At 40.5% G+C, this 576,716-nt stretch overlaps 20 protein-coding genes and 1 long non-coding RNA gene across 44 annotated transcripts; 8 read left to right on the top strand and 13 right to left on the bottom strand.

Moving 5' to 3' along the window:
• Nucleotides 1-21,171: 21,171 nt before the first annotated feature.
• Nucleotides 21,172-59,663, top strand: LOC309713386 (heparan sulfate glucosamine 3-O-sulfotransferase 3A1-like). Its single transcript, XM_082544976.1, has 2 exons — nt 21,172-22,165; nt 58,943-59,663. Exons 1-2 carry the CDS (start codon nt 21,597-21,599, stop codon nt 59,562-59,564), a joined length of 1,191 nt encoding a protein of 396 aa, XP_082401102.1. The 5' UTR covers nt 21,172-21,596; the 3' UTR covers nt 59,565-59,663.
• A 78,693-nt stretch (nt 59,664-138,356) lies between these two features.
• LOC309712606 (histone-lysine N-methyltransferase PRDM9-like) lies at nt 138,357-155,650 on the top strand. Of its 3 annotated transcripts, none has more exons than XM_082543519.1 (7): nt 138,357-138,525; nt 150,481-150,649; nt 151,600-151,683; nt 152,487-152,764; nt 152,870-152,937; nt 153,072-153,262; nt 153,417-155,650. In XM_082543519.1, exons 2-7 carry the CDS (start codon nt 150,553-150,555, stop codon nt 155,402-155,404), a joined length of 2,706 nt encoding a protein of 901 aa, XP_082399645.1. In that variant the 5' UTR covers nt 138,357-138,525; nt 150,481-150,552; the 3' UTR covers nt 155,405-155,650. The 3 variants fall into 3 exon arrangements, with proteins under 3 accessions (XP_082399645.1, XP_082399643.1, XP_082399644.1); XM_082543517.1 differs by lacking the exon at nt 138,357-138,525 and adding an exon at nt 150,090-150,229 and having other exon boundaries at nt 150,534-150,649; XM_082543518.1 differs by lacking the exon at nt 138,357-138,525 and adding an exon at nt 150,090-150,229.
• Nucleotides 142,920-148,597, bottom strand: fbxw10 (F-box and WD repeat domain containing 10; the record flags this gene model as incomplete). Its single annotated transcript, XM_082545087.1, is given in 13 exon segments — nt 142,920-143,688; nt 143,770-144,068; nt 144,177-144,335; nt 144,422-144,564; nt 144,675-144,829; nt 145,579-145,700; nt 145,845-146,048; nt 146,187-146,293; nt 146,394-146,501; nt 146,644-146,774; nt 146,934-147,086; nt 148,005-148,567; nt 148,569-148,597. Coding segments are annotated over 13 exon segments (2,580 nt in total). The 3' UTR covers nt 142,920-143,281.
• LOC309712607 (neurabin-2-like) lies at nt 155,648-177,600 on the bottom strand. Of its 2 annotated transcripts, none has more exons than XM_082543521.1 (11): nt 177,508-177,600; nt 175,171-176,717; nt 165,215-165,347; nt 163,250-163,370; nt 162,929-163,033; nt 160,646-160,778; nt 158,976-159,128; nt 158,807-158,860; nt 158,430-158,659; nt 158,249-158,345; nt 155,648-157,130 (listed from the first exon to the last, which is right to left on the bottom strand). In XM_082543521.1, exons 2-11 carry the CDS (start codon nt 176,602-176,604, stop codon nt 157,080-157,082), a joined length of 2,511 nt encoding a protein of 836 aa, XP_082399647.1. In that variant the 5' UTR covers nt 176,605-176,717; nt 177,508-177,600; the 3' UTR covers nt 155,648-157,079. The 2 variants fall into 2 exon arrangements, with proteins under 2 accessions (XP_082399647.1, XP_082399646.1); XM_082543520.1 differs by lacking the exon at nt 177,508-177,600 and adding an exon at nt 176,965-177,384.
• Nucleotides 177,601-177,787: 187 nt separating this feature from the next.
• sgca (sarcoglycan, alpha) lies at nt 177,788-184,052 on the top strand. Of its 2 annotated transcripts, none has more exons than XM_082543523.1 (11): nt 177,788-177,845; nt 180,031-180,159; nt 180,254-180,402; nt 181,247-181,313; nt 181,414-181,612; nt 181,780-181,948; nt 182,127-182,335; nt 182,540-182,566; nt 182,768-182,941; nt 183,686-183,712; nt 183,801-184,052. In XM_082543523.1, exons 1-11 carry the CDS (start codon nt 177,824-177,826, stop codon nt 183,805-183,807), a joined length of 1,179 nt encoding a protein of 392 aa, XP_082399649.1. In that variant the 5' UTR covers nt 177,788-177,823; the 3' UTR covers nt 183,808-184,052. The 2 variants fall into 2 exon arrangements, with proteins under 2 accessions (XP_082399649.1, XP_082399648.1); XM_082543522.1 differs by lacking the exon at nt 177,788-177,845 and adding an exon at nt 179,733-179,779.
• A 3,205-nt stretch (nt 184,053-187,257) lies between these two features.
• On the bottom strand, nt 187,258-204,902 carry col1a1b (collagen, type I, alpha 1b). The gene is made up of 51 exons (XM_082544467.1): nt 204,685-204,902; nt 203,116-203,304; nt 202,527-202,543; nt 202,382-202,420; nt 201,539-201,631; nt 200,921-200,983; nt 200,783-200,827; nt 200,550-200,603; nt 200,202-200,255; nt 199,918-199,971; nt 199,641-199,694; nt 199,493-199,546; nt 199,339-199,383; nt 199,111-199,164; nt 198,904-198,948; nt 198,663-198,716; nt 197,407-197,505; nt 197,258-197,302; nt 197,074-197,172; nt 196,917-196,970; nt 196,711-196,818; nt 196,398-196,451; nt 196,151-196,249; nt 196,013-196,066; nt 195,828-195,926; nt 195,622-195,675; nt 195,440-195,493; nt 195,216-195,269; nt 195,056-195,109; nt 194,898-194,942; nt 194,693-194,791; nt 193,172-193,279; nt 192,803-192,910; nt 192,371-192,424; nt 192,199-192,252; nt 191,963-192,070; nt 191,687-191,740; nt 191,501-191,554; nt 191,242-191,403; nt 191,041-191,148; nt 190,259-190,366; nt 190,067-190,120; nt 189,880-189,987; nt 189,728-189,781; nt 189,500-189,607; nt 189,139-189,192; nt 188,925-189,032; nt 188,561-188,843; nt 188,270-188,460; nt 187,930-188,172; nt 187,258-187,823 (listed from the first exon to the last, which is right to left on the bottom strand). Exons 1-51 carry the CDS (start codon nt 204,764-204,766, stop codon nt 187,677-187,679), a joined length of 4,335 nt encoding a protein of 1,444 aa, XP_082400593.1. The 5' UTR covers nt 204,767-204,902; the 3' UTR covers nt 187,258-187,676.
• Nucleotides 204,903-233,511: 28,609 nt separating this feature from the next.
• Nucleotides 233,512-241,779, bottom strand: LOC309713637 (inactive all-trans-retinol 13,14-reductase). The gene is made up of 11 exons (XM_082545433.1): nt 241,333-241,779; nt 239,969-240,151; nt 239,420-239,661; nt 239,124-239,319; nt 237,588-237,785; nt 237,384-237,503; nt 237,134-237,272; nt 236,428-236,537; nt 235,770-235,936; nt 235,418-235,577; nt 233,512-233,987 (listed from the first exon to the last, which is right to left on the bottom strand). Exons 1-11 carry the CDS (start codon nt 241,487-241,489, stop codon nt 233,818-233,820), a joined length of 1,842 nt encoding a protein of 613 aa, XP_082401559.1. The 5' UTR covers nt 241,490-241,779; the 3' UTR covers nt 233,512-233,817.
• A 2,609-nt stretch (nt 241,780-244,388) lies between these two features.
• Nucleotides 244,389-391,780, top strand: LOC309713108. Of its 2 annotated transcripts, XR_014278485.1 has the most exons (5): nt 244,389-244,629; nt 244,715-244,773; nt 244,852-245,086; nt 251,898-251,956; nt 252,035-252,108. It is a non-coding gene; the product is annotated as an uncharacterized lncRNA (long non-coding RNA). The 2 variants fall into 2 exon arrangements; XR_014278484.1 differs by lacking the exons at nt 251,898-251,956; nt 252,035-252,108 and adding an exon at nt 391,770-391,780 and having other exon boundaries at nt 244,852-245,091.
• On the bottom strand, nt 252,842-253,710 carry gngt2b (guanine nucleotide binding protein (G protein), gamma transducing activity polypeptide 2b). The gene is made up of 3 exons (XM_082544466.1): nt 253,572-253,710; nt 253,319-253,407; nt 252,842-253,178 (listed from the first exon to the last, which is right to left on the bottom strand). Exons 2-3 carry the CDS (start codon nt 253,400-253,402, stop codon nt 253,050-253,052), a joined length of 213 nt encoding a protein of 70 aa, XP_082400592.1. The 5' UTR covers nt 253,403-253,407; nt 253,572-253,710; the 3' UTR covers nt 252,842-253,049.
• tmem101 (transmembrane protein 101) lies at nt 256,328-261,310 on the top strand. The gene is made up of 4 exons (XM_082544464.1): nt 256,328-256,513; nt 257,084-257,264; nt 258,171-258,317; nt 259,255-261,310. Exons 1-4 carry the CDS (start codon nt 256,383-256,385, stop codon nt 259,561-259,563), a joined length of 768 nt encoding a protein of 255 aa, XP_082400590.1. The 5' UTR covers nt 256,328-256,382; the 3' UTR covers nt 259,564-261,310.
• LOC309713103 (uncharacterized protein) lies at nt 259,844-268,117 on the bottom strand. 2 transcript variants are annotated; one of them, XM_082544462.1, is made up of 3 exons: nt 267,908-268,117; nt 266,906-267,229; nt 259,844-262,966 (listed from the first exon to the last, which is right to left on the bottom strand). In XM_082544462.1, exons 2-3 carry the CDS (start codon nt 267,200-267,202, stop codon nt 262,196-262,198), a joined length of 1,068 nt encoding a protein of 355 aa, XP_082400588.1. In that variant the 5' UTR covers nt 267,203-267,229; nt 267,908-268,117; the 3' UTR covers nt 259,844-262,195. The 2 variants fall into 2 exon arrangements, with proteins under 2 accessions (XP_082400588.1, XP_082400587.1); XM_082544461.1 differs by lacking the exon at nt 267,908-268,117 and having other exon boundaries at nt 266,906-267,895.
• On the bottom strand, nt 268,430-276,861 carry lsm12b (LSM12 homolog b). Its single transcript, XM_082544465.1, has 5 exons — nt 276,541-276,861; nt 273,782-273,915; nt 273,027-273,136; nt 270,594-270,720; nt 268,430-269,060 (listed from the first exon to the last, which is right to left on the bottom strand). The coding sequence occupies exons 1-5, from the start codon at nt 276,665-276,667 to the stop codon at nt 268,968-268,970; spliced, it is 591 nt and encodes a 196-aa protein (XP_082400591.1). The 5' UTR covers nt 276,668-276,861; the 3' UTR covers nt 268,430-268,967.
• Nucleotides 276,948-280,948, top strand: g6pc3 (glucose-6-phosphatase catalytic subunit 3). The gene is made up of 6 exons (XM_082544463.1): nt 276,948-277,271; nt 278,721-278,827; nt 278,934-279,024; nt 279,142-279,260; nt 279,797-279,938; nt 280,047-280,948. The coding sequence occupies exons 1-6, from the start codon at nt 277,054-277,056 to the stop codon at nt 280,387-280,389; spliced, it is 1,020 nt and encodes a 339-aa protein (XP_082400589.1). The 5' UTR covers nt 276,948-277,053; the 3' UTR covers nt 280,390-280,948.
• Nucleotides 281,053-465,741, bottom strand: tanc2b (tetratricopeptide repeat, ankyrin repeat and coiled-coil containing 2b). Of its 11 annotated transcripts, XM_082544448.1 has the most exons (31): nt 465,252-465,741; nt 447,477-447,580; nt 413,293-413,397; nt 369,897-369,968; nt 364,290-364,469; nt 338,820-338,936; nt 328,641-328,789; nt 321,908-322,091; nt 320,283-320,531; nt 314,599-314,730; nt 305,608-305,646; nt 304,401-304,682; nt 304,078-304,202; nt 301,964-302,195; nt 300,179-300,348; nt 299,761-300,039; nt 299,093-299,260; nt 298,455-298,615; nt 297,992-298,100; nt 297,754-297,876; nt 297,322-297,558; nt 297,031-297,237; nt 294,770-294,863; nt 293,474-293,607; nt 293,131-293,254; nt 292,306-292,481; nt 291,582-291,714; nt 289,365-289,456; nt 285,775-285,921; nt 285,513-285,613; nt 281,053-285,349 (listed from the first exon to the last, which is right to left on the bottom strand). In XM_082544448.1, exons 3-31 carry the CDS (start codon nt 413,357-413,359, stop codon nt 283,279-283,281), a joined length of 6,354 nt encoding a protein of 2,117 aa, XP_082400574.1. In that variant the 5' UTR covers nt 413,360-413,397; nt 447,477-447,580; nt 465,252-465,741; the 3' UTR covers nt 281,053-283,278. The 11 variants fall into 11 exon arrangements, with proteins under 11 accessions (XP_082400574.1, XP_082400576.1, XP_082400577.1 ...); XM_082544450.1 differs by lacking the exon at nt 305,608-305,646; XM_082544451.1 differs by lacking the exon at nt 338,820-338,936.
• On the bottom strand, nt 431,221-434,144 carry LOC309713067 (uncharacterized protein; the record flags this gene model as incomplete). Its single annotated transcript, XM_082544404.1, has 3 exons — nt 432,477-434,144; nt 431,401-432,026; nt 431,221-431,311 (listed from the first exon to the last, which is right to left on the bottom strand). The coding sequence occupies exons 1-3, from the start codon at nt 433,089-433,091 to the stop codon at nt 431,221-431,223; spliced, it is 1,332 nt and encodes a 443-aa protein (XP_082400530.1). The 5' UTR covers nt 433,092-434,144.
• A 285-nt stretch (nt 465,742-466,026) lies between the features above and the next one.
• LOC309713098 (uncharacterized protein) lies at nt 466,027-474,422 on the top strand. 2 transcript variants are annotated; one of them, XM_082544441.1, is made up of 9 exons: nt 466,027-466,116; nt 470,818-470,879; nt 470,969-471,073; nt 471,175-471,346; nt 471,522-472,368; nt 472,853-473,034; nt 473,504-473,607; nt 473,705-473,809; nt 474,301-474,422. In XM_082544441.1, exons 2-9 carry the CDS (start codon nt 470,838-470,840, stop codon nt 474,388-474,390), a joined length of 1,647 nt encoding a protein of 548 aa, XP_082400567.1. In that variant the 5' UTR covers nt 466,027-466,116; nt 470,818-470,837; the 3' UTR covers nt 474,391-474,422. The 2 variants fall into 2 exon arrangements, with proteins under 2 accessions (XP_082400567.1, XP_082400566.1); XM_082544440.1 differs by lacking the exon at nt 466,027-466,116 and adding an exon at nt 468,870-469,643.
• A 117-nt stretch (nt 474,423-474,539) lies between these two features.
• cntd1 (cyclin N-terminal domain containing 1) lies at nt 474,540-481,569 on the bottom strand. Of its 2 annotated transcripts, none has more exons than XM_082544443.1 (7): nt 481,269-481,569; nt 477,380-477,455; nt 477,066-477,267; nt 476,842-476,941; nt 476,609-476,753; nt 474,929-475,019; nt 474,540-474,788 (listed from the first exon to the last, which is right to left on the bottom strand). In XM_082544443.1, the coding sequence occupies exons 1-7, from the start codon at nt 481,441-481,443 to the stop codon at nt 474,672-474,674; spliced, it is 906 nt and encodes a 301-aa protein (XP_082400569.1). In that variant the 5' UTR covers nt 481,444-481,569; the 3' UTR covers nt 474,540-474,671. The 2 variants fall into 2 exon arrangements, with proteins under 2 accessions (XP_082400569.1, XP_082400568.1); XM_082544442.1 differs by having other exon boundaries at nt 476,842-477,004; nt 477,096-477,267.
• Nucleotides 481,570-481,700: 131 nt separating this feature from the next.
• coa3a (cytochrome C oxidase assembly factor 3a) lies at nt 481,701-483,506 on the top strand. The gene is made up of 2 exons (XM_082544444.1): nt 481,701-482,010; nt 482,940-483,506. Exons 1-2 carry the CDS (start codon nt 481,812-481,814, stop codon nt 483,041-483,043), a joined length of 303 nt encoding a protein of 100 aa, XP_082400570.1. The 5' UTR covers nt 481,701-481,811; the 3' UTR covers nt 483,044-483,506.
• A 71-nt stretch (nt 483,507-483,577) lies between these two features.
• Nucleotides 483,578-533,795, bottom strand: wnk4a (WNK lysine deficient protein kinase 4a). 5 transcript variants are annotated; one of them, XM_082543776.1, is made up of 21 exons: nt 533,452-533,794; nt 532,551-533,192; nt 514,494-514,666; nt 513,855-514,075; nt 512,131-512,288; nt 507,349-507,437; nt 505,799-506,018; nt 504,261-504,648; nt 503,508-503,650; nt 502,184-502,257; nt 500,645-500,780; nt 500,128-500,244; nt 497,518-497,691; nt 493,082-493,136; nt 492,707-492,838; nt 490,637-491,484; nt 490,262-490,349; nt 487,176-487,758; nt 486,614-486,819; nt 486,423-486,517; nt 483,578-485,265 (listed from the first exon to the last, which is right to left on the bottom strand). In XM_082543776.1, exons 2-21 carry the CDS (start codon nt 533,163-533,165, stop codon nt 485,263-485,265), a joined length of 4,518 nt encoding a protein of 1,505 aa, XP_082399902.1. In that variant the 5' UTR covers nt 533,166-533,192; nt 533,452-533,794; the 3' UTR covers nt 483,578-485,262. The 5 variants fall into 5 exon arrangements, with proteins under 5 accessions (XP_082399902.1, XP_082399903.1, XP_082399904.1 ...); XM_082543777.1 differs by lacking the exon at nt 492,707-492,838 and having other exon boundaries at nt 533,452-533,795; XM_082543778.1 differs by lacking the exons at nt 532,551-533,192; nt 533,452-533,794 and adding an exon at nt 526,104-526,262.
• Nucleotides 533,796-535,037: 1,242 nt separating this feature from the next.
• Nucleotides 535,038-543,333, bottom strand: vps25 (vacuolar protein sorting 25 homolog). The gene is made up of 6 exons (XM_082545187.1): nt 543,217-543,333; nt 540,614-540,759; nt 540,137-540,190; nt 539,947-540,035; nt 536,811-536,886; nt 535,038-535,267 (listed from the first exon to the last, which is right to left on the bottom strand). The coding sequence occupies exons 1-6, from the start codon at nt 543,261-543,263 to the stop codon at nt 535,155-535,157; spliced, it is 525 nt and encodes a 174-aa protein (XP_082401313.1). The 5' UTR covers nt 543,264-543,333; the 3' UTR covers nt 535,038-535,154.
• A 1,505-nt stretch (nt 543,334-544,838) lies between these two features.
• Nucleotides 544,839-576,498, bottom strand: arhgap27 (Rho GTPase activating protein 27). Of its 2 annotated transcripts, XR_014278482.1 has the most exons (19): nt 576,345-576,498; nt 573,115-573,931; nt 560,075-560,551; nt 557,780-558,022; nt 556,567-556,647; nt 555,398-555,520; nt 553,562-553,651; nt 551,560-551,627; nt 551,383-551,470; nt 550,873-550,974; nt 548,750-548,848; nt 547,638-547,737; nt 547,341-547,478; nt 546,883-546,981; nt 546,704-546,781; nt 546,422-546,553; nt 546,200-546,305; nt 545,499-546,068; nt 544,839-545,444 (listed from the first exon to the last, which is right to left on the bottom strand). XR_014278482.1 is itself a non-coding variant. In XM_082544439.1 (18 exons), exons 2-18 carry the CDS (start codon nt 573,871-573,873, stop codon nt 545,897-545,899), a joined length of 2,955 nt encoding a protein of 984 aa, XP_082400565.1. In that variant the 5' UTR covers nt 573,874-573,931; nt 576,345-576,498; the 3' UTR covers nt 544,839-545,896. The 2 variants fall into 2 exon arrangements, 1 of the variants encoding a protein (XP_082400565.1); XM_082544439.1 differs by having other exon boundaries at nt 544,839-546,068.
• Nucleotides 576,499-576,716: the final 218 nt, after the last annotated feature.

The raw sequence follows: 576,716 nt of genomic DNA, 5'->3' as shown, positions 1-576,716 counted from the left end.
TCACTGGAGACAAAGTAGCACATTGTTGAGATACCTGTGTAATCATGAGTCTTTGATGCCTTTTGACCCTGGTTATATCATCAACTCCGCTCCTTTGTTTAATCCTAAGGGTAGCCTTAGAAGAACTGTCAGGCTGATCTGGTGAACACTGTAGCTAACTGAGAAGCATGACATAATGACCATTTAAAACTGACCTAAGCAGGGAATTCCTTTCTTAACACGCAAAACCTGCACTAGAAAGACACATCATTTAGTATGTGAGGTCATTTTCAGCAGGAGTACAAAACTATGATGCGTGGCAGGCCGTTATATATAAGTAACTACCATTTCTAATTTTTCTTTCTGCTGTCCTGCACAGAGATACAGCAAAAATTTCTCATGTGGACATTTCAAGGCTGTGTCCTTTTTTGTTAAAGAGTTTTGGCAGTTGTTTGGCACTGGGAGTTGAGCTGAAGTCTGATTAGTCTCATACCTTCCCCCTGTAACGCCTCCAACTTTACAGCGTGAGCTGCACAGAGTTAATAAAGGAGCTGGGAGCGTTCATGTAAAGCAGCTCTGTGGATGAACAACCTCTCACCGCAGTATAATGGTTCCTTTGTGAGGCTGCGGCAGTAATATGGAACTTCATCGTTCTGACGTGTCTGCTGGGGCCAAATTAACTCTGACATCCAGTCTTTGAAAGGTGCTCACAACATTTTTCACTTAGCAGTATCAAGTATGTATGCCAGAATTGCTGGATGGATATTGGTGTTTCAGGAATGATATTTTTATTGTTTGCATGACTCAGAGACAGTATAACCCTTGTGACAATATTCAATATTTATTCATTAGTTTGGGGACTCACTTTTTGAAACCTCATCTTTATATGCCTAACACCATCTTGTGTTTTGAAGGTAACATATGAATAAAATTTGAGAATTTCATTCACCAAAACTGGAGCAAATACATTTTGGATAGGTTGTTATTATAATTTCAGCTTGGTGAAAAAACATTTTTACACTTTATTCCGTCCTCTGGAAAAAGTAATTGTTTTCTGTTTGGCTTTATCATTGCCTCCCTTCATTTACAGCTTAGCTTTAGGTCGTTAAGGTTTGCCGGTATGTTTATGCACAGCTCTCTTAAGGTCATCTTTTAAACTCTAAGCCAACAGTCCCTAACCCCCGGGCCACGGACAATTTGTTTGATACCGGGCCGCGAGAGTTGAGGCTCGGGTGTGACATTTTTTTGTTTTTTTTTAATGGTTTTAACTCAGTTTCCCTGGGTGTTTTTTTCCCATGTGTTATGAATAAATCTTCTTTTTTTTAATACTGGTACTGATTTTATTTTGTTGTATTTATCTGCGACGCCTTAAAGGCCGGTTTGTGAAAATATTGTCGGACATAAACCGGTCTGTGGCGCAAAAAAGGTTGAACCAGTCTCTAGTGGCCACCAGAGAAATTGCAGCTTTTGACTCTGGCTCTGATGTACTTCTTCAGTCCCAGAGGTTGCTGCATGGTATGACAGTCTGTTTTCTTCTTCAGAGGCAGACCAGCTGATGTAAAGAGAGTAGAATCACATTCATTTATTCAGCTCATCTAAAACCACACTGAGAATCCCCCTGATGTTTTCCCTCTCTGCTGAGCTTTCCAGTCGATACAAACAGTTTACAAATTTGTTCAACAAGTGTCTCGTTTTGCCAGATGTTTAACCACGAGTCCAACGATAAGTTAATCAGCAGAGAGTGTGACTCTTATCTATATCATTTTATCTTCTTTTCTTCTGCATTCCAGTAAAAGGTAAATAAGTCTACAATTGCAATTCACAGGTTCATTTTCTTCCCACACTACCTTCCATTTTTATCTTCCATCCCGTTGCCTCAACGCATCAACGCAGCTGCAGGCAGTTATTGATAAGTCATTAACACATATTTCTCTCACAAAGTTGACAGGCTGTTGTGGTTTGTTGTCTTTGTAATGAAAAATGACAACTGTGCACATCCCTTTGATTGATTAGCACGTGCAATTACTGTCTGGGGCACAGAGCTGCATGAAAAACAGCTCTGTGGCGGCTCACATCCACTACTCTGTGTGACATTTTAATCTAGCAGCAGATTAATGGGACACTAGTAGAGTGGAGAATATTCCACTATTGATTTTTTTTTATTTTTCTGATGAATCAAATCCCTCCATTTTAGTGACAGGTTTAGTATATATCTAGTCAGGTATGCCACTTTGTGTATGTGTGTGTGTTTGTGTGTGAGAAAGCGACATATTTAAAGAGGAAGAGATGGAAGCTACAGTGCGAATGAGTGATTACACGACTTGGTGAGCGAGTGTGCCTGTGGGTGTCCGTGCATGTGTGTTGGCATTCCACACAAAGATAGGACACCCACAGTGCCGTCTCTGCTCAGTAAACACTCTGTAGAGGTCCCTTGCTCTCTGCTTTATTTCTGCTAAAGTGGACCTGTTCCCATAATGGTTTGTGGCTCAAGGGAGTCCTAAATTTTGTAAGAGGTGCCCACTGAGAGGCAGAAAAAAGAAAAAGAAGAAGAAAGAAAGTTCCCTGGTCCCGTTGATTTATTGCTCAACTTTAATTGGATTGTAAAATCAAATCCAGAGTTGTTTCAGGAATGCCAAAATGTGATTCCCCAGTTTGTTTACAGGAGGAGCCCAGCAGTCAAGGACACTGAGAGATAGTAGTGAGCACAGGAAAAGTTAAGGGAGGAGGAGGAAAAGCGATAGTGGGAAAGCAGGGAAGATAAAGGGCTTGTTAGAAGAGAGCAGAGCAAAAAAAATGGAGACAGATGGGAGGAAAAGGAGCTAACTTTTGCCCATCATTTATAGGCTTTCCCTGTGCTGCTTCACTCTGATTAAAAGCAACTGTGATTTATTTCATCTGATGCGCCTTACCATGAACAAAATCAGCAGTTCTGATGTGTGAGGCCTGCGTAGAAACCAGCAAGGCAGCATGCAGCCAGGGTCCAAACCCTGCTGCAGGATGTGCACACATGTAGCACAGCATACACACAGTCGGCTACAAGAGCCAATGTTGAACTTGGAATTAACAGCATAGAGAGGAGAGTTTACAACCCAAACGTTGTGGGCCTTTAACACATCCACAAACACAAACACTGCATATTTTCCTCCAGCGCAGTGAAAATAAATGACGACGGTGAGGCAGAGTTTTCCAGCAGCGCTCACTCGAGCCTTGTTCGAGGCTGGACGGGGCAATCGAAGCCAAGGGGATTTGAGGATTTTATCGGCGACAAGGGGCTAATTTGCAGATGATTAAGAAAACACACAGTGTAAAGTCTCTCAGCGATGCGAGAGATTCAGAGGGGAGTCCATATGTGGGAGAGGCTGACAGTGAAAATGAATGGGGGAAGGAGAACTCGGGCAGACATGGAGACAGCAAAACTGCACCGAGAAGACCGGAGCGCCTCAGCGCAGCTGTTATTTACATTCATTAGAGTGATGGAGACACTGACAGACACTCTGCAAATCTTTGACATTTGTGTCTGATTTCTGTTAATGGGGATAAACAGATTAGGAGAAATATTTGTCTTCATCCAATCCTGGAATCATTAAAATGTCATTAGACAAGAATACAATATTGAAAATCAATAGTGAAGACATTGTTCATGTGGAATGGCAGTTGCAGTATAAGCACACAGACATTTTTATTTTCTAATGCCCCCGCTGAACTCCTGAACCCTCATTAGCCATTTCCACTCACTCCACAATATCGTTCTTCCCTTGATCATTTACATAAGCATCAGACTGTTATTATTCCCATTATGATTACGAGACCCTTGCCTCACATCTGATCCAAAGAGCACTTAGGGGTGATTAGGTGTAAAGCTTTGCAGAAATTAATGCCATATATGGAGTGATTCCCATTTGACTCAGGATTACACGTGGTTGCATATTAGTGCGGTTTTCTCCCCGCCTGTCCTCATCGTTTTCTGTGTCTGTCTCTCTGCCGTGTCTCGCACTTCCCTTCTTCTTTCTCAGTCATCGAGAAACAACAATGTGTTTCATCGTGTGTGCTGATTTAACCAACCACCGGGGAGTTTGTTTTAATACCCCTCTCTAGTATATGCGGGCTCTGAGATATGAGTGAGGACGAGGAGGAGGAAACAGGATGAGGGGCTGAAACAAAAGACATGGAGGAAATGGGGGAGAAATAAAAATTGCCACTGCAAGTTTTAAAAAGAGCAAATGTTTCTCTCTGAAGGCTGAATAAAGCTGCAGAAATCTGTCTGTGAGGGCTCGTAATCACCCTTTGTAGCTAGATGGAGAGTAAAATGGCCTAATCTACTGTACACTACTAATCCCCACTTAATTCAGCACAAACATAGCCAAATAAACCTATAAGGGACTCTTTACTGTAAAAGTAGGCCAGGCGTAAGTTCTCCAAACTCACAGTTACAAGGAAAAAACCCACCAGAGGAAGCCTGAGCTGACACTGAGGTTTGGTGATGAGCTGCAAAATAGTTTACATTAGAAACATCGTGTTTCATTTAGCCAGATAAGCTCAGTTCAGAGGTCTTTGCATGGGGCTCAGCCTCCCTTTGCTGTCAGTACAAAGCCAGGCTCAGTGGAGGAGGAGGAGGAGGAGGAGAAGGAGGAGAAGAGGGGAAGAGAGAGAGAGAGAGAGAAAAAAAAAGGGTAAGACAGCATCTAATTAGCTATGCAAATCCCGTGCACTGGCGGATTGAGTTTTGAAATGAAATTGGTCCTTTGGATCTTCCCGGCTTTTTTTTAATCTCTTCCAATGTGACCAGTTAAGCAGGGGAAGCTTGAAATGGTGAACAGAGCAGATGGAGAGGTTTCTTATTAGAATCGGTCCTCCCCAGCCTGACTATAAGACCCTAGTGAGCAGTTATCCATACACTTGCTACAGGCACACACACACACTCGCCCCTCCTTTACACAACACAATGCCTAAACACTGGGCTGTCAGGGAATGGCGGTTTCATCAGTTTTCTGTCCATTACAGCTCAGTGTTCCCATGGGGCTCCTAACCAGAGGTCTGAAACTGTTGCTGCTTGCTTCTGCAGAAAAACACAAACACATTAAGGTGTGTTTGGCACAGATCTCATGGTCTGCTGAAACAATTTAAGCATCATATATATAGGTAGCAGATATAGTGTTTAATATTTTATGCATATACTAATATGCTAAAAAGCTAACTTTAAAAAGCTAAGCTGCCCTTGCCGCCAAAAATTCGAAACCTCAAAACCTCGAGCTGATTTTCGAGCTAACCAACGTATAATCTCAGTTATAGTACAACACAAAGCATAATTCCGTTATGCAGGATGCATCTAACAACTTAATTTCACAGTCTGAGCTGTTCTCTTTTGCCAAGACATCATTAACCTCAAACAGCATGGCTGAAATCCTACCAGTGGCTGTGGTGGGTTTTTAGGGTCCACTGGGGCCAGGGGTTAAAGCATGTAACAAGCCAAAATGTGGCTGTACATTAATAAAAAAGTGGCCAACTCAATTTTCCCCCTTAAAGTCTAATCCTTAATACTTTAGGGTGCTGTCTGAGAAACAAGCCTCACATTGTAATAAAAGGGCTTAAATCCTGTTGGTTTTGAAAGAGCACGTTGTTGCCCTCTCATAAAAGCTTGAGTGTAATTGGACCAGTGCGTGTACTAACCTCAACAGATCAAAGGTTAGCAAAGCAGGTAGTCATTTAGCATGTCGGGGATTAGCTAGCTCAATACACTGGTTTGTCAGGGAAAGTGTCTGGATCAAAGTAATGTCCTAATATGTGACTTGTAATTAGGTTCTTGATAGGAGAGAAGAGGAGCAGAGAGGCATTTTGGCTTGACATTGATGAGTTAGAGCTGTGCATGACCCAAGGCAGCCCCAGTCGAAAGCCTTCAGGTTTGTTTAGGGAGAACTGACATCTCTAGAAGTTGCCATTTTGCAGCAGTTGGAGACGTTCCATCTGCCTCCACCAAAGCGCACTCATTTAGTAATAAGGATCTGAGCCTACTATAAAGACTGTTATAAGGAGAGGGCACAATGTAAACATGAGCTAATACACAGTGTACATAGCACATCCGTAATAGCACACAAATGTGCACTAAAACATAACCTTGGCTTTCACAGATGTCGATCCCCCTACACGCTTTTAATAAAATAGAGGCAAGACGCATCATAAAAGAGCCTCACTTTTTATCATATGTAAGCGCTAAAAAGAAAAAAAGGCATGCTTTTCCTTTGTGCAATCAGCTTTCACATCTAAAAAATAAGTCAATGTGTTTGTTATAGAATTATCACACCATCTGAGATTGACTGACTATAAACCCTGCATTCACTATGGAGTTCTGCATGCCAAAAGGTATGAAATCTCAGGAGAAAATAAAGGCTCAACGGCACAGAACAGGGTGAAGACATTGCTTCTTTTATTCAGTGCTAAACAGTGGTGGCAGTGATGTCACTATATTAGATTTCTACTGCACAACTATTACAAACTACAAAAACATTTATGATAGGATTGTTATGTTTACTAGAAACCTAAAAAAAACCCTCAAAAATAATTACTATCAGTCAGAACCATCCATTCACATTAACTTCATTAATTCAGTACATGCAGTCTTTACCTGCTTACAATGCAATACAATGGAATTGAAACAGCAAACAACCCAAGATCATCACACTACCACCACCGTGTTTCACTGTTGCTATGATGTTCTTATTATGAAATGCTTTGTTACTTTCACAACAGACATAACAGGATGCAAACCTTCCAAAAATGTTTACTTTTGTTTCATTAGTCCACACATTATTTCCCCAAAAGTCTAGTTGATCTTTTTTTGGCAAACATGAGCCTTTGAGTTCTTTGGTCAGCAGTGGTTTGTACCTACTAAATTCTTTTTGAACTTTTGTGTTGCATTATGTCCTTCCACATATGTTTGTCTGCATATTTGCAACAAAACTAATCCAGAGAAATTTAGTAACTTTTAGTTACTTGCATAAATGTACCATACTCTGGACTAAGCATATAGTATGCACTCATCAGACACTTACATCTTATTAGTTCTGGGATGGACTTCCTTTTGCCTTCAAAACTGCCTTAATTCTTAATCTGTGAACAGACGTGGAAAGATGGGTACACAGTCATAAAGGGATGGAACTGTTGATACAGGGCAGGAAGACTCCACGCTTTTTTCATTTTATACACCAAATTCTGAACCTACCATCCAACTGTCATAACAGCAAATGAGACTCGGACCAGGTAATGTTTTTCCAGTCTTCTATTGTTCGATTTTTGTTAGTTCGTGCAAATTGTAGCCTCTGTTTTCCGTTCTCTGCTTCCTGTTGCTGTTGCCTTCCTATCAGCTTGAAGCAGTCTGGGCATTCTCCTCTGACCTCCGGCATCAACAAGGCATTTTTGTACAGAAAACTGCCGCACACTGGATATTTTCAGACCATTCTCTGTAAACCCAAGAGATGGTTGGGTTTTATAGTTTCCACTTCCACTTGTGGACGAGAAAACCACTTTAACTGATCCTGTGTATGTCACTCAGTCTAATTGGCAAGTGAGTCTCCTGGTATTGTTCCCACAGCAGCAGGAAAGTGTGCCCCGTTAGCCATGAAGTGTGTAGAAAAGCTTAGACTGCAACATAGTAGCTGAAAGTCTAAAGTCTTAGAAAGCCATAATAGTACTCATACTGGACAATTTATGACATCCTTATATGCATAATTAATGATGATATCGTTCATGGTTATGTTAAATACCAACACTGGATATCACGACTTCCCTGGAGGCAGCTTTCCTCAAGATGTAACAAAACAACAGTTAATTGTAACCATGTACTAGGGCATACAGTTAAGATTGAATCATGATCTTGGATTCTATTTATATCAAACTTGATTAAATCTCACAATGTTTAGGTGCTTTTAGGAAAGGACATCAGATCACAAAACACACTATATGGACAAAAATACTGGGCCACATACACATCACGCATACCAGAGATTATCAGCCATGGAAACCCATCACATGAAGCTCCCGGTGCACAGTTCTTCTGCTGATGTTGTGGTTTGGAACTCTGTAGTTATTGAGTGTTGGAGACTTTTATGCATCATGTGCCTCGGCACTCTGCATCCCTGGTCTGTAACTTTACATAGTCTGCCACTTAGTGTTTCCTAAACGCTTCCATGTTGCAATAATGTGACTTACAGTTGCTCGTGGAATAGCTAGGCGGGAAGAAATTTAACAAAGTGACTTATTGTAGCGGTGGCATCTAATTACCGAACAAATGCTCGAATTCAGTGAGCTCTTAGAAACCTTCACAAATGTTTGCAAAGGCAGATTGCACGGCAAGGGAACTGAACATATGTGAGGTGTGCCCCAAGACTTCTGTACATGAAGTGAATGTTGAAATGCAGCAGCGGGAAGCCAGTTGCTAAGATATTACACTGGATATGTGACTGTTTACACCAAAGTCATTAGGGTTCATGCTTTGGGTGCGATTGATATCAACAAAACATTTCATGGTTGTTTTGAATTCATACAAACACCACCAATCAAATGACTGACAAGAAAATAATATGAGGCCCTGCAACCCCACAATAGTGTCGGTGAATATATTGTCACAGCTTGTTATAATCAAAGCATCGCCAAAGTGGTGCCATCACAGACTAGAAGTCTGGCATCGAATTTCAAATTAATATATGCTTCTCTGTATTGAACAACAGTGTAGTAAACAGCACAGGACAGATACTGTACACTTCCAGGTGAATCCATCATGAAGTAATTAGATGTTAGAGTGAATCAACCAGCACTGTTAAAAGTTATTTTTACTGTCTGAGGTGATACACGACCATCCTAAAATAAAAGTCTTATCCTTCCTTTGCCTTGCTCGGTAAGTATATGGCTGTCCACATTTTCAAAGGCAAGATGGTAAATCAGCTGTGAAGACTGTGACAGCTGAGGATGTTGTGTGCGTCTCTTTATGTGTGTACATTTATGCACTGTACACATGTGCTCAAAGGTCCATATTTGCTTGTGTGTGTTTGAACTTGGCGTGGCGTCTAAGACCTGCAGACGAGACGGGGATTCATCCTGTCTGACTGCAGCTTATCACCGGATTGGCTGTCACTTAATGAGATATCAGCAACCCAGCATTTAAAATGTGGAGGACAGAAAATACATGCATACACAAACTGACTGTGGACTAACCAGTGATGTGTTTAGACAAGTTCAAAGTGTCTCAGTTAACAATGTTTTGGTCGAGACTGTCTAACATTGTTCCGCTGCTGATTCGCAGCTGTACCGAGTAAAGGAAAAAACAGATGGGCTATTCTATTCTGTTCTGCCTTACTTGCTTAAGACATGTTTTTATTTTCACTGTTTGCAGGATGAATTTGAGATCCATCATGCTGAGGTTCCTCTGAGCTCACTCTGACTTTTGTCATTACAAAGGGAAGAAGCAGGACAACAAATGGTTGTAGTTCAATGAGCCATGTAGTCCAATGATCTTTCTAATAGCAAAGAATGCCCAAGCCACAGTGACAGCGGGTGACAGTCCACATTCAGAGGCTCATCCCCATTAACCCTCACTCTGCCTGTATACTCCATTCCTCTGTAGGCTGGGTGTCAAGCCTATGTGAAATGTGATGTATTAGGTGCCAGCAGGTAAGCATAGGCTCTCCAAAATGTTATTAGGGCTCACTGCAGCAGGATTTAATGGGGGATCCAAGTAAAGAATAAAAGCTAGGCATGCTGGAGTTGGTGGATTACTGTGGAAGGACATTCTTTCCAAAGAATAAGCAACTAAAAGAAGGATGCTGACAACTGCTGCGAGATCCCAGTTGATGCAAAAGGCCCTAAAGAGTGAAGAGAGCTAAAGGCTTTGTTTGAAGAATGGAAAAATGCATGTGTGTGTTTGTAAAGCTGATGTTTTTCCAGCCCATGTGGAGCCGTCATAGTCCTGTCTGTGACCTCTGTCGTGAAGCAAGTGACTGCCTGCAAAATTGATGCAATGCCAGGAGACAGCAGATGTTTGACTGACAAGGGGGACTGGTAGCTGTAGAATAGAATAACAGCGGTTAGATTTTGGTTTGAGATTGCTCAGGGTTTATGGAATAGATTCTCAAATATTCCAGTAATTTTCCACAAGGGTCAGACAGATATGAAATACTTCTGGTATATGTTAAGACTAATGTTAGTTTTGCACAAATACTCAAATTTGCTCAGTTTATGTAAATGCAAAATTATATTTGTTCAACCTTTGCTGTTATTAATGACCATAGCTGACAAATCAGACAGCCTTGTTACCCTTTAAATTCCACATGGCCACCCATCATCCTCATGAATCATAGCTAACAAACTCTAAGCTGTCCTAAATGCACTGGACATGTAAGACACCCATGAAAAGCCACATCCAAACACACACTGACATAAAGTCCCAGGTGCCTGTGCAGAATGACATCACATTGCCTGAACACAATGAGGACTTTCAGAGGTGCCGGTGGGTGAGAACCGTCAGCAAAACAAGCTCCGAACCATACATCAGAAATAAAGAAAGGAGAAAAAAAAAGGTCCCTTCTAAATAGTATGGAAAGTGGAGATGAGAGCCAAAGCAGTTCACAAGCAGCTGAATCCAGTTAACGCCTGGAAAAAATTATAGAAACATTTGACGGGAGAGGAGGGGGCACCAGTGTCTGACAATTTGGAGAGGTGTGTGTGTGTGTGTGTGTGTGTGTGTGTGTGTGTGTGTGTGTGTGTGTGCTGACAGCTGAGGGGGGTATACATATTCAAAGAAACAACATTCTTTCTCACAACGTGACTCTGTGTAGACACGGACTTCTGGCCTTGTCTATTTTTTGATTCAGAGTCTCTGGAAACAACCGGGTGTTTGTGTGCGAGCCATAAGCTGTCAGCTTTACCTTATTAAAATGTCATTGACTCTTAAACTGCAAATTTATGCAGTGTTAACCAGCGCCTGATGGCAGAGCTCACATATAGTTTCGTTCTGGCGGGCAGGCTGAGTCAGACAGACTGTGTCAACCAGAGATAAGCTTTATTACACAATGTATGCACAGGGCCCGTTTGATTGATGCTTCTCCATTATTATTATGTTCTGGCAAGGTAATGTATTCCAGACTTCCATAAAAGACCAGCTTTAAATTAGTTGTGTCAAATTGTGGCGGCAGAGGTGTTGGCCCTATCTCTCCCATCTGTACTTCGAAATGAGGTTGTGCTGACATTGTGGTGGGGGGCAGAGGTGATGTTCGATGCAGTTCAGGAGCGGGAGATTCAGCTATCCTGGATTTCTTTCCCATTAAATGATAGCCCCCCGCCCTACCCGTCTCTATGTAAAGTAGTCTTTCACTCCTTACAATTTTTGGGTATCAATTAAAAAAAAAAAAAAAAAGAGCATGTACTTGTTAGCTTCCTCTGAGTGCTTGCTGATATGCTAAGGCTAATAGGAAAGATAGGTAAGGTACATTTCAAACACTAAAACATCCAGTTTTGCTTATTCTTTCCTGGGCATCACAAGCATCTGAATTATCCCACTAATTAGCAATGCGACTGATTCCTTTCACCCATCTGGATTCCCCCATGCTCATTACAAATGATGGGTAGCTGACACAACCTTGGCCAGACTTTGATTTTATCTCTCCCTGTCATCTTACCAGCAGTAATAATGATCGGAAAGGCTGTGTTACAAGACTATATTTTATTCTCATTTCACCCCTTTGGCAACTCATCAAGGTTAGAATGGATCTAAGATACTGTGTATGTGTGGAATGTAACAGTTTTGCCAGATTGAGAAATGGAAGAAAACTGAGATTCCCCCAGTACCCAAATGCACAGATATACACAACGCATTGTTGTACCATTGTAGTCTGTGTGAGTGGACATTTGGGTTGTTGAGGTGAATGCCACTGGGAAACCTCCACATACCTAACTTTTAGCCCAGATGTGCTCGAGTTGTCAGAGTGATCACATCTGTCTTGATGTGTGGGTGTTTAAATGTGTCTAACTTTGTATAAATATGTCTCTGTGTTAGTTTCCCAACATATGTGGCTGTCTATATGTTTGTCTGAGAGTATACTATTTGTCCCCAGTCTCATTGCTGCTGATGGATCTCAGTTAATGTTTAGCAGCAAAGGGACTCATCTGTTAATAGCCTTAGCAGTTTCACCACTTTAAGTGTCTAGCCTTTAGAGGGGTGATTACAGTTCGGCTGAGCAATATTTAATGCTTTAATGCATTTACTTACTCAGCAGTGATTAACTTTAACTGACTTTGTTGTAAAGGTAGGCATTTAAAGACGCTATTCCGCTTTCTGAACCACTGGATGAAATGCTGAAGCATAAGCACTGCGTCTCCCCACTCTCTTCCCATTGCATTTATAACTAGCAAGGTGCTGCACATGAGTACCAAAGACAAAAAACAAACAAACAAAAAAACCCACAAAAAGAAAAATAGTTCAGTCTATGTAGACAATGTAAAAATGCTTCAAATGGTTGTGATGTGCATTACGCCATGTGCCAAATCTGCAGTTCTTCCCCTTTCTTGTTGATTCACTGTTTGTATCTCTGCCCTGCAAGCCCTAAACCTGCTGTAATATAAACTCTTATCTTAAAAACATCCCAAAATGTAAAAATGTGGACCCAAAAGCAGACTTAATACTCAAAGTAAAGCAAAGAGAAACAATCCAGCAGTACAAGACTGCAAACAAACTAACAGAACCCAGGAACTTGCTCAGGGACACAATAAAGAGAACAACATATGACCTCATGAAGACAGGACTACTTACACAGAAGGGGCAGATTGTGGATGTGGGGACAGCTGGAAGAACGACACACAGGTGCAGAAAATCAAGACAATCAGAAGTGGCATGTAAAACTCAAAGCAGCTCACAAAGAACAGCTAACTTTCAAAATAAAACAGGAAACAACCCCAAATATAACTACTAAACCCAGTAACAAATAACTCACAACAAGATGAAGTGATAGGAAAGGAGAGGATGCTGGGATTTAAACTTGAGACGGAATTTAAGCAACACAGTAGTTTGTAACATAATCATGACCTCTATCAATTTGTGTTTCTTGACATGGATTTCCCTGTGTTTCCCAAGATTAATTTCATCCCCTTAAATAAGATTTTCCATCTGTCTCATATATACTGACTCATGTCCATATAAAATTATGCTCCACATTGAAAACACAAAAAGGTCCATATTTGGAAGCTGGAGGGATCAGTGGTGGAGTGATTAATTTTGCCACTTACAGCATTGTTGAAGTGATGTCACTCTGATTTAAGTGATATGTATGTTTATGTCGGGGGGAAGAAAAGGGGATTTAAATTATTTTGAATGTGGCACGGTTGTTGGCGCCAGTTGGGCTACTTTTGAGCATTTCTGAAACTTCTGATCTTTTGGGATTTTCCCACACAACCATGTCCAAGGTTTCCAGTGAATGTTCCAAAAAAGAAAAAAAAAACAGCAAACAGTTCCCTGTCTGAAATGCCTTGTTGATGACAGAGGTCAGACGAGAATGACCAGACTGCTATGAGCTGATAGAAAGGCAACAGTAACTCTAATAACTACTTGTTATAACCATAGATACAGAAGAGCATCTTTGAACACATCATACCTTAAAGCAGAGGGGCTACAGAAGCAGCAGAAGAGCACACCGGCTCCCACTCGTGCCAGTTAAGAAACGGAAACTGAGACTACAAATCACACAGACTCACCAAAGACTTTATTTCAAACCAGTTTTTAGGTTAGTCATCAATTATTTAGTTTTTACATACAACATAACTGGAGGTCTGATATTTTAGTGGCTATTGTACGCAGCAACTCTAATAGGATGTGACACTCAATAAAAAAGCAATAATTTTTAATCCAAAAGTATCATTTTCAAGCGGTGACGCTAAATAGATAATAAAAAATGATTATGCACAAAGCTAACAGGGTGTTTTTCATGCTGCAACGAGTCATTCAAGGCAGAAATTTAATTAGACTTTTGAGGTACCTGGGGGGAAAAAAGACGTCATTTAATAGCAAAAGCCTGAGATCATCTTAGGAGGCACCACCAGGCCAGCTACTGACACTAACAAAGTAGATTTCATTCCAAGATCTTCTTTGATGTATATATTGCCAGTGTTGGGTTAGAGGTTACCTCTTCACCTACGCATGAAGTATGAAAAAAAAAAAAGCACAGCCCTATGAGCAGTGGGAAGTTTATTGTTCAACTGACAAAGAAAAATCACCTCGGAACAGATTTCCTCCTCATCAACCCTCCTAAGTAATTTAATTTAAAATGGGAGTTTGTGGTTATATGAAATATTTAGTCATACTTACCTCCTTTGACTTTATCTAATGTGACATATAATCTGATAGCTGCCTCGCAGATACCGTTTTAATCATTGCCAATAAACTTTTTAATAAATTTAAGATGTTCTGTATAAGTCTTCAACAGGCCCACCCAGGACATCTGGTGGCGACATCAGAAGTAAGCTGATCTCTTTAAACGTCACCCCAAAACATACTCACGGACACGCTCTCACTGCCAGTCATCCCAGTTCTCATGACCTCGCTGACGAGGAGTACCAAACTCAGGTGTTTTCAGAGTGTGTGGTTTCCAGCCGGGCTGCTGCTCAGATGAAGAAAAAAAAATGTCTTCTATATAACAGCTTTAAAACGTTTACTTTAATATATGAGCACATCTCACAGATGGCTTAGGAAAAGATGGAATATTTGTGGAGTAAAATGTTAAGAGATAAATATCTTTCCAGTTACTTCAGCCGTCCATTTGTCATTAGCAACTGAGCTCTCTCTAGAGGTAAGGCAATATCCACCATATCCAGTACTGCAGGCTTGTCTGTTGATGCATCTCCATTCATAAACTCTTTAGAGTGCTCATTAATGGGACGGCGGGTGGGCTACGATCTCCAAACCAGTCTTTTTCCATACATCAAGCTGCACACCTTCAGGTTTTCTGCCATGACAGCAGCCTGTCACCCTCTGCTTTGCTTTCACAAAGAATTAATTTAACTATGCACAATAATCACACAACCTGACGTCTTGTTTGTTTTGGATGTTGTTCTGACTCTCGGATGTCCATTCGGGGAAAGGCTGGGTTACACTCACATATCATGTGGGTTGAGGACCACACAAAACCGAGCTGATTCATAAACAGAAGTGTCAAGACTGATTGATATCACTTCCAAGGAAAAACAGGTGAGAGGGAACAAGAACAGGCACAAGATGATATTGCTAGTGATTTGTATCTACTGTGCAACTCTGAGAATTGCTTAAAATGGGTGTGATTGCTATGACATCATCAAAAACATGAATTAAGTCCCAGTTGTGGTTGCACAACATGCCTTAAAACCACAACATTGCATATTCACTCCTGGTGCTAATATAATTTCCATATGTTCCGTGATACTGTATTTTGTCAATTACTTGACATGAATCATGGTTGAGTGCCAACAAAAAGACAGATTCTGCTCTGCATATATTGCAAATACATCAGGTCAGAGATATTCGGTGGGACACGAAAAAAAAAAATAGAAAAGTCATACCATTGTTGCACCCATGCAGAAAAACACCTGATTCAACAAATGGTTTCTTTAATTCTTTTTCTTGGGTTCCATCATGGCGTTAAGACAGAAAACAGCATGAAGATATTTTGGCCAGATTGTAGGCCCTAACCTCATATTCCACACAATTTCAAGCTCAGTTAGCAACATGGTTAATTCGTACTCACAGTTGGTAGAGCTATGCTTTGTGATTACACTGCCCTGTGGAGGCTAAAACAACCCACAGCTTAGCTGTCGTCTTTGAATGTATGAGCAGATACTAATCTGCAGGAAATGGCAGATCAGACTTTCACATATTGCTTTTTAATGAACACAGCATGTTGTCCAATGATGCTCTAATGGGCTCATGTGATGCATCATCAGTGCTGGTCATTTGGACACCAATATCAATCCCATATTACCCAGCACCATCTCCACATTTTGGCCTCATCCCAGGAACTAAGCAGTGTCAGGACATCAACAGAGTAAGACTTTGTGAGTCTTTTCTATATCGATGTTGTCCACCAGAATGGTTGTAAATGGTCATGCTGAATGAAAAAGAATAAAAGACACCTAAAGTGTCAGGGAACACTTTAAGAAATAAATATCACAAAGTGCTTCAGAACAGAAATACTCCAAAAAACAAAAGAAAGAGTTAGTAAAAAGTAAGCAAGTTTCAAAAGATGTCATTTTAGCTGCTTTTTAAAAGAGATCAAAGAGTCCAAAGATCTCGGGCTCATAGCGAGCGAGTTCTAGAGTCTCGGGGCCATTGTTGCAAAAGCTCTGTCTTCTTTAGTTCACAGCCTTCCATGATGCACAGCAAGCAGGCCCTGATCACATGACCTCAGGGACCTGCTGGGGTTGTATGGATGTAAAAGTTCACCGAATGTGCTGGTGCTTGTAAGTCAAAACCAAAATCTTAAGTTAAGTAGACTCTGAAGTTAATGGAGAGCCAGTGCAGCTAAATGTATGAAGTGATGTGCAAATACGATCCGAGATCATGCTAAATACACTCATCTCTGTCACTTAGAACAGCTTTGGTCATTCCAGGTTAATTCCTTTATTTGTGTTTAGATTCTTGCTTGTCTGGCTGGTTTCAAGTGAAATCTACTCAGTTAATAAACTATAAGACTGCATACTTCTTTGTGTATAGTAAACTGAATTTGATGTGATTTGTTGGAGTTATTTACTTAGTTGCAGGCCGACTGCCACATCTGCAGAACCTTCATCTGACCCCAGCATGCTTCAGTTTTTGATTGTTGCTCAGTATTCAGTGTTATAGATAAATACTGGAGATTACAAACCAAGTCTTCAGGGGCTTTAAGTACTGAGAATACACCTCATGTTGAAACAGTGGAGAGTTTAATCCCTGCTACAAATTTCCCATGTGGAGCATTTCTAGGTTATATTTCATACTCAGTGCACTGACATGCCTTGACCATGATTTTATTTTCCAACTGAGCAAAGATTATTCTGGACAGTTGTTCTGGACAATTAACCTTGTTTTACCCACACCAGCCTGATTACCGAAAGTCAAGAGATCTGGACACGCAGCCACGCAACTGTCTGACCCTGTCAGTCCCCTCCCCTCCCCTCCCCTCCCCATCCTGCCTGCCTCTCTCATAATCAGTTGCATCCTGCTGCCTCTTGGAGGAAGGAATGTGACACAGAATGAAGCGCTCCATACACAAACTCCAGGATGAGTTATTTCAGTTAGAGTGCACGTCGTTAAGTTTGAATTTATCACCTCCCATTGCCCAAATGTTTGTTTGGCTTTGTTTTAAAATATAAATGACGATAGTTTTGTAGGATATTTAAAAACCTGAGTTTTACAATATTCCCTTTAAAATAATGCTAACATCTATAAATCAAAATGCATTTTTACTGTACGTGTGATGTCCTCCTTTTCTGCTGCTGCTGCTCCAAACATTATCAAACAAAGCTCTGACAATAATGCTTTGATGAGTGGAGAGTAATTACTCGTGTGCTTTATTCAAATTGGATGTATGTTGACATTTTGAGTCTGTTCAGAGAAATAACCCACTTCAGATGAGCATTAATCTGATTAAGAGCACAATTTATTTGGGTTTCCGTGCTCAATAGAAACCCTTCCTGCGCTGCTCACGGCCTGCCAATAGACCAGAAGAGCCCAACCACTATGAATGGCCAACAGCTGTGTATATAGAGGGAGCACATTTCCCCTCGCGCTGAGGAAATAAAACACCCTTTTTCAGGTAAACACTGAGTCAGAGCTCACACAGCATACACATATGTGCAAGGACAGCATTTTAAATTTGCATGCATTATGTAATATTAAAAATGTGTTGCTTATGAGAATTGGTGAATGTCGCTATATTTGAATATATACAATAGGTTGTCATTATATTTACAGTCTGTATGTTTTATGTTTCTACTAATTTATCTAATTGAGCCCCTAAGTGGGTAATGCCACTTCAGTTTCTCTCAAAATGAGATGGTTTTAGGGGACAAACATTTGGTGCCAAGGCGCTTTGCTTGTGTGGAAACTTTTTAACACCGGTTGCAGTTCAAGCACGTCATAAATTATCTCCATACAATTTCCACTTGTAAAACATTTTTACTCACTGCATCTGCTTGTAGCCGTGTTTGCCTGGTGAAACATTATACTTTTGTGACAATATTTCAATATCTATCTCACTCTCTTATCCATTAAAAGAAGACTTCTAATTCCAGTCTAAAAAGAAATATTGTACTGTGAATTCAAAATTAATTAAAAAAAAAAGAATTTTATCACCACAGGTTTCAGGTCAAAAAAATGTAAAGCTGTAATACTGGCAGTAAAGATGTCTCCTCTAAACTGGCAGCCCCCAAACCTCAATTCATAAACCTGTCTTGAGATTATGTGTATGGTTGAGACACACAGTCTAACTACTTGGCCAGCTAAGCAATGGAAACAGTTCCTGCATGAGTATATTCTCACCGTTGATGGTGCATTTGAGAGAGCTAATGCACTAGCCTCGGTATGGTTAATACATTTCTATGAAACAACAATCAGAAACACATAGCCCCGCCATTCCTTATTTGGTTTGTCCCCTGGCGCATGCTAGCTTTCTCACAGCATTTCTTGGGAGTTTATCCATTATGCAAAGTAAAAATGCAAGAATATATTCAAAGCATAACAAACAGTTTGTGTTTGTGCTCCCTTTTTAAACTTGAAACCCTAAAATCTACATCCAAGATTCCACAAAGGCTGCGTCAGTGCAACCATAGTGGTGCAATTTGGATAAATGGTGAAGATGAAAGCAGAATTACGTTTTTACATGCCTTCCAGACTGCTTGCACATTTTTCTAAAAGCACCAATGTCTGGGTGTGTAATTACACACCAAATGCTGTTTTTTGGGGTTTTTTTTGGCTTTTTGTTTTTTTTAATGGAAGTATGTGTCGGCACACAAACATTAGTCCCGACTCAAAGTAGGCACAGGATACGCCCATGAAAGAGCTCTTGCTCAGGAGCTGCTGATGACAACAGCAGTATCAGAATAATCAACGACTTTGAATTAGTGATTCCTAGCTTAGTTGGTTTAATGAAACATGATATGCCTTATGAAATGTATTTCCCCTTGTCACAAGTTTAATATGTGTGATGTATTGAGCTAATATGAGCTCCCTTCCTCAAACTGTGTAGTAACTTAAAACACATAAAACCTTGGAAAAAGACATTTTTAAGAACTGCCTTGACTGTTTTTGTTCCTTTTATTCTTCTCCCTTGTCTACCTCCATTAAAGCTGATATAAGAGAACATCAAATAGTCATCTTTTAAGAGCCCATTAAAACCAAATAATCAAAATTATCGTGTCAATTCAATTCTATCGTATTCCATAAATAAATTATTATTCCAAAAAATAGTTAATTATTACTTAAGTAAATGTGTTCAAATTGTATCTATGGTACCTTTAAGGGACACATTCACATACATTAGTTACATGAGTTTTTCTGTTTTATGCCATTATTTTTGCCACATTTCAGCAGGAAGTATAGACTTTACTCTATTGATTTCACAATGATCCAAAAAAAAAAAAAAGAAAAGAAAAAAATACAAATATTAAACCATTTGATTGTTTAAGGATTAACTGCCCAATATTAGATGAAAATATATTTTTAAAAATAACACTAAAATATATATTTTTTACACATTAATGAATCAGTGCGAAGCTGCTATTATATATATATATATATATATATATATATATATATATATATATATATATATATATATATATATATATATATATATATATATATATATATATATATATAATTATTCCAAGGGGACATTCTGCTGTATTTTGAGAAAGCAAATTATTACTTTGCTAGTAGTACTTTTACACTTTGTGTTTCACTCAAACACTAAGTAATGTTTTGAATGTAAGATTTTAGTTATAACAATGTTTTCTAACATATGATTATTTTTTTACTACGATTATGGATTGTCTAACTGCTGCATAAAACTGCTGGACTAAAAGTGTGAGACTACAGATTTTATAAGCACTGCTTTGTGTGGACATGTATTTTGGATTATCTATTTTCCCATTAATCATGTGTGACCCCTCGGATTTATCTTGTGACCTCTGGTCTTGGAGCAATTTTGGGGAGGTGTGTAAATAAATAAATCTAAAAACTTTGAGCATTTTGATTGTCCTGAGACCATTCTCTATTTGAGCATCATTATTTTAACAGTGTCCGTCTATGATAAACAGAAATGTGAAGCCATTTGACCCCTGCTAGGGAATGCTGGGAGTCATAATGGTTGGTTTGAAGGGGTTGGACATCCCTCCAATGTCAGAGAGACAGAGAAAAGACACGGGGTGTGGTTGGTTAAATGCGAGACACCCCCTTTGTACTGTTTCAACAACATGGGGGGACATCTGGCACTGGCAATACTGCCCAGTGTTGAGGTCTCCATCGGCTTTCTCAAGCAGTGAGCTGTGCAGCATTGAAGCACTGCCTGCACATTCTCATGCTAATACCCAAAAGGCAGGAGCAGATGTGAAACATTTGGTTCTGTTCTTGTTCACTTGTAAAGAAATAATGTGTCCCGTTATCATTATTTCACTTTTTTTGTTCTTCTATGTGTTATAAAAAGGAGTTCATGGCGGAGGCCATCTTCTTTGGTGGCCCCACTTAGGTTGCATGTCTCCCTCTCACTGGCAGAAAAAAGTGAGTGTCTTGGGGATTTGAGGAGTGATTTTGTCATCTGGGTAGATGCTGCCACAGTAATTTTAGAGGGAATGGTGCACTTAACATTTGCAAAATTGCTCCTGCAAGCATGACAGACGAAGTAGTGTGTGTTTAGCTTAATGTGTGTTTCAAACCTTCAAGAGTTTATTATTATGCATTATAATGTTTTGAGAATTTGACTGTATTTTACTAGTTATAGTGTATATGATCATTCTTTTAAAACTCAGAAAATGACCTTAAGGAGGTTAGGCTTATTTAAGCCTAACCTCCTTAAGGTCCTTTCGCGAATCTCTTTGTACTTTTTTCTACCGTGTATTTTAGTGTGTAGCATTCCCCCTGTCGGATAATTTTAACTTTAATTTGCACATGCAGATGCCATCTAATTTCGCAGAGTGGCTGCGCAACAGTGTCCCCGCCCCCACCTGGAATATCATTGGCTCCTATCTGCTTCTCTCTTGATATTATTGGCCAGAGAGGTGCCTCTCAAGAAACTTGACGTGCGAGACAAGTTTACAACTCTATACACGTGCTGCTGGTATGTCAGGGAGAGATGTGGTAGCATCCTTTACAGAGCAAGGATAGCACAGACTTTATTACCTGTGTGTATGATTCGCTGTACGCTCACCTTTCAGGGGATACTGTGGAACAGTTATTGGGGCAAGTTCTTAACACCTGTTCACAGCAGGCATCCATCATTTGGCACTTTTGGAGGAGATTGAGGTGTTATCCACAGCTTACTGTGGATGTAGACACTTTAGTTCCTTCATGGCAAGAAGACTCAGTGATGTGCGCCTAGCATGGCTGTGGCTCCTGCACCGACCACCAAGGGACCGGTATGGCTTTTAGCCGCATCACTAAACTGGACCCCCCGTCCCGAGGCATCTTCAGGAAAGCGGTGGTCATGCTGTGCTCCCTCCTCGCCTCTTTTTTCCTCCTGCACCTCCTCACCGAAAGCTGCACCACCACCACCGGCAACTCACCGCCCAGAGGCTCCTCTAGTCGGACTGCTGGTCTTTTCGAGGACCTGAGTTCGCTGAGGACCAAGAGACTGGTATATGAATGGACTGGCGGATCGGAGTTGAACCGCTACGGGACCGCCGCGCGCACCTCACAGGTCCTCGCGGATGAGCGCGCGACGCAGGATTCGGAGCTGCCCGAAGAGGCTCTCGTGCTGCCACCTCCGGATTTAGTAGTTTCCAGGAGAGTGTCGCCCAGGTTCGCAGGTAAAGTCAGTCCGCTCGGGGAGGGGAGCAAGAAGCTACCTCAGGCTCTCATCATCGGGGTAAAGAAAGGAGGGACCCGGGCTCTGCTTGAGTTTCTTCGGGTTCATCCTGACATCAGAGCCGTGGGAGCCGAGCCGCACTTCTTCGACCGAAACTACCACAACGGGATGGAGTGGTACAGGTGAATATTTAATAAAGTAAAATTTTTTTATAAAGAGAGAGAGAAAACACACACTCACACACACAATTTAAACACTTCAGTTAATATTACGCCTGAACATTCCCCAACTTTATTATCAGTCTCATTGAAATCTGTGCAATGTTTTCGGTCATTAAATTGCCACGATGATAGATTGTGTTTTTCCAGCATTTTATTTCCCCCCACAACCACATCACTGATAAAGGCTGTTCCTCATAACCCAGAAATCTTTATTTAACATCTCAGCTTTTATAGAGGTAGCCTAATTGCAGCTGGAATAAGCACTGAGGACAGTCTGTTGATTTATGAAAGCTACATTAGGCCTGTTTTCATTAGATGTTATCGGGCTGCTCATTTTGTTTCACATTTTGGGGTTGACTGCCTTTTAAGTTGCTTTGGTTCGAGCCATAGTGGAGTCAGAGTTTAAGGCTTCATTAGGCTGGGAAATAAGACAAGGGTAAATCAAAGTATTTTAAAAAAATCAGAGTGTTGAGGAGTAATTTTCTCTTAGCGCTTAAAATCAATTTCTTTCACCTTTAATAATTTAGTAGTGAATACTTTAATGTATGTGGTAAGTTCAGCGAAGACCTTAAAGTTAATTATTTATCAAGGGGATTTAAAAAACAAAAAACTCAGACATGAGGCTTTATCCAAGATTGTCAGTCTCATGTGCTTTTATAAAAACCCAGAGAAAGTGAAAAACTCTTCATCAACAAAAGCTGAAACAAAAACAATTTACTGAAGAAAAATTACAGCAGTGAAGGTTTTTGACTGTGTTTTTGTGGCATCAGGACAAAGTTTGTCCGTGTGTGTAATAAAAAATAAATAACTTTGAATGTTAAAAAAAAACAAAGACAAAAAATAAACAAATAAAAACCCACAACTTCCTTGCCTTGCCGACGTTTTCTTTCTTTTTCTCAACACGCAGCATTACTTGAGTGTTAATTCTGATCACTTTAAATCTTGTCTGGCAAAAGTGGAAGTCTAAACACCGATCCCGCATAAACACACTACCCTCCTTCAATGTCTCAATTTCCCAGTGACGGAGTGCGATGCGTTTTTCTCACTCAAGTCAAATTTGTGATTGATTTCATCTGTCAGTGCGAGTGTGTGTGAGTGAGTGTTTTGTGTTCACATTTCCACAGGCCTGTGGGGAATAATGGCTCTTCCTCTCAGTGGTTCTCTGTGTAATGGGGCATTGCCGACATTGCGGCTCTGTTATTAAGAAGGATTAGGGCCATAATGAAAGGTTACCTGAGTGTCTCAGGAGGTATAATTCACCTTTTGATTGAGTTAGCACTACACGCAGCACCCTCTAAAAGCCTGGAGACAAAACTTTAACTCTCACCAACAACTCCCTCCAGACCCTTCTCCTTTTCACCCTCCCACCCTTCCTCCCCCAAACACTCTGGCTTTCTCCCATCTCCCACTCACACACCTCCCTCTTTGTGCCTCTCTGAGAGTGAACATTCTCTTTTTGCCATCACTCTTTCACACCCTTCTGTTTACCTATTCATCCATTGTGAGGTTTTATATCCATAAGGGTCCCATCTATCCCGAGGAGTTGCCAAGATTCTCTGGAATTTGGACCGTGCCTCCAAGGACAGACCTTAGTGCCGGTTCGCCTTAATGCTGCCCATTTAAAACAGAAAGACCCTTGAAATGAAAGAGGCATAAATAACTGTTACAACAGCATGGCCCACTCTACGGGAGTTCATCTTGTCAGCTCTCCTCTACAGTCTGAGAATCTTCCTGTTTTGTGGGTTTTTGGAAGCGTTTGATTGAGCTGAATCCATTTGAAGTTGCTGGCCCGAGGTCATCTGAAGGTGTTTTTGTGCACTTCGGAAGCACTTGTTGAAACAGGGGAATCGATTTGATTGCTAAAGTCTGCCATCCCCTCTTGAAAATCGGTGCAGCCTCTGTGCCTCGGAGCTACTGTCATTTTACTAATGGTTATAAGATTTCAACGCTGTGGGAATGTTTAAAACATGTCTGACATGCGATAGGCTGAAATCTTTGTGCCAGGACTACACTGCTTGGTGGACAACCCCCCCCCCACACACACACACACACACACCCCAAAAACTGTTGGTGTTTGTAGAAAACAGGACTTGATTTGTGTGACTAATCACTGTGTCCAATTTCTTGAATTATGTGATTCTTTTCATTAGCAACAGTGAATACTTAAAACACTGGGGCTTCCATTTTAGAAGACTTTGTTTATTGTCAAGGACGCCATGTGTCTTCAGTGTGAATCCCTCGTCTCTGTCTCCTAAGGGAATGCGTGGAACGTATTTTAACACCTCTAAGCTCTTAATGTGACATGGCAACATCTCTGGCATCCTTTTCCAGCTTTCCCAGAATTATACTTGTCTGGCTTGTTCTTGGAATTTCCTTCTACTGCCCTAAAAAGTTGGTTCCGCACCAAAAGATATGATGCAAAAATCTGTCTACCAGGAAAGATAAAAGTTTTAGTATTGACACCACAGCTGTACGAGCATGAAACATGGGGGGGGGTTTAAACTTGTAACTTCACCGCATTTCCAAAAAACTGAGTATTTTTGCAAAATTATGACTCACCATCTCCACTTGTTTAGATTCTGGTTGGGTGTTTTTGGGTGTTCCCAGCTAGCATATCCAACTTGTTGACCTTACCTCAGTTAAAATGAAATGGAATAGATTTTAATAATAGATTTAAAGCAAAAACATATTTTCTTTAGCTTTTTTAATAAATAAAATATCTGGTTTTTCATGCACCGCTCGTCCACGGGAGCATTTCAGATGTCTCAGCTGTGTCCTCGTGTTAGATTTGGGTCTTTTGTTGTACAAGAAACTAACACCCAGCCCAATTGCACAGCCAGTCAGTGTTACATTTCACTACACATTACTCTGAATAACCACACACAACCTATTAGGCTTTTGTTGTGGAAATGGACACTCAGAGTGAACAAGGAGGTCAAGCACAAGTACTCTGAAGTAAAGCAGAGGTCCGCGCTACAGAGTAGTCACTATTATGTTTTTGCCCTACTTAGGTTACTGAACACCCAAGCTTTCACCTGTCTAGACCCTGCCATTGCAGTTTTTTGTTTGATGTCCACAGACCGGTTGGATTAGGCTTCACCTGATCCCTTAATGGGTTAATTACCCTTCCTACAAACATGTGTGACCACAAGGGCATGGGTAAACACAAGGGCAATGTGCCGCCAGCTCTGCTGCACATATATTCATATTACAAAGGTATTCAGTGGAGAAATGCAGGATTTCGTCTTTAAAGCACTAACACGGACACACAGGGCCAAAAACTGGCAGCTTATGTATCAGCAAATTTTTGAAGTCTCCGTCTATGATTTTTCTCATACGTGTAATACTTAAAGCCACGAGAAAGCAAATGAAAACATTATGCTCGGATTAAAAAAAAAAAGCAAAGCTAAAAAGAAACACATTAAATTAGGGGGTTTCCCCGTTCATAAAACTGGCCATATTTGAAAGGAAGTTCTGTAATGGCTATAAAACAGGTTTTAATCATAAAAGCAGTGACCCAGCGGGGACTTCTGTTAGAAACGAGCCGTGTTTTGTAGCCTGATATGTGTTTCTTTGCCGTACGGCGGTCACAGTAGAGACGGGAATGAACATGGAACAAGTAAAATATTCTCGTTCTGTTTTGAATACACTTAAAGGTCCAGATGTAAATGTGTGTCGTGATAACATGCGTCCTTTCTACATTTTAATCCCCTGAATGCAATGGACTTTATTAGTTTTTAAAATTGATTACAATTTTCTGTATTAGGTTACTCATCTTGAAACTCCATTTGTTAAAATAAAATTTAAAAAGTGAAGTCTGATGGTGAAAAACTAGTAAATTCCCAGGAATTGAAATGAGGCCAACTTCCAACTTTGTTCTTTCCAGTGTGTTTACAGTGGGTTTCAGTGAGTTGTGTGGCAGAGTTTAAACTACAGTCCTGTTTGCTGCTGCCTGATATTCCCTCTTTCCCTCTGAGAGTGAAGCAGCTTGGGGGAACTAGTGGAAAGAATGACACGGCTCAAAAAGGGAGAGGTTAGCTGTTAATAATAAAAAAAAAAACTGTCTGTCAGCATCTTTAGCCTGTCACAAATTCATACAATTTAGCAAGTATAAAAAATGGAAATTGGATAAAAAAAAAAAAAAAACATAAAACTTGCAAACATTTTGTTTTGTGCCTGGATCAGCTGGAAGATGAGGAAAAACATGTGTGAGAGTGTGTATACATTTATATTTATGTGCAACTTTAAATACTTTTAAGTGTATCCCGGTCAGGAATGACATGTTCGTCCAAGTCGTAAATAAATCTGCTCACTTGAAAATAATTCGGTTCATGCCACCCACTAGCTTTGCACCTCTGTGTATACCGATTCTACTTCACTTGCCTATCTGGAATTTTGCAATATGATCGGATTTGAAATGTCCTAGACCGTTTGTCTGGCCTTATTAGTCTCTGTGTGCGACATTTAAAAATATATCAATATGGTCTCTTTATAGATGCTTTGAAAGTAGCAATTTGTTGTATCTATTCTCCAAGGCACTGTGAAGATTTTAAAAACAGATTTCAACCATTTCCTCAAATGGAATTCCTGTTTGATTTATCTTGTTTTGACGCCACATTGGAAAATACTAAGCAGTTATAAGTTACCTTGTTAAAGGGCTGTGGAAATTACTGATTTTCTGATGTGGTTAGACATTTTTCGTCATAATTAGACATAATTAGACGTAAGAGTGGAACTTAGTTTGGTAGGGAACGTTTTTTTCCTGCCCAACATAGAAAAATTATACATAAAACTGCTTTACAGTTGGTTTAGCTTGTGAGTTTAAATTTAAATATTTTATTTTATATTATTTTTATTATTTTATATTATATTTTAAGGACTGAATGATTGTAATTTCAGCATAAATCTTCACAAAAGCGTGTTTTAAGGGTTTGTTTTTCCTAGAGCAGAAGTACATTTGCAACATAAAGGCAGGTTTGCCAGAGGCAGGTGGAGTGGAGGGGACGCACAGAGGTGGAGGGGTCATGGCTGAGGTTGTAGAGGGCACACACTCCCACATAGTGGACGTAACATGATCACCAGAGACCTGAGTATGAGCTCTGAGCTGCCTTTGGATTGTGAAAGTGATTATCGTGTGGTATAATTGTAAAACTGGGACGGTCACCTCCTCCCGAAGGCATGCAGCGCACATTGACAGTCCCCCCCTCATCCCCCTCTCGCCAACTTCTTGACCTCCGCCACCCCCTCTAACATCTTTACTTGGCCTTAGCAGCTGACCCTATGGGGCCCCGTGAAGGGGAGGTAGATAGAAGCAAGGGAAATATCCAAAGTAGTGCCTGTCAGCAGCTGCCCTGTGGCATCCTGGGAATCTGCCCTCCAATGGGTGGGTGAGGACAGGCAGCAGGTGCAGGGTGCTCAGCAGACACCACCTGGAGCTCCACTAGGCACTCGCACCTGATGTATTCACCTGACGCACCTAAAATAAGTTGCGTTTGCCGTCTTCTTGAAAGCTAGCAAAGATGAAGGAAGCTTGGAAGTTTCTTTGTTTTAAATATTTCAGGTGTCACAGACCTCTTAGAGCTTTAATGAGCATGTGCGGAAAGGGAGGGTGATTGATCGCAGTCAGGAAGGTCAGCCTCAGAATGTGCCACCCTCAGAGTTCATAAAGCCAACAGATGGTAATGTAACACTGGAGTCAGATTACATTGTTTCTAGGATTCTGTTGTTTATTCACATTTGGGTTTATGTGTACACAAGTCAGCAACCTGTTTGACCCTGTTGTATCTCAGGCCTGTTCAGCTTAGCAGCTGTTGGCCTTTTTACGAGGTATTCAACCGTACATTAGACAATTATTCTGGGATTCAGATTTCAAAAGGAATACTTGTGTCGTTTTTTTTTTATCGTGCTTGACTGTACTAATATACGTTGCACTGTAAACCTGTGAAGCTCTGTAATCACTTCTATCGCTGTATTGTACAGTTGAGATGGTTGACCTTTTCAAAGCATTTTGTTTTAACTCTGAAGGCCGCTGTTCTATTTTCAGCTAATATACCTGAAGCCCTTTGCCGGTTTAATGCTTTAACAGCAATGCCCATGAATGTCAGTGATGTTTATTTTCCTTCAACTCCATGGAAACCTGCCAGGTAATGTTTTCTAACATCGCAGCAGTTTTGCCTCCAGGCACTCTGCTGAGCAGTATGACTGAAAGGATGGGGAAAAAAGTCATGTTTGCAATTTTCTTTCTGTACTACATTTGTGTTTTTTTCTTTTTCCTTCTTCATGGCACTTCAAGGTTGATGGAAGTTAAGAGTTATCCTTCCTTGAACAAAGAAAGACTGTAACCCTATCATTTGGCGCTGAAGAGTCAAGGGGTTTTAGAGTAGACCGTCAGCTCTCTTCATAGAAACGAGGTAAACAAACCACAAAACAACCTCCAGAATTCATGCATATTAAGATTTTTAGAGGATTTGCCAGAGTGCTTTAGGATTTTAGAAACGTGCAGCCAAAACCGTGTTATTTGGGCACAGAAGGGCTTGGGAAATGATGCATGGATTGAGCATGTACGTGTTACAGCCCTCAGTAGTGCGGATTGGCAGGGTAAACCAACGCCTCTGTGATGGATCTCTCTTTCCCATCTCGCAGGCTACAGATTTATCACAGGACAGGGAGCCTTCTATATTGTCCGCTAGAGAGAACAAGACAGACAGACAGAAAGAGAGGGGGAACCACCGCTATGGAAAGCCTGGGAACCAATAAAAAGAAGGAAGCCCTCTCCTCCTGGGTCCTCCATTTTACGTTCCAACTGTAGCGTTTTTTCTGCCATTTTCTGGCAAAAATCTCAGACTGGTATTTGAAGTCCATGTAAATTAAAATAAATCCCTACAAATTCTAAGTGTTTATAGTGCTTGCATTCAAGGACGTTGGATGTTCATCTTTCCACCCTTTTGCTTGTGTTCGCTTAGCAGGAAAGCCTTTTTGTATTTTCAAGTGTCTTATTTTAAGCTTGCTGGCTCACTTGGAATCGTTTCCCTTTCTGCCTCTGTGCTTAAAGGCATTGACTTTGTCACACTTGCCATGTGTGCTATCTGCAGCTGCTTGTGTGGTGATAGGATGGCACCAAACAACCTTTTCCCCCTCTCCATCGGGGGCTTGGCCAGTGCCAGTCGCTTTGGCAGAGTTTGCCTTGCAGACATGCAGGGGCAATGCCAGACGGCACCTCCGGCACAACTTTAGTTTGACTGCCCAACCTCTGCCTCCATGCAGAACATTGAATTACACTGTCAGTATACTTAATGCGCACATGTGTGCTTGTCTGGGTGTTTGAGCCGTCTAAAATGAGGGATTGGCATTTTTTTGGCATAGCCAGTTAAGAGGCCAACACATCATTTACTTCAGATGTTATTTTCAGGCTTTCAGCACTTCTGTATCCAGTGTATTTGGTATATTCCTGCTAGATATTGAACAAAGAAGTGTATGGTAGTGATGAGTGAAATAAAACATGCAGAAGATTAGGGTTTGGCAGTACTATAGACCAGGACCAGAAATCCTGCACAATTTTTAAAATAGCTAATAATGGAGGTGCTGAATGGAGAGAGAATGGCAGCCTGGCATATAATCTGACTTGAGAGCTACTTTATTCAGACAGAAGCACCCCAGATCCATTGCATGTGCGGTTTTGAGAAATCTACCTGGTTTCTCAAGGAGGAATCCAGCTGTTCAAACAAACGCTTTACGTGAAATCTTTTGTATTTCAATTTTAAAAGGTTGCATGTCACAAAAGAGCCATTCATTATATAATGCAGCGGGATTTGTCTTTACAAATCATCGAATAAAATGTATCACAAATGTTCTATGACCTCATACAGAGCCTAGGCTTCAACTCTCAAGTCAAACAAGAGTCATTATAATCGCAGGTATACCGTTTTTAAATTTGCTCATTTAGAGAAAAGATGGCACACAGGCTTTTGCTAACTATCGGCCCGATGTCTGGCAGCTTGATTAAGGAGAGGAATGTGTTAGAAAATGAGTTTGCCAGCCAAGACCCGTTTATTGATAGATGGAGTGCAACAGCACAACCTGCGTCTTTTTACATAAAGATGGAAGAGGGTGATAAAGGGTCTGTGTAGCGCAGAGCCCGTGATTGATGTGCCCACAGGGGAGTGCAGAGAAGCCACACAGTAATTCAATTAATCTTAACCTGAACACTAGTAATTGCTACTGTAACTAGGTCTGACTGTACATTAGACAGGAGGAAGATTGCTGTCAAAGAAACATGTTTAGCTAATAGAAGTAGGAAGGAACATTCCCATTGCTCCCATTGCTTTAAAAAAGAGCTTTTTAAAAAAAAATGGAGTGGAGTTTAATAAACTCAGCTGTCTGCTCCTTGCTATCTTAAATATAACAGGACACCGGAGTATATTCTCGAGCATCTCACACTTCTGATAATAAGTTGTCTGCTTGACGTTTATTCAGCTGTGTAAAAACTATAACTTTAATCTCAGCCAAACCGATTCACTCAGGAACAAATAAAATACTAAAAAAAAAGCCAAATAATAACATTTTGAAGTTATCTAAGTGACTTATATATGTTTAACCTGAGTAGCAAAAGACTGCAGTGGGTTTGAAAACGATTTGCCGGGAGTCCGGTGTTCTCACCGGCTCTAGTGAGCCTTTTCCCCGGCTAACTATTGAGCTAGTGGGTAATAGACGTCTCTGAAAACGTCGGAGCGCTTTTGAAAATATGTGGTGTCTTGATAAACTGAGCAGATATTTGAGGTTTACACAGCTACGTTCTCGCCTGAAAATATGTTAAACATTTATTTTGTGACCCAGAAAGAATGATAAGAGTAATATTAACACTAACTAGCTGCCGCCATTGTTGGAAACTGAGCTGGGCCGCGCTATGAATTCTGGGACAAAGCTTCTTCTTCTTCGGGGTTTAACGGCAGCTGGCATCCTTGTACATGCAGTGCTGCCATCTCCTGTTTCAGTCCATTATTACACTCTTAAATCCTACTACTTATTCCTGCGTCTTTTGGGATCTAACAAAGCTTCAAATGACGCGTCGACTATTAAATTAGTCGTCGACGAATAGTCGACATAATCGTGGCAGCCCTAGTTGTGGACAATAAGTAAGAGATGAAACGTGGCAGGGAAAATGAGGATTCAAATTTTAGTAGAAGCTTTACATTACATCAGTTACCTATAAAGAAAATGTCCTTTTGAGAAGCTGTCAATTCAGTTTCAATTCAACTCAGTTTTATTTATACGGAAATGCAAATCACTGTTGTATTTCTGCTGTTGTGAGATAAAGTACAGCATTTGTCACCTCAAGCTGCTTTATATTGTAAGGTAAGTAACCTATAATAATAAACCCCAACAATTAAATGACCCCCTATGAGCAAGCAAGCACTTGGCGACAGTGGGAAAGAACAACTCCCTTTCAACAGGAAGAAACCTCTGGCAGAACCAGGCTCAGGGAGGGGCAGCCATCTGCCGCCCTGTTGGGACTGATGGGAGGAAGACAGGGCAAAAGACACTGTAAAAGACATCCAGAGATTAATCATCACACATTTAAACTTCTGCTCCACATCGAAATTAGGCAGTTGAGGTGCTTCTGTAATATTGTGAAGTTCCTTGAGGACATCAGTGTTTTAAGTTCTGGCTATTTCAATTAAAAGCATTTTTTTTCTCCTAATGTCTTATATCCATTAAATACATGTATTGAGATTTAATGAAGTGACTTTTCCACAGAGCCAGGTTACCTGCGTCTTCCTGTTTTGGCTAACACACAACTTAACAGACGAGCGTGACAGCCGTATTGATTTTCTCTGCTGAAACACCGACAAACCACAGCAGAAGGCCCCATTTTCAAATCCTCGGCTTCATGTTGTGCCTTTCTGCTCGTCATCAGATAAACAAAAAGTGTAGTGTTTTATATTCTTTTGTGATCAAATCAGTGTATTGTTTTTCTTTTCTCTTGTGACTACCCCCTATTGAGCTCTACACCAAAGGTTTTTGGATTGTCAGAAATCTTTTGAGATGCACCCTGAGATATTGACCCTATTATTTCCTGTAGGAGCAGAGCAGTACTTTGAAGGTGTTGATCCATAAAGACAGAAAGACAAGACTTCTTTATGGGCTGGTTTTATGCATTCTCTGGAAACTGGATAGCTCGCGAACAGCAAGATAAATCAAGTTAACAGTAAAATCTATTTTTCTTACCCTCCTATGTCCCATTCCTTTGCCAGACCTATTTCTTTTGTTCAGTACGCCTCTGAAGAGCATTAGTCCTCGTCACTTAATTCGAAGCGAGGGGGTCACCGAGCTCCAGATACAATGCTAAGCATTTGTAAAAACTGACCGTGTTAAATCAATAGCTTATGTTTCATTTCTGCGTTATTGCAGTCATTTTTATTTACGCAGCTGGCTAGAGCTGGGTCAACCACGGTCAGTTTGGACTAAGGGTGTAACAACATTGTAGAGCCTGTGGGACTTGTCATGAGCCCAAGTCATTTTAACCGTCAAACATGTGGTTGGGCTGGGGCTCATTATATCATTATGTTGTCAGGGTGATTGTTTATCCTGACATCTTCGTCTCACATAGACACATCCTACCATACAGTCGTATCATCAATAGGCGGAGCAAGCCACCAACATAGACAGATGTACAAGATATACCATGCAGTGTCTTCTCTAATAAGATGGTAGCTGTTCTTTATCCACTGCAGTTCGTACTGCTGCTCCTCAAACAGGCTACCATCAATTATTAATCCAGCCAATTAGCAAGTCTGCATTATTCACCAGGAACCTGTGATCACATCCATTAACTTCACTGTCTCCCCTATTGTGGCTCTCCCAAATGGCAGTCACACATTCCACAGTTCCTCCTACCCAGCTGACGTACTGTAGTGTATTTGTATTTATGCTGTATTACTTTCTTCACCTCTTCTTATTACACGTCACACTCTGCACATACTCAGTAATCCCAAAGTAGTGTAACTTTTGTTTTGTTGGGCCAATCAAATAAAGAAACACCCTTTTAATGCTTCCTTTTAAGGTGTTCTAAGCCTTGGTAAAGACTTATTTGTAGTGGTATTACTGTGCTAAATTCACAAATAAAAAAGGAAAGATATTGGAAATGTAGGATGAATAAACATATTACAATTCATTAAAGTGTTATTACAATATACACGTAACTGATAAAAATTTATAGACAATCGATACGTCTGACTAAACTGTGTGCATCATTAGCACAGAATGTAAAGTTAACATGATGTTTTTTTTGCACAGACTTTCAACTGTTCACACAAGAGGATCAGTTCAGAATATCTTTGCTTTCTCACATGTAGCATGCAGCAGGGGTTCACTTCAGAGGCATTCGCACTACAGGAAATTTAGGCAAGGGAGCTGCCTGGGTAGAATGTGCATGAATGTAGCATGCACGATGCACACACACTAGTAGCAAATGCCTGCGCTACTCTCACATCAGCACAGTCCAACATTACATGGACGTTTTACCAATGTCCCATACTGACTGCAAGTGAAAACAGTTCTACTGTGTGGTAAAGTATAGTATAGTATATAGTAGTGCATCAAGTAAGTAAGTGAGCCTTACTTTATTATGTATAAGTAAAACCTTTAAAAAAATGTAGGTCTCTTTTATTCTTATAGATAGATAATATAATCTTGAGTTTATAGATTATTCATTAATGATGATAATAATGATAATAATAATAATAATAAGACTCCTAAGAGCTAGTAGTGTGACAATCACTATCTTTGCTGTTATGGAATTCTACCATAGATTTCCCATAATGCATAGTGCAATGTCCCTGTCATGTAAAAAGCAGAGTTGGTGACAGCTGGACCTTTAATGAGAATAAAGCAAAAGTATGCAAAGCTCACCAATTAATTTTTGCTGATTAAAACAAGACGAATAAAGTAAATCAGGGGCAAAAATTAATACCCGCTGTCACAAAAAGAAAACAAAAACACATAACTCCTATCCAACTCCATTTGTATTTTCTTCTGAAAAGGAAGTCATGCATTTTCATGTCCGTCCGCTATTTCCCTGAGCTCTATAAACAAAGAGGCAACACTGCTTGTCACTGGGATTTATGGACCCTCAAATCGCAGAACAAAATCACTTCCCGTTTTTCCTGTGTTTACCGGACACACAAGCAGGCGGCTGCACATTTGATAAAAAAGTGATTTATTTTCATTTTGCTTATCTGCTTAATTGATGTCCGCCAGGCCTCCCTGACAGTCATAATTTCATTATACAAACAATTTAGAGAAGTTTGATTAACACAAATGAGAGTTCAGGGGCACTGCCGGTTTCCATGTTACCCTACACATGCTTTTCTTCACACTGACTCCGTCTGGCTCGGCCCGCATACTTGAGTTATAAATAACAACTCCTTATCACAATAAACAGGAGGAACAAAATAAATCTGCACTCACGATGAAATGTCGCTGTGCCACTTTAAATCCTCTTGCTGGAGCCACACGTTTATATGGTGAGAATGTGTGTCGCCATGCTGTAATTTTACACATGTTTCGCACCCAGCTGAGATTTAGTTCACTCAAAGGAGCCCATATGTGGCTGCTTCAAAATCTTCAACAAGCTTCTCATTGAGACACAACTGCATTGATTTTCTTGTTCGGGATTCACCACAGCTATTGATTTAGGGCTCTTCTGAGACAACAGCGTGATTAGGCCTATATTGTGAAGGGTTCGCCCCACTATTGCCTCATTGATAGGCCTGTGCTTTTTTTTTTTTTAGCCCCACCAAGTGTTACACAAGCACTAATGGAGAGACCTAAACACACGTACACTGCGCATATATATGCACAGACTCAGCGGCTATTGTGGGCAGGTCTGTTTCTGACATCCCATTTATTACATCATATTATTTTCCACTCAGCCCAGCAGCAGTGGATATTCTTTTTCACCACCCTGTTTTTGCTCGTATGGGTTTTTTTCCCCCCCCCTCCTCTTTCTTGTATCCAACTAGCTTTAAAACAGGGTCGGCTCTGGCAAGGCGTAAATCCAGCTAAAGGGTTTTCCCCCTCGCCCATAAAGCTTTTACTTCAGGCAGTCGAGTGATTCTAGCTCTCCCCAATGAACTCCTGAATGCACATTGTAGCAAAAGTGGGTTTTTGGAAGAGATTTTTTGAGTCTCTAGGTGAATGTGTAAAACATGCACTTGCAGACGGTTGCTTTAAATGTAATAGGTTCGCATTCACATGAGCAGATAAACTTAAAATTTACACTTTAACAAATATGGTTAAATACTGCGAGCTACAATCTAAAACTTATATTTCTGCAGAGCAAAAAGTCTCACGGAAATGCTAATTTCTTTTTTGTTTTAAATCGTTACTTTAAAGATGCTGTGATGGTTAAGTTGTTTTAAATGTGTGATGTGGTTTAAGCCTTTGTGTTCCTGAAAACTTGAATTTATGTTTAGCAAGGATTTGCGCCTCCATGTCTGTGACTTTTATAACAATTAATCTCATCTGCCAGTGTTATTCAGTTGTTAAACTACAACAATAGCAGCATTCCTGCCTCGGAACAATGCAGAGAATAATGGAATTGCTACTAAGCTGATTTAAAAGTTTAGTTTAAGAAAGACAAGAAAATGATTTTGTGGTACGTGGCAAGAAATATAGCCAAATGTGTTTGTGGTGATTATAGTAAGAACACTAAAATAACAGCATAATTGCAACTAAACAACTAACAGTATTAAAGCTTGTATTCCTTACATCACCCTAATGTAACATTTTTTTTATTGCAAAGAACTCCTGTTGTAATTTATAGCAGGTCCACTGTAAAATAGCAGTTTAATGCTAGCTGTCAATAATCTTATAGTGGATTTGATGCAGTGTTTAGATACAGTTACACAGGTTTTTTTAAAGGAAGCATTCACTGTCATTAAGTCTTTTATTGAAGTCCTGTTGTTTGCACCACATTTTATTTATGCCACAATTTATTCTATGGGTATACAACTGAACTACAGGCCTGTAATGTAAATGCAAATGTGATTGAAAGGGGTTCATAATAACTCCCATTTCAACTGTCATGAATATGAATTGCATTAATGTGCATTTAGTTTTGGTTTGCTTCTTTTTGTATGTGAATGTGGACTCTTGAACGATCGTACACGCCCAGCCCCTCCTCGTTATTGTCTTACACCCAATTTATTTATTTTCTTATTGCGCTGCGGACAGGCTATATTTATTCGTGGCGCAGCCTCTATCTGCATGTGAGGCGCATCAGTCATTCAAGGCTGGAAGAGTTTGACTCAATAACAGTGCAAATATCCAGCCATTATCTCTCTGCGGAGTACTCCCTCAATGTTAATGTGTTTTTAGGACGATTACATCAATGTGAAATATTGAAAAATAACCAGATTGATAACATGAATCATCAAGCCTGTGTCTCCGCCCCCTTAAACACCTCATTTAGCATCTCCATGGCAACATGCCGGTAATTGCCTACATGGGCATTGCAACATCCCTCATGGAGTTAACTGTTAATCTATAGCTGCTCAAGTGTATGAGCCTCAGGCTTCCAGGTCAGCTTCAAGACTCATGTATTTAAACAGGAGATATGCAGTGCTTAACAAATGTATTAGACCAATGTCACAACTGCCCTAATTTAAAAGTATTGATAATTGGCAAATCATTTTATTTTTAATGCTAAAACAGAATTAAAAACAGAAAAAAACAACAGTAAAGCACATTATTATTTTTTAAATGACGATGCCAAATTACAGTTACTTACAGATGTGTATTAAAAGAATTCAGTTGTTATGATTGATTCATTTCTGACTTCTCAGAGAAGTACAGTGTGTCACTTCAAGGTCAGTTCAATTTTATTTATACAGCACCAAATCACAACAATCATCTGAAGGCGCTTTATATTATATTAAAGAAAGTGTACTTTATTGATCCCTGTGGGGAAATTCCTCTCTGCATTTAACCCATTCACTCAGTGAAGCAGTCATTAGGCGCCCGGGGAGCAGTGTGTAAGGACGGTACCTTGCTCAGGGGTACCTCAGGATAGCTGTTCAGGGGAATCGAACCCCCGACCTTCCAATCATGGGGCCACCACTCTACCTATTGAGCTATCCCTGCAATAATGCATACAGAGAAAAAAAAACCAACAATCATATGACCCCCTAGGAGCAAGTTTGGTGACAGTGGGAAGGAAAAACTCCCTTTTAATAGGCAGAAACTTTAAGGAGAACTCTGCTCACGGAGGGGCGGCCATCTTCCGCAACTGGTTGGGGTGAGAGAAGGAAGACAGGGCAAATGAAATGCTGTGGAAGAGAACCAGAGATTAACAACAAGTAGTGATTAAATGCAGAGAGGTCCATTAAGACATAGTGAGTGAGAAAGGTGACTGAAGAAGAAATACTCAATGCATCATGGGAATCTCCCAGCAGCCTATGCCTATTACAGCATAACTAAGGGAGGATTCAGGGTCACCTGATCCAGCCCTAACTATATGCTTTATCGAAAAGGAAAGTTTTAAGCCTAATCTTAAAAGTAGCGTGTCCATTTCCCGAATCCAAACTGGAAGCTGGTTCCATAGAAAAGGGCCTGAAAACTGAAGGCTCTCCCTCCCAGTCTACTTTTAAAAACTCTAGGAATAACAAGTAAGCTTTCTGTGTGAGAGTGAAGTGCTCTAATGAAGTGATATGGTACCATAAGGTCATTAAGATAAATTGGGGCCTGATTATTCAAGACCTTGTATGTGAAGAGCAGGATTTTGAATTTAATTCAGACGTAGCTATAAAAACATGAATTAATTTTTTGCCAACATTGCTTTTAGTCTTTAACAAGTTTTAAATGTTTTATAAAATATTTGTGTTTTTATGACAGGTGGTCTAATCTAATAAATTTGTCAAGCACTATATTCTGGGTTCACTCTTCATCCCTGCCACTATAATTGCACTTATTTACTTAAAGATTTGACCAAACCATTAAACTGTATGGGGAGTCTCTTAGCAGTGCAATATCCCTGATGCTAGATAATATAATCTAGACTTCAAACATTTTTATTATTATTTAATAATAATAATAATACTAATAATAATAATAAATCATCGTCATCATCATTATTAATTCAGTTAACCTAATATTCAAGTGACTACTAAAGTAATAGGTCATTTTAATGAACTAGTTCACAGACCAATTCGCCACATTAGCAGGATCATTCTCAGAAAGAAATACCAAGTGTGGCATTGCTTTGTAAAGTACTGTTACGTCCCTCTGCAGCTTCTAATCGTCTCAGTGTTTTCAGCTGGTGCTAATTGGCCACACCTAGTCAGGTGTGGATAAAAGCATACCTGAAGCAAGCTTTCCGGCAGTGCACTAGTCTTTGCCTTGGTGGCACCAGCCATTTTAGCCAACCTGGTTTTCCATTTTAGGATGAAACCTCTTCTCACCCACACTCTGTTGTTCATCTCCTTTTTTTTTTTTATGTTGTGGCTTTTGAGCCGGGTCGTAACATAAGTGGTGGCACGTCCGGGATCTTTGGACATTTTAGTGGAGACTGAATATCAGTCTTTTGTTTTGCTTTTAAGTGGGTGAGTGATGGTGTTCACTGTAATTGAGCAAACTCCCTTTAGTAAGTGTGTTTCAGCTGGGTGGCTGTGCTGCCCTTCCATCGAAGCACTTGTTTGTTGTTTTGCTTTATTGTTTTAGTTTATTGTGTTTGGTGGCTATCCTGGGTGGGGGTACGCTTCAGAGTTTGGTAGGAGACTATATATCTGGTCTGCTGCCTGCTCTCGAGTTCGCGTTTAAAGTTGCCTCGAGCCTGGTACACCACTGAAGACTAGGGTAGGAAAAGTAAGGGTCTACAGCAAGCTGCCACCCTGGCAGATGAGTTTAGGCTGACTCACAAAGCAAGTGCTGTAGGACAGGATATCCCTCTACACTATAGCGCATCCTGGACAGGTGAGAGTGGGCCAGCTAAGAAGGAAAACGCAGTTATGGTGTTAAGACCTAGGCCCAAACTGTGTTTTTTCTGTCACAAGCCTGGCCATGTGGTTGCCAATTGTGTCAAACTGGCACTCAAACAGAAAGCCCACTCAACACAAAAGGGACCTGTTTTGAGAAAAGTCAGTCGTGGCTCTCAAACTGACAAGCTTGCCAGGCCTACGGAAAGGCTAAACCTGGAGCACAATTGCTCGGTAGCACCCCGTAATCAGTGTACGAGGCCAACTAACCCTGAGCTGCCGCTGGTTGATCCTTTCTCCGGTTCATGTTCAAAACCACCCTTCAGATCTGCACCCCTTGCTAACAAGTATGTCTGTGTTTCAGCGAAGCCCGCTAGCTGCCTGCTGGGTTCTCCACACGTGATAGTTCGAAGCCCTGGCTATCCCATGGGACACTGTTTCGAGGGTTTGCGGCCACTCTCTGGGAATGTTGTGAACCCACTGAGATGGGATTGGCAGTTTCCGCAGGCAATGCCTAACCGGTGCTATGGGGTTTGGTAGGTGGAAAGCCTGCAAAATTCGTCATGAAACGGTTATGGACTCATTTTTGGTTATGGTAATTTGACAAACCATGGGTTTGCATTTATGGGAGGGGGTGTTACGGCCCTAGCAGGGCCTCTCTCTCTCCTGAGGGTGCCTGTGTGGGCGTGTCCCACTACCTCCTGCCTGAGGTGCCACCTTTCCCTCCTGTACAGCTGACTCCCATCAGCAATTAAGGGTATTTAAGCCCAGAGCAGGGTGAGCTCTGGGCCAGAGTGCCATTTGTGTGGTTTCCAGCTAGTGAGCGGCGTTTTCCTTTTGACTTTATGCTTTATTGACCAACGCCTGAGTTTTGTTTGTGTTACTTTTATGGTGATAGCGGCTTGTCCGTCTCTTTTAGTTTAATTACTTCAATAAAACTGTTTTATTTAACTGTTTCGCCTCTTGACTCCTTTTTCTGACCCGGTCACTTTTGTTACTTCCCCCTCCCCGCCTAGACCCCCCAGGGGAACGTAACAAGTACCTTTGGTATCTTGTTGTCATGAATTTCAAAAAATGTCTAGACAAAACGCAATGCGGAGTGTAACCTTGTGCAAATGCAGTCACTGAAGTGTGCCAACCCTAAATATTCGTCAATGAAATACCTGCTTCTTGGAGTGGCTGTAGCTTAGGAGGTAGAGCAGGTCAGCTGCTTATTGGAAGGTTGGCGGTTTGATCCCTGGCTCCCCCAGTTTGCATGTCAAACATCCTTAGGCAAGATACTAACCCCGACTGTTATCTATGCTTTCAGGAAGCACTGAAAGCATAGATAACAGTGCTTGTGTGAATGGATGTGTATGGCTGAATGCGGAGTGTTGTATAGAGCGCTTTGAATATTCCAGGAGTGTAGAAAAGCACTATATAAGAATCTGTACATTTACCGTTATACCATTCCAAGAGTAACCAGTAGCTGGGACAGAAATATGTGTTCAGAAATTTTCAAAGCCCTAAAAATTTGCTTACTTTTCTCCAAATTTTCCCCCTGTCTATATATATAAAAGCAAATTTGAATTATGCCCCCCCAACTCCCCATTTCTGATCGTCAGTGGTGTCAGGAGAGTTCAAAGTTTCACGACACAGTGTCTAGCAAAAGTAACTGTTTTGCATTTGTATTCCTTCGCATTGTTGCATAAACTTTGTTTGTAACTGCTCTGGGAAAACAATTTGCTTCACTGAGAGATCACATTATCCTGCACCAGCAGTTCATTGGTTCGTCTGCACACCTATATTAAATATGGAGGGGATCAAAACAAACTCTCTCATTAGGCCTCTTGGCAATAAAATATTCACCTTTTACTTTCTGGTATGAAAAATGCATAAGTAAAAGACTTTTTTGGAAATAGGGAAATAAAACAGGGAAAAAATTAAATATAGACCTCTTACTTAATTTTAAAAAAGGTACATCATTCAGGTTGCTTTGTGTCACTTTTGTCTCTTTACTCAAAATCACTTTCAACCGATTGGCCTTGTTAGCAGTGAGAAAAAATAAACCTCCACTACAGCATAGGCATTGTTCTAACCCCGACAACGAGGTTCTGCCCTGTAATTACATTCTATTTCTAAAACCATCCGTCTTTGCTCACAGAGAGCTGACAGGCTAAAACATTAGCACGTTGTCGGCGTCTCCTCAGTTCTCTGTTACACTTCATATTATCTTGTACCCTCAACTCAGCTTCCCAGATGGAGTTACCTCTCGGCAGTCTGGGGGGGAAAAAAGGAGGTGTTTTCATGTTACACAGTCAGTTTAACTTAGCCACAATGGAGCCTCCCGTTTTCTCACTGGGGGTCTGTGGAATTCTGGGTCACAGCCCAGCCTCAGGCAACCACTGGCTCCACTTTAGCCATTCTGTGTCGTTTTAGCTCCTGTGACATTCCACAATGGGTCATTTTTCACCTTTTCTTTCAGCGACAACCTGTTCTCCATCCCGCCCCACCTCACTAGCACCGCTTACAATCACCATCAGCGTGTGCAACTGTTGCTGATAGCATACCAGCCTCGCACATCTCAGCATCACCTATTCGTTATGCACGGCACTGCTGCCTCAACAGAAAGGAGTGGCGCAAAGTTCCATTTTCTCCAGGCTATTTATTTAATGGATAATGCAAGGGACGTAAAATGGAAATCACGCATTCGACCATGGCTTTAACACTGGCTCCTCCCTGCCTGCCTTCCTGAACTGCATTCATTCTCACACCAGATGAACATAAATCATTTTGGTAACTTGCTATTACCAAGCTCATTATTTATTCTCCTGGATGTTTAAGGGGAAGAATAAAAAAATATATAAAATATTTAAAGCTCCTAGATGTGAGGAAGGGAACATAACCTTCATCTGCTGCTGTCTGTGTCGGTCTGGCACTAAAATTAAGAGGAAAAAAACGAAAAGATTGTGTGAGCATGTACATGTCAAAAGAAGTGATAAGGGAGAGCATTCATATATGCTAATCCCTGCCCCTCTCTGCTTCTTCTGTGGTGGCAGTGCAACGCAGAGGGTGCAAGCTGTGCTGGTGTGCTCTCCTTGTGGTTTGGCACAGCGATGAGGAGAGCAATGTGATGTGCCAGGCGCTTTGTATTCTAAGCCTGGGAGTAGAGGGATGGAGGCAGGAAGAAGGGGGGGAGGAGGGAGAAAATGAAATAGGAAGAGGAGACAGGGAGGAAGAGAGCACAGAGACAGTGTAATCACTTTTACACCCCCCGATACTGCTGTCCGCCTGACACTTGACTCTTACCCCAAGCCTTTTCTGCACTCCCCTCTACAATATCTCACACTGTCTGTGTGCCTTTCCCTTTTTACTCAGTCTAAACAGAAACTTGAGCTCACACGTTTTGGAAGTATTGCTTTTGTCCAGGTCTGTTTTGCTATCTTGTAACTTTTTTTGTTAATTTAGGTAAGCTTAGTTTCCATGTGCTTCCAGAGCTTTTTAAAGTGAACTCAAATATTTGGGTTTCATTATGTTCAAACTATCAAATTTCATATGGAAATTATGTTTTACTGCCTTTTGCCCCCTCCTGCGTATAGGTCCTGAGACAAAGCAGTGTAAGAAAATGAATGCGGTTCTGTACGATGGCATCTGAAACCAACACCGGCTCTCTGCTGTGAGGTAGTCCTAAATGTCTGAGAGAAAAATACAATGATGTTCTGAGTTCACAGCGAAACAATCTGCTAGCCTGTCTACTCCAGCTCTGTTGGCTGAGATTCTACCTGACTAATTTTGGCTTCTCTATATGCTTGCATTTGAACAGAACAATGACTCCTTTTCAGAAGTTGTTCTATTTTAGAAAATCCCAGGTGGTTTACAGTCAGAGTTCTCAGAAGTATGCCAACAAGACTCAGACTTGGGTTTTCAACCTGTCAAGTTCTTACTTTAATTGTGGATGTGGTACAGTATGATGTTGAGTTCAGTTATCCCGCTGTATTATCGTCTGTGCATCGATGTGCTTACCTGTGCAGTGGGCATGAGATGAAAATGCTGTTAAAGATTAAAGCAGACTCGCTTAAGAGTTTTCAGGATGCATGAGACATCTTCACAAGCTTTTCATCTTGAGTGGTTAAAGTGAGCAAACTGTCTAATGCAGAACCAACAACACACATGCACACTTAACCACAGTCCTGGCCACACCCAGCTCTTCCTCATTTCTTCCCTTTCTCTTGCCCCTTGATTAAATCTCTTTTTCCCCTAAAGTTCAAGTCTTGTCTGTACAACTAAAACCTAATTTTATCCCTCTATAGTTTTCTAAAAACTGATCAAAAGAACTGATCAGCACTAACTCACATATTCTTCCATGATGAGGTACATGCCTTTTTTTTTTTTTTAAATCAAACCCTCATATACTAATTGTGTATTCATCTGTGGCTGAAGGTAGTGCCTAACTAATGCATTTTGCAAGGAAAAAAAAAAAAAAGAGTGCAGAGCTACTTTACTTAGATATTAAAGGACTTTGGGCTGAGAGCCACAGAGTCGGAAAGCTGGTAACTGATGAGAGATAAAAGCATTGTTACATTGGCAGATGTATCCTCAAATTTGAATGATAAACAGCCACACAGCCTTCTTAAATGCTCTATAGGCAACCATGACACTAATCATTCATATGCAAGATCCCCGCTGGGTGTTAGTGGACTGTTCTGGTGAAACATAAGCCAAATCAAGACATACTACCATGTGTATTACAGTATAATGGGAAACAGATGTGGGGCAAAACTTAAAAGGATTAAAAGTAGCTCAGAAGTTTTAATTGTTCAACTGCCAGAGTTTGAAATAAGCTCCAGTTTATCAAGCCCCAACTGTCCCTAGACATTTATGCTAGAAAAAGTGTTAGGTAAGGGTTACAATACACACTGACAAAAGTTATGATAATTAATATGAGAATAGACATACAGTACACATACAAAAAAATAGTATTAGCAATGAAAAGACAGTATCAGTGCAGAAGAAGCATTTTCTAGTGTAGGCCAAATAAGCTTTTAAGTTCCTCAGTGTTTAGGGGGACTACCCGGTAGGTGGACTGATATACACTGCTCATAAAAATAAAGGGAACACTTAAACAACACAATGTAACTTCAAGTCAAACTTTTGTGAAATCAAACTGTCCACCTAAGAAGCAACACTGATTGACAATCAATTTCACATGCTGTTGTGCAAATGGAATAGACAACAGGCATGCAAGACATCCCCAATAAAGGAGTGTTTCTGCAGGTGGTGACCACAGGACCTATGCTTTCTGACTGATGTTTTGGTCACTTTTGAGTGCTGGTGGCGATTTCACTCTAGTATGTGATGGAGTCTACAACCCACACAAGTGGCTCAGGTAGTGCAGCTCATCCAGGATGGCACATCAATGCAAACTGTGGCAAGAAGGTTTGCTGTGTCTCTCAACGTTGTGTCCAGAGGATGGAGGCACTACCAGAAGACAGGCCAGTACATCAGGAGATGTGGAGGAGGCCGTAGGAGGGCAACAACCCCCTAGCATGACCGCTACCTCCGCCTTTGTGCAAGGAGGAACCGGAGGAGCACTGCCAGAGGGGTGGCATGAGGGCCCGAGGTCCACAGGTGGGAGTTGTGCTTACGGCCCAACACCGTGCAGGACGTTTGGCATTTGCCAGAGAACACCAAGACTGGCAACTTCGCCACTGGCACCCTCTGCTCTTCACAGATGAAAGCAGGTTCACACTGAGCACATATGACAGACGTGACAGTCTGGAGACGCCGTGGAGAACGTTCTGCTGCCTGCAACGTCCTCCAGCATGACCTGTTTGGCAGTGAGTCAGTAATGGTGTGGGGTGGCATTTCTTCGGAGGGGCTGCACAGCCCTCCATGTGCTCGCCTGCGGTAGCCTGACTGCCATTCGGTACTCACATTTGAGAAAGGAAAGGGTTGCTGTTATGGCAACTCCCCCAAAAGTCTTGGTGGAACCTCAGGAGCCTCCTACTTTAGCTTGTTTTTAACCCGTGTCGCGAGACTTCAGTGAATCTAGTGGTAATGCCAGACTTAAGGTTCATCTAGCTCGCCTCCGGCTGGAAGCACGGGAAGGGCAGCCAGTGCGTAAAGCAGAGTTTGATCTCAAACTCCAGATTTGCCAGTTGGAGATAGAAGCTGGAGAAGGAAGTCAAGCAGCTTCACATCACAATCAAAGATTTCGAAAGTTTGGTTACCAGTCAGCAGTCTGAGAAGACAAAATGAAATAACAAGGCCATCAAGCTGAAATTGAGGACACCCTTATAAAAGGGAATTCACCTGTGGCTAGAGGCAGTTCTCTCCTCCTCCTCCTTGCTAAAGATCATTTGCCACATGCGTTGAGCTGCCCCGGAGCATTTCATTTGTTTGTGTAAAGTTTGTGGTGGGAGTTAGAGGACTAGGTAAGTCTGGGGGACCCTGTACATTTCCTCACGTAGGATGTTTTCTGTTAAACACACTAGGTAAGTAGGTTGGTGCCACCCATGTAATGTTTGAGCAGGGACGTGCAGAGAGGTTTAAAGGGGCGGGTGCTCAAAGTTAAAAAGGGGCACATTGAACCAGGCTGAATAACAACAACACACATTCATCAAGAATCTAATATGGGAAGGGCGGGGCTGTGTTGATCTGAGACTGTAGACATTAAAAAGTCCACAGGAGAGATGGTAGCTGATTAAACAAGTGTCATGAGATAATAACAAAATGCAAAGATTGGTGACAGCGCTTGGAACCATAAGGCAACAAAAAACTGTGACATAAACTCGGCTCTGCCTGTGAATCACTCTTTGCTTCTCTTCTTCCTTCCTTCCCATCATTTCATATATCACTCTCCACTTGCTGTCCATCTGAGAACAAGGCACAACTTGCTATTGCAATAAACTATAATCTAATTATCCACACCTAACAACTCTTGCACTTAATCTATAATAAAATGATGACAGAAAAATGTTATAGCACTGCCTTTAGTAGCCTCATACAGCGCCTACTGTTTCCTCCTCATGTCCTTACCAGCCATGTCTGCACAATGTTATATCATGAGTAATATTTTTTTAAATCCAGCTAAATAAAACACACACATGCACACACAGTGACATTTTAGACCTTCTTCAGAATACTGTATATACTATGGGCATCATGGTGCTGATCCAGAATCCTTACATTATTATTCATTACTAGAGCTACAATAATAAAGCAATGAGGAGGGGGAAGTAATAAATATGAAATAATGTATTTATGATGATTCCATTTGTTTCACTATCCACTCTGTGCAGGGCAAAGCTTATTACATGTTTAAACTGTAGAGATACAATCATTTTACTGCTGTAAAATCCAACTTTTGTCTTATTTAAAATATAAATCTAATATAATCTGCTTCTTAATGTATGTTTTTTAAAATACAGCTTGTGTTTTTTAATATATTATAATTATAATAATTATTATGTGGACATGCATATTAGATCGTTTTTTAGTGAAATATAATCCCTCCAGAAAGGCAGGAAATGCCCAGAAACTTACTTTAAAACTAAATATGTTCTAAATACTTTAAAACTAAATATGTTCCCTAAAACGGTGACAGAGCTACAGACCCATGACAGCCTTACACAGGTAGCCAGCAGCTATGACCAGCACTACTTGTGCAGTTAATAAAAGGACAGGTAATGTTTGTCGCGCTGTTGCACACACAGCACGCTCGTTTGTTTCAGTTCGTCAGTTGCAACAAGACAACTTACCAACGTGTACGTAATAAGCTAATACTCCTGTGTGCTACACACTACAGTGTACGCTGTACACCTACTTACTGGTTGTGTCGCATCAGTCTGTGTCTCTGAGTTAACTTGTGTTTCTCCTACAGCTCCGGACCGCAAAAAATGCGCGTGCTCTTTGTGAGCTCGTTCCCGGCTCGTAACCAGCGCGTTCTGCCGTCGAGGGCGATCATTGGTTAATAGTGATCATGTGACTGATGCAAGCCAGATCCTTTTATTTAGCAAAACTGTGATTAATAGTTAAATATTATTGTTGAGGGGCACAGACAGGACTCCGCACGCACACACACGTAAAAAAATAAATAAAAATTTTTTAAAAGTTGCCTCAACAAAAGGGCACTTTGGGCACTCATCAGGAAAGGGGCGGGTGCTCAAGCCCCTCTAGCCCCCCCCTCTGCACGTCCCTGTGTTTGAGCTTATTTTGTGAGTTGAGGATTAGGGCTTTGTTTCTTTTGTTTCTCTCTTAAAGTAAAGCTCAGCTTTCTGGGTTTGTCTTTTTGGTGTTTTTCTTCGGCACAACCAAACGCTCCCTTTCTCCCCCACATTGTTGTATGGCTTTGAGACTTTTTTTTGTTGAGAAATTAACCATTAAAACTCTTTTGCTACAACAGTTGTACTGACCTATTGAAGTTGTTGTGTTACCCCCTCCTGCCAACGAGAAGGCATACCACAAGATTGTCATATCTCTGTTAAGACTCAGAACTTGGTCAGCCTATTTTTTCCCCCTTTTATTTTAGAAATATCAGTATCTATATTAGTCTTATCCCATTTCGGCTCTACTACACAGGTCTATAAACAGCTGCCAAAACATATTTGGTGACTGATTTTAGAATTTTTTTTTATTTTAATTGTATTTTTTTTAAGCACATCTAGCTAAAGGGCCAGTGACCTCATGCCATCGTAAAAAGTCGGTCTGTCGATCGAGAAGTAATACTGCTCAGAGTATTGGAAGAGTATTGGTGAAACTTGCAGGGATCACCTAATGGGTCTATACCCAAATTGTGGTCAACAATCGCTAAATCCCAACTGTGTCATTGATGTTCTGCTTATCTTTATCTAGCATGGGGGTCCTCCCAGAAGGCTGACCAGTTACAGCATCAATTCAGATTTTAAGACAGTCTCAAGCCCTGCTGTCTGTTTTGGGATGCAGTTTGTTCACTGTAATCTGGAGTCTCAGTCCAACTAGTGCTTGCAGCAAGTTTATATGCAAGCTCACCAAGACTGCAGAGCAGAACAAGGATGACTGTTGCCAGCTGCAGTCCAGAAGGATGGCGGTGGGGTCTGTCTGTAGGACTCACTGGGGAAGCGCCTGAATATTTTACTCAGATTTTTTAATTTGTCACAAAATGCTCAGCATTGAAATGTTGGCACAAAACTTCCTTATATAGTATTCATTAATAATTCATCTAAGAAAGCATCAGTGTGTCTTCTCAGACGCATGAACACACCTTTACATCTGCCACAACTTGAATCTAGTTCTTTGGGAAACACTACACAATGATCAGAGTTTGATGACCAAGTGGTGTTCCTGTACGCGAAACATCTTAATGTCACGTTTCCTTACAATGGTAACTATAATGAAACTGTCATCTCTCGTTACAAGGCTGTTTTTTGATGATAAAGAAAGGGCCATGCCCAAAAGGAGTAAGGTATATAGAGAAGAGAATAAGAGAAAATGAATTTATAGAGCCGTTTCTCGATTGTAGGCCGCAAATTAAAAACCTTTTACAAATGTAAATTTTTGAGTGAGCTCCAGAAATGCTCAGGAAATTTAGCATTGTTGTATCTATGCCTTCGCAAACAGAAAGGATTCTTTTTGCCAATCCAATGTATTTGTCGTTGTGTTCATAGAAGGGTCTGTAGTTATCAGAGTTTAGCCTTTATATGTTCAAATCACAAGCCTTTGTCTGTTTTCTGTGTCGTAATATCTGAACTAATTTTTTCTGCAAGAGCAGCATGGAGGCATGCAGGCGGGATCTCTGCCAGCAAAGATGTGGCTTGTAACAGCTCTCTTTTTAGTGACAGTCTATGGCATATTCAGCATCCTCAAATGTTTATATTGAATGTTTCAGAAGCTTGAAAATCACCATGGCAATGGTTCCAAAGACAAAAGCCCTAGCCTTTTGTCATGGGTAATTATCACAGAGTAGGCCCCTTAAAGCCTTCCATTTGGCTCTGAACAAATTCACATTTAATTTTGCTCTCATGCATTTGACACAGGGCTTTTTTGTATTCAAATCAGGCTTAGATGTAGAATTTAAATATTGACTGAAATGAGTTCTGTTTGACGCAAGTAGTTCTTTCTGCTTTTTCTTTCTCCAGATTATTTCGATATTTGGAACCATGGAGAAGGGATAAGAAGGGCTATAGAAAGGCCACTTGAAATTTCCTAACGAAGCCACCTTCCCCATATAAGTGAACATTCGAAAACACAATACCTTGAAAATGAGCTTTGGTATTAAACCCAAGTTTAGGTGTCTTATCTCCCACTAGCTGCTGAGTCTCTAAAAGCTGACTTAGCAGAATGAAGAATAACTGCGAGCTTTTGCCAAAGCCGATCCCACTGAAGTGTCATTTCCACACGCTCTGTTTTAAACTCCATGTAACTTCAAATAAGTAGGTCAGAGAAATATGAAAAAAAGTGCTGTGGGGGAATCGACTCAGAGCTACATACAATGTGATGACATTATGTACAATATAGAGATACATCTTAGGTTATATTTAATGGTTAGGTTCTCCAGCAATTTGGTTTAATTGAACATGAATCACTAAATGCAAAATTAAGCCCCATGTCTGTTGGCTGCTCTCAGTTTGTGTTGGTTTTTCAGGCTCTCAAAGCAATAATCAGAATTGGTTCCACATCACCCAGCTGCTTCGGACGCAAACTTTAATTTTACAAACCAAAAATTTCTTGTTATAGGAAAAAGGTTGTGGTTTGGATTAAAATATACCCCTTCATAGCATTGATCATTAACTTACCCGGTGTGTTTAATTGTGACATTGGGGGGTCTTTTTATAAACTTCTATGTGATGATTGGAAATGAGACCCATTTCAGAATGGCCTTTATCCAGTACATGACATCACCACAGGGCACATGCGCATCTGCCAGGAGAAGTAGAATGACTGGCTAGAACCATGAGGAGACATGTAAAGTTTTGTCTTAATGTTATAAAATTATAAAGAGAAATTACACTATTTGTATATAAAGTGTAAACTAATTAAAGAGTGAGAAATCTTTACGTGCATTAACCTTTGTTTTTATTTTCATTTCATCACAATGTTCAACCTTTTTGCTTAACCTGGACTAGCAGCACAACAGAAATAAATTTGACAAGTTAATTCAACCTTGTCTTTGATTCAGATTGTAATAGCTCAACAATTAGAATATGCATATAAAGATATACAAGCATTTGAAAAAGGAAAATCAAGTATATCTCATGATTCAAAAGCTTAAAGAAAACATTGGCAACAATAACTTGAAGAAATCATTTATGTTTCGAGTTTCCAGGAATTTTTATGCAGATCTCTTTTAAGGTCCGGCCGCAGCAGGTTTGAGGTCTGGGCCATTTCCACACGTTGATTCTTCTCTTTTTTTAGCCATTCTGTTGTAGAGTTATCAGTGTACTTGAGATCATTGTCCTGCCTTTTACCCTGTTTCAGCCCAGCTTTAGCGGCCTCTTAGATTGCCTCACGTTTAACTCTAAAGTACTTTGGTATACAGGAGTTCATGTAGGCGTGTGAGTGTGACTGCAAAACAAGAACAAATAATCATTCCTCGACCACTGTGATTGACATTTGGTATTATATTTGTGAAGTGTGTTTTGATATGCTGTGTTTGGTTTTTGCAAAACATAGTGCTGTGCATTATGTTTAGATATCGCTACATTGGTCTCATCTGTCCAAAAGACAGACAAAAGTCTTCTGGTTTGGTCAGATGCAAACCAAAGCTGTGCTACCTTGCTCTTTTGCTCCTTGCTCAAGAGGCTTTTCTCCTGTCAGCAGTTCTAAAAAAAGCCGTACCTGTTAACTCTTTCTCTAATTACATTGTCATGCTAACTGCGGCCTGTGGAGTCTGAGATGTAGCTCTTGGTCTTATTGCGATTTTTCTAAGCATTGCTTGAGTTGACTTTGCTAGGGTGTTCAGCCCTGTTAAGATTTTGGCATTGTTTTAACATACACACCTGAGTTCTCTGAATAAGTAAACTGCCCAAACCTCTGCTTTTATAGGTGCTCACACATGCTGAGGATCAGTTAATCAAGTGCATTTGATTACGAGCACCTGGCTGCAATTTATTCTCTTAATCTCTATAGACGCTGCAACAGTTTATGTAGTTTTTTTTAGAGGTCTGCACATAGTCCTGTCAAACCTTTGTTTTTCACCTTACTGTATAGAAGAATAAAACACTAGCAGACAGATTATAAGTCAGCATGTGGATAAGCCATCCTACCTAAATGAGTTTATATGGCAATAAAGCAAAAGTGAGTGATCTTCTGTCCTTCATCACCCTGACGCTCATTCATTTCCTTACCTCACCTCCTCTCTGCTCATGTGCAATCTGGATGTTGAAGCCTCTGCTGATGTCTGAAATGTTTCAGACATCAGCAGAGGCTTGAATGCCTCCTGCAACCTCTTTGCCTCCCTCAGTAACTCTTCCAAACGCCGTTAGAAAGGTTCAATAATTCACAAGCTAGTTGCCATAAGGATAAAGCTTATTTTTTCCCCCCATATGCAATAAACTGGAGGACACTCAGCACCAGCGAAAAAAAGAGAGAAGGATTCTGTTAAAAATACTGCTGACAAATTTATAAGAACATATTGCAAAGCTGAGCCTATAAATTTTTTACTAAATCGTATGGTGGTTGTTGTATGGAAAGAAAAAAAAAAGGAGGAAAACCTCACGGCTCAGTAGTAGGGCGAGTGTCCAGCAGAGAGATTTATTTACACAAGATTATATGAAAAAAGAAAAGTTTTTACTACAGTGCATGATACAATATTATTCTTGTAGTCTATTTATAATCAGGTTCACTCAGTAACAACTTGCAGTGGTCTGATTTTTTTTCTTTACAGGCATTATTTATGAGGTCTCTAATATTTAAATGTGTATAACATTTTCCAAGTTCAGCCTGACATTATATGAATTGCAATGGAAATAGGCCAGCATATATTTTTTCAGATTTTATGTATGAGAGTAGAAAAAAAATGTGTTCAAGTGCTTTAACCAGTCTATTTATAGCCAGCGTGACTGGATCTTAAGTTTTTTTGCTTTATTGTTTCCCTCACCATCTCCGTTAAGGAGCGGCTGAAAGTTTTATTCTTCAGTTTTTTCAGTGAGAAGTTATTAACAACAAATATTTTTATAGACCTCTTTGATATTAACCAATATTTTTATATTTTAATATTTCAACCTAATTTCCTGCTTTCTTCTCCCCAACAGAGCCACTACATGACTGTTCATATCCCTTTCATCTACTAATTTTCAAGCAGACAGTACATTTCCTATTTTTTAAAAGTTGCCATTTTACTTAATTCATTTAAACTTTTCTTCTTTCCACCATGACGCTGTTATCTTGTGCGTCCCCAGTGTCCTGCAGAGTTTCTTTCCTTTCCGACTTACTCTTTATCAAAACCTTGTCATTTCCCAGCAGAGAATAGTTGACTATGTCCTCCCATTTGTTTTTCCAAGAATAGACTATGCTGTTATCTGGAAATTGTATGTCTCTCAGAATTACTTCCTGCGTCTTACGGTTCCCATGGATCACTTTGGTGTAGCTCTTTATTTATTAGACAGGTGGATAATTTTGATGTAGTCTGTGCTTTTACAAATCATAATCCCAATTGTGTTTTTTCCCTCTTTTTTTTTTTAGTTGAAATCAGTGTAACCAGCTTCATTATATGAACGTATTTTGGTCAAGAGATTTACTCAAGGATATTTGTGACTGCAGTAAAGAAAAAAAAAAACACAAAAGAAGGTTAGAAATGATGAAAAATAACTTTTTATTTAAATTAGGAAACTGTCTTTATGTTGAGGGGATGCACACTATAGCATGAATCCCCTGTCTATGACAGGGGTGGGTAACTCCAGGCCTCATGAGTGGTGTGCTGCAGCTTTTAGACATCACCCTGGGTCAACACACCTGAATCAAATGATTAGTTCATTACCAGGCCTCTGGAGAACTTCAAGACATGTTGAGGAGGCAATTTAGCCATTTAAATCAGCTGTGTTGGATCAAGGTCACATCTAAAACCTGCAGGACACCAGCCCTTGAGGCCTGGAGTTGGACACTCCTGGTCTATGAGAAACACAAAACCAGAAATACACACATACACAAAAGTTAACACCTGACCCCCTACTCACACTCGCCCTCTGTTGCCATGGTGAAACAAAGTGAGGTCTTAAAACTGTAAGTGCAGGGAGCCAGGCAAAAGTGACATTATATGGGATTATTCTAAATCCAATAGAGGGGGGAAAAAGGATCAGGTAGATCCTTCAGGACCTGGGATTTAAAAGGACAATAATTCTGACTGGGACTTGCTGGGAGGATAACACCTGTAATCTCTCCACGATAAGTAGTTGTATTTCTTACACCAAACCTTCTGGAGCTGAAAAATTAGGGCAAATGCAGAAATTCTAAAACTGTATTTCCTCAAACAGCCACTAGAGACTGGCTTCAGAACCAGGTTTACTACCAGTTATGATAGAGCTTCAGTTTAAAATTCTCAAATTTAGAATAGTAGTAAACATATTAATGCCTTGTCATGAACAAGTCTGCACCTTTTTTAAGTGAATGACATTCTAATATTGTTTCATGTGTATGCTAGCAGGTATCAACTGAGCTAGTTAATATCAAATTAAAGCTAGCTAAACTTGACTTAAACTTCATCCTCTTGAACAAAAGTGTTTGCTTATGGCTCCGTAAAACACTTGTTCTTTAACTCTGTACAGAACTGGTGCTATATGAATAAAATAAATTAATTTAAGATATGATATCATGTGGGTACTCCCATCCTTTATATACAGTTCTTGATTAGCCTCCACTTAGTAAAGTCTGAAACATTTTACTTCACACTACTACCATTAAACATTTCATTAATACTAAGGGAGGTGATCCGGAGTTTAAAGAAAACATTATTTTGCCATTCATTGTTTTTCCTATGGGATCTTAGAGAAATTTGCACAACAACATCCCGCCTCACGAGTTTCCTCTCGGATGCCTTTATGTTGTCAGCCTTGCCAGCGATTACAGCCCGCAGGGCAGGTAAAGGGCTGTGTTGTTGCAGAAGGTTGACAGAGAAGAAAAGCTCTGGGCTCAAAGGAATGGGCCTTCCCCTCACCGCACAGCAGCCATTACTCTAAATCACCCCCCTTTTTCCTCCTCCTCCTTCTTTATCCCTGACCTCCGTTAGAATTCACTGACCTGGAAAATATCTGGTGAGTCCAAGCCACCAAGAGCGGCACTGGCCCTAGCGTCGCCTGCAAACAGCAGAAATATTGAGCCAATTACAAGATTATTATCTGGTGGTAGTGGCAGGGGAACACAGTGGGAGTGTATTTATGCCTGCCAGTGCTCCCTGCTGAAAGAGGAAAAATGAATCAGAGGCTTTTGGGAGAGAAGTGGACAGTACTCATTCCCACTTGCCTTTATTTCTTTACAACTCCCGTTTATTAACAGACTTTGGCTCCCATCCAAGCCCCTTTCTAAAAGGTCAAAGATAACACCAGGAAATGGCCCTTTTGGAGCTGATAGTTTGTTAGTATTTTCACCTGGCTAATTCATATGCCGTGCTGTCATATTGTGTGTGCACCTGATTTACAGTAAATATGACCTATGACACATTCAGACTTTTTTTCACCATTTATTTAAGAGACATGAGTCACAGCCTGGATATGAGGGCAGAGCTGAGTTGGTTTGCAAGTGTAATTTGTTCAGCAGGGAAGGGAAAGCATTGATGCATCAGGCCCTTTATTCCAAAGTGGTTGCTTTATAGACAAGCTTACAAAGGGCACATTTAGTGATCTACTGCCTGTTACTGTGTACATTGGATTTGGTTTTTTAATAGGGAATAGAGTTTCCTGAAAGAATCCTGGCCTCTCTTTCCAGCTAGTTAGTTCCATATGAGAGGAATGACGTACATTTACAACTTGTATCATGTTCTGTCATGTCTACAAACTGTTTGTTTGTCATCTTCTAAACATTGTAGTCAGCCTTTGTATTTTTTCTTGTTTTGTCTTCTGTACTCAAACGTATGCCAAAGCATTGAATTTGATTTAAAGAGAAGCCTGGGTTTGCGTGCTCCGTTTCGTATTTCATTTTGGGTCTGCATCTTGTTTCACAAGTCGATCCCACTGCCTGCGTTTCATGCGTCAGTATGCTTAGGGAGTCGTTTTTTAGCAGTGTGATGAAGACATCAAAGCAGAATCTGGAACTGCAGTAAATCTCAAGCACTTGGACGGTTTGTCATCTGTTACATCACCTACCACTGCCAGTAAAGTTTCATTAGAAAGCGCTGCATGCTTCTTCTCTAGAATGGAAAGAAATGTCCTACTACAGTTCCCCTACTGTAAAAAAAAATTATTTCCCCAAGTAAAACTTTAATGTTGAGAATTAAAGTTCTTCTCTTTATATAACTTTACTGTGTATTAGTCACATTATTGGTTAGACCTTTGACAGCTTTGAGGATTTGTTTTGGAGGTCATCACAAGTACAAAATCTGTGACACCACTCCAAGATACACCAGATGAGCATGGATTTTCTTAATGATCTCTGCAAGCACAAAAACATGCCTGATCTACTCGAGTTGCATTGTGGGTAATATAGACAAAAAGAGAATTGGTTGGAATTAAAGTAACAGAAACTGGCTCTGCTGCATCATTTCATATAGATGCAAATCTGGCTGCAGCCTACTGCTTATCCAGAGTTGGGTCACAGTGGCAACAGTCCTTCTCCTCAGTAATGCCCACAAAGCCATGAGATGGATAAACATTTAACTGAGTTCTGGGTTTAGCCTGGGCGTCTGACCTACTAATTGTGCCCTCTAGACTCCCAGGAGAAGTTGCAAAAAGGTAACAAGCGATGGCTTGGTTTCAAACTGCCTCTGCATATTTAGACTTGTTACCTTTACTTGACTCTTTAAAAGTAATTAATTTTAGCCACTTGTAACCACAGTTGCATTCAGTTGGTCGGTACTCAGAGCTCTGAGAGGCACATAAACAAGAACCCATGATAAGTAAAATCCTTTGCTTAGAGTAAATGGTGTAGCTGTGTAAGTTAGCCAAAGCTAAATTTGGGAAAACCTGGAATAAGTGTTCAAATTTCATTTTTCAAACAGAAACAAATATGCTGTTTAATCAGTATTGCATTTTTCAGGTGACTATAAAATTTATATCACTCTGACTACTACTTTATGACGTCTCTATTTTAACTTCCAAACATGGCTGTCTTCATGTAATCTACATTACACCATGCCACATCCCTCCCTGTCTCCGAAAATTCCCCCCACTGTTTCGAGTGGCCTCGCAGCACCACACCACTGCTGTTAGCGCATCGACCACAGGACCAGCTCAACGCACACCATGAAATATGGATGCTTCCTTTAGTACAGACTCATTTCTTTTTCATAACGCAGTAATGTTCTCTTTTGCGTCGGAAACCTGTGAGGACTGCTTTGGAAGGTTGGTGGTTCCCAAATCAGCATGTTCCCGATGTAGGCAGGAAGACATTCTGAGTGTCTGCCTGCATGCCAGCGTCTGGAAGTCCTCTTTTATCAATAAATAGTCTCAATGTTCTCCATCAGTGACTTGTCAGCTCTGCAGCCTTTGTAATCCCTGATGGCATTGATTTTGTTTCAAAGTACTATTATACTGCCTCGCTCTGGACTCTCGGTGCGATGGGGCAGAGCTAATGCGAGAGGAAAGGAGCCTTGTCCGGGATCCTCTTTACACAGCTGTAGGAGAGGTCGCAGTTACTGAGAGGACTCCGGAGGTCAGCTGACGGTCAGTGTTGCAGGAAGATGTCGAGACATCGGTGCACCTGTGTTGACGCTGTTGCTCTTATCGACCACATCCTGCTTGTCCCCACTGTGCTGACCTCGTGAATCGTCCCTCAAAGAGGGGATTCACTCAGGATACTGGATGTGTTTTGACATTGGCCTGAAGGTATTGACTTGTAGCTCTTAGATCCATTTCACCTCACACACTGAGATCAGCCAGCAGCTGTTTTAAAACCTGAGACAACCATAAAGAAAACTGACAATGCCATTCTTGTTCTGTCATTTCGGTGATCCAACCTGCAGCAGCTTTACTCACAAAAACAGTACATTCAGCAGCTTTACCTAGTTTACTGTTTTCATTATGCTTATAGTATGTTTTCTTTTACAACTATTGCTGCAGATTATAAAAAATCTATTCGAAAAGTTTGAGCGTGCACACATTTATTCCAATTTCCATGCACTTTCCTGTACCTGTGCAGATGGCAGATTAATCTAAATCTGAATCTTCAGGCCGTAACAGCGACAGATCCGACAGATCTTTAATGTCTGCACCTGTTATCTGTTCGTTGTCAACCCACCAGTTAGAGCATTTGATCAGAAAGAGCTTGTATTTGTCATTATAAAGAGTAATTGCAAACAGCCCCGAGCAAAAACAGCCATCACGTTCATCTCGGCTAGTGTCTTTTAGAAATGCACTCTGTTTGTTTAGCGCTCCGTCTCGGCAAACATGCCCTCTGTCTTATTTCATACTGTGCATGCTAAACGGAGCATGATTGTATACCAGTGTCTTAGCAAGGATGAAAAACGGTGCCTGTCACATCAGAAATTAAAACGTGCCTACTGTCAGGCAGAAGCTGCACTGTGATTGTATATGTTACTATGTATTTTACTACATGGTATTACACGCAACAGATTCAGTTGTCGAGCACTCTCCAGAAATTTATGAGGACCACCCTCTTTGATGGTCTTCTGTCACAGGTGGGAAACTTCATCTACCTTGGGAACAGGCCGGGCCACTTAGTCGGTGCCAGTCCTTGCTTTACGCAGCAGCCAAGCAGATGAATAATTGACACTTGCATTCTGTACTTTGGTGAATTTTAAAGCTGTATTCTGCAGAGACTCTAAATGGTAGAGGGAGGGTGCGTTAATCATTCATGGGCTGCTTTTACCCACTTTTGCTTAAGGTCGCTGTCCTGAAGGCGGCTGGACAGAAGGAGAGTGGAGGTAGAGAGATGTGAAAGAAAATGGTGAAAAGATGCCATTTATAACTACGACCAAATATTATAATTTCAGGGATTGCTCTAGCTGAACTTTATCACCAGGATTTCATTTCATTTAGGATCAGTATGTGGCTATGCATTGTGTTCAGATTGCTCAAGTGGAACCATTTATATGAGAAATTTTCCAAATTATGCTTGAAATAAACATAATGTTGAACCATATGTGAACCTTGTGAGGAGGAAAAAAAGTCTCCCTATCCACTTGAATGGATTTTTTGGATACTTTTTTTTCCCATTTGTTGAAAAAGAATGGCAAGAAGGTGATCATACTGCGAGGGCATTGAGTATTAATATTTTATAACTGGCATTACCATAGTAGAGGTATAGAGATTGACATTCTCTCTTTTTTGCTCTGGACAAGAGTGAGGAATACCCCCTTTCAAATGCACCCAAGGGAGAGCCCCCTCTTTTATAACCACACCACATCTCTTTACATCCAGAGGCGTTCCTGAAAGCGGAGCTGCGGCAAACCTGCCAATCAACATTTGGTCACGCATGAGAGAAATCCAATAAATAAACTTCTGCAACCAAACTGTTACTAGTGTTATTCTTGATTGATTGGATTCAATGTTTTTGATGACTTAGCTGGAGTTCGTCCAGTTTTAATGTTTATTGTTGTAAGAGCGGTTGTGTAACTGCGACAGTTGCTTAGTAGGTTTCGGTGAAGAGTGCAGGTCAAATAAATATTTCACTTCCTTTTTTCTCTCTCACTATTTTCTCTTCTCAGAGAGCTGATGCCCAAGACCCTGGAGGGTCAAATCACAATGGAGAAAACTCCTAGCTACTTTGTGACCAGGGAAGCTCCTGCCCGAATCTCCGCCATGTCCCGGAACACCAAGCTGATCGTCGTAGTGAGGGATCCTGTCACTAGAGCTATCTCCGACTACACACAGACACTGTCTAAGAAGCCTGACATTCCCTCGTTTGAGAGCCTCACCTTTAAAAACAGGACTACAGGGCTCATTGACACATCATGGAGCGCCATCCAGATTGGCATCTACGCCAAGCACCTGGACAACTGGCTGCAGTACTTCCCCATGGAGCAGATCCTGTTTGTGAGCGGCGAGCGTTTGATCAGCGACCCAGCTGGAGAGCTGGGCCGTGTGCAAGACTTTCTCGGGCTCAAGAGGATCATCACAGACAAACATTTTTATTTCAACCAGACCAAGGGATTCCCGTGCCTGAAGAAAGCAGAAGGCAGCAGCAAGCCCCACTGCCTTGGAAAAACCAAAGGGCGAACCCATCCAAACATTGACCCTGAGGTGGTGCAGAGACTACGAGACTTCTACAGGCCCTTCAACATGAAGTTCTACCAGATGACAGGAAGATTTTTTGGTTGGGATGACTGAATGTTTAGTTTAGTTTTGGTTTTTTCTCGTGAAGTTGAGAACTATCAGACTGCAAAGGATCACAACTGACAGAAAATCAATATAAGATTCTGAGAATAAAGTTTTAATTACAATAACATAGTTATTGGGGAAAAAAGGCTACTTTGGCAAAAAAAAAAAAGTCATGGATAATTCCAAACATATATAATTATCATATTAAATTTAGTTTATTAAAAAAATTATATAGAAATATTTATATTTTAAAAAATATTTTATGACATAAAAACGATTAATTAATTTTTAATAATACTTAATTATTTGAGATATATTTGATTGATAGTACTTTTATTTATAGCAGTCAACCCCCTGCCAAAAACAGGTCACTTGGGAAAAATGTGTGTTCTGCAACTGGTTGGTGAGTGGTTGCCGGAGGTTGCTGGATGTTACCAAGTAAAATCTGGCCACAGATGTGAGGGTGTACCAAAAACCTTCTTGATTGTTTCAGAGGCTAACAGATTGCAGCGTTGCCTGTGGAAGACCCCAGCTTATCTCTAAACACTCACCAAACATTTACTGAGAAGAAAACATTCTGCTTCAAAGCATCTTCATTACAAACTGCATGAGATGGCTGCCACTCGCTAGCGACCTAAGCAGTTGCAACACATGGCTGTGAACTGAGCCTGGTTAGAAGGAAACAATATACTGATTTAAAAGAAGTGATAGCTTTTATTAGTTAACTTGCATATGCATCATCTGGTATTTGTTTTTTACGAGTACCTTACTGAGGGTGATACAAAATGGTATAAGAAAAAAAACAAACTTTTTTTCTGCTACTTTTGTTCAAAAACCATGGAGATTCCTTACACTTTCTCTAAATATTATTTCCCTAGTGGTTTTTAACCCCTTATAAATGGCATAGCTTTATGCTAATTTTGTATTTTTCTCAAATTAGTGCAAATTAATATTCAAAATTAAAAAAACTATATACGTAAAATTATTATAATAATTATTATTATATTATCAATATTAGTATTGCCACTTTTAATGCCTAATTTTGTTTTTTTGCCGAGATATGACATTTTTTCCTAATAGGTTTGAAGAATATTTACACTTTTTCAAAGAACCAGTACTTTTATTCACTCGTTTGCTTACCGTTCTCTTAGATTCCCAAATCTGTTCTCAAAGTCTTGTATTTTTTTTTTCCAAACAGTGTTTCCACCACTCCATCCTCAGCATTAATACACTAGCAGCAATACAGGGCTGTTAAAAAAGATCAAGATGCCCTATCTCACCTCAGTGGCAGTTTTGATATGCAATATTTCTCTGCTACATTTTCCATCCTCAGAACTCGTTGTGATCCACGCTCATGGAGATGTTTTCTTCAAAAAAAAAAAAAAAAAAAAAGAGTGAGTTGTTGGAAGATTTGCATCATATCTGCCTGCATTATCTGGGGAAACTTTTTTTCTTTCACGTTGCAAGTCCTCGGCTGTGAAATGGAAATTATTGTGTGCTGTGCTTCCACAAGAGGATGGGTAAAATCCCATAGTGTCCAGGAGCTTCTGATAAAAACTAATGCCATATATTAAACATGACTGCTTTAAAATGTTCACATTTTTTCTAGCAAAAGTAATATGAAAAGATAAAACATAGTTATTTTTTGAAATGTATTTATTCGAGAGGTACACGAGAAGCAAGTATGCATTTTGAGCAACTCCTCGGTGAGTGTGTCCTCATTTATTATTATGTTTTCCATGCTTTTAGAGTTTTGTTTGTTTTATACTGTGTGCGCTAAAAAATTGTTATCCTCGTTTTAATTTCAGGTCGTTCATTTCATTATGTATTTACTATACATGGATGAATGTGGTGTTGGAACACTTTCAGTTCCAGAGTTGTGAGTTTGTTATTTCAAGGGTCGTTTACCCACCTTCAGTTAATGAAGCTGCAAGCAAAGATAGCACTCACTGTTATTCAAGAGACATAGACTCCGATGGAGGAAAAGGGCCTTCCCAAACTGTGACTCAGATTTCCTCAACATGCCTCCTTGTGTATTGAATACACTTAATGTCACTGGCCTTCCTTGCCTTGAGGCAGTGTGTGTGTGTGTGTGTGTGTGTGTGTGTGTGTGTGTGTGTGTGTGTGTGTGTGTGTGTGTGTGTGTGTGGACACTGTGCTGAACCCAGGGAGCATGAGAACAATGACTGAGTTGTGTTCCTTCTTTGTCCACTTGTATTGTGAGCTACTTTCTGAAAGCAGATGTGCCTCAAAAGATAACGCAATCAACAATGTTATTTTCTGTGTGTGTGTGTGTTTGTGCGTGGTTGTGCAAGAGAGCTTCAGAGAAGAACCTTATATAGACTTTGGGGAGATTATGTAACAAATCTAACTTTATTGTTGCGACTGTTTCTTTCTTAAAGTGTTGAGGTTTTTTTTCGCACCCGTTGAATAAAAGATGTTATATGTAAATATTTTGTGTATCTGAACCTCTCTCTCTTTTTTTTTTTTGGGGGGGGGGTGTCATGGCTGTAACTTCATTGCAAAAATCCAGGCATAAGGTGTATATCCACACTCATAAGGATGAGCCACTAAAGCTCAGCCTTCTACGGATTGATAACACCCATTGGTTCCTGCTTTCCCATCTCCTCTGTTACACCTTCCCATATTGTCTCAGCTTATCTCTGCCCAGCCTCCATGGAAGAGTGTCAAAAGGAATTATTGGGGATTTTACAAGATGGTTAAAGTCTGACATCCTTTTTGGTGTGGGGAGCATTTTGAAAACTTAGGTACAAGCTTTTTTTTTGGAATAAAGCCCAGGAAGTTGAAGTAGTACCTGTGGGGTCCTTGGGTTGGAAAATGCATTTAGTTTGCATATGAAAAACAGAGCAAATAAACACCTGCACTACCTGGACACTTATTTTTTCTTTTAGTTTGCACATCCATAACTGTAAAACAAATATTGTGTGCTATGCTTCTTAAAGTGGTTTGGTGAAATCACATAGTGTCCAGGGGGTTTTGAAAAAACGCTAATGCCATGTATTAAACATAACTGCTTTACTTTTTTTTTTTGCATTTTTCTAGCAAAAGTAATATAAAAAGATATTTTTCACATGTATTTATTCGAGAAGTACACGAACAGTAAGTATGCATTTTGAGCAGCTCCTTGGTGAGTTCTTCCTCTTTTATATTCTAGTGTGTTGGCAGCATCTTGAAGACTCAAGAAAAGGCTTATTGTAGAATAAAGTCCAGGAAGTTGAAGTAATTTTGGGGGGCTCTTTGGGTTGGAAACTGCATTTGCTTGCATTTGATGAATAAGGCTAAATGTGTTGCAATTTTGTTAATCCACAACAAACTTTGTTCGTCCGTTCTGCATGTCAGAAATATCGCAGGTAAGGTTCTCGGCTCTGGTGCTTGCACAGAAACACTAAAGTTGGCCAGAAAAGAGAAAGACATCATTACTTGGATCAAGTCTGCTTTCACCAGGATACATGAAGAAGAAAATGCTGAATGTGGAGATTGTGAACCATGTTCAAAATCTGATAAATGCATTTAGCACGCTATTGTAACCTAAGCTTGCACCTCCCGAAGCTTATCCATTGTGCATGCCAACTTTTTAGGCATCTGGGTTAATACACACATCACTGATGGCCGGTTAAACTTGTGACACACCCAACAAATAAAAGCAAAGGTTCTTCGATCTACTGTGCCTACTGTTTCAAAGAAGCCTGCTGTGCGAAACATTGCTTTAACCCTTGTTTCGATGTTCTGCAAAACAGGTGAGCTTTCATCTTATAGGAGTCTGAAACAAGTACAGTACCCTTATAACCTCTAAATTACAGGAGCACACAGTGCTTGTCGACTCTTGTTCTTTTGCATTTTGCTGGCATGCATTGTTTGACAGCTAGTACAGATTAAAGGATGTCAGACTTTCTCTAAGATCTCATGACTGTGGCACCAATGCACAAATAACAGAGTGACAATAAACAGAATGCTGAGTTTTAAAAAGCTTCTGTAACAAGCCTTCCCCTGGTTTAAACCCAAGAACTTCCAAGCCAGTACCCAACCATTTGGACTGCTTTTAACTCGGGGAAAGTGCCAAGTGTGGTAAGGCAGAAAGAGATGTGTGGTATATGTTGGAGAATATGCTGATTCTGAGCGTCATGTTTAATATTTTAATTAATGCTTTTCCAGAGTTGACTTGTTAAAATGTATCTAATGAGTGACAGTTTAAACAACATTATAACTTAACTGTGTAAGTAATTATTCTTTCATATTGCGAAAGTGGAGAAGAGGAATCAGCATCTGTACTGCCAGTGGGAGAGTAATGTGTTGCAGCCCACTGCGGAGTTGTTTTCTTCGTTGTCATCTTTAATTTTAGTTTTTCATTTTAAAGTTAGACTTTCATAGTATATGTTTCATGTTTAGCCATTTTTTATTCCTTTTCTTAGACTTGAGGTTTTCTTCAGTTTTTACCCATTTCTGTAAAGAAAAGAGAAACAAAAAATCACTGCTGTTTCTACTGAAACAATGTCATATTTCAAAGTGGACCATCCAATAAAAATGTGCTTCATCTGTTCCAGATACATGTCCATCACGTTATGGAGTGTGATTATTTTGTGCAAATGAACCCCAAAAAAGTGTTCTATCTGTACATTGACTGCACGGCTTTAATAAAAGCCATAACAAACATCCATAAAGCATCCATTTATCCAGTCAGAGAGGCAGGGTGCACCTATCTGTCACATGGCTAACACCTCTTTTTGAAAAAAGACAGAGGTGACTGAAAAGCTTCTAAAGAATAAAGAATTGAATTCACTGTAGTGCTAACTTTTGGGAAACACATGTCAAGCCTATTTTCAGCCTGACAAATAACCCCTTTTGGCCTCTGACAGCAATAGGGACTGGTTTCTGCTGTTCTTTGTGATGGTTTTAAGGTAAAACTGAAGGCTTGAAATGGCCAACATGCTTCTGTCTAGCTACAGAGTAACAGTAGACTGAATGTATAAACAGTGTATCAGTCAGAGCCCGTGCCTGAAGGGACAGTCTCCCTTTTTCTTCCACACCTCTGTCTTTTCTTTCCTCTTCTACTGCACCTGCATATTTTTCTTTGCTCTTGGCCTTTTCCTCCCACAGTCTGCTGATTGATTTGGAGAAATTGCACTCTCAAGCATTTATGAACCGTGATGAGAGGAGGAAACCTGTTGAAAGTCTCTGAAAATCTCTGAAGGAGATTGTCAGTGTGCTGAAAATGATGTTGTGACTTCGACGACCTGCGCAGTGTCACGGGAGCAAGGGGGAAGCGGAGGCTGATGTCCATTTGTTGACTCGTTCAATTTGCTTGTTATTCCTTCCTGAGTGGGTCAGCAGGTCCTCCTTAGTGACGGTTCCTCACAGTAATAAACAGAGACAGTTTTCATCCATCAGCTCAATTCTCCAAAGCTTAGTATGAAAGACGCCGACATCTGCTGTGGGACAACATACAGACCACCCTTGCCAGAGTGTATTCAGCTCGATATCAATGGCACGATTCTGGAGGGAACTTTAAGTCTGTCTTTTGAAAAACAGCTGACCGCATGTGGTGAGATTTTTTTTGTTTTTTTGAGGGTGCGGCAGGCTGCTGCAGAAAGACAGGCATTTCTGGTAGCGTTGCAAATCTCTTTGATCGTCTTTTTCTTTCTTCTTATATTTCATCCTTTATGGTTATTATCCTCATTCCATCATAATAGCATTACGTGCCTCACAAACACACGCAGGAGCACCTGCGTGGAGTCACCTGCGCACAATTAGCTCGCAGCCCACTCGACTTAAAGTAAGCCACCTAAACCTTCTTTCATCCAGATCCCTCTGTCCACACACTCAAATCTGAGCCTGCTTTTGCACACAACAGACGGTACAGAAGCACAGCTAAAGATGGCTGGACTGAGTGTGCTTGTGTGCTTGCATGTTAAGTGCCCTAAGCATCATATAGGCCATGTAAAATGTTGAAGTAAAGGGATCAGAGAGATTACTTTGAAGAGGAAGGCAGCAGTGGGAGAATTTGCACACACCCAGGATCGTTTCTACAACTTCCCGTCAATCACATGCACATATATGCAGATGTGGCTTCACTCTGTGCCGTAAACGTATGAAATCACTCACGCATACATACACACTGACCTATTGATTTCCACACTTGAGCACAGTCACCACCCACTTCTGCCCTGCGGTGAGACATGGAGGGGATCAGATCTGTTTTCTTTGGTTCCCAGAAGAGAAGCCCTTAATCCCTGGCCTAGTCTGGGCAAATATATCCACCAGGCACGCTCCACACACAGTCTTAATCAAAACAGCCGGGGGGCAATAGAGTTGTCTTTTCAGTTTCAAGTTTGCTTTATCTATCATAGACTGAAAAGGATATCCAAATTTCAAAAAAGGACTTTCTCACGTGGTCTATTACTCTCAGATTGAACGAATATACCTGTGTTTTATACTAACTTCCCAGGAGTGCAGGTGATCATGTGATTTATAGTTATGACGGATAATAACCATCAATATTTTCTCTGGAGATGAAAGTGCTTCACGACTTTCTTTTTCATATCCTCCAAGCTGTCATTACTTTATTTTATTTTGACCCTCACTGAAGTTTTTCATTGTGACAGAACAGAGAGACTGTGGCCTGCAAAAGACATACAGAAAGAAATGTTTAGCTATGCTGCAGCAAAATTGCTGGCTTTATGTTTAAAGACATTCTCATGAAAATGACCAATTGTTTGTTCGTGATGAAAAGGCATTTTTACCAATGGTTTGCATGCTAGTAATAAAGCAAGGCACTGCTCTTTGAACTGTCACTTCTGTGCCCACAGTACAGCAGACAACTCACAAAATTAGCAATTAAGATTGTCTGGGAGCAGGACTCTTTCCAGACATGTGTGTTTTGACTTCGAAGTTTTCACGCATCCCTCCTTAAGAGAACCTCCTTCAAAAGGGTTGCTGCTTTTCAAAGGGTGATAATTGATCTTGACACGTGGTTAAAGATGTGCTCATGTTAAGCTCAAATTTTCCTTCCTTTGAAAGAAAAGCAGGGTGACAGAACTCTAAACAAGATGACCAGATTGTCTTAGGGGTAAAGCCAAAATGTTGTTCTGTGAGCCGTGCCACCGCACTGGAACCTTTTTCTTATAGAAGCATGAAGTGCATTTGCATGAATGCTACATTAAGGTCAGAGTTCTGTAGTTTTGGGATAATCCTTTTGAGTGTTTTGCAAATGTAAATGTGGAAGCAGTTTCTAAAAGCCAAATAGACTCGGTGGGTTAATCAGGGAACAAAGGGGGCAGCATCTGAAAACCTCTGGGGTTATTTTTTGGGACTTGTGATGTAGCCAACAGATACCTTCATGTTGCAGGTGGTAAATATTGCATATGTGTGGAAGAAACAAAAAAGCTTGTCATCAGATGATAGTCAGTGATTCCAAGGTTTAGGATTTCCCCACTCTCACACCCACATGAACTCAATTTAGGCCTGTGTAAGCTTTTATCAACGTCTCATTCTCTTTTTCATGCACACACACGCTTCAGTAAAAGCTCTGAGAACTTGAGGGGTTCGTGATTTTTATGCATTTTATAGCTTAACTGGGTTGGTTCTTGGAAGCTGGGACACACTGCTTTCTTCTTATTATAAATACTGGAAGTTGGGTCTATGCAAAGTTTAAAAATGCTCCTATAATATGCTCCTTGAAGCTCACTTGCTATGATAAAGCGAGTATAACAGTGGCTATGTCCATCTTTTATACAACTTATGTTGTTCTCAACAGACACTTTTCCTCTTCATTTATATTTTCTTTTTGGACCTCTTTCGTGACTTCTTGACCCTTTTTGCACAAGTTATTCCTGTTTATGCTTGTGTTAAACTGTAAAAGCAATTGCACAAAAGTACAAATTGTTCTGTTTGTTCTTTTGAGATAGTAAAAAGGAGGTACATACCCAGAGACAGTGGGGGCAGAGTTGGATAAAGACCACTAGTTGTTTTAGAAGGAAATTAGCCTGTGTGGCCTGAAACAAATAGCTCTAAATAAATCATCACACACTTATTCCCATTCAGTGCACATCCTCTGTTTGCCTTATGAATAAATAAGAACTCGGTCCTGTTTACCTCCCACTCATTACAGACACTGGCCCATCACACTTGGAGGCCCTTACACAAACACACATACGGGCTGTATTATTGCCGAAAAACACGTCCTCTGAGGCTCTTTGAGCTCCTTATTGTTCTCGTTCAAAAAAAAGAAAGCTCCCAAAATTGTCCCCTTGTCTACTTCATACACACAACAAACTAACAATCAGTCAGCCAGTGCTTACCCTTGCAGTCTAAAGTTCGTCTTTTCTGCCTTTTTTTTTTCAACACAGAAAAAATCGAAACACACCGAGAGTACACACCAAAGCAAAAGGAGCTTGTTAATAATTGAAGTTGTCAGAGTGCCACAGTGCTGAGTGAAGGGACAGCATGCAAACACCACAGAAGAAAAGTCAAGGTTCCACTAAGTAATTATTTATCACCCAAGGCTATAGCTGTGGAGACAAAGTGTTACTGGAGAGTGCCAACATGATGAACTATCCTACAGGAGACCCTTATGAGGTGTTACAGACAGATTCAATATTACCTTTCAGACTGTATATTTTGGTGGAGAAGGTCATACTTAGGGTTGATGTCAAGATAAAGAACAAGCAATGGGAAATTTGAACAGTTGGTCCTCCACCGCCATGAAAGAGGCTCATTTGTCTCCATGAACAACTAAATTAAGTTTAGCCCATTGACTTTTTTTTGTGTTAGATTAGTGATAGCATGCAATCTGCGGCATATAAAACTTTGTGTGTTTTTGCCGGACCACTCCCTGTTCTGTCACTGAACCCACTGATTTCTCCACCCGTTTATTCAAATGGGAGTGCCAAAGGGGTCAGTGCATGAAGTACGCACCAGCTCTGCTACGAGCAGAGGCCCTTGGACTCACAAATATGACAGGTATGGCAGTTTGTTACCCTTTTCTAAAGAACTGTGTTGCCATTGAGGTTTAGGTGTGCACAGGTGATGGATCTGTTTCTGGGGATGCCATAGTAATCAGCGAGGTTGCATAGAGGATCATTTACACATGCTGTCAAATATTTCCCCAAACACTGACCGTTTTAAGGTGCATTTAAGTGTGATGTATTGCTACACATAATGCCGCCTGGCCCTTAAAAAACAGTCATAAACCGTGTTGACATTCCTTCACATGGTGCTTTTTTTTCTTAGCACGCTTTGTGGTCACGCTGATACATGGTGTGTAACCTTTATTTAACTTGGGGAAACCTCAATGAGATGATAAATAATATTGTTTAAAGACTCTCCTGGTCACAGAGTGAAGGTATTTTGCAAGTACCGGCCAAAGAAGAATTAGCATCTTATAAAATTTCAGAAGTTAAACCAACTTGTGTCCACATTTCAAAGTCATGGGGTTCAAACCTAATAGTGGTATTACCTTCTGCAAAAAAAAAAAAAGAAGAAGAAGCTAAAAGTGAAGAGAGCACAACAGTGCCAAAGACAGAAGTTTCTCTAATGGCCACTTTAAAATCAATCCTCAAAGGCTCCCATGAGAAAGTGCATAACTTTACAGCTGAAATAAATATGCGCACTGCGTGCTATGAAGCAGTTTTTGTCTCTATAGCTTTATTTCCTACCCTTCATTTGAATAATGGGGTGGCAATCAGATGCCAAGTCACTGCAATCTATAGGCAGCTGCTGGTTTATAAATGTTTGTAATTTCAGCCTGATAAAAAATCTTAGTTGCCAAATACATTATGACAAATGATGGCGCTATACTGTCAGCTGCTTCTCCAATGAATCTCTAATTCTCTGAAAAGGCTCTTTCTCCACTTTTTCGGACTGTTCCGCAGCTTCAGTCAATTCAGTGCAGAAGCACACAAGTGTAGAAACACCTCCAGTTTGCAGAAGGTCTAGAGAGAAAAAAAAGACACTAATGTGCACTGGTATGGTCCAAGATGGTGGAGTTAGTATCCATGCAACTGTGGAACAGAACCCCAAAGAAGGAACTGGGTGAGTTGCAGACAGTTGTAGCAAGCTAGCAAGCCAGAAGGTAAGGACTAGGCCTGATCTTTCAAAATAAGAGAGGTTTATTTTTATTTTTCATTCAACCTTTATGTATACAGGAAGTACCACTGAGACTCAATGTCTCATTTACAAGAGAAACCTCATAAAATTGTCTATTAGTAAAGTGACCACCAGTTCAATTTTACCAATGAAACCACATTAAAGAGAGCTAAAGGTATAAAATACATTTACTGTCATGAGCTACACACCTCTTTGGAAACAGAGAAGAAACAGACAATTGAAGATAAACCCTGGTGAAGCAACATTACCTTCAAAACCAACGTCAAGATGCTGTAATTGTATGTTTGTCCAGTTCATTTATTGCAAGATACAGCCTGTTTTATGCAGCTACATAATGAGATTACAAAAGGTACATAGCAAATTAATATAATGTATGGTTCAAGGCACCAGCTACTTGCAGCACAATACTTGCACTCTGCTGCTGCCCATTTAAAATGCAAACATTGCCAAGCAGGTGGGTAACATGGACCTCTATTGCCTTATGACTTTTGGTGAAACTGAGCACTGGCAGGTGAAAAGAAACACCTGCCAATACCATGTGCAGCTAGAAAATGGCCCAGGCAACCACCCCTAGGCCAGCAGCAGAATGAAACAGGTTGCGGTGAATAGAAAACTGGCCAGATCACACTGAGAGAACTCGCACACAAAGACAGTTCAACCCTAAAACCACCTTGAACACAGCCTAATCTAAAGCCCCATAGCGCTGCCACACAACTGAGACTGCATTCAGTTTCTACAGCAATGTATGGTCTCCGACAGAGAGCCCTGTGTGCATGAGTAGACTGTAGTATGAGTCCGAATAGGATACTGTTGGCATTTGCATCTGTATCTACACACGTGTGCAACACTGACTGAGTGTTTGTGTGCGTCAGGTAAGTTATCCAGGTGGATGGCAGCAGAGGGGCTCGGGTGTCCTGTTTCAGGCAGCAGCTGGTGAGCGAAGCCTGGCCGAGGTCACCCTCGGGGACCCTGCCCCCTCGTCACCTACTCCCTCTCCACATTCACCCTGTCATAGTCATCTGATCTCATTTCTGCATGCATGGGAACAGCAGCTTTCCTGCACGACAATAGAGCTCCTTTAATTATCACGGACAGTGCCCTCGCTCAAGTGATGACAGCTAAAATGTACGGCCCAGTCATGAGACGAGCAGTTCAGGCATGTAGCTTCAGAGGCATGGTGATAACTGATCACGTTGTAGAACTGTGTACGCAATACAAAGGCCATGCAGGTCCTTAGTGTTACTTTTAGCCCTGATTACCACGCTGTCAAAGCCTCATACAGTGGGAATATTGCAAATGAATACAGATATATCTGGGTGTCAGTGGGGCTTTATCCATTTCTGGCAAATCCTTTGTGTCTTTGATCATTTTTGGATCATCTAACTAACTTCTTCAACCTCGTAGACTAGGGCATGTACCCTAAAAAGGGGGGATATGTGTAGGGAGCATACTGGAGTTCTTAATGTGAAACAGGGTTAATTTGTTCAGCCTCATTTCCTTTGCTGACAATTTGTCCACATTAAGATAACAACATAAAGACAGGATGACACAGAAGCATGGAAGAATGCAGAGTGTGTTATTATAATAATGACATAAGTCAAAGCTTTAAAAAGAGCTGGCTGCCACGAGTTCCTCAGCTCATGCAGTCAGGTCTATCCATACCAAAGGGAGAGGTTCAGGAGGATGCTGTATGTGGGACAAATTAAACAGGCTTTATACTCTGGGTTTTAAAGCATGGCCTCTTCAGCTCACCAAGGAAATTGAGTTTGTGACCGAAAAAATGCACTTTCCTCTTAACCCCCTGACCAACCGTCACAGACACACAAACTTTCTCTTTGAAGGCTAAACGGGCAGAAACGAGGGAGGATTGGCTGTTCTGGGGAGTTATGGAGGCCCTGATCCTATTACCCGCCCCCCTGAAAAATGTGTGTGCAGGCCCCAGGAGCTTTTAACCTTTCGCTGCTCTGCGCTTTGATTCATGGGGGCGGTGGTGCTCTCTGTGAGTGTTTTTGTCAGTAGTGCACTGGCCACTGGAAAATGTGGAGCCAGTGGTTTTTGGCCACAAAGTAAGTCTGACTCTGTCTTGTCTATGAGTCGAGGGATTCCCGGTGTCCAGAGAAAAGAAGGAGAAGGGAATCAGGAAGGCCCACTTAATCCTGCTGACAAACAGACACGAACAGCACTGATCGGCTTTCAGCTTATTTAAAGGGAAAAAAGGCTTTAATGAAGCAGATCTCATGCTGCAAAATATGGTTGATAGTCTCAGTTTGGAGTGTCATCACAGAGCTACGTTTTTACATTGGAGAAACTTGCAAGTCAATGGCTGGCATGTAGTCAAAGAGGAGACAAAGAGACTAACATTCTAACATTAAAGAGCAATGCTGTAATAAAATGAGAGAGACACACACAGATATATGAAGAAAACTGCCTCCTGACAAACATGTTTATTTGATAAGAATCCTGAATGATTCATTTCAGTCAGGACTTGAGAGAGAGCGCAGGTTTGTTTCCAAACAAAGATGTCTCATCAGTCAGTCAGGAAATTGGGACACAGTCATTGGAAATGAAGTGTATTTGTCATAGGATTTGGTTGAGAGTGTAAACTGCACAAGAAAATAAAGGCAGATGAAGAAGCTAAAAAAGGATATGAAGGAATTAATATGGGCACTACATATCTATGAATAAATACAACTGATGATGCTGTTATGTTTGCAGAATATATGCAAGGGACTTGACTTCCTATTACATTTTGCTGTTTGGTAAATGGAATTTATTGATCCCATTTGCGATTCTTAGCTATAACTGAATTAATTCTGTTTAATACCAAGAGCCAAGAACTTAAAAAAAAAAAAAAAAGCTGACATAAGAAGGTATGGCATCTCCCAAAACTTGAAGGCACGCTTTTTTGTTGCCAGCCAACAAAGAAGAGCCTTTAAGCAGAGCCAATATTTCATGACAATCACACATTCGTTGTCCTCAGCGATATCTACGTGTGTGGCAGTTCTTAAGTCCCCGTGCACCTCAGCTAACGTGTTGGTTCAAATACCGCAGCGAAGCTCTGAAAACAGGCATTAAAGTAGCCTAAATCCCCCAAGTAGCTGTGTGCTTAGCGTGGTCTCTGAAAGGTATCCAGCCGTTTATGTGAAACCCAAGCACTTCTTGATCAAAGGTTTTCAGAAGACTGTGAGGTGAATGAGGAACCTTGTAGAAATCTCAGTTGATTACGTTGGTTTTTTTTTTTTTCAGTCAGCACTAGAGATGGAGAGTATGTGTGAGTTTAGTGTCTCTAAAGACAGGAATCTTTCACCAGGGAGAACAGATTAACACATCAGATCCAGCCTTTCAATCAGCTGGGAGTTAATGGAGCGATAGAAAACGTCTGTGCACTGGCTGCCCTCGCACGAGCAGTCTCTTTTGCACAATCCCATAGACACACTGTAGGCCAGTTTGACAAAATAAGACAAAGCTTGAATTTATTATTTTATTCACAAATAATAAAGCAGAGACAGATTATGTTTCATTAAAAAGAAAACAAGAAAATCAGTAGGACTGACTGAAGTTCATATAAAAGATGAAATGTTATGTGAACCATCCATCAACAATCCAGCCATCCATCTTCTTGTCCCATATAATCTTAGCAGACTGTTAAAATGCAAGGCTAATACTTCTCAGTTATGCTGACCGAAGAACTGAAGTCTGCAAAGCTCTTGACAGTAGTTGCAGCAGAGTGAGTTTGTGTTTGCACAAACTTGAACTTTGACCTCTTCCAGCGGGCTCATGACCCCTCTCACTGACCCATCAACAAACTAATTTGTCAACAGTGACCTTCCAAGTCTGAACCAGACACTATGACCTGCCTGTTCCAGCCAACAGAGATTGTTTTTCCTCACAATCAATAAGAGAACTTTACTTAAATGAGAAAAAGACTCTAAAGCACTAAACCATGACACTTTTTTATGCACATACCTGCTTTTTTTGTACACATTGCATCAGCACACACTCGTTTTAAAAAGCTTTAAGCACTGATTTGTATACTTTTACTTTTGTATTTGTATTTTAATGTTTCCATGGCAGCAGGAATTTAGCTTTAAGGTACTGTAGTATAAAAGTCATACCCAAGGTGGCGATACTTTAAAACACTGCAGCAAAACACCGCCTGTTGGTTTGTTTACATCAAAGTATTTATCAGTTATCATTATAAACAGCATAAAAAATTACAGTGCCTTTATTTATTTCTAACAATATATCACAAATTTGGTGCATTTGTTCTGTGAATCACTTGTAAGTGATATAATTAATTCATTTTTATTTATGCACCACCAGTTAACAACATGTTTTATACAGGACTAGAGAAAAGGCCATGAATCCAATGATGGGCAACAGTGAGAAGGAAGAACTCTATTTTAACAGGAAGAGACGTCAACAAAACCAAGATCAGGGAGGAGCAAATATCTGTTATAAGCAGCTGGGAGGAGGAGGAAGCGCAAAGAGACTCCAAATGTTAAACGGGGCAAAACACAAACTTCAAATTATCAATAATCAATATTTCAAATGATATTGCTAAAAAAAAGAAAAGAAAAAAAAACTGTCTGGATTTAATCAAACCACATTGATAAAATCCTTCCACTGGATGATATCAGTAGTGTGCTTCAGCTGGCAGCATGTTATTTAACCCCAACTGATGCTCATTTCTTAAACAACCATGCCAGAAAACATATCTGAAACAATATTACTCCATCTCAGAACGGTGAACTTGTTGGCCTGTATCAAGTAAAGAAAACATCTAAGGAAACTGATTAAAAAGGGGAGAGAGGGTGGGGCACGTAAATGAGAACGAACAACTTGTAGAACTGGAGGAAAAAATATATAGATGAGAACCGGAAGGAGCGTGTTTGGAGGCGTGGTCCCACTCCTGAAATTCAGATGCTTAATCTCCAGTTGGTGAAATCAAAAATCATAAATTCAATAGGGAAAATAAGAGCATTTTTACATGTTGTGCAGGCTTAAGAAACTCAGTTATTGAGGCTAACTGAAACAACAACAACAAAAAGCTTAGGTTTGCTAGTGATAGTAATAAAGATCGGACACTAGGGCAATGGAAAAAGGTCATGTGGTCTAATGAGTCCAGATTTACGAGAGAGATTGATGTATTACAGTTAGAAGAGAGGCAGATGAATGCATCCACCATACCTTGTGCCTACCGCACACGCCTATGCAGGGCAATGTTATAATCTGGGGTGTCTTCAGTTGATCAGGTATAGGTTCAGAAAAATTATGTGCCCAGAAGAATTAAGTCAGCTGACTACCTTAACACTCTGAATAACCAGGTTTATCCATGGATGGATTCGATGTTTCCTTTCCTAATGGCGTATTCCAATGTAATGCCAGAATTCATCAGCTTATAGTTGTGAAGAAGTGGTTCAGAAAGCTTGAGATCTTAAGGTGGTCCAACAAAATATTAGACTGTTCATGAATAAATACCTCAGTTTATGCACCAACAAAGTTAGCTACTTTCAGTTGCTCTCTTGTCACAAGGGGTCGCAGAAAGCGTTAGCGCCACATGTTTGATTTGGCAGTTTTACACTGGATGCCATTCCTGGCACAAGCACAACGGGGATCTGTGAACCGGGTAAGAGAGACTTCATAAATCACTGTTGAATATAATAAGAGTTACAAATTGTGTGCTGCCTTACAAAAGTGTTGAGGTGATTAAAGTATATTAGTAGTAATGCTAAATAATGCTTTGATTACGCTGTTTATCTTGTGAAGCCTTTTGTTTAATATTTGGTAAGATCACACATGTGGAAAACAGGGGGATACTTGAAGCTTTGTGGAAAATAGAAGCAGAAATGGGTGCAAGAGATAAAAACTGCTTATGGCATCTAGGAGGAAGTCGAATCTATGTGGAGTTACAGCCACCCTGGACCTTGGACTTACTGGTGCAGCTACAAACCAGCTTGCTTGAGGCCAGCTGTGGAAACACTACTGTGACCTGAAATATCACCGATACCCTCTTTATGAATTTATGTTATGCAAGAGAATTAAATCTAAGAAAAATTGATAGTATATTAACAGAGTAATAAATGTTCCTTTTCTTTGTTCATCCTCGCCACTCGTGCACAATTTCTCTTTCTGTTTTCATCCTCAGCTTCCATCCCCCTGCTGCCTTGCTGACAGAATATTGCCAATAAAATGACAAACCTATTAACCTAGCTGCTCTTACCGTTCCTTAATCTCAAACACCACAGGGGCTAATGGCATCATTAATGGGTAGTAAGCTCAATGACAAGTGTAAAATGTTGAAAACAGGACATGCAGGAAGGTGCGCAATGTCTCAAGTCCACTGCAGCTCACCCCGGTTGGTTGGAAACGGTGCTTTGCAGCCGTCACTTACTGCTGCTCTAAGCTAATGACCTGAAGCCTGTGATTTAGTCTGTTGTTCCTGGAGCTGGACATGATTGCACTAAGCAGCACAGTGGTGTTAGCTCTTATCAAGCATAAAATGTACCTACATGGGTGTATGCACACACACACGCACACATACACATACTCAGATATATGCAACTTGTGGTGTAGAAGGTTAGTTGTGCGGTGCCAGTGCCTCCTTGGCATGTGTCAGTGTTCAACAACAGATGGAGACCGCCTGCATTAACGCTGATGGTAGAGTGACTCTCTGAGGACTCGTTCCACTCATTCTCTTGTTTTAAGCGCTACAGAATAAAAAAAGAAGCAGTATTTCAAAATTGTCAAAGCTGCAGAGGGGACTGTGTGAAAATGTGATAAGACAAAACAACTGCACTAAGCACCAGGGCACAAAGGAGATTCTGGAAGGTATAAAGACAGACCTCTCTGTGTTTGAGTCCTGACAGATTTTGTTTGCGAGTGATGTCAGGAAATAAACTGGACAGAAATACTGAGGGCAGGATGCAATTTAGAAGTTTAACAAAACAGAGTCCTTTAACCAATCCCTACAATTTTGGAGATGTATAAAATTGTTGGGCGTTGAGGGAAGTCTGGCCTTTGATTTTGCACTTTACTGCAAATCAAACATAATTTTTTTTAATTAATTTGAGACAATAAGTTATTGCTTTTTTTAAATAAAGTATTTTCACTTCACTTTTTGCATTAGCTCTGTGATCTTGCCATAAAGGAGACAACCAATGAAAAAAAACATAGCGCTGTGCCCCCACATGGCTTGTGGCAAACTGCAAACGGGACTTCTTATGGTTTTCTGTTAACAATGGCTTTCTTCTTGCCACTCTTCCGTAAAGGCCCACTTTGTGCAGTGCACGACTAATAGTTGTCCTATGGACAGATTCCCCCACCTGAGCTGTAGATCTCTGCAGCTCGCTCAGAGTCACCATGGGCCTCTTGGCTGCATTTCTGATCAGCGCTCTCCTTGTTCGGCCTGTGAGTTTAGGTGGACGGCCTTGTCTTGGTAGGTTTACAGTTGTGCCATACTCTTTCCATTTCTGAATGATCGCTTGAACAGTGCTCCGTGGGATTTCAAGGCTTGGGGAATCTTTTTGTAGCCTAAGCCTGCTTTAAATTTCTGAATAACTTTATCCCTGACCTGTCTGGTGTGTTCTTTGGACTTCATGGTGTTGTTGCTCCCAGTATTCTCTTAGACAACATCTACGGTCATCGCAGAGCAGCTGTATTTGTACTGACATTAGATTACACACAGGTGCACTCTATTTAGTCATTAGCACTCATCAAGCAATGTCTATGGGCAACTGACTGCACTGCAGAGACATACCCTAAAAGACTGGCAGCTGTAATTGTTGGTCTTTCACGTGGAATTCCAATAAAATTGATTCATGTTTGTGGCTGTAATGTGACAAAATGTGGGAAAGTTCAAGGGGGCAGAATACTTTTGCAAGCCACTGTATATGAAATATGAGTGAAAGCCAAAATGCACGTGCAAACTTCACACAGAAAGTCCACTGCTGGAATTTGAAAGGGGAAACGTTCTTAATGTGAGGTGACACTGTTAACCACTGCAAAATCATGCCACCTGAGCTATGTGCATCCCAGGCATACAGCTAAAACTGCGAGAAGAACGATAGCAGCAAGAGTGAAAGGAAAGGTTTAGGAGATGGTAGTGATGGTGGGGCTGAAGATGTTAAAATTTTCATTGAGTGTGACCAGAATTGACATCATTAGAAATGAATTTATCAGAGGGACACCTTGGGTTGAGTGATTTAGAGGCAGGGTTAGAGAGGCAAGGCTGAGAGGGTTTGGACATGTGCGAAAAAGGGATAGCAAAATATACTGGACAAAGGATGTTGCTGCTGTTATGCAGGAGAAAAAAGAGGAAGACCAAAGAGAAGATTCATGAATGTAGTGAAGTAGAACATGCAGAGGATTGGTGTGACAGAGGAGAATGTTAGGGACTGGATGAGATAAGCTAGTCAGATAATCTGCTGTGGCAACTCCCTAAAGGGACCAGCTGAAAGAAGAAGAAGAAAAAGAAGAAGCAGGTATTTGTCACTTGAGAGAGAAAAAATCCAGTGTTCTGTTGACAATTTCCTACATCTCAGCCTCCTTATTGCCTCTTATCAGCCTGTCATTTTGGGCAATGCTTAAAAAGCTGATGCTACTGTTTATACTAGCAGAATACTCAGCAGGTTTTCACTGGTATATTGCTGCATGTCAGGCCTGCATTTGACTAAAGCTGAACATGAACTTTAAAGGAAGGACTTGTTACAGAACAGGACACTACCTGCATATCAGCTAATGGCCAGAGAACAGCTAAACTGCTCAAAAGTTGTCAAAGTGAACATATGGATGTAGAGGTCAAGGGGAAGCATGAACATTAATAGGCATTAAAAGGTGCAGTTTTGAATGTGTACGGGGAAGGAGGAGAGTCGGAGCAGGCTGAGAGGCAGGGCCCTGGCACCAGCACACAATCCATTTGTTCATGGCACAGGCCTTAATGGTTGAGCAGCTCTGAGCCAAAAACCATAAGGGAGCGCTTTAATCAAAACTCGCATACATTACCTCGCAGAATCTCAGCAAACATTTGCAGAGGGGCAGGAGGTGAGCAAATTCCAGTTTGGCCTCTTAAACTAGTGGATGAAGGGGTGTAACATGTCGAGGGGGGAAATGAGGAGCGTGTGCAGTATCAGAATGGTGTCGGGCAATGGAGGTTTGAACACGGAGGTAGGATTAGGGCTGTCAATAGACCACAGTGTGGCTGATCCTGTCAGAGCTGTGGCTGGGGTTAAAGACCAGGAAATCACTCTCAGAAAGCACACACACACACGCACACTGACTTAATGCTGTGAGAGTGCAGGCTCTTGCTGACTTTCCTCTGGTGGCTGATGAGGTGTCCTAGCTGATTAATGCCACACAGAACTTTGGAGGTCATTTCCAGGACTTTAATTAGGCCAGGCACTAACTAAATCACACTTAGACAATTGAGTTCGCAGTTGAGTATCTTCAATTAGGCTCAGCTGAAGGCCAGGAAACCTGATTATTGTGTTTACTTGAGGAGTAGTCCCAAATTTAAAGGTCAAGGGGGAATAATGGGATACCTACCGTAGATACTGGACATTCAGACAAAATAAAAAGTTATGCAGGGTCTTTATATTAGTTATACATGCAGCAGTTGTTTGGGAGACTCATGTTAAGGTCAGACACACCCAAATCAGATTTACAAGCCAAATTTAAGTAATTTAACAAACCCTGTGGAGAGGTTGATCTCATTACAACACTGACCCATCCTCTCTGAAGCCTTCAGGAACTTGCTTTTTATAGTCTCTAATTAACTGACCATCAAACCTACCCACCAGCACATCTGTGACAAGTTATCTTATTTCCTGATTCATGGTTCATCCTGTTTGCAGAGCTCTCTTCAAATAAACTCGGTTTTGTGTCCAATTACAGTACAGAGCAGAGGTGAGGGAACTGTCATGCTCGAGGCAAGTTTAAGCAGTTTAAAGTTAGTGAAGTGGCTTTTTTTTGTCATCCTTAATTTACTGTATCTATGTTAAAGCTGCACAAACTATCTTTTTTTTTTCTACAATAACAAAGATTTATTTGATTGTGTGTTATAAGACAGTAATTCTTGTTTTGGTTTCATGGCCCAGAACGTAACTGTTTTGGTTCTCCCTCACTGCTCTCATCAAGCAGCAGCTGCAGGTAGATGTTTTCAGCTGGAAATCCATGACTGAACAAACTGTACACAACCTGCCCTGCCCACTATGAAACAGCAGACATTTAGTTACCATGTGGCGAACATCAAAAGCAATTTTGAGGTATAAGGAAAAAAAAAACAAAGCTAAAAGACAGCACTGGACTTACAACTCATTAAACGTAAAGGAGAATGGGTTGTAATGGGGTGAGGATGAGGTCTCTGTGGGTGGCCTTCTACTGAAATACAACTTATATATTTCTACTGATATTTCTACTAATAATACTGTGAGGTCTTCAGGACCTTTCAGTAGTGTTGCTGCAGTATTTTTTGATCAACTGAAGGCTTTCGGGGAGCTTTTAGAACAACCTGATAATAATGAATTACACTAATCCAGCCTGGAGGTAATTAATTCATAAACTAATTTTTTCAGCATCACTCTGTCACAGGATGTTTCTAGTTTTAGAGATTTTGTGCAAAAGCAAGAAAGCAGTCCTACATATTTGTTTAATATGGCATAAAAGGGCATATCCTGATCAAATATTACTCCAAGATTCCTCACAGTGTTCCTGTAAACCAAGGTAAGTATATGGTTAGACACAATGTTTCATGATTTTTAATGTCAGGTACAATAACCTCAGTTTTATGTGAATTTAGAAGCAGGAAATTAGAGGTCATCCTCTCCTTTACTCTTATAAGAGATTCCTGCTGTTTGACTAATTAGTGATATCTGACCTTATAGGTAGATAAAGCTGGGGATCATCTGCATCGCAATGAAAATGCATGCTGTGTCTTCTAATTATTCTTCCTAAGGGAATCAGGTTTAATGTAAATATAATTGGTCTCGGCACAAAACCCTGTGGAACAAAATTAACCATTAATGTGTGAGGAAGATCTCTCATTTATATAGACAAACTGGAGTCTATTAGAAATATATGACTCAAACCAAATAATACTGCTCCTTGGTATCCCAGCAAAAATGTGCTGGGGCCTTTCTCTGTGGAATTTGCATTTTCTCCCTGTGCTGTTATGAGTTGTCTGGGCATTCAGGCTTTCTTCCACAGTCCAATCACATGTATGTAAGTTCGAGTCATAATTCCAAAGGTGTGAGTGTGAGCTTGCTTCCATGTGTTAGCCTTGCCACTGACTGTTAGCCTGCCTAGGATGGATGAATAGATGGATTTTAGTGGCTTGTTCAGCCTCAGTGCCGTTATGTTATTTTGTCTTTGTGCCACTGCAGCTGAAAATGGGAACATACTTCTGACAGTGTGGTGGGTCACAGAACAATGCTTATTTTGCCAATATAACATGTGTAACGTGAGGGTTCTCAAGGTAGCTTGGAATCTCTCTGAAGGACTAGAAACAGCAAGATTGAGACGGATAGCTTTCTTAGCAGCCTCTGTACTCTCAGCACACAGCAACAACAACCAAACACTTCCTTGTACTGCCCTCATGAATAATCCACTGGCCTCTCAGAAGCCAGGGAATCTTGTACTCAGATCAATGCAGGGAAACCAACTAGGTAGATATAACACATACTTATTACTGCTTTCAACATGCATGTGTAAACACATAACCACCAAATGGGTACATAACTAGCTCTATAACCCTTGTAAACACCTCTTTGTGTATCAAATTACATTTAAATTTACTTCTACACTTTACACATGCTTGGAATTAACTTTAGTGATTTCACTGCTGCACTGAAACAAAGAAACATGAATGTCTTTATGTTTTTCAGTTTACATGTTCACAGAAAATAAACTTGAAAAAGTGATGCCACAGTATAAACCGAGCTTTTCTTGGAGTCCATGTCATTATTTATATATGTTTCAGGATAATTACTTTCTCCGGCACTCAGGATATGAGATTGGTGCAAATGAGACTGAATTAGGATTTATTCCTGTACCACAGAGCCGGAACAACACTAATGCAATAAACCTAACAGGGGGAAATAGATGGTACAGCATGGTGGGGTAGTGATCCTGGATTAAAATCCACCAGTTGGCCCGTCCATGTAGAGCGTGCATGTTCTCTCTCTCTCTCTCTCTCTCACTCACACACACACACACACACACACACACACACACACACACACACACACACACACACACACACACACTTAACATGGAGTAGGATAGGTGGTTAGGAAAATAGATGGGGAAAATAAACCCAAATTTACACTGATGAGTAGTTAGAGTATATTAAATATTGTCTAGCACCAACACTTGCACGGATGTCTGTCAGTGCAAATGGCTTTGGGTAAAATAATTATGGAGCTGTTAAAAAGGTTGACAGGTTGTGTGTAATAATTTGCACTAAGTGAGGAAAGAAGCTTATGGTCTAACGGACAAGACATATTTTATGTTGCCACTGAAAAATCATTCACTATGTCCAACTTCAAAAGACTAAGAGCCTAAAAGGACCAAATGTCCCACTAAATGCAGCCGTGCTCGGCTACAGATCTTCAGTTGTCAGTTTGTCTACTAAATTTGGGAGGAAGTATGCCAGAATGTAAGCAAGTTGGAACAATTTTTGTTGCTGAAATTTTAAATTACTGATGGATTTAAAAAGAAATTCCTGGGAGACAAAGTGTTGGCATCGTAATACTTTGTTTGCTCATTTCTGTGACTTTAGCCGAGCTGTTCTAACAATGCAGGTGTGTTGATGTGTTGAATTCCCACTGCTCGAACCTACCGAAATAAACCTACTTAGAAGTTGTGACCACTTTTGATCAAACTTAATCTATCTGGAAACATGTCACATTATAGAGAGTAATGACATCTCAGCTGCAATTTCTTCCTGACTTCTGCTATTTGCAGCCGTTGAAAAGGACTGTTAATATAAGACTGCTCTAACTGAATGAACGCTAATCAGAATCTGGAATGAATAAAAAGAAACTTTAAATCAAGTATTGCAGAGACTGTTTCGCTGTTGTCGGCTGCTGTTGATGGGGTGTGTAGTGAGCGCAGCTAAGAGTTGAATGATGAAGGAAAACTGCCGCCAAGCAACACATCAGATTAAACCATGTGGGTGATGAATTTGGCCAAAGTCCTTGTGGTGCCTACTTCTCGCTGCCTCTCTGTCTCTGTTTCAGTCCCACGCCCACACAGCAAAGTTCATCAAGTCCTATCAAAGCGTTGTGCGGTCAGAGGGAACATGTTTTCTTTCCTGGATTCACCATTTTATGAGCGACGGCAATGTATTTCCCATATCTAATCCCTCTTTTTGTCATTCCTCCCTGCCTCCTTTTTCCTGTTTTCCTTCTTGAATACATCCTCCTCTGTCACTGAAGGCATAACGCTCCAAGTGTCTGGCTAATGTTTTAAATGTTCAGTTAAATACTCATACTCTGGTTAAAGTAGGTGCACTCAGGGACAAGGCATTCATTATTTACACAAGAGAAGAGACTTGGGAGGAGAATAGAGGGGAGAGGGCGCAGCAGACAACAACACATTAGTCTGATCACAGTGGGCTATTCCATCTTGTTGAGAAGCAGTGTTTCATAATGCGCCATGGTGGAATGTTTTAACAGAGCTCAGAGGAAAATGTATTGGGAATGGTTTGTGTATTTCAGGAGGTGGGCGGTTTGTGATGGATAAAGGTGAGAAGGAAATAAACACTGCAGACTTTCAAAGAAATCCCCACATTGGCTCAGACTTACAAAGCTTTTCAGAATAATAATTTCATGGATAGGATGCATATTGCATGGAGGAAACCCACTTGAAATAAATATTATGCTACAGCAGCATCACGGGTTAGGAGGTCAAAGCACAACTTCCGAAAAGTTGCAAAACTGTGCAAAGAAGTGCTAACTTTGTTGAATAAAAAATAAAAGCCTATATAAAGAAGATAGCACATGGTACACATTAACTGTTAAAATGCTGTACATACTTTTAACTTTAATGTCAGCATCATGTTGGGATAGGGGCAAGAAAAGACTGGAAAATTGTGTTATGGAAGCGAATAAACCACCCGATGTTTGGTTAGTAACACACCTGGGTATTTAATAAAAGAGACTTTCAGCTCTAGGTAAAATTGCTAAAAAGCTCATTTAGAGAATCTAGAAAAATTGCAGGCCTACACCATGTTAAAACTCAAAACTCTCCAGTGTGCTCGAGGCACAGTCAACACTGTTCAGTGCATAAAAATATAGATAAAATTCTGTCATGCAAAAGAAAAATCATAAACAAATTCCAGTTGCAGAACTTATTTAAGTCACCATCTAGCTAAGCAGGATCCTGTCATGTGATGAATCAAAATGTGAAATTCTTTTTGGAAATCTCTTCAGTATTTGTCACTTCATTCACTACTTTTCCATGACATAATCCTGTTGACATGATGATTCAATTTTTCCCCTGAAGGAAGGTTTCCCACTGAATGATCTACAAATAGCCTGCTAACCCACTGACTGAGCTTTGTGATATGGAGTTGCACGTCTTGTGATCCCCCAGAAAGAGGGAAGGGTGACAAAAGACAGTAATGGAAGCATAAACTTAAAGCAGATGAGGTATCTGAATAAGTCACAATAAGGTTGTGACTGAGAAAAAAGGCAAACACGATGGCAAACACTTGCAACATTCTGCTTGTAAAACTGTTTTTCTGCTCCTTATAGTGAGAGGTTAACGGCCACATGCTTGTCCTCCACTTGTTTTCCAGACAAGTCTTGGAATTCCAATAAAAGTCATCAGATTTTTGTCTGTTCTCAGTATCCTGTGTTTGGACAGAGAAGGAGAGAACCTGCTGAGATCTCTTTCACTAACAGATGGGAACTTGTGGGTCCATTAGGCTGAGAAGCATGCTTCAGCAGGTTCAGTCAAGAATGCTGCAAAAACTATTGATTCTCTGGTGAAAAGAAAATTACAATCCAGACATGTAGTTTACAATTCTTAGGAGCTTGCCGGAAAAGACATCCTATTAATGCGATAGCATTTTGCTGAGAACTTTTACTCATTGGCAGATACTAGGCTTGAGAGATGAAAAATGATGGATGTGTTGCACATTCACCTGTGCATCCACAAACACAACAACAATGAAGTGTTTCAGATTAAGACATACACAGTTAGGTTCCCTGGCATTTTCTTTCCAGTTTTGGATGTACTTCCAGTTTGACATCCTGTACAAGACCCCAGAAGGCTTGGGTCAACCTCATGCACCAGCGCCCCTCCTTTTGGGGGATTTGGGGGTAATGAGGCAGAAACTGAGAGACTGCCTGGTAGGTAAAGGGAAAGACACAGCTGTGCAGATGACTCGCAAAGGTTGAGTATGCTTTAAACATTTAGTTTATGTTAAATATCAGAATAAATCTAAAAAGCAAACGTGATTTTATGAGCAAACCTGGACTAGACTGCAAGAACTTGCAAGGCCAAGTTCATCAGGAGGTTAAAATTAATATAAATTCATCAGCTCACACCCAAGTCTCTATAAAAACAGGCAAAAATGAAGTCTCAAAGTCAGATAAAGTTCCAATAAATGGAAAGGAGACTGACAGAACACAAAGAAAAAAACAAGATTGTCGAAAGACAAAACCTGTCGAACAGAGTTAAATTTAAGGATGATGGTGAAACTTATCCCACCTTGCAGGAAAGAAACAAAGTCAGGAAATGAAACCACAACGCAAAGAGTAAGGTTGCATTTTCTGAACCCCTGACACCAAGACACATCAAAGTCTCTCAATTGTGCTACAAAAAAATCCAAATATAATAGAGTACTGATCAAAAGTCTCCATTCACCCGTCATTTCTTTACATTTTGCTGAGAAGTGGGAAATGAGTGTAATGGTTTTTTGAAACATGCAAATACAAATAGAAATACACTATAAAATGAGTTTGAAAGTTAATATTTGGTATGACCACCTTTGCTCTTCAACTGCCTGAAATCTCTTTTACAAGCTCACTTGTAATTTCTTTTAGTAATCTTCAGGAATAGTTCTCCATGCTTACTGAGGAGCATCTGAAGAATGGCTCTTATTTGGATTTACCAGCTTTGTTTCAATCTCTGCCAGGATAATGCCATACTGCTTGAGTAATGTTGAGGTCTGGGGTCTGCCAAGGTCAATCCATGACTGATAGTATTCACTGTGTGTTTTTTCAATCTCCGTTTCTATGCTTTTACTACAGCGTCAGTGTGTTTGGGATCATTGTCCTGCTGAAAAATGAACCTGTTCCCAATCAGATGCTGTAAACCAAATCTAAAGCTGATTCAGTTGACTAAAATGTAAAGTGGATTTTGCCGTTGAAAGAATATATTTCTCTGAAGTTGGTCAGGTATAAGGATTGGACTCAAAGTGAGTAAAAAAAAATCCAGTGACCAAAGAAAAATGAAAGGCCTTCATAAAGTCTGGTGAGGTAATGGCTATCCTACCAAAGAATATGAAGATTAATGTTAAAGTTACTTCTGTAGAGCTTTTTACAGTATAAAAACATGAAGAATGCATTGCTGTAATGCTGCACAGCCAGTTAATTGCTTGAAAATGTGGGTTTGATTGTTAGTTTTTCGAGATAAAGTGGAGCTTTTTTTTATCCCTTTAACTATTGATCCCTTTAACTTTAAGGACTTTCACTGAACACATTATGTTTCAGCTTTTTTTTTTAATTTCTCCCAAAAAATTGTGCGTTAGTAGATCAACAAATAAATAAATGATCCAGTAAGCAGCAGTTTTTCTAGATGACCTTGTTGATGAGTGAGATCACATTAGAGTACCAACATTTATTCCCACAAATATATGCAAATTACAACTCAGTATGTTGTGATATGCAGGTGTGCATCTCAAAGTGCATGTAACCTTGCCATCTGTCAGCTAACAATAAGAGGATGAGACTGCATTGGGCACATGTTGACCAAAACTGGATAAGTGGAGTGGAAAAGACGGAGTCCTACAGAACATCAGTTTGCATTGCAGTTTGCTGAAGGCAGGGTCACAATTTGGCAGAAACAACTTGAATTCTGGAAACCATTCTGCCTGAGGCTGACAGTAAAGTATAAGCCTTTGCTGCTGCTGGGGTTGTTTAAATATTTCATAACATATTTTAGAACTTTTGGTAAAAGCTGTTGTATGCAACTGCTTTTAAATATGACAGTATTGACCAGATATCCGGTATTATGCCTTTTTCAGATCAGTATGTTCATTAGAATAACAGATCGTTTAAAGGAGGCATCGTCTCATCACTGTGAAATTAAATGGCTTCTCCCGCACAGTCCTCAGATGTCTTCCTGGCATTGCTGCTGGAAGCCACCTGAGCTGAACTTTCATATCATTTTGTTGTCTTAGTGAAAACTTCGACACAGTCTAACTGCAATTTGTGAAATACTCACAAAATTTATTCTATTGATTTCTCTTCCTGGACACAATTTTTTTTCTCTTTTTTCATTTAAATGAACAACGTTTTTCATCAGCATGGTCTCGTATCTATTGATTAGTGTCCTTGTAAGCAAAGTTTTTCCAGCTTTAAAGTTCAAAAAGAAACCTGCATTTGAAAGTTCAAGGATCTCACACCAAAGACTGCATTTCGCTCACACGTATGTTGCATTTTCATGACTTGTTTCATAGGCAACAAAAGCTGCTCATGGCTTGGGTCAAAATGCAACAGTAGACACATTTGCAAAGCTGTTTTCCTGGTTTTCAGGGTGACCAGTTCCCTCAGAGGTATCTTGAGAACATACTTGATGTAGACAGGTAACTTGTTTCCAATGGTTTTGGAACTATTGGAAACATTAGTTTCAAAGTTTTTTGTCTGTAGCAACAACAGGACAATTCACCTCTATGAAACAGATGTACAAATACACTGCCATTATGTTGGGACATCACACTGCAGAGTAAAGTGAATTTTAAACTGTAGGCAAACTTGTTCTAAACATCGACCATATGGGCATTGGCTGCAACTGCAGGTCAAATAAGGCCTCATGTCTGGACAAATTCCTTCAATTCAGAAGCACTTCAAGCTACCTTGTTCTGTAATTTCTTTTGAAGAAAACAAAAACTTTGTCTGGCTAAAGCAGGATATGTCTTGCAAGACATGCTGATGCAGTACCCTAGAAAAACAGTTTGAGTTAAAATGCCCACAAGGAAAAACTCTAAAAACCACTATAGTGGAAATGTTTGACAGTAGCAAAAGCAGCAACTAGGTACTGGGTAACAATCTGAGTGTACAGCAGCTTGTTTGAGAATCCCTATCTTCTGTTGAAGCTCCTGCATGAGCTGCTGCTGTGAGAGAGATAATAGGTTTGTCCCTCCTCCAGGGTCCGTCTGCCTCTGGTAAAGCAGACTTGCCCATTTATGAGACAGAAGGGGGGACTGACGGGATGGAGGGATGGATGAAAAGATTGTAAAGGGGGATGCTGAAATTCTGGCCTTAGGCAATGAACAATGTCATACTGCCTTGATTCATATGCTGGCAGTCAGGAGGCAGTATTTCGTGCCTTTTTTGTGGTGGAGGTAGCAGAAATGTTGCATAAACCTGTTTAGGTTGATCGTGTGTGTGCCAACTCAGTCTAGGTTACTATAGGGTGAAGCAATTATAAACCAACATGTCTGTCTCATCATAGCTCACCTATTGCTTGTCAGTCTCAGGTGCTTGTGGTTGCACGTCAGCAGTAAAAATAACAAACAAGGCCAGCAGAATTTGATTTAATGTGGTTCAGCGTGGGAAACGTGGACCAAAGTGACTTGCAAGAGCAGCACTGGGATAATTAGAGGCGTTTGATGAAGACAGACTATGAGAAGCAGAAACAGCAGTTTAGGAGGCCAAAACCAAGCTGCAACCTGTGGGGCTGAAAAATGAAGCCAGTGCAGTTTGGAACAAAAACTAGTATGTGTTATTTAGTATGCTATAGTAGCTGTACAGGATATAAGACTTTTTTCTAATATCTCACCCTTTTAAATCCATGCATGAAGGACATTTTTGGGCACTTGGCCCAGGACAATAGTTTCGTCTTGGGCATTTGCAGACACTAAACTGGATCGCCTGAATATGTTTCTGTTCCTTCACTGGGCTGGTTTCAGTCATTATGCAAATGAACTGTTTCTAAGATTGTGGAAACCTGCAGTCAGCTGAGACTGAAGAAGTCACTTGGATGAGTGACGAAACGTTTCTCCCACAAAACGCTACATCCAGATGAACAGAATCAACTTTTGGAGATTTACTTACCTGGATAATAATAATAATAATGGATTGGATTTATATAGCGCTTTTCAAGGCAACTATTCATTCACTCTCGCATTCACAGACAGGTGGATGATTGAGCATGCAGCAAGACGTTTCTGTCTTTTGTGATATTTTTAATCAAATTAAGGGAAATTTGATATGGTTACTTGGACCAATAGATGGTCCAAGAAGTTTAGACTCCAATTTTGGTGAACAAAAGTGAATTTATTAGGACATTACCACTGTTGTGTGTAATACATTCCAAAGTTACTGCAATCACAATACACTTTTCTGTAATACAGTAATATAATTCATTACTATACTAAATTTAATTATTACTACTTATAATAAAACAATTATGTACAGCATTTACTTGTATTACATGACTTATCTGATTATCTACACGGTAGGCAGAAAAAAATAAAGATGATCAGACACGCTGGTTTTTTCTGCTCTTGAGCTTTTATTACTATATCTATAACATTTATTAAAGTATCTATTACTTTATGTCTTTGATGACTATTTTGCAGTTCATTAACAGTTACTTTTCAACCAGTGAAAATGGACCATGTGTATGAAAATGGTTTTCTATTTTTTTATTTTAATTGACTCCCTATGAGCAATCTGCGAAAGAGGATTGGGGCCACTGGAAAAAGGGGAAAAAAGTGGGCATGTCTTTTTTTTTCTTTTCCTGTCTTCTGAGATCAAAGTCAGAATTCTCAGAAAAAAGTCAGAATTCCAACTTTAATCTCAGAATTCTGACTTTTTCCCTCAGAATTCCAACTTTAATCTCTAATCTGACTTCTGAGATTAAAGTTGGAATTCTGAGGGAAAAAGTCGTAATTCTGAGAAAAACATCAGAATTCTGACTTTTTCTTCAGAATTCCAAATTTAATCTCACAAGCAGATTAGAGATTAAAGTCAGAATTCCGAGATTGAAGTTGGAATTCTCAGAGAAAAATCAGAATTCAAACTTTAATTTTAGAATTACAACCTTAATCTCAGAATTCTGACTTTAATCTCAGAAGTCAGATTAGAGATTAAAGTTGTAATTCTGAGAAAAAAGTCAGAATTCTGAAAAAAGAGAAGTGCCCACTTTTTTTTCCAGTGGCCCTAATCCTCTTCCGTAGCAATCACTTGGTGAGAGTGGGAAGGGAAAACTTCTTTTTTAACGGGGATAATCGTCCTGCAGAACCAGGGTCAGGGAGGGGGAAAAATCTCCTGCAACTGGTTGTGGGTGAGGGGAGGGAAACAGGACAAAAGACACCCTGTGGAAGAGGGGCAAAGATGAATAATAACTAATGATTCTATGCAAAGTGGTGTATAAACACATATGGTCTAATTAACCCTGTCAGGCTCAGATTAAGTTTTTGTTGCTAATGCACAAAAGAATACCTGCAGTGGTACTTCTGAGTAACAAAAACTTATAAAATATGTATGTGGGATAATCAGGTTGTTAGCTTTCAACTGTTGCAAATCTGCAACGCCTGCCTTGAGAGGGTTAAAAACTTATGAAGTTAATTATCTGTTCAGTTCAGATTCAAAAAAGTATCATGGCAGTGGCCAAAATACTCAAACTGAGGCATCAAAACTTTACAAACTAATAGACGACATCACAGCGGTTAGGTCTGTCTGGGGAAAACTATCAAAAGTGGCAAATGGTTTGATTGGTTATTAATAAAAAAAACAAATTGTTGAAAGAAAAGCTCAACTGCCTTTTTACTTGATTAAAAGTAAGATGTAATAATCTTTATATTTGAATTTAATAGCAGGCAATCAATTTGTCATTAAAGACACTTGGAACACAACTATTACGTATTCAGGGTCACTTATGTAAGTTACTTACAGCAGTGTGTTTCTGTCATATCCTTCAGAACTGACGCAAGTTTTTACTGGGTGTGTAGTAGAACTGCAGAGTAGCCAGCAAACAGCATACCTGCGGTGTTTCTTCTCACTGAAAAGTACAGGGTGGTGCAGCTGCTCCAAAACACAGAGGTTAGAGCAGGCTGGAGTCCAAAGTTGAGGCTAACTCTCACTCTGGCACCAAGCTTTGGCTTTCTAGTACAGCATGTGGAAGTGCTTTTGGCTTGGAGGAGATCTAGCTGTTAACAAAAAAATAAAAAATAAAAAATAGGAAGAAGAAAGGAAAAAAATGGGCAGTGGCAAAAGCGGCCTCTGCACGAGGATAAGGAGCCGGGACAAAGCACATTACTCTTCATTTTTGTCACATCCAACATGCCAGCATCCATACGATGGAAAAACAACAAGGCAGAGAATTATGATGAATGCAGTTGAAAGGCAGAAGCGGCAGCTAGCTCATAACAAACAGCTCACATATAATCCTTACATTTAGTTTAATTCAAGGAAGAAAAGCATTTCATGTGAAATTACTGCTGTTGCTAAGTAAATCTAATACCCTGCCAGATTACCTCACATTGTTCTTCTCATTTGCGATCCTGAGAGTCACATACTTTATTTTTGCTTTTTAGTCAAATTCTTAACAATAGTTATCCTTTATACGGCTGCCCCCTCTGACTTCTCAGGCAAAATGAAGCCTTTCGGCAGTGCTCGGGGATATCATCAAGTCCACCAGTCTCAAGGCTAATATCAATGTCTCAAGGGTGTGCAGATAACCATCATTTTCCTCCATCTAAACCCTCCTGTTAGTCTCCAGAGTGGAGGTTCAGCTGTCTCCTGAAGCTTGTTTTTACTTCACCCCTTTGCTGTTGTCACAACATTTTCATTACATAGCAACTTAAGCTCTTAATGACCCCCTTCGAAGACTAAACACGAGGTCAAACAGGGTGTTGCCTGGACAAAAAGGAGAAGAGGTGACAACAGATTCTGTTCATAGTCACCTTTGTCTCTGCCTGCTTAAAAAAAGAGGTAATACCGTACATATTAAAAAATGTCTGAGATATAAGTTTATTATAATACAGAAAATTGTTCAGATTTACAGCTCCGTTAAAAAATTGTTAAAATGAGTTAAAGTCCTCATTTATGAGGAACTCCATGTACCACTTACACTCACTCATACTTGCTACCACTCCACTAGTCCTCCATTGTCATTCATTTATTTTGCTAGGAGAATTGGAAATAAGTGTAGGGATTTACTTAAATCTGTGCAATTATCCCAGGAAATACAGTTTGTAAGGCAAAAATGGATTCTCAAACTTGAAAGTCAATATTTAGTAAGACCATGTTTGTTCTTTAGTACAGCCTGAACTCTCTTAGACAAGCTTTCATGTAATTTCTTTAAGTAGGCCTCAGGAATAGTTCACTGGGCTTCTTGAAGGATATTCCAAAGCTCTGTTTTGGAGGTTGTTTGCCTTTTGTTCTGTTCTCTATCTAAATGATCCCACACTTCACACAGTCCTGGTTCTGAAGAGGCCAAACGGACTGCAACTTAAGAAAAGCACACAAAACACAACGGAAACAGAAAACAGAAATAAGAAATAAGAAAAAACAGATTTCCAAAAGCACAAGGGAAGTGTTTCTGGGGAGACAATAACCTGATGGACCAGTTGCAGGAACCCAAAACATGCTAGTGTGTTCTATCATGATTCATATAATACTGATGATGGATTTTTTGGCTAATAGTTAGGCTAACACACGTACCTCTCATCTTTTCTTTCCTCACAAAACCAATAGATCCTCCACTTCTTTTAACTGTCTCCCAGCGCAATTCTTAGCATATTTTGGTTCCTGCAACTGGTCCGTTGGGTTATTGTCTCCCCAGAAACACTTCCCTTGTGCTTTTGGAAATCTGTTTTTTCCTATTTCTGTTTTCGTTTTTTTTTTCTATTTTCATTGTGTTGCGGTCCATTTGGCCTCTCAGGGCCACCGTACATTAGCCATCAAATATACTGAAAGTTAATTTTGGGGAATAATGTGTCAATTACCTCGAACTTTTGATCTTAAAAGTAGCATAAAGTATTGTCATGGTAACCTCAGTGGCTCCACAGGTAACTTTTTAATAGAAAGTCATACTGTCATACTGAAATTACTTAGTTTAAAAAACATCAGGATAAAAATGTAAGAACTATTATCAGGGCAGTACTACTGCTGTTTGACAGCGCAAGTCAAAATAAAACATTCCTCTGCCATGATCACAGGAGATCTTATTTGTGGAGATGGAGACTTGAATTGGACTTTTGGCATGTAAAACAGGTTCTGCATTGGACTGATTTCTCTGTAGAAAGTTGCGGTAAATAGCAAGCATTTTTCCATTTAAGAAAAATAACCAAATTTGAAAACATCTTTCAACTATTGTTATCATTTATGCTCAACTATTGTCTGACAACTATTTGAATTCTGGGCAAGAGCCATACAGATAAATCTAGTAGAAACAATACACAACTAAAGGGGGAAATCCAAGCCTTCAACCTTTATGAAGCCTCAGTAATGACATGTAATAAATAAATAAAATGTCTTTTCTGGTCATAGCAAAGTGTATAGACAGTGACATATAGCTAAATTTAGTCTTACCACCTAGGAGCTAGATAATTATCCCTGTAAATTCTTGACATCACTGCTCAAGTTGCTCCTGCTGCCTTGTTGCCTGTGGTGGGAAGTCATTTGGTTGGCTGCTGTCGAACTCAGTCTCCAATTGTTTCAATTTATCTTTTGGGTCGGGTATATATGGCTGCCGGTTGTCTCCTCTCCAGCTCTGTGGTGCTGAGTTCAGCAGAGATTTGAGCAAACTAAGCCCACAGTTGGGTGTGATTTTTGTATTTGTTTGGATGGTTTTCCACCAAAGTCCCAATGAAATGATTAATGGCTGTGAAGGCCGGGCATAGGGCCGTGGCTTGTTTTGCAGCCCACAGGCTTCTGAGTCTGATTAAGTTGTTTACGCAGACATAACGGGAATGGGTGTAGGCGGATGGAGAGACGTGGAGTTTGGATGGAGAATAAGACTGACAGAAAGTGTCTTTATTAGCATGGATTCCAATCCCTTGGAATAGAACGCATTTGGAAAAAAAAAGAGGAACATTTTTTTATTCTAGAAAGAAGCATCTAGGGTTTTCAAGCCATCCATAGTGTTTACTTTAATGGTTCCCATGGAAAATCTGCCAAACAATGCAAACAATAAGAGGGACAGTTATATTTTGTTGTGGTCAGCTGTATGTAAAACATCCAATCTTAATGATGATATCTAGCTTTTGTTGTAAGCTGTTTGTGTGCCAAATATAAGGTTCTTCATACAAAGCACTGTCTTGTGGTTTTCAGGTTTACAGATGACATAAACCAAAGCTCGCACCACCGCCCGCAAAATACGCTTCAAAGCTGCCAGTCACATTTTCTGTCAGTGTGACGCCATTGTTCTTCTCTCATTTTATAGACAATTTGCAAATCTAATTATAACATTGGACTAACACTGAACAGGGCAAAACATCTTGCTACACTGAACCTATCACGTATGTATCCCTGGTTTTTGTATGGCCGAGTAGCTCAGTGTTATAGCACACATTAATAGAGTCACTTGAACAGCTTCAAAACTACTTGCAATGTTCTAAGTACTTCTTTTTATTGTGATCTTTATGGCACTCCATCTCAGTGAGCTTTTAAAACAGCAGAGTTCTAGTATTTCCTTTACTCAACTCAAATATAACTCCTTGGAGATTTATCGCAATACCCTTGAGCATTTCTTTGTGCTGATAAGAATTCTTCTCTGGCATAAGGAAGATAAGAAATACCTTAGGGCACCTGCACTCAGGGGAAAAAAACCTCTCTTGTTTGTAAGTTTCTGAATAGCTTTTCGTACCTGTTAACATTACACTCCCTCCAACCCGTCCTCAACCGCAATTAGCTCACCTTTCAGTATACGAGTCCTTTTTGGCCGGCTGGCCAAGGCAGCAGATGTCGCATTGGCCTGTTCATGCAGACATGCTTGATCCAAGATGATTGGCCATAATTATAGGCTGTAAGCTGATAGTGGAGGGGATAGGGAGCCTATTGAGATGTCAGTCCTCCCAGTGTTTATGAATGCATTCAGGCACTGCCGTGGCTGTAGCCTCAATAGCATGTGGATTGATAGACTGCAGGGACGTAGCTGTGATTTTAATAGGAACACCTGGAGAGGTGTACTGGGTTAAACACTGGAAGGTTTGTAATTGTGTGATAGTGTGGGTATGTGTTGCAAGGGGACAATGTTTTAGCTGTTATATGTTAGAAAACATGTTCTGTAGATTTCAGAATGGGGTTGAGCAATATGTTTAAATGTTTTCCAAATAGCTGGTGGCCTTCTGACAACTAACAGCAGAGATACATTCAGGAAGATGAAGGGGGCACTAAGAGACAGTAAGAGGGCCACTGCACACCATTTTTGTTTAAAACACACAGAAAAGTCACCTATTTGACTTTATTTTTGATAATTTATGTTGTGAAATAAAGAAACATCTAGGGTGTATATCTATGATTAGATGATGAAAAGACAAGCTGAAACTTGTGGTATTAGTGGAGACCTAGCAATGGAAAGCTAGCTTAGTAAGCACAGGCTAGGAGGTATTCATACTGGTGCTTTGTTCTGCAGCACTGAACACTAGCTTTACAATGTCAGGTCTCCACACAACTACATTCTATTCATATTGTGCAGTGTAAAGCACAAGTACGGCGAAGTAAAAGTAGAGAGCCCCATGAACAAGATATTCAAATGGGGACATCACCAGAAGCTATATGGTACCCTTCGATTACAAAATTCTGAACTCTTGTTTTGTTTTTTGCTTTTTTGTTTTTCATTTTTTTAGTCCTCATACACACATGTATTGAATATGTACTGAGCAAGGCTGTTAAAAAATAACAATATCATACTTTTAGTATAAGTATACTAACTTATACTAAAAGTTACTTACTAAAAGATACTTGCATCGGTACAGATAGCAATAGTGTAATCTTCCACATGATAGACTTGCAACACTACTACAGAAAGATTAGTGCACAGCCCTTCCCCTCAAAGTTGAATAGGTGAACAGTAGCACAATAAACATCTTAAGCCACATTAGCTGTCTTTGAAGGCTGTGGCTAAAGATGTGTTAACACTGGAAGCAATGTTGCAACCAGGCACCATAGTAGGCCAGTCAGGAATAAACTTTTCTGAACTTCCACGCAAGTAACTGATGCAACTACCAATGAGAGTGATTGACATATATTGGCTTCATTAGAGGGTTATCAAAGCAACCAGAGTCTTAAATGTGCACAAGTGACCAGCCATTAGTTTAAAGCAAATCTCTTCTATTGTGAGATTAAAAAATAATCTTAATGTGGGAGCTGCGCACCAGCGTCATCAGTCCTGTCTGTCTGCAATGTTAATAGACAGCATTAATTTAACAGAATAATATAATTATTTGTGTCTAAGAAGTGTTTTGTTTCTCTGATTAAAGCTGAGAAAAGTCTACCATCAACCAAACTGAAGCAATGCCAGCTTATCTTACCAAGTCTGTTTGATCAGCAGTGAAATATGATGCCAAGTCACCAGAAGCACAGGAAATAAAGACTGACAACCTCCCGTTAATATGGCCTAAATACAGCTGCCATTTCCTATTAACACACTTAGATGAACGTTAAAAGTTAATTATTTTCTGCATAAACAGACCACTAAAGCAGCTACATATAACAAAAAATAGGCTAAAAATGTTGTCAAAAGTCACCACAAAAATACCAGCTGTATACAGACTGAAGTCATTCCACTGGAATATATATATATAAATCATAAACAACAAAAATAATTCCAAGCTGAAATCAAGGTCAACATGATAAAAACAGAGCAGAGTACTATTATTTATTAATTTCCCTGCAAAGAATTATATTTATTATGGCTAGTTTCACTCCATATCCTCCCAAACCTCCCAACCCTGTCATTGACACCCCACCTGCAGTGGCTCGATGCTCCACTAGCGGGGCCCACTCGGCAGTTTGAGAACAAGTGGATTAAACAAATAAGGTAGAACGTGTTAGGTAATGAGCATTGTAAGTCCTTGCAGAGAGTTTTTTAAGGTTTAGACAGACCCAGACTGTTCCTTCTGCTTCCACAAAAATCAGACTGATGTCAATTTTCTCACTAGAAAAGGAAAAATGGAAGTGCAGTGCCCTTAAATTTTAAACTTTTCCTTTATCCTGTCTATTGAGCCCTACTGCGCAAATTTAACTTGAGTAAATTGTTAAACTATAACTCTGTCTTCCATCTGGTGTGTCACCACATGACCAGAAATGTAATTTATTTTAATGAGCTTTGGTCCCAGTAGTAAAAAAAAAAGTTTCAAACCTGCTGCAGGGAGCAATCAAGTGTTTGCCATCAGCTCGCTGAATGAACCACTGGCTTGTTGCATTGTGTCTCACCAAAATAAATTTTAACAAATGACTTAAGAAACTTTGTCCTTGCGTAAGCAGAAGAGAAGCTAGGGAGAACAAGAAGGGGGAAAAAGCACAGCAGAGGAGAGGAGAAAATCAGAGAGGCCTGAATGCTGGGAGGCACCTAATTGTCTACTGCAGCATGTAATGACAAGCTTACTTCGCATCAATCTTTCATTATTAAGAGCTATTTCTGTCTTGATGCAGAAGGCAAACAGATTCATCCTCAGGATGGCGCTGAATTAAGAGGGAGACGCTGGTCTGTCCGCTGAATGAACAGGATTAAAGGAGGACGATAAAAGTCGATTAATCTAAACTTTTTCTGGCTTTTGTGGGAATTCTCGTTTCTCTCTCTGTGTAAGATTCTATCTCCTCAAATAATATTTTGCAGAATTTTTGCCTAAATAGCTTCACAAATGTCAGTTGCTCTCATTTTATAATCATGTTGTAGACAAATGGATGATTTCAAAATTAGCACTTGTAGAATTTGTACTAACCCTACTACATATTTAAACACACTGAGTTATATGAATTATATTTCATAAATAAATGTCACCATAATAGCATTTATTTTAATAGTCACCCACAATTTAAATAATAACTATTAATGTTTTTAGGACTGTTTCTTGTGGCAGTTTTCCTTTGAGAACACTGCCCCCTATCTTTGAAAACGATATGTCTGTTTAAGCCTCACAGAAATCTTCTCACTAAACAAATGTGACAGATGACAGAAGAAAGAGGCTTTAGTGAAACTTTTAATTAAAACCAATCGCTTCGATTTGTATGTGCTGCACATTGCGTTGGCCCATTCATCAGCTATTAGCGTGAATCAGTGAAACACTGAAATTGCCGTAAAATGTTGAGAATGAGTGAGCCGGGCACTGTGCCAAAAGCAGGTCGGATGTGGAGATGAGGAGGAGAGAGGATCAAGAGTGGGTAAATACAGAGAAAGAGAGAGAGGAGGAGGAGGAAAGGCGTGTGTGTGTGTGTGTGTGTGTGTGTGTGTGTGTGTGTGTGTGTGTGTGTGTGTGTGTGTGTGTGTGTGTGTGTGTGTGTGGATTTGAGACAACTCCATCCCCCTAATAACCCCACTGGATAAAATATGCTTTGAGTGGAGATGATTACCTCTTTATCACTGTTCTCTATATATTTATCCCCCCCACTCTCTTCCTCTCTGCAGCTTGTAGTTCCTCTCTCTCCATCTCTCTGTCTGTCCCCCCCCCCATTTCTGTGCTCGAGGAAATAAGCCTCAGTCTCAGTGATGCTTTTCAGTTCTCCAAAGTCCTGAAGGGATTAGCACTTTGAACTTGTGTGGCTTCATTTAAACTTCGCCACTTTGTTAACTGTTGGAGGTAAAGTACATCAGATGACACAAAAGTTTGCTTCAAAGAGCAAGAAACTTGTGTGCAAGCTACTAAAGACACCCAAAGAGAAACTATCACTTAAACATAAACCTGCTCAATATAATATAATAGGTCAATACCTCCCAAATATGGCTCTTTTATCAGAAGCTGCTCTGGTAAAGAGATATGCACTAGAGACGGGCAATATTACCTTGAAGTTATATTAAAAAAAATTTCAAGAATTTTGCAATAACAATTTTTCTAACACTATGCAAAAAAGGATTGAACAACATTTTATTGATAAATACTGGCAGTGTAATTAAATGAAGGTCATGTTTTATCCTTCTTTTTCAATTTTTCCATTGAGCTACTGTCACTGATGACATCTCCTAATTTGAAATGTGACTCTACAGATGTAAGGTGCCAGCAGCAGCCTTATAGAGCAATCGCAGTGATGCAGCATTATTTCAAATGTAAGCACAAAAGTAGAGGCAGTGCTTTCCCTGAAAATGTTAAGCTGAAGTATAAAACAACAGCTTACCTCTTTAGTTTAGCAATAACTAAAACAATTTAACCTTGTAACTCTTCAGGAGCTCTGCTCTAAATCTGAGGATGACAACATTCCTGGGCTTGTCTCATAGTTGCACATACTAGGGAGAGTAAATATATGGTGTTGCTATAGCATTGATATCGTGATATAATTTTTAGCATATGCTATAATGAAAAGTAACACATTTTTCAGTAACTGTACTGTAATTGAACCACAGTAACAATTATTTCATTACTTGCATTAAAAGGTTCTTCATTTATCTGCACACAGGGTGAATGGAAAGAAAAAAATAAGTGTATTAGTGCACTTGTGCTACATTAGTGTTTATGTAGAGCAGTCTACAGAAAAGATAGACTGACAAGACTTTTTTATTGCACAAAAGGGCCAGAGCACTATAGTAAAATGCAAACTGTGTCCAGCACAGAAACAACCATATTATATTGCTAATACAACTTCAACTCTCTGCAAACATCTGCACAGATAGCATGCTAACACAAAGCTAGCCAAAAACCCAGAGTGACAATAAAGCTGAGTGTATGCTGACTTTTCTTTGTGTTGTCGACTTTCTGTTCATACGTAACGCTAAAAGAAACTAATATGTGTGTGCCGTCATTAAGCCATATATTTCTGCTGGTGTGTTGAACCAACACAAAGGTTTATATTGTTAAATGGTAATAATGAGACAATCAGGTCATTTCAAGTCATTTTAGGTAACAATAGGAAAGTCCGGGAGGGCCCGGTGGCGCCTGTGTCCGGCAGCCTCGCCTCTGTCAGTGCGCCCCAGGGCAGCTGTGGCTACAATGTAGCTTGCTATCGCCAGTGTGTGAATGTGTGTGTGAATGGGTGAATGACTGAATGTAGTGTAAAGCGCTTTGGGGTCCTTAAGGACTAGAAAAGCGCTATACAAATGCAGGCCATTTAATATAATACTATAATTTAAGTAATATAAGACTAGTTGTAACAAATTACTTTTTTCGATGAATCATTTGGTAACATACTGCAGTGAGAACACTCCCACTGCACTGACGCTAAAATACACCTTCAGCATATCTTGAGACAGCAGCTGCTTTGACAAGGCCACAGCATTTGATGCCCTGGAATGAGAATAGGCCGTTACATCTGTTTTCAGTCCGGCACATCCTGGGTTTGATAAGTATTCATAATAACTTGCAACTTTACAAAAAAAAAAAAAAGTATTATATGCAGACATTAAACCAAGTGTAAATTAGTGAGTTACATATTTTAGCAGTGGATTTCACCCTGCATCATCTGCAGCAATGTCAACCTATAACCAAGCAGAATTTTCCAGAAACATTACCAGCTTCAGAATAAGGTAAAGTCAGTCATACGGTTAAAGATGGTTGTAACAACATCAAGAAACACTCTGCAACAGCAGTCACAGCTGGAAGGTTGGAGAGATTACATTTGTAAAGAGCTGTGGAGAACATGGGCAAGAAAGAAACAAGCTTCATGATAACAAGTTGGATACAATACAGTGAAAGCTGAAGTGTTTCTGTAGTGCTGTCTTCACATTCTGATAGCAAGAGCACCAATGTGGGAACACGTTTCATATTAAAAAGGCTGGGTGGGATGTCATTTCAAAAGATATGGCTAGATCCAATAGAACTTCCAGAGATCGTTTTTTTCAGTGGTCTAAACAACATTTAGCCACAACACTTTTGCACGGGCATGGGCTTTTCTGTGGATGAGCAATTGTGGCCTGAGATCCCCATTGTATGTGCAGATCTTTGGGCAGAGACTGTTTTCCCAGCTGTCTCAGGCACAGCAAGCATGAGAGAATGACGGAGGAGTGACGGATCCATATCCCTGAGGATTAGCATGCAGAAGACATCCTGGTGTTGAGCAGGAGCGGATTTGAAGGCACTTTGCCGATAATAACGCAACCCTCAAGTTGGCAGACTGAGGAGGAGGAAGGCTCTCAGGATCCTGGAAAAAAAGCTGAGGAAAAAAAAGTGCACTGCTGGAGAAAAGAAAACAACCTCATCCCTGCACTCTTTGAACTAGGAACCACCTGCTCGCTCTTAAAACAACTGTCTGGCCTTTTATTATTGTGCTCCTCACTGCTCTAACATATGCTCACATGAAGAAATGCTTCATGTGTGCCTCAAAGGACTTTTTTATGTGATCACATTCTCTCTGTTGAAGCTTTACTTTAAAGTACCTTATTCTGTCGATGTTACGTGAAATGTCTTATCGTATTTTCTGTGCATAAGAGATACTCCAGAGGAACTGTGTTTCATTTAGCTGAAACATGGAGGGAATGCAGCTATTGTCTCTCTTTTGCTTTCCCAAGTTTGCAAAAGCTTAGAAACTGTTTGCAAAGTATTTTCTGTGTAAGAACAGAACTAAGAAAAGAGCTACCTTATGGAAAAATCAAGCGTGCACTGAAGCTGCATTAACAAAGTCATTTAAACTTCTTTAACAATTTTCTTTAATCATATTTTTTTTGCTAGCTTCATAATCATTCAAATATTTTGAAGACTGTTTTTCATTAACGCTTTCTCTTTAACTTTTTCTAGTTTACACAAATGCCTCTGCAAAGTTTGTTTTCAAAGCACTCCGCTGTAGGTGTCTAGACAACTCAATCAGCAATGATATGGAGGCTGTCAGTAAGAGATATGTTCATCCATTGCATTAATCTCAGCAGGCATCAAAAGCCCCCGACAGCAGCCTCCGTCACGCCACAGGTGGAGGATACGCTGTGAAATGGCACCATTGTCATCTCTCTGTACCATCTGCCCCTCTTTCTCGAGCCCCAGTCGCACTGCCACTTGTTGTCGTCACAGAGCAGTCACAATGGGCTGTCACCTTATAATGAACCCTGAGGGTGCGAGGCACTGATTTAAAGTCCCATTACCGTCACAGTGCCAAGGGACTGCAGGAATGATGACTTAGGTATGGCGGTTTGCTGGCTCCAAGCACAGATGGTGCTTTTTCCACACATTAAATGTTACTGGGTAAACTGTGCAGAGACTGTTGGACAATAAAGGTGAAAGTGTGTGCGGAAACAAATTGGTGTTTTTGCTTTTCTCATTTGGATCCTTCTGGTCAGTAAATTTATCCGGAAAGTTGTTGATGAGTTATTTATAAAAACAGAAGTAAAGCTGCAATATTCTGCACCATTGGAGTGGAAAATGAAAACAGCCATTAAAGCTAATACATGACTGAGCAGCTTTAAAAAAAAACATGCAGGTATGTCATCAGCGAGAACAAACTCTTTGTAGTGGTGAAAAAAGGAACACGACTTCTGTTCTGGATGATTGTGCTGACTCTTGTTGCCCAAGCTGCCCCTTGTCTTCACTCTCTCCGTGTGAGCTGTGTTTGAAAAGGCAGCGAGCAGCATGAGGTCAGGGCGACTATGTCCGCTCGTGTCACATGGTTCTTTTCATCTCTCCATGCTGCCATTACGGCAGGTCACAGGGTGAAGGGCACCACAGTGGCAAGGCATGCTGGGATACATGGACTGCGAGTCATTCTCCCACCGGTGCTCGGAGCCCTTGAGAGTTGATGGTACGTGTTGCTAGGGTATGCTGGCAGCTGCATAAGCTCTGCCTGGCAACCAGCCTATGAGGTATTAGTTCTGGTCTGGCCCCCATAGGAAGTCATTTAGCACATGCATTTTAATTCTGCATCTGTATTCAAATGGAGGACTATTGCTGGCTAAATTATAGAGTCATGGTAAGAGGAAAGTACACCCTATGTCATTTATAACTTTTTACATATGACACCCCAGGATTCAGTAGCTTATGCGTTCAATTTTAGTAGAAATAACTTGAAATAACTTGAAAATTTGGTGTTGGTTCTGATATGCTGTGTTTGGTTGGTGCATTATAACCAAATAACATAACTTTGGTCTGTCCGATGGAGATTGTTTGAGAAAGCTTGTGGTTTATTAAGATACAGTTTTGCAAAGTTAAGCCATGCTGCCATGCAATACAAAATGAGCATGAGATGTCTCCTTTAATGTTCTGCTGTGATTTAAATAAGATGGACTGAATGTTGCCAACAAATTATTGTTGCTGTAAGATTTTTACAGCGACATGGAAACACATGGAATTTAAAAAATATACAGTAGTAATATAACTATGTTTGTGTTTTAGAAAACTAAGCTTGCTTCTTAATTGGCTCTTATGAGTCCCCAAAAATTAAGATTTTCTCTTGGTAACTTTCACAATCCTGTGATCCACTTCAGCAGTAGTTGATGCTCACACTGCAATTGAAAAATGTTTCCATATTTCTGCTGCTGTGGTGCTTTCAGTACAAGTTACACCTCATTATCAGTCAAAACAAAGAAATCTCAGGTCTTTTGGCCGTAGTTGTTTTTCCTCAGGATCATTTTCTACACGGAGCCAAACCTCTGCTTTTGACTGACACACGCCTGCCCTGTGAATGTAAAAGGTTGGTATTTATGTTTATTAACTTTTTTTTTCCAAGTCAAAACAGATGTAAATTCCATATTTCCATCATGTTTACAGTCTGGCACCTCCTAATTCTTCACCTGTAATAGCACCAGACTGTAGAACCGCTAACATTTAAGGCTCCGTGTTCTCAACTCCTAAAATATGTATAACAGATGTGGATAGAAATGTGAGTGAAAGTGAGGAGAATTCAAATTTCAGTTTGACTCAAGCTTGGGGGATTTCAGCCCATCTGTGATGGACATGCTATGCGTGGATTTTCAAATGAAAACAACCAAGGATTATAGATGCTGAGCTTGTCACATCACTCACCCTGCTGTATGAAGAAACATTTGGATCAAACAAGATCTTATGTCTCGTTCTCTCCCGGCTTTCCCAAGAATCACTGAAATCACTTCTATGAATGGTGTGGGAATGATGGGAAGGTGTTGCGTTACACATAGAGAGAAGCCTGTTTGAAGCACAGTGTCAGCGCTGATTTGTTCATAAGGTTGATGGTTTACATTTAACAGGTTGATTAGTATATCTAACCGCCAGGGCTGCCAGTTTTTTGTTTCTTTTACCTTTTTGGTGTTGTAAAGTTTTTTTTGCCTCATCTAGCAAAATAAGCGACGCTCACTACTTATGAATCCTGCTAACCTGCCAGCTTTTCCACTTAACTCCAGCCATGTTCCTTCTCTTTTCTAAGCCCTGTCTTTATCCACCTTGGCAAGACATAGCAATCCACAGCACAGCTATCAAACGAGCCAAACACATCTCAGGCCGTATCACAAAGAAACATGGAGTCAAACTGAATTTTAGTAAACATGGCATCTTAACAGCATAAAATATATCCGTCCCATTTCACTCAAGATTTGAGCCCCGACATCAAACCACATTATCAAGTTAAATCTTCCTTTGGCCAGTGGCCTGACCTTTATGGAGACAAAGCGATCATCTCTGGACACCAGTATGCGCTGAGTTCACGCTGTGAATGAGGCTATGAAAAAGAATGGTGCATCCTCTACTACACTAGCCAGCTCATCAGGCATGCAGTCCCAGCTGGTGTGGTGGCAATATGAAACACATAAACCCTTCTGATATTAATGACTCTGTCGAGCTGAAAGCTTCTGATGCTATTCGGAGATAGGCGCTAAATGTCCCCGAGTACTGAGAACACAACATTATATGCATTCATATAAATATCCTCTCATCTCTGCACAAGACTGGCTGTCCTTGAGTTCCCATGAAAATAATAAGAGGTGGGCCTCATGTAACTCAATACCCAGATATTGCCTGCAGTGGTGGCGCCGAGAGATGAAATGAAACAGAACAAGGTGATGACAATGCTGCCACTTGTGGTCGAGTTGGAGATTTAAGGATTCATTCCCCTTGTTTTTCAATCCCCACTCCAATCTCCACCAGACGTCTTTAGCCTCCTCTTGGCACTTCTTGACACTGTTTTGCTTGTTATAGCAATAATAATGAGAAGCAGAGCCCCATATTGCCGTAAATAAAATAAACACTGCAGATGTTCTAACTTGAATGTAAATTAACGGATTTGATGTGTTGCTTTTCAGAGGAGGGTTAAATGAGAAGATTAAAACTACGCTCATATATTAAAGTAAATTTGACATTAATGCTAAGCACTGAGACTGGAAACAGGGGAGAGGAAGCTCCTCTGGCTCTTTTCAGAGTTAATAAAACTTTCTAATTAGCACCGTTAATACTTTGCAATTAACACATTATATGGTAAATGGTAAATGGCCTGCATTTGTATAGCGCTTTTCTAGTCCTTAAGGACCCCAAAGCGCTTTATACTACATCCAGTCATTCACCCATTCACACACTGGCGATAGCAAGCTACATTGTAGCCACAGCTGCCCTGGGGCGCACTGACAGAGGCGAGGCTGCTGGACACTGGCGCCACCGGGCCCTCTGACCACCACCAGTAGGGTTAGTATCTTGCCCAAGGATATTTGGCATGCAGCCAGGAGGCAGCCTGGGATCGAACCACCGACCTTCTGATTAGTGGCTGACCTGCTCTGCCACCTGAGCTACAGCAGTTTAAAAACTGAATCAGAAACAAGTTCATGTTTGTGAGGGTGTGCGCCAAATTAATCTCAGGACCACGACCAGTTGCCAAACAACCAACGGGAAAACTGGTTAAATGTGTTAATTTGTGAGATTTTTTTCAAAATGTCAGCTGGCTGTAGCTTCGTATTTGCGATACGCTCTCGTTCTCAGATATAACAGTTTTGTCAAAGTCATTGGCATCCCACTGATAATCACATGTTGTCCTTTTGGTGCATAAAGCTAATTTTATAACAAAATTATAAAAACTAAGTAACACAGCTCAATACTCCCTTTCAGTTTGGTTTCATTTGGCCCTTTCATCAAAGTAGCAACCTTTGCGGGAATCTAAAACTGCAGTTACTTATTTTCTCAAAGTCAGAGTAATTGAACTGTTGCTGAACCAGTGCAATATGGAAAAACTGTGGAGGAAGACATGGTTGGGCTTCCCCCTCCAAGCTAGGCCTCTAATCAGTTCTTGAGACAGGCCAAGAGGCTGTCATCTCTGGGGGGTCTCAAACGTTCTTTAGCACCCAGATCTGTCACACACCTGCCACTGTCCTTTATAGGGGGCTCGTACACTGGATCTGTGCCGATGAGACCAGCTATCAGCCCCCCCTGCGGCACTTCAATAGCAACGTCAGTGTCAGGTTCCCCCACAGCAGCACGCTACACATGGATGGGGGACAATCAAAGGCCACTCTTCAACATTAGGGAAGAGTGGCCTGAATTTAACCCTCGTCTCTCCTCCTCTCAAGAGCCTGGAAACACATAGTGAGCCAGTGTCCAATTTCCCTGCTAGTTTACCCTCTGAACTGTGAGGACGGATGGAAGGGCAGCTTAGCCTATTATGGAGGCCCCCAGGGATGGGTAACACTGGAGATAGATGGACCCAAGAGGTCCTTGATTTTATTGCAGGCCTGTCAAGAGTTGGCCTTTGTTGTTTCCTGTTTAGGAATTCCCCTGAAATGGCCAGAGAACTGTGGAACATGTTATTTGTTATAACATCTTATTTGTGATATACATGTAGATAAGCCAGTATTTTAAGGTACTGAGTTTCCTCTAAAGTGAACTGAGAGGACTTGCTGTTTAGAGTATAAGGGCCATGAATAGACTGTAGTGGAAAATTAGCTGAAAAATGAGGTCAGATTGGGTAGAATGTCAAGGAAATCATTATCACCTCCTGTTGCCCAGAGTGTGGTGCCACAGTCGATCATCAGCACTCTGCACTGCCAGTATGTCTTGTTGCCCACCAAGCACAACATTCTTCTTGGTTTCAAGCCCGCTGTTGCCCCTGTTGTTGGAAGATGTCAAGCATTTCATTCCAAGTCATCTTCATGTACCTGTTTTCTCAGGAAAATGAGAGATGAGAGGAGCAATTACCCTGTAATTATTTTGGGATGTTGCATTCATTATAAAATGTACATGCTTGACAATTAAGCACTCAGGCCAGTGTTAAATTATCGGTGACAGACATCAACAAAATGGTAAATCCAGGCTGGTTGCAGTATTTGAATTGGATTGTTGTGCCGTTGGTGAGACCAAGACCTTTAAGCAGCACTGACAAATCCCACCTCTGGTCTGCCGCAGATGGCATAGCAATCCATCCAAGCAATGAATAAAATAGTAGGTGCTGAGCCCTAATATCCCATGTCTAGGACTATTGCCATTTTGAGGTGACAGCCACAGCCAAGTCAAACAAATAAAACTACACTTTCCATGTGGCACACTGAAATAGCAGCTACTGAAAATGTCAAAAAATGCATTCTTTCCTGTGCAGTAACAGGTTATTTCAACATTTTGCTTAAATTAATCTGATTAATTGTCAATTACATATGTTCTTTTATACTTTATATAACTGAACTACCTTTTTTTTGCCAAAAACCATTTGCCTTCGAGATCAGAACAAGCGGCTAATTGAAAAGAAATTGATGATTTCCCTGTGTTGTGTTGAATCAGATAATTCAGCTATTCTGTTGAGCCCCTAAATGACTTTGGTTAGGTCTGCTGACCAAACCGCAGTCAGGCTCAATTCATGTTATTCTTCCATTTCTCTGTGCCGAAAACAGCACATATTTTAACAGTTACAAGCTGGCTAAAATAAACCACTTTATAACACAATGATATCTGGGAGGGTACACACGTGTTGACAAACTGGCATATTTACAGTTCTTTTCATTTCTTATTGACCTTTCAAACAGCTTTTACCACACACACTGATGTGGGGATATATGCTACATTGGAGAGCTAGAAATCAAAACTTCTGATCCGGGTTCAATGTGCTTTACATCAGGTACTTCAAACATCTGTACCATCTGGGAATTGAACCAAGGCCACCAGAACAGGAATCTTACATGATACCACTACACTGATTGGTATGCTGGTACTCTTGAGCAATTACACACATTCCTTTGGATGCCATAGCCTTCTTTCAAAGTGCACTTGCACTATCATGAGGCAAGTGCATAGAGAAAGATATAATTCATAACTCATTTACAGCCTGTCTCATAAGATCAGGATGACTCGAAATTTATGACGAGCCATTATTCTTATTAGGCTTGTAAAAGAAGGCAATAGCCCACACCAAGCATTAGTAAAATTCACCTGACCTAACAAGGGGCAGGCTGGGGTGAGAGAACACTTTTGCTCAATCAGAGCTCTGCAAGGTGATGGCAAGATGCCCAATTTCATAACTAGTAATGTTCTGAACTGATAAATATGACAAACTGTGCCTGGCTTATAAGTTTTGAAGGGGAAAAGGGAGTTCAGGAGCACACACTGAAATTTCATCAGGAGAAGCATTCTTGCACTGAAATTTGATGTTTGTGTTAGATAACCTGAACAGCTGATTGCGTGCAACATAAAATGAGAAACTACAGATCATCCACGTCAAATTTAACTCAGGAATCTTCCATCCATGAAATAATGATGCAAGACAAAATAAAGTAAACAAGTGCAGGGAGCCCCGTGGCCCACGATTCTGCATGGCAGCTTTAGGAAATCCATCTGTCCCATGACTGTCAAATCCCACAAGGAGAACCCCAGAGGAGTGACGAGCAGAGGCCCTAGTTTCTTTGATTTTCGTTTTGTATGACACGGTTCTCACATGACCATATAACTTTGCAGTGTCTGTCAGACAGCTGGGCCAAGCTCAGGCCATCTCAAGAAGGCAACAGATGGGAAGAGGTCAAGTCCGAAGAAGAGGTTTGGTACCAGTAGCTACTGTGTCTTTGTTTGTGGTTCCACATTAGAAGTCTTGGAAGGAATTGTTCTCATGAATTTGAGAAGCCAAAGCACCAGCTGAGAAGCTAGTCATTTGATTTACACTCGAGATCATGGCTGTGAGCCACACACTTTATATAAAAGAATGATGTAGCCACTATAACAAATGAATTCCTGTTTTGAAGCCTCCATTGTAGTAATACTCTTGTCATGATTTGGGTTTTTGTGGGGAGGAGGTTTCAACCCAATATTTGGATGCAATGGTAGAGAATTTACCAACTAACCATAAAAAAACTTGTTTAGCAAGGTCGATTCATAGATTGTACATGTATGGATGCATCACACAACCACAGGTAACCCTGGTAATTAGTGGTAACATGAAAATAAAATAAACAATACTAGAATTCAACTAAACTGAAGCACAGCCTAATCCGGTCTTTAAGTCTGACATCATTAGCCGTTTGGACAAGTTGAACTAGCTCGTATATAATGATGTGCTACAAGGTGGCTAGCTACACAGAGGATGAACGCTAACTTTTTTCCACTCGTTAAAAGTTAATGCGAGGGTTCTCGATGGTTAGGGACAAATGCAGTCGCATGGCATGATGCTGTAAACGGACCAAACTTCAGTCAGCAAACAACTGGGATCATCCATCCACAATGCAAGGTTAGTTATTAATATACTGCTACATGTGCTGGTCTGTAGTTACATCGTACGGTTTTAAAAATTAGCTTTAAAACTGCTGCCGATGAGTAGTGGTAATAAAAACCAAGAGAGGCCGACAGTGATCACTGAACTTTTTTTTTAGGGGTTTATTCAGATTAAATAAAACAATATTCAAACATGTTAAAAAGGTCTGCATCACTGGAGCTTTATCAGTTTCACAGCGACTGACAGCAACCTCCAACAACCAAGCCCAAGTGGTCAAAGAGTACAGATTTTCTTTAGCTTCCAGTGGTTGCTAATGAAATTTAAATGAATGATCTTTGTTGACACAACCATTTTACATATGTAAGCGTGTTTATTTCTGCCAAAAAAAACTGTGCATTTTAACAAAGGCCTAGCTTACTTTTGGAAGCTGTACTTTCCTGGCTTAAATTTTCAGGCTCTGAGGTTGCTGCATCTTCTGAACTGAAGCTAACTAAGCTAATTTTAAGAATTTCAGCATTTTTTTTAATTAGCACAAACAGAAAGACAAGGTTCACTCTCAATGTTCCACTCTAATTGTGTCTAATGGCTAATTGTTTGACATCTGCTACCAATTTAAGTCTGAGTTGCCTGTGGTTTTGAAACAGAAGTGATGGGTAAAATGTAATCATGACAACCATTAGTGATAATGGTCACAAAAATACAAGAACAGCAGCCTCAGATAGGGAAACAAAAGAATTTCTTTTCAAAGCTAGGTGGAATATTCCGGCAGAAACCCTCAAAGGAAATATTAACAACTGCATATTACACTTGAATAAAAGCAATTAATTAGCATGTCTCATGTAATACTGCAGTCTAACCTCCAGGCATTCATGATGGCATCAGCTTTCAAGTACATCAGTGAATACTGCCGTCTTATAGGCAATGGGGAATATTCTTTCACCAGGTCCCCAGGGGTGCAAACACCATTAAGGAATATGAATTTCATCCCACTCATTCCATCATCAAATCCACTAAGAGTCAAATTAACATCTGTTATTCTTCACTTTAGTTTGTTTGTGACATAAAAATGTCGTAAAATCCTGAAGGGTCTGCTTTAAACCTAAAAGATGTAAATTCTTTGCCCAGGAAAATGTAAAATTAAGGCAGACTCGATGCTGTGTTGTGATGCGTTTTCCCACTGACAGTTTCTTATGGTTTTGTGGTTACACATTAGTCCATCATCTCCAGCAGGCACCAACTCTGGATCTCCTCATTGATCCCACACAAAACAAATGGCAATCTCTGACAGCAGGACACAATGCTTCATCCTGCCCAATCCATTAACCCCTATCACATGACTCCCACTCAGAAGATGGAATACACTGATGCCCCACTGATAGACAGACAGACGGAGAAAAGTAAGTGATGCGAGGTGCGGTGAAAAAGGTGCTGTGAGGGAAGAGAAGGAAAGCAGGAAAGCAGAGGATGTATGTGGGAAAAGGTGATAAGTGGGAAGACAAGGGTAAAGAATTAAACTGCCACCATGACAGAAAACAAAACCAAGCTCTCCTCCACCGCTTGTCCTTGGCCACATTTCTTAATGTTGTTATTCTCTGGTTTCTTACAAGAGAATAAGAAGACTGAGATGCTGATGACAGAAAGATAATATCAGAGTTTGGATTATGTTGTTAATTATACTCTTCCCTGAGGTCAAGAATGAGCCTTCGCACTCAAGTAAATAAACCAGCTGATTTAACCCACAGTTTGCTGCAGCAACAGTGAGTGCCTCTGCTTTATCAAAGGTACTAATACACTCAAAAGGTTTTTTCCTTCAAAAGTGATTTAATTCTTCATGGCAAAGATTCAGAAAAGTGCTGCAAACAGCCAAGATTGTCATGTTCAAGAAACCTGCTCGACGTGATTTGAGCTTTGTAACATGATGCGTTGTTCTGCTGGAAGATGGATTCATTGCAGCCATAAAGGGATGGACACGGTCAGCAAGAATGCTCAGGAAGGCAGTGACATTTAAAGGATGTTCACTTAGTGCAGCATGTTTATTAGAGATTCACATTAACGAGCAGCTCAACACGTGCCTTACAAAATGTACCACTGCTTTAACTTACGTGATATTGTCACTACTAACAAAAACTACAAAAACGTCACTATAGGAAGAAATATGAAGGCATGCTGAAAGATGGGCACTCGCCTACATAGAATATAGTGGCTCATTCAGCAAGCACTAGTATTTCAACAGCTGAGATCAGTTACTTTATTACTTCACACCGCAGCTCATAACTGTAAATGTAGACTAAGGCTGGGCAAGAATAAAATCAAATAATACCATAATAAAAATCTGATAAATTGATAAATCTGACAAACTGCAATTGCAGAGAAATGGGATTACATCCAGATTGTCCAGTTTTCTTTTATAAAATAATGAAAATGTTGCACATGACTCAGATCTCATTGTCCACAGTGATCAGGAAGCATGCCACACAACAGTGTAGACCACAGGCTAGAAAAGCAGCTGTCATGTGCTAAAGCTGGGTTATAATGGGAATTTAAATTGGACAGTTGTGTTCCTGTCTTACTGGAAAATTGTACCACCAACAGTCACCACATACTCTGGCAGGTTGGGGAGAAGTCAGTGGGTCTTCATTAAAACCAAACCACAGCATGAAGAGGAGGAGGAGGAGGAGGAAGCCTTGTTCTCTCTCTCTGAGCAGCGTTGGCTTTGTCAGCCCTTCTTTGTAATTAGAACAGACCTCCTCCTCCTCCCACTGTAATTAACAGCAATAGGAAGTATGCTGCAGTTCCGCCTCCTGCTTTGTCATGCTGATATGTTTCTGGACCTGGGCTGATACTGGGTGGGCCAGATTTCATACTGCTGATGTATTAAAATATGAATCTCTCATCAGTTATTATTCCCTTGTGAAATTAAAAAAACAAAAGCAACAAAAAAAGACAGTTTGTAACATTAGTCACAGATTCTGCTGAACTTTCAGTCACCGGTGGTATTTTAACTGAAGTGTTTTGTAGTATGCTGTCTGCCATGCTCTTGAATGTGGTTGGCAAAATTTTAGGAACATTTTATTTTATGATGCACTGAAGTTCAACACCTCCGCAAACTGCAGCCTCATTAATTAGCATGTCCTTAAATCAACATCTCTTTGACTTAACTAGTCCAGACAGGCCTTTTTTCCTGTCAAGGAAGAATTTATAGCTTCACTACTGTCACACTACATTTTACAATAACTTACTTAAATTGCAAGAAAATTACTTGTTATAAGATTTTTAAATTTAAATAAATAAAAAACTTTGGAAATGGTCAAAAAGCATGTAGTTACAAGTTTAAAAAGCAGTAAATTGGCATATATATGAAATATTTAGACTGTCATTCTGGGCTTTACTAACTGATACTGAAGTGACTTTACAGATGTTTGACACTGACATTGATTGAAAGCGTCTGCTCCCTCCGTCCGAGTTACTCATTGCTTAAAGGTTATGGTCAGGTCTTGGGGGGGTCAGAGTGAGATGGGGTCAGCTGATGTCACGATCCTGCGGTATCCTCATTAGTCCATCACAGGTCTGATGGCAGTTAAATAGCTTCCATGTGTACAGAGTTAGATGCTGCCCCAGGATATATAAGACAAAGCATCGGGGATTTGTGGTAGGAGCTAAGAAGAGTTGCGACATGCCTCGGTAGCCAAGACATGCACAAGATGTTTATCAGACTTAAAATTACCAGCCTCACAAATCCCTGTCAAATGATCTTAAAGGGTGTGCCCATTTATTTTCAACTGAACAAATGTTCCTTAATGATTCTGTGCTGACAGGTCACGGCATAGATGGCGTGCATCGCAGATTCTCTGCATGCACCTTCTGTTTTGATGTGGTGAAGAAGAGCTGTGATTGGCTAATCCTGCTGAGTCAGCTTTCATGGAGATCAGAGCGGTGCTTTTGATGCCACAGGGTGCAGCATGGGCCAGGTATTCCCAAAGGAACATCTTTGTTAATACGAAATAGGTGTGTTTTATGTACTACTGCAAGATCTTTACACTTTTGCCTGTCCTTAAGTGCTACGGATGAAGCATTCACTCCTGCTTCACCCTCTCAATCTTGTCTCCCTCCTAACAAGACTGTGATTGGATGATATTTTTAACCTGTTTGTCCAAAGGTCCTTGGCATATTGAGGAAAGAAAAAAAGAGAAAGATGACTTGGAAGAAAGATGAGCCGTCATCGAAACACATTTGTGTCAGGCCGTGTACGATATGTTGCAGTAATCTATGGGAGCACTTATGTCTGTGACATGAAGGGGCATTCATCACGTTCCTCCTCAGAGCGTGGCAGCAGAATGCTGGCAGAAGAATTTCAATGCGACGCTTGGGCAATACATCACTGTGGACGTCCCTCTGTGGCGTGGCGAAGCACTTTCAACACATCCACCTCGCACTTTGAGGATACTCGACGTTGGCATCAAGGTGCACCGACGCTGCCCTCTTAAATGCTCCATGATGTCAACAAAGATTTGGCTTAACAAGGGGTCTAAACAGAAATCAGCCTCTAAAACCTTAAAACAAAGGTATTCATTATACTCCGCGGGTTAACCCCAAGAAAATGAAGGCAGAGGTCGAAGACTGTAAACATCTGTGTTGAAATGTCTACGTCTAGACAACACAGGATAGTAAAGCAGTGGCGGTGGGCCAGGTAAACATTAACTGGAGCTCTAACACATGACCTCTTCTTGTGTCAGCCACAGACTGGAAAAGTACTTATCTCTGTAAATGACAGAATATCATTTTCCACCATCCTGAGAGTTTTATTACAGCTCAGAGACTCTGGGGTGCTAATTAAAAAGAAGTCCTTTCAACCTCCTTTTTTCCCCCCTATAAACCAGAATCTCTGCTCTCTTTCTCTTCTTGAATGGGGACTGTGTTTTCTCCATTAGTCAACAAAAAGCTGTCAATAGCTTTTTCTTTTCTTTTTTTTCTGTTAGCAAGATGCGATATCTGGTGCATGGAGGTGTTTTTTTTGTGAGTGCACAAATAAGGTGTCAAAGATGGAGTTTTGAGTGATGTCACAAGTTTCGATAATGAAGCTATTTATTCGGTATGTCTACTTTAAAAGGAGTAATTAGAGCCATCAAGGGACTTGATAACTTGTCCTAACAGCATCTGTTAAAGATGGAATTTAAAAAACAATTAAGCACAGGAAGCTTATATTGCCAGCTTGTAATAGAGTAATGAAGTAATTTTAGCCTTTTACCTTTGATGCTCCAATAAGAATATAGTAATACAAATCAGTATTTGAGTATTTTCAGTGCAGTCTTTGTATCTGAAAATTTTCAGATGAAGTTTTTTTGGTGTTTCTTTGTTTGTCAAGACACTTAACACTGAGCTATGAATCATTTAAATGCAATAAGGCATCTAAGTCATGGAGTGAGCCACTGCTTTGTCTGCACATACCAGACAACTAAGAACCAATTTGGCACATTATTAGCACACTATTGCAAAAACACATTATTTATGAATCTATTTAGAAATGCCAACAATAACACAGCTGGACTGAAAATCAGTGGCAACAAATCTTATGGAGTGACAAATCCAAATTAGAGATCTTTGGTTCCAATTGAAGAAGGTCAGGAGAAAAATATAAAAGTGAGTGTAAACAGCCATCTGTAAAACACAAAGGAGGAGAAAGTTCTTTAAGAAACCTGGAGAACTATTCCTGGGGATTACAAGAAATGACAAGAACACTTGCCTGAAACATTAAAGGTAGTCCTACCAAATTAGCCTTATACTGTATATTCACCTTTGTTCCATTTTCCTACCAAAATAGAATAAAATGAGGGGTGAATCAAGACTATTGCAGAGTACTGTAGCCACAAGTGAATGGATGGAAACATGGTACTACCTTAAGTCTCTGTTCTCCCTAAAGACCAGAAGGAGGCGACTCCTCGAGGTGCAAAAAGAAGTCTAGATCATATAAATGTCTATGAGAAATGGCCTGCATTCACACATGATTTATGACGACAATAAGCATTTTCCTAATGAGTGTATGGTCTTAATTGCTAAATTCAAGCCTTAGTTAATGCAGCGTGTTGTTCATTTTGTAAATTAGGATCCCATTTACAGTTTAATAGACCATAAAGGGGGGTATGGTTTAGAGATATCCTATGAGTATGTAGCATGTTTCCATAATATCCACGTCCGTTGAAGCCTGGTCTCAAGAATTCAAGATGGCTTTTGCCAAATTGCTGAACTCGAGGGTTCACAAACCAATAGGTGACGTCAAGGTGGCTTTGACCATTCTTTTTTATGACCTGTGATTACAAACTGGGTCAATTTGGGATGAAATCAGCAACTATTGTGCAGAGTTTTGTTTCCAGTTCCTTATTCCCCATTGCAGTAATGGGGCAGCAGGAATTAGCTCCATTACTTCTGATGTGGGGGAAAAAAGAAAGAAAGAAAATGATTGCTGGAAAATAAAATAAAAAACTTCGAGAAAACCTTCACTTGATAATCTGAAAATGCACTCACTGACTCAGGCAGAGGAGACACAGAGAGAAGATGTTTATGTGAAAGAATCGTTTTCACGACATCATTGATTTAAAAGCTGTTGTGGCCATGTAGTTAAAAGCCTCCAGGCTGAATCTTTACTGCTGTGTGAGATAAAAGGATGTGCTATTAATCTGTTCCATCTCCAACTTCTAGGTCATGAAAAACACGGAGCTGTAAAGAAGCATTAACTGAGCAATTACCCAACAGCCTTGTTTAGACAAGACCTGCATATGGCTGACATTAGATTTATTAAGCCATTCCAGAATTAAACTGTCAGCAATTTAAAAATCAAATTACCCGCAGCGACAAAAAAAAAATTACCCAGTAAAGATTTCGAGATATAATCACGGGTCTGACAAACATGCTCTGCCGAGACCAGACAGTCAGACAGCGATTATTATGTATTTCAAGTCGTCCAGATCTTGTGCTCTGATGAAAATTTTAAATGATATGACCTGTGTTTGTTTACATTCTGCACTAATGGAATTTCTCCCTAAAGGAAGATCAGTTTGCTGAAAACACAACACGCACGGGCTGTCTGGGATGCAGCTGTTTTCTTCATTGGATTTGTTTGTTGTAGGTGTAACGCTGATGAGATCAGTGTGCAGATTGCACTCGTCTGACAGCACCAAGTCTGTTGAGTTTCTCTCTGCAAGAATGGGGATCAGGTCAGGCTGTAACCTGTGGAATACAAAGTGAATTTGTGATTCATTACACATCTGTGTGTTTGTGTGCGACGGGGGCAGGAGACAATCAGACCGTGACCTCTTATATTGGTATATTATGGTCCTGTTCGTCTCCTGCCCATTAGCATGACATTATTTTGTTCTTTTTCACATCACACACCGGCTTCTCTCGCAACAAAGTTGGGAACTATATCTATTTGTTTTGAATTTAACACAGAAATGCAGAGACTGTGTTTCTACCATTATAAGGCCAGGAGCAGAAAGTGATGAGACTGATGACAGGAAAGGCTGCTTCCTTTCCAGACGGTGTGGATGTGCTGGTGTGGAACTTGCCCTCTGGAAAATCCCTGCCTCACCGTGCTGTGCTCATTATCCTCATCATCTCGCACTGTACAAAGCAGCTATGGTGAGCATTTCCTGCTTCCTAACTCGCAGCACGGCCAGGTACGCATATGAGGTGATTACAGGACTTCCTACTGTAACCCAGCTGGAAAGCAGAGAACAGAGGTTGGCATCTTGCGGGGTTGATTTAGTGGGCAGGAAGCATTGTTAAAGAACAAAGCTACGCGGCGCTGAAAGGGTGGGAAGCGCTCTTATATTATGTCGGATCTGTTTTAATTTTTGCACATGTGAGAGTTTTACATTTAAAATTGAGATATAAAGAAATAAAAAGACATTTACCTCTCCACTGACTGCTGACATGAAATTGAAAGCTTGTAATCTTCACATGCTCTTGACAAGCATATAATGGCTGTGGTGCTCAGTCATAACTCAAAGTGAATTTTTGAGATAAAGTCAAAGGAAAGACGCGAGTGGATGTGAAGTTCTCAGAGTTGCGAAATGAGGCAAAGATGTGACGGCATGCATACATGCACAAAAGAAAGAAGAGACTGTGGTGGAAAACAGAGAGAACAAATGGAACGGGAACTTCATGAACTGTTTCATACATTAGAAGGCCTTTTTTGTTTGTTTGCTTTTTGTCCCCTGACATTTGCAGTACTGCAAACAAATAAGAAGAAGTCTCTTTCGGCATCATGCTATGTGGCTTGCTTCAGAATGAACACAGCGAGCTGAAAATCACGGAGAGCAAGGAGTCACCGTAGATTGCAATAACTGCGTTACACGTAGCTATGCTGCAGAGATGGCAAATGAACCGTGACCTACAAAAACCTGTGGAATCGAGAATTTGACCAGCTATAACAGTCAGAAGTGGAGATCCTGGTGAGTCAAAACACTGTTTGCGATTCCAATGTAAAATGACTCAAAATGTCTCTTGTTCAGCTTGAAGCATGACCTAATTATTTATAACTGATGGAGCCGATGCAGGAGTGCACATTCCTTTTAATGACCAGCAGGGGGAGACTCCTCCAGTTGCATGAAAAAGCCAGACTGCAAAGAGGTCAATAGGAAAATAATGTAAGCTCGTGCACGAACACTTAGCACTCCAAAAATAACACAAACATGTTCACAAACATGCCAGTTTCTACATTTATGTAATATATTTTACTCTGAACACACATTCAGAGGGCATAAGAGGAAGTTTGTGTACAAATGACAGAAACAAATGTTGTATTATTGATTTAGTAGTCATATAATATATTGCATTATGTCATGGTATTATAATAATAATAAAATATATCTGTTCATTTTGGCTACAAAATTGATTTTTTATTTTTTTTTTTTAAAAAGGAAAATTCTATTTCATATGTTTTTGTTTTAGTTATCCAAAATCTGAAAAGTTTTTTTCTTCATCCCTGGGAGGTTCAGCTGACTTAGTTTCACCACGGATTGGAAAACAAATCGGATAGACTGTTTTCCCAAAAAAACAGTGACTTTATTTAAATACTTTGCCGAAAGCACGTCTCTCCCGAGTGCGCGTAGGCCTGAACAAAACATTTTTCTTTTCGTGCATCTGACACACTGCCGTCCGTCTGCTGCTTGGCTCAGCTTAGCTTGATGCATCTGTTTGTGGAGGGAGAAAAAAAAAGAAGCACCTGCATATCTCTCTCCCAACTGAATTGCTCAGAAGTGCTGCCAAGTAGAACCGGACAGATGTGGGGACTGGATCTGCAGTAGACAACTCCATCACTCTCTCCGCTCATTCCTCTATATAAATCTCTGTCTATCACCGCTGCTGCAGTTGTCCTCTGAATCCCATTTGTTTTTGTCTGTTGCAAAGGGCATTGGGGACGGGCGTTTGGAAGTAAAAATGTACAGACAAAAGTGTTGTTGCTTCTCTACATGCAGTGCACTCTGGGTCAGGAGCAACATGTGTGGTCCATCATTGCCTTGACGTGTTCTCATCCTATTCAGTGGCGTGTTACCATCTCCACTTCAGGCTAATGATGTGTCTACTCGCACTGTCATCCAGCAGGGGACTGAGTCACAAAAGGAGTCAATGAGGACGTGCTATCATCGGCCATTTCTTCTAAACCACTACCGCCTCTGACCAAACTTTGCATCTCCATTAAATGTGGGATCGTCTGTGGTGCACACAGTCCACAGCATGAGCCTAATGTCCACAGATGTTTTTAGTGATATAAGCAAGTTACAAATTAGGTTTCCTCTGACATCCTAATTTCACTTTTACCTTTGCTATCCTTCTCTGTATCCTTGATAATTTTCATGGTTTTAACACAAATCTACTATCTCATTTCCTCGTAATTAGGCCGAAATACTAGTTGCATTCAAACAGAAACCCTCCAAACTCTTTCATTTTGTTCAATTTCATCTGTGTTTTTAGCCATTTTGCCTTTCGTTAGCCACTGTTGTTGTCTCAAGTTGAGTCATGAACACATATTTAAACATCATAAACACCATGCGTGCGTAAATTAAAACCTGAACACATGACTAAAAAGAAGGCAAATGGATAAAACACCATCTGAAAACCAATTTTATGCTTTCTTCAAGGAGATAAATCACCACCTTAAATTACCTACTGTAACCAATTATCTTGGTATGACTTCTTATTATTCATTACTTATTTATGCAGTTTCTCTTTGCAATAATGTCATTTTGCAATGCTCCCACTTTCTTTACTCTAATTTCAATCTAAAATAATCAAATAAAGTAATTTAAGTATCTCTCTATAATGCTGACTGTGTTTCCTGTCTCGGAGTGGATGCAATGCTATTTAGAGAAATGGAGTCATAAATGCAGCTGACTGCAATAGGCTTCACAATGATAGCCTCCTCCACAGCAGAGTAGCTGGTATTTTCCCAATTATATTCATTTAAATGCACATCATAGATATTATCACCTGATGTTTACCACAGTTATGATGACAATTTTGGCTTACTCCCACAGCTCAATCCACCACAAACATGCCTTCCTGCATGCATGGCGTTTTGTGTTAAAGTTTTAGTATTTTTCATATTTATGTGGGTTATTAAGAATCCCAGAGCAGAGTCCTGATTGCTGAGCTGCACCAAATAACAAGTCTTTATCTGCAAAGCAAACAGTTTAACAATTTGATCCCTTAATTTACATCATCTGAGTGAAATGAAGAAAAAAAGATACCAAATGTGCAAAAATAAGACCAACATTTTATTTGCTCAAAACAATAATTTAAATCCCAGATTTTCTGTTTTAGTAACAGATCCATAAGATTGAAAAATGTTTTTCCTGCATAATTTATTATAATAAATGAGTTCTAGTCATGGACAATGTGTGAGATTTTTTAGTTTTTGTGGTCAGTTATAGAAAATTACTATAATGTAAAATTGTTCTAATTAAACTGTAATAATTACAAATTCAATATTATTCATTATTGGAATTGTTTAATGATTCTAAACTTTTGGTGTTTGCATGCCTGCAAAGAAACTTTGCATTTTTGTGTTCATGTGCTCAACTCTTTAGATCATACAGATAATAAATCAGAATTTAAAAAAAAAAATAGGTGTAGATGTAGATCCCCAGTTCAAGGAGATGGAGGCGGAGCAGGAATCCCTGGGAGGGCTGCACCAGGAAGGGCATCCAGCAACAAAATATGCCAAAACAAATTAACAAATCCTTCTGCTATGGTGACCCATTGTGAATAAGGGTACAGCTGAAAGAAATTATCCTGTCATTACCCAACAAGTTATATTTGTAACTAATCTGTCAATCTCTTCGGAAATCATTACAGATTACACAAAAAAGAGAGATGTTTGTGTTTATTTTATGAAAATTTTAAATATATGCATGTCTGTTTGAATTCTGAGCTATGAGATGTGTACATTTAAACGCATATTTTACATCACCAGGAAATAATAATTTAGATTTCAAAGGCCTCCAAGTTCATTTGCGTGTTCATAATTTTAGATTAGATTGTATTTCAGTGACAGGCCAACCCTTTTAGTCATAATCAGATATTAAAAAAAATGCCTTTAACCTTTCGAGCACTAGGTGAGTTTAGACATTTTACTTCTTCTTTTGGAAGCAATAAAACCGATGGCCTGTTGGATCACACAAACCAGATGTGTGAGATTGGAACATGCCACTATTAATGCTGCTCACCCATAAGCCTGTGCTGAGGCTTCAGCAATGAGGTGATGTATTTTACATTTTCTGTTTCACAGCCTATTTGTGAGTCAGTAGGTTTGGCTTTCACACTGGTAAAAATGCAATTTGGCACTAACAGCGTCCCGCTGGGAGAATAGTTGAAACTGAGTTTCTTGTAACAGTCTTGTGAATTTGACAATGAAATTCTTCACATTATTTTGCTCTTTTAAAGACATGATTAATTCTCATAGGTTCGGTCAAAGCTTGGAAAAGTGTCCAATCCTTTGACCTGTATATTGGTTCTCAGGGCCAATAACTAGTCTGTAACATTCCTGGTTATTCCTTGGCTTGTCACTTGGTGCACATTAAATGTTGTCCATGAAGGGTGTGTGTGGTAGGAAGGGAGGGACTACAAAGGCATTATTCAGTGTGAGCGGCGGGAATGAAATCCAGATTGGACAGAACCAACAAGCCAGAACAGGAGATGAAAGCCTGTTCGACTGGTTCAAGTGTCCAGAGAGAAGTGCTTTTTGGACGGTTTTGAAATGATATGCGAGGCAATGAAAGTCACAGCTACGGCCTATGGTTCTGGTCATGGTCATTTTAACTGCCTCACCCCTGGCTTCCCTGTCCTCTGCTGGAGCATGAAAATAAAAACACCACGTCTACTTTGACAAAAATGTGGGACTAAACAGTGCCAAAAGAGCTGCTGCTCATACGCTTACTGCTACCATGGCTCGGATGTATGAATACTGTAGACGTCATATTGTGCGATTGTTTTGCATGTGAATGTTTTATGGTAGAGAGTTAATTTAATCATCATCAGCCAGAATGCCTTGTGCAAAGTAATTAATCTTAAATTGACTGCAACTATGTTAACAACAGTAGTGTATGAAATCATTATATATCATGCAAGCATTTAGTCAGGAAAACTGTAGAACTGTCATGAATTAGTTCTTAAGTCGAGTCAAATGCAGGACACAAGCTGAAGTGAGGGCAACCAGAAAAAATAATACAAGGTGAAAACCAAAGGCATCCTGGGGCAAAAACTTAAGCAAGGAAATAAACAGATGAACTGTCATAGGAAGGCAGGTATATATATATATATATATATATATATAGTGAATATGAGCAGGGACTGATTGATTGATTGATTTTCTGATGAGACACAAGTGGGAAAAATCCAACAAAGGAGAACTGGGCAAGCATGGAGCAAAAAAACAACCACAAACAGGAGGAAGTTATGTATTTGCTGAGAGACTATTTTCAGAAATAAAGGTGTTCTCAATGTCACATATAAAAAATAATTTTAAAATATCACATGTTTAGCTTTATTGCCTAAATACAAAAATATATTTTCAAGTTTTTATAATTTATCTGCTGAAGTTGCTCTCTACTACTAATGACTAATCCTGGGGATTTAAAGGAGTTGGGGGGAGGGGTTCAGCTAATTCACTTATGCACAATGCAAAGAGTATCTACAGCTGAGCAAGACCTGGGTCCAAGGAGCATGTGTAAATCTCATTAGCTGTATATCCAACTGTCCAAGCTGTGCAATTACTGAATTATAAATGTGAAATTAATCAGAAAAAGGGCTCTGTGTTTGTGCGAGGGGATTAATCTTGTCCTTGTTACACCAACGGCAAGAGGCATTATTCATGAACCTTCCATTTCTCACTTCCCTCCTACTGGAATGAAAAATACAACTCTGAGCCAAGAGCAAGCATTTACACTCCAACTCCACCGAGCCTGACAAAACAGAGTTGTAATTATGTGAAATTATTGATATAAACACACTGATGAATGGGTTCTGCACTGGCTGTGTATATGTGCTTTTCTGTGTGATGTATATGTGCTTAAAATGTACAGTATTCGCATGGTTGCCTGACAGAGTAGAGCAGGTGACTTTATTAAAGCATAAAGGGTGCTTGCCCTTGAGGGAGTGAGTAAGAGTGAAAAGAGTAGGTCTTTGTTTGAGAAACTTTGGAGTACAAGGTTGTGGATTTGGGAGTTCTTCTATTTATAAGTTTGTGCTAAATAAATATCATTTTATAGCAGGTCCATTATTCCAAAAGTCAAATGTGATTCCTTAAAAAAATAAGAAAGAATGCAAAAATACTGGAGTTAGGAGATATTTGCAACTAGTGGTAACACTTAATTGAAAACGTGCTGCTCTTAAGAGAAAAGATTTGTGCCAAATTCAGAACTGCTTGGCAGTAAAGAGGAACAGTTAGGGAATCTTTAACTGGCCACAATCCATTATAGAGAGCCATAAATGTCCTCAGGAATATACACTTGCAGGATGGGATGTGGTCATACTCTTCCAAAGACTCATCCACATTTATGTGCCCATAAGCTGAGCTTTTATGAGGATTTTGTATAAGTTTGTGAAAGTAAAGCTGAGTCACTGTTATGGGTCTTTTAATCTCTGTGTATCAGATTATGCATGCTCTTTGGCATGAAACCCTGGTAAACATCGTACCTGTTTTCACTTGTTTTTTGGTGGCAATTCTTCATTTTGGAAAAGAGACTTAATTCTTCAGTTTCGCTTCAGTAATATGAGAGGATGGTTTCAGTTTCTTCTCATGACATGTTGAACATACACAATAAGCTCACTGAAGTCCTTATAAACCTCGATGTCTCTGCTTTGACTCCGCTTATATTCACATCAGTTCTTGTGATACATTCAAACCTGTAACAAATTACTCACTCCCCCAACGCCCCATGCATGATAGGGGTGTCTTCCTTCTGATTGGTGGACATTTCTCTCATTTGTCATTTGACACTCGGCACTGGTCAGCCGGCAGTGCCATTCATCTCATGTGTCACTGGCACATCAGGGGAGTCGTGCTGTGATGGGAGAAGTCTCAGTGCCAAGCATATTCTTTTGTCTCGCTGAGTTGTTTGGCTTACACTGTGCATACAGTATACCTGCTGTAAAATCTTATGGGCAGATTTGTCAGGATACTATGTTTTTTAAGGCGAGTCAATGATATGTAAAGTTAGATACACTCATCTACTACATCCTTTGTCACTTTACTTTTGGTTTTATCATATAATTAAAAGGCTATATTGCTCGTTTTCAGCATCATACATGTGTTCTTGGACTACTAAACTAGCTTTGAGTGGTTTACAGTTCACAATAATCTTTCTTTGTCTTTATACAGCCACTCAGTTGGACTTACAGCTAAATATTAGAGTTTTTGCTTATTTGGACTCTTAGATAACTGGGAGCATTTTGAAAAAAAAATATGAGTTTGCAACTAGCCCTGAAATAAATGCAAATTCTCCAATAGTCCTGAACACTACACCTTCTTCCTGTATATACTTTACAATATACAATAAGCAGACTAAACATTCTCACGTGGTTTGTAGTGATGCATTATGGTTCATTTGGAGTTGGCTTGTATTTTTCTCTATGTGAAAGAAACCAAACCACAGGAAAAAGCTACACATTTACAAACTCATCAAGCATGAATGTGATCATGTCTGCCAGCCTTCCTTGTCCACTGTAACCAAAGTTGGCATGTTGCCCCCACGAAGACGATCGTCAATTTGAATTTCGGTTTGGAAGAAAGGTGAGAATTACAAAAAATAATAATAAAAGGACCGTCTTAAAAAACCCAGCACATTGCCACAGTTTCTTTAAAATTTGTACCTGGTTGACTTACCTGGTCTTCTCTCCCAAAACTTCATTATTCGATTTTGAGCTATTTAACTATAACCTTTAATGATTGGGTAATGGTTGGGCATATAGTTGCAATGGAAAGTTGTGATGTATGTGTGTGTGTGTGTGTGTGTGTGTGTGTGTGTGTGTGTGTGTGTGTGTGTGTGTGTGTGTGTGTGTGTGTGTGTGTGTATGTGTGTGTGTGCATGTCTTGCTTATGAGGCATTAGTAAAAGGTCATTAGGTCGTGTATGGTGCTAGGATCTTTCACCCCATGACCCCACCCCACGTTGGTCACCCTGTGCCGACAGTTTGCCCTTCAGCAGTTTCAGCTCTAGATAAATCAGAGCAAACAGTTCAATTTGTCATTGCCTTTCTCATTAAGTTTTCATAATGAATTATGTTTTCTTAATGGTGACCTTTTGAAATATGAAAAAAATGACTGAAGACCAACCTCAGCGTGACCCTTTTGTTCTTGCGCGTTTGTGTAATTTATATGGGACGGCGTCACAACAGCTCACCAATCTTAAAAATAAAAAAATTTTAAAAATCCTTAAGCCCACAGTGCTGGAAATGGCTTGATACGCTGTGACGCTGCATTAGAAGACCCATGTGGCATGTGGCGCTGGCTGGTGCCGTTCCATGAGGAGATGGCACGAATTCAGATGTGTGAAATGGACCCGACTTTCAACATAAAATCATATAAATCAAATTCAAAACCTCCCTTGCTTATTCCCAATGACGAGTATCATTGGCAATAACTAGTAAGCAAATCTGTTCAGCATTATTCATGAAGCAGTTTTTGATCTTTTCCTTTTGGGCATGCCAAATTTCACAAAAGCATATTTTGTGTTTTACAGGCACTTTTATAGGCACACCTGGAAGTTGCCCCATATGGTCACAAATTGAAATATTACAAGTGTTAAAAACCTGCTCAGCACCTTTCACTCATGCACAAGCACAGTCCTGTTGAAACACTTTCGTCCTCTCTCCTGCTCCAGCCTGTTTGTCCTCACTTTGTCTCTGAATGATCTGAGTGACACAAACAAGATAGATTCCTTCACTGCACTCTGCACATCTACTTGGCTCTAACTCCATGCTATAGTATATATTCTCCATGCTATAAAAAGACAGGGTTATCTATCTTTTTAGTTGGGCCCAAGTAGTTTATGGTCACAGCAGTTCTTCTGGATCTTTGCCACTGTGTGAGAAGCCTGAAAGGCTCCACACTCATTGACTTTTACTGAGTGAGACAGCGACCGAGAGATACCCCAAGAAATGCATGCTGACCTCTTGAATGTCACTTAAAAGTTCTTTGTGCTTTTAGCTTTGGTTCACCGACTTGTATGTATACATGTATAATATATTGTGTTATTTATAGTGCAGCTCAGAAAGCAATCAAAGCAGAGATACCCAATATGAAATTCTGTCTTAATGTTGTCCATTAATCTCCATGACCGGCAAACCTATTCATCAGACTGTTGTTGTCATCACCATGTGTGTACTGTATTAGGCGTAGGGCTCTAGTGTCACTTCACTGTGGGGCTGCTGATGGCTGAGGAATGATAAGTGGAGGGATAAACCCTTTGTGGGGGTACACAACAGCAAATACACCCTCAGCCGTTGGTAAGAATCCAGTTTCAAGACTTCAGGAGTACACACAGACCCATTCAATGGCTCCTTCAGGCATAGGAACCCAAAGAAGAGTTACAATTTCCTTCAGACGCACAGGCTCAAGGCTGGGATGTCATTCAAAAGATTACACTTGTGTATTAGTTAGTTTGGCCAGATTTTCTAGGGTTGATGAAAACATTCACAAAATCACAGTAAAACTGCTGTAATAATTATTAGGTAATACGCAATATATTACTTATAAGCAATTATAAGATGCTTATTAGTATAATTGTGTTATTATATTATTTTCTGACTTACCTATCCATTGTTAAAAATACATTAAATCTTTACATTTTTCAATTCAAATCCAGTTTTTTTAAAAGCAAATAAACAAAAAACAACAACATTGGTAAATGTAAATAACTAATTTAGTTAAATGCTTATTTAGGCTTATTAGTCTTTGGTAATAACTTTATAAGTGGCTAATTACTTACTAACTAACATTTATTACAGGGGGCTTAATAGAAAGCATTACCAAAATGGATTTTTAAGCCATTTAGTTATTCAATTCCTGAGTTACCTGAGATCAGTTTCCATGCATGTCAAAGTTTTTTATCACAAAGACTGAAAACAAAAGGAAGCTTTCATCTGCTTCCAGCTGTAACAAAAAGTGATATAATTATAGCAAGATTCCCTTTTTCCCTATAAGCTTCCTTTGCAGCTGGGGTTAGTTGCTGAAACATTTCTTTGCATGGCACAGTCAGTGGAGTCAAAGTGAGTCATAAAAGTTATCAGAAATTCCAGAAGATATAATATTTAAATAAGCAAGCCAGACGTGTAACGGATCAAAATCTGTCAGTTTGTATTTAGATGGTTAGTTAACCATTAATCAAGAACCTCACTGGCACGCTGTATTGTGTAACCCTGTTCTAACATGGAGTAGTTTTACAGCTTTAGACCATTCAAAGGTTTGCGTGTTTTCTGATATTTCATCGTGGCAGATTTTGTTACATTATGCCATGTTGTTTAGGAATCTAAGATGTCTGATTTTTACCCTGGGACACAAATGCAGCCAAATAATTAAAGTGGATCTGGAACATCGCTTAATCTAACTCTCTGATGCTTTAAGCCAAGGACTTTCAGCCCGCACATTTTCACATTTCCTCTTTTACAAACAAAGAGGCAGATGTGAAAACATTACCTTTTCCCAAAAATGGAGAAATATTTATAAAAAAAATCACACTGATTTTTTTCGGGTTTACCAAACAAGAGTGAGTTTCCGAAAAATTCCCATTTTAAGAGATCTTTTAAATTTTACATGTCAGCTGGTGGTTGCTGATAAGTGAGTGATAGATCAAACTCTGACACATGAAAGAGTATTGACAACATCTCTCTAATGGATTTTCTCCAAAGTTCTGTTTGCACTTCAAAGGCTCAATTAAATATTTACATACAAAACATATTTATGCAGCCTGGCATATAAGATGATAGGTAAATATTGCCTTGTGACTCATATTGACAAACAGATCAACACTGCGTACCTGTGTTGGTTTTACATGTGGTATTAAACATGCCAGTTCTTTCTCCTCTACACACCATCAGGTTCAGTTTCTGCTGCTCCCACTTCAGTCTGATGAACAGCTGGGTCTCCCATCTCTGTTCCAATTCAGTCATTCCTTCTCCTACATTTCATTGTTATTCCCGAGACATGCACTTGTCAATTCACTGTTCACAGTGATGCTAACAAAGTCAGCAGAGGAAGCATGTCATCTGTATTGTCATTGTAAGGATGTACATTAGAAAATCATTTAATTAGCATTCACTCTCAACCTCTCAATTTCCACTGCATGTTGCTCAAAGGGCCATGTTGCCATGGCACCTATCTGGATTTTTCATTTGGTGCTTTATCATGTGGCCGTTCTCCACTTTGTGGGTCTGCAGATATAATTTCCTTTTATACAGTCGATTTTATGGTTGGCTTTGCTGTTAGCTTCACCCAGAGGGGTTGTTGCCTCGGAAAGTGATTGTGATTTTGTTTGTTCGCTGGCTATCTCTGAAGAAGCTGAGCAGGCTGGAAAGTCGGTACTTTAAAAAAAATCAATGTGCAAAAGAGGTTTATTGTATGCAGATTCAGATTTCCTTTGAAAAATATGAACCTGTTGACCTATGTTTGTTATTTTCAGTTATTTATTTATTTATTCTTTTAATTTGGTCAAAACCATGGACCAAACTCTACAAAACATCTGTAAAGAAAAAATATATGTAATACCCCCTAATTTGTATAAAATTATAATAAACAGGTACATTGAAGTTCTACAGATAAAAATGGTTATTATTAATAATGTTAACTAATTATCACTAGTACTTTTTTTTTTTTTTTTTTGTAAATAGTTACTGCCAACCGTTTCCAGAGTGTAGACCGCTTATCCCAGTGAGACATATTTCACTCCTAACTCTATGTATTTTGACCTAAATTGCAATCTTTTTAGCAGTTACGTGAATGAAGCAGGACACACCGTGATCTCCAGATTCATGGCTCACTGTGATTTGTTGTCAACACTAAAGAGATTCAAATGCAGGATAGAGATCAAATGGTTTAAAGGGATTTAATGAATGTTTCCAATAAGTGCAACAGAAGTTTAGGTTTAAGTTGAGCTTTCCAAACAGCATGATTTTACTCAGGTAAATCCCCCTCTTAACTATAATTCAGGTAAGTATTTCCCTTTTTCCAACACTGGTTCAATCTTCCAGCTTTTCACAGGCTTGAAGACAGAAAAGTCTCCAACTGAGACAATACCAGAGTTGTTCCCACAGAATTGCCGCAAGGAGCAAGGAGACAAATAAGTAAGCAGACAGCACAAAACAAAGGAAAGCAGATTTTATGCCATCACATGAGTAGAAAAACAACCTGCCATCGACTGGAGATGAGAAACTGGTGTCCCTGCCTGGGTCCTCTCTGGACCACAGCGACTCCTGTAAGAGAGTGGTTAGTGCCGCCCTCGGATATACTCACAGACAGGTCAACACCTGGGGAGTGACACCATGATATTTATGCTATATAACTACTATAACTGCTCTCTTAAACAACTTTAGAAAAGCCATTCAAATAATTTTATTATCTGCACTAAACAATATTTAAAATACATTTGAAGAGTCAGCTTTATATTAACCAATTAGCAACTATTATTAATTAACATTTCACTGTTTGTTAAAAATAAAAGAAAAACACTTAACAAAAGTTTCAGTAACTGTCAATTTACCACTTTCTACCGATTGGGTTTTATCATGTGTTACAATATATCCAGTCCTTTGGGTAAATGCCCAACTTATATATGTATTTTTGGACTTACAAAAAAGGTATACTGTTTAGTATACTTTTTATACTGCCTTGAGTCCTCTTTCACAGTTATAACGTAATGACCCAAGCAGATCCTTGTGCACTCTTTGATGCAGAAAGTGTAACTCAGCTCAGTTATTCAGGAGGGGCTCACACTAGAGTCGCTGCTCATGCACATTGAAAGGAGCCTAGTTAACCCAGGTTGCTCAGGCATGTGTCAAATCTGCCTCCTGAATGACTCCTCGGTAAGATGTTTCAGGTTTGTCCAACCAGACTGGCTAGAGCTGCGACATGCTGGAAAGTTTATGTTTCTCGGGGGATTTGGAGATCCTCCCCCCAAGAAGAGCTGGAGACGCCAGTGAGGACGTCTAGGCAGCTTTGCTTAGACTTCTACCCCAACAAAAATGAAGGAATAGATGGATGGATATGAATTACATGATGACATGCTTCTATAGGTGGTGCAGTGGTAGAGCAGTCACTTAATGGCAAGAATGCTTCTGGTTTGAACCCCAGCTGGGGGCTTTCTGTGTAGAATTTGTGTGTTCTCTCTGTGTCTGCGGGTGGTTCTACCTACAATCCAAAGACATCAATGTCAGGTTAATTGTTGTTTCTGAACTGTGAGGCAAAGTGCTTAATGTGGCTGGTAGTCTAAAGCACTTTGAGTGGTCAGTAAGATGAGAAAAATGCCATGCCAGTGCCAGTCTATTCCATGTGTGCAACATATTGCTTATCCTTGTTTTTGAATGGATCGAGACCAATTGATTGTTGTTTAGTCTTCCTTCGTGTTGTGGTACAAATCATTATCTGCCCTCTGCAAAAGAAAACTGTGCTGTCCTTTCACGCTCTGGGCCCTGTTAGCACCTTTTTCATCATCCAAGGTGTGTTTATATGTGCTGTAACAGCACAAGTGCTGTAGCCACTGACCTACAGCAGATTGTTTACACAGCAGAATGGGAATGATAAGTGATTCTTGTCCTTCACGCTGGTCTTGTATATTGCTCAGTGTGGTTTGATACGTGTTATTCTTTGCCTGTGTGCTCAAACCACATGGATGATGAGATGTCGGTGGGTAATGGTAAAAATAAATTAAGACTGATAAGAAATAATTAAAAAATATATAATTTTTATTGCTGTTGGAGCCATATGGAAGTGATGGCATGTCTGGAAGGCCAATCTGATAAACACTTCTCTTCAAAACTAACGTCTCATCTTGCATTTGAGCTTTCAGTAAAGAGTACCATTTAAGAATGAAACATGAAGTGGATGTGGGACTCTTCCTTTTCAAAATAAATGAAAACCTCAAAAATCGCATCAATGTACATGAAAAGTCTTCAGGGCCTGGCACTGTTCCCGCTGAAAGTGGTAAAAGCCTGAACAGTGAGTACAGGAACCTCCTGGCACAGTCGTGTTATTGTTGCAAAGAATGAAGAGAGTGCGAGCCAGGCATACAGAGTTAGTTCAATAAAACTATAACCAAAATCAGCAAATTGAGCCGGAAAGATTGAGACGAAGCCAATACCGTGTCTGTCTGGGAGTGTCCTTGGATTTTTTTTTTTTTTCTGTCAGTGTATATTCTGTTTTTGTAGGAATATTTGCAGGTATGCATGCTGATTTACTGCAAATGCATAAACTGTGAACAGACATATGGTCAGCAGTAATTTATGTGCATTTCCATAAAAGCCAGACTTTGCACAATTAGGTCCATGGCACACTCAACACATGCACAATCCAGTGGTGAAATGAGAAGATAGGAGGAGTCAGTTCTCTGCCAGTATCACTACCCGAATCTCAGGTTTGATGGTTCACCCCATCCCAGTCCTTCCTGGAATCTCTTTCTTTCCATGTGGGAAAGCTTTACTTCACATGAGATTTGAAGCATATTTGTTTTCACCTACTGTCACGTTGACGGCTCGCCCATTTGGGATGGATCAAGCGCGACGCCAAGATCCGCTGTCACGTCTTCATGCCACTTGTGAGGAGACATTACCAGAGGTAAACACTTCACTGAGAGGAAGCCAGTCAAATATGGAATATTCACATGCATGTTTGGAGAAATATTACAGGGCGCCTGTTTGTGTGGATATCTTAACATCTCCAGTGTTTTTCACGACACAGTGATCCCAGATGTGGCTTTTGAGTCATCGTCCAGCCCAGCACTTTCAGTCTAACCCGTCTTGGAAGTCTTCCACTGTTTTGGCCCTAAGAATCACGGGTTCCCTTTTTAAGGCAGCAGGGTGTTTATACGGCCTATGCCAACTGGCTCCATGATTGCAGGCCACTGGTTTATTTTAATTAGCCATGGAAAGCAGTTCCGATGGATTTTAGTGTGACTCACCCCTTTTTCAAAACATTAGTCTCCACCACGTCCCATTGTTGCCCTTTGAGGTTGGGTTTCGTTTCAGATTAATAAAAAGCAGGACCATCAGCGATGCTGTGCCATGTACTGTGTACTGTGAGTGTGTGTACATTTGTGCGTGTGCTGGCCTACTGGTGAAATGTTTAATATTAATCAGATGTGACGTAGTAGTTATGCAGAAATGTATTTTGTTTGACTTGCACTGCAGCAGTGTTTGTTGTGTCTCTTAAAATGCAAACCCCACTATAACATAATTTCTTATGTAAGGACTCAAAAAGTACTCAGGGATTTGTTTGTGGATGGCAAAACTTTTCCAAATTTTAGATACAGCTTCTAAGTGTAAATATTCATGAAATATTCTGCTTCAGCATCTCACGTCCTGAACAAAAGAGGCTGTGTGTGCTCTCTGTTTTGAAGAATGTATTGTCTTTTTGCAAGCAAGTGATCATTAGGTTGTCACCGCAGCAATATTTCAACCAATTCATCTCAAAATAATCACTTAATTATGATGCAAAAATCATCTCCATTTGTTTTCTGATGGCCACATTGTGTAATTACAGTGTGCAAACAAACACTGATGCCATTTCATATTATTTTTGGTTTATTTAACCTATTAGTTATACATTAAAAATCTCTTTTGCAAGAATATCAGTGGTTACTAAACAATAAGTCATAACAAAGTGTGCGAAACATGCACGTATAGAGAATATTAAACTGTAAGAATTTCTCAAGAGATCTATAGGGGCAAGCATAACATTTGTAGCCAGACTGCCAGCTCCATAACATTTAGCTGAGCTTTAAGTTCAGTCTAAGCAGAATGAGCCTCACATTTAAACAGCACTTTCCAGATTTCATGTACAGTTTACAGAGTTTTTTTTATATATTCTATTATATCAAATTTTGTGCTAAATAGACATGCAGACCTGTTTTGTATGACAATTTTTTCCCTACTGTTGCTGTTTATAGCTGCTTTCTCCCACATTATCTTAAAGTCATTGTTAGCGAGATAATACAACAATTATTTCCCCATTTATTGGTAAATTCAAGCGTGGGGGGAAAAGCCACAAAGTCCAACCATCAATGGACCATCACAATCTCGAAACTATGAAAGTAGAGCTGACGTTTCCAAGTCAAACCACTGGAATGGCAATATTTTCTTATGTTTTTCTGCTTTGTTTCTTTATCTCAAATATATAATTTTTTATTTGGAATTATATATCGAAAATGAAATTTAAGCTCAAAATTATGTATCTTTGGAATTTTGGCAGTTTGGACTCAAGTGTTTATTGTTGCAAGTGTGAAATAAATCTCTGGATGTGATTTTTTTTTCCTTGGATTCCAAACATTTGCATACTGTAAAATCACTGTGGAATGCATTGACCCTGGCAGCTCATTTTCTCTGCCTCTCTGGCAGAGAGGTTTAAGTAAAGCCAGTTTATTCAAAACACATGAACTGCATTCAACAGACTAAGCCTCGGCTTCAGACTTGCAGTAAAGACGCCTTTTGATGTAGCCACATCAGTACACTGTGAATACAAACGTAGACACTTGCAAGAAGAAAAGTGTGGTCTGATATTTCCAACTTATCACATCAGGTATCAGGTTTCCTTTGTGTACACATGCAGTGGCTTGGTCTTTGGAAACAGCTTACTAAAATTGTCATGGACTCTGCTTTTATGTCATCGGCCAAAAGATTGCTTCTGATATCCTTCGTTCCTTGTGTAACCTTAATTTCTGCTCTCTCTATAACTCTGTGCAACCTTCAACATGTTGTTTAGATATTGGGTGAGCATAACAGGGCCATATCATAAACCAGCTTGCGTTCCATTGCAACCACTAAACATGAAATTTAGCTTTGGGGTCCTTAGGGACTAGAAAAGCGCTATACAAATACAGGCCATTTACCATTTACCATTTTTCACAGTCCCTGAGAGGAGTTGTAACTAGATGGCAGTCCAAGCCAACAGACACTCATTATCCCCTGCAAAATGTGAGCTTTTGTGCGCAGCTTGTGTAGGAAAGACAACCCCGGCTATGTCATTCTTACTTCATGCTTTTATCGTTGACGAAAAACACCACACTAACTCGAACGCCTCCACAGAGCACCTTTTACACACTCGTAACTGTTAAAAGCTGCAGCTGCATAAGGATCAGTTACATTCTTTATCTCACCTTATAGAGATTTTCTGAGTGAGAACTATAAACCTTCAGGCTTGTGCTGCTCACGAGAGGCTTCTTGTGATTCTGTAGTCATGTTTTATCTCTTTTTTTGTCTCCAGCTTTGGCTTCAAATTAATTTTCTTGCAGCTGTTAACAGATGTTGAAAGAAAAGGGGGATTGTAATTATTAAACGTCTACAGAGGGGAGGTTACATAAAACACCAACGTAGTGAGAAAGCGGCCAAGACCATAAAGCCATTGTGCTCCAATGAAGAAAAATTACTGGCAGACGGATTTGAAAGCAATGGCCAAGAAATTTCTGGTTAAATCGCTAAATCTTATTTAGTGGTTAAGAAACATAAACACCTTTTAAAAGGGGTAAGAAAAAATGATTAATTAGCAATAAAGTTACGTAGTGAACACAAATGAAGGAGAAAAAGAACTCAAAACTGGACAAGAAACTCCTTTGGCTCCTTACTTCTGCCAAATGTTGGAAAAATTTGAAACTTTAAATTGTGAGTCACTAAAAAACCTCTTATTATAACCAAAAGGAAATACTTGAGAAACACATGTGTATCTTGGAGAACTTGTTAATTCATATCAGTCCATAAAGTCGCCATTATTTCTGAGAAAAGTTATCTGTGTTCGCTTCATTTTTACTCCTCCATATCAATTCCAGACTTTAAAAAATGCAAATCAGACATGTGAGTCTTCGCCAAACAGATGTGTCACAGTTAGTCTTGCTGCAATTGGAAGGAAAAAATATTACAGAAATGTTAAACATGGCAGACCCAGGCATGAATGTTTCTGGGTGACTTGTAATGCGTTTTACTTTGCGTCTGTCTATATGAAGCTGTATTTTGTTTTATACACTAAGGAATGTCAGTAGTCAAAAAACCACTTGCCTCACATGGGACAACGGTTTTCGATTCCCGACTCATCCAGCTTGGCACGTTAAAATAACGGCCCACACACTGAAACAATTATGGGAATAATGTGGGGTGTTTTAACAGCTGTAGACTGGGGGAGGGCAGGGCGAGAGGCTGCGGCATTCGATGAATCGAAATATGACAAGAGACAAGAGACCTGTCTTAATGCTTAGCAGCATCTCACTCACTGCTGGCACCAAAAAAAAGGTTCATTTTAATATGGAAAAATTTGGAAATGATAGATTGGTTGAGTTATTTCAACAGGGCACTGAGACATCTTTGGCTCAAAAGAAATGAGGTGGCCTGGATTTATTAATAGTTTTAATAAGTATATAAAGTCTTAGAAGTCTTAGAAGAAGTCTTAAAATACTTAGGGTTATAACCTTCTGTCTGAAGACATATATATATGGTATTTTGATTTATAAGCCCTCTTTAGCTTTGCTGAATTTTATAGTGAGTTTCAGTTAAATGTAGAACCGTAAGACTCATAGAATATCTTCCAGTTTTGGTCTTTCGGTCTTGCTAATTCATTTATTCTGGCTTTTGTATTCCTGTCATTTATGTTCAGACCGACTCCACTGAAGCCAGCTGTATCACCTGAGTTCCCTGCCACTCTGCTTTCTCTCTTTTCTTTTGGCATTTTTCTTTTTAAACATGTTTTTACTATATATATATATACATATATATATATATATATATATATATATATATATATATATATATATATATATATATATAACATATATATATACATATATATATATATATATATATACACACACACACCTTTGGCTTTTCACTGTCATTGTATACTGTCTAACCAGACACGGTAAAAAAGTGAGCCTACAGATAGATACATTAGTGGCTAAAGGGAGAAAATACACGATGCTGTCAAAACTATTCACTCATCAATGAATACTACACAATAATGAACAACACACAAATAAACACAAACAAATAGGGTTTAATATGGGAAAGCCTGGCTTGCAGTCTCTGTTCTAATTCTTCCCAAAGGTGTTTTATCAGGTTGAGGTCAGGACTCTGTGCAGGTCAGTCAAGTTCTTCAACACCAAACTTGCTCATCCACGTCTTTATGAACCTTGCTTTGTGTAGTGGTGCACAATCATCTTGGAAAAGGAATGGGCCATCCCCAAACTATTCCCACAAACCAGAAGCATTAAATTATCCAAAGTGTCTGAGTATGCTGAAGCACTAAGAGTTCCTTTCAGTGGAACTCAGGGGGCCAACTCCTGAAAAACAACCCCACACCATAACCCACCCTCCACCAAACTTTCCAAGTATCCGACAACTGCCAGATAAACGGTCATCTATCAGATAGCCAAAAGCATGATCCACCACTCCAGAAAACACATCTCCAGTGGCAGCGTGCTTTACACCACTGGATCCAACACACATTGCACTTGGTGATATAAGGCTTGGATACAGCTGCTCAGCCATGGAAACCCATTCCATGAAGCTCTTTATACTCTGTTCATGAGCTAATCTGAAAGCCACATGAAGCCTGAAGTTCTGTATCTACTTACTCATCAAAAAGTAGGCGGCCTCTACACACTATGCACTTCACCATCTGCTGCCACCACAACCCAGTCTTTCACAAGTGTTTGTAGAAGTCTACATACCTAGTTCATTTTATACACCTGAGGCCATGGAGGCGATTGGAATACCTGAACTGAATTATCTGGATGGGTGAGTGAATACTTTTGGAAATCATCATTAGTCATCTGAGAGAAAAGTCGAGGCAAAAATACATATTGCACCGGGTAGAGAGAAAGGAAAAATGGCAAAAGAATACTTGCGGATTTAATGAAAAAAAATTCTTAGGAAGAACTCTCATGCATGTATTTATACAGTATTGCAAGTAAGCATTTTCAAGCAAAGCAAATAAGCAGCAGTTTTTTCAAGCGGTTTGCCATTACATGGACATGGAACTAGGATTAACCTTCTCATTATCTTTTAGCAAGAAGTGATAAGGAAAAAATCCCAATATGTCTATTTCTGGCACAGTGCCATCTACACAAAGGCTTGGTGTTTGTCTTATGGGTGCAATGACTCTGCCAGCAAACATAAGTCAAACCTACACTCATTTTCTCAAACAAAATTATGCTTGATGTTTTGACTTGGGGTCTGCAGTGTGTTTCAAACACCAGTGTTAGCATGCAGCGTGACAGTTGTTGATAAAACAGCCTTTTTAGTCTTTCACCTCTACCCCTCAAGATTATCCTGACTGGTCTAAGAGTTTAACTCGCTCCTTTCAAGTCAAAAGCTCACCTGCCATCAAGTTGCAAAAGCTCTTCTTTTATCAAACAACTACCCCTCTGGTGGCCATGGTACGCCTCTCACCACGAACCTCTGGGAAAAACACATAATACACACTCGATGACCCAAAACATCTGCTGCTAATATGGGTCAGTTTTATCCCCAGGTCTTTTAACCCTTTAAGACCTACCATAGAACCAAGTCCGCCAGAGCTTATATTATATTTTTACATGCTGTGGAGCCATTTTTGGGAGCATTTCAAGTTGCTATACATCAATACAACCATTATAGCCCAGATTTTAATAATATGTATTCATTAAGTGCATAGTAATTACATAAATTGCAAAAAAGTGCAATAAACTACAAAAAAAATTGAAAATCGTTTTTGATTTTTTAACATATATTTGTAGTTAGAGAAATTTAAGAGGCTTATCCCTCAAAACTGTAAATACAAAAAAGTTGCACAAAATAGTTTCCCACCACAGGAAATTTATTTTGAGTGTCTTCATAGTTTTATTTTTGAAATACACCAATTTTTATACACTGCAGGAAAAACGAAAATAAATATTATACTGCAAATTTGCAAAAAAGCAGCATATGCATCAAAATAAACTATTTCCAGCAGTGCAATATGAGTCCTAAGCATCCCAGAAACGACACAGAAAGTCATAAAGTCAAAGATAACTTTTAAAAAGAGCAGTATAGGCCCTGAGGCCCTGATCGCAAAAAAGACTACATTTGCAAAAGTTCCCGCTGACGTCTATTCCAACGTAGGAAGTGTTTTGAACAGCTGATCGGACCGGCAAAGCGTGTTTCTGGAATATTATGTTTTTGTTCCTGCAAGCGCTTTTCATGCAGTTTTTGCAAAGCTTTATGTGGAAGGAAACCGTGACCTAGGACAAGCTGATGGCACAATATGTAAGTACAACTCCTCCGGTTTCATATGCAAAAAAAATTTTTGCGCTAGCTTACGTGGTTGCAGTGCTACCGGGATTTAAAAATAGTTACGCATAACAGAGCGTTCCCGCTCCGATCGGCTCTAAAGGGTTAAAAAATAATCCCACGCATGACAACTTAGTAAAAAACACAAATGCATGAATCAACTGCCCTGCGTGTCATTTTCCAACACTTGTATCAACATGCTAAGGCACCCGCTGAGCTGTGAAGTGTCTAAACTAGAACACCCGTTGCTTCTCCTCAGCTCCAAAAATGGCTCTTCCTAGGCCAGGGTCAAACGAGGAGAGAGTGAGAAGCCCAGAGAGTATTTACTGTACAAACAACAGTCGAGTTATCGTGTCTGGAAAATGGTATTTGTTGTGACTGTTTTTTGCTGGGTTATAGGAAGTGTATTTAACTGCAGGACCAATCATCAGGGATTATTTTACAGGTTTCCTGAACTGCTTCAGTATTGTGGCAATTTATCTTGCTGCTAACGTGAGTTAGAAACGTGTTGCTGTGAAACAACCTCCTATAGAAGAGCCCCATCCATCAGATTTTCCATTTCAGAATCAAAATCCACCAATAAAGGCTCCCCTAAAAGTGTGTTCTCACTACACTGCTGGGGGCCTTTTCTTATCAGGTACCGTAACAGTGAGAGCCCTGTCTCTGTTGGAGAGAAAACATCTGCACTTGACATGACCAAGTGGCTAATTGTTTGTCAGGCTTTGAAGTTGAACTATGAAGATGAAGCACTGATATAGATGTCCATCAGCCATCCCAAACTTTCTGCCGCTGTCAGTGTGGTTTAAAACAGCGGTCCCCAACCCCCGGGCCTCGGACCGGTACCGGTCCGTGAGTCGTTTGGTACCAAGCCGTGAGAGTTGAGGCTCAGGTGTGAAAATGTATGGTTTTCTGGGTTTTTATCGGTTTTCGGCGTTATTTTGTTGTCATTTTTATTGTTAACTCGGTTTTCCTGGGTCTTTTCACATGTGTTATGAATAAATCTTCTTTTTTCGGTACTAGTTTTATTTTGTTGTATTTATCCGAGACACCTTAAAGGCCGGTCCGTGAAAATATTGTCGGGCATAAACTGGTCCGTGGCGCAAAAAAGGTTGGGGACCGCTGGTTTAAAAAATTTGAGCTGTAAATAGAAACAGTTGGTATTGCAACCAGCCACCACTCACGTACTCACTGAAGCAGAACTGCATCCAGCACAAGACCTCTAATCCTCCACTGCAGCTCTGGGCTCACTTAAGTGTATTATTCTTCTTCTGTGGTGCATGAAGACCTTTGTAGTCTGTGTTACAATTAATTTTCTATTCGTCTTGTGGCAGGAAGTAGACCCAGATGCCATTTTTCCTAAACTCTTCCTCTGTGAATTGATTTCTTGTTCCAAGGTGCCACTCCACCCCCTCTCCCCAGACAATATTGCGTCTACTGACCTCTAAATAGAGAAGTTTTATGCAGTTGACCTTTGACTTTTACGTCTCTGCATTTATGTCTGAGAAAATAGTGAAATTATGACACTTAACACTGTCGCCTACAAGTGTCTGGAACAGCTCTGTGAAGACTGAGGGCCATTGAGATCGCAGGTCAATTCAAGACACCTTTCACTTTGGTTTAATAACCGTGTACTGAAACGCAATCGCACTGACATGCAATGTAAGCCCACATAGAAGTGGGCTGGGAATCCTATTCAGTGGTTGCAGAGGCTATTTACACTAATATACACATGAAGCTTGCAGTAATTTAAAGATGTCTCTCATCAGTTCCTTAAGTTAACACAAACCACCTTACCAGAGACTGAGAGTCAGTTAAAAACACACAAATTGACTGGCTGACACACACAGGCTTGAAGATTTCTATAAATGGAGACAGTTGGCCCCCCAGAGGACGAGCGCCATAAATCAGTGGTACCTTAAAATACTAGTAAACGTAATACATGCTATAGCCTCTGCTGTTAAAGCAGTAGTGTGTTTAATTAAAGCTGTTTCTGTTTGTTTTGCATTTGTCTTTAGTATAAAGTAGAACTTGCAGAGGTAAAATAATCTCTTTGCAATTATCACAATACATTCCAGATGTCACGTTATAACAGCAGATGGACAATCAGTCAATTCATAAATGGGAAACAAAAACGTTTCAACTTAATTAGACACACAAAAAATTTAGAGCGAGGAGTGGGGAAAAAAGTATCTGCGTCTTTTACAGTCCAACTGTATAATGACCGTTTAAATGGAGTGACCGGTACATGAGGTGTCGCTCATATCACTGCACTACGACATGTGTTAGCACTGAGCCCTCTGTGAGTAACAACTTTGCACAATCATCTGTTGGGGTTTAGCCTTGTATATGAGAAGCCAGAAGCCAGCAGTAGCCTCTTTGATCATCTTCCTGATGTGCGGTCACAGCGGTTTCACCCTACTCTCTTTTGGCTCAATCAAGGGGGCCTTGATATCCGCATGTTCCAACATCCAGAAAACAAGAACCTGCTTACTGAGGAGGCACCGCAGAGAAGCAGTCAATGAGCAATCAGATTCCCTCTTATCTATTTGGCTTGGCTGGATGCGGCTGTTAATCAGTCCCATATCTCAGTAATGGTGTTCCTGTTAATTGCCTCCCTTCACTGTGGCTGTATTCCCTTTCGCTTATGATCTCTATCTGCAAATGAGGTCAGAAAGGCATATGGATCTTGTTTCCAGCCTGGCTTTGTTGGATGCTAACAGGGGACGGTTGGAAAGAGTGCTGGCCGTGTGGCCTGGCATTTAAAGCTGTCCTGAGATCAAGGCTCCCATGTGTTGATGTCACTACTCTGTTGGAACTTGAACTTATTCATAAAGATCCTTGTTTAACCCCAAATTTCATTCTCCAACAACTTTTCTTTTCTTCCTTTTTTTTTCTTTAGATTCAGCAGTACATGGTTGTATGTCACTTGGAAACCATTTTCATCATGACTCAGTTCCCCATGAGAATGACGTGATTTGCATATTCATTGAGCTTTTGCATCTGATGACCATATTGCTAGACTTAGTAACGCAGCGATATCTGACTGGCTCCGGGGCAAGGCAGCCACCCGTCTGAGTTACATGCAAATACAAAAGTAAAGCAGATTGTTATTTTCTTAATCACATTCTGTACCATGACCGACTTGGCCTGCAAAGATGGTACTATTCAAGATGAAGTTGGAAGCTCAAACCTGCCGCTGACACAGCATGACAACATTTGAAAAATTTATTTGACAAATGAACTATGATGCAAATATGCACCTTTGGAGATGCAGATCCATGTAGACTGATGTCAGCTGGGGCACACTGAATTGCCTTTTGTTGCCTTCTCCCCCACTTCCAACCCTTCCAACCTTTTTTTTTTCTTTTAACTTTGAGCGTCTTACATGTCATTTCTTTCCCTCTTCTCCTCGTGCATAAATAAACCTGTGCCCTCCTCTCCCCAAGCAAACTCTAGGGCTAGCTCAAAGGTCTGGGAGCATTCCTACATGAAGACTTTTCTCTTTTCTAACTTTGTTTTGATTTTATGCTTGTTATCCACCCCTACAGCTCTGACACTCCTCAACAAGAGGCTCCGTACCTGATGAAACAAAAGGGGGGTTGTGCTGCCTGATGAACCTAAACTCAGCTTGTGGGGGTTCGGTTAAGCGCAGCAGGAAAAACGAAGGGAGCGCCATTCTCCCCAGTTCTCTGCAGACCAAATCAAATTATCTGCAGTGCGCTCATGAAAGAAGAGATTCCCCAAAGTGTTACTAAGACCGTTCTCCTCATAACCCCTTTGTTATTCAAAGGTGCCCAGCTGTTGTGCCGCTGCTCTTAAACCAGAGGGCCTTCTCTCTCTGATCTTCAGCCCTCGTGACTTCCAATGATGCCCTCGAGGCACCATGGCCTAGAGGGCAGGTGGCAGGGTGAAAGGTCTCTCTGGATAGGACAAACCCAGCTCACTCAGCTGGTTTACCTCTGTAGCTTCTGTAGTGCTTCAAAAGACTACAAAGATATGTTGCTTAATTTTATTTATTTATTCTTTTTGAGACAGATAAACTAAAATGGCCAGTGGTGATGTGAGTGACAGGTGAAAGTATAATAAGCTGCTGGAATCTGAGAATTTCATAGTTTCACTGGTTTCTATTCCTTGTAAAAACTAAACTACTATTAAAACGTCTACATTTTTGACACAGTCTAAGTACAAAACCAAATTAAACTTAGAAATAATCCCTCTTCTCATTAACTCAACCTTCATAAAAAGTATGCAAAAACTGAAAATTTTCTAAAGGAAACAAAATGTAATTATTTAAGAAAGTTAAAGTGATGATAAATGTAATTGTTACAAAAAACTCAAGCATACTGCAGAACCATACGCCTTTGTCACTGTTCAACCACCTATCACATGATACAATACTGACCTCTAGTGGAATTTTAATGAAACAACATATTTCAAGGTAAGGTTCATTGGATAAACAAATCTGCAAAGCATGCATTGTGCAGTGCTCAACATTTATTGATGCACATTTTGTAATGTATGCCTCTTGGACAGTTTTTGGTCAGTGCTTTGTGTGACCTCCCTCTTTGCTTCCACCAGTGTCACTGAGCAGTCCGAATCCTTTCCACTTAAAGAGTTAATCCTGGATAAACTGGGACTAGTTTTTATGTAACATTTTGGATTTATTTGTAATCTTATGAAGATGTATTGATAAGTCTATGGCCACCTTTTGATTGGCCTGAGTGTGTAAGGACTATAGGGTTCTTTTTGTGTCCCTAGGGGCAGTGGAAACCTGTCTGCCTTGTGGTTTGTTTGTCATATGTTCAGTGATAGTTCGTTTCACAACTGGGACACAGGTCTTGGCCCTGCTGGGATGACCATCATGCGTTTCCTGCAGTGAGCACATGTGCATGCTCTGTTTTGGAGATGAGTGCAGAGAAGCCTTAGCTGTGTGAGGACCCCACAAATCTCTCAGTCTAGCCTTGCTCTCCATGTTGATGCTGACTTCTTCCGTGCACTGAGACCTCAGGATAGTGTTAACCCGGAGGTGGATGCAGTCCCGTGTCAGAGGATGATGAAGGCCTCTCTTCTTTATCCGTTCAGTTGCAGCCTTCTCGCTAAGCTTCACTGACTGTTTAGCAATCTCACTGCACACTCTGGCTGTGAAGAAAAAAAATCCACTTACAACACAAATCAACTAATTTTAAAGTATATTTTTTCTTCCACCTTGAGCATGCTTACGTTGTATTTGGCATTTAATGGGGGAGGACAGGATGCGGGTCCGGTGAAGCCGCTCACCTCTCTCTGGCTTCATACAGTCATGGCTGTGAATCTTTTGGGTGGTTGAAGGCAACTGTGCCACGTGATCTCCCGCAGGAGCGGAAAGAGGAAACTTTCTGAGAGAAGCTGCAGATTTCTCAGAAACCAAACTATCCTGTGGCATCACATCACAGTGGTCTCCCCGTGAGGAACTGGCATAATCCCAGAACACTTTGGCAAACTGGAAGAGCTTCACGCTGTATATCGTGTTCACTAATATACTAAGGAACATTAGTGAGACAAAGTATAAAATCAAGCTAGAGATCGCACTAAGAAAAATTGTGTAATAAGAAAAAAATAATCAAGCTCATGCGAGTCATCCGACTCACCTTTGGTCAAGGAAGTGCAGGGACAGGAGACGACCTGTTCCGGTCTCTGCTGTGATCTCTCTTAAACAATCACCAGTGAGGAAATTAAATATGCGAATCTTTCCGTCCACACAGCCAGTAATAACACGAAGGTAGAGCAGCGTAAGAGATTTTACCTCCCTGCAGAACAATCAGAAGATCCTGTATTCCTAGTAAGATCCCATTTAAATTGTTCTACATGGCAGCTTCAGAGGTTACATGCTTACTTTTGGTGGCTGAATGTTATAAGACACTCCTCAACATTATGGTTGATGCTCCACACCATGACATTGCCAGTGCAGTCTCCAGATAGAAGGTGCCAGTCGTCAAGGAACAGGCACTTCACTGCACTCCTGTGGGCATCAATTGTCTTGTGGAAGATGGGACATTCATGAACAACATATGGAAAAACGGAAATGTTTCATCAGCTTCAGACAACACGAAGTGTTCTGTATTTGATTTTCCACAAATGTTTCTCACCCGGAGGAGTGCTGCATTTTCCATGTCCCATATTTTAACAAGGCCCTGTTTACAGCTGCTGTAGATAGTAGTTTTGCTGACCTTTACACATAGGACAGGACTGGGGTGCTTGAAATTAAAACCATTAAAAGGCTTCCCGGTCTGCAGACACCACACTGGCAAAGCAATGGTTCATTTCAGCTTGCTTACATATGAAAATGTTAACAGGAAGTTTTTTTTCTGAGGGTAAAAACATGACAATATACATACATTACACTGATTTCAATACACACATTTCCATTCACAGGACAGATGTAAACGATAAAAATAATGGGAGAAAGATTCAGGAAAAGCTAACCTATAAAAACTGTTTTCAGCAGTTCTTTAAAAGAAACCGCAGCTCACAGACCCTGATCAGCTGATCCACTGCTGTTTTAAGGTCTCAGTAGCTCTGCTATGTACACAGCAGCCCAGCCGTGGAAGGTTTGATATGTTATAAATAAAAATTTAAAATGGACTGAAATTCACTGGAAACTCGTAAAGGAGAGCGAGAATGAGAGTGACATGCCAGCGCTGGCTAGCAGCTTAGATGCTGCATTATTGTCCAGTTGAAGATGGGTATAATTAAAAGAAACACTGACAGTATTTTAGATGACATATAATCTTTTCTCCACAAATATGAGTGCAGGTATGTCTTAAATGGTTGGTTTGCATTTGGGTTTATCCAAAATACCTAAAAGAAACTCACTGATTAAGATAAGACATATGAATTGCTTCTTAGAAAAGACAATTTCTCAACAGGAAAATGAAAATATGTGATAAGTGTGTTTTTTGTTTTTTCTATTAAAGACAACGTGTGGTTATATTTACTCATGTAAATGTGAGCTCATGTAAAGATGGTGTATACCGATCAGTGGCCGCTTACCTTTAACTGCACAGTCTTTAGCTCCTGAGACAAGTTTATCAGCATCAGCATCCAGACAGTTGACGGTGCCAGTGTGACCGTACAGCGCCATGTCACACCGGTCTGTCTTCAAGTTCCAACACCTGAAAGTGTGATGACAGGAAAACTTCAAAACGCAATCAATTAAATCAGATTCATTCATGCAAATGCATTGTCGTCAGCATCTTCTGCATAATCAATTATTACCTACTCACAGAATTCTACTCATAAATTAGATGATTTTTCACCTGATACTTGTGTCAAAGCTCGCGGTTATCAGCAGATCTCTGTCCTCACAGAGCAGCACTGCCCGAATGCTTCCAACGTGTCCTTTCAGCACCGACACGTCTTCTGTTTCTGATGACACATAAAACAGACGCACCAAACGGTCCTTTGAGCCGGTGGCCAGCAGCAGTCCTCCTCTATAGTCCAACACCCGATAAGGATCTTCGCTGCAAAAACACATAAGTGCACACCTCTGAATCACATCAGCTGTACCAGTAGAAACGTTTTCTCATTCCTGTTTTCAGAGTTTATTTGGGCACTATGAAAAATATAATAAAATAAAATACAGGGAAATCAACACTCACTTGTCCAGCAGCACTTTGGTAAAATATGCACCGCAGTAAACATTTCGCTCTTCCATTTGCACTGCTGTGGTTCTGATGTTTGCATAAGCGGAGTTAAATGGCTTGAGCTGCAGAACCAATCGAATAAACACACAATCACTGTGTTGAATATTCCGGCTGATTCCAAAAGCTGATGTTTACTGTGTAGATGGTACGACTCTGTGAAACCTTGTGGACAGTAGAATAAATATCTTCTTCCTTGTCATCCTTTACTGGTACAGGGATTTCAACAATGTTTGCATAAGTAGGACTCACAAAATTAACACTGCTGGACCCCTGTAACAGAAAAAAAAAGATTAGCACTGATCAGATTTTTTAAAATTATTCTAAAGAAGTCTGATTTTTTTTTAAGTATTTTCATTAATTAAAACCACTATAAATATTTATATAATTTAATGTGAAAAAAAAAAATCTCAACCTCTATCATGGGAATAATTTGGCCCTGAAAATTTCTTCTGAATTTCATTTCCTCCATGGTTTCCTTCGCAAGTAGCTCCCAGTATTGACAAACTGCCGTGCAATGAATCAAAGTATGCTCACCTAACATTCCTACAAAACACACATACGGCATTGCACCTTTTCAATTTAACATTTACTGTATATTTAGTAAATGCAGACATAAGTGACATTGAAATTTTTACTTTAAGTACATATCGGCACACTTCACAAATTCAGGCTGCAGTAGTACAGTAGTATGCAAAGACTTGCCTAATATCCTCTTGGACAGATCAACAGGTAGGCAGCTTATGAAGTCTCTGTGTCGGCTGACCCCAGACACAGACTTGGAGGATCCCGGCACTACCATTAGAGCAGGGTCCTCAGACTCCTCCTGATTGTCATGATTGTTATTGTGGTTACTTACTGAAAAGATAAGACATACCTTATAGATCCCAAAAACTAGGAAATTAATTTGTTGGTGTGTCCCAAAATTAAATATAACATAATAAAATAATTAGTTATATCACAATAAAATAAAACACAGTTTTTCAGGATTGGGCTAATCTGAATACAATAAAATAAATAAATAGGTAAAATCTAATACTATAGAAATTACAGTTTAATAAAGTAAATATATCAATAATTTGAAATCCATATAAAATGTAATAACTAAATCTAAATCATCAATAAAAACAGAATTAAATAAAATCAGTATATGATCCAAGAAGATGGCTCAGGGGGGTGCCTATTGTAATACGATACTAGTAACAGTTCAACTCAAAATTGCAAATGGGTTTAATTTCCTCAAGCATTATCAAATCATCTTCTTTTTCTGCAAATCATCTCAACTCTCTCTCTCCGTGTCCTCCTTCACTACAAATATGAATCTCCTCTGTGGTCTTCCTCTTTTCCTCTGCCTAGCAGCTCCATATTCAACATCTTTGTCCAATAAAACCCTCCTCTCTACATGTACATACCCTCTCAGCCTTCTTTTGTTTCCACAGTGCTTCACCTTAGCTGGACCAACCCACCAATTGGCCCAGATGGCATATTTGTAGAGGAATGTTTATTAAATGGCTCCAAATGGCAGTGATGTGATTAGACTTCTGTTAAGTAAGGTAACCCTGAGCTAAATGATAACTATATGGAGACTAACACTGGAGTCATTATGGGAGAAGACAACCCTTGTAACGCAAAGCTTATAGAACAAGAATTTGCTTTTACTATAATTGTGTGTGTATATTCTATAACTGTATATGTGTCGTTGGTGGCCTCTAGTGGTCCGTAGCGGGAATTGCAGTGCAGTGGAAACCAAGTCCTTTCCCACTCCTGAGATCTTACCATTAAACTCCAGGAATCCACTTTTCTGTCTGATCAGGAGCACGTTGGTTAAGTTGGCGACCATCCGTAAAAGTTCGGAGTCACACAGTGAAAAAATACGGCAAACGTAGCTTGACTTGACCCAGTCCGGACTGCTGCTGAACCACTTCCAGATTTCCTTCACGTTCACTCCCAGGGGTTTTCCATCATGACCTTGGTGGGAAAAGCGTAAGGGGTGTTCCTGAGGTGTGATGGGGCTTCTTGACCTAGCGTAGGTGTGCAGCGTCCACGACGTCGCGCCACGCAGCACACCTTGGATGTTCTCGAGGACTTGGACGCTCCTGCAGCGTAAAAGGAGCGTCAGCGCGAACCTCCTCTTGAACTCATCCGACACCTTCCACAGACACCGACTGGAACCCGGAGGACTGGAGGCAAAGACGCAGGTCGGACATATACCGCACATACTGACGCATCCCTCCGCTTTTTTGGTGCTGAAAGACTTCGAGGCATTAACAGACTTCATGTCGACGCTTTCAGTAGTTTCCTTTACATTCACCACGTCCGCGCCAGGCAACATTTTTTTCGTCTTTAAACATCACAACGAACACAAACATGCAGTGACAATTCAACTGGTTGCCATGCAACAAGTTCAGCGTGTCGGCAGCTGAATGGATGCTCGCGCGGGATTGTAGGCGAGACAGTTTATTAGGTACATAAGGTGGGCACTAAATCCAAGGGCCTTTAAGATTTAAATGCTTAGTGTGTCCTGGACTGATTTACAGAGGTGTTGGATTCTTATTCTTATTCTTATTCTTATTCTTATTCTTATTGCTGTTCCTACTGTGTTGGTTGTTTTCCTTTCAGAAACATAAGGTAAAATAATAGGATAAAATGTACTTTTCTTATCCCAGACGTTGGCAAATTACCGTTTTACAGCATTCAAAACAAAAATTGGTTAAACAAATTATAACTATTCAGTAAAATGAATTGTAATATGACAAAGGAAATGGCTTGATTAAACATGAAAAGAAGCTCAATTAAATTTGAATATAAAAAACAACAGGAAAACATAATGTGAAATCAAAGTAAAAAAAAATAAGAAATGAAATAAAACTCTGTAAAATGCAAATATTTTAGTTTAATAATAAAATGAAGTGTCTTTATAAAGAAAATTAGCTCAAGGGTGGTACAGTGACGGTGGCTGGGTGGTTTTGTGTGGAGTTTCTCACCATCCAAAGACATACATGCGATTAGGATAAGGTGATTAAGTTAAGGTGGTTTTAATTTGCGTGTGAAAGGCTGCCTGCCTCTATTTGTTTTGTTTGTTTGTTTGTTTGTTTGTTTGTTTGTTTGTTTGTTTGTTTGTTTGTTTGTTTCCAAACAAACACATTCAGAAATAAATAAGCATAATCAAAAAAGTGTCCAAGTGTATTGAACTCTTGTGATAATGTTTTTCACAGTGTCAAATACATCTTCAAAGATTAATAAAGGTTTTTTTCCGCAAAAAAATAGTGTAAAAAAATGTAGAGAACCCAGAGGGGTATACCACAGAAAAGGAGGAGGGAACCTAAAATTAAAAAAAATGTATTTTCACTCTTAATATAGTCTACAGTATACACACACTATATACACACTCGTGCCCTTTCGCACCAGGTTCGGTCACCTGAGATCACCTAGCTGCCTCTATAATTCAAACTTCCATAATATGGCTCAGGATCAAATGTTAATGTCAAATGTTAAGGGCATGAAATGGTTAATCTTAAGGTGAGCTTTGCAGTCTCTTTCAGAGGAAAACAAAAATACTCGTGCGCCGCCCGGGAATCGAACCCGGGTCGCAAGAATGGGAATCTTGCATGATACCACTACACCAGCGGCGCCGTTGTTAGCGGGGCTGATAGAAAGCAATTTATCGGCGTGAAGCTTGGTCGAGTTTTGGACCATTATGTGTACTTTTGTTTATGGATGCTCGCCTTATATATTACTGATATGTGAAAACGATAAAAGGAAGCGATAGTAGAAGAACAGCACATATTTGAAAAACGTTGCCACTTTTATTTAAAAAGAAGGAAACGTTTACTCTTATTCTGAAAGTGTGCTCTATTTTCTTCCGGGGGACCGTATCTTAGGGTTTGGATACTTTAGTTGTGGTTTCTAGTGAAGCGTCATGCGCTAACAGCTTAATCTTTCGTGTTTTGGACGGTAGTTACGAAACAACTCCAGAAATATAGCCGTTGAACGTCAGCTTGGTACAAAAGTTCTGTTCTTTATATATTATTAACTACACATGCATTAATGCCATTTGTCATGTTTTGTGCTGTGATAGCCACATTTTCGTTATTAGCTATCGGAGACTGATTTGATAGTACCTTTGCCACTGGTCCTTTTTTTTGTCTGTGTTAGTATTATAGCTGTAATGTTAAAGGCTAAAGAGGTTTAACGTGCTAAGATAATGTTAGCTAATGCTAGCTGTAGCTTCATGTTACTATGTTTTTGACAGTGTGCATGCATCCTGTGTAAGCAACTGCCGTAAAGACTGATCATTCCCACCAGCTATCCACAGTTTTTACTCATGACGGACAGAAGCAGCAGCGTGGAGTGGGTTGAGACAACCGAGGAGGTGGTTGTAACTGAGGAGTGCATTCCCATTGAAAACAACCCCCCTGCAGGTACACTATAATGACATTACAAATAACGTTGACATCCAGTGCTGGGTTACAGGATCTTCTTAATGTCTGTACTGAATATGGTGTGCAATATGACATTGAGTACAATGCTGCTAAAAGTGCTGTTTTGATATGTAGAACCAAGCAGGATAAACAGCTAAATTTCCCTTTGTTTAAACTGGCACAAAAAACTCTTGAAGTTCATAAAAAGGTGAAATACCTCGGTCACTTTATTACTGAGCAAATGAATGATGATGATGACATATACAGACAACGATGTAAGCTCTATGTGCAGGCAAATACTATTGCACGCAAATTCAGCTTTTGTTCACTTCCAGTTAAAGTGGCTTTGTTTAAAGCGTATTGCACACCGCTATATACTGCCCCCTTGTGGTCATCCTACAAACAATGTAGCATGCAGAAGCTGCATGTTGCATATAATGATGCGATGAGAATCCTTTGCAGGATACCTAGAAGTGGTAGTGCCAGTCAGATGTTTGTAGCTGTGGGTGTCTGGACTTTTAAAGCACTTTTAAGAAAGTTAATGTTCAGTTTTAGAGAACGACTGGATGGTTCGAGTAACAGTATAATTTTAGCACTTACAGATCCGACAGTGAGTGGTTCCCGTTACTCATCCAGTCTCAGAAAGCACTGGTTAAAGTGTTTGTGTATTTATTGATTTATTTTAAGTAATTGTGTTTTATGTATATTATGGTTTTATATTTTTACAAATGCTTTATATACTTATTTATATACATATATATATTTAATGGTATACCTTGTGTTGTGTGTGTGTGTGGGGGGGGGGGGGGGGGAGTTGTGTGTGTGTGTTTCTTGTCTTGTTTTTATGGACATGTAGTCTGCCAATAAAGATTGAATTGAAAAAATTGAATTGAATTCAGTGCTGTAATATAGCCTTTAAAATAGTTTCTTTGTTCCTCTTGTGATGCCAGTTTTAGAGCCAGCAGACACGCCAATACAGAAGTTACTGGACGCTGTGGGGCAGGGAGAAAACCCAGATGGTGACGATGGCTTTTGTAAGCAAACCCCATGTTTACTCTTTTGCTATTGCAGTTTAGGTACAACTAATATCCAGCCAGAAATATGTCACAAGCCTGTCCATCGCTGCCAAAAGAGACTGGCCGAGCATGTTACAGGGCATTTAACCAAATGGGGGTAGGGATTTATTTGAACCTGTATGTATACTTTTAACCCTTTGTGGATTAGAGAAAATCCAAAATAAACTTGTGCGCCCAATTCTTGTTTTTTAAAGATGTATGCTGTACAATCATTTCACCCTGGAAATCGAATAATTCAAAGAAATGTTAAAAGTCAAAAATTAACTTGACATTCAGGCCCGTGATAAGTGTGTCAAAACTTCTGACCACAACTCCAGGACCATTGCTAAGTAAATATAATACGCTTAAATGAAAGTCAAAGTGTTTTGCTATGGTCTTATTCAGTAGTCTTTAAACTTACACATTTCAGTTTTCTATCCCATTAACCCTACCTCTCTGTCTGGTTATATCTTCTTTAGATTTTAATAGGGACACACCTGTAGATCAGTACATGTCTTTCTGAGCCACACATTTTTGTCATTTGTAAACTAGAGCTGAACTGTAGAATGTGTTAGATGGATGACTTAGCAGTGGTCTTCCCCATGAGGACCTAACCTACACAAATATTTGCAGTGTATACACATTCATTCAAAGATTTACTAATATTTAATAATAATAATGACAATATTTGACTGATAATTTGTCACTGTGGTATGTCCAGTAAAAATTACCCCAGATGAGCTTTTTTCTGTTTTTTTTCCCTTGTTTTTACATTTTTATAGATTGCGAGGAGTGCCTGACTCTCTTCCAGGACCAGAGTGATCCTGACAACATTAATGGCCCATCTTTTATTCTCGATTTTCCAACAAACATGGGCGTCATGCAGAGGGCCCTCCTGACTCTGCCTTTTGGCCTGATGATAGGCAGATCTAGTATTCCCAGTGCAGGGATTGGGGTCCTAAATTATGGGCCTGCAGTGTCTCCTGGAATGCATTTTGGACCATTTGAGGGGGAAGTGACAACAAGGGAGATTGCCATGGCAAGTGACTTCTCATGGGAGGTGAGCTGGGATGTATTAAACCCAAACAATAAAACAAGTTTAAACCTCTTGATGCATATTTTGTTCTTTGTGTGTATTTTGTGACAATATTCCAATTTACTGCAGATTTACAAAGATAAGGATGACTATGACTACATTGATGCTGCCAAAGAATCATACTCAAACTGGATGAGGTATTGAATTCTTTTCTGTTGTTTCCTGTTGAATTACAAAATTAATTTTTAATTATATTCTATAAAATAAATCACAGTTTGTACAGCTTGTACATTATTAGAAAATGCTTTTTTTCCCCTCCCTCCTGACACAGGTATGTCAACCATGCCCGTCATAGAGATGAGGCAAATCTGTTGGCAGTCCAGTACAAAGGTAGCATCCTCTTTCACTGCTGTCGCACCATAAATACTGGAGATGAGCTCTTGGTGTGGCCCAGCAGCAAACTTCATGCCCACTTTAGTGATCCTTGGGCCCAGATGTGGTATTTGAAGTTGAATGCAACAGGTACCCTGACTTTGCTAGTCTCAATAGTCCATAAAAGTGATCGTTGTAAGAGCCATAGTCATGTAAAATTTTCCTGACTGTGTTATTTAAAAATTTGATTTATAGTTTGTTTGTTTTTTTGTTGATGTTTTCGCCTTTTTCTCCTAAAATGCAGAGAGTACTGTATCCGGTACAACTCAGATCTTCCTGTGCGCCCACTGTCAGTTGTCTTTCACCACCAAAGCCTTCCTCCAGCGACACACAGAATACTTTCACACGCAGCCTGAAAGTGCTGAAGTAGCTGATGGAGAAAATAATGCCTCCAGTGCTGCAGGATCACTGGTGGTACTGTCTGTTGATCCTCTTGAATCTAAAACATGTGACGATTGCGGAAAGACATTCAAGCAAATACCTCATCTTAGGAGGCACAAGCTTTGTGTTCACTCCAACAAACGCCCCTATTGCTGCCCATGTTGCAGGCGAAGCTTTAGCCAGGCATCTGGCTTAATCAGACATCAGTTAGTTCATAGGAAGCAGGCTGTAGGAAAAGCTTCCAATCAGAAGCAAGTCCTCAGCAACAAAGAGAGTGTAACGCCAGAGTCAGAACTTTTAAAGGCAGGAGATTCAGTTGTATCTGAAAAAATGAATGAAAATGAGAACCAACAAGAAGCTATGGATACAACTGAGGCTCCTGAGTCTTGTGCAGGTGAGTCAGAAACACTCCAGTCAAACTGTTTAGATTGTGGTAAGAGTTTCACAAAGGAATCATCCCTCAAAAAGCATAAGGTGACTGTCCATGAGAGGATACGTCCGTACGTCTGCGCTGTTTGTCAGAAATGCTTCGGTCAGTACAATGACCTGACCAGACACCTGCAGCGTCACCAGAAACAGAGTAAAACAAAAACAAATGAGGATTCAGAGGACTCCGACATATTGCCCTTCAGCTGTGGCGAATGTTCACTGGCGTTTTCCTCAGTGGATGACCTTCAGCAGCACATAAATGAACATCACTCTGATGAGAGCACAGCTGAAAATAACGAAGACGATGTAATGCCTGACGGTGAAAGCGTTGAATCGGTCCAGAATCCTCCCTCTCAGAGGCCTCAGAGATTTGGAGCTAGATTCAGAGTTTCTGCCATAACTAAGCTCATTGCGCCTAAACGAAGAGCTACCAGTCCTGCTCAGCCTGCGAGGAGCTCCGCTGAACCAGAGGCGGCTTCTGTCCGAAATGGGAAGTTAAAAAAATACAAATGGTTCAGCTGCAATCGCTGTAAACAAACATATGGAAACCCAGATGACCTCAAAGCACATAAATGCACTTTGAGGCAGCACAGATGTGGCCAGTGTGGAGCAACCTTTAATAAGTCTGGTTTCCTGAAAAGGCACGAGCAGATGGTACATGTAGAGGCCAAATCTTACAGCTGCGATCGCTGCGGTAAGGTCTTCACTACACCTAGTAACCTTAAACAGCATCAGAAGAGTAACGCTTGTATGAAGTATCACTGCACGTCTGAGCTCTTCCCATGCTCCTTCTGTCAGTTCTCTTTCACCATGAAGAGCTATCTTATTAAACACATTAAAAGGCACCATCCCGTCGAGTATCTTTCACACTGCGAGTCGGACAGCCTAACGGATCAGCTGGAGGAACAAGAGGGGGAAAAAGAATATACGTGTCCTCACTGTGGCATGAACTGTATGACTGCCAAAGCTTTCAAATCTCACACATGCTTCAGGCAAGTGAAGGTTTTGTACTTGTGTAACGACTGCGGAAAGGGCTTCACAAACCACTACGGTCTGAAACAGCACCAGCGCATCCACACGGGCGAGAAGCCGTACAGCTGCCCTCACTGCAGCAAAAGCTTCTCGTACGTTGGTCAGCTCAACGTACATCTCAGGACTCACACCGGGGAGAAGCCCTACCTGTGCACCCACTGCGGGGAGAGCTTTCGGCAGTCGGGAGATCTGAAGAGACACGAGAGAAAGCACACGGGGGTGAGACCGTACAGCTGCCCCGAATGCAGCAAAAGCTTCAGCCGACCGCAGAGTCTCAAAGCTCACCAGATGCTTCACTTGGGACAGAGAATGTTCAAATGCACTCAGTGCGGGAAGAGCTTTTCCCGAAACTATCATCTCAGGAGGCACCATCAGAAGATGCACATTTAGTCTAATCGCATTTTTTTTGAAGACTTTAAATTAAAATGAAATACAGGAGCTTAAATGTGAACTAAATTGCACTTTCCCGCTTGTGTACTTGATGACTTATTGAATGTCCTGTACATAACATTCTTTTATTTTTCTTGTAAAGCATTTAGTTATTTTTTTTTTTAGTTAAAAAAGGAAAAACACCAACAAATACTTGTCTTTGAGTGTCAAACTGCACTAAAAAATAAACAACCAACGTAACCATCACTGTTGACCATTTATTCCACAAAACATACAATGCAAAGCATGTGCACTGTACAAGCCTTAATATTATGAAAATACTCATAACCATGCCTGTTTTTTTTCTTCAATTAAGTAGTCTTAAATTTGTTTTTGTAGTCAGATCTACTACTTTTTTTGTCTTTTCTTGTTTTTTTTACATGACACAGTATAACTTTGTTTATTGGACATTAATTTTTGCATTGCTTTTGTCACTATTTGTCCTTTGTTAGCTCATATTTCCAACTTGACTATATTATAAATATTAAGTAAAATTAAAATATTTCAGTCTGACCTGAACTATACAAACATACTGGTATGACAGTTGACACAAGTAAAACTCAGTTTCATTTAAACTGTGCGTAAACTGAAACAGGTAGAAACCTGGCAGTGTTTTCCATGTGCTACACACAGCGGTGTCAAGTGCAGCTGCTGGTTAGAGAGGAGCTCCTTAAATCTAAAACTTTGCTGCTGGTAACGGCTTCTTTAACTTCCCAGTCCAGTAATGTTTCTTACATCAGTAGTCCTAACTAATTCCAGTTCTACAAGTCCATGACAACATCCATTTGAAGGGGAGGGAAGAGATATCCATTGTTTGTGGCACAGCAGTTGTGGAGGCTTGTTTCCGTGGTCCATTTTTTTCCTTTTTTCTATTTTTTTTTTCTTTTTGATAGAAGTGAGGGGTTGAAACCAGAGGATTAGTCGCTTGTTCGCGAGTCCTAATGTGTAAAAAATACACAAACACGTCTGAAAGGTAGGCAGCAGTTGGTTCTAAAGGTTATGTGACGAGACCCCTACGAAGGTTGGGATACTGTACAGTTTCAAAGACACGTCAGACTTGTTCCCGTTTATTACTCCAATCCAGTGAAGCACCATGTGTTGTCGTCTTCAGTGCGGTCTCCATCCAATTTACACATCTTTGCCACGCAAAATATACGACCCTCGACTCTCATTAGTTTATATTATGTTAAATGTTATGCACATTAAAATTTTTTACAAACCAAACTGATTGTTAAACCACACAGTATCACATCTGTACAAACTCAGAAAAAAATGTCACAAAACTAAGCGAAAGAAAGAAAGGATTTTTGTTTTGTTTTGGCAATTGAAAAGCAACAGCCTGGGCTTTCACAAGAATCACAAATTAAGGGAGAAAATACTGAAGTCTGAAAATGAAAAAGGAACAGTACATCTACGGAGTCCGTTTGTGATGATAAAACTGCTCTTCTTCCCATAAATGCCAACAGAAAAACATGGTTAAAAGGGTTAAGTGGGTGAAATACAAAGCCTGAGGGCACATACAGTATGCGACCACAAATTAAGCTCAAGTTGGACACACGAGATACCCTGCAGTTCGTTGCAAGTACTTAAAACACTCCTTTGTCGGGTGAAGTTCTATATTTATTAGAAAAGGCTTTTATAATGGTTCAGATTTCAGCTCCTCCACTCGGCACTCCAGATCAGCCACCTAAAAGAGAAGAGAGGAAAATGCACTTAAAACAATGAAGCGCTGCTGGAATGTGACTCGTACTGTTTTTGTATTTTTTGGAGATGATGTGTTCTGCTGTGCATTTCTGCTTTCAGTTGGTCCATTGATCTCCACAGCAGATCATCTTCTTCCATAGCATCCTATCCTTAGCTTCCTGCTTTGTCACACCAACCCTCTGAATGTCCTCCTTCACTACATCCATGAACCTCCTCTATGGTCTTCTTTTTATCCTCCTGCTTGGCAGCTCCATGTTCAGCATGCTTTGTCAAGAGGCACACAGGAACAATATCTCTATGGCTTGCTGCTTCATTGTTACACCCATCTCCCTCTCATTTACACTCATGTATTCTGTTTTCTACTAACAAGCAGGGAAAAAATAGGAACTACAGATAAACTTTAGCAAAAGCTTCTTTCCATCAACGGTTTTAATCCTAAGCAAAATAACGACAGCATTAAAAGCTAAATGACAGCACTATAAAAGGTACAAAGACTCCTCCCTTAATAGTAGAAAACAGTTTTTTTACAGCCATTTTTACAAGCAAATATCAACATTTCAATATTGGAAAATCAGAAGGAGGTCTTGCTTATGAATGAATCTAGTGCAAGTTTTAAATTGCTGGAGGGAGGCAGGAGGATAAACTAGACCGAAGAGAAGCTCTGTATGGGATGTTGGGTTTTTAATGCAATAAAATCAACCTTAACCTCTAAATCAGCAACAAGGTTTTCCGTTGCATTATACTTCTGCTTCAAACCTTTTTGAAATCCTACACCGTAACCTGACATGCACTTTCCTAGTAATGCAACCACACAGCAGCTCAATGATAACATACATAAACTCTTTCAACTTCATCACACTTTCTCCAAGTTCCCCAAGACATTTTTGTGGTTTCAAGATTTTCTTGAAACCACAAGCAATTCTGATTAATAGAAGTTTCAAGATCAGATTTGGTCTGGATCAAGCAAAGTGGTGTTTACTCTTGAACACTTTACAAAATGCTCTGCAAACCTACCAGCACACAGTTGTTGTGTGAATATTATATTAATTGCTAGATGTAAAGATTAAATGTGCACACACTGCCTTGAGGCACCTCGTATACCTGTTCTTGGAGTTGCCCTGACTCCTCTTTCAGAAGGTTGGCCTCAGCCCCTACTTGTGCACAGCGCTGGGTCTCCTTCTTCAGATACTCAATCTCCCTGTTAAAGGAAGAGGATAACAGCATTGGCACTCTGATCTCACAACTCTCTCGGGCTTTTGTACATGTAGTTAAACGGTCTTACTTTTGTTGATACTCCTTGATCAGACGTTTGGCTTTGCTGTATTTGCGCTCCAGGGCCTGATACTGGGCCTGCGTCTCCTTCAGGTGCTCATCCACTGCCTGGCACAGGCTCTGAGCCTCCATCCAATAGCCCTCCAGCTTCTCCATTCGCTCCTTGTTCTCCTGCAGGGTTTGCTCCAGCTGGGCCTTGTCCATACGCCAGCGCTGCTTCTCCTGCTCTGCGTGGTGCAGCTGGAAGAAAGCGTGATTCATTCATTTCAATCACATGATGATGTAAACGGACACACTCCTCTGACTCTAAAGATAAGAAATGCTCTTTTGCTTATTCTTAATAGAACCATTACATAAAATATCATGATAATATTCACTTTAAATTACCTTTCTTTTCAGTTGCTGGATCTCAGCCTGGGTGACAGCGTGTTTTATTTGGAGCTATAAAAAAAATCCCAGTGTTACTATTCTAAACACATCTCTAAATATAAGGTGCATTAGTGAAAAAAGTTTTGATTAAAGAAGAAATGTTGTAATTACGACATTCATGGCTCACCTCTTTGTATTTATGGGCCAGCTTCTCAGGGTCTGTCTCCAGAGGCGACATGTCCTCGTTCTCCGCCAAGTCAAACACCTCGATCGCAGTGGGATACGGTGGACTAGCTTCCTCATCATCATCCTCTTCCTCATCTGTGCCGTATTCCCCACCCTGCAGGGATATGGTCAAGGTTAGGACCCCGTTCATAGGCAAAAATCAAGAAAAAAAAAAAAAAAAGGAGAGCTTATGACTTATATTTTATATATATAGATGAAAGTGCATGTATAGCTGGAGAGTGAGTGAGATTAAAGTTTGTTGTCCTTCTCCTTTGCAGGTAAACAAACTCTTTCAAGTGATACGATTTACACAGAGAAAACAAAATTTGAATCTGTCAATGTTTCCAATGCTAAAATATAGTTTTTGCACATATTGGTTTCCAGGAGGGTTTTCAATTTATGCAATTCCTGGAGAAAACCAAATATATTTCTTTAAATTTGTTTAATTAATTTTTGGACATAATGCTAAAGGAAACAAGAAGGTAGAGTGTTGATGAGTGTCTTGATGGTGTCGTCCTCTTGTGCTGTGACGCCAAATAGACACTAGATGGTGCACAACTCAAGCAGGCGCCTGTACTTTTCATTACGCAACTCCACACCTAATCTTCTTACTGTCCATGAATGGAGGAACTTCCTCTCTGTTATTCTAATGAAACCATAGACAGTTCCTGAGCCTGTTCCGTGTATGTGAATGAAAAGCGAAACAATCTGAGGCATCATTGACAAACTAAAGGGCACAAAAAAGTCCCTCTGCTTAGTCACAACCCTGAGCGGAGCATATTTTCTGATCATGTTTATAATACACTGGATATCACAGTGTGGCTTTTTCTTTTTCACTGTTCATAAAAATAATCACATATTTTTTAATCCTACAGGGAAACCAATATCCTAGAGGGCTAAGTGAGGATTTTAAGGTAGCACTTTGTGCTTAACTGTGAGGCTGTTTACTGATGTCTTTGCTCTGTTAGCTCAGCTTGTGTGGGACTGTGCGTCATCTGCAGTGGTTAAATAATATCTGATGTCCCATTTTTTTTGTATTTGTGCAGAGGGGAGGGGTGAAGCTGGATTAGTAAGCACTTCACCCTCACTTCTCTACTGTGCATGTGCAGATGTTGCTCCATCACAGTTAAAGAATGATAAACCAGGCGCAAGCAAAGTTTTTATGCTTTGATCCCTACAGTGATGGGATGTGGTAGCTTTGTTACGCTGTGGGGGGGAGACAGTTTCCTGGCATGGTTTTGGTTCACTTGGCCACTTAAGAGGAAGGAATCCCTACAAATCAATTCAAAGTTGTTCTGAGTGATCGCCTTTATCCGGTGATATAACACTACTACCCTGATGGGCATGCTCGCTTACAAAGTCCACCACCTAGAGCGCAGGAAGGATCACTGAATGGACTGATGAGTATAAAAAGGATGTGAATCATATGCTTTCACCTGATTTTAACTAAGAGGGGATTGGGGAATCATGTGTTAGATAACAGTCTTCACCACCATCATGAAAACATCAACTGAGGGATTATCTGTGGGAAGAAATGTGCCCCCTTCCTCACAGACTTACAGAGATGATAATCAACGTGTTTTGTCTTTAGACGCTTCATTAGTAACCTCAGTAATCTTATTGCCCTCTAACCTCTTGTTCATCCATGTACTGGTTGTAGCGCTGCTCCATCATTTCCCTCTGCCAGCGCTCTTGCTCTAAGGTCTGCTGGATGAGCTGGGCCACTTCGCTCTGTTCACCCGGCTTCTCTCGTCCAATCACAAACCTGCATTTAGGCATATATTATTCCACCTCAGCCAGGAACAGAAAACTATGACAAAACCATATATATATGCTGTGATGCTGTATGTATATGCTAAATAATACATGTTGGCCTCTTCTTTGTTCTGAACACTGAGGAGCACAAACACCGGCTCTTTAGGCAGTGAATGTTTTCATTCTTCAGTTAGTATAGCATAATGTATTAATGTAGCTGGAATGCGCTGGCTCTCTGATAACAGAAAATGGCTTCCTGTTTACACTCTAACAAAGATCTTCTCTACATAGTTACCCTCTTGGGTGCACGAATCAAACCCTCAATTCGTCCTCTCTTTTAGCACATTGTACAGATCATTACAGACACTATATTTTCTCTTGATTGACGCTCACAAATGGTAAACTGGGTAAAGGACAGCGAATCATGACAAAGCCACAGATGGTTGTTAAGCCAGCCACTGTAGCCTTTCAATTTCTGCAGCACTGAGAGGTAATTAAATGCTCATAAACACACTTCCTGTCCCAATCTATTTGTCTGCGTGACGTTTGTTTTATGAATAGGTCGGAGCTCTATTGCCCTTCGCCATCACTGCAGCAGATCTATAATGTATGAGCTATCTATGGAGGTCTCTGATCTTCACAAGTCACACAACACTAGCAATTATCCCAACAGCGCAGACCACTAAACCCTGAATTATGAATGAGCATGGATGACAAAAGAAGCACACGGGAACAGTGAGCCATACCAAAAATCCAAAGCGCAAAGGCTACAAATAGACCCTTGGCATTTTGAAATTATACTTTTGATACAAAGTGTTTTGGTTCCTGATAACTGTTTTCAGTGGCTCTGATGTGGAACCTTTGGACTTTATACCGAATGTCTCTAAAAGGAGCTTTTCAATACTAAAGGGTATAATCACGACCCTGGGAGACTGGCGATATAAATCTAAAGTCTGGTGAAGTGAATGGGCAGGATGTGGTAGAAGTAAGCTTTGTGTGAAAAAATGTGCTGTGGGTAAATATCAAAAGGAAATCATCTCCTTCAGGAAGAATGCTTAATGTCAGGGCAACTAGCAATGAAAACACATATCCTGGTCACTGCTAAGGCATTTAGAAAACCACAAAATAGTAGCTACAAAAATACAAGACCATTTAACAAAGACCACAAATTAAAGTAGTTTAATGTACTTTAAATCTATATTACTTTAAAAGTATGGAAGTACTTTAAATACTAACATTAGAAAGTCAATTTACTGACAACAGTCTGATGTTCAGGAGCTTTCAGTGCGTTACATTTGCAGTTGGAATATCTGAGTTCCTAGTCAGAATTTTCACACTTCCAACTTGGAAATTTAAGAACGCCGACCTAATGATTCAAGGTGGTGGTAATGCACGTAAACCGCAGTAAAACTGTACTACTGCTGATATGTATTTGTGACTCATTAAATAACCCAGTACTCTGTGAATATTCCTCATCTGTGGTTTTAAGGGGCAAAAAAAACATGCAATGCACTGTTTTGACAGTGATGCATGAATGGATCTATCTTGCTAGGGAGCAACTTTATTACCAGAATGCATTCAACTCAGTACCAAGTATGTGTCTCCAACTTCCAGGTCAAGTACATTGCAAATGAGTCAAAAAAAGCCAATAAGGAAATACCCTGCCCCTGCTTTCTTTATAATGGCCAGTAGGGGGCAACTCCATTAGCTGCCACTAGAAAAAGATAGCACATTGCACTTCCTTTTATGACCTCAATATAACATTTCTGGTACATATATGCTGCAGTTCTAAGTTGTATTCAATAAAGTATGCTGTCATATTTTGTAAATGATGGTCCCATTTGTACTAGAATAGACAATAAACCAGAGTAGGCTGATGCAAAAAGTTGTGCATCATAGTTTGACTGCACCAGTTTTTTTTTTTTTACTTAAAATGGTGCTAAAAGGGAAGATTCAGGGGACACCCGAAGACACTATAATGGATCCTTTTGTGAAAGTCTTAACAAAATCCATAAAATTGTCGAGATATATCAGTAAAACTGAAATTGATAGCAAACTAGCATTTCTACTTCAACTTCTACTTGTCTACAAAAAAGAAAAAAGGTTTGTTTTGTGATGTAAAAGTGATTCAAAGCAAATTGGTTAGTCAGAGAGACTTACTTAACGGTTCCTGAGGTGTTCCTGAGTACAGAGGCGGCAAAGCTTTGGGTGACTCCCACCAAACTGGTCCCATCCACCTCCACAATCAGATCGTTCACCTGGATCCTGAAGCAGACAGTTTAAAGGCTTAGAATTTAGAGGAACAATAAGGAATCCACTCCTGGAACTAACACTACAACTACTAAGATAACCTCAAGGTGACATTTGATTTACAAAACAAAGGCCTGTTCAACTTCCCTTAATTTCTGACCTGCGATGTTTCAGTTCTGCAGTACATTTTTTTAATCATATCAGGAATATTTAAAGTACGAAGAAACATACCTGCCATCCCTGTGTGCTGCTCCTCCTTCTGTGACAGTCTTCACAAAGATGCCCAGTTTCTCCAGGCCCATGTCAGCCCCTGCACCCATCCCAATAATACTGATGCCCAGGCCGTCACCGTCTGAAAGAAATCAGGCTTGCTGTTACCAAACTGGTATTGTAATCTGTCTGTAACAGACTTGTTGTTGAAGAGGCAACCTTTGGGACTGAAAATGCAGCCAACACAAAAGTAACAGAACCTGCAGTTGTCTGAATGGCCACAAGATAGCTAACATTAGCTAACAACATAACATTCCACCTCTCTTCACTTCTGACTTCAGAACGACGGGATAGCAACAGTCACAATGCTCAAATCGATCTTTTAAAACAGGAATTCATGACCCAGCGCTTGAAGTCAGTGTGGCTATGTCCATGTTTTAATGTACAGTCTATGAATGTGTTATTATGGCATAGCAAAAAGAAATATAGCTGCTTTCAGTGGTTGTAGAAGAGGCTAAATTTTAATAATTCTTCAGCTGTGCGCTAATAAATTAGTTAGTGAACCTTTGTTTGCTATCCTCTATAATTTAAACCCACTCAAAGGTGCACTGTAGTTTTTTATTAATTATATTCGCTTAATTTTAAGTAAAGTTTAAATTAAGTTTAACACAACTCGTGTCCTCAAGGCTATACATTTGCTTCCCCCAACATTTGCGGCAGCTTTAATCATATAGAAACCATGTATGGTTACCAGCAAAGTTTACCAGCACGCTCCACAGGGTACCTTAAAATGACTTGCTTACCATAATATGTAATAAACCAATATTGTAAAAAATAAATATCAGCTTAAAGTGTTGGATTATAAGTCAGAAAAAAGCGAACACATATTACAGGTGCCTTCTGTTCAAACCTTCTGTTTGTGCAAAGTGAGGGGATAGGAAACCAGAATGGCTCGTTTGAGACTGAGGATTGACTGAGGGGATGCACCAAGGGCTAATATGAGATAGATAATGGTAACGATGAGTCACGCAAATGCACTCTAATAGAGTTCAAGAGTAGAAATATGTAACTGAAAGTCAGAATGAATGCAGGAACAACAAGGAAGGTACACTAAAAACTGTAACTGTAGTTTCTTGATATGTGAGAGGTTAAAAAGATTAGTTGTTGTTTGTTTGTTTGTGTTACCACATAGTTGGGATTTAAGATTTCTAAAGAAAGCCCAATCTATGTCACGATGACGCATCATAAGCTTTTTCGTCTGTTGAATTTGGGGATTTTCAACCTGACATCAGCATTCTGTGCAAACTACAACTGAGTTTTAGTGCATAAGTTTCTTTGAACCTTGAGGACAAAAAAAAAAAAAGCTCTGACCTTCATGTGATCTTGAAAAAATAAAACATTAGTTTTGTTGACGTCTGTGACGTCAAAGTTAGATGATAATCAATATAACACCTAGATTCCTCCCAGAGGCGTTATGTGCTGATTTAGCGTATTCTTTTTTTCAAGCACTGTTTCTTTTTTATTTCAGCTTCTATTCTATCATGATCTAATTAATGTAGAGCGTGCACACCGCAACACCTATAAAGAACACTGCTACATATGGTAACCCACGTAATCTGCCCTATACACAAGTCTTCTACACACATAGAAATGCACTATGATGTTACATGGATACTGCAAATCTGTAAGTCATTGGGGAGAGCAGAAGGCAGCTGGTGAACCCTGCAGGTCTTTTAAAGCAGGACTTTTTTTAATTGCTTCGGAGATGGGAGCCAAATGGGAGCTTGATCATTCAAATACAGAACCTTACATTTGTGGGTTTTTTGTATTCTCTTTCTTAGCAAGGTGCAAAGAAGCCTCAGGCAAGTCAAAGTACAGTAAATGCTTAGAATTATTTATATGCCCGAAGTAAAGTGCAGATTTTACAGAAAGAATTTGTATAAATACTCGACTGGTTAGAAAAAAAACAGGGTTTAGTTCTGATACCTTTCTCCAGCTCCACAGGGAATAGGTCCAGCCTCTCCACTCTTTTCTCCAGCTCATACTCAGCAGACGCTGCCATTGGATCCACATCTTCATTGCGTCTGTCATAGTCCTCGTTGGAATAGGTGGCAAACACCTGTAGGATGAGACAGGGACAAGATCAGACTGAGAATCACACTTACATCAAGTCTCTGCAAGGCGGAGCAGATTTTTGCTAGCATCTATTCCTGTTCAGAATTTGTTTGTTGTTGAAACGGGACATTTGTGAGTCACAGTTGTTTTGGGATTTTTTGTTTTGAAAAGAAAATGTTCAAAATTATGGCAAATTATTTGTTTTCTTGGCAAAAATTAGATCCACGCTTAGGCCTGTTCGATATAACGATATATATCGAATGACGATATAAAAACGTCTATCTTTCCTATTATGCTATCGTTTGTTTACAGCAATATTTTTTCATCGTTTTGATGGTCACTGTAGTAGCTATATAAATTTCTTAAAGTTCTATCTTTCTCTTATATTTAAAATAACCACACTATGGATGGACAAGTGCCAGTTTTTACGTGTTGTCGTTAGCAACAAAACTGCAGTCCGCTTGTTTGTTTTCCACGTAAGCCTTTCACAATAAAGCTCAAGATCCTGTTGAGACTTTTCAAAATAAACTGAATCACGGGAAAGAGTATGCAGAGAGTTTTCGGATGAGAAGCAAAAGAGAGCCGTCAGGTGCTAAAAATAAACATTAGGCTCAAACTTTGAAAGAACTTATGTCTAAAAATGTATAGTTTCATGCATGGTTAAAACACAGGTAAAGGACGCCCAACTGGAAAAACTTCACGCAAGTCGAGATGCCTGAGATTCACAGAATTTACAGAAAATATTAAATTTTTGTGATTTATATCCTTGTCAGGACGATAAATGTCTTATATCGGGATATGAGATTTTGGTTTTATCGCACAGCCATATCCACGCTTCACGCCACTGTCATTGTTGCCTAATAAACCTCCTTATAACTGGCCTCTGTGATATAGAGAGATAGATAGATATCCTTTCTTTCTAGACAAGTCTTTCTTTTCCTTGGAGCCATTGTGTCTTATCACTCTTCCTGCACATACTCCAAATATAGTAACTGCTGCTGTCACCAGAATCACTTCCTGTGCACCCTGAGGAGCAGTGATTCGTTTTGGGTTTTTTTTTTTTACTTTTTATTGCATTTGTGTATTAACAGGTAAAAGAGTGGGCAGATTGCAGAATGACGTGACTACAGATACTTAAATTCAAACTACTGAACGGTTCAGTTAATATCAGTTACACGTGCTTTGTGGAAGATGACTTACAGAGTCACAGAAAGGCAAGAGAGGAAGTACTGGAGGAAACAGGACCATTACTCACAGGAAACTGACTCTAATCTGAGTATTATTTTTTTTTCTCCCCCACATTTCTTGCACCGGTGCTCAAATTCCTTTCTAACAGCTTTATGTTCCACCACCACCAGCTGACTACTATGCCACGTTCATAGCCACTTAAATCACCTTTCTTTCTCACTCTGATACTTATTTGGAGCTCTAAACCATGTCCACATGGCACTGAGCTAAAGTTAGACACACACACAGTGGTCAGTAAGCTTATATATAATATTTCTGTTTGATTTCTTTAGAAAATCCAGCTTAAGCTAACACAAGTTAAAATTAATATGATCTATTCAGAGAAATGACTCTTTCTAAATCACCTTCACTGATTTCCATCATTCCATTGAGGACAGCAATTTAATGGATTGAAAAAAGCTTAAGATCACTACTTAGAGGTTTTGGATGCATAAGTAGCTGAGACAGACAAGATGGCTTCATGGTTCGATAATAACTGACCAACATTGTTAATGCGGACATAATGCAATTCAAATGTATTGACATTTTCAACTGAGACAGCCACAGCATTTAGTCCGAGCTGTATTGTTTCACAGCAGTCATCTGTATCAAACAGACTAATGAGAAAATAAATAAATAAAAATCAATCACAACCACTGAAGTTGCTCTTATGAAGACAGGGGCCTCTGTTTTCAGGGCTCAACTTCCCACATTCACTCTGGTCTAACAGCATGACAGTTTACATAACCACCCCCAGCATGCTAATGGAGGCCTTCTGCAGCTGCTGCTCACAGGCCTCACATAGACACAAACACACACACACAGGGAGAAAGAGAGAGCCCAATCTTTAAAAGCCTCACTTTCAGTCTTCCAGGGTGATTATGTATGCACCACCTTGCATGCTCCGCTGGCTACACTAATTCAGTGCTGGACCTTCTCCTTTTACACATTCTTTGATTTATTTTATCAACTTTTCTCTCCACAATCTTTGTTCCCTCTTCTGCAACACTTTCACACTGTTTCCTCAAGCCTTGGTTTGCTTTATTCAATGCAACTCTTGCATGTCGCCGGCCTGTTTAGCTTGTCCATCTGTGTTACAGAAGTAGCATCTCGTAGCTTCCGTGCTGCTCTTCAGTCCTACAGTATGGGGCCCCGTCTCCGTGGCAACCCCACAGTAAAGAGCCTGTCAGTTTTCTGACAGCTCCTTTGAAATGTAACCAGCCCCTCCTCTCTTAAATTTATTCAGTATCATTGTATTCTCTTACATCATTGAGCACTGTACAAGCTTCTGCTCCTACTTTTGGGCTGTCCTTACCCATAACAATAGAGTTTAAAATGTAATCGCCTTGAGTTAAATCTCTCCCCATCACTGTCAGATCACGCAAGCAATGACATGGATGATTTTTTCTTTTGATTTTTTTTTTTTTTTTTTGGGGGGGGGGGCTAATTATGGCATAAAAATTACAATTTGCTTTAGAGTTCAGTTAGTGTCAATTATTCTATTAGTTTCTCAGGGAAGAATTAGTTCAGTACAAATACTGTCTATAAAAGATGGATACAGTAATTGTGATTTTTGTTTTGTTTTGTTTTTTTGTTTTTTAAGGTGGAAGTGACAATATTTGTTGTGAGGGACTTGTTTTGGTACCAGGCTGTAAAGATGTTACTTTTATAGCTGAAACTAGCCATTTTAACATTGCACTTTATTGGGATTGACTCAGTTTTACAGTGAGCCTGAACCGGCCATCTTATGATTACTCAGTTCCACAGTAGTTGCATTTTTCATGGAGGTTGCCACTTGTTTTAGTATTTTTGGAAAAACATTGTGACATCTGGGTACTGAATATAAAGTTATGACCAGCAGCAGGTTTGCTTACTTGAACACAAAAACTAGAAACCACAATTATGGCCCCATAATAAAGTAGTAACACGTGAATATTTTTAAAAACTGCTTCTTGAGCAGCTGCAGACGGTACCCCAGATAGTTTTTTCTTTCTCTTTTCTACCATTTACATTTATGCTAAGCTAACCAACTCTTGGCTGTGGCTTCATACTGACCCTGCAGGCATGAACGGTATCAATCTACCAATCTTCTCATGTAACACTCAGAAAAGAAAAGAAAAAAAAGCAAATAAGCATAGTTCCCATTGTCCTGGGCTTTTCATTTAACTGACCACAAAACCTATAAATATCCATAAATGCTCATTATTTAGTGGGTCCAACTTCCAAAGTAGACAAATTGCTGTATTTTACACTATTTTGTAAATAAAACACTCAATCAAAAAAGGAATGGAGTAAAGACTAATTAGGTTCAGCAGTTCTAAAACCATTAGATACACTGCTGTTACACTTTACTCTGTGAATCCCATCAGATTTAAACTCACAATAGTTAGCATGGGAGAAGAACTTAAGTCAGATGACTTCTGATTTAGGTTACCTTTGTATTTAGACGGATTAACAGAATGTGGATTAAGCGGCCAAAAAAATACACTATTTGCAAGTAACAGAGTGTAAAACAACAACAGAGACCTCTGAGCACCAGTGTGACACTTTCACGTGGCACTGCATCACCCCTTGAGTTTAAAGATCAATAGGTCACAGCTGATGGTCTGTGAAGCCCTCAATTTACACCCATGATACTGCAAAACATCAAAGACAGAAGACTGAGCGACTCTATTTTACTGCAATTGTAATAAATGATCACCACTGTAGTTGTGCTGTGCGTTGCAGCTATTGGAGAAACTGGCCATGCTATAAGTCAAGCTACAGTATCATCCTTGACTGACAGAATTACCTCTCGCTTCCAGCAGGAAGTCTATCTCCCTCCTTACAGACAGACTAATTGAGATTCTCCACGATACAACCTCTGACCTCGCTTTACCTAAGCACGCAGAGTTGTAGATGAACTCTACGAACAGTGAGGTGGCTATCTTGGGAAGACAAACATTGGGATTAAAGGCAGTGTGGTGGGAGGGGGGGTGTGGTAGAGAAGGACGCTGTTCCAGTTGTGGCAGATAGTAGGTCAGAGGAGCTAACAGATGGCCAGGAAACTCCCTTCCTCCCTCCCTCTGCTACCAGCCGCCTCGGATGTCCTACAAAAGCTCCATGGGCAGAAAACTACAGCCACTCACCAGCTTAGAGATTGTGTTTGTGTCTATACAGAGCACCTATTTGGGATTGTAAAGGGTATTAAAAAGCAGCCAGTAAGTGACGACAACCATTTTACAACGCTGTTGTCGTGACACCGAAATGGCAAAATGATACAGCTGCCACGCCATGCCTCTGCTCTGCTCCAGTGTGGTTGCATCTTGATGCCCCTCTGGCTACAGTGTGATTGGATAACGCTGTTGTGTTAACTAGCAAGCCCGTAACCCACACCCCACCACCCCCACTGCCCACAGCAGCACGTCAACTGCTGTTTCTTTCCCTCTTGACTCCAAAAACTGTTCTAATTTTGGATGGAGCGAATAGGATGTGTGTAGGTGGTGCCACTGGTTTTTCCTAAAAGAGTGTTTCCACTCTCGTTGCATTCAGCAAAAAAAACAAAAAAAAAGCTTTCCAGCATTTTTTTGCTCATACTAGGCTTTGCATGTGCGACGTACAGTTTTCTCAATTTCTAGCTAAATGCAAAAGTTCATTACCATGCACTGATATATGAATGCCTCAATTTTCCCTGTATACGAATATGTGCGCAGTAATTAATCCATGCTTAATAAAGCTGTCAAAATTAAGCGTATGTTACACTTTTCCTCCTAAAGATTAATGACGCCACTATCTAAACTAACATAGGTTAAACAAGTGGCAGGTAATTGCTTCTAAATCCTACTAAAATTGGGGGTTAATCCACATGCCAGATGTGCACCATGCAGACAAAAAATAAGGATGTGGCTCTGGCAGCGATCACGTTTGACCAGTCTTCTCTTGACAATAAAATGGATATGGTCAGCTCGTCATAGTAATGTTTGCATGGCACCAAAGCCCATCAATTTTGGCAGAACAATTTTTGGTCAGCAGTCATGTTTAGGCTTAGCGCTAACGCTGGAGAGAGGCACGGCAATATGAAAACAAGGTCAGCACAGAGGGCTGAATGGCATTACACTATACAGAAGGATACAACAACTAAACTCTGTAACTATATATATTTTATTATGTTGTGTTTATGTTGGGTATATGTTTTATTATGTTACCATATCATACTGATTACATTTGTTATGACATTTTCTTTTGTATCCCTATGGCTCTTTTTTACATACAGACTTAGTTTGGGTTTTTTTCCCTTTTTGCTAAAGCATATAGTTTAGCCAGATCAGGTGACACTGAATCCTCCCTTAGTTATGCTGCGATAGGTGTAGGCTGCTGGGGGATTCCCATGATGCATTGAGTATTTGTTCTTCAGTCGCCTTTTTCACTCACTGTGTATTAATAGATCTCTCTGCATTTAATTATTACTTGTTATTAATCGCTGGCTCTCTTCCACAGCATGTCTTTTTTCCAGCCTTCCTTTTCTCACTTAACCAGTCAAGGAATTGTGAAAAAAAACCTCTTTTAAAAGCATATTAACTAGCAGCACCATTACTCAAGGAGGAAAACCGTTTCCATTCTTCCATTCTATATTTTCTGGTATTAATAAAAACATAAAATAACAATCATCCTAACTACAGGACCAGTAAAGCCTGAGAAAGACAAATATACATGTTCAGCCATCCATACAGCACGGTTGGCACCTCACATGTCACTGTAACCAACGCCTGTCATTTTTTGGACAAGATGATGGCAGGCGGGACAAGACAAAACAGTTTCAGACATCATGAGCGAGACGTTGCGTAATGTGGCTTGTCGCAGTAACCTGAACGAGTGGGCACATCACATAAATGCTTGCAGCCCACCACCAACCAGTGCAGGGCCGAGAAGTGGGGCAGTCTGACCTTGCTGATAATCTGTCTGGTCTTCCACTCCTCCTGGCTGTGAGTAATGCACTGTATGAAATACTGCAGGCCTGCTGAGTCAAAGTGATAGACAGTTTGAGGATACCTTAACATATGGTTACCTCTTCATGGGCAGTTCCCTTATTGGATGATCTCTGTGGTGCATTTAGGGTAGTCTGTATTTTGTGTTTTGTGGCAGACACTTTAAAGCAGCAACACCTCCTTCTATGTTTGTCAAAATTCAACACCCTCTGTTTATTACCTTATAAGTACAGTCATCGTTTGTGTTAATAACACAGTGTGAAAGAAAATCATAGGTGTTCTCTGAGCAGGCTGGTGAGACTGAGGAGCGTAGGCAGAGACCTAGAAGAAAGAGTCCAGGTTGGTGGTGCAGAAGGACAAAATGTTTAGGAGTAGGTGAGGTGAGGGGTAAGCAAGGTGGCAAATAAATCTGCTTATTCCTGGATTGGAGGAGACACAGCCCAAATCTAGTGGAGATTATCTCTCTCTTTTTTGAGGGGCAAAAAGCTCCCCCTGCACAGTGGGATAAATAATTAAAAATCACAACAAGCTAGGGGGCTAAGTGGTCAGGCTAAATACACCGAGTAATATAGAATTGAGTCAAAACAAACAAGCTAAAGAAATAAATAAGACATGAGAAGCAGCTTCCTGTGTTCGACAAAAGAGGCGGCCCTGAAAAGCGAGGCAGGTCTGTGATGATAACAATGCTGCTATTTTTACTAGCAGCAGCAGACTGGTGACAAAGAGCGAAAGGGAGAAAAGAAGGAGCAGGAGAAAGAGTGTGAGGAGGAGCAAACAAAGAATGCAGTGTGAACTCTACCCGAAGCAGATCTGCTATTTTTGCCACTTTGAGAGGACACGGACAGAAAGACAGACAGATGGAGGGGAACAATCAGTATGAATCGGAGACAGAGAAAGGCATGCATGCAGACGTCCAACCGCTGTCACCACAACAAGACTTAATTGTGACCAAAAGCTGCACTGTTGCTCAGACGAGAAATATGCGCTAAAAATGAGCACTTCCTGTTTGGCAGTGAAACTAAGTGACAGTGTGACTTAAGAGCTGGCTGTTATGCACTCGCATGACATTTGAGCTGCATAATAACGCCCCTCCCATTTGACCTCGCATCCCCCTTACTCTCATCCACCCCTGCATCAATCTCCATAACAAAGGCCACACTGATACAGTGTGAAAGGACTCAGTAGGAGGTTTTTTTTCTTCACTGACCGCTGCAGGGTCACAACGAAATTCTCCTCTTTATCAAAGTCGTGACTTACAGCTTTTATCACACCGTAGATAATGCCTCCTCCTGGTAACCACGCTTGATCTCATGAGGATAAAATAATGTTGAAAGTGTGTTTTCTTCTCTATTGCACTTGCATGACAGGCACAGCAAGCCCACAAATGACTTGTATGTGATTTATGGGACAAAGCTGATTTCTAGGCATTTGCTCAATATATTAGAGCTTAATAGTGACACATAATCACACATCACTATTGGTATAATTGCTGTTCGGGAGTAACTATGTAATTTAATGTCTCAATTAATGTTACTGTGATTGGTTACAATATGTAATGAAATTATAGTTACCAATCAAATTGTCCATTATTACTAAGGGTTATATTCTTTACACAAGAAGGCTTACTCCACATGTAGAATATATCATTATTCTTTACTGCTTTGCACTTTATTCTCAGTGCATTAATTCCTTCTTTTGACATATGTCCAGAAAAAGCCAGTCAGCAAATCCAGTGCAATGCCATCTAGGATAACATAGCTAATAAAGCACTGTCTCTCCAGACAGGCTCCATTCCTCTCAAAGTTTGAGCATTGTTTTTGATTGGTTCTTCTTTTTGAATGTGCACTGTTTCAAATCAGCCAGTCTAATCAGTGTGTCTGACTCTGACCATTCCAAGGTGGGTGGATATGTCCTTGGAAAAGAATCTTTAGTGCTGGAAGATTAACAAACCAGATCAGGGCTCTAACATTATAAACGAAAGCTTGTTTTCTACCATTAAAATGTTAGGCCTAATTTCACCTTTAACAGAATAACTAGTAATTCGTAGACAATCAGATTTCACACTTGTGTCAGTTACCGTACATGAAAAGACGTTCTCCAAATTTTTGGAATGTGCATAAAACACTGCATTACACACAGAATTATGCTTCACTGAGTCTTTCTCACTGGATCACAGTGCATTGTGTGCATCCTTGAGGCCTGACAAACATCTGCAGAGCTGATTTTTTTTTTCAAGTATATTCCATAACTTGTGTTGTTTATATTCTTCAGTAATCTTCTCTTCCGTTATCTGACAGATTGCTACAGTTTTGGGTTCATTACCACGAACAACTGTTTCTCGATGAAATGGTTTGAAACCACTGGATATATTTAATAATGTCACTCGTATGAGCTTGTGAAGGTAGAAAGCAGGTGCAAAAACAAAGCTTCCAGAGCACCACTGGTGGCCTTTAATTGTACACTTTTTAATTTTATATTGTCAATATTTGTCATTATAATCCCAAAAGCTTATTTTCTCAGTTTGTTTTCTTTAGCTTATTTAGCTTAGAAATATCTGCATTGATCCAACACATATATGTGCAGTCCTTAGCAGTCTTTCATTAATTCCAATATTTGATGTATATGTTGTTAGTATCTATGTCAGGTTGGTTTTTAAACTATAATATTCAAATGTCAGGTTGCAGAAACTGGATGGTTCTGGACAATGTGCAGCGATAAGAGAAAATTTGGACTTGACAAGCTATGAAATGGTACAGGAGAGCCTTTCTGTGAGAAGTAATGTGTGTGACACAAAGTGTCAGGGCCCACTTTAGCTTGCAGAGTTGCTGTATGCCTTGGACCTCAAGGCAGAGCAAAGCAGCAACACTGAACTGGAGAGAGTCTGATGCTCCTCTCCGGATCATTACACCGCCCCCAGACAACGAGAGACACTTCAAATCAACTCGTCCTCCTCCTCCTTCTCGTCTGTCCTATTCTCTCATTGCACCGGTCCAAGAAGAGATTACAGTGCTCTTTTTTTCTCACTTCCTCTGTCTTTATCTCACACACAATCACAAATACAGCATCCGATGACCTTTCATTTTCCACAGTACAATATCCACTTCTCTAAAAATGGGGATAATTATCCAGGCCTGCCAGGTCTGTTTTACCCCCCCCCCCCCCCCAAAAAAAAGGCAATTATTTACAAAAGCAGCTCCTGCTGCATTTCAGTTGAGGCACTTTTGGGGCCCGTGTCAGCTGCATAGTAGGAATGCAGGCCCATCCATTAGCAACTGGCTGCTGGGGAGGAGGGTGTTAGTAGTGTGCAAAGCCCTGTGTTGAAACAGGCTAAAATCAAAATGTCAGCACTGGTGTGACACTGGCAGAGGCTGAGCGAGTTCATTAAAAAAGCTGACAGCGGCACTGGCTATGACTGTAACACAGCAGATAAGCTTTAAGGTCAAGTTCAACAAGCCTCTAAAGACACAGGATGAAAAGAAAATCCCACACCACAACATAGTTACAATTCAGAAATCAGCACACAAGCCTGATTAATAAACAAGGTTCGGGGGTACAATGTGACAGCAAACACCTCCGTGTTCTAGCTACAGTTCTTTCTGTTAATTCAGGGTGTTTTTACACTTCACATTTCCTCACCTGGATGGACTCTGTGCTGAAGCGAATCTTTCTTGAAGGGGGTGGATCCTCTTCCACAGGCAGCCCTGAAATCTCCACACAGCTGGACTCTGGCTCATAGCGGTCATCGCCCTCGTCTTCCTCCTCATCCTTCTGGCTTCCTTCAAAGTCCTCCCCCACCGCACTGTAGGTACTGATATCCACAGAGTCCCGGCCCGACTGTTCTTCTCTGAGAGTCCTGTCTTCCTCCTCCTCTGTATTTTTGTCCCCATCCTGCCTGACCATGTCGGCACTTTTTGGAGAGCTTCGCTTCTCTGAGGCAGTTTCTCCATTCTGCACCGACATGTGGATGTCACCTTGCAGTATTGTGCTGCTGGGCTCGCTGGTCCCAGAGTGTTCCTCAGGTTTAACATCAACTTTGGCCTCGACACCTGCATCTGAAACGGTCTTTTCTCTCTGTTCATTCGGCTCTCCTACATTACTGTAAAGTTCAGTAGTTGGGGCACACTGGCCACCATTAACGCTTTCAGATGGAGGAGTCACCCTTCCTCTGGAGCCCCTTGGAGGTGTCTCCTGTCCCTTCTGAATGCTTATCTCATCCCCTTGGTTGCCTGATGCAAAGGCACTGACCCTCTTTGTGATTATCTTGGAATTCAACACGCCTACCTTGGTGCTGACCCCTCTGGAAGGGAGTGGTGGTGTAGAGGAGAGACGGTGGAGGTTGTTCCGGAGCTCGGCTGCCCGTTCAAACACAGCACTGAGCTGGCTGACTGTAGGGGACACTGCTTCACTAGTGTCCAGGCTGTCCAGGGACTCTGTGCTGCCATTAAAACGGGCCACCATATCCAACCTGCCATCCTGAAAGCTCGAGGCCTTATCTGCCTTCAATAACACCCTGGTTGTAGCCAGCTTCTCCTGCTGCAGTTTTTCCTGCTGCAGCTTCTCCTGCTGCAGTTTCTCCTGTTGCAGCTTCTCCTGCTGCAGTTTCTCCTGCTGCTGCTTCTCCTCAAAGATGCGGCGGGTCTCCTGTAGCTTGGAGTAGCTGGGCGAGGAGGCCCGCTGGTGCCCATTCTCCGGTTTTGTGTCGAACTTGCTGACGCGCTCGGACACGGTGGATCCGAGCTTCAGCAGCGCGCTGTGATCCACGTTCTCGTTCAGGCTACCGGCTCTGGGCAGGGAAAGGCGCACCGATTTGTCGGCGATCCTGGCGTTGTCCTCACCCTCTGCGTCGGCCGGGGATGTGGTCTGCATCTGCTGGAACATGTTCTTGATACGGTGCACATTAGAGCCGTACCTGCGCCCTCGGGGGCCCTCCTGCATGTCCCCATTTGCAGCATTGTCTTTAACGGGCTTCAGGGCCTGCATCCCCGCCTCGTACGCGTTCCTGTGCGGGGATGGGCTCCTGAGCGTGGAGCCAGAGCCGGTGCTCTTGGATGTGGATTCGGTCTTCATCATGGTCAGTCAAGCGTCGCAACTGATGCTCAACGACGGCATGTCTCCTTTCTCAACTCCCGGTGGCAAATCTGTATTATCCACCAGCAGCCGATCCCAGCGAGGTGGCGCCCAGACTAGACCGGCAGATGGAGAGAAACAAAAACAACAGATCGCATTAAAGGCCTGCCTGCATCCGCTGCAATTCTCGTCTAGTGCAGCGGAGAAAGTGAGCGCGATGCATCTGTCAATAGCTCGTTTGCAGTTACAACAATGCGAGCCTGACCTTCTCAGATAATTGCATTAGTTACTGAAAATGTTTGCACAGAAAAACAGAAGAGTAATGAGCCGCGGATTTACCGCAGCTGACGACAGATTGCTTACGTTTAATCCCTTTTTAGAGGCAGCATCATTTTGATCTCTTCATTCTGTGAGCTGCAGATTTCTGGTCCTCTGGTAGCGGCAGACTGCTGCTGCTGCATGGAGGGGGGAATGCATGGGTCATAGTGCCCGTCTGCTCCTAATTCTTTGACCATTAAACGAATACGATCTTCATTTACAATATTTGGCGGAGGTGCATTAATTGTAGCTACTATGTTACAGTGAGTGGTGTGGTTTTCATTCCCGCTACAAAAAAGCAGTCATTCCAAGGAAGAAGCGATACGCAATGCTACTCTAAGGAAGAGGAAGAAAAAAACATAACATGTAATTTTAAAAAAAATATTTTAAAAAAATTATGATTTCTTTTTAACCTAATGAGGCTGTGGTGGCACACTATACAAAAAAGACGGACGCCCCGAATGTTTTTTTTCCGTATTTTTTAAACCCCTCCCCCTCCACTAAAAGGAAATCCCTAATAAAGCAGTCCAGAGGCAGCTTTTTACACTAAATAAATGTATCTGTAAAGTATAAAATATGGATACTTACCGTTTCGTTACGAAAAATAATAAAACTGAAGTCGCGGTCTTTTTCGTTCAACCAGCGATAGGACCCAGTGACACCTCACTCACGTCAAATCTCCTTGGCCAATAACACATCCGTTATTTGCAGGACACATTGCTGCTTCCTGCATTCTACATCTGCGCCGATAGATATTTTAAACGTTATTACCGAGCGTAGACAAAGCATTTCCTTTTTCTTTTTTTTCTTTTTTTTTTTTGAAGGCTTTGAACTTGCCCACGTAGTCTCGGTTTCAAAAGTCGTTTGGGGCTTGTTTTGTTTTATCTGCAAGGCCGACCCATTCATGCAGCTGCCTCAATACATAGGCAAGAAGAGTGTAATGTACTTGTTTACATGGGTTAACTGTCATGGTGAATATTAGTCACTGAAAAAAGGCTGAGGCGATGTTAAACAAGGCGGTAGTGCCACCTAGCCAGTGTTCTCATCTGACTGTGTTACTGGGGTTTTGCAAAGTAATGACCAGCTGAAGAAACATTGACACAAATAAACTCAGTACATAAAATTAAAATATATTTAAAATATATTTAATTCTGTCCAATGTGTTAAAAAGCTTTTAGTTGTGTACTTTTGTACTTTTAACTTTTGATTCATTTTTAACCCAACCCCTATTTCCCATGAGAGACTTTGCCTTTTACCACCCTACAAATACAACGTGTTCTTAATGACTCATGTCTTTTTCGTGCTTTTGCATGAGTGTCACATTATGACTGTAGAACAGTCACTGGTGTCACACAGACCGTTCGTTTGCAGACCGTCGCCTGCATATTGTAGCTGTTTACTGTCACCAGGGGGCAGTGTCACAAACAACAGATCTGTGAAATCACAGGATACCTGGCAATGCAACCTATGCACAGCCCCATCCGTGATCCATGATGAGCTGGGTGCTCTTTTGTTGTTGTTTTGTTCGTTTGTTTTTATTGCATACTCTTCCACGTAGGGTCTGTGTAGGCAAATGCCCATGCAAAAGAATGCTAAAACATGGGCTTTACCTGGTTAAGTAAGGCATATACTGACCAACTTTTGGTTTAAAAAAAATAGTATTTTACACAAAAGTACAGCCATGTCCTAGTTCAGCTTCAGTTGGAATCTCTTCAAGACATTATGTAAACATTTTAAGCATAAAATCCTTCCTTTACGTTCTTCTAACATTTTTAAATATTTTTTAAAAGGTTTTACACGGTCTTCAAAAAAAGGAATTCACAATTAAGTGGCTTTAAAGTTACTCAGTTATATACCAGTGTCCTTTCTCCTTATTACATCAATTCATCAATTTTCTCTCCATTTGCGGTGTCTAGAGCAGAGGGGGGCAATTAATTTTCCCAAAGGGCCACATGAGAAACTGGGACTGTTTAGAGGGCAGCACCAATAAGCTGAAGTCAATTATATTAATTTTACCTCTTTATCACATTGGTGAGGGACCTCCACAACACACCCAGTTTCTCATGTGACCCCCTTGGGAAATGTAACTGCCCACTGGCCCCATGGTGTAAAACCAATCCTAATTGATAGAGGGTGAAAGGGGGTGTACACTCTGGATATGATGCTAGTCTATGACAGAGCAACCACAGGGAGAGGCATGAACATCCAAACTCCACACAGTAACATGCTGGTTGATCAGAAGGTTCAAATTCCAAAACGAGCTGAGCTGAGTTAAATTTGCATTAAACTCAGTTTATTTATATATATTTTCTCGGTAAGAAAATAATGTGTAAATTTTCTAGAAAAAATGAAAGGTAATAATGGTATTTTTTTTATTAATCATATCGCCCTCATATGAATTGAAAATCTAATCACACACTTTTTGAAATTAAAGAAACAAAATAAACTTTGATAAATATACCTAAAGTGTTAAAACATTAGGTAGCAAAATCACTCTAAGCTTCATTAGCCTATTGCACTATTGCAACAACAGTGTTTGAGACCTAAATATATTAGTGGAGAAATATAAGGCAAATATTAACTACTAAAGGCAAATGGATACATGTGCGAACGTACTGAGCAAAAATGGATGACTGTATATGACTTATATGACTGTATATCAACAAAAAGGACATAAATATCCCTCGAAGGCCTACTGTTCACAGACTCACAGTCACCCTTCCGGATGTTATTAGGTAAGTGAGACAAAAATAGTTTTGACATGTCCTTTGCAGTGACCAAGCCCCTCTCCACTTGGTTCTGTCAATCAAAACCCAAAACAAGATGGCAGGCTGTGGGAGCTGGGTCTTCTTTTTAACAGGCAAGTTCACTTGTAAAATTATTTAGCTTCATCAAAGAACAACTTTCGCTGACCTTCCTCAACATTAATTATCAACTCTGTGTTATTTAGTAAAAACACTCACCCTTGATATCAGCTTTTAAGGACTGTGCGTAGGATTCTAGCATCAGGATGTGTGTGTTGTCATTTTTTAATGTCAGATTTAAGGTTTTGTTTGCCTTTTTTGACCCTTCTTATAAACTGTCTGGTGTGTTTTTTACACTTCCACACAGTGTGTTCTGCCAGTTTGTTTGAGGCCAGTTCTGACATCAAAGTTACCATTCCTGTGGGGAAGTTTTTTACACATGAACTGTTTAGAGAGACTTTCCAGAACGACTTTGAACCTTTGGGCAAAGTCTACGGTGAGACAGAATGATCTAAATTCAGTTAAAAGGATAAGACATCCACATGTGTTAATGCTGTTTTTCTCTGCTCTTTTTGTGTTTTGCAAATCAGGCATATTGTACAACGACCCCATAATATTTAAGTGCAACAAACAGAATTTCCCAGACCTCCCAGAGTGGTTGCGCTTCACCCAAAGGAACCCCTATGACAACGGCTTCTTGTATGGCACACCAATGTCTCCAGGAAAAAGTATAATTGAGGTGTGAAATCATCATTTACACCAACATTGGCACAATATTCTTCCATGCTGCACATCTAACATTCACCTCTGGCCTTACTTTTGCACATTCTTCTGTCGTGATGGTAGGCCAAACAAAGATAACATTCCAGCGCAGCTACAGTGGAGACAAATATGAAAAATATGCGGCTATCAAAAACAGCTGTCAGGATTTGTTGTCAAATCCCCAGAGACAAAAGCCTTGGGCCTCTTCTCTTCAGCTGCTATTTTGAACCAACGTTAAAAATTCAGGAAGTAAGCTGTCTTTGAAGAAGAAGAGATACAAATGTCAGAAGTAACACTTTAGTCTCAACCAAACAGAATTTATTTCAGTTAGAAAACATGCTAAATTTTTGGTGTAAACACAGAACACAGCTGTATTCTGATTCAAAACTTTTCCCATTGTAACAAACTACACGCCATTTTTTAAGTGCATTAATTTTTTGCTTTTGTTTAAACAGTTCATCCTGTTTTGTTTTTTTTTTCGCTTTTCTTTTTACAGAACAGTGAACATAAAGTATTAAGCAGCTATACAGCAGAAAATGTAAGATATTAAACTAATCTTCACCGCTTTATTTTCTTTATTTTCGTTTTAGTGTAAGTCTTAAATTATTAATATATCTCTAGATATATAATAACGAATTGGTTTTGAAACAGATACTTTTGTTACTGTAAGCAAAAACGTTTTTCATACACTAATGAGCAGACAGCAGCTAAAGGGAAATTGACAGCAAATGGAAAAGCGGACATTCAAGTTTTGCAAAAAGTGCTCCTGGAATGCATATGAACTGTCATAATCTTAATAATATTACATTTCATTCCGACAGATTTATGCCACCAACCAGCGGAGCTATGACACAGTCAGACACCTTCTCATAATCAAAGTCGTTCCAGGTATTTGCGATGAATCCGTCCCATTACGTTTAAGTCCCAAAATAATAGTTATAATGAATGAGGGTGTGTCAAATGTCGAAACTCGCCGGTGTATTTACAGACAAGATTCTGCCCTATCAAGTCGAAGTCTTCATCAAGCTGAGAGAGATTGAAAAAGTGCTGCCCTCTACTGTTCAGGATGAGATAAAGCAGGATTTGCAGAAGCTGTGGGACACAGAGACCCTGGAAATGATCAACATCACCAACGCCCTCGATCGTGGTGGCAGAGTTCCACTCCCTCTTGCAGGGCACTTTGAAGGGTAAACTTAGATCTGTACATTCTTATACATACTGGGTTTATTTAAAATTATGTTTTTTTTAGTACTACTACTTAAGTTTGTTGTATTTTATTAGCACCGTGTTTGCTGCTGTAACAGAACTTGCTTTGGAAAAAAATGCATATTTAGTCAAATTTGATTTGTGACAGTGTGTATGTGAAGGTAGGGTCAGAGGAGCATTTCTCCAAATGTCTCCTGAGGGTGCTGACACCGGAGAACAAAAAGCAGTGCAAGGAAGAGGCCAAAATCAAAGTCCCTGGAGAATGCCACTTCTGCATAAATCCAAGCAACTGTATCACCTGGTGCAAGACGGAGCTGGTGAGGCCAGAAAAGATGCACACCCAAGAAGGAACATATATATAAATATATATGATCAAAGCCTCAATTGATTATTTCATTTTGTCTCATTAACTACTAAGCAGAAGCAAACAGCATAAAGCTGTTTATCTCATCTGCTGCTCTGTGCTTCATTTTAATGCTCTTCCTCCTCCTGCAGTTTGATCTGACAAAGATGAAGCCGAAGCCACCTGCTCCCACTATGGGTTCAGGGATTTTGGAGGCTGGAGAGGACTTCAAACCTCTGGAGTCTCCCCCAAACAGAGACTATTTCCCAGACTACATCGTGACAGTGATTGTGCCCCTGATCCTCGCCATCATCCTGTTTCTGCTGCTGGCTTACATCATGTTTGGCAGAAGGGAAGGAATGTATGTATCTAATTTTAAATCTAATCTCTGAATAAATATGTAAAGGCTTTGGATGCCAAACTATATTTTTCCCTCTTCCCTCTACTGGGATTTTATGTAGTCATCCAAGTGGAATAAATTCCACCAAGGATGGGAATCTATTTAAACATATTTAGACTTTTGATTGATCCAATATTAAACGGATATTTTACTCTTTTTCTATAGTGGCAAAAGGAATGCAAGAACAAACCAGTAAGTACTTTGTTTATAACAGATTTTGAAACCTGATTGTTGTCTTTCAATTTAAAACATGATCTGATGGTTAACTTTTTACTACCAGTCAGCTAAGACAGCATTATAAGTGATATTTCACAGAATGAATCTGAAATATAGTGCAGCAAAAATATTTCCAAGCTTGCAGAAAAAAAAATCTGTATGTGATGTGTGCTGCAGAATTCAGCTGTACCACCACTACACCATCCATGAGAACACTGACGAGCTGAGGACCATGGCTGGAAACAGAGGGGTGCCTCCACCCCTCTCCACACTGCCCATGTTTAACAGCCGGACTGGAGACAGGGCCTCCCCGCTGCAGTCTGACAGCATCCCACTCATCATGGCCCAACAGTAAGCACCACACCCATTAATTCCTATCAGTTATGTGCACTGAGCTGCCAGTCTATTAGGTACACAATAAGAACCTAATGTAACACCACTCTAATGTTGCTCTGATGATGCACTGGGTTGTTCTGATCAGGTATGCTTCTCCTGTCATTTTCCAAATAGTATCGCAGGGTGGAAATTTGACAGCACTTTTCTATTTTCTCAGTTCTTTCAATTTTGCAAACACCACTTGTTGAAACGCATCCCCAAACCTGCTGTTTCTTTCAGGTCATGTGTAAGTTCTTTGCTAGATTTCCAAAAAGATCACTTTAAATATTTACAAAAACATCTTCCTCCTCAGAAGCAATACATACTGTATGTATATGAGGGGTGACTCAAGTCTTTTGCTCAGTATTGTAAAACAAAGGAAGCTTATAATAAGTTACATCAAAAGTCATTCTTGTGTCCATGAATCAACACCATTTCAATAGAAATTGTAACCAAACAGCCGTCACAAATTACCAAATGAAAATCTACATACTCAAATATGTTTGTATGACCAGCAGTTTACAATCTGAAGTATTTTGTTTATGAGAGTATAGCATATAAAGAATAAGTACTAACATCTCATCACACCTGCCATCTGCTGTTGGTGAAGTTAGTGTCACTATTACTGCTGTGTTGCATGAGTTATTCTCCAACAGTTGTAATAAATCATAATAAATAAAGTAGTTTTTAATTGTATTTATTTTCTTAATCTCTTGGTAGAGATCCATACAGTGACACACTGCCCAGGTAAGCCCATTCACAGGATTCTCCTCCGCATTGATTCTGCTCGGTGTTGCTGATTATTCTAAGAATATTTTTTTGTGTGTGTTTACAGGAAGTGAGAGCAGCGATGGATAAGATATAACACATGGAGTATTATTAATAACCTCTCTGAGACACAGTTTGTGGATTATATTTGCATTTGGATATTATAATTTCTTCCTGTTTGGGTTCCATTAAAGTAAATGAATAGTATACTAATAGCTCAGATGTTGTGTATATCAAACTAATTATTGTCGCACGTTGTAAACTAATACATGGGTCATTTTATAAACACTGAAGCATGTTTTGTGGATTAAATATTTCTTTGGTTCATAAAATATTTTGTTTATATTTATTAATTTCTTAAAGGGTATGTGATGACTAGTTGGACAAACTTTGGAAGAAATCCATTTGATTTGGTTAACCCAGGCTGCTAAAAATGTATATTATATGAATTATTATTCATTCACGTATTATTATATTCCAGCAAAAAATCATGTTCTTACTCTGGCATGTTCTATGACTGACCTGAAAGATGCTCAATATCCATTCTTTATATTCATCTTATCCTTCTTTAGTGGTAATACAATAAAAAATAAGAAGGGACAGCTTCAGTTTAGATATGCTTTTAAACACAGGTTGTACATGCAGTAGATGTCAGGCAGAGGTAGGGTTTGAAAGTTGGCATTCAGCACCTGCAGCACGCATGCTCTGCTTTATGAGCTCAAAGTAGAAATGCTTTGTTTACACTTTGCTTTAGAGAATCAGCAGCTGTAGCATTAAGGGAGCTAGAAAGGATAAAGATGAGCTCAAATGTATGTTTAATTTGGATCTGTGTGTATGCTGTATATACAAAAAAAAACCAGGATATTTTTTTATTCTTATTTCTTACTATAGTTTTGTATACACTCACTGGACATTTTATTAGTTACACCTTCATAATACTGGTTTGGTGTCCCTTTTGCCTTCAGAACTGCCTCAATTCTTAATGGCATAGGTTCAACAAGGTGCTGGAAATATTCCTCAGAGATTTGGATCCATGTTAACATGATAGCATCACACAGTTGCTGCAGATTTGTTGGCTTTACTTCCAGGATGTGAATGTCTACATCCCAAAGGTGCTCTCTTGGATTACGTTCAGGTAACTGTGGAGGCCGTTTGAGTACCAATGAAGTCATGTTCAAGAAATCAGTTTGAGGAGATCAGAGCAACTGTGACATGGTGTGTGATATCCTGCTGGAAGACACTGGGGTCATAACGGGATCAGCATGGTCACCAACAATACTCAGATGGGCTCTGGCATCTAAACAGTGATTAGTTGGATATGGAGCTCATTCCAGGCAATATATTTCCACTCTTCTACTGACCTATTCTGGTGATTCCATTTTAATTGTAGCTTCACTTTCCTGTTCTTACCTGACAAGATTGGCACCTGGTGTGGTCTTCTGCTGCTGTAGCCCATCTGCCTCAAGGTTCAACATATTTCTTGTTCAAATATGCTCTTTGAACGTGATTGTAACAAGTATTTGAGCTATTGTTGCCTTCCTATCACCAAAAATCAGTCCAGCCATTCACCACTTTCTCTTTTTTAAACATTCTCTGTAAACCCTGGGAAAGCTGGGAAAATCCCAGCATATAAGCAGTTTCTGAAATACTCCAACCAGCCAGTCTGGCACCAACAACCATGCCACATTCAAAGTCACTGAAATAGCCTTTCTTACCTAATCTGCTTGAGTTGAAGGGGATTTATTTCACCATGTCCTAAATGCGGTGAGTTTCTGCCAAGTGATTGGGTGATTAGATATTTGTGTTAATGAGCAGTTGAACCCTAACAAAGTGGCCGTGAGCAGAGAGATACATGTGGGTTGTCTCTGCTATGCAAGTAAGCTGTGATGTTCTGATTCACAGCATGATTTTGTTTTGTTTTCTTTCTTTTGTTTGCTTCTTATCCTGACCGGCTTTACACGAGTGATGTTGTTTTTATCTATAAATATCTGTTTTCTAAGTCACCTCATCATCCTCATCATCATCACCTCATCACATTCGGTGAGTTGGGCTGTGACAGTATGAACCACTAATCAGTTTTGCCAGTAAATTGTCTAGTGACAAAGCAAACTATGAAGAGGAGATCAGTTCAACAGTTTACAGATCATTCATCACTTATGGCTGGATCAAAAAGAGGTTCACCCTCTTCTTAAAGGGTTGCAGCTTTTATCTGGTTTTGCAGGATGAAAGCCTATGAAGCCTGCAAATAATAGCAGCTTTGCAGTGCACTGCAGCAGTAATTTTCATTCCAGTTTGCTTCTGTGCTTTGCCTGCAGGAAGCAGCCGTTGTTGCATTAGACATCCAGAAGGAGTCGCTGGTGGTGTATCTTCATTTGGTATGGGCGTTTTCTCTTCTGAGACAAGCATTCATTTCTGCAAAGTTAGCTCCTTGTTTTTCAGTGTGACAAGGAAACAACTACGGCTGCTTCACTGATAATTCAAACTGCATTTTGCAGTATTTTAGGTTTGGTTTCTTAAGAAATTTAGCTAAGGAGCCAATAACTTTTTTAGGCACAAAAAAAGGCTAGAGTTTGGTATATTGGCCTTGTTTTCACTGCTGCTTAACAAAAAGTAGTCAGTGCAACTGTTGTGGAACAGTTGATTTCTAAACACATGGACAAAATTGCTTCTGTATCTCTCGGCCAGAGACCTAGCTCTCTAAAAAAATCCCAAAAAACAGCTTCAGCGTGAGCTATCTTCTCTAAAACCTCAGTTTCACAACAGTTGCAAAACAGGACAGTGAAAACTCTGCCACTGAGTAGACCACTTCACATGCTTTATTTCAGCACCCAAAATAATTAAAAACATCTTGATTTATTATACATGTACAAAATAAGTACAGAATCTCTCTTTTAAACCATGAAAGTGGGTCTGCTTCAAATTCTTTTTTAAGAAACCCTTCGCAAGAAAGACATCAACAAACAACATAAACAACAGGGTGGGAGATGTGTGCTGTTTGGTTTTTGTTTTTTTAGTAAAGAGGAGTTTTCCACAGGGGCAAACAGACAGAAAGATCAACACTGAACACATGGGCAGGGAAAATGATATTGAACCAGACATATTTGCATGCAATACAATTGCAGTGATCACTTTTTCAGAGGACCTCTGTTATCAAACCAACACTTAAGAAGAAAACAATTGCACTGCATAGACAACAAGACAAGGAGTCAATTTAGTAGCACCAAAGGTTCTGCAGGCATTAAGTGGCAATGATTCCAGTACGACAGTGTGAGTTTCACCATCAAACACCACTAGCTGGACCTCATTGAATCGGTAATAGCACCTTTGAATGGTTTTAGTGTTTCCCCCAATAGACTTGTGGTGTGTGACATAGCAAAAAGTGGGGGTGATGTCTTGTTATGAGGTAGCCATCTAGATTTTGCAATGAAGGTGAGCTTTTTAGTCTTGCTCTTTTGCTGGTGTTTGCTTTGTCTGCTAAGCGTTCAGGTGTTTTTCTCATTAATTTAGAACAAGAAGACACTTCACACTTTTTACAATTTATTTAACACCAGAAAAATGGTACATATCATTTGTTGTTTTCAATGTCCTTCTGCAGTGGTAGAAAATGGCAAAAGTCACCTGTGTTTCATTGCATGTGCAGATCTGGGTTGTTGTTTTTTTTGTTTGTCTTAATCTCCGGGGGGAAATTTTACACAAGCATATATTATTTTCTTGTTGCCAGTGAAAACAAAAGATTCTTTTTAAAGTGTCCTCGTAGTTGGTTTCGTTTGAAGTAGCAGTCCCAAAAAAAACTTCTCATGATTGGAAAGACACAAACACTGTCTTCAGTAGAGTGGTTTTAAGCATGTGGACCAATGGCAGCCAAATGAATGCATAGAAAGAGGATTTAGAGATGACTGCTAGAAAAAAAAACAACAATGTCATGTCCATATTTCTTTCATTTTTACAAGAAGCAAACAGGGCCAACTTGGACGCCAAATTCCTGATCAGGTGCACCAACATCCATAGGAGCAATGTCAATGATGGGCAGGCGGGATGTTTTTGATGTCTTGTAGTCAATGACTGTCTTGCCCCATGTGCCAGTGTGTGACTGTAGAGAGAAACAGAAAGGAGACATTGTAAGAGATTAGTTTCTCTTTTCTTATACTTGGATCCTGTGTAAGTTTAGCCCTGGGGCAAAGAGAGAGCAAACTCACCGTGCAGCCATCCTCGCTGACACTGTATGTGAAGCGGCTGTTGCCCTCCGCTCTGATCTCGACGTCGTTGGATCCCTGGAGAAGCAGAGCCTTCTTCAGGTTGCCGGTGGCAGAATCCATGTAGGCGATGCTGTTCTTGCAGTGGTATGTAACGTTCTGAGAGGCCTGGTTAGACATCAGGCGCATGAAAGTCATCTGGATGTTGACATCCTCGAGATCAGCTCCATCGCTGCCATACTGGAACTGCGTGACGGAGAGAATAGAAGCACGCATAGTGTCACAGGCCTAATAGTAAAGCATGAATACTGTCCAGGTTTGTTCATTTGCTCTGTTTTCTCACCTGGAATCCACCGGTCATGGACTCGCTGAACCAGACGTGCTTCTTCTCTCTGATGTTCTTGCTGAGGTACCAGTTCTTCATGGGGATGGTGGACTCGCTGGGGTAGACACAAGTCTCACCAGTCTCCATGTTGCAGTGGACCTTGACGGCATCCAGAGGAGAGCCCTGGTTGGGATCAATCCAGTACATGCCTGTAATACAGGGACATCAAAAAAAGAAAGTCTCACGCTGAGCTCACCCTCGTGTTATACTTTATCTAAAGGCTGTGTCAGAGAATTGATCTGCGCTCACCGCTCTTCCACTCAGGGTGGCACATCCTCAGATCACGGCACATGCGGGCTGGGCTCTTCTGGGTACCGTCTGGGCTGCGGATCTTCTCAACCTTCTGTGTCAGGGTCTTAAGGGTGGTGTCAACCTCCATGTCACGATCGCGCATGACATTAGGATCATCAGCGCGGTAGTGGCCACCACGCAGGGGATCAGGGGCCTTCTCCTGAACAGGCTGGCTGATGAACTCAATTCCACTGCCGGGAGGTCCAGGAGGTCCAGCAGGTCCGGGAGGTCCAGGAGGTCCCTGTTTTGAGACACCAGGGGTTGCTTAACTTGTCTGAAGGTGTAAGAATATGGATAAAGTAATGATAATTGCTCAACTTACAGCAGGTCCCATCTCTCCATTGCGACCACGGGGTCCAGGAGGTCCAATGGGTCCAGGCAAACCGTTCACACCATCCTTACCAGAGGCACCGTTTGATCCAGAAGGTCCCTGTGGAGGAAAACCAAATGATCACCTTTTGCCTTGAACTGATTGACAAATTTGAAGGAAAACTTTAAATAAAGAAAGTTTTGTGTCTGTTAACAGTAGTACTTACTCTAGGTCCAGCGGGTCCAGAAGCACCAGCAGGGCCTCTCTCTCCAGGGGGTCCCTAGAGACAGATGAGGATGCTAACATGAACTATGGTATAACAAAATATAGTAGAATATAGAAAATGTGATAAAATCAAGTTTAATAAGTCCATAAGTCAATTTTAAAAAGTGAGACTGATTAATGTTGTATTTTATAAAACTTGATGATGGATGTAACTAGCAACTGTTTATAAGACCTTAATAAACTCCAGTAAATATCCACCTGAATCTTAAATGCAAATCCAGCTGTGGGTAACAGGATAAATGCAGCTATCAGCACAAAGTTTTTATTTCTTCCAAAGTGCTAATGTGGTAACTGTTACTCACAGAAGGTCCGGGCAGACCAGATGCACCAGTGAATCCTCTGTGTCCCTTGTGGCCTCTCTCTCCAGCTTCACCAGCCTCTCCTCTGTCTCCCTTAGCACCAGCTGGACCCTGAATAAAAGAAAAAGAAGATCCAGATGCCATCTCATCATTAGACAGTAATCAGTCTTCTTGAATATGTAAAATTTACGTTTCATATTAATAATACATATTATACAATGAAAAACGTACAGAAGGACCACGAGCACCAGCAGGGCCAGAGGGACCAGCAGGACCAGAGGGACCCTAAAGGAAAGAAAGATATGAACATATGAATTCAGAAAAAATCACAAGTGTGTTCATTTTGTTTAAATGTGCTCAAGGTAGCTACAAAGTGGACTTACACTCTCTCCACGGTCACCAGTTTTGCCAGAGGGGCCAACTCCTCCAGGAGCTCCAGGAGCACCAGGAGGTCCAGGGGGACCACCCAAGCCAGTCTCACCACGGTCTCCCTATGAGTGCACATTTCCAGTGAGAAGATAGTTTCATGCATGTCAATATTATCAAATTAGCCAAGTTAAATAGGGTTACCTTAGGGCCAGAAGGACCATCACGACCAGGTGCACCATCATGACCAGGAGATCCCTGTGGAAGTAAAGCAGTAAAGATGTTCGCCAGCGAAACTGAATTTGTGGGAATTGTGAGTGCATTTTTAATTGTACTACCTGAGTAGCCCGATTAGCCCAATTAATGGTTAAAGTACAGAAAAAAGGGACTTCTTACCTCACGGCCAGCCTCTCCAGTTGGACCAGACAGTCCAGGGGGTCCAGCAGGTCCAGGGGGTCCGCGCTCACCGACAGGTCCAGATGGTCCCTGCTTTCCAGGCTCACCCTAAAGAAAGTGCATAAGAAGTCAGTCCTCTAGATTCCTGTGGATGCTCTTTGCAGAGCTGAACCTTTCTAAGCACCACCCAGAGAGAGAGACGCATATGAGAACCCAAATGTCCAATGTGATCAAATCAGATATTAGCTGGTCTTTCACCTTTAGTCTGTGTGATGTCAGATGGACAAAAGGAAAACTGTGGAATATTTCCCAAGGAATATTGTAATATTGCCATGTCCTTACACAAGGATGGTTTATTTAACATTGTATGTGTCCAAATTTCTTTGCTACTAATTATATATTTCATAGTGAGTTTGCTCTTTGCAGTACTAGTTATTATTCCTTTAGCCTCAGTATTCGACAATGCATTACAAAAAGTTGTGTCCAAACAAATGCTGAAGGTTACAGGTCAAAAGGGCAGAGCATGACAATATAGACTCCAAAATATATTTGACCTAATAATTTAATTGGATAAGTGTATTATATATAATGTGTGTTTATCACAACAAATGCATGCTGTTACTTTGATCTGTCATGTTTTAAGTGATGTAATTAACAGACTCAAGAAAATGAACCAAGTAGTCTAAGTTTTTTTTTTCATCTTCTGGTTGAGCTCACTGTATTGTCCCCTACACAGAACCCCCTATATAAGCAGACATAAAGGATTTCAGACACAAACTCACAGATGGTCCAGGCAGACCACCGAAACCACGCTCTCCACGCTGTCCAGGGAGACCTACAATACCACGCTGTCCAGCAATACCTTGGGGTCCAGGGATACCAGGGGCACCCTGCACATAAGGAAATAATGGTTAGTTATGTTTTAGACTTTCAAAAAACACATAGAATATCTATTATGGACCAAAAGGGTAACAGTGACTTACAGGGGCTCCATCAGAACCAGCAGATCCTTTCTCGCCACTAGGTCCTGGGGGTCCAGCAGCACCAGCCTCACCAGGGCGGCCAGCAGGGCCAGTCTCACCACGAGCTCCCCTTGCTCCATCTTTGCCAGTAGGTCCTCCGGGTCCAGGGGCTCCAGCAGCTCCCTGGAAACAACATACAATGTTATGGTAACATAAAAATCACTGATTGCTGTTCCAATATAACATAGATAGATCGCACTAAAAATGATCAGAAACTCACAGCAGGGCCAGGGGGTCCAACTCTTCCAGCAGGTCCAGGGAAACCAGTAGCACCCTAGCAAGACACACAACCAAACCAAATACGTGATCAATGAAGCTTTAAAACACATAAGCAACTGTAACTACAAATAATCTCATTGAGTTTGTAAGTCAGAGTGTCAAAAGAAAAATATGAATGAATACTTACAGGGGAACCAACACTACCACGAGCACCTTTGGGTCCAGGAGCTCCAGCAGGTCCCTGTTGACGGAAATATTTGCAAGTGAGGCATCTAATACCAACAATGCTAATTAAAATAGGAAAAATATGAATGTTTATGTAAACAGTATATGCAATTTCTTATGAACACAATAATGAATCTACGGTGCAAAACCCCCCAGAACATTTTATTCCATTTATTCTATTCCATTTACTATATATTCACCAGATGTATACTACAAATCACAATGAAGGTCAATCTACCTGAGGACCAGCAGCTCCAGCAGGTCCGGTAGGTCCAGGAGGACCAGCATCTCCCTTGGGTCCACTGTCACCACTCTCGCCCTTAGCACCAGGCTGACCATCAGCACCCTGAGGTTGGAGATGAAAAGAAGAAATGCATCAATGCATGGCTTTTTTTGCGTCTCAAATGTTATCCAAAGTCAACAAATGTGACTTTTTTTTTAAGCATCTAAATTAGTGAAAAAAAAGGGGCTTACAGGAGGTCCAGCAAATCCGGCAGCTCCAGGAGGTCCGTGCTCACCACGGTCACCCTGTTGAAGTAATAAAGAAAGGTCATTCAGTCATAATAATGTGCATATCAGAGTTATAAATATTTTGATTGTTTTTCCCCAGGTTTTAATCTGATTTTGAGTTTAGAAAAGAACTTACAGGGGAACCACGAGGACCACTAGGTCCAGCAACTCCAACAGCACCAGGCTCACCCTAAAACCAGAGGTGAAGGAGAAAAAAGGAGGTCAGTAGGCACATTGGTTGCTAATCCCAATCACGTATTTTATGATCAATGACACTTGCAGATAATCCACATTAAAGCCAAAATTAAGTAAAGCACTGAATTTCTATTTAACTCATGGTTGGTCTTATTATCTTTTAATATTGCATTAATGTGGCCTGCTATTCATCATGTTTCATATAATTATGACATTGACTTATGCATACTGTAAGTGTGGGTAAAAATGTTGTAAGACTACTAACAAATTTCACTCCAGACATGAAAATTGAATGAAGAAAAGGTCCTGTAAAATTATTAAACTCGAACAGCTAATATTTGAAGGCCAAAACCAATTTTTTGTCCAATCTCACCTTCTCACCCTGAGCACCGGGAGGTCCGGGGACTCCAATAGGACCGGTCAGACCACGTGGGCCATCTTTGCCAGGGGCACCATCAGCTCCCTTGCCACCAGCCTCACCCTAAAAAGAGAAAGGTTACAAAAAGTTACTTGTGTTGATATAAAAATTACACAGCTACAGTTATTTGAATCATTACAACATTTCTAGAGTAATTAAATCTTTATTAAATATTGGGAAAACATGATATAAGATTTCACATGATATAACAGGTATAATACATAAGATATTTTATCTTCACTGAGCTTAAAAAAATTTAATGATGAGAAAATCGAACTGTGCACGCCTTTTTCTTTATACAAATGGGATTGGTGTGATACTCACATTCTCTCCTCTGGCACCGGGGAGACCAGCGGCTCCACGTTCACCAGGCATTCCCTGCATACCGGGGGATCCCAAACCACCGGGGGCACCGGCAGCACCAGGCTCTCCCTGGGTGCACACAAAAACAGGAAGACTCACATTGTTATCCAGCTAATACAGGTCACTGGAGCTCAACAAATGAACCATGTTGGTAGATTTGTTTCTGTTATGATAAGCACAATGAGTTTAAGAAAAGGAGAATTTTGCTGGTCCTAAATCTTATTTTAGTTATTTGCACCAATGCCCAGTGATTTTAGTCTTGAGACATTTGTTGTTTTGCAGCATTTTCTAGTTTCTCTAACTCATGGGTTAATTAGTTTTGCACTCAAACCTGCAAAACTAAAGTGAAGAATTATCTTTACAGGCGTGACATTACAGGCTGATTACCACCAGGTGATGGGTGTTAATGTGTTTTTCTGGATCTCTGATATTGCTCTCTGTTGAATCTGAAGCTCAGGTTGTTTCTGTCATAAAAGCAAATATAAATTGTCCACAAAGTCACCTGTGGATGAAAAAAAACACCTTTACTGCTACTGTTTTGCTTGTACACATTTATGTTTAGCAGTTTCTTTAAACCTTAAGCATGTGAAGCCATAGACTAATGACAACATGTTGAAGCAGAAAGCTTGCTCTATATGCTCTAAATATATTATTGTTTATTCTTGAAATGAAAGAATATACATACAAAATGCTAAAATTACCTTTTTACAAGTACAGAGGAGGTAAAATCTATTGGCTTTATAGTGTGGCGGGTTACACCTTTACCTAACAGGCAAAAGATCCCTAGTTTAATCCCAGGAGAAGATTGGGGCTGCAACAGGAACCCTGCATAAGGATCTACCAATCAAATATGTAGTGATAAAAACAGACCTGCAAACTAATCTACGATATACAGGAGTGTGTTTTTAACATATGAGTTTTGTGATGGTTTAATAGTGTTGCACAGCAGCTACAAACACTAGATCATTTTTATATGCGATCCAGGTGAGGTCTGGGTTGAAAAATGTGTCCTCTATCTTTAAAATGCAAATAAATAGGACTGTGACAAACATTTCTGAACTGAAAACCTTACAGTTCCTTTGCAACATAAATAACTTGCTTGCTACTTTTAAGTCTTTATATAAATATGATTATTCTTGGTGCCATATCCACTCTGAACATCTGATTTTTAATGAATGTGTCGTTTAAATGTCCAGGCAGGCTGGTTTATACTATAAAAGAAGAACTTAAAAACAAAGGGCAGAAATACTGAATAGTTTGCTCTCCTTGTTTTCTGAGAAAAGCTGGGAGTAGAAACATACCTGAGTAAATATGTGTTTAGTTTTTGGTGGTTTACAACTTGACATCAGGTAGATTTTTCAATTTTATTTCTGTGCCATTTCAAAAAATGGACTGGATTTGACACACAGCAAGAAAAAAAAAGGAATCTCAAATGCCAAATCAGTAAAGTTTCTTCATCGTTTAGACGTTTTTCTGACCTACCTTAGGTCCATCGTTACCAGCGGGTCCAGGAGCACCACGGGGTCCGGTTGGGCCAGCAATTCCAATTCCACCACGCTCACCAGGGAATCCTCTGTCACCCTGAAGGAAAGAAGGAACTCATCAGCCACAAAATGTTTTGCCAGTAAGTTGATGTCTACCACAGGAGCTGAAAATGTTTTGCTTCTGCAACAGAGGGGATACTCACTCTTGGTCCAAATGGGCCAGAAGGTCCTGCCTCACCAGGAGCACCCTGAATAAAAGAAGGAGAAGGGAGAGGGTTATGACGTCTGACTTACTGTGTCAACATGAAGACAGAAGGGGGGAAAGCTGGTTCTAGTGTGTCCTTTGTAACTGACTACATACCTGCTCACCAGGCTTGCCAGTCTCACCAGTAGAACCTTGGGGTCCAGGAAGTCCCTGCACAGGGATGAAAGGTACAATGTTTTAGGGTTATCAACTGACGTTATAACACAACAATAGATATGAGAGTGCTGTGGCTGTTGGAATAATGTCTAAAGCCCACCTGGAATCCAGGAGGTCCAGCGGGTCCCTGCTCTCCTTTCTCTCCAGCAGGTCCCTAAACAAAAAGACGAGAACAAAATGATACAATGCAAACTCTGATTCACCATAAGCATCCATGTCAGCCACATAAAAGATACAACTATGGCTTCTGTCCTCTGATACATCAAACTACTCAAATGCTATGCAAACATAATTTCTGTTTAATAATGCAGATAAGATACATACACCGGGGCCAGAAGGTCCAGGAGCACCAACATCACCGTCTTTGCCTGGAGCACCCTGTGATTAAAAACAGCCAAATGCTCGACTGTTACACTCTGTTTCCACTATTATATTAATATATACAGTCTTTAATGGTGGAACTTGTTTTAAGTGACTGTTTAAGTGGGAAAAGTATAATTACTTACAACAGCGCCAGCAGGTCCAGTTGCACCTCTCTCACCAGGTTTACCACCATCACCCTAGTAAAAAGAAATAAGTGCATATTTATATCTGCCACATGGGGAAATTCTGCTCTATTATTTCTATTTAAACTAATTTCTATGGGCTAAAAAGAAAAATCACATCCATGACATCTGGAAAGACAATGAGCAGAAAAGCTCTGTAAACTCACAGAAGCTCCCTTGGGTCCGGGGAATCCCATAACTCCAGGCTGTCCTCTGGATCCACCGGGGCCAGGAGGTCCAGGGCGACCATCTTGTCCAGGAGAACCCTAGATATAAAAAAAACAAAACAAAAAATGAAGTTCTAAGAGTGATGTAACATATAACATATGTTTATTTGATGCTCAATACTTACAGCAGGTCCAGCTTTGCCATCAGGTCCAGGGCTTCCAGGGCTACCAGTCATACCCTGAGGAGAACAGTTAATGTGTAAAATTCATGACCAAAACATCACAGAAATGTTGCATTTGAAGAAGTACATCATCGTGCTAACCTTCAGTCCAGGGGCACCAGGAGCACCAGGGCTTCCAGACTCACCAGTGACTCCCTGAGCTCCCATTGGGCCAGGGGAACCACGCTCACCTGGGGCACCCTGTAATATAAGTTAATAAAAGATCTAGAAGCTGTGATACTGGATACAATTTATGACTTAAATGATCAGTAATGGCTTGTTTAGCTATTCTGATAGGTTTGAATAAGTTGGAGTAAGGTGGCTAAGTGATTTTAGTTGACTAACTCACCTTGCCACCAGCACCTCCATCAGCACCAGGGAAACCACGAGCACCAGGGGCACCCTAATGGAAGAACAGAGACACCGACCAAGTCATTAAAAGGGAAGTAGGTGCTGGGCTCCAACTACTAAGATGAATCCCCATGGGAATTTAGCACACTGCAATTTCAGAACACTTTGTAGAAAAAGAAATCAAAGGGTTTCAACATGGACATTTTCAATTAAAACATAATGAGTGATGGTGAGAGTGTTGGCTATTTTAATGCTGTTTTCCATAAGGCACACAATTTCACATGGTCGAAGATAAAGAGGGACAAACATACACGCTCTCCAGGGGGTCCACGGGGTCCAGCACCACCAGGCTCTCCACGAGCTCCTCTCTTTCCCTCCTCACCAGAGGGGCCAGCAAGTCCCTGAACTCCAGCGGGTCCCTGCAAAAGAAAGGAAATTTCATTAAACCAAGCATGAATTTATTATCTTGGCAAGATGCAGTGGAAACTGTTCAGGATCATTGTATTTTGAAACTTACAGGCTCTCCCTTGGCACCAGGCTCTCCCTTAGGACCAGAGGGACCAGGGTCACCCTGTTGGCAGAAGCATACACATTTTATTTAGCTATCAGGTAATCTAGGATCTATAAAATAATGACAAAAACATTAAAAAACACTAAATCAATTGCCAACGCACATTGTTACCCTTAGGGCCAGGAGAACCAACAGCTCCCTGAGCTCCAGCAGGACCACGACTACCGGGGAAGCCAGGAGCACCAGCAATACCAGCAGCACCCTACAGATGGAAAATGTGGGGTGTAAGCACACTTCATGTGCAGGACTGAAATGGAATAAATGTAATCATTGTAAATGATACTTACAGGAGCACCCTTAGAGCCAGCGGAACCATCAGATCCAGGAGCACCCTGTTAAAAGAGGAATAATATAAAATGTTGAAATTGTTCAGTGTTTTTTTATTATAACATCTGAGATAGACATGATGGTATGTGTAAGTTGAGCATCTACTCACAGCAGGTCCAGCGGGTCCAGCAGGTCCGGGGTTACCAGGCTCACCACGTGCTCCCTGGGGTCCCTCAGATCCACGGCCTCCTGGAGCACCAGTCTCTCCCTGTGCACAAAGACAAAAATATTTCATAAATCTGCACCGCCAATATTATGTCTGTGCTCTGATAAAGGAGAAGGAGACCACACTGAACATCAGAAACATAATTTAAAGATTAAATATTATATACACACTAAATATCACTCAAAAGACAGGCAATTTTCTATCAAAGCTATGGTGTATTGCTCTTAGCTATACAAGTGGAAAATAAAATGTATTTTGAGCGTAACACATGCACCTAACAATATTATTTATGAAGGAATTTGAGCACAAATAATGTGTGTTTTTAGAGACATAACTGTCCCCACAATAATCCTAAAGTGATTTATCTAGAAAGAAACTTCAAACTGCATGATTGTTCTGTCATCATGACTGTTTTTTTTATTCTCCTCCTCTTTATTCCTAAAATAAATCAGGAATTTGTGACATCATAGTAGGTGAAAGTTACAGGATATTTAAAATAGCTCCTTCGGTAATGGCATCAGGAAGGAGAGGCACCAGAGATTAACGTGCCATTAGAAGCCTACTGATGCCATCTGGTGGTTAGACTGTTCACCTGAAGTATACAGTATTAGGCTAAATACGCTATTAGCAATTTTACTGCTTGGGTAATAGGCTACAATCCATGCTAACCTTGGAGTATATTGTAATTCAAATGGCCTGAGGGTGAAATCTGACCAGTGCCAAGAAGCTTTAGGCATTCAAAGAGCTTTACAGACCAGATGTGTAAGAAAAGATTGAAGTGGGTTAAGCCGAGACCTTTCTCATGGGAGAGGAGAGATGCATGACATTGGACACAAATTTCTCATTTTGGGAAATTCTGTGTTTCTTGAGTTAGATGTATGTAGCTTCTACACAATTCTTACCAGGAAGTTTGCTCATTTTAAGTCCAAACAAGGCATAATCACACAGAGTCCCTGTAATGTTCTACTAATAAGCTACTAATACTTGGGGAGTTGATGAGACACCTAGTGAGGGATTAAGGGGATAATAAGCTAAAATATTGTCATGGTTCTCCAAAGCTTTCCTTGGCTACCTAAATTTTGAGATTAGACTTGAGAGAGCTTTACTGTCAACATTATCTAATGGTTATAAATATAAAGGTCAATCAGGAAAGCTATTATGATATCATATGTACTCTTGAACTCTTTTGGGTGACTTACCTTAGCACCAGCACCGCCAGGGAATCCAGAGGGGCCAGCAGATCCAGTAGGTCCCTGAAATTTAATATAGAGCATATTAAGACACAATGCTGAGCCACAAACATTGTAATAAATTGATTGGAAAGCTGAGGAAGAATCCCTTCGTTTATGGTATGAATCTCTTACTAAAGCATTTTGTGGACAGATCTAAATTATAGTCTCGAATGAATTTGAAATGAACAATGCAAAATTCAGTACTTACAGGAGGACCAGCAGGACCGGTGTTGCCATCATTACCACGAGCACCCTGCAGAGGAGAGAAGAGATTACATCCAATATTTTCAGATCCAACCAATAGTAAGACACGAAACATGAGAGAAGAACACAACAATCTCCCAGCTTTTGTGTTGTTTTTCAGTAGTAATTATGGGTCTTTTAATAAGTGACTAAGGAGAGGAAAAGTGCTTACAGCAGGGCCGGGAGCTCCAGGGCGGCCTCTCTCTCCGGGAAGACCACGAGCACCCTAGAAAAGACAAAAACAAACCAAGGTCACAAGAAGGTTTGGCCTAGTTTTTGAAGATATGCGTTGGAAAAAATGGCAGTGCTGCATCTAATCTGAACTGTTATTACAAAACAGTGTTTAATCCTTAAAATGATTCATATGTCAACAACTTGATTAATGGGAGCAAAAACATACCATGGCACCGGGGATACCATTCTCACCAGAAGCGCCAGGCTCTCCCTGTAAACAAATACAGGAAAAAGACAAGAGATCAGCTTTAAATTGTGGTTTTATAAAGATGCAGATTAATATCATTTCACAATGAAATGCAATCATTGTGAAATCTTACCTTAGGGCCAGCAGGTCCAGAGTCTCCCTTGGCTCCATCTAGACCGCTGAAGCCCTACAAAGAAAATTAGCGAGCATTTTAAACTCAATCACCACTCATAACTGTTTAAAAGTGATTTTTTTTTCTTTTTATTACTATTCAGACTCACTCTGTGTCCCTTGATGCCTGGAAGTCCAGGGGTGCCAGGGAATCCACGAGCACCCTAGATGAGAAAAAGAAGAACGATGTGAATAACTTCGACTGCATTTGGAAGGTAGCACAATGAGGCCTGGAAAACTAAACATAATGGATAAATATGTGGAAATGAATATATTTCACAACAACTTGTTTGCCCCTACATACATGCTGAATAACAGCTTTTCTCAGTTTAGGTTTCATTTTTGGCCTACCATCTCCTGACCTTTGCCCTAGTGGGAACCACTCACCTGAGGTCCAGCAGCTCCGCGCTCACCGGGGCGTCCAGGTTTGCCAGCCTCACCCTGTTGTAAACACACAGAGACGCGATGAGGAATATGAAGTAAGCTCGTGCAAACAAACAATCAACAAAAGCAATTACAGACCTCAACACATTTAAAAGAATAGCATATTCACTATTTTAAGTGAACCAATATTAGTTATGTGTCCCAGTTAGCTAGGCATGACATTTCTGTATGAAGTGTCCCAGCAAACAAGCATAGACATGAAATAAAATTCTCAATAGATCACTTACATCATCTCCGTTCTTTCCAGGGGGACCAGCAGGACCACGAGAACCCATTGGACCCTAAAAACACCAATAAATTACTGGATTAGCAAAACACACTGCTGACTATTTTAAGCAAGTGTCTGAATATGCTCTGTGCTGCTCTAGGTACAGCACAGGGAATTGGTTGGCATGAAAAAAGTGATTTGTGTCAGTAGGTCAGTGATTAAAACAGGAAGTAGAATGAATACAGGAAGTATTCTGTCTAAAGACTTTCTGGGGTTCACAACCAACTTTTACACTAGCTCGAACTGGAAAAAGGCACAGACAAAACAAGGGAAGGTAGAGGTTTAGTAGAACGTCATGTATACTCACAGAAGCTCCGGGCTCACCAGGCTCTCCAGGAGGTCCAGTGAAACCCTGAGGACCCTGAGGGACAACGAGAGAAACATTTCAGTGTAATAGCTTCTTTAAAGTATTCATTTTCCTGTTTTACATCTAAAGCAAGAAAACATGTAGGGAAGAAATCTCTGGCCTATTGTAATTGCATGGTTTTACAAATGCATGGAATACTTGGACTACCATTTATTTAATAGAGAAATACTTACAGGGGGGCCGGAAGATCCAGGAGGACCACGGGGACCCATAGGACCCTATTGACGAAGGCAGAGAAGAAGCCAATAAATACTTGCACCTATACATAATTATCAAATGAGGGTATTTTGAGAGAGATAAAACCTACTTACTATTGGGCCAGGAACAGGTGGGCCACTAGATTTTGAGGGGTCAGAATATTGAGGAGAGAAGTTCTGTGGGAGGAGCACACAAAGAGTTAATCACCAAACACCTCAAGGTACAGTTACTGTAGTGGAAGACAATAGAAGAGCATGAAAAACTTTGCACAGCACACCATCTTCCCCCCTACTGTTAGGTCACTGTTGTATGTTACATAGTCACTTGCTAACACACACCCTATAGTGTAAAGACTCGTTTTCTAAGGTAGGAATAGGATGTTCTGTATGGAAATCAATGTGATCTATTCAAACATGGAGATTTTAAAATAGTAAGAATCCTTTTATGTATCAGTTCAGGTCACTAGATAAACTTCGAGCACTCTTCACTTTGAGACATTAATGTGAGGAGAAGGGAGCTGTCAGTACTCTCAGTGCTGAAATACACATGGAGGAACTGTCCCAGCTTTGAAGTGAAATCTTCAGCACCTTGATTATTAAATTGGCGTTCAGTATAGAACTGAAGACAATCCATGCCAGATAGCAGAAGTAACATGGAAAATGAGATGGGTCTCATTTGTCATCAACAAAACTCAGTCCCTGTCTTGGATGTTCTGATGCGATGATACTTACTCCGCCAAGGCCAGGGGGGCCAGGGGGGCCAGGGGGGCCAGGTGGGCCAGGATCGCCAGGGATTCCATTACCGCCAGGATAACCAGGAGGACCCTGGGGGAAAAAGATTAATTAGCAATATTCAGGGCTAGTTATTTCAATTATTTTTCTTAATTTCACAAAGCTTAATAGCAAATATAAAGGATCTTACAATATAAAGAAGTGATGCAGATGTAGTTTTAAGTACTTAAAAAAGCTTCAAAGTTGGCCCTAATGTTTCTCCTCCTCCTCCAATTTGTCTTTAATCACTTGTGAAGTTTGCAATGACCTTTTGACCTTCTGACCTAATTATCAAAGGTCATCAGTAACAAGCAGCTTCATCAGAAAATCAGTTCATCAAATCAGTTTGTGAGGGCTCACTTAGCTGATGCATAGTGATTGTGTCTATTTTGACATTTTTAGCTAGACAAGAATATAGGAAACAAAACATCCTCCTTCTAAAAACAAACACAACCAGCCACCTGTTATGCACCAATTATGGTGATTCAAAAGATTTGGAACTAAAGCTGAATAAAATATTATTATGTCTCATGAGAACAGCAAAAAACAACCATCTTTGTTTCAACACATTTCAGAAGAAAACCATATTTCTGAAAGAGATAAACAGACCCTTTGTCAGTTTTAAACAGACAAATGGCCATATATATATATATATATATATATATATATATATATATATATATATATATATATATACATATATATATATGTAAAAAACTTATCTGTCACTTGTACTGACAGACAAACAGAAGATGTCTTCAATAGTATGAATGTTTTTAATAATTTAAATAATGCAGCACCTACCGGGTCTCCCTTGGGGCCAATGGGTCCATCGGAAGTTGGCTATGGACAGACAGAAAACTGGAGTTATGCTAATTCATATACAACATAATTAGATATAATAATAATAAGACTAATAAAAATAATCATCATCAAAAGGGAAAGGTACCTCAGGATAATCTGGAACTGGAAACAAACAGAAAAAAAATGTCAGCACCTCTTTAATGTTCATAGGAGACACATTTATTCATATTTAAAGATAATGGAAAAGGCGAAAGTGATGGGTAACTGTAAGCAATAAGTTGTCTGTAGTTACTTGTGAGTGAAGGCTGAATCATCCATGAAATGCTGGATTTCTCATAATTATCAACTCCAACCCAATCTAAAACGTTACTGCTAAGTAAGTTTTGCAGTGGAAAAAATAGGAAAGTAGGTATAAGTTCAGCAGAACCCTCTACTTTCACTGCATATGTGGACTGAATGGGAAATTATATAATCATTGCCAAACTTTGCCAAAGAGCAGGGATAATCCATTGTTAAAAGAATTCACATTTAAAAATTTAGGGATCAAAACGTAATCCAAAATGATTCGGTTCTGAATGAAAAATCCTTAAACAAGCAGGCAGATAGGCAGGCAGGAAGGCCAAGGGCATTGAGTCCTTTTGAGGGCAGAAAGCCATGGCTGGTCAAAGATGGAGCAAAAGGGAAAGTGGGTGGTGCCAAAAAGCTAAATAAAGCTCGGAATTGGTGAGCAGTACCATCAGGGCAGATAGGGCAGCACTCTCCGTCTGGAATAATGGGATCGGCGCAGTCGGATGTGTCCTCACAGATCACCTCGTCGCACATGACGGTTCCGCTGTCGCAGACGCAGATCTGGCAGGGTTCTGGTTTCCATACATCCTTGTCGTTGTACAACTGTCCATCTAATGTGCAGCTGCCAAATGTTCCTGAGACAAGAAAATCACGATGAGTTAGGCGATAATGTGATGAGAACATAAGTTCTAGAAGTTAGTACAACTAATTTGTGTTTAGATTGGATAGTTTGGAATTGCTACACCTGCACAGGTGTACATTATGGTGGATGGGCTTTTGCTTAAAGACTGTATCAAATTCATATAAGAGATCAAGGGAGCTAGTACCACGTAGACCAGACTCTAAATAACACAAACACAAAGCTGGCATATTTTATATAAAAACTGTGGGCTGTTATTGACCTTAGAAAACTGTGTGTTTGGTGACTGATGTGTGATCAGGAAAGGAGCATGTAATAAAGTCTAACATCCAGGCACATCTACAGGAACTACATATAATTTGAGCCTGTCAAATATAGAAATTCTGGCTGCAGAGAGATAAGGGGTAGTAATGGTCTTGTCCAACTGTCCTATGTAGATGTTCCCTCCTGAAACATTTGATTATAACGCTGAACGGAAACTTTCGTGGGGCCTACGCAGATGTCTGGCAGTGGATATGAGGTTGGGCCAGAGAAATGGGAGGATGAATGCACAGTTCCAGTATTTGCCACAAAGCGGCGCTGTTACCCTGCAAAAAAACCACCTTCCGCGCCCAGGCTGCTTTGGTGATTAATTGACGTCTAGACTGGCGTTTTTAACGGTCGACGTCAGACTTAAGCGATTTTTCCATTCTCGCTTTTTTTCAGGTAACCGTGTCCAGTTTTACACAGCCTGAAAAAACGTTTAATTCGGTGTGCTTCTTAGACATTAGACATGAAGTTTTGCCTTTTCAACTGAAACAGTAATTTCTCACACTTGATTACCAAAATTAATTCTGTCTGCTCTCTCTTGATGCGTTTTTGGTGAACTGTTGATTAAAGATCAAGTCTTACAGGCTTTGACGCATGCTTATCAGCTAGAACGCAAACTTATAAAACTAGAGAAGACTGCTTTCCAGACAAAACAGATATAAACGATTTGTTTTATCAGACTCATTCGCCTATCTAAATTTGCTTCAGATCTCATGGAACCATTGTCCTGTCACTGCGCATCAGACACAATGCAGCTGCTCCCTTCAGGTTTGCACTCCAGCAGGAGGACGCACACTGAGCATGTATCTGCATGCCAGTGAAAGGAGCAGTCAATAATGGAAAAAATCCAGTCTATAAATTCCTACTCGCTTCCAAGTCTCCAAAGAAACCACCAAAGCGCCTCACTGTGTAACAACTTTCACCATGTCTGCCCACTGGAGTCGGGTATCCCGCAGAGGACGATCAGCACCAGCAAACTGCTCAGCATCCTTTGCTGGCTATCCACATCCTGAGGGTGCCAACGCTCCAAAAACAACTCAAATCAATGTTTGAAAGTGATACTTACTATCATCCTCGCCTTGACCTCTCGCCAAAAGCACTGTTGCGCTGAGCAAAAGCGCTAACCGAATATCCACAAAGCTGAACATGTCTAAATATTAGACATGTAGATTCTTTGCGGAAAAGGGGAATCCTCTATCTCCTCAGACACCACTCATACACGGTAGGGTCCGGTCTGTGTGTAACTCCAATCCAGACCCTAGCAGAAACTCCCTACTGCCTAAACAAATGAGTTAACTTGGCTTTTATATGCCTAAACTTTTGGGGAGGTCCTGTGCGCAGCAGATAACTTGTACATGTTCAAGTCAGAGGCCCTCCTTCATCAGAGAGATGGGCCGTCTTAGAACATGTCAAACAAGTTCACGTTTCAGCTCAAACGTGGATGATGATGAAAGGCATCATTTACACGCAGGCTCTCCACCGCGCAGACGTGTTTTATCTTCTTAACGCTCCGTGGATTTTCTTAATTGACACTCGTGTTGAGGCGTTTTGTCTTTCCCGTGTTCATCGATATGCTGAGCAGCTGTTTGCTTTCAGATGTGCAGGAAGTTGAGTTCTTTTTCACAGTTTTATTTCATGACGGGAGTTTTATTTTATTTATTTATTTTATATATGTAAAGGGTTCAACGCAATGTTTGAGGAATTCAGCCGAAGAGAAGTTTGCGTAATTTACGCACGAAGAGTAACAAGATTAAACAGGATATTTTGGGACTCCTTACATGTTTGTAGAGAAACATTTTGTGTATGTATATGTAAATGTATTCAATTCAAGTAAATTTATTCAAACTTAAGCTGAAAAGAATTCATTTTATGGTCTTATGGTCCATTTCTTTATTCTTGGGGCCTAAACACTTTCGAGTATCAAGCATCTGCAGGACACTGCAGATTACACCAGTGTTCTGTGTGTACAGAACATATGTGTTCATATTCAAATAAAGTATTTTACATAGATTTATTAAATCCAGTTACAAGTATAAGTAACTGCAAGTTTGATGCCTTCACAAAATATTAACATATTATAACCCATTATGTTTCCCCTAATTATCTTAACTCTTCCTCAATCACCAATAACATTGCTTACAGATTTGGTGTTTTGTTGGCATTAGCAAAACCAATAAGAAAGATTGACACAGTTTGAAAACATCCATGTTTCTGTTTCAAAAGCTCCCATTCCCCAAAAACATAGGACATCCCATGATGTTAGAGATGGAGAAGGAGGGAAAGAGAGAGCGAGAAAAAAAATCTGGCAAGTCCACAAAGCAGTCTGCTTTAACTGTGGACACGTTGCAGCTTCTGCAACTACAGTGTGGCCCAATCTGACCTTTCATTTACTCTGCCTCTTTCTGCTTCATCTTTTTTGAGTTTTGTTTTTTTACATTCAAGCTATCTTGTCCTCCATTAAGTGGAAACAGTGAAGATATAAGAAACAATATTGACGATACAATGATGATGTATGAGACTCCATCAGGAACTGATCAAAAAAGGAAAAAAGCATGTTAGATAGTCGATTCTGCATTGGGGGAAAATAATTTTTTTTCAGTTTTGTCACCCCAAAATTAAAGGAAATCTTTTAATTTTAAAAAACCTCATACCAACATAAAAAGTACAATGCATACTGCAGTGAAGGTAAGTCCCACGGCTATATACTATACAATATTTATCATTCTACCTGGAGCAATAAAGACAGAAGAAAAACATAAAAACAACATAATAGTACAAACAAGGCCCAAAACCACCATGTCAGCTATTGTAAAGAATTGTTCCTATGGTAATTTATTACATCTGAAATTTAAAAGTTTTTGTATGTTTTCCTATTCATAGTTAGGCTAATTCATAGTATCTGCCTCAAAAATAAACTTAAATTGTAGTTTCATACAAGCTAGTGACGACACTGTAAACAGAATAAAAATCATCTTGAATATTTACAGAAGCATTACTTAAGCAATCAATATTTTTAATGCTACTCTGAAGAAGTGCATATTTACATGAAGACAGCATTAGATAAATTGTCAGGTTGCATAAATCTTCACTGTTTTTATATTTATTCAGCCGTCTGGATGATTGAGGGGGAGTTGTTTAGTGATTTTGTATCAAGTAAACAGATCTTTTATAGAATTTGTTCCTTGTGTATTGAAATCAGGTTATGCACTCAAACACCTGCTAATAAACATACAGCGATCAATTTTACTTTCAGAGCCAACCTAAAAGTTTTCTCTTTTTTAATCCCAGAAGGTTGTTTGTTCTCCTAAGTTACAGCTTATGTTATGCATTTGTGCAACATCCACTGGCTTTCTGAGGTCAAAGATACTGATTTGTGACATAAATGAGAATACTGTATGAGACAACAGAGTAATTTGTGCAGCATATAAATAAATCATGAATTAGAAATGGCTCCAAGTGACAATTTTGAATGTGCACTGAAGGAGCTTCAAGACTTTTAGTGTGGGAATGCTTTCCAGGGGTTGTAAATGAAAATAGGGAAGTCCTGCTGTTAGTCTGAGAGGAAATTCATTTGATAAGCTTTGTGCCTGTGTGCTGCCTCTGTGATTCTAACCTAGAAAATACAACTGAAAAATGTCATCATTTGAAATTTTCTGAATGTGAAATGTGATGTGAATCAGGTTAGATTTATGATAAATCTTTAAGGCAGCACTTTCAAAGAGACTTTCCATGAGTGAAATGAAGTTGAAGCTCACAGGACAGTGTTTAAATAGAACTGGTAATTTTCTAGTGTTTGCCTTGGACTCAAGTTGCTGCAATCTATAATATATAGAGTCCAGACTGGTGGTTTGGGTGGAAGCGCTCAGAGTGATTTTATGGCATTTTAGCTGCCTTCAAATATTCTAGCAGTGCAGCTTGAAGCTAGATGTTTTTTCTCACTGTAAGATAAGATGTTTGAGAAAAAAATAAATAATTAAATGACACTGCTGTTAAGAGAAGCTGAAACAACACAAACTCTCTTTTCTGCCAACGCAGGTAACAGCTTGAAATCCTCCCATGTAAGACAGTCTTTTTTTATCACAACACAGGGAGTGAAAAAGAATTGAATTGCAGCCACCGTGCTTTGTCGACTCAAGGGAGGAAATTCCACGTTTGTCACTGGCAGCTTGTTGAACTTCATGAGCCCAAGATGTAATAAATTGTGGGAAAAGGTGTCTTCATAGTTGCAGCTGCAAAGTTTTTATGTCTTGCATCTTAATATTTAGAATTCTGCAACTGTTTTCTTTAATGAAAACTAACAGGCCTCACAAGGACAGGCATTTGTGAACAGAAACCGAGGGTGTTTGGGGAAAAAAAGATTGTGTTTGTTAAAAGCTATGCGGCGTATCCGTAGGGCCTAGGTCAAACAGCTGTGATTTGAAATAAGACCTATACTTATTTTTTGGGGGCTATCCGAGCACTCACACGCCTCACGGCAACTCAGACTAAAAAATTAATTTAAAAGGAGATGTATTTTGGAGATGTATTTTTGTTCCATTCAGCATTAAGATGTCACAGAGCTTGCGATGCAACTAAACTGTGCATTCCACAGCAAGCCTCTGAGCTATAGCCAGCAACACGTAGCATTGCCTTTGCTGTCCACGTGTTTCTACTTGTACGTCTTCAGAGCCTTTGCTGTTCCACACTCAACAAAGCCAAACCCCTTCTCCGACTATCTCTCACTCTGTCTCTCACTGCTTTCTATCACTTAGTGCCTGAAGGTCTTTCTTCGACTTTTTTAAGGTGCCAGGGGGTATTTATAAGTTTTTCCTCTTTGTTTTTTTTTGTTTTTTTGAAAACTATAATATCTCCTTTGACTTGCTGCCTGACTGCCAATTTGCAATAAGGCCACTATTACTTGGTGTTAAGTCTTTGTTCCAGGCGATTATGACGTTTGTTAATTATTCTCAATTACAGGTTTAAGCACAAGAATTTTCATGCTTTGTTTAGGTGGAAGCCCATTCTAGGCCCACCTGCTTCAGACAAATTACAGGGTATGATGTGGAAAATTGTACAGTAATGTAAATTAAAATCAGTCACTGCACAGTATATCTTTAAATTTCTGAATGGCTGTAATCAAGTGCAAAGGCGAGCAGTAATGCTGTTTGTCTTTGAGCATCTTCAAACTTTAAATGTGCTTATTTACTTAACATTAATGATAATAATATTTTCTGATACTTTTAAGATGATGCAGTATATTTACATTTGCAATGTAGAATGTTAAAGCACTGCTGATATAACAGGTTCGAATTAGATGAAAGAAATATTCCAAAAACAGAAAGCTTTGGAAGTGTGTTTAACATATTCAAAAAGCATCATGTTGCATTCTCTTATATATACAGTATATAGGGATATATGGATCCCCATTAACCACTTTTAGTATGGTCATATGTATTTCTTATGGCACTGGATATAAAGCAATGGTTTTTTTAAATCCTAAAAATGTGTGTTTTTGCTGTGAAGTGAAATCTATGTTATGGGCTAACAAGAGTATTACCACTCTAGGCAAGTGATTTAGCTTTCACTTTCCCTCTTTTTTTGTTGCATGATGGCAGTTTACTCCAATTAGTGGCCATTTATTGTATACATTCCTCTTCAAATTGGAAGATTGACTCCATTATATAGGGTATAATAATTCTCTGTTAACATTTGGATGACAGTAAAAAACAACAAACTGAATATGTGCAGTAGTGGGCTACAGTTCATTGGGAATAACTGCATACATGGGGAACAGTTTGGGTTTCATCTTTTACATTACAGACCATCAAATAGGCTGAGAAACTTAGCCAAAGGATTATTGCAGATTCTCACTCAAGTCAACTCTTTAAACTGTAAGCTGCGTTCAGTTTCAGGAGAGCTAAAGTCTGCCGTGTACGTGTACAGACGGGCAAATGACTACTGTGACTACAGCAGTCGCCTCCATGAAAATAAACCTTCCAGCTCTGGCCCAGACTCTGCAGGTTTATTCAAAGTAGCAGCATCAGTTGAAAAAAAAAAAGGATTTCCACACAGCATCATGGGTAAATGCTCAATTACAGGGTGAGCGTCTGATCCCACTTCTGCCTGTTACTTCAAGCAGAGCCCAATGTGAGATGCAATCATCTCATAAAGGCCTGCTTTCTGTCTTTTTAGCCTCAGGATGGTTTGCGCTTGCTACTGAGCACTACTCTCAGCACTACACAAGTCTGTGCCAAAAAAAAATCTTTAAGGTCTGCTTGCTAGATTTGATCTGATATGTGACCTCAATAACAAGCAACTTTCAGCAACAAGTCGAGGAGTATTTTTCGCTAATGACCTACTGTTGCAAGGGCCAACCAACCAATGGTTGTAATGGGGTCGCCAAATAGTCTTTCTGCATGTATGACTGTTGCTTCAGTATGACAAGTGGGTCACATTTTGTCTTGTGCAACATTAGCTTGTAAAAATGACACTTTAAGCAGGCAACTGTTGTTTTAATCTTATTTGTAGCCAAAGTTAGCATCCCTTTTAATACCACACTACATTACTAACCAAGTTAGCAAGCCAGTGCCAGTATTACGCGCATCATTTATATACTGGTACAAAGATCACTCATTAAAATGTAGTTGGTGTTATCTTGATAGTTAAATATAAAAGTGATCACAGTAAAACAACTTACTAAATAGTAAATAGATGCTAACTATTTAAATAATTCAAAGTCTCCTTTTTTCAAAGGTTCAGCTGCCTAACAAATCCACCATCTCAAGAGCTCCTCCCATCATGGCATGCCACATCCTCTTGAGGTGTGGAACAGAATGATGTGGGACCCACCTTTACAAACCTATAGCTACATTTTTAATCAGCCTATCTTAAAATAACATTTTCTGATACATTAGGTGTTTTCAAGGATTTCATGAACAACATTTATCTCTTGACTTTGTTTCCCTCACAGAACACACATTTCTGTAAAGACCTTTTCTGGGTCTGGTTTTCTTTTCATCTCTGCATCTGGTTTTCTCCAGTGTCCCAGCCCCCATCCAAACTTCAGCTCTCCATCCCTCCCTCCTTCTCGCCCTGCCTCCTCCTTTTTCCTCCCATCCCTCCACTCCCCCCACCGGTGCAGACATCCAGTCAGACTCAGCGAGTGGATGGAAAATATGACTGGATCCTTCCCTGACTTCAGATAATGTGCAAGACTGCTGGCGAGCGTGGCACCTCTAAAAACAGGGAAGAATAAGAGCAGTGAACAGCTTATCTGAAAGGGAGCTCTTTGTATGTCATTAACTAACTTTTGTGGTTAGTTTGTCATTTGCAAGTAAAAGTTCAGTCACTTTACACCTGAAAACATGTTCCAACAACTTAAGGATTTACACAAACATCACAACAAATGTGTTGTCTTTATTTTTAATCATAGAAAAATCACAGACCCTCAAAGTCCCCCCCCTTATCTGACAATGCTTATGTTGGTTATCTTTATGTTAGCACAACATCAGAGGCCACAAGACAAAAACTAAAGAGTCCCCCTGTGCATGTGGGTGTCATATTTCCCAGCCACAATAGCTCAAACTGGGAGAGAGCCTGCTGCAAAGCAGAGGAGACTCGGCTCAGTATTGTTGGGATGGGCTTTGGATGAGACAGACACATACACAAACACACACAAACAGGAAAAAGTGACACACAACTCAGCTAAAACTGCTTCATGAAACTGTTGAAATCTGAGGGATTCTAGCTTTCACTGGTGAAGTTAAAGTCTTCTTCCTCTCTGAATGGTCTTTCCAGTTGACCTGCAATTTCTTCAGGGTGGTTTGACACTGGTCTTTTCCAGCATCTGGGAAAGTTAGTTAGTTATAAGAGAGTCCATTCCTTCCCTTTTATCTGTAGTTTTCTTTCTTTTTTTGCTTTTAGCTTTATCTCCACGTCAATCTGTGCCTTACTTTATGGCTAAATTCCATTTTTATTTTTACAGCATTTTGAGCTGTTTTGGCTTTCTTAACTATCTTCAGCACGTCGCTTAGTCATTGTGAGCACTTTAATTTCTCCTCTGCACCACCAAGTGTTAACATTTAACTTTTAAACAGCGTCTCTGAACCTTGCTTTGAGTTTTGAAGTCAGCCTCTGTCGCAAAGTGAGTTTGAAAGGCATGACTGGGGAAAAATGAGCTCAGAGATCCCGTCTGGAAACATCGTTACTCCAGCTGCCTTCCACTCCTCTGCAAAGGCTCATAAATACTGTGGCCTGCAGAGATGTTCGCGTGTGAGAAAAATGAGGGGAAAGTAGGAGGTACGGCTGAGTATAAGAGTGGAAGACGAAAAAGACGAGCAGGAGAGACAAACAAAGAAAACCAAGAGAAGAAATTGAGGAGAAGAAGGAGGAGACATTAATTGGGAGTTTAGTAGTTATATGAAGCAGTCGATTCGATTTTATCTATATAACTAACAGATGCAGAGAAAATGAGTAGAATACCCAGTAGGTAACCTCAAACTGAGAGACACTGGAAATGGAAACAGGGAGCCCTGTAACTATGCAGGGGAAAATTCCCATCTGTCTATGAGTCATACTCTCCCCTCAGCCACCAAAGCGAAATTTAACAACTCTAAAGTTTTTACACTGCTGAGACGATGATATTCGAAGAATGTTTTAGGCACATTAATTATGTCTCATCTTATATAAAAGTATTAGGATACATTCCTGATATTATGTTTACATTATAGGAGTATTGTTGTGAGCAATGTCAAGTTGTGTACAGATCATTTTCCAACGAGTACATTTTGCTGTCTTGTTCTAGTTAGAAAGGTTTTTATTGCAAGATAGTGAAATTCAAGCTGCAATGTTATCACAGCATTGGCAGTCTTATATTTGTAGATTTATCCTGATGCAGATAAGCAGAAGTTAAGTGCATTAGTTTGCCTGGCGACAGTTCTTAGATTTTACTTCAGAAATTAATTCAGAGATACTTACAGAGTCATGTGAATTGCTAGACCTCTTTTTGTGGAGCTCATGCTGCAATATTGCTCTGTTATACCCCGGTAAAATCTTAGATTTGAGTTTTAACATCAGTGGATATTGTTTGGCAGTGGATCAGTTTAGGCTGATAGTAATCTAATCCACAATTCAATTTAATCCCCTGCTACAAGTTTGGACTGAACATGCAATATACTATGCTTAAGCTTTCTGTAAATAACATAAAATAAAAACTGAGGTGTCATTGCAAAACATGATTGTTGAATCCCAGTCATATCACTGTCTCACAAAAACCTTAATTTGAAGTCACAGACAGTAGACTGAAGTAGGCCTATATATGATGTCCATGCACTTCACCATAAGGTCTCACATTTTTGTATATTTTCCAAAATAATTTGTTACTGTTATACGTATTTTACAATATTAAGTGTTAATCTTATGGTTCTTATGCTGACTCATACATTTTCTTTTACCACCACCACCACCACAGCGTTAATGCAAGTAGGCCTATAGGTAGGGGACCTCGTCTCTTGACTGCATTTATATTCATGCTAATGCCTTTGAGTACAGTTAGTCACTTAAGTGTCCCACTCTGAGACACTTCCATTGAGCTCTTTATTTTTCATTGCCATTTTATTTTATTTTTTAACCTGAAGACAAAGACGTTTTCTCCTTTCGTACCAGGTAAGGAGTATAGCCTACCTTAAACATCGGAAGCAGTATAGTCCCATCAAACGTGGTTTATAGCTCTTTTAACTGTCTATTTACACGATGTGCCGTAACAAAAAAAAACCCAAAACTAAACTAAACTAAAAAACGTGTACCCCTTTGAACATATTGGCAAACTGACAATGTAGTAAGCTCATTTAAAAGCACGAAATTTACAAATTTCAATTGTTTACTACCCAATCACACCGCTTCCTGTGATTGAAAGCAGCATGTCTGAAATCCTTCCGCACTACAAGGATAGCAGGTATGTTTGTGCCTGTAGCTCATTGTTAAGTTAAGTAGTAAGGCTTGTGATGGATTGTTTTGGATTCTAAGTAAGCTAGAAGACAAATTAGCTGATCGCTTCCTAACCACAAAAGTACAGTATTTAGCTTTATAGCAAATAATATGTAACTAGTCACCTGCAAAGAGCTGCTTGATGTATTTCTCTGTGCTTAACTTGTGTTAAGCTTTGTTTTCAAATCAAACACATCCAGCTTCACCGTTATTAGTTTGGTTTCCAAGAAGGCAGCAATTAAAACAGAAGCTCACTTGAGTGTAAAAGTTTTAACAGTAAATTATACTGTGTTTAAATAAAACCAGCAGGTTTGAATAGTATAATTGATACCAAAACTGAGCAAAAATAAAGTCTAGTTAAGATAAAGAGCGCCTGTGAAAGTCTTTAACATTACATGAAAAGACTGTTTATCAGTTGGAAGTAAAATAGCATCTAAAACCCCAAGAACTGGAGGTCAAACCTGTGAAGTGTGTAATTCTGAATATTAAGAATCAGCATAAAGGTCTGTATCTGAAAGCTTTACTTGCTTCACCACCTTGACAAAAAGACAGATGATGCAGTGTGGTGTAAGAATGGTAAATGGACTGGTTCTTATACAGGCCTTTTCTACTCTATCTAAGCACTCATTGCGCTTTACACAACTTCCCCGATTCACCCATACACACCGCGCTTTTTTATATGTAAGTGTTTTCTATCTAACATGCACACACATCAGAGAGCAAGTTGGAGTTAGTATCCTGCCCAAGGATACTTGGCATGCAGACTGGAGGGATTGAACCACCAACCAAAGACAAAGCCTTTCATTTAATATGAGCCACTTTCTTTGAAATAAGGTTTGTCATCACAGTATCTCATTAATAAAGAAAAATGCCCTTCATTTACTTATAAATGGTAAGTGTGTTCCACATTCAGTTGTTTCATGTGTAAATTAAGGTTTAATCATCAATTGTTTTAGTCCCCCTGAAAAGTTAACACCCTGTAGCATAGAACTGCCTTTAGCAGAAGAAGCTTGAAGTAATTCTTTTCTATATGACTTTATCAGTCTGGCACATCATTGTGTAGGAATTTTTGCCCACACTTCTTTACTTTGCTTCAGTTCACTGAGGTTTGCCAGACTTTAAGTGAACCATTTCAGCCACTCTCTCATAGATTTGCTGCTGTGTTTGGGATTATTGTCCTGTTGCAATTTGGGCCAAGATTTAGTTGTTGGACAGATGGTCTCACATTTGACTCTTCAATACTTTTGTATAAAGAGGAGTTCACGGTCGACTCGATGACTTCAAGGTGCCCACATGCTGTGGATGACAACCAAGCATAAAATTTTACCTTTCCACCACCGTGCTGACAGTTTCCTAAAAGTAATGACGTGAATAATGGCCAGTCATCTCTAGTTTGGTCTTGTCTGTCCAAAGGACATTGTTCCAGACGTCTTGTGGTTTGCAAACATGAACCATTTTGGTGTGCCCTTTGTGGACTGGTGCCAGCAGAACTACCTCCAGATCAATGCCAGTAAAACCAAGGAGCTGGTGGTAGACTTCCGCAGGCACAAGCATCCTCCACTGCAACCACTGAACATCCAAGGTATGGACATTGAGGCTGTGGACAGCTACAGGTACCTTGGTGTTCATCTGAACAACAAACTGGAGGTCAAACCTGTGAAGTGTGTAATTCTGAATATTAAGAATCAGCATAAAGGTCTGTATCTGAAAGCTTTACTTGCTTCACCACCTTGACAAAAAGACAGATGATGCAGTGTGGTGTAAGAATGGTAAATGGACTGGTTCTTATACAGGCCTTTTCTACTCTATCTAAGCACTCATTGCGCTTTACACAACTTCCCCGATTCACCCATACACACCGCACTTTTTTATATGTAAGTGTTTTCTATCTAACATGCACACACATCAGAGAGCAAGTTGGAGTTAGTATCCTGCCCAAGGATACTTGGCATGCAGACTGGAGGGATTGAACCACCAACCAAAGACAAAGCCTTTCATTTAATATGAGCCACTTTCTTTGAAATAAGGTTTGTCATCACAGTATCTCATTAATAAAGAAAGATGCCCTTCATTTACTTATAAATGCAGCTGCCTCAAGCATCAATAAAACATTGTATTATTTTGTTCTGTATCATCAGAAACATTGTTGCAAATTTTCTCCTAGTGTAGTATGTATGTATGTAAAGTGCATCAAATGATGTACAGTACTGATGTAAGTATATTTAATCACTAAAATTTGATCTGGATCCTTTCCCCCCAAAATCTACTATGGTTTGGGCTCAACTTTAAGCTCTCTCGATATTCAGTATAGCCACAAAACCTTATTTGTGTAAGTCTATCTTCTCATTAGGAGTTAAGAATTTGGGGCAATTTGGGGCATTATAAACATGTATGTTATAGAATCCAGTGTAGTTACAGGAGCTATTAACTTTGCTTTTCAGAGCTGCTGATTTAGGATTTGGGACTGATAATGCTGTCTGTTTCGGAAAGAGGAAACACCAGTATTTGATATCAGTTTTGAGCATGTGCAGTAGCTCCCTCAGTGCCCTAGTGTAACAAGCCTGCAGTCCAGCCCAAACTTTGCTGAGTACTTCAGAATGGTTGAGAAGAAGAAGGTGACCTCAATGCAGAAGAATGCAATGTGGTCTGTCCTCCCTCCCCTAACATTCAGCACGGGTAAAAATTACTTCTCTTAACCCGCAGTTTAGCAGAGGCAGTGTATACGACTTGAGACATTTAAATAGCCACAGTCTCCTTCTCCTCCCTCCTTACTCTTCTCCCTGCCTTATTTTCACCTCCTCTTTTCATGAAGAGGATATGTGTAAAGTTGCCACGTTAAATGCCTTCTCTCCTTCCCATTGTGATTGTTCTCACTCTGTAAAGAGATCTTTAACAAAATGAGCACAGTCGTTACTGGCAGACGTGCATAGAGAAAAAAAACGAGAAAAAAAAACAAAAACCGATTGAACATAAGGATGTGACTGCTCCAGTGTGCATTTTCTTACGCATAGTGAAGTTTTGTTGACTTTCAGTTTTTTTTCAGTAAAGTAAACAAGCTCTGATCACATCTAATAATCACAGTTTCTCTTCTTTTTGCCATTCTTCCTTTCTACATGACCTATTTGAGCATGTGTGATTATTTGAGTTGTGGAACTCGTGCTTGCCTGTCTTGTCTTATCTTATTTTTTACAGAAAAGCAAACAAATAGAATGTAAATATTAAATCTGCTCCCTCAGATTGTTATATCTTAATATAGCTAGAAAAAATATGACCACACAAGATAGACAAGAGAGTGGCTGAGGAGCTATTTGGGATATTATGGAAATCCAAATGAGTTCCCACTTGCTCGGTTTGCATCTAAAATGCCTGATTTACTATAAATTAACCTGATCCTCACTGTTACTGTGGCATTATAAACTCGTGTTTTGCCTCCTCGACATTGTTTACCCCTTTCAAATTTTATCACAGAGACCTCAGAAGAAGAAATTTCATGCTTGATAAGGTGGTGCCAGCCACATGTTCAGAAATCAGCGCTGGTGCTGAAGGAGGAGTTAAGATTTATGCCTGCCTTCTGTGTCACCCTGAAAGGACTAACAGCTTTCAGATGTTGACTGCGGAGGAAGTATGGAGAATGAAAGTGGTAGCGTAGGAAGGTTGCACTGTAAATGATCTATAACAAAACAGGCATTTAGGCGTTCATTGAATGGTGCAGAGTGGTTGCAGGGTGAGGGAGTGTTTGGAGTGATTAGCCTGATCTTGAGTCTTCTAGCCACATATTGCACTGTGGTCTGTATTATGTATTCTCACTCAAGAGGAAGCTCCAGTCTAATTTTGGTTAGGAGTACTACTTTGGTTGTGTATTGAACTGTTAGGCTTTAAGACAGCACTTGGTATCGCTGCCATCTGTACTTTCCGTACTATAACAGCCTCCGTTGAGCAGGAGGAAAGATTCAGTTGAGTTTTGTTAATACAATGCCTAGTCACAACAACAGTTGTCTCAAGGTGCTTTATGTTGTAGTGTAAAGAGCCTATGATATTAGAAAGAAACTGTAACAGCCACATGACCCCCTATGAGCAACAACTTGATGACAATGGGGAGGAAAAACTCCCATTTAACAGGAAGAAGTCTCTGGTAGAAACAGGCTGAGGGAGGGGCATCCATCTGCTGTGACTGGTTGGAGTTGCGGGTAAAGAGAACAGACGAGAGAACGACGGGACAAAAGGCAAAGAATTAGAGAAAGAGCCACAGTTTAACCTGCATATAAAGCCAGATGGACAACACGTAAACTCCACACACGTGGTTTCAGTTTCAGACACAGCATTTAAGTTTTAGTAAGGTTCACAATCTTACTTTAGCATAGTAATATGCAAGCATTTGTATTCAGATAGTATTCAGATCAGTATATAGGTTTATAGGTTTATAAGTAAATATTTGACAAATAAATATTTTGACCCAATGAGGGTGATTCCTAAAAGTGCTGCTATATATTTACAATATAAATCATTGGCTCTAAACCAGAATCCGAATGGAAGTGCTAAAAAAAACTCATTATGTCATTAGCATCTAGCCTTTGGGTATCATGAATGTCTTTACAAAGGTGTGCACTGCTGAGATAATTGTGACTGAGGAAAAAGTGCCTGACCAGCTGCTACAGCAATCCCTCATTTGTGAGAATGAATGTAAAATACATCCAGGTGTTATTGTACAGTGTGCATGAATGTATGCATTTTTTAACAACAGCTGTAAGTATGAAGTATATAAAATGAGTGAATTACAGTGAACGACGGCTCCAATAATACTTCCTCCTATCATTGGTGTTCAATGACAGTAAGGACCAGTCAGCCCCATCATTACAACACGAAACTATAATTTTTCCACTCATTCTCTTCACCTGAATGTACAGTTATGTTGCATGTACACCTGGATCGCTTTGGAACAAGGTGAGTTTGCTGAAATTCCTACTGATTGTTTATGTTCTTTACAATCCCATGTACCAACTGGAATTTTAACTGAAACGGCTGTTCTCCCTGCAGTTCTGCATTTAACTGCTTCCATTATAATGCCAGATAAAAACAAAAAAAGTGTCTTCTTTGGAGCCCCAGATTCCAAAGAAGTGTGCAGTGGGAGATCATGTGATTTCACAGGGGAAAAAAGGAAAAAGCCAGTCTTTTAATGTAGTTGTTCACCTGTCATTTTCCACATTCCTCTATCCCACACTAGATTTAACTTTGACACCATTTCCTCAGAGACGTTGCAGCAAAATCATTCTGCCCTCTGATCAAAAAGCCATAGATGAGTGGAGAGGGCAGTGAGTGTCACAGTGACTCCCAGGATTTTGGCTTTGCAGCCAGACTTGAGCTCAATAAACTTTCATCCTAAAATAAATGCGAAATTAGAGGGTTATAGTATGGAGAGAAAAAAAGGGCCACTGGGCTTGGTTCTTGGCCCCACGCACTCAGCTGCTGTGGACTTTTCTTTCCTGTCTCCTATTATACTTGGTCTGCTGCCTGGATGAGTCAAGAGAGTGAGAAGAAGAAGAAATGGGTGGAAGAGGAGAGGCAGACAGAAAAATGAAGAGCACTGAAGGAAGGAATGGTAAAGACTTGCTTTACCGTCTCCTCCTCTGTCTCATCTTGCTTAAATGTTAGGGTAATGTAGACATTTGGGGACACTTTTCGATGAGTGGGATTCAGTTGCAAGGAAGGTGCTTCACCAAAAACCTGCTTTGGTTCCTACCATACTGTCCCAGTTTTACTTTTAGTTTTTCATGTATTTTCGCTAAATACTAGCAGTGCCAAGTGCAAGCCAAACTGGAAATTAAAAAGGTTCACCTTCAAAGTAATGTTTCTAGTTGGTGATGCACTTTTCACAGTTTCACTGCAGCTTGGAGATGAGCTGGCCAGTGCTTGTAGACAAGTCTTCCATTCAAACTACAAATGCAATAATATGCTTGCAACCAAAGCAATCACAAAATGGTCTTTTCGAGACATTTTGGGAGTACACATTTCTGGTTGCAAACCAGTCTCTAGGCCTGTGTCACTGAGGCTCTATTCACTTGAATTGTCATCACCATGAGTTAACATCACATGGTTGGTGGTCACGTGTCTAAAATGGTTATCTACAGCAGTGTTAGCCTGCAAGAAAGGCATCAAAGATTTAAGTTTGAATCTGTGAGTTCATACCTCACATTTGTTATTGTTTGAGATTTTCATTGATCAACACTAGAAGCCACCTGACAGACTTTGAAAATGGCAAAAAAAACAGACACAGTGCTATAATTCGTCAGCTAAACACAAATTTGTTCCACCTAACAGCAGATATGTCCAAATACAGGTACAGAAATCCCCTCAAACTTTTCCAAACACAGTGTTCTTTTGCTCTTCTACAGTGTCGTCTGCCTAATTTCTTTTCCAGTCATAAAAGATGTGTTTTAATGGCTGAGCCACGACTGTGTCCAAGAGTGACAAATCCAGATGTTTTTGGATGCTGGTGCTGCAACCTGAGCGAACATTCTCAGTGTAGAAGCCAACTGTCAGATCGATAGCAGACTAAAACAAGTGTCTAGCTGGAAATCCTCCTTGCTGAAGACAGATGTGAAATATTCAGTTTGTGCTGCTCACAGTTTGACAAAGTTATCTTTTCCTCTGTATCGCTTTTGGATACACATTTGATATATTTTATTATAAAACGAATTTGGGAACCTCTGCTTTCAAACACATCAAAAAGCAGGCTTGTTTGAAAGAAAAAAGCTTTTATTAAAGTGTTTATTAAAGCAAGCAAGCAAGGGCCCTCACAGTAGCAAGCCAGTGTTTAAGAGAGGCTGCTTTGCTGCCATCATTAATTAAGAACTAAGAAGATCAAGGGCTTTTTTTTAGGTATTTCAGTACCCCTGCGTGTTTTACAGTAGCTTCAGGTGCTTCTGTTTTTTAATTAGGAGCCTTAAACCACTTTGAGGCCCTGGCAAAATGTGTAGTAGGTGACTAAAGGTCTCAAAGGCCCCTACTGAAGACTAAATATGGCTGCACTGTAGGGGTTTGTTTTTGTTAGTGGAAAACTGATATAGAAATCTGTGGCCCCTTTCATCGCTCTTGCAGATGTGCTCTCATATAATGTCTACATTGATTTTTTTACTATGCACCTACTTAGAAAAGTGGCTTGGGAAGTTTTGGGAAGTGTGTTCCACATTCAGTTGTTTCATGTGTAAATTAAGGTTTAATCATCAATTGTTTTAGTCCCCCTGAAAAGTTAACACCCTGTAGCATAGAACTGCCTTTAGCAGAAGAAGCTTGAAGTAATTCTTTTCTATATGACTTTATCAGTCTGGCACATCATTGTGTAGGAATTTTTGCCCACACTTCTTTACTTTGCTTCAGTTCACTGAGGTTTGCCAGACTTTAAGTGAGCCATTTCAGCCACTCTCTCATAGATTTGCTGCTGTGCTTGGGATTATTGTCCTGTTGCAATTTGGGCCAAGATTTAGTTGTTGGACAGATGGTCTCACATTTGACTCTTCAATACTTTTGTATAAAGAGGAGTTCACGGTCGACTCGATGACTTCAAGGTGCCCACATGCTGTGGATGACAACCAAGCATAAAATTTTACCTTTCCACCACCGTGCTGACAGTTTCCTAAAAGTAATGACGTGAATAATGGCCAGTCATCTCTAGTTTGGTCTTGTCTGTCCAAAGGACATTGTTCCAGACGTCTTGTGGTTTGCAAACATGAACCATTTTGGTGTGCCCTTTGTGGACTGGTGCCAGCAGAACTACCTCCAGATCAATGCCAGTAAAACCAAGGAGCTGGTGGTAGACTTCCGCAGGCACAAGCATCCTCCACTGCAACCACTGAACATCCAAGGTATGGACATTGAGGCTGTGGACAGCTACAGGTACCTTGGTGTTCATCTGAACAACAAACTGGACTGGACTCATAACTCAGAAGCCCTCTACAGGAAAGGGCAGAGCAGGCTGTACCTGCTGCGGAGACTCAGGTCGTTTGGAGTGGAGGGCCCACTCCTGAAGACCTTCTATGACTCTGTGGTGGCCTCAGCTATCTTCTATGGTGTGATCTGCTGGGGCGGCAGCATCTCTGCTGGGGACAGGAAGAGACTGAACAGGCTGATCCGAAGGGCCAGCTCTGTTCTAGGATGCCCTCTAGACCCAGTGGAGGTGGTGAGTGACAGGAGAACGGCGGCTAAGCTGTCATCCCTGTTGGACAACATCTCCCACCCCATGCAAGAGACTCTGACACACTGAGCAGCTCCTTCAGTGGGAGACTGCGGCACCCACGGTGTGGGACGGAGAGATTTCGCAGGTCTTTCCTCCCCACTGCTGTCAGACTCCACAACAAAGACTTTTGCAGCTGATCAAACCCTCACACATGCAATAAGACTGCTGCAATTCTATATGCTATATGTGCAATTCTTGTAATTCTTCTTCTGACGAAGTTGTACTTTTGTATTTTCTTACTTAGTTGTATATAGCATTTGTATTTCTATTTTATTCTATTGTATATATTATTCTATTTTATTTTATTCTATTGTATATAGTATTTTATTTTATTTTATTTTATTTTATTTTATTGCATTCCAGTGTTTTCTAATTTCTGCTACATAACTTTGCACTTTTGCTGTAACAAAACAAATTTCCCACCTGTGGGACTAATAAAGGTCATCTTATGTTATCTTATCTTTAACTTGTGACTGACAGGTTGCTACCGTACAAATGTGTAGCATCTTTTGGTTTCTCAGTTGGAGCCAATTTTTGCTCATTATTCTTTTTTTTTCTTGAGCATTTTGATTGAAATCACCAAATTATGTTTTCTAAAAAGCACACAAGAATAAAAAGACCCATAACAGACAGGCTCTAAAGAAGGCTGAAGCAGGTGAGGTGGGCTGTGATCCACAGTTTCACTGCAGCTTGGAGATTAGCACATTTTAATGATACTGGTGGGAAAAAAATTTCAGTATTTAAGATGGAATTAAGCTTATCGCCCTCGAAGGAGTGTCTGACTAAATGTAAACTGATTTGGATTAAACCCGGAATAGTGTTTGGGGTCTTTAGTACCTGAGCTAAAGTGCTGATTGTTGCCACGGGCCTTTTTCTGGTTATTCAGCTGATTAAACGTGGTCAAGATCAGACTCCCCAGTGGCACGGCTCCATTAAGCAGCCTGCTTCCCCTCAGCTAATGGGTAGCATATGGCAGGTAGCAGGGTACAACTAACAAAGATGGGGCAGCAGGTTTTACATGCACTTAAACAGCAGCAGCTTGTTGTGTTCTCAGTCAAACATGAATGTGTAAACCCTTACCCCCTGCCTGTCTGAAGCCTTTCGAGTGCTGGGGCTGCAACACCACATGGAGAACACAGAGAGGGGGCAATTAAGCTTTATGAAATGCTGACAGGACTGCATCCTTGCAGCCAGGTGCTATATGTTATGTGCTTTAACCATTTTCAAAATGACTGTGCCCAAATGGGTATAAACACATGACGTTTTTAAAACCAACTGTTGGTTAATAAGAAAGACAAATTTAACGTGATGCTGGCTGCTATTCGATCTTATCAGGGGAGCATTACTCAAATTTAACAGGAGTAAACAAAAGAAAAGCACACGTTGCAAAATTTAGCTCCAGTTCGACCGATGAGAGTCAAGGTTCCACGTCACAGCTCAAAGTAAACATCGACATATTATTTACTGTAGCAGCAAGTTCATGACTGATTTCTAATTTATTTTCATTCTATAAACAGTAGCTTTAATTTCTGATGATGAAAATTAATACAGAAAGGTAAGCTACATAAAGATTTGGGTTGAAGCGTCTGGTGCAATAGAAGAGCCTCTCAGCTGTGATACAGACACTGACTTTTTTTGGAGGAAATACCATGAACTACTGTATAGTCAAGAAGAGAGACTCTGAGCCAAAAAGATTAGGGATGGTAAGAAAAAGCAGCAGCGTTTGAGGTCTCCACGTCATGCGTTGAACTACAATGAGTGCAGGGAGATGAGGGTGAGTCGGGAGTGGGTGGGTAAAAAACGGATGGACACAGTCTGATTGGCTCCAGTCGGTTGCCCATATTTAGATTAGCGTCATGTCCCTCCCTGGTTTGTGTTCAGCTGTGCTTTGGAATGAAATGTAAGATGTCTGGTTGTGCTCTCCCTCTTTCTCCCTCTCCCCACATCACGGAAACTCACTGAAAACTAGTTCACTGGCTTTGAAAAGCACCTTGCTCTGTCATTTATTAGCTGTCGCTCCCCTGGATGAATTCACATGCTGGCAGCTTTGGAAGTAAAGTCTTGTCATTTTTTCCTGGCTAATGATTTGTGTTGTAGATGGAAATCAGATCATATACTGATAACATTTAAGGATCAGTTTTTACTGATAGCCCCAGAGAGTTAAATTTGTAAGACTGTTTCTGTCTGCTAAACTCAAATTGGTGTCCTTTTTTCTTTTAGATAAAGCCAAAGATGTTCAAATAAAGAAGACCAGACACAGACTTTGCTGGTGCGTAGCTCATATATGTTGGCCACCACGAACCGTCTCCTAAACCTGACATTTTGTGTCATTGTGGTAGCTTACCAAATGATCTATTTTTTTTTTCTTTTCTGTCCACGTTTGCAAGCAAAAGAGGGGTGGAAAAAAAAAGGAGAGGAGGTGCTTGTCTTTGCCTAACATGAAGCATCAACTCTTCATTTCCCAGGCCTGCCACATCAACAAAGGGAGTATACTTGGCTTAGGAGCAAAGAGGAGGAACAAAAAACTAAAATCTTAAAATCGACCAGAGGGGGTGAAGAAGGGAAGGAGGAGCAGTTCGGGCAGAACTGAATTTGATCAGTTTATGGTGATGGGGGATAACTATGTGCCTATTTTACCCCCTGATGCCCGCGTTTCTAGTGTTAGTTCTGCTTTGTTATTGATGCAGTACTACACCATTTAAAAAGAAAAGGTATATGAAAAGAAGGTGCGTGAAGAGAAGAACAAATTATGCTTTAAAATATGCTCCTTAGCGCACGATCGCTGAGCAAAGGAAACCTTTTGTGAGGGAGAGTCTGAACAGAATGAATCATCTTTGCAATGCATCGAAGATCTGGCTTCATTTAAAACAGATGGTCCTAGTTAAAGCACATTGTCTAACCCAGGAAAGAATTTGATGGTAGTTTAACAGGATATAATACTCAGATGACATTTATTAAAATGTGATGTCACTTAGTGCTAAGGTAAAAGAAACTTAAATGTTAGAATAAAAGTGGGTGCGTCAGCTTCAGGTGGTGGAATTACATCAGGGGAAAAACTTTTCATTAAGTTTAATGCTTGTACTTAACCTGATAACGATGGTGGCCACCCACATCTATCCAAAGCTTCCTGCGCCTTCAGATTTTAATTACTGTTTTAGGCTGAGCCTTTAGGACTCTTTATATTACAATGTGTGACACCATAACAATCTGGGTCATGTAAATAAAAATCTTGAGATTACGAGCTGGCTTCTGTGATATCAAGGAAGATATCATGCTAAGACTTTTAAAAGCTTTTCATCCGTAGAGATCATAGACATAAGATTCTGGAGTGTGTAAAACTCCAGCGCTGGACTCCTCTCCGTCCACTGCTGCTCTCCCTCTCAACATGTCGAGACACTCAGCAGTCTGCATTCCTCCTTTGCACAGTTTTCCTGGAGCTCAGCCGCTTTACAAGACACCATTACTGAATGCAATCTGCTTTCCCTATCATCTGCAATAGAAAGATTGATGTAGTTTAATATCATATTCTGCTGTTTCTTCGCTCTACTTGCAGTTGTAGAAGCACAGGCATGAACTACCAGTAAACACATATTGTAGCTCAAGACTTTATTATTTACACCTGATCTGTTTGTCTTTTTCCACCATATATATCCTCACTCTTGACTTCGACAAACACATTTTGTAGTCTCTCTCTCTCGCTCCCTCTCTCTTTCATTTCGGTCCTGTCTCTACCTGTCTTGTGCATTGCTGAAGTTCTTGATTTCTCTTCACTCCCCCTCCCGCTTCCCCTTTAACATCAGTGAGAGGAAGAGGAGCACCCAGTCAAAAAAAAAGTAGCCACCCTGGGGCATCATCAGAGTTCACGAGGTAGCAGTGCAGACCTAGTGTCGGACTCCACCTTCTCCCACACATTAAACCCAGCCTCGATCCCACCCAACTGTGTTTGACTTGTCAATAGGACTTTTTTGCAGGCAGACGTTCGCCACACCATGAAATCCTACAGTTTGTCTTTGCACTTCGAAGCAGGGCTGTCATTTTTTATGCAGTGCAGTTCTGGTCACGTGCAGAGGTTTTTATTGTGTCGTTCACAGCAGTAAAGTGTAAGAAAAGATTATAGCCCTGCAGCACTCCTCCCACTTCTAACCAGGATTCTTTTTTATTTCAAAACCTTTCTCTTGATATCTCTTCTGATGTCATTGCTTTAGAAAAGTGCTTCTTCTTTTTACATTTTAATGTCAAAATGTTATGTTCTACAAATGTATTTGAGAAAAGCAAAAGAAAGGGGACGGCAACAGGGGATAACTTGGATAAATGAGGGAAACATCTTTTTGTTCTGTCCCACACATGAGTTCAATTCTTTAAGCATCTGGAAGCACTTACAGCTGCAGGGCTGGCTGTACTATGCTCTGAACTGCGACTTCAACTTCGGAAACAAAACTTTAAGGAAAAAAAAATGAAAACAGGCTCAAGGATTTTTGGTTAGTCGCACAAAAACATTCTATATACCGGTATAGATGCATTCATCGAAGTTATTACATTATCTTCTATGCAAAGCACATTTTAAAATATAATTTATCTCAAAGCTCAATTAAAAGCAGCATACTAGCATATATTCACAACCTCTGTGATTCTATTTAAGTGCACGCCTGTGCATCCTGAGACGGACAGGGTTTCACATATCAGCCGGTCAGTAGTGCAGTGTCAGGTAAAATGTTCTAAACAACAACAAGTATAATCAGTGTTTAATTGTTATAAATATTACTGCAAGCTAAAAAAAAAAATATCTGTTCACATTCTCTGGTTAGGCAGTCATGTTACTGTAGGAAGAGAGCTATTTAGCAGTTTATTGGTACTTGATCTGAAACTTCTGTGTCTCCTTGAGTGTGACAAAGTTATGTGAACGGTGAGTGAAGTCCTGACTGCTCCGCATCTACAGCCCTCAAGACTAGATGTCCTGAATATGTGGCAGCATGTGAGGCAGCAGTTTTCTCAGCAGCTCTCTGTTTCTTCTCCAGTTTATGGTGCCTCTGTGAAATATGGTCAGGACTAGGATGGGGAGATCCACCTTCTTCATCCTGCAGAGGGAGTGAAGGCGTTGTTGAGCTTTCATGATGACGACTGTGTTGTCATCACTGGAGGTTTGCATGAATGTCAGATGAACTCCCAAGGACCGTCTCCACCTGAGAGCTCCAGATAGCCAGTGGGACATGTTGCTGATAGCTAGTCCTCAAGGCAATTATAATCTCCTTGGTTTTGTAAAGAATACCCTTTGAAATTTGCCCGTGGGACATGTGGGGAGCATCATCTCAGCCATCAGCTGATACTGTACTTACTTATGCATGCAACATTTTCTGGATCATAGGAACATATTGTATTTCAGTATAGTAGTCTACGTTATGACTAGTACCTTTGAAGATTAAATTAACCATAACAAACAAGTAATTTTACTCTATAGTGTGGCTAACCTAAAGAAAACTTTGACAAAACAGGTCTCATTAAAATAATGCACTCGCTTCTTCTGGAGTTTTAACCACATTTTTGTTTCTCTGTTGTTAATGTTACCATTCTTAAACCCATGTCCAACCTGATGTAGATCAAAGGTAAACATATTTCACTGTTAAGTGAGTGAGTGTCTATGCAAACAGAGGGAAAGTGATTCCTGCACTCCTTGTCTCCAGCACCTTCGGGGCATTACAAGCCATAACAAGTAGGCTACCTACTCCTTTATATCACTTGTAGCTATCCTTGTGTTGCTAATCAATTTTTTATTCATCTGTTTAGTTTTCTATTTTGTTACCAACTCTAGAGGCGCAACAAATGATTTCTTAAGCTTTTATTCTTGTTTACAAGTCTATTTTTATCTATTTTCCTTAATCTTTTGTCATAGAAAAGTGAATCTTTTAGAGGTTTGGCCAAACAAAAACAAACCTCTAAGCGTTTTAGCACTTAGTTTAGTTGAATTGTTAATTAAGGATGTAACAGATTATCCATAATAATCATTACTTGTAGTCCTTTTCTCCCGTTATATCTTGTTTTTGTTATATAGTTTTATTCTATGTGTAGGCTGAATGGCCCAAGACAGGGGAAAACTGATAAGAAAGACAAATATGACCTAATATGATGCAGAAAATCTTAAATACGTGCACAACTACAGGCACTCAGTGGCATGAAGGATACAAAATGTCCTGAAGTGGCAACTTACTTTGCAGGAAAAACTATAGACCAGAAGGCTAAAGGTGGAGTCGCTCATTGTGGTCCCAGTGATGTCTTTGTCTGTGGTGCAGCGTTTGCAGTGGGGAAATTTAATCACACTCATCTCGCTGGAAGACCAAACACATGAGTTCAATGAGGGTGAATCATGAGCCAGAGCATCTCGTCTGTAATAATAACCTCCAGCTTTGCCTTAGTCTTTATCTCATACTGAAAGAGGAAAAGGTGATGGTAGAAAACCTTTATGAAGCCCCAAAATTGTCTACATGCTCCTTAACCCCTTTAGATGTTTAAACTAATCCTGCCTTTCCACAGTGCCTGAATGCCAAAGTAAAAACATGTAGGTACGACCCCTCTGGGGTCATTAATTTGCACGGCGTTTTAGTTAGATCTGGGACCAGTGAGTAGAAGCCAGAGAAAACACCCCCTCCCAGTAGGAAAACAAAATCTACACCACAGAGGAGATTAAAACTAAGCACCTCAGCTGGAGATTGAAGTGGAGATGTAATTAATTAGAGGACATATTTAATTATAACAGTCCAGAAGTTTTTGTACCACATGCAAAAATAATATAATAATAAATTCAGTTTAAACTGTTTATGAAGGTATTAAGTCTGCCACCTTCTGGCCAAATGTTTCCCACCTCTATGTTAAGTACAAAAGTAAACACTTGGTGTGCATGCAGATCACGAGCTAAGCATGTCTCAGCAAACTGTGTAACACGTTTGCAGGGATGTGGAAAGGGTATGTTGTTGAGGTGAGCTCAAGAACAAATCTATTTTTGTTCCTTTTAATTTTAAATGTGAAAAAAAAGTTAAATTAAGTTTATTTATACTTCCCCGCATCACAGTGTGCACCAGAGGGTTGCTCAGCCTGCGCAGCATTTAACACTTTCTGTACTTGGATGCCTGATTCACAAAGGGAAAAACGCCACATTAAAAAAAATGACTGTCTATAATAGTCATGTGTTGAGGAGTCATCGCCTAAGAGGGCTGACTGGGATTAAACCCACAGAAGAGCCCCATCTAGTGCATAAGCTCCCCTGAACTTTAGAAGCTCCCTCATGGTGTAAACATGAGATGACGAATGCGGATGCATTAGGGAAATGAGCATTAGTGGAGAACGGGCTTGGAGTGACGACCAAACGGTGAAATATGAGACTGGATTGTGTCCGAAGCAGCCACTGGAAGGTGGAGCTGCAGTCACATAGTGCAGATGGGTGTGAAAGAGCAAAGAGTTAAATTCTTTCATTCAAGCAAAAGGATAACATCTTTTTTCTATGTTACATTGCTCAGCTGTTAGAAATTGCTAATAATGGATTCAAGACAGAGATTCATATCATCAGTACAGCTCAACACATGGTGTAATTGAGGGTGACTTTTTAGTCTGCCAGATAATTATTACTTTAATTTTCTTTAAGCAACGTGGCGCCAACTCATTCTGTTTGAGTTTTAAATAAATGGACACAAAACTCAGGACTGGATAAAGACGGTCCAGATGTTTTCTATCTAACCGATATAGAGGTAATAATTACAGGAATAGACACTTGACTTTAAAAAGTGCGCTGGATGAATACCCAAAATTACCCTTTCATAAAAAAAGAGATGTGAATATACAAAGTTAGCCTCCAGTGTTCTCCTGTCTTTGGGCCCCTCTGGCACTTGGTCCTCTCTCTTCCCTGTTCTCTCTTGCTCACTCTCCCAGCCAAGCTCCAAACATGCAGCAGTCTTACATCAAATACATCAAACAGATGAAAAGGGAAAGTATAGGCCTGCCAAGACACATTCATTTCTGCTGTTAGGCTGGGAAGGAGAATTTTTGTGAGTTTAAAAAAAGGTGTTGTGCTGAATTTAAATCCACAGAATTAAATTGTGCATGAAGCATGCACTGCCTACCTGATATTATCATAACCTGTATGTAAAAGGAAGACGTGTCATCATGATGTCACATATTCATTTCTGGAGTCTAGATTTTAAAGCCTAAATGTTTGTTTTTTGGTCTGAGAAGTGTCCAAATTTGGTGAGATCCACTTGTGTCAAAGTGAGATATGGGGGTAAAATAGGGTATTTTAATGTGGCATTCCACAGGGATTGATTCACTTTTGGAGCTAGCTTCAAGTGGCCTTGGAGGAACTGCTGGCACTTTAACCCTATCAGCCAGCATGCATGTCTGGTGCCGTCTGGTAGTTAGTTTCTTGATTTCAATGCAAACATAGGCAATGTTTTAGTACAAGTAAAAGGAAAACTGAGAGTGTGAAAGGAGTCATTTTCGTAATTAGCCAACATGGAAAGCTCATTGTTCAGCAGCTACCCTGAGATTTACTGCTTTGGTTCAACACCATTGTTGAACCCTACTTGTAGAGCACTTGGTAGCTAGATAGTGAAGCCAGTGTAGCTTTAATCAAATAAAGAGGCAGATATTTATCCAATGATATAGTATGTACCTTAAACTGAGACTTTAAAAATGATTAAGCTGATATTGTGAGCTCTAAGTGTAAAGACATAACAACTAGTTTCAGATTGTGGAAGGCTTTTCATGCAGACAAAAGAGAGTTTTGGGAAGCTGCCATTTTCCTTGGATTTTCCATTTAGCTCAACAGAGAGATGGCCCCAAACATCAGCTTTTTATCGAAATCACAGAAGAAGTTTGTGATCTTTGCAAAGCAGGAAAACAACTGATTTGAAGGAATCAAGGAAAAAAGACACGACAAAAAATGTTTTGTCTTTACATATTAGATGGTGGAAAAAAAGGGTGTATATATAATGCAGCTTACAAAGGTTTTAAAGAACATCAACTATGATGGGTTAGTAAAGTAGGAGTGACCCTAACTCGGCTGGCTCTTTCTTTTTTTTACCTGCTCTTGCCTTTAAACCCAGTCTGATCCTAAGTGCAAACTTCAGACTGGGTCTTCCTCTCCTCTGTGTCGCCTAAAACTTTCTTCTCAGAGTTCTCATATTGGTAGCAGCTGTGGTTGCTGGCTGAGTGCAAGCTGTGGGAGGCTGTGGCCGGCCAGCAGGGAGGAGCTCCAACATCTGGAAAAGAAGAAAATCTGGCTGAAGCACAGAAACGAGAGCCTGGTAACATGACTACTCGCTGAGCCAAGCCTGCTGCACAGTGTTTGCAAGTTTGCTGTCTGCTTTATGCAAATGCTTTTTCTTTTTTTTCTAAAGGTGGTTGTGTCGCTGGACTGCCAGTCAATCACAGACGCACTCATTTAACAGTGTAGATCTGCAGAGTAGTCAAAGCAGTGGAAAGAACGGACTGCTTTTGTTAAAATTTGACCCTCTGGGCCTCTCCTGGTGCAAGAGCATGTCTAAACATGTGGGAGCCGTCTGTGAGAGGAAAAAAGAGAAAGGGGGTTGAGGTGGTGCTTGTGCTGGTCAAGAAAACCTAAAATTTCTCCTATGATCTGCCCACTTTAGGTCACATAATTTTCTTTTCAGAATGTGGTTGTATTTTTAGTGAAAACTGAGAGGAAACAACCCCTTTAGTTTTTGTTCTCTGTTATTTACTTTTTGGATTTACATACGAACAAACTTTTACTTGTGATAAGTTGAAAGTAGGTGTAAATTATTAGAATTGCGTGAACTGTAAAACGTCCAAATAAAGCAATCTGTATCGGGGCGATCGTGGCTCAAGAGTTGGGAGTTCGCCTTGTAATCGGAAGGTTGCCGGTTCGAGCCTGGCTTGGACAGTCTCGGTCGTTGTGTCCTTGGGCAAGACACTTCACCCGTTGCCTACTGGTGGTGGTCAAAGGGCCCGGTGGCGCCAGTGTCCGGCAGCCTCGCCTCTGTCAGTGTGCCCCAGGGTGGCTGTGGCTACAATGTAGCTTGCCATCACCAGTGTATGAATGGGTGGATGACTGGATATGTAAAGCGCTTTGGGGTCCTTAGGGACTAGTAAAGCGCTATATAAATACAGGCCATTTACCATTTATTGGTATTAAAGAAGATGAGAACACCAACTCTAGTTTCAGGTTGGGTTAGAGATCTAACCATGCGTAGGCAGCACTAACTGAGATTTTCATTGCAGGAGAACCTGGAGGTCCCGAGAGAAACCTGCACTAACACAGGGAGAATATGCAACTTCACACAGAAAATTCTGAACCTACAACCTTCCTCTGTGATCTACAGCTTATGTTTTGCAGGTGTAACGTTACAAAGGCTGCCAGTTTAGCATTAATAGTAAGAAAAGAAAGTATAGCATAGGTTGATGGACATTTAATTACTTTTGCAGGTCATGTGGTATAGTTTAAGTTCATGTAAATTAGGTCATGTTGGACAAAATAATGAAGGGGACATAAACATGTTTCAGTCCAGTGGTTTTTGTCATTCAAAACAACAATGTACACTGTTGGAAGAGTCTTTCTCTGGGAACCTTGAGCTGCATCCAGTAGTTCAGCCTGGTCCAAATTAATGGACAGGCCAGCCATCCGACAGGCTGTCTCCCGTGAAGCCACGTCACTAAAAAAAAAGGATGAGTTAACTTGATTCCCGAACTGAAAAAAGGGAAAAACTGAATTCAAGTTGGTCTGTGAGTCAGTCAGAACTCAGTGTAGGAAAGTAATAGTTATTTCGGGTGATGTTGTGCACTTTATCATGCCATGGTAATTACAAGTTTTGGTGTACTGAAGTTCCAGCAACACACAGTCAGTATAATTAGCTCCTCATTCCTTGAATTTAATTTTGGCCCTTTTTATTCTAAAACATTGTATGAAAGATAGTAAAGCTTGCAGCTTTTTTACTGTAACTTTAACTGCAGTAGGAGCTTATCCAGGGTTTGTAGAGCAGAGGGACTGGAGGCTGACAGGGAAGGAAAGAGGTGCTGGCATACCACCGTCTGCCTGGACAGAGGGGACATTCTTCTCCTCGGATCCCCCCAGTCGTCCTCTACAAACCACAGCTTGTCAACCAATCTGCCCACCGTTTACTAAGGAAATGTTCACTTGCTGCAGGAAGTCTGAGGTTTCCCCTCATATGTTTGATTTCAGCAGTTACACAAACAAAACGAGGGTTTGGAAGTCAGGTCAGAACAACATAGGTGGGAACTAAACCCACAGGGGCCTTATAATCTCAGTTCACCTGTAAAAGATCTTTAAATAAACAGCAAAAATAATAACCTATTTGACACAACACTATAAAATAATTATTGTTGAAAGATTGATACGATAATTTGTGAAAATCCTGCATCTTTTTTTTATGTGCACACAAAAAAGTACGAATATATACCCATTTCTCATAAAACCATCCCAACCCCTAAGAAATATTGATTTAAATAATACAGCGTTGCAGTTTACTTAAAATTGCTTTCAGTATTTGTTAACAGCACAACAACCACAACTGAAAACATCTGTAAGTACTTGATGGATTATTAAATATATTGTTAAGATAATTTGTGATTAGCATATATGAAAACCTTAAAGCCAAACAAGGTGAGAAATGGATGTGTTAGTGTGACAAAATATGATGCAAAATGTGATTTTTATGAGTGAACCAGCAGGCTACAGACTTTATTTTAGTATCTGCCGCAGTCATAATGATCATTTCAAACACAAAAAACAACAACAAAAGAATAAAAATTTATTTAAATTTGAGTCTTCATTGCAAGTGGATTATTTCCCTTAATAAAAACAAGACATCCTATCCATCAAATAAGTGAATTCTAATGTAAAAAATTAGGATTTGAGAATTTAAACAAGTGTTGTGTTCTCGTGAGCTTCCCACAATATTTCAGGGTCCTGTTATACCCTACTTGTGTAGTTCCGTTTTTGTCCTGCAGGGGAAGAAGAGAGCAATTTCACTGCAGTTTCTTCTGAGCCAGCTTTGCCAGTTCTCTGGCTTTCCTTCTCTTCAGCTTCTTCTTGAGGAGGAGCAAGTCAATGTAGATAATGCGGTCCAACACAGCACAGGCACAGAGGAGTCCACCATGCAGAGCACCAGCTATCCCATTGCTGAACACATCTTGGCCTGGAAGACACAGCCACACATGCATACCTCTGTATGAGACGTTACTTGGAAGACAGATTCAAATCGGTGTGTTCTTTCTTCTGAAGCTTCTTAAATAAATGGTAAATGGCCTGTATTTGTATAGCACTTTACTTAGTCTGTAAGGACCCCAAAGTGCTTCGCACTACATTCAGTCATCCACCCATTCACACACACATTCACACACTGGTGATGGCAAGCTACATTGTAGCCACAGCCACCCTGGGGCGCACTGACAGAGGCGAGGCTGCCGGACACTGGCGCCACCGGGCCCTCTGACCACCACCAGTAGGCAACGGGTGAAGTGTCTTGCCCAAGGACACAACGGCCGAGACTGTCAAACCGGCAACCTTCCGATTACAAGACGAACTGCCAACTCTTGAGCCACGATCGCCCCCAATAATATATCCGTCTCTGCTTTGGGACTTTTTTATGATCATGTTTTCATAGCACCATTGTAGTCACCAGCAAAAGACGACTTATTTGCTGCTAACAGATACAGCGAAAGTAAACTGTCATATTTAAAAGCATTATCTTAGTCAATTACTATCCTTCCACTTCCTCTCGAACCTTTCATTTAAACAGGAAAAGGCGCTGAGTGCATGAAAATACAATAAAGCAATAAAAGCCCATAAAGTTATCATATACATAATACCAAGAAGGCAAGGACATCAGCATGAAAAATGTCAGTTCCAAGAAAACTGTACATTGTTCACCAAAAGGGACTTATATTGATTAAAAGGGATTAGCCTATCTAATTTTACAAGCTTCTGCAGATAGCTGTAAACGCTATACTCAAAAGCCAATTTCCCAGTCCCTCAAATAAGATGATGGTTTTCAAGAACCAGATAATCTTGGAACCAAGTGCGGTTATTATGCTTTTTCAAAGAACAGCTCATCATTAAGCCTGAAAAAAAGATAAGCTTAAGAGCATTATATTCTCTATAAAACTAGTATTTCCTTCAGCTTAAATCAAGTTTTATTATTCAGTTATCTAGAAAACAGCTTGCATTCTGTTATATCGCAGCAACAGTTTAAGATTGGTTAAACTTTGCTGTACGGTAAATCTGTATGCATTTTTTGGGGGGAACTTGAGGACCACGGGTCACTTTTGTGTATAAAGTTGCTCACAGTTGCTCACAGCTCAGTGTTGCTGTTTCTACCTTTCATTTATGAAATTTATTATTTATTTGTGAAACTGAAAAGTGGTCTTAAATTAAAGTCCTGTCAATACTCATAAAGCTAACTATTAAACCAAAAACGCTTGGTTTGATTTCTAGCTGATTCAAAATAATTTGATGATTGGGAATATATCTACAGTATATACCCTTCCTTTACTCTATCCTAAAACCTAATTGATACGATTTAAATTCTTGCAGATGATTTTTAGCATAAAATCCATATTTTCATACCTGAGATGTACAGGTTCTTGACTGGGGTGTTGCATCTGTTTTTGGCTACGGCCTCAGCATGGAAACGCTCCAGGTTGTGCTCAGCGGAGTACATGGCTCCATGCTGAGCACCCAGGTAGTGCATGTTTGTCAGTGGCGTCGCCACATCCTGGAAAACCAACTGAAAAACACAACACATGCAGATTTAACAAAACCCTTCCTACTTGATGTCAACAAACAAGCATTAATAGTTTGTATACATTACCAATAGCTTTTGATTTGTTTCTTTATTCCTTAAAAGTATATTTTTTTATTAAATTTAACATACAGCAGAAAAAACAGCAGAATCACATCTAAACATGACGGATCCTACCTTGTCTTTAATTTTAGGGAACACAGTGCAGGCCCAGTCAAAGAGGTTCTTAGCAAATCGCATTTTGTAATTGTAGTATTCATCACCCCTTTTGCGTACAGTAGTGTCTTTCCATTGCTCAAACCATTCATAGTTAACCATGGTGAGTATTGTCATGCAGGATTTTCCTGTAGAAATGAACAGCAAGTCACCACTCTTAATTTGTGTGGACTTTCAGTTCTGTGTTAGATCGTATAAAATATGCCAAAGAATATATTTTATTTTAAAGCTAAATACTTGACGTGCTCGACGTTTAAAATTTTGAGGTCAACATATGTTCATGTAAAAAGCTGAGACCTCAGACTGCCCTCAATGCCCAGTTTTTGACAGTTTTTTTCTTCTCCTGGCTTTCTATAGTATCAAACAGAGAGGATGTCCTTATATAGTCATCGAGCCAGCCTATCAGAAGAAGATGGCTTAAAGAAAGGGGGAAGGGCGCTAAAACAGCTTCTTTCAGGCAGAGGGATGGACAGTGTTATTTATTCAAAATCATTCAAATCTTGCAAAGAGTCTTGAGAGTATAGAGCACTTTAATCCTCATTTAAAATATGTTTTGTTAGATCTCATAAATATCCTTTGGATACTGTAGAAATAGTGAGTAATTGTTATTAATATGTACCAGGATGTCTTATCTTGGCTTCAGGGTCTTTAGAAGATGGCACTGTGATGAAAATCATGGGGATGTTATCAGGTGCTTCCTCTCTGCTCAATCCAAAGTAGTCCTCCATCCTAAAATAAAATAAAAAATACAAATCATAAATCCCATAAAGAGCAATCTTAACTCCGTTTCAATTAAATTAAGGTTTATTTAGGTAGTACCGGTCATCAACAGTCACCTCACCTGTAGAAAGTCCTAACAATCAAGTGACTCCCTATGAGCAAGCACTAGGCAACAGTGGGAAGGAAAAACTCCCTTTTAACAGGGAGAAATCTCCAGCAGAACAAGGCTCAAGCATGGCCAGTTGGGTGGGTAAGGGAAAAGGTAAAAAAGAGGGAAAATAGAGCACACGGAGACTGGACAAAACACAGACGAAAGGAGATGAACATGACTGATCTTCTGCCCTATGTAGCGAACAAGAAAGGACCTTTAACTTTAAAAAAAAAACAACATCATAAGCCATATACTGTGTTTATTTAAATAAAATATTTAGCATAATGTTCAGCTATGGTGTTTTTTCTTTGTTCTGAAATAAGATTGTATCTATAAAAATGTGTGAGACTTGAGCAGGAGAGATTTTCTTGTTTATTCTGATACAGCAGCGCCCCCTTGTGGTTGGTTAATGCTGCCTTTCTCTTCTTTGCAATCGGTGCTCTGCAATACTCACGACTTGTCCATATCATTGTCTTTGAACAGCCAGAAATTAGTGGAAACGAGGTCCAGTTCCTCCTTTGTTCCATCAAAGCCAGAGAAGACTAATAATGATCCTCTGCCATGTTTCATCATGTTCAGTCGTTGCTGAATATCTATAATATAGAAGCATTACTTAGACATTATTTATCACCTTGTATCGTCTTCACTTCACCTGCATTTGTCGCTCTGGCCAACTTTACCTCAGTTTCAGTAAAGTTTCTCACCTGGTTTGGCTTGTATCTCAGGGGGTAGAAGTTTCTGGAACGTATTGAAGATTCCACAGTTTGAAACCACCACAGGCGCATGAATTTCCACTTCCTCTTGACCTTTCCTCACCTTTACACCTATCTCAAACAAACACACACTATTGACTTGACAATAACTTAACCTTACACTGATTTTAAAAATGAGGTGGATTCTGCTCTCACCATAAGCAGCTCCCTCTTCATTAACCAGGATCTGGGAGACGGGAGCTCTCACCAGGCAGTTTCCTCCATATTTCTGAATGGTGCGAATGATGTGGAAAGGAATCTCACTGGCCCCGCCTTTAGGGTAGTACGCTCCTCGTTTGTAGTGATGAATCATGAGGGCATTCATCAGGACACTGGAGTCCTTTGGTGGCACACCTATATACATAAAGAATAAGTGAACTAAATCTGCCGCAGGGATGAAATTGGCCTTTTTTTACAGGGGTGACAGCAGGAAAGGAAGGGAATTACTGCAAAACAGAATGAGGCACAATATTTGTTATTTTCTTGTTTGATTAATTGCTAGAAGACAAAATTGTAACTGAATTTTTAAAAAGTTGATGAATTGCATACCCCTATTATACAGTACATATTGCGCACAGTAACTTTTTATATTTATCTCGGGGTTTGTAGTCTTATTATTGTGGGCCCCTGATAATATTACAGCCTCTATTTCCCTTACCTAGAAGTCTCACTGCAAATCAATACAAGTTCGGAGTAACCATGTCCACCTCGAGGACTGATGTAAATCATATGCTATGACGCTTTTACTCATTAGAGCCTCGATGAGAGATTTTTTTTGTTTTTTTTAACTGCTCTCGACCATTAAAAAAAAGATCTTCTGACAACTGGTGTCCCAACACCTGATTCCAGACACCTTATGATGGTTTTCTCTTTTAACTTGTCCCCAAATATGTACCACATATACAGTATATGATTTCTAAAAACTAATGGGAAACCCAAGCTCCCACCCATCTTCGGGACACATTGGATCTACACTTCTGTGATGTGGCAAGACATTACTGTTGGTATTGATTTAACATAGCAAGGCTTATGTATGTGTGTCTCTCTCTCTCTTTTTGTTTGTCTTCTTTTGTTGTGTGTCTCATGATATGGAACAATTTTCAACTTAACTCAAAATCCATCCATCCATCCATTCGCTTATCCTTTTCAGGGTCGCGGGGGGCGCTGGAGCCTATCCCAGCTGTCATAGGGCGAGAGGCAGGGTACACCCTGGACAGGTCGCCAGTCTGTCGCAGGGCCAACACACAGGGACAGACAACCAGTCGCACTCACATTCATTCGCACATTCACACCTAGTGACAATTTGGATTATCCAGTTAACCTATCCCCACAAGCTGCATGTCTTTGGACGGTGGGAGGAAGCCGGAGTACCCGGAGGGAACCCACGCAAACACGGGGAGAACATGCAAACTCCACACAGAAAGACCCCGGCCTGATGTTGGAATTGAACTCAGGACCTTCTTGCTGTGCGTCAACAGTGCTAACCACCGTGCCACTCAAAATCAAAAGTTTTTTTTCAGGTTGGAGTTCAGTTGAAATTTTGAGATATCTGACTCAAGATTTGATATAACAACCTTAAATTTTGACTTCTAGATATCCAAAAGTATTTTATTTTCAGTGGCAAAAATAGAAATAAATAACTATATTATATCTTATGTTTTCTGTTATGACGATAACTTTTTGAGTTCATACCATAGAAAAAGTAAGAAAAGATGGTATGGAGATCCTTGTTGCTGGTCAAGGTGTTCACAAAATCTGTTGCACATGTGCCAGAGAGGCGGAAAACTGGAGAGATGAGGTCTGCAATGCCTGACTTCAGCAGGAATAAAGACACCCACTGCGGGATAAGCTTGAGAGTTGCCAGGTAGTGCGTCTTCTTAGCTGAGATCTGTTGAAAAACCAGGGGAATTTGTAAGCATTTTATTTTAAAGCTTCCGACAGTTGAGACTGAAATATGTGTGTAATAAGTGATGAAGTAACAACAGCACCTTCATGATTTTAAAGAACTTGTCAATGGCTTCTGTGTCATCAGGAAACTGCTTCATCAGGTGAGCTTTCATCTCAGTTTTCCCACAGTAGATGGTGTACTCTCGTTTTTCGTTGCCCAGGCCGATTTGAATGGTGTCAAAATGTTGATCGAGCTGGTGAAACTCCAGCTGGCCCTCTGAGATCTGGTCAAAGGCGATACGCAGCAGACTGTTCTCATGGAGCTGGCCAATGTAGTGAAGCCCTGAAGATGAAGGAAGTGAACATTTTTAGATAGAAAAGAATGATTTTTAGGACTGTAGGGTTATGATGGCTGAGCGCATGCCTTTATTTGCTCTTTCTCTGAAAAAGCAGCTGTCACCCTAGACAGACCAAATTATCATCAGCCTATTGCTTTAGTTGTATCATTATTCTTTCTGTGTCAGTTATTTTTTATGTAATTCAAGCTGTTAGCATGAATCTCTAATGATTCTCCAAATGACTGTTCTGGAAAATGTAACAGTTCCTTAAAAAGAGTGATACTTATGTGTCAGTCATAGAAGATTTCTCACCGACATCAAACTCAAAGCCTTTCTCTATGTAAGTGTGGCAGCAGCCTCCGGCCTGGTCATGTTGCTCCAGCACCAGCACTTTCTTTCCTGCTTTGGCCAGTGTGGCTCCAGCCGTCAGACCACCAATACCACTGCCAATGACGATGACGTCCAGGTTCTTGGGCACTTTGTCAACGCTGAAACCTGCACAGAAACATACAGTTGGTGGTGTTAACCTAGTAAAGATTTTTGTTCCAGTTCACATCGTTATCATAAAAGTCCATTATAAATTTTATCGTGTCCAAGTGCTGAAACTGGGACGTCAAAATGCATCGTTTGCAACCTGTGTTACATAATACAGGCTGAAGGTTGTGCACTTCTCTTGTCATAAACATTGAACTGGTGCTGGTATCTGTGTTTTCCCATTAGCAATAGCTGTAATCTAATTAAGATAAAACACACACATGGAAAAACTGTTGGTTTATTTAGTGACAGTTTTCTCATCTCTAAGATCACTAAGATAACAGTATCAGCACTTATAATGACTATAGCAAATTCATTTCAGATATCTATATTCATTATCTATGTATTTATTTAATGCATAGATAATGCATTAAATAAAAGGTAAAATCTTTACCTCATCAGACTGGTGTCACAGAAACCTCTGTTCAATGCAAAGTAAAGGTTTTTAAAGTAACAGTAACTTTGCTTAACATAGAAACTGGAATTTTAGTTCACTAAAATACTGTGTGCTTTCATACAGTGCTTTATTCTATATCCTTCTAGCATCCATGTACAATTTAGAATCACCAATTACATTTACGGGCTTGTTTTTGGACTGTAGGAGGAAACCCACTCCAGCTAGAGCATAAACCAGGAATCTTCTTAATGCGAGGCAACAGTTTGCACCAGTGTTAACAAACGTGCTGCCCCCATGTGGCAATTGTACTTCTTTAAATATATGGTTTATTAATAACAGAATGTGTTTTAATTTTTGTTTAACTGATTTTTAACAGTTAAGCTTTTGAATATTTTTGCTTTTTATAATTTGGCCTAAATGTAAAACTTTTCGTACAAAATAGATATAATATAGAACTCTTTATTTGTTAAAAATCATTTTATAAAAAGAGGAGCATAATATAATAATCACACCCTTAAGATGAACTTTTTGAAGAAAGATTTGAATTCGTTCTTCCTGTATGAATGACTCACTGACTTTTTTTTAAAGTTAGGCCATAATATCTTGAAGTGATATAATAAAAATAAAAAGTTGTTTATGTTCCCCTCCCTTTCTAGGCTGGGCTAATTATCCAGGAATTCTGACTATCCAGGAACAACTTTATTCTGATGCTGCATGCAGCTCTTTTCACCTGCAGTCATTTTACCTTGCTTGATGACTTTGTCGCGCTTCTTCTGATCAAACTCCCGCGGTGCAGGCGGTCTCACTGAGTTGAGCGAGAAAGGGCTCGGTTTCCCAAACAGGTACCAGTATGTGCTACCTGCACATATGAGCAGGCAGACTAAGAAAATCAAGAGCCACATCTCAGAGACTGTCAATTTGCTGATTCTGGATCTCGATCTGCAGCAGGATTGTTCACGGCAGCAATTGCAGGTGTGATCTAAACACTCGCCTCCCTGAGGAGGCACCTTTTATCCTGCTGAATGCCAAAGGTCTGGGGAAAAGGGGGCAAGAGATTGCTATGTAGTGATATATGTGTTATGACAAGCAGTAAAGTGGCGAAAGGCCCATTTTTCCTGTGATAACAGATTACAATAACGATGGTGTGTAATGCATTTTTTGCTGAGCACTTATTTAGGGCAAAGACAAAAGCATCAAAGGAAAATTAGGAACTGGTCTAATTGTTTTGTTGTTGTTGTTTTTTTGAAGAAATTCCTAAAATGTTAAAGATACTGAAACTGTGTAGGGGAATCTGAATGCCAATTGTTTTAAAGAATAAATACTAAAGATATTAATTTCAAATCAATAACCCATTTTATTGCATAAACTGCATTTAGTCAATCTAGAGCGTTCACGGCAAATCTAGATAGAGATAGTTGTAATTGCTTGTATCTGATAAGACAATTTAGATAATATTGTATTGAAGTCTTCTTGGACTTCATGTCCAATTTTATGTTTTTACAACAGGGCATCTGAGGGAACTTGCTTCAGTAAATTTTAGCATTTTAAGAATCATTACTGGTGAATATAAGAGTCAGACTTCTTACACGATAGAAGAAAATGAGCCTAATAACACTGAAATTAGACCTGCTGCACCAATGTTATATTTCTCTTAAAAGAAGCTATATATGGATTGTAGCTGATCTAGTTTTATTAACGTAATCCACTCATGAACTTTGCACTCAAGTTACACATTCGTTCATTCGACTTTGAGCTACAGATTTAATCTGCAGCCACAGATAGGGTGAACCACAATGAAGCAACAAGTTGCTACGATGGTCGAAAGGAATTTGAAATTGTGGCAGACAGAAATGTAGCCTTAAACTTCAAGTGGGTTTTTTTAATATTAAATGCAGATGTAAATATTCGCTACATGTTGATGGTTTTGTGTAACACTGTAACACTTGTGAGATGTGTAACGGAGACTTGTGAGATTTTGCTCTGTCAAGCTTACCTTATTCTTTCAGATGCACCTGTACATCAGTATATGGTGATCTTTTTTTATAACAGTGTTCGAACAGCATCCTGTGACCACAGCAGATAACTTGTAATGAACATTCTAGGCTTACAACCTTTCTTGGTCAAAAAAAAGCATGTCCATATTTGAACCCTTTACAATGGTTACAAATTCATAAAGCCAATCTGGTTGTCTCAATTTATTTCAGATTCCCATAAAGGTGGTAATTTAAAGGTAACATGCTATTTTGTTATTGCAACCAACTCACAGGAAGCCCATATACATTATAGCAATTCTGAATATCTGTAATCTGATAAGGCAATTAAGATAATACACTATGAACAAGTTGCGTTAGACTTTATATGCATGTGTCATGTTTTATGCCTTTACAGTTCAGCAGGCTGAGTAACTCTTGTGGGTTTAAGACATTAAGAGTTGTTATAGCATTAGAAATGCAGGTGAATCTAGTTAACATCTGAAATACCAATGAAAATATGTACAGTGTTTTCTAATAATATTACTTCAGGGAAGCACAATGTAAAAAGTATTAGTGCTGTTTTTGTGCTATGGTGTGCTCAAAATCCTGATTGAAGCTTTTCAACCATTTCTTTGCAAATGATACGCTTACCGTTTTAAAACTACTCTTTTAAGAATTTTTGAAATGCAAAGAAGGATAGAAACTGTTCTATAGTTAGCTTACACAGCTGGATCAGGTAAGGCCTTTTTAAGTAATGGCTTTATTGTCACCACCTCAAAAGCCTGTGGTATGTAGCCAGTTAATAAAAATAAATTAATCATATTTCAAATTAATCATCTTTCAGCAGTCCTATAGGAATGGAGACTTAAAGGCACATTGTTGTTTAAGAAGAAGAAATGATTGATTAACTCAAAAAGATCGATAGGACAGAGTGGGTCCAAGTAAACCGCAGCAGCTATTAGGGTTGCTGTACTTAAGAAGCTTGCACTCCAGCCCACAAGCCCCCAAGCCCGGCTGCTGGTCTCTTCTGACTGCAGACTCTGATGAAGACTCTACTGAGGGTCCCCGGGCAGTTGATTCGTACACACTTCACCTCTTAAAATTGTTCTTTCTTCCTTCTAGGCAGCATATACAAGATGAATGTAGCTGATTTGCTGAGATTTTAGCTTTTTGAATTCGAACATTGCAAGTGAAAGTAAAACTGACGCTTATACAGTCATGAGTACACCCTGATTTAGTGTCCATCTGGACATTAAAGGTGACAAAAATTTACAAATAAATATCATATTGTCTTTAGTAAGTACAGATTCAGACCATAAACTCATCAGAAAAGTATTAACTGAGATCAGAGAGCATGGCAGTCTAGGGCTGTTTAACCAGACTTGACTAGACTTGAAAAAATAAGTCTACTTGTCTTAAAGTGCCAGATTTACCCCCTACTGGCCATTAGAAAGAAAACGGGTTTATGGCACTTTTGCATAGGTTTCACATTTTAGACTGAGAAGCTATGCCCCTATTTTATACATTATCTAAGTGTTTATCAGTTTTATTTGGATTTGGTTCCACTCGTGCTGACCTGTTGATTTCTCTGTTTGTAGACTGAAAATACTAAACAGTTTTGATTATTAGTTGAGACCCAGCCAAGCAGGGAGTGACTGATTGGTTTGATAATAGGCAGAAAAACTCCGGTTACCCCACACCTGTGTACTTGATGTTCAGCAATGTTGAGGCTTTTCAAAATGCTTTCACTCTCCCATTTTACATTACACTAAAATTACAACGAAAACTTTATTAGACTCACAATTGGTGCTGTAAGTGTCACAGAAATGGCTTATGTATAAAGAAGTTTAATAGATGGTTCCAGCAGTTAAAATGTTCTTGCTTGTACATTTCTGTGGCCAATATTGTAAGGGTGTGTTTATCTTGTCAGAAAGAACAAGTTTTGTTACACCGCTATTATCGCGAGGTTTGGGCGTGATAGTATAGGCTGTGAGCCCACGTTTAATAATCACGCTAAGGAGTCCAGCGAGCTATCTGCAAAGGCCTGGTTAGTCTACCAGCGGTACAAGGTATTTGTCATTTGCCATAACTGTATTGTGATATTGTAAAAATTTGTAATGTATGGTGTTCTAATTATTTTATGTTTTAATTTAGAATGCACAAGACTGTAAAGCTATTCTTCTAGGACCTCCGAAGTGGCAGGCGGCCACGAGGTAATTTTCGTTGTTAAAGCACAAGTGTTAATTTTGATAGACTGAAGCGCTTAAAGTCTTTGTGTTTTATGTTTGTAGTTTTCACGGCGTTCAATAAATGCAGCGAAGCGCCCGTCTTGAAGAAGCCGTGCCTGTGTTGTCATTTCGGAGTTACAGTGAAAACTCGCCCTAGCCAGCGCCGGTGAGAAGCTAATTACGAAGACGGCAGCTGCAGAGAGCGACGGTGAACTGGAGCGACACAAGAGGGCGCCATTGCATAAGCTCACCGTTCTCAAGCAGCCAAGCACAGCGGCAACAACGTTGTACAACTGGAGTAAGGTGGAAATTAATAAGGGACAGTGTTAAATGTAGAATAATAGTGGTTTAAGTCAAGTTTAAAGAGCCACAATAAGTTTCTATAATGCATTTGTCAAAGTTTATTTATTTCTACTGTACTTCAAGGTGATGCTTTGTAGTTTGGTGAATAGTTCTGTGTGCTTGCTTAAGGTCAAAGTTTGAGTGAAGTTTACAAGGTCCTTTAAGAAAAGGTGCACTTAAAGTATACAGTATTTGAAATCTGAACACAGTGCGCTTAATGACATTTAACTAGACTCCCGAGATGGTTGACAAAGATCTCGAAGAGCACCATGCTGTATCACTTACCGAAGTGGAAGAAAATGATGATGAACAAATTACAGAACTACAGACTGTTCGTAAAAGTGAAAGAGTAAGAACACTAACAGAAAAGGGTAAAGAGCTTCAAGAGAAGAAACTCAAAGGCCTCCAACACAGATATGCTGTTGTTTTTGAAAAATGGAGATATGAAGCAAGATTGAGCAAAGTAATATTAAGAAATGAAGTTTCCGAGAGTGAATTGAATGAGCTCATCAACAATGTAAATGTTGCCTGCAAAGATGTACAAACCATTTATGAACAAATACGGCAAACACAAACTCCTGATGCAGATGAAAGACGCAAAGTGGATGCATGTACGTCACTTTCCTTGTTCATTGTCAGAAGAGCTGAAAAACACTTACAAGGAGACCTTGCAGATGGTGATGAAGAGCCATGGCCAGACATTGGATCGTGCTTAGGATCTGAAAGTACTAAATCAAGGTCAAAATCACGAAGGTCTAAAAGTGGTTCAAGCCAGTCATACTCACAAACAATTAAAAGAATAGAAGCAGAGGCTGAGGCAGCTGCGTGTCAGGAAATATTAGCAGTAATGGAGGATCAAGAAAGGGAAGCAGCTGAACTAAAAAAGTTGGAACTTGAAAACTTGGAAAGGCAACAAACAATGGAGGAGCAGCGCAGAAAGATTGAACGCTTGGAAGAGGTTAAAAAATTTAATGCTGCAAGAGCTAAAGTAAAGGTTTATGCAGAAGCTGAAAGTATTTCAGAAAGTCGTAGTTTAGTGCGCAGTATCAAAACTGAGAGCGAAACCTCAGCAATCCCTGCTCCACCACAAGTTCCCTCTCAAGCTCCAAATACAATCCAAGCCCATAATGCCACAAACCCTGCATTTGTTCCACATACTCCCACAGTCATAAACCAAGCCCAACAAAACCCTGGTGTGCAACCTAAGGGCACCACAGGCCAAGCAGGAAACGCATCAAGTCCGCCATTTATCCCTAAAGCAACACAAGCTGCCGCTTCAGCAACTCATCCACAGCCAAACTTGGATCTAGTCGGCATACTAGCAGACGCAATAAGTGCTAATCGTCTTCCAACTCCGGAACCTGCACTGTTCACTGGTGACCCTTTAAAGTTCAAGGACTGGCAGTTGTCATTTGAGACCTTGATTGAAAGAAAAAACATTCCAAAGAACGAAAGACTCTATTATCTCAGGAAGTACCTTGGTGGACCCGCAAAGAGAGTGGTTGAAGGATTTCTCCTAGTGGGCACAGATGAAGCGTATGATGCAGCTTGGGAGGTGCTGGAAAGGCGCTTTGGAGATCTGTTCACTATAGGGAAATGCTTCAGAGACAAACTTCACAGTTGGCCTAAAATAAGCTCCAAGGATGGAAGTGAGTTGAGAGAGTTTGCTGACTTCCTTAGAAGTTGTGAAGCTGCGATGCCACACATAAAGACATTAGAGGTTCTCAATGACTGTATGGAAATTCAGAAACTCTTGCTGAAACTTCCAGACTGGTTGACAACAAGATGGAATCGCGCAGCGATGAAAATAAGAAAAACCCTTAATGGAGAGTATCCATCATTTCACATGTTTACAGACTTTGTATCCAGTGAAGCAGACCTAGCATGTGACCCCATAGCTTCAATGCAAGCACTCAAGGGTTTGGAAATCAGTAAACCCAAACACTCACGCAGCCAAGTCGTTCAAGCTAAAACATTAACTGCAACTTCAAGTCACTTAACCACCTCAAGTCACATAAATCCCATGACCTGTCTTCACTGCAAAAGAAATGGTCACACACTGGATAAATGCTTCAAATTCATGGAAAAATCAGTCCAGGATCGTATCAAGTTTGTACAAACAGAAAGGCTGTGTTTTGGATGTTTAAAGGGGGGACATCATTCTAAGAAGTGTGATAAAAGGAATACGTGTGAGAAATGCCAGAAGAAGCATCCCACGTGTCTGCATGATGACAAGTTTGTGGAGCGTAAAAGGATAATGCCTGCACCGAATGATAACTCTCAAGACAAGGACGAAGGAGATGAACCAGCAACCGCAATCTCTAATAGAGTAACTCAAGTAACTTCGAGCACACTGACATCCTCCATTCTACCTGTCTGGGTTTCATCAAAAAATCACCCAGACAGAGAAGTTCTAGTGTATGCCCTCCTCGATTCTCAGAGCGATACATCCTTTGTCTTGGATGAAGTAGCCCAGGATCTCGACACAGATAAGAGTAAGGCTCATCTAAGACTATCGACCATGTCCGCCAAGTCAACAGTCATACCATGTGAGAAACTGGTAAATCTTCAAGTTAGAGGCTACAAGCAGGAAAAGAGAATTACATTGCCACCGGTCTATACAAGAGAATTCATCCCTGTGAACAGATCACACATCCCGACGTCTGAAACTGCTTTGAATTGGCCTCACCTCGAAAGGCTGGCAGATAGGTTACCTCCAATGCTTGAATGCGAAGTTGGTCTGCTTCTCGGCTATAACTGTCAGCAAGCCCTTCTTCCACGGGAAGTCATTGCAGGTGAGGAGAATCAGCCTTACGCACAGCTAACTGATCTCGGCTGGAGCATAGTTGGTTGTACGTCTCAAGTTCAAAATCACAATGATGATATTGGCATAAGCCACAGAATCATTGTTCGAGAAGTTACTCCTGCAGTACAACAAGCAGTTGAACTCAGGCAAGAAGTGCATTTTGTATGCAGAACTCAAGTGAAGGAAGTGGGTCCAGCTGATGTAATAAAGGCTTTGGGATCTGATTTCTCTGAGCATGAAACAGATGACAATCCAGTCTCTCAGGAAGACATTTTGTTCATGTCAAAGGTGACTAAAGGCATAAGGCGAAAGGAAAACGGTCACTATGAACTCCCATTGCCACTCAAAACCGACGACCCGAATCTTCCAAACAACAAACAATGTGCTGAGCATAGACTGTCGTCGTTGGAACGTCGGCTCAGAAGAGATGAGAAATACTATGAGGATTACGTCAAGTTCATGGACGACATCATAACCCGTGGAGACGCAGAGAAGGTCCCAGAGCAAGAACTGGATAAGGAGGCAGCATGGTATATACCACACCATGGAGTATACCACCCCCACAAACCTGAGAAGATACGTGTGGTTTTTGATTGTTCGGCCCGTTTCCAGGGGACATCTCTTAACGATCACCTTCTGACTGGACCAGATCTTACCAACGCACTGATTGGAGTGCTATGTCGATTCAGAAAGGGCCCCATCGCCATCATGTGTGACGTGGAGAGGATGTTCCACCAATTCCACGTCATCAAGGAGCATCAAGACTATTTGAGGTTTCTTTGGTGGGACAAAGGCGATTTAAACTCTGAGCCTTCAGTGTACAGGATGAGAGTGCATCTTTTTGGAGCAGCTTCATCTCCCGGATGCTGCAATTTCGGACTCAAACATATTGCTTCTCAAGGTAGAAACAGATTCAGCGAAAAGACTATTGAGTTCATCCAAAGAGGTTTTTACGTCGATGACGGACTCGCTAGTGTGACATCAACAGTCGAAGCCATACAGTTGGTAAACGAGTCAAGGGCACTTTGTAAAACAGGCAACCTACATCTGCATAAGTTTGTGTCAAACGACAAAGAAGTGCTTGCAGCTATTCCCCAAGAGGAACAAGCTAAAGCCAAAGACCAGGACATGGCTCTTGGAGAACTCCACATTGAACGTGCACTTGGAGTGCAATGGTGCATAGAGGCAGATGAATTCCAATTCAGAGTCCAAGTTAAAGACAACCCATTGACAAGGAGAGGGGTGCTCTCGATTGTTGCTTCAGTCTTTGACCCCCTTGGGTTCGTTGCCCCATTCATATTAATTGGAAAGCAGATACTCCAAACGTTGTGCAAGGACAAAGTTAATTGGGACGAGGATCTCCCAGATCACATTCTACCACAATGGGAAGCATGGTTGCGAGACCTGCCCAAGTTGGCAGCTCTGAAGATCCCACGAAGCTACTCGCAAGATGCGGACATTGTGCAGTACGAATTGCACAGTTTCTCGGATGCGAGCCTCAGTGGTTATGGCGCATGTTCATATCTCAGAGCAAAAGGTAGAGAAGGACAGGTCAGTTGTGCACTCGTCATGGGCAAGGCAAGAGTAACGCCCATTAAGCAAACAACCATCCCAAGGCTCGAACTGTCATCGGCCGTGACTTCAGTTCGCATTGCAGATGTGATCAAACGAGAACTAGACATCCAAAATCTACAGGAATATTATTGGACAGATTCACAAGTCGTATTAGCATACATAAATAATGATGCTAAAAGATTTCACACATTTGTCGCCAATCGAATTCAACGAATAAGACAAAGCACAAGTCCTGGGAAATGGCAGCACGTCAGCTCAGAGGAAAATCCAGCTGATCAGGCCTCAAGAGGTTTAAATGCTACTCAGCTGAAAGATTCAAACTGGTTGAAAGGTCCCGATTTTCTTTGGAAACAAGAGCTTCCAGTCAAAGAGGAAATGGTGGGAGAGGTTGAAGAAATGGATCCTGAAGTCCGTAAAGGCTATACGCACACTGTACATTCGAAGGAAGCAAACCCAGTGCTAGAGCGTTTAAAGAAGTTCTCCAGTTGGTCGAGAGCTATCAAGGCCATTGCCAGGCTCAGGCGATTCATCAAAGAGTACAAGGGTGTTCAACGAAGAACGAACAAAGTGACAGATCTTGAAGAAAGAAAAGACACAGAATTATTCATCATCAAGCTAGTGCAAAGAGACATCTTTACTGAGGAAATACAGAAGATCAGATCTCAAGGAGAAAATTCTCTGCACAAGCGCAGCAGACTAAAGCAGTTGAATGCCTTTTTGGACAAGTCGGATGTTCTCAGGGTAGGAGGAAGATTATCTCAATCAACTTTACACTATGATGTAAAACATCCTGCAATTCTCCCCAAGGAGTCCCATGTGTCAGCCCTCCTCGTCAAACACTACCATGAAGGTGTACATCACCAGGGAAGAGGGATGACAATAAATGAATTGCGGGCAAATGGGATATGGATTTTAGGATGTGGGAGTGTTGTTTCTTCACACATTTACCATTGTGTTAAGTGCAGAAGATACAGAAAGGCTACAAATGTCCAACAGATGTCAGATTTGCCAGAAGTGAGAACAGAAACAGCACCTCCTTTCACGTATTGTGGCGTCGACTGTTTCGGGCCATTCATGGTAAAGGAAGGAAGAAAGGAAGTCAAAAGGTATGGACTACTGTTCACGTGTTTATGTTCACGAGCTGTGCACATTGAAACACTAGATGACTTATCGACAGATGCCTTCATGAACGCTCTTCGAGTTCTGATAGCCATAAGAGGTCCTGTCCGGCAATTAAGATGCGACCAAGGGACAAACTTTATGGGCGCCAAAAGAGAACTTTTGGAGCTAATGAAGGATATGGATCAAGAACCACAAAGAGCTATGGGTTGTGAATTTGTGGTGAACGTTCCGGCAGCTAGCCACATGGGGGGCGCCTGGGAACGTCAAATTCGGACAGTACGAAGTGTACTGACAGCGATGCTGGACAAGTTCTCAAACAGACTCGATACAGCTAGTCTAAGAACACTGCTTTACGAGACAATGGCCATCATTAACAGCAGACCTTTAAGTGTTGAGTATCTCAATGATCCCTTGGGACCAGAGCCACTAACTCCCAATCACATATTAACGATGAAATCTTCGGTTATTCTTCCACCTCCAGGAGAGTTTTGCAGAGAGGATTTGTACTTGAACAAAAGATGGAAAAGAGTACAATTTATGGCAAATGAGTTTTGGCAAAGGTGGAGGCGAGAGTATCTGTTAAATCTCCAGCGGCGACAGAAGTGGCAGAACGTCTCACGAAACCTGCGAGTAAATGACATTGTGATACTGCAGGATGATAATGCTCCAAGATGTAAATGGAAACTTGCTCTAATAGTAGAGGCTATAGAGAGCTCAGATGGCAAGGTTCGAAAGGTGAAGCTCAAGACCAGTGAAACTACTTTTGACGGGGGGAAACCACGGACAAGGCTGATATATCTGGAAAGACCTGTTCACAAGTTAGTGACTTTACTGGAGACTGACATGCAAAGTGAAACAGACTCTAATGTTGACACTCATTAGAAAATCACATTGCAAACAATGAGTGATTTTGGTGGGAGTGTAAGTGTCACAGAAATGGCTTATGTATAAAGAAGTTTAATAGATGGTTCCAGCAGTTAAAATGTTCTTGCTTGTACATTTCTGTGGCCAATATTGTAAGGGTGTGTTTATCTTGTCAGAAAGAACAAGTTTTGTTACACCGCTATTATCGCGAGGTTTGGGCGTGATAGTATAGGCTGTGAGCCCACGTTTAATAATCACGCTAAGGAGTCCAGCGAGCTATCTGCAAAGGCCTGGTTAGTCTACCAGCGGTACAAGGTATTTGTCATTTGCCATAACTGTATTGTGATATTGTAAAAATTTGTAATGTATGGTGTTCTAATTATTTTATGTTTTAATTTAGAATGCACAAGACTGTAAAGCTATTCTTCTAGGACCTCCGAAGTGGCAGGCGGCCACGAGGTAATTTTCGTTGTTAAAGCACAAGTGTTAATTTTGATAGACTGAAGCGCTTAAAGTCTTTGTGTTTTATGTTTGTAGTTTTCACGGCGTTCAATAAATGCAGCGAAGCGCCCGTCTTGAAGAAGCCGTGCCTGTGTTGTCATTTCGGAGTTACAGGTGCATTTAAAAGTGATTCTTCTTTTGATCTTTTGATCTTATTTATTCTTTATAATAACACTTATATAAACAAGTCATCATGCAATAATTTGTTTACTATTTACTGGTAAATTATGTGATAATTATATATATTTATAGGTTATGTTTCAAAAATCCTTTTTTGCTCATTTTTTGTATTTTGTTTTAGTTTCTGTCTCTATACTCTGATTTGTAATCTGTACCCAGCAGCCCCATCATCTATCTTTTGTGTTATTATAATATTCTTACAATATTGAAAAAATTAAACCTCTTTAAAAAGCTATTTGACAGGTAGATGTTGAGTTCTTTGATGACTCAGATGTTGAGTTCTTTAATTGTATTTCCTGATGCCAGCACTGAAAGCGTCACTAATTGGATGGAGAGCTCAAAATGGAAGTCAGGATGAAGTGTGGAATAAGCTTAAAGACTTTGATACAGGAAGCGGCTCCGTGTCAACAGACCCGTGTGACTGACTCTACCTCAGCAAAGAAATCCGATTAGTAGTACTGACTCTCTTGGGACTTTGACCCCCTTCTGTACAGTAACATGGGTGAGATGTTGACTTACAGTCAGGGATATTGGACGCAAATCAGTGAGTAGTTATCACTATTTAATATTAACCAGTGTGATAAAATGAGATTAAAGTACAGTAGGAGCTCAAAAAAATCACATGTGTTATGTCTTTTCAATAACAAGAACAGCTACGTCAGGTTGAAGCTTTGCACAGCTATTTGGATTTAATTATAAATTGACAAAGAATATCCACAGGTGCATACAGAAATCCAGTGATGGAATTATCCATTACAGATTTCAGTTTTCTTTCTACTGTACATTTTATCCACAAAGGCTACAGGAATATCACAGCAATGCAACCAACTCTCATAAAAAACTGTGTGACTTTTCCTTGGATTTCTATGTGCTATGTTATTATGCAGCCGCCCTTGTCTCCCTTGTAAGGGTTCTTGTCATCGGGAACACCCTTAATCAGCGGATCATTCGGGGCCAGTCCCTCCACAAAAGCAATTGTGTCTGTACAGTTTGCATTCACCTGTTAATTATCGGAAAGATGAAAACAAAGAAGATCAGGGAAGTCGCACAAGTCATTTAAAATTAATCTTAATTAAATGTTTACAAAAGGCTTTGGTGGATAAAGTTAAAACTAATTGTACTAAAAGAAGAGGCACTTACTGGTGTCCTAGGTGTGCTAACTTCCTTCTTCAACTGGTCTAGCTCCATTTTCAAGATTTCCTTATCTGACATATCCCGAGCCATCCTGGCTGTGAGAAGAAATTACAGATCAAAATATGTTAAATGTCACAACAGATTGAAAAAGTGTACTTTACTAACTATCGTAATGTCTTTAGATTTTTCTAATGGTCAAAGTTATGTTTAAATCCTCAATTTTAAAAAAAGATTTCAAAAAAAGAAACAGTGTCGTTACCTGTTGAATGGCGGGGTCCCCAACAGTCAGAGAAATGTGCTGGCCCCTAAGAGCTCATCAACTGTGTGCCTCACTGTAGTCCGATCGCTTCTGCTCACTGACTGATCTGTGCTGCCCCACTGCTCTTCATCCCAGCTGATCCCCGGTGCTGGCTTTTGGATGAGGTCGGCACAGGATTGGGCCTGATGTCACCAATCCCTCATGATGAGATTAAACAATCAGGAGCTGTGACCCCTAAACAGGAAGGAGGAAGGCAAGGGAACACAGATCCTTTCAATTTGTTGACGCCATGCTGGAGAAAGTGAGATATGGACATAGAAATGATAGAGTTGGGAACAGCAGATCCTTTGCAGAGGATATGCTCTGAGATACATGTGGTCTGTCCCCCAAAGAGGTTTTACCCAAAACTATTGTTTGTTTAAACTGATAGTTGTGATTTCAGGTAGTTGGGAATAACAATACAGTGCACAGAGTTGTGGTACCACAGACTCATTGCAGATATACTTAAGGTCGATCTTGCAAAATAGACCATGGTGGAATCTGTGAAGTTATTACAGAATCATTATTCAATACATATTCATGACAGACTCATTAGTTCAGTTTTAACTCGTTTGAGGAAAGTTATTGATTATGTTTACATCACTGCATGCTTTTCTGACATCAAAGTGATTTAAAACAAAATAGCAGGAATAAAAAGGCTTCTTATTGGTTTATCTATCATCTGTGCTTATCTGCATGATTCATAGAGAAATGTAGAGAGAAGAGAGATGTATAGAAAAAAGGGCAAAAAAACATACGCAGTACACACAAGTGCAAAGCAAAGACATGCTTTTGACAGAAGTACAGTTAGTGGCATCACTTGTTAGCTTTGCACAAAAATAGCTGTTAGAAATGTCCTTCAGAGAAAGTACAAGAAAAAAGTAATATGTTTTTTGTTCACTTATCTGCATTGCTTCAGTGAAGAATGTGTGGATATTTGCATATTTCTGTTATCATTAGTGTTAATTCAGTTAAAGTACTGACAATAGTTTTACTTTGGAAATAAGTTACAGAAGTGAAAATAAATACAAAGGTGGGTGATATTGCTGATCATCATAAAACAATAAGGAAGGGTTTCTGATCTTGCTGTTTCTGTAGAATATGTTTTGGTGAGTAAAGCATTTTTGTTCAAATGTGGGTTTATTTTCAGCTTTGTATTGGCAGTACTTTATTAATTTATTAAAACAACACATTGAACATTAACTGAAAGCCATTCATTTCATTTAAAGTGATAGCATTTAGCTGCCGTCACTCAATCTGGAAGCATTAACATTTTCACCGCTTTGTTCCCATCACCTCCAACTGACATCTGACAGACATGGAAAGCTAATTGGCCTCCACTAAACCTTCAGTAGGACTCACACTAAGCCATTATCAGAATCTGGGTTAGTCTCATTTACTCAAGATTAACCTCACTGTGGATTAGCAGCAGAGCAGAAACACTCCTTTTCATTGTGAAGAGGCTTTTTCCCCACCTTGAGTTCATTTTTACTGCAAAACAGCTGTGCTAAATGTCATTTACAGGTATTTGTTATTGTCACTGGTGGCTTTGACAATTTATTTTATTGTTTTTTGAATATTTCTTTTGTTATGAACACTTGTTAATGAGCAGGACCGTCACTGGTGTGTTCATAGCATTTATATGGGATTGGAAGAGTTTTAACAAACTGCCAATTTATATTCCACAGTTACACAAAAAATACATGAATTATAAGTTGGAAATTAAGTATCAAGTTTAAAAAAAAAAATTGTAATTGAATGAAACCAGAATCAAGTTTAAAGATATTTTAATTTTTGATTTTGGCTACCTTAGTACAATAAACAATCAAGAGTAAAAACAAAAAATATTCAATTCAGTTTATTTATGTAGCACAATTTACAACAGCAGTTACCTCCTGGCACTTTATATTGTAAGCTACTGACCCTACAGTATTAGAGCAGTATTAGAGTATTAGAGCAAATGCTTTATTAGGATAATATGATACTATGAAGTCTTTAAGATGCAACAGGGCCTGATAAATTGACAATATAAATTACTGAGGCTTTTATCAGAGCCAAAGAGGTTATATAGAATATTTACTGTATTATATATAAATAAATATTTTAGTAAGACTCGCACTAAATATTTGCTTTTATATTTTGAATATAAAAAGTTAATATGTGTAAACTATACAACTATACAACATAAAACTTAATGCTTTTAAGCAACAGCGTTAATCTATTAAATACAAGCTTTTTGGGGGTGTATACAAATTCAGTTTTCAATAAAAAGAAAAGAAAAGAAAATATTTACAAATATTTTTGCATAGTTATTGTTAAGGGATACTAGATGACTTGACGTTAAGTCGCCTAATCTTTCTTGTTTTATTGAAGAAAAATTAATGAATGCCTTAATGAATTCACTAAAAATGAATCAATATTAAAAGACGATCTTTTTTAATTGGAGAAAGATATCCAAGCCTTTTCTATTTAGAGCAATGGAGGTCAACTATCATTTCCTCTCATGACCTCTAAACCTTTCTGTAATTACGAATCATTTCCTGCAGATGGAGCTGTCGAATAGCTTTTGTCCCGGCAGTGCAGTGATTGGGCCACACCGGTGGCCCAACCCACCTGTTTGTCACATCAGCCAATAGGAAGACAGGAAAAAAATATTTTCAAAATAATAGCTGAAAAATATGCTTTTAGTTCGACACGTGAACATATTGTTACCCGGAAGTTAATGATGTATCCGATACTGTATCGCTGGCGATTAGATGTGCAGCAGCAACGATGGCGGGTCCCAGTAGGAAGCAGATGTTGAGGTTTCTAAGCCAAGTGGGGGCGTTTATTTTGACCCGGTTTGGATTTTGGAACTGCTTCAGCATGCTGATGCTCTTTGCTGAACGAGCGGACTCGAAAAGGTAAATAAAGAAAGAACGAGAGAGCTAGCTCAAGTTAGCTGACGCGCTAACAACCTGCTACTTTAAGATCGAGTCAAACTTTGAGGGAAAAAATAGTCTAAATATTAAAACATGTTATTGGAGAAGTATTAGCTGAAAATTGTTATGGCTGAAAAGGTTGAGTTTAAAGGATAAAGTTACACGAAGCAACCTTTTTTCTTTTATCTTAAATGTGGGAATGTGCTTGCTAGCTAATGTGAGTTGAATTGCAGAAATTACTCCCATGCCGAAAGTTGATGGGCTGAAGAAGTGGTTTAAATTAAGAAGCCGTGTTATATTTGGCCTCGTCTGTAATTTTAGATAGGGTAGGCTGTAATTTTCTTTCTTGGTCGTCGTTTCAGTGTTGATACTGGGTGTGTATTTTTCAGTCTATGGTGGACAACCACACCCCTTTGAACCATCCTGTAATTACAGCTGCTTCACGGAAAATGTATAAATATAAGTGTAAATCTATAACGTAACACAAAATTTTATTCTGAGGCGGGGTAAAACTGACCCACTGACACGCTTTTAATTCCCAACAATCTACAGGAAGCCAGATATCCACATACCGTACCTGTATGTGGACATGGGCGCTGCGGTGATCTGTGCCAGCTTCATGTCATTTGGGGTGAAGAGACGGTGGTTTGCTTTGGCTGCTGCCGTACAGCTTGCCATCAGTACTTACGCATCATACGTTGGAGAGCAGGTGTATTATGGGGAATGGCTTAAGGTGAGTGACGTCCTTTGATAGAAAAGTCAGTTCTGTTCACAGATATAAGTTAAATTGTCAGCTAAACAGATTAACTTTGATTTTAGTGTTATTTAGTGAATATGCTACCTGAGCTAAAAAGAAAAAAAGACAGCTTTTTGTTATATTTATATTGTTAACTAAAAGTAGAACAGCAATAACTAATAAGTGTTTAAATAAGCAATCTCTAACAAACACTGAGTGGATAAAAATAGTTCAGAAGATTGGTGAAATGGAACAGTTTGGTTTGAAAAGGAATAAATTAGTCTGTGATAGAGAATACTTGAAAACCCAAATTTTTCTTTTTTGTTATGACTGTATCATTGTCTCTTTCTGTGGAGAGACTGGAGACGGGATTCTGCTGGTTCTCCCACTTTCTGAAGAATCCTGTCTATGAATAAAACCTATGAGGACCCTCTGAATAATCTTTTGGCTGCTCCCTATAGTATTTGCCATAGCAGATCTTCTGCGTCACCATTGCCTGCCAGATTTTATTTAATGTAATATCTGACACCAGTCTGAAGTGATAATATATAACATGCATGGTGTGAACATGCAGTAATATGTTCTTCGAGATGTTTATTTTTGGGTTGTCTTTTTGCACTACACATGAACTCTAATACTTTTGAGCACATATTTGTTTATGTCTGATACTCATTGAATGTAATAAATTTCATTTTTTGACCACTGATGGAGGTTAAACTTCTACTAAATCAAACAATGGCCCGGATCAGTCTTTGAGCTATTAATCAAAAGTGGATCTGTGTCACACATGGCGGTGAAATTGGATCTGGGCCACCACTACAAGTCAGAGTAGATTGCTTTATCAGAGCAACTGTGGTAGGAACTTGCCTCAGATTGTGACAGCTTGAATCTTTTTCACTACAGGTGCGAATGTACTCCAGAGCGCTGGCCATTATTGGAGGCTTTCTGATTCTGGCCAGCGGCGCAGGGGAAGTATACAGACAGAAACCTCGCAGCAGATCCCTGCAGTCTACTGGACAAGTTTTTCTTGGAGTCTATCTCATTTGCATGGTAAGACACATTTCACTTCTATAGATTTTAGAGCTAGTTGGGCTATAGTCCACTTTGGGGAGATTAGGAATCTCCAGGTCTTGCTCACAAGTATGGGAGAGTGTAGCAGGAGATTGACACATGGAGTGTGTTCAGTGAGGGAGAGGCTGAGTGTGAAAGCAAAGCAGTTTATTTAGCAATCTACTTTCCTTTCCTTACCTTACCTGTTCATGAGCTGTGGGTAGTGACTAAAGAAATAAGATTGTGGATACAAGCAGTGGAAATGAGCTCTTTCTGAAAGGTGTCTTGACTTGTTCATGAGACACTACGAGGAGACATCAGTGTCTCTAAGGCGATGAGTTGATGTCGTTCAGGTTTTTGACTAGGATATCTTCTAGGTGAGGTGTTTTGGGCATGTCCTACTAGGAGGAGACCCCAGGGCAGACCTAAGACACACTGGAGAGATAATGTCTCTTAGCTTGTTAGGGAAATCTTGGTGTCCTCCCAGGAGAGCTGAAGGAGTTGGCTGGGAGAAGCAAGTGTGGGAATCTTGGCTTAGACAGCTGCCACAACGACCCAGACCTAGATTGTTAAGTGTGAGGTTTTGTTATTTTCACTCAATGCCATTGTGAACTAAATAGGTTTTAAATATAAGATGTTCCTTATTTTCCCTAGTGTCTTTATAAACTAAGTGTATATCTTTTTAGTCCTGCTTATACAAAACTGTGCGTACTGGTCATTTTTTAATTGATCTGTTTTATTAAATTAGATTCAGAGTCTGACCAGAATTCTTTCTGTGATCAAATAACATGAAATTAGCTACTTGTAATTAATTTCTACAAACCAGATAATCATTTATATGAAATAATAATAATATTCCATAAATTTCTGAGTAACATTTTATTGATCAGACCTTGTTTTTAGTTCAAATACTGCAGTGCTATTTTCTCCCCACTAGGTTTACTCCCTCCAGCACAGCAAAGAGGACAGGCAGGTCTATCTGAACCACATCGTTGGGGGAGAGGTCACTCTGATGCTGCTGGAGGTGGTGTTTGGCATCCTGGCTCTGGCCTTCCTCTCCGGCTGCTACATCCGCCTGGCCGCTCAGATCCTGGCCACCATCCTTCCTCTTATTATCTTGCTCATCGATGGTAACATTGGTTACTGGCACCACACTCGGAAGGTGGAGTTCTGGAACCAGATGAAGCTGATAGGTCATAATGTGGGCATCTTCGCCGCTGTACTGATCCTAGCCACTGATGGCTGAACAGTCACACACTCAGACAGCTTTTACAGACCAAGGTGTGTGCACCAGAGGAAGATGTCGTTGGCCTTTTCATCGTGGCCCAACTCTGTACTCAAAGCTGCCGTCACTCGATGACGCCTCAGGATTAAAAACAGTCACTGCTGAGACGGTTGGATGTAAGCGGCGTCGATTATCCAGTTTGTAACTTTGCTTTTGCAAGGAAAAAGAAAAAACACAACCTTGCTTTTTAAATGTTAATAATTTATTTGGATTTATGTTTACATTTTTGTTTCTGATATGCTCTGAAGCTTGACAGGGAGTGTTATTACTACAAGCCTACTGGGAACTTTTAAAAGAGGTCTTAATGATTTCAATCACTATTTACAGTGGATGGTTTAAATACGTGATTTTAAAAAAGGGAAAAATTGCTGGGTGACAAATTAAAGGAAAAAGCCATCATGAAGCAACAGCTTGATTGGGGTTTTAGAGAGGGATGAAAGTGCACGGCTGCAAAGGAACAACACAAACAAATAGTTTTATGTCCATTACCTTGTTTTTGTAATTGTTAGAAGCCATGTTTGTAACAGAATTTAAATTTGACTTAATTCCAAAGTCCTTCTTGACCTGAAGAAAAGTTGAGATGCATTATCCTAGGTGGTTCTTATCTTAGTTGTCAACAAAAGCATCATTTTAGATAAATTCTTCCACAACCAGCAGTACTGTGCAAAATACCACACAGCAGTGAGACCAATCCGAGAAAAGGCCAAAATGATAACTGAAAGTATAATTTGATTAATTGCCAATCTGTGCTTAGCAACATGCTGAGCCAGAACAGCTTCAGTCCAGCTGTCTCTGTAATAAACAGCTTTAACCTAAGAGATTATTCACTAATTTTGTGATTTGGTTTTTGCAGAGCGCCAACTTAAAACATCAGCTCTCCTGTACGTACATACATACAGCTGTCTTTCTTAACCACCAACCAGAGGTTGGAACTGGATCCTGTCATAGCTGACTTTGGGTGAGAGCGAGGGGCGGGGTATGCCACTCACACCTGCAGCCAATTTAGAACTCCTATAAAAAGTTTAATTAACTCCCACCCCTCACTGTAGGGGAAGGGTCAAAGGTTCAGGTTTTTCCTTTAATTTGTTGCACGTCTTATGTGATATTGCTTTTGAAGTGGAATGACTATGCTGGCCTATTGGGAATAAACACCATGTTTAAAGCAGTCTTTCAATGGGTAGTCCTGTCTGACATCATAGATGGTGTAAAAGGTGGGCTTGGCAATGTGATGTCTCCCGCTGGCTTTAAAGCTTCCAGATACGCGTTTTTACCTTCACCATTGTGTTATTAGAAGCAGCAGGTCTGACTATGAAACAGCACTCTCATTGTTTAATGGGTTGTCAATCATAAGCCTTAACAAATAAGTGTACTCATTATTCTCCTTCCGAAATTTACAAACTCAATTGGCTTCACTTTTTAGACCCAGTCCGTCTTTTATATGTCTACAGCTGTAATACTTTTTAACTGCTTACATTTTATATGAAATAACTGTTTCGTTACATGGGTATTCAAGTCACTTCATTTTACTGAAAGTTGCAGTTTGTTTTCTATGATGTGCCCAATTTGGCTCAACATTCAGTTAACAAGGAAGAAAGGCTGAATGTAACAGATCCTTCATGTCCAAGACTGTGCAGTGTGTTTAGGAGGCATAATTACCAGGATGAGTGATTAAATATGCATAAAGCCTTTTTGGAGGATTTATATTTAATGTGTGGCTTGTGTCAGTGTCTAAACCAACATGTAGTTCAACACAAAGAAAACACCTGAATGTGTTTTTATACTTAGCTAAAGAAGATTCACCTTTGAGCTTCCATTTATTCCATTAATGACTTCAATAATTTTTTTTAGTCATATGTTGGTTTTATGTTTTTACTAATCTCACTGAATCACTTCCAACCTGCCAGACTGGTCAGTCTGTTTTGTTTTGTTTTGTGGTTTGCTATGAACTTTTGCAATAGGTTTGGCCACCATTGCTAAAATAAAGATTTCTTCATACAATATTTCATATTCCATCAACAATAAAACCAGTGTAATATGACCATAGTGTCACATCCCATATGGAACATGTTACATGTTTTAGCTCATTTAAAAAAGGTCAATGACAAAAAGGATAGATCAGGTACTGGAGACCAACCAGTTTTCAAAGGGGTTGAGATGTGGCTGTGTCGTAAGACCTTTAAAGGGAATTTCAAAAATGTTCGGAGGTAGCCTGATGTTGAATGAGTCCTACATGCACCGGAATAGTGCTCAGGCTTTTCTCTAGGCCCTACTCGCGCTCTTTTGCTGTAATCTGTAGATTAAGACAAAGTTTGCGTCTCATTAAAAAGTTATTTAGGCAAGTATACAAGATGACACTTAATGTTCATGTTACCCAGAACATATGGGTAAATTTGGATTGTTTACTATGCTACTACATGAGCCATTTCCACTTTGATTTCTCTCCTTTTTCCTACAGTGCCTGCTTCATAAGTATAAAAAGCTTTAAAGAGCATTGAAACAGAATAGAATGTGATAATTTGTACTTGTCTGCTGCTCAGCATCCAGAATCAGGTCACATATTAGTCCTAGAGTTCCTGTAAATGAGTAAAAAGTATCACTTTTCTTGTCCCTGGGACTCTGCTTCACTTGAGGCTTGTTTGTTCTTACGGTTGCGCTCCGCTTTTACCAGAGCACCAATCACAGCGAGCATCACGGTGATGGTGATGACGAGCACTGAGGCAGTCTCAGCTATACACAGCTGGCTGTCCATCGAAGCCAGGAGACTTCCGGCTAGCTGAGCGGGAGCGTGACAGATGATGTCCTTGTAGTCCTCTACGTGCAGATGTCGCACATGGTTGATCTTGCCGAAGATGCGCTGCAGCTCGCAGTCACAGATCCAGGGGTTGAGGGACATCTGAAGGTAGGTGCTGGTTGTCTGGAGCTTCAGGAAGGTCTTGAACCTTATGTGCTCTAGCTGGTTTCCCTTGAGACCTAGCAGAGAGAGCCTTCGCAAGGGAGCCAGAGATTCGGCCTCAATCTTTGAGATGTTGTTGTAGTTGAGCAGCAGGACCTCCAAGGTTTGCTGCCTGTTCAGCTGGCCATCTTTAAGAACATTCAGCCTGTTTCCCTCCATGTTGAGGAAGCTCAGTCGAGACAGGCTGCTCAAAGCCTTGATGTCCAGTCCTCGGATGTGGTTGTAACTGAGGTCCAGTTTCCTCAAGCTGCCACAGTCTTCCAGTGATTTGGAGTCTAAGTGCTGCAGCAGGTTGTTGCTCAGCCGGAGCTCCTGGAGGGAGTATAGGCCCTGAGAGAAGTCCTGAGGGAGCCACCGCAGCCGGTTAAAACTCAAATCCAACTTCTCCAGAAACTGCAGGGATGACAGAGACTAAAATGGAAAAAGAAATTAGAAACAACACGTTACTCAAATCAGCTGAGTTTGAATTGTGGTTTAACTTAAAACGTGGTCAGTTATCGGGTGTGTTTTCACAGCAACTTTTAAATATATATTGCATCTCATCTCAGGAAACCGGTTCCAGAGGGAAATTTAAGGGTTTTTTTCCGCCAAGCTAAAATCCCAAACAAAGCTGTGCAGACTTTTTTTTTTTTGTCTCTGTTTAATTGAAATATTTTATTTTTGAATTGATTGGAGAAATAGAAATTTTAACTCTTCCCTTTAAATAATCTTCTAGAGTTAACCCATGTTTCTGAACTGGTGGTTTGTTTTATATTTCATGCATCCTTGTATAAGAAAATAACCGGGTGTGGATATGAAAAGTTAGTGAGGTCATCAAACCACATCTTTACTGATATGAACTGATGTATCAAAACTCGTCATGAAGGGAACACGAGAGGTCAAATGTTGTCTTTATGAGGGGGGGGAAGAGTTAAATATTATATAGTAGTGAAGCTGTTGACTTACTGGTCAACCCTCACCTATGGTCGTGAGCTCTGGTTTTGGATACAAGCGGCAGAAATGAGCTTCCTCCAAAGAGTAGCTGGGCTCTCCCTTAGATATAGGGTGAGGAGCTCTGTTATTTGAGAGGGCTTCGTAGCAGAGCTGCTTTTCCTCCACATCGAAAATAGCCAGATGAGGTGGTCTGACTAGGATGCCTCTTGGACACCTCCTAGGTGAGGTATTCTGGGAACGTCCTACTGGGAGGAGGCCTTGGGGCAGACTAGGACTTGCTGGAGAGAGTCCCAGCAAGTCCTAGTCTTGCTGGGACTTGCTGTCTCTTGGCTAGCTTGGGAACGTCTTGTTGTCCTACCAGAAGAGCTGGAGGCGGTAAGTGAGGTAAGGGAAGTCTGAGTTTCTCTGCTTAGACTGCTGCCCCCGAAACCAGATGAGCAGCAAAAATGGATGGATGTGCTAAAGTCAAGGTTATCTTTGGGCATTGGCTGCTTTTTCACGCATCCGTGTCCTTTTATCATTTTTGGAAGTATGTTTGTTTGTTAAGACACTTAACACTGACTTATTAATTATTAAACATTAAAAAAAATGCATCAAGGGAGTTCAAGTTGAAAGAGTGTTGTGTCTACACATCGACAATTTAGCAAAGAACCATTTTTTAAACAATATCTTTTGGCACTTTGGTATTTGCAGCCTGGTGACAAAAACACATTTGCTCCCCTTTCTTTTGTTGAGACTATGAAAAATGTTAAAATTTACACAGTTTGAAAGACATGAAATTGTATTTTGCACCAACATGGTGATTTCCAAAGACCAATTAGTTCTTTAAAACTTGGCATGGTGTGCAAAATGAGGAAAATGGACAAGTGGAGGCAAAAAGAATAAGTAGATGGTGTGACAGTCATCTCCTTTAAAAAAAAAACAACCAGTAAAAAAGTCCAGCAATGACCTGGCACAGGAAATTGGTGATTCATCAGTTCCTTCAGCCTCATTAAAAATGATCTCAGTGGAAGATTGGACGTCAAGAAGCCGTTCTTAAGGAAGGGAAATGGAGGAAAGGTTGAGGTATGCCAAAACACACAAGAGCTGGACTGAAAATCAAGGACAACAGCTCTTACGGACTGACAAATCCAAGTTTTAATTTTTTTGGTTTAAATTGTCATCAATATGTATGGAGGTGGCGGCACGGTGGTTAGCACTGTTGCCTCACAGCAGTTAAGGGAGTCTTTCTGTGTGGAGTTTGCGTGGGTTCTCCCCGGGTATTTCGGCTTCCTCCCACAAGCCAAAGACATGCACTTTGTGGGGATAGGTTAATTGAAAAACATCTAAATTGCCCGTAGGTGTGAATGCGGGAGTGAATGTGAGTGCGAATGGTTGTCTGCGACAGACTGGCGACCTGTCCAGGGTGTACCGCGCCTCTCGCCCTATGACAGCCGGGATAGGCTCCAGCGCCCCCCCGCGACCCTGAAAAGAATAAGGCTGTCTACATCCATTTGTAAAACACAGCGAAGGCTCTTTCCTGGTTTGCATTGTAGCCAGTGGAGGTTAGAGATGAAAAGTAAAATACCATCATACTGTGCAATATAATCTAGGAAGTGTCTTAAATTTTTAGCATGACATTGATCCCAAACACACTGCCAGTGCAAGCATAGAGAAAGTTTAGGTGGTGCAGAAGATTAAAAGCTGGTCCTACCAAATCTTGACTTTCAAGTTTGTTAGAATTGTACAAACTCTGTTTACCTCATTTACTGCATTTCCATGTATGTGTGCACACTCGAATAAAGTGCACTCGTTTCCCATCTTCCTAGCAACATATTAACCCTTTACAGCCGATCGGAGCAAAATCCCGGTAGCACTGCAACCACGTAAGCTAGCGCAATAATTTTTTTTGCATATGAAACCGGAGGAGTTGTACTTACATCTTATGCCATCAGCTTGTCCTAGGTCACAGTTTCCTTCCACATATAGCTTTGCAAAAACTGCATAAAAATCACTTGCAGCAACAAAAACATGATATTCCAGAAACACGCTTCGCAGATCCGATCAGCTGTTTGTAATACTTCCTATGTCCATCAGCGCGACTATCACATGACCACATGACCTGCCCGAAACCGGAAGTGACGTCATTTTGCGGAAATGTAGTTTTTTTTACGATCGGGGCCTTATGAGCCTATACTTGTGTTTTAAAAAGTTATGTTTGAGTTTATGACTTTCTGTGTCGTTTCTGGGATGCTTAGGACTCATATTGCACTGCTGGAAATAGTTTATTTTGATGCATATGCTGTTATTTTGCAAATTTGCACTATAATATTTATTTTCGTTTTTCCTGCAGTGTATAAAAATTGGTGTATTTCAAAAATAAAACTATGAAGACACTCAAAATAAATTTCCTGTGGTGGGAAACTAGTTTGTGCAACTTTTTTGTATTTACAGTTTTGAGAGATGAGCCTCTTAAATTTCTCTAACTAGAAATATATGTTAAAAAAACAAAACCGATTTTCAATTTTTTTGTAGTTTATTGCACTTTTTTGCAATTTATGTAATTACTATGCACCTAATGCAGACATATTATTAAAGTTTGGGCTATAATGGTTGTATTGATGTATAGCAACTTGAAATGCTCCCAAAAATGGCTACACAGCATGTAAAAATATAATATAAGCTCTGGCGGACTTGGTTCTATGGTAGGTCTTAAAGGGTTAAGAAACGAATTTCAGCTCGTGAATTTTGCACAGTACTGCATATACTAATGCCCCACTGAAAATCTAAGCAAGTTTCTTGTAGATAACACATTTGTTAGGTTACTTGCTGATTCTAACTTGGCTGTATGTTAATGTGAGTGAACGGGTTTTTTTCTTCATTTCCTTGTGGTAGCGTAGACTTGGCCAGGATATACTCTGCCTCTCACCTCATCGGGTTTAATACGTGATAACTCAGATAAGCTCCAGCTGCCCTGTGCAACCCTGAACTAGATAAACCATTCAGGATTGAAAGGATGGATTTTAGTTCGCAGAAATAAAATATAGAGCTTTTGTCAGTTTGGTTAAATTTGCTTTGCTGGTTGTCCTGGAAAAATGTCTGCATTTGTTTATCGAGCTCAGGACATCTGCATGACTGTGTGCCGTCCGCATTGTAATATCAGTTCTAAACCTCTTAAATATGCCTCTGACAAAATCCACCCACAATCTAAATTTATAATAACCCCCTAAGACCTCAACTAAGACTACAAACTGACACTAAATACTGACTTTGAAAGAGAACTTCAATAACCAGTTCATGTTAAAATATTAATTAGAAAATTGCAGTACTCCTTTTTAAGTGTGGTTATTTCTTTGATGTAAGAATCTAAAGACTTCTACAGCTGCACTAAAATATCAAACACAGAAAACACACAATAACCAGCTCTTACTGACGTACCTGTGGGTGCAGAATATGGATGCTGTTGTTGGATATGAGGAGGATCTTGAGTGACCACAGTCCTATGAAAGACCTGGTGTGCACCTCTGTCACCTTGTTCGCACTTAGATCCAGCAGCCAGGTGCCGTGGGAGATGCTGGATGGGACCCGGGTCAACCCACGAGACCTGCAGTCCACCAGGTCTGAAGATTCATAGCACAAGCAGGGGCTGGGGCACAGTTTAAAGCCCAGCACGGCATTCAGGAGGAGAGGGAGCAGGAACATCGTGGCCAGCATAGTGCAGCCAAAGCCAGGCATCTTGCTGGAATCTGAGTGACCTCACTCCTGCTGAAAGGCATGGTTACCCTCTTGTAGTCCCCCCGAGAAATACATGTAGAAACCCAGAGAATTTGTTGCAAGGGCACGATAACGCTGTCATTTCAACAAATTCTCCATGAGCAAACATCGAACGGTTCCCGATTAGAGAGGGATTAATGGCTTAAACAGATGATCACATAACCACCACATCAGGGCAGGAAACTTGGTCCATTTTGGATCCTTTCCTAAAGTAAGGATTTACATCTGCTCTTCTATATGGATATATTAAGCTCTTTTTCATCATAGAACTCCCATATCCCTGTGATTTCAGCAACATGTTACATAAGATTGTATGAGTTTTTATAATCTCTATTATGGTAAAGGTAGCACTGGTAGTAATGTAATGGAAAAGCCTCTTTAAAAGTAAATCTTCAGTACAGCATTCAGCATCAGGACCATTATATTGGAAGCACCGAGGATCAATCAGCAAAAACAATTCAATATTTAAAGACTGCCCCAAAGAAATTAAAAATTGACTATTACGTATAATGTTATTTTTTAAAAAATACACCTTTCTATAAAAAAAAATAAAATAAAATCGACTTCACCTTTGGGAGCATTTTTCACACTTTTCTGACATTTTGGAGTTGAAATAATTCATTAAGACAACCACAAGATATCACTGAACAACAACCATCAGCCTACCTGAAATGTAGCCATACCTCCACCCAGAAAAAGGAAAAAAAGAACATTTTTTCCACATAACTGCAGCTCCATTAGTGGTACTCATTTAAAAATTCACACTGATTTACTGAGAAGTTCGTTGCTGCCCACAGGATGGAGGCAAATGTCATCAACCAGCTTTAGAGTAACCCAGAGGCTTAAAACATTTAAATAATTAATTTGAAAGAGACATGGCGTCAGTTTCCTGTAATTACACAGATTACAACGCTACCAAACAGGACAGAAAGTGAAACCCGAGTGTAACCCGTATCTGATTAAAACGTCCTTACTGAGGACAGCTGATGGTCAGTCTGAGTTCACGTGACACAAGTGAAGTGGTTCCTCAGGAATGCAGCCAAATGTATTCCGAGGATGTCATATAAAATCAGGGTTATGACAAGAAAAAGACAGCACTCTGGCAATTAAAAAAAAAAAAAAAAAAAAACATAAAACAAAAACAAGTTGCTCTCAAAAAAGTCGTTGAAAATTACGGTATTACAGTCAGAATTTTTGTTACTTTTATTTTAGAAAATGTCCTTTAAAGTGTGGCATTTCAAGTCACATTTTGTTTAAAATACAGAAAATACAGACAGTAGAACATGGATACAGCAAAAAAAAAAAAGAAAAAAAAAAGAAAAGAAAGGAAACAATGACAGAAAATAAAGCTAACAAGCCTTTCTGACTGCTCTAGTTTTCTCTTTTTTGAAATGGAACTGAAGGCAAAGGAAGGAGGGCGGGAAAAAGAAAAGGCTTCAAGGACAAGAGGGGAGGAGTGGGGGCAGAATGAGACAAGTTAGTTAAGGAAACTATGGTTGGTTTATGGTTCATGTTTAAATTATTCTTTATAAAGTCTAATTTAAGATTTAATCTTTCCTCTTTCTTTTTTTGTCTTTTTCATTTAATGGTATTTTGATCTTCGGGATCCAGGGCCCTCAACGCTCCTCCTGGTGGTCTCCGACTGTGGAGAAGGAATGCCGACTTTGTCTGGCAGTGGGAACAAAACCACCCGCGTCGCCTTCTCCGGCCGACCCGCACCGCCAACTCAAGAAGATAAAGTGGAGTCCTTCTGTGTTTGCTGTGCTTGTGAACGTTGCATGGACTTCTGACTTTCCACGTCTCTAAAATGTTTCTCAACCTGTGAGGGTAAAGCAAAAACAATAAAGAAAACATTATTAATAGATAAAATTCCTATGGTGAGACTTGAACCAGCTATGGTTTACAGATAGAACATAGAGACACCAAATTGACAGAAACGAGACAAATCTGAACTTGTTTCAGCCTGGAAAAACCAAAGATAGGAATAACAACAAAATTGAGTCACAACTGACGTGAAACAAAACAAGTCACCGGCTCCGAGAAGCTCAAACATTTTCCAAATATAAAAAGCAAGTCTTATGACGAATTACTGTTACGGCCCCCCAAACACATGCTTATCTTTAAGTTCCCCTCACTGGGACCATAGCTAAAGTTAATAGCTAAATGAATGTGGTCTTGCTCAATTCAAATCGTGTTTAGCCATGACCATCTGGTACCCATCAACAAAGTGTCTGTCAAGTTCTGGAGTGTGATGGGAATGGGTGTATAAAAACTAGAGAATGAGGCCTGAGGCCACCGAATGCAACACCAATGACTGGCATATTTAAGAAGCTGCTCTCAGCTCCATGGCATAAAAATACACGTGATTTCTGCACAGAGGACCGAAAGCCAGAGATACACACCCCCCCCCCCTTTAACTTTTTTTTTTACCGAAAGTCAAACTCACAAAGTCTCCATATATGAACCTGTGTAAAGTGCTATTAGTGGTTCTCTTGATTGCTCAGGGTGTCTCACAACAGTTCGCTTTCTGTGGTGCCTAACAGCTGGCAGTCAGCTTAAGCTCTCCATCGCTCACCCTGTTGCTGCCATGCAGGTGCTCCAAGGTCCCCATCCCTGTCTGCACCCACCTCCCTCCAGCAGTTGACCTGCAGCTTATTCACTGGTCATCCCCCTTCGAGATGAGACTCTTAAGTTTACGAATGACTGTGCTAAATAATCCTGATAATAGTTTGTAACGATTGAGCAGCTTTATGTGACAGACACACACCTACTGTATACACTTGAATGTGGAAGTCTTACACTGCGTTGGGTGGGGGGGGAAGTGTCTAATCGGGGGAACATTTGCACTTTCCATTTACACCGTTTTCTGTCTGTGCCCAAAACAAGACAGCACAGATTTACAGGCTTGAATTTTCCTAGAAAAGCGATCAAATCGTCAGCGAGGAAGAGGCTAAGAGTGGAACTGAACTCATTCAATAAGAACGATTATATGCCTTCAGGGAATTAGTGACGCATGCTACCAAGAACAGAACATTCAACACAGAGCACAGCGATCACATTTGCATACAACTTCAAAAAACTGTTGTTAAAAATGAAGCATATGGGGCACTCATCACGGACAAAGGTGAAGTAACAGAGGTCGAGGGATTTGCGGATTTATTAGATTAATCCAAACTTGCAAGCATGTGGAGATGAGCACATGCTCACACACAAAAAAGAGGAAAAAAAAATCAAGTCTGAAAATGCCACTCATCTCTAACCCCCCCAATCAAGTAAAAGCAAAAGCTGAAGACAAAGTCATCATGAAATAAACAGTTACACATGTGAAAATAGAAAGTGTAGTAGTACTTACTATTTTGCGTACATGACTTAAAGCGCTTCCCTCTTTGCCTTTGCAGTTCTCAACCTGGTAAGGCGGTGAGATTATGACGTCGTCCATCACAATAATGTTCTTCTCCTGCCATTTACAGTCTTTGATGCTGTAAAGAAAAGAAAACGACCTTTTAGCCACAGCTGAAAATGCTTTTTTGTTTTCTTTCTGCAAATTTCATACTAGTGTTTATGACATCTATAGCTCTGTTTCTAAGGTAACCAGTTTAAGCAGGTTAAACAAGCAGCACATTTGTCATACGGAGAGTTAACGACCTGAAAGTGAAACCAGAGCCAACAATGGACAGGTTTCACGTTTCTGAGTGAACAATTCTGTGGGGCATCTGGTCTCCTGTGTTTTTGAAAACATTTTAAATCAAAAACTATGTGAGCTGCAAAAAAGATTTTATTCAAAATATGACCTTTGACTAAAGAAGACGGAAAAGGCTCAGACAGGTATCCAATTACAGTCTGATTCAGGGCTAAAACATGGCTGGATCAGATATCTGAAACTTCAGCCTGATTCCTTCATGTCACAAAGTGTAAAAGTTAAATTATCAAGAGGCGCATTCATCTTCATGAATCAGCTCAAAGGGAACAAGATGAAAATACATTTCGGTTTCAATTTACAGATTATAGTAAATTGAAACCGATTTACTCCTAAATCTCAGACATCAATGACTGGGTTTAATACTTTGCATTCCTTTTCCTTTATCACACAACTGAAGGAAATTCTTGCTCGAGTGGGTTAAGATCAGGTTATTGTTGAAATTCAACATCTCTGCCTTCCAACAACTTTCGCTTTGTTTTTGTAGTGCATTCTCAGTAAGTTTCAATTTGCATTGTAAAGCTCTTTCCAGTCAACCTAGCTGCATTTGACTGTCCAAATATTGCTGTTCCTAAACAGGTCTGGCTTTCCCCCCCTTTTTTTTGTTCCTTCTTCCCACTAACCTGACCTTGTGACTGATCAACGATCGCCATTTTGCAGCTTGTCACAGAGTATTCTCTCTATGATGGACATATGATGGGGGTGTTTCTTATTGACTATAGAAAGGATCCTGTCATCACCTACCACTGTTCCAGGCTTCTTCTTCTTCTTCTTTTTTTTTTTTTTTTAATTGCCAAGCCCAGCAAAGCATCCATCTGTCCCCATTACAATTACAAAGATCGAGATTTGACTCTGCAGCCTAAAGCAGGGCATTAAACACCGTTATGGACTCAGACAAGTGAAGAGCCCACAGACAACTAGTCATTGCTGTTACTTCATCCAACACTGCATGATGGCCAGGAGTAGTTGCTGCACTGTAATCTAGAGTCTATGATCTCTCAGACACGTCGTTCTGGCCTGCATTGACAGCTCCTTTCATCACATGTCGTAGATTCACAGAAACAGCTTCCAAACTTTAAAGCCACGATGATCACCAGACTTTTTACCTGCTTAATTTATAAAAAACTGTGATCAGACTGAAACTGAAGGACTGAAACTAGCCCACTGAAGGAACAATGGGCTGTGAGGTCAGTTCCTTGATCATTAGTATTTCAGTCACTGTGCAAATGTACTGTTTATAAAGTTGGGGAGACCTGCAGTCAGCTAAGACTGAAGAAGTCACTTGGATGAGTGATGAAACGTTTCTCCCGCTGAAAACCAGTCCAGATGAACAGGATCAACTTTTTGGGAAAGCCAAGAGTTATACACCAGTTGTATAAATGTAACTTGAAGCAGGTTTCAGTGTAGCTAAAATTAAAGTTGTCATTGTCCATTCTGTCCAAATAAATACGGTCATAACTGTATCTGAATGCTGGCAAGAGCTTCACTCTGATGCAACTGTGAGGTTATTAAACTATCAAGAAAATCCCTGAAAGTTTTGGCAATGGGAGAAAAAAAAAATCTATGTATTTAAAATTCAATCTAATTCTTCAAACAGCAAGTTCACTGGTTTGTTTTCACTGTTGTGTACACATCTGCACAATGTACAGATGTGTACACTGTGAATTTTTCATTTTTAACATGGCTAGAGAAAAAATTATATTAGTTCACATTTCAAACTTTCAAAGTCAGCTTTTTTAAAAGGAAAAAAATGATGTCATTGCTTTCTGTTTTCTAAATAAGCAGCATGATTCTGCTGAACTGTTGGGTTTTCTTTTGAATATTTTACTTCCCTTTTTGACATGACATTAAAAGTCTTTGTTGTTATAATCTCTTTGTAGGATTCAAGATGGTCAGTGAGTGTCCTTCCATTGATTTTGATTGAATGATGAAGATCTTTAAGTGATTTAAGCCACTAGTGGCATAAAATACTCACAAATTAGTGGTCAATGATACATATAGTATGCAGTGAGAAATTTGACCCGATCAGGTGAACATTTACCCCCATCTGACCTGTGAAGTGAATGAACAGTAGCATAAAGTTCTTACGTTTTGTGAATAGTCTGGAATAGCTGTTGGCCCTCCACAGAAACCCCAGCACTGATTGCATAGGCTTGGGACAGCTTGTCCTCTTTTTCTGTCCGTGCTCGATTGGCAAGCTGTAAAGATTAAAACAGAACACACAGCATTTTTTTATTTAATTTTTTTTTCTTTAGGCACATCAAATATTTGGTCTGAAACAAGAACAGCTTATTCTTTTAACTGCAAAAACTAAATTTCAGGTTCCAATTGTGATTTTAGGTTCAGCACTCCAGCAGTGAACTTGGTTTATATAAAAGTACATTTCACTTTCCCGCATAGGATTACAGAGGCAGTGTTTATATCTCAGCATTTAAACACCCTCGACATGTCTCCATTTATTCACGGCCTCAGTTTGGGCTTACTTTATTTAAGTGGGGGGAGGGAAATAATCTATAAACACTGACTTTTATTTCTGCTGTGTTCCAATTTTCCAAATCAGGGTCTCAATCCTCAGAAGTCTATTTCTAGACCTACTGACGATGCCAGCCCCATTTCACAGCCTCTTCAAAACACAGCCGAAACGGCAAATGCATTTTGGCCAAAAGAATACAGTATTTCACTGAGGGCCAAGTATTTTTGGAGCATTCAGGCAATCCTCATTGTAAAGTTAGGAGATATCCTGGCCCATTCACCAACAGCGCCTGACACCCACCACACTTGATGTAACCCGAGGCATAAAAACCAATAAATGGTATAAAAAGAAAATAAATTATTGGACTTACCTTGCTAACATTCAGTGATGCTAGAGGGGGTGGAGTCTCAGTGCGGTCATTTATAATGTCCACATCAGAAACATAGGCTAAGTTGATCAGGATGACGTCGTTGAGGTTTGGCTTACCACTGGAGGAAGCACATTCTTTGAAGGCACTTAGGTCAAGGCAAACAACTTTGTGACAGTGAATGACAGAACAAAAATGACTATTATCTGTCCCCTTGAAGAACTTGGGACATTGGTTTTCTGCACAGAGAAGCTCATTATTCAGAGAACACTGGCTGACAAACACTGACAGTGAAAGGTAGTGCCAGTTACAGCATGGGACTACCGAAAGCATTGCTGCCACCTGTAGCATCTATGAATGAATGAAAGAATGAATGGAGACGGCTAAAATGTGTTATGAGAGGAAAAACTGCAAAAAAAAAAAAAAAAACATGTACTGATCCACAGTCACGAAGCACCCATAACGAGGTCAGCAAACCCAGTATCTACAACTTACCATAACGGCTTTTAGCGAGTGAAATTGCTTTATCACCACTCCACTTTAATTTATTATTACTGCATTGATTTATTTATTACCCGTCATATCAAGTTTATCCAAGTTTTTCAGTGTTTACTTGCTGCTGTTACCATTTTACCTTCTCTTGCTGATTACTGATTGTGAAGCTTATTGTAACAAAGTCTCAAAAAGAGCTACATTACTAAAGTGTTATTATTATTGCTACTTAATACAGGGCTGGCTCGCTCTATGACTGACCGGAAATACACACATTGTTTGGGCTTTAACACTGCCTGTTTGTTATTTATTTAAGTCATAACACGTAAAGTTTCCTCTCACTGTACAGTAACTAGTTATAACAACTCTCGGGAAATTTTACTTAAACAGTAAACTGCTGACTTGGGAACTCAAGCGTAACATAAGAACTAGTCTGATTTTTGTTTCGCTCTGGGTTCTATATCACAGCAGCAGTTTTCAAATGTTTTGTGCACCTAAGAGCAAACCAACATTTCATGGCACACATGAATTCACATCTGCATAGAACATCCTCCATGCAATCAATTCTTCTTTTGACTATACACTTATGATAGCACGCCTGTAGCAAAATAGCCCTTTTGCACTTTGCAGTAAGTTCTACTCCCATATAGTTTCCCTCCACAGATATTCCAACAAACTGTCTGCCTCTAATTCAAATCGAGTGTGGGTTTAAGTATCCCGTCTTGGAATAATGTTAAGATTAGTCAACTTGTCTTGAAAGATAATACTGTCATTCACAGATAGTCTCTTTTGTATAGGCAGGGGATTGCCCACTCTCTGGTTCACAAAATACAGTGATCCACTGTCCTGTTTTCCTCACCATCTTTTGGGACCTTAGAAGTTCGCTAATTTAGCAAATATAAATTCAACTCATTAAGTTCTAGTGCAGCTGCTTAAATAATAGATGGATCCCACTAAATCCCAAGGCACACCATTTATGAACATTAGATCTAACTGAGCGGTATATGTTTTTTGGCAAACTGATCCATAAAAAATAAAAAAAAACTTAAGTTATGACTTCTGTTGATGAATAAACCGAATTCTTGCAATAAATACATTGGAAACGACTGTCTGAAAGTCGATAAATACATAAGAAAAGTCATCTGATTTTACACAGGCCTTGCATTCAAACTTAGCATGTGAACATATTACCTCGATTAGTCATACAATACATACAATGCCTGTATGGCTATTGAGCACACTTACACGTTTATAACGTCATTATCACACATTGTAGAGCTGAAAGTAGGTGTCCAGGCGTTTCTACAGCTCAGACAACGTCACAGAGTGTTTTAGTGTTAAACTAACACTTAGAAAGACCATGACTATCAGCTCTAAGCGCTCCCCACTCTTCATTTGATTTAATCACCTCAAAGTTTGGCCACAATGACGACAACTACACGATAACCTCACGAGTCTGTGCAATTAACTCTATGATCAGAGATAAAGGAACATGATAAGATGCACATTCGCTCACTCACTCATTCACTCACACTGATGGGTGTAGACATGTTCACCAGCAAACTAGTGTTAGTAAGTAAGTTATTACTCCCACCCAAATGACTCATGTTAAAATGAACTGTGGCACAATCACACAATATTTACAGCCCAGCTGATAAGCGTGAGAACGCCAAACCCGTTAATTGAGCTAGCCAGTAGCTGCAGTGTGGGGTTGACCGAAATCTAGCATGCTAACATGCTAAAACCACCCTGATTGTGTAGCGTGGACTCGGAAACCACTTAATCTCTAACTTGTACAAATAATCGTGAGCATCTGCGGCTGATGGCACCACCAACCATGTGAGGTCAATATGTGGACCATCAACACGCGAGACTCTCCCAGTATCAGTTAGCTCGCTAACTAGCAACGGTTGTGCCTGCTGAGAGCACACAGCCATGATGCCTTACGAGGATTCGTTGCCAGATAGTGATCCATGTTGAGGGCTGGCAATACAATGAGTGGATTCAAAACACATGCGCTGCTAGAGCGGCTAACGAGAGGCCAAGAAATTACCAGGCAACCCCAACTAAAGGCTTATACAGACAGAAGATAGATGAGGTGCTATCCGAAACAAGAAAATATATAAAACGGGCAAACGTGTGTGCTTCTGCTAGCACCAATTACGCCTGCGCGGATCACTATTTGCCACATTTCGGTTACCCTACAGGCCCTTGCAGCCAGGCAGGCCAGCAACCCCTCCATCCGCAGCTCGAAACAAACAAAAGGATACTCAGAGTTAACATCTTGGACTGGTAGTCAAACGCGACAACTTCTCCTTGCAGACGTTGGCCCAAGCATGTGACGCATGCGACATGGCTCCCGACGCTAAAATACTCCCCGGGTCCAGGAGCCGCCATCTTCTCCGCCAGGAAACCGGAGCGCCTGCTTTACGTAAAGCGACGCGATGTCGTATGGAGACGAAACCTGAGCGTAACAAAAGTACGTCGATCGTTTCTTCTAATGTGATGAATTATAATTCCTGCCAAATCAAATCTAGTTTAAGTAAAGTTGTGTCATTGAATCACTAACTAAGGTCTTCAACTGCAGAACTACTACGAATACAACTTCTCTCTTCGACGAAGGATGTCGCTTTGTTTCCCATTGAACCGCCTTCCGATGTGCCCCGCCCCCTACCGGATGTAGAGCAGTACTGTGGAATTCATTGTAACACATCAAATAAAGGGCTGTCTTTAGATTTCCATCTACATATCAAAGTGTTTGTACTGGGAGAAGGCAGAAAGGAATGGAGGAGATTTATACCCAAGGCGTCTGGATGGCCGAAGGTCTCCAGCAGAGGACGAAGACTCAGGAGAAATTCTGGCTTACGGTCACTCATATGGGAGACCCTAAAGCAGCCTTTTTGCTCGTCTTTCCTTTTACTTATTTCATCAACAGGAGAGCTGGGGTAGCGGTGCTTTGGATGGCAGCTATATCGGAGTGGTTAAACTTAGTGTTCAAATGGTAAGGCGTTTTAATGAAGCACGATTTGAATATTCCCGTCCATCTTAGTTTTTACACTTACCATTGCGGTTGTATGTCTCATGCTAGCATGTTGCTACATTACATACATAACTTTTTTCACATTAAAATTGTTAATTATATATTCAAGACCGCCTGCACATGTTCATTTTTTCCAGTTTAAACAAATAAAAATAATTTTAGTTTAGTCTTTGCTTCCGGTACAGCAAAGTAGTACAACCCTGTATTAGTCCGACGTGAAACAGAAATGAGCGGAACCTTTGGGACCGTTCAATGGAATTTTCCCCACAAACAGCCTGGTGTAACAAGAAAAGTGACGAAAAGAAATGGAAATTAAAAACAAGAAGTAACCATATAACATAAATTTGACCAACAATTTCAACGGATTAAATTTTAGGGAAGCAACGATATAGATGGATAATAACAAAGTTATAAAATGCTTCACAAGGTGAGATAGGAAACAGCAAATAAAACGTTTAATAAGAAATAAAAATTAAACAACATAAGGTATATGAATACCGAGAACGCAAAGATAAACGGGAGAATTAAAGACCGAAAATAAATAAATTTAAAAATGATTACTAAAAGAAGCAAATACGAATATAAAATAAAGCAAATATGAGAGACAACAAAGTGGTAACACGAAGTGGAAAGAATGCTCGTAAAACGTCTCTTTAAGAAATTTAAAAGATTATAATGAGCTAAATCTCCTCAGGCAGATTGTACCAGAGAAAGGGTGTCCTGACAGAAAAAGCCTGAACACATTTGGTTTCCAGCTGAGATTATGGGGTGGCCAGAGCAGCCTTAGCTGAGGACCTCAAGATCTGAAATATACTTTGGTGCGATCCTGCATACTAATAACATTGTTGTTACAATGTTATTACAAATACATTTTTTTCATTATAATAAATGCATTTACATTATACCATTAAAAACTTGAAATAAAACAAGATAAATTTAAGGAAAACATGCAAAAGACAGAGGAACATGCATAGAAAAAATGAAGCCCCAAATCCTCAACAATTAAGGGAAAAAAAAGGAAAAATACAAAAGACATTACAAATGTACCAAGTAGAGAAACGATACAACTAAACTACTATGGACATAATATAGATTTTTAAAAGCCATGTATTATTTTGATTTAGATATTTCTGATTACACTAATTATTTTCTGCGAGTGTTCATGGAGAGGTATAGAGAAGCCAAATATAATACAGTATGGAACTTTGAACTAAATAAGATTCAGTAAAGTAAAAAGAAGAATGAAGAGTAAATATGTAGAGGCTTTTGGAGAAAAAAAAAGTCTTAGATTCAACAAGTTAAAAACTGTATTAAATGTAGTAAAATATAGTGAAGCCATGACCTTGAATGTATTTGTGTTATTTGGGGTGTGTGTAAATGTATTTATATATTATATTTATTTTTAATCAGGTTGCTGTTTGGAGAGAGGCCATTCTGGTGGATCGGTGAATCGCGTCTTTTTGTCAACAAGCAACCGAAAATTCACCAGTTTCCGTCCACCTGTGAAACAGGCCCAGGTTAGAAGTTGTCTTAGAAAAATAGACTGTGTCTGAGTCATAGCCAATGTCCTTAAATCATCAAACATTCAGATCTCCAAGTCCAAAGTTGGCATCTGTTTCTCAGGCAGTCCGTCTGGACATGCGATGGTGACAGCAGCAGTCTGGTGGGTCATTGTGTCCTCGCTGGGGTCCTTTCTGTACTCCCGTTCTCACAGGTACGTCCCTGTTTAAGCTAAATCCAGTGCAGTATGCTGCTTTGGCTCTAAAAATGCACAAAACTGCTGCACATTGGAACTACTTTTAAACAAATCTCTCCTTTTCTGAATCCGGAGTGTTCTCTTATCAGCTGCTCCCTACGTCCTCTATGTGGTGATGCTTGTTGCAGTTGGAATCTCCAGGATCTTTATCCTCGCACACTTTCCTCATCAGGTCGTTGCTGGCTCCATTACAGGTCTGAATACATATTATGCAAAAATCATATTTCTGAAAAAGGCGGGGCACTTTATAAAAAGTATATTAAAAGCCAAATGCAGTGATCTCCAAAGTGTAAAAGCCATTTTTGTTTGATATATGATCACAGCTGCAAATCATACAGGTTTAAATTCAAAATACACTAAATATTTTCACTGACTGACTCTAATGGATTACAGGCAAGAATGTTTAAGACCTAGATCGTGTAAATATGCAGCTGTGCTGCAGAATGTGATTTGCTGAAATGATTGATGCCCCTCCTAAAACAGGTGTCCTCTGAATCAAAGCATTGGTTGCTCCAAAACATTATTCAGTGTTAATATTTCTAACACAGATGTAGAACTAGTGCACTCCATCATCACTTGTGCTGGTTTTTGAGCTGCTTGCTATCAACTATCTGTGCAATTCTACAGGATTTTTGTAGTTCCCAAAAAAGAATTTCATAATTGGATTTGTCAGACCCATAGGGTAGTTTTCCCATGTGTGCAGCTTAATCTGATGAAATGCTCTTGTCAGGTTTCATTCTGGGGATTGTCCTGAGCTGCAGAGTACCAGAAGGTCGCCCCCTGCTGTTCTTCTTTAGTTTAAGCTTTGGGCTGCTGTTCGGAGCTCTGATGCTCCATGCTGGATTACAGCAGCTGGGAATTGACCTCTCCTGGTGAGTTACTCTATTACATTAATGTTTAATCAGTGAGTCTGATCAGTATATATTGTGATAATATAAAGGGACTTCCTTCCATGACCGGTCATGTTTTTGATTCAACAGGTCTATTGCTTTGGCCAAGAAATGGTGCAGCCATGCAGAATGGATTCGTTTGGACACAGCCCCATTCTCCTCTCTCACCCGAGACTGTGGGGCCCTGTTGGGTTTGGGGCTGGCACAGTACTGGAAGCCTGGTGGATGGTCTCTACCTTGGGCTCCCAGAGCTTTGTCTATGGCTGTATCATCCATGGGTCTTTACCACGTGAATCGTCTACCGCTCCCGGTCCGACCACTGGGCCTTTTCTACAGCCTGTTCTTTGTCAAATTCGTCCTAGTGCCTCTGATCGTTATGGTACTTGTGCCTGGGCTGGTACACCTATTAACATTCAAAAAAAAGAAAGACTAGAAGAGTTCCTCCACACATGATGTGCACCTTAAACACCTCCCAAAACTGGAGTTTCCTTCAGAGTTTGTATAAACACATTTAATGTTTAATGTTCGCTGCGTTTCAGAACCATTTTGATGAGTATGGGTTAAGTTTAATTTTCACGTCTTAAAATTCACTAAACAATGGCCTTTTATCCAGTCTGTGACCTGTGTTTTTCCTCTTATTTGATGATTTTAAAAGTGCCGGTATTGAGACATTGTGGCGTAAAGTATGTCTCTAGTGAATCTAGTGCAATCATAAGTGTTGTAAATACTACAGTATTTTTGCTAAATATCGACTTTATTGGGAAAAGTGCAACTTTGTTTATGTGCATTTTGTGTTGTTTGAATCTTTACGAGTCAAAGATTGTTACCGAGGTTTAAAACCTCAGATTTGCGACTAGTGAAAGGCAAAGAATTTGAACATTGTGCAGATGTCTGATGCTCAGTTTTGTGTTATTGCTTTGTGACCGAAAAACTTGAAAGCTACATTCCTATGTTATTCCCAAATCAGCAAAAAAATAAATGATTGACATGCAGGGCGTGTTTCAGTTGGTAACCATTTATAAATATGTTCTCCTTTTTTCCAATACATATGTTCGACTGTACAGATTACAATCAGTTATCATGAGATAAAAACACATTCTTTTTTATTGTTTTTAATTAAACTTCACAGCGATCTGAAAGCTCACATTTACAGACAAGAGAACTCTGCTCAGCAAGCAAATATGTTAAAATAAAATAAAAAGAACTTTTTTGTCTGGCGTGGTTGAGGGAAAATGACAAGGATAAGTTCGGGGGATAGCAGTCTCCTCATCTTAATCCAAACGTTGTACCACACACACACCAGAGACACTGCTATACATGTTTCTGCTTGAGGTCATGGAAAGAATAGAACATGCATCAGACTATTTACAGCGAACTAATATACACAGATAGCTTGAAACCATACACCCTCAAATAACCTCAACTTAAAAAGTCCTGTTTAAATTAAGTATAATACAGTTTATACCTTCATTTCTGTAAAGTTAAGTAGGGCTTCTCTCCAGTAGCAGGTGAAACTGAGGACAACTGTCTCCATTTATTCTTTATCAGACATCCAAAATAAAATGTTACAGACAAATAGTCTATAATCATTCCCACATATATAAATTACTTCAATATTTTCATTATTCATCATCTCTATGACTCAAACTCCAAATTACAGAGCTCCTGGATACTGAAATCTCAGGCTTTTGTTGTTGCAGTAGGTTCGATTTATTTAGAAGACGTGTGCCAGTGGACATGGTGTCAAAACCAGTGATTTAGAGTTAGAGGAATATATTTTTATGAGGTGGAGTTACTTAAGTATGATTTGCCTCTCTAAACAGACAAACTATCTAACAAACCTGAACTGGACAGAGTGAAATATCTGAGCCAATACATACCTCTTGTGCTAGAAAGTTTATATATCATCCCAGATTCTGAACATTGTCACTCACCACTGCATTGCAATTCACATAATAAGTGTCTGTCGTAGTCTGGTTAGCACTGATCAGCGATCTGACGGATCACACGCCCACTTTCACTTACTCCTAATGTAACAATCGTAACAACAAAGTAAGTAAAATACATAAAGTGCACCATTAGTTAAGACCTTGTCAGGCATTTTAGTGCAGAAGTGGCTGAATAAAAATGCATTATGATTTAAAAGAAATCATAAAAACAATGCAGAAGAAAGGGAAAGGTTGGTAACAGTGGTTGTGTATGCATTTGCTTGCTTTTAGTCGCTGAGTACTTTCCACCATCGCTCACACGGAGGAGGGACAGAGGCAAACTTTGATTTTGATTTTTCTGCCATTTGATAAAAGCACCCAACTGAGTGAAAGACAAGTTGCAGCCAAAATAATTTGCTATTATTGCCTGACAGACAATACATATTTAATTACTGTGATTATCGACTGATATCATTTAAAAGAGGGTGAAGATTTGTTGCTCTTCTGCTTTCTCCTTAAACTCTTTTGGTTTGCTGATAGAGCAAAATATGTTGTGAAGATGTTGCTGGGGAAGTGGGAATGATAACTTTATCATTTTCTAACTAATCTATCAAAAAATAATCTGCAGGTTGACACATTCGCTTGCATTATATTATAGCAAAATTCTTTTTATTTTGACACAACAGAGGTAACTTCATCAGTCAAAGTTTGTCTGTGTCCCTTGTCCACCGGTCGGTTTTCCACATCCGTATGACTTGCAGTGTGACACAGAGGCAGGGTTAACAGAATAAAATTCAAAATGCAAACTATGTTTTGTTTTCTTTTTATGTACAATATATAACTTAATTATAAATATTGTCATTTTTCTCTAAGTACTGAGTTGTTGAGCCATTTGTATTTTCTGAGCAATGTACAGTATTGAACATATAATATTGTATTACATAGAATAGAGCCTACTAGCAACCTTGGTTAAGAGCACACTTTGAAAGAACAGAAGATGGATACAGAGTCCACAAGTAGAGTCCGATGGGTAGTACTTTCACTCTTGGAGTCCCACCTGATGTGGTCACACGTGGGGACAATGTGCCACGTGTCGGAAGTGAACTGGTCTCTGATTTAGATTAGAACTTGCGATCCTCCTGTTATCCTACCTGTTTGCAGATTATGATATTGAAAGAATCACTTCTCATCGTTATGTTTTTCATATAAGATAATGTCTAATACCCTAAAGTGTGTTTGTTGGCTTTGTGGTTTTCTTTCTCTAGTGAGTTCGTTGAGATGAGTTCGTCCATGACACACACACACCCCATCACATCTTCTGTCGAGCTAAATATTTTTTACTCTCTCAGTTCCACTAACAAGCCCAGTCCAACCATCCAATCACAGACAGGCCATCACACATTCGACTCCACAAATGGTCTCTTTGGTTTGATGGGGGAGGTGGGGCCTTGGGTCCGGGAGTCACGCGAGAGCTGTCGGTACATGTTGTCCTGGTAGGCCTGTGCCACGGGCAGAGTCCTCGCCACCTTCACGTCTGGGTAGGTGGGCACCTGGCTGACCCGTTCCAGGATGTCCCCACTGCCACGGGAGCCATTGGCCAGCTTTCCCAGAGAGGGGGGCTGAGTCTGGGAGTAGTAATCCTCTTCTAACAGGTGTCCGTTTTGGGCGTTGTTGGTCTTGTTGTAGTAGGCGATATTACCCAGTGAGGCGGGGGGACTGTAGGTGGAACCTTGCTGGACCAGCTGACCGGGGGAGGTGGGGCTGATGGCAGAGTCCATAGATGTCATTGCCCTGGACCGTGAGGGCTGATGCAGGTACTGCTGAGTCCGAGCCGTCTTGTCTATGATCCCCATAAAAGGCGTATTGCGGGAGCGAGTGGTCTCTCCCTGATACAACCCCCCACCACCCTGGGAGGGAGAAATGGGAGAGATGTCATCACAGGTGCGCTCGTATGTGGCTTGTAAGGGAATCTCCATCTGCTGAATGGAAGAGGAAGGCCTGAAACCCGGGGCTAAATTCGAGGTGGATCCAGTTGAGATGTTGTTGCTGGAAGGTGAGAATCGAAGGCCTACACTCTGAGAATGGATGAGAGGCCTAGGGGTGGGCACATGCTGCTTCATTTCAGTAGTATTGGCACTCACAGGGCGTCTAACCATATGGGGGATCTCGGGAGAGCCCAGCTGGCAGGGGGGCATAGCATTGGCACGCTCAAGAACGTGTTCAGAGACTGGGTAGTAGGCGGCTGACTGGCTGCGGCTTATCTGAGGTGTCTGGCTGTAACGGATGCCCCCTGGGCCCCCACTGCTGGCGCGGTAGGCAGAGGAGGGGCGCTGGGGTAGCTCATCCTTCAACAGGCTCGACTCCATAACCCCTCCTCGGCCGCCGTGCTGACAGAGGGCCCCAGAACTGAGGCTGGCCTGGACTTGGGACATTGACCGTCCATCCAGTGAGGGTTGGTACACCAAGCGGCTCTCTACATCCACTGAACCCCCTTGATAGCGACCACCCATGGAGTGGCCCATCTGGCCACCATAACTACTATTTCCCATTACGTTGCTGGGCTGGTTTGTGCGGACTATTTGGGCTATGGAAGGCTGCAGACGGAGGCCTTGGGCTTGGTGGTGTTGTGAGGATAAAGAGGGCTGCGAACTCAGCTGGAAAGAACGTTGGCTGCTCATCTTGGAGAGGGGAGATTTGGGTCTTCCAGGAAGCTGCTCTGTCTGATAGCGCACAGGTGACCCAGACTGAGACCTGTACAGACAAACACTTTCTAACGGTGGACTGGCTCTATACTGAGCAGCCCGACGTAAAGGGGAAGGCGGTGGGCTCTGGTGATCCATCCCCTGACCCCCGGTACCCATAGGAGGTGGGCTGAAGCGGTAGGATGGCTGGTGTACTGGGGAGGTGTGAGGGGGACTGTGTCTGTAATGGGAGTTCTGATGTGTTGGAGAGAGGGAGGGTGACGTGGGCTGGTAGGAGCCCCGAGTTGGGGAGGACATGGAGGAAGAGGTGGGGTGGTATTCATAGGGCTGGCCCATGGGTGAGCCTCCAGCCAAGTAAATCTGATCTGGATGTGTGGGGGAGAGGGGTGGACTCTGAATTATAGGAAGGCTGGAGGGATTTGAGAGGGACTCAGGTGGGGGCAGACCCATCGACATAGCTTCCAGCTCCTGCTCCAGGTAGTCCTCATCCTCAAACAAGTCCTGTACGGGCTCCATGTCTTCCAGACGGGGCTCTGGTGGAGGGGGGAGAGGCATGGACAGAGACAGGGACTCCTCCTCTTCTGGGGGAGGTGTAGGAGGGGGTGAGGGAGGAGGCTCCAGCTCCAGGTCCTGCTGCTGGTGCTCCTCCTGGTTAAGTTGGTGGCATTCCTCTTCCACCCTCTGGAGCAGCCGCTGGATTTCTCTGTTATTGGGGCACTGCTTTATGGCTTCATTCAGGTCCTCTAAGGCTTCAGGAAATTGTCTAAAATAATAGAAAATAAATAAAATAAATAAAGTAAATTACGCAAAACTGTAAAATCTGGGGGAGGAATATAGAGATCCTTTAAAAAGGAAGACCACGGAGAAAGGGGTAAGGAAAAAGGAAAGCATTCTTCTGATCTGTACAAGGATAAAAATGAGTGTACCTGCTGCTACGCTTGGCGCGTGCCCTGGCGTAGTATGCCTCATAAGATTTTGGTTTCAGTTCGAGCGCTTTAGTAGCAAATTCCTCAGCCATCCCAAAGTCCTGGAGAGATTAAGCACAGGAGAAGAATAATGAACACTACAGAACAGTGAGAGAAATTGACATGTGGCCAATAGTATCATTAACCATCAAAGGCTTTAGTAACATCCTTCAGTTTTAACAATTTAGTGTTTTTCACTGTTGCTGCTTTTCTGCTGACTTACGTTCATTTTCCTTCGACATCGGGACAGGTTGAGGAAGAGCGATACTTTGAGTTCCCTGAATGTCTTAAGGTCCTCGCTGAAGCCTTCGCGTGGAAACTTTTTGAGAGCGTACTGATAACGCTGTGCAGCCTCCTTCACCTTCCCCTTCTGTTGGACAAATACAAAAAGATACATCTGGCTTATCCTTCATTTATGATATATACAGTGGGGCAAAAAAGTATTTAGTCAGCCACCGATTGTGCAAGTTCCCCCACTTAAAATGATGACAGAGGTCAGTAATTTGCACCAGAGGTACACTTCAACTGTGAGAGACAGAATGTGAAAAAAAAATCCATGAATCCACATGGTAGGATTTGTAAAGAATTTATTCGTAAATCAGGGTGGAAAATAAGTATTTGGTCACCTCAAACAAGGAAAATCTCTGGCTCTCACAGACCTGTAACGTCTTCTGTAAGACGCTTTTCTGTCCCCCACTCGTTACCTGTATGAATGGCACCTGTTTGAACTCATCATCTGTATAAAAGACACCTGTCCACAGCCTCAAACAGTCAGACTCCAAACTCCGCCATGGCCAAGACCAAAGAGCTTTCGAAGGACACCAGGAAAAGTATTGTAGACCTGCACCAGACTGGCAAGAGTGAATCTACAATAGGCAAGCAGCTTGGTGTGAAAAAATCAACTGTGGGAGCAATCATCAGAAAATGGAAGACATACAAGACCACTGATAATCTCCCTCGATCTGGGGCTCCACGCAAGATCTCATCCCGTGGGGTCAGAATGATCATGAGAACGGTGGGCAAAGATCCCAGAACCACACGGGGGGACCTGGTGAATGACCTGCAGAGAGCTGGGACCAAAGTAACAAAGGTCACCATCAGTAACACACTACAACGGCAGGGAATCAAATCCCGCAGTGCCAGACGTGTTCCGCTGCTGAAGCCAGTGCATGTCCAGGCCCGTCTGAAGTTTGCCAGAGAGCACATGGATGATACAGCAGAGGATTGGGAGAATGTCATGTGGTCAGATGAAACCAAAGTAGAACTTTTTGGTATAAACTCAACTCGTCGTGTTTGGAGGAAGAAGAATACCGAGTTGCATCCCAAGAACACCATACCTACTGTGAAGCATGGGGGTGGAAACATCATGCTATGGGGCTGTTTTTCTGTTTGGATCTGACAATGATCCAAAACACACCGCCCGGGCAACAAAGGAGTGGCTCCGTAAGAAGCATTTGAAAGTCCTGGAGTGGCCTAGCCAGTCTCCAGACCTCAACCCCATAGAAAATCTGTGGCGGGAGTTGAAAGTCCGTGTTGCTCGGCGACAGCCCCAAAACATCACTGCTCTCGAGAAGATCTGCATGGAGGAATGGGCCAAAATACCAGCTACTGTGTGTGCAAACCTGGTAAAGACCTATAGTAAACGTTTGACCTCTGTTATTGCCAACAAAGGTTATGTTACAAAGTATTGAGTTGTATTTTTGTTATTGACCAAATACTTATTTTCCACCCTGATTTATGAATAAATTCTTTACAAATCCTACCATGTGAATTCATGGATTTTTTTCTCACATTCTGTCTCTCACAGTTGAAGTGTACCTCTGGTGCAAATTACTAACCTCTGTCATCATTTTAAGTGGGGGAACTTGCACAATCGGTGGCTGACTAAATACTTTTTTGCCCCACTGTATACACACACACACACACATACACACATATATATTAGGGGTGGGGGAAAAAATCGATACTGTGTAGTATCGTGATATTTTGTTTGCTAATAATGTATCGATACAGGGACAGCAGAAATCGATATTTTGTTACAAAAAAAGTTTTTGTGGACTGGAACTGACTTCAGAGCATGTTGATCAGCTCCTTTTTCTGAGCAAGAATCCTGACATTCCTTCACTGTCCAAATGTGTTTAACTTGTTTTTTGGCAGCAATAAACATTACAGTTTACTTATTTTAATTTAAGACATGTTTTATTTTAATTAAGTTTAAAACTTTTTTATTTAATGTAAAATTATATTTTGTTTTAATTTACTTTCAAGTTCACTAATTAACCTACCAAGCATGTATTTGGACTGTGCAAAGAAGTACCCACACAGGATAACATGAAAACTTCATATTCTTCAGATATTTGATGTTTCAGCTGGTAACCATTTATTTTCCACCCAATACATGATTACAACCAGTTATTTTGAATCAGGAACTTTCTTGTACGGAGCCAGCTGGACTAATCACTGCACCCAAATTCCAAAATCATTTTTTCCAAGTACTGTTGCAGTGCTATTCATCCATCTGGATGGTTTTGTTGTGAATTGCCAAGTTTTGTAGAATAGACAGAATAGAAGATTTCTACCTTCTTAAAATACATTTCGTTTCTTTCCAGAAACCAAACAACAAATAAATAAATTGCACCAAGTCAAATCGTCTAATACATTTTGGTGTAAGCTGTTTTATGTAGGAGCCATTTTCTTTTTAATAAACTACAATGACCAGCCAGAAGAAGCATGCAGCTAGCCGGCATTACAGTCAAGCATCTGAGCGGTTTCCCCAAACAAAACTGCTCTCGATTTATTTTGAGAAACTGATTTCTGGAAAGAGACATTTCTGCTAAGTTATTTTTTTAGCATTGTTTCCACTTTTAGCACCGTAAGCTGGGTCCTCTTTAATTCCATTTATTTTAAGTGAAAGAAAAGATCATTACAGCAAATAGCCAATGCAAATTTTCCCTGACATGATCAGGAGTTGAAGAACCATAAAGAGCACGTAGGCACTTCATCTTCTATTCTAAACCAGATATTATGATGTCATCATTTTTCCCAACCACCTAAAAAGAGGTTTAAAATGCCCACTTGTAACACCTTATAAGAACATAGTGTGATTTTAATTTCCCAATGATATGTATTTTATATCCACAAAACTTATGCCCAATATATTTTTGCACCATAATATTCTCTAGCGACTACATCACAGGCTAAAATAGTCCATTTGTACCGTTTAAGCACCTATAACACATTAGAAAATACTGGTGGGCTACCCCTCACCCTCCAAGCAGATGGATCTATGATATTAATTTGAAAATCCAAGATGGCGTCTTTCTCAAGTTATCACGTTCACAGTATTTTCAGAAAACTCTGTGACCTTGACACTCAAGTCAAGGTCACAGACAGTCAAACACACCTATGATGTTTGAGAAGATGTATCTATAGTATTCCTTTGAAACTCCTACGTCATTTCATTCTCGTGTTCACAAAGATGGGGGATAGGCATGTACTAGCTTCCAAAATTGGGCAACGTGCACCAAAACAATCTAGATGGATAAATTGCAAAATATCTAATTAGCCATATAAATTCATTTGTGGACAAACACTACTGAGATCTTATTTAAATAATGTCTTTGGCTTTATGAATATTCTAATATGGATATGATTTATAGCCAGATATGCGACACAAAGATCAGAATTTTTCAATGGGAGTTTATGACTTTACCAAAAAGGCATCTTTAAACTTGCATATAAAGGATATCCATAACCCATCTTTCATTCACAGTATGAAATCTGAGCTGCTGAGTGCACAGCCTGTTCTCTGACCTTGTAGAAACTGTCTCCTTCCTCGATGAGTTTGCTGAGTAAGATGTTCATGATGTCGGGTTTGGAGGTGGCCATAGCCCACGTGGCTGGACCTGTGTGACAAAGGGGGGAGCAGATGAAAGAAAGACACGCAGTAATAAGCAGAGAGAAGGAGCAGGAGGAGAAAGAGGAGAGGAGCGACTGGGAGTCACAGTACACACAACAATAATAACAGGAATGAGGACAACAGTCAAAATGGAGGAATGGAAGAGAAAAGACAGGCAATCCACTGCAGAGGAAAGATTACGAAAAAATAAATAAAAAACTATCCTGACACCTCGAGAGCACTGTCACCATCGTGACATCATGCCTGGGTCAAATGCCATTTGCCAATAATTTTTTAAAAGTGCTTATTTGTCGTACAAAAATTAGCATTGTCATTGTTGTGAAAAGTGGCTTTTTATTTTGTTTTTTTAACAATTAATTATATAATATCTGCAAATATGTTTTGGCCCAGGCAACCTAGTGTAGATGTGTATACAGAGAAATTAAATCAAAGCATACTGTCATGACTTTCTACTAAGACACAGTTTCTGTCTTGTTAAGAAGTGCAGGTGTACAGTAATTCACAGACGTGATTAAAAAGCAATACAATCAAACGGGGGAAAAAAAACTAACAGGGGAAAAAAATGATTGAGAAATCAAACACAATCCCTTGACTGAAACGGTCTTTGTTGTATCTGCGCAACAGCAATCCTTGACACATGTGCACACACCACAGAGATGAAAAGGAGGAGGATTTAGCACAAGGAGACAGAGGGGCAGTTACGGGAAAAACAAAAGAGGCAAGCAGGAGGGATAAAACGGGGCTCTGCAGGCGTGAGCTGTCCCCTGAACTGGTGGTGAGGGTGGGAATGCTGCTGCCTGGCCTAGCTGACACTGACAAAACGTCTGGAGGATGGTTTATCACTGCAGTCTGTGGTGGCGGTGGCACAGAGGTATTACAAATACATGCAGTGACGCTAAATCACTACCACGCAAGAGTTACTGTGGGCTTCCGTCATGCATCTGTGGGATGGAGGGTCAACACCTTGATACGACGTCACAGGCTGGAGGCTGGGCATGCTGTCATTAACCACTTCAACGTTAGCATCTACCTCTAGGCAATCCCGACTGCGTCTCTGTCAGTGCTAATACCTTTGCATGTTATTATTTGTCAGTTTGGGAAGGTTTTTGGTAGCTAAGCTCGCCTGCCGACACTTAGGACGACACAGACAACACAGAGAGAGGAGATAGAGCTGTCAAAATGCCTGGTAGGGTGAGAAGTCGACAGCCTTGGCTTTACCTCGGGGCCGACTGGGCAGCGTCTGACATCCTGGGGCCGGAGAGAGAGGCGGGGGGATAGGAGTAAGAGGGGAAGAGGAGGGAGGTCATGAGCAAGGGATGGAGTGTAAGTAGGAAGGGGAGGGCAGGATTGCAGGGAAACAGGGGTGTGGGAGTGCGTAGGAATGAGAGGAAAGAAAGAGATAGAAACAGCAGGAGGGTGAAAGAGAAGAGAGGTGATGATGGTGGAGGAGGAAGAGAAGTGAGAAAAGGAATACAAGCAGCAGTGAGAAGCGGAGATAAGTGCCTCAGCAAAAAGATACAAAAGAAAAAAACAAAAAGAAACCACCACAAGCGCTAATAACAACCTGTCTCTGAGCAACCGCAGAGGAATCGAGAGAGGGGACGTGATTGTGAGAGAAACAGGGAGATAGCGTGAGCGATAGAGACAAACAGAGGCGCTGAGAGAACATGACAGAGAGAGAGAGAGCAAAACAACACAACAGCAACAGTAGTACAATAAAAAGAAACACATCAGAGCCATAAATAGCTGTGGAGAAGCAGCACCAGGGGGGTGGGATGGCATACAGTAGCAGGAAGTTGTTTATGCTACATGGAGACACAAACCTGAATCCATGGCTTATTACACTGGAGTACTACAGTGCTCTATAATGACCAGCAGGAAGTGTGTACACAATCATCTTGTGAATTCTCCTTTTATAGTCTTTCATGCAGCTCATGCTTAAACGCCGATGCATGACCTTTTCAGCCAAAATACAATCTCCAATTGTATCTTATTTCACAGCAGGCAAATAATGCTGTTATGTGGTGCTACAGAACAAAGGTGCTGCACTTAAGAGTCCCTCGTCTGTTTGCTAAATAATAGGTTCTTTAATTCTGTCAACTTGCTCTTACCTATCTTGGCTCCTTTCTTTAGCAGGGCGACTACCACGGACGTGTTTCTGCAGCCCACTGCTCTGTCCAGAGGACGCATCCCGCTGTAGTCTACGTGCTCTATCATGGCCCCATGGTCCACCAAGAACTGGACCTGGAGAGACAAAGAAAATGGAGTGAATGAGCGAAAAAGAGAAGGACAGAGAGACATATCATCCAGGATTCCAAAGCCTCTCTTGTACATTACGCCAACAAAGGAACAGTGATGAACCAGCAACGGGGGCCATGGTTGGCCAAGGAGTCTCTGATGCACGTGAGAAGTGAAGGCTGGTGTGGTCTGATCCAGCAAGACGAGTTACTGTAGGTCAAATTGCTGATAGTTATTATTATTATTATTATTATGTATGACCATTTGGGAGGTCTTTATCAGTAAAGGTAATGTTGTAGAACTTGTGAAAATATACTTAAAAGTCAAAATTTGGTGCTTTCCTTAAAATGTTTGAAATATGCCCAGTGAGGCCGGATTAGGGTCTTTGCCAGGCCCATTCTGGCCCCTTGGCCTTATGTTTGACACCTCTGTCTATAAAAAAGAAATCATACTACTCTATAGCTTACCATAGAAATAGCTAAGCTAGTTACAAATTTGCTAAATCAATGTCAGCAATATAAAAACCTGCTCAGACACATACGAGCTACGTATGGGTGTCGTATATGCATTCCTTTGGTTTCCACATTAGCTACATACCACTTCAGAGTCGCCGTAGAAGGCAGCCAGGTCGAGGGGCGTGCGTCCGTTCTTGTCCGCGTGGTCAGTGGCGGCTCCGCTCTCCACCAGGCAGCGGACAACAGGTAAATGGCCTTTCAGACATGCCCAGCTCAGAGCAGTTAGACCCTCCTTATCCATCAATGACAGGGAGGCTCCTGGGACGGGAAACAATACAAGGAACAGTGAGACGCAGCCAAGCGTATTTTTGTACTCCATCTCAGAGTAATCTCCATCTGTGGTTGGCTGGTTTGTATTTGTGCGTCTCTGTTTTTTTAATAACTAACTGCTGTATTACTTTTGATTGATTTTGTAAATTTGCCATTGATTTCATTTGGATCCAATTACAGTAAACATAATTTGAAAACCGTAATTAGGTTCAGTTTTATTAGTGCAGTCAGTATTCTTGTGTTGTAATCTCAAATCAATTTGAGGCAAATATATTTGCTTTAAATCTTTTCCATTTTAAGGGGATTTTCTTTTATCCTTCGCTGGCTCCTGTGACCTGTCAAATCTGATTCTCCTGCCATCCATCATGTCTGACTTTGATATACAACTTTGTGTTTGCACCCAGTCCAAATACAGAAACATTTAGCAGTGCTAGCATGACCATCAGGCAAATACCGACACATATTTCTTCCCTTCACTATTTGAGTTCAGAAGATCTGTTGAGAGATGTGCACAAACACTTCCCAACAACAATTACAATGTTGTATCGGTTTCCTGCTGTGACAGAAGTATTTTTTTAGCTAAATACATTGACCTGACTGAGTTTCAATTTGCTTTCAAGTTCTTTTCTTTATTCACCTTGAGCTAGTAAAAACTCAACAGTTCCCAGGTGTCCTTCTGAGGCGGCCATCATCAGAGGCGTACGACCCTGCTTGTCAGCCAGGTTCACATCTGCTCCATGTGTAAGTAAAAGGTCCACAATCTGCAACACCCAATGCAACATCAAAGAGATAAGTTAACACGAAAACTGCAGCTAGAAATTCATTTTTAAAACTATTACTCTGACAGTTAGATTAGGCAACAGCAGGGAAAATTAAGCTTTTCCCAAAGCCTAATGAGATGCATCCAAATTTTTCATTTTTTTGCAAGTTTTCAAAGCAAAATATATTCATTTAGCAAATAGGATCAGGTGGCCACTGACCTGCCAGTGTCCCTGCCGGACGGCGCTGAACAGTGGGACGATGCCTCGCCTGTTGGGCTGAGCCACAGCTGCACCCTGCTCCAGTAACAGACGGCAAACCTCCAGCTTCCCACGACCAGAGGCTGCAGTTAGAGCTGAATGCACAGATACACAACCGTGTGATGTTATGGCTAGTTAGGAGCACAAAATTAGCATATTATCATCTGCTCATTTCCAACTCCATACTTTTTTGCATAATTGCATATCTTCGTTTTTTAGTAAGTCAAAAGAATCCTTATTAATCTCATGCTGGGACTTGAGCCCCTAATTCATCCTCTGTCTGAAGTAAGCCATTTGAACGCCTTTCCCTTTTCACTTTATTCTAATTTGAATAACAGACTTGAGAGACTGCTGAGCCCGATGACCATATTAAGGATATCCTCTCTCTGTGAGAAAGAGAGTTTAGACCAGTATGAAGCTCGAGCTTTAGGTTCATAGAGATTACACTTACACATACTGACTTGATTATTGCTTTAATGTACATAAGACGCAGGTACTTTAAGTGACGAGGAGAGGAGAGATGTAATTGAAATCATTTCAGCAGACTGAATCAGAGCGGCAGCAGACCTGGTAGTGTGAGCCCAGCTTCAACCTACTTGTTCTTTGCTGGAGAAACATTTAGGTATATCATAAACTCTAAGTGTCAATATGCATAGTCTCCCTCAGGCTGTTAACATACTTCCACTTGACCTATCTAGTAACACTGGGATTGGAAATCATGTGCCAGAACAGCTGTTACCCTTTTGAACCCTTATAAACAATGAAAGCAGAGCTGAATGACTCCCCCTCTTCAACAGTGAGAAGACAGTCGTTCCAAAACTGTAGCAGGGGCACTAAAGATTGCAATGAGGTTTTATAGCTCTAGGTTATAATGATACATTACATTTCTCAACATCCTGCAATCAGACTAGTCATTTCTAAGCACCCTAGAGCTCAGTCAAAGCCCCCCTCCTCTCCCCTGTGTGGGCCCAGCCCTGTCTATGCTCCAATGACACCACTGCACTGTCATCAGCGTCTGACGCAGCAGCAGCCAGCAGCAGACACACAAGAAACATCTCCCACATCCGCACTGCAGCGCTCTGCCTCGCAGTGAAAAACCCTCTCACAGAAACTCCATCAGTCTGAACTTTATGGGGAAAAAACGATGATACATCTTTGCATTTACACAGGGGATTTAACATGAGCATTCACAGTCATCTGTTATTCTGAACTGGTGGTTTTAGATACATAATGCTCAGTTACAGTATGGATTCCCACCTGTCTCTCCCCACAGAGTGTCAAAGTTATTGATCTGAGCCCGCTCCACCTCCTCTTCATCTTTCTCTGGCAGGTCCAGCAGGTAAGACACGATCTGATGGGGAATAAGATTCAAGATGGCACTGATTAATGTCCAAGTTTCCTCTTACAGAGCGAAATCTACTACCCTTTAAATCTGTTGTAATCTGATCTGAGAGACCGGATTGTACACAAGTCATCAGCAACAGTGCTGACAACCAGATCTCTGCCAGTCAACTGCAGAATATATTTATATTACAGTGAGCTGACATTAGGAATCGCATTACATTTACCATCCAGCTTAACTTCATATAATTCATATATTTAAAAATGTCCAAAGTGCTTTTTCTCCAAACCCTACAGCAGGTACGTGTGATTAACAGCTGGTAGTTACACACAAACATACCAGATAGGCCAATTATCAGCAATCATCACGCCCATGTTTCAGTGACACATTGTGTAACCTATTGTATGTTTATCCAATTATCCAGTTTTAAATATGAAAACTGTTCTGCTGATTAAATAGGCACATTTGGACAGTTGAGTATTCAGAGCATCATTTTCTTGTCCCTCTTAAAAAGACCAAAAGCCTCTTTATTCTGAATCTAATTAAGTTCTCAGAAATGAACCGCATTTCAGTTCTCATACAGCGGTCTGTACTACTCCCCTCCCAAAACAGAAAGAAGTGGAAGACATCGCTGCATAACTGAGCGAGAGGATAGGAACATCACAATCTGAGAAATAAACTCCTAACAGGCCTCAGCTGGCAGCTTGATTAACTTTGTGGTGGTTTGGGAAGGGAGTAGCACATCCTATTGTGTGAAAACAAAGTCCCAGAAGAAAATTATTCCTAAGGGGACAGCAAACCTATAAAAACTGAACTTGTACTCTGAAATCTGAATTTTGAGCTGAGCTAACATGATCAGCTGGAATTTTAACACCATAAAACTGTCAATGGGGTTGAAAAACAAACAAAAAACAGGAGTGATGTTTGAAAAAGTATATCTGTGGCTAGTGTATCAAAAAGCAAATGAATGAATGAATGAATGAATGAATAGCAATGAGTGACTGCATTGTTCACCATTTACAACATTTCTGATTAATATAATGCTAATAGCCTTACTTTAAAAAATAGTGGCATTTCTAAGTGACTTCAAATGTGTAAAAGTTAATGTAACCTTCCTTTTCTTCCCCCAACAAGTGATGACTACAGAGAGCATCTTTAACAGATGGCTTACACAGCAGAACAAGCCTCAATGAGAAATTCTATAGTTATTGCTTCTTTTACAGGGTTACTAAATCTGATTTACCACCACCATTGGTGTGAATGCTGTACATGAAGCCACAAAAATGGTGCAATAACAAGTACTTCTAGCATTTTATGTCACTTTTTTTTTATTACAACTTAATACAGAGACTCAACAAAATGAAAATAGTCAATAATAGAAATAAGCTCAAAGGAACTGAACAGCAGTGGTATTCAATTAAAATTTAAGGCGGTCCAGTTAGGCTCCAGAACATCAAAGTTCCATATGCATTATAATTTAATGCAGCAGGCTAAAAGTTTGATCAGTGTCTGTATATAGTCAACAACTGACTGTCAACTTTAACTTATTAAAAGTGTTTCAAAGATATTTATTATTACATTTCACAATGTCCTGGAGGACACTCTGATAATAAAATAATAAAAATGTGTTAACGCTTGTTTTCAAAAATGGAAAAAAAATACAAATACAAATAAAGTACTTAATTAAAGAAGTTAAATAACAAAAACATGTAGTTTGAGATTCCTGTTTTCCTTAAGTACGATTCTCATGTAAACCATCTCAGCTTTAAGCCTTTCCCTCTGTTTGTTTCCCTGATTTATGCATGGTTTAGACTTATGCAGGAAACCTACACTGTAACTTCCAACATAACGAAACCTTTTAACCGCAACTTTCCACGTAACCTGGCGTACACATACCGAGACATGTAACCACATGTCGGGTCAATGCAGTCCGCAACAACTTGAATAGCATGGAAGGTTGCAGCATTGGGTTCAGAAGGGTTACATTCAGTTACATCATGAGTTAGGACGTAGATTTCCTGCAGAAATCTAAATCATGCATTGATTGCAAGTCTAAATCTGTCTGTAGGTGACTAGGCTTGAGTACCCAGGTTTTAATCATCACGTTAAGATTTGAAGAACCATTTATGTGGCATAATAACCCAAATTCGTCCCCATTCATGTGTCCCTGCTGTACCTCTGTGTATCCCATACTGGCTGCAGCGATAAGAGCCTGCTGGACTGCGTGACTCTTGGTGAAGGTCGACTGTTGTTGAGTCTGCGGTGACTGCTGTTGCGACCCCATACTCCAGTCACACTGGATAAGATATTTCACAACCTCCATGTGGCCCCTGAGGGCTGCGTGAACCAGCGCGCACTGACCATTCTTATCCAAGTGGTCCACCTGGTAGCAGGATATAGATTTGATCAAAAACATGTTACATGGAAATCAGGCCAGTTTTTCCCCTTGCCATTTCCGTTCACAAACCTTCGCTCTCCTGCGGCAGAGTGCAGTCACAATTGTCATATGCCCGCCAGCAGCAGCGTAGCCCAGCGGCGTGAGGCCGCTTTCAGACTGTGCGTCAACAGAAGCGCCAAACTCAAGCAGCAAAGCCACCATGTCCATGTAGCCCAAATGGGAGTGGACACAGAGGATGGGGGCGTTGTTCAGCACCTCTGTACGGTAGTTCACATTGGCGCCGCCCAACATCAGCAGCCGGCTCACCTAAACAAATGGATTAAAGACAAAAATAAAGAAATATGAGGAAAAGCTACCACTGCAAACTATGACTTTGGGTATTCAAACCATCTCAGTCCAGAGAGAGGCAGATCTCTTTGAAGCATAGTCAGAGAAGTTTTCATTTTTTAGTATCCAGAGTGTTTTTGAATATCCTCCTCTCAGCCGTGCTAGCACCTGTACCTTGATGTTTGGAGTGTAGAGGTTTCGGAGTGAAGAAAGAGCAGCTGAGAGACCCTCTGTGCTGTAGGATACCCACAGGCCTTGCAAGATGGATGAGGAAACTCCGACTTTCTTGCTGAGACCCTTGAAAAGAGAGAGACAGTGTGTAAATATTCATTACTGCAGAGCTAGACCACAGCTGCGTGGGGGCGTGTATGTGTGTATCTATAGACGAGTGTGAGGACAAACAACAGTATACCTTGAAGATATGTGCTTTGAGGATGTGATGGCCCAGCTCAATCGTCTGCTGCCTGTTCAGCTTGTTCTCCAGCCGAGAGAACCAGAAGGCCAGAAGGGTGTGCCCACTCCTGTGGAGACAGAAAAACACTTTCAATACTTGAGACTGAGTCATCAGGTCATAACATTTTGTTATCTGTGGAGTTTTAATTATAATGCAGGAAAATAAAGTGTAAACAGAGACGTTTGCATTTAAAGATTCTGATTATGTGACACTATAGATGCAATTTTAAATATAATGAGAATACTGCCTGTGAATTCTTCACAGCTTTCTCCCCAAAAATCCAATAAGCTGTTCACATGTTCCCCAAAATCCGGTTAATAAACCTCTGTTTTATTATGATTTTATTAAACCTTCTTACGATCATCTTCAGCAATCATGATGGGGAGAGTCTCTTTTCTCATGTCTGCCTGCCCCTTCTCACCTAGGGTCGCACAGGAATTTTGTTTTTTCCCCTTCTTCTCTCCAGATCAGCCACTCTCTGAAGGAGGGGTGAACAAACATCCTGGTGCCATCCCTCCTCTTCACAAGGAAGACCGACAAGTTATCTACACGCTGCTGGAAATCCTCCCAGTCCAGGGTGCCCTGTCACCACAAACATGGTCTCAATGTTAAAGATCGGAGATCAAAAGCATGCGTTTATCAACAGTTATGTCCTGAAGGATTTGCTGCCTAGATGACGTCGATATCAGTCAGGGAAGCAAACAATACTGCACAAATATCACCACAAATATGAGTAATAAGAGGATGATGTTTTAATGTTTAAAGACATGAAAATCTTCCTTCTATAATAGTATTTCAGCAATTTTGAAGTTTTTCAATATATTTGTATATTGAAACCCATTAAAGAAAACTGGTTATTTTCTGTCTACCCCTACTCAGAAGCCAGCAGTGTTTAATTAATCATCAACAATAAAAAGCATCAAAGCTGAATTTTATTTCCTCCTTGCCCCTTAACAGGATGTCTAGTTTTAATATCAACAAGAACACCGTTTTCTTCCACTGACGGCCTCACTAGAAGGTCCAAAGGTCTGAGGTGTTGTGTGTTTTGGAATAGCTTACCTGCAGCGAACCAGCGTTAATGGCCTGATATATCTGCTCATCATTCAGCGGGTGGAGCGAGGCCACAGCCACGTTGAGCAGGGGAAGCGCCCGTTCAAACGATGACTGTGTGGGGAAGCGCATGTTGCACTGCAGCAGGTATACCTCAGCCAGGTTGACTGGAACCACCTGAGGAAGGAAGGATGGAAGGAGGGATTTGTAATGCTGATTTCCTCTGGATATAACCCTACACCACATGAATAATGGATCATGTTTGTACAGCCCATCTTCAACTATTCCACTTTCTCTTCCTTAGAGAGAAGAATGTGGATTTATCAGATGTCATTTTTTAATGTTTTTTTTAAGAAATAAAGTTTGGAAGCCTGTCTGAATACATGAAATTAAATGAATCTGGGGCCGTGAGATAAAATATTTCATAATGAAATACTACAACAAAACATTTCAAATGCATAATTTATGAAAGATGTGTTGTATTCAGACTGTCAAAAACAGAGTTATTTGAAAGTACTTCTACACAATGCATGTCAGAGTGCAGGTAAACAAAAACAGCTCTCCAGCAGTGCATCTGCAAATAATAAGTGACGTGCATGCACAGACTTCATTAATTCTGAGGTCAGTGTCGGGTTAGGTATATTAGCATAAGTGTCAAAGCCATAACAAATTTATACCTTATAGCTGGAGCTTTTGAGGACAAGGTAGCCCTTCTCAATGAGGTCAAAGGTGAGTTTGAGGTACAGGTAGGATCCCTGGCTCAGGGCCTTGAGGTGGGTGCTGAGCTTGCCGAAGGTGGTGTTGTCCATCTTGCCATTGAGCGAGATGTTGTTCTGGATCTCCGGGCTGCTGTGGATGCGGTGCAGGATGTAGCCCTGCAGGTCCTGGTCTATGGCATCATTCTCCTCCAGGCTGTCCAGAGAGATTCGGTGAAAAGGCAGCGCGTTGGTGATCTCCTGGAGAGTCAGAATGATTTCAGTTAGGAAGTCATTTTTCATGACGTTGGTAGAACGATACTGTTAAACTGTAGATACTCACAAGTACAGGAACTCATATAGAGGTCAAAAATAAATAATAAGATGGTATGACTTCTACCTGTAGCGTGGTCCTGACTGTGACCACCAGTTTGAGCCAGGGAGGGAACTTATTGATGGTTTTGGTGAGGAAGGAGACAATGGTGTCTCCATAGTCTGGTTTGTGGAACTCAGCCTCGTTGAGGCCGTCAATGAGGATAATGAGATCCTCCTCAGAGTTAATCTTCCTCTCTGAAAAACACGGGGTGAAGGTTAGAGGAAGTTCAGGCAGGCCATGAAGTCAAGCTCAGCCCCAATTGCTGCAATCGAGTCCACATCACCTTATGGCGCAGCTAAAAAGCATGCTGCTTTAACCTGCCTACAGCTGCTGCTCCCTGTGCAAGCCACTTTGCAAACCTCCTCCACCCCAGTTTCTCCTTTCATCTGTGTCTTGCTGCTGTTCTCCTCAGCCCTGGCTTTCCATGTATGTATGAGGAAGTTTAACAGAGGTCCCAGAACAGAACCATTCTGCCAAAATATTCATTACTAAAGAAGGAAATGTAATTTTTTCTAGACTACAGTTGTCCTGACTGAAATATCTTCCCGAGCCCACAACACAACTGAAGATCAAGCACTGAGAAAGAAATTTGATATGGTAATAATTATACTGTGAGTACTTTGAGTATAAGGAAATTAATATTGAACCAATGTGTCAAGTCAGGGAATAAATTAGACTGTGAAAGGGCACAAAGTTTGAATTGTGAGAAAAATACTTTTAACTTGTTAAAAATTACAGCTCAATATGTAAATTATCAACACATTTAGACCTACAGAGAAAATTAAGTGAAAACATGTAATAAAAAGATGAACCTTTTTATGTATTATAAACAGCTCAGGACCTCAAACAGCTGAAGTGAAACTACTAATGTCTGAAAGGGAAAGATGGAGCTTACAGACATCTCAAATGTAGCTGCTCTAAACCTTAACAATATAATGTTGTCAAACACATAGAGCAGATCAAGTGCAATATGCATGTTTTCTCTGAATTGTAATGGTTACTATTTTAAACCACCTATCCCAGCCTTTCTTTAATCTGTCCTACCTTAAAGGCCCTGTCAAACCTGCCAGTTGTACTCCACTTGCCCAGTTTCCTAAAAAAAAATTGTTCATAGCATGCCAAGATAAGACATTTTTTTCCTGTTAATAGGTCTTTATGAATCACCTTGGTGGTGCAAAAATACTATTTCATGCCTGTCAAACTGTTATATTTGGCATTTTTCATAGATTCAACTAAAAAAACAGAGGAAAATCAGGTTTTTTGTGACAGGCAACAAAGTGCCTAAAGATACAATTTAAAAAATTTTCTTTGCTAAGCTGTCTGTTTACTGCCTATTTCCTTTGAGTTTGGTGCCCTTTTAATGCTTGATTTATAGGTCAGGGTTAAGTGGCTTAAAAATAAACATTGATCTGAAAATGATTCATGTACAAGGACTGGACTGAAAATGAATAAAAGCAGCCAATGTCCAAAGAACATTTTTGAAATACCATCAAAAAACCTGGAGAACTATTGCTCAAGATCATTTTTAAAATTAACTGGCTAACTGGAAGTAAAATATAAAGAAAGACATACTCAATTTCAACCACCTGTCCACTACTTTTACTTAATACTACACTTAAAGCTATTTATTACGTTTAGTGACAATTTTTTGCAATTTCAAACTGGTAGCTATAGTTTAAGTTAATAATCTTCCAGTGTTTTCCTTTTTTTTTTCAGAATTATATTTTTCCCTCTTCTCCCTAGGTTAGTTGAGCTAATCTGTCCACATATGCAGAAATACTTGAGAAATACAAACTCTAAATGCTTCACCTTTGTAAAGTGCATCCAAAGGCTCTAGGACCCCTCTCCTAAAGGAGGCCAGGGGGTCCTGGACGCAGGACCGCAGACTCAAGATGCTCTGCAGGTGTGGCTCCCTCAGCAGCTGCTCCCTATAGGCGACTAGGTGCGGTGAGCGGCACAGGAGAGCCGCAACATTGTGCACAAATTCTGGCACCAGGCAGGTGTAGGCGTTATCTGCCTGGCAGTAGTGGTACGCCACCACCTGGGGGCGACAGAGAGTTGGGAGAAGATTGCAAGCCAGGTCATTTGGAGAATTGTAAAGGTGAACACTCCCCATTTCCCTCTGGTACTCCCAACCTTGAGCAACCTTTGGATATTGCAAACTCAAGATCGGTGTCAAGGAGCACTTGGGGACACATGACACACTTTTAGAAATAACACTTTTTTCAGGGCTCTGTCAGTGCAAAGCCAGCTTTCCCGGTGTACAACAGCTACAACTCATTTGGGATTGAGTCAACTTCATGGTGGATGATTGCAGCATAATGAAACATAATACTGCTCGTTTCGCTGTATGGTTTTAGCTATTAATAATTCATCGCTTCCGGCTGCCAAAAGAGACTGACTCTGAGTTAGTTCATGCATGCTCATGTGTGAGAAGACTGTTGTACGAAGGAGTCAAGTGTTAAACTGTCATAATTCACAGCTACGTACTTGAAACATGTTCAGATTAACTGATTAAGCAAATATAAGAATGAGTTTTAAAAGAAGAAAGTTATTTTTGCACAGGCACATGGTGAGATGGAAAATAGCAGAGGGCAGGTGAATTTTCTGAGAGGTTAGCCGGCTAAACAATAGCAGCAGGTGTGACCGAGCACTCCAGGGGACTAAGAGATCACAAAGAGCTTGAACTTTCAGAAGCGGTGGCAACGATCAGAGGGCAGTGAGAAAAAAGGAAGGGGGTAAAAAAAAGAAGACTAATCAAAATGGAATGCTAATTTTTGGTCACAGTGGAATAAAGGGCTTTAAAACAAAAGGGGTGAAAAAGGGAGTGAGCTCAATTATTAATTCACAGAGTTAACACGATCTAATAGCCTGGCTGGGAAATGGCTTTCTGCAGGTATAAATATTTCATAAGGCTCCCTGGCAAAGTTGTTTTTTCTTTTTTAAACACATCTGCATAATGCATCAGGCTGGGACTGGGGATGCAGATGGCTACGCAGCAGGGGAAGGAGGGGGTACTGAGGTGCAACAGCAGACAGGAAGAAGAGCAGGAAAGAGAGCCGGCTTCACACATCACAAAGGGTTTACATCGCGGGCAGGTTAGAGGAAGTTAATGCTCAACATTTAAAAGCATTTACCACAACAAAGAGCCACACACGTAATTTGGAACGTTTCAAAAGGGCAAAGGCAAAGTCGCAGCTTATCTCCAGCACCTGTTTTTGAATTCTACCACCTCAGGACTAAGCCCCTTGTGAGTGCCTGCTGGTAGCAAGAAACTTTCTTTCAAAAGCTTGAAACTGCATAATTTCTGACAGAACATGAGCCATCTCTGCGCATGTACTTGGTAAAGGTATTTTCAAAAGAGCATGTCACTGGCTATCCTACTAACAATGTGAATTTAAGACATGAAAAGACAATTATCTTATCAAATCAAGGAAATTTCAAGGCTAACCTTAAATCTAAGATGACCATTTAGATGATTGAATAGAAATTTTTTCCCCCTCGGTAGTCAGATACGCTTTGCAAAATCCAAAACAATACAGAGGCATGCAAATTCTCTTGACACAATATTTGGCAACTGATTTTGCTGTGAAAATAAAAGTCGGGGGATATGGAAGTGCCAGGAGGTAGAAATACACATGAGTGGTTTGAGCTTGTGCACTTACACTGCCTTAATATACGGCAATCAAATAAGAGCAGCAAATTTCATATTACAATCACTTCAAGCACACTTATTTGTGAAGCAAATGGTTGAAAAATAGATAATTTGCATTTGTAAAAGCACTCTACGAGAGGGGGGAAAAGTCAAAAACACACCAATCAGCTGTAGTGTTTTGATACTTTGAGACAAATGTTTAACCCGGATTCTTTTTCTGTGTTTTGTCTGTTTACTGCAGGCTGAAAAGTGAAGGTGTGTCCAGTACCTGAGATGCCAGCCTCCTCATGGCTTCCTCCTGACGTCGCCTCATCTCTGGGGTCCCGGGACAGCTGCCTCCTCCGAGGGTGCCATGCGTAGGCTGGGGTTGGGTAAGAGGAAGCCCCTCTCCATCTGGACACAAGGCAGCCAAACACACTCAAGGGCAGCTCAAATATGTGAAATATTTTTACATAACGGCTGAAGACTCATTAAGATTTCCAAAGTACTGCAATTTTAAACTGGAAGTCAGCTTGGTTTTTTTTTTTTGTGATTACTAAGATTGTGCAGTCAAAACCAGGCAAACCATATTTAAAATTAACATATGCCTACGTTTGGGTGAGGCCTGGGGGCTGTCTGAAGCAATCTGTCTCATGCGGGTGCCGTGGCAGCTGAGCGCCACCAAGCGAGAGATAATCGCCGTCTTGCCGAAGCCGATGTTGCCTACTATCACCACGCCCTGGTTGGTGCTGACGTTGGGGTTGTTGAGGTGGGCGTCGATCTCTTGGAAGAGCCATTCGCGGCCGGTGAAGACCGAGTCCATGGTGATGCTGGGCACCTCAAACAGCAGAGGTTTGAGGGCGATGTCTTGAGGCCGATAGGGAGCAAAACGCACTGCGGGGTTATAGAGAATGAGTTTGTGGTATTTCAGCGACAAGCTGTGTCATTACTTTAATATTTTGCAATAATAGTCCACCTTGTAGTTGCGTTAATACAAGTAATAATATATTATACAGCGTGCATGAACTCGATATAGGTGCATACAATGTATCCATCTGTATTAGTGCACAATTAGCTACACATTGGTGCACAATATGGCAGTAAATGCACCACTGATTTGACGTTTTGCACACTTATCCCTACAAGTTGTAGCTGGAGTAATCCACTTTCTGGAACACTAAAGGCAAGAAAATTTAACTTTAAAGACGTAAAGATGACAACTTTTTACTTCCCAGGAATTTATTATTCACACCATTTTATTGTCAATCTTCCCCACTTACCAGCCCATATTTTACAACAAAACAATCTTTGAGTTCACGCGGTTGTCAAAGATATTTTTTAAGAAGTCGAGGGAGTGACTGCTTTTAACAGTCATGGTCGACTGTTGATTCTACTCACTAGGGGGAGTAATTAAACTAAAGTCCTGCAGAGGTTGGGCATCTTTTCAGCACAACATATGGACCATTAAAGACTAATGAGGCTAAAATGAATCTGGTATGAACTTCAGAAGCTGTGTGATAAAAATCTGTGTAAAAATGTAGTCTGCTGCCTCTGAGTGTCATCTCCCAGGCCTCATCTTTTAAACTGGTTGGAGTTTTGAGAGTAAAAACACGCTCTTTTCTAGACGGTGTCACTCCTTTAAGTGTTATCTCAGCATTTGGCAGCTACGCCCGATTTCGAGCTTAGAGTTTTACGTGAATAATCCAAACGCTTTGCTGGTGAGAGTGTTGGAGCACATGTAGCGCATTAGCCAGCAAGCAGAGCGAGTTTGAGCAGAACACGCTGCCTGTTGCAGCAAATGAAAGTTGAAGTAACTTACGTGACTGCGATTGCCAGGCATGGGTGCTATTTGCAGAAGCTGGGACAAACAGCAAGCGAAAGACAGAGAGAAGAAGAAAGAGGGTAATGAGAGAGAAGCAAAAATAAGGCAGTGAGGACAGGAATGGAAACTGACAGCGGTGTGCAGTGTGTCAGAGCACAGGGTAAGGTGTAACTCAGTGGAGGGGGGGGGGGGGGGGGGGGGGGAGGAAGCAGCAGCATCAGCACATCATCATGTCAGAAATATGGGGAACCACCAGACCAGGGTCGATTACTAATTGAAATCCTTTGAATTACATTGAGCGCATTTCTCAGCATGTCTGGAGGGGAGGTTGGAGAGGGTTTGCACTTTTGGGAGAATCTAATTGGTTCCATTGCGCTGGGCGAGATCAATCAATCCCCATAAAAGTAATTGAATCCAGTTCGAGCAGTAATTTGACCCCGTGAAGAGAGACTCCAACCTCAACTCCACAGCCTATTTTGCTCAAATGTGCGCATGTGCATGTGTGTTGAAGCCCGTTAACTGCAATTTCACGTAAAATATTCCAGAATCTGAAGTTATTACAGGGAACCTCAAACGAACTGTAAAAATCTGATTTTCACCTTGGTTTTCGTTTTGGGTTGTACGCTGGGGTAAAGTTTAATCAGATTCTTGCAGTATGCAGTGAGAAACAGCTGCTGGTCAGATAATAGCCAGTGCAGTAGTTCATTTCACACTCTGCAGCATAGTAGCAAAAAAAAAAAAAAAAAAAAAAGCATGCTGTGAGTCAGAGCAGTAGAAACTATACATTAGGAGAAAGATGGTGAACGTGTACAGATTTCTTTCTTCAGTGTGTGCAGGTACAGTGCTGCAAATTATGCAGGGGGCAAGGAGGGAGTGAGCGTTGCATTAGAGCTGTATGTCTTTTCTAAAAGACTTCAGTTTGCTGATAATGAGCTGATATTGCTCTTAATGTCCTGTACCACACAGCACTTCAAAGTGCTGTTGCAAGCACTAGCCCTTTTTCCAGGAATGCTAATTATAATCGCAGAATCAAAAAGAAATGTGACGATTACGCTGAGAATATTCTGTCTTATACAATCAGCAGAAATGCAGATACATATGGAAGTGGGTAAAATGCTGCTCTACGTTTATACCAAATGAACGGCCAGCACTGCGTTTTACTACACTAAGCTGTGTGCCAGCTGCAGCCCAGTGTAATAAAAGACGTTTCATCCATATTCCCAGGTCAGATTATTTTAGTGCTAACTCAACAAACACACACAGAGGCAGACAGAAGCGACTCTGTGCTGATGTAAAATTCTTCCAGTTGGGTTTTACGCTAGGAAGGATGCGAAACTGGTGATCCGAAAGCCACCCAGTGTTGCAACTTACAATAGCTTAGATACCTCAGGTCAATGAAGTAGGAAGCTAAATACCCAGAGACTCAGTTTTAAGTGGTGCTAATCCAATTATCTTGGGGGTGACTGAACGCCAAACGTGCCCGTAAAGCTTCTTCCGTCCTTGTGGAATTACTAAGCGCAACCTCACACCATCCTCCAAATGGCAGAAACGATTACATCTCTTCATGCACGTTAAGTCGCACAGCCACCGCTGCTCCACTGTGTCAGGTATTTCAGGAAAACATGGCAGCCATGTTGTGAACAGGGGCTAGGGGAGTTGTTTGGATGGTGAGAGCAAGTGTGTGTGCGCGTGTGCACGATTGAGAGGGATGGTTGGCAGTTACTCATAATCCTGCCCATAACACTCCACCTCAGGCAGCATTGAGCAAGGTATCACTCCACCTCCCCCCTCCTCCTCCTCCTCCCCCTCTAACGCCAACCCTCCACGGCCAGACGGAGTGAGAGTCTCAGACTTTTTAATTATTCACCAGGTGAGGATGACTCACGGTGACTGAACAGCCTTGAGGAGGGAGAAAAAGAGGAGGAGGAAGATGAGAAGCAGAGGAGGAAAGGAGAGGAGAATGGGAGGTGGAGGACAGAAACAAGAAAAGAGGGAAGAGGAAAGGAGAGTGAAACTGGCACAACAGTGAAGGAAGAGGGGATATATTAGGGAAGGAGGATGATAAGCAGTTTAGATGATCACCGCTTGTTGCAAGGGGCTCTTGGGGAGTGTGGTGATGGGTTATCTCAGGTCAGGTGAACAACTTCCCAGCTTAAACTTAGTTTGTTGAAGGATTGTTTTTCTGTAACTCGAGTTATGCCTTATAGCAGTTGATGTAGAGCTACAGCTAAGCAAATACATGGCCAGAACAACAGGAACTTACATAATATTTGCTGGAAAAAAAAATCTGATCTTATGTAATTTGCAGAGCAAGCTTAGAGCAACATATTACACCTGGATGTGCCTATGGCTAATGCGTGATCTTAAAAATAACGTGGTAACCGAATGATCATTTCACAAATACTATTTCCTTGTTGGCATAGCAATTACTTAACTTGTGTCTTAGAACCAAGCAAAGGGAAAAAAAACTATGTCATTACGTTACATAACATGCAAAACCCCCTGAAGAACCCCAACACACACTTAAATATTACAAACCTAGATAGCTGGAGTCAAAATGCATTTATCAGATGCAGACTGCATAAATTATGACTTTGTACTCGGAGAGCAAATAACAGTATCTGAAGCTCCGAACAAGTTGGTGCACTGTCATCAAATCTAGACCATTATCTAACCACATTAACTAAAGTAGAAATGAGAACCACCTTTCTTCTTCAGTTGTGTTTACTGTAAATAAATGTGTACTGTAAACACCACCGTAGTTCTAATTAGTGGCCCTAAACTTTTCTAGACATCACCTGATGGAGGTGCATGTCAGCAAATGTTCAATGCAACTGGACCGGACGTCAGAAGATCTTTAACCTTCAGATCGTGCAACATGCCGATCTTTCCCGGCAGGATCTGCATGATATCTGACAGCACTTGGAGAGTATAGGTAAAAGTCAGCTGTTTTCTGCAATCCAGGCAGCACCCTCACTTACACAAAGCTGAATAATTCTAGTAGAAGAAAATGTCTGAAGATGATAATTTCCAGCTGTGTGCCAACTGTGCGAAAAAACAAATGTGTGAAATAAGTTGGAAAACAAATTTTAGACCACCGTTTCACCGTTTTCACAACATGCATTTTGTTTGTTTTTTCTGACCTGCAGTGCTTTTGTATCCATATATAATGTTTGTTCTAAGTTCCCCCACTTCTGAACTCTACAGAATACTCTGTGAACAACAGAACTAGACGGCACTCTCCTACTGGTGCACAAAGCAAAACAAATAACTAATTAGCAAAGAATTAGCAGAAGTGAGTCTTTCCAGAACTCTCTATAATTAAAGCACTTTGAGGAGTTTCAAGAAGGAATTATTTTGTTTCAGCCTAATTAACGACTAAAGGAAGGATGCCACCGAGCAGAGTTGGGGAAGGAAGGGTGCCACCGAGCCGAGGTGGAGTACCACTAATGTTCACATCCTGTCACGCTGTTACAAATACGGGTGCGTGCACACATGTGACATGAAACATCTCTAAAAAGGGGATTATTTTTTTAAATAACCAGGTCAATGCTGCTCACTTTTTCAAAAGTAATCGCTATGAAGTTCATTCTAAAAGGCTGAATGAATGAATGAATGCACATTTGTAGCTCGAGCGAGTACTTGTGTCATATGTTTGCTATAAGTGGGGCTTACTGGAAAGAAATTACCATGCTCAGGTTAATCAACAACAATAGATCTCTATGGCACAGATGAATGAACTGCATCATGCTTCATAGGTCATACTTGTTAGCGGCATCCATTTATTCTTTGCTTTGGTATTCTTGTGTCACTTGTTGACAGTAAGAAGAATACTGCACATTACAAACCTTATCCTTTAAATGTCTAATCAAATGCAGCGCTCAACTGAATTTCTAAGAGTTATTACTTACTTTTCACTCCTGTCAGGGAGTGTGTGTGTGTGTGTGTGTATATATATATATATATATATATATATATATATATATATATATATATATATTAGGGGTGCAACGATACACAAAATTCACGGTTCGGTTCGGTTCGATACTTTGGTGTCACGGTTCGATATTTTTTTGATACAAAAAAAATGTTCATGCATTTTTAATTTGTCATTTATTAAAATTATAAATATATATTTTAACTCAAAAGTACAGTTTTTAAATTTAACCCTAACCCTTGTGCGTGTTTTTTATTTTGACAGCGAATGCGCACCTGCGGACCACTTATGTGCAGCCCTGGTTATATAGCTCCTCATATTGCAGCCACAGAAATTCTTTTGTCCATGAAACCATAAAGCTGCACTTTCTTTTTGCCTCATAGTCTGATTTGTCATAACTTCTCCGTTTTGTGGTAAGCTTTTATTTGGCTGTCACTTCTTCACCCTGACCTGTCTTATTTGGCTCAGCAGAACTGAAATGCTTTTACACACTCACTCACATAAGCTCAGCGATTCTCTGCGCGATCAACCTCTCACATGTTTAAGCTTGCTGCGGGAGATTTCACTTGTCATGTTTGCATAGTAAGCTAACGATTAATCAGACGATGTCAGAGGAATTGGTGCACAAATTATCATCACTCACAGATCAGTGCTGTGCTCTCTATACACAGTTCACACAATTGCAAAGTGAAAGCAAAAAAACAAGCGCAAATTCAAACGCGACTTCAATATGTCACATATTGACAGTGGCTCACCGATGCCAATGACATAATTACCCAGCTACATTTCTGAAAGAATGCAAAAGCATTGACATATATTTTTCCTTCCTACAATAGCCCGACGGGCAGGGAAGAGAAAGATTTTGGTAGCCCGACTGAAAAAATCGCTAGCTCCGGGACGTCGGGCTAGCGATATTGCAAGCCCTGTATCTGATTGAGGAATCACTCATCTTTGGAAAAGAGAGTTTATTACAGAGAAATGGCTCTTTCCAAAATAAAAGCTATACTATCCGCTTCTTCTGGGCTATATTCTCAGCAGCATAAGGAGAATCATGTGCTAACAGCTGTCTAAATGACTCGGCTAAAGTTAGTAGCATGCTTGTTGTTTTTGTCTTTGCACTAGGATGATGTCGGCGTAAATGTGCAGTCATATTCGTTGTGTTCCCACTAGTGCTTTCAGGTTAATCTCGTTGAAATGACCTTAACGCCACAACAAGGCAAATCTCCCTTAACGAACTACCGCAGATAGCTCCGTGCATGGGGCTAGACGGCCAACACGTTAACGAGCTAACTGCGCTAACACACTAGCTCCCACCCATGTAATTGAGCATTGCATGGCACATCCAACATACTGTTTTACTTTAGTCCATGACTCGCTTACCTTCAGGGTCATACGTCACATGAAAACCAAAATAATTCCAAACGCCAGATCTGAATGAGGGTGGGGGAGGTGCCCTGCCCTCTTCCTTCTGACGATGCTGTCTGTGTTGAGCGCTCAGTGGATCTGCGCGGAGTAGTCGAACGCAGATTCACTGAGCGCTCAACACAGACAGCATCGTCAGAAGGAAAATTGATAAAATAAATTACAAATGTTGTATTGTTCGATACATATGCGTACCGAACCGAAAGCACTGTATCAAACGGTTCAATATCGATACGAATATCGTTGCACCCCTAATATATATATATATATATATATATATATATATATATATATATATATATATATATATATATATATATATATATATATATATATATAGATAGATAGATATATAAATTGGAGTAATAAAATCATTTGGAGTTAAAAATATTTTATCAGCCAAAAGGTGCAACCATCAGCCTGTTCTGTGTATGCGAGCCGAGGTGAAAAGATGGTGAGGGGTGAAGGGATGGAGTGGAGCGACGAAGACAAGGAGAGAGAACGCTAGGATAAATGCGTGTGCAGTGTACAGTTATGTGAGAGTTTGCGGTGAAAAGATAAGGTGGGTGGTAAATCTTAGAGGTAGGCAGGCAGGAGCACAAGAAGGTCCATTACAGTCTGACTCACTCTCCTCAAAACAGCAGCACAGCTTGGGCCCTCGATGGCTGGCATCAAACGAAGCTTCGACAGAATCAACCACAGAGAGAGCTGCATCTGTCAGCTGGCTACCACCTGATCAATACTGTACATAACCAACAGTCTCCAGTAAGTCCAGATCCAGCAACCTCTCATGGAAAATACCCAGCGAGCCTCTTTCTTAGATGTAGAATCTGTCTAAAGGTTTGCATTTCACATCTATTATTGAGAGCAGGGACCTGGTAATACAGCTAAGGTCCAGAAATATTTGGACAATGACACAATTTTTTAAGTTATCCTCTTATTTTAAATTCAGTGAGGCGATGTACAAAGTACCAGGATATGAGGAAGTGCAGACTTTCAGCTTTAGTTCAAGGGACTTCTTAAAGATTTTGCACTGTTTAGGAATTGCAGAGGCTCAAAATTAACTTGACAATTAACTGACAAAAATTTCCGTGGTCATGTGAGGCCTGTTCATTATTCTATTCATGTGTGAAGAATTACAAACCGGTACTATATAGTCAAAAATAAAGCAGGTCATCATTAGAAAATCAACAATCTGGTCAGCAACACCAAAAGGCTTTCAAGACAACAGAATACAACTGAAGTGGATGATCAAATAATCTTTTCTTTGGTTCATCCTTAAGTCTGAGTTTTCCCTACTTCAAGTCTGGTTTCAATTTCAAGAATTATTTGAGGTAATTCGTCCCCACATAATCTTCTGGGGAAAACACTGTTCTTCAATTCTCTTTTCTCTCTCTCTCTGTCTCATTCTCTGTCTCTCCTGTTGAAAGCAGAGGAGCAGAGCATTCAGGGAGGCACTGACACTGATCCAAGGAGGCAGAAAGCATGCTAGGATGCAGTCGTTTGGCTTGTAAACACACTTGGCTGCCCTTAGAGGAGGAAGGTTGAAACAAGTGGCTCTGGCAGTAACAGTGAGGCTTTGAGAGCAACTACTTCTTACCCAATGTCTCCTGTCTTTTCCCTTTTCCTTCATGTCCATGTCCCTCCTTCCCTTTCTCTTCCCTATAAAACCTCTTTGACTCTGTCGCCAGCCAGCTGCCCTTGAGCAGGGGAATCACATCGCCGCTCAGTCGAGCACAATCTCATCTAAGTGAGGTCTTAACAGGTGTTTAAAGCACACAGGGATGCATATCTGTGTTCGCTCGGATGGCAGAGGGCTGTCATTACAGCGCTCATTACTGGCTAAGTGATAGAGGAAGAAGGGCAAGGGGACACATAATGTGACATAAGGCCATTTGGCCATGTGGTAAGGAGGCTGCTCCATCACAGAGGCACTCGCTGCTTTCGAGACTTGAACAATGTGCAGTGAAGCGGACTCTGAATGTTAAGCACAGAGACAAATTTTATCTTAGTAGTGAGACAGTATGACAAAATGCTCATTGTGTGCGAAACGGAAGGACGACACGAGGACACAACAGACAACAGCCGGCGACATCCGGAGTTCACCACCAACAGCACAGCCGCACCACTGGTCTGTTATAAGAGCTTAGCGATACGTGCAGGCATTTGCATCTGAAAGACACCGCAGAGCGCAAACGAACCGTCACTGACTTTGATTTGAATTTTAAAAATAACTCGCTCGTCATGCAGCTTCGCCTTGCGAGATTTGTTGTTTGTGGATGAGAAACAGAACAGAACAGCGTCTCGATCGCTGCGTCTGAACTGTGGATGACGTGAAACAGCTGGCCGATCGGTGGAAAAAATTAAAACAAAACAAATTTACTGATCACAGAATCATCCGAGTCCTTGCAATGCTTCACTACAGTAAATGACTGCAATGGGTCAGTTTATATCATAGTACATATACATAAAAGATGGGCGTAGCCTCCAGGTCTGAAAAGTGAAGCCTTAAACCTGTGTTCTTTCTAGTGACCAGCAGGGGGCGGATTCTGTGGTTATTTAGAAATCCATGAGAAAATGACTACTGCTCACTTCATTTATGGCCTTTGTAAACTTTTCCTGTTGAGATTGTTATTAAACCCAGATCTCTAATGTTACCTGGTACAGCACAGTGTTCATTTAATAGCTTATGGTCTCTGAGAGTAAAATAACCAATTAGGAAGGATATGATTCACCACTGCATGAGTGTGCACTCTGCTTGGTTTCTCCGTGAGATCCACACCTCACTGTCATATTCCGGTTATAAAAACAAAGATCACACAAATGCTCAAATCCAAACTAAATGTCCCCATAATATTTAGAAAACAAACAAAAGAAATTAAAGAATTGGAGGATATTTTGTTGAAAACTATCAATACGTGGTGAACAGTCACCTACTGCCTGATTTGTACATAAATAAAGACGTTGTCATCACATATTGATGCAGAAATGGCACGAAAATTAAAGAGTCAAACAAAATGCTCAACGAAACCCAAGCACATGCCATACGGTATAAAAAAGATGGACATATACAGCATGGCATTTATTAAGCCTTTAAGCATTTAAGTGCTTCATTCGATGTTATAACAAACACCTTTTGTTTTTTAATTGTTCTTTAAAGGTCAATTCATTATTTGGGATTGATACATGTGTTAAGGGTTTATGACCATATAACTTTGCCATCTGTCTGTGAGTCAAGCCATATTACTTTCTTTCCTATCATTCTTCCAATATACAAAATCCAGATATCCACTAGTTTGAGATTTGTACTTTTAGTTACTAAGATACCAGGATGTCAACTTTTCAGATTAATAATTTTCTATCATAATACATTCTTCATACCTTTGTATTTGGAGTCTTTATATAGAGAGGGGAAGACGGATCTCACTAATGTGCCAGTTTCTTCATTATTTCAATGCATAATCAGTTCAAGTCTGTCACGTGTAGCTCTCATAGCCAGCGTAAAGACAATGCTTAAAGTCTTTCGTACTGAATAACTGATAAGAAGGTTAAGTAGGTATATAAGGAGGTCCACGTTTGTGCAAATGTGTGTGTGTTTGTGCTCTCCTTTACTCTGGCTTATTGCTCACCTCTCAGATCCTGCCCGGAGCGACCCGGCCCGCAGGTGGTGCTCTGTCTGGGCATGCGCAGCGAGGTGCGTAATGGAGTGTGCCTCTGCTCATCCAGGTATGCTAGATCCTCCAGGTGGGCCGAACTGGTAGCTGTGTGTTTGTGTGTGTGAGGCAGAGGGGAGACAGAGAGGAATGTTTTAAGAGTGAGAGGAAGAAAAAAAAAAACAGTACTGTCAGCACACATGTGCATTCAGAGACTACAATAACCAAACCACACAAACACAGGCACACACACACTTAAGGTGGCAAAGGTTCATGTCATTGTCCTGAGGCAGCTGTCAGGCTTCTGCTCTTCCACTTGCCGACTCCTACAGGAAAGAGAAAGCCAGCCCTACATGGTTATGTCCTAAAATTCCCTCTTCTCTGTGTCTGTCACGCGGCACGGAGACAGATGCCATCCGGCCCCTCTCAGGATTAATTAGCTCAGTAGACAAATGTCTTATTCATGGAGTGAACACCGTCTGACGCTGGCTGCTGATTGTTCACACCACACTGTCTTCAGGGCCAACACTCGGAACCACTGAATGTTAAATGAGATTAGGTGCCGTCAGTGTGAGTAAGCACACAGATTCCCCGTCACACCTGAACCCCTCGGTTCAGTAAGAGGTGAGAGCGGGGAAAGACGAGGCAAATGCAGAAAGGATTAAAGGGACTTAATCGAGAGGTTGGTGGTTCCTTGACAGATGAGCGCCGAGTTGCCAAGTCACCACGTCACCGCGACATGCAGATTTTAAACACGGAAACAATTCAGCCAGATGGCCTGAAACGCTTCACATGATGGAAGTGCACCTGTAGACTCAACCAAGAACGTCTTCCGCAAGCTTTGATGGATAAACGCAGATGGACAACAATTTTGTAATTTCCTGTCATTTTGCACTCCTGAATACATTTGGTCTGCTCTTCCCATCTGTAATCCCAGACCTCAGCAGTAACCTCGGTGTGTACATCATGATCAACAGAATGGGTTTCAGTATTAGTAATCCAGAAAAAAATAAAGCAGCGCTCCGAAATTTGTCTTTCACGCAATACCTGAAGTTTTCAAATTCCTTGAAAATTCAAATTCAAGGAGTTGGAGAGAGGTGTGACCGAAAATCCATGGCTCTTCTCAGTTCTGTCGTCTGCCTCTCTCTCTCTCTGCAGGCGTTCTAAAAACTAAGGCATGGTAAATCTCAGAGGAGCAGGCCTCTAAGCCCGGCACCTCTCGCCTGTGTAACACTCACCAGCACCTCAGCACTGATCCATGTCCTGTCCTTGGTTCAAAGCGTGGCTTCTGTGCCACTGGAGTTAAGCTTAGTCGAGTGCAGAGCATGTGTACTGGCTGTGTTTGTGTGTTGCTGACTGCCTGAGTCACCCCAGCCATGGACCCAAAAAACGAGCCACATGGGTTTCCCAAAATGGAGGGAAAATGGCAGCTGAGAATGCCGAAGCTTCAGCCCTGGCTGAATTGGGAGGTGCTGGCCATCCAACTAGGCTAAAAGCAAGGGCAGTGGAGCCATTAATTTCCTGCAAAACCAAGGAAGAATGACTCAGGCCTACAGGGCTGAAAAGTCTCTTTTTTCCTTTTCAACTGTGTTTGAATGCGAGGACTCAAATCCGTGTGCTCATCGTCTCTATCTGCAATGCAGCAGGCTGCTGGGGATCACATTCACAGTTCTCGTGCCAGTGCGCTAAGACTACACGGATAGTGAAAAGAAAAAGAGAGGGGAAAAAAACCCAAGTGTGGAACAGTGAGAGAATGGAAGGTGTAGCAAAAAAAGTGAGAAAAATGTTGAACTCTGCAACAGGGAGCTTTGGGTAATGACAGCCACATCAGACACTTCCTGTTTATAAGAGCGACAAACGGCATAAACGCACACACGCTCACACACACACTCGCAAAGACCAGCTGGGCTGCTATCCAGAGCCAGTATCAGCCAGGAAGTCGACTACTCATCACAGATATGAGGTAGCTGCTGGAGCTCTGTATGCCTCGCTGTTCTCCTCTCATCTACCAGAGAGATGACTTGCAATGATAAATAATGGAGGTAGAGGTATTTAAACAATAATTCTGGGTGTTAAAACACCATGTATCTAAGCAGACTAAAGCCAGAAAGGAAATTAGGAAAAGAAATGAAGGAAAAAGGAAATCAATGTAGACTGTGCATCCCCCAAATGAAAAACGTTATCTCAAGTGAGCCGTTACCTTAATTTAGTGAATTTGGAGACTAAAGAGCGAGTCTTCTCTCTGAGAATGAATATCACAGTTCCCCAGGCAGTTATATCTGTTGGTGCTAGATTCTTGAGACGTCTATGTATTCTTGTAAATACATAGTAAATTACGTCATTAACACCTGCAGATTCCACAGTATTTGCATCACTAATCTGGCAACTTCAGGTGTAGACCTTCATTGGTTAGTTACAACAAAAAGTTTGATGTATGTAGACTTAGAAAAATAACACCTACACCCAGTGGTAACCTTTAAGACCGTAGTTCCTTAAATGGCCACTAGAGGCTGACTCTGAAACTGAGTCAATCTCCACAAACTCCCATGTTAAAAAAGCTTTAAGTTTTAAAAGAACAAAACAAAAAAGCCTAACATTAAGTTTTACAGTGGCCCGATTATATTAGTGTCTAAATAATGAGGTGAATTGACATACAGGCAATAACGTTTTTACTCATGCCCATTAGGCTGTTAATTATTTCCAGGTTTCAAACATGACTGAATTCACATGGGTAATATGAGGTAAAACTTCGCTTTGGATTTGTGTGAATGAAGGAGGGATTTCAAGTTATCATGTAGCCACAGCACGAATTGAACACAATGGCTGAATTATCGTCAGCTGTAGTCACCGGGCTGAAAATCGCGGCGTGTTTGTGGCGTTGGTGCTTATTACAGCATTTTACATTCGATTGGTTGGCAAAATTATGGCACTGAAAAAATACTTTTGAACGATACAAAATTGGGCTTTTTAAAATGATAGTCTATGGTGATTGCCTGGCTTTTGGCGCAAGAGACCACTGGAGAAACTTAAACTGGAATGAAACTACTTCCAGGGTGGTTTAATTTTTTTATCCCTGAAGGTTGCCACTCGAATTTCCTGCTATCACCATCAGTCTTTTACATTTCATCATCCTCTCTACATGTGGCCATAGTACACAGTACATAGCAAATAAAAACAAAACTTTTTTTCATTTCGCCTTGGTTAAAAGAGCTAAGTGATTTTTTTAACCTTAGACTAGAAATATTTTGCCTGGAAACATATTTGCCATTAGTGTAACAAATGTCTGAGTTTTGTGTCCCAGTTCAATTTTCCTGTTTCACAAATAAAGGACAAGTAATAGTGGCTAAGAGCTTGCCTACGTACAACTCTGCATATCCTCGTGTTGATTATGCTAATAAGCTATATTAGGCTGTTTATGCTAGGCTAAAAAATTCAATTCTATTGAAAGCTTATTAGCATAATCAACACCAGGATATGCAGAGTTGTACGTAGACAAGCTCTTAGCCACTATTACTTGTCCTTTATTTGTGAAACAGGAAATAAATACATGTAATAACAAGTAAGATTATATTTATAATTAATTAATCATCCCTATTGTTAATTTTTTTTTTTTTTAATTTTTAAATAAAAACCAAAACCGTATCCCTAAAAACTACAAGATTCCTAAATCAACGTGGCAGTATCGTCGATTCCACTGTTTTCATTGGACTTCTACAACAAATCAGCGAGGTGAGAAGGATCTAGGATCTAACAAAGGCCATCTAGTGTCAATGTGGGAAATGTTAGCCTTCTTTTTTCAAGCCTAAACAACAGTGGTCAGGAGTTCCCACCCTGCGGTTTAACCATTTTCACTCTCCTTCTGTTCAATTTTTGTTTGTAAGTCCTCCAGTTTTACAATTTACTCAATACTTGTCTTAATCATCATGACGTGTGAACGGACAAAAAAAATCTTGGTTTTGGTTTCTCCTTCCTCCATATCTATCCTCAGCTCTACCAACGCACTGACTTCATTAGGTAATAGAGTAGCCCCCTCCCTTCTCTCTTTCCTCCCCAGTCGCCTTCTGCTCTCGCTCCGTATCGCTCTCCCTCTCTCCCCGCACATCAAAGCGAGTCTCTGTCACTCTTGGGGATAGAAACGGTTAATGCCTGGGGCTTTGATGTTCCACTGCTGTGTGAGCCCAGCCAATCCTCAGCCTGTGCTTGCCTCCCATCCCTACATCATCTAATAATTCTTTGTGGAGGAGAGGCAGAGCGAGAAAGAGAGATTATGATTACTCCCTTTCACTCCTCTTCCACATGTATCCATCTCCCACTACTCAATATGGAATTCCTGTTCCTGACGAACACAAATACCATCAGACAAATCATATGCTCTTTTCCCTTTTTTTTTTATTCTTCCCTCGCTCACACCTTTTCTACTCTCTCCATTTTATATTTTGCATCATCTGCAGCTTGTATCATGTCTTTTAAGCCGTATCTAGCCCACTCAGTCTCTTTTGAAGATCTGACTATTGCGGGGCGGAGATGAGATCGAGGATGAATCTCTAAACCCGACAGTGTCTCTGCGCTGCCAGACAGAGTCAAACAGCAGAACATGACCAGCATAAAGAGAGGGTCATAGCTGCAGTGACAGGCCTTGTCAGGCATATTACAGTGTTTAGTGAAATATATAAGAGAGTCTGCACGCATGTACTCTTTTTCCAGGAGGAGTAGGTGAAGGTATAACAGAGCTCATCGTCTGTAACAGCCTCTCTGATGAGAACAATATTACAATCAGGCCCGTTAGGGCAGCCTCTGTGTTATAAAACTGACATTTTTTCCTAAAATATTTACTGTTATGTTCGGGAGCTTTTCAAGGCCAAAAAACCCCAATATCAACAAGGCCTCTGTTAGCGATACAAATGCCAGTTTCTCCTGTGTAATATTCTTCCAGCCGCAGTATGTTATTCTGCAGATGCTCCCTTTCCCACACTGTATTATTCTGCTGCATGGTTTCAATCTACACCAGAGGGCTGTGAGAGTTTAACAAAATACCAGCATGGATTTACACTTGCCCAAAATTTCAACATAACCCCATGACAGCTAGAAATTAGAGCAGTTTTCTCCCAAAAATGAAGGAGAAATGTAATCAAATCAAAGCACATGTGAGCTACTCTTATGAATAAACCAAATTTTAGGGAACTGCAGGAGAAATGTAGTTGAGACCTCAGTTTTTAAGTTACTCTGAAATGAAAGAAGAACCCCCACAAGGCTACAGATACTCAAACAACCTTTTGTGGTACAATAAAAATACAGGTTATGTCATGCAAATTAGCCTGCAAGACGCTAAATATTTATATATTTAGGGCCTTTGCGATCACAAAAAATTAGCAAAATAATTCAAAAGGGGAGGATTACAGTTTGTCCTGTAGGACAACAAGCATGGGAAGAGAGGCTGAAAGGAGTGAAGAGGAAGCAAGTAAGAAGTCAGAAATAGGGCGTGACATGGCTAAACACCAGCAGCTCAATCCAATTTTGCCAGAAAAGGCTCCCTAGCTTGGCAAAATTTGTATGCTGCATGGTCGTTCGCCTGTAAATAACCATATTTTTGGCTTCCTGGACAAATACCTTTTTTAAAAAACTTTCACAGTTGAGGGATGGGGAAAGAGAAAGGGACTCACCAGCCACAGAATTAGGGCGGGGCATGAGGTACAGAGGGATGGAGTGGGCAGAATGGGAGGACATGCTCTCCAGGTTTCGCTCAGGGATTTTGTTGAGGCTGTAGGTGGAGGCGGTCATGTTTTCATCCACCCTGTATAGGAACGAGTCCATGCCTGATTTCTGAGACTGCCACAGTTTCAGGTTTCCCCGCGAGCCTTCGCCGTATTTGCTGCCTCGCTCCATGTTCTCCGAATAGCTGGTCAGAGTTGCTGCAACACAAACAATGACACAGTCTTTTAGATCATTTCTTTTGTTTTAGACACTGGGTTTGTTTGAGTTTCTTTTGTCATCTTTTCACCCACCCAGCCCATCTGCTTTCACATTTATTTGCTGTTGTTCTGAATCAATGGTATGTTGATGCAATGCTTTCCTCATCAAACTGCAGGTGTTCACCATTGTTGCCAGGAAACAATGACGGCACCTGCTTCGACTTTTGCCTCGCACCAGAGAGCATTTCGGCGCTCCTGATTCCTTTCAATTGATGCATAAATGCCACAGATGATGGCGAGGTATCAAGCTGCTTCCAGTTGGTGTAAAGACCAGGAAAGGACCTTCGCTGTACTGGGAACTGATCACAGACCAGATCAAAGAAGACTTTTGGACAGTACCTTGCTCGGGTCTGGATATGGCATTCAGAATGACCATTTTTCTTTTTGTTGGTCATGACTCAGATTTAAATCAAACTGTTTTGCACAATTCAAAATATCATTTTACGATTTTTGGCTTTAGCACACAATCAGAGTTGTACAGAGTGGTTTGGAAATGCACAGGCCCGTTTTCCCACTGTTGGAACTCTCAGGCGTACTTTCTTTAGTTTTGTTTTTGTGGCAACCCTGCATTCCTTTTACCTTGGATACCTTGTAAAGGCATTTAAGTGATGTCTCTCCTGAACTGACTGCATTTCAGTAGTAGTAGTGGGGAAAACAAAATTTGTTTTGCTTTCTATACACAACAATACAGCATAATGTCTGTTTATTGATCTTAAAAACACTACCACAGAACAATCACAGACAAAGCCTAGTCAGCGCCCTGTATATGGCTAATTCAACAAGTAACAAATACAAATCAGTAATGTACAGAACAGATTTACTAAGGTTTGCGTGCACTGCTACCATCTCAGATTATGAAATTAGGTTTGGTGGGGTTTATTCCAGCTCAGATTTCCAACATCCCACCTCAAACGGAAAGCAGCATTATTTCCTGGGTGAAATGTAGTACCTACTCCGGGGTAGATACCTCCACCATAAACCCAATAAAGCTGCCATTAAGGTCAGCCAATGGGTCAAAACCTGGAGTCGTCTGATTGGTTAACTCAGACAAAACAAGATGTAGAGATACAGTTTTTTTAAAGAACCAGCAGAATTACCATGTTCACCCAACTCAATGGCCTAGACATAAAAAAACAAGGAGCCCCAAAGACCACAGCAAAACAAAAACAACCCCCCTCCCTCTTCTCTTTCCCCTAAGATACGATATCATATTGTAACTCAAGTTTCTTTGGGGTTTGTTGCTTCTTCTTTCTGTATTCATGAATGTACTCATGTTCATTATGGGCGTTTTATGTGAATCAGCACGCAGATCTCACCGATAATCCCGCTGTCCCTGCTCTCCAGTGTCGAGGTGGGACTAGTGACAGAACCGTAGGCGCAGTCCCTGTTGCCAGCCTGGCCGGGCATGGCAGGGGGGAGGGTTGAGCAGGGGCTGCCTGCAGGTGGGGAGGCAGTGCTGCTGGTCAGGGTGGAACACGGGCTGATCCTCTGGTTCTGGCCCTAGGATGGACACAAATAAACACAGTTTTAAAGATTTTTTTGGCTCCCACAGCTCCATTAGCACACATGGGTATTAATGGCAAAAGTACAGCGTTTGAACTTTTAAAATGTGACTCATATGAAGGAAAATGCCATTCCAATACTGCAGTTTTCAAAAGCTCAGCCCCCTGCTGATCCTCTTAGTCCTTCTCCCACATGTATACAAACACATATAATACTAACTCATAATATGCTCCATTTCTCTACAAGATACACTTGAAGAAGTTTTAACAATTAGGCCACGTTGCATAACTAACGAAAATTGCAAATGTACAGCATGTTTACAAACACAAATACACTCAACACTCCTGGCAGTTGCATTTAAAAATACTTAATAATGGTACCTTCACTACAGCCAATACATTTTACAAGTAGCATATGTACTGTATACAGTGATGTGGTTTCTTTTCAGAAAACAATAGAGAGATTCAGTGTTACATTTTAACACTAATACTAAACTTTAACTTGCATTTATAGATCCATAGAAACCCCTATTTTCATGCACATTTTCCTCTTCTTTGCCATAACTACAATCTTATATGTAGTATAAATGTATAGTATTTTCAGTCCTGGCACTTTCCAGGCACCCTGGAGTGACTCTATTCGATGTCAGCTCGGGTTAGGAGACAATCGACCACGGGCGACAAAATATAAACACTCTGCTGCATCCAATCAGCAGCTGCTCTGAACACCCACAGATGTACTCTTGTGCAAAACACATAACCTGCCCAAATTTATAGGATACAAGCATGCAACAGTCACAGAAAAACAAGCAAGCCAAGTAACCACGTATTTGCGTCAGTCACTGAAAGGCACACACGGAAATCTCTCCTAAGCACAGACAGAAAAGAGGGGTGAAGTGGCGCTCAGGGCAAAATCTGGTCTAGTTTAATTTGCAGGAGGAAGTCTGAAGGGACACACCAAGCAAATACATTTTAGATTAGCCAACAGACATCCAGAGTCAGGAGTAATGCTGTAGCTAAATGATTATTTTCAGTATTGATTAATCTGCCAATTATCTGTTGACGGCCTCCTGAGCTTGGAGATGAGAACAGGGTGACAATTAATCGCAGGATTGTTGGTTTGATCCTCAGGTCCACTTGTCCACTTGTCAACATGTCCTTGGGAGAGACACTAATCTACTGATTGCTCCAAATAACCAAGCAACTGCTTATTATCTATTCGAGTGGGTGAATGAGAGACAATGTGGCCCTTTGATTTGACTAGCACTGCACAAATGTAGTCCGTTCGCCATTATTTTTGTGATAAAGTCTTCTTATTACACAAACACATGAAAACTTTTATCTAAACGCTGCCGATTAACTGATAAGTTGAAAAATTGTTGTAGTTGTAATTCCTTATTTTTAAGAAAAGCAGCAAACCCTCACACTTGAAAACCTGGAACCATTGAACACTCATATGTTTTCACAATAAACAACTACTCACCTCAACAATACACACACTGCAGAGTACTACTAGATTAGTGGGATAACTGTGACACCTGTAAACACACTTCCACTTTAAGTAAATGCCCTCTGGCTGACACTAAACAGTGTTTCTGTGCCTGCGGAATAACAATTTGTCAACCAGTATTTCAGTCACCGCTGCCCTCTGCTGTCTTCATGGATGAGACCGCTCAAGTGTCATGTTTACAAGAGCTTGACCCCGATGTAACCAAACATCCACACCAGCAGACAAATCTTCAACCCTGCGTGCGCTCAACCACGCCGCAGTTCTATCAGCTCAGATAACGAACGCAGCCTTCTGTAGGTTTGACCTTAAATGTCGCGTGTGGATTGGATTGAACTTGGAGAGCACTGCATCTATTTAGGGAGCGAGAGCACGCGAGTATGAAAGGCAATTAACTGCACCCTCTGCAAGTTGAGGTCACCTTGTTCTATCAGCTGGCGAGGTCTTGCAGCAGCTATTGTAGGAAGTCAAACATGTTAAATGGCAATTTTTTTATAATGATCACTGAATTATAAACGCCCAGCATACCAAAGATCACCTTAAAAATGCCAAAAAGGAGAATTTATGCATTATAGAGGGAGACCCAAAGAAAAACAAACAAAGAATCTTGAATTGACTTCTGCAACAACAAAGATGTTTGCAAGAAAACGAACACACAGTTTTTTGTTTTTTAAATATTGATATTGTGTTCACTGATAAGCCTTTAGAGCCATGTAGCACTTTATTTTCTTCCTTTTTCTGACAGAAGCTGCGTTATTACATCATTTGTCCAGCAGGGTGGCTGGAGAAATGTATCAGAGTAGTATCAGAGCCATTATTTCCCATTATATGTCAAGTGTAACCCCAGGCTACTATGTCAGCCATTTGAGGCCGAGACCATCACCATAGACGCCCATGTGAAAACGCCCAACTTCGAAGCAGCAGCTTTTAAAATTTATTGAAGGGTCTCGACATTATAAATATAAAGAACCTTGAGAAAACTGTTGGTGTGATTTGAAGATATATAAAGAAAATTAAAAAATTGAAGGTAGCAGTATCCTACCAATATCTGGATGGCATATGAATGTATGTTTTTTATCTTGAGCTAATATTTTTTTGCCCTATCAACAGAGATGGGCGCGTTACTGTAATCTGATTACTTTTTTCAAGTAACGAGTAAAGTAAGGGATTACTATTGCAAAAACTGTAATTAGATTACCGTTACTTTCCCGTAGGAACGCTGCGTTACTGCGTTACTAAAACCGTGATTTTTTGCGAGAATGTCTCACGACAGTGACGTAAGCGAGTGCGCCGTTAGTGACAACAGCTGTGTGCAGATCAACAATGGATCACATATCGATTGTGGGAGAGAGTATGTATGGGCTCAAAATGTGGTCATAAATATTTTGTACTGGTAAAAAAGATTTGTATGTGTAAAAAAGATTTGTGTGTGCGTAAAAAAGATTTGTATGTGTAAAAAAGATTTGTGTGTGCGTAAAAAAGATTTGTATGTGTAAAAAAGATTTGTATGTGTAAAAAAGATTTGTGTGTGCGTAAAAAAGATTTGTATGTGTAAAAAAGATTTGTATGTGTAAAAAAGATTTGTGTGTGCGTAAAAAAGATTTGTATGTGTAAAAAGAATTTGTGTGTGCGTAAAAAAGATTTGTATGTGTAAAAAAGATTTGTGTGTGCGTAAAAAAGATTTGTGTGTGGACTTAGAAAAAAAACCCCTGCAAGTTACAAGTACGGATTTTTGACCCTATTTTTCTTCCCTTCATCTGATTGGTCAATGTCATGTCAATCACAAATGTAACAATCCAATCAGAGAACAGATGGGTTTGGCTGTCGGAGGGGCGCTGTTTTGAACTGCAGGTCCTTGAAGGGTGATACCGTTTGAAGCTGGAGGATCGCTATATAAATATCCGATAGCAGCTAGGTCCCCTAACTTTCAGTAGCTGTTGAAAGGATAAAGTTGTGGTATATCAGTGGTTAGAAATAACATTATTACTTTAGGATTAATTTAACACAAAGTCAGGGCTGACCCAGGACCATTGCTGTGAGTCACAGTGCGCAGCATAAAAGTCCTTTCACATCGGATGCAGGATACGCTGCTAATGCTAACTAAAAGCAAAGGATCCAGAATTTGTTACGCTGGCTGCTGGGCTCTGTGGGTTTTTGCAGCAGCTCTACCTGTACTAGATGCACCTGCTCCTTGTCTTTTCTATCTCTGACTTTATGTCCTCTACAAGAGTTTTTTTTTGCTAGTTCTTCAAATGTTCAATAAAAACATGTATGCTAATTCATAACGAAGAAAGCTTTGTAATGAAGACTGTCATTTCCAAAACACTGCCCGCCCCCACCCCGCGGTCCGCAGCGCTGTTGAAAAGGCTGTGGAAGTCCCTGTATTAAACACGTAGACCTGTGACACAAAAATCACCAAACTCGGACGACCACAGACTGTTTTCCTTCATGGTGATGAAGGAAAAGGCTGGGTTGGCATGTAAAAGGGCATTTATTCCCTTCAAAGACCTGCAGTTCAAAAAAAGCGCCCCTCGACAGCCAAACCCATCTGTTCTCTGATTGGATTGTTACATTTGTGATTGATGTGACATTGACCAATCAGATGAAGGGAAGAAAAATAGGGTCAAAAATCCGTACTTGTAACTTGCAGGGGTTTTTTTCTAAGTCCACACACAAATCTTTTTTACGCACACACAAATCTTTTTTACACATACAAATCTTTTTTACGCACACACAAATCTTTTTTACACATACAAATCTTTTTTACGCACACACAAATCTTTTTTACACATACAAATCTTTTTTACAAGTACAAAATATTTATGACCACATTTTGAGCCCATAAGTATGAGCGTGCAGCGTTTAAAGCGTGGAAGTACTGACCTTACTTTGAGTTTGATTCCATAAAAAGTGACAAAAACATTAGCGTCCATTGTGCGTGGGAAGAAAACTTCTTTTTACAGCGAAAAAACCCCCTAAACTTCCAAGCAAGCACCGAGTGCGCAACGGGAAACTCACAGAGAAAGTCGCGGATTCTTCAACTGACCGCGGCACACCTGCACCAGGGTAAACCTCCGCCTACCCCACTCCTGCTTTACAGGTGAAAATAGAGCAACAGGACCGCTGAGTCTTTGACTTTATTTATTTTCTGCTGTGTTTTACTTGCATCTATTTGAAAGAGTGAGTGTAAACACAAAAAATATTTTATTTTATGTGCTGGAATGTGCAGAAAATAGCTTTAAATGTTAAACTAATTTATTCAAGTCAGAGAATGTTGCATATAATTAAATTTTTGCTTGATGCATAAAGTTAAAAGATTAAAACTGATAAACAAGTTAAAAAAAAGAGACTTTTCCATTTGATTACATTTTGTATGATGGATTATGCAGAAAAAGTAGAATTGGGCTGAAAGATCTATCGCTTTATCACCTCTTCAGGTTGTAAATCGTGTTTTTAAAAAGTAACTAAGTAACTAAGTAATTAATTACTTTTGAAAATAAGTAATCAGTAAAGTAACGGGATTACTTTTTGGGGGAAGTAATCAGTAATTAGTTACTGATTACTTTTTTCAAGTAACTTGACCAACACTGCCTATCAAAACATGCACACCTCCTTTGAATTATACACTTTTATCTTCAGTCACCGTCTCAGACATGAATTAGAATCACTTAATGAACATTTAGAAATTGGCTTTGAAACGATATTACTTATATTATGTTGCACTTACGTGGTTATTATTACTTTAACAGTAGTTTTCTGTATGTTTATGGTTACATCAAGATCTGCTAATCCCTAACTCTGCATATTTTTGTTGTCTTGTGGAGGGCAAAGTGTCAAACCCCTGAATTACTGCACTAACCAAAGTCCATTAAAATCTAGTAAATCCCAAGCAAATGAGAAGAATTACAACAAAAGCCCACTCTTTTATCTGCTAATAGATGGTGTCTCGAGGCAATTCTTGTCATTTTTGGTGGTTAATGAATCAAACAAAATTGCAATCCAGAGAACAGTATTTGGGGCAGATATCTAAAACAATAAGTTTGTACTGTGTGCACGATGCAGCGGGGTGCTCGTGTGAGTCACGTCTCTAAAAAGAGCCGCTTGAATAAACCTCTCTCAATTTATACACCCCCACTGCTACAGCAGCGCTCACATCAAGCACAGGCAGTCCATCAGTCTAATCGCTTATCCACACTGTTTCAGAGCGAACACATACCTATGCCTGCCTTGAATGCTTCAGCAACAGGTTAGCCCCTTGTACCCCCCCTCCCCGTCCCACCCTGTTTCTCTTTCGCTGCCTCTCCGCGGCAACTGTTTTTCCTTGCACAGTTTGGAAAATTCATACCTGTCAAATTAGGTTTAGGTAGAGATACCAGGGCATCTGCTGCTGAGCTTAGAGCAAGTCTCTTGTGCCAGGAGCTGTTTGTTGCACAACTGACAAATTCACAAATAGAAAGGTTACGGTGCAGGAGCAAAACATTAAGTCTAACCTGCCGCATGTCGGCTCAAGAAACTTCCTTTGAATAATCTAGAAATAATCTAACTAAGGAAAAAAATAATCATATTTGTTTTATAAAAAGCTAATTAGGCAGGAGGATATCTGACACTTGATGGAGAGGCACTGGTAATCTCAGAATCTAAAGCACTCTGGCACATGAGGGCAATTTACTGAAAAGTCCTTTGATCTGGCTACCCTGACTTCCAAAGATCTGTCAAAACTGACTGTAAACACGAATATTATGAAGATAAATGTCAAAACAGATCGAATCAGATGTGTTTGTTCAAGTTTCCAAGTGCGATCGCTCACAATGCAAATGTGTGAAAATCACATAGCTTACAAGACAGATTCGACTGTTTGACTCAGATATAGATTAGGATAAATAGAATGAAAGTCTGTAGCTATGACAAGTATTTACTGGGTTAATCTGAGAGAAGGCTTCTTATCAAATTCACACTGCGTGCATCAGGTGATGAACTCTATCATCAGGGAAAAAGTGCAGATCGCTGAGAATAGTTTAAAAAAAAGCATATTTCTGGTACCTGTCTCGCCTCGGGTTCCTCCATGCTGTACTGGGTACCGGCTGGCCCCTCGCTCAGTTTGTCTCCGAGAAGGAAACCCAGGCGCGTCATCAATGTGTTGGCTGCCTCATCCACGGACGGAGGGGGGCCCAGCTCCTGGCTTGACTCCCCTGTGGAGGCAGATAGACACAAGGAGGAGGAGGCAGGAGATGGGGGAGAGCAAAAAGAAGAGAAAGGAACGGGAGAATGTGTGTCAGTGGTGGGCAGAAAACTGAACAGCAGCTTATTTTGCCACAAGAAAAAAAACAAAAAAACCCCAAAACCTTACAACATTTCAATTTTATATATCCATAACCTCTTTACCTAGAAACACACAGTACACTTGTTACACTCCCTTTGAATAAACTACAGCCCTGACTACACACCTGGACACACAGCACCTGCACGCAGGAAAAGAAAACGAAGCACCCTACCAGAGTTCTCCCATAGCTCAGAGCTGTGCATTACTAACACATTCCCCAACAGCCGGACTTTTCGGTTGAGGTATCTCCTTACATAAACTCCAAAATCCCCTCAGCCACAACAACAAAAACAGTTTTCAACTGTTTACAAAAAGCTGCCTTCCACAGCGACTAGCAGTAGGCTCCCATACCGACGACAGCTCCTTCCGCACCACTCATCACCACTACGGCTCGAGTGACGTAATGAAATACGCCCTTCACCTGCGTGTGTGTGAGTGAGTGAGAGAGAGAGATCGAGAGAGAAAGAGGTGTGTGCCTTTTCAAGACAAAGCGTGCATGTCCACATCCTTACTCCTATTTACAGAGACTCCTGGGACTAAAGAGAGCAAAGAAAACACCCGGGTGAGCCTGCATGATGATCAGATGATCAAAACCACAAACACACACAAACACACCCCCAGAGCGGAGGGATTTCAGTTGCCAACTTTACAATAGGACCCATTTAAAAATCCCTTAAAGACCTCATCCCGTCACCCAGTTGCCTGGTTACCCCCCACCCATAACAAACCCTAACCAGTGGTATCATGTTTTTCAATCACACTTGGCCCTAGAGGTGCCTACTAGATCAGTTTCATTTCAATTTCACATTATTCACTGGAGTGCCACTCGCAGAGCTCAAGGTTGTGTTAATTACTCACCCTGCACAAAAAAGTGACTGGTGGCTAAATTCAAACAGCTGTAATTGGACATATAAGCCTCTGAATTGGCCCAGACATCAATGTTATTGAAGCCAACAGCACAAGATGGTTGGTTTTTTTTAAAAAAACAGCTCGAGGCAGAGTGTGGTTTTTTTTTCCCCCCTCAGTTTTCCAGCAGGGCTGGTCAAACCAGACTGGCAGGTAGTTACATGAAACTCTGACTGACAGCCATTAAACAGTCCAAGCCGCCACGCCACCTCTCTGAAGACGGACAGCTTGTCTACAGCCTGTGTCCTCTCACTCGTCAGTTCGAAGTCACACACACACACACACAGACGGGCAATCTAAAGCCCGGGCTCCCCTCTCCATTTGCTCATGGGCGGAAAAGGCAGAACACTGTCAGGTTCCTCATTAGATTGACTCCAAGACAGTGTGAGCAAGTAAAGAAGCTGGGTGCCTTCTGACGGAGGGAAAAAAAACCTTTGAATCAAATGGGGACGACATGGGTGCAGTGCTTCAATAAAAAAAACACACACAGCAGCAACCAATAATGAGGTAATCAGAGCATACATTAGGTCCGAAACAAGCTAATTATGTATGAGTTTTAACGAGATGGTGATGGCTTTATGGAGCAGAGTGCATTCCTCCAAGGTCAGTGAATCCATGGGTTTCCCTTGAGGAAGTGTCCATTAATGGAGAAGATGTAGCTGGGGTAAACGTCCTACCTCCTCACCGCTAATACCACAGGAGGACGGCTGAGATGCACTTGGATCGATTCATAGTTTTCAGACACATGACTACAGCAGAGCTCTGATTTGTGTTGGTATAAGCTAACCACAAACCTGTGAATTTTTCATCAATTTCAAGCCACGACTAGAAAGATAAAAACATCTAAAAAGAAGAAAAACAAAATATGTGTGAAAAAACTGAATGTTTTGGACCCTTTTGATCTGTATACAGCATGCACAGCAGTACTTCAATCACTAAAAACAGCCCCGGGTTCCTGCCAGAGCTCCACTTTTGCCGTGTTTTACACATACCTTATTGGGAATCTTTTCGTTAAAGCATAAAAGTTTACACAGTTATGTAAATTTTCAATTTGGAGTGGTCAATATATCTGCTGTGTTGAAGGTAAAGGAGAAGAAGGTAAGTGCTGACTGGTTAATTTCAACTTACAAGTGATGTTTATCGATAAGTGGGGTCATTTTAGTCAACATTTCGGCAGATTACCAACAAAACAGCAGCATCTTTGATAGATTGTATGAAATAATTTTAATCAAATGCAATTAGATTAAATTTATAGGACAACAACAGGTTGGTTTTCGCTTTGGTTTATCCAATGTAATAACTATCATGCCGAGGAACATCTTATTTTGCTGGAAAATAGTCTTTGTGTCACTCACTGGGTTGCATTGTTCTGTCTGAAACCTAGAACTGGGCATTTTTGTTGCTGCCATCTTTTCTTTTTGAAACCAGTCACCATGAGTGAAGGATACAAAAAGCTTTACCACCATACAGTAGCACGTTGCTAATCATAATGAGGATATGCTGATTTACCGTTCTCGACACTGTTGGGTACCAAAATTTACAAAATGAAGATCATGCTGCATTTGAACAAGATGTGAAACTAGTGAGTAAGATGCTAAACTCATACTAAGGACAACAATCAAGGGAACAGAGGTATACAAAACCTCTTTTTGCAACTAGGAGCGCCCTCTTCTGGTTGTCCTTTTTATACCTGGGAGCCTTGTCCATCTTTTATATACAGTGTATCGTTTTTCCCTAATGATGTGATATCCCATGAAGACCATGAACAGAAGAAACCTACATGAAAAGTAAAGCAAATCATCTATCCATACAGACAGCATGTCATTTCTATGTATTAGCTGCTGTCTTTGCACCAGTCTGAACACTGAGCCACCGAAGGCTTCCCAGTTGACAGACTGGTAGTAGTAAGGAGTGAATATATTAGCAGTCATTAGTCAACTGCTCCCGTAGGTGGTGTGGTGGGGGGTTGGGGCGTGATCGTGATCATGATCAAACATGGGTTCTGTCTGCCTGTGTTAACTTGTGTTCTTTCACTCGTCTCTTTGAATGCTACTCTCTCCCTCACAATCCCCTCTGTTCCCTTTAGTTCTTCTTACTATAGCGTCTGTGTAGCAGCCAGCTGTTGGCCAACCCTGTGCAGGAGCGAGCAGTTTGTCTAGGTTTCTTTTGATGTGGTAACAAAATCTCTAATCTGGATGCCCGAGCCCACAGTGAGTCCCTTGAGCGAACCATAGGCAATCCCTTTGTACATCTTTAAACTCTCCCACTCTAAAAATATGACAGCAGAGTCAAACATATGGCCAAGGCCCAGATTTTTGGCAGTGACGACAATCACAGAGCTGTCAAACTCGAAACAAAAATACCATACCATCTGAATCCTTCTTAAAGCTACCTGTTCTTGTAGCTACTGTAAGGGAGCGACAATCAAAGGGAATATATTATCATAATGTAGGGGTTGTATGTACTGATTTGCTTCTATTTATAGCCCTACCTTTTGTTCTTTAAATACACATTATGACAGTCACATGGTGCCGAAGTCACTGCAAGCAAACATCTAGATCACTTCAAAGCCAGACGCCAAACACACGGCTAAAGGAACTTCAGGCGCTTTTCGTCAGTGTAACATCTTAATAAATATAAAATAAAATTTGCCCAACATCAAAACACATATATGCATATATATATATATTAGGGGTGCAACGATATTCGTATCGATATTGAACCGTTCGATACAGTGCTTTCAGTTCGGTACGCATATGTATCGAACAATACAACATTTGTAATTTATTTTATCAATTTTCCTTCTGATGATGCTGTCTGTGTGGAACGCTCAGTGAATCTGCGTTCGACTACTCCGCCTAGGCTGCACTGTCGAGCGCAGATCCACTGAGCGCTCAACACAGACAGCATAGTCAGAAGGAAGAGCGCAGGGCAAGCTAGCGAGACAGAAGTTAAGCTCTACTTGCAACAAGCAAATTGAACCTCATTCAGATCTGGCGTTTGGAATTATTTTGGTTTTCATGTGACGTATGACCCTGAAGGTAAGCGAGTCATGGACTAAAGTAAAACAGTATGTTGGATGTGCCATGCAATGCTCAATTACATTGGTGTGAACTAGTGTGTTAGCGCAGTTAGCTCGTTAAGGTGTTGGCCGTCTAGCCCCATGCACGGAGCGATCCGCGGTAGCTCGTTAACGGAGATTTGCCGTGTTGTGGCGTTAAGGTCATTTCAACGAGATTAACCTGAAAGCACTAGTGGGAACACAACGAATATGACTGCACATTTACGCCGACATCATCCTAGTGCAAAGACAAAAACAACAAGCATGCTACTAACTTTAGCCAAGTCATTTAGACAGCTGTTAGCACATGATTCTCCTTATGCTGCTGAGAATATAGCCCAGAAGAAGCGGATAGTATAGCTTTTATTTTGGAAAGAGCCATTTCTCTGTAATAAACTCTCTTTTCCAAAGATGATGTGATTCCTCAATCAGATACAGGGCTTGCAATATCGCTAGCCCGACGTCCCGGAGCTAGCAATTTTTTCAGTCGGGCTACCAAATTCTATCTCTTCCCTGCCCGTCGGGCTATTGTAGGAAAAATATATGTCAATGCTTTTGCATTCTTTCGGAAATGTAGCTGGGTAATTATGTCATTGGCATCGGTGAGCCACTGTCAATTTGTGACATATTCAAGTCGCGTTTGAATTTGCGCTTGTTTTTTTGCTTTCACTTTGCAATCGTGCGAACTGTGTATAGAGAGCGACAGCACTGATCTGTGAGTGATGATAATTTGTGCACCAATTCCTCTGACATCGTCTTATTAATCGTTAGCTTACTATGCAAACATGACAAGTGAAATCTCCCGCAGCAAGCTTAAACATGTGAGAGGTTGATCGCGCAGAGAATCGCTGAGCTTATGTGAGTGCATGTGTAAAAGCATTTCAGTTCTGCTGAGCCAAATAAGACAGGTCAGGGTGAAGAAGTGACAGCCAAAGAAAAGCTTACCACAAAACGGAAAAGTTATGACAAATCAGACTATAAGGCAAAAAGAAAGTGCAGCTTTATGGTTTCATGGACAAAAGAATCTCTGTGGCTGCAATATGATGAGCTAAATAACCAGGGCTGCACATAAGTGGTCCGCAGGTGCGCATTCGCTGTCAAAATAAAAAACACACACAAGGGTTAGGGTTAAATTTAAAAACTGTACTTTTGAGTTAAAATATATATTTATAATTTTAATAAATGACAAATTAAAAATGCATGAACATTTTTTTGTATCGAAAAAATATCGAACCGTGACACCAAAGTATCGAACCGAACCGAACCGTGAATTTTGTGTATCGTTGCACCCCTAATAAATATATATATATATATATATATATATATATATACACATACATATAAATGCAGACTTCTCTCTATTGGATTCCTGAGCTGCGAAGGAGACAGATGGTTGCCATGGCAACTATCTTTGCGCGCAGCTAGGAATGTGTTTCTGTGCGAGCGCATCTGTTTCTCCCTGGCCGTCCATGGATCTGCCCTCGCGCACCGACGGTGAGCCAGAGAGAGCAGGAGAAGCATGTGTGCTGCAAGCAGGGGACTGGACCGGACAGGAGAGGGTATAAATAGGCCTGAGTAGCAGGTGAGATAACACATAGCATTTGGTGGCTCCTATTTCACCTCTACCTGGGAGCAGTAACTTCAAGATTCTCGAAAAGTAAGCCATCACATTTTTAAAAAGAAAAAGTTAAATACGCAAGGTTCAAAGATAAATTTACCTGAAGAGGACGTGGCACTGATTGAAAAACGAGGTTAAAGTGGTGTTTGCAATTTTACTTTACGGCTTTGGGGAGGAAAAGAAAGCTTGAATAATACAAGTAGTGAAACGTATAGATAAAGACACCTGAAAATCCAGGAATGTAGGGCTAATCAAGAGATCAGAGGAATGAATCTCACATTCTTGATGTGCACAGCTGTGATCTTATCTATGCATAAACACTGCATCTCAGGGCACTGGATTTCAGGATTTGATGATATAACGTAGATGTAAGTAGTATAATCAAGCTATATAGAACTTGCACTTTAGGAACAGCATTAGTTGCATTTAGTTTTGGCAAAGGTTGAAATCACAGAAAAAGTACCACAGTGGATCTTTATGAGTTATTTTATTTGGCAGAATAACAAAAAATATCTGTAAACTAGATATTAAAATAAACTATATTTGATAATAATACAATCTATTATTTGTTTAATGACTGTAGCGTTATGCTGTTGAAGCAGACTCAAAAATTTAATTTAATATTTCCACCCCCCCCCCCCCTCCTGCCTGCGGTGCTAGTTATCCATTTAGATTGCTCTGGTGTGAGTTGCCCAATTTTGGAGATATCAGCTGCAGAGGTGCTGCCTTCTCTTCAGTGTAATTGCAGTAAATGGCTCTTGCCTAGTGGTGCTCAAAGAACAACCCCCCCCCCCCAAAAAAGGGAAATGCTCTTTCCAGAAATAGTAACCCGTTTATTAAAAACAATCCACAAACATTGTTGTCTCCGAGACACCCGCCAACCATGTAAATGTCCAGTGTCCAATTTGATAACGCACCAATGATGAAAGGCTCATGGTTATGACAGTCTGACAGGATGTAATCATCAATGAGCTGTAATGTTAGAGAGCTGCATGAGTCCTTTGGTTGGCGGATAAAGACAGTAGAACAAAATAGTTCCCATACGAAACTTGTTTTTTTGTTTTGTTTTCTGTGTTGGGTGACTGGGTCATGAAACATGAATTTAAAAAAAAAAGAACATCGCTTTCCCTTGAATACAGTAAAACCACATAGTGCTTGCCTTGAGTCAAAGGAAAGCAGAGAAAAGAAAAATTCAGCAGAGATTTTTACAGCAGATAACTCCAAAAATTGGCAACTCACAACAAGACAGTTGAAGAAATGGCTTTAAAGACCTGAAGCTAAAGACGTCCAACTGAAATTAAACCGCATGTTTTTGTCTGCTATTACAAACGTACACTCACCTGCCACTCAGATGTACCTGTTTAACTGCTCCATCAATGCAAATATCCAATCAGCCAGTGACATGACAGCAACTCAATGCATTTGGGTATACAGACAAAGTCAATCAGTGATCTGCTGAAGTTCAAACTGAGCATCAGAAAGGAGAAAAGGGGGATCTGACTACTTCAGGAATTACTGATCTGCTGGGATTTTCCCCGCATACCTATACTAGGATTTACAGACAACAGTCCCAAAAAAGAGAAAATATTGAGTGAGCACTGAGACCACAGTGTACACATCTTCTTCTATGACACAAAGCTCAAATCATGTCAAACTGGTTTGTTGAAGATAACAAGTTCACTATGATAACACCAATTTCTTCATGACTTTAATAGAGTAACATTAGTTCTTTCCAATTATATGAGAATAAGTCTCTATTCAGTCAAATTAAAAAGTACATAAACCACAAAAGATGCATTGGCTGAATGTTAAAAGCCTTCACAGCCAACACTTATGCTCAATTAACTTCAGGCATCAGATTTAGTACAAGGTCACAGACCAGATCTGTTGTTTACATCTTAAACTACATTCACGCTATTCTTCCTTATCACCGTTTGGCATTAAATCTAAACAATCTGCTGGAATCCTGCAGCTCATTTCTTTTGGTTCTGCACCTGACTCTAAATTTTTTGTTGAGATTTATTCACATCCCCCCTTAATATACTAAGTCAGTTGAGTAGTTTATCAGTCCAATACAAATAAGTGCGTTTTTAACGTCTGGGGCAAAGAAATCTTTCTATATTTTAAAATTTGACTCACAGATAATAACTTTAACAGATAATTCACACAGCTCAAAGAAGTTAAACGTTTGCCTATAACATTGTTCAAAATACAAAGCAAGCGCATGTTGAAGTGGACGCTAATTATCTGTTCACCTTTTGGTTTTTTCATCCCTTCCTACTTCCCCTCACATGGGAAGGGTGGAGAGGGAAGTGGCACGTAATGTTTTGTCTTTTGCTCCTCTCTGTTCATTGAACACAACTGAGAAATGCATGTGACCTGGCATGCATATGCAAGCACTGACATTAAATCTATAATACCCCCGATTGTAATTTTAATTGCAAAAAGGAGTGACACAATGGAGGATTTTATCTGTAGCGTCTGCCCCCAGTCTGGAGAATTACCTTTAAGAAGGTTGAACTCTAACATCATTAGAAAGGCTTTCACTCCACGGTTTAAGGAGGCTGGCTGGTGGGGAGTTTTACAAGACGTCTCACAAAATATTTGCAAACAATATTTATGGCACCACAAATATCTTTGTAGGCCACATAAAAAAAATCAACTGATGCCTCACTTCCTCCACTCAAAAGACAGTGTCAGCAGCAGAGTGTGGACTAGCATGTGATCAGATGTTTAAGTCACCACCCTGCTGCTAGACACGCCAAGGAGACCTTGTTAAGAGCTAACATGTCCATCTGTCCACCGGGGAGGTGCAACTCCTCACCTCTCGTAAAAACTCATCTTAGGCTTCCCAGTTCCGCTCCAGTTCACGTTTTATCAACTCTTTTCCTGCCCCAATGGAAGGCAAGACAAGTTTATTTATATAGCGCAATTCAACAGCAAGGTGATTCAAAGTGCTTTACAGAGACATTAAAAAACAAAAACAAATAAAAAGCATGATTTAAAATGGAAAAAAGGAAAGGAACAGTAGATAAAATCAGTAGTTAAAATGTAAGTTTCAAAATTTAAGCTTAAAAGCAAAACAGTGCGAATTTGGTGCTTTATTCAAATGCAGCTGAGAACAGGTGAGTCTTCAACCTGGATTTAAATAAACTGTGTGTTTCAGCTGATCTGAGGCTTTCTGGGAGTTTGTTCGAGATATATAGAGCATAAAAGCTGAATGCAGCTTCTCCATGTCTGGTTCTGACTCTGGGAACTGATAAAAAACCGGATCCAGATGACGTGAGGGATCTGGAAGGTTCATACTGGGTCAGAAAGCAGAGATTACCATGTTATCCCTGAAATGTCACACCTATTGCCGCTCATAACAACTGCTATTTACCAGCCGCCTGACTTAATGCAAAAATAAAGCCAGGGTCAACAGTTTTTCATCCATGAAATTCAAAAGCAAGCCAGGAGCCAGAATCAAAGGGTTTATCCTTAAGTAATACACTATTCAGACCATATAATGTGTAGTATGACAGAAATAAATATATAATATACTATATCACCTACTTAGAATTCCCATTGAGCAGAAAGTCAGCAGAAGAGGCTCACAGACGGAGAAGGCTGGTAGCACACTTTCAAACATTTTCCGCCTAAATAAGTCCAGTTAAGCCTCGAGGCTTTCCATCACCATTTCTCATGTGTACATCCAGCCCTGGGTTCTCCTATTCCACCACAGGTTGAGCCAAAAAGACAGGGCAGGAAGCTAGCACTGCATTTCTCAATGGCAACAGGAAAAGGAGAAGCAAGATGAGAAAGCAGATATACCAGAACCAGATCTGAGCACAGCACTATCCTCAGGTGACCCGTTTTAAAGTCCTTCTGAGCGAGGAAGACGAAGAGACAAGGGAGGAGGATAGACGGGGTTTGATGGGGATAGACTGGGAGGGGAGGGAGGGAAGGGGAGGGGTGGGGTGGGGATGTGGACTGTCCGCAGGATTACCGAGAAAAAGCCGACTGCAAAGTTAACGGAAAACAGCGGTGGCACCTAACCGAGCTATCCGCCCGAAAAGCAGACCGGGGTGAGAAAGCAGCGAGACAGGATTAGAGAGACAGAGAGGGAGGAGGCAATGAGGATGGACACTGCAGGCCCCAGCAAAGCTTTTTCATTAATAACCTTAGCAATGTTTTACAGCAGCCAGCAGCAGCAGAATACCCCGAAAACTGATCATCGTCTGTGAAACCAGGGAGGCACAGAGAAGAACCAATGAGCAAAAAATAAATAAATAAACAACACACAAAATTAGGGATGAGCTGGCCAAAACTTACCAGGGCAGTATGTGTCCAGGTCTGGATTCTTGGCAGTGGTGGAGGTGTGTGTAGGGGAGCCAAGCTCTGATTGTGGAATGCGAGGGCTCTCCACAAACTTTGCTTTCCGCAGAGGGGCTGGGAGCAGAAAGCATAGACACACACACACACACACACACACCCAGAAGGAGACAACACGTGCACACACGTGCACACAGAGAGACACACACATAAATCAGGGAGATGGAAGAAGAAAAGAAAGAGAGGAGTGACAGGGACAGGACAGAAAGGGAGGAAAGTCAGAGAGCTTACAGCATGAACTTAAAGCAGCACACTGATAAAATGAAAACATCCTGAAGGCTTTCTTACACCTTGTGTTTGCCTCGGGTCAGATAAAGCAAACACATGAGTAAATAAGCAACGTGAGCAATCAGGTACCTCGCTAGGGCGAACCAATACACCTGCAAAACATCCGCCCACCACTGAAATGCAAGAATACCAGGAAGCAAAAAAAAGAAAAGAAGAAAAGCTAAATAAATAAAAAGTTTGTTGCGTCTGTTTGTCCAGTGTCAAAAATCACACCAAGAATGCAAATGAGATTCATTTTGGGAATGTCCTCGCGCCCGACTCAGCCACAGCGTCTGAGACATCAAATGAGAAAATCAGAGATTCACAGAAAGCCGGGGGTGGTGGCTGTGTATGATCCTTTCATGGGTTCTTGGTCACGGCACACAGATTGTGAGCACCGTTACCCAGTTCAGCTTACAGTGTCATGAGTCCATACATTGTGGTGTTCTTAAAAAAATAGTTTTATGACGCACATAAAAGGCAAAGTCATTGTACTGATAAACACACACAGGCTACATACCCTGGAAGAAATGCAAAAAGAAGAAAACCTTTGCGATCCATTCAGTGGCATTTGTTTGCAAGGATGTTGTTGTTAAAATCACCGAGTGAGATGGCTCTCCACAGCAAGAATAATGAGACCATAAGGCTTCCTGCACTCGCTCTGCTTTTTAATGTTCTGTCAATTAGCACTAAAATGCTAAGCCTGCTTACGCTGAATATCTGGCTAATATACCACACAAATGGAGACTAAAAAAAGAAAAAACAACCCAATACAATCCAATACAGAAATGACTTCCCCTCCTCCTCTGTTATATTCATAAACAGGAGGAACCAGACTATATTTCCCCCTTTTTTTGTCCTCACTATGGAAATAACTTCTATGACGAACTTGGAGTCATGCCCAGCTGTGAGAAAGAAAAAAGAAATCAGCCAATATCAACTAAATTGTGCATAAGACTCATTTGTTTAATCTATTATCTTTATTTTCTGTACTGGTGTGGGTTTGAGATGGGCAGCAACTAAGCATAATTTACCCTTAATTGACTAATCTGGTTAAATAGGGGTTTAAAATAGATTATACTGTATGTCGCAACCATTACTGTTACGGGTGAGCACACACGTCCAAAGCTATCTGGTGCAGAAATACTGTGCAGGACCAAAGTGCGGTGAGCAGGAAGTCATGAGCAGCAGTTGGAACATATGTTCAAGCAACAGCGAGTGCAAAACCAGAATAGATTCTTCACCACTTTTGTTTAGGGCTCGTGTTACAGCTAATGTCAGGATAATGTATGTGTGTGTGTGTGTAATGGGTGGGGAGGAGAGCTTTAATCCCTTTGCCTACATACTGTTGAGCACAGTACAGTGGTACAGATGGTCGATGTAAAATGCGTAACATACAGCGAGAAAGTTCAAGCATCCTCACAGGCTGTACAGACTTGTAAACATGCCATTTTCAAAACAAGCTTTATTTTCAGTCTTTAGCTTTTAAACTCTGCGTCTTTGTTCAAATATCTTTTTCAATGTTATTCTTTTTCCACTAACTATATATATATTATATACTTTTTAAAATCAGAGCGCACCATCAAATCAATTCGATTCTGGTCAGTTAGGTAGCAGAGGGGGGTGTTAGTCAGTTTCTGCTGCTTTGGTGTTAATTACGTTAACAACAGGTGCACTAGAGGGGCACCAATGAGACAACCCCCAAAAGAACGGTTTTACAGGTGGATGGCACCGACGGTTTTTGGGTTTCTTTTGACCGTTTTTTTCCCCATTCGTTTTAAATTTGGCTAGGTCAGTGTCACTACTGGTAGCATGCAGGGGTGGCTGGACCCAGCACCTTGTCCAGGATGGCACATAAATGCATGCCAATGCCAGAAGGTTTGCTGTGAATCCCACCACAGTGTCAAGAGCAAGAAGGAGTGCTCAAGAGCATGAGCATGAGCTCCCTGCCTGACATCGTGGAGCCAGATTAGCATTTCCCATACACTACCAGAATTGATAAATCCACCACTGGCGCACTCTTCTTTTCACAGATGAGAGAGGTTCACTCTGAGCATATGAGACAGATGTGAAAGAGTCTGCGGGCACTGTGGAGAACTTCATGCTGCCTGTAGCATCGTTCAACATAACTGGTTTGGTTGTGGGTCTAGGGAGGCATATCTATGGAGGGACATACAGATCTCTAGAGGCTAGGCAGCAGCACCCTGACTCCCATTAGGTATTGGGATAAAATCCTTGGCCCTATAATCAGAACTACACTAATGCAGTAGGTCCTGAGTTCCTTATGGTGCATGACAATACCTTATGTGGAGGGAGTATGCAGGCAGTCCCTGAAGGATGAAAGAACTGATACCACTGACTCTCCCCCAAACTCTGCCTGACCACAATCCAATAGAACACCTCTGGGACACATCAGATGCTGCCAGGTTTCACCTCAGACTGTCCAGGAGCTCAGAGCCCCTGTCCAAACTGGGAGGAGAGCCCCCAGGACACTGTCATCTCATTAGGAGCATGCCCTGATCTTGTCAGGCATGCATACAAGCATGTAGGGGCCATACAAACTACTTAGCACCACTTTGAGTTACTGCAATGAAATGCTACAAAGTTGCTAATGCTCTGCTGACTCGATAACTGCAGATTTCCAAAGCTCCTCTAGCATTAACATCTGTATAGAAACTGCACCAGGAGCTTCATGGCATGGATTTTCATGGCTGAGCAGCTCCTCTCAGTGAAATGTGCAGGTGGTCCATACCTTCCATTTAGTTTTCATGCAGTGTAGATATTATCTTAAAACCCTGCAAGAACTTTTTCTGTTTTAATTCAAGTATCACATTACATATTCCATCGTTGGAATATTCCTACTCGCTCTACAGCATTGTGTAAAATATGCAAGCAAACATGAAAAAGGAAGAATATTTAATTTCATTGTTAATTTCTGTTCCTCAGAGGTGTTCAGTACAGCAGACGCGTTACTCTCATTTTAAACATTGTTGGTGGAAACTGCTTTAAGGCTACTTCACCTGTAATGACAATGCATGTTGTACGTTTTAATTAACTTCAATACTCAGTAGAAGAGAGAATAATATAGATGGGTTCAGACAGTGGCCCTCCAACTTTGTAAATTAATAGTGCAGTATTGCTAATGACACCATGGTATTTTACCACAAAAATGATACTACTACTTGTACTAATTAGTTAATATTAGGTCCCTAATCAGGTTGTATTAGACAAAGTCAAATTTTAGATAAAAATAAATAATGTATCAAAGTTATTACAGTTATTTTCTGCTAATATGTCTGCAACAAATGCCATGTCAATCCAAGCAAAGAAGTTGCTAGGGCATTTTAGCCAGCATAAGAGTAACGAAAAAATCATGCTTCAGGCATGACTAAAAACAACTTAAAATTCCAAGAAATAAAAAAAAATAAGGTTTGTACCTTGATCCAGGCCTGCACCAGGCACTAACAACTTGTTCCCTTTTCTCATGATCTTATTGTGCACCAATCTACTGCAATCTGTTGTCACAATTTGACATACTCTGCTCACAAACAAATCCAAAGTTAAAACAAATGAAAACGAATTCTGCCTGGCAAAGAAAATTAAGTGCCACTTCAGAGTTATGTGCATGTGCATAAAGTACAAGTGTTTATATGCCATAATCACTGTCAGCACTGTGTTAGTATGGCCTGGACAGGACTCTGTTAAATACCAAATCTAGGAGGTTATCCAGCACAGATGCCACAATGAACAAATACAAGTGATCGCCAGGACTAGAAGACTCCAGAGTCATCCACGGTTTAATGAAACGCCATGACAGACAAACTTACAAGCTTTTCTGTTTTTGGCCAGTGTTTTATGAGTTTAGAGTCCACTAACTGTGAGTTAGTAAATAAATATAAACTTAATTAATGATGTGATACGAACATATGTGTCAGGAAAACAAAATACTAATAATTTTAAAATGCATTAAAATCATATTACATATTATTATTATTATTATTATTATTATTATTATATGTAACTAAGGGTGGCTGGCCTCTCCCTTAGAGATAGGGTGAGAAGTTCGGCCATCCAGGAGGGGCTCAGAGTAGAGCAGCTGCTGCTCCACATCGAAAGGAGCCAGCTGAGGTGGTTCGGGCATCTGACAAGGATGCCCCCTGGGCGCCTCCTGGGTGAGGTGTTCCAGGCATGTCCCACCGGGAGGAGGCCCCGGGGCAGACCCAGGACACGCTGGAGAGATTATATCTCTCGGCTGGCCTGGGAACGCCTTGGTATTCCCCCGGATAAGCTGGAGGAGGTGGCTGGGGAGAGGGAGGTCTGGGCCTCTTTGCTTAGGCTGCTGCCCCCGCGACCCGGCCCCGGACAAAGCGGATGAAAATGGATGGATGGATGGATGGATGTAACTAAATATAAATTAGCTACAATACAATTACATAAAATGTATTTATCGTATTCTCATCTCCTATTTGGTCATTTTTTTGTTACCCATCAATAGATTATGTCGAGTTTTGACCTTCACACAAAAGATGTGTGAAAAGATTCTGCTCATATTGGTGTGAAGGTTGTACACGTACTACTTGTTATCTGAGGAGCCAAGTAAGAATTATTTTGGTTGATGGAGCTTTTAACTTTCAAACAGGAAGACAGGTAGGGACACTTTCCTAACTGTACACAATTTGGGTTAGGGCTGGAGCATGTTTTCTGTTTTGCCCCTCTCGTCTATTTAACGATATTGAAAAGTTCACTTGGTTAGGTTAAAAAAATGAATGTGCAATAGCAGAAAAAGACGCCAAAGCTTGTATTTTTATGCTTCCATTTCAACCTACAGTCCTGTCCGATTTCCTGAAGGCGCTCTTGCACCTGCACTGACAAGCTTGCAACAGCTTGCACTATAACCTGTAACAAGCTGGAAGGAGAGTGTGACAGTCTGACAGTGGAGGCAGTGTGTTCGCAAGAGCATGAACACAAAGTTCCCCCATATATTTCAACTGTTTTACATTTTAAATCATTTACGGTACCAAAGGTTTCCTGCGATGCCTTGACACTGATTGCACTGAGAGACTAAAGGCATTCTCCTCCCAGAATATCAATTTTGGGATAAACTACAGTGAAAAGAAGATTACCATTTCTTTTGTTTGTAGTCTCCCTGATCTCACCTCTACAAAATAGGGAAGGGAAACGCTGTCTATTGGAGTAAATCCCCTCTATAGCTCTGGTTCCAGGAGACTAAATCCCATGGACTTCTCTCCTGCAGTTCTGTTGTCAGTGTGTGCCAGGCTGAGGATGGGTGACAGTGTGATGGATGGCAGCAGGCAAATCCACTCCTCTAATGAGCTTATGAATAAATATATCTTGTCTGCATGTGCAGATGCACGTGGCCGTGAAATAGATATGTCTTACATGCTCTGGGTGTGCGGGTTCGAATATGAATATGCATGCGACATGTATGCAAGTGTATATGTGAGATTAGAGTAAGAAAAGAGAGGGCGAAGGGAGGGATCCACAGAAACACTGGTGCTAAAGGACATTGTGAAAAATTTAAAAAGCTCATATCTATTCCCAAGACTGTCAGCACAGACACACAGCCTTTGGCGAAGTCATCAACAAAACAGAAAGCACGTCAATATTGTGATTCAAATTCACACGGTGTTGTGCATATGAAAGAGGAAAGCTTCTTTTCAACATGGCAGTCCCCTCAGACACAACCTGGGCTTTCAACAAATAAATGACAAGATCTGAATATGAATTGGAAGCTCCAATATGCAATGCACATTTTCTCATTTGCTGCAGATAAGTGAATGATAAGCGAGCGAAAGGAGACATCGCAGCGTCTCTACCACTGTGTCAGTTGCATACGACCTCAGGCACCCACTCAGACAAAGACACGGGCGCCCACAAATTAACATACACACTCACGTACAGACCAGCGGTGAGGACATACATTGCCCGGCTGTCTGCAACCTAAGCAGAGCTTTATAGAAACTGAGCACGCCGGCCCAGTCACTATGGCAACAGCAGAGCACAGGGAAAGGAAGAGTTGTCCATCTTTTTAGGGTGGTGGTAACGCAGACAGAAGCTGACTTCAACGGCACTAAAAGCTCCCAGCTTTTGCTCAAATGCAATCAAACAACCTCTTTGTATTGACAAATCTCAGCTGCTTTACAGCACCGCGTCCTCCACACATCTCAATTCAAGGAATTCAGCTTTTAAAGATGCAAACTGCTGCAATGGCAGCTCTGATCCTTTGTGCTCTGACCCAAAAAGAGATGATGTGATCTCAATCTGGAACAATAATGAAGCTTTGACTTTTTTTTTTGAGTGCTTTCATAGAGCAATACAGTCACATCAATATCACATTTCAATATTTTAAAAAATGATGATACTGAAGAGTCAAGCTGACTGTTAAGTGTTACTTAATGAACTTTTGCAGGGGACCTGTTGTGCTCATGATTCATAGCTCAAAATAATGGTGCAGCCCCTCCGTTCATCCCCTATCTGAAACAAGTCCTTTTCTCCCATTAAGTGTTCTTCTGATTGGCTGTCGTAGCAGATGGGTGGGGCTTTTCTTCTCATAGCTAGAGCTGCCCACCATATTAAGGATAACTTCTCTCTCTAACATCACACAGATCCAAGAAGATTTTTTTAAGACAGAAACAAAGCATTTATAGCAGCCTGAAGTTGAATGAAGTTTAATTTTGATTGATAATTTATCATTTTATGCAATCTTATCACACATAATGTGATCTAGCAGTCCTTTTATGCCCATATGAGGCGTTTCAGAAAAGATTAACAATGTTTTTGATGTTAATCTTTGGAGCAGCAAAGACAACTGCCCACAATTAGGCTTATGAAGTTAAAAGGTTTGCAATGAAGTGGATATGTTTGGGTAATTTTGAAGATGAAGAGTTTAGTAATTCATTCTATTCAACATATAGCAACTGAGTTCAAAAGCATTGCAGTCCTGAAGTAGCAGAGAGATGCAGTTTTATATTTATTTCACCAGTCTCCATGAATGACCCGAAGACTTGTGCCCAGTGTGCATTTAATAATCCGGCTCACAGACCGCAGATGATTTTGTGTGCTTCTCTTGTTGACTTGTTAAACAAAACAATACAGACCAGATGTTGCCGTGCAACACGGAGGCTGCCGACAGTCAGTAGCATGTGCGAGTCCATTAGCTCGGCTGCCTCCCCTGTTTGTTTTATTTTTTTGTACTTTTAATGTATGCGTGCAAGTGTCTGTGTGCGAGTGTCTGCACACACTCAAATGTGTATCTATCATTACAGGCCTTGGGAGGATTAGTGGAGCAAGGTGAGGCACAGCCGGAATTTTAAGAGGAAGGCGGGAGGGGCTGATTTCCTAAGAAGGCTCATTAACTGAGCTTTCCTTAACCCAAAGAGCTGTTAATTCAACGTTTCACATAACCTTATTGGGCTTGGATTAAACCAACAGCACTAAATCAAGTGATATCAAATGCACAACAACGCATGAGTGGGTTAACCTAAATCTAAGACTTATAGAAAGAATTTGGAGCCGTTTTAGGTTACTGCCTTTTAAAAGCAGAGGGACAAAGTTGGTAATCCCCACACAAAGGATGATCTCAAGTTAAGACTGAGCTTTAGTGGCCAAACATGATGTGAGTCAAAGGCACCGTGGAGCAAAGGCTGTTTTTACAGCAGGAACTTGAGGGTCCTTTTAGGGTCACCCACATCTTTGTGCATGTTTCAAATATAGGAACTGCCCGTGTAGGACCTTCCTTAAGCGAGGTTTTCGTGTGGATCAAGAAAACCTGTAGAGAGGGGGGTTCCTGCCTGATTGGCTGCTGGTCCCTGCTTACCATTCTTGAACAACCAAAAATCAGTGGCAAGAAAAGATGCCAAGAAAAATGCTCTTTCTGCAGACGTTGCCAAATAGATGCACTTCCTGTTCAGATTGTTTGTCCTCGTTTCACAGACAGGATTTTCTACAATGTTTTAACCAGCTCAACATGTTGTTTGTGCACGATTCCATTGTTCACATGTCACTTTATCATTATATTATTATGTAACAGCATGATAATCTTTTAATTGAGTCTCCAAAATGGAATCCTTTCAAAATCCATAGGATGCTGTTTAATGTATTGTTACCAATAAATTCAAATACCTTATTTATTTGCTCCGAGCAGCATTTTTTTAATCCTTTATTGGCTGGTCTAAAATGTGTACATTCTCCTTCCACAGCAGGTTGATACAGAGGAGTGACCATGAACGTTTGGCATACCCTCTCCCAGCAGGAGACCAGAGAGGACTGCACTCCTGAGGAAAGCAGCAAGGTAAAGTCAAATATCAGGCACTCCGGGAAAGTGAGAGGAGCACAATTGCCAAGGACACCACTTGATGCAGTGTACTAATAATAGCAAGGGTGTCTTGACCTTTGTCCCAGCTGGAGTTGGTCCCCTAGTGGAGATATTTATAACCTCACACAGACACTACTTGAGAACCACACCCTTGTCTTTGTGAAAAATCAGTGAGGGTCGGATGCTTTTGCTCTTGTTATGTAATTAGGAAGCTAAAATAAACACTACAAAGAAAACAGATTTGATTACTGATCCATGCTTCCAGTTTTAAGCTGTTCTGATTGAGATGATTCTGATAATGTGTCACTGTCTTTAGGACGACATAAAATGACCATCAAAGCTCCCCAAATGTCTTTCATGTCAGATAGAAGCTGTAATCAATTGTGGCCCTCATGTAATCCCATACACATAGTTAGGAGACTGACAGTAAGGGTAGAAAGTCGGAGCTGTGATCCAGACAAACGCCTGGTAGGGGTTCAGGACCCTGAAATGACTGAGCAAATAAGTTAACAGCAGACAGACAAGTAGTGAATGTTAATACTGCGCCTGGTGTCACTGTGGAGTCCTGTGCAATAGTCCGTAAGGGTTTGGATACGCATGGACACACATACAATAACACACTTCTTTAGGTCTCTGTGTATTTGTGTGAGCATCTCACAGAGAAGTGTTTGCTCAGCTCTTCACCAGCGGTATTCGCAGAAAGCAGTGAGGTGGTATATGTAACCCACTGCTCTGTTTTGTAAGCAAATCATTATCATTGCTATTAATAGTACACTGCGGGTTTCTCTTCTCCACAATACAGGTTTTTTTTCCCTCTTCTATTCCAGAAGGTACGGCTAAATACCTAGATAAAACTAAACGTAAGTAAAAACCACAGTAATAGTCATAAGATAGTAACTTCATTTGTAAAGCCTCTCTTGCAAGATGCAGCCGCTTGCTGTGCTACACAGAGGAGGATTAAAATTAAGAAAGAAAAACACTGAATAGAAATTCCACATTTGGTGCCACTAACACAGAAAAATATGTTAACAGGATTTCAAGAAAGATTGGATGTTTAGAGAGTAAAATTAAAAGAAAAACTCAAGCCTTGGTATTGCTCATAAATACAAAACAAGTATGCTCTTCTGGTTCCACAAAATGAAACCTTTTCACTTCAAAAATGCTCAAGGATAAAAAGACAGAAAAGGGAATAGAGTGATTTTGAGAAAAGACTTTTTATTCTAGGCGTAGAAAAAAATAGATGTTAATTCTGTCGTCAGTTTGGTTTGATATCAAAATATTTATTGAATCTTTCTGCTGCCTCTCATCATTTTTTAGGGATTGTGAAATTGTAAGATTCTGGCCCACTTGGACATCAGTGTTTTCTTTCCCTGTTAGTTTATTTCATTTTTTCCAATGTCTATCCCTTATTTTATACCAGGAAACCAAAGAAATTTGTGTTTTTAAAACAATAATTGACCTTTTCAAAGTCTCCAACCACTTAACGACCCCATGAATAGAATGTTTAAGTAGCTTAAAATTGATCTGACATCAGTACAACGGTGTAGCTCATCTAGATGGTGGCCCATGTTGCTGAAGGCTACTGTAGGGCCTGGATTCAACTCCACCCAATTTCCTGCATTCTCCCGCTCTGTTCCTGCTTTCCTGTCTAAGTTTTAAAGAATATTTCTCCTTTAAGCATCAATTTGTTCAGATCAGTAAATGTAAAAACTGCAACATAAAAACTGGATCTCATCAGCATAACAGCAGTCAGCTACACAGTTTTAATGTTACTGGCTGGAATGATGGTGGTTAAATAAAATGCAAAAGTCATTGTCACAAATAAAACATAAAGAAACTGAAACTTTCAGAGACACCACGATCAACAAAGTCAAACACTTTGCCAAGGACGGCCTTTCTGTGAGCAACAACAATGAAGCTCTTTGTCTTCGTCTTACTTCTTGCAAACTTGCTTTGAAATTTTCACAACAGCCATTTGATGCCAGGAGACATACTGAATGTCAGCGGGACCTTTCTGCCTACAATTAGAGAACCTAATATTTTTTTAATTACTTAAATTACAAAAAAAAAAAGGAAAGTTAAAGCCAAGCCTGTTATTGCTAAAGCTGTCTCTGTCTGGGTTGCACTTCTTTAGCTGCGTCATATTACTGTAGCTGTTTTGAAAGCTTTTGGGGAGATTTCTAATTGTAGGTTGTTACCTGGTACACACACTGGAAGCCGACTTTAAAGAGCTTGGTCGGAGTGGGGATCAAAAGGATGACTTCATCTTGCTAATGGCGGCGCTCACTGCCTCTTCTCTAATCATAATAAAAGACTGTAATTCTAGAATCCAGGGAGTTGTTACTGAAGGGGCAACACCGACTCACTTGATAAGTAATTCTACTTATTCGACAACTGCTGTTCGACTGAGAAAGAAAAGGACTTTAATACACAAGAATACTAGTCCGGCATGCAACACATAATTAAATCTCACTAATAAACTTTGAGAATGAGGAACAAAGTGCGAGCTTTTAAAGGCCAGTGGTATCACATGTAGGTAGAATGACAAAGTGTCGGGTTATCTGGGATTTTGTTCCTGTCTTACTTTTGATTGGCTTAAAAAAAGAGATGTGTCTGGCTATCGAAACCAGGGCTAAACACTGGTTATCATGGTGGCTCAGATGTTCTGCTTCCATGGTTTTTCTTTGGAATGTCTTGTTTCTCTTGCCTCTAAACAAATTAGGTTAATGCTCCCTATCTGGAGACTCTTGCAAAAGAGATATTTAATCTCAAAGAGTTTCACCTCCCAGTTAATACAACAAACCCCAAAGATTATATTCAAACCGAACAACAGCTGAATTAGCAGGTCTTTATCTGTAAAACATACGTTTCACCCCACACTTAGTTTACTGTGGTTTGGTCACTTTATGCATGGCACATATTGTCTGTATGATCCCTCAGGAGGCTGCCTATTTAATCTACGGTAGGTGGAATCCAAATGCTACTCTCTTACTAAAGACTCATAAAACTGACAGTCCAGTAGGCAAATTAACATCACAGTCACATTTCCTGTGCAGGTTGTGGTGCCAGTAAACTGACCCACGGATGTTGGATTTTAGACATCTGCCCAGTTTATTTCATAACTCATTTTTTGGCTTACAAACCATTTGTCTTACGAGGGGAGGGAAATCGAGCAATTATATAAAATCAATATCCCTCTGAAACACTGCAAACGGGTACAGGTAAGTGAAGTTTACACACAGGTAAGTGTGCCACACCAATTCAGAAGCCTGCAGTTTAAAGTCAGGACTTGTGGAAAAAAAATATGGGCCCACGAATAAATACGGGTACTGACACAAACTGCAAAACACTTGAATGACTCAAGCAATGGTTAAAATAACCTTGAGAAACATACTCTATCACACATTTTCTGTGGGTATTCTCACAAGAACCGCCTCAACCATGACTTAAAGTGGCATATGTGTTCCACTGCACCTGTTGAATACCCGTCTTCGCACTTTCAAGGCTTTGCAGCGTCTGTCAGGCAACCATCACCCAGCTAATACATCTAATAAGAGAGAGGGAAACAATACAAAAGTCCTTGTGTCATAACCACAGAGGGATGCACTGCATTACTCTGGAAGAGACCCGTTTCACCCTGCTCCATCGAGTTCAAATAACCCCATGAGGGATCCACCATGAAGACAATAAACACGGCTACTTAGCCACCCTGAAATTGAAGTTCTTAGTGTCATTGCATGATAAGAGCCTGAATGACAGCTGACAAGGTAAGCTCATCAAAGCACTCTCCAGGTGGTGATACTAAGTGGTGTGAAAACCGGCTGTAGGCGCCTCATCAAAAACCATTCACCTGAGACCAGCAATAGCAGCTGGTGATGAGGTGTTCATGTTTTTCTGGCAGACAACGTTATTGAGACATTTTGTTCCGTTCACACACCAGCTAGCAGTCCCCTGGGATAAGGCAGGGAGGCAGGAAACCTGCAGCAAGAGGGAGGAACCACGTCCCAGCACATGACAAGGTGATTCTCGTACACAACAACAAGCTGCTGCCGACTACCTAGCGAGGGGTTTGGGGTGGGCGGGCAGGGGGACTATTCCCCACCAACTTCAACCCATTTACGCAACCATATGCTACATATGACGCTGCGCTCTGGAAGGAAAAGTGAGACACACAACAACAAGAACAAGCACCATTAGCCGCCCACAGCTTGCGCTTTAGACACGCACACACACTCCATCAGACACATACACACACACACACTCTCTCAAAGACAATTGAATGCTCACCCACGCTGACGCATGAAACAGACCAGCTCGCCACGAAAAAACACTTACATTATCACACTCTGGTTGATTCACAGGCCCTCGAGCCTACACTGTGATTAGAGTTCACATCTTTGACAAATGCATCATTTCACAGAGAGAAATTACTTTCCTGCACTCCTCCCATTAGCCCCGTGTCTTTACAAACGTCATTCGAACCAGCGGCCGCGCCACACAGCAGACGAGCTCCGTGCAAGGAAAGGTGGAGCAGCAGGTGACAAGTGGTGAGGGTTGGAGGCTGGGTGAGGGGGTGAAACAGAGTTTGCGAGCACAGATGGAGGAATGAAACAAGCAAAAGAGGGTGTGGCTGGGCTCACCATTCTCAAACCAGATCTCGCATTCCTGAAGGCTGGAGTACGGCACCAGCTCCCCTCCTTCCCCTCCTTCCAGCGACACAAGCAGTCCTGCTTCCTCCCTGAACGATGACCAGCTCATCAAAAAGAAAAAGAAAAAAAAAGAAAAACAAGGAAAAAGAAGGAAAAGAAGGAAAATGCGTACGAGAAAATACGCCTGCAAGCGAAGCAGGGGAGGAGAAGTGCGGAGAAGCACACGAGATCTCCTTCTACCTTCCCCCCCGGTTTCCCTTCTGAAGCAATCGCCACAGGTTTCAGTGGTGATGCTGCCTGCTCACTTCAGTTGCGGTAAATGATACGGAGCCGGGCAGCTATGGCAGTGACGGGAGGAGCGAGAAGAGGAGGAGGAAAACGAGAGGGGAGGAAAAAGGGAAGGAAGAAGGAAGAACGCAGCAGTCAATGTGTCACTGGGGAAAGAGAAGGAGGGGGGACACAAAGGTGAAACCTCTGCGATGGCAGCAACGTGAAAAGCTGACAGGTAACCAAAAGCCTTCGCCAGAAAGAAATGAAGAGAGGACAAAAAAAAAAGAAGAAGAAGAGAGCGATACGAGCGGCACAGGGAGCCTTTGCTGTAAGCACAGAGAGGTGAGCTCTTCAATCGCCTCCGTGACTGCATTAGCGCTTAGCGTGTTATGTATAGATGTGAGAGGCGCACACTCTCTGTACAGGAACAGGAGTCCAGGTCTCCAGCAGATGAATGGTGCAGTGCTGCTGTTGTCATAGCAACCACAGAGCAAAAGGAGGTGGAGGAGGAGGAGAAGGGTGGGTATTGAGGCAGGAAAGAAAATGGCATAAAAAAAGAGGGAGGGAGAAAGGGAGGGTATTATTAAAGGGACACAGTTTTGTCGTTTGTGGACGGAGCTTCGGGGACATATCAGATCACAAGCGGTGAGGGAAAAAGGAGGAACGGTATTATTTGATCGTAACATGGGTTTCAATGAAACCTACACTGTTTTCCTTTTGGACCAAGACATTCCTGCCTGTCCTTGTTTTACCCTTGAAACTCTATTTGTACAGCTGCAGCCATGTTTCATGTCCAAACTCAAGAGGCTGCAAGTTTATTGTGTACCAGCTTCGCTTTTGTCGGGCGCTTCGTTAGGCTGTAAGCATCCTGTTCTAAATGTTTTTTATTAATCTCCTCCACTCACAGTTATTTCCCTCGGGTGACAATCCTAACCCCCTTGCAAGTCTTACCAAAAGGCCCAGAAAATGTGCGACGATCACAGGTCAAACTTCACTTGCTACTGAAAAGCAGTGATTCTCAGCCTTCTTTATCTCACTCACCACCACAGCAATGACAGAGAGGACTCAGAAACTTCAAATGAGAAAACCTTTGGCTTAGTGCTTCTCAGTTATTGTTATTTGACTTTTTCAACTGCCCATACAGTAATGTGCAACAATCTTGAGCCACCCCTCATTTATATTTTACTACCGAGTAGCCAACATGTGTTAGGTTTTTTTTGTTTTGTTTTTTTAATACAAGACATTCTGTAAATTGGGACTTTTAGTTATTTAGTAGGTCTTTAAAAATTTTCTTCTTTGGACAGTGGCTGCTTTTCACTAATTTTAAGCCTGGTCCTTGTGCAATTTGGCATATTTTGGTCTTTGCACCCTAATGACTTAAGAATCCTGAGGCCATTTCTGAGGAGGTTTCAGTAAACAGTAAAGTTATCAGCTCAAGCAGGTCTTTGCTAGCTTTTTTTCCTATTTCTTAAGGTTGAGACTTTCGAGTACTGCTCGTCTGCTGTAGTTATTTATGCCTGTCACTTCCTTTGTCTTGGTTTTCTCAAATTATTATTCGCACATCTTGAGTTTTTTTTTTATTTTTTTAAAATAAATTCAACAAACCAAATGGATACAAAAGATGTGTTTTCAGTGAAAGGCTCAAAGTTAATTTGAGATAAAATTTGATTCATCCTGTGAATTAGGTGCTTATTTATGCTTGAATCATTTACAGGCCAGTGTTAAGTGGCTTAACAACCAAACTACATTCATCTGAAAATGGTTAGGTACAAGGACTGGACTGAAAGTGACGGAAAGGCCAGCCAATATCCAAAGAAAAACTTTGAAAGACAGAAAGCCTGGAAAACTATTGTTCGAGACTTCAATACTTTGGTGTGGGGTGGTTTGAGACTGTTGCACAGTAGTTGTACTTACATGTAACCAATAAGGTTACCAAAGTGTGTAAGGAATGAAAGCACCAGGAAAGATGTATAGCCTAGACTTTGTTGCTGCAAAGAGTCATAATCAGTTAGTTATGATATTCATCACAGGAGTTTACAGACTTAAGAAGTGATATAAATCTTCTAGAAATGCATGTTGTCTTTATATTATGTGTAAACATCCTTGCAGAACGCCTGGCATCTTCAGCCTCAAGATATAAACTATAATCTTTATTCCCACACCAGACAGTGCAGCTCTTTCAATATTATTATATTATTGTTTTTATCATTCCTTCCACTTCTAGTTCGTCTTCCCTGTGGTCCTTTCCTCTATTTACCTGATATATTTATAGATGAAAGATGGATCTGAGATTTTTCACTTTAAGCCTCACCTTTCTTTTACCTTTTCTTTACATTAAAATAAGCAACACCTCAACAATCATTAATATATTATGAGTTTTCTCATTTTCAAGTGAGCTTCTTCTTCTTTTTTTTTTTTTTAAATCAGTCTTTTTTGCTTTCCAATTTAAATTGCCATAATCAGAACTTGATTTACTGATTTTTTTAATGTGTGCATAAAAAAGGGCAGAAAGAACGATCAGCCTGATACACGTCTTATATAAGATAAGATAAGATAACCTTTATTAGTCCCACACGTGGGAAATTTGTTTTGTCACAGCAGGAAGTGGACAGTGCAAAAGTTATGAGGCAAAAATTAGAATACAATAAGAATAAATACAGTACACAACTGTACAGAATAGAATAAAATAAAATACTATATACAGTAGAATAAAATAAAATAAATATACAATAAGATAAAAATAGAATACAAATACAAATACTATATACAACTGAGTAAAAATACAACGATGACAGAAAGGATTATTGCACTTAGTATTATTGCATATGTATGGCTGTGTGTGCTTGATCAGTTAAAGCCTTTATTATGGAGTCTGACAGCAGTGGGGAGGAAAGACCTGCGAAATCTCTCCGTCCCACACCGTGGGTGCCGCAGTCTCCCACTGAAGGAGCTGCTCAGTGCTGTCACAGTCTGCTGCATGGGGTGGGAGATGTTGTCCATCAGGGATGACAGCTTAGCCGCCGTTCTCCTGTCACTCACCACCTCCACTGGGTCCAGAGGGCATCCTAGAACAGAGCTGGCCCTTCGGATCACCCTGTTCAGTCTCTTCCTGTCCCCAGCAGAGATGCTGCCGCCCCAGCAGACCACGCCATAAAAGATAGCAGAAGCCACAACAGAGTCATAGAATTTCTTCAGGAGTGGGCCCTCCACTCCAAACGACCTGAGTCTCCGCAGCAGGTACAGCCTGCTCTGCCCTTTCCTGTAGAGGGCGTCTGAGTTATGAGTCCAGTCCAGTCTATTGTTCAGATGAACACCAAGGTACCTGTAGCTGTCCACAGCCTCAATGTCCATACCTTGGATGTTCAGTGGTTGCAGTGGAGAATGCTTGTGCCTGCGGAAGTCTACCACCAGCTCCTTGGTTTTACTGGCGTTGATCTGGAGGTAGTTCAGCTGGCACCAGTCCACAAAGTCTTGGGTCAGACCTCTGTACTCCTTGTCGTCCCCATCAGTGATGAGGCCGACTATTGCAGAGTCATCAGAGAACTTCTGCAGGAAGCACTGGGTGGAATTGTGGGAGAAGTCTGCAGTGTAGATGGTGAAGAGGAACGGAGCCAGAACCGTTCCCTGTGGGGCCCCCGTACTGCAGACGACCCTGTCCGACACACAGCCCTGAGTCCTCACATACTGTGGTCGGTCGGTGAGGTAGTCCAGGATCCAGGTAGTGAGGTGATGGTCCACTCCAGAGTTCACCAGCTTGTCCTTTAGAACCGAGGGAAGAATGGTGTTGAAGGCACTGGAGAAATCAAAGAACATGATTCTCACAGTGCTTCCAGCGGTCTCCAGGTGAGCGAGGGAACGATGTAGGAGGTGAATGACGGCATCATCCGCTCCAATGCCAGGCTGGTAGGCAAACTGAAGTGGGTCCAGTGATGAGCTTATTAGGCGCCGAAGCTGAGCCAGGACCAACCGCTCCAGGGTCTTCATCAGGTGGGATGTCAGAGCCACCGGCCTGTAGCTGTTGAGGTCCTTGGGGCGTGAAGTCTTTGGCACTGGTACAACACAGGAGGTTTTCCAGAGCTGTGGGACTCTTCCCAACCTCAGGCTCAGGTTGAAGAGGTGCTCCATCACCCCACACAGTTGGTCCGCGCAGGACCTGACGACCCTCGAGCTGATGCCATCTGGACCCGCTGCCTTCTTGCCATTAATCCTCCTCAGTTCCCTCCTAACCTGGGTGGTTGAGAGAGACAGGCTGGAGCCTTGTGTTGAGTGTGTATTGGATGCTGTTGTTGGGGGTGGGGGGGAGTGAGCAGGGTGAATAGAGGAGGTGTTATATCTGCCTAAATAAAAAAAACCAACAGCCAATGGCTGCACAGCCTAGCTATGAGTGGAAACATCTGGTCTGGTTTTATCCTATTTAAATGCACCTCTTTAGCTATCTCATGGGAGCTGCAGGAAATCCCACCTGACACTGAGGAAGAAATGGAGCGCAACTACTACAAATACTCAAACAATATACCACATTAAGTATTAAGCTTTTGTGACAGAACATGGTAGCACATTTTCTTTGTTTCTAGTCATTATATTAAGCTGAGCTAAGTTAACTGCCGAGATCATCATCTTAGAGACCCCCGGGCACAAATATTTGATGGGCCCCAACTAGCTTCCTTCTTAAAGAATTAGAAATAGCATGCAGGAATGGTTTAAAATGGAGAGTGCAGTTTTTCTTACCGGAAATTAAAAAGTAACCATCTCAACTCAAATTCAGTCAAAGCTTTAAAGTATCTAACATTTGATTGAAAATGAAGCAGCCAGAGCTTTTTCATAAAAGTGTAAATCCACGGTGATTTCGGGCTGCTGCTGCTGCAGTTTCTAGATTAGCTCGCGTGTCATCTCGCTGAACAGTTTCTCAACAACTTTAAAGTTTACAATTCTGTCTAATAAATAAAAGAACTGTCACTTGGCAATTTTACTTGGGTTAGAGTTGCCTCCTTTTTTTTGTTTTACTCTAAAATATTTTCTGGTTCATTTAGTTTGGAAATACTATAGCATTGAGCACTCATTTTTTTAATTGTGAAAAGAAAATCACATCTATACACTTGTTTTTCTTCCAGATTTGATTTTCAGACCAAAGAATTCTACTTAAAACACTTGTGGGTTTGTTATGTTTCTTGCCCTTTGGGTGGGTCCCCAGGCCTGCTGTTAGCTATAGCTTTACACTTACCATACACATAGCGTGTCTGAGCACAACCAAACATTACATTTTCATTAAAATGCAGAAAAGAACTTGGAGCAGAAATCTCAAATTTTGGGAAATAAGAGCAGTTTCAGTTTAGAAAAACTTCTATTATATTTCTACTATAAGTATTACCCCTTCAGTTGTGCACCACCATTCATCTGAAGTAAGTTCAACGAAAGGCAGCTACAGGGACATTTCGACTCCCCTCAAGTAACTTTAATGTGACATACTGTGGCACAGTGCAGAAGAACTGATGTTTGCACATAATGACACAGCACCTCATCTCTAAGAAAGCCAGACTATTTGGACGGTGACTAAAATATGTCAAGTACTTCTGTTGCAGCATTTAATCCAGCCACTGCTTTTCCTGAGGGCATCGTACTTAAACATTTCAATTACACCTTTCTACTCTTAACCTTCACTCCTTATTTTTCAGCTGCGACAATGGATCTGAAAATGTCACATTTTCCCTTTCAGCGGAACAAATGATTTGGTGGGTCGGCAGTGGCTGGGACAGTGGAAGGAGGAAATAATGATGATAATTGAAGAACGATTTTCTCAAGGTGCAATGCTGGGTAAGGAGGCGTGGAGATTGAGACGTCCCAAATGTCAGTGTTCATTTCAAAAATTCACAGAGGATACCAGATGCAAATAAGACATGAGGCTGGCCAAGGATGGGTGGAGAGAGAGACAGAGATTGAGACGTCACACGAGAGCTGCTCATATAAAAAATAAAAATAAAATAAAATATGTGAAACGTAAGAGAATTACAGATGGATTATTGCATGTTCAAACATCTGTTCCTATATGATGCTGGAAGATCAGCTGGCATTTAATCTCAGAGGCAGGTAAATTAATTAATCAGGTGAAACCTGTTATTTATTAGCTACTGTTTAATTATGCTTTTAGGGCTACAAATAACAGTTTCAATTAATCTGACATTTTCTCGAGTCTAAAGATAATGATGGTCTAGAACTACCAGATTTTTATTACTACTTCTTAGCCAACAGATTGCTGTAGGCTTTAAAATGTATCAAATGAAGCTTATTAGAAAACCCATAATTGGACAAGAACTCTACAGAAGAACAAGTTCAAAGTCAGCGACAGTACATTTCTTGAATATCACCAATTATGGTCCACCATACAGGTGATATTTAACCCCAGTTGACTGAACTTAGAAATACTTAACACAGAACAGAATATTTAAATCTCTGTACCCACAAATTCAAAATCAAAAAAGTCAAAAATGGATGACTTCCATTTCCCTCCTGATAGCAAAATCAAAGTGAAGATCGATATTTTTAGACACAAAGCTCTCCATAGAACACACTTTACAGGACAAAGGATGTTCCAAATGGGCCTTGCACATAGGTAGTTTTATATAAAGTGAACTATATGTTTGCTATATGGTCTTGTACGTCTGTTCAGAGATTCTGGCAGAGGACATGTGAAGACACATTCACATCGTTCAATTGCTGTATCCCAACCTCACCCACTGTGCATTTTAGGTGATGCAAGTGAATTAGATATAGAAGCAAATGCATCACACATAGTTCCTACTGCCTTATGCATCGCTAAGAAAACTATCCTCATGAATTGGAAATCAAAAAATGATTTATGTGCAACTCAATATAGAAATTTACTTCTAAACCCCGTTAGTCTGGAGAGATATCATTCCTCCTTGAAAAACCAATTGGGTGAATTTGATTCTCTCTGGCTTCCACTGATCAGTCCCATTTCTTAGTGGGGGTGGTCATTGTGCCTTGGAGGTGGACCCAGAGGCCTTCTTGGGGCTGGATTGTAGTTTGAACTACTTCTTGTGGCTTTCCTGCAATATTTTCACAGCTCAGCAGGTGGCCACGAATTGCTTTTATAATCAAACGGAACTATTTTTGTGTCATGCTTTCCTCTGCTAGCCTCGTCCACATTCCCCAAATACTTCAAAAAATAATAAAAAAGATTCTGCTGAGCATGACTCAGATACACCATAATCTTATTGCAGTCTGCTGTATCTCTGCAGGAAAACCCCCAACAAGGGAGCGTGTCTTTTCTTTGAACGATTCCACTGTAAAATAAATTTAAAAGAAGACAAAAAAACAAAAACAGAGATGCAGCATTTGTGAGAAGTAGCCAATTTAGCAGAGCTCAACTGCTCAACTGTTTTAATGCGGATTCTTTAAGACCACCCACACCATGAGCTGTAAAACCTGACTAAGCAGTCCTGCACACTGTGCTTTGTTAACCCTGACCACTACTCATGCCTACATCAGTGACCGCTTACAAGTTAGCTAAGTGTAGTGCATTCCCACTTATTCACATATTACTCCATTATTGTGAGCACCACAGAGACAATAGATTTTAGATATACTCATATCACTGTGATAATTGAAGCAAAAGTGGGTGAAAAATTAGGCTGTATAATTAAATCAAGGCTTTTCTCAGGTTTTAAGGCCAAATGCAATTTTCCACTTTTATGCTGCAATCCATGGGGAGGCAGTAATTGTATTGATTGTAGCCATTAATTAGGGGAAAGCAGTGTAATCTGGGGAGAGATGTTGAAATAATTCCTCTTAAATGTTTCTGAGTGGAGCAGGGCCAATCAATCAGCTGGGGCGACATCTCTGGTGAGCCTGACACTTGAGTGAGGTGTTTATTAAAGCACAAATAAGCAATCAGTGATTACAGCTCATAACAATCAGCCACTAAGAGATAAGTGCGACAATGAGCCACTCCAATTCTGAGACAACAGAGGACTAAAAATAGAAAACATAAACAATGTGGACGCGAAATCTGTCAAACGCACATGAAGATGAGGGACAGATGAGCCCTGTCAGTGGTTTAATGTACTACCATTAAGTGTATTTATATCTGGTACTGGTATTTAAGCATTTACCACTACCCTGCATTTATCAGACAGCTGCAGTTACTAGTTACTTTATCAAGATTTTTTTCATGCAAAACATATCATTAAAACAAGCTCCAACCTTCAGGGCTTAAAAATGAAACCAGAGTATAGTTCTGTGAAAAAGTATTTGCCCCCCATCCTTATTTCTTTCTTTTTTTGTTGGCCACATATTCATGGCCACAGTTTATGAAAGAGAAACTGAAACAGAGAGTTGTAGGCATCACGTTCTCCAATTTAAAGTGATGTTTCGGCTGCTAAGCTTTTTAGAAGGTTTTAATGGAATTATATGGTTTGCTATTAGCTACAGATCATCCAAGAAGTTTCTGCTTCAGTCCTTAAGAGTGAAATAATAGGACTTTCATGACTTAGCGCTAATAGCAGATTTGTGTGTCTGTGTGGATCCATTATGGGTGTAGCTTTCTAACCAAGCTTGCTGGCATTTGTTGAGAATTTTAACTCAATGTTTGCCAACACTGAGTTAAAAACAGTGTGTGATGCCATGGCGGCTAAATTTATCTTTTATATAGTGTAGGGATTCAGGCACAACATAAAAACCACCGACAGAGTCTTTTTAGGCGATCAGGAGTATTGTGGTGCATTTCATGGACTCTCTATCAGATTTGGTTCTTAAGAATTTGAATGGTTTGGGCTCTTTGTCATGTTCCTTGATCCAATCATGAGCAAGTTTTGTGAGGGAGACCAAAGCCATCGAGGACTGCCAATGGTATTAGTGGTGGTTGCTGAAACCAAATATTGAGGAGACAGGTAAAACTGCTTGCTACGAACAAGCACTGAGTGGTTGCTGTAATCTAACACTCAGTGTGGCCAACCGTAGCAGTAGATGTTATCAGATATACACAGAGAAAGCAGCCTAAAGGTGCTGAGATCCAACATTTTCAGCAGGTTTTAAAGATGTTACTGGTTTATAATGATAAAACAAAAATGTAGATTATTTTCTTTCCTTAAGTTGCTGCAGAATCTTTCCTATCGTTTAGTAGTTGTAGTTTAGCACACAGTGCCTTACTCATACATCAAGTGGATTACCTCTCAATGCCAAACTCTAAGTAATTCACTAAACGAACATCAATAACCTAGACCTTTCTGTGCACATTTGTTTAAAATAGATTATTCCTTAATATAGACAACTAAAAGGAAGTCATGACAATGCATGCCACTTAGCAAGACAAGGTTTCATGACATAACACTGCATTGTAAGAAGATTAGAAACCACCGACATGTGGGACTATGTTGTTCAATGTATCAGCTAATCTTTCCATCTCATAAGTACCTTCATACTTTTTTGACCAATAGGGTGAAGAATTGTGGCATTACTTCCAAGTCCACAGAAAACCAGTAGTGATTACATGAAAAACTGACTACGCAGTGCCTGTTTGCATCTCTTCCTACTCCAAAAATCTGTCTAAGAAGTTCCCCTTCAAGAGTCTTCAAGGAGGCAGAGGGGATTCAATCAGAAAGTCAAGGATTCTCTGAAAAGGTCAGAAATTTCATTGCTATTTTACAAGGTTGAATAACTCAAGTCTTCACAAACATCACAATTCTGCCCCCCTAGGGCCAATCAGGAGCTACAAACAAGGGCAGATAGAAGCTGTGACTGGGGGAGACCACCGGGGGGGATCAAAGCGCTTTAGCCCTTTAGACCTACTGCTGTTTGCTCTCTAGCGCACTCCCTTCTCTCACCTCTGCAATATGTGGCACGGGAGGGGTTCAGGCCTGTGACTGTAACACCGCACACAAGCTCAGTACCGTCAAGCTGTGGAGGAAGTGGTGCTGCGTTGAATTAATTAAAGGGCGACAAAGCTGGGTAGTCTGAGCTCAAATACAGTCTGCTGGTGGATGACACTTGAGAGCAGACGCAGGTCTTTGAGGGCTTGAAGGACAATGGGCACTTGAGGGCTTTTGTGCATGCTGTCATTTCACTGACAGGCCGTTTTGGTCCTGTAAGTGCTGTAAAGTCATACTGACATGTGATTTGAAGAATAACCACTGGACATACCATATATAAGCCCTTTTTAATGCAAAAACCTTTATCTGGATTAAAGCAATTATATATTTTTTCCGTGACTTCACCATTTAAATAGACACCACCTTATGACAGACAATAAGAGATATGACACAAATCCATACAGATAAGCACAAGCTAATCCTAGTGAAAGTTACAACACATGTTCACTTAAGGTGACAAGTGTAGTGAAATGAGTCAATTATGAAACATAATCCATAGAAAAAAAATCTGTTTAAAAAGCATCACTAAGTTTGAAAATCCCCAAACACACAACAAGCAGCACCTGACTGGTGTAATACATCAAGCCAAATGATGACATGTGTGAGAACACTGCAAAGAGACCTCTCCCTACGTCAGCCACAAAATAAGAATAGTACAAATGAGACGGCGCCGTGCATCATTAATCAAGCTATTCTTGGCTGTAATGAAAAAAAAAACACACACACAAACACTCTCTCTCTCACACACACACATTCATATTTACAGATTCGTATGATGTCCTAAAAACTAGCTGCGACTCACGCAGATGAAAGAAGCCTTTTAGAAGCAGACTGAATCAGCCACAAAACATCAAATCCAAGAAAAGCACACAAAATGCTCCTCAAACAGCAGAACAGTGAGGGAGGAGGTGGGGAGAAGAGTGTGATTTGGCCGGATTGTTCTGAAATTTAATTCTCGAGAAAAAAGAAAGAAAGAAAAAGAAACCTCTGCTCCATCCGTCCACACACAGTCCTCTACAGCAGTGTGGCACACCCAGTTAAAATGGGAGAAAATGATGTGGTTATGTGATGTGCGTTTCCCCTTTAAAACCCACAGTTTGGATGACCCTGGAGAGATCATAAATCATTCTGTATGATGTAAAAATCACAGCTCCCCCCGGCATACCAGAAACGGTTAATGATCTGAAGTAGCTGGGAGATTGGTGCACCCTAGTGGTGACTACTGAGTCGAGCTTTAAACTCATCCACACCCACTCTGCTTCTGTGTGGAGGCTGCACAGATACTGGGTGAAGCTGTGCTGTCAATATTTCAATTCTCATTTTGAAAGCACAAGTAGAGCAGTAACCTTTGATGCCCAGACCGTCTTGTGTACCAAAACAACTGCTTCTCCCCATTGCAATAGTAGAGGGAACACAACACAGACTCATAAAGCAGTTGATGAGGAAACAGAGGGGAGGCAATTTTCCACATTTTCTGAATGTCAGTGATGACTGTGGAAGGAAACGATTAGTGGGAGGAGGTAAAAAGCAATAAAGGACGCCTGAGCCAACCGCAGCTCGCAGTCCATCATCTGTTCTTGACACTGTCAATTAGGTAGGACTTTGGCGATTACAACAATTGGAAATTACAGTGTTTGTCAGAAACCCGAGCTCAGCTCCACTTGCTTTCTACTTAGAATTAGGGGGGCAAGTAATACAGTAAATGATTACTGCTTATCAGCAAGCATCGGGGTGAAACATTGCTTAGTCTTGTAAAATCAGTTTTAACTCAGTATGCATGATTTTGTGATTAAGCTGCCTACAGTGGTACAGTGAAGGGCTAAGGGAGGCTGTGTTAGTACACCGAGTCTATGGGGGAGGACAGCCACAGGCAAATTTAAACCAGATTTAGCCCATGTCTCTATTGGCTGTGGCTTTCTTCCTGAACTCTGGTTTAAAAAGAAAATGACAACAACTTCAAATCCTGCACTCTGAGTGACTCCTCTATCACCTGCAGCATCCTTACCTGTGAGCTTCTTCATTGGCTGCAGCCTGACACTGATGGTCTGATGGGTGAGCAGCGGGGAGGAGGGCAGAGAGCGTGACACGCCCTCCATTATGCGAATATGCTGCATGCCCTCAGTCATTGAAAGAGGGGGCACGTTGTAGTCTCCTTCAAAGGCACAGTCGCTGTCTATGCTGCCACCTGCAGGATGGGAGGGAGAAACAGCATAGTATAAGATATTTTTCTGGACTTTAAATAAAGCACTGTGTTATAATATTAATGGTATAACTGCAGACTCAATAGCAAAGGAAGAGAAGATGAGAGAGGAAATTATCCTACGGTTACTGTGTGATCTTACCAAATGGCTCCACTCTGGATTTGTACATGCATTATTAATTGGACACCTTTCATACACAACAGCTACATTTTGCTAATAGTCTAGGTCTCAAGCCATTTCCGATATGGCGCGATATGGCAGTCTCACTTCTGTCAGTCTGCCCCAGGGCAGCTGTGGCTACAACTGTAGCTTGCCTTCACCAGTGTGTGAATGCGAGAGTGAATGAATAGTGGAATTGTAAAGCGCTTTGAGGGTCTTGAAAAGCGCTATATAAATGCAATCCATTATTATTATTATTATTATTATTAAAACAAAGAATTCAAAGGCATCCTCTTATTAAATATAAATTTAAATGCCCTTATTCTCATCGCATGCTCAGGTTTAGCCAAAAAAATCCAAAAAACATGTTTCAGCTTACAAACCTTAATCAGGATGTTAAACAGAGTTTGTGAAAAATCTGGATCTATTCTACTTGTCTTCCAGTAACTGACCGCATCCCTCTTTCCATGTAAAGAGGAGCCAAAACAACGGAGTTTTAACCAAAGGAATTTATGAATTTCTGGATTTATAAATCACCTGACACTAAATATCTTGGTGTAAATGGCTGATTCAGATTTGACTGCAGTTTTATAAACTCAGTTTGTATTTTGATATTCATTCATATTATCTGTGATTTGTGCTATTGTGTGCAGTTTATGCACATTTGATTTAAATATGATAAAAATTGTTAGCTTTGTGTTAAAACCGTTTTGGGCTCTTTATATTCCACTCTCATCCAAGGTGGATATTTGCCATTATTGGTACTCCACAAGTGGAAGTCTGCTATTAAAGGACCACCACTAGGAAAGGTCCAGCGGTTCATGAAATATATTTATACTCCTTTACAAAGTCTTATATGCCAGAACACGTTGGATTTTCTTTAGGATAAAGATGACCACACCATTAGAAGGAAAAACATGTGATTATAGTTCAAGAGAGTGCCTTTCAGTTGGAGTTTAAATGTATCCCTTCCAAAAGCACCTCAAATAAAACCAATCTGAATGCAGGAAGCACTATTCAGCTAACATTTTACCCAGATTCCTTGCGCATGTGGCACATTACTGCACCTTAAAACATTTAAACAAATGCTGCAAATATGTACCATTTCATTAGGGACACAAGAATCTTTGTGGAAAAGGTAGATATAGTTACGCTGATGCCCAACAATTAACCTTAGGGGTACATTCATGTCAACTCTACCTGTTAGGACTGAAATGCCCCTATTTCTTAGAGTGTAGGCTGACAGGTATAACTGAATATAATGGATTGCAAGGATCAGAATATATCCACTATTAAAGTGCTTAGTTGGACTTCTTTGTTCTGTTTCTTTTCCTGTTTGTTCACCTGCTGTAGAAACCGTATGGACCTCTGACAGAGGATAGGACCTCAGCCTGGTCGCTCGATCCTGCAATCAGTGCACTACTGATATTGAGCGCAACATCACTGGCGTGACCCAGCAGAGAGCAGCCCTGCAGGCAACACGTGCAGTTTACATCACTGCCTCAAAAGGCAGCCCGCCTGACCTCTGTCAGCCCCGCAGTAACACAATACCCAACAATTTTTATATAATCAAGGATTTTCTAACCATTTGAAATGTTTAAACAAGAAAAAAAGCACAGTCATGACCACAAGAGAGCATTTTATTTACGAAAAAAGCCTCTCACAATGAGTGGTAATTACAGAGCCAGTATAAACAACCACTTACCATCACTCATACCCCCCCTTTTCCTCTTTTGCTCTAAAACCCACAAATTATGAGAACTTTGGTTTTATTTTTATTTTTTTAATTTCACACGCACTCATCAGCCAGCTGTCTGTAAACATCCATTTTGTGAATCAGTTCTAGCTCAGACTGCCCATTTCCCAGCAGACTGAACTGTAAAACCAACTGGTCAAGGAACATGCTCGCGCCAGATAGCAGTCGCAACGGTGAGACAAAAAGCCATTATCAGATACCGGTCCCTGAGGAAGCCTGTATGATGGCTAGGAAGGGGGCAAATTGGCTGCTGTAATATAAATACATCAGTATTGAAACAATTGCACTCATAGAAGAAATGCCAAACACAATCCGACACACACATCAATCCCTCTGTGGCTCTGGAGTCAGTCCATCCATTCACTGGGGAATGTCACTGTGAGAGTGAAAAACAACAGCCAGAGCAGCGGTTGCTTTCCCCGGCATGGAAATTCTCCACATGTATGCAGACACTGGTGTGAATATAAAATAGCTAACTTGGTATTCTGATAGCAGTTGCCAGCAGTCAGGATCAGGCTTGGTTTTAATGCTTTGAAATATTGAACAAAAATAAACAATTACCGGTAAGCTACTCTCAATCAATTACCTGCTAAATAAATTAACAATTTTGTGGCCGTTCATGTTAATAATCAGGACAAATACAAAAGAATGTGCTTTATTTACTTATTCGACTTTTTAGGTATAAACTAGCTGCATTTACATCCAAGACACCTTCATTTTAGTCATTTTAGTCATTTTAGACTTTTTCAAAGAACTAAAAGGTTCCTTTCATACTGTAGGTTGTGTGAGTGTCCATCACACTGTAAAGAGCTGTGAAAATTATGCCAATTGGGCCGCTGGCATGTGAAAAAGTGACAAGTTATTTTTGCAGCAACTATACTGTCAGCCTGTCCTTATTCCTGTAGAATCATATAATGCAGTTGTGTCAAAGCCACTGGTAAGTCTAAGTTACTCACGAGGTGTTCTTTGGTGAAGCACAAAGTTATGGAACAGGGACATGCAGATATCATGCCACCGGGCGACCGTTGCTCAGGGGAATGGGAAGCTCATCTGTAACCGGAGGGTTGCCGGTTCAATCCCCCTGCTCTCTCTGTCCTGGTCGTTGTGTCCTTGGGCAAGACACTTTACCCTACCGCCTACTGGTGTTGGCCAGAAGGGCCGATGGCGATATGGCAGCCTCGCTTCTGTCAGTCTGCCCCAGGGTAGCTGTGGCTACAACTGTAGCTTGCCTTCACCAGTGTGTGAATGTGAGAGTGAATGAATAGTGGTATTGTAAAGCGCTTTGGGTGCCTAGAAAAGCGCTATATAAATGCAATCCATTATTATTATTATTAAACTGCTGGTTCCTCTCACTCCTTTGAAAACAGACAGTGTAGCTCTCTGAAAACAGACAAGGCGTCAACGCACCAGCGCTAATAGACGTGTGTAATGGTATCTGACAAAAAGACATAATGCGATGCCCTGGGAGGAGAACTCATCAGTTCATCTGACATATGATTTCTTCTGTGACTTCACTGGTGATTAAAAAAAAGAAAAGAAAAAGAAACTAAAGTGCAGTACATGCATAGTACTGCACACTCCACACCCAACGTTTGAAGCTTTCAGTCAGTACTACTGAAAACACTCACCAATCTAGTTCATAAGCCAAGAGCATAGAACAGGGGTAGGGACTTCCAGGCCTTGAGAGCCGGTGTCCTGTAGGTTTTAGATGTGTCCTTGACCCAACACAGCTGATTTAAATGGCTAAATTACCTCCTCAACATGTCTTGAAGTTCTCCAGAGACCTGGTAATGAACTAATCATTCAATTCAGGTGGGTTGACCCAGGGTGAGATCAAAAACCTGCAGGACACCGACTCTCGAGGCCTGGAGTTCCATACCCCATAGAAGATGAGACAAAACCTGATTCCTGCACACTTTCTAACCTGCAACAATGTATTTATTAGAAATATAGTATAACTTATCAGAGGTTAATGACACAGAAGGGCTATCTTATATGAGAAGTTAGTGCACTCTTTACAGCAGGTCATATTATTTAAAAAATTAATTAATTAAATAAAGACAGAAATAGACAATTATTAACGTCCATCTATTTTCTCAGCTGCTATCCTAGCCAATGCCAGGTGAGAGGTTGGTAACCAATCCACTGTAGGGCTAACAGAGACACCATTAACCATTAATCACATTTGAACCTACAGTCTATTTAGAATCATCAATTAACTTTACATGCATGCCTCTGGACTCTGGAAGGAAACCAGAGTACATAAAGACCAGCAGGCCTTGCAAACCCCAGAGTCTTCTTTCTGTGCTGACAGTACTCACTGCACCACTTTAATGTATCCTTCCTAAAAATTACACCTAATGTATAGATAATTATTGAAAAATGTTCCAGTTAACCTTTAGTCTCAAAACGTTCCCCAGAGGTTACATGTCTAGGTGATCCTGCAGGTATACATTTGAATAGTACAAGACCTACACTAATGAAAATAAAGTTTTACTAAATTCAACAGTGTTTCAAATAAATGTATTTTTCATGGTGTATAGTATGCAGGAGCTTATTTGCAATGCAGTAAGTATGACCCTCCCACTATGAAGGAGTTGCTCTGTGGGGCGTAAAATAATGTCCCTGTAATACGGACCCCGGTCCAAGAAGTTGAAATGCACTTTTCATCCAAATACTCGTAGTTTTAGCCAACATTCTTGAGGTGGAAAAGGCCCTAATCTCATCAATTAGTCCATTTAATTCTGGAAAGCCTCATTGAAAATTATGATAATCCTGAGAAAGATATTAAATGGTCTCATTCAGGTCAAAAATGAGAAGGGCAGAGAGGGAGCACCAGCCGCACTTCAGCGGTGAAATCCACAGAACAAAAGCAGTGAAGGGGAAATTACCGTGTTTCATTTTAGACTGCAATAAGAGTCGTGTACAAGGACCACTCCATGCCTCGAAATAAACAGAACCACCTACTCATCAAGGTGTTCAGTTCAAAATATGTATGAGGTGGAAAAAAACAAACTGCCCCAAACAGTTTCTGCCAAGCACAGACATTCTCGCTGTTGGTACCATCTAATGTCATATATACAACCCTATTTCCCCTTGAAATTACTCAGATTTACAGGCAAAATTACAAGAATATAAAATTCATACACTTGCCCTCCCTGTAAATATAACTTCATGTCCAGTAGTCATAAACTTGCTGTTAGAAAACGGAATAAATGCGGTCCAGCAAACAAGGCTTCATGAAAACATTAAGGGAGCAGAAATAGCGTCTGGAAAGAGCCAATAGGGAGGAAATATGGGGGACGAGAAAAGAGCTCACGTTTGTTTTCAGCAACTCAGCTTCTCATTCGCACATATTATACACACCGCGAGCACATAAAAGCAAGAGGTGAGAAGAGCAGGTGCTGTGGAAGGCATAACGTTTCCTGTCAAGACTGCAAACTTTTCTCTATCTCGAGTTTAAAGAAAACTTCTCTTTGGAGATTCGGTTGCTTACCTTGGCCGATGTGGCTCAGGTGAGGGTCTAGACTGGGCGAGCGGGGGTCTGCCAAGTCCTCGCTCCCACCATCTGCAGAAGAGGAGCACACAGAGAAAGACAGGGAGTGAGCTCGGTGGAGGTGGTGGTGGTGGCAGCGTGGCGAGGAGGTGCGAGTAAGCAGCAAGGCCACTTCTTCCTCCCCGATCAGCCAGATGTGAGATCTGAGGACACCCAGGAGGCTGCTCACACACAGACCCTCGACACCCTTCCTCCTGGGGCCCAAGCGTCCCCTTATTGTCGCGAGGGAAGAACGCGCTGCTGAGCTCCATTTTTTCCGCCTCCACATGTTTAGACTAAACAGTCAGTGAGCCTCTATCTCTAGGCAGGCCCAAAGCTGATAACATAATAGTTTACATTACAACCATTCCTGCATGAAGACCTGCGATGGAGCCACAATCAAAGAGCTCGCTGCGACATACATATGCTTAAATGAGGGATGACTTTGACTTGCAGTCAAACAGTGGGCGTCTCCCAAGATAGATCCACATACAGCTAATGATATGAAGATCAATTACACCCAGGGGATCAGGCAGGCAGATTTAGCCACAGTGGATGGAGCTGAAAAGAGCAGGTTGGAGGGTGGGGGCAGCATCAATGGGCAGCACAGTCAGTGTCACCAGGGGATTGTTTCATAATCCTGCTCAAGTGCAGATGGATCTACTGTAAAGCACGACAGGCCAGCAGAGGAGGTGTGGAACAAATGATTTATGCTCAGAAGAAACGGATCCCAATAGAATTAAGTGAGCTATTAATAAATCTAAACTGAGCTACTTGTATGAAAACTAGTCTGTGGATTATCTGAGTAGAAGGATCAAAGATTGTTGCATTAGGCAGAAAGGGAAGTAGGCCTCTTTTTTTTTTTTTATCACAAAAAAGGATTAGATGTTTTGCCTCATCCCCACATTACCTTTCAATCAGTGCTCTCATCTATTGGTCCAGAAAACCCAAACAAACAGTCGAGTATTATCTCTCCCATCGCAGATTCACACATTCAGCCACGCAGCAGGCCAGATTGGCTTGCTGGTGGAAAGATCAAGCTTGTCGATGGATAGATAGAATAAGCCGTGGGGTATGTGTGTGAGAACTGGGCCGATTGTGGAAGGGGGCTCTCTGCAGAGGATTCTTCTGTGTTGTTGTCTGGATTTGCCAATTAAAAAAAAGCTTTACCAGCACACTGAAAACACACAATTTCTACGTAACGGTTTTTGTATATTTGGCATTTACAGACAGCAGCGCAATGTATATTTCTAACACCTCCATTACACGCATGTTCGACAGCAACAAAGCCACCAAAAATAGTTTCTCACCTTGTGTACCTGATGAGCCATTTCGCCCAGTAAAATCAATGGTGTGAAAAATCAATACAGGCCTTGAAGATGACGGGCAGTAGCTACGAGAACTGCTTGCACAGTGATATGTGAAAACATGCACATGCAAGCACAAGTAAAGTGTATGAGGTTGTGTGGAGACAGCTGCGTGATATAGTGTAAGAGACTGTGCATACTTAAGTATTTTGGGTGATTTTTTTACTTATCTTTGGATACCTGTACAGTAGTTGTAAATAACAAACATCAAACCCCTATCACATGACCACAGAAACCTTTTCATTGCATTTCAAGTAAGGGGGTACTTTGTTATGGGCTGCCCTGAAGACAACCTATAATAAGAGAAGCAGCAATGAGTTTCTCCCAGAATCCAGGCAACAGATGTGACTCTTACTCTCAATATAGTGTCTATTGTGCCAAAGACTCATAGATCAGTGCTTGTAGGCTCTTTCAAAACATGCAACCTTTGTCTGCCTTGTTACAGATGACATTTAGACAGGTGAGGGTGAAGCAAAGAAGCCACCAAGGAAAGAGGGAGAGAATACAAAAACAGCTCTAACAGCTATAACAATACAAATGGCCTTTTTTCAGTTTCAGTAAATGTATGAATGTTGGGTTGTTTTTTATACTTTTGCTTGATGCTGGAATATAACAATAATTTAAGCCTTTGAGCTAATTCTATCTTTATCTTTGTATGTTTCTCCTTGTGCATTTTAATGGTATGCACTACAACTGATATCCTGCTAGTAGATTTTTGCATTGACATATTATGAAAACTCAGTATTCACATTGCCAGGTAGTCTGGAGCAGAAGCAAAAACAGCAGAAGCAACATTTATTTTAAGAAAAAATGGGCAAGAAATTGCAAATTAACAAGTTAGACTTTGTGTAAACATTGTCACTAGTATTTTCCCTGAACCTGTTAGCCCACAGCAAAGCAACTTCGAGAGTAAATGGAAAAGACGAAACACGATTACAAGAAAATGTAAAAGATCCCATTGGAGGGACCTCCCGGGAACTGCAGAGATTCTACTTAAATACCAAAGTAGAATCTGCAGAGATTCTACTTAAATACCAAACTCTTCTGAAAGAGAGTCTCCAGCTATACTCTAATGTAAATGGTAACTTCTATCCAGGTTGAAATTGAACAATAATTCTGTGTTAAATCCAACAGATGAACTGATTCTCTTCTGCTTATCTTATTGGCAACTTTTATACAGGGCATACCACTAAAGCTGCTTGACTCTTGATAAAATTCCTGCTGATGCCTACTCGGGTATGTGCAGCGGTCTTGCTGGTGCTTTCCCTGCTTTTAGGTTTTCCACATATGCACACGAAAGGGCGGGGAGTTCCCAGAACAGGGCTATACTTCAAAATATATATTATTGCTGAAGGAACAACAATCCTCTTTGGGCTAAAATGGTCTGACAGAAATAACTGTCACCCACTAAATAACAAATCTATGTTAAGCCTTTAAATCACTCCGTTACTGAGGTTTTTGGAGCCTCCTTCTCTCTACTACAGTTTTAGGACTGAGAAACATATCTTTGTGTCACCTCTATTCAAAAGAAACCTTTCTTCAAAGAAGTGCTCTCGTTACCCGTGATTTCAGTACGATGTCCATCCACACAGACCAATGGCTTATTAGGCAGGGAACATGAAAGGGGAGGACCCATGGCTGATGGAAATAGAGATATTTTCATTAAAACCTGCAAAGGCAGACAGAGGACATCATTCGAGGTTCTCACAGAACATCTGCCAGCTGGTAGTGAGAATGAAACCGAGCCAATATGTGCTCTGCAGCATATACTACTCAACTGTAAAATCAAATCACTGCTGTCACTGAACGGGGGAAAAAAGCCATTTCCAAAACAAAGATACAGTATGATGGTGCACTCTCCATGTTGGCAATTTCTTTGCCACTGTAATGCAACCGTTCTGTGTTGTGGTGTCAAAGGAGCAAGCCAATTTCAAATGTGGACAAAGAATCATTATGGAAGAAGTCAGTGTGACATCTGATAGTTATTCCATGGAGCAGCAGCTATCATTATCATTGTGCCTGACTTTCTTGGACCTGCCGGTGTTTTCAGTTCAGTATAACCTTTCCTCCTGAATGAGGTATCTTTTACAGGTACTGTGAAAGAGTGATTACTATAAATACTGATGTTTAAAGAAGTTTATTTGGCAGAAGGTTTAAGTTCCCTCTTAGATTTGGTTATTTTTCTGTGACTAATCAATCAGGTTGAACATAAATACAGCCAATAGACTCAACTCAAAAAGTGCAATCAATCCCTGTCATTCACTTAAGGGACAGTGCAAAATAACAACAGCCAGCAAAGGAGAGAGAATAAAATTGTACCTGAGCTGTGTAAGTGAGAAACACCCCGAATACTTGGAGCCCAGAGAATCGCATCCTTCAGCTCAATGACTTCACTCACTGACAACACAGTGATTCATTGCTTTGCTCAGTTCCTCCATGCCTTTTCTTCTTACCTTTGCTTCTGTGGGACTCCAGTGTTGCTGTGTAGCCAGCTTGTTGTCAGTCCCAAAGTTTCTCAAGAGAAGGTAAAATAGTGCACTAATTAAACACCAGTTACTCTCTGTGCCAAATTATTTTCCCCATCACCATATATCAAAATGATAAGTTAGAAGAAAAGGAGACCGGAATGCTTCGCCCTATTTCATCACTTTATTTTTCCCCTGAATGCACAAAAACGGCATTCGAAACACAGAACACACAATCGTAAACAGTTCTGCAAGTTCGGTTCAAGAATTTACACTTGCTTGAATTATCCTGGAATCCGATGAGAGGTTTCTTTCTTGAGACCTAAACAATAAATCATCCATCCCTTCATTTTCTAATCCCTATTCAGTGATAGATAGGGAATCTGTAGTCTATCCCAGCTGTTTTAAGGCATGAGGTACACCCTGGATGGGTCACCAGTCCATCACAGATCACAATCCTAGATCCAGCCACAATGTAGTTCATATGTCAATTTAGATCATTTGTCAGTAGCTTTCTTCAGAGAGGATGAATAAAAAAAAGAAAAGAAAAAGAGAGGGTGTTGTACTAATCAGAGTGACTTCACCAGCATCCCAAACTGCCAGTGTGTTGTCCTTTCAGCATGTAAAAAGAACTAAAATGGGGATTTTACCAGTTTGCTTGGCACCTCAACAATCTATGACTACTCTAGCTTTCACTGGACTAGTGGTTATAGTAAGATGGAATATTCATATTGTGGTCTCTGTTTCAAATGTGTTACTCCCGTACTTCATCAGAAAGACAGACTATATGCGAGTGAGGATAATAAAACATCCTGAAATCTATTTAACACATCATGAATTACACCATCTTGTCCTAATTTTCCAAAACAGAGACCAATTCATAGTGTTAGAAATAATAAACTTCACATTTCAAAAATGCAAATGCCAAGTAGTGAATCAGTGCTGCGTGCCTGTAGAGAGCAACAAATGCGACTGCCAAGCTACAACAGATGATTTCACCAGAGAGGACGCTGGGATATGATTGCTCAAAGGCCTCGTATTTAAACAAAACTCAAATGCACCACGGGGAATCATAAAGTTGCAGAGGTTTATGCATGCTGAAGGTCCTTAACTAAAGGTTCTGTTGACTGAATTATTAATGGTTAGCTCTATAAAATGAGTTGGTCGTACCAACTATGATACTAGAAGACATTCAAATTGGAGTGTTGCAAATGAGAAACCTGCAGGAAATCCAAGCACTCAAGAGGCTGGATAAAGTGAACATTTGGCATTTGCTGAAGAAATGACTCAAGTGATTGTGAAAATTGCGGTCTATTACGTTTCTGCCAGTCAAATAAACATATAATTTATTAATCAGCGAATGATTTTAGCACTAACTGCACAAGTAGGACTCATTTTTTTGGCAGACATTCAGCATGAAGCGTACTATCATTACCATCCAACTGAGCACTAGACCCAGTTTAACTACTACGGCTGTGTAATGGCCCTAAAAGAAAAAAATCACTGGCTACTTATTTAATTCTTTATAAGGTCACACACTAATATCTAATCTATTTTGATACAACTGACTCCTGACATTGTCATCTTTGAATATGAAAAAAAAAATCCAGTGATGGAAAAATCTTGCCATTTGGTGGTCACGTGGTCAGCTGACCTCAATTTTTGGGCACACGACGTTGCAGAACGTTGACCTTTTCAACTGAAGCATCCCCATATCAGAAAATAGTGAGTACTACGGAGACATTAACACGGACAGGAACAGCTGGAGACATCCTGCACTTCTTTGAAGTCCCCCCCCATGTGGCGGATACACATTTGCTGCATTGTAATGGAAAGTCTCTGTGGATGAGTCTGTGCAGTCCCTCATGCTTACATAGCTCAGGATGAAATTTACATCCCAAGCAGAACCTAGTGGCCTTGCTAACATGCAAAGTATAATCAAGGCCTTTCCCTGGCCCACCTTTCACTCTTGAACAAGGTAAATCTGGACTCAGCAGACCTTTACCTTTTTTCCATAGCTGGAAAGTCTACTCTTTATGCTCCTTAGCGAAGTGAAGCCCCCAACACACAGCTGTTCAGTCCCAGTTCCTTGAGCTCCCTTTGCATCGAGTGTGTGGAAGTGTTCTTTCTCCTATTATCGAACACAGTCATGGTATCTTTATTTTAGCATTTGATCACGAATCAGGATCATTCCCAAGTTTTGTTTCTGATCACGTTTCCTCTTCAAAGGTGATCAACACCATCTTCCCAAGTGTTCATAATGTTTTGGACACTTTTTCATCCAATTTGTGAGCCCGTTTGCTTTTTAAATTTATTTGGCCTTGTGGCCATCACACAGCCAAATCATCCTCCTGTTGCCCTTTTAAAATAAGTGGTGTGGTGTGTTTCTTCTGCATTAGCATGTTTTGGAAAAGCTTGCATTTGAAGCTTGATGTTGAAACCACAGCTACTTGTCTGCTGTGCTTTTCAATTTGAAACCAATTTTATACACGTTTTGGTTCAAATAGCCATTTATACCTTAAACACACAAAATAGCTGAGTGAGACACTCGTCCTCTTGTTGATGGCTAAAGTGATCAATTAATCATTAAATCACTTCAGGCCATATGTTACAGTGTGCGAGTCCCAGAAAAACTGTGCTCCTCAGGTTTGACTTTCATTTAGGGCAGATTTAATCAGATTCACAACAAAGTGGAGCAACTTAATGAATCACAACACCACAGTGTGCTGCAGGCAGCCATATGTGAGCACAGACATCTGCTCACTTGTAAAGTTGATGGGTATCTTCATTAGTGCCAGCCTCAGTGTATGCTAACATGAAAATGCATGGGATCACACACACACACACACACACACACACACACACACACACACACACACACACAGAGTAAGGAGGCTTCTTAAATGTTCTCTGTCCACTGCTGTAGTGAGCCAATCCTGGTCTACCACAGGAAGTGGACTGTTCTGACATCCTGCCAAAGTAAATATTAGGGAACCACATCCAAATCCCAACAGACACAGCGCACAAACGCACTTACTGTACATGCACTGCTATGCACAACAGAAGCACACATTTCATACTGAAAGACCAAAGAAATCTTTACAGGGCATGCTTGAATCAATGTTCGTTTAGATTTCAACAAAGATTTTAAGACAGCTGAATAAAAAGGAAACTTATAATCAGACTACTGAATAATATCTTAGGTGGGAAAAATACAAAAAAAAATTACATTAGAGAAACTTAAACACTGTTCATAAACAACATTTTCTCTCAAGAGAACTGCCGCTCACTGGATATTTCCATTCTTTTTCCAAACCATTCAGTGTAAACCCTGGAGACGGGCTGACAAGCAGTTGAGCGGGTATACCTAATGAAATTGCCGTTGTTGTATTTTCCATCCAGTATCTACAACTTGACAGAGAAACAAGTGCTTTCTCACTCTACTTTAATAACAAGTGATTAACTAGTTTCACTGACTAGCATTTCTCAAACAAACTAGTGAGGGCGCCAAAAACCTCCTCAGATGCCAGTTAAATTGCTTAATTTGTACAGAAATCATAAGTGTCACCTTTTACTTTCCACTGCTATATGCCATATCTATAATAATCTAAAATACAACTACCTCCAGCTGGATAAGTATGGAAGCCCACTTCTGAATCTGACATTTGTTTTGACAAACAACAGATGATTGAGGGAAACGCAGCAGGACCGCAAAATCATATAGAGAACAAAAATACACCAGCAGACACACACAGCACTACATTTGGACACTTCCTTTCAAACTGTGGGCATTTCTCAAGATGAAATACTAACTCGATAAATGTAAAGTATTCATGTTTATGTTGTAAATGTAAAAAGAGAGAGATTACAGTCAGAGGCTTAGCTCAACAGGACCGTGTAGGTGTGATTATATCAAATCTTTTGAGACCATAGGGTTTGAGAAAAAAATGATTAATTTTATCCACTTCCAGCTTTTCTACTTAAAGATTTGTTGCCTTTAGATGATAAACAGCATCATGAACCTAATAACTATGCATTTTGCATGGTTATTTATGATCTCATAGAATTATAATGGCCATTTTCTTATTCTGACACCGATTAATTGAGCAATAATCTGAAAAATGACACCTAAAAAAGCAAAAACAAACATATTTTCATACATGCATACTTTAGTGCACTTTAACGTTAGCCACCTAGCTGGCACTGACACCTGTGCCTCCTTAAACACATACGCATTAACAAGATTACATCCACTAGAAGCTTTGGTAAACACCATTAAGGCTGTGCTGCTCAATGCCTCAACCTTGTGGTGATTTTAAAGCAATACGAGAGGAGGGATGAGGCTCAGAGCGAGGTGCACTGAACTGTTTGTCACTGGCTCTATTACCTGCAGTGACAGGGCAAAAGACAATCCTGTCAGCTCTTAAGCAGTCTTATATCAAGGGAGGACAAACTGCACCAGATATGAAGACTCCCAGCAGAGGAAATAGTGTTTGTGGGAACAGTACATTGTAGGTAAGAAGGGGCCTTAGAGGGTGGACCAGCAGTTTCACAAGCTGTTAACTGTGTTTAGGACAATGCCCATATCAGCTCTGATTTAATGTGAGGATCGCTCTGTTTTACAAGCAAGAAGGCTAAAGGGAGAAAAAGGCAAGCTAGCCAGCTTGTGAGCAAAAAACGTGGTGTACTGTGTGGGTAGTAGACACTTCTGAATGTTTCTCATGATTACTGCCTACTTATGAGAATAATGCTGCAAAAACTAAATGTTTAAAAAACAGAAAATGCACAGTCTTAGTACTGAATGCACAAAGTCGATCTGTAGGCTGCGCAGTAGACTTTACACATTTTTAAAATTACATCTATATTTAAGCCTGCAGTTTGGGGACTACAGGGAATTTGGACATCAGCGGGATCGTATCAATTCTACTCAAGTAACATATTTCACAAAAAGGGGAAATCTATCTACACATAAAAGGCATAGTGTGTCCTTATCAGCACTCTCTTTGTGGTGTGATCAAAAGCACTGCTAATAAATAGTAATAGCGATTCTTGTGGCAAGACCCAGCTCAGTAGCTGCATCGATCTTTTATAAAGAGTTGATGAAAAATACTCATCATGAAAACCTATTTTTACAGCTTACTTCTTCTTTAATTGAGTGACTATGCTCTTGTCAAAACATTGTTTTCAAAATAAAGATGACATCCTTGTTTTCATGTGTCCCAAACATGAAACAGTGCATCTGGGGTCCCACTGGGATCAGTCCTTGGACCTGTTTTGTTTTGTTTATCTCTGTTGCCTCTTGGACATATAATCTCCCAGTAATGATGACTGTCAATTATATGTTAGGCAAAAAACACACAAATGTATTTTCCTGCTTCACTGCCATTAAAGGTGACTTGTAATTTCTTGCAGCTGAACTCAGATAAAGTCCTTGTTATTGGTACTAATGATTTCTAATGGTTACCGAAAGCAATCTTAAATTTGGGAATAAGCTTTGATTAACAGCTCAGTTTCAAGAAGCACCTTAGTTTTTCTATTTATAGATTCGATATAGATACTAATATTGTCAACATCCATCCACACCCACATCTTCTTCCAATTACTAGTGCAACATATTGTATGCATGATTAAAGAGCTGGGAACACATCACTTCAGTCTTCACACAATTGCATTAGCTTCCCATTCACTGAAAAATAAGATGTTACTGGTTCCTTTTAAATTACTACATGATTTGCCTGCACTTTACATATGTCAGAACTAATAACGCTTTATATTGCACTCGAATTTCAGATCTGGGAATCAACTGCTGCCACAGGTTCAACAGTCTAGCCTTAAAGCAAAGCAGGGACTGTGCTTTTACTGTTTTAATACCAACAGTTTGGAAAAAGTCTCCTCTGATTCCAGTTACAGACAGTTTTTTCTTTCATATAAATTTATAAAACCTTTTCAAAGCTTTACCACTTCCTTCTTTATTCTTGTCGTATTTTAATTTCTCCTTCTCCTCCCATTTTATGCAGTCTGGAATACTTTAATGCTTTTGTACATTTTAACTCTGGCGGTTGTTATTATTTGTAAATTGGTCCCAAATTCCTTTTTTAAAAGTACCAAAGAAAAACAAAGAGAACTTCATTCCTAAGCTAAGAGCACTACAAGTAATGCAGATTAATCCTTGCTGCTTGTTGCTTCCCCCTCATTTGTTGTTCCTACATATTGGTTTACCTGCTGAGGGCATGCTGTAAATCAGAGGCATCTTCCAATTTACCAAGCAGCAGCAGCAGATGCAATAAAGAAGAAATATCCTTATAACCCAGTCATGCCCAAAGCACTTCAGGAGTACCTCTCTGCGTCCTGTTGTTATATAACTGTTGATTACCCAGGGGCTACGACAAATTCAAATGCGGGGCTTTTTTTTTTAGCTGATACTACTACTGCTGCTCTTTTTATGCCTCACATGTGTTCCCAGCTACAACAACCTGTATTACACAACACAGCTAGAGTTATTTTGGAGAAGTGCTGGGCTAATGGCAACAAATTTTTAAATGAAATCTTATCTTGAAAAGAAAATGCTAGGTTAAACTGCACAACTCCAGCATGCTATTCTAGCCTCAAAACTTTTTAGCTATGTTGTCTTCATAAATTAACCAAAACCAATCATTTTGTATAAAGCCGAACAAATACATATTTATGAAATCAGCCTTTGAAATTTTTTTGGGATATCTTAGTAGATAAAATAAGTTAAATCTGTTTGTCTGCTTACTCAATCAGGAATTGAGCTACCAACCTGACACCCAGGTACACCTTAGGCCCCTGGAAGGTTCTTATCTGTATCATATATTATGCCATCATCATGTTGTGTAGCACTGCAGCGTACCCACAAAATGGGCTAATTTTTATACAAATTATCCCACATTTTATACTGACTTTATAAGCCAGATCTATCACCTAATAGGTTTTTTTTGTAACCTTTATCAGTGCAATTGAGGACATCAGTTTTCCAAGAGCTCCAACAGATCAAATTATAGTGCCCATGCTCTGTCTTTTTCCTTACCTGTCTGCTCTACAGTTTTCTTGAAAGGTAAAATGTTAAATCTTAAGAAATAACACGTCACCATGTGATCAACCACAACAAATTTAAAACTATGTTAGTCTATAATACTCATCCCTACAAGGGCCTTTAAGCATCACACGGTTTATGCCACAAATTCTGCAGGTTAGATATGACTTCTAAGAAATTAGAAGTCATATCTAACCTGCTTATAGTCTCATCATGTTGTTTAGGATCAGCAAATGTAATGAAATGATCAAAACGTACCATATTTAAATTCTTAAGAACATGATGATGTAATCTGTTCAAAGTTTTAATGACTCTATAGACTGTCATCACCAGATGCTTGATTGGTGTAGATGCTGCTTGTCCTCATTACACAGTAACTTAAAATGTGAAAAATGCAGTCTGAAATGGTAGACAGCCTCTAATAAACCTAAATGTATGTAAATGTGAGATTGAGCGTCCACAATAAGCTGATCCGTGGAGGCCTTGCCCCACAGCCTACAGGATTCAAAGGCTCTGCTGCCAACATGATGGTGCCAGACACTACAGGACAGCCCAGAGGCTTCAGAACTATGTTGGCAGCACAAAAGGGCACCTACAAAACATTAAGCACGTAGCTTAAATACTGTGGCCAATTGCTGTAATGTGGAACATTAACGCTCAATTGGAGTGATATTTTTGGCCACATGGTAAATTAAGTCCAATATTCCATTTCAGTTCGGTTTTTGGTCTCTAACAACTGCTGAGGGAAATATCAGGCTCTTCTGTTATCTGTGTGTTTGCCATTTTGTGATGAGCAGGTGCTGTAGAGTAGATTTTTTTTTTTTACTTTCACTGAAAAAAGATGTAGGAAGCCCAACATAGTGATAGATGGGATTAAACCCATGCCGAGAAATTGCAGCAAGCTGAACAATAATCTGAAACTTACTAGTAAGTTTGAGGGAGCTGAGGGGGAGCCTATTTGCAGGTGATAGTTCTCCATAGGTTCAACACCAACAACATACTTTCCCATTATTGCTTATAAACACCATCCAACCATCCATTTCCTGCCACTTATCCATGTCCAGGTCTATGCAGACACACTCAAGCCTCACTCTCCCCATCCGCCTTCTCCAGCTAGGCGGAACACCAAGGAGTTCCCAAGCCAGCCAAGCGATATAATCTCTCCAGCATCCTGAGTCTGCCCTGGGGCCTACTCTCAGTTGGATATGCCCAAAAGACCTCACCTCACGCAGGAGGCATCCTAGTGAAGATAGCCGCATCACCTTTACTGGCTTCTTTTATTATGTAGTAGCAGTGACTTTATTCTGAGCCGATCCTGGATGACCGAGCTCTTCACCCTGACTACAAGGGAGGATTCTGATTTCTGCCATCTGTATCGGCAATCAGCACTCACAGCTCGTGGCCATAGATGAGTAGGAACACATGTCGACCAGTGTATCTGGTTCTGCTTTTGATTACAGATGCTTTAAATAGGAAATGAGTAATGAGTATAAAGCTGATGTAAGACATTTTATAAGTTTCCATTTGTATTTAGGCAGATCTCAAAAATAAATGCTTACTCTTGTAAGGCTCAGTCAGGGTTAGGCATCCGTTTTAGTAAAAAAGAGGAAGGTTACTTTGCTATCAAACTTAAAAATCAAGCACTGATGAGGCTCTAACCAAAATACATCAGTATGGTAATGTGTGTGTTTACCTCGAGCATGACCTGTAATCCTCTCTAACAAAAAGACAGACACAAAAAACAAAAAAAAAGTTTTTTGGCTTAAAATGACACATGCCTCCTCCCACCTTCCAGAAAAGCCCAAAGCCTGTGACCCTGGCCACCGAGGTGTATCTGGAGGACAGCGAACAGCACGGTGGTGGCGCCAGGCCAGAGAGGTGACGCATATTTGAGTGGCTGAGTGCGTCAGGCTCTGGCTGACAGCACCACGACTCAGCAGTGTCCTGGATGGATGGAGGTGTTATGATGGAGGAAGCAGGGAGAGTGTGTATGCGTGTAACCAAGAGACAGCGAGTGGGAAAAAAAGGAGAGAGAGCGAGAGAGAAAAAGAGTGATATGCCCCGACTCCCACACTGCCATCCGATGCCGAGAAAAGCTGTGTCGCAGCACTGAGTGGGAGGTCTGCGTTTTAAATAAATAAATAAATAAATAAATAAAAGAAAATGAATACAAGTCTGGAAAAAAAGAGAGAGAGAGAGAGAGACCACATGAAGCATCTCCTACCTTTAGTCTGACACACCACTGGGGTTACATCACAGAGCAGAGAAGTGAAAAGCATGCAGCAAAAATAAACCAAACAGAAATGGAAATGTTATAAAGGTTTTGCTTTGGCTGCTTTGAGACTCGGCGAGAGCAAAAAAGGATGAGCAGCGAAATGAAAAACAGTTCATGGCTTCTAGTCTGCCTTGAGGTGTTTCACTGAAGAGTGATGCTTTTGTTTCTTTTCATTTCTTATCCTCGACGAGGGAATGGACCACGAAAAATGAAGAGCTGGCATCACACCTGTACCACCTACCTCAGTTTAATTTCCCACTGTCCTGTGTTCTTTCCATCACTATTCCAGTCAATTTTATTTTAACCTTGAGTATTAGCAGATTGAGCCAAGTGGTCAGTCATTGCAGCTGCGTGTCAATGGATGAAAGTCCAGAATAAGCAAAGCAAACTGCGCCTCCTCACAAAAAGGAGCATTTAATGACAAACCTTGTTGCCACCCAGAAGGAGACTGACCACCACTGTTGGTCAAGTTACTTGAAAAAAGTAATCAGTAACTAATTACTGATTACTTCCCCCCAAAAAGTAATCCTGTTACTTTACTGATTACTTATTTTCAAAAGTAATTAATTACTTAGTTACTTTTTAAAAACACGATTTACAACCTGAATAGGTGATAAAGCGATAGATCTTTCAGCCCATTTCTACTTTTTCTGCATAATCCATCATACAAAATGTAATCAAATGGAAAAGTCTCTTTTTTTTTTTAAACTTGTTTTATCAGTTTTAATCTTTTAACTTTATGCATCAAGCAAAAATGTAATTATATGCGACATTCTCTGACTGGAAGAAATTTGTTTAAAATTTAAAGCTATTTTCTGCACATTCCAGCACATAAAATAAAATATTTTGTGTGTTTACACTCACTCTTTCAAATAGATGCAAGTAAAACACAGTAGAAAATAAATAAAATCAAAGACTAGCGGTCCTGTTGCTCTATTTTCACCTGTAAAGCAGGAGTGGGGTAGGCGGAGGTTTACCCTGGTGCAGCTGTGCCGCAGCGGTCAGTTGAAGAAACCGCGAGTTTCTCTGTGAATTTCCCATTACGTCGTAGCGCACTCGGTGCTTGCTTGGAGGTTTAGGGGGGTTAAAAGAAGTTTTCTTCCCACGCAGTGAACAGCGGACACTAATGTTTTTGTCACTTTTTACAGAATCAAACTCAAAGTAAGGTCAGTACTTCCACGCTTTAAACGCTGCACGCTCATACTCTCTCCCGCACTCGATATATGATCCATTCTTGATCTGCACACAGCTGTTGTCACGAACGTCGCACTCGCTTACGTCACTGTCATGAGACATTCTCGCAAAAAAAAAAAAAAAAAAAAAAAAAAAAATCACGGTTTTAGTAACGCAGTGTTCCTACGGGAAAGTACCGGTAATCTAATTACCGTTTTTGCAATAGTAATCCCTTACTTTACTCGTTACTTGAAAAAAGTAATCGGATTGCCCATCTCTGCTGACCACTAGTGGGTTACTGGTACCAGCAGTGACAAGGAAACTAGCAAAAAAAAACACAACTAGAGAAAAATCCGTTGGGTTGGATAAGCAGCCACTACAAAGCTTCACTAGCAATCAAAAAATAACATCAGGACAATGAGTGATGAGCAAATTGCTTTATATCTAGATGGGGCTTTAAGTATGGAAGCAAGGACACATAAGTCTTAAGATTAATTACAGTAGTTTGCTAGCCACTAATAGAATACAGTAAGAAATGGGAGGCCTGCTTTTGAAATTAATAACCCACATTTCTATAACAAACCTGCCTCTGTTATTGTTTTAAACTGTAGACAAGCTGTGCAATAACTTACAGTGACATGGCTCAGAAAACAAGAAACTGCAGATCAGTCAATTTGGTGATCAATTATTTTAGGTTTGTTGAGAGAACATACTGAAGCGGCTGCTGAGGAAACCTGATTTGTGGTTGTTTGTTGTTCCAGTGCAGCACTAAGAGCAGCATCACCTCTAGTTTCCTTTGACCTCAGGCTGTCCACAGCGAGAGGAGGGGTGTCTGCGACTCCTGCTAGGGTTGCAGATGCCACTCTCTGCACTGATGAAGAGTGTTTAATGAGAAACGCTATGGATCGTGATGAATTCACGCAGAGAGGTTAGAGAGAAAAGCTCCCGCTGCAGTTAGTGCTTCTTCATTATGATGAGAGATATTTACAGCCTTTCGAAATTACTCTCGTGTTGAATGACAGTCATTACCATACAGCAGCTTAAAGAGGAACACTGCTAAATTTGAACCTTTTTCACATTGCTTAGGGGCCCTGTCTGCAGTGTGGGGATTTGTAAGCTTCACAGCAAAACCAGGAATGTGCAGAGAAATTTGTAACACATCTTGCATTTTGCCAGCTCCACAGAATGAAGACATAATGGATTCCTAAAAGTTCAAAATCAACAATTCTGCCACAGAAAACGCTGAAACACAACACCAGACGAGGACAAACTGCCCATTTTATTTTGTAAGCAACTGTGCAGACATCACTTATCGAAAAGGTACGCATTAGTTTGCCTGGAGCACCAATTATTTTTCCTGTCTACCTCTGCCTTTTCAGAGAGAATAAAATTAGATTTCTCAAATGAAAATGCAATGACCTGAAATTATACGCCATTTTAAAATGCAGAGGGAACACGGCTTGTGATAAAATATAAATTTAATAAAATTCAGATGACCAGCGCAATATTCAATGTTAATAACACAGCTCAAGGCTGTGGTTTAAATACACACTTTATTACGTACATCTGTTCAACTCCTAGTTAACATGAATATTCCATCAGCCAATCACAGCACAGCAACTCACTTCATTTAGGCATTCTGACATGGGAAAGACAACCTGCTGATATTCAAACAGAGCATGAGAATGGAGATGAAAGGTGATTTAGGTCACTTTGAACATGGTTCAGGGTGTTCTGAGTATTTCAGAAACTGGTGGTTTACTGATTTTCCCACAGAGCCATGTCTAAGGTTTACAGAAGGTGGTCTATCCAAATATCCAGTGAGCAGCAGTTCAATGGGAGAAAATGCCTCATTGGTGCCGTAGGTCAGAGGAGAATGGCCAGACTGCTTCTTGCTGATAGGAAGGGAACAATAACCCAAACAACCACTCATTACAACCAAGGTATGCAGAAGAGCCCACTAATCATCGAAACAGATGGGCTACAGCAGCAGACCACATGGATGTCACTTCTGTCAGCTTAGGCTTGAAAACTGAGGCTACAATTAAAAACAGAAGATTGGACAAACATTGCCAGATCTAATTATTGTGTTTCTGCTGCATCATTCAGGTTATAACATGAAAGGGTCAATCCATTCTGGCTTGCAGCAAAGGTTCAGGCTGCTGGTGGTATAATGGTGCTGGGGATATTGTCTTGGCATGCTTAGGTCGCTTTAGTAACAACTGAGGGGGTGCCCAACTCCAGGCTCCAGGGACCGGTGTCCTGCAGGTTTTAGATGTGTCCTTGCTCCAACACAGCTGATTTAAATGGCTAAATTGCCTCCTCAACATGTCTTGAAGTTCTCCAGAGGCCTGGTAATGAACTAATCATTTGATTCAGGTGTGTTGACCCAGGGTGAGATCTAAAACCTGCAGGACACCAGCCATTGAGGCCTGGAGTTGGACACCCTGCTTTATGAAAACAATTTCCCCATCTTCTGATAACTGGATAACCCACCATGTGAAAAAGCACAAATCATCTCAAACTGGTTTCTTGAACAGAACATTGGATTCACTGTGCTCAAATGTTATACAGAGTCACCAAATCTCGAGATGTGCATTTTTAAGTACAGCCAGCCAATCTGTAGCAAACTGTATAATGCTGTCATGTCAATATGGATGTTTCCAGCACCTTGTTGAATCTGTGCCACAATGAATTACAGCAGCTCCAAAGGCAACCGGGGGTCCAATTCAGTACTAGCAAGATGTACATAATAAAGTGGCCCATTTAAACTCCTCTGGTAAAGAAACTGGTACTTATAGTGGGGTTTTTTTGCCCCCTCAAAAACCACATCCATATGCAGACTGTATGAGCCAAAATTAAAATGACTGAGCTTCAAATGACCCTCCCTACCTCCTGAGCCGCAGCCATCCTCAATAGCTTCTCTCATGGACTCATACAGGTTATTTTGCTCTCCATGAACTGTCTACATGCATTATGAATAATTATTTTGTTGAGTGGCCATTTGGTGATTTTCATTTTGAAGAGCAATAGCCGGAAAATGAGTCATGCTTTCATAGAATATCAACTAATTGAGGGATCCTGCACCAATGTAAAACTTTCAAAAGAACAACAAGTGTAAACAGAGAATCCCATTTGCAGGATAGGAACTACTCTCAATAACAGAATGCAATTACTTGTTTATTTATAGTGATTTAATGCTTAATTTAATGATTAATTATACCTTTTTATTTGGGCCTCAGCCACAGAGTGCACTTCTTCTGGTGGAACACCAGGTAAATGCCGAACAAATAACAGGTACAAAAAAAGGCCTAGCATACAGCATGTCTAAAATGGCCAGAAACACAAAAACAGGACTAAAGAGGTTGTTTGAAGTTGGATTGAAAAAGGTACGACGGCAGACGAGTGAAGTGTCATTTTGTTTCTCTCCATTTTGGAAAAAGGAGAGAAAGCTTTCAACCTGTTGGGCAGGGCAACAATTAGTGAAAGAAAATGGAAAGAGAGGAAAAGATGCAGAAACAAAGCAAGGTGGCCATTGACTGTGTGGCCATAGTAACAGATGAAGCAGTGAGGGTGGAGAGAGGTGAAACAGAAAGACGGCACAGGCTGTCCTTGCTACTGCAACCTCTTCCACGGCGCTCTGTTATTCTTATCGTATGCTTGCCCACAGCGATGCAATAATTCACTCTGCTCTCAGTGTCATTGCGATGATAGGAGAGGGAAGAACTACATATACCCCCCACACACACATACGCACAAAGATTATACCCTCAGCTGCATTGGAGATAGGTCTACAACTGCAAACAAGAAGGCCTAAATAATGAAGTACACATTAAATATAAAACAGACTGGGGCATTGAAGAGCCAACAGCAAAGCTTACACGTAGTAGGACGAAAGTAGGCTACAGCATGTGGCTGGATGTCTCATCATCAACATGAAAGCTAGACTCTATTAAACCCTGTGTGTGCTGATGTGGGCTATATTTAGTGTTCAAACATTAATATGCACATATGCTAACAGAACCCCCCTCTCAGCTTATATTTCTGTATAGATATATTGACAGAAATTTGAAGCCATGGCATTTAATCTGGGGGGATGTTATGACCTTATGCTATGGATTTATTTCATATTAGGTTCACTTTTGTATTTTTGCATTTTATCGTTTATTTTGTTTCAACTAATTCAATTTCTTTGTCCCAAATATAGCATTTAATGCATTATTTGTTATCTATATATTAAAATAATAATTGTTTATTTCTGGTTTTATATTATAATGTTTCCTATTGATTTTTATTGATGTTATTGATTTTTTTTTCATTGTATTGTTTACTGGCTTAACTATAGTTGTCACAGTAATGTTGAATTTTATTTCTTCTGTCATCTTATATGTTCTACTTTTGTTTTATTTATTTATATATATATATATATATATATATATATATATATATATATATATATATATATATATATATATAGTCTTTAATTCATTTACCTATATTTACACATGTGCCTTACTGTAATATTACCATTGTTACAATTTTTATAAGTTGTTTTTCTTATTTTATCTTACAAAGAGATACACCTATGGTGGTAAACAGAGTTCAGTGACAGAGGTAACGTTTTAAATTTCAGACAACATAACTGTCAGACATGTGGCCAAAGCCCGAATACTGTACTGATTTAAATAATCCTAGGGTCAGAAGATCATTTAAAATAAAACTGTTGTTTTTCCAAAGTCATTACAATAATGCTGGGGAGGGGGAGGAGGTGGGGTTAGACAATGCTACAAACTCCAGGATATGGGTCAGTGTGTGTCTGTGAGGGAGATACAAATATTGCTCTTGGCAGATCCAGCAGACTGGTCTGACATCAATTTTTTATGCATCGCTTCCAACTGGGCACTTAATACTGTTTGGGTGTGCGTCTCATTGTTGAGCACTAATCTATGAGTACAAGGCTGCTGTTGAAGGATTTTAGCTTGCTCTGATCATGTGTTTGGATTATATTGCTTTTCCAAAAGTGAAATATCATTATCAGCTGCTTCATATTGTATTTTCTGGTCTATAAGATGTCATCACAGTTTCTTAGAGACCAAGGAGCTCATGAAAACAACAATGGTAGATGACTTGAGAGAAGTCAAAGTACTAAAGTCTTTCTACCTGCTTAAGCAAGAATGCATTTCCAGTATTCATAGATATTCAGTTTCACTAAAGCTCAGCAGCCAGTTGACAACTGTTTAGAGACAAGACACCATCTAAACAACCACAGACCACCGATATGATAAATGGTAAAAGGTTCTTATAGAACGCTTTTCTACTATACATGAGCACTGAAATTGCTTTATACAACTTGACTTATTCACCCATCCGCTACACTTTAAGTGCTTTCTATCTAAGATTCACATATATTCATACTCTGATGGATGCGTGAGAGAGCAACTTGGTTAGCATTTTGCCCAAGGGTGTTTGGCATCCAGACTGGAGCAGCCAGAGATCAAACCACCAACTTTCCATTTATTGAGATACATTCATCCCTACAGACCAAAGCAATCAAAAGTAGGAATACAGATTTTTACCTAGCAACGTGTGGTCACCAGGAGGTTGCCAACTGATCTCTGTGCCTCTGCAACCAAGCCAACTCTTTTTATTGTTAATTTATTTGAAATACAAAATACAGTAATTACAATAGAAAAAGAGCAAATCCTGACATTTAAGACTCTCAAAGTGGAAAATATTGGCATTTTTGTTAAATAAATTAAAATTAATAATAAAACCATTTCAATCAACTTATAGATTAATTGAGCACAAATGAGGATGCAGGCATAATGTGTCTTTATATGTGATTTGCACAATCATTAGACCTGTCAAAGCAGATAAGTTCATCCGAAGGCCTGATAAGTCTGCCCTTCCAGTAAGTGTCAGCAGGAGTTACATTTATCGAGCATGGCATTCATGGCTGCCACAGATTGGAGAGAAAGACGAAGGAGGGGGCAGCAGACAGTCAGACTGACAAGCACAGTTATAGACAGACTGTAGGTTTGAATTCAAAGATGGCACAATAACTGCAATCAAACAGACGCAGTCGGGGAGACGCATATGGACATGCAGCTGGCGTGGGGATAGTCCACGCCTTGGTCCTCCTGTGAAGTGAACCAGTGTTGTGTTTTGCTGTCTTTATCATGCGACGCAAAGCAGCACAATATCCCTCAGTATGTTCAGCTAGCAAGGGCACTTCCTGCTATTCAAAGGCAGACTGCATTGAACAGCAGTAATGAGCCCATCCACATCAAGAGCCACAATAAAAGCCCAGCTTCCCAACTGGCAAAAACAACAGGATGCCATTGCAGAAGGGGAACTGATAAGTTCTGTATGGCATCAGAACTTTAAATGTGGGGGGGGAGAGACATGTTATTTCACATTTCACACAGCCAAATACACAATCCAGCAGTCTGATCTGTTCACGAAGGATTTAATGGCTATATATGTGCCAGCGTGTGGTAAGTAAAAAAAGATGAATAAATATGTGCAAAAAGCTGGATGGAAAGTGATGATGAACGATGGCAAACGGTTAGCCCCTGTAATAATGAATATAAATGGATGATGAATGGGTGGAATGAGTGGGACTCGACAAAAAGGAAGATGAGGGGGAGTAAGAAAATAACCACTCCAGAAGGAATGAAAAGAACGGAGGAGCAGCAGGACGGCTGTAAAAAGAAGCTGTGATGAAAAATGTTAGCGCATTTGGATTGATGAAAAGAGCCCAGGGAGAAGTAGCAGTGATGAATGGAGAAGACAAAGATGAAGAAGGAAATTACTTTAAGGTGGGAGCACCTGAAAGGCATGAGGTGGACAAGTTTGGTTATGAGATGATGTGGATAAATTGAGACAGAGGGGGATGGGAGAAAGAGAGGGACGAACTGGTGAAGACTCATTAGCCTACGCAGGATTGGTACATTCAGTCGTTCCCTGCTCTACTGTTTTATCTCCCTCTCTTCTCTCTCCTTTTGTTCTCCAGAAATATCCAAGTGGGAGGGAGAGAGAGTAACGGGGTGTGTGAGAAAGGAGGAGAGAGTTACAGTAAGTGCGATGATGGCAGAGTGAGGGGGACGACAACAGAAAGCGACAGAGGAAGTACATGAGTACAGAGAAGGCCTGCTGTCTTTGAAATATTTTTCCATTATAAAATGCCAATAGTGCGTAAAGGACACCTGATTTCATAACCAAAACAACTTATTACCTCACTCTCAAGTGTCTTCCAGAGAGGCAACAAGTCTGGCTTTTAATAAAGTGAACTTCCACCAACGCCAGAATAAAACTGTTAAATATATGTGAAACATTTTGCTCATTAGGATTCAGGGAAAACAAGCAGTGACGTTACATCACACATCAAAGCACACATATTTAATGTGGGATGGAGTTTTTATTATGAATGAATTATAAATTTTTTATGAATTATTATGTCTATTTTTTTATGTTTTATGGACAACAGATGGAAATTAGCCCTTGGCTATAATCTGGTATGTTTACATGCATGTAATTTTTTTTACATTTATGTTCATTAACATGCACTGTCCTAAATAAATAAATTAAATTAAAATTAAATTAATAAGAGAGGGCACTGATCACATGTCACCCATTTTAAAGGTACATTAGGCAGAAAACACAAAAAGTAGACATGAACCACACAACAACAACAGTAGGTCTGGCTGATTTAGGGAAGGATTTGTTGTCTTTCATCAACATACCTTCTAATATTTTACAGATAAATCACTGAACTGACAGAGAAAATACTTTAACTAGCCTTCAGCTTCAGTCCTATCCCAACAGTGCTGTTTTCGTCTCCTATCAGCTGGAATAGTTGATGTTCGCGACACTGAACAAAACCTCAGGAGGAATTTCATGAGGTCAGAGGTAAAAGTTTTAAGCAATTCAACTGCTAGCAATTACCCAAAAGCCGCATTAGTTGTCTGCCAAGTTATCACTGAAGTAGCAGCTAGTGGTTTCTTCTTCGGGCTGGTCCCCTTAGAGGTCACCACAGCAGACAATCTGCCTTCTTCTCACGCTATCCATAGCATTCCCTTCTGTTACACTAACCCTTTGTATGTCATGCATGAGCCTCCTCTGTGGCCTCTTTTCCCCATATTTAACATCCTTTTTCCAATATATCCACCATCCCTCCTCTGCACCATCTAAAATATAAGCCTTGCCTTTCTAATTCCATCTCCAACCGGAGTTGTCCGTCTCTCACTCCCAATGAAAATCCACCTCCAGCTTGGCTTCCTCTCTTTCTGTTGGTGCACCCTCTATAGCAGGTCTCACTACCATCTTGTAAACCTTGCCCTTCACTCTAGCTGCTATCATTCTGTCTCAAATCACTCCTGAAACTTGTCTCCACCCACTCCACCCTGACTGCACTCTTCTTCAATTCTTTATTGCATTCTCCATTGCTTTGGATGGTTGACTCCAGGTTTTTAAACTGATCTACCTTCACTACTTGTGCTACTTGCTACCTTTCAACCTGTCACTCACACAAACACTCTGTCTTGCTTCTACTGAGTTTCGTTTCTCTTCTCTCCAGAGCATCCCTCCACGTCTCTGGGCTCTCTTCCAGCTGCTCACTACAGATCACAATATCATCTGCAAAGATAGTCACAAAGTCTACGTTCACACTGCAGGTCTTAATGCTCAATTCCGATTTTTTGATCAAATCCAATTTTTTGTCTGCTTGTTCACACTACAAAATAAAATGTGACAGCAAACGCGCTCTAGTGTGAACCCTCAAAGGACCCGCATGCGGAAAAGAAGACGTCACACACAACGCGGTCTGTTTAGACCCAGACCAAACAGTATTGTTTGACTGATGGCCCTTAATATAAAGACTTTGGACTTTACGTTTCCCAATTTTGCTTGAAGTTATAGAGTTATTTTGTTATTTAAATATGGCCTAATAATTATCCTTATTGCTGTTTTAGAGAGGAGCGGTGCTTCAAAGGATAGTTGCAGATTTCTGTCAGAATCTGCAGATTATACAGTACAAATAAAATGCTCACATTTCTCCAACGTTGTCCTCACAACAGTTTCACTGGATGGCCAGCAAGCGTTCACGATGTGTTCTCGGGCGCTTCTCTGATAATTGGCGTCTGTCTTGTGTCAGTGACGTAAAAGACGGATTTAATGCGACATGACCATTCTAACACAGGTCGCTTTCTAAAACATCAGATATGTATCGGATTCAGCACCACATACGAAAGGGACCCAGGTCGGATTTGAAAATATCGGATTTGTGCTGTTCACACTGTCATACCATGATCCGATAAGAGTCGCATAGGATCAAAAAAAGTCGGATTTGATGCGCTTTCGCCTGCAGTGTGAACGTAGTCAAAGAGTCTCCTGCCTGACCATCAGCACTGCAAACAAGAAGGGGCTCAGAGCGGATCACTGATGCAATCCAACCCCAAGACTAGCAACTGGACAGAAACAGTGACACCCTACCTTAACAATTCTATTTGGTCAGCAATGAAAATATGGCAGAGTTACCAGAAGCACAGCACTAGGCGAGACAAGATTAATAGTAAGTCATCGTTGGGCTTTTGCACTACTTGCCCTGTATATACACCTTACAGTTATTACTGTATGTTTTGCTCTACATCAGCTAACTCAAAAAATGTCTTTTCAATGATTTCAATGATGTTTGTATTCTTCTAATCTTTTTTTAAAGTCCTAATTCTGTGATTTTCCTTCCCCCTAGGGCAGCGGTCCCAAACCCCTCGGCCACGGCCCGATACCGGTCCGTCAGTCGTTTGGTACCGGGCCGCGAGATTTGAGGCTCAGGTGTGAAATTAATGGTTTTCAGGCTTTTTATCATTAACTCAGTTTCCCTGGGTCTTTTCCCATGTGGAAATTGTGTGTCTTATTTTGAAAGAAATATTTACATGTTACCATAGCGACCAGAGAGTATTAAGGGGCAGAGAGGAGGATGTTACTCTCACTGTCGTTGGTGCATTTCAGGAGGACGCTGCTAATAAAGTTACACAATTACACAGTGAATTCGCATTTATTATTATATTTACAAAATACCACAGTTTTTGTCTTGGTCGTATCGTTTAATTTTGTTGTAATTACCCGCGACACCTTAAAGGCCAGTCCGTTAAAATAGCGTCTGACATTAAACCAATCCGTGGTGCAAAAAAGGTTGGGGACCGCTGCCCCTAGGGTACTGAAATAGGTATTGAGTACTGAGTAAGATCAAAACCGAGGTTGAAATTGTTCTCACAACTTATTTGATGCTCAGGTTTAGTTCTTTTTCTGGTTTATTTGCTGTGTATCCACATCTCTGAAAATTACTCAAAACCTTGTTATAATTAATAAATATTTAAAAGAAAAAAATATTCTTTCATCCTTTTTATATATATGAATATGGAAGACCCCCATACCTAAAGAGGAGTGGATGGAGAAGGATGAAAGAAAAATGGCAGAGAGAAGTGACATTATTGTAAGGGAACCAAACACCAAGCAGAGATATCTGCTGTTATTAATAAACCTGAAGACATAAAGGATGACAGATATGAGCTGAAACACCACACTGAATTCCCATTAAGACACAGTATGTTCTCTTTTTACAGCCACCTATCAGACACCTTGGCCTCTCCAGCGATTTCACTCTGTATTCATGTATCTATGAACAGCACACAGTCTCCCTCACACACACACACACACACACACACTGTCGCGGCTAAGGTGTGGCACGATGCCGGCAAGACACGGACTGCCATGGAAGCCTGGGTCAAGGTGACACCCTGCACAGCAGCCACAATAGAGCAAACAAATCAGTTTCAGAGTGGGTTTGACACATGCTGCCAACACCAGTCAAAAAACAGACACTCAATGCTGCTCTTAAATCACACACTTGAACCCTTCACCTCCCAAAGTACACATTGAGACACCTACACACTGGCTTCCTGAGATCAAGAGCTGCTCAGACTTGCACCGTGAAACAACAAAAACCTTGCGAAACAATTAACAAATCAGCCTTGATGAATAGTGGCTCTTACCAAAGCATGTTTCTACCGCTCCCCAAATTCAAAGTGGAATTCAGAAATCCCCACATTTATTCAATATAACCATCCGTCTCTTCCGATTCATCAGACTCACCTTTGTCAGTTGTTCCCCCGTCTGCCTAGGCAATAAAAATCCTGCACCATAGTAAGAGAGAGCTTAAACAAAAAAAAGAGAGAGAGAGGAGATAATAAAAGGCACAGTGAGGTGAAAAAAAATACAGGAAAGAAAGAAGGCAAAGAGAAGAGGACAAAAGATAGAGGGAGGGAATAAAAGGGAAAAGAGGGAGCGAGAGAGAGGTAAAGAACAGCCCAGACAGGCAGAGAGCTCTCCACAATGTGATGCGAGCGCCAGGTGTCAGCACGCATACACTCACTGAGGCGCGCATGCACACGCTCACACATTCGCATACCCACGAACACAAGCAGACAGGCAACTCTCTCTCACTCTCATGCTCTCCTCTCCTCCTCCTCTTCCTCCTGCTCCTCCTCTTCTCGCTTTCTGGCAGCGATAACTCTCCCCCATCCTCCTTCTCTCTCTTATTCAGCCGCGGTAAAATGACTTAACTCTTAAAAAACCAGTCATTTTCAAAACTAACCTTTTCTATTCAGCTCAGTCATTAATTATTATCAGATTCACTTTAAAGGGTACTAACTGTATGCCTACTTGAACTATTATTTTTGTCTAATAAGAGGCAGAACACACAAGCTGCCTTTTGTGGGTCCATTAAGTCTGAGAATTATCTGATTCTATCTGCCACGACTGCACCAGAATATTGATTACCAAGTCGCCTGTCTTTGTGTAGGTGATAACGAGTTGGCGTACACTAGCCGCAACCAAGCAGCAACCTTTAAAACTGAAAACTGATGCTGATACATTAGTGTCAAAACTGCAGTTCCCCAAATGACCACTTGAGGCAAACTCCAAACAACCCTCATAGCTTCCAATTAGGGCTGCTCAATTAATCGAATTTTAATCACGATTACGATCTGGGCTTTCAACGATCATTAAAAATGACTGAGCCGATTATTAGCCCCTCCCTCATTTATCCGCGACACCTTAAAGGCCGGTGAAAATATTGTCGGGCATAAACCAGTCCGTGGCGCAAAAAAGGTTGAGACCGCTGATTAAGAGGACCCGAGGGAAGCTCGGAAAGCTAAGCAGAAGTTATTTGGAGAGTGACTGAAAAGAGAGGTAAAAAAAAAAAAAACTTCAGTGGTGTTGCACACTATTTTATATTATTTTTTAAAGTCATTATTCAATACATTGTTATTGTTAACCCTTTAAAGCCGGTCAGAGCAGCACGCTCTGTTTTGTGTAACTATTTTTAAATCCCTGTAGAACCTGAACCGTGTAAGCTAGCGCAATAATTTGTTTTGCATATGAAACTTACATCTTATGCCATCAGCTTGTCCTCGGTCACGGTTTCCTTCCACATAAATTGCATAAAAAGCGCTTGCAGGAACAAAAACATAATATTCCAGAAACACGCTTTGCCGATCCGATCAGCTGTTCGTAACACTTCGCACATTGAAACAGACGTCACCGCTAACTATCACATGTCCGCCATTTCCTGCCCGAAACCGGAAGTGATGTCATTTTCGCGGGAAATGTAGTTTTTTTTACTTGTAGGCCTTAAAAGCCTATACTGGTCATGTTTGACTTTTCTGAATAGTTGCTGGGATGCTTAGAACTCGAATTGCACTGCTGGAAATAGTTTATTTTGATGCACCTGCTGTTTTCTTTGCAAATTTGCATCATAGGATTGTTTTTGTTTTTCCTGCAGTATATAAAAATTGCTGTATCTCCAAAATAAAACTATGAAGACACTGAATAAATTTCCTGTTGTTGTAAACTATTTTTTGCAACTTTTTTGTATTTAAAGTTTTGAGGGATAAACCTCTTAAATTTCTCCAAGTAGAAATATATGTTAAAAAACAAAAACAAATACAATTTTCAATTTTTTTGTAGTTTATTGCACTTTTTTGCAATTAATGTAGTTACTATGGACTTAATGCATACATATTATTAAAATATGGGCTATAACAGTTGTATAGCAACTTGAAATGCTCCCACAAATGGCACTACAACATGTAAAAAAATAATATAAGCTCTGGCGGACTTGGTTCTATAGTAGGTCTTAAAGGGTTAAATAAATATCGTCAAATAATCGAGATCTCAATTTCAGTGAAAATAATCGTGATTATCATTTTTGCCATAATCGAGCAGCCCTACTTCCAATGTTAAACTGTATGGTGTCTGTAGCCATTTTCACCCTTTGTGACAACTACAGGAGGTACATTTTACTATAAAACATCATTTTGGGGGTGTAGCTGCTTTGAGTGACAGATACGGTCCATTTAAGTAATGTATTACAAAATACTCTCCGGAGAAAGTAATTCGTTACACTACTCGTTGCATTACTTCTTTGCTTCCCAATAATGAGTTAAAAGCATGATGCTGAACTTTTCACATGCCTGCAGATTTCCACATGTTCATCAAAGTTGATGAAAAGCAGTCAACACAACACTTTACAGGAACATCCTAACCATAGCATGGCGGTGCAGTGGTTAGCAAAAGAGAAATTCATTCCTTTGTGATTCTAAAGTGGCCTTAGGTGTGAACCCTTGTGTATTTGTATTAGCCCTGAGATGCTGGTGACTTTTCCAGGGCGTATCCCCCTTCTTGCCATATGACAGCTGGAGTAAGCTCTAACCCCAACCCAAACCTCAGCTGGTACTGAGGTATCCACTCTCAGGGTCTAGGGATGAATTGCTGCCAGCTACGTGTTAGCATCATAGATAGATTTTTGTGCCAATTCTGTCCGTCTCTCACATGAAGAGGTCAAGCACATGAAAAGGCAGGTCTGGCTTTTCTGTGTCTACTCATAATGCAGATAACTGAAAAAATTAATTTCCTGCAGAAAATGTGATTATAATTTGATATTGAATGTAATAGTTAAATAATAAAAAATGTATTTAAATTATTAATAGATTAAAAGTAAATTAAAAAATTACCCAATTCGGTTTTTAAGCCTGTTTATCCCCCCCTAACTAATGCACCTAGCAGGCAAAGCTAGCAAGCTACTGTTAGCATTAGCTGACAATCCCAGGGGTTTATGCTTTCATCCATCACCATCACTTTTTAATTAAATATCAAAAGAGGCTAAGACCCTAGTAATGAAACCCAAGGCTTCAAAACCACAGCACAAAAAGCAGTAAGTGACATCATGGAGCTGCGTCCATCTTTAATATACAGTCTATGGGTTTAGCACTGATTTTTGGGGAGTGAAAACAGCTGGAAACAATACTATGAAAGCTGTGAGAACTGACAACAGTAAATCTGAAGGTGTTAAAAAATGAGCTGAAGGGAAAGGAGCTGCAGCGTCAGTCAATTTTTAGTGTTAATATTAATATAACATTTTGGTAATCACATTATTTGATCTTGTTCACATGGAAATGGGATTTAAATAGAATAAAGTTCTGATGATCTTTTGTAAGCATCTTTTCTATCATGGGTGGCAGAAAAACATGCCTACACAAAATAATTCAATTATTTAAGGTTTTTCACAAATGTGAAATACTTTTCTCACATTTTTAGTTACACAGCTAGTGAAGGTGGAAAAACAGGATGGGATGTATCCATTTTTAAAATTCCTTTCAGTGGCATCTTACAAAAGCAACAAGAGAAAACTGAAAGGTGGGAGGCTTATGCTCCACTATCTAGTACATGTGTTTTCTCCCAAATCCATATGTGATACATCGGTTCTCAAATTGCTTCTTCGATTTCTATTATTTTAGTCGCACAGAAGAGACTTTTTCTAGACTACATGCACTTCCTTTGTAGACAGGCGCAGCATGGATATAGGTGATGTCTTAAAAGCTCCAGTATTACAGAGATACAATACAGCAGAGCGCTCAATACCCATCAGGGAGGTACAGCTGAAAGATGCCTTTGTGAAAATTCTTAACATTTTCTTGTGTATTGAGGCATAGCAGGAGCTTCTAGATAATAGTATTCACTCCAGCCTGCTCTTTTTTTCTGTACCGTTTCATGAATTTGAGTGTATATATAGACACAAATGCTATTTTCTCTGCTGATTAGGTTATGTTTAAATTCCCTTTTTTGTTCCACTGAATATTCTGGAAACTTGTTACTAGATTTTAAAGATATCCAGTAAATATAATCAATAAGCTGTCATGGCTTTTGTCAGTAAAATAGATTTGACACAAATGCAGACTCAACATACAAGGCAGGAATGGATTTCATGGGATTTACTGACTGCTGCAAAAATAATAAAGCCTAAAACTCTAACTGGTCACAGCAGATCACTACTTCCTGTTAATGGGGCGTTCTTCCTTCCTACCATTGCGAAGCGTATTACATTGTCTTTCTCTTTCAATATAAAGCATCTTCAGGGGATTTATTGGGAATAAGTGCTGTGTAAATAAAACTGAATTAAACTGAAATATAGGCAGGAATTTGAGTTAGCAAGCAAACAAAATTGATAAGCTTAGAGAGACAAAGAGGCTCCATTATGCTAAGCTCTGTCTCTATACATTTTTTCTTTGCCTCTACTAGAGCATCTGTGCATAAGCCATAAGCCATCTTTTATACTGGGCCCCTTCCCTTCTTCTCTTTCATACAATTTTCTTCTAATTGGCTGCCCCTCACAGAGAAAAGGTTTGCACTGCAGGTGGGAGGGGCTGCAACATGCACAGCTGTGTGCCTGAGATGACCATATTAGGACTACCCACCTTCATCAACATCAACAGAACAGGAGAAACCGTTAGAAACAGGGCATTTAGAGCAATCGGACACCTGAGCTTTTGGCTCAGTAGGATTATCTGCACATATGCTACGCTAACTAATTCATTTTTAACCAATCCTTATTATGAGCATCCACCACTGGAACTGAGGGGAACAAAAATAATATATATACACTACATAAAATGTTATGTGGTAAGCCTTGTTTGATGTTTATTTCATTTTCTGATAGCAGGAGGGGAGAAAAAGGGAAAAAAATGCAGTTCATGAGTGAACTAAGGATGTTTTGGATTTCTGTTATATGCCCTCATCATTATGCTACTGGGGCTCCCCATGCATAGCCCAGCAGAGGCAGGGATACAAGTGCTTTTAGAGTGCTTTCAAGCTTTTATTTATTTTCCTCATTCATTTTTTAATCAAAAGTGTCAGCTGCCTTTTATTCCTTTGTATTCCTTGTTTCTTGCACAACAGTAACATTAAATTAAAAACAATACATTTCAATATTATAGTACAAATTGTGGTTGCAATTCTGTTGATTAGACAATTTAAAAGAATGATTTTATAAAAAAACAAAACAAAAAAAAACTGTGCATTGTTAGACTAACTGATTTAAAAAAAATAGTTATTACAGTTATGGCAGTTGCTGTCCTAAATTATCCAGTCAAAGACATTAACTACATCCATTTCAGTGGCACCATATTATTTGCCCAATATAGATTTTTTACTTTTATGCTCATGATTCCCTCAAAATTGTTCTTCTTACTCCTTTAACATACTCAAGTAAATTAAGCTATTAATCCAAACATAGCTAATATGGTGCATAAATGATCTTGCCACATTTACATCCCTGTTGGTTTCCCTGAGCATAAAGCGTCTGACACAACTCCTTGTTTGACTTTTTTTAGGAAGGATACCAGCTGCTAAATGTCAGTTACTCCACAGCCACTTATATGTCCCCTTAAACAAGCTATGAACATGAACACATGAGGTAAGAGAAACGACACTGATCCAGATTCAGAATAATGTCGCCAATGGAAAGACGGGCCACCTGCTCTAATATTACAATATACCATCATTATTTAGTTTTTTTCTTGGTTAAACAGGTTTCTACTGTGTACGTCTACAAAGGGGGAAAAAAAGAGCAAAAGGCCATACAGGGATAGCAGGAAAATGAAAAAAAAAAAGCCCGAGGAAAGGGAAGAGAAATGCACGCATCCATTTACTGATATTGACGTTGTGATCAGAGACGGAGGAGAGGTTAGACCCACGCATTATGCTGCCCACTCCCTACTGATCTGAAATATACAGCTTCCCTTACAAAAGAGCTACATGAGAGAGAGGCACAGCCAGTCTCTTGTGCTTGTCTCCATTTAAATGTCACTGTACTGCAGCACAGCATGTGATTTTACTCAAAATAGCCAGAGAACGGCCGTCGGAACTGACAATGTCATCGTGAGGAGTTCAAGACCCTGCGGAGGACAGTCCGCCACATAACATACTGGTTTCAACCACACATCAGGCCTTTAATATAGATTCATGAAGGCAATCAAGCCAGACCTGCTGAGTGTGGAAGCCAGACTGGTGGCTTGACAATCAGATGCATGATTCATGCCATCTTTTACACATCAGAGAGTACTAAAGTAAAAAGCCATAAGAGGATGTGCTTCACTATTGCGACGATGGTGATACAAAGGGAACAATGTGGAGTTGAGTACCATTGGCAACAGTGAGTATTGCCTGTTATAGCACAGAATCCACTTCACTGTATTGTGTGTGTGTTTTGTTTTATTTCAGCAGTTAGCAATAGCAATAACTGTCTTTATAGCTTATTCTAAAGGAGTATGTGGTGAAAGACAAAAAAAACAAAAACAGATTTCTCACTGTAGATGTTTGGATGTGTCACAGTAGGAACAGAATGGATTTTATTGACAATATCTGTGCTCCATAGGTAGCAGATAACCAGATTTCCAAGTAAATTTGATGCATTGTAATCCAATATAATGAAAAAAGTGGCAACAATGACACCTCCATTGTGACAGTTATCATTACAAGGGAAGAGGACATAAAAAGTTAAGTAATTAAAGCTAATTAAAGCCATCAAAGCCTGGCTAGTTCCTTCCTGTGATGAAGGACGTGCTCCTGGTGCCTGCATGGGTTTTCTCCCACTGTCCAGATGTCCTGCATCTTAGGCTTGAAATGTTGGTGATTCAAACCTGGCCATGGATGAGAGATGGATAAAGTGCTTTAAATGTACAGAAAAAAAGGACTGTATGTGTATAAATCTCTCTTGTACTCTAAAGCACTTTAAGTGATCTGTAAGACTGGAAAGTGCTCTGTAAATGGCAGTTCACTGTCCACACGCAGCCCGACATGATGACTGGCTCTCACAGGAGACAACCAAGTAGAATTTGCTGCAATAGAAAATTACTTTGATACAGAAAGAATAACAGTTAAAAGATGAGTCCTGTGTGAAAATGAAAAGGAGACCTTTTATATGCTCTTGTTTTGAGCAGTTATCTATCCCACATAGTGATATGACCCTTGAAAGCTCACCCAACATCCACTTTTTGAAGTTTTCTCCAGTGAAGTGTCAAGAAAGACCAATCGTTCAGGTAACCAATGCTTGTTTCTGTCACGCCACATCACACGTAACATGGTGCAATTTTGCTATTTAAACTGTAACACAACATATGAGAATGTTCATTATGAAGAAAACTAAGGTCAACAATGAAATTTTGGCTTTAGATTTTGGGTTTAACCAGAGATAGACTCAAAAATGAATGCATGTTTCAGCCGTGAACATTTCATGTGTACATCTGTCGTACATTTGATCAGATTGAACCGATGTCATGACATGACTCCCACTATATAAGAGGTTTCAGGGTGTAACATTCTTGAGCCTAAAGGACGCAAAGGTCGTCACTCAGCGAAGGCGTATGGGTGGCTGTGACGAGGGCTTTATGTGCATCAAGAGGCTCTGCTGAACCATAATGACGAGCCAATAAGTGCCTCCCACACTCCACAAGACAGGAGAGCGGCACGAATGACACTTCGGGCACATAGTCTCTTACCGCCCCGCGCCCTCTCAACAGTCCATCTACAAGTCTGAATTGTCTTTGACCTTCAGCACACTTTCATTTTGCTGCAGCTTTGTTACCATGGCATCAGTCAGGAGGCCACAGGTGCCTGATGAGGTGGGCAGCTTCGGGGCGGCTAAACGCCCACCTGATCAACACTGGTTGTATCGTCACAGACGCCACTGGAGGAGCAGCTTCTCCTGTTTTCTTTGTTGTTTAAGGAAGAACGTTCACGTCACGTAACCTTTGCAGACCAGTTCCATAGTGAGTACTCTAACAGATGATAGAGATGATAATGAGATTTCTAGAAAGAAGAGGAAAAGTTGAGGAAAGATGACTCAAGCACTGATAAAGAAACCCAATTATGCACGTGCATATATCTACTTTTAGATGGCATCTCACAGTTAGAACAGACTGTGCAGTCAATACTGCATGAAGGCACCTAAGAATGTCAACTGCTGAAAGAAGAAACTTAAATGACATGTTGCAGAGAAGCTCAAGCAGATTGTAGACATCAGACTATTTGTTCTCTGTAACCAAAGGTCAAAGCTTCTCGCAACAGCTGTGCACCGTATTGATTCACATATTCATTGTCTGCTTCACCAGCTACAGTCTGTGCTTACACAGCATGTTAATGTTCACATTTAAAGAGAATTAAGACATGCAGAGTTTAGCCAGAGAGCAGCAGAATTAAACAAAAGCAAAATAAATAGAAAAATCTGCAGCTGATTAATCAGTCCAGTCATTTTTGAATGCAAAAAGTCCATTTAGCCCTTAGTCAAGTGCCTTGAACATGGATTCTACATAAAGGCCACCAGATGGCGATAGCTGTGATTCCAAACTATCTATCTGGAACAGCTAGCCACAGGAAAATAGCCAATTTCCTGTGGAATCTATGGGTTCAATCACTCGTTTCAAATCACACTAAGTTTAATTAAGTATTTTGTACAACTTGCTCATACTCTCTTTCATAATGGATAATTACCCATTGGCTAACAACTTGTCATTGACAAGTCGTTAGCCAATGAGCAAGCGGTTTCAAAATTAGACTTTAGAGATTTTTTTGGTTTTTTTTTTAACTTTGATGATTAGCAGTAGCTATGAGGACCAACTACTTGTTACAAAAGTGCTTAGCTTCATTCCTTGGGAACATTGTCATAAACAAAATGCTATTTAAAGGCAGATCAGCTGTTTTTATTTTTTTTAAGGCTTTTGTATTCCAGTGTTTGTGATTTTCTGTTAATGATTAGTAGTTATTACTAGTAATCTTTATCGGCTGCTAAAGATTACTAGTAGAAGAAAAGCACTGACAACACTTAGGAGTGAGCTTAAATGTCAAATCCTCTGTACTTTTGTTGTCCACTGTTTTTCTTTAATATATATTTTAGGCTCATGCTGGACAGAGCATCGAAGGTGGAGAGAGAAAGATGAGGGAATGACCTGAAAATAAACGAAACCTTATATTTAAAAATACATTATTATGCTGTTAAAGAATCAGGGGAAGTGTCTTTTGTTTTTTAATCATTAAAAACCAACTTTCAATACATGAAAAATGCTACACGCTATATCTTTAACTATTGTAATTTTCACAAATATCACCAGAACTGAAGACAAAAACATATTACATAACCACAGAAGCCGTGACATTTCACAATCTGCTGTGAATGGGGAAAACGAAGGTCTACATACGGTATCCCTCTGCAGGTGGACCGTGTTCACACATGTTAACAGAACGTGGTTCACTGAAATCCCTCCATTCATGTTTCCCTGGGTTCATTAATACAGGAAGGAAGGGGACATTCTGCGGAGCAGTAGGTGCCAATCTGTCGCTCTGTGGAGATCAGCCAGAATCAGCTCATGTTAGGCTGCCACTGCCCTTCCTGTCGCCTCTTACATCTACCCGATAATATTCTACATTGTGGAATGATTTATTTCTACCCAGCCAGTGCAGTCACTAATGTTTACTGGATATTCCATAGCTTGCTCTGCATGTAAGTAGCAATATATATGTAAATATGCAACATCTGCATATGCATTTATTTCCAGTGCATTTATTAGATTTCAAAATACACCAACTACTCGGCAGATAAAATCTGAATTACAGCAAACAGAAAAAATGTAGTAAATAATGGATGAAATGGTGATGAATGGTTCACTATCCAGTATGGATATAGCAGTTGTTCTTTTATCAACAATATTAGATTATTTCCAAGGCTATTCCATAATATCCCATCTTATATTTGTCAAGATCTTTAAGTTTATTCACAGAAATGCCAGCTAGGAGCTGCGCAAATGAACCAGAAGCTCATAAGAATTTGGTATGTATCTTTTCAACCAGGAAATCTCAATTGGGGTAATTAAAGTTTATAATCAATGGGCAGAGGAACACATGGGGACAAAATCATAGCATCAATTAAAACCGTACCATCAATGTCACAGTTTAACGTGGCCCGAAAGCATGGTGGTTTTAGACTATTTTTTACCATATTCATGTAGAAAATTGGTGAATAAAAAGCCAACTTAGTAAGTCGTGCAATTATTGAAAACGTCTACTTTTATCATGGAGGTTTCTATTAATTCAGATCAACCATCTGCACTTATTTATAGATATTAAAAAGTGTGCACAATATAGTCTAAAATGCTTTAAACTAACCTACATGGGATATTTTAAAAAAAAGTCAAAGCTAGGACAGAACGTCCGTCATTTCAGACATTTAAGACTTACCCAGTGCAGGCGTGGTTGTTATCGGCTGCTAAAGACTGGCAATAACTGCATTTACACCGCATTAGGCCGGGCTGTGGTGTCACTCCTTGCTTGTGCCGTAGAGCTCAAAGCATGTTTGCTGATCTGATGATCTCTAATTAGATTTCTCAACCACTGTGGAAAATGAGCCATCAATTAGAATGCTGTAATTAGGGGGACTGATTTGATTCCTGTCAAGCACCTGCTGCCTTCAGACTTGTCGAGTTAGTGGAACTGGAGGGAAACATGGCAGCATTTGTGCCATTCGTACTGTAAACAAAAAAGTGACTAAGTCTGTATCCATTTTCAAGAAGTAAGTATTTTTTTCGATTCTCTTCAATAACAGCTTACTTCATTTATTCTCTGTAAAGCAAAAAACAAAAAAGTATAATAATAACAGGTTGGCAAGAGTTTCCGACGAGACTGTCTTCTCCAATTTACAGAGGTTAGTTAGAATCAGTCAAGCGAGATGTAGAACCATCAATCTTGAAGGTGCCTCAGTGCACAATGCAAATGGACAGCGCTGTGGATGCACAAACCAAAAACAGTATACTGTACACGGACCTCTGTGGTTCAATCAAACTCCAGTGTAGTTACCTGATTAATCTGGTCTAATTGGGCCAGTATGGCAGCTGTCAATCAAATTACAATGTGGAGTACACAGGTGGATGATGGGTGTTTCCAAAGCAGATTCTGCTATGGTTCAGTTGTGTTTGTGTGAAAGCACAGCACCTCAGCTGCAAGCCTTCTCAAGGGAAAGACAGTTTTAAAGTCGCAATTTAAAATTTAAACTATCATAAAATCCTATGAAAGGATCCTTTTTTGATGTAGAAACAATGTCTTGTTTTATTTACATGATACTATTTGTTAGCTATGGTTTGGTATGAGTTCTGCAATTCTGCCCGATGAGCCAAAAAATAAAAATAAGTCAGTAAAGACATGAATCAGTTCTAATTTAGCAGAGAGGACAAGAGAGAAAAGAGGGTGAAAAGTAGGGGAGTAATATTTACAAATGGTCATGAGGTACATTCAGTTGTGAATTTTAGAGAAGACAAATAGTGTAGCATAACTTGCTGCCAGACTTTGAAGTTTAATTTTCCCACGTGAATCTAGTGACGATGAAAATTCAAGGTGACACCAATAAAACCAGCCTTTCAGTGAGCTGTCAGTCCGTATGACTTCATGCTTAAAGCTCTTGGTGAGCCTGCCTGTGTGAACATGAACTAGATTACAGCTAAAAAGGGGGAAAAAAATTTAATTTGCCCTTTGTTTGGACCACAATAATGGAGCCACAATGTAACCTGAGCAAAAGAATTAAAATGTGTCACATTAGCTACTGTACTATGTGTTTGAAGAGGCTCTATTATCCATCCATCAATACGATTCCTTAACCACTTCTCCTGAATTGAATAAGTGGTTAAGAAATTGGATTGCTGGAGGTCTGCAGCTTATCCCAGCTGTCACAGGAGGTGAGGCGGGGTACACCCTGAACAGGTTGCTGGTCTATCACAAGGTTAAAAGCCCGTCCTTGGTCCAAAGGGATCCATTATGCTTTTCCTTATTTTCTGTGATATGCACTGTTTTCAGTTACAACTTTCTAGTACTAGGTTGGACCCCCTTTTGCCCTTAGAGCTTCCTTAATTCCTTCTTAAATAGATTCAACAAGGTGCTGGAAACATTTCTCAGAGAGGCCTTGAGTACAGTGAACTCACTGTCATGTTCAAGACACCAGTTTGAGGTGATTTGAGCTTTGTGATATGGCTGGAAGCAGCCATCAAAAGATTGGACCTAAAGGGATGGACAAGATCAGCAACCATACTCGGGTAGGCTGTGATGTTCACTTGGTATTAAGAGGCCCAAACTGTGGCAATAAAATATCTACCAGCTCCACCCTGAACCGTTGATGCAAGGCAGGATGGAGCCATGCTTTTAAGTTGTTTACACCAATTTCTGATCTTATCGTCCAAATATCACAAGAGAAACTGAAAATCAGACCAAAAATACAAATATGGAGGTAGAAGTGAGCATAATGGATCCATTTAGCTTTATTTATTTATATATATATATATATATATATATATATATATATATATATATATATATATATATATATATATATATATAAAAACACCCAGCACGCCCCTGCGGGCGGTTTATCCTTCAAGCTCGGGTCCTCTACCAGAGGCCTGGGAGCTTGAGGGTCCTGCGCAGTATCTTAGCTGTTCCCAGGACTGCGCTCTTCTGGACAGAGATTTCCGATGTTGTTCCCGGGATCTGCTGGAGCCACTCGCCTAGCTTGGGAGTCACCGCACCTAGTGCTCCGATTACCACGGGGACCACCGTTACCTTCACCCTCCACATCCTCTCGAGCTCTTCTCTGAGCCCTTGGTATTTCTCCAGCTTCTCGTGTTCCTTCTTCCTGATATTGCTGTCATTCGGAACCGCTACATCGATCACTACGGCCGCCTTCTTCTGTTTGTCTACCACCACTATGTCCGGTTGGTTAGCCACCACCATTTTGTCCGTCTGTATCTGGAAGTCCCACAGGATCTTAGCTCGGTCATTCTCCACCACCCTTGGGGGCATCTCCCATTTTGACCTCGGGACTTCCAGGTTGTACTCAGCACAGATGTTCCTGTACACTATGCCGGCCACTTGGTTATGGCGTTCCATGTATGCCTTGCCTGCTAGCATCTTGCACCCTGCTGTTATGTGCTGGATTGTCTCTGGGGCATCTTTACACAGCCTGCACCTGGGGTCTTGCCTGGTGTGATAGACCCCAGCCTCTATGGATCTTGTGCTCAGAGCTTGTTCTTGTGCTGCCATGATTAGTGCCTCTGTGCTGTCTTTCAGTCCAGCTTTGTCCAGCCACTGGTAGGATTTCTGGATATCAGCCACCTCCTCTATCTGCCGGTGGTACATACCGTGCAGGGGCCTGTCCTTCCATGATGGTTCCTCGTCTCCCTCCTCTTTCTTGGGTTTCTGCTGCCTGAGGTATTCACTGAGCACTCGGTCAGTTGGGGCCATCTTCCCAATGTATTCTTGGATGTTCCTTGTCTCATCCTGGACTGTGGTGCTGACACTCACCAGTCCCCGGCCCCCTTCCTTCCGCTTATCGTACAGCCTCAGGGTGCTGGACTTGGTCTATATATATATATATATATATATATATATATATATATATATATATATATATATATATATATTTTTTTTTTTTTTTTTTTTTAATTTAACCATATGGCTACCATTTTCAGGTAAATATAAGATAAATATTTTGATGAAAATGTATCCAGTATTAACTCTGATAGCAGAAAGCATGAGCAACTACATTTGCCATACCACGCTCCAGCCCATCTTCTCAACACTCATTAGTCATGCAACAGCTCCCTGTCCAGGCACCCAAACCTTTTAACCCCAGTTCTCATTTTCTAATCAGCCAGTGCCATAAACTGTAATTGCAATGTCAGGCTGTTGACTTTGTTTCAAGTGTAGACTCACTTCTCCACCCCTTCTCGATGGGGGCAAGAAGAGGAAGGCAGTCAAAATCTTACAAAACAAAAATCAAACAAACTCCTCCACATGCCTCCCTTTTGAGTTCATATGCCAGCTAGAAACTCTAAAAGGAACAACGTAAGAGGCAAAGATCACGAGGGGATATTTTCCATCTCGTTCACTTTTTGGCTTTCAAGGCGGGTGCACTTGTACATGAAACAGCCGCTGGCTACAGTAACAGTGGGCCGCTGTGTCACAAAGAAAGCCTTATATACACACAGTGTATGCAGTCTGTTCAGTGTCTTAATGAAAACCCTAGTATCTGATTTCTAAACAGTGCTGCCGCCGTAACTCCGAGACATTTGTCCTTTTTGTTTAAAAAGCCTGAATCTCGGGGTGTGAGCTTATGTGTGCTCAAGTGAACATTCGCTTCAGATCTTGAATGGCATCTGATTAACCGCAGAGAGGTTGGACCGAGAAGAATGAGCTGGAAAACTGATTCAACCATTTATGTGATAGTGTCTGAGGACAAAACAGGCAAACACAATGTTGTTTCCCTGACAGATAATGCCCCATTCCCCGAGTGTGTCACGATACAGATTTGTGAAATTCAGCCTCATCGCAATCAGAGCAGCTTATCTGTGTTATTCAATTTAAAAACTGCCATTCATCAGCTTAATAACTTGGGGCTCAAACTATTTCTGCAGTGAAGATCAAGGGACAGTGGGCTCATGTGTTGCCTTCAGATTAACGGGTCTATTCCCCCTTCGGAGCTCTGGCATTCCTGAAGATAGACGCCGCGTTGAAACCGTATCAAACACAGAGGACGAGCATCTTATTTCACAATCTTCCATCTGAAACGAGACTAATTTCAGCAGGAAGCGCATCCACACAATACAAGTTTTAAGCGCTCCCTGTCTGTCGTAGGCAGATAAGGGTGTTACCACCTCTCCTTATGTCCTTGAAAGTTATGTAGCAGCTTAAAACATTTAAATTATGTGTTAAAATAAATTATTCAAGCAGCAGCGGCGTCAGTGCAGACACCTGTATATTAGAGGATGTGCATACGTGCTATAAAATGTAGGAAGTTTCAGAGTACAGATGTTGCCATTGAAGAGACTATACGAAGTGCACCGCACTGCATTGCTGGGAGGAGAAGATTCCCTGCAAAGCGAGAGCAACTGATATCAAAACACTGGAGGGTACTTCAGTGATGCACAGCTGCTTGATCTCCTCTCAACCTAACACATAAACACACGGAAAGCAAAGCAGAGAGGAGGTATGTTTTTCAACTACTTGAACCTTGAAGCCTTGCGGAGAAGAAAATTGATAGCCACTTTGACATCATCCATTAGTTTGTGAAGTCCTGTTTTGAGACCCCAGTTTTGGCATTTTGGTTGTTGTCATCTTGGTTTTCTGAAACCAGATGCAAAAAGTGAGGTTGATTTGACAGACTAACTGAAGACACCGTGTTCATAAGTTAGCAACTTATCAAAGAAAGCTTGGACCCACTACATGGCTTATTTTCTTCCTTGTGGGGCCACAATTTGCAAGGCGAACTTCATGTTGTATTCACTGTGACTTGAAACTATTGACTGAAACTATGTACTTATCCGAAGCATCTACTGAGGTCAGAGGTCAAATGAGCCTAATGATAGCTTCAGAAAAACTGGAGGCTTCACTTTTCAGACTACAAAGTCAAATCAGTTTTTCTTTTTATATACAACATATGGAAAGGCTTCCCAATAGGAATCACTGAATCAGCAGGTACAAAAGTCAAATCAGAGTAACTGTGCACAATCAATAGTCAAAGCTATCCCAAGCTATGACAGTTAGAATTATTGAGTGTTGCACAGACTCCTGCACTTGCAACGTTTCAATAGTTGACCTTTAACAGGCAGACAGTGTTTTTAATTTCTCACTTTATTTATGACATGAATTAAAACCACATTTGGTGTTTATACGTTTTACCGTATGTAAACTGTTTACCGTGAGTGTAAGATTACAGCCATTGCTTATATGACACTTCTCTTTGTGTATATATATTTATTTGGCAAATAGTTAATGACAGTGTGTGGGAGTCTGTTTGCAATGCTGGATATGTTTGACCCTTTTATAAGCACTTGTCTTATGAAACAATTAGATGATGTGCTTTTTGAAAAAAAAAAAATAAATTTCTTCTTTCAAATTTAGAGTCTGGAATCCAAAGAAGTGTTCTCGCCATGGCAACTAATGCAAATGTCTACAGAATAGCAGACAAATTACTCATGACCTTTGAGAATCAAATTTAAGACTTTTTAATGCCTCATAAGACTCCTCAAGACTCAGAGATGCCCTGTGCACGATACAAACACCCCACCATGCATTATACAGCAATGCTGATGCATGACAATAGCAAAATAGAAAAATCACAACTTCCTGCAAATTACGCAAACTGCCAAAAGTGGGTGAGAAGTGGGAGGCTCTGCAGGAAGTGATGCACTTGGCCCAGAAGTAACACTGTGTCAGTTTTACAGCTCTGACAGTACAGCACAGGAAACAATCTTTACACACAAGGGTTTTTATTCGTTGGATGAAGGATAGCACACACCACCTGTTGTTAAACAACCTCCCCAGCGACAAAACAATGGTGAAACCTACACTTTCAAAAAATCAAACAAAAAATATAAAGGGCAACTCAACTGGTGCCAAGAGAGCCGACTGAGTTCAAGGTTGAAGCAACATATTATGGCTGTGCAAAGCTAAACAACCGAGGCCAGCTCAGAAATCCCCTGTTGTGAATGTATAATAGAAACAAAGCTCTTCACGGTGCAGCACGGCATGACCAAAAGCACGCTTCAACTGACGGCAGGAGGTTAAGCTATTCGAGGAGCAGAAGAACACTGCTGTGGTTTGTATGAACACCGCTGTGCAAAACTCTTGATCTCTTGAATGTTAGATGCATCAATTGTTATACATTAATCCAATACTATCAGACGGGTAAATTATCAGTCCAAAACTGGCAAAGGATTCCCAACATAGAGTCATAAACAAGTGGAACAAGGCAGAGTTCAGCAACAGATGGTAAGAACCCCACAAAGCCCTGGGCCTGCTTTCACAAAGACAGTTTAAACTGGTATGAAGGATTAGATCTTGATCTACCGCAAGGCTAACTTAGCCTGAACAAGTGACACCTACACTGACCAATAAATTGACTTCTACAGGACTGAAGTATATTTGCAACCACATGCCCACATTCAAAGTAACACAGCTTTAAGGCTTTTCCATGTTAGCTTCACTTTTCAGACCTTGCTGGTAGCATCCTGTAAGCTGCAACATTAAATCATTAGCCACCTAGCTACTGCTCTAACAGAAAGCAGGACATTTCTTTCTAATCACTTATTACACCTCGGTACCATTTTTCAGTATCTGTGTTTCTCCTCTTATTTTATTCAAACATTTTCTGCTAACCAGAATTCAGAGGATAAAGTGCTTTTTCTAAAGGATTCATTCAGAGATTATGAAGTCTGATTAGTTATTTTATGTAATTAGTAGTCAGAATCCATCTTTGTGAAACTGGCCACAGTTCCGTACGTCAGTCAGGCGTGTCTCTGGGATTACGTGGACGGAAGAAACCAAGAAAGCCTAAATCCACAGAAGAACAGTGGCCAGTTCTGCAGGTTGCTTAGAAGGACCTACATGCTCACTACCTTAAAAACGACAGTATTATTTTTGAAATCTGAAAACATTTGATAGATTTTGATCAGCAACAAGTTCAAAATATGTTTCATCCTCTGAACTCGCATGTGCTCGCTTCCTAAAAATACACAGACAGAGCTAGCCAACACCTTCTGTGTGTTGACAGGCAGATGCGTCATTGTTTGTGGCTGGCATCACAAGACAGACTCACCACTGCTGCGACTCTTGCGATTTGCCTTCCCCCCCGTCAGCAGCATCTTCAAGCTGTTTCTAAACATGACTGCAGCAGATGCCCTGGACTCGACTACAGAAGAATCTGTTGGAGAAAGAAAAGACAGAAGATAAATATTAATATTTCCAAGGGCACTTCAAGCACCACCAGCTGTATTCCGTAAGATACAACTGATGTTTAGGTTTGCTTAGGAGAATCTTATTTGACAGACAGTCAGAGAGTGACATGTAACAAGTGCTCTATTTGACCAGAATTTAAAAGAGGGGCTGAAAATTCGGAGCATTTGCAACTACGACTAACAGGATCTGACTTTTTTTTTTAAGGGCTTGAACAGTTAAAAACATTATCATGGCTATCAAAGCAGAACCACAGAGCTACATTCTCAAAGCAGGAGAGAATAAAGAACCTTCAAAAACATTAATGGGGATTAATGAGAGAAGATTGAAGCTGGGGAAATCCCATTCATGTATACCCAATCTTATCTATGTCATCAAGTGCTAGATCAAATGCTTCAAAGCAATTAGGGAAGAATAGAAGGAAGCACCACGGGTTTCACTATACTTCCTAAAAAGCGAAAAAATGCTTTTATTGTTTTTCATTCATAAACTATGGACAACATGACTATGAGATAAAGCCTGCAGAGTGAGACGTGGCTAGAGGGAAGCAACCAAAAAAAAAAAGACGAGCCTTAAGGTTTACAGTATTTTGTAGGACAGGAACATTAATAAAGATCAAGTATATATATATATGGGTACAGTACTTAAGATTACAGATGGTGGAAATTATGTATTAAAAAGACTGTCCTTCCATAAATAACAGCCTCATAAGCTACATGTGCAAACTTCAAACTTCATTAAGCCTTCATAGAAAGTACGACATGAAAAACTGAAGTTATTTATACACTTGTCTTATAGCTTGTGTTACAGGCCACTTATAAAAGCACTTCTACACCTCTTCACCACCGACCCTTCAAATTTCAAACCAAAAGTTATGGTTCTTTTTACTAATGAACCCTCTATAAACAACAACAAAAATAGGTAAAAATATCTATCAGATGTACCGGTTCCGTTCTGAGAGACAAAGGACCATTAGGGTTGGTCAAGTTAGAGGATTCCTTTGTATTTCAGATGATGAAAGATGAGGACATCTGTATTAAACCATAACATTCATTCATTTTAAAACTACAGCTTGCTCTAGCCAACTAATCCCCCACCCCCTACACCTCCTTCCACCCCCTTCACGGGCTCACGTATCTCTGCTGTGAGTCCTGATAGTAAAAAGCATGGCAGCAGATGTTCTCCATTAGATGGGAGTGACTCAGCAAAGCCCCACACACAGGCTCCAGCTGAGAAGCCGGCTTTCGACCCAAACAACAACAAAAAAAAAAAAAAGAGAAAGAAAGAAAAAAATACCTCAAAGACGAGGACATGGAAAAGCTCTCAAAAAGCCCTCCTCCTTCCCCCAGTGCTGCTTAAGCAATGTTTTTCACAATCCCCCAATGACCTTGAGAGGAGGTCTAAATGTTTCCAGAATCATAATACTGCTAACAAATATAAGGAACACTGGGGAAACAACAAAGATTGCAAGGCAACACACAACAGAGTAGTTTAAAAAGTATGAAACGACGACGATGTTGAGTCCCACAGCAAACCCAGATTTCGATTATTTCACTTTGATTTCGTCAAATGTACCAGACTGGCTTTCTGTAGTCTGAAGCCGTATGTCTCAACAAGATTGAAACGCCGTGGCAGGTGCCAATTTTGAGTTTAGCTCAAGTGCAGAGGGGGGGGGAGAGAAAATAGACTGAAAAAGAAGTTGATCTAAACAACTGGAGGGAGCTGCCAGAATCAGACCATGCCCAACTTCAAATCACTTTAGATGGCTCCAGCTGGGTTTGTTTACTGTTTCAAATACCATAAGTGGTGACTGTCTAATCATTTTTCAGCACTCGGACTTTTTCTATATGTGCGATTATTATTTTTGTCCCTTGGACACCTTCTGAGCGAGTTTGGCTGGGTTTGCTCGCAGATGACTAAATAAATGAGTGTCTTTCTTGCTCATAAGTGGATACCAAGAGAAGTCCAGATATCAGCTGCAGTGACAGAGGAGCCTGATGTCTGATAAGATTGTGATCGTTACACCTAGCAGGGGGATAGATAAAAAGCTTTAGTCACATCAAAAGCAGCCGTGTTGGTTCAAGGTGACTGAGGAGAGATACGTAATATAAATAGCTACATTTTAGTTTACCTGAATGAATAATCCAGGTTTCTACTATCCACACCGATTTAAATCATCAACATCAAGTAGAACTTGCACATTATTTATCCTATGACACTTTGAAATCTGACTCATTTCCCAGGAAATGCAAATGAGAAGACATAGTTTAAATAAACAAACCAGCAACAAGGAGTGATTTTTATCATGCAGAACCATGCAAAGTCCCCCTATGGTCATTAGCATAAATCACATGCTCTCAAGAGATGTACAGAGAGCGGTAAGGTGGCCACAAGTCAGATCTATAGGGATGCACGATCATTTCTAGCTTGTGCAGGGTCATCTAAGCAACTCTCTTCAGCAACAATTACTCAAGCGCAGCATAAAATATGAGCGGTGTTTAAACTGGCTCGATGTTTAGCTGTAAATAAGAGCCACATGTTAGAAGTCACAAGCGCGCTCTGACTGAAACAGACTGATCAAAACAAGATGCAAAGACGTGGATTCATTTACCCTGTATGTTGCCAAAATGTTGCTGATTTCATATGAAAGTTAAAGCCTGCTTGAATGATGTCATTTGCAAATTAAATTATCCATGATATCATCGAGTCATATTTGCATTCTGCTAAATCTCACATCTGTTATCTCCTACTCTGCGCTCATATATACTGCAGTTGACTGCAATCAGAGAAAAATATACTTGGCCAAACGTGGCTCTCATCAGCAGAAACGTCTGCATCATTTCTAGCCTACTGCTCTTCACAGCTTAAATGCCGACTGTATGACCCCACCATTTGATATAAACAGCATACACAGGTTAGAGATAAGTGTTATATGACTTCAGTAATATTTACATGTATAATTATCACTCAGCGAGAAGGTTAGTTCACATGTACACCTCATTTACGTCAATATCAGCTGCCAACTGAATGAGCTGCCTAGTGTGGAAAAGCAAGACCTCACAGCCACTGGGCAAAACTTGGATCTCTCTTCCCCAAAAAGTACCAAAAGTTTGACCTAAAACTCTCTCTCTCTCCCCCCCCCAAATTAGGATAAAAATGGGTAAATAAAGTTGGCAATAGTGAGGAGAACTTTCAGGACTTTCTGCAGATCCTCAAATAAGCATCTTTCTTGCAAGTACCAACATACGTAGAGAAATCGAGATATCACCTGCAGTGACAGAGGATCTTGATGTCTGATAAGCTTGTGCATCCAATAACACAGCTGACAGCAGTTACCACTCCAGTCGTCTCCCCAGTCAATCACAGTGTCAGTAAATATCTGTATCCTCTGCCCAGGGTGTGATCGAGGCCAACAAAATGTGATTCATGACATTTTTAATATTTTATCTTTTTTTGTATACTTGGATCTGCCACTGCTCATAAAAACAGCCTCTTACTGTTGATAAATGCAAATATATCCGACCTCATTTACCAAGCACTGAAGTGTCTCCCAGTCAGTGTGTGACAAGTTCCTCGGAATAAATAATAAGCCATAAAATGAATGATTCAAGGAAAGGCCTCCTTTTTATTTTTGCCCAGATGATGCATTTGCTCACTTCTCATGAGCTTGGTATTACCACCTGATGTGGTTATATGGATAACTGACTAACTGCAAGTTAGCAGATGCTACAGGCAAATGTATCCTCAAAGAATGTAACATGTCTAACACTATTTGTAATAATTATACAGCGCTGTGAAACGTTTTTGCCCCCTTCCTGATTTCTTTCTCTCTTTTTTTGCATATTTGTTACATTTACATGTTTCAAATCAAAGAAATTAGAGTAAATACAAAATACTGTTTTTAATAATGATTTTAATTATTAAGGAAAAAAAGCCAAACCTACTTGATCTTATGTGAAAAATTAAAGTAAACATAATAACTAGTTGTGCCACCCTTTGGAACAAGATGGAAGAATTTTGGTCGACTATCTTTTGCAGAATTGTTTGAATGAGCCACATTAGAGGACTGTCAAGCCCGATTAGCCCATTTAAGGTCACGCTAAAGCATCTAAATCTGAGTAAAGTCCACACTTTGACTAGGTCAATCCAAAACCTTTGTTTTGTTTGTTGCTTTACTTTAGCCATTCAGAGGTGGGCTTGCTGGTGTGTTTCCAATCATAACTCAAGCGAGGTTGAGCTTCAAGGTAGGACATTTCCCTTTAAGATTTACAGAGCAGAATTCATGGTTTCAGTAATTACAGCGAGTCGTCCAGGACTTTTCAGTCTACAGAATATTTAATAATAGTATAATAGTCTTGTGAATCACCAAGTTATTTGTTTTGGTAAACGTGAGATGAGCCTTTGTGATTTTTTAGGTGAGCAGTGGTTTTCACTTTGAAGCACTTTCATGGATACAATTATTTCCCAGTCTATTTCTTACTGAATCACAAACACTTACATTAACGGAGGTAAATGAAACTTGCGGTTCGTCAAATGATGTTCTGGGTTCTTTTGTGACCTCCTGGATGAGTCGTTCATTTTGGTAGGTTGGTCATTCTTAGGAACATTCACGACTGTTTCCGTTTTTCCTCATTTGTGGATAATGGCTCTCACCATGGTTTGCTGGAGTCCCAAAAGCTTTATAGCCCTTTGTAGTCTCAGTGACTTTGTTTCTTATCTACTCTTGAGTTTCCTTAGATTGTACCATGATGTGTTACTTTTGAGATCTTTTAGTCTGCTTCGATTCATCAGACATGTTCCATTTATGTGATTCCTGGATTCAACAGGTCTGGCAGTGCTCCTGCCAGAGTGTGGCTAATTAAATTGAACTGCCTGTTTATACACAGTTAATTCATCATTTATCATGTAACAACGGGTGCAATCATCTTTTCCACATACAAACAGCTCTGGAATTTCTATTAATTTCACATATTTTATCAATTAATAATGGACTCTGTGGGTCTAACAGTCAATGCTGATACAAACCTCTTTGCCTTCTTTTAGCAGTTTGTCCCTTCTTCTAAGAATCTCATGATGCCATATTATTTTTCTCCCAACTTTATTCATCTCACCTCTGCAAGCTCCATGACTGTTAAACTACTGAATGACTACATAACTTACAGCTTTCCTCAGCTGTGGGAAAGAACTTGTTAAAAGTCACCTTAATCACAGCAATCACTGCAGCTGCTTTATAATGCAGTGACACAAGTGATCCTTACACCTACCAGAGGGATAGATGAAAAGCATTAGTCACGTCAAAAGCAGCACTGTTGGTTCAAGGTGACTGAGCAGTGACACATACCACCGATAGCTACATCTTAGTGTGGGCTGACTGGAATAATCCAGATTTTTACAGTCCAGTCTTGCTTAATAAAAGCTCTTTTCACACTGTTAATTACCATCAACAAAGAGATGTATATATTTCTCCTAGATACTTTGAGATCTGACTCATTCACTAGGAGATGTCGTCGAGAAGACACCGTTTGCTAGTCTAAATAGACCATACAGCACTGAGGAGTGTGTGTTTTTCTTTGTCATGTAGAACCATGCAAGCCCTTCCCTCAGAACAGAAACCACTCATTGGTATGAATCACATGCTCCCGCATGACAAGATGTAGACAGTGATAAGAGAGTGTAAGGTGGCAGCAGGTCAGATCTAGTGGCATGCACCCATATCTCTACAGATATAAGAGGGCCTGCACAGGGGCCTCAATGCTAGTATTCATGCAACTCACCACTCCTTCACCTCAGCATAAAATATGAGCAGAGAACAGCTTATTATGTCTGGTTCAGCTAGCTTACAGGCCAGAAGGCATTCTGTGATTATAATGCTAAATCAGAATCTCAAAAAGCCATGACTCAGTAAGTATACTGGAGCTTTATGTCAGCTGCTCACAATGCAGCAGGGATGAAATACAGAGGGCTTTACAGTCTAGCCTTGAAATATGTTTCCATATGTATAACTGGGAGGTAACCAGGCAAAACTATAGCACTCTACAAACTGCCAAAGGAGAAAATAGGGAGAGATATTGCTGTCTAGAGGAGGCAATCAATGTTTGGAATCTTAGAAGACAGCATACTGAGTAGGCAACCGAGCATGCACACACACACGCACACACACACGCACACGCGGGTTGCCAAACAGAGACGAGCGCACACGGACAAAAATGTACCCATATACACAGCTGAAGCAACGTTTCATCTGAGGGTGTAAGCATACACATCTCTCATTCCCACTCTCTCTGACCCTGTGTACCGGCCTTTGTGAAGGGAAGCCAAGAAGCAGCATGCTTTCACAGATAATGTGCGTAAGCGGATGCAGCCCATCTCAGGATCCTCCACAGCTCAGGCGTAATGCTCCTCCTGTGCGTTAACAACCACTTAAAGGCACATTCACTGTGCCTGCACAATGAGCCACTTTCATCTGCTCCGGTCACCACGAGCAGCACACTTGTTTGTTCTGATTAAATATAAAATACAGGCACGGAGGAGTCCATTTGGAAGCATGAATATCAAAGGCTGGATTGGGCCTCTACAGAGCAGGTCTCTAATGTGCCTTTTGAGCCAGGCAGGTAAAGTGGGCCTAATTATTTAAATATGTAGGTTTATCTATAAGCCTATGTTGTAGAGACCCACCTTTTAGCACATCCCAGCACACCCACTCACTTCACCAGATGCACCTTGTTTAGTTCTCTCACCTTTGATTGGGTGTGGTGCTTGTCCTTGATTGCACTCACCTGTCACACATTATATGTCACACAGTATATAAGGACTGCATTCACTTTGGCTCACTTTTTCCGCACTTCCACACGGGGCGGCAGCTGAGCATTGGCAGTCCATGTGTGTCTTTGTTTCCTTCCTTTTTTGCCTTATTTATTTGAGAATAAAAGGAGTACCCTGAAACTAATTCTGCATTAGATGGCTGCTTTTCTTATTCTAACCGGATGAGCCCATGAAGCTGATTGCTTCAGCCCTGAACCTTCCTCCCTTCAAAACATGGTCCTCCGAGCCGGAGCAGTGTTAGCGTCATGGATTCAAAGCAGCCATTGACTGAAGGTTTGACTGAAGGTTTGAGAAGATCCAGTCGTGATAGTAGACTTCCTGCCTACCTGCAACAGTATGAAGTTCAGTACCCTGGAGCTAGAAGAGCTACATGTGAGACAGAGAGCCAAACCGAATGCCAGCATAGTGACAAAGACACACATGGGCCGCAGGATCCTATCGGAGAGTCAGAAAGACAACCAGAAACATCCCCTGCTCCTTTACCCACCAACCAAGATGAGGTCATGAGGGAACTCCTGACAACAATGAGGGAGATTAGGCAATTTATGATTCAATCATCTCCTTCCCATTCTCGTAGCTCCAGATCTTCCATTCGCACAGTCTCATCTGATGGAATCAAAGCTTCTGTATGCAGTTTACGAGCCAGTCCTCAAACACATCAACAACATGAGCAGCTCCCAGTGATTGATACAGTAACCTGTCAATCACCCTTCCAGCCCCCGCAGATTAGCCGTCAGTCTGGCTTAGTTACAGCTGCCAGCCCTCCTTTACCTAATTCAACAATACTAGATGCTGCTATCCCTTCAACTGGTTTGCCTAGACCAGTCCTTGCTACAGAAGATGAGACTCCCTTTGATTTCCTGGCCTTATCACGGCAGGATCCCGACCAGATCTCATGTGTTCAACCTGCTGTTCCTTTAGCTGAAGACCCTGTTCAACCTCTCATTCGCATATCTGACCACAAGCATTGCCCTCCTCTAGAGCAGCAACCAGCTACATCCAATACCTCATATGAACAGAAACCTTTGATATCTGGTACTGCTAGCTCGGGTCACTCCTCTAGCACGAGAACACATGTATATAAGCTTGAAGGTCCTTCATTTCCAGACCTTAGTAGAGAAGACGAAATGCAATACAGGATGTTACGGATGGCCCTTACAAACCTTCTTGATCCTCATGAGACAGAGCACTTCAAATATCACGTCCTTCTTGATCACCTCAAAGTAGACCAAGCTAAACGATTAGCTCTTGCCTTTTCCTACGCTCCTGACCCATACACTCAAGCCATCAAAGCCCTTGATGAGCGTTATGGGCAACCAAGACAGCTGGCATTGAAAGAGCTAAAGAATATACTGGAACTGCCTCCTATCAGAGCAGGTGATGGTCAGAGCCTTGATAATTTTGCTCTTCGAGTACAGGCTTTAGTTGGGTTGCTTAGCACTATGGGAGAACAAGGACGTGCAGAACTAGACTGTGGCTCCCATGTCGATCGCTTGTTAGTGAAGTTGCCTGCAGAGCATTTCAGTCGCTTCAAACGGCATGTTTACAGGGAACAGGGAGAAATGACGTATACCTTGCCTTTGTTCTCATCCTGGTTGCAAATGGAATGCAGGTGTCAACCAAAGAAGGCCAGTCCTGTTCCATCCTTCAACCAGACACGACCTGCCCGTAAGTATGCTTCTCCACTTACAACAATATTACATGAAGCAAATACATCTGATGATTCTGTACATGCAACACAGCCGATCATGACAACTAAGGCTACATGTGCATATTGCTGCTCACCAGAACATCACATTAGTAAGTGTCCTGGGTTTATTCAGAAGACAAAGGATGAGAAAACAAACTGGATAAAAGTAAACAAACGGTGTTGGCGTTGTGCTAGGAATCATCAGGCCGCAAAGTGTGACCTGAAGAAAGCATGTGCCACCTGTATGGGACTACATCTCCAGATCCTATGCGATGTAAATAAGAGATCTAAAACTGACACTCATCCTGTAGTGAGGACGCTATACTTTGATAGACCTAGTGATTGTCCTAGTGTCCTTTTAAAGGTCGTGAAAGTGCTCCTGCGAAATGGCAAAAGAACCCTTGAAACATATGCAGTACTTGACGATGGCTCCCAGCGTACCATTCTTCTGACATCAGCTGCACAGCATCTCAACCTAACTGGGGAAGCAGAGAGATTATCACTTAGAACGGTCCGTCAAGAAGTTGAAACTATTCATGGTTCTTCCGTAAGTTTCAAAATCTCACCCATCGCACACCCAGAGAAAACCTACACAATTACTAATGCCTTCACTGCAAATCACCTAGCACTTTCAGACCACACCTACCCTGTATCATCTCTCCAACGGAGATACAAGCATCTTCAAGGTATCCCATTACCCATTATTAATAAAGCAGCGCCACTCCTGCTCATAGGCTCAGATCATACTCACCTCATCACGCCTACTGCTCCATTGAGACAGGGACCATATGGGTCTCCTGCAGGAGTTAAAACCCAATTAGGATGGACACTTCAAGGCCCGATCACAGATTTTCATCCCCAGAGCAGTACAGAGCACGTGCAGTGTTTGTTCACATCTCTCAGTTCATCTGCAGATGTACTGCGTTATCATGTTGAGAAGCTATGGCAACTAGACACTTTACCTGAATACAGTGAGAAATCTGTGATCCGATCAAAGCAAGATCAACTGGCACTGGAACTCCTTGAACAGGCCACAAAAAGGGTTGAGATCAATGGTGTTAATCGCTACGCCACTCCTCTTCTTCGGATGGCAAACTTTCCTCCTTTGAATGTCCCTCCAAATGTAGTCATGTCTAGACTCCGCAACACTGAGGCTCGGTTAGCTAAAGATCCTGGCAAAGCCATGTCTTACAAGGATCAGATTTTGAAATTGGAGCAAGCAGGCTATATAGTCAAACTTAGCCCAGAGGAGATGCACAATAGCAAAGAAACCTGGTATATCCCTCATCATATGACAAGTCACAACAATAAAGATTGCATAGTCTTTGACTGCTCTTTCACATTTCAAGGTCAGTGTCTCAATAAGTACCTATTGCCAGGACCAATCCTAGGCCCAACACTTCTTGGTGTTTTGTTGCGTTTTAGGCAACATTCAGTAGCAATAAGTGGCGACATCAAAGGCATGTTTCACCAAGTCCATCTTCTGCCTCCTGATAAACCACTCCTCCGATTCCTGTGGCGTGACATGAACAAAGCAGCTCCCCCTTCAGTGTATGAGTGGCAGGTACTCCCCTTTGGTACGACCTGCAGCCCTTGTTGTGCAATCTATGCACTGCAGAAACATGTGAAGGAATATCAATCTGACAAAGATGTGCAGTCTTCAGTAATGCAGTGTTTCTATGTTGATAACTGCTTGCAGAGTTTTCCATCAGCAGAGTTAGCTCGAACACTCCTAGACAAATTAAGAAACCATCTATCAGAAGGAGGCTTCGACCTTCGCCAGTGGGCCAGCAATAATCCTGTTGTGATTAGCCATCTACCATCTGAGGTAAGAACGGCAAGTCATGAACTTTGCCTGACTGAAGACAAGCCATCTGGCCCACATGAACGCACATTAGGATTATTGTGGAATTGTGAGACTGATTTGTTTGCCTATAAATACAGAACTCTAGCCTCACACCCCACCACAATGCGTCGTATCTATGCAGTACTTGCTCGTCTGTATGACCCATTAGGCTACTTACTCCCATTCACAACACGCGCCAAAACCTTGGTGCAAGAGCTATGGAGAAAAGAGAGAGATTGGGACGACCCTTCCCTTCCACACGACCTCTTAGAGGCATGGAAGTCCTGGGAAGAAGAACTTTGTTATCTCCCACAAATTGCCATCCCACGTTGCTATACTTCTAAGGAAATGGATGTTTCTACCACAGTTCGAGACATTCATATCTTCTGTGACGCTTCAGAGCGAGCATATGGTGCTGTCGCATATTTGAGATCAGATGATCTTGAAGGCCATGTAGAACTGAGTTTCTTGTTAGCTCGCTCACGTGTTGCTCCTAAACGGCATTTAACAATACCCAGACTGGAGCTATGCGCAGCCCTACTAGGCGCACGCCTCTGTGAGCTCATACAAACAGAACTCACCTTACCAGTCAGGACTACCACCCTTTGGTCTGACTCGACAACTGTACTTCACTGGCTTCAGTCAGATTCCTGCCGTTTCAAGGTATTCGTAGGAGCCAGAGTCTCAGAAATTCAAAACCTCACAAACAGTCAAGACTGGAGATACATCAATTCAGCCACAAATCCTGCTGATGATGTTACGAGAGGTAAATCCCTGAAAGAGTTCCTTAGCCCAAACAGGTGGACTGAGGGTCCCTCGTTTCTGCATGAACCTCCAAATAACTGGCCCACAGTTACAGATCTCCATCCTGATGATGATCAGACTGAGTTAAAGAAAGCCTACTTCTTTGGTATTGTCAGTATACCCTCCCATACATACACACCCAGCTTCAGAACGTATCAAGAGCTATTGGATTTCACGGCTCATTCACTCTCCAACCAAAAGGGTAACATTCCTTCTGCAGCTGATTATCAAACAGCAGAACAAGAAATCCTTCGTCAGGCACAACTGGACAGTTTCGGTGAAGATTTAGCCCGTTTACAGTCAGACAAACCCCTCTCATCTGACAGCCGTCTATTGTGTTTGTCACCAGTGTTGTGCAGGAATTCTGGACTTATCCAAGTAGGAGGCCGACTACGGCAAAGCCCAGACTTGGAATTGAATGTCATTCACCCAATAGTACTTGATCCTGCTCATCCAGTGACCAAACTGATCATACAAAATTATGATGACAAACTGCATCATGCTGGTTCAGAAAGACTTTTTGCTGAACTACGTCGGAAATTCTGGATTCTCAGAGGAAGGGAAGCCGTACGCAGGCATCAGTATAGCTGTGTCGCATGTCAGAAATGGAGAGCACAGCCCATCATTCCAAAAATGTCAGACTTGCCTGCTGCTCGTCTTAGGTTCAAACCACCTTTCTACTCCACAGGAATAGACTGCTTTGGACCATACAAGGTCAAGACCGGCCGCAGATCGGAGAAAAGGTGGGGAATAATATTCAAATGTCTCACCACTCGGTGTATACATCTTGACCTCCTAAACAGCATGGATACAGACTCCTTCCTCATGGCCCTCCAACGATTCATTTCTCGACGAGGAACACCCCTGGAAATTATATGTGATCAAGGAACTAACTTCAAAGGAGGAGATAAGGAACTACGGGCAGCCTTTAACAACCTTGCTCCGACTCTACAGCCGGTCCTGATGACTAAAAGAATCCATTTCAAATTCAATCCCCCGCATGCACCCCATTTCGGTGGAGCCTGGGAGAGGGAGATACGTTCTGTGAAGAATGCTCTGAAGAGAACCATTGGTGCACAAATGGTCACTGAAGAGGTCTTAAGAACAGTCCTAATTGAGATTGAAGGCATTCTGAACTCAAAACCCCTAGGCTATGTATCCTCAGACATTGCGGACATTGACCCCGTAACCCCAAACCTTCTCCTTATGGGCCGACATGATTCATCACTCCCCCTAGTATCCTATTCTGATTCTGACCTCCTAGGCCGACGACGATGGCGACATGCACAAATATTGGCAGATCACTTCTGGCGACACTTCATAAGAGACTATCTACCATCCCTCCAAAGAAGACCCAAATGGCAGAAGGAAAAACCAGATCTCACATTGAACTCTGTCGTCATGATTATGGATTCACACCTTCCACGAGCCCTTTGGCCTGTAGGAAGAGTGACGCGCTTGCTGAAAAGCCCAGATGACCACATCAGAACTGTGGAGGTCCTGGTACAGGATAAAACCTATATCCGCCCTGTCTCCTGTCTGATCCCCCTGCCCCCGCTTCCTGACGAAGACTGATCCTGATCATATCAACATATTTCTCACTAGAAATATGGGGGCGGCTGTTGTAGAGACCCACCTTTTAGCACATCCCAGCACACCCACTCACTTCACCAGATGCACCTTGTTTAGTTCTCTCACCTTTGATTGGGTGTGGTGCTTGTCCTTGATTGCACTCACCTGTCACACATTATATGTCACACAGTATATAAGGACTGCATTCACTTTGGCTCACTTTTTCCGCACTTCCACACGGGGCGGCAGCTGAGCATTGGCAGTCCATGTGTGTCTTTGTTTCCTTCCTTTTTTGCCTTATTTATTTGAGAATAAAAGGAGTACCCTGAAACTAATTCTGCATTAGATGGCTGCTTTTCTTATTCTAACCGGATGAGCCCATGAAGCTGATTGCTTCAGCCCTGAACCTTCCTCCCTTCAAAACAGCCTAGCTTGAGGAATTACTTAGTCATGGCATAATCTTGAGAAACCAGAGTTATTATTATTAGAGGATTAACTTGGGCCCCTCATAAAGCAACTTTCCTGTGGAATGGATTACATTTTTAATCACCAATGCCATCTAAATTTTTTAAACATAAAAGAAATCCTACTAGCAGCAGGTGCAGACGTTCCTCTGAGCCTGAGAACCGCCGTGACTCTCCATTAATTACTAAGCCTATTTACAATCAATAAAGTATCCTTTAATGGGGCCGGTGATGGCAAAGGCCAGCATTGCAGGGCGCCCAATAGGATTTATCTCTTGTTACCGTGGCCTTCAAATTAAAACTCATTGAAGAGGAAGCAACACAGACACAATCGTAGAATTAGTGAGGACACTTGTTTCCTGGGGGAGAGCTCTTACTGTGATTACCTGTAACACAGACGTTACATCAGACAGAGCAGAGGGAGGATTTCAACTGAAATGGATCGAAATTGTGTCGTTTAAAAAAAAAAAGCACAGGCTTTTGGTGCTACCCAATCGGACTAAATCTTTCAGATATGTGAACGAGCAGAAAATTTTAGGGTAAAATCCAATTTTCTTCTTAAACGTATAATAAGACTTGTCCTAAATATAGGTAATTAGGAGTCATCCGTGAAAGAAATACGACTCAATTTTGCTCTGCCAAGAGGAGAAAATATTTTAGTGGACAAAGCACAGTGAAGAAAACAGTATGAGAATGACAAAGGGCGACCTCTCCGAGGACCTCAGCTTCAAGCAATTATAGTACAATCCGGAGTTCTGACTGGGAAACACAAATGTCAGACCTTAATCAAACAAAGACAGGCTTCAGAGAAAGCATGCATTCAGAATATTTATCCTATGAAAGCTGTACAATCGAAGCCGAGTCACCCACAATCGACTGGGTTCTTCCGCTTTATCTTTTGCTCTCAAGGTCCACGGAGAAGAAGTAAGGTGAAGATGGTGGCACCCAGCAGATGGACTTGTTCATTAAAACAGGAGAGAAAACATTCACACACACAAAAAGGAATGAAGCTACTCAGGCTGAAAGCTCGTTTAGTCAGAGCCTCCTCCCTTATCTCGCCAACAGTAGACGCCCTGCAGCACCAGACAGGGATAAATCATCCTCCCATCTCCAGTTTGAGGATGGCCAGGGGAGCAGAGATTCATAAATCACACTGATATCAATAAGGGGAAGTGTCAGAGCCCGGCACACAAGGTGAGAGTTCCACAAGGCAATGCAGAAACCACTTAAGGTTGCTGGTAACAAAGTTTCACTCCTGCCCAGCGATAGATTATTTATTAATCTAGATTAATGCCCTCGCACTCAATGCTTTAGGGGAAGGTGGTGATATCTGTATCAAAATGCACCACACAAGCTTTGATCAGTCACGGATGAGACGGTTATGAAGCCTGTTGTGGACAATGTGAAGTCTGAAAGCTTCTCATCTAACAGCGTCAGAAGTGTATTAAGTTGAAAGCCATTTACTCTTACAAGTGAACAATGATCTAAAAGTAAAACCATTTAAACTACCGGATACTTCACAAAATGACAAATTTAGTGTAATCGTCAAGTGGCAATCTTCAGCACCAATGAATAAGCTGAGGCTGCCTCCAATAGCGAGTCAATCCCCATAGATGCTTATGTTAAAACCCTCTCTGCTAAAAAAAAGCCTGGTCATTCCCCCCTTTGTGACAACTGTACAGGTGAACTTGGTGCCCACGATAAGTCATTAAGCTTCCCAGCTACTGTTGCAAAATAGTTACAAGGTTCCAGTTGAAACTGGATTAAAAAGAAAAAAAAAGTTGAAGAGCCTCCTTTGTGAATGAAATATAAAACTTTTAAAAGACCCTTAAAGCTTTTTATAAGAGAACTAAACTGAGTGCTTTTTGAAGGCTTTAAGACTTACAGATACTCAGTGATCTACTCTCCACTAGCAAATTACATGACTGTACTCTGGCTTGTGGCTTCAACCCATTATACAAGTGGAGCAACAATATTTGGCTCCAATTTCAGCTCATTTGAATGGAGATATTTGCATATTAGAGACACTCTCTTCTCAAGCTGTGGGTCCCAGCAAGTCCACCCCTCTGCCCCCGATCCATCCATCAGCATGCAAGTATGCAACAGAAAAAGCCCTGAATGTTTAGAATATGGATCACTGTGTGAATGTGTGAATGTGGCTTGTAGCGTGAAGTGCTTTGAGTAGTCATGTGCAGTCCATTTTACCATTTACACAGCCCACATATAGCCATGTGAGTTATCATGTGCTTTGGTTGTGTCATGTCCCGCCGGGGAAACAGAAGTCCTCACGCAGGCCAACTGTCACACAGTTTCGTTACCAAACCTATGCTCATTTGAAACCAGCTAAAGCCTCTTTTGGTCTCTTGTTCAAATCCATTCAAAAGGAAGCGACTGAAATAGCTTGTCAACCTTTATCAGAGTCAAAGAGAGCCACATGAAGGAGAACATAATCCAATGCTTTTTATTTTCCCGTTTGTTTTAGAAGGTGTTTGGGCAAGATCAAATAATGGGATGAAATTGTCATGCGGCGGCTGTGTGAAGGCAAGAGAGGACCCAAATGCACGGCTCTAGACACACGGGGATGAACTCAAAGGCCGGTCTTTATTAACAGGAACATAAGAAGTCATATAAAACTATACTGGGAGCAACTAAAAGCTGAGGCGCTGGGAAGACACGGAAAATGCACACAACCTAGAGGGACGACGCAACACAGAACAAAGGGACACTCTGACATAAATACACAGAAGGTAACGAGGGGAGTGGGAACACACGGGGAACACAGCTGAAGACAATTACTCATGGCCGAGCAGGGAGGACACGAAACTGACGATACTGACACCAAGATGTGGACCTTAAACACAACACAGTACACAGAGATGAGCACGGAGAGAGAGAGGCAGAGAGAGAGGCAGAGAAGAAGGATGAATACGAGGGGATGAGGAGAACACAGAACACATAGGGTGGGAACACGGTACCAGAGCAAACACCACAATAAAAACATGGACACAGAGGGAATCCAAATACCAAACCAAACAATCCAATGGACATAAGAAACAAAATACAAAACTACAGAAAAACTAAGAACACTGGGTCAAAATGACCCAGGACCATGACAGTACCCCCCCCTCAAGGGCTGGCTCCAGACAGCCCAAACACAGGAAAACAAAACCCAAACAGAAAACGACCCAGGGCGGGCGGCGGGGGCCTAGGACGGAGGGCTCGGAACAAAAAACAAAAACGAACAATAGAAAACACAGGAGCACAAGACCAAAGGTCAAAGAAAGTTCAGGGGGCCGACCATGCGGAAGGCAACGGCGGAGACATGGAACCAGTTCAGGGGGCCGACCATGCGGAAGGCAACGGCGGCGATGCGGAAACAGTTCAGGAGGCCGGCCGTGCGCAAGGCAACGGCGGCGACGTGGAAACAGTTCAGGAGGCCGGCCGTGCGCAAGGCAACGGCGGCGGCGAAGGAGACAACGGAGCAGTTCAGGAGGCCGACCGCGCGGAAGGCAGCGGCGGCGGCGAAGGAGACGACGGAGCAGTTCAGGGGGCCGACCGCGCGGAAGGCAGCGGCGGCCCTCCAGTCTCAGGCGTGCTGGCCATGGCCTGGTGGGCACAGGACCAGACGAGGCAGGACCAGACGAGGCAGGACCAGACGGTGGCGATGCGGGGGCCGGACCAGGCGAAGCACAGGCTGAGGCCGGACCAGACGAGGACGAAGACTCGGAGGCCGGACCAGACGAGGACGAAGACTCGGAGGCCGGACCAGACGAGGACGAAGACTCGGAGGCCGGACCAGGCGGAGCTGCAGAGGCTGAGGCCGGACCAGGCGGAGCTGCAGAGGCTGAGGCTGGACCAGGCGGAGCTGCAGAGGCTGAGATCGGACCAGGCGTAGCAGAAGCACAGGCAGAGGCTGGCCCAGGCGTAGCAGAAGCACAGGCAGAGGCTGGCCCAGGCGTAGCAGAAGCACAAGCAGAGGCTGGCCCAGGCGTAACAGAAGCACAGGCGGATGCAGCTGGACCAGGCGTAGCAGAAGCACAGGCGGATGCAGCTGGACCAGGCGTTGACGAGGCGGTCGCAGGTGGCGGCTGGACAGGCTCCTCGGGCCCTCCAGCTGACGTGGCAGAAGGCTGAACGGGCTCCTCGGGCCCTCCAGCTGACGTGGCAGAAGGCTGAATGGGCTCCTCGGGCCCTCCAGCGGAGACAGGTGGCTGAACGGGCTCCTCGGGCCCTCCAGCGGAGACAGGTGGCTGAACGGGCCCCTCGGGCCCTCCAGCGGAGACAGGTGGCTGAACGGGCTCCTCGGGCCCTCCAGCGGAGACAGGTGGCTGAACGGGCTCCTCGGACCCTCCAGCGGAGACAGGAGGCTGAACGGGCCCCTCGGACCCTTCAGCGGAGACGAGGAGGTGCTGGCCGGGCTCACTGGAACCCCCAGCGGACGAGGTAGATGGCGGCGTGGGAGCCGCGGAGTCCTGGATGAGCTCATCCGAGCTTCCAGCAGGAGCTGATGTAGAGCCAGAGAGGTTTGGGACCCCTGGCTGAATGTTAAGCCGAACAGAAGACCGTATTGCTATCGGGGACTGGGCCAATGGTTCAGGTGCGAGCTGAGCTACTGGAGATGCGGATGAGAGTGGGAGCTGAGCTACTGATGGTGGTGAAGTAGATAACTGCACGGGAGACTGAACTGAGGGCGTCTGCACTGGCACAGGGGACTGAACTGATGTCTGTTGTAACGGAGGTGGTGAGAGTGGAGTAGGCAGTGGAGTTGATGACTTCACAGGAGAATGAACCAGAGGCGAGTGCACAGGAGACTGAGCTAGAGGTGGTAGTGATAGTTGAGGGGAAAGTGGAGCTGGTGATTGAGTGGATGACTGTGCTAAAGGAGGCTGCACTGGGGACACTGGAGACTGCACTGGGGAAAGCAGAGCTGCAGGAGACTGCGCTAGAGACTGCAGTGATGGTTGTAGTGGAGGTGTGACGGGTGGAGGAGTGGCTGAAGTGGCTGCGGGTCGGGCGGCTAACGGCTCAGCTACAGAGTGTATTAATGGCAGGGTTATGGGTCGAATGACTGACTGAGGGGCATCCTGTGCAGCTGAGTGCAATGATGGGTGTGGGAGCGGATGTAGGACAGGTGGCAGTGTCAGTTCCCCTGGGCCTACAACGCAGTTGAAAGGTGCAGGCACCTGCTGGACACCAGTCGCTCCCACCTGAGGAGTAGGTACAGGTGCAGAGACTGGCTGGGTCCTGGCGGGCCCCACCTCAGCGGTTGGCACAGATTTCGGCAGGGACTGGGCGGCTGCTGTCCCCACCCGAGGAGCCGATACGGGTGCAGGGACCAGCAGAGCCTCAGTTGACCCGGAAACCGGAACAGGGACCAGCTGGGCGCCAGCCCCCCTCACCTGGGGAATTGAGACAGGTGCAGGTGAGTGCTGGGCCGCAGTTATCCCTAGAACACAAGGGGCCTGGGAGGCGGGCCTAGAAAGAACAGTCTGCAAGAGATCGATTCCCTGCCCTGAGTGAGCGGATGAGGAACAGCGCTCTGACTTCGTAGCGTTAAGTGTACTAAAGCTGTAGCTTACAGGCACTAATGCATCACCTTCAGTGTGTACAGACTCTAGAGAAATGTGATCAGCTGATGCACCAACAGTCTTAGAGCTTCTTTCTTCGGAGCTAACCGTACTTATACTGACAGAGGAGGGGTTAATAGCCGATGTAAACATAGGTCTGTGCACCGGAGAGGCAGATGAAACAAAGTCTTTTACCACCGGATCGCCGGAAGCAGTAAACCTAGGGTAAACAGTGGTGGGTGTAGAGCCCCCTGACTCAAGAACATTTGAATTAGTACATACGTCAGAATGGACAATCCCCGGGGGTGATGGCTCAGAAGCAACGAGCTGGGGTCGAGCTATCACAGGAACATTTACAGTCTTGGATTTTACTGTTTTACCATCTAAGGGGGCAGGTAGTAAAGCCCCAGGGGTGAGCTTAACTGCAAAACAATCATCCTCAGCAGACACACAGGTAAAGGGCACAGAGACAGGTGTCTCTAACTCAGGAAATGCTGACTTCGAGTTTTTAGACCTAGGAAACACTAGCGAAGGATGATCTTTCTCGAATATGAGTCCAAACGTAGGAGAAACTGTCTCTGAGTTGACCCTCCGGGCAGTACAATGGTTCATAAGAAGTTCGGGTTCAGATTCAACGTTTACAGACCGTGAGCCTTTAGCGTCTACGGCAAGAGTCACAGAGTTTGCATTCCTGCATTCAGAGTAGTGAGAACTAGCCTCAGAGTGAACAGAGAAAGTGTCTTTGTCACTCACCCCAGCCGGCTGCCCAGTAGTCCCGGAATCCGACTGAGGAGAGGACCGGCGACGGCGTCTCCTCCTTAATGAGGGAACGGAGGTGACGGGGAAAACCGGTGATGATGCGGGGGTGACGGTCTCCTCTTCATCATCCGACCACATCGCTGCTAGGAGAGCAGCGGGAGAGCGACGGTCAGAGCTGAGAGGGGATGGAGAAGGGCTCTGCGGCAGCGGCGCCAAAAAACCCTCTCGTTTTAGCAGCTGCTGTTGCGACACCGAGAGCCCCGTCTGCTGCTGCGGTACCGTCGCGGCGAGCTTAGTTTGCTGCTGCTGCGGCGGCTGATGGGCGTGGAATCCCGGGAACGGACATTGTCTGCCAGCTCACGGGCTTGTAATGCCTCCTTAGCTCGGCTCAATTCGTCGATAAAGCCTTCATAGCAGGTGAGCTGCTGAAGGAAAGGGTTTCCCTCGATTATTGCCTTTATGGCGTTAAGTCCGACGGAAATTGTCCGTGAGTCCGAGGCGTGGGTTATTCGTTGCACCAGACTCTGTACACGGAGAATATCTCCCTCACGGGCGGAGCCTGCTGGGTCCATTTCGTGGTTGCGTCGTTCTGTCATGCGGCGGCTGTGTGAAGGCAAGAGAGGACCCAAATGCACGGCTCTAGACACACGGGGATGAACTCAAAGGCCGGTCTTTATTAACAGGAACATAAGAAGTCATATAAAACTATACTGGGAGCAACTAAAAGCTGAGGCGCTGGGAAGACACGGAAAATGCACACAACCTAGAGGGACGACGCAACACAGAACAAAGGGACACTCTGACATAAATACACAGAAGGTAACGAGGGGAGTGGGAACACACGGGGAACACAGCTGAAGACAATTACTCATGGCCGAGCAGGGAGGACACGAAACTGACGATACTGACACCAAGATGTGGACCTTAAACACAACACAGTACACAGAGATGAGCACGGAGAGAGAGAGGCAGAGAGAGAGGCAGAGAAGAAGGATGAATACGAGGGGATGAGGAGAACACAGAACACATAGGGTGGGAACACGGTACCAGAGCAAACACCACAATAAAAACATGGACACAGAGGGAATCCAAATACCAAACCAAACAATCCAATGGACATAAGAAACAAAATACAAAACTACAGAAAAACTAAGAACACTGGGTCAAAATGACCCAGGACCATGACAGAAATACTGTTAGCTCTGTAGGCAGGTGTGGAAAATTCCCCTAGCAATGCCGAGGACAGAAATAAATCACAGACCCTATTTATTCTCTTGGAGCTGCAGTTTTTTAAAGTTCACTTGCATGCCTTCTTTGTAATCTCCTTAACAGGTGGACAGTGCAGAAGTAGGTATTTGTCAGTGATAAATGAAAAAGCATTTTTCTCGGCAGACATCAAAGTGACAGCAGCAGAGCTCTGATTTTAAAAGGTTGTGAAGGCGCTACTTAATGCTACCTCGCTTCTCTGTGGTCGCTCCTGTGAACAATAACAGAAAACTGAGTGGCTGAGCAGCAGTGTGACCAGACCTTTGCAGAGAGCAGGTAGAAAGGAAGCGATGATGGAGGAGGAATGAGCTTCGTGGGATTTTCCTAATTGTGATGCTAAGGGTAATGGGACTACTCTGATGTAAAGACTTAGGCAAGCTAATAAGGTTAAATACATAAGCGTGCATTCTTAAATCTTTACCATTTCCGCTGCAAATGACACTAGATGATGCTAAAAGGTCAAAGACGGAGTTAAATATGGTATTTGCCTGGAGAGACAGATTAATGGTGGTTAAATGAGACAGTTCAATTAATCCCACTGCCTGCAGCTTCCAGTCCTCCCTCCTCTTCTCTTCTTCATCCTGTCTCTTCATTCAGAAACCTCACTGCTACACCTGCTGGCCATTTCGGAGTGCTGCTACTGCAACAAATGCATTGAAATGACTGAGCATGGGTGATAGGAGATGTATTAATGAAATGAAACATCTAAACCTAATCTAAATAATAGGCTTTCATCTTTGTTCCTGACATATGACACTGATGTGTCAATCATCTATCTTGTAGAATGCACAGGAAATTTTGGTTTTGCATAAATCCATTTGTATGCCCGTGGCTCCTTAATCATGCTCAAACAAACACACCGGAGCTTCGGGAAGAATGTTTCGATGTTTGACAGGCAGCTTAAAGGAGCAAATAGAGTCGTGACATGAGGACAGAAGGTCATTCTGCAGACAGCCGCTAAAGGCAGGTAATCAACATTGGCAGAAGTGCACATTTGCATTAAGATGGAAGCGTTTAAAACTCAGTCGGTGTCTCTGCTCTGTGCAGGCGCTCAAATTAAATTGTAAGAATTAAATCGGCTGAGTGCTGTACCGTCCCCGGTTCGCATTCATTCCTCATCTCCCTGTTAATCACGGCTTGGATTTACATCAGGCTAGGATCTTCTTGGTGCTCCAAGTGACATTTGAAAGATGGAGCCATTGATGTAATTACACTCCATGCAGCAACAGCACAACAGATTAAGTAAATGTTGATTTTTGTGAAGGCAGTTATATAAAACTGACTGTATTGTGTATAAAAAGCATTCATCCCTGACATTTCATGTTTTTCAAAACAAAAATCACAGTAAAGGCTTCATTTTACACCGATTAACAGCTGCAAGTTTCACTGTGCCAACTGGTTTGTACTAATAATTAAGTAGGCTGAGCTCGTTTGATATTATGACTAAAATACACACAAAAAAGTGCACTTACTAAAAAAGGCCCTTAAGGTAGTTTCTGTTTTATAACCTATGCCAAGGTCCTTCCATTAAATATATTCCCAGTGACTCAGTGTTGTAAAAGAAAACAAAACCTTACCAAAGAAGTGTGAATACTCTTTTAAAGGCCTTTTAAATGAAAGCACAAAATGGCTAGGATAACTTCTAATAACATTCCCACACATCGTGTCCTGGCTCAGCTGTCACATGGTTCCAGTGCCAGCCCGAAGCTGGTTTCACACAGAATTAAGTAACCCTGCTTCCCTCTGCGCTGTCAGCTCCTTCTGCCTGACATGAGCAGGCTTCAAATGATACCCAAATGTGTTGATTTGGCCACTTCAAGGGAAGCGCTAAACAACCGAGTACGACTCCTATTTCAAGTTGATGTGTGCATCCAAATTAAATTCATTTTCCTAAAAAGCTTGACAACATGTCACTTAGCCGGAGGCCTTGTAGTAACTTTGTATCACTGCGTACCAGAGCCAGATAGTGTTGGACTTCCTTGCCTTAGGCTGTTGTGTATGAAGTGCGGCTTACTGGTTGATAGGCTTAGCATGGTTCCTAAGTGGAGTAAAGGCACGAGGGGGCTTACTGGCTTCCTTTATGAATCCACAGAGTTACAAAGGTCTTCATCTGAAAAAAAACTTTGGTCTTATCCAATAAAGCTGCTGTGTTTCTTCTCTGTTCACTTCAAAGTGAACCCTTGGACACACACAGAGATGACTGGGGCTGAAATGCACTGCAGACAACACATTAAAGCTTCGACCGTATATTTTAAGCAGTCTCATATATCTCTCTATATCTCTCTCTCTATATATATATCTATCTCTATCTCTATATATATATATACACACACATCTTTATTAGGGGTGCAATGATATTCATATCGGTATTGAACCGTTCGATACAGTGCTTTCGGTTCGGTACGCATATGTATGAACAATACAAAATTTTTAATTTATTTTATCAACTTTTCTTCTGACGATGCTGTCTGTGTTGAGAGCTCAGTGGATCTGCGTTCGACTACTCCGCCTAGGCTGCACTGTCGAGAGCAGATCCACTGAGCGCAGCACAAGCTAGCAAGACAGAAGTTAAGCTCGTTGCAACATGGCAAATTGAACCTCCCCCACCCTCATTCAGACCTCGCCTTTGGAACTATTTTGGTCTTCATGTGAAGTATGACCCTGAAGGTAAGTGCGTCATGGACAAAAGTAAAACAGTATGTTGAATGTGCCACGCAATGCTCAATTACATGGGTGGGAATTACTGCGTTAGCGCAGTTTGCTCGTTAACGTGTTGACGCTGTCCAGCCCCACGCACGGGGCGATCCGCGGTAACTCGTTAACGGAGATTTGCCGTGTTGTGGCGTTAACGTCGTTTCAGATTAACGCTGACAGCACTAGTGGGAACACAATGAATATGACTGCACATTTACGCCGACATCATCCTAGTGCAAAGACAAGTGGAAGCAGACAAAAACAACAAGCACGCATGCTACAAACTTTACCCGAGTCATTTAGACAGCCGTTAGCACATGATTCTCCTTATGGGGACCTGATATGTTTAATATGCTGCTGAGAGTATACCCCAGAAGAAGCGTATAGTATAGCTTTTATTTTGGAAAGAGCCATTTCTCTGTAATAAACTCTCTTTTCCAAAGATGAGTGATTTCTCGATCAGATAGATTTATTATTTTATCCCTTTGTTGTTTCAGCAACATTAAATTTAAAAACTGTACTTTTGAGTTAAAATATATATTTATAATTTTAATAAATGACAAATTAAAAAAGCATGAACATTTTTTGTATCGAAAAAATATCGAACCGTGACACCAAAGTATCGAACCGAACCGTGAATTTTGTGTATCGTTGCACCCCTAATCTTTATATATACATATCTATCTATCTATCTATCTGCTGTGGAAGACTTAGAGGACACAGAGAAATGTCATCAGTTCTAGTGTTAAGGCACGTTCATGTCAAGACCCCACACTCACATCCATCTTTTATATACAATCAATGACTGTGCTCCACTTGATGCAATTAGCCAATTACAGTCAACCATGAAATGAAAGTAAAACTAAGTAAAAATTCAGAACTTCAACAAAGGCAAACATTAAGACAAAAGTTCCAAATTAATTTCATCCCTACTTTAAAAAACACAAGAAAGAAGTACTGAATATTACCCCACTACATCTGCCATGCTACATGAGGCACCGGATATTAACTATGGGGTATGAAACACTCCAATATGTGCAGTAGGGCTGCCACGATTTGTCGACTAGTCACGATTACGTCGACTATCAAAATCGTCGACGACTGATTTAATAGTCGACGTGTCGTTTGAAGCTTTGTAAGATCGCAAAAGACGCAGGAATAATAGCAGGATTTAAGAGTGTAATAACGGACTGAAACAGAAGATGGCAGCACAGCATGTACAAGGATGCCAGCTGCCGTTAAACCCCGAAGAAGAAGAAGCAGCTGTGTCCCAGAATTCATAGCGCGGCCCAGCTTAGTTTCCAACAATGGCGGTAGCTAGTTAGTTTTAATATTACTCTTATTATTCTTTCTGGGTCACAAAATAAACGTTTAACATATTTTCAGGCGAGAATGTAGCTGTGTAAACCTCAAATATCTGCTCAGTTTATCAGGACACCACATATTTTCAAAAGCGCTCCGACGTTTTCGGAGACGTCTGTTACCCACTAGCTCGATAGCTAGCCGGGGGCTAGGTCACTAGCGCCGTGAGAACACCGGACTCCCAGTAAATTGTTTTCAAACCCACCGCCGTCTTTCGCGACTCAGGTTAAATATATATGAGTCACTTAGATAAATTAAAAATGTTATTGTTTGGCTTTTTTTTAGTATTTTATTTGTTCCTGAGTAAATCGGTTTGGCTGAGATTAAAGTTATAGTTTTTACACAGCTGAATAAACTTCAAGCAGACAGCTGATTATCAGAAGTGTGAGATGCTGGAGAATATACTCCGGTGTCCTGTTATATTTTAGATAGCAAGGAGTTTATTAAACTTTACCGAAACAATCTGCAAATTTCATTAAAATTGAATAAACTATCATCTTGTCTTTATTTTTAGTTAGCACCTTAAAAGCTTAAAGCTGTAAGCTAATGATAGTTATATAAGAGCAGATGCTGCTGGTGCAATAAGCTGTAGTTTTATGTCCAGTGGATGATGATCTGATTAGTCGACTAATCGCATAAATAATCGGTGACTAGTCGACTATCAAAATAATCGTTTGTGGCAGCCCTAATGTGCAGTGCTGATTCATTTACACCATGACACAAAAACCTCCACTGAGTGCTGTATAAGATGACAGAGACCAAAATTTGTCATCCCTGATTGTCAGTTAGCTGAAGGTGAAGAGAAACCTGACAACGAAGGTAAAATTAAGTGTCCATCTTTATTTTTGGCATCCACAGATAGTGCCTGTGACGTCAGGAAAACCCACAGACAGTCCATGTGTGGTATTCAACATGTCCCAGGGGTATAGGGAGAATGTTATCAGAGCTTCAGGACAAGGGTATGGTTTCAAAACCACAGGACAAGAACAGAACCGATCAATAAGGAAAGGCCATTTAACACAACAGAAGAAGAGAGTCAGAGAGAGTCGTTTAGGTGTGTCAAAGGGGTACTCACGTTGACATTTGGTGCTGGTAAAATTACTTTCTCCCATTTACTGAGCTTATCCACTCATAAATAAGGCAGAAAAACAGATCCAATTGTCAAAAGTGATTGTTGACAACAGCCTCTGTTTTGTTCACGTCTGGGGAAATAAGTCTGCAAATTACACTGGCGTGGATATAAACGGGGCTCCACTGAAGCAGAGACTGAGCTCGGAGAGGAATACTTTTCCTGATGAATTATGCATTGTTCCACTTTTGTATCATCATGTATGCCACCACCACGTTCATGTTCACTCTGTGAAGAACTTTTTGTCCACTGCGAATTAGCAGCACCTCTCTCTAATCACCTTTCATGTCATCCACAGACAGTTTCTACAGGAGATGCGTTTGCAGTCAACCTGCAAACGACTGTGATTAAACAGCCAGTGTCAGATTGCAGGGACATGGTCTCCTTTTTATGTAATCAGCAACAAAATATGTAGCTTTATCACCAACTTAAAATTTAAGTTAACTTAATCCTTTTTATCCTCCAGATTGTTAAGTCCTGAGCCATCTATATACCACCACAAAAAAAAGGCATTAGTGGGCTTCACAAGGGTAATGGTGCCTTCAAGGTTGCCATTTGTAACTATAAATCTAGCTTTGAGCAGAGAGTACAAAAGGACAGAAGGAAGTGTGGGAGGGAGAGAAAACATCTTAAATTACTTGCTCTTCCAGTTCATCCCACGACCAGATCTCTGTCACGGGTTGGACTGACGTTTGATTGAAAGTGCAGACACGGCAAACCAAGACCCAATTAGCACGTTGGCTAGCCCCTGACCCCTGATGGCAATCTGATGACTACCAATAAATGTCTGTTAGATCACAGTGTGTCAATCACGTCTGGTGGCTCGGGAAGACGGAGCTTTGGTTTACTCCCACACTCGCACAGAAAAACGATCCAGGCTTCAAAGAAAATTGGACATATTTTATTTATGAACACTTTCATACACGTTGGCAGTCACGCATGTCATTTTCACTTCAGCAGCAATGCATTAAGGAGCTTTAATTGAAAGACACTTATACAGCAAGTGATTTCATTAAATGACTGATTGTTTTCTTGTGGCGTCACAATTATTTGTCTTTAGTCATTAAGACTGTTGGGTTGATGAGGATGTGCTGTGGAAATTAATGAGCTTTCACGCACAAGAAAAAGCATTTTTCACTCTGTTTAATTGAAAATGAGGCACTGTATTATTAATGCGAATACAGCATTATCCCTGGATGAGGTCTGCTGAACAGCCATCAGCGGTCAATAACGTATGAATGTCTCTGAATGTGGACATGTGATTCCCTACAAGCTGAGGGTGCAGAAATCTCATGTAGATGGAACCATGTAGCATCGCCTCCAATCCGTCCTCTCTGCTCAAAGTCACAAATCTTTCACCACGCCTTAGCATTCCACATTAGCACACTGATGTAGGCCTTGCCAACCTCAGCAAAAGAAAAAGGTTCATCTGGAGACACACTGCACCAGCCTTACACAAACTGTCCATACTGGGTCCAGTTCTAGGTTTTTGGGGACCTTATGGACATTTTTCAGGGACTCCCTCATAATCCTTAAATCAATTAAACATACTTAATATAATTTGTTGTGCATCACAGTTTCTATTGACTAAGCATAAATGGTCTCCATCTGTAATCATGTACTGTTTTAAATATTAGAGCACAATTTTTATAACTATTTTTTTAAAGCATCCCTTGCCATTGGGTTGCAGACACCTTTAGGTTCCCTGGCCCCTCTTTGAGTACCATGTGTTTAAAAAGTGCAATCGTGGGGCACCACTATAGCTCACTTGGTTGAGCAGGTAATCCATATGCCAATAGGCTGCAGGGGCCTGAGTTTGATTCTGCTACAGACCATTTCCTGCGCGCTCTCCTCATTCTCCTGTCTGCTTCCAGCTGTCCAACAAAGGCTTTTAAAAAATGCCCCAAAAATTTATTAAAAAAAAAAAAAGCCATCGCAACAGCCAGGTGGGATTCTGTGGTCGGGGGGGGGGAATAAAATAACACATTTAATACATCATTTCTGTTCCCTGTTGCTATTCCAGTGTGAGAATCTCTAATGCATTTGCAGTCATTTATTGTCCCGTGCGTTTTTTCTCGTGTGCTCTCCATCCCCTATGGCTGTCATCATATGTGAGGGGAGGAAGGCTGGAAGGTCCTCGAGGAGCATTGCTGACCCCCTAACCCTTCCAGTGTAGTCAACTAAAGGGAACTAGGGCCACTAATGACCCTGCTGGACCAAAGTCAAGTGCCTCAGAAGAAGACAAGCACCTTGCATTGCTGTGTGGGCTGTTGAAGCACCTTGTATAACCTAAGGTTAAAAGGTGATACAAAAGAGCACACTTAGCAGTCAAGCTTATGTAGTAGCCAGTGGAGCTGCTACCGAGGAAATAAAACTGCCTGCATGTTTACCTAAACCAATCCCAACCCTTAAATTAATTTCAGATCACAAACTGGTGAAGACGTAGAAAAATGTTCCTTTGCATAAATCACAATGATATCCATCACATTTATCTCCTCAAGATCAGAATAAAAACAGGGTTTGTTCCTGGCTGAAATAAGCATCACTACAAATATAATCTGAACATAATTAGTCCTTGTACAGTAAAGGAAATTATTGAGAATTGCCACTGTATAAATAAAACAAAATTAAATAGTCTATGACCTTTTTATGAACAAAAAAACTTTATTATGCTTGAGTAAATAATACTCCCCATTTGCATCATTTTACTACAGCGGTAGTGATTTTGCTTAGTGTTGCAGGAATCTTTACATCTTTGCATAAAAACCTGGAGAATGTGAAAGCGTAATCTTAGCTCCGTTCATCAAAATAAATCACAAGCTGTTTTACAGCCTCACAAGGAAGTTTAGTTTCTGAACTTTACAAAGGAAGACTGCCAGAAAGAGAATAGCCTCAACAACGGACACTTGTTCCACAAAGTAACTGCCACATATATGGAAGTTGTGTTGGTGGATAACATAAGAAGTCCCGTGTTTCACCGAGAAGATAAGCGTTGGCTATGTGAAGATCACAGAAGTTTGGAAATCTCTTACGACCGGATGTTTTTCTCTCCTACACCAGGGAATCTTTTTCTTTCCAAAAATGCTTTGCTTTACTTATCAAATCCTACCAAACTCCCCACTGAAAGACACTGAGAATGAAAGTGTAATACATTTAAAAAAGGTCAATCTACACCTTGCAACCCCGTCCAAGAGGGACCACACACACTCTGTGCATCTACAAGATAATTTGCTCTCCTACAAAGCACAGTTGCCGCCAACTCTTTTTGTTGTTTAACAGTTAGATTCTGGGGGAGGGGCAGCAGCTGTTAGCTGAGCCCAGCTGTCAAAGATGGCTGGCATAGATGAGAGGGGAGGAGCGGATTTGAGCAAACCTGTGCATGAATGGTCCCAAAGGAAACTCACTTTAAAAGAGTTCCCCCAACAGCCCAGATGATAACTGGATGTCTCTGTTTACCTCTGCGTCTAAGGCATATTGGCAATCCCATGCACTCATTACATCCGCTAAATACTGTGATGAAGATAAACCATGATTGACTTGGCAATGATGATGAGGTTTCGCATGAAATGTCTACATAGTCTGCATATTCTTAAAACTTTGGTCCGACTACACACTTCACCAGCATCATTTACAAGAAAAAGTCCAGATGCTCCCGTGGTCTCGTTGCACTACGTCCAAACACAATACAATAAACTACACAGGGCAAATTGAGGTGGACTTGGGCCACTGACTGAAAAGATTATGATTTACAGGGTAGGAGTTTATGACCCCCCCCCCCCCCCCCTCCCCCCCTCCTCATAATTATTATGCATGAACTGAAATGAGGAAAAAAATGTTAAGGAAACTGTGGTACAGCTCAGTCTAGACTACAATGCACATTTGCTTTCATGCTGTTCACGCCATGTTATTTCTCAAACCGTACATTAGCACAAATTGAATTCTCCGTCCTTCATTTCCTGTGTTGGAGCCTGGCTAGTTCACTGTGGTCACTGTTGAGACCACTGGAAGCCGGGCAGCATTATGATACTTAATGACACGGCTTTAAGCGGACTACGTCAGCTGTTAAAATGAAGGCTTTTAGCAACTCTAACCTGGATTTTCTCTTTGCCACTGCTACCATGGAAGATAATAATTTCAAAGTAAGACTCAGTACTGCACGTTCTTTCATAACAAAAAATATTTTTTCTAATGAGAAATATAACCAACGATAATTCATCTACCCGTTACCATGATAGCACCATCATCTGTCCATCATAGCTTCTGTTATTTGGACTGTGGATGACAAAAATGTCAATATATGTATGCTTGGTCTTGCAAAAATATATGTATACTCTACTGAAAACCCCAAAACAGAAATCCTCACAGGACATGAGAATAAAAAGCCCTTTCATGTACAACTTCCAATATGCCCCCACCCCCCGAATGAATCATTGCTCAAAGCCAATGCAGCTCCCTCTCACCTCAAACCACCGAATCCAGAGTTAATCAATGTGTCCAGCTTCAAAGCCATTGGCCTAAAATGCTCAATGAGCTGCATGGCAATTACAGTACATTATAGCTAACAGCATCCAAATCAGCAGACACCCCCCCACCCCACCCCACCCACACCCCCCGCCAGACCAGCAGTGCAGACAATAGAGTCTAACAAAAAAACTATACTGTTATTTTTCTTAACCTGTCCACAAGGTAAATGAAAGAGAGGATGAGATTTCTTACAAGTGTGTTTTTCAGCCAGGATTGTTCCTCTGCTTTTCAGCTGAAATAACCTATGCAGAGACAATTATGTAATCCCTCACCAGCTTCCCGCTTAACTATCAACGGCATTAGCTGGCAAGCATGACTAAGCTAGAGCTGTCCCAAGCACAGAGGTAAGATAGAGGGCGAGTTATCCTTTATCTATTTTCATAGGGAAACCTAAACATTAAATCCATCCAAAGTATTAGGAGCAGTGTACAGCCACCGTGTAGCACCCCAGGGAACAGGAGCTCCCCAGAGGATACACATGCAAAAACAGAGAGGACACACGAACTCCACACAGTGAACTGCCCCAGTTTGAACCCAGGGAGCAGTGCTGAGAACTAAGCCACCATCGTATGGGCTGTGCGGGCTGATAGATCCACCGTCACAGCACTTATTGGTTTTTAGACTTCTGTTTTAATGCTTCAAGATATGCAATTTGATCATGGCATGATGCAAGGAATCACATTCAAGAAGTCTTGATGCATGCTCAATCATCCAGGTAAGAAAATCCCAAAAAGTTGATTCTGTTCATCTGGACGTAGCGTTTTCAGTGCCAGAAACGTCACTCATCCAGGAAGTCACATGGAAGTGGTGGATCTGACTGAAAACCTAAGGAAAATATATGGCACTATGCAGAATGTTAGCTGCACTGATGGGTGTCTAAACAGGTTGATAATTTACAAATTAATGTATAAGACTTGAAAAAAATGATCAACATCATAAACTCATCAGGAAAGTCAAGAATTTAATGAGAAGTAAGGTAGGGTTTGTGTTAAGGAATTTCTGACTGTTTTTCATTAACAAAAAGACAGACATGCACCAGCCCATTCACAGCAGCCAGAAAGGCATTTTATTCTTTCATTCTTTGACTATTTGGCAACCGAGGTCTGTGGTTTCTGTGTTATACTCAAGTCAAAGCAATGTTCAAGCTGGAGGAAACATATCCCCTGAACATTCAAGCTACTTGGAAAATAATCCCTGGTATTATCTGCTCATAATCTTGAATGGATTTTTGACTACAAGTACAAATACGACCCAAAGCGAAACCGTTCTGGACTTACAAACTGGAGGGAAAAAAACAAAAAGCAAAAAAACAAAATCAAGCCAGCGAGGGCAGCTCTCCCTAAACGTACACAGAATTTATCTTGCAACTAAATTGGTTTGCTTCACAACTGGCTCCTAGCGTTGGCGTTTGTGGCTTTCAGTGTGTCAGATTTGACACAGCTCTCTTTCAGTAGCTGTGGGCTGTAGCTAACCACCCACACAACCCACTGGAGACCAAGCAGATTCCCTTCACCAGCTTGACAACACAGATCATTCTCATCATTGTCCCCTCGAGCACTGAGCAGACATTTATTGCCTAAAGCATGTGACTGGTCAAAATATGACTAATACTATAGTGAGCAAGTCTATAAATGCAGTTCCTTTACTGTAAAAATGAGCTGAGGCTTATAGAAAACTACTGAAGCTACTAGAATATAGTGCAAACCACCAACGCCTACAGTTTCCAGAGGGTTAACACCACATCACTTTGGATGACATGCACAATTGAAGCACTAGAAGCCAGCATTTTATGCGCCCGGAGATGTTGTCATATTTCTGCATCTTCGCACCAGTGACCAACGCGGGAGCCGCCACGCAACGTCAATCACAAACTGACAGGTCCACGCTGATGGCCAAAGGGGGACAAAGCAGCCTTCCTCTGGTCCAAGCCCCGAGATTTGTGCATTTTTGACTTGTTTACCAAGATGGGTGTCCAGAAGAGGGGAAATCTAAAAGATTTATGCATATAAATCAAATCAACCGCTCAAACAAAGAAATTCCTTCACACGCTAAAATGTGAGTAATTCAGACCTTTGCAGCAGTTTATGATTATAATTTACGCCAGCTCCTAAACAGCACTCGCAGACTGTGTCCCTTTTGTACAGTCCCAGCTTTACAGCCGAGGAATCTCTGAGGAAGAAGAAAAGAGCCAGTGTCATGCGGTCAGAAGGCATTTTAGTCAGACAAAAATTTGTGTCAGCACTTTCTGCAAGGGAGCGAGAGGCCAGCGTTCAGAGCTGTTAGCCTCTTTCTCAGAGGAGAGCCAGGGTTTAATGGGACTACTCTTCCACTCCATTTGCCTGCTCACATCTTGCAGGCCACAGCTGCATACATGTGAGCCAGTGACTGTCGCTCTGCATACCTCTCTGCAGCCTGGGAGCTCCTGAACCCACTTTAACAGCTGACAGAAGTCGTTCGTCTTCAGGCGCACACTTGAACATCGAAACGGACTATGGACAAAACGCACGTGGATGAGACAACACTTCGTCCTGGTAATAAGACTGCAGAGGTCGCTGACAAATTACGCATTTTCGTACCTCCTTACCGGCCCTCGAAATTATCGCACCACATCCTCATGCTGCTGTGTGGGTTATAGTTTTTCTGACTGTGACAACACCAGAAGGTCTTGCTCTGACTTTGGATCCATTTCAGACCCAAACAACAATTTCATGGCTGGCTGGTCTCAAAGTAATTACATATGACCTCAAGCCGGAGCATCGATCAGTACCCGGGACACTTCTGAAAAATAAGACTATTTTTGATAGACAGCTTCTTTAAGAGAAGACAGCACCTCTACCGTATGGACTATGGAAATTCACAGTGAAAAAGAAGCAGGCTCTATGTTTCATGCATTTATTTCCTGTTGACAGAGTTTTCAGAGTTAACTCACATTCCCAACTCCCGTCTCCTGAAAAACAAGTGTTACATGTTCAACTACTAAATCTTTAAATAACACAAATTTGAAAGAAACAATTTGCTAGAATTAGCATTCCGTATATAGCAGCTTGAAATGTAGTGCCACTTAAACAAGCAAGCTGCTAACTCCCAGTTTAGCCTTCTAACCAAGGGTGTCAAACAAAGGTCTACAATCTGGCCCACAGGACAGTTTTGGAAAATGTGAAGGAGGGCATAAATTTTGCACTTTTAATTAATTAATTTATTTATTTAGTAGTTTTACAGCTTTTCCTCCTGATAAAGACCTCCCCCATGGCAATACCACAACAGAGTAATAAAGTAAACAAATGGGGAAAACAAGTTCCTGTTTTTTGAGGCCACAGTCATTTTTTTAAGAAACATGCTCTGTATACTAACAAAAGCTTTCGGCTTTATAATTACAGGACAGTTTTTGTTCTCATTTTGTGGCCTACTTACACATTGCAAGCTTAACAACATATCTACTGTTCTGTGAGTGTTCCTATACCCCAGGACTTTTCTGTGGTGCATCTGTAGGTGTAAAAAGGTCCCAGCTACACACCGGTTCCTGTGCCATGAAACTTAAGAAGACTCACCATGAGCAGACAACAAATCCGGCTTTGAGGGCAGCGAGGCGCTACATTTCGCTGGGCTGAACCACAGTCCCAAACCCTCTCCAGAGGGGACACCCAGCAGCTCTCTACAAAGGCAATAACAGTGAAATAAAACACTTTAAGGTGAGCAATGAACTGAAAGGGCCTTGTATTGACACACAAGAGAAACAGCAGACACTATTTGACATCCGACTCAGTGGAGTGGCAAGTCCACAGAGTGAACAGCCTGACCTGTCACTGTTCACTCTGCTGTGGATCTTTTTCCAACAGAGAACACAAACAGCTTTCGGGGCTACAAGGCCTGATTGTTAGGGCGGACTGGGACAGCAGACAGTTGTCATATTCCACAGAGGGTGGAATCTGACATAAAGTACTGCTTTGAAAGTTGTGATGTAGAGGCTCTAAGTAGTCTGACCGAAAGTCTGATTATGTCATTAGATGTTGAGTTAAGGACGGGGGAGAGAGGGACCGAAATATCTGTGTGGGTGATGTTAGCAGCCATGTGATTAACACGAAAATGAGTGGGAACCGGAGAGATGTAAATGTGAACGGCTATTGTTTGGCTGCTCCCAGTGTCGAGCATTTAAATTAACATCTTTAATACACACAGGCCACCCAGTGGTAACATTACATTACATCACATACTGCGTCCCCCTTAATGCTCATAAGTACGGTAATCTTCGGCAGCATTTATTAGCTACAGGGGACCCACTGAGCTCATTCCAACTTCATATTTTTATTTTACACTCTACAAAAGTATCCCTGCATGATTCACAGTTTAAAATAATACTTATGCATCTCTAACGGGGACTTGGTGCAGCCTCTCACCTCATCCACTGTCTGAACCCCCCCCCTCCCCAACCCTTTAACCCGAGACAGCATGAAAAAGGTGGACCACGTTGGGGAGTGTCAAGCATGGGGTAGACATGAGAGAGAAACTGAGGACAAAACATTCATAATGCCCTGGATAATAATTTTAAACACTCAGTGTAACCAACTTTTGCAAATGTTAACTTTTTCTTCCCTTAATATGACCTAAAATGAGCATCCAGAGGTGTTTTTGCAACCTCAGGTATTTCCCCCTAGTGGCCATTAAAAAACAAACAAAACAACAAAAACAACAAAAAACTGACCGCCTGGCAACCGCCTAACAACCGTCTGTCGCTAGGGAAAAATGAGTACTCCCCAACCAGTTGCGATCAGTTGCTGAATGCTACTGTGATATCATCTACCAGCAACGCAGGCCTAAAGACTGGTTTAATGACCCCTCTGTGAGCACCAGTTGCTATGGGAAAAGCTGTATTCCCTGAGCAGCTGGTGAGTGGTTACAAGAGGTTGTTTGCCGTTCGTAAATGAAACTGGTTACAAAGAGATATATGTTGCCGTGCACGTAAACCTCACAATTACTTTGGTTGCTAAGGAGATTGACACAGTGACCTATAGTTTGCATGGAACTACACTTGTCTGTAAACACCAACTACACCCTATGAGGTAGTGAAACTGTTTAAGTTATGCCTTACTGCTACACCTTTACTTTGAAGGTGAACTTTCTCCATTTCCTGCTTTGTGTCGCACATTTTTTTAAAGTTTCTCTACTGTTTGGTGATTGGTTAATGAGTGTTTGCGAACACTAGTGTCATCCATGCACCATGGGTGACCAAAGAAAGGAGGTTTTTGGAACTCCCCTGTATTTTTTCACCAATTTCACTTACACCAACCTCTAGGAAACTCTTAAAGCTGGCTGGAAAATACACGTTTTCCCCTCGGCCTGTGTAACTGAGGCCTAAACCAACTTTCTTCTGTTTTACTGGTCTAGCAAGTGGCAAGGATTTCTGTGTCCTGGTAGAGCTGTGTGCCAGAGATGCCCAGAGTTGAAATCGATGCCATATGAAGCCAAGAGTATAAAAAACCTGACAGAAACCAAACATTTAGAGCAGCCTGAAGCCTATGCTATTGGCTTACAGGGCTTGGTTGTGCATATCCTGACCTCATTAGAAACACTGATTATGATTAATCTGAGCACCCACCATTACATCAGTGTATGTATGTATGTATGTATATATATATATATATATATATATATATATATATATATATATATATGACAGAAAATAAGGAAAGGCATAACAGAGCCAATTTAAAGTTGCACTGGCCCATAGAGATTTTTGGGTACTTTTTATATTAAGACAGCAGCAGTGAGAAGACAGAAAGTTGGGGGTGGGGTTGTCACATGCAGCAAATGCAACATAGCAGGGATGTGCACTGTACCAAAAAAGCTACATGGAATCATGTTCAATAGCAACTTAACTAGCACACACTTTTGGAGAGAGGACATTACTTGCACCAGTTTTTGTGAAACAAATATTTCCCTAAAAGCTTCCAGTGTGTTTTAATATTTTCATTCAAGCTTTCTGAAGTCCCCATTTCAACTCTCACGTCTCCCGCTGCCATCCTCCAGACTCAATGTAGATAAATTTCCCACATCAACTAAGAAAAAGAAACAGAAGGTCATTTCTGCACAAAAGACAGAAAAGAATACGGCAACACAGTAATCAAGTTTTCTCAAGGGTGTCACGCAGAGTTTGAATACTTTTTTCCCCCCATTTTCTAATTATAGTTTGCACATTGCTCTCTGTAGGGGACACTTTATAAGACTTAATCTGTTTTACACCAACTTGCCAACACATTAATTAAGCTGAGCAAACCAAAAGTCTAAATAAATTACAGCAGGAATCATGAGAGGCAGTAAGAATAACTCCATCATTCTGAGTTAGACGCTTAGAAATATTTTTGTTCTGGGATTTGCAGGCTTAGAGGGGAAATCTAAATAACGTCTGTGATGCTATGCTTGGGGTAACATTTGACTTTTTTAACTGAAAGCAAACATGAAAGCCCACATCGTGATCTTTAAATAAAATGTCATCTCCTCTATCAAACACTATTTTTTAACTGCAATTTTTCTTACTGTGAATTTATCTGACATAACATTTCCAAGGAGATCTGGTTATGCGAGTTTAGTGCGTATGCAAGTGAAACAGTCTGCAGAAATACAGCTAATGGTTCGGGGTTAGAGAGAGCTAGCAGAAGCCATAGAAAGCCACTCCCCTTGTCACTCCAATCCAGAAGGGTCACATTGTTTGGGCAGCTGCCCCCCAGCAGATGATGATTAGAAGAGAAAGAAGGGCGAAACACGTCCCTGTGCTGCTTGTCTGGTTTAGAAAGATACGGCTTGTTGCGGCTAAGCCTGGTGCACAAAATGAAAAAACATCCACAGAAATCCTAATCATCTGGCAGAATAAAAAGTAAATTCTCTTTTGTCTGCTGGGCTTCTGTGTTATTAGCCGAACAGGCCAAGAAATAAGATCAAAACGAATTATGTGACCAACACACTAAGTCCCCATTTCACTGATAAATAAGGCATTTAAGCTTTCCCTCTCATCTCCTCCTCAAAGGCCATGAGTGTTTCAGCTTTCATGTAATACAAATGCCTCTGTGTAAAGGCTAGCACTTCATTTTTGCCTTTTCAAGCTAACATCATGAAGAAGCCACTGTTCTGTCCAATTTGAGAAACGGGTACTCAAACAAACTTGCCTGCAGCTACACGCTCAGAGAGTAGGGTCGTTTGGCCCCGATCGCATTTTCCATTTCTGAGATATCTAGGACAAAAAACACATGATAACCTAACATCACTTACAAATATTTAAATAAATCACCAATTAAAATGAGTAAAAACCAATTAAGACAGGTGATGGAGAGAATAAGCAATGCAAACTAATATGGTGGGCTCTTTAATTACACGCTGTAGACTAATTTAGAGTAAACTTGGTACAGTTATTAATTTTATGCCCCCGACTCAGGTCACATAAGAGGCAATGAAATTCAAATTAGTTTTAGAAATAGAAACAAACAAACTTTTTAAAAATAACAAAAGAATTTTTTCAATCCATTATAGGTGAGATGCACGGTATCAAAGCATAGGAAGCTATTTTTGGCTGCTCCCTTGCCACTAGGGGTCACCGCAGCAGGTAGCTCCACCTGTTTGATTTGGCAGAGTTTGATGCAAGACGCCCATCCTGACATAAACCCCACAGGGATTTGTGTCTCTGGCTGGAATCGACCGAGCGACCTTTCACTTGTCAAGCGAAAGGTCGCTGGCAGCTGGAAAACTGTAGTAGCATTCAGTAAAGGTCCCACTTTATCACTTGTTGTTCACAAAGAGCCAGTCAAGAGCTGAACCACGAAACATATGAGCAAATTTACTCATTATATGATGTAAGTAAGTGTAATTAAATCTAAGTGTAAGTAAAGCTGCAATGTTTCAAACCTTGCATAAGTATAGCAGAAGTTTACCTGCAATGGGCAAGAGGTGTTTTAAACCTCATTTTGGGCCAAAGTAACTAAAGTCTTTTCTTGGAATTAAACTTAGGGAATTCTCCCCATTCATTTAGATAGCCTTGGTCCTGTTTACATGAAATAACTGCCTGAAGAGGTTACCAAGATGGCTGCTGAGTGTCTTCTGCTTCTAGAATGGCATCTTTGCAAACCTTGGTCATGTCATTAGCAAACACTGTTACCGCGCAGCATGCAGCCTCCTCAGCTTACATGCTGCTGTGCATAATGAACGTAATGAACACAGGACACCTGTCCACATAGCAGTTACACCCGTCCACCATCTGCATAAATTTAACCAACACTTTTCAACTTTTGCTACCACTGGTCAGTGTTTAAAAGACGTTGGTGAATTCTAATGTGGTACAGTTGTAACAAATCGGTCTGTGAAATTTCTTCCCTCCTAGATATTTCACGATCAGGTGCAAGCGCACAGTGGAAACATTTAGGAACCACTGATTCAGCCACATAAAGCCACTGAGGTGCATAAAAGTCGGCAACGCTGTTGACTCAATTAGTGCAGAGTTCCAAACCAGCTCTCGGTGTTGCCAAAGAGCTCTTGTAGGTGCAACGTGCAGGTGATTTATAGGTACAAAAATCCAACATGACCACATAGGCTTTGTATCCAAAAGTACTTCATCACCTGCTCTCACCCACCATACTGCAAAAATAAAAAGCATCAGAGACAATGCTGCTGCCTACTGCAAGTCAGGCCCATTAGTCTTTTATCTACAACTTCTAACATAAATCTACTCTCATCAGAAGACAACAAGGCATTTCCCCTGAAATGGATGTGTAAGTGCTGCACAGTTGCTTTTTCCCCCCCATTACTTTTCCAAGACCAAAATGCAATTTCTAAAGTGACAGTCTGGCCTTTAATCCTAAACTGGTGCAGCACTCTTTCCAACACTCACCTTCTTCAGCATCCTTTAAGCACAGATGACCTTTATTCCCAGGCCCAAAATGAGAAATGGTGCCTCTTGTGCCGAGATTTCAGCTCATTAAAACATGTTGCTAATGCTGCCTTGTGGGGAGCCATCAGAGAGAGGCTTAAAAGCACTTTATGCCATCCAAGCACAAAGGTTTTGGACTGCTTTGTCAGAAGAGCCAAAACTAGATATACAAGTATAAGCTGTAAAACAACACAAACACCTCCAGCACCTACTTAAGAAATCAGCTGCCTATGTGCTTAACGTTTTATCACAGGAAACAAAAATAGAACATCTGAACAGCAGCTCGGCAGGTGTGCTGCGCTTTGAGTTGGAGGTACATGCTCGAATGACAATGTTTCATGCCTTTATCGAATCACGCTGAATTATGAGACATCAAGTTTAAAATGCTACGAACCTCCTAAACAAACACATGCCATCTGCTGGTCTACACTCAGCAAAGCTTGAAAAGTCTGCAACAGCTATTTTGAGCTTCATCTTATAATCAAGATGTTAATCAAGATGAATGAAACGTTTAAGCAAACACAGTCTGTAAGCCGTCCTGGCAGAAGAGCTGAAGCCTCCACAGCATGGCGAATGGGATGTGGTTAGGCAGCTGGCTTAAAGCATTGCCCAGGATTAGCCCCTTTCTTAGAATTCATCTCATTACTCCAGTTACATCTCATAAAAGGGTGGGTGATGAAGAAATATTACTCAGTTGCTAATATTGCAGCTAAAGTAGAGCCCCCTGTGAAATATGTTTCCGCCTCTCTTTTTATATCTAGACACCAGACATACACATGGAGGAAGCATAAAGACTGACAGTCCAAAGCAAGAACATGAATGAGCAGAGTTACTGCTAATTTTCTCAGCTTTTAATGGCTCTCCAGCCTGAAAATAAACATGAAAAAGCACAGTGTATATATAATGTGACTCACAGGAAACACTGACCGTGTCACTAGCCAACTACCTCTGTGACTCCACGTTAAAAATGTATGCTTCAAGGCCTTCTGTGTCTTGTTTGCTTAATGAAGACAAGACATAATATAGTTTCCTTGGAACTGGCATTAACACTCTGTGGGGTTTTCAGCTGGATATCAATTAGAGGCTCATTAGACGTTTAGAGACGGCAGTCTCTCTGGCTTCCTGTCGCCCACTGTGAAAGTAGCTGACCCTAACCTTGAGGGAAGGCTGGTTCCCTGTGTCCTTTCAGCCCTGGATAAAGAGCCATCAAGGAACTGCGTAAGCCATGCTTCCTTTAAATCTTGCCAATCAGAAATCACATCGCTTAAAATTAGAAACATGTGCCTGTGAGACGTAAATGGGAAAAGCAACGATTTTGCTTGTCCAAACAACATGAATCAACTAGTTAGGCTATCGCATATTCTACAGACATCTAATAACTGATCATAGTGCCCAATATTGGTGTGATATCAGAATTAGCATATCTGCTCATCCACTTTGTTAGTACGGTTTCGGCTGCTCAGGAACAGAAAAAGCAATAGTCTTGTCGATCACATGACACAGACTCAGTGCAAATAGACATGGTCAAGATAATCTAAGGAAGTTCAAACCAAGCATCAGAATGGGGAAGAAAGGTAATTTGACTGACTTTGAAAGTGGAGTTAGTGCCAGATGGGATAACAGAGAAAATATCCAGTGAGTGGCAGACCTCTGGGTCTGCCTTGTTGATGCCAGAGGTCAGCATGCAGTGCTACATGTACAGATTGTTGAGAGTGTTGCGATGTAAAGTGTTCGCCGCAAAGAGAAATGCATTTAGTGCAGTCTGCGCACTGTGTATTTGCATGTTCACTCATCCAGGCACATGCAGCTTCTCTTTATCCATGTGTAGTTTGGGGCAGAGGTGATGTGGAGTATTTTTAGACACACTCAAGGGGGGACTGTGTGTCCTGACTGCTAACACAATGAGCCCTCATGCCTGAACAAGGACATATTTTGGAGACTGGAGGCTAAAGCAGTAGACCACTCCCCTACCTTGAAAACAAGCCACTTTTTATTAAAATGAGCTCCAGCGTTCTGTAAAGAAGGTCATTTATTGGTTAACTCACAATATTTCGCTTTATCACACAAGCACAGATTCTTTAAATACAGAGTTAGATTAGCTTGCATTCTACTTACATTACTCTAAGTTTTAAAAAGAATACAGAGTGGTAGAAGCATGCCCCAGTAGAGCCAGAGCTGAGACTTTTCATTGCAAAGGACAAACCCATGCAGCTGCAGGGATTGTGGTCAGTAAACTAACATTTGCATGAACTGAGAAAAAATCTTTTTGATCTGCAGGTGCTTTCCTTTCTCAAATTTATGTTCACAAAGTGTGCGTGGCTTACCCATGTTGGTCTCAGTAAAATACAATAGTTTCGCTTAAAGGAGTCTTAAAAATAGCCTGCACGCTGTGCCACGTAGCATTACAGGGCTCCACACTGACAGTAAGCAGAGAAAGGGCCACTTCACTTAGCTACGAGTCCTTCAATCAACAGTTGCTGCTTGAAGGCAGTGCATTCAACATACTCAGTCAAGCATTATGTCTACAAAATTGCTTCTTTTGAAAACTTATACTGTACGTTAACATTTTTTATGCAGTTATTGCAACAGAAATCTGTACAAGTTCAAACTACTACCTTGAAATGCTTTTGTGGGGTAATAGTTTCCAGCGCCAGCCTTCCTGTGTACTCAATTAGAGCTCAAACAGATACATTTTTATTCTACTTGTACTTAGTAACATACCGTGACCACAAGTTCAACAATGTTTAGTTTAGCCTACTTTATTTACTGGAATTTAAACTTTCTTGCACAATTCACCTTTTTTACCATCAAGTGCCCCCTAGTTCAAGTGACGACGATGATCACAATGATTTATCCCACTATAACCTGTAGATCGATAAAGATACAAAAAATTACCATTGGATTACTGGAACAGCATCAATATCATGATGTCCCATCGTAGGCAGCGGGAGCCTGGAATGTCTGCAAGCGATCAGCAGTTAAGCTGGGAACACACTGGAAGCAATTTGATAGTTGCACATCACTCTGAAGCTCAAGGCTGGTCACTCGTGGACATTCCAGGCTCCGGTTGCCGGGTAATCCTCTAATGTATTTGCTTCCAGGATATTTATCAATCTCACCGCAACAGTTACTTTGCTTGTAGTCACAGAATGTCATTTACTTATATGCTTTCTGATTGCCACATTGCTGCGAAACATTTACAGTATGTACTTGACTTTAATTTTCTCTTCTTCCCTGTAATACTGAAAATGGTATGAAGTATTTTCCTGGGTATCAGTAACAAGTTTGACATTCAAGTATCATTGAAACCACAATTACTGCACACAAGTTGATGGATCTCAGTTGAGCAGGTAGAACTGCCTTGTTCTTTTTTCTTTTTAAAAGTTATGTACATTTTTTTCAAGCTGCATGTAATCTATTTTTAATCAACTTAAGCCAGGCAAGCCCCTGGGTTTGTGATACACTAGCAAAAATATATTTTCTTTTTTTGGCACTCTTTGGTGCTGCATACAGAAAAAAAATCATTAGGGATTTGTTTTGATCTCTCATTCTGCAATTGTTCTAATCACTGTTGATTATATATTGGTCGAAAATATATTCAATATTTATAACTGGAAAAAAGGGGGGGGGGGGGGGGGGGGAAATGAAAGGTACACAGTCCTCCACAGAGACCAATGTGTAAAGAAATTCATAAGTATCTTTTTCCCCCCAGGCTCCATCGCTCTACTGGGTTTCATAAAAATTGTCGAGGCAATTTTTGCTTAATCTGACAGTAAAAATAGACGAATCCCACTGAATGTACACCTTGTGTCATTCAATTTTATATTGAATCAGACTGTAGGACAGTGAGAGAAACCCAGAAGCTGTACTGGAAACCTGAAGACTTGTTTACTGGAAAGAAATTATAGGGATTTGGTGACACAAACTGGGCAAACCAGAAAATACAATAGAATAGCCTGCTTACTGCTGATAAGAAACTAATGTCATCAACTCACAGGAATGTGTAAATACTCAAAATATCCATGGTACACCAACTGATTTAGCACGCCAGAGGTCAGGGTTCAGCAACTTAAGCTCATTCTTGAGAGATTTAAGGTCACATGAAATGCTTTGAGAATAAACGTCCACTATTGTTTGAGCTATTGTACAGGGGTTGACAAAATCGTTTAAATACTACTAAAGTTAGAGCAGTACAGGCTAGGGCTAAAGTGCAGTAGAATGTGGTCAGAAGCCAAATCAAAGTCCAAAACGTTCTGGGACTCAACCCATAAAAATGTGTCTGAGAGCACCCCTTTAAGGTTATTTTGTGCCTTCTGAAGCACCTCTAGTGCTTCTATTCATCCCCCAACAAGGCCTACCAATGACTCTTGGGTCCATGTTCTGATCTGCTAAGATAATCTTCAATATTAAACTTTGATGTTTACCACAGATGTTGATATTTACTTTCTGGACAAGTTTGAGGTCCACGCTGTGCAGATGTACATGTGGTAAGAAAGAGACTTCCATGGACAGGAACAGGACATGCAAAAGTAACGATGGAAGACATGCAGAGGTGCACAGGAAGTTGATCTTTAAGTGGAGACCAACTGCATTTAAATAAGAATGCTTTCCTTATTTGTCGTGCTTTCGGATGTATGATAAGCACTGACATGAAAGATCTTTATCAGAGCATAAAAAAAAAGATGCTTCTGTAGTTGTCAAGCACAGCGGTTCCACCATGTTAAACACTCGTCACATGTAGCAGAGTATGAACACAGCTGAGCAGACAGTGGTGCAGCGTCACCATGGCAAAAAAAACAAAGGCATTTTCACTTTCTCTACAACCTTAACCACCTGTACATATGTATTTATACAACATGTATAACAATTAGAGAATTGGTATCTGTATCAAGATTGAGATGGGTCTGCACCCTAATAGCAGGGTTCTGGTTGGTCTGTATTTTCTCCAGCCACTGGAATTCTTTTTCTTACTGTATTTTATTCATTGTAGTTCCTAAATACAAAGGGTATCATTGACAACAATTCTGTCTCTGGACTCTCAACAATGCTACTTTTCATAAAACTCCTATTCTCTACACTCCTACTCTTATCGTCACACCCTGCTTTAGCACACAAAGCAAGTGAAGGCAGCTGTATTAACAACAAGGAGCCCACTATATTCCACAGACACAAAAATGCCTGTAAAATTATAATGAACTTAACCCATTAATGGCTCTTCTCATCACAAAGCTGAGGCACATCTCCCCACACAGAACAATACTGGAGCTATTTAGATTCGACAGAGCACTAGTGTTTCTTTGACAACCTCACACCAGCCCACATATCACAACACAAAGCCTTGGCAGCCACATTGTCAATGTACAAACATTAAGTAGGTGACATGGCGCTCACCCCTATTTGTCTTGTTTTGAACCCCGCGATGGATGGCAAAGACCCCCGTGATCGTCTAACAGTTACGCAAGCTGCTGTCAGCGACGAACTCAAGGTAGAGGAGTTACAACGCCTGGATGATGATGTGTTTGCCGTGTGTGCACAGAAGGTGACAGAGTGAAGACGCTAAAACTAAACATCTTTGGAGTGAGGGGCTAGAGGTCACGGGTTGCTCCTGACAACATTTAAAAGTCGAAGCTGCTGGCATTATGCTGTAGCTGTTGTTCCAGCTATGAGACAAGGCTTTCAAGCCTGATAAATACTCTGTCATTCATCTGCCATCAGCAGCTGGGGCTGACTCAAGCAGCTGCTTAATAGGCTAACAGGGATCTTTGGTTCCCAGGTGGAAGTTTGAGTGGCAGACTGATTGGATACAGCCACACATCCAATCTTTGTTATCTAGAAGCCTGACCATCATGGCAGAACCAGGTAATGTAACGTAATCTAAGAGGTAGCAGACATAAAAGAATGCATGTGCTTCTTAAGCTTGACCAGTAAGAAATGATTAACTTGATTTCATTAAGGTTGCAATGCAGAAATAAGCTCAAAGACTCCAGTGACAGCAGCAACTGCCAGTATGATATATATCTGTGCAAACTACAGGGAGAGCAGCAGAAATGACTTCCCACACATCCCAGCACAGGCTTCTGGTCTTCTTGGCTTCTGGTATTCATTCTAATACATCACTCTGAACAGGTCAGCATCTTTCAGACTTTAAAGGCCATTTACAGACACTTCTCTACATTCACACTGAGCCGCCAAAACACCAGAACAACACTGAAATTCTTCTGCAGGAAATTTACTGGCACCCGTGAGGCTTTCCACTACGTCCAAATTGTTTTAATTTACTGTTTACGCTGCAAACACAGTGTGCCAACAAGCCAATTCTCATTATGATGATGACTGTGATTATTAGAAGTAGCTAGCTCTGATGTTTGGCTCCCATCGGTAGATGCTTTGCCCACACAGACTGTGACCTCGACATAGGATTATTTGTGCATTTATTATTTACTATATTTTTTTAAGTAAGTCAACAACGAAAAAGGATGTAGGCTTTGGTGGGGAAACAAAGAAAACTGTAGAAGAGGGTATGAATATCTGACTCCACAAGCAGCCATTTATCCCCATTATCTGTACTTATTTGAAACAGCAAATGTTGTCATACACCTTCTCTTCTGAGACGTGCATAGTTACCACAGTGCTGTAAGTGTATGGTAAAAATCAACTAGTGCAAATAAGCAAATTCTTCTTTTAGATGCACAAAATACAACGTTGAAAGCTGAAAATGCATTGCATCAATATTTATTGATTTAATGTTACAAAACCATAACCGATTGCATCCACTGCAGAAAAAAAGCACTTTCGATCCAGCTGTATTTTTGGTTTCGACGGGCTGAAAGAGCAATGAGCGAAAAACATGTTTGAGAAATACAGACAGTCTTACAAGCACCGTTCTTTGAATCTATTCTGTTTTGACTGTTATGAAACTGTAGACCTGTTTTAATACAAAATACATTTCCCAAAATACTACCACGCTGCCGTTGTGGTTTCTTCTGCAGTAACAAAGCCACAGAAATCGACTGTATGCCGTTTGCGGCTGTTTGTGACAAATAAGAGCGCAGAAGTGCTTGATCTTCGACTGCAGCAACAGAGTCGACTCCTAAGACAAAATTTAGGAATTTTCTATTCAAAGCCAGAGTGTGAGTACACTTGTACTTTTCACTGTTAAATTACAATAAAGTAGCAGCATTCAACCCCTATGTACAACAACAACATCTTACTGCTGTATATAATAATTTACTTTTATTGTTCTTAAATGTGCTTTGTTGCCACTGTACTTTTATTTTTGTGTTGTAAAATATAACTGCGTGTCTTTGTGTATGTACTTTGGAGTCTGTTTCTTTTCTTTCTTTACATGTTATCAAATCTGTCAGAAGCCCCCTTCTCTTTGCGCCGCGTGTTTATGGGAACGCTGTTGTGATCAATGTTTTAACAACGACACTGACGATGAACACAAAGCTGTTTAATCGCTGCTGTGCTAAATCTTCACACTGTTCACAGACACAAGAACACAGAAAACATTACATATCCAACCGGTCCAGATTGTAAATAACTGAAATACCTGTCACAACATTTCTGCTGTTCTTCTCTTCTTGTATAAAGTCCTCAAAGACAAGCCATTATAGTATCATATTATCCCAACGAAGCACTTCACTCTCAGACTACGGGGCTTACTTAAGGTTCCTAGAGTGTCCAAATATAGCCTTCAGCTTCTGTGGAAACAGCTCCCAGTTTGGATTCAGGAAAATGGGGATGTCACCAGAGCACTTTCAGAAAATTCTGAATGTAACAGTACTTGTTTTGCTTTAGGACCACAGACACTTTGTGTTGAAAGAGAAGTTAGCACCATCCCTTGGTTCCCTTCTGATGTGGTTAGAGTCAGGCTGAGCACTTTTCACTCCTGATGCCATAGTATGCAACTATTTTAAGTCATTACATTTCATCCAGGTGTCTGTATTTACCGTATTCAACAGTATATTATACAATTTCCTGCATTGTTTAGAGCGAATTGTTACAGTGAACGTGAGAAAGAGTCAAATTATCCTCATTGGAACTCAATTAATGTCACTGACTCCCAGTAAAAGTACAGACAAAAGGATTCCAACAGCTAGGCACAGCACTGTTTTTCCTGACAGGAAAGCAGAAAGCCCAAGATGAAACAGCCTGGCTTACCTCACAGACTGGTCACTAACAAGGAAGAACAAAGTGCTAAGGAGACGCCTTTTCTGCATCATTATTACATAATCAAAGGGCCACACTGAAATGAGGGACATGCCCGAGCAGACTCCGTCCCTTGTTCAGTGCACCGTCGTTTCTTCCAAATGAGCCAATTTCAGAGTGTTTTACTAACTATCTGGAATATCTTTATCCACAGAGACACCAAGGCTGTTTTTTGCAGGTATAAAGTCAAGTCAGTTTTACTTACATTACTCATAGTTGCAAATTACCCTTGAGGGGCCCAAATGCAATGCAACACCCTGAATTTGAATAAAGAAGAAACCTTGTTAGAGGGGAAAAGAAGAAGACTGAACAGACGGTTACAGATTAGCCCAAAGAATACACATTATGGAAAGTAATGTGTATAATGCTCTCACTGTGGTTTGCTTTGCCTTGCATTTCTAATATGATTTTCTTGTCCACTCTTGGGGCATAAACTGAGTTACTGGCTAAGAAGGAAATAAATTATAGCCAAAATATCAATTTTAATTCTCTTCACACTACATTTTCCCCAAACTGATGATCACTGCCATTTATCCTACAGTACACAAATAAATGGCAGTGTACCCAAAACTAAAAAGCCAAGCATTTTTTTCCCAAAAGGCTTTCCCGGTTTCCTTGACTGCTTTTCCTGATTACAGCAGCATAAAGAGTGCCGTTTTTCCTCACAGCTCAGGGAAATGAATCAAAACATCCCGGAGAACGATACCTTTACTCCCCATACAGGAAACAATCTCACATTTTCAGGGCTGATAAGACTCAGAGAGCAACACCCAGTAGTGTCTGGCTTGCTCGTGGATGCACATCAAAAGAGCCGTTTTACCTCATTAAACAACAGACCTTTTCATATCTGAAAGCACAGTCGAACAGTCGATTCTTTCTCAGGCGGTTAGAAGCCTCTTAATTAACTCCAGCTTCTTTTAAAGTCAGGAGTTAGTCAGATGTCTATACATTACTAAATCGTAAAATAAAGAAAAGCTGTACTTGTGGAGGGGGTGCTCTGCACTAATGTTTTCTACATTCAGTGTAATATTTCATGAAGAAGCACTGCTTGGCCTTGTACACGCTTAGCCTCTTCTCCTGATTTAAACAGTGATTTTCTACATTTCCAAGACTGACTTTCACTGACCCACAGAATACGAATGTGCTCAAGCATTTCAGCCGAGGGATTAGGCGGAAAGATCGATAATCGCACTTCTACTAGAAAGAGGCTTTCTGGTTATGAAGAAGTCAATTTCACCTCCTCTGTAAAAATGTCCCACAGCTGAATTACATTAAAATGCATTGAGACTAGAGTCAATATGGGGGGGAAAGGAATTTGTATGACTGAGCTGTCCATCAAATTAAACAAAAATAATGTATTATTTGTCCAAGCCTACAACAGTCTGATATGAAACCCCAATGACAAGGACAAGATCCTTAAAAAAGGACTTGTTATATGAGCCTGACTTATTATATATGCAAAGTAAAGTAAAAACCCGAGTTAGTCATATGTAGCCAAAGTCTGTATACAAAAGATGGCAGCAACCAAGGTAACATAACCTTTGTGCACTACTGTTTTAGAGCCTCAAGTGACCATATTTGGATAAGAGGGTGGAGTTCTTGGCAGATACTACTCTTGTTGTACTAATGGACTGAGCAATCAACGCAGCTTGTAAAGCTGTGCACATGTGTAGTAAAAGCAATAACTGCAGGAAAACTGAAACCATATAAACATCATCTTAGGGCAAAGTCTTCTGAGGCAGTTTTTATTGTGTTTGACAAGCAATACCATACATGCATTTTATGTGCCTGAGATTATTGAGATTCATTTAGAAAAGGGCTTCAAAACAGCCACATGCATGAATGTCAAGATGGCTGCTAAAGTTAGCATTCTTTAATTGATTAAAGTCACGAAATTGCATTAAAATTGGTCCAAAATGCATATTGCTACTGCCCATCACCCGGGATGTGGTTGCTACCCCATGCCCAACCCTTCTCCTTTTTCATCCGGGTTTGGAACCGGCAATGGCGGAGTCCAAAATGCATAAACTCCACAAATTCTGGATATTTAACAGGTTAATGTTAATGAATCCATGTTGTGGTAGGACATTCAGTATAAACACATCTCTCAGATTAAATGAACCAGTGTGGAGGATTTCATCCACATACTGAAAACACTTTGTCACCCCTCACTCCTCAAGTGTGTCGAACATATGGACACTATACAGAAACAGCAGTGCAGTATGGCAGGTTTTGTGGAAGAGGAAACTCACCATATGTAGATATAAAGCGCTCAATGCAAGCCAAAAAAACTACCATTCATGTTTTACATACAATGAAATCACATGTTTTGACAATCCACCCTTTTGTTTTAGCCTCTATGGATAGTTAGCGCTTTATAAATACCAGGATGTAAGCCATTTACCCGACAGATGCGCAGTGGAAGAAGGTAAACATCTCTATCCGCACGTTAATGTGTTTAGTGTTTTCGTGAGCACATTTCTATTAAGAATTATTCACTAAGATGCAAATAAGAGGCAAACTGGGATTTTATCTTCCGTGTAAATTCAATTTCTAGCATGGCCGATTGATTAATGATACACTAAATGTGAAAATTATTAACTCTTTACAATAAATTACTTTCACTGTGCTAACAGTGTTTTAGAGGGGAGCCTCTTTGGGTTAGGTTTGATTAAACGACATAGCACAGGTTTTATTTATGATTCTTGAGTTCAGTGAAGGACTTGAGGGCTGTTTTGTGTCAACTTAAGGTGCAGAGAAATCGTTTTGCTACAGCAGAGCCTTTTTGTTTTGACCTTTGGCCGGTTGGTGAGGAAGAACGGAGGGACTGTGTTGGCTCGGACTGTGGAAAACAAGGCTTTGCCACAGTCCCCCCTTCAAGCAGGGAGAGATAAGCACGGAAAGACAAAAAAGTTTAGGGCTGGTGGGCTAAAAAAAGAAAAAAAACATCATGATCTCATAATGGAAAACCGCCACACTGTGTGTGAACTCACATATGTGAGTGAGGAGCGGGGTAGCAGGAGAGAAGCAAAACTAGCGCATGTCGCTGATGTGATGAGAGAACGCTTTGAGGATGACTGTCTTTTATCTATGGTGAGTCGAGCTGACAACCAAGAACTTGAATAGCAGAGCACAGCGAGACAGCAGTCATCTGCAGCCTCATACAAAAACCATGAGTGCTGGAACCAAATCTTACTACTCTGCAGTCTATTTTTCTGATAAATGCTTTATCACAGCACTTCTCTGCCGCTATAAAAGCGACGCCTTGCAATTGTAAAACTGTGTGTAAACTATATGGCCTAAAAATGACATTTTCCTCCGTGAAGGCTTTTTGTCGCTTTACAGATCTTCACCATGTTAAAATCAGAGCCGTAAAACTGTGAAACAACAAATCTGAAGTTTTCACGACCGAAAACAGACTTACTTTCTTCCACATAAGGTGCTGAATGGTGATCATAGGGAAATAAATGTTTTCCCCTTCCAAACAACAGACATTACACAGATTAGCTGCCTTTGCTGAAACATACTATTACCACATAAGTCCCTGTAGAGAAGGACCAGATGTCAGATAATAGGCTGTGCTGTGAAGTAGGTGTTGGCCTGGAGCCATAGAGCAAGTAAGAACAGCTTCTTCCATATATACCTCTTTGCTTTATGGACAGCCTGCTGGCTGGGTGGGCGACCGCCTTATACCTTGAGACTGTTAGAAGATGCCATGTGTGTAATCTACTCTCCATACAAGATAAATATATTTGTGTAATTGAGTAGATAATAGGCCTAACTTTTAAAATCAATACACCCTGTTAAAGAGAGTGAGAGCAAGGTCTGTGGTGCCTATCCCTGGTCTTTAACTGATAAGCCTATCAATATATTAAAGCAATAAATCATTTCATGTTAGAGGAAAACACAACAATGTGCTTCAAAGTTCTGATATTAAAGTAAATGAATCACATATGCTGCGGGGTAGGGGGCTGCTTGTTAGTGAGTACAAAGGAACAGCTAACTCTATCTCATTAAACACTACGCTGGGTTTTTATTGGCTTACTTGAATGGCTTGGCTTCCACTGTAAGCGGCTGAGAGGTATTGGCATTACAGGTTATAGATCGGCTGCTGCAGGAGCATGACACTTCTAAGACATTTCCATTCAAGACATAATAAAACTTTAAAATGGCAATAGGTGCAGCTCTGAAAGGGATGGGTTACCTTTTCTAGACTTGAACCTTTGTTTTTCTGACCAGCTTTGGCATCACAGTCGTTTCTTCTCTGCTGCTGCTGTTGCTCCGGTTCCCTGTCTGCTTGCTGATGCTGCTGCTGCAGCGCTCCGTGCGGCTCCTCACTCCAAATTACCAGTCTGCGCGTTTCCAGTCGCTCCGAAATAGCTTACAGAGAGTGACTCCGAAAATAACTGCACCGATCAAAGCGGCCACATTCAGTCCAAACGCAGGGTGCAGTCACAGTAGCGACACCCCGGGGTGCTCCCGGCGAAAGCTCGGTCTGCAGCAGGTAGCAGAGCCGGACTCACGGCTGCTTCTCGCCCACCCAGCGTGTCAAGCGTCTGGGCCATTCACAACTAAAGTCATGCGTATCTGCGTGTATGTGTGCGTGTGGAGCAGTGAGACAGTCAGTGCCCAGTGCCACGCAGCGCCGCAACATGGAGCGATGCCCTGCCTACCACTGCATCAAGTCAGCCCGATTCATCAAGTACACCACATCCGGCTGTGCCTTTCAAAGTAAAACACTCAACGGTCTCAGGACCTCAGGAAGCGCTTAAACCAAAATTAAAATGTGCTTGGAAAATCTTCATTTGGTGTTTGTGATTAGTGCCATCTTATTATACATTAAAAAAAAAAAAACTTGAACCAGGCGAACAAACTGAGCACCGGAGCAACATACGGCGGGAGGGGGGTTGAACTCAGTTCTGAATTATTTATGCTGAAAGGAGCCAATAATACCTAAATCATTCATAATTATTCAAGAGAAACAAGGTCGATGCCAATCAAACCTCCATTCATTCCCCCAGAAGACCATGGCATCTGACATTTAACATGATAGATGGAGGGAGACGCAGGCAAGTGTCAGACATTATCCTGATCCTTTTCTTCCATCAGTCAATGAAAGAACAGGTTTATCAGCCAGAGTAACAAATGGGGTAAAATTAACTCTACACAGCGCTTGATTGTGGCATATAGCTACAAGTTAAATCGATCTAAATCTATTCAGAGCTTAAAAAAAAGTGAAGTCAAACGCAGTGTATGCTGAAGGCATATTTTAGACAGAAAGAGAAACATTTAGTGCAACGTTTAAATGTTTGGGAGATTGATTATCTTGTTTTTCTGCTTCTTATTTATTTATTTAGTCATGTAACTGTAAAGGCCAAATAGATGGGCAAAAAAAATGCATGCCTCCGGACACTGAAAATGAATTACTAGATGGAGCGTTTGAATCATTTATATCGAATGTTTAATTTATCAACTTGAATAATTGCATTGACATTTTGAATTTGAATCACTTCACGTGAAATTGAATCAGTTGACTTGAATAACTTTTTATTTAGGCCTATTCTAGTGGAGAAAACACATTTCCAACACTGGTCAGGCTTCATGGACATGAATACATGTCGCTATTTAAAATGTATCTTGTACAGTAATTAGTAAGAACAACCAAGAGAAGACTAGTAGAAGTACAATTAGTACAAGTGTTAGAGAAATAAACACAAGGCACACATAGGGTTAAAGCAAATACCTCCTGAAATTTCCCTCAACGAGTTGCACCTCAGCGGGACACTTTTGGTAGCCATCAACAAGATTCTGATATAAAATTCTAGCTGAATATTTTACCACTCTTCTTGGCAGAATTGCAAGAGTTCATTTAAACTGCCTGGGTTCATAGTATGGATCCAACCTTTAAGCATAGTCCACACACTTTTCAGTAGGGTTGAGGTAGGGGTTTTGGCAAGGTCATTCAAGAAATGTAATATTAGCTTCTATTACCCATTAAAACCAGGTTTGTATATGTATATCCCGTTGGAACACCTAACTGTGTTCAAATTTCAGCTGTGTAGCTGGTGATAAAAGAAAGATGTTCTCTTTCATCTAATTGTATGGGGAGAGGTTTTATTTGGGGATTCCTGATATTGAATTTGCTGAGTCATGGTAAATGTTTAGGCACCAGTTTGTACCTTTTCTGCATGAATTTATCGTGGAAATTCATGAACCGAGTAATTAATTAAAATACAAAATGATATATTCCAGAAAGGCATTCTTATCACTTTTGCACACATATTTACTCATATCAGGCCAGGTCTTTTTGTTGGGGAGAAATAACCTGCTGAAAATGTCACTTGCTCATTTGACTTTAGGTTCTTAGTTCAGTTTCTGTTTTTCATCACATTCAAAACATGTCACATGATCTTTGATGATTTTAATAAGCCAAAAAATCTCTGCTTTCTTATTAAGTTTGACTAAAAACAAGACGATAAGGCAACAGGTCTTATGCATTATTTAACAAACCAGCAATAATCATTGTGAATGCAAACTGAAAATGGCCTTTTATGTGGGGGGGGAACGAAGCCTTGATACTGACTTACTAGTCCTTGTTTTGAGAGGTTATATTGTTCCGCTGCAGACTGAGATCATAACACCGTGTTTGCATGTGCCACTGATAATGAAGTTTACCACAAAAGATTTTATGGCAGTATGAACTGAAAATGTTAGTAAGTGAGTAAAACAAGACCTGCTCATGTCTGAGGTACTGCTGTCGTGTTTAATAATATCACAAAGGGGTTTTTCTTTGTAAGAACTCGATTTATTTTGTGTCTCGATTGGATTAATATTGGGGGGCATATTCTCGGCATCATTCCAGAAATCTGCAGTCAGGGCTATTTAAGCAGTCTTTAAGAGAGAAAGCAACCATTTTCTACCACACTTGACACTTTACAGAAAAACATGACAACATAATTTATCTCAGCTTATAAGCCATGTAACTAAACACATCCATCAGTATGCACACTAACTAACAAACATGCCAAAACAGACATTTGTACACAAAAGGTATTCTCTCGCCAATTGGTAATGAGAAATACCTGACGGGTTCCTGGAAACTGGCTTTGGTGGGGGTGTGTGTGTGTGTGTGTGGGGGGGGGGGGGGTTTCTACAGTGTACTCACACACAGTGTGATAGATGAGGTGGTCACAGATAGAGCTCCCCTCACCTCTAGAAACACATATGCTCCCACTGGCACTGAATCAAATCCTGCCAGAGCTTTCTTAATCTCTGTCTTCCCCTGGACTTTCCCATCTGTCTGAATATAAAGAATGAAAACAGTAGAGGTGAGTGTGGAGCCCACTCTAGCCCACTGCAAGAGGAGGTAAGATTAACTGGGACTAACACAGGATTGCAGAGGGATCAGCAGAGTTGTGGGGAGCCAGAGAAGGAAGAGAGTGGCTCAGTGAACCTGCTGGCCCTGGATTTCTTATGCTAATCTACTGGGGTTGTAGCTCACCTCAAATTTGTCTGATGTTATGCCAGTGTGAGAGATCCTTTTATCAGCTGCACATGAGTTCTGTATCATAAAGGAGCCAAAACACTCTCAAATTTGAAGTTACAGATTGGCCTCCATTATCACTCACATAAAGGAAAGAAAGCTTTATTTCAACACTGTCAATAAAACAATATACTGGCTAAAACAATTAGTCTGAAGTGCACCTAAAATTATTTTAAACCCAACAACAAAACTTCATGTGCATTATAGTGATGAAAAAGTGTGTCCAATTGTTTATTTATATCTTCACAAGTAATCCATTAAAACTGTAAATGTTTTCATGGTAGACAAATAGACAATTTCCAGCTGTCGTCTCAGATGTTAAATTAAAAAGAATAAAACATAAACACCATCATTTGAAGCCATTAGCGTAAAGCAAGGAAAAGCTTAAGAGGATAGAAAAAGTAGCTGAATGAATGTAAATGTAAAACATTTGTTTCTAAACATCAACAAAACAGAGGAAGTCAGAACAGGTGAAATATTCCGTGTCTGCAGCCATCCCGGAAAAAAACGGCGGAAGCTCTGTCATGTGTGAAAAAAAAATATATATGAGCTGTTTATTCCAGTTAATCTAAAACTGTTGAATATTGGCTTTGCAACAACTCTTTGAACTTGTCTTGCTAAAGCTTTAATTTGATCATAATCAAAGACAAACTTGCCAATAAGTAGTCATCTTGGTCGTATTTTCAGGCAGTTATTTTAAAATTACTGACTATGCTCCAAAGCAGTTAGCCTATACGTGTACTGTCATCTTTGCTTGGACCAAGGAATTCTTGTTGTCTTAATTGACATTACATCCAGCCAGAGAGCAGCGCTTAATTCTAGTGATTTTGATCAGATGTGACCGTCGTGTCCACATATGCAGGTTTTATTTCCCGTAGAGCGCTAAAATTAAATATTTTCAAACTCCCCGCCCTGTCTAGAAACACGTGGTTAGAACTGGACACCAGCCACCGCGCAGCTGCGGATTCTGGTTTCGATGGAAACGTATCATTTGGAAAAAAAACCGCAGTGGTGGATGTATTGTACACAAAGTGGTCATTATCCGAGTACAAAGTAAGTCAAAAAAAGTGTCATATATGTAATGTTTTATATTACTGTAGTTATATTTAAGTTAAGGGAATGAAAAGTTTGAAATGTACCTTTTGAAAATGTATTTATAAAGTTTTAAAAGGTTCGCATTGCGCTTTGAAACCACGTCTTTTTTCTTTTTTTCTTTTTAATTTACCGTCTGTCTTTTGGTGATGGTGATACTTTGTGAATAAGCGCAGGCCTGAGGTAATTATTAACGTATTACTTATTAAATAAAATTATTAAACATCATTTGTAAATCCAAGTTCATTTGTAATGTTAAACTTTAGTGTGATTACAAAACAATGTTGAAAAATAACTTTGGAGTTTTGAAGTGCACACTGAGTGGAAAAATAGTCTCTTAGGGACACTTGTTCACATTTTTGGTTACACAAATGTCTAGTTAGCCAATCACAATCACGAACTGCTGAATTTCAAACTGAGCATCAGAAGGAGGACAGCGTACACAACGTTTGATGGCTTCCTCCAGCAGCACATTGGACCATGTAACAAAGCTTAAATATTTCAAACTGGTTTCTCAAACATGATAATGAGTTCACTGTACTCAGATGACCACCACAGTCGCAATATCTCAATCCAATAGATGATCTTTGGGATATGGTGGAATGGGAGATTGATGTTATGGACGTGTATCTGAAAAACCTGCACTAACTGTAATGCTATCATGCCACTGTGGATCAAAGTCTCTGAGGAAGGTTTCCAGCACCTTGTTGAATCTGTGATGGGAAGAATTAAGCAAATAAGGTGTAACAGATGAAGTGTGTAGCGTAGGTATGTTGCTCTCATAAAATAAACCTGCTTTTGATGTCCAGCTTATTTACTTGCTCTTAAAATCTAAAAATAAAAATGATTTCATTGTATAATTACTATTCAGACTCCTTCCAGACAGGCTATTTATTTACAACAAATAGCAGATAATTTGTGTCAGGTTTAACTTCTGGAAGTTTTGTGTGTAACTAGTTTCTGTAAAATTTTTAAGCAGAGAGAGTGAGTAAGGATTCATGGTATTGAACTGTTATCAGCACAGACATTATGTCATGCTATGGCCTTGTTTTCTATGATAGTAACTGAGACCTGATTGTATCTTTAAATGTTCAGACTGGCTTTTATGCTATTTCTCACTGTCTTTGTGTTGCAGGGGACAACACGTTGTGAGTAATGCTGCCCTCTTGGTGGAAACATTTACAGATTGAGAGCATGGTACAGTTTGATGTACACAACACAAAAACTCATACGGACATGCTGTATATCCTTCCTTCTCATCCACTGTATTGAATCTGTTTTATCAGAATTTTTATCAAAGGTGGAGTCAGGAGACAAAAGCAAATATTTCGGGCGTGCCGAATATTTTCACACAATTGCACTCAGTGTCAGCTGCAAGGGAAGCCCCGAAGGTAAGGACACTTTCAAAACAGGAACATCCGATATCCCTCTTGAGTAGCACAGCTTTCCAAAAGTCTCACTCTCCAGCAACCTCTCTGTTTGCCACCTGTAGTTGGCCCCCCACAGCTTTGGGAAGTGTGCTTCATCTGAGCCAGAGAACCCTCTGAACAAAGCCTCAGTGTCCCGCTGTCAAGCTTTTTCCAGCGTAACCCAGAGCATGAGTGCAGAGCTGGCAGTGACTTCAAAAATGCCCCACTGTGGAAAGCCCCCACTGCCATCCAGATGTAAGTTTTCTAGAATGCATTTTGTGCTGCAGGTTGTAGCAGGACCTGGACCGGTTTTCTAACTACCCTGTGTTTTATTTATTTATTTTATAATATTAGTTGTTATTTGATATCCAAAATGTTTTCATTCCAAACCAATAAGTTTAATTTCTTTTCCTTTCTCACCATAATATAGCACACAATGTCCCGTATCACATCAAGCACAGGTCTAAGCTTGTGAAAGATGCTGTATTAAATGGATCTACCCACAGGGAAGCGTGTAAACAAATACAAAGCCAAGACATCCTGAAGAGCAGGAACAATGTGAACCACCTTTTCAACAGAACAAGCTACGGGCAAATCGCAGAGTTTGAGCTCCCCTCCAGTGCTGAGACTCTGGACAACTTCCAGGGAGACACCATCGCTGTCCTACATCGCCACATATTGAATGTATTGTCTGGTGAATCTGAGGTGGAGGCAGATGGCGGCTTAACAGACTCCTGGCAGCACACACGTAGAGAGAGTGATTCGATCACCTTTTCGAAAACAGCACGTCAGTCAAGTTCAGTCTCTGCTGGCTGCTCTCACAGCCCGCTTAGACAGCAGTCTTTCAGGTCACAGTTAAGTATGTCAGCAGTCCTGAGTGGAGCTCCTCTTAGCAGTGTCACTCCTGTCCTAAAACAAAGAAGGTCACCTCATGTGATGCCGACACCACCTGGCAAAGTCAACACGGGCTTTTCAGCTTGTACTCAGGGGGCAAAGCAATGTCCTCCCTCCTTACTCAGCTCAGGCCTCTCTCAAAGGCAGACCTGTGTGGGCAACATGGAGGACGGCGCTTTTCAGAATGGAACCAGCAATGCCAACACACTGCGGTCTCGTAATAAAAGAAGAGGTCCATATACCTCTAAAACCTCCATTATGATGACAGCTGGTGAAGGTGAAGCGCTTCCACAGAATCAAGAGTGCCAAGGGGCTGCTGCTGCTGAAGTGCCCCCATCTTCAAAAGACTGCGATGAACAGATGTTATCCAGATTCAAACGGAGGTGAATTACTTTTACAGACACATTAGGTGATCTACAACCAAATTTTAGGTAATCTTGCAGGATGTTTCAATTGTTAATATGTCTGACTTTGGAATACACTGATTAGCCGTGACTTAACTGGAAATTTAGAGAACTTTTTCAGCTTCACCGCTAGAGAAGCTTTTAATGATTCAAAATATTTCTTGAAATCTTATATTGGACCTTGTTGGAGCCCCTTTAGTTCATCCCATGTGTAAAACAGGACATTTTAACCTCTTTGCCCCTGCTTTTGAACAGATTTTTTGGCTGCTGTTTATGGACTCAAGGTTTCAGAGCAGCATTCAGAGCAGTTTAAACTATACTGATTTAAATATTCAAAACGCTGGCCCTTGTTAAAATGCGATTCCACCATAAATAACAGTATATGTATGAGAGTATGTGGAGTCAAACATAACAGGTTCCCATTTAGACATATTGTCTAATGTGATATATCATCTACCTGTAGGATGTTAGAGGAGCCATTACAGGACAATGAGGAGGAAAAAGAGAAAGACCGATGCCGGATCTGCTACAGCAGTGACGCGTCACCGAGCAACCCATTGTTGTCACCCTGCCTGTGTTCAGGAAGTCTGCTCTTCATACACTTGGACTGCCTGAAAACATGGCTCAAGGCCAAAATCCACTCAGGTTGGTAGGCAGCTAAAATTGAGAAGCTGAATTTTCTATATGAATGGTGAAATTTGCCATTTCAACATGCTATTTTTTCAGCAAAAAAAGTTCTTCCATATTATCCAATTACCTATAATATTGATTAGAACAAAATTAAATAATGTTCTCTACTGAAAGAGGAATAACAATATCAAAACTGCAGCCCTGGCAAGACCTCCTACACTGGAGCCCATTTATCATCCTACAAGAAACACATGCTTGTAATGTCTTCAGTGCAATAATCTGATTGATGTTCCTTTTTTTCCCCGCCTGACTGGACCTCTTAATTAATCTTTCTATGGTTCAGACCAGTTTTAACCAGGAAGATAATGTTGCTGTTTCCACTGTGTCTGCTGGTATAGCCCCCAAAAAAGTTGCCTGCAAAAGAAAAAGCTATACGGTAGTATTATGGTCAATATGCTTAGTCACGATGTGTGTGTATTTCCAGGGTTATCTTTCCGTGCTGTCCAAAGATGTGAAATTTGTAAGGGGAGGGTAGTCGTGGACCCAAACGTGTTTGACTTGAAGGACTGTTACATGAGAATTCAACAGGTAAACTGAGAAAAAGAATAAAAAAGAAAAAACAGGCTTTTGAAAAATTAAAACTATAATTACATGACTGCACTTTGTCCTTCCCCATCTGTTTCAGGGTGATGGCATCACTGGGCGCTCTGATGTGTCAGATATAGTGGATATCATGATCATCTCAGGAACTGTACTCTATCTATCCACATTTAACTCCCAGCCGCCCTGGGTAACTATACAATCTTAATATTTTATTTTTCACTTTCTTTAATTATTTATGTTTTTGCATAAAATGGATGTGTCATGGTCCTAATATTGTCTCTGTTTTGCTGTGCCACTTTGTGGTTCTAGCTTTTCCTAATTCCTGGTGCCTTGTCTTGTCCCACTAAGTGTTAGTTTTCACATTTTGGTGCAAGTTATTTCTCTCTGTTATGTCCTGGTTTCCTCTGATGGTTTGTGTTCTTGTGTGTTTTGGGGGGTTGTCTCCACTTGTGACCTTTTGCTACCTGGGTCATGTTTTGTAATTCACCCTTTATTTATATAATCTTCCCATCGTCTTTGGTCCTTTGTTTTCCTTCCTGTTTTTGTTTTTCATCTGCCTTTTTTAAATTTACTACACACAAGAAGATGTCAGTTTCATCCCAAAGCATAAATGTTAACACATTTGAAGATTTTGGGTTCTCTCTACAGCAACTCAGTTTTTTTTATTTCTTTCTGCAGATGCGATTGATGTTCATTCCCTGCATGTTTGCCTGCCTAATGACAAGAAGAAAGATGAGGAGGACCCGTCAAATGTTAATGGGCATTTGATCCCCAGCTCAAATCCACATTTGAGTGTTATAATAAATTGCAGTGCATCAAATTTAAGCGAGTGGATAAGTGTCAGCAGCTATAGTAAGGCTGTAACAGTATTTGAAACTAAATCAATTGTATTTCCACAGCTCTAATCTCTTTTTATTTATTTGGCTTCACAGAATGAACAGTTAACAGTTTTTCTAACACTTTGGCAACATCGCCAATCTTTAGTGATTTTTTTATTTGTTTAGGTGGCATTTTATTGCAGCACACAGATTTTTTTCTTCTCATGCCAGTCATGAGAGTGGAGTGACACTGGAGCTGATGCCAACAATGTGCACCAAAGTCGCGTGAGCAAAATCAGTGATGCTTCTCTTTGAGATTCTTGTGATGTGGCTCAGTTCTCCAACTACCTACAGTTAAACACAGTTCGATTAGATTCAGATTTAATTTAATTGAAATCAAGTAGGTTACTTAAAAAGGTTATCTGAACCTTTACAGTGACAACAATTTCTGTTGCAGGTGTAATATAAAAAAAGAAATTTTACTTTACCTGTTCCCACTTTCTGAGGATGAATGCAGCCACAGCGATGACACCAACACCCAGAAGCATGCAGTCTTCAGTCACTGGTACAAATTGTTCCCTGGTTTTCACAAATGATTGATGACATATTAAATCACACAAAATCAAAAATAGTGGATGGGTAATTTTCTATACTGACATCAGTCTGTTGTGGCATTAAAAGTCTTTCAGCTTTCAGCTTTAGTTGATTAATTACAAATATTTTTTTTCACTCCCAGCATTGTTTAAAAAAATAGATTACACAGTTTAGAAAACATAGTCTCAAAATTTCAGGTAAATAACTCAAACTTGAGAGAAAATCACTAAGTTGAACTCAATTGAAATTTTCAGAAAGTAACCTGAGATTTTGAGGTGGATGGCAAAAAATGTTGGGGTTTTGTTTTTGTTTTTACTTGCAAGCAAGAGAACAAGAAGGGTTCAGATCCAGCCTGGGGCCTCTGTGTGGAGTCTGCATGTTCTCCCTGTGTCTGTGTGGGTTTTTCCAAGTACTCTGGCTTCCTCCACAGTCCAGACACATACATGGGGTTAGGTTAATGGGTATTTTTAAATTGACTGTAGGTGTGAATGTGAGCGTGATGGTTGGCTGTTTCTCTGCGTTAGCCCTGCAACAGATTGCTGACCTGTCCAGTGTGTACTGTACCGCATCATCCTAAATTATTATGAACACTAGTTGGCCTGACAAGCTGTAGGTTTTTGAATTAAGTGAAGTGACACTGAAGTATCTGTGTGACAACCAAAAAAAAGAGCTGGTCGAATTCTCTAAATACTAAAGAATGGCGCTTCAGGGCTTCCTGTATTACCTCCTTCAGCAGAGAATACACCAGACCAAGCTTTATGAAAGGAAAGAAGATAAAGCTGTCCCATAATTCACAGCAATACATCATCAGACCAAAGGATCAATATGAATGATGTAAGTAATGCAGATCATGTAAATGTTGTTTAATTGTACGTTCAACTTTGTGCCATAACCTGCTAAGTTTTGAAGAAGGTTAAAAAAAAAGGAAACAGGTCTTTAAATCAAGATCATGAGCTATTTAAGGTTTATTGTAATTCAGTTTGCTAACTCAGTCAGTTATGTCCTCAGTTTAATTGCTGCTGTATTGCCAACCTTTATGATTGGGATAAATTTTTTTTAACTTCAGTCAGAGAAAGCCTTAATATAGGCAGGAATTACACTGGATCTGGAAATATGAGCTGATGGGCTGAGAAAGTAATCTCAGGGTAACAAACATTTCATTTCACTTTATAGGCCATTTATTCCTTTTTATTTAAATTTATAACTTCAGTAATGAAGTCATATTTTCACAGTTTCTCTATTATGAGCTGTATAAAACAGTATTATAAGGACAGTGAAAAGGGCAAATTATATAGGATGAATCTTTTGTAGTCAGATTTCAGCACATTGCTGTCTTAACATCAAAAACCACATTATTAAACAGCTAATGCAAGTGCAGTCAGATTCTCTGAGGTTCGTTGTGGTTCTCTTTCCCTGTGTCCTTATGAATTCTTCAGATCTTTAATGGATCTCATGACATTTCCCATCAAGGTCACAGAAAAGTGATTGGACCATCTGACCTTTGAATGTTCTCCAAAGCTGCATGTCCATTCTACCATCTATCAGAAATATTTTCTTAAAGCCAAATCTAATACCTCTGTTCCCTGGATGGGCTGACACGCTCAGTGGTTGTCATTAACAAGGTTTCATAGATGGCAGTCCTCTCCAGGCTGATAAACTGGAGAACATGGTGGCAGTAGTGATAAAGATGCTTCATAGGGACTGATGGCTCATTGTGTCCTACAAGAGTTTATGTAATCATCTCAAAGCACTGACATTAATATTTATAATATGTAATAAACTTTTCTGTGCATACATGGACCCTTACCGAGAACTTCCAGAAGTATTTCCACATAAGTCAGTGGGTTGAGGACATTTAGTCTGAATTTAAGCCCTTTCAAGACCATCAGCTCTGATTCCAGGAGAGCCTGTTTGGATACAGTGCAGTCGACTGAGTGTAGAAAGTGTACAGCAGTATTGTTGTCAATCATCTGCAAAAGGTGTGGAAGAATTATGCAAGATTATTCTATTTGCGATCTCAGGGTAACTGACATAAGTAATCATTGGCAAGGCAGAACTTGCATGACTGTGCAGAGACAGTTTGTTCGCAAGCTGAACACAGGAGAAGATGATCAGCGGGAATTTGTCCTTCAGTTTGTTATAAACAGCATCCTCATAACTTCTCGGACGATTAGAAGTTGCACCTTTAGGTGTGGGTGCGGTTATGAAATCTTCAATGTATTTGACCATGAACCTGGCAAAGATAATGATTATAATTATTATTATAAGTGACAGTATGCTAACTAAAACCAGTAATACACAGGGTGTAACCAACAGGGAAAGTTACATGTGCTGCTCAATCATACCTTTGAAGTAATTCAACAGCGTGGTAACCAACCAGTGGATCCAGTCTCAGTTCTTTAGTTATCAGTAAGATGTACTCTGAGTAACACAGGAGAGGAAGGCACAAGAGCAAAACATAAAACATTCAAAATAATTTAGAAGCAACATCATGTGTTTATTAAAGGGACACTTAACCCCAAATTCAAATGTACCAATGTTTCCTCTGACCTGTAGTGGTGTTTAGAAATCTATACTAGTTTGATGTGAGTTCACCAGTTTAAGATATCTTAGCTGCAGAGACGTCTACCTAGTGGTTTAGCCCATAAAGTCCTCAGGAAGTTATTTACAGAGATCAGAGCTCTTTCCCCATAAACAACTATAGGACTGAAAGTCTTTTTGGAGCTGGAGAAATTGTTATGGATATTTAAATTTGCAGGTTTAGAGGAATTCTGGGTTGGCCACACTTTTTTTAATCCTACAAAGCTATGTCTATTATTATTTAAAAAAGAAAAAAAAAGAAAAGGAAAAAGGGGCAGGGATAGCTCAGTAGGTAAAGTGGTTGCCCCATGATTGGAAGGTTAGGGGTTTGAATCCACTGAACAGCTACGCTGAGGTACCCCTGAGCAAAGTACTGTCCCTACACACTGCTCCCCGGGCGCTGCACTGGTGGCTGCCCACTGCCTCACTGGGTGAATGGGTTAAATGCAGAGGAGTAATTTCCCTACGGGGACTAACACATTATTATTACTATCCTTTGTATGGTCTGTGGCTGTGTGGAGTTGCATAGAGGAACTATTTTCTTCTCAGATCTAAATCAGACGAGTAAAAGAAGCATCCAGCTGAGGGGGGAAGCATCAATGTTCACATCCTGTCACGCTGGCACCAGCATAAACCTGGCATCATGCACATTTGGGTGCCAGTTTTTGCAGATACAGTTTGAAGATGTGGAAAATAGTTCTAGCTTTAATCCACATTCCAGCCCTTGCATAAGTTCATTAGATCTGGATAGATAACAAAAGAATAAGGTTATGGATAGAAGTGTCCAAAATGAGTTTAGGATGGGTGGGGTCCTTATTCTTAGAAATAGAATAAGAAATAGAATAAGTAAGGGAATAGTTTGAAGGTCATTTTACTTCATAGGCCACATAGAGCCCAATTTGATTTCACGTGGGCTGGACCACTACAAGTTACATAACCCGTGAGATAAATAAACCTTAAAAAAATCTCCAAATGTTTCCATTTCCTTTAGTCTTAAAATTATGGACAGTTCATTCACACAACAAGCTAAGCTTTCTTAAGAAAAAAAAAGTACAATTTCCACATTCATTACATGTACATGTAAAGGTATTTGAGGTATTATGACTCAAACATGACAAGTTTTAGAAATAAACTGTCCATTTTTTGTATCTCTGTTTCAAACCTTGCATTTCATCATTTTAAAAATATAATTTGGAAGTTATTATTAACTTCTCTGCATCCTCTGTGTATTATGTATTTGTGTTTTATGCTATTAAGCCATCCCACCTTCTGTTTTAATTTAACATCCCCTTTTCTTGTACTCTGTGATTTAATTCAGCTGTGTCTTTCTCCCCAGCTGTCTCTACCTTACCAAATTGCCTGCCTGTGTATATACAGTCAGAGTGTCTGCTCACATTTCTCTACCTGCTTTCCAGCCTTAGTGTGTTTTTAGATTTAAGGTTTTAGCAGGTTAGTTTTCAGTTTTCCTTTTGAACTGCATCTTTTGAATTTAAAGCAACTCAATAAATGGCTTGCTTTAAGTTTCCCTTTGCCTCCTTGAGACTTTACATTTAGGCCCTCATCTCTGCAACATTTGACAATAACAGGTGAAACCAACACTGATAAGCACTCCTCACAAGGCTGTTCCCATAAATCTAGCCATATAAACGGTATTTTAGCTGATTTGTGGGCTACAAGGAAGCATATGGATTCATTAAAAGTTATTATCACTGTTTTCCATTGCTCCTCCTCATCCTCTCTCACAGGATTTGTCTGCGGAGATGCTCCTAGCTGGTAAACTCAGCTGCCTCAAGGAGTTTATATTGTGAATCGACCTCCATAATGACAGGGTTCACAGATCCAGATGTATGAAAGACTTCAGAGTGATTACAGGGTGCAATGAGGCTTAGTGGGCCATTCAGAGGTAGTCCTATACAGCTTAGTCACTACCTGCTGACAAAAGACAGACTTCACCCCAAAGGCTTGAAATACACAAAAGACACTCTGCTGTAAGTCTGGTGTGTACACAGTAGTGGTTTATAGTAGGTTATCTACCATGGATGATATGCTGCAGTTTTACTTTAAGTCTGCATTATTTTCATCTGGACTATTTTTTAACATTATTTTATCTGAACAAGGTCACTACAGTTAAGTAAAACTAAATGAACAGCTATAGGAGTAAAAACATGTTAAAAACCTGATTTAGTTTAATTAATAAATTAATTTATTTTTCATAACCAAAGATGTTTTACTTAGAATACTAAATAAAAGTAATCCAAACATACATAATGATTTTAGTTTAGTTTTTGACAGTTTGGACAAGTTTGTCATTGAAGCCAGCCTCAGTTTGCTTTAGCACTTGTTTATTGGGCATTTACAAGACTATAAAAAGACAGTTGGCCTCACAAAGTGTTGTGTTTGTATTGTGGCTCTTTACAACACATCTGTCTAGCAGAGAGCCAGCTGTTCTCTCTTATGCTAGCAGTATATTTCATGGTATAATACTTCTGCTGTGCCTTTTCTTTTAAATGACTTTAGTAAGCATTTTTTTTCTGTTTTATTTTGCTTCATTGCAGGGGTGTCCAACTCCAGGCCTTATGTGCCGGTGTCTTGGAGGTTTTAGATGTGTCCTTGATCCAACACAGCTGATTTAAACGACTAAATTACCTCCTCAACATGTCTTGAAGTTCTCCAGAGACCTGGTAATGAACTAATCATTTGATTCAGGTGTGTTGACCCAGGGTGAGATCTAAAACCTGCAGCACACTGGCACTTGAGGCCTGGAGTTTGAAACCCCTGCTTTATTGAATTTACTGAACTTTTTTTAAAACTTTTTTTTCCCAGCTTCAAAAATAGCATTTAATTAAAATGTTCTTTCTTGTCACATTATTTCAATGTATTAAGATTTTAACTTAATTTGATTTTTAACATTTGAGTTGTTTGAGTTATTTTCTTTATTTATTATAATTATCATATTTTATTATTTCTTATTGAACTCACTTGTTCTGGCTTATTATGTTTTATTTTGTTATATGATTTCACTTAAGTTATTTTATAGGGTATGTAATGACCTGGTGGTTTTTAATCACTGAAAATTCTCAAATTTGGGATATATGAAGTACATAGCATACTTCATATACCCCAAATTTGTGTACTATATCCTCTCAAAGCAGATCTGATAATGTCAGATTCTGAACTTCCCCCACCATTACAAAACAACAACAACAAGAAAAACGACTTACAAATAAAATAACAAAAACTAAAGTAATGAAAAAGGAAAGGAGAAAACAACATACAAAAAATATAAAAGAACAATATGTGAGGCATGTTGAGAAACAAAACAAACAAATAAAACTCTATAATAGTGAGCATTAAAAAAATCTACAAAAAACGGCAAACACAAAACAACCACATCTAAAAGTAAAAAAATAAAAATAAAATCTCAGACATCTGGAGGAAGGTTTAAAAAATCCAAATAAAAACAAAGAAATACATAATAATAAAACAAGTTCTACTTGGCTCATTGATAAATTTCAGTTAGCAATAACGGAAAGAAAAACGGTTATTCACGTGATTCCAGCTGAAAATCTTGCGATATTTTTTTTTTAAATTACCGTTACGAATAAAAGACAAACAAATGTTTTCTACAAAATAATAAAACGGAGCAATACTCACCAATGACTCTCTTATTTTTGAAATTCCCGCAATATTTCGTTGAACTCAGGAGGTTATCTTTGTTTCTTTTGTCCAGATTTACAAGAAAATCAGTCAGTAGGTCAAAAGAGGCCTTCCTGAATTTTACACCTGCTGCGTTACTTTTACTTGGAGAAAAAAATAATCTTTTCGCCATTTTAACTTCAGTAACTTACTCTGAGCACGACAGACAGCTACATTTATGTGACAGACTACTCTTAAGTTTATTTACTTTTTCAAAACTAGACACCCATAAATAAATAACCTGCGTCTTATATTTTCCAAAAGATGGCGCTATTCCCGCATGTTTCCCCCGTAGGACCGTCTTCTAACAGGAACCAAAAACAACCTCTGCGACTCATTTGTAAGTTGCACACGTTGTTTTCTTGGCGGTTCCTCTCAGCGCAGATCTGATAACACCCGGATAGGACACACGCAGCGCGCTTTGACAGAGCAGAGTGTTTAGAACGCAGCGGCGCGTGTAACAATCGTGAAAGCGCCGTGCTAACCTCACGAAGTGCAGATATGGCCGACAAAACGCCGCCTCAGAAAGCCAACGCTCCATACGCAGCCAGGATAGACCCAACCAAAGAGGGTCTTTCTCAAGATCAAATGCATTTTATCAGACAGGTGGAACTGGAACAGTGGAAGAGGAGAACGTCGAAGCTGCGGACACGAAACGTGGTGACGGGACTCGCTATCGGTGCGCTCGTGTTGGGAATTTGTATCCTTGTCAAACGTCAACGCAAGGTGAACTATGTAACGTTAGCGTAGCATGCTAACGTTAAGCTGTGTCCTCTGTTTAGGAGTTAGGTTAAGCTCGTTTACCAAGTATTAAGACAGACGCAAATGTATCGGCTTACTTAAGTTAGAGTAATAGCTGTCAGTTTCATTGAATGCTAACGTGACAGCTAGCTCAGGTAGGTGTAAAACGATTTAAGTGTACTGCCAAAGGTAAACATCAGTGTTGTTGCGTTTAAAAGAGAACTCATTAAGAGTTTCAGGGTTGGTAATTTAACCAACCCTGAAACTGGCTGCGAAAACTGGCCTCCGGAGCACCTCGTTTGAAGGAATTTATTATTCTGTTGATCAATGAAATCCATTAACTGAAAGCAATGATATTTCCTCTTGTGTTTTGGGATAAACGTGTTTCGTGAACGCATCACTGGCATTTTGAATGACAGATGTCGAAATCTGAAAATTTCATCCACTCTTATGGCAGTTAAGCGCGTCAGTAGCAGCCAGGTGCTGCTAATCAAATGCACTTGATAAGTTTGCAAAGTTGCTTCTGAACAAACCATATGACTTCTTGGACAGACGAGACCAACGTGGATTGACCGTAATGCACAGCATATGAGTACAAACACCTTGCTGTCAAGCACAGTGGAGGTGTGATGATTTGGACTTGTTTTGCAACCATAGGATCCGGACACCTTGCAATCATTGAGTTTATCATGAACTCCCCTGTATAAGTATTCTAGTGTCAAATCTGAGGCCATCTGTCCCAACAGGTAATTCTTCTTCAGAATTGGGTCATCCAATAGGACAATGAAGTTATCTTACTTAATCATGGGATGTACTTAGTTTTTTCGGTAAATTTGTTTTGTTTTCATGCTTTCAAATATTTCTCTTAACCACTTGCTTCCAAATTAGACGGCTACACATTTTACTCAGTCTCCCAGGAGCGGATCATGGATGAGATCGATGAGGAGGCCAAGCATGTGAGAATGCAGGGACCAAAAACCGGTGCCAACTGAGATTTAAGTGTCATCTGCTTGTTGTTGGACTTTATTTCTGTCCTGCACTTAACGAGGAGGAGGACTCATGATGCCACTGATCATATTCCATGGCTGCTGTGTTCTTTTTTGTAATGTTGAGACAGCTGGACTTGGTCTTGATTTGAAGGCAATTGTGTGGCTGACTTAAAACTAAGTGCGGTGTAGTTTTGAAGAAGTTTCCTGTCAGTGGTAAGGACCAATCCGCTGACTTGATCATGACCTTAGAAGCTACACTGTAGCACAATCGGCACCCTTTACCTGATGTTTCCAGCAATGATTAAAATAAAGGGAATATAAAAAAATATCAGTCAGCTAATGACTTAAAAATCTACAGTGGCCTTCAACAATAGAGAATGCCAGTGACACTGCAAAAATAACATTATTTATGCTAATAAAGTTTTGATTTATGAAATAAAAGCCTCATGTATTAGATTGCTTAACAGCTATGTCTCTGTATTACCATTTATTTAAGAACGAGACAGAAAGCAGTAAACATGACACAAGACACCGTAATACTTAGGATCGCATTTATTTTCATCAAAATTTAATATATGGAGTTGGATCTAGCCACCAAATCTCAAGAGCAAATAAGACATTGTTAGGGAAAGGCACAGATTCAGCATGGCAGGACAGCAGCTTCAGGAAGCAATACAATTATATATTTACATTCAAATAAATCTGAACTAGAAACTTTATTTCCTTGAATATATTAAGGTTTGGGAGTTTAGGTGCCAAGAAATTCAGTGTGTGATGGGAATATTTTAAGGCAACAGCTACAGATTCACAGCTTTGACTGATTCCTCTACACCCCACAAAAATAGACATTGTTTAAAACCATGGGTGGGTAGATCATCACGTCTGTGATCAAACATGAAACGGGAGATTATCATCTATGGGGGGAAAAATGACAGGAAAACTCGTTAGCTCTCGCTTGAGTGAATAGTTTTACACACAACTGTGTTAAATGACTGAGAACTACAAGTGGACTTAAAGTGCACAATGTGCTTGATCTCTGGAATAAGCAACAATCAGACTTTTGTTTGAGAAAGGATTAAGATAGATGAAGTATTTAATTTGCTCCTAAATTGTAAACATGATCTATAAATGAATTCCGTTATATACACATGTACAGTTAACAGGAATTCAGTAGTATAAAGTCTAGGTGGATTTTCTCACCATCCTTTCCCCCCTTTTTTAAAACCAGCTACCAGATTTTGAAAGTGATGCGTAACATTTTTACACTTGTGCACCATTTAACTGAACTTCTGCCCATGTGTTTAAAACTAAATTTGCCTTTTGCTGAAGAATCGTACAACATTTCTCACCTGTTGGGACATGATATCTTACTACACAGCTGTCCAATGGAGAAAAAAAAAAATCACCTTCACTACATCTGAAAATTGCGGTCAAACGTCTTCAAGCTGAGTCTAGAGAAAACATAGGTGTCCAAATCACTAAAGGAAGCCAGATAAAGACTACAACAAATAACTGAATGAAGCCCCTGGAAGGCATTGATCACAGTTCTAGCAAAAAAAAAAAAAAAAAAAAAAAAAAAGTATGTTCACTGTGCAGCTGCTGAGACATCTTTACCAAACTACAGCGAGTGAGGTGTGTAATAGCTGTCAGTGTGTGTGTGTGTGTCAGTCTCACTGTTCACATTTCTGTGCTCCAGACTAGGTTAACAGCAGCGAGTCAGACAAGCAGGAAAACAGCAACTGTTGTCGTTCTGCGTCAAAATCGTGGTAAAGTGCTGCAACTCGGCAGCTGCGGCACGGCATACCGCCGCTTGACTGCGTTCAGGCAAAAAGATAAAAATAATGTCGTGATGTGACACTGTGCAGAGCACTGCGGCAGCCTGGAATGAAGGTGGTTACGTCCGAACCGTTGGGATCTGACAGTTTATTTACAAAGAGCAGACACGAACGTGTCACTTGGCTGCTATTCTGTGCTTCAGCTGCAACAAGTTCACCAGGTCGAGATAATGGGCTGAAATCTGGAGGTTACACTTCCTGTGTAAATCCAGCTCCACTGGTGATGAGTTTCTATACATTTGAGGTAAGTGGCCATAGGCGGACAGGGAGCAGTTTGCAGATAGGTGTGCCAGGGTTAAAGCGATCCTCCTACAGGACAGGTTTGACCACTGCAGTCACACTTCAGATGAGGTAGTCCAGATAATGGCGTGCTTGGCTTGGAGTTTGTTACTAGAAAAGTGAAATATAAGAATACGATTTAGAACAATGCTTTTTTTGTTGTGTATGGAGGACAATGGTTAAAGGGTGTCTACAGAGTATAAACCTCTCCTGACATTTTGGCCTCCTCTACACATTCAGGTCAGAAAATGTAACTCAATCTGTTGGACCAAGTCTTTGAGTCTGTTTTTATAGGCGTTGAAACAGTTAGCAGTAACAGTTGGATGATAAAACACATTAGCTGACTTAATGGATGTAACAGTTTAAGCTAAACACTGCATATAAAAGATGCATGTGGCAATTGTGACATCACCCATTAGTAATTGAAGCCTCAAGCTAAGTGTTTTTGCAGTCATGACCTATTAGCAAGTGAAGGCTCCGTTTGGAAGCTGGCTTTCAAAACCATCTGAGAAACCGATGGACGCTGCACACTGGTAGGCTAACGACTAATGGATGTAACTCAGGTTTATCCTCTATTCTGACTCTGGGTGGTATTATAATTTACAAAATGAACATCATATTGTACTGAATAAGACACAAAACTTGTAATTGAGTGTTTCATGATGTCAGACATCAAGGGAAGGCAACTGGAGGAGTTGCCCCCTGCTGGCCATTAAAAATAATGCAAGTTTAAGGCTCTTCAGTATTGGCCTTACTTTCCAGACCCAGAAGCTTTGGCCATCTTTTGCATACAGACTATATTTTAGATCCAGGGATTTAATGGAAAGATGCTTTTTTAAGTTTAGTGACAAATATGAGGCCAATGAGTCAAGACAACGAGACTAACGATTACTCTTGGTGGTTCAGGCTTTATTGGTTTAGACTTGGGACAATCTAAATTGGATCAACAATAATATTTTTGCTGTCTTGTTTTCACATTAACAAACAACTGGAGGACCATGTTTACATTTCAGCTCACTCTCATGTTGAGGAGACATCAGAGGAAAAACATTTTTTATGTGAATCTCAATTGGAAGTTTTTTCTTAATTTGAATTTAATGGCGTTTTAAAAAAGGCATTAAAATAAAGGCATGAATTCGTTTTTATGGCTACACCTGTGTGTTTATGTTAATTAATGTGCAAACAATCGCTAAATTTAACTTGTTTATACCTGCACCTTGTTTCATTTGTCATATAATCAAAAGCTTGTTAAGGAAGTGCTGACTCACCATTCTACTTAGGTCTGTGGCAAAAGTGACGCCTTTAAAAGGTTTGTCCTGCGAGCCACTGCTGCTGCCTCCAAGAGAGTTTCTCCTAATGATACCTTGGAAAGCAGTACATGACTTATAAAACTCATTCAGACTCGAAGCTGTTGCATATTTACATGATAATAAATAAAGAAGGGAATATTCTTTGTTACCTTGAAGCGGTAACATCTCCAGTCGCTGAAGGCTGTTCCTGCGAGACGAAGGAAAACCGTTTCCTTTGGAGAGGCGGCGCTGTCGGCTGGACAACATAGCAGCAGGAGAGACGATGCCCGGAGGGGGGACCTTTCCCATCTTCTTATATAGTTCTTCAATTTCTCTTTTCTGGGCAGCCTGCAGGGCCAGAACTTCTGCCAGATGTCTGATAAAGGACAAAAAGAAGCACATTTAAAGACTCACTCAATCAGAGTTTTAATTTAGGTCTTTGATTAAGTTATGTACTGAATTTGAACATGACTTTGGGAGAGTGGGGGGTTTATCTAAACACAATCTGTTTACAGTAAAGACAATAAGTCTGTTCTCTTGTCTGGCAAATCTCGACATGTCCTCGTTATTCTTTATATCAAAACGGATGCAATTTTTTTTTTCAGTGCTCTCAAACGAATGCCAGATATGAACGCTCATAATGTAGCTCGTCTAAGCAAACAGTTTAAAATGTTCCTGAAAAAGCTTTTTTTGTTATACGTTACTTTAACCATCTTAAGTGGTGTCACTTACTTCTCTCTGAGTTCCTGAAGCTCTTCCAGCATGTCCTCATCTTCACTGTCTGAGTCATCACTGCTTAGGTAGGGAGCACTGCGGTTATAAGTCATCATCCATAAATTGTGAAGGGCATTGGTGTACTGTGGACTGTCCGCTGCTCCGTCCCACAGCCTCCCCTCTGTATCAGCAGCCGTCACAGAGAGCCCGCTGTCTGCAGACGTTCCCAACAGGCTCAGGCTGTATGCCCTTCGACGGCTTCTCCTCCTCCCCCTTGGCTGTTCCCCGATAACCTCTTCCTCATCTTCATCTTCCTCTTCCTGCTGCTGCTGCTCCTGGCTCACTGCCCATCCAGCCTGCCCGTCAGCCTCCTGTTGGACTCCCGAAGAACCTTTGCGGGGTTGTGGGTGAGGAGGGGTCATTGTGAAGGAGGTGGTCAGGCTCGCCTCAGACTCACCCTGCTCCTCTGTGCTGCTCTCCGACTGGCTGCTGCCGTTCTCTGCGGGCTTGGGGGCTGCAGGTGCAGGCGCATCAGGCAAAGGGATGTCCATGCTGGGCGTCACCTGGAATCGTCCAACAGTCACTGATGCAGACTGAACTTCTGCAGTGTAGAGGAAGAAAATGCGTACATGTAAAGGCTGTCAATCATAGCTAATCATAGACTAAACAGCAGCAACTGTTCTGTAATCATTCCTAATCACATGGGTTTGATTAAAAGCTTGTCACATATTTCTTGAGACAATAACAGGTCTAAAGGTGTATTAGGCTTTTTCAGCATGCGTTATTTCTAAGCATTAAAGTGAATTCCCTCTAAAGAGTCTGAAATTATAGCAGTGACAGCTGATATGATGATATATAGCTATGATGGATAGTCACAATCAAACACAACCCAGGACTCATTTAAAAGTCAGCTAATTTGTTTACCCGGCATTTCCCAAACATGTTTTATGACAGATAAGCTTTTTTACACTGTACAGTTTAACACTTTACATTTTTGTACTGCTCATGCCACTTGTTTTAATGTGTTTAACTTTAAGGAAAAGGGTCATTTTTTGCATTGTTCTACTAAATTTATATTCCTTTATTTCCCATCCTCTTTTATTCTCTTTTTTTTAATGTTTGTAATTTGTTAGAGTGTGTTCTCCAGTGTGCTTTGTGACTCCTGAATGCTAACAGCACTGTTTAAACCAGCATTGTTTGCTTACATGGTCTCCTTACACACTTTTACTCTGCTTGCATGTTTGAATAGAGGCCTCGCCACATTAAGGGATGTTTAAAACCAGCTAGCTTTAAATGTAGGCTCTCCAACATGGAAGTCTGCGCCAGTGGAGCATGAGGTAGAGTTGTGTATTAATCGGAAGGTCGGTAGATCGGTTCCCGGCTACTCCCGGGATATAAGGAGAAAATGCTACACACTTAAAGATATCAGTTTGAGTGTGATTGTTTCATTTTATACATGCTTTTGGAAAGGTAAAAATTATTTTAAAGGGTAATAAAAAACAAAAAACAAGAGAAAAAAAAAGAATGAACCGAACAGATGTGTAAAAACTCATGGACGTTATCTTAGCACATCCATCTGGCAGTGGGATAAATCACTGCAGATGCTAACTGGAAGTTCCCGTTTCTGTCAGAGAGAGGCAAGCTTGCTATTCTACTTCTACCCGACTACTTAATTAAGAGACCCTTCAACAACCACAAGTGACTCCGCAGGGATTTACAATCGTCACGGATTGGTGGGTGTAGAGGACGAGATGGAATGTAGCCCAAGTGTGACTGCATGTGCTCACATCTGGAGGCAATTTAGGGTTTTAAAAGGCCTGCAGTGCTTCGATTTGCCCACTGAGTGTCCTCCTTACAGTAAATGCAGAACGAGTCTGGGTCTGTGCCCACTAAAACAGAGGGACTCTGTTGAATATGGGCTTCTGAGGAGGGTATAAATACTGTCAGGTGTGGACATGGGAGGAGAGCCTTTAATGGGCACAGCTGCTCGCTGATTGGCCTTTGTCAGTGGGCCGGGCCGCAATAACACCTACATTTGTGTTCATATTGAATGGAACATTAAATCCAGACTTGCGCTTACGCAATAGCTCTGAGGCACCAGTAATAAGTGATAATGTCAGCAGAGACAGAAGGAACTAGGATTGCAGAAGGAAAAAACTCAAAAAGCAAATGGTCCATCACGTATTTTGAGCCATTACAACAAAATGGATGGCTAAAGGTGCATGTGCGTGTTTGGGACGCACACATAAATATCATACAATAGGCTATTTTCTAGCACTCTGAGCCTCTGGCTAGTAACATTCATCATGTTAGAGCAGTGCCTGCTTGGGGAGTTTTGCTGCAATTCACACATGTACAATAAACATGTCACAAGCAGGAAATCATAAAGTCAGTGTTTGAAAAGAAGAAAAATTCCAAGGATACACTCTCTGGATAAGTGCTTATCTAAGCATAGCTCTGCAGAAAAAGCAGACTTTGTATTGCAGTTTTCTCCAAAACTGCTCATCCATAAATGTGAGTGATTAAACACTCAAACACTCAAAGACAAAAAATATAAAAAATATTAATAAAAGCATGTTGAGATTTAGAGTACTACTTAGAGTATTAGAGTAGTACTTAGGAAATCTTGTGAGAACTTTCTGATAGGAAAGGTAGGAGTTGGTTTTATGGTTAAAGTTTATGTTACAGTTAGCATGAGGGTTTGCGATGTAGGACTATAACTGGTAACAGAGAGCAACTTCTAGCCAGAATATGAGAACCGCTTTTCAAAACCACTTCAAACCCAGAATCACACTTACTTTAGTCTTTTGTAATACTTTTAAATCAATCATGGGATAACAGCTTGCTATCTTCCCGTTCAATAAATAAAACTATGTACCCCGGAGAAGAACTCTTTAGTAGTTAACCAGTGCAACTATGACACAAAACTACATCGGTTATATGAGGTTGGTGTCTATGCTTGTGCAGTTGCTAATCACATTATTGTTTGTTTATGAAGTAGTTAATGATCTCCAGTTATTTCAAAGCTGAACATCACTGCTATGGCCTTTTAGTGATGCAGAGACCTGCTTGAAAAACATGAGAACACGCAAATAATTTCTTACCAGATTTGGGGGAAGAAGCTTTTGGTTTGGGGGTACTTGTATTCTTCGCTGGCACAGCAGGGTGCAACCGGCTGTTGAAAGATGATAACTAAACAGAGGGAACAAATATTATTAGCACACGACTGATACTCATTAAATGCCATTTTAAAATTCAACCAATAAATCAGGGCAGTGTGATGGAAGTCCCCGTCTACATGCTAATTTACATTCAATTATTCTAATTAGCTCCATGCAGTGAGGAAGAAATTGCAGTCATATAAAGTGTTCAGAACTATAATATAAAAATGACTAATGAGAATTATTGATAAAGATTAATGAGCTAATCACTCCTATATTAAAAATTGCTTTAGAAGAATCAGAACTAAAATAACTCACAGTGTTTTCTGGGCTCTCTGGGGGTGATGGTGAAAGATCTGATGAGCTTGAACTTGAATTCGAACTGGAGACCTCTGGTCTGGGTTTAGCTGGAGCTGGAGCTTGGGCTGAGGTTGGGGGCATGTGACTCCTTTCCTGGGTCCGGCTGGGGGAACCGGTGAGTCCAACCTGCTGTGCAGGAGGAGGTGGAGGAGGAGTGGAAGCCATGGATGGTGGGGGGGCAGGATGGGGCCACTGTGGAGGATTGCTGTGAGTTAAATTAGCTCCATCCATTTGAGGCATATGCTCGGGGCTGTAGTAGACATTGTTCTGCACTGGGATCCCCCCTGCAGGGTAAGAGGCCTCTACTGGTGAAGTCTGGTAAGGTTGAGGGTAGACAGAGGGGTAACCTGGCTGTGGAGCCATATGACTGTGTAGGTGGGGGAGAAAGCTTGGATATGAGGGCAGCCCTTGGGTGGGAAGGCCTGCAGGAGGGATAAAAGACTGAGCCATGCTCATTGCCATGGAAATTACATTGGCTAAGGAAAAAAGGGGCTGCGAGTGGGGGGGCCACATGGTGGGAGTTTGAAGGGCAGGAGGGGATATGTTAACAAATTCCGTGTTGACAGGACTAGGGGTCTCACTCACAGGACTCGGCGAGTTTGGGGTTGGGGAGGGAACAGAGGGGAAGGTGGGGTTACTGGCTACACGTGTGAGGGGAGGATGGATCCCGGCTGGCTTGGGTGAACCAGGAGACCCTGGATATGGGAATGGAAAGTGGGTGTGGTTCATAAAGGGCAAGTGGTATTGCTGGTGATTAGGCAGGAGAGATGTAGGGCGGTGATGGTGCTGATTATGAAGAGGAGAACCTAGAACACAAAGAGACAAGCGGAGCTTAATTCAACATATAAAGTAAATGACCTTAGACTAGATTAGAAAACCTTTTCTGTTGTTGTACCATGTAAAATATATTAAAATTAGGGGCATTGATCTTGTTTGTGCTCAACCCAGTGAGTTAGGTTCGATCATATCGTTTCTTTCCTCTCCTCGTTTTGTCAGTCTGAATCTTCCCTCTCCCCGCCTGCCAATATAATCACCATGAGGAGCATAGAGTAAATGTTTCCCGTCCTTTTAAATAATGAGCTTCCATGGTGAACAAAGATGTTTTGTTTAAAGCAGCATCGGACCATAATTGCATCTGATCGCTGGAGCAGTTGCACACCAGGCTTACATGGCCCTGAGGGATTTAGCGTCAATGGAGCAAGTGAGGCTTTCATGTCAACATTTTAGAGGAGTTTAAATGGGATGCACGTGTGTGTATGTATACAAGACTGTGGGTCTAATTGTCAGATTAAAGAAGTCAAGATTGTTACATCACTCCTTGGGGAATAGCTTAGGACGCCAATACCCAGCCCCATCCATTGATTGGCCATCTACCTCAACAATGGCTCCACAGTTATAAACCACACCTCCAGTTGCTGATGATGCAAACCAGCCTGTACTTTTTCCAAGCTGACGGAAACAGGTTAGGCAACACTCTGTAATGTGGCCAAGAAGCATTACAAAAGCAACCATGCACCAGACGTCAAGCAGAGAAGGAACACGGGAGAAGAGGGAATGAGGATGTACAGATGGCAATGCGGTTGCACGTGAAGGATGTGCGCACTTTAAATGGCTCTCCTTTCGAGAGAGAGTCTCTGACAGGGAAATTCAGCAGGAGTTTGTTCTGGCAAGCAGATGTTGCTGACTATCACAGGAGTGGAGAACACTCATGCTTTACAGTGACAGCATTCACAGCTCCCTAAAAGCTAGAAAGCGCCCTTCAGGTGAGGTAATTACCCAGGAGGCCTTGCTGCAAAGCAGAGACAGACGAAGGCTTTGAGGTGTAGTGATGGCGGATGGCGCCATGCGAATGTCTGAACAATACCAAGAACAGGCCCTGAGGAGGGGAGGAGGTTTACGAGGTAGCCGAGCTTTGCTTTGACTTATTCTATGCCAAAGGACTGTAACAATTTTTCAGTGTGCTGAAACAGTAAACAATGCTCGGCCTCTTCGCTCAGGGACCAGAGGGAGGGGCGGAGAGCCATTTACCTGGGGCGTTGTGGAAAGACTGTGAGCGTATTAGAGGTCGCACAGGTGAAGTAATGTCTGCACTGGAGACGTCTCCATTGGGACATGGGGGCAAGCCACGTACCCCTACACTCGGTTTAGCCACACTGCAGTCTAAGACGAGACACAAACATGCATGAGTCGATGCTCTTTCACAAATGATCATGCACAGGCAAAAAAAAATGCAAGTTAGTCTCACATGCATCTCAGACACACACACACTCGATGGTACTTTTAGAATTAGAGGCTGATTCACTTTCAGATTCCTACCATTTTTTTCTTCTTAAAGAGCATCAAATCATCCAGTTTGCCATTTAATGGATGAATTCAGTTAATCAGAAAACATGTGAAACTCACCAGGCAGAGAAGAGGACGAGTGTGTTCGAGGCAGGGCGTGATTGTGCAGATTAGGCTGTAAAAGAGCACATTTGATAAATTCAGTCTCTCCTTCCAAAAATACTGAAACACTCTGTCCTGTATTGGATATTAAGGCCTGCTTTCTCACTTCAAAGCCCCTTCACAAGTTTGATGATTAGCTCTAATAGCTGGTTAGAGGCATGATTGGAGAACTGCTGCTAGTTTGAGGTCTACATTTATCATGGTGCCTAAGAGAACACCTTAATTTACTGCTTTTAAGATGGTGGACTTATAGGGAAAACATCAAGTCATCAAATCTGAGTGTCAGGCCACACAAACACTAGACCTTGGCCCTCCTCGTTTGATTATTTCAAAGTCTCATTTAGTAATTTTGGATTTCTGTTATAAATGTTTTCAAGCTCAAGCTATTTTTTGTTAGACGTCCTCATAAGATATCAGATCCAGGCAATGACACTTTTCTGTAGACTCTAACACAGAGGTGGGCAATTCCAGGCCTCGAGGGCCGGTGTCCTGTAGGTTTTACACTCAACAAAAATATAAACGCAACACCTTTGTTACTGCTCCCATTCCCCATGGGATGGACGTAGAGGCCTAAAATTCATTCCAGATACACAATATAACCATCCCTCCCAAACAGTGGTCACAAATCAGTCCAAATGTGTGGTAGTGGGCACATCTGCTATATTGAGATAATCCATCCCACCTCACAGGTGTGCCACATCAGGATGCTGATCTGACATCATGAGTAGTGCACAGGTGTACCTCAGACTGCCCACAACAAAAGGCCACCCTGGAATGTGCAGTTTTGTCTCACAGCAAAATGCCACAGATGCCACAAGCAATGAGGGAGCGTGCAATTGGCATGCTGACAGCAGGAATGTCAACCAGATCTGTCGCCCGTGCATTGAATGTTCATTTCTCAACCATAAGCCGTCTCCACAGGCGTTTCAGAGAATATGGCAGCACATCCAACCGGCCTCACAACCGCAGACCTCGTGTAACCACACCAGCCCAGGACCTCCACATCCAGCAGGTTCACCTCCAAGATCGTCTGAGACCAGCCACCCAGACAGCTGCTGGAACAATTGGTTCGCACAACCAAACAATTTCTGCACAAACTGTCAGAAACCGTCTCAGGGACGCTCAACTGCATGCCCGTCGTCCTCATCGGGGTCTTGACCTGACTCCAGCTCGTCGCCGTAACAAACTTGTGTGGGCAAATGCTCACATTCGATGGCGTCTGGCACGGTGGAGAGGTGTGCGCTTCACGGATGAATCATGGTTCACATTGTTCAGGGCAGATGGCAGCTGAGAATGTCCCAGTTCTTGCATGGCCAGCATACTCACCGGACATGTCACCCATTGAGCATGTTCGGGATGTGCTTGACCGGCGTATACGACAGCGTGTACCAGTTCCCACGAATATCCAACAACCTCGCACAGCCATTGAAGTGGAGTGGACCAACATTCCACAGGCCACAATTGACAATCTGATAGACTCCATGCGACGATGTGTTGCACTGCATGAGGCAAATGGTGGTCACACCAGATACTGACCGGTTCTGGGTCCCCAGACCCCCAATAGCGCAAAAAACTGCACATTCCAGGGTGGCCTTTTGTTGTGGGCAGTCTGAGGTACACCTGTGCACTACTCATGATGTCAGATCAGCATCCTGATGTGGCACACCTGTGAGGTGGGATGGATTATCTCAATATAGCAGATGTGCCCACTACCACACATTTGGACTGATTTGTGACCACTGTTTGGGAGGGATGGTTATATTGTGTATCTGGAATGAATTTTAGGTCTCTACGTCCATCCCATGGGGAATGGGAGCAGTAACAAAGGTGTTGCGTTTATATTTTTGTTGAGTGTAGATATCACCCAGGGTCAACACACCTGAATCACTTGATGAGTTCATTACCAAGCCTCTGGAGAACTTCAAGACATGTTGAGGACGTAATTTAACCATTTAAATCAGCTGCGTTGGATTAAGGACACATCTAAAACCTGCAGGACACCGGCCCTCAAGGCCTGGAGTTGCCCACCCCTGCTCTAACAAGTCAACTAAAAACATGTGTGTCTTTGAGTACCTTCTTTCTATTTCCTTTTGATTTTGTATCACTTTACATTGTAAAACTGCAGTTACTTTGTGAATTTTGACTGTTAAAAGCACACAAGCAAACATCAGTTGCTTTCCTTAAAGTTTTGTAATCCCCTCACATTTGTTTTAGAGCAGGGCTGTAAAACATAAGTCCCATTAGCCAAAATCAAATTTGAAGCATGTGGAGGAGGGCATACTCCCATATGGAAAAGATGTATATAAATCTTGTAAAGTTTGTATCTGTCTTGTGTGAAACTTGTATGAAAAGCATATAAGAGTGAAAACAGATATAAGATCTCTTGAAAAATTATATAATGAAGCTTGTATGTTTTGGATACTTACTAAAACAATGTATGAAAGTAATGAGAAAGTGGCCACTTTCATGAGTAAATCATATAAGCCTTATATGATTTACTCATGAAAGTGGCCACTTTCATGAGTAATCACATATAAGTTTTTACTATTTCTTTTCCATATGGGACAGTTTGGACTTTTTTTTTTTTTTTTTAACTATTTTCATAAGTTTTACAACTTTTTCTACTAATACAGACGTTCCCCAAGGCCATTCATACTACACCAAAGTAAATAAGTATTAGATTTCTGTAATTTTACAAATTCACTACTTACAATTTAAGTCTAAAGAGTCATGTTGACCGGTTTTTCATTTACTTTTTCGTATACTGAAATATCTCAGGGAATAAGTAGTATTAGTTAGACTTCTGTGTCCTGACAGAACAGGGATATTTACTGGCCTGGCTCACGTAAGATCAAAATAGGCTGCATGTGGCTCGTGATGTAAAAATAGTTTGACAATCTTGCTTTAAAGCCATCAGCGGGCTGAAGTTTTCACATTTCAAAATCTACAGGATAGTGTGTTCTGGGTGAACAAACTCACTAGTATTTTTATTCTTGGATTTAATTTATATATTATTACATCCTTTAAAGGTGTTTTCAGCCTCCTCTGTAGTCATTTTTCAGTGCTGCCGTGTCCACCAAGCTAAACTAACCTGGTGAAATGGTAAATAGTGCACAGCGGAAATCGCACAAGTGCTGTTTTTGTTTTGTTTGTCCACTGGTATGTAGAGTAAGCTAAGAACAGCTAGACAAGCAGGACTTTCCAGGGATCTAATCTCCATTTATAGAATTTATTAATAGAGTCCCGGCACAATGCCCCACCTCAGCATTACAAGAGCCAGAGTAGAGGCGCTGTGGACAGATGAGTTTCTGGGCTTGTCAGTCTCTTCCTGACTTCCTGTTGGTCTGTTTTCTTTCTCTTTTTCTTTTTTTTTCCCCTTGACAATTTAGGACTGCAGTCATATTATCTCTCAGCTGTAAGGGGAAGTGGCTACGCATGCAATACACATCAAAAGTGAAGCTATAAACGTAAACTCAACCAGGCTAAAGTGTTCTGTTGAACCTGAGATCTTTGTCCAGATATTAATGTGAAAAGAAAAGAAAAACATCATTGTTTTCCTAAACAATATTCCATAAGCAGCAACTGGAAATGCTTTCACATTAACACAGTTTGCTTTTGAAGCTTTTTCAAGTATCAGGCGTATTTGTCATTGAACGATTCCCATTTTCATGTGGAAACAAGATAAATAGATGATAAATAGTAGTTATGGCTCCAACTTCCCTCTTTTTCCCATTATTTCTCAATCTCTATGATCATATTTTTTTTTACCAAAAGGACAAGAATGGTTGTTTCTTTGTGTTCCACAAAGTGGAAAATATCCTGGCAGAACTGATGATTCTTTTCCATAAGTGGACAAGCTGTACCTGGTTACACATTAGGTCACATCTTGTACAGGGACTACACTGCTCCCAACAAGTCAGTTCATTTTACAGCTTAACAAAACCTGGATTCATAAAAGCTTAATTCATCCAAGCATAAATTATTTTACCCACTCCCTGTGGGCAGATATGCTGGAAAGTTCATTATGTTGTGGAAACAATTTGTGGTTACGGAAACAAATACAAAAAAGGAAACACATGATTTAATGCGTTTTATGATATTAGCACTTTAAGTGAAAGCTCTTCGTCAGGTGGTTTTAAGAGCACTTCGCCTTTAATCTTAAAGGACTAACCTCAGGAAGGACTGTGGACAGTGACGTTTTTTTATTACCAGTGGACAGGACATTACTCTGAAGTGTTGAATTTGTCCCAGATTTATGGGTCTGTCATTGATCAGCGCCGAGAGATGTTGTAATTTATGATAATAAGCACTGTAAAACACAATCACTTCCTTTTTCTCTCAGCTAACAATCCTGTGGCGCAGATTTATGGAAAGGGGCAGGTGCTGTTTCTGACCTGTGAGGACGACAGTGAGCTAATCCCTCCGTGCAATGCAGGCTGGGCAAGTCGGTGCCCAGTGGAGTGGACCGGCTGTTGTTTGGCAAACAGTGCCTCGGCTCGTTTGATGATGTCACCCAAGCGGTAGATAAAGCCCTCCTTCTCTGATGGCAAGATGAACTCGTTGTGCACCTAGATGGCAAAAGGACCACGGAGAATGTATTCAGATACTTCACTTAGTCAAATTCAAAAGTGCCACAAGGTTATGAAAAGCAGCTAGAGTTTCTCGATAGCAGCTCGCCAGATAGTGCAGAATGAATAAGGTTCTTAGGAGCTGTAGCCAAAAAACAACAGTCATAAATAAACTTTTTAGCTTTTAAAAGAAGTGTTATAAATAACAAATTTTTTATTTACTTTCACAGACAAAGACATAGACTGTATATCAAAGATGGTTGTGGGCACTGTGACATCACCCATTAGTTTGTGAAGTCCCATCTTCTTGAGTGGCCATCACCAGATATTTCAGTTCTGACATATAATCAATATAATTTGTGTAAACACTAAAATGAAATTTAGCCTTCTTCGTCTAGAAGATGGTGTAAAAAATATGTTTTGTCTTTATTCATGACTAAGATTGTATTTTTCAGTAGTTTTAAGTGGAGGGGATTTTATTTAATTAATATAAAATTACTTAAAATTTTATTCTGTACTGGTCTGTGTAATGTTATGACTTTTATATAACAATTAGATCTGCAACATTAACTAAACAGCTGTCATCAGTCAAAGTGGAGTAAAGTGCCAAAATGTATTAATTAAAAGAAATAAAGTATAAAATATTTTTAACGTGTAATACAATAAATCTGTAAATATAGTACACTAGTGCTTGTTTATTTTGTGGGTTTATGAAATCCACAACGTAGCAGATGCTTAGAGGAGTTTTGCATATTCATGCAGTTTTCAGTGTGTCTGAATTGTGGGCTGAGGCGTAGCATAGTTTCCTGACAACATGGCATAATTCAACTCATTTAAAACCCTCTACTGAGAACCACTGTGCTGTTGTGAAGCCAAGTGTCCCTGCTTTGCCAAGACGCAATAAACAAAAGCCTAGTGTGTTTTTAGAGTGAAGGAAAACTGCACATCCAGCGAACAAAAAGTGCTACTGCACATGCTGTCTCATCGCACCTTCATGTGAGGTTCCCTTCCCCAAGAAGAACTCTTACTTTCATCACGAACCCTCAGTTTTTCCCTACCCTTAACTAGGGATTGTTGGCTTTAGCCCATAGGTCTGTAATGACTCAGTCACTGGTATGCTAGCAAAGATCAAGTGGTTAAAATGCTAAAATATAAATGTTTCAAGTAAATGAATGCTGAGCTTTGTTTAATTTTTGTCACATTTTTTCTAATTTGAATGAAGTAGAATTAACATTTAAAATTTCAGATATCATAAGCAAAATTAAAAATCAAAATTATTATTTCTCAGGGATTCTAGTGCTACACTCTTATTTGATGTAGCAAGCACTTATAATGTTTATAAAAGTCAAAAAAGTAGTGCCTCAAACATACATTCTTTCTAACGCCCAGTAGGGGGCGACTCCTGTGGTTGCAAAAAGAACTCACATTGTACAGATGGCAAAACTGCCCACTTTCTACTAGATTTATTACTGCAGTAAAGAAATTCCTACTGAGTTTATGGTCTCATTTGCTAGGTTCAAATCTTGGTTAATAAAGCGTGATCTTGATTTTTGCAAGTTTATTCTCATTTAGCATAAATAGACGAGTGTGCAGTGTCCCGTGTTTCCTCAGTCAGATCCAATCCTAGCTTATAATTCTCATGTAAGAGAAATAACCAAGATGGCAAAGGCCAGCATGTCAAGCACAAGGCTTCAAAACAGCAGCCAACAAAATACAAATGGCTACTTTGGTCTTTTTAAACAGTCTTTAAGCATTAGCTGCCCAATAAAGGTAACACTAAAGAAAGTACTATCTGAAGGTTGTAGCAAAAATTGAGACTCACAAGACCAGGAAACATTTGTTCAATCTTGCATTGTCCAATTTTGGGGATGTAAATTGTAGTTTCTGTTTCCTGTTTTTAGCCGACAGGTTAGGAATGGCACCCGGTGTGGTCTTCTGCTACGTTCAGAGATGCTCTTCTGCAGACCTCAGATGTAAGAAGGTATGCAGAAGAGCAATTGGTATGCTCCTGACCTGTGGCTTTGACAAGGCATTTTCACCCACACCAACTGCTACTGTCTGCATTTTTCATCTTTTTCAAACTACCCTCCATAAACTCTAGGGATGTTTGTGTGGGAAAATCCCAGTAGATCCATAGTTCTTGAAATACTCAGACCAACCAATATGGTATCAATCACCACACCACATTCAAAAACACTTCAATCACATTTCTCTGACATTCTGATGCTCAGTTTGAACTTCAGTAGATCATCTTGACAATGTCTATGTGCCTAAATGCAATGATTTTCTGCCATGTGACCAGTTGACTAAAGAAAAATATCGTTGTATAAACATAATAAAGTTATAAAAAACCTAATAAAAACAAGAGAAATGTAACAAAAGATGACCGTTTGATAATTTTATATATATAATGGCTAAGCACAGATAATGGCTCACCATGACAGCAGCAATGTCTTCTGGGTTATCTCCATCCAGGTCGAACTTGAAGGTCACCATCTTGTCATTGTGCGTCTGCAGCTGGCACTCCACCACCCGGTCCACTTTATCAGAGAGCTGATGGAGACAGAGAGGACCAATGGTGATGACATGTCTAAAAGCAGGAGTTACAACATGTTTGTGCACATGTATGAGACTCTACTGTAGCAGACTGTTTAGGCACATGTGGTTATCCATGATGCGTTTGTCTCTGCAGCCAATCCAAACAGGCTCATTAAACGACCACAGAATGTCCTGATCAAAAAAGCAATGCACTGCGGTCGCTGGGGGAAGAGCAGCATTGCTACTGATAACGTTACATAACTAGGGTGGTGCCTCACCACTCACTCATAAATAAATTTCCTCCGCTAATTCAGTTCAGGCCAGTTTGATTTATTTGTTTATTATGTGCAGAAAAAAAAAAAAAAAAAAGGATTTTGCTGTGCTGTAATTAAACCAAACATTTGATTTATTGTACCCCGATGATGCGAAGCCTCGAGCGCGCCCTCCTCCTGAACAGCTTCGCAGCCGTTCGTCTCGCCACTGATTTCTCGTTCTTCTCCGATAGGCCCTCGTAGCCGTCGCTCAGGCTTGAAGTCACATCAGACGCGTAGCTGTACAAAAAAAAAAAATCATATGAGTTAGAAAACACACCCTAAGAAACCACTGATAAATTCCTTGTAAAGCAATTTTAAAGCCAATTCATCATTTAGAACAAAAGTAGAGATCTGAATATCCACAAGGACTGATTATGTTGGCACATAGAAATAAACACTCTGAATTGTCAACGAAAGGGTTGACGTGTTACAGTGGCATGTCTCTGGGGTACAAACAGAGTCTACAAGAAGCTGGTGTTCATCCAGGGAAAGCAACGTGTCGGTGCGATCTGTAACATTTATACAGGAGTTTTAGGTTTCAGAGAACTGCAGAACATTCAGGGTATTTTATAAAAAGGTTTGGTTCAGCTAATTACATCTCATGGGCCTTTTTTTGGACCACTGTGGTAACAGACCCCCCCTCCTCCATCCACCTCCCCAGCACAGGCTGCAAACATTTACAGGCCTACTGGCTGGCAGCACCCACCCGTCCCTATTTAAAAACCTCCACCTCACAGGTAACTTTAGTTCACCTTCAGACACTGAGTACACAGAAATCAGACAGAAACAGGCGAACATCTGTGGCGATGCTGCAAACCTTTGTTTTCTTTGTTATTTGTGACACGCAGTTTGGGTCGTCAGTTATCGAGGGCTTTTCTCAGAAGAATTAAGCAACTGGGAGTGTGTTTTGGATGCTAAACAGTGCATGACCAGGCTGTTGCAAAACATGACAATCAATCCCCTCTTGATGTTTGCTTCAATTTATAGTAGACATGTTAGATACAGCCTGTTCCTTGCTAATCGAAAAAGGGAACTAAGATGATGGTGAAAGAGCCTGACAATCACTTTATTTACCCTAAAAAGAGCTTTGATAAATTGGAAGATGACATAATTTGTATTAAACATATTAGGTTCAAAATAAAATCACAACTTTAGATCAAATTTGTGTATTTTGAGGTGTGTTAAGAAACGAAAACAGCATTTTCTTATATTCTATAGACTAAAAAACAAAAACAAAAAATAGATATATCATCCTCTTAAAGTGTTAAATCCAAGGTGAACATCCTCCACAACACTCGCACACACAAACACATTGTGCTCAAACATTGTATCACTAATATCCCACCAGCACAGAAAACAAGGCCTTTACAACATCTGACACACAGTCAAAAAAAGAAATCTTCAAGGGTCCATTCTGCCTCTCTGCAAAGAAAAACCCAGCAGAGTCTGTCTATAGCCTCAAGCCTGAAAGCCCACAGGAGTGGAGGAGGAAGGGATCCAAAGAAAATACATTTCTACAAGATTCCCATTGATTTTCAGGTTTCTTACTTAAATTAGGCAGGAATTGTTAGACTCTATTGTTCATTTAACAGCAAATAAAACGGCGGAGTGAGGAGGACAGAAAGGCTCGACAGATTTACCTCTCCACGGGGGAGTTGAAGCCACTCGTAGGCCTTGAACTGCCGTGTTCTATGTTGTTGGAGACAGCAATACTCTATGAATAGAAAACAGGAATGTGGTAAGATAAACATGGAAAAAGACAGTGTTCATTTTCTTTGTAGTTATATGTGATGTTAGGTGAGGAAAGTACTCACTCTAAAACAGTTATTTCAGTGCTTATGACTAAATTTGAGTTATTTTGGGGTTTACATTTTAACTTGTAAAATATTGATTTTATGACTATATAAATGCAAAATTTAGAGGAAATTTGATTAGTTAGAAAAAGTGATATTTATGCATCAAATATGGGAAAAAGATGATCACAGATCTTTTCACTTTCTGATTTAAAATGAACATGATATTAGAAAAATTTCTTTCAATTGAGACTGAGGCACAAGCTGCTAGCATGTCTTTAAACTCTTAGTCTACCTAAATTTATTCAGCAACATGGCCCAAAAATTGCATCTTGCATGCGCTAACTATAAAACAAAATAAATCCTGATTTGAGGAAAAATATTTAATTCATCCTCTGGGCCCTCCAACCAGTAGCGGGAGATAGATGCCCCTCCCTGAGCCTGGTGCTGTTAGAGGTTTCTTCCTGTTAAAAGTGAGGTTTTTCGTCCCACTGTCACCAAGTGCTTGATCATAGATCTGATAGTTGGGATTTCTTTCTAATATTGTATGGTCTTTACCTTACAACAGGGGTGTCCAACTCCAGGCCTCAAGGGCCGGTGTCCTGCAGGTTTTAGATGTGTCCTTGATCCAGCACAGCTGATTTAAATGGCTAAATGACCTCCTCAACATGTCGTGAACTTCTCCAGAGGCCTGGTGATGAACTAATCATCTGATTCAGGTGATATCTAAAACCTGCAGGACACCGTCCCTTGAGGCCTGGAGTTGAACAGCCCGCCTTACAATATAAAGCACCTTGAGCTGATTGTTGTGAATTGGCACTATGTAAGTGAAACTGAATTGGATCGAACAAAATTAATAAAAATGTCTTGCTTGGTGATAAGTCGTCAATGACTGACGGATCTATTTATAAAGTAACAGGTTTAAGTTAAGTAATAAAAACTATCATTAAGAAACTGAAATTAAGAGAAAAAAAACTCAACTATAGTTCTGTATTTAAAGCTGTTCTTAAAAGGTTTGTGTTGCCCTTTAATTTTCTTTTTAAATTATGTGTCAGCCCTGGATTGGAGAGATTAATGAAAAGGCGGTCTTGTAAAGTCTTCAAAATCATCCTCCCCTCTACCACCCTGAGCTTTCTCCTTTTATAACAAGCTCTTTATTGAAACCACTTACCGAGGGGAAGCGGAGGGAGATACCGTTTACGGCGGGGGGGTTGGGATGCGTGGTGGGAGAGTTCGCAGGCATGCCGACGTTGCCGGCCTCCAGCGGATCCTGAAGACCAGAGGGGCTCAGATAGCCGTCCGTCTCGCAGTCAGCTGTTTCAACAAAGCACATCGACCATTAGCACATAACCCGCTGTGGCCTAAAAAGCTGACACAATCTGTACTCTGTGCATTCTTGCACACACCTCTAATGACCCCAGCCTGAGATACACAAAACACATAAACAAGAAAAATCTGAAGGGCTTCACTGTGGAATAGATTTGCTCTGGATACATTTAAATGAGATCAGATGGCTGTCTCTAAAACAGGAATAAAAAGTTGAGAAACATTCAGCACAGCACATGTGCACACCATGGAATAAGACCTACAGGGCCTGAATAATTCAGTTAACCACAGTTTCACTTTTCTCTGCATCTCTCCCACGTGCGTTGACATCAGAAAAGCCTTGTGTGAAGCGCACTTGTGCAGCTAATGCAGTGAAAAACATGTCTCTGGAGTTTAAGAACAGCAAATAAAAGAATTTAAACAAAACTTTAACAAAAATTTAATGTACTTTACTTGTGTATTTTTCTATTTCATTCTTCTACTCCACAGTAATTCATAAGGGACAGCATTTACATTAATCCTGCATACTGCACAGTGAACTTTTGCATGCAAACATTTAACTTTTCACGGTATATGGATGTGATATCAGACAGCTTACAGTTAGCAGAAGACAGGCTGTTGTGGCGAACTTGAAAGTGCTGGTCAACTTCGGGCTCCTCTGGCTCTGCAGGGTAGTGGGTGCTGACGCCAGAGTCCACAGAGCTGGTGACGGGGGACAAAACTGGGGCCAGTGGTGTCAATGGCGTCAAAGGTGTTAGAGGTGTCAGGGGTGGGATGGGGGAATCTGCTGCAACAACATCGTTGACCTTGGGCGAAGCGGCCTGGTGCTCTGGTTCTTCTTCTATGGCTTCTTGCGCCTGCTTCTTCTTCCTCTCCTCGGCCTGCCGCCTCAGTTTCTCTCTCTGACGCTTGATGATCGTCACTCGGTCGCGTATAGCCTTCGCTACTAGTTTGAAGTCTGCTTCACACACAAAGCCAAGCACAACCTGCATAACAGCACAGGGAAATGGTCAGGGTACAACATGCATATGAGTGCTAATACAGCTCTATTGCATTTAATGACCTACTTATGCAAGCTGTGACATTATCTGAGAGTTTTATAAACATGCAAAGTCGGTGTTGTATTTTTTATTTTTTTTTACAAAAAGAAAACACATAGGCCTCATTCTTTTGACAATCTGGCATTTTTTACAGCCTCCCATGACATCCAGTTCAGCAGAGTGGGACACCGAGTCCGTAACAACCTCTCAACACATAGTCAGATTACAGCAGATTAGCCTGGCACGATGTCCCCTGCTGATACCAAATTTGATCTTGATGAAAACTGCCGTAAAAAGGTAAACAGGTAAGAAATTGTATCTTGTATTCTCATTAAAAGTGACCTTTATGGAGGACGTAAGGTTTTGTAATAAGTGTAGGAGCCATTATATTATTAAAGACACGATTACGGCTGCTTCCTGAGACGTCCTCTCCCATTTCAAACCACTGATAATTAAATGGTGAGCTGTGACCTTAACATAGTACACAAGGTGTTCTCCTTAGGAGCTGCAGTGGATATAACAACAAAGGTAAAGGAACCACAATGATGTTGAGGTGCATGTGCTTTCACTGTTAGGGTTAAGAGTCAAACCCCATACAACTCTAATTAAATTGAACCTATTAAGCTTTTCCTAATTTCTGTCACATTTATTCTTTTACAGTTCAGGATTATCATGTTAAACATAACCAAGCTTTGAATATTAAGGCCACAATAATAGGACAGGTATCCCTCTCATATCTTCTTTAAACCTATTGTTTGTGAGGGGCATCCAATTAGAAGAAAGATTGATTAAATCGCTCCTGGAAATATTACAACTGAATCCACTTTTAGTTGTCTTTCTAATCACGTTAGTGTCCAAATTAGGTTTTTGTTGCATTGAGGACCCTCATCCACCCTTCATTTGGAAAACCTAAAAAACCCCTAAAATCGTAAATGAAGATTGGGATGCAGAGAGCACGTGGAAGTTGGCTAAGTTGGCCTCTATCTGCTGATCAGGAATCAGTTACTCCATTTCCTCACCAACATCTGTTACAAACCTGGTCAGTAAAGCAGCAAATATTGACCTCACAAAATCCTTTCTTCACGTGCCAACCTACCATTTCCTGTGCCACCTCCTCAGGCACATCTTTGTAGAGCTCGAAGAGGAACTCGATGGCGTTGTTGTCCTTGTACTTCCCGTGGAGCTTCTTGGTGTCGTCCATGCGCAGCCACAGCTTCAGGCCTGACTTCACCATGTCATCCTCCTCTGCCAACTCCACATGTACGCCATTGTTTTCCTGGAAGAAGGGGTGATCCAGAAGGTCCTGAATGGTGTACCTATAGAGAGAAAGTAATTTGTTTTATCGCACTTAGGGTTGCTATTGCAAGGTTATTTCTCATAACATCCGAAACTAGTTTCACTTCAGTTTAAAAACAAACAAACAAACAAAAAAATTTAAGGAGATATAAAGGAGATGAACTGAAGACTTTTTACAAAGTTTTCTTTGTAATTGTTTAAAATAAATTAAGTAACTTGCAATTAATTTGCAATTGAAATCCAAATCAAATGCTAAAATATACTTTCTTCCGAGTAAATGCACTTTCTACCACTAATATATGCCCATGGGTACAGTAGTATCTGGTCAATGTTGTTTATATGCTAAAAATGGGTAATTTTAGTTACTAGGTGGGTTTTAGGCATGTATATTTCAACTTTTGTGACAATAAATGAGATTTTATTCCCATGAAATTAAATCAATAGTACACTTCCTTTAAGTGTTGCATGTGCATAAATGCTATAAAGGGGGCATTTTAGCTTGTTAGCTAAATTGTCATCACTACCATCATAATGGCCTCATAATAATCATGCATTATTAATTTTTTGTATAGAAATGGGATGTTACTGCTGTGAAATAACTGATACAACGCTTTTGTAAGGTCTTATAGATGCTTAAATGCTAAAAATGGGCAATTTTAGCCTTTTGCTAACTAACAACATGATGTCATGTAAGAGGCTTCAGGGGCCTAAGATGACCTGTGCCCCAAGCTTGGTTGGTCAACTGTTAAAGGTCTATGAGGAGTCTGTGAACAAGGCAACAAACAGACACACAGACAGATTGTGTAATTTAAAGATTTTTACTTCAGATGTTCAGCTCATATCAGTCCACTTAATTCACAGATTACAGCACACTAAATCAGTCATGGCTGTGTGTTTATGAGATTAACTGTGACTCGGTACTGAGCATGAATTGGAGTACAAACTGCCCACAATGCAGCCTCACTGCAAATGTGCTGAAAAATAGCAGCTTTTGTGCTTCAATCATTAGAGGAGTCATGACTAAAATACCCATCAAAATTAAATTTAACACAGTGGTTTTCAAACTGTGAGGGCAAATGCCACTTCAAGTGGCCATCTGGAGGCTAGGATATACAAATATGAATTCTTAACAAAAACAAACAAACAAGGTTTTATGATGTGATTGCATGAATCTTTATTTAAGGAAATTAAATTTGTATAAATTTGTATAATTTAGGCCATTTTAAGGCTTTTTAAAGTCCTCTAGACATCATGTATGTGCTTTCTGAAGCATAGTGCAACATAATAATTGAGAATAGTGAAGAGCAGAAAAGATGATATAAATAATAAAGTGTGTGCTTTCATTGTTACCTTTCATCTTTGTTCATACGGATGCAGCCCTCAATGATCTCCTTAAGTTCTGGGACTTTGACTTTATAGAAGCTGTCAGGTTTAATGCCCTGTGCAAACAGATAAGAACACAGAGTTTAATTTCATCTATTAGGCTTAATAAAAAGTGTAGGAGGGAACACAGACTGGAGCTTTATGCAGAAAAAGTTAGCAACAATGATCTCCTCCCACAGTTCTTCTTCTGAGACGATCAGATCAAAGTCAATGTCTGATATATCGTCTGCTTTGTGACATCTGCCTCTAGCCAGCATGACATTTGGCTTTGCGACCATGTCAACACCAGAGGAGAACAAAACCAAGAGCTCAGGATAAATGGAAAGAAACCCAGCAATGCTCTCCCTTCTTTCCTTTCCCTTTAACTTACACCAATCCTTGCACCGATTTTTTATTTTTATTTTTAACTCAGAACAGTTGCTGTTTCCATGCAGTTAATCGCAAAATTATTAGGGCAGGACTTCTCAGTAATAAGAAATAAGGGAGTTCTTCTAAATGCTATCATCAGTATGTGCATAAGTCTGTGTACAGATTACAGCAGAGCTCCAAGTCCTGTAACAACAAAGATAAGAAAGGAAGTAACCAAGGTCATTTGGCCAGCAGATACCAAAGCAATGCAATGATGCACCCAAACACCTAAATAATTTGATTTACCAGTAAAAGGCTGAGTGGTACACTTTGTTATCTCATTTAAAGACAGACATGTCACTGCATGTAACTGGTTCTCTTTAATCAGGGTCACAAAGAACTTCAATGCATACTCCTGCTGCCTGTTTAAGTGGGGCAAATGACAGAGCTTTGAGAGGAGAGACAGCGTAGTAACGCCATTCCTATTTTAATTTTTGGTGGGTTTTTTTTGGTTTTTTTCCATTCTTTTGATAAAGCATCCCAACTACATGCCAGTGCAAACATAGCGCGCTTCATTGCAGTTATAGACATGCTGTTTGTTTGTTTAAGCACTCTGCTGCAGTGTCCGCATACTGTGTAGGCACCTTGAGAGTAAATCCATTTTCCCTAGATCCAAATCTAATTTGTGACTCAGCTCCTTTCTGGTGGCGACGGCAGTCTACATGTAGATAAGAGCTTGAGAAACACACTGCGCTTGTATTAACTTTGGTTTGTGGGTCAGATTTTAATGTTGTTAGGAACATAACGATCAGTGAACCCAAATTATTTTACACAGATATGAGAACAAAGCGTGGTTATGTCTTACAAGTAAAGTGTGGTATTCTTTGACAAGAAATTCAAGTATACTAAGGAGGAAAAACACTATAAGACCAAAATACCTAAGACTTACTACTGTTTTCTAATTTTAATTCATTTTTCTTCTTCAGTTCACTTTCCAGACTGGTTGTTTGCTTCAAAAATGCTTTAAAAATGTTTAGTTTTATCTGAGATTTTATTAATTTTGTAATAATGAAGATGAAATGGTTATTTATTAGAGACAAATTTAAGGACATCAGAACATTACTGCAATACAAACACTTGCCATCTGAAGACATATTATCATTAGTTAATTAGTTTGTCTCTATAGGCTTTCAGTCATATGAGCCATGTTAATCTCAAATGCTTGATAAGAAGGCAACTGGACTTTTTGTATTGATGAAGATGTTTTACGTATTAGCCATTGCGTGAGCCAAGGTATGAAAGGCTAATTATAATGACCATGTCCCCCACACAGATTCTTTCCAATGATTTTGATGAGGTGCTTTCCTTAAATACTGAATGAATTCTGTTAACTGGTTTTATAAGAGCAAAATCAAATTCCACCTAAAAATATATCTTATTCTGTACATATTTTTATTCCTACTATGACTTCACTACAGTATTAACTTCAATTTACTATACACATTTGTTTCTATATAATTTACACTACATGGACAAAAGTGGTGCACCATTAGTACATTACACCTGCAGGAACTGTGCAGCCATGGAAAGCCATGCCATGAAGCTCCTTTTTTTTTTAGGTTTTGTGCTAATGTGGATATGAGATGAGGGACTCAGAACTTGGTTACCTTTACATTTACAGCTGATCACAGAATATGTAGGAGGGAAGAAATTCTATTAACTGATATGTTACAACAGTAACAGTATTACATTACAACGTTTTGAATTCAGTGAAGTCTTTAGAACGAGCCAGTGTTTCACAGTTGTTTGGAAAGACGGACTGCTTGGCTGCTTTGTTTTATACACCCGAATTAAGGATTAAGATTAAGAGGTGTTATACTACTATACAATACTTTTGTCCATATTGTGTAACTGTATACACTGCTCCTGCTGTTTGCACTTTACTTAATTCTAATCTAATACAGTAATAATTTATCTTTATTTGTCTTTGGACCCTTCTTCCTCAAACATCACAAGGGCTCCCTGCACAAAGGCAGCTCTTTAATAAAATTCTTTCCTGCTTTGGAAGAACTTGACTGGCCTGCACAGAAGCCCCCCCAAGCTTTGAAGTAAACCTGAATGGCAACCGCAAACTAGTCGTTATCAGCCATCATCAGTGTCGGACCTCACTGGTGCTGTCGTGGAACAAATCCCTCCAGCTAGGTTAAACATCTGGCAGGAAAGAGTTTAATAGCATCATCATTAATGACCCCAGAAGAAGTTCTTTATCTCAAACACAAAACCCAGGAAATCTTGCTAGATATGTCGTCATTGTTTCCAGCAGTTTCTCAAATTGGGCATATACAGCAGATCACTTAAAACAGATGGAGTGGGGTTGTTCCATCCTAATGATTAATGTTCTTTTCTTGCTCACCAGTGTAGAAAATGTGGATTTAATCATGCTGAAGAACAGCCTGTTCAAAAAACCTTTAATGGACGAAAGAAGCAGCTTCTGACACTGGTAAGCCTCCAATTGTACAAAGAAGGGGGGGCGGGCTTTAATGGCTGAACCAACAGGTGTGTTTACTGTAAGTGTAAAAAGCAGGAAAAATAGGGCTGTTCGATGTAACGATATATATCAGATGACGATATAAAAACATCTATCGTTTCATTTTACGCTATCGTTTGTTTCGTGGTGTCGCAAAATAAACTGTTTACGGCAATATTTTTTCATCGTTCTGATGGTTACTGTAGTGGCTATATTCATTTCTTAAAGTTCTCTCTTTCTCTTATATGTAATATAACCACACTAGGGACAGACAAGCGCCTGTTTTTATGCGTTGTCGTTAGCAACAGCGACGGCAACTCCTTCGCGTGTCCGCTTGTTTATGTTCCACATAAACCTTTCACAATAAAGCTCAAGATCCTGTTGAGACTTTTCAAAATAAACTGAATCACGTGAAAGAGCAGATTATTTACGGATAAGAAGTAAAAAAGAGCCGCCAGGTGCTAAAAAAGAAACCTTAGACTCAAATGTTAGAACAGGCAACCCGCAGAACGCCGTGTAATAAATACAAAGAAATCGGCAGCCGTTACAACTTATGTCTAAAAATGTATAGTTTCACGCATCGGTTAAAACACTCGACTCCGGGTAAAGGACACGCAGCTGGAAACAATTCACGCATGTCGAGCTGCCCGAGATTCACAGAATTTACAGAAAATTTAAAATTTTTGTGATTTATATCGTTATCGGACGATAGAATTCTTATATCGGGATATGAGATTTTGGTCATATCGCACAGCCCTAGGAAGAAAATAACAAAAATGAAATAAGGAAGTCCTAGTGGATAAAAATAAGTGTAAAATGCACAAACACCCACATACTGTTGGTTATATAGCGTACATGAGAAAGCACGTTTCTATCCATTTACTTGGTGTATACTTAAATGTGAACAAGGAGAGTCTGTAAACAGTCACGACAGAAGCCCGTCTGTCCTGCCTTTCATATGTCACGCTATATTGGTTACTGCGGGCCTTTTTAATAGCAGGTGACTTCAGCTCCACATAAACACAAAGCATTAACAAATCATAAAAAACAGCAGCTAATGACTATGTTTTTTCATCATGATGTATGCCTAAGCTTCTCCACATAATGCTCCTGTCTGTGGAGGAGCCAGGAGCACTACGACTTGTTGGCATTGTCACTTTCTCACTTTCCAGCCTCCGTCAGACACGCTGTTTGCTTTGCATACGCGACACACAAGAAAGAAACAGGCCTCTTTGTGGAGTAAGGAGTGAGACACATTTTCCAAAACATATAATTCTACAGTCGCCTGCTCTCGCCCACCGTGGCGTCACTGATGTGCTTGGCACCCCCCAAGAACAGCCTGAACTGCATCAGCCTGTGTTCCCAAAATCCACTTCTTTAAAGCCCATTTCATCGTCAGACAGATAAATTCCAATGCAAAAAAAAGAAAAACATCTGCAATCTGTTAAAATATTTTTTTCTGCAAGGCTTAAATCAGTTCAGACAGAAAATTAACAACATCAGTGTCAATAGGTCACCTCAGTTTTCTGATGAAACACTTTCATTACCAAGGGAATATTCCCGTGAAACAACAACCAGGCCTGGTTAAACAGCTGGTAAAAGACCCTGGCAATCATTAAGTAAAACATGTGCAATCCTGTGTCAGGATGGTACACGGTACACTTCTGCATGCTGAAGTCGTAATGGACAAAACTAAGCCTTTAATAGATGTAATGATGATTTCAATCCCAATTCATGTGCGTTTTACGTATTTCTATTTGTACGAATAAGATATCCTGGTTCCTCTCTAATTCCATCATCACGGAAGAACACATGTGGACAATCACACTAAATATCGGGGGAAATGAGGTAGTCCTCGTCTTTGCTTTACTCACACTGGTGACTTTGCGGTAGATCTGGGCGGCATTTTGGCACTCAGAATATGGGTACTCAGATGTGGCCATCTCCAGGATGCACATTCCTAAGGCGTAGACGTCCACCGCTTCATCATATTTCTCCTCGTACATCTCTGGGGCCATAAACTCAGGTGTTCCTGTCAGGGGAGAAGAAAAGGTTTAAAGGTTGTTCTATTATTTAAAATCCTTGATGAGCCATAATAAGAGTCAAGGACCCTTATTGGACACAGTGTGATTGCCACTTTGATGGCATCAGAACACGCTTTAAACATGAGGTGAGCTTTTTAACTGCTAAACTCTCTGCCAAGATGACCAGGTAGTTTCTGCTCAAAGAGTTTCTGCTCAAAGTAGTTGCCTGATGCAGTTAAAACCTCAGCTGACAAGAAATTTGCAAATCAAACAGCTCAAAGATGGGGTATTTTGAGAAAATTAATACTTATTTATAGTTGATAGAGATTTTAAAATAACAGGAGCAACTTTCTAGAACAAGAGACCTAATACATATAGTAAACTAAGTGAAGAACGTGCAGTCTTTTCTCGTGACAGTTTTTCCTGTGCACAGGACAAGCTGTATGCAATGCAAGCCATGTTTATCCTTTTTCTACAAGCAGCCATTCAACTCTGTTCCTGGAATCTATTAAAGTAGTTTTGCATGATGCACAGTTCCCCATAATTCATCTTATGGGTGCAGCCCCTTCCTTTACTACCCTTTTAGCAGCATTTACCATCCCCAGACTTTGAGGTAAGAAGCACTGCTGGGACACTGCGCCACTGCAGGTGAGGCGTGAACGACCAGAGGAAAAACATGAAATGGAACAGAGCTGCAGGGATGATGTTTTTAAAGAAATATAAACAAACAAGAATTTCCTGACATTTTTATTTAGATAAAATTTAACCTGCATCCTTCTTTTTTAAGTCACTAATGATTAATATTCATGATTGTTAGCAATAACAGCTGCTAACTAAGGCACGCATGCTTATATTAATGTATATAATTTCCAATTCCCATTAGCATGCCATCATTTGCTAATTAGCACCAAGTAGACAGTACAGTTAATGGATGCTGATGGAAGTGTCATTTGTTTTGCAGATATTTAGATTTTGGCATTGCATGAAAAGCAGGTATTACTAGCATATAGCTCTTGAGGTCCTTTACTCTGGTCCAAAGTTATAGTCTGACTAATCATTACAGCCAACAGCAGAAAAAAAAAAATCTTGTTAATGTTGTTTGCTGATAAAAAAGGTTAAAAAATGTTCCTCTTGTTAAAATACCCCAACATACTGTGTTTGATTTGGACCAAATGATTTAAAATCAGTGCCACTTTCAACAAAAATCAACAAGTTATTATCGTGCATGTGACGGCTGGCACTCCCTGGATGTAAGTGATGGGATGGGCAAGTTCCAGGTGAAATTAGAAGCCATTTGGTTAATGATGCTGCATTTAAAAATGCAGACAGGAATTTAAACAGAGGCATTCATGGTAGTATGAGTACGGAGGAAATAAGAGTAAGCAGAAACAGGAGGGTGTTTACACAAATGCAAGGCCTGTAAAATGCCATTGGATTTTCCCACCATTTCAAGACCATTTTAGGGCATTTTGCATATAAAATTAAATTTTCAGATAATTATTAACTGATAAATTGTGCTCTAGATGCCGTTTCTTTCGTCTAGCAGGGTAAACACAGACTAAATTAACACTTACCAATGACACTTTTAGCAAAAGAGGCACTTTTGAGAGTGGCCAGCCCCAGATCTCCAATCTTGACAGAGCCTGTGGGGCCAGTGATGAAGATATTATCACATTTGAGATCCCGGTGGATGATGGGAGGAGTGCGTGTGTGCAGGAAGTGCAGCCCTTTCAGGATCTGACGACTCCAGCGCTGGAGCAGCTTCAGCTTCATCTCTTTGAACCTCTTCAAGTACCTAAAAAGAAAACAAAAAAAAAAAAAAAAGAGGATAAGAATCAGTCCAAACATATCAAAACACGGAAAGAAAAGGAAGCTTTTAAGTGCTACAAAATAATTAATCTCTTATTTTGACAGCCAAGAGGAAGTTTTAAAATGAGTGAGTTTCCTGAATTCGCTCCTAGAACATTGTTTCCAAAGTAGAGCTTTCATCATTACTTAAAGGAGAAGTTGTCAAACATGACACAAATATCCTTTTTGGTATGCGAGACTTGGCAAGTTTTATTTAGAAACAGAGCATCAGCTACTTGAGACAAAAATGAACCGTTTTTAGGTTTGTGGACTTTGATCTATACATAAACTGCAGTCTTTTATATGCATATACACATGCAAATCTGCAGTTTAATTCAAAAGTGGAACTGGACACAGGGACTCACGTCTTGAGCGTGCCTGAGGTCATGAGTTCAGTCACCAGGATGATGCACTTATGGCCCTTCATTGTCGACTTCCAGGAGTCGTGGAAGCGCACAATGTTCGGATGCTGCAGACCTTTTAGCATCTCCACCTCCTCGCTGAAACGCTGACGCTCTGCCTTGGTTAACTTGCGAGTCTGTGTAAAAAAAAAAAAAAAAAGTTACCGTAATAGGTATTTATTAATATTAAACACTTTTAAGACATCAATATGTTGACCACCTTCAGGATATGAACATTAAAAAAAAAAAAAAAAGACTTAAAATCTGCCGATCATGTAAAATGATTCAAAGCTTTACAACCATGACTAAGTGGGGTAAGATTGCTTTGCCATAAAAATCCAGTTGTGTTGATGGTTGAGTTGTAGCTGTAGTAAAATTTTAACGTGCACATGCTCTGGTCTCGTCAGGGTTTTGTTTGATTACATAAGTTGGCAGCAATAAACACAGCAAATACAAATGCATGGGAGCGATCTGATAAATCACTGTTACGTTAGCTAATGAGCTCACTGTGGGATTGGAAACCACAGGTTCATCCATCTGGGTGACCCTCCAGTTGCATAACAACATTTATTTTCCAATGAGAGGAGCTCTGACTTTAAAAATTTACGGAGGAAGTTTCTAAAATCTGTGTAAAACTGCACTGAACCAAACACAGCAATCACATCGGACAAAGACATTTTTGTGCTTCCTTCTGGATGAATGGCCCAATTTAGCGACTGGTGGAGTAACTCTGCCTGCGGTGGGCGGTTGGTGGAAAACTCCCAAGAGACTTCAGGACCATGAATTCTGTATTGAGGTAGATTTCTGGGGAAAAAAAAAAAAAAAAAAAGCTCTACATGTGTTTATGCTTACAATCAGCTTGACCACTGCTGTCTCCCTCCTCTCGACGTTTTCCCAGCGAGGCTAATGCTGAGCTATCAACACAGGAGGCAGACTGTCTGAAGAACTGCACAGTCTGATGTCACACAACGAAACGCTACTCTTACCTGCGTCAGTCACCTGTCAAACTGTCATATTACACCAGCAGCCCGAGTATGTGGCACTGAGCTCAAAGGCGAAACACAAAGGAGACCTCTGACCAAGTGAATTACTTTTAGGTCAACAGTGATCAGTTTATGATGTGAGGACAGGCTGCAGCTTATTCCTCATATATAAAGAGCTCTGTCAGAAACACTAAAAGCTTTGCATAAAAGAAAAACATCTTGGCGTAAGGGTCAAAAGGAATAGTTAGAACTGCATTCAAAAAAGCTATTAAGCAAATAAGAGTAAGTCACTTCAATTTTAAGCTAATTTTTGATGGCTACACTTAAATTAGCTTTATGGACACTGAGGATTAGAGCCGTAATGGGATTATGTGCTCTGAAAATAAGGGAAAATATGCAACATGATACAAATTATGGCATGTTTGCAGCTTGCATGAGCCAGGGCGAGTCAATGAGTGTACGGTTTGATGTGCATCTGGATATTTATGCATCTAAGATGACAACATCAGATAACTCTCCTGCAGAGAGTCACCTGTGCAAAGAAATGAAAGCTGTTTGCAGGACAGAGGCGGGGCAACTTGTGGCACGCAGTCTAGCCACTTGGAGTCCCGGACGCCCCCAAAACCACAAGATTTACTACAGCTTGGCAAGCAAGATGGCACGGCTGCAAATGACAACAGCATAAAATGCAGGCCTTCTTGGAAAACCAAAATCTTGCAGTAGCAACTGTGAAATACAGCGTTCAGAAAAATGTGAGCTGCCAAACTAAGCGGCACCGATAATGGGTGATTACTTCATGTGACTCATCCAAACCCGTCCTCTATTTAAAGCAACCATTGTTCATTTAAAAAGCCAATAACTGAACATTATTGGGGGGGAAATTAGCTGCAGATGGAGACAAGAAAAGCAAATTATGAGCTGCATTAATCATCTAATTACACTGTTGTTGATACTGGCCAATTTCAGGGTGACTTAACAACACCTCCTCCCAGTAAAGACATTCACTTAAGCTGTGACTAACAGAGGAATTGAAAACTGATCGTGTTCCATTATGTTTTGGTTTTACTCCAACCGTTTTCTCATTAGGGCAGCGGCTGTTTGATCAGAGTATAACTTCATAAGCAGGAATATTCATTTTATTATTACAGACAACTGTAGCCCGTTTTAGTTATAAGCCCTGCCCTCTGGCATTTCCTAAAGAAGATACCCCCATTCTGCAAGGCCTCTATCCAACTTTTCCATGGTATATTAGCAGGCCTGCATCTGTCCCAAACCTCTCACTCTCTCTTTCTTCCACCTCCCCTCTCTGAGAATCGAGGCCAACATAGGTTGCATAACACCAGAGAAAGCGATGCAGGGGGGAGCAACAACAAAAACAAATAATCTCCATTTTGAAAGGACAAGTGGGTATATCAATAAAACAACCTCAGAGTCAGAGGTGTGTGAGCATGCCTCTGCAAAAGCTTTTCTTCTACTGCAGCCTCTTCCAGCTAGATGATTTATTCTTAGCCACTCAGAGGTGTGTGTGTGTTAAGTTGGGGGTCTGCAATGGTTGGGGTTGGAAATACTTCAGTTCAGAGCCACATAAGTGGAGTTATATAAGCAGTGTTGATGGTAGAGGAGGCAGGGGTATTAAGAAGTCCCTGTCAGCGCCCCTATTATGAGAACAGGGACATGGACACAGCATGTCAGACAACATTTGCACCAAACCAGGTGGTGTGCAGTGCATACTCTGTCTTAGTACAGGAATGAACTGTGTGCATTTAAACAGACGCAGAAAGTATGTACGCGAGTTGGGGAACATCCAGTCAATGCAGATGGACTGCAGCATCCGCAGGAATCTTAACTAAATGCAGAGTGAAAAGTAGGGCAAGTAAAAAAAAGAAGAAGAAGAAAGAATTCAGTCTCACTACGTATAGCCTGCAGGAATGCGTCTTAAAGGTTTCAACTGACTTTTCAGTTCATTTCTCCTGCAAAAATATAATTCTATATCAGCCAGGAGTTTATTTTGTGATTATTCAATGACAGACCTTTAGGCACAGTGTAATAATAATGGTTACTTTTAATTAGGTAATGCAGTAAGTCATTACCAAACCCTGTAGTAAGCAATGGATTCTAACATCACCCACTGGTTTTAAATGCTGCATGATTAATCTTCTTGAACTGCTGCTCTTCAGCTGCTCCCTTTAGGGGTCACCACAGCAGATGATGTGTCACACCAACCCTCTGTATGTCCTCCTTTACTCCATCCATGAATCTCCTCTGTGGACATCGTCTTTTCTCCCTGCCTGGCAGCTACATAGTCACCCTCTTTCTAGACATCTTCCTTTGTCCAATATATGCCACATTGTATTCATTAAGACTTAAAAATAGTGATTTAATGTCAAAGATCAAACGGTTCAGGGGTCTTTTGAGTCTTCAGACAAGCCAGCTGCTTGTACACATTTTAGCTGTAATTTACGTATGATTCTAACATGTAATTATTGTTTGGAAATGAGTGACATTGAGGGCGTGTCTCGTCCTTAAGCAACCAATCAGCACGCTTAAATAGAAGTCTAGCTTTCGACTTCCCAAAAAGAAAAACAAAATGATTCATTTTGTTTTTAAATTTTAACATATTTTAGATAAAATTTGGATAACATTTTTTGTATAAAAAGCCATGCTAACAGTATGTTAGTTCCATTCCCTTGTGGTTTATTCCTTCATTAAACACTGCAAGATAGCATCAACTGCTGCACCCTCAGCTAAACGGCTGCTAGTTTGTGCACAATTGCTTTCCTCCATTAGCTCCAGTACTAGCAGGCTTTAGCCATGCATGAAAAGTTCCATGTTGTTTCATAAGTTAAACATAATCTCTTGCCAAATAATTGCTAGCTCTATATTTTAACATGATTTTTTTGTTGTTTTCTGTCAAGAAATTAAAGTTTAACTGGAAGAATTTGGGTTTTAATATGTTGGCGCAAGAACAAATTGCAATCTGCGATTTTCTAGCGCTAACTATTTAAATTTGTAAACCAAACAAATAACTCATCAGTTAAAAGAAGGGAAAGATCAACTGATTATTAGTAGAAAAGTTCAGTTGTTGAATAATAAGAATAGTAGTAGCTATAACAGTAGTTCACCTTATTGATGTAATATTTTGATCATATTGTATTCAATTTTATTGAGCAACATACTCTTTATTTTATATTTGTTGTGGTTAAGTCAATTTAAACTGCGGTAACAAAGGAATTTCCCAACTCTGGGACAAATAATGTGTATCCTATCTTATCTTAAACTCTGTGTAAACCCGCTTTGGGACTAAGGCAAGTTTTCCCTCCTCTTCCTGTCATTAAGTTATTATTTAAAGTGACGCTAACAGGCAATAACTCCTGTGTCCTGTGACGCTGACAGTGAGGAGCCCAGCAGATAAAAACCAGAGTTTGTCTTGACCCTTTAACGACAGGAGGAGAACCTGCGCAGTTGCAGAATTAACAAACTAGTGTCCATCGGAGACCGTGATGACAGACTTGCCAAAAGTGAGGATTGAGGTCAAAGGCAACGTGGGAAAAAAGTCTGACCTCACAGCACTGAAACTGACATGCCCTCCCCTTGACTGACATACAGTTTGTATAAACACGCACGTAGGCACCTGCACTGGCACAGGGTCACATTTAGATGTTTGCAGGTGAGAACTGAAGCAGCAGTGTGCTCTTTCCAAGAAAACCTGACATGGTCTGTAAATGGAGCAGGCAGAGGGAGGTTAGCCATTAATCTCATAAGGATTGGGGAGTCAAACCAGCCTCTGACTGCTGCTCTCCTTCTGAGAGGCTGAATCGACTTGTGGCGCCCGCTAATTAGATACAGGATTACACTATCTCTTATGTGTTTTAATCATGAAAAGCAGCCTGTCATAAAGTCTTTGCCAGTGCTGCTCAGACACTTTCAACATCATATTGCATTTTAGGGTTAATTTTGACACTGATACTGTTATCTTATAAAATTTTATGCATTTCACTTTATAGTTGGAAAAACGACTTTTACATGTGGTGACACTGTTTATAGCAGCGGTGGGCAATTAATTTCCCCAAGTGGTCACAATTAAGACCCAAGTGTAACATATACTATTACCAGTAGCAGTTTTTGGAGAGATTAAAACAAAAACAAAAAAATTACTGAGCCGAATTGAGTTCACCTTATTGGTTGGATTTGGTTTATAGGATACCGACTTGGTCGATTCGACCTCTACTACAAGGCTATGTTTGTTTGCAAGCTGGGAGATCTTTTATCGCCTGTTGACTTTGTTATTCTTGACATCTCTTAACCTATCTGGTGTTTGCTTTTAGTAACTCATTAAAACGTCAGTCTTCTAGAAACTGCTCTGCATATATAGTACCATCCTGCACCTTCTCTGAGACTTCTTTTAAAGGGTTAGTCCTCTTGCCCTTTAGGCTGAGCATTGCGTCACGCAGTTACAGAGATGTGGAACTTTTCCTTGCACGTTACATCTTTGATTGGCTCTGTCATTTTCTGTTGGCAGCTTGTAAGTAAGTAGTTCCTTAAACTTCAATTAGAAACTTTTGAAAATGCCAGCACAGTAAATGTGAATATGGACGATCAGTAGTTCTTAAACGACGTCATGTTCATGGCTTGTGAACTTGGCTGGTGTTTATGCAGTAACCTGAGGATCATTTTGAGCTGTAACACCTTTCAGTTGATATCGGAGCAATCTCAGGTCAAGAAAAACAGATGGAAGGACACTGACTCCTATCAGATGAAATAACTCTGCAAGGAAAGGATGTTTGGAAATGCCACAGTGCACAATATAATAGCTGTTCTGTCTAATAGTATGATGAGTGTAAAAGGAACAAACACTTTGTCCTCCACAGGAAACATTGAATCACTGAAAGATCACAAGATGCCTGAAGGTTGCAACCTGGAAGAGAGCTGCCTTAAAAATAAAGCCAAATAGTTCAACTCGATGACTCCAAATGAGACTAAAAGAGTAGAAAAGGTTTACTTATGGGTCACACAAATTCTATTTTATTTTTTTTTTAGCTTTTTGTACTGTTCATAATGACACGAGTCTTTATCAGGAAATAGACTTGAGTTCACACACAGTCATCCCCAGGGTTAAGAGAATGGCCAGAAAAAAAGAAAATATCAAGTTAGTGGCAAAAGAAAGGCCACACTGCTTTAAACTCATAGGACAGGAACAGCACAAATACAACACAACACAACACCAATAACCACTCTTTACAACCAAGGTATGGAGAAAAGGTGGCATGGTTGGAACTGAGTGATGCTAATGTGTCCATATGGCCCAATATGTTTCCACATAACATCAATATGTTTGTTGAATTTATGCCACAATAAATTAAAGCAATTTTGAAGGCTAAATAAAGGAGGTCCAACCTGGTACTAGCAAGGTGTACAGATTAAAGTACTTGAGGAGTTTAAGAAAGGTAACTAAAACTTGTGTACTTGCATTGTGGTTTACAGGCAGCTCCTCAGTCTGCACAGCTAAGGCTATTATTGTAAACTGCAGTAGACTCGACAGCCGTCAAAGATACATCTTCTACCTCCAAAGAGCCAAGGCGAATCTGTGGGCTTTGAAACCTGATTAAACCGAGCCAACTGGCCGCACAACTGTGGCAGTCAAAAACAATTATCTGTACGAGTACATCTCATGACAGGGAGGCTCTCAGTTACAGCTTCTATCATTCTTTTTAACTGTACTTTGCTTTAGTGCCTCTTGGGACGACAGAAATATGACAAACAAAGTTTACATCATTATTTTTGACTGCGTGCAAATTCCACTTTTGGCCTTTTTAATATGAGTGCTAAAACTAAAAAGCACAAAAATAATTTCTGGTGATTTCCATCCAAAAACTCCAAAAATGCTCCTGCACACATCTTCATTTGGAAAATCAAATGCTGCAGATAATCTTCACATAATACCTAAAATGCAGTGAAGCTCCAACCACATTGGATGTTCCCACCAAACCCTTGGTTCTCATTACAGGAATTCTCTCAGCAGTAATTGCTCAAAAACATTTGCAATAATTATAACCAGGCTATAACTGACACACTACAGGCTTCAGCAAGTTCATGACAATACATATCTGACAGGCTTTAAAGGCTCGTTACTCCAGGGTGTATTCCTTAAACCAGTTTTTACAGTAACGTTTTCACAGAAATCGACAACACTGTTATAACATTATGTGAACCTGCCCAATTCTATGCCTTGTTTAAACCTAATCAAGCCAACTCCTCCCAACTATTCAGCATGGATTATAAAAATGACATCTTAAGTTGCTTAATATTGGATGCAAGTACAAGAAAATTACCTTAAAGATTGTTTGATTTCACTTTGAAAGAGTTTATAAGCTGTGACTAATCGATTTCCTGTGATTAATGAGTAATTATCCATTCACCGTTTATTCATAGAAACGGTGTTCGAGTTGCCAGGTTGTAGAAGGTCCTACTAGAAATAATGCATGAACTCTGCAGGTATAAAGGTTAGTAAATCATTAATTAAGGGGTCAACAGGTTGGGACATGCAGCACCTCTTTCACAGAGTGTGAGCTGCCCAACAGTCTACTGATGTTTTCTTGGTGAAGACAATCAATTGTCATGCTGGAAGAGATAAAGGGATTATTCAGAACCTGGCAAGCTCCAAGTAATTCTTATGGATGTTGTGTAAAATCTTTGTAACTCATTAAGCATTAATACACATATTTTTACCCCTGCCTTGGTCATGATTTATTCACACTACCTGACATTTATTGCATCACGTGACTCCCCCAGGACAATCACAAGGAGTACCCATCAAGAATAATTTTCTCTGGATAAAAAAAAAAGCTCTAATGCAAAAACACTCCACGCACACCAACTCCAAGCGAGACAATATGCTAAGCTTTCTTGGAAAACCCATTTGACAGAGATCACCCGAGAGGGTGTTGGAGTAAAGCCCTTTAAAGTTATGACCCCGGGCTGTGCAGCAAAGCAGAGCAAAGGTGCTTTCATCCCAGGATGTTTCTTTTTTATTATTAGTTTTTGTGATGTTAAAGCTGATAAAAACCCTCAGATATCACCTGAAATTCCAAATGTCTTACTGACATCTTATACCTGACAAATGTTTGACAAAGTGAAGCAAAATATGAAGCACATGCTGTGTACAGATGGTATGTTTGGTCCACTTTAAGTCTGGCTGCAGGAGGTTCAGAAGCATAGTGTTACACTTAAAACACGGGTCTGCTATCAAGTGCCACTGGCAACTAGCACCGGATACAGTTTACAAAGTGACGGTATGCAAGTGGTGCCGTATAGCGGGAAGCTAACAGTATGAAAGATTTATGAATCCTTGACTAGCTGTTCAACTGTGTCCAACACACTCATACCTAAGCCTGAATGTGAGCACCAACTTTAGAAACCCACATAGCTTAGAGATAAATGGGATTTAAAATAGCACTACCAGTTCCATCTGGAGGAGGGGGATTGAGAAAACAAATTACAGTGTTTGCTGATCAGTATTGAAAGGTGCCAGGCTCTAAGACAGAGAGAGCCATTACTGTACACCACATTGGCCAATTCATGCCAAACCTCACGTAACAACTTAGGGCACATTTACACCCCTGACACCTCAGTCCTGCACACTCAAAGACACACGGTCAGTTCAGAAACGCCAAGGGGTGACCTCGTGAAGCAGCCTCTTTCCCTTACCAACTGTGGCCTCGGAGCCCCAACAGCTTTTAAAGCTTGAGGTCTTTAGTTTGTTTAGGAAGCAAGACCCAGGCCTCTTTGGGGCCCAAGCTGGAGGGTGACTAAATTCACCACCAAAGGAACGGCTGTAAACTGAAACACTGTCAATACTGAAAATATCGAGAAGGAAAGACATTTTCCAGAGTGGAGCTACTGCTGGGTTTATTTTTCTGAAAGCCCCTGTATACTGTTCTTATTATATCTTTGGCAAATGTTAATAATCGTGAGATAAAGTTTGTACTGAAACAGCCAAAAAGTTCAGAAAAAGATTACAGAAATTATTGTTGTGTTTATATTTAAGGTAAAGAAAGACCTTACAAATATTAATGAGAGATCCCCAGAGACCAGGTGTTCCTCCTATGAGCAAGCACTTGGTGGTGGATGACAGAAAATCCCTTTCAACAGGAATGGACACTAGTGGCATTTGAAGAGTATCTTAGAGCAAAACAGCATTCCTAATAATGTGAGACAAGCCCGCTGCCATTTTTAAACCAGAACTTTGGCCAGAAGAGGAAAATATGGACCAGAAAATATATCACAGGACACCCAGGATGATCATCAATCTGATGAATAATTCCCAACCAGAGTTATGACAAAGTATATTTTGTCTTTATGGGACATTATCTAAAGAAACAGATCTCGTTCCACCTGACACAGATCGTGACCAAGATTTTTGCAAGCCCATGTTACACAGTATCTCATGCAGTTAACCTGCATAATTGCAGTTGCTGCACAGTGTCATGCGGAGACACTTTAAAAGTGATACAAATTAACTTGGGACCAGTTTCGATATGCAGCTACAAAAAAAAAAAAAAAAAAAAAGAGGCTAATCTGGGCGCACACTGGCTAGTTCTAATCTAGTTCAACAAAAGCACACGAGCATCACTGGAATACACTGACAAGACATATTAATACAATCTGCCTGACATTGCGTAGGAACTTCCCTTAAGAGCTCTGACCCATGTTGGGTAATGAACACAGAAACATAGAATGTCAACACTGGATTGTATAGAGGTGAGGCCAACACGTTAGGCAGGATTTATACTCCTGCGTTATACTTCCTCACCTTAGGTGTAGACTGCACTCTGCACCTACCTAGAAATATAACCAGAGGCCACCTCAAGGAGACTTGCAATGACTATGATCGACCTGTTCAGTACCAATATTTCCTTCTACGCATTCCTCTGACCTACCTGTAACTTTGAGTCATCATGAGCCAAGGTGTGAATTCTGTTAAATATTACCAACACCTTGCTATCATAATACGTTATTAAAGGTCAAAGTGTGAGTCAAACACCCGAGAACGGATCTCAAGACTGCGTTACAGGTGGATGATAGTTGGCTATCTGCAAAAACTAAAAGAGAAGTCCAGTTTCTTTCCACTTAAGCGCTTAAGACTGCAATGACCTGGATGACTGAGAAGCTATAGAGACAGTATGCAGATTCAGTGCAGAAGTATTCATTAAGCTTTAGGCTCTTTGACCTGAGCAGCTTTGGCAGGTCGGAGCATATTGTCCTGCTGGGTGAGGTTGAAGCCGTCAGGGAGAGCTGTCCCAGGGGTTGGGGGAGGTTGCTTGGGATATAATGTTTAGCTAGATGGTTTATGTTAAAGCATCATCCCCATGCATGGCAGAAGTCAAGGTTTCCCAAAAGAACATTGCATTGTAAGGAGATGATCAATATTATTGACTTCACCTGTCAGCAGCTTTAATGTTGCGGCCCATCAATCCGGTTGTTCAGTGATGACGCGACGAATCCTACTTCCGGGCCTAAAGTAGTCTGCCTTTAATATGGCTTTTGTGTTGTTAACATGTTTAATGTTATGTATTTTCTTCTATTTGATCTCAAAAAGCTCCTAAAACAGTCAGTGATCACTGTTGACCTCCCTCGGCTTTTATTACCACTAATCATTTATTTAAGCTCAGTTTTTAAAACCTTAGGATGGAACTACAGCCCAGCCCATGCAGCAGTATATGAATGACTAACCTCATATGTGGATGGATCTCAGTTGTTCTCCTGGCTGAAGTTTGGTCTTTTTACAGCATCCTGCCATGCGATTACATTTGTTCCTGACCACCGACAACACTCACATTAACTTTTATTGAGTGGAAAAAAAAGTTAGCTTGTTTATATTAAGCTAACATAGCTGTGTCGCTAGCGGTCACGTAGCACATCATTATATACCAGCTAGCCCAACTTCAGTAACCCTACAAACGTCACTGCTGTTTAGTTTTCTGTCTTCATTTATGCTGGAAGTGATAGCAGAGCTGTACGTTTTAATTTGTTTCCAAAACCCCGCAGTCAGGACATGCTATATTGTATTTAGATAGAAGCTAGCGAGCTAACTCCCTGCTAACTTCTAACTCCATTAAATGTCATAAATTCCGTTTTCATGGATGCCTGGATGTTAAACTCAATTGTTACACCTGGTAGAGCAGAACGCTGATCATTTTATTAAAGATGAAAGACTTTAGACAGTTTTTCAACTCTCAGTAATGCCATAGTGATCGTTTGATATATGGACCTGCAGCGGAGTTTAGACCCAGACACGGCTAGTGACGTCAGACTGAACAATCGGATATGTATTCAAAGCACAGAAGATAAGAGGGAAAATATACTCATGCTCAAGACAATGTGATTACTGTAAACACAAAAGATTCCTTTAGAGGAGCAGATACCGGTGTCATTTTAAAGGGATCTCACGGGATAAACCCAATACCAAGAAACAAGCTTTCCATTGAGCCGCACGTGAAAAACGTGAAGCGGAGCAAGTGATTGTATAAAATATGGGTTACCAGAGCACTATTACTGGAAGTTGGAAAACTTTAAACAAACCTGGACTACTTACTGAAATCTCTCACATGAAGAATTGATTCACTGAGGAAAAATAATAAAAGCAATGACTCAGCAGATACAGAGCCTTTGCCAGTGGCACATTTTAGCACGTAAATTTCACTAGCTCTATCGCTACATCTCGAGGACGGAAAACCAGTTTCTAATCTGTTCTTGCCGCTTGGTGTTTCCAGTCTGTGTCTGGCAGAGGTACATATAATAACTGAAAAGAGTATCATTTTTGTACATCTCAAGACATTAATATAATCTTATCTATTATCCTTTGTGTTAATCAAAACCTACGGAGTCTGTGGTTATTGTAAAAGCATTATTGTTGATTATTACTGTTTACATTGTTACCAAAACTGAGTAATTGGTAACAATAAGATTGTGTGACCTATCTCTGAATGCATTTCACATGTAATGTGTGCATTTGAGCTTGATTTCCCTTCTGTTACTACACCTTGAAATGATAAATGAAAAGTTTTATGTTTAATTTATCATGAATGTTGACATAAATACTGAAAAGATTCCTAAAAGATAAAAATTATTTTATCTAAAGTGGGAAACTGCCAAAAACCTGAGGATTTCAAAACCACTGAGTGTACTACTCCCTGCACGCTACTGGAAGACTAGCCAACATAAAAAGGACAAATATGAGACTGCAGTGCATAACTGAGCGTGAAGAAACAGCTTTTTCTGGTTTAAAAAACAGCCAACTTACAGCTGAACACTAAACACTGTAAGTAACTGCTTCATTAACTGGTCAGAGATGAATTATGCTGGTTTGTAAAGGGAATAGTACAAACTGTTGTACAAAAACACAGAACAGGTCCCAGTCTAAAATACTCTGAGTTTTAGGAGCGCTGGCAGTGAATTAGCTAGATTTGTTGCTTCCTTAATTATCAGTTAAAATGATTAATTAAATTGTAACATATTAAATTTGTATTAGTTAATGTATGCCATTGGGAGAGAGGCAAGAGATGCTTCTGTGACCATCCATCCATCCATTTTTGGATCTGGGTTATTGGGCATCAATCTGAGCAGGAGACGCCCAGACCTCCCTCTCTTCGCCCACCACCTCTAATGTTTCCGGGGGGAAACACCGAGGTGTTCCCAAGCCTTCTGAGAGATGTAATCTCTCCAGTGTGTGGGTCTGACCTGGGTTCCTCTCCATTCCATTAAAAGAAAACATGAGTCTTTAAAAGAAAGATTTCTGATCAGTTTCTTCTGTATTAGACAATATTTAATATGATTTTCTTTGATGAATAAGAAGACTTTTAACACTCCCAAACTTTTGATTAGTATCTAAGATTAAACGTATAACTGTGGATTACAAAGTTAAACTATTATTTAATCAAGCGGGTCCTACTTCTGGAACTTATGTCTAAGAAAGCATCAATAAGCAGTCTCCTTGTGTATGGATTAGGTGAGTGACAGGTCCACGGTACAGTAACCAGTCCATCAAGCAAATAGAAAAAAACAAAAAAAACAAAACACACACGCTCACCTTTATACCTACACAAGAACTATGGTTTCCAGTGTAAACACACAAACACACCCAATGGCCCTGGGCTCAAAGCCCCTAAACAAAGAGCCTCATGCTGCCTCTGCTTGCAGCTACAGTATCCACCCTCACTAACCTGTTATCAACAGCAGCCAATGAGACACTGCTATCTAGGCACAGTGCTGTCAGTATGCTGAATGATACAGACAAGCTGTATCTTGCAGAGCAATCACCAAGACGTGCACATTCAGTACAGTACAAATTTCACAGGTGACCAACGTGCTCAGTAAAGGAAAAAAACAAAACAAACAGCGGGCCCCACATCAAAATGACGTTATGCCATGTGTACATGTAGGCTATCACTGTGCGCCTTCTTAACTTTCTACTCACAGAACATTGGCTCGCCCTGATAAGCTGATTTTGGGTGCACTTTGGGCCTTACAAGGAAAGACCATGTTGATGTTGGCTACAGTAGAGCTGATAGGAAGCCCATGTCTTGTCAGTGAACACTAGCCACATTCAGATAAAAGTTACACAGCCAGGCTTATACTATGAAACCCAGGCTAGCATGAGTGAGAGAGGGGGGGGGGCAACAGAAATCTTGGGGCGTGCCAAACTAGATTTATGCCTTTTTGTTTAGCCTCATAACTATACGGACACAGTAGCAAGACATTAATAAGGTTTTACAGCTTTAATTTAATCTGCTACTTCGATATGAGTATTAAAACTCTGAGCTAAAACGTAAACACTACATCAAGAGCCCAGTTTCACTGCTTCAGTAATGTTTCCAGGTCTTACTACAACTCGGCTGATGTACAATCTACCCTCCTTTTTTTTGCACCTAGACACAGGAACTATGTTTACTAGCGGCAAAAGGAATAAAGCACTGAAACAACAGGCAGTTATTTTCAATATCAATTCATTAGTTGTGCATGTTTTAATGAATTCATTGTTTATATCTGGAAAAATACTGGACAAGCTAGCCTGTGTGAGCATTCTGTAGTTTTCTGTATGAAAACTACCAGTTTATAATGGGTAAAAACCACTAAAGAAATGGTTAATAACAGCCCAATCTACATGCTTCAACAGCATTAAGTTTTATTTGTTTTAGAAGAAGCATTAGCTGAGGAAAAAAAAATCCTCTTAAACAGTTTGTGACCATCAATAAAACCTCCAGGGTGCACCAACTTTAAAGATCTGGTTTCTCTTAATCAGCAGAAAACGGTCTTTCAGCCCGTATTTATGCATCTGAGGACCTGGTATTAATTGGTTGTGGGTGCTAAGGCCAGCCTTCCATTAATAACAGCCCTCATAAAAACACTGCACGATAACAGAAACTGTGTTGGTTTATGTTTAAAAATGAACCAAGCGTATAAAAGTGCCTGAGACGCTGAGGGGGCAAGGTTGGAGAGAACTGCTGGAAAGTGCTGCCCTTGAATAAGATCAGGTATTGTGCAACATATGCCCTTTACAAAGGATCACCAAAAAGGATATGTGCCTCAGTGAACTCATTCCTATCAGTTACTAAGTAGCTCGGTGTGCTGTTGCAGTCACTTGTGAGGTGCTGAACCTCCAAGCTCATTAATCCATGCAACGATCAGCATTTTAGACGCAGTAACAACAACTCTTCCTTTTGACTCAATGCAGTGCAGTGAGAACAGTATATGAATGGGAGGAACAGAGGGCCACACAACAGCTCATCAATTTTTCATTTCCTCTGTATTAACTTAAAAGCTCAGCGGTCAATACCTATATGGCACCTGAATTACCTGTGGGTGAGCAGTTGCTAGGTAGCTGCCACCTTTAAAGCAACATTATCAAGCAGCATTTAAACTCTTGTTTTATCCATAGGTAAGAGATGTATGCAGCCATTAAGAGGTCTGGAGGCTGAATGACCAGTGCAGTGACACCAACACTAACAAATACACAAAATGACCAAAAGTACAAGTGGAACTAGTTTTTTTTAATCCTGCTTCATGGGCATCTGCGATGTGATGTAGACTAAGTCTTCTTTCTTTCTTTAAAAAAAAAAAAAAAAAAAAAAAAAAGAAAGAAAGAACTTTGCAGTGCTTATGCAAGAACTACGAGGGCGACTTTAATGGCGATTTGGATGAAGAGAAAAAAATGTGAGAAGTGTGGCAGATGCAACTGAGCGTCTAAAGATAACCAAACAATCGGCACAAGTGTTTGGGTACAGTTTGTTTTAAAATGTTCTGCAGCACCCACTGGGTGTTACTTTATCAGCTTGCCAGCAGACTTATATAATCAGTTAGTGATATTTTTGCCATGTCCATCCGGTTTTAAATGCATTGATAAGGTGTGTGTACTCAGCACAACATGTGATTAGGAAGAACAAAAGGATATGGATGAGCAATATCTGACTGTTTGCACTTGATCTTAAACCCAAAATAGCAAAGATCACATAAGAGCAAGTAATCAAGTACTGATTCTGATCAGTTCCTTATTTTTGAAGCTCACCCAGCATTAATTATGAAATTTGAGAATTTAAAAAGAAATCTGATAACACATGATCCAGAAATGTTTTGCATTAACATATAAAAGAAACAAATTGTATAAGCGTGACTATTAAACAACAAAATACCAGGATGTTTTGCTTCCTGGACACAAAGTGTAAATAGACAACACTTTATGAACTGCATGAAAGTTTCTTATCTGTGCTTCAACTGGCTGGTAATGTTGTGAATGTCAATAAATCATTCATGTTTTAAATAATAAAGAGTGAAATTAAAAGCCCTCACTTACAATGTTGGCGCTGGATACAAAAAGAAGTCTATAAGAAAACAGCAGAAAAGCTCCAACACACTCAAACTAGTGATCTTCCTCAGACATGTGTATGATTTCACAGCGTTTATATCTTTCAGGGGTTTTGTAAGCTTAAGGAAGCTTTGATTCTAGTGAGGGACTACTTTTCTCTGTATTAGTACAAGCCTTCATTTGGTTTATGAAGAGAGACAGCACACAAAAGTTTTCAGTGGCTTTAATGTCTCATGTCACAGAGGGTTCGGCATGTTTTCTTTACCTTTTACGTGATCGCACAATGCCTCCCTGTAGACGCCGCCCAGACTGCAATGCATTCAGCATAACAATGCAGCCCAACCATTCACAAAAGAACACCTCTCTGTGTCACAGTGACAATTATGATGAATTGAAGTTCTGATCTCTATGTGCTTTAAAACCTGTTCTGTATTCTGAACAGCTTAGAACATCCGGCAGATTAGAGCTCAGGCTCTGTAATACATAGTTAAAAGAGCTTAAGGCATTTCTACCTGAGTTGCAGTGACGCACCTTCCACTGCTGCTCCATCAACATTACAGGAGCGATCTCTGTTTAGCCACCAACACTCAGCTTTTGAGTTTCACTTAAGCATCAAAAGGTGGACGGGGTGGTGATTTCACTTAAGAAATGGAACTGAATCTGAGTCCGTCTCTTTGAGGTTAAATTATCACAGCAGTAACCATATCAACAGTGGTCACCTTTAAGCTTATTAGGAGTGATTAAGGAGCTTAACTGGACTCATGTCTCAAGTAAAGAGATGAAATAGCATGCTTGTTTCCAACACAGAGCCACAAAAAAAGATTGCTGTACTTTTCACTCCACAGAAGGTAAAATCAGGGTTATGTCTGACCACAAAGTACCCCAATGGACCAATGCGTTTATTTGACTCAAACATGTGAAACATCAGTGCCTGTGTTGCATGATGCAGGTAATGGGTCATCTGTGCCCCTAGCAGGAGCCTGTGTGACTCTCCATCTGCTTCCTGTTAACAGATACCTGTTGTGTGACTTGACAGACAGGTGGGCTCTGAGGCAGAAGGTGCTAGAGCTTGAGCCTTAAGGGCAGATTCCCTTCATGCCCATACATTCTCTTATTATCTGCACTCCGATGGCTTCTGTAGAAAATAACTGCACAACAAAAAGTAGCTCTGTGCATTTTTTTTAATTCAGTAAAGAGTGCTTTTAAATGAAGATGTATCTTAAAAAAAAAAAACTTCCAGTGTGTTTGAATCAAAACAAAAGTAAACATTGCCAGCAAGTATATAGTGCAATATCCTTGTCACATGGTTTAATTTGACATTTAAAGGCTATGAGGACACAGCTTCAAAGCTCATGTGGCTGCCAGTTACTGACACCCATCCACGTCTCTCACTCACTCACACACACACACACACACACACACACACACACAAAAAAACTGCAAATGTTAAGAGTGGACTTACAGTTTTAATCTTTAAATCCACAACTGTGCTATCAAACCATGTAAGCAAGAGAAGTGTCAGCTGTTGCCCAGGCTGTTTCAAGGCTGTGCGCCAAATGCTATGGCATAAAAAGTACTGACACTTCTACAGTTTTACTGAAGCCTGCCTCTTCAGTCGTCTGCCTTACTTTATGTTTACATGATACACGTGGGCATTATGCCCTGCAAGGCCAGACCACCAAGCAGAACTTCATCTCACAAGCCCCACATCACATTTACTTTTTAACACAACCACTGATGGTATGTTCCTAAAAACTTGATCTATTACCTTTCAGATGTTCTTAGCTGTCACGTGAGGCCTTCAGAGAGCCCCAGTGTCACTGGTTGTTAATGAAAACAGATTAGAGGGGATTCATGACAAGCAGAGTACTGTAGCTCAGCTTGGAGCTGACTGCTAACAGGATGACCTGCCTTACCATGCAAGTGCCTGACACAACTAACTCAAGGTCAGTGGGGAATAATATACAGTAGATTAGCTGCCTGACATCAACCCTGATGCCCTGAGGGAGGAATTAGAGCAGCAAGTGGGCCAGGAAATCAAGAAAAGCATCAGCTTACACACTTGGCCTAGTGTTCATTTTAGGAAAGGTAGATTTAAAAGTCCTGGAAACCAATGCATCGTTTGTGTGAAGTTGTACATAGATGGGAATATGCTGTGAACAGACCCAGTGTGCATCCTACCTGTAGCTCACACCATGCCACCTCCACTGTAGTCTCTGTGTCCAGCCCTTTATAGACCGTCTTGAAAGACCCCCTTCCAATCTCTATGTTGAATTTGAGATATCTTCCATCAGGAGATGTTGCCACCGCTTTAGTCTCCACGTCCTCCTTTTCTTCCTGCTCCCACTGAGTGTCAAACGTGATGCGAGACAGAATCTTTTGCTGTTTATTATGAAGTTCGTTTTCAGAGTCCGAGCTGGGATCTTGAGGAGTGGATCTGGCAACAGGTTTCCAGTTGCCACCGACGGACCCGGCGTCGGGGTCCTGGCGGCACGTGCTGGAGCTGGAAACCGGAGACGCGGACGGCGGGGTGTCGTCTGTTTTTTCTTCCTCTGCTCTGGACTCGGGCAGAGAGAGAATATTTTCTGCCGACCACGATAAGGCTTTGGAAAGTACACCGCTGTATAGGGGAGAATCAATGTCCATACTAATTTTCTGCAGGCCGTAGGAGTTCCTCCGTGCGCCCAGCCCGTGCGTCCTCAGCACGGATGGGACTCGGGACAAACAGTCGTCGGTCATATCCACGGAGAGCCCCGGGAACCCGCGTCCTGGTATCTCTACTTGTGCATGAGACATTGTGGCAGGTTCAACCTGATTTGGAGCCTAAATATGGAAATAACAGTAGGACAGCAGAGCACCGTTACTTTATATTTGAGGTTACTTTTCCATGATGTCAGTTAAGTCAGTGGCTTTAAAACAAAAGACTGGAGACTGAATAACAGCCATATCTAAGGAAAACAAGATTAGAGACGATAGTCGGAAACGTGTAAACTACTGTAGTGCCTGTAGTGGTAACCAGCCTTAGAAGTATATGACAGATAAAGCGTGTAAAAAAACAGAAAAGTGAGGAAAATACACTTACTCAGCACATTCACTGCGTAAAAAACATGTCACTTGAACGCTCCACGCACATTAATGCATAGTTTCTTTCAAGTGATTCGTGTGGTCCTCTCGTCTTCTTCTTCTTGTCTTTCTGAAAGCTTTTGCCATAACCTACTGCGAAAGGTCTGAACTGCCAATATCAACAACGCTCCGGAGGGCAGTTCGTCCTGTGCGCTCCCAGTGCGCGCTTCCAACTCCGCCCCCTCGCAGCTTTCACGCGCCAATAGGGCAATCCAGAGGGAGTAATTATAATAAGATGTGTTTGGTAATTTATCATTTTGAACCGCAAGTGTTATTAAGTTTTGATTTGTTTTATCCGATTAAAAGAATATCTTCAAAACTCAACTGTGGGAGTGACTCTAAATTTTTGAGAAACAATCCATAAGCTGCCTTTTATGACACTTTGTATTAATTTGGCGATCAGGTTCTTCAGCTGGTTGACTTTAAGCTTGCTGGCGAACAGAATGTCCACACTTTCAACTGGCCCCCCGCTGATCAAAAGAACTCCTCCTCAGTTTCCTCTGAAATTAGATAAAAACAATGAGTCATTTTATGAGCCAAGGCTGTCCTCATTTGTGGAAAGCGATATGCTGCCCAAAGGTGGAGGATGCGCACCCGCGCCTGGCCTACAGGGGGGGGCTGCTGCTCGTGAAACAGTACACCATTATCAGCCAAGGCCACACTGGGCCCCACCTGCCCCACAAGAGAACATACAAGGTTTTATCCACAAAGACACGCACAATTCTCTGGAGCTGTATCATCCCTCCACAGGCGGGAATACACAGCACATGATGTCAGTATGCAGTACTTTAATACAGCTGCAGCAAGGAGATCAAAACATCATCATTGCTGCAGTTTCAGTCTGCACTCTGCAAAGCTTTTGAAGTCCTCACTCGTGTTTTTCACACAACAAAACGTCGATGCACGTGAAAGAAAGGAAATAGCCAGAAAATTTAACAAATGTCTAATTTATTTCCTACAGGATATGAAAAAGAAGTTGAATATAGACAGAGATAAAGATAACAGGAGCATCACAGTAGCTACTGCACAATAATAGGATACAGCAATCTGTACATGAAGTCCACTATTATTACACGCAGCTGAGTCAAGCCAAGACTGGCTCAAGCGTCTGTTGTGTTCCTCTTCTGGAAGCATTTACTCTCAAAATAAAAAGTCCCTCTGGTGTTGCTTTCTGGAATTTCTTGGTATGTCTGGTTGGAACAGAGGAATAACAGCCGAGCAAAGATCCACAGCTATTTTTACAGAGTAAATTTGTTAACAGAGAAAAATGAGAATAAAAGTAGATGCATTTACAATAATAAAGATGGAGTAAAGTTAAAGCGGGCAGGGAAAGATGTTCCCTTAAAGTACTCAGACATGACAGTATTTAGTGCCCTGATATTCATTGCATGGTTAAATGGCAACAAATGCTACCTATGACGACTTTACAAGTAGCATGATCTAAAATGCCCCCCCCCAAACACTTAGAAATGATATTGGTTCTCTTCCAGTAAGAGAAGGCTTTGAATCAAAAGGCAACAACAATTAGAGGACCAGCATCCACTAGACTCGGTATTGAGGTGCACCTTATGTAGCCTTAAATGGCTAAATCTTAATAAAAATTTGTCTGTAAAGTACAGTATGAGGGCTCCCAGACAGAGGGTGTGTGATTCCAGCACAGTTTTAGAAGAACTTGACGCCTTTTCCATCATCCATGGTGAAGAGCTCGGCTTTGCCTTCTGTCTGTAAAGCCTGCAGCGAGCGAAGCAGCATCCAGTCCTCCAGACCGTGGAACTCTGGAGAAAAAGGATTACAAGCTATAAGAAAATCAAATAAACTAATCAATGAGTCAAAACACCGATCACTCAAATATTGATTGATTGATTGATTGATTGGTAATTTATTTCAACATGTGAACAATATACAAGTACATTTAGAAAAGAAATGAGAGAAAAAAATATATACTATACAAATTACATACAAAAAAACATTCTGATTAATTTACATGTTGAAAGGGAGTGGTGAATAACAACTATTATCTCATAACAAACCTGCATTTCAAGTCTGGAAATATCTGCCTAAGAGAGCAAGGGAACACTTGGTTAATGTGTTGGATCTGGGAAAAACATAGGCTAAATATCTGAGTGACTCTCAAAGAAGCCAAATTATTTAGGTCACTAAGAACGAGGAGGGCTTATGGGGTGTTCTCAATTAGCAGCAGAGGACTGAGTACCACAGGGCAACTTCAGAGTCCACGCCTTAGGGGATCAGAGCCAATTTCAAGCATGCTGCTTGGAGGACCAGCAGCATAGTTTTATATGATAAGTGTTGACTCTTTGCAGTGATGCCAGATAGGAGGGATGGGATCACCGGTTTATAATAAGGCTCACACACAGTGACAATTAACCTAATGTGCATGTTTTGGACTGTAAGGGAAGAGCCCAGAATACCTGGAAAGAACACACAGAGGCACAGGGCAAACATTTAAACTCTGTACAGAAAGTGGAATTCGAATCCAGAATTCACCGCTTGTTGTGAGCGTTAATCTTTGTGCCAAAGTTCCAAATAAATCAAAATCTCAGGCTTCAGGGGCTGCACCAAACACATTTTTCACTCCTCTTGGCTATGTATGATACTTGATACTTCAGTCAGTCCATGAACTGAAGGCCCCATCAAGGTTCGGTATTTGGTAAATAAGGATTATTTTCAAGCTGTGAATCATGCAAATCTGGTCTAGTGGAGGCCAAGATTAAACATATGTAGCTGGAAGTAAGTATAATAGGTTCCCTGTAGGGTTAGGGTGTGCTATGCAAGAAAACAAGTAAAAAATGGGCAGGTATCCGAGCCACTCTGACAAGAGCCAAATTATTAAGGAACAGGAATCTCTGACACAGCAAGACCTTTTGGCTCCCAGTCACGGGCAAAAGGTTTAGATACCACAGGGTCTCTTTCAAGTCCATGCCTTGGCAGGTCAGAGATGTTTTTAAGCACTTAAAGGATAAGCAGTATATTAAGCTGATATCTTCATAATATTTTGGGTCAATGTGTGCAGCACATTTCATTAGCATGGCATTTATTAACATTAAACAGTGCTTTACGTGCAAAAATAGAGATGAAAGAAGCAATTTGGGACTACAGCTAGGTGAAATCATGCAGAAACAGGAAACAGAGTAAACAACACAAATCAAACAGTTAAAACAAACTAGGACTGGAAACCTACTGTACAGCCAGCATTAATAAAAGCCTTTCTCGCCACTGTGTTATGTTATGTTTACTTTAACGCGAGCTGGGTTTTATGGGTGCTTTCTCCATGTGGAAAACTTTAAAACGGTGCCATACCTTCACCTTCTGTGTCATCACCATTGGACAGCTCATAAAGTGTAAACACAGAGTTGACCATACCGTTTTTGGAAACCTAAAATGTCGGAAAAAGATATAATGGTTACATTTACAGATGCGTTAAGGTGACAGAGAATAATTTTCTTTATTACCCAAAAAAAAAAAAAAAGCAGCTTTTTAAAGAAAAAGACCCCCATTTTATTCTAGATGATGAAATTGTGGATAAAAATATAAACTATTCCCAAAGTATTTTATTTATTTAATAAAATATTGATGTTTGGTGTCCCTGTATTGATACAATATTACCATGCAAAATATTGCGATACTATGCTGTATTGATTTTCCCCCCATCCCACTCAATTGTCCAGTTACTTTTAAGTCTGTGAAAATGAGGGACTGTGCATAAAAATGGCTTTAATAACCAAACACTTAGTGTCAAAATTCTGTTAAAACCTTTGAATTACAGCTTTAGGTCTGTATTTCTGTTGTTTCACTTAAAATCCACTGTGGTGGATTATTTATGAACCCAACTGTATTTTCAGATGTTTCTAGCTTGTCTGTAGCTTCAATCCTATTTAATATCGCTGAAGGCTATAATTTTGACCCTCCCCTCATGACCCAGCAGTAAAGAATGAATGTGCAAACAATTCTTGTTAATAAAACAAATCACTGATTGTTTCCATTGGATTTGTTGGCAAAATATAGAATATTTACAGACATATGCTTTTGACACTGAAAATATAAACATGTTCAAACCAGTTTCACTCCTTTTCAATTACCACAACCCCAGTATACAATCTGGAACAATTTTCACACATTTTTACACAAAATCAGAAAGATGCAAGTGCCATAAACCTGCCCAGCACCACAAACTTTCTGGTCCAAAGGTTGAAACCACTTGCTTAGGTTACTAATGCAGGAGCTAAAGCAAGAAATTCACAAACGACTAGCAGATGCAGGACACAGATTCTGTCCACCATGGTTTTGTCCCTAGAGAAATTATCCCAACATCTGTTGCTAATGATCAGTTCTAACCTGTCTAAAAGTGTGCTGCTCCTCAAGAAGTCAGCAGTGGCTCTGCACTCGTGCCAGCGCAGGCTGCTTTTTTTTTTTTTTTTTAAGCACAAGGGGCAAAGAGAGCCCAAGTGGTCGATGAATACAACACTGGCCTTCTTGTTATGTCGCAGGTAACACCTACAATATGTGTGCAGAAGTACAAGGTGTACAAAACAGCACAGCAGTCGTGTTTAAATTGTTTACACAACCACAGCGGTTGTGATGTACACCCACAGCCCTGAAGATGTGCTCCATTAACCTTCACCAACACCATCTGTGTGCCAATCTCTATCATGAACAGCACAAGAAAGAATACGGCACATCTGTAAATGGCATCAAAACGCACTAGATCCTTTTTATTACATGATAATTTTCCCCCCTTACAGACATGTAGCTGATAGGCTTCCCAGACTTACTGGAAAAATGGGGGGAAAAAAAAAAAAACTATACCCATTTGGATCTTTGAAGGTACTAATTTGGAACCTTGACCACAAGTCTTATTCTATTTTATTATAATTTCTTAATTTGACACATGAAGTGGTAAACAGTCTTATAACCTGAACGTACAAAAAAAAAAAAAAGCAGAAACTGAATTAAACTAACTGAAAGTTGGAGAAAGTGAAACAGATGTTTTTTAAAGCTGCCATTTCTTCTAAATGCATCGCATGCAGTTAATCATTAAGTTTCTGTTTTGAAGAGAGAACAGACAGAAAGGAATAATCGTTGTTCAAAATGTGGGTTCAGAACAGGCAGTGTGGGGTCCAGTTTTTACAAGAACTGCAACCAAACAAAATGATTTAAGTAATTTGTGAGGCTAAAGGCAATAAATAGGTAAAATGATATAAATTTATAAACGAAAATATAGTGTACCTGATCAGCTATATTTATGAGAGTTATAGACTACCTGAAGGATGAGAAGTTAAAACTTTCTGGACCCTTAGTTTGAAGACTTGTTTGGTTAAGGCTTGGTTTTAATTCAGTTTGATGTTTTTATTAGTCCTTTATTTATCCAGGTAAAACTCTCATTGAGATTAAAATTATCATTTCGAAGAGAGACCTGGCATCATGGCAACAAAATTACCACATCAGTACATAACATTTAAAACAAATACAATATCCCACACAAACATGAAAAATATACAATAACAGATCAATTAAGAGCGAAATTAAAAACAATCACACCGAGTAAAAAAAGTAATTCTTTCGTTCCTTTAAGATGGAATTAAACTCCCACATGGTAACCAGTTCTAATAATTTCAGTTCCTTCTGCTGATTATTCCAGGAAACAGGGGCAGCGTATTTAAAAGCCTTTTTTCCTAATTCTATTCTGATTTTTGGGACAATCAATTGTATGATATTGCGAGAATGAGAGTTGATATTCTAAAAATAAAGTTCAGAAAAGTCTTCAGATCTTCATTTTTCAGTTTAAAGTTTAATTATATACCATCAACTCACAAGAAGAATCTTCTTAAGGTGTTTTATTTTACAAATACTCGAGGGAAAACCCCAATAATCATACAGTCATAGTTTTGGAGTTAAAGAAAAAGGTTTATGGATTTTGTTGGTTGGGGATGCGGTAATATCAACGAATGACCTTGTAAAACAGCTGAAGATACATGTTTCTATATCCATGTGTGCCAGCCACTCTAAACAGAGTGAAGCAGGGATAAACAGTGAAGCCAGTGTGGCCTTAAACATGCATTTTTGCTAATGATCAACAGAGGGCAGTAAAAAGAGTTAAAGTTGTATAAAAGTCTATGGGAGAACAAGTGTTGGTTGTTTCTGCTCTGTGATTCAGTAAACACTTTCCTAATCAGATTTTGGGCTTAGTCACTCCTTTCAGACCATCTTAATAAAAACCTCAAGCTTATTTTGTAAATTACAGATGTTCTTGGAGTTGGAAAGGAGAAGTACCCAGGTTATCCCCATTTACTAACATCTTACCCATCACTGCTCATTCATCATATCTAGTTTTAAAACATCAGGGGAAAAAAAGCACAAAACCTTAATAAACACACACACACACACACACACACACAGAACAGTTTGTGGCAGTATGTGTTGTAATTTGATGACTCACCCACTGATATATTAACTTGCCCCATTCCTCTGGTCGTCTCCACATGACTAAACACCGAGACTTGTTTTTGTCCAACCACTCGAGGTTGCCTGAAGACAACAAGAATGCTTTTCACTTATCAACGTTACACAATAAGATTTTTTTTTCTTATCATGACACTATGCTGGCCGGTAAAGTGAATAAAATTCACCTTTTTTCCTCAGTTCCTCAAAAACAACTTGAATTGCTTCCATTGACAGTTTTCCTGGGATTCAGTTAAGGCTAATGTGCAATGGCACAATAAGCATCTTCATGCCAGTTGTGTTTAAAATGCCTTATCTTGCCCTCGGCACAGATTAGCTGGGAAATAAAATTCAGTGATCATGTTATGACCTCAGTCTCTGAAGACAGCTTTGTATCAGGCCCGAATCAAGAGGGAAACCTCAAAATAAATCAGTCAAGCAGAGAGAGAAAGGGGGAGGTGGCTCTGTCCTAAAAACTACAGTGACTGCAATATGTGTCAACATTAATATCTCTGAACTATAAATTCTTCACAAGAGATTTAGCAATTGTAATATATAAAAAATAAAGGATTTAAACTAAAAACAAACAAATATTTTTCCAAAAAAAACATTAAAATAATTGAACACTCCCTTAAAAAGGAACCACAGGTTGACTTTCAGGATACGTTCTATCTTCTTGTTGTTGAACATGGGGCTTTCCTGAGCCTCCATGACATCCAGCGTGTAGAGCTTGTGATGCCGGCAGTAGGACAGAGCCAGTGAGCACCATGCCGCCAGCTGCTTCTGTCTCGTGTCAACATTGGGCTGTAGTCTGTCAGAAAAGAACACAAAGAGATTACTGCAAAGATTACCGCAAATGCTTGGGCAAAATAAACTTAATGCACGTTAAAGACACAAACACATTTTTCCTTAACCATAAACAGCGTTAATCACATAATCAAGCTTTTTTATGAATGCTGCATTTCTAATTAAAGTCAGTTTGCTCGAAAAGCCTTCATCTAGTAAGCATTTAATGTTTTATAATGAATAATTCTTTACTTTTCTTCATTGGTTCCAGAATAAAAGATGTTTATTTAAAATCTTTCTCCTGAAGTCTTGACTCATCAGGCCCCAACATCAGTGTCCAACATACTGACCCCTTGTATAGTTTTACTGATCTCCAACAAAGCCATTTTAATTACTTTAGGACGACTGCTGTGTTCCTTCGGATTACCCCCCACCCCCCTATCCACCCCTGTGGCTAGTCACGTGCTCTAATGTTGTGATGTGGACATTAATGTGCTCTCTGTGCAGAGGAGTTTTTTTTGTTTCCTGTTCTCATGCTGTCCTCCCATAGGTGCCCAGCGTGAGAAGAGGTCTCTTTATTTTCCTCTTGTACTTTTCCCACTGTTGTGTAATTTTTCAGTGTTTTCTCTGCAACGCTGCCGATCTCCAACTGTATTCCCATGTGATGTCTTTGTTGTGTGTGTAAGTCGGGGGGGGGGGGGGGGGGGTCCTATTCCTCTGCGGGGCAACCTGCATATGGCCAATAAAGCATTCATTCAATTCAATTTATATACAGCTGACTTAGTCTATAAGAACGTGCCATAATTTCTTAGTAGATTTAGATAATAAATCAACATCAGAAAAAACAAATATATTTAAGCTTTAAAATAAGTGTAGTTAAGTAAATGCAATGCCCCTCTTTAGATTCCCCCCCTGCATGTTCTAGGTATTGCTGCTAAAAAGAGAGGTGGCTGCTTTCCAGGTACAGCAAAGTCTACAAGAAATCTGCCATATTTAAAGATCTGTCAGTTTACCCACAGAGACAGCTTTTATTTTAGTTTCTTCTTAATTTAGCTGTGCTATTGATGTGCAAAACAAACAGGGGGTATATGAGACATTCTAAAAACAAAAGTCTTCTTCACATTTAAACTATGCAAACAGGTGGTTTCATGATTTATTGATATTTTAGAGCGAAAACACTGGCTATAAGGAAAACTACTCATCAGTTTGGGTCCACTTCAGCCAGTTTGATTCACAGTCTTTGTGCCCGCCCTTAGCCACCTGTCCATTGGTTACAACTCTGATCATCTGTTACAGGCCTCATTGCATCATATCCTGCCAACAGAGCACCTTGCTCTGAGACTATAGGGTTACTTGCAGTTCCTAGAGTTTGTAAAAGTATAATAGAAGACAGAGCCTTCAATTATCAGTATCGTCTCCTGTGCAAACAGCTCCTAGCTTGGGTTCAGAAGGGATAGGGAAGGAATGGATCACTGGGATGTTCTCTCCAAAATTACACCATCATTACCTTATAATATAAAGTGCCTTGAGGTGATGGTTGTTTGAAATTGGTGCTAGATCAATGTACCTGAAAAAACTCAATTGCCAGCCTATTTTGAGCCAGTAAAAGCCAGTAATATAGAATAAGCAGAAGACAGTAGATGGTCAGATTTTACTTAAAGACTTTTTATTGCAAGGACAGTGATTAAAATGAGAATCCAACGTTTTGCCTGATTTTGTGTTCTTGCAGGCAGGAGCAATGTTTGGCAACATAATACAAACTTAATACAAAAGACAAACTGCACCCATAGGCAGATATGTTAACACTGACCTGGGATTAAGATAAGAGCAAAGTGTTCCATTTTTAAGTATATACATATGTGCTGCTTTCCTAATATCTGTCATATTGTAACGGGTTAAAAGTCATTTTTACATATCATGTATAAAACCAGTCTTTTATTGCAAGCCTACCCTATCATATTCGACCGCCTAGACAATAACAGCCCCTTTAAATGTCCCTTTCGGGAAGTTGCTCTCCCGGTGATTTATCGGGACAGCAGTGTTTTACAGGGATTTCAGCACTGAGGTCTTCCTGACTTTTATTACACCAAAACGTGCAAGTCTTTAGGTGATAACTAGGTGGAGTTCTCGCTATCTCGCAGCTCATCCCATTAAATAAGCTCACTCGAGATAACAGTGGAAATCCCAAATTTCAAACACACGACGATGAACTGTTTGCCTGTTAATGTTTTAATATAGCCCCCTGAAGTCTAGCCTTAACGAGCCACTGAGACAAACCGAGAAAGACTTTAAATAAACTTCAGAAAGCCAGTGAGTGCAAAATCACTTCCCTAGCAATCTGTTTCGTTTGGCTAGCTGGCGTGCTAACATGATGCTAGCACGAAAATAAGCGCTCACCGACTCATAAATGAATAAATACTGAAAACTGAGTTACGTGTTCACAAGCTCTGCTCTGAAAAATACTGAGAAACATCTGACTCACGTGAAAAACGGTGGAAAATTGTACTGCCACGGCCACTCAAAACTCATTGCAGTGGATATGTTGGGTGCTCACAGCTGACAGCTCCCGGAAACGCGTCCAACCTCCCAAATGGTCCGACTCATAAACTTCCGATTTGGGGGATCGCAAGAAGAAAGATTTCTTTCTCTAACTTTTTTTTGTTTTCGTTGTTGTTGTTGTTGTTTTTACTTAGACCTCAGCATTTACAAAAAAAATCAGCTTTATGATTTTTTAAATGTATTTTGTAGATTAAATTAAAGACCTGTACCCGTGTTAAATATTTAATATTTAAGTTACACCTTTTGGCATTTATAAAGCCTTTTATAAAATAAGCATTTTATTTCCTCAGCCTCTTCAGCACGTGTAACCAGAGTTTGTTTAATTGCAATTGTACAATAGTTGTGCAACCATTTGCTTTGACAATAAAATATATGAAGAACAGTTAAAAGTGAATAATGACGCAATCCTTTTTATTCAACAAATGTCGAATATTAATTTAACCGAAAGTGTTTTTCACTTTAGATTAATATTTAGTTAAAATTTTCATAAAATGATAAGATAACTCAAATCAAAGAGTAGAAAAATAGTTTCAAGCTGAGGGCTTAAAGCAGTCTGAGGCTTGAACTTTTGAATAACATGGTTTACTTGTATATATGTTGACCCCATTATTTGAAACCTTGGAAATTATTATTTATGAGAACATCCACAATTATAAAAATATACATGACAAGTGTAACAGGCCAGCTTTAATGAAAAAACAAATTCTTAAATGTATTTCTCCCATTTACAGCTTATAAACACATGATCACCATCGAGGCACCATCGAGAGCATCCTGTCGAGCTGCATCACTGTGTGGTTTGGAGCCTGCAATGCGTCCTGCCATAGAACCCTCCAACGCATAGTGAGAGCTGCAGAGAGGATCATTGGTGTCTCTCTCCCCTCCCTCCAGGACATTTACAGCACCCGTCTCACTAAAAAAGCCCTTTGCATAGCGGCTGATCCCACGCACCCAATGCAAAGCTTCTTCAAGCTGCTGCCGTCAGGGAGGAGACTGCGGAGTCTCCAGACCAGGACCAGCAGACTGAAGGACAGCTTCATCCATCAGGCTGTCAGGAAGCTAAACTCCCTCCCGATTCTGCCCCCCTCTCCCCTCTTCTCCACCACGGTCTCACTGAACTCTGTCACACACACACACACACACACTCACTCTCTGACGCACTCACTGGCCTGCTCCAGTCACTTTGTGGAGCATTGGACTGCCATTACCTCATAAGACTTTGTTGTTACACTATCTCTTACTGTACACTACTAAATCTCCATTTGCACTATTTGCCTATTTTGCACCACTATGCCTTCTTACTTGAATATTGTATATTGTATATTGCATAGCTTTTTTTTTGTTATACGTAAAATTGTATTGTATTTATTTAAATTTTTACTTTTTAATTATTTTATTTGCATTTTTCTAATCACTAGGGTTTGAGAGTAACGCAATTTCTATTCTGTGTATGTCCTGTACATGTGGCAGAATTGACAAATAAAGTTGACTTGACTTGACTTGACTTGACTTGATGATTGCAAGAAAAAAACATACACACATAAACCTTTTTTAACAAAGTTATTTTATTATGGAATAACTTGTGCATTTTCACCAACTTGAAGCATAAATATGCCATCTATTTCTATTTACATGTCATAAAGCTACAATCCATGTTTCTGTTCTGAATTTCAAACTGTTGCTACTTTATATCTCTGTGCTGTTATTATACAATTTCTTCAAGTACAGCATGATTGAAAAATGATGTTTTCAGTTGAAAATAATCTACAAGTTGCACAAGTACTCTAAGTCACCATCATCTATTTCATAGCAAGAAGTATTAATATATTTTTTTACACATTTCTATATTACAATAAAATTCCTGCGTAAAAATGAGGCCGAAAAAGAAGAAACAATATTAGCATAGAATCTCAGATATTGCCATGAGTGATAAACTGTAAATTACTAAAAATAAAGATAAAAGCAATAAAAGAAAATTTGCTAAAGAGAGAATTAATGCATTTCTCCAAGTTTGACCTATTGGTTCTATTATCACTGAGATTTAGATAAACCAAAACAAAAAAAGCAATAAAATAAAATCTCCAGAAAGTGACTTGTGAGATTTAGACACCTAGAGTTCCAGGGAGGGAGAGCAATTTGTTACAGTCTTCACTCCATACACACACACACACACACACACACACACACACACACACACACACACACACACACACACACACACACACACACACACACAAAACAAGCTCAGTGGCTTTGAAACGGTAAACCAAACAACACCTGTCAACACCCATGTAGCTCGACTTCCTCTCCTGCAATACTGCCAACGTAGGGTCTAACGGTGTAAGCTGCACACGACAGAGAAAATCCAGATAAAACAGTGGTTAAACATGCTTCAAATATCCTCAGCGATGAGCACGTGAAGATCCCTTTCCTAGTCTGAATAAACTTGAAGACCCCTTTCACATATTTTACAGAAGGAGTTTAACTTTCCAGATCGCACAATGAAGCTGCTGATGTGCAAATGCAAAGGTAAATCTATCTCTTTAAACAATTTGACCACATTTACATGTTGGCCCAGGTCTGCACTGGAGGTTTGTTACTGTTTATTGGAAGAGATAGTTGTATTCGTTCAGGACGAACTCCACTATCTGGTTCTGGAAGACCATGTGCATCGCGATATTCCCCGACTCCATCTCTGGCCGAAGAAGCGTTGGGCCGAACACAATTGCCACATTCTGTACAGTCATACGATTATCCTGTCCATATTCAATAACCCTGTGAAAGAAATTCAATAATTATGACAAATCCTCTCAATTTCAATATGAATATAAGCACAGTAAGCAAAATAAATAAATAAATAAATAAAAGATAAAATGCAAAGGACAGAAAAGGACAGTGTCACAAACCTGTGTAAATGCCCGAATAGAAGCTTCATGGTGTTGTGGTTTGGAGCAGGAAGTGACTGGATCAAGTCATACATGTGATCCCGTTTTGTGTTGAAATCACCAATTCCTAGAAATACATAACAATTGTTAATGATCAATGGCAACACTCACTGCAATTTCACCTGTAAAAATTGATGATATAGCGCTTAGAATTAGGCTTATTGTTAATTAAAGAATGCTCACTGATGGCTGAGATGAACTTATTAAAGTGGCTGTATGGGAAAAGCGGCTCAGAAAGCTCCCGGAAAAATAACTTCAGCGCTCCAGTGATGACGTGAACATCTTCCCACTGACCGTCCTCGAGGTCCAGTTCATCTGTTTATACACAACACATGCACTTGCTATTAAAACCCAGCAGGGGTCACTGCTGTCTAAAATGAGCCTATGAGATCAACACCACAGTATGTTCCTTGCCCATGAGGTGACTGACTGAATTAATTAGTTTAACACATTGATTGATTTTACCGTGATCGGCCTTGAAGCGCAGTTTCTGAATGACAGCGAGGTTCCCACTGACTCTGTAGAGTCCATCAATATCCAGACCTAGAAATCAGCAAGTAAGCACCAGCGAGTCAGCTGCTTGATCACGCACACAGGAAGATATACTTTGTAATTATTCCACTGTGATATAAATAAGGTGTTACCTCGCCTTTCCACTGCATTAATACATTTCTCTACAAAACTCGGTACTGTAGTCTTTTCATGTGCGCACAATGTCGCAAGGTCACAACCAAAGACATTTTCTGCAAAGAATTAGAAGAGTTTGATTACACACAATATCAGAAATGAATATTAAATATACTCATAACTCTTGAAGACATCTAGTTGGACGAAAGCATGGCTATTACACACTTCCTTAGAATTTCATTGTGTTTGTTTTGCCATTTTGCTGTCCATGCACTAGAAATAAGCTCTAAACAGAAGTGAACTGAACTGAAAAGCGGGTAGGAAAATTCAAAGCAGCTCGTATTTAAATGCTGATATAAGCACAACATCAGTGCTCAGTGTTTGGGAGGCACAAAGACTGATTTTTCCCTCCTATTCAAATCAGCCAAAGCCTGCAAATGACAACAAAGCTCTACATTTCCTCGTCTGAAATCACCTCTGATGTAGCCTTTTTCTTTGACCGTCTGCAACGTGGGACGCTTCATGAGGAACTTCATCAGTTTGGTTCGGACCTTCTTCTGCTCTGTTTCTGCTGCAGTGGTGGTTGCAGCTGTACTTGTAACACTTCCCCTTGCTAAAGATAGCAACAATAGACATTTAAAAAGGATGGGAGGGTAGCTCACAAATGTCTTATCTATCTAACTGAAGCACAATCATTATGCTGCTCATGCCACAGTTAAAATCAGAGATAATTTGCTTTTTTTTTTGCTGAAGTAGAAGAAGCTGTACTTACATTTTCTCTTGTCTACGGCACCTCCCACCTTCTCATCTGTGTTGGGGATCTTTTCATAAATGTCTGCATCCTCCTCCTCAGAATGATGTTCCTGGTACTCCTGGTAAACACAGACAATCAAAACAAATGAATCTTGATGTAGAGTTTTTCTAATTTTACCTTTTTTTAAAGAAATGTTCCATCTAGTGACCACGTAGCTAAAAACAGAAATCTACTAGCTTCTTAACTAGGAAAAAATGTGAGACAATTGTGTGTTTTCTAATGCTGTGGTTTTCTACACATTAAATGAACTTGATATTAGTTTTAATTGATTTTTGTTTTTAGCCAGAGTTACGCTAGTAGTCTAGAACCAAAGAGCCAAAGAACATCCAGCTCCCGGTCTCTGGACATCCAGCTTTGTAGGGGTTGCTTGCAAGATTGTCCAGAATGAATGGCACCCCTTTGGAGGTATAGCCCAAAATACAGTCCCATAAAGTTATGTATGCTTTCCCAGTGTACTCATCTGTGCTAATCCAAAAGCATGAAGCTCAGATGTTGAATATCCAAATATAGCACTTACACAAAACTTCATTGGCAAATAAGCTAATGTTTAAGGCTTCATCTGAGCTGAAACATGAGTACATTTGTTGACACGGCAAAAGCTTTTTCTTAAACTTTGAGCAAGTTCTACCTGTTTACCTTTGGGTATTTAACACTAATTATTAGGGACTTCAGGCGTGAAGCAGCAGCAGCAGAGATCTGCCTCCTGTCATCATCACCATCAACCACAACAACCAGAAGTTTCTGTTGTGATCTTCTAATGTCTAGTTACCGTTGGGTGCAATTAAGCTTTGGTGGTCAAAATCTGGCTCCCTGTAAGTGTTGATTTATGCCATTTATTGATACAAAATTTAAGAAACTTGATGAAATATGCGGGTTTGTTTTGTGTAGGAGCTGAATTGGAGTGAATATCTACACAATGTTATTAACAGGAAATGGAACAGATCAACTTCTATAAACAGACGCAAATTTAATATTTTCATATAAGAAAAAAATAGAAGACAAATAAGCTATTAAACCATTTTAATGCAGCCTAATTTTGATTATTCTGTAAAAGCAGTTTAAAGACTTACAAGTTGCCTTATGGTGTCCACTAAGACTTTATGCCAGTCAGTGATGATGCTTTCGGTGTCATATTGCAACAGAAACTCCACACCATTCTTTCCTTTTAACTGAAATGCAGAAAAATCACAGATTAAAAGAATTTATATATATATATACATTTTTATTTTTGCAAGCACAAACCCAAACATATGATGTGACTCATAAATCGCTGCTAGATTATTTATAGAAGAGCTCCTGTTACTGACTGAACTCGCAACACTTTTTTCAAAGAGGAAGTGAGTGAGATCTTATTTTAGCTGTGCATTTATGGAACCAGCTCTACTAAAGCACGAACACACCCACATATACAAAAAAACATTAAATCGCACACATAGAGAGACGTCCCGCCCATATTGAAAATGAAAACAATTCACTGCTCTCTTGAACAATAAGAGCTGTAAGGCCTTGAAGAACTGAAAGACTAATGAATCTACAGCTCCTTTCTTCAGGAGGAAGAATGAAGCAACTTGTGTGGCAAATAAAAGCTACATGTAACATCATTATGTTCGCAAGTTAGAAAACTACACAACCCAGCTAATACATACAATATATGGACAAAAGTACTGGGCACCTACACATTACACCTACAGGAGTCGCTCGGCTGTGGAAACCCATGACATGACGTTCTTGGTGCAGTTTTCGTGCTGATTTTAGTGGCCGAGGAGGTGTGGAACTGTTTATTGACTGAGTCAGCAGAGTGCTGGCGATTTTGATGCATTGTATGCCTCAGCACCTCTGCCCTGTTACTTTACATGATCTGCCACTCCATGGCTGAGTTGCTGTGGTTCCCAAGTGCTTTACAGTTGATCGTGGAATTTCACAAACTGACTTGTTGCAGTGGTGGCCTCCTACTACAGTACCATGCAGGAAATCTGTGAGCTCTTTAGAGTGAAGCACTCCTAGGCTCGCTGTTTGATTATACAACATTATACAACTCTGGCAAAGCCGCTGAAAACACCTGAATTCAAGGATTAACCCTTTAAACCCTAACCTAATTTACCCTTTACAGCAGGGGTGTCCAACTCCAGGGCTCAAGGGGTGGTGTCCTGCAGGTTTTAGATGTATCCTTGATCCAACACAGCTGATTTAAATGGCTAAATGACCTCCTCAACATGTCTGGAAGTTCTCCAGAGGCCTGGTAATGAACTAATCATTTGATGCAGGTGTGTTGACCCTGGGTGATATCTAAAATCTGCAGGACACCGGCCCTTGAGGCCTGGCTTTGGACACCCCTGCTTTAAACCCTAACCCATCGCCGGTGACGGGTTAGGGTTTAAAGCAGGAGTTTTTATTGGAGTGTGGCCCAATACTTCCCCCCCCCCATACATTGTAGCTAATATTACTTCTATAACTGCTAGCTGCTAAAATGATCTTTTAAGGAAGTGAATTTTCATATATTTAGCGAGCTTTTAATGCATTTTCATAGTGTTTCGGATCTCAGTTCTATAGTTCGAGGTCAATTGTCTTCCCCTCCAGTGGGCATGATTTTCAGTGTGAAATGTGGGGCACTGAGTGCCCTCCTCTTTTCTCTGTTTTTCTGTTCTCTGACATCCTGCCAGTGACATCAACCTCTGTATGCTATTGATGGTTATTTTGTTTCATAGACAAGAAAGAAGGCTTCCCGTGGGACCTATAATCGAGGATGCACAACTTTAGCAAGTGTTTGTTTTTGTGTTTGATGCTGAACACACTTGGAATAGAGGACGAGTCTATGCATAAGCAGATGTTTATATTCTTTTTTTTAGTATTTCAAATGAACAACAGGGATCAGAGTTTTTTCCCTTCACAGTTTGCAACTGTAATAAAAGATGCACATCTTGTGACCGCGTGTGTTCTGAATTAAATTAAAATTAGACCTAAATATAAAGCTTGTCTGTTATACTGTTATACTTCTACGGCATCTGAGACCAAAAACTAGCACAGCAGGCTATAACAAAAAAAGTAGAAGAAGAAATCATGCAGTTTTATGTCTTTGAAATGCGGCTCTGATGCTAGGATATCTCATTTTGTTAAATATCTGCATCTCTGGTGAGAGAGAAGAAAAGAATCAAGGATGTACAAGCTTAGAAATGAGCACTGTCAACGAACACACCTCTAAAACATTCTTTTTGCTCGATTTGTCCTTTGTGGCCCAGCCAATCGTTGCTCCGCGCAGATCCACCGCAACCTCCGGGACAATGTGATTGGTTTTGTTCTGCAAGGAGAAAAACAAAATCCAGGTGTTTACAAAACTGACGGCACGGCATTCCAAGAATCAAGATGCCTTTAATAAAAGATGTGGCTGTCCTTGGCAGCTCGTGACCCGAGGGCCTTAACGCATTCTCATAAAGGTGACACCTCAGCTGGCAACACGTTGCAGTTTAGGTTTTCCTTTCCCTCTCTCAGGTGAGAAATGTGATAGTATCGTGCAGATGATAAGAACAGATAGTTGATATTTAAAATCAAGAAGAAAGAACTGAAAACTTATTTCATGAAGAGTTGTGACTACATTTAGTCACAACCCTGCCAGAAATGAGCAAGAATGCTGTGTCAGAGCTCCTATTATTATGCTCATATCATTAATATGAGCGCTTCCGTTGTTAATACAAAGCGTATACTATACCGCGGCCCCTGATGATGCAGATTTTGGGTCCTTGTGGAACGTCAGCACCCCTCCATGGAGAACAGTCCACGTTGGGGCCCAGTTTTTCCTGGAATGGGAGAAGATTCATAAGTAACACAGAAACTCGAGAAATGTGAGTAAGATACTTGCAAAATACACCTCAAAGCAACCTCTTACCTTACTTTCCTTCCATTCTCAGACACTTTTGTTTTATTAAGAATTCCAGCTTTCTCCAAGTTCTGCACCTAAAAATACAAACAGTAAACATCTTTGAATTGTTAGCAGATCATGTTTAGTTATCAGGCTTATGAGTAAAATTTACTTGTGGGATGAAATGAAGGGCAGCAGGTTGAACGCAAACGTCTTCAGCAGCATTATGCATACAGAGTATATTAAACAGCACTGCCTTCTCTATTACAATACACTGCATAAAGAATTGTTATAATTATTAATTTATTTTATGTTTCACATCCAAGGGTGCTGATTTTACTTCGCAGCAGTTTGCTTCTTTTCTTTTTTCACCCATTCTGTTGTAGATTTGCTGTTGTGCATGGGATTTCTGTCCTGTAGCATGACCCAGCTTTACCTGTCAGACAGATCTGTCCTCAGATTGGGCTCTAGAATTTTTTACTATGCAGAGGTCAACTCAATGACTGCAAGGTGCTCAGATCCTGTGGCCGCTAAACAAAACCAGATCATCACCCCTCCACCACCAGGGTTGACAACTTGTAGGAGGTGTTTGTGTCGATACGCCATGTTTGTTTTTCACCGAATGTGGTGTTGTGGATTATGGACAGACACCTCCACTCTGGTCTTGTCTGTCAAAGGTACCGTACAGTACAAGAGTCTGGTGGTTTGTTCAGATGCAGCTTTTCAACACCTGAAGACTAGCTAACTGTCAAAGTTTCTGTTTTTATAGAGATGGTTACACTCACCGATGATCAGTTAATCCAGTTTACTTGATTAACAGCACCTGACTGTTATTTAGACTCTTATTTCTTCTTACGGCATCCTTGGCATACATTTTTGCAAAAATATGGAAAGCTTCAAATACACTAACATGACATGCACAATGTGCTAAAACTATGCTGTTAGTCCTGTTATGTGTTGTTTAAGGCTTTAAGGCAACAGCACAGCAGCTTTTCTCTAGAACAGGGGTCTTGAACAGACAGTGCCAAATGCAGCTCTTCTGCCCATCACCAGTGACTCCCTGTGGCTTTGACAAAACCCCGCCCCCAAAAAACAGATGAATATGAAATTGATCAACGTCTCAGTAACAAAGCTGTTTTCAGCTGCTCCCTCAAAATTGGTCACCACAGCAGGTAGCTCTGCATTCCTAAAACAAACCCCAAGGGATCTGCGTCCCCTCCCCAGACTGAAACAGGAAATTTACACTTGTTAGGCAACTGTGTGAACCACAACACTAAAGAGACGCTAACACCACAAGACTTCTAAAACAGTGAGCCACTATATAGTATATAAGTAAATGTCAACCCAGTGTGTGCAAAGTTGATTTCCGGGGGACTACTTTTAGAGGATACGCATTGATCAAACAGTGGCAGGGTTGTGTAAATTTTCAACATTCATATAAAATTAAGTACAGCTGCCAGAATGAGAGCTCAACAGATAAAAATTCTAGGAAGAATCAATTTTGGTTTAAAGTAAGAAAAAAGAAGAACTTCGCATAACTTGTCCTTTGATCTACAAGAGTGACTTTCAGGCCGGATCTATCACAGTTTCAAGACAACAGATCTGTCTTCAGCCAGATGCACATTTAGGCAAAAACATACAGCAAAGGGTTTGCAGGTTTCCAGCAAGGGTGAGCAATGGGGTGATTTCAATACAGTACAGTATTTAATGCATGGAATGAAACTGGTTGAGTGCAACAAATGCTCGGCTAATTATCTAAAAAATGACACCTTTTGCCCATCATAGATAGATGCACCTATCTATAGATCAAGGGCAGGCAAGCTCTCTAACTAACCACCCACATTATAGCGCAGCCACTTTGAGGTCAGATAATAAGGATTTCTCCAGGGCCAAAACCCAAAAGCCTTAAGAGAGAGACACAGAACTCCTTTCAGTTAAAGGTGAAGATCAGAGTAATTTTGTTGCTACTGAGAATTCATCAAAAGCAGTCAGTCAGTACAATCCTTGGCAGGACATAAGCTCCGCTCACATTTTGCTGCGTCTCAGGAGAGTTTCCTGTACTGGAGCTGTCACTGGAGCTGTAGTCTGACGCGTTCCTCCTGTGAGTCGGGGCGAATCTCTGAAAGACAGTGAGGAGATTTGTCATTCAAAAAACCCACAAAGCTTACCCAAGCATGTAAATTTAAATTTTGAATAAGCAGAAATCAAAATCAGCAGATAAGATTTACATTTCTTTAAATGATTAACATCTTATATCATCAGGAGGAGCTAAAGTAACTCTTACATGATGAAATATGTGCTTATTTGTTGCACTATAGCTGCAAATGTAGCATGTACTGGAAAAAACAACAATGTGTTGATAACACTTTGAAGATAGGGTTGCTACACTACACTACCAAGTGAGACTTGTTTAGAAGTGTAGCAAAGGGTGAATGATTAAACACCAGTATCTCATTTCACCAAAATAGGATATCTAGGAAAACTCATCCCTCGCCATCTGAAATTGGTTGAAAAGTGAAAGGACTCAGTTCCTCCTCAGTTCCTCTGCAAACCCCCCTGACAACCAGCAGTTTCATACTCAGACTCTTCTTTCTATGGAAATACGAAATACTACACCACCGTGACACAATGGTTACCGTGTGTGAGGAACAATACGTTTTGACTGACTCTGAATCTCAAAAAATCCATGATTCACATGTAGGTATATATTAATGGCTTAAATGTGCATGTAGGTTGTATAGAAGATGCATTTTGCCCTGTCATTTTCTATGATGTGGCTTACAAGATTTAGATATCTGAGGCTGTGGGTGGGCATCCTGTATGTGTAAATCGGTGTTATCTATTTATCTCCATGCTTCACATGCATAGGTGCACTGCAGCCCTGAAGGTTTTTAGACTTTATTTGCCACAAGGACTCAAATGCTCTGGATTAAAACAGTCTTTAACCTGTTAATCCCTGACTATGCAGGTCATGTACTGAAGAGTGAGCGTCTTGTGCACTGCCCCTTGCAAGCTCTACCCAGGCTATCTGGCATTGTGTGCTACGTGTGAAAACAACTTTGGGCAACGTCCTGACTTGATTCTCCAAACACCACCTTAATACTTAGTTTTTAGTTTGACTGTAACATCTGTCTAGGGATTGCAGATTTCTTGGCTTCTTAAATCTGTCACATTTTCTCAGTGTTCAATACTGAGCACTATCCTTGTTAATATGGCATTAAATGGTTAGAAGAACAACAATCACCTAACAATATGCACTTGGTTTTAATTTTTTTAAATACACAATTGTATTACCTAACTTATTATTATAATTCTGGTCTTTTTATGTTTCAGGTGTGCGACAAAAAAGAAAAAATAAACTGTTGCTTACAGTCTTTGTCATCATTCAGCCTTTTCACACTAATAAAAAAATGAAACTTTATATCAAAAAGATGACAGTTGATCCAAAGCCTGTTTTTCTTGGTTTGAGTAAACTCTTTGGTTCCAGTGAAGAGAAATCCAGTGTTGTGCTCTTGAGCAACACGGTTGCTTTGAACCCCTGACTGCTAGAGGTGACTTGTTTAGCACAAGCCCTTTATTGTATACCAGAAGTCGCAGGTGTTTGTGGAAATATCGCTTTTTGCTCTCCCTCATCCTCCCTCTCTCTGTTTCTGTAAATAAGCGTGGTGTGGAGCTAATTTGCCTTGCTAAATAAGGGTTAAAAAGCATAGTAGTGTTGATTGTTAAACAGGTACTTACCCTCACCACTTTTGCCTGACTAAAGCTTTCTGTTTAACCCAGGCGACACACCCTGAATACGTGATACAGCTTGTGCTTAAACAAGCATGTGCTATTAGTGGGTGTATATGCATGTGCATGTTCGTACCCCATCTTCCTGGGCAGAGCTGAACTGAGCAGGTCCCACGGTGTGTCTCCAGTTTTTGATGACAGACATGCCATCCGCCTCAACGCCATTCTCCACCCTCAACTGGCCATAAGCTACAGGGGCCTAGAGGGACAAAACACAGTTTAGTTTCATTGATTAAATGCAAGAAAATGAGTGAAAGGACGCAACTTTAAGGATCAGTGTTGCTTTAATTTAGACAAGTGAAAGTTTGATCCTACTTATCTGCCAAAGGATATGAAATATAGTGCTTTAGTTAAAATTCATATTCAAAATTTAATCCTTATTTCAGAGCCTGAGTATGAGACGGCTCAAACCCTCAGGTAATCTGGAACAACTACCTGTCTCGTTACACTCTGTGTCTCCCTAAAACTTTTATACTGCAAGCTAATTGAATGAGCTCCCAGTTTATAACACTAGCTGTACTCCAGCATTAGCAGTATTCAAAAATAAGCTAAAATCATCCCTGTTTAGTTAAACCTTTTAGCAGCATAAAATGATCACTTTATTAAATGTATGCTACATTTATAGATTTGATTTCTAGGACCGTATCATTTTTACTGCTCTCCTGATCATCTTAATATTATTTCAGTTTTAATTCTGCTTCTTAACATTGATTTGAGTAATTGATCTTCTCTTCTTGCCTACTGTCTTAGTGTTGCATGCAACTGCAACTTTTGCGGTAGCTTATGCATTGTGCAGAGAATTGTGCTTCTACTCTGTAAGAAGTTTTCTATGAATATACATATAAAGTTACGCTTGTTTCCTGTTTATTCAAATCTACTATGCAGTAAGTAGACGGGTACAGGAGTGGCAGTGGCTGTGGTTTAGGAAGTAGAGTAGGTCATCTACTAATCGGAATACTGAAACCCGAGTTGCTCATCGAAGTGCGACTGTTTGATAGAAACACCTGGAATAAGAAAAAGTTGCTGTGTGAATGTGTGTGTGAGGGATGAACGAGACATGTTGTATAAAGCACTTTGAGTGCAGTACAATAGAAAAGTGCTGTATTCAAACTAGTCCATTTAGCATTACGTAGAAATTGATTTTCATAATTTATATTCAAACTGTAAAAACATGTCTAAGAATCAGTGATAATCTTGCATGAAAAACGCTGTCGACTACTTTGTTAAGTGGTGTGAGATCTTTACCTCGGGCAGGTTCCACAGAGACCTGGAGCCATCTCTTAGATAGTAGTAGGTCTGCCCCTGCTCATCCAAAGATTTGATCCACTGTTACACACAATGCACTTGTTTTAGTTAAACATGTCTCGGTGTTACAGAAAAAGTTAATTACTGTAAATAGTTAAAAAAAAATGTCTTGCTCAGGTAGTTTCACTTCCTTAGGGCTAAAACAACGCTCACACATGATCTGCTGCATGCTGCTGGAGAAAATGTTACTGAAAATGGTATCCACGCTAATCTCAGTGCAGATGAGGACTTTGTCGCATATTTGGATGTAATGTAATTACAAACTAAGACGCTTGCAAATGCACATCACATGACCAGTCATGCATGGGCTGGGCGCGCATGGTGCAGCATAAACAGGAAGCAGAGAACTGGTTTCTTCTTGAAAATACTACAGAGGAAGAATGGCAATAGACAAACAGTACAACCAGAGTTTTTTCCACTTTGGCTGCCAATGAGGTGAAACTGTTACTGAAAGAACTAAGTGGTAATTTGAGGACAGAATGTAGTTTTACAAAGCAAACCAGGACTGTAACTGTGATTTATTACTAGAGGAAATCTAGATAACAGGAGAGGAGAACTCAAACAGCCCAGATATGATGTTTATCTTATTTGTTTTTTATGACTAACAAGACCCGAGCACCACCCGAGCACCACTTCAAAAACTTTCTGTTTGAGTCCACGAAGAATAAAACACTGCTCCATATTTGAACTAACACTAGGGTTTCCATAAGACTTTGTTTTAAAGGTCTTAAAAGTGGCGTGGATGCTTGGCATTAACGCACTAAAATGACACGTTTTTTGGCAAAAACATATTATAGTGAATGGAGCCTGAAATCCTGTCCAGGAGTCAAACTGGGTGGACTGCACGTGACGATTTTGTAACTTTCCAAAACAGATCCATGGTCTGTTCACACAGTAACCGGACAGAAGTGTGTGATGGGGAAAATATGCAGTGTTTGTCATTTTCTCTCAACTCTATTCTTAGCCACACTAGCTACCCGCCTCCCTGGATAATTGCACAACTGGAATGACGTCAAAACAATCACAGATAACATTGATATACTGGGTTTCCAAACAATCATCATGGTAACTATGCTGGAACGTGTTTGAAGCCGTTTCATCACATTTTCAAACGTTTTGCAGGATAATTAACCTGAATTCTGATTGGGCAGACCTGATCTGGAGAGTTTTCACTGGTGAACACCCACGTCCCATCTTTCTCCACAGTGAGGTTCCAACCAGCCGGGGTGTTGCGGTCCAGGTTGGCCCTGGGGATTACGGGCCGGGTCACATGGGTGAAGCTGTAGTCTTTTGGGATTGGGGCTGGAGGTCCTGTGGCATGGGTGTCCTCATAGCCCTCTGGTGGATCTGCAGGCGGGTAATCCTCCGAGGGGTAGTCCTCCTCCGGTAAAGGAGGCTGGGGATGAAGACACAGTACGTTAAGTTACACATAAGTCCCACTCAGGGTTCAACACATGAGCTGTGACCCAAATGGGTTTTGTTTTATTTTACGAGGAAAATACTAAACCAAAACTAGGAACTGGTTTGATTTGGCAAAGCAATGCATAAGCACTTAAAATATGGAAAAGAGTCAATGTGGTTCTACGTGAAAGTCTCAAAATCCATCTTCTGACAGTTTTTAAGGCTTCAAATGAAGCAATTTCTTTTCTTTTGCAAAAGTAAGAAAGACAAATGAAAGGCCTGAATGGAAATAGTTCCCCCTTTGCAAACTTTATTGTAAGCATAACATTAAAAAACCAAAAGATAAGTGAGACTTTATGTCAAGGATAAAATAATTATTGTCACTTTATGTCGTTTTTAGGCATTAAAAAGCATCAATTAATCAGCAACGTAAAACCCTTATGAACTGTCGGGATTGTATATATATCCATGCCTTGATGTAAAAGCAATGAATTCATTAATTCACCAACTATGTTTTTATAATCATGCTTGTATATTTCTCGCAGTCAAGCCTGCTGTTATTGTGGTGGGCTAAAAAAAAAAAGAGCAGAAAATGAATGTGTATTCTGATGAATTCCTAATGTCGTAATCATGAGTCAACCCCTTTATCACTGCATAAAGTTCCTTCAGACAAATTGGTGACCCGGCCTTTGGTGACAGAGAGGCCCCCAGAACCTCTCTGTTTCCACGATGGAGGAAAGCTGGCTTAAAGGAAGCTAAAATGGCTTGTTCCACACAATGTAGGAACCCGAGACCGCATTAAGGCCCGGTATAAAATAATTAAGGCTTATTTTCAACTCTGAATTATGCAAAGTTACTCTAATAAGTCCAAAATTTCTAATGAGGAATATAACATCCGCCTTGCACAACCCCCAACAAACACAAACATATCCAGCACAGAGAAAGAAAAAAGCGCCTTTACTCCCTGGAAGAACTTGCTTATTTCATCACGATTACAACATATGAATTTCACCAGAATACACATTCACAGATATTACTGCTCAATTTTTAATCTTTTTTACTTAGAACTGCAGGCCTCCCTGTAAACACTGATAACTCAAGATTGAAGAACAGTAATACCAACATTCATGAAAAAGTATTAATTCATGCACGTTGGTTCATGAGATTTTGATGCTTAGCTCTGTGATATACCATCACGGTCAGTTGCCATCTAAGTCTAATGATTTAATCCCCCCTTGGTGAATCTTGACCTCCTGTTTTATTAGCGCTGCTGTTTCACAGCAAGAGAATCCCAAGTTTTAAACCACAATATGCAGTTTTGTTTTCCATAAGCTCTGATTTCTCTCACTATTAAAAAACATGCTATGTTAATACTGCCATTCTTGGCCTAGGATGCTCTTAATCCCAAGAGTTTCACTTCCTGTTTAATAAAGAATAATAATAGTAAAAGTATTAACGCCTCCTCGGCCCTTTCCTGTTTTGAAATGTTGCTACATCCCACGGAATCATCTTGATTGGATAATTTCTTACTGTGACCCCGAAATAGAGCTTGATGACTTCCCTATGACTTTCATAAATGAGTCAGAATAGTTTCATGACCTCGATGTATTATTCTTTCTTGGCCTATTAATGCTTTTTCTCCAGCTCAGAAAAGTCATTCAAGGGGAAAAATGGGGTCACTGCCTGCTTGCACTGTTAAAAAACTTTTCATGATATAAATGTGAGTGGTAATTTGAAGTGAACTGTTTCTCAAATTTGCCCAATTTCCCAGAAGAAACAAAACATCACCAATAATTTTTAGGTAATTTAAAATGAGCACAGATGCCTGTCTTCATTTAAAGTTAAGAGACAATACTACTTAGTGTCCACTGTTGTGGATATTAAGTGCCAGGGCTGTGAGATTCCCTGATGAAAATGAGTCCTACTAGCTATGTAGGTGCAGGAGATTTAATTCCATTAAAAGCAGACTGTATTTACAGCTTTCCCTTGGGTGAAGCTAAAACAGGAGACAGAGAGCGGCTAAGTAGAGCAGCCATGCTGTCCTTACCCGCTCATCCTCATGAAACCTGTGCACACTCATAGGCTCCATCAGAGGCGGGTAGGGGCTCTGAGGATGCTCAGGGGGCTCCCAAGATGTTTCCCCAGACATTGGGTTGTAGAAGTATGGGCGACCACTGGTCTCATCCACTAACTGCTCCCAGTCTGAGGTCCACGCCGGTGGGGAGGCGGTGGACAGAGAAAGGACAGGAGATTGAGGAGGTGAGGGGGAATAAGGCTCCTCTGCAGGGAGTGGTTCGGGGTCTGTGGAGGGGTCTACAAAAGGGCTGTCCCAGGTTGTGCGCCCTGTGTTGGGGTGGTAGTAATACTCCTGTCCACTTTCGTCGTCAACGTGCACCTCCCATCCCTCTGGGTTAAGGTAGGAAGGAGAGTAGGACGAAGGAGCCGATGGAGGAGACTCTGAGATGCTTTTCCGGAGCTCTGCTACATTGACGTACACTGCTGACCGGAGATTTTCATCCTGCACCTGTGGAAAAACAAAGAAGGGACTCATTCATATGTGCTTCTACATTACAAAACACAAGTTTAAAGCAAACAAAGTAGATTCTTCTGTGGAGTTCATTTTTGAAGGTGTCAAACTCAGATCTTGTCACTTTAGTGTTCCTGTAAACACACAAAAAAGTAGCGCAAGTATTGTCAGCAGTGTCAAGTACTTGTCTTCAGTCCACTGCTCTTACTATTGCTCTTTATAAGTCAGCCTTCCGCATCTTACAGAGCACAGGAAGTAGCTTAGAGCTGAAAAAACCCCCACAGACACGCTCTTCCCTCAGTAATAATCAAAACCTATATTTGTCCACAAAACCACCTCCACATGGGTTTAAGCACCGTCTGTATTTAGCACTTGCTGCCATAGTTGATCATGTGCTGATCAGTGGTGGGTTTTGCGAAGTTTTTGTTAAATACTGTATTAAAAATAAAAAAAATAAAAAATAAAAATAACAACCACACAAATAACACCAAACCACAGGCCAACCATAGATGTTTGAAAACTAGGGTATGCGTTACTATTGCGCATCAGCTTTGGTCCTCTTGTTCGACTGCAAACCAGTTAACTACCTATTTCATTTCATTTTCTCTCTCAATGGGTTGTTAGGTCCTCAGTGTCACATTGCTTTCATGAACAGAGTTCCACATGAGTCCACTTGCTGCATGGCAGGAACACAACATGCAAAACAATCCTGATCATCACAACTAATTTGTTTAAAGAACACCAGCGAGAGTGAGTGCGATGAAAGGCTGCCACTGTCCTCAACCTTTCCTTAGTTACAAGTAGGTACCTGAAACAACTCCTGCCCAAAAAAAACAAAAAAACCTTTGCTTTAAGTTACTGTGCTCTCACCTGTGCTCCACTATTCCTTTTTGTAAGACTTCTGAACATGGTGGCACAGATAAAAAGACAGGCTCCTTTCTGCTGCAGACTTTCCCATAAACTACCTCTTGTCACATAGGTAGTCTCATTTTTTATATTTATCAAGACTTGAGACCTGCGCATGTCAGTGCTGTATCTGGTCATAACTGCAATAAACAGAGTCCACAAAAGGAAAAAAAGTGCTAACAGGAAGCAGCAGAAAGTAACTCAGTACATGTCACAATCACAATAATAGCGCAATACCTGCAGAAAATCTGATGAACAAATAGCAGAAATGCTCTCCGTCAAATTCATCTAAAGCTTTGTTTGTTGGGCATTATCTTTTTTTGGCATATTAAATACAACATACAACTACTTGGAGGTGGGGAGACAGTCTATTTGTAACTTTACAATATAACTAAATGTAGTGTATGTATGCAATTGACATTATATCAATACGCTAATATTTAATAACCGTCATGGACATCGTCTGGTTATCCGAGCTGCCCTCATTTCGACTATGATCAGTTTTAAGGTACTATTCCTTAACTGCTTTACACCTGAAAGGCAAATATGACAGTTTTTACTGCACGATAAACATGCACATACACTGGGCGATAGTATTTAGTCCATTTTTATCTTCATAAAAAACGGTCAAAGGAAAAAATGCAACACGGTGATCAGGACACTGACAAAGTTCCAAGAATAATCAAACCTGCATGTTTCATGCAAACCTTATTTATAATTTGAGCATTGGAATGTGCACGGATTCTTGCTTCAAGCCTGCCCATATGGAAAAGAAATAGTAAAAACTTATATGATTTACTCATGAAAGTGGCCACTTTCTCATTACTTTCATATATTGTTTCAGTAAGTATCCAAAACATACAAGTTTCATTATATAATTTTTCAAGGGATCTTATGTGTTTTCACTCTTGTATGCTTTTCATACAAGTTTCACACAAGACAGATACAAACTTTATAAGATTTATATATATCTTTTCCATATGGGTGACTTGTACAGTTTTTCCTTCCTCACAAACGAGGAAGTCACTACACATATATGTACAGTCAGTCGGCATCAATTACATTGTTATGTTCTTTTCCAGACTTTATTTATTAGGTACAATGACAGCCACCAACGTAATCCGTTTCTGCATGAGTTCTTTTGCTTGGGAATGCAGGATTATTAGTTGTCAATGAGTATTTGAAATAGAGATGCGGCTGTTTTAGTACAAGTAAAGGCCATTTTTTGTAGCACCTTTGGCTTTAGTAGTCATTGTTAGAGTCCCGAAGCAGAACTTCTGGGGAAAAAGCACCTTGGAAGCCAAATCATTGCAGTACATGCCACATAACAGCAACATCCAGTGAAGTAGTGTTGCTTTCTCTCCCACCCAGTCAATGACATGATCCTATTTGACTCTTTACATGTAGTAAAGGCCAAAATAATAATAAAAAATCCTTAAATAATCTTAAAAGAGAAAACAAATGAAATGTAAGGAAAGAGAGCAGTGGATTGACATGCAGTGACAGTCGCGCAAGCTAGGAACTGATCAGAGACTCGCTGTGGTTGGTCTATGTGCTTTAACCACTTGGCTTTTGGGTCACCCACACAGTACCCCAACTTAGAGCAGGCAGATAAATGTAGGTGATAAAAATAAAAGAGCAACGAGAGCATTTCTCTATTGCACTGTGTGTGTTTTTATCTATACAGTGTTAGCACTTGGCTTATTATTGATCTTGATATAACTATGAGGCAAGCGATGAGGACAACCAGACAGCTGACCCCAAAACACATTGATCCTGAACAACACAACTGTACAGACAGACACAGAGGAAATGAAAGAGCTGCATCATTGATCTCTGAAATAGCTATGCTGGAAGGTCCCTATCCTTTGGAGAAAACACTAAAACTTAACTGCACGTGATCGAAGCAAAACTGTGCATACGCATATACAGTAATACAATAACAACATCTGAGCATAGTTATATCAGTCACTCGTGTAGGTGGAATTATGGTGTACTTACTACCAGTGTTAATACAGTTCACTAAAAAGGAAACACTAAAGCTAGGTGGGTGGGTGAAAACATTTTAGTAAAATGGCAGTAAAATAAAAACTAAACTTTACATAAAACAGCCTGACTTGTATTGTTGTATTATCACCATCTTACAAAGTCTTACAACATTACAAATACTACAAATCTCATAGTAACAGAACCCAAAACCGTGAATGAGCTTAAATGAGCCAAGCCATTCCTTAAACTGAGTAATGAAAATAAATAGTAAAAAAAAAACAAAACTTATTTTCAGCCCATGTGGACTCTATTTACAATGACGTCTGAGTTGTTAATGTTAATTTTTGTTCACAAAAACACCAATCAGGTAAAAAAAAATTAAACACAATAATGCTTTTAAGCCTTTAAGTGCGTTCTGTAGTTAACATTTGAATGCAGATCTTTGATTTGTAAGGACGTTTCTCTGAACTGATGCTTTTGCTTTGGGAAAATGTTTGGATGAACCTGGCGACAATGTCAACTTTAGTTACGTGACTGTGTGTCCAAAAAATGTACTGAAAAATTAAAGGCTAATTTTAGCTCTATCAAGTTGTTGTACAAACAAAACTGACGATTCAAACGTCAACCCATAAAGACCGAGACTATCAGTCACATGTGAGATGAAAATTTACATCTTTGAGACTGATACCAACATCACTCTAACACAGGAACCGAACTAACAAACAAAGTTTGGGTCCAAACTAACATTAAAAACCAACATGGCACAGTTAGTACGCCATGTACGTCACCTTACTTGGTACAGGAAACAAAATAAGTGCAGGGGCGATGTGATCACGTTAGAGAAAACAGGAAGCACATCATTTATCAAGTTTATAAGGATACAAAAACAAACCAATGAATAAAACTGAGCTTTTCATTATAAGCTTCTTAAATAATGATCACCTACCTTAGAAGGCACCGGCAGGGCCATGCCCCGCTTGGACCGGTGACCTGGCCAAAACCTGGACTGCATCTCCACCATCTTTATGTTGTACTATCTAGAGGAGCCATCCATCCAAAAGACACCAAAAACTAGCGACTTAACCGTGCGACTACATTTGGTCCGCTTGTGCTGGGATAGAGGTGAGTGCACACCAAGAAGCACACGCTTACATCCTCCTCACACTGCAGCTGTGACAGTTGCACCCAGACTGAAAGGAGAACTGTGAGCTGTGTGACAACAGCAGCAGGAAGGGACTGTGTAAGGACTGGGTGAGACGTGCGTGCACGTCAGACTGTGTGTGTGTTTGTGCACGCCTATGCATGAATTCCTGTGCACAGGATAGGGGGGTAGAGGGTAACCGTCTGCCAGCAGCCCAAAGCAGAAACACACAGTGAAAACAAGACAGAGGGAACTGTAAGATAGAGGGAGCAGCAGAAACTCTGCAGGTCACTGCAACCTACTTCCTGACTGAGTACCCATAAGATAAAAAAGGAAATTACAGCAATGGAAACAAACTTTTTGGAAGGAAACATGTTATATTCACAACAGAGGAAAAGTAAGATGTTTTGAAACGGTAGAGCTTTTAAAATCTCTTGGTTTTCTTACGTAGAACCAGCAGCTTCCATATAGTGTGTAAAGTGTACACTAATGCCTACACCTAAGTGCCACTAGTGCCTACACTTTATTAATGGCTGAGACCTGCTAGTAGGTCACAGCTAATAATGTGTGTGTGTGTGTGTGTGTGTGGGGGGGGGGGGGGGGGGGGGAAGCAAACATTTCCCAGAAAAGGAAATGGAAAAGCTGCTTTTTCACAGGTTTGTCTGATGAGTGTTGCTAAATCTACAGACTACATGTGGGTGGATGCTTGAAACAGGAAGTCTAGTTTCTGTTCAATTGAATTGTTCAGTCAACACTTCCTCCTGCATGGGACAACATAGCCAGCTGGGCTTCAGAGAGTGTGGGTATGTTTTATGGAAGATTTGGAATTTGGCTTTATCCTGAATAAGGTTTGAGTGTAACTTCTCTTTTTATATTGTTGAAATTTAAATTCTTGCAGGTTACAGGGTATACGGCAGAAGACAGTGCTGCAAAGAACATCCAAAAAGCATTTTCATTAATGCAGGAGTGTCAGGTGTATTAGTTAGTGGGCTATATGTACACCAATAAAGTTAGGTGGCAGGTGTGGCTCTTCACATGAGGTTTTTCTGAAATGTAACTGAAATTTTAAGTTAGTGTGAAAGCTTTTATTTTTAATGAACTATCAACTATTTGCAACTATTTATATAAAAAAGTGAAGGACAGCCTGAGAGAACTGAAACTTAATATATCAATAACAAAATAACTAAAGAAAATAACACTTTATATTCACACAACTTGTCGAGACGCAGAAATGCATTTAACTTTCGACAGATGTCTACTTCTGTACTTAGGTTTATTGAACAAAAAAAAGCTGAATTATTAATGACTTCAATACAGTTTTCACATTTATCATGCAGCAGGCCAGAATGAACTCGTGGGCCACATGATTCCCCTGCATGAAATCTTCTATTTGTAATGTGCATAAAACCACCTGCATAATATTAGCTGACATTTTAGTGAACATATGGGTGATAAGGTATACAAAAGCTTGTCCTGCTTATTCTTTTGCACTATATGCTTCATAAGAGCTACTTTCAGTGGCTCCCTTATTCAAAAGGAGTTGTCATACCGGGTAGCTATCAATACTGCCACAGACACAACCCCAAAAGAATTTGTGTCTCCTCTCTGGATCAAACTGGGGATCTTTTACTAGTAAGATAAATGTACACAACTACACTACAGATGGACTATAAGCTTAAAATGTTGCATATATTTTGTACAGCAACTGGGAGCCCAGTGTATATAATGTACGAATGACTATTTGAAATAACACTGACTTGAGCATGACAAAGCTTTTACCAATTGCAAAAAAACAACATACAAGCCCGACTAACCCCAGGTATTTGGATTAATCAGCTGAATTTAACCAGTTAGGATGTTTTGCTACATTTACTATAGCCAACAAGCTAGCTAACAAGCTAGCACAAGCTATGATTAGCCCATGATCAGTTCTGAACAGTTTTCCCTCCATGAACAAAAAGTCTAGCTCATCTTAACATTAATTTTACTGAAGCGTGGCCCCATGGAAATTCATATCAGCGTTTGTTTGTATCATTCATGGAATTTCTATTGTGCTGGAAGCCAATCTTTTATTGCTATCAGTGTACTTAGGGCACATTTTCATTACAAACGCTAGCTATGAACCTGTTTGGTGCTGTATGGAAGGAGAGAAGCATTTGGGAAAAAAGTGTTATCCTTTGGATTTTCACTGCAAGCTCAACCCGAACTCCTCACATAAAATCGGCCTACACACTGGTAGAAATAAAGACAGTGGAGAAGGCCTAAATTCTTTCATTTATGTTTACACAATGGCAATATAAAAAACTTTTACAGGATTAAGAAGGCACCTAAGTGCATCTTTAAGTGCCTCAGTAAGATAGTTTGCTAGTCAAATCCATCTAATCACAGAAATAATGATAGTGTTGTGTCAGATTTTGAGATACGTTTCCAGCTGTAATGGAGAATATCTGGAGGGCATCTGTTGTATTGTTTTGTCTAAGATGTCAAGTAAATGGCTCCTTTTTGATAATGTTTTTGAGCGTTATTCAAGGAGAAAACCCTTCAGTGCAGAGCAGACAACTCTATGCCCTCAGCTATGCATGAAGCAGCAATCTGCTTGATTACTTAACCACATTAGCGCTCATCCAATCAAACAATGGAGAACCAAATTGGGGCCCAAATCACGCCACAAGCACACAGTTGAGCTATTGAATCGGTCTGGCTCCACTCGCTCTTACATCACACTCATCATTGGTCCAGAATCCTGGAAGACTCCATAAATGCCCAATGTGGAATCCATCAGCTTATCACATTCTTATCTATGCTCTCCAGGCCAGCTTTGCATGCCGATGTGAAAAACCCGCTGATGCTGTTTGTTGATTTCAGATTTCTCCCACTCACACTTTGTAGGTGAAGTGTTTTCTGTGTAGGAGCGAGGGAGGATTTAAGTACCAGTCGAAGTAATGCTCTCTGGGGAAACTATAAACCAGCCAAGTGAAATGGAAACCTTGGTGTTTTGCAAAAATACCACCTTGACATTTTTTACAGGTGAAAGTAAATATCAACAGTTTGCGTGCAAACACACTGGAAATAAAAATAAAATTCGGGACTTCACTTGCAGCTTTTGATTCTGGGAACTTTTTCTTAGTTCTTAACAAATAGAAAAAAAAGGCAGGATTACTGTAAGCAAGCACATCATAACAAAACTAAGAAAGCATTTTAAAAATAATAATTGCACAAAAGACATTCCTGAGCATATGACTAATACATCCCTTGATAAAGACCAACTGAAGCTTCCTTTAGAGTAGTTTTACATTATTTTGCATTTGTAAACTAAATGAGCAGCTGCACTAAGAAAATAGTAATAATAATTTAAAAAGGTTACAATAAAGTTACAGAGCTTAGCATCCAAGACCTGGGAGAGAAATGCTCAGAAATTTAATGTTTAACAACAAATGTCAAGAATATATTTATGAAATCCTCAAAAACGCTTCTGATTGTGGTTATGTCCAAAACGATTCACTCATTCACTAATCCCAGTGTCCTACTTTGGGAGTTTTATTTAAAAGAGTACATAGCACGCTCATTACTGGATGGACACTACTGGCAAATTTCCTATTTCCTGTTATAGATTTATTTTACATCTACTGTATGTCTCAAAATCTGAAAAGTGTTGCGAATAGGGAAGGGCCTTAAACTTGCATGTTTAATGACTAGTAGGGGCTCATTCATGTATTTGTAACAACACTTCCAGTTCCACAGAACTCTATGGGGGCCCTCAGCTCCCATGCTCTGTGACCACAGAAAACACTGTAATAATGACCTTATAGTTTATGGTCTTACTGAATAACATCACAACAATGATTTTATTGTTGTAATGTTTACGATGTTTAAACCATCAAAACACTGAATGTTTCATTAGAGGACTTCACTAACCTGTTTGTAACAGTGTGCCTACTTGGGAGTCAGAACTTAAGGCATGGTGAGATACTGTAAATGCACTGAATAGGGTGTAGCTGTACATATGGACATCACTACAGAATGGTGAACCTACTGTATAGTCAACTGTACAGTGAAGAGGGGCTGATTTTGTACACATGCTTTGACATCTGTACAAAAATATCACTTGTTTCTCAAGGCTGTACCTGGCTGAACAGGCTGAGATTACATATCTCTTTATGTAATCTCATATTTCCACATAAAATTACAAAATATGTCCTTTTTTTTTTTACAGATAACTATATGTTTAATACCTAAATTATGACTTAAGAACCAAGTCAAACCAAATTACCTTCACAAGAGCAGTTTTATTTGCCAACAGTGTAAAATATTGAATGTGAGAAATGTATTGGTAAAACATGACAGGCATAAACTGGATCTAAGTCTGACTCTCTGAGGTCACGGTATATATTTAGTTCTTGTCTCACACTTACATGCTGAACAAGTTGTTAAACCTTAAACTATAAAAAAAACTAACTCTGTCAAAACACATCATAATATGCATACTTATTTTCACCAAAACTAAAATGTGGTGAAAATGAAAGGACTTGCCTGACCAGGAAGCTAAAAGCACCCGTTCTGCCTGATGTACACATGTGCTGTGCACAGAAATGCCTGACAGGACACTCACACTACCTGTTGGAGCAGTTTCTTGGCATCTGATGTTGTTTCACAGAGCACCAGGAATTATTAGTCTTAAAAGGTGCAGGGTGAGGCATTACTTTTAAAATGCCAATACACATGTATATATATCAAAGGCTCCAGTGCTATCTGTGATGTGGATTATGAGACACGTTTACTTTTGCTGCCAGACATCAATAATTGAACCTTGTACTTCTGGATGATAAAAGAGCCAATTGACACAAGTTAGGTATTTATGAGTCATACTGGCCATAAACATCAGACCTGAATTAAAGTTTGCATTCTACAACAATAGTTTCACAACCTGAGCTTCACTCGACAAACTTAACTTCCCATCTGAAAGCCCAGAACAGCCCAAACTCCCTACCACATTAAGTGACCTACATTTTGGGCTAATTGCAAGTTCTGCACATTACATATGCACACACACGCCAACTGCATGGCAGGGCTGGCATTAAAAGCTCCAAAGCCCTGCTTGTTGGGAGTCAGGCCAGACCCCCTCGCATCACCATGGAGATGGCCCTCCATTGTGGGGTAAGAATTAATGCACTTGAGGGGTCCTGGCACGTCTACAGTCCCGTTACAAGTGTGTGGGGGGTTCATTCATGTTTACACAGAGGAGACGAGAAGGACAAATTATGGTTTAAAATGCAGGAATTCAACTGCACCGCTTCGCAAAAATCATTTCTGGGAGGTGGTAAAAATCTCCCACTGAAGCAACAAACTGTGCTGGTAATTACAGCGTAATGCACACCAAATCACTGGGTATAGTGGGAGAGGCTGTAGACATTACATGACTCAAAGTGCCACACACATTTGGTAGAAACTGAGCAGAAACCCAATCAAACACACCTTCTCCTTCATAAACCCCAGTGCTGTCTGACGTCACGTATTCCTTGCAACAGGTGCAAAAGACGACGGGAAGTGTCGTGAAACTTACCTGAAGCAAAAGTTTCAAGTCACCAAACTACATCCGACAGGAACATAAGGTTAAATGTTGCCGTGTGTTTCATCGTTTCCCTGCCGTGCGCATATGATCACAATTCCCCGGATCGTAACCGGTGCTGGGAAACCAGGTAGCAGCTGGAGGTTTTGGGAGTGGCTGGCAGATTTTCGCTTTAACTCCTTCCTCTCCCCAGGAAAGGTCAACCAGCTGACACAACCTGTTTGTAACCTGTTCTGGAGTGTCATCACAGCCACAGACTGTATTTTTCAAGTCCCAGAGCTAAAAACAGCCCCTCCTTCAGCTGCACTGCAAAGCCGTTTCATCCACTGCAAACCTCCAGCTCCTCCCGAAGTTTAACCACATCTGTTTAATACAAAGGTGAACCATACGCACCTGATAAAAGTGATCCCGCACCCTCAGAAACTTTCGCTGAGTAAAACTGAGGTCTTGAATCAGCTTTTACCGAAGTATTCAAGGAACACCTCTTTTTTTTTCAGCCATTGAAATGGCATGAAGGGAAAGACCGGGCATTCATATGCTGATGAGCTGGCTCTGACACACCGCAATCAACCGAAACGGTATTCTAAGGCCTTCCTTCACTAGTGTCAACACCAATAAATGGTGGGATCTTATATCTAAGCAAATCCAACCATTCAGTGCTCAGGTTAACCAGGAACACGTTCAATAATATTACACGTGAATCTCTGTTGATCTTGGTTGGGACTAGGCGTGAATTTGATATGAGAGTGTTTTGTAGCTTCAGAAAGAGCCGCACGCAAACAGCCGCAAGGGATGTCCCTTGAGTCAGCAGGTGGGGCACGGGACAGCACAATTAAAAAGCGCATATAAAACCTGGGATGTAGACTTAGAAAGAAGTGATCGTTGAAGCTCGCTCCTCAGAGCATTATGGGTAATGTAGGCAGCAGCTTTCAAACATAGACTGTATATAAAAGCTGGATACAGCCCATGTTGAAGCACTTTGAACCCACATTCTTTTTGATGACCATTAGGGAGCTGTACTACGAAACTAGTTCAGCATAGCTTAGCTTTCTCTGCATTAGCTGGCTCGACAAAACCTAAAAACAAAACAATCCTGTGTTGTTGTAACAGGTTACATATGTAAAATAATTGTATTCCTTCGGCACAAAATCTCTATAGCACTTAAAACATGCTCTGAGCCTTACCTGTTACAGGTAGGTTACCATAGTGATTTAGCTAGATTAAAAAAGAGAGCTAACCCTTTAGTACTTCTTACAACAGATGTTTTTTATTTCTCAAATAGCCCTCAGCTCTCGGGATCTATGGCCTCAAAAACGTTCTGATCAGTTTATGATGTCATTTGCTAGTTTAAAGTTTTACTGAATACAACATGATGAGCGTTTTATGCATTGTGAAACCTGTTAGCTAAAAGATCATGGTTACCCTGTGACTGACATTTCACCACCATATGAATATGGAGATGTAGAAGGCAGTGGTGGCAGGAGTCCACGTCCATCTTTTAAATACAGTTTAGGTTTTAATGAAGGTTGGCTCCTAAAAATAAGTTCTCCCATTTCTGGTTAGAATGGATACATATGCATTAATAGTACTACTAAGGTATTACTAGTATAATGGGGCCCTTTTTTGTACAACACATTCTTCTCTTTGATTTTTTTTGTGTTCCCAACAGTACTTAGGTACCTTCACTGTTTTTAGTTGAATCCTTAACGCTAGTAAGTTCAGTGGTTTTACAGTTACTAGTTCCAGTTCAGGTATTTTCACAGCTTTTGAAAGATATAATAACAGTAATATAATAATATGTTAAGTCATGTTGCCTGTCGTTGCCTGTAGGCTTTTTTGGGGTGCAGCATGTAAGCCTCACCTTTCTTAACTCAATTCAAGCCTCCACACGATCCTATTTCTGCCCGTGTCCCGTGGGATTTCCCAGACAATGGGTCTGCTCGGCTCATAGGTTTTCTATTTAAGGAGCAGGCCATTTAAATCTGGATTTTGCCATGTATTTTATAAAAATCAGTTAAGATTACAGTTTTAGATGCTCTAGAATAAAAAGACAAGACAATATGTTAAGGATAATAAATACTGAGATATGTACATGTTTGCAGGTTTAATAACAGTCTGCAAATACTGTATGATCAATAACATCAACAGAACTGTGCTTCTTTATTTTTGTTTTGGGTCTTTTACTTATATATATATATATATATATATATATATATATATATATATATATATATATATATATATATATATATATATTTTATATATATTCAGATATATATTCAGATATATATATATATATATATATATATATATATCTGAATAATACGTAATGTCACACAGTGTGTTTCTCAGCACACTTGCTTTTCTACTGTTTATAGTGGACAGAGAAGAGATAACTGGATAAATCTTTCTATGGGAATTCTAGTTTACTAGTCTGAGAGTTTGAGATGTTGAAACTGATGTTTAAATGCTAGTCAGTTCTCTTCTCAGTTCTCCTAAGAGCAGGAAGTGAAATAGTTAGAGCCACAGATGGGCCGAGGCTTCACCTGGGATCCCCAACATGCAGCAGAAGTTCCCAGTGTTTTTGTTATGTTCTCTCTGAAAATAAAGCAGCGCTTCATTGCACATGTTTCATAAGTGATAACCTCCTCTTATGCTGCATAAAGTGAAACTTCTAAACTAAGTCTAGTTCGTCGTGTTTGTTGCATAAAAACATGAATACAAGCATTTTCAAGGCACATTTTTTGTGGCTTTAAACGTGCATTGATGCAGTGCTAAACAATAACACAGTCAAACCTGCAGTGGGGGTTAAAGCTTTTTAAAGCACTGTAATGTGTAAGCATAGCTGCGATACCTTACATGACAAAATTGCACCCTCTTGTGGCAGAAAACCCCCGTGTTCATCAATTGAGGTGATACAGAATGAATGAAGCATTAAAAAAAGTATGTGGGTCTTACCTGCTCCGTAGGAGGTACTTGCATGGAATTTTTTTCTGCAGTTTGTTTGACACTTTGCCTCTCTGGGGGATGCGTGTCGAGTGAAACTAGAGGAGGCGGAGGCTCGGGAAAAGTGTCAAATTCTGTGACGATTAGCTCTGGTATGGTGTCATATGTGGGTGGTGGGGGCAAAGGGAAATCCATATCCTCATCATGTGCAGAGGTCTGCTCTGTAGTATCATCCTGCAGTGAGATTTTTGACTCTTTTTTTTCTTTTATGACCTTTGGCACCAGATGAGGTTTTGCATACACTTGGGTGCTTTCAGCCTTTGGAGGTGCCGAGTTGTGCGTTTTTACATTATTCAGAGTGTGTACAAAGGTGCTGTTAGTCTGTACATCTGTCTTCACCTCTGGTAAGTCGTCACCGAAACCAAAAGTGGAGAAGCGGTAGGTCTCTTTTGGAACATCCTGAGATGATGGACGACTCTTTGTTGTCCCTTTACGTGGCTTTACGTTGGTCATATCCACTGGCTTACTAACAGTCAGACCCTGAGCTGAATTCAGCTTATTAGGACGAAGATGGTCTCCACCGGTGGCCGAGAGCTCCTCCACATACTGTGCAGGAATATAAAAGGGCTTGGTGTGCTGGTCTTTGCGAACGTGCCACCAGTGATCATTAGTCTTGGAGACCAGGATGTAACTTTCGTTTGGCTTTATGGACACTCGGCGACCATCTTTCGCTGTGTACTCGTACTCAAACTTCACTGACACGTGCTCCATGCTCTTGTGCAGGGCATCAACTCCCAGTTAATGTGGACGCACAGGGAACATTTTGAAACTGGAAATAGAGGAAATGTGATGTTAGGGTGGGTGTCAAAAAGTGTTCAGAGTTCATTGCTTGTTTTTGTTTCGTGATCCCATTTCACAAGATTGTGTGAAAAATCTCTCAAATTGCCCCCCCCCCCCACACACACACTATATATATATATATATATATATATATATATATATATATATATATATATATATATATATATATATATATATACACATATATATAGAGAGAGACACAGATAGATAGATATGTGTATATACATAGAGAGAGAGAGAGGAGACTATTTTTTGCATGTCTTCATAACACTTAAGTGCTTAGTGTGTGTTGGTTGTGGGCTTTTTTGCTCTGACAACCCAACACAATTGGTAAAAAGGAAATGAACTACTGCTTAGAATCATGGTGATGATGTTGTATTTCTTGGGGAAATACAACATCAGATGCACAACAACACATGACACCTACGCTGTGTCATTGTTTATCTGACAAACAGTCACAAAATGCAGCTGCAGTGCGTAAAAAAATTAGACACACTCTTAGGACTTCCTGCCAAGTCTGTGAAGGGTTATACAGCCATTTCCAAACAACACCATTCTACAGTAAGAGAGATTACTCACAAGTGGAAAAGATTCAATCCCCTTAACACCTAGTGTAACATATTTGATACAAACCAATCTTTGTGCGCTTTTGAGACTTCTACATCATTAGAGTCCTTTATTCTCTTAAAATACTTCCTCAATCAAATTCTAAGACATTTAAAAAAGGAAAAGAAAAGAAAATAACAAACAAATTGAAAGCCATATATGGAAATTAAATTTCAAGAAATTTTTTAATCAAATTTGTCAGATAGTTCAATAAACTCTCCAATTCGAATTTTCTGGGAATGAATTCAAATGTCCGGCTTTAAGGGCTTAAATATTAAAGTTCATGACAGTACAATTAGAAAAAGACTGAACAAGTATGCCTTGTTTGGAAGGGTTGCCTGAAGAAAGCCTCTTGTCTCTAAAAAAGAACACAGCAACGTGGCTTAGATTTGAAAAGTTACATCTGACCAAACAATATGACATTAGGTAAAATGTCCTTTGGACAGATGAGACCAAAGCGGAGATGTTTAGCTATTGTGCATAGCATCATGTTTGGGAAAACCAAATAAATGGGCACAAACATCTCATAACTGTCAAGCACGGAGGTAGATGGATGAGGATTTGGGCTTGGGCACCTCACAGTCACTGAGTCACCCAAGAACTCCTCTGTACACCAAAGTATTCTAGAGTCAGATGTGAGGCCATCTGTCCGATAGATAAAGCTTGTCTGAAACTGGGTCATGCAACAGATCAACGCTCCCAAGCACAGCAGCAAATTTACTCAACAGAATGGCTGAAAACGCGAAAACATTCCAATGGTCTAGTCAAAGAGCAGACCTCAAACTGATTAAGATGCAATAACGGGAGGGCTGTGTATAAACAGAAAGTGGGCCAAATTTTCACCACAATGATGTGAAAGACAGAGTGATACAGAAAAGCATTCAAAAGCTATTAAGTCTATGTAGTTTTCCATATTTTTCCTCATTTTGGATTCGTTTTTAATAAATAATGTGATATGGGTGCATTGTTGTTCATCTGAGGTTGTATTTCTCTAATTTTAAGACCTGATAAAAATAATGCTACATAGCTGTAACATCTATATTCTTTTTCTTCTTTCATCGAGCACTCAAAGCACTTGGACCCATGTCTGCCTGTCCAATAATCCATTCATGGTTAGTGTTTGACATTATTATGTTAATACTGATTTACCAGAAAGGCTAATGCAGTTCCAGTTTAGAGTAATGAGCAAAAGGCTGGCAGAGATAAAAGCCTCTATGTGTGTGCGCAGAATTAGACAGGAAATGGAAGTTGCTTTCCATTTGCTGCAGAGCAACTTCAACCTAAACTTGAGCTTGAGCAGCAGACTGAGTAATTGCTTAGCCACAAAACAGGAAGCCTGCACCGTCCTCGTCTCAGCGTCAGGCAGACGTCACTCAGCAATCTCAGTTTGCCTGTTAAAGGCTATGTTTTTGCTACGGAGGACTCTGAATGTTTACTGCTTTTTATTATCTTCTGAAGCACATTTTAAACAACAAATTTAGTCATACTAAAAACAAAATAAACCACAAAAGACAGTCGTATTGCTAATAGTGCTAGCCGTATTGTTAAAATCCTTATACACTGCTTTTTAAAAGAAACTCCATAATGCCAAATCATACATACACTCAAGGCACATAAAAATGCAAAATTATAAATAATGGGGGGAAAAAGTTAACCAACATGGGTAAAATTCTCATATTTTGTCTTCTGGCATATTTTAAAGTTCAACATTCAACAATAAAATCAAACCTAACCCTTGAATTTCACACTTTATAAGTTAAAATTGGTTTACTTGCCTCATCTCTGCCTCCCAGCATTCCCCGACAGTAGTTTTTCAGTCTCGCAGCCTTGAAGCGGCACCTAAGTATCTAAACAGCCGGAGCTCAACCTGCTGCTTACATGTATCATTTCTGCTCGTTTGCCTCCCTCTTATTTCCTGTTCTGTGTGCCTCTGCGAATGCACCGAAAGAAGCAAATGGTGAGGCATTACAGCACAAAAGCCACGAGAAATGGGAAGTCTGACTTTAACCATACTTCCCAGTGTTTTCTTTAAATGTGCTTTGTTTTCACAGAAAATTGCTCACAAAAAGCCAATGGGATTGTCCGACCAAGTGCTGACTCAGTCTGCCATAATATTTTGCAAACACTGTGAATAAATAAACGTGGTA

Source organism: Aulonocara stuartgranti, assembly GCF_965226115.1.
Source record: "Aulonocara stuartgranti genome assembly, chromosome: 8".
Taxonomy (NCBI): domain Eukaryota; kingdom Metazoa; phylum Chordata; class Actinopteri; order Cichliformes; family Cichlidae; genus Aulonocara; species Aulonocara stuartgranti.
This window is presented reverse-complemented; position numbering and strand designations above follow the sequence as displayed.

Coding starts and splice junctions, on each gene's coding strand:
- LOC309713386 (XM_082544976.1), top strand. CDS start 21,597: ATGGCTTTTAGCCGCATCACTAAACTGGACCCCCCGTCCCGAGGCATC. Junction 22,166..58,942: donor AACGGGATGGAGTGGTACAG/GTGAATATTTAA, acceptor TTCTCTTCTCAG/AGAGCTGATGCCCAAGACCC.
- LOC309712606 (XM_082543519.1), top strand. CDS start 150,553: ATGACGGACAGAAGCAGCAGCGTGGAGTGGGTTGAGACAACCGAGGAG. Junction 150,650..151,599: donor TGAAAACAACCCCCCTGCAG/GTACACTATAAT, acceptor TTGTGATGCCAG/TTTTAGAGCCAGCAGACACG. Junction 152,938..153,071: donor TCATACTCAAACTGGATGAG/GTATTGAATTCT, acceptor CTCCTGACACAG/GTATGTCAACCATGCCCGTC.
- LOC309712607 (XM_082543521.1), bottom strand. CDS start 176,604: ATGATGAAGACCGAATCCACATCCAAGAGCACCGGCTCTGGCTCCACG. Junction 163,371..165,214: donor CCCTGTGGAGCTGGAGAAAG/GTATCAGAACTA, acceptor GATTTCTTTCAG/ACGGTGACGGCCTGGGCATC. Junction 158,660..158,806: donor TCCAGCAACTGAAAAGAAAG/GTAATTTAAAGT, acceptor GCTTTCTTCCAG/CTGCACCACGCAGAGCAGGA.
- sgca (XM_082543522.1), top strand. CDS start 179,743: ATGGCAGGCTGTGGGAGCTGGGTCTTCTTTTTAACAG. Junction 180,160..180,253: donor ACCTTTGGGCAAAGTCTACG/GTGAGACAGAAT, acceptor TTTGCAAATCAG/GCATATTGTACAACGACCCC. Junction 180,403..181,246: donor CAGGAAAAAGTATAATTGAG/GTGTGAAATCAT, acceptor TCATTCCGACAG/ATTTATGCCACCAACCAGCG.
- col1a1b (XM_082544467.1), bottom strand. CDS start 204,766: ATGTTCAGCTTTGTGGATATTCGGTTAGCGCTTTTGCTCAGCGCAACA. Junction 195,270..195,439: donor CTGGACCTTCTGGCCCCGGT/GTATGTATCTTA, acceptor CTTTTTGTTTAG/GGACCTGCTGGAGAGAAAGG. Junction 191,555..191,686: donor GTGGTAGTGTTGGTTCCCCT/GTAAGTATTCAT, acceptor GTGTCTTGCTAG/GGTGCTACTGGTTTCCCTGG.
- LOC309713637 (XM_082545433.1), bottom strand. CDS start 241,489: ATGTGGCTCTTGATTTTCTTAGTCTGCCTGCTCATATGTGCAGGTAGC. Junction 237,504..237,587: donor TGAAGAGGGAGCTGCTTATG/GTGAGAGCAGAA, acceptor TGTTTGAGATAG/GTGTAAAGGTGAGGAAAGGT. Junction 235,937..236,427: donor AGCCAAGATAAGACATCCTG/GTACATATTAAT, acceptor TCATTTCTACAG/GAAAATCCTGCATGACAATA.
- gngt2b (XM_082544466.1), bottom strand. CDS start 253,402: ATGGCTCGGGATATGTCAGATAAGGAAATCTTGAAAATGGAGCTAGAC. Junction 253,179..253,318: donor TTAGCACACCTAGGACACCA/GTAAGTGCCTCT, acceptor GATAATTAACAG/GTGAATGCAAACTGTACAGA.
- tmem101 (XM_082544464.1), top strand. CDS start 256,383: ATGGCGGGTCCCAGTAGGAAGCAGATGTTGAGGTTTCTAAGCCAAGTG. Junction 257,265..258,170: donor ATTATGGGGAATGGCTTAAG/GTGAGTGACGTC, acceptor TTTTCACTACAG/GTGCGAATGTACTCCAGAGC. Junction 258,318..259,254: donor GAGTCTATCTCATTTGCATG/GTAAGACACATT, acceptor TCTCCCCACTAG/GTTTACTCCCTCCAGCACAG.
- LOC309713103 (XM_082544462.1), bottom strand. CDS start 267,202: ATGCCTGGCTTTGGCTGCACTATGCTGGCCACGATGTTCCTGCTCCCT. Junction 262,967..266,905: donor TCCATATTCTGCACCCACAG/GTACGTCAGTAA, acceptor TTTCCATTTTAG/TCTCTGTCATCCCTGCAGTT.
- lsm12b (XM_082544465.1), bottom strand. CDS start 276,667: ATGGCGGCTCCTGGACCCGGGGAGTATTTTAGCGTCGGGAGCCATGTC. Junction 273,137..273,781: donor CATCACTGAATGTTAGCAAG/GTAAGTCCAATA, acceptor TAATCTTTACAG/CTTGCCAATCGAGCACGGAC. Junction 270,721..273,026: donor TTCCAGACTATTCACAAAAC/GTAAGAACTTTA, acceptor TTTTCTTTACAG/CATCAAAGACTGTAAATGGC.
- g6pc3 (XM_082544463.1), top strand. CDS start 277,054: ATGGAGGAGATTTATACCCAAGGCGTCTGGATGGCCGAAGGTCTCCAG. Junction 278,828..278,933: donor CACCTGTGAAACAGGCCCAG/GTTAGAAGTTGT, acceptor TCTGTTTCTCAG/GCAGTCCGTCTGGACATGCG. Junction 279,939..280,046: donor CTGGGAATTGACCTCTCCTG/GTGAGTTACTCT, acceptor TTGATTCAACAG/GTCTATTGCTTTGGCCAAGA.
- tanc2b (XM_082544445.1), bottom strand. CDS start 370,224: ATGTGGAGGCGGAAAAAATGGAGCTCAGCAGCGCGTTCTTCCCTCGCG. Junction 293,608..294,769: donor CACTCTGTGGGGAGAGACAG/GTGGGAATCCAT, acceptor CTGTGCATTCAG/CTCTAACTGCAGCCTCTGGT. Junction 291,715..292,305: donor TCTACGGCGACTCTGAAGTG/GTATGTAGCTAA, acceptor TTGTCTCTCCAG/GTCCAGTTCTTGGTGGACCA.
- LOC309713098 (XM_082544441.1), top strand. CDS start 470,838: ATGCTGCCCTCTTGGTGGAAACATTTACAGATTGAGAGCATG. Junction 471,347..471,521: donor GCCCCCACTGCCATCCAGAT/GTAAGTTTTCTA, acceptor ACCATAATATAG/CACACAATGTCCCGTATCAC. Junction 473,608..473,704: donor GTTACATGAGAATTCAACAG/GTAAACTGAGAA, acceptor CATCTGTTTCAG/GGTGATGGCATCACTGGGCG.
- cntd1 (XM_082544442.1), bottom strand. CDS start 481,443: ATGGCGAAAAGATTATTTTTTTCTCCAAGTAAAAGTAACGCAGCAGGT. Junction 476,754..476,841: donor AATACTTCTGGAAGTTCTCG/GTAAGGGTCCAT, acceptor AAACTCTTGTAG/GACACAATGAGCCATCAGTC. Junction 475,020..476,608: donor AGCCCATCCAGGGAACAGAG/GTATTAGATTTG, acceptor TGTGAAAACCAG/GGAACAATTTGTACCAGTGA.
- coa3a (XM_082544444.1), top strand. CDS start 481,812: ATGGCCGACAAAACGCCGCCTCAGAAAGCCAACGCTCCATACGCAGCC. Junction 482,011..482,939: donor TGCGCTCGTGTTGGGAATTT/GTATCCTTGTCA, acceptor CTTCCAAATTAG/ACGGCTACACATTTTACTCA.
- wnk4a (XM_082543776.1), bottom strand. CDS start 533,165: ATGTCTCATGCACAAGTAGAGATACCAGGACGCGGGTTCCCGGGGCTC. Junction 497,692..500,127: donor AAGACATTGCTGCTGTCATG/GTGAGCCATTAT, acceptor TTTGCCATCTAG/GTGCACAACGAGTTCATCTT. Junction 490,350..490,636: donor CAGAGAGCCCAGAAAACACT/GTGAGTTATTTT, acceptor CCCTCTGTTTAG/TTATCATCTTTCAACAGCCG.
- vps25 (XM_082545187.1), bottom strand. CDS start 543,263: ATGAGTTTTGAGTGGCCGTGGCAGTACAATTTTCCACCGTTTTTCAC. Junction 536,887..539,946: donor GCAAGTTAATATATCAGTGG/GTGAGTCATCAA, acceptor CCGACATTTTAG/GTTTCCAAAAACGGTATGGT. Junction 535,268..536,810: donor TGATGACACAGAAGGTGAAG/GTATGGCACCGT, acceptor CTTTTTCTCCAG/AGTTCCACGGTCTGGAGGAC.
- arhgap27 (XM_082544439.1), bottom strand. CDS start 573,873: ATGGAGCACGTGTCAGTGAAGTTTGAGTACGAGTACACAGCGAAAGAT. Junction 560,552..573,114: donor AAGTACCTCCTACGGAGCAG/GTAAGACCCACA, acceptor GTTTTTCCACAG/GTGCAGGATGAAAATCTCCG. Junction 546,306..546,421: donor TAAGTTCATCTCAGCCATCA/GTGAGCATTCTT, acceptor ATGTATTTCTAG/GAATTGGTGATTTCAACACA.